The sequence below is a fragment of the Rana temporaria genome, chromosome 6, assembly GCF_905171775.1.
Source record: "Rana temporaria chromosome 6, aRanTem1.1, whole genome shotgun sequence".
Lineage (NCBI taxonomy): Eukaryota > Metazoa > Chordata > Amphibia > Anura > Ranidae > Rana > Rana temporaria.
In genome coordinates, this window is record NC_053494.1 from 172,290,201 (window position 1) to 172,866,916 (window position 576,716).

Sequence of the window (576,716 nt, forward strand, 5' to 3'; positions counted from 1 at the left end):
CCTTAAAGCGGTCCTCCACCCTAAAGTGGAGTCCCGCTGATCGGAACCCTCCCCCCCTCCGGTGTCACATTTGACACCTTTCAGGGGGGAGGGGGGTGCAGACACCTGTCTAAAGACAGGTATTTGCACCCACTTCCGGCCACACGATACGGGCGAAAGACGGGCATTCCGTCACATCCCGTCTGTCGCCCGTTGTGTGCTGGGAACACTCGGCTCCCAGCACACAGCGTGTGAGCCAATCGGCGGGCGCAGCGCGACTCGCGCATGCGCCGTAGGGAACCGGGCAGTGAAGCCGCAGCGCTTCACTTCCTGGTTCCCTGAGCGTGGATGGCGGGGGGAGCAGCAGAGTGACGAGCGATCGCTCGTGCTCTGCTGCGATCGGCGCTGGACTCCAGGACAGGTAAGTGTCCTAATATTAAAAGTCAGCAGCTGCAGTATTTGTAGCTGCTGACTTTTAATATTTTGTTCCCATGGCACATCCGCTTTAACTGGCCATAAACAAGCTCATCCAAGTAGTTCCATGAGCTGTACTGATTGTCATGCTGTTTTTTGATTACTAAATTGACCATTTTAAATAGTAGGACATATAAGCTACATTGTCTGTAGAAAAAAGTATTGATTTGAACTGCTTTAAAGGGACTTTGTCACCCTGCCCTACCTTGGTCACACCCCTTGACCCACTTATACTCACCTTCTATGTCATGGGTGCTCAACCTGTGGCCCTCCAACTGTTGCAGAACTACAAGTCCAATGAGACATTGCAAGTTGCTGACAGTTATAATCATGACTCCCAAAGGCAGAAACATGATGGGACTTGTAGTTCCACAACAGCAGGAAGGCCACAGGTTGAACACCTATGTTCTACGTGGACTCCAGCTTTGATGCTCTGTGGGTGCTCAAGGGTATAAGGGAAGCATGTAACCTCAGCCCAGAATGCGGCCATTTATGTCCAACAAATATCATGTGAGAAAGGAGGATGTCACAAACCCTATATAAGCTCTGAAAATATTCAACAGTATGCTTACACAGGGCTTGACTCCTGGCTGGGTCCAGAATGTAAGCGATTAGGGGGCTTTCAAGGGAAGCTAAATGGGGAAAAGTGACAGAGCCTTTTTAAAGCTGATATCCAGCTTTTAGTGAAGTTTAAATACACTATATTGTAAAAAGTATTGGGACACCTGTCTTTACACGCACCAGAACTTTAATGACAGTCCAGTTTTATACCATAGGGTTCAATATTGAGTTGGCACACCATTTGCAGCTATAACAGCTTCAAGTCTTCTGGGAAGCCTGTCCACAAGGTTTAGGAGTGTTTGACCATTTTTCCATAAACACGTTTGTGAGGTCAGGCACTGATGTTGGTCGAGAAAGCCTGGCTCGTAGTCTGCGCTCTAATTCATCCCAAAGGAGTTCTATCAGGTTGGGGTCAGGACTCTGTGCAGGCCAGTCAAGTTCCTCTACCCCAAACTCGCTCACCCATATCTTTATGGACCTTGCTTTGTGCACTGGTGTTGGTACAGGAAGGGGCCATCCCCAAACTGTTTCCACAAAGTTGGGAGCATGAAATTGTCCAAAATGTCTTTGTATGCTGACACCTTAAGTGTTCCCTTCACTGGAACTAAGGGGCCAAGCTCAACCCCTGAAAAAGAACCCCACACCCTTATCCCCCCTCCACCAAATGATTTGGACCAGTGCACAAAGTAAAGCCCATAAAGACACGGATGAGCGAGTTTGGGATGGAGGAACTTGAGTCCTGACCTCAACCCAATAGAACACCTTTGGGATGAATTAGAACAGAGACTGCTAGCCAGGCCTTCTCTTCCATTTCCAACATCAGTGCCTGACCTCACAAATGCCCTTCTAGAAGAATGGTAAAACATTCCCATAGACACACTCCTAAACCTTGTGGGCAGCCTTCCCAAAAAAGTTGAAGCTGGTAAAGCTGCAAAGGGTGGGCCAACTCAATATTGGAACCCTACAGACTAAGACTGAGATGCCATTAAAGTTCATGTGTGTGTAAAGGCAGGTGTCCCAATACTTTTGACAATATAGTTTAGTTAGTTTGGCCCAAGCTGGTCCAACATAACTATTTAAACTTCACTAAAAGCTGGGGTTTAACTTTAAGGCTCCTTATTGATCTGGCCAGAGATACTCCTGATTGTCTTATCCACAAAAGGGACCTTACTATTCCTCTTTACTGCTTCAATAATTTTCTTTGATTTCTCTGCTCTTATCACTCTACCTTGCCTGTCCATTTTACCACACACTGCCACTTTTTATACATTTGACAGTATTATGGCAGCTCGGCAGTAGGACACCTTGGCAATGATCTGAGCCATCAATGGAACAGCTAGGTGATGTAAAATAGAGGGGAGTCATGACCCCATCAGCCTTTTCCAGGTTGAGGTGTACAGGCTGAGATTTCCCTTCTGTATTAGAACATCAAAGACAAACAACTACACAAAGTTCTGATAGTCAATAGTGTTTTATGGCACCATTCATGAACATAACACCCAGACTGCTCTAGGCTAGTGTGCTATACACAGGTGTGCATTGTGGCTGCTTGGTACAATAAAGCAACATTGAGGATCAGAGCTTAGTTTGTGTTCAAACTTATTTTATATACAAGATGTATTAATAAAAGTGTTGCATATATATGTAAATGTTCCAGGAGCTTTGCTGAAATTAATGAGATTTTGCATGGTTTACTCTTTTTGGTAAACCCATTGCAGGGCGCAGTCAGAGCCTGTACACTGAGAACAAAGGCTTCTTGTATACAAATTGGAGTAGAGGAAAAGTTGGTGGTGTTGCTTAGGCTGCTTTCACATTGGACGGTGGAGCCGCGGTGACGGTATAGCCGCGCTATTTGTAGCGCCGCTATCCTGTCGTATTTACCGCGATATTCGGGCGCTAGCGGTGAGGTTTTAACCCCCGCTAGCGGACGAAAAAGGGTTAATACCGTCCGCATTGCGGGCGGTATTACCGCGGTTTCCCATTGATTTCAATGGGAAGGCGCGGTAAACACACCGCTCCTATAACGCTCCAAAGATGCGGCTAGCAGGACTTTTGGAGCGTTCCTGCTACCGCACCGCTTCAGTGTGAAAGCCTTCGGGCATTCACATTGAAGCCTGTAGGGCATGATTTTTTCATGCGGTATAGCAGCGATATTTTTAGCGCTGTACCGCATGAAAAACGCCTCAATGTGAAAGGGGCCTTATAGCAACTAATCAGATTTCAGGTGTTATTTTCTAATGCAGGGCGATAAGTCAAAGCACATCATGGAAAAGTCACATAGGCACAGAACAAGGGTGGCAGAATTCTGTGGATGGAGGGGACTGCCATCTATAATTTTACCTACTACAGTAAACAAATCTTATTTAAGGCGGTAAACATTAAACAGTAACAGTATACATTATACAGTACATGTTGATTTGCACTGAGATAATTGTTTTATATGAGAGTTATTGAACCTTGGGTGGACCAATGAAAGTTATCCATGGTGGTATATTATGAAATCCAGCTATGAACAACGCTTGCATCATCAGAAGCTATTTAGCAAATAAAAAAAAATCAGAATAATATTTGCCTAGGTAGATGCAGCATTATTACGATGCTGTATCTGTTCCCCACCAGCTCTAAGACCGAGAACTGAGCAATCAAACACTGCTAATCGCTCAGCTCTCAGGGCTCCCTGAGCAGAGAGCTGTTGACTGTCAGTCACCTCTCTCTGCTCTGCCCCCCCCCACACTTACTGGAGCTCTGAGCCATGGAGGGGGTGAGGGCAGCCGTCTCAGGCTCTCAACAACTCACTGAGAGGCTGAGCCTGGTGCCGGTCCAGGCATGTGAGCGAATTCCGACTTCATTGTTTCGATCTTGCCCCAGCCTGGACCAGCTCTGTGACCTCAGCCAACGGTGGGCTTTAGCCCGCTGTCGGCTGAAAACGGGGTACTCCTGTGATCCACAGGAGAAGTACAACCAAACAAGCTTTGGCTCTATTTCTCCTTTAAACATAAATGTGAGTTCTATGCAGGTATTCTCATAAGTAATTCATATTTTTTTTAATATGTGATGTGAATCTTTGTTTTAATGCCAATTTGCGCCTTGGCCGTGCAAGACAAAACAAGCTGCTAGCCCCACCAGTAGCCAATGCCCTGCTTTCCTTTGCTTCCCCCGCTGCTCCATTCAGGGAATAAAGAAAAAAAAATCAAGTACTTACAGGTAAAAAGAAGCATGTGATTCACTCCCATTCCTCTCGTGGGACAGCATCAGAGCTTAGTGACTAGTCATTCAGGCACCTAGCACTGTCACATGTGGATGGGATAGGGAAAGAGTCCATAGCCCTGTGTAAGCTCCAATTTTCTTATGGAAGTATACACATAGCTAGCTCTGCTAAAAGGGGCAGGAGAAGTGCAAATGGATAGAAAAAGCACAGGTACACCTGTGGGCTGGATTATCCATGTAAACTAACCACAAGATGGTAATACATGTAACTCCAGTTGCCTGCACGTGTTTTTCCCCCCAGTGGCTTTAGACCCGCTAAACCCAGGGTGAACGCAACGCAATAGTGAGTTACAACAAGTTGAAGCTTTAAACATTGGTTTGCCTCCTCCCACACTCATTACTTCTCAATTGGCCCATGGCTTACTTAGTAGACAAGTAGAGGAAGTGAACCACAGCAAATTACGCTGGTCACTATTTAATTGGGGGCCCTGTTGCCCTCCTGAAAGAAAAGTATGCAGGCGCTTAGAGACAACTTCAGTATGTATCATCCTGCATCCAGGTCCCATCTTGCTTAAAATGCCCTTCAGTGTGCATTTGTCCACTATGGCAAATTTGACTTTTAATTAATTCAGCTCAATGTGCAGTGATGATGTGTAAAATGTATTGCCTTGTAGCGACCAATCGGATTTGAATTTACTTTGGGCAGGTCAGTTGGGATTTTGGCATGCTTTGGATTACTGAATTTCGGAAATCATAAATTCTATTATACATGAACAAGACTGAATATAATAGTAATTTGATTTCCTAAATAACTGTTAACAAACCTTAAGGCCCATACACACGATCAGATATTCCCACAACAATTGTGTGATGGACGTGTTTTGTCGGACAATCCGACTGTCTGTATAATGCTCCATCGGACAATTGTTGTGGGAATTTCCGACAACAAATGTGTTCCAGCGTATTATCCGATCGCGTGTCCACAAAGTACAAACACGCATTCTCCAAACCAATGCTAACCATCAGACAACATTAGCAGAAGTTGCCTAAAGGGCGGCGCTAAAGAGCTGAAAAACAACGTAGTTTTGTGTATGTTGGCTGTAAAAATTCTGCCATCTGTATGCAGAAGAAGTTCACGGCCAACGCCCTTCGGACAAAATTCCACGGATTTATCCGATGGAAGTCCGATCGTGTGTACGAGTCTTAACAGTCTATTGCTATGCAGATAATTCTAACAAACAGGCCACAGGTATTTGATGCAAAATTACAACTCTGCATGAACATTTTAGGTGGAATGTGATATGGTTCTTTGCCAGATCTTAACCATAGCGTAGAGTCCCTTGGAGACATCTCCCCTGTTATAAAAGAGCCAAGCTCTGATTTTTTTCAACCGAGCTACTCTGGTCCACGGTATTAGGTGAATTTTCCATATATCCTTATGGGGAACCAACTAAAGGGTGCAGCACTTAGAAATAATAATGAAAGACTCAGATAGGAACATACAATGCCCCACTGTACTGAAAACTGCTCTACAGCAAGTCCACTAACCTATAGCAACTGATCAGAACATAAACTTTAAAAATTAAGTTTAAGTTGAAATCTGCTTGGTTGTTAGGGGTAACTGCACACCATTGTTTGGTATTAAAATAGAAGTGATTGCGTGTACTTGTTTGGTTCAGCACTTGTTTTAAAAGCAGTATTCGGTTAAACTTCCTCTCCCCAACAAATGCTTCTGTTTGATGCTGTTAATGATAATTTTAGTGCAAATGCTGCTTGCAAGAGAAATCAAAAATCAGTTCTGTATGTTCCAGTAATTTACACATTGGGTATTCAAAGTGTCTGATGTCATTCATTCTTTCTTATAGCAATAAGATATTGTATTATATTGTACCAATAATGTAAAACTCAGGGGGTGTAATAATGGCATTATCTGCTCAAAGATTCCCCTAAGCAGTATGTATAGGAGTGACTAATAAAAAAAGTGCTCCTGTTTAAGGCTTCTCTGTTGTTCTTTTTATTTCCGTCTATCTAATAACAACCATAGCCGTCTTTACCGCAGGGCAAAAGGGGAAGCTGCCCAGGGCCTTGTCAATCTTTAGGGGCCCAATTTAAGCAGAGCTGCCCCTTAAGCCGCGGTCCACCCGTCGCCTGACTGCACTTTCTGCACACAGAAGCTGGCACCCAGCCGGGCCTGGCATCGGCGCACTGTGCAGTCTCTGCTGCTGAATATTTTCTCTAGCAAGGAGAGAGGAGTGGGCGGGGCCTTGAGCACCACTGACGCTCTGACCCCGCCCCTTGTCGTGAATGGTGTGTGCGCTACACGGCGGGAGGCCTCGGGGAGGTAGGAGTCGGACTGCGCAGTGGAGCCGAAGCAGAGTGCTCCTGTGAGTGAGGCAGCTCAGGCAGCCACTGATCAGAGTGAGCTGAGCTGGCCAGGACCGGACAAGGTAGGTCTTTCTCCTCCCTAGACTCCTGCTCCCCATATAGGTAGTTAATCCAGACAGTTAGTTAGTAAATCCTGACCAGTCCAGGCTGTGGCTGTGTCCAGAAGGATTTATTTGCATTGCCTGGGCCACCACCAGACCAGACACTGCTTGATGGGCCTACTTTAGGGCTGATTCACATGTATGCAGGTTGGGGGCCACATTTTCAAAGGCACAGCATCCTATTCATTTGAATGGGCTGCTATGCCTGCGTTTCCCACAGAAAAAAAGGTGCATGCAGCATTTTAAAATTTCAGTGGCCTTGAAATCCATCCTGCTTTTGCACCATGCGACTTACCTGCCGTTCCTTCACTGGCAAGCTTGCTGCATTTTTAGGTATGTGGGCCATGCATTTAAAAAAAACACAGTGCATTTGCGTTAACTGTGTCATGCAAACGCACTGTGTTTTTAAATGCATGGCCCACATACCTAAAAAGCAGCAAGCTTGCCAGTGCAGGAACTGCAGGTAAGTCGCATGGTGCAAAAGCAGGGTGGACTTCAAGGCCACTGAAATTTGAAAATGCTGCATGCAGTGGCATAGCGTGGGGGGGCAGCCGGTACGGCTTCCCCGGGCGTAATATTCAGGGGGCGCAGTTTTGTCTCTGCAGCCTGTCAACTTCCTTTTTTTTTTGATAATTCTATGTGCGTGTTTGTTTGTTTAGATGTTGGGGTGGAGAGCTAAATTTCATTGGCCGGGGGGGGGGGGGGGGGGGGGGGGGGGGGTTTTCCAAGAAAATGTTTGCCCAGGGTCCAATCCATATTAAAGACGGCCATGATAACAACGCTGACGTTTGCAAAATAATCAAATGGGATTAGGTTTTTGCAGCATTTTCAGTACTTTTTCAGTGAATTTCCAGTTTTAGAATTCTACATTTTTTGTTTTAAATGGACATGGGACAGTAAGTTTCCAACAAAAGTATTACTTTAAAGTTAATACCATGTGACAGCACTCAGACTGTGTAATTGGCCACTTGGGCCCCCAGTGCTGCACTATGGGTAAAAGGGGAGGGTCACATTTCCAAATTATTGGATAATTTACTTTTCTCTGGGGGCTAAACAAAATGATTCAAAGGGTGAAGGGAGGGTGAGCAGAAGCCTTTTTTTAAGAAAAACTAAAATTGCACCTAGTGGACTTTTGTTACAACCTTATTTTATTCAAATGTTTGCATCCAAATTAACAAGTGGGACAGAAAAAAGTGTAGCACTACCCCCGAAGGAGCTGCTGGTTTGTTTTGGGTGGCATGTTACCTTTGCCGTCTAGGGTGCTGGATGAGAGCTGAAACAAAGTCAATGTCCACACGTTGCATTTCTTTTTCTTTGCTTTATTTACCAAACGTGGTAAAAGAACGAACATTAGATTGAAGAGGTGAAATAGGGTATAGGTAGTGGGTTCAGGTGTAGAACTTGATCAGAAGCACTCCTGCTTCCAGGCATAAACTCTCGTCGCCACTCTAGCCAGAGTGGGTAGTGTGCCCCTGGATAGGCCTCTCTCACTAGTCCTAGCAGCCAGGGCGTCACACTGAACTTTGGTACAGTCTTTGCTACTAACCTTCCGAAAGGTGGAGACTCGTTTGGTCCAGAATCCTCTCACTTTAGAATTAAGCACCCAGATCTCTTCTTAAAGTAATTACTTATGAATTCAGGAAATTGACTAGCGACCACTGCTCAGTCTTTCAGTATTAGTGTGTCCTTCAATGAATTTCAGGCCTCTCTGAGTGTACCAGCCTCGTGCTTGGTGCTCTCCAGAACAGGTACTTCATTCGGTGGCTTCCTCCCTCTAGGACGAACAGTGCAGGACCACTTTGTTAATGCAGACCCAGTCTGACTACTGGGCCTACCCGGCAAATCACGACTCCAGACCAACGTGGTCCCGGAGCCAGGAACTCTGAACATGCACGCCCGGCCAGGAGGGCCACACACAGGAGTGGTGGGATGACTGCCCAGGGCAGACGACGACCCAGAACCTGTGACCGTCTGTCCCTTAAATACACTCCCCCAGCATGCACAGCGAGGCGATCAACCCCCACTGATTGGCCGCTGAGAAAGAATACCCAACACACCTTGATCTGACTGCTGCCACCCTCGGCCTGGGGTGGAACCGACACCCCAGACAACAATAGTGGTCACCTGCAGTACAGTCATGGCTGGAACAAAGGCCCAAATTTGAAAACAAATAGGTCAGAGGTAACTAATCCTCTGACTACCTTCTAAATTTAAAGCAGGATCAGCAGAGAAAAACAGCTGCCCGCTACAAAAGTATTACAGAGGGAGCAGGGAACAGTTCTTCCAACAATGTTGAAATGCATACACAAAGGATGTCAAAGATACATAGGTTTACAAGTTAAGAAGACAGAATGTACCAATAGTCAGGCAACACCATCTCGGAGCTTCTAGAGCAGTGGTTCTCAACCCTCCTAGTGCTGTGACCCCTTGATAAAATTTCCCAAGTTGTGGGGACCCCTAACAGTAAAATTATTTTCGTATGGTGGGTTGTCAGCATTCGGGGCAAGACAAGTAATTTGCACCCCTAACCCACAGACATTTAGCTCTCCCTGAGTCCCTTCCACTTGTACAGTATTAAAACCCCTTATGGTACATTTTCGGATGTACTACTCTCTTTGTTCTCCTTTCTTTCCCTTTTATCTCCCTCTATGCAAATTTCTTGTTTTTTCCCCCCATCCCTCTCTCTAGCCGTCTTTCTTGTTCTTTCTCTCCCTTTTTCTTTGTTCCACCCCTCTTTTACTCTCCCATTCATGTATTCTTTATTTTTATTCCTTCTCTTACTCCTTGATGGGATGGTGGGATGAGTGGATTAGGTGCTCTTGAACAAGGTCACCTGCTGATCTGAGAACTGTTATGAGGACTTTTAATGGCAACTATGATCACAGGTGTTACTCACTGTGCCTCCGACTTTGTGGCATCTCGTAGCAGTGGCACCTATGCCGGAATCAGAAGATAGGGTCTCCTCCAGCCCCTCCTACTTCACATTCCTCACCATTCAGCTGACCTCTAGCCTCTTCCCCCCACCCATGCCATGAACTGAATGGGCGGCTGCGAAGAGGCTGAGTGGGAGGCCACAGGCTCCAGGGACAGCCCAGCTTGGCGGCCACCAAAAGGCAGGGAGAGCGGTGCGGGCTTCAAGAACAGCCCAGGATTTGGGGACTCCTGGCAAATCATAATTTCTGTTCTAGAGGATAGCCAAAGAAATTAATAGCCTTATCAGATACATTTGGTGTCGCCCTCCTGTAGAATCAAAGTGTCATTTGCGACCAGTGAGCTGACTGGTTCACTAGTTGGGAAAGGGGTCGTATTTGAATCACTACAGCTGGTATTTCAAGTTGGATAAGAAAACTGCAAGAAGAGTAGCACAGAGAAAGAGTAGGGAAGCAGGGATAGTCCAGACGCTACATCATGGCTCACAAGATGTCGTGGAAACGTCCTCTATAATCCAAGCCTGAAATGCTGCGGAGAACCGAAACGAAGACCACGAGATCCAAGTTTGTTTACACTGTTCCTCCCTATCCATTTCCTGTAATAGCAGACGTTTGAGGTCCCTAATGGAGTGCAGCTCACTAGCCCATTCCACAAGGGGAGGTGTTGTGGTTGTTTTCTAATATGACTGCCTAGCAGACTTTTAAGGTACCAAACAATATGTATTAAAAACATTACATTTTATTGTTGTAAACTTAGTAAAAAAATATAAGTTAAAATTACAGCACATTTATAACCAATATTCAAAATAAATCAAACTTATCTGCAAGGTATGTCACAACCCAGTACATATAACCATAAACAACATGCATATATCCATAAAGATACTTAGTATGTAAATATCAACGTATATATGTTGTATTAAACTGGGGGGTGAGACTTAACGCATTTCTCGTAATCAGTTTTGCCGAGTGAGGTTTAAGATCTAAAGCAAATAAGAGTATGTTACGAAATGCAATATAATAATTGTCATGGACCTTGGAATGCTGAAGGGTATCTCTTTGAAATCTGTTACACAGTGGGGGGTCTTCTGCACTGTCTTAAGGCCAGACGGCTCCATTGTCCTGTGTCTGGCTATTGTGTACATTGATTGCCCCCTGGGGCTTCTGTCTCAATACACAGAACAGTCCCTCCATTCAAGCTATCGGACCAATCCCGGCTGACTCATGTTCAAGCCCTCATTTGCATGGTTATGAGGACCTGAAGGAGAACTCGATGTACCTTACAATTGACTAGAGTTGAGCGGACACCTGGATGTTCGGGTTCGGGTCCGAACCCGAACTTTAAAAAAAAAGGTTCGGGTTCGGGAACCCGAACCCGAACCCGCACTCCGAACCCCATTGTAGTCAATAGGACACGGACTTTTAGAAAAAAAAAATGCGCGGAGGTCCCTGCAAATTCAATAACCAGACCCTTTAGGTCTGGTATGGATTTTAAGGGGAACTCCACCCCAAATTTAAAAAAAAATGGCGTGGAGTTCCCCGTAAAATCCACACCAGACCCGTTATCCGAGCGTATGCGGGCGGGAGGCTTATCAGAATCTGGAAGACCCCTTTAACAAAGGGGACCCCCAGATCCTGACCCCCCCCCCCCTGTGTGAAATGGTAATGGGGTACCCCTACCATTTCACGAAGGAAGTGAAAATAGTAGTTGTCTGAAAAAAAACACACACACCGTTGAACAAAATACTTTATTAATTAAACAAAAATAAAAATCCACCTGTGAAAATAGACGATCCATGCTGCTCCCTGATCCATCGTTGTCTTGTATCCAGCGGCGAGTTAGTTCTCCATCGACGGGTGTACGGGTGTTCTCGCTCACGATTGGTCCAGCGATGAGCAGATCCGTCCATTCAGAGCACAGCTCCGCGAATGACGCTCCGGAGCTTGGCGTTTCTTTTATAGGGGAGGCTGGCCATGCGTCACGTGACCCCGCCCCCCTCAGACGCACACTGTGCTACGTCACTGGGAAAGCCCTATTCCTTACTAAGGATACAACGCAGGAATTTTAAAATTACGCCGGCGTATCAATAGATACGCCGGCGTAATCCTTTTGTGGATCTGCCCCAGAAAGTGTATACAGGCCATAGGCATGCGCACAGGGTGTGCCAGGTGTGCCTGGGCACACCCTAATGATCTTGTAAGCTGAAGATGTCCCCCTGTTTATACCCATGATATTTTACCAAAACACCATAATGGGGCCCCTAAAAAAATTGTAAAAAAATAAATAAATAAATTGTAAATAATAATACATTTTTTTTAAAAAAAAATAATTTGAAAAAATAAAAATTGTAAATAATATAAAAAAAATGTAAAAACAAAATGTAATTGCAAAAAATAATAAAAAATAAAATGGTAAAAATAAAAACTACTGACACTGTCCTCTGCCCCACTGACACCAAACTCTGCCCTGGTAACATCGTCCACTGGTCTACTGACACCGGCAGTATATACTGTGTACACATGCACATGCATATGTGTTTGAGCTTTTGGGTGCACACCCTAATGCAATAGGCTGTGCACACTTATGATACAGGCATACAAGACGCAAGTGGAAATGTCTATCAATGATTGCAGAATCAAAATAAAAGACAGCTTTCCGGGTGAATAGCGTATTTATTGTTGAAAACATTTGAAGGGGTGGAATGTCACCTTAAGATGAGCCATATACTTTATCAGGTAGAAGAGGACTAAAGTCCATCTATGAGTTGGCTCCATTACAGTTAGTTTATAATAAGTTACTCTTTACTTTACAAAGCACACATTACTTATCCCAAAGCCCAGCTGCCTGACAGCGAGTGATAAAGAACACCTATCACATCCCAGTATGGCTGTTGTAAGGCGACTGCTTATTTGCTGAAATATTTTTTATTATACCTCTTTGCTGCAATTATTGAAGTTTCTGTAGCCACGTGACCAATATGTAATACCTCCAAGAAACAACTGCTCCTTCCTGGCCTCTCCCTAGCAGTCTGGCATCATGGATCAGCTAAATCGTTTCAAAGCTAGGGATCCACTTGCAGGATCTGTAGTAAGTAGACAAATGCTTTTTTATTTTATTTTTCCAGTAGGAAAGGCAAAAGGGGCAGAAATGTGTTTACTTTGCTATAACGGCCATGTATTAAATAGTATATTTTCTTTGTTGTGCTGCTCTTGATTAAAATAATCTGTCTTATGCCAATATTCATGTTCATTATCAGTGATTATTGATGATTTTAATTATTAGAGTACTCCACATACTATGCATAATTGAGACCCAGAGATTTACAGAAAATAATTAACTCTTGAAAGTTAATTATGTTGCTCAAATATGTCACAATCCATACATTCAACTCGGGTTTAAATTCATGATTTTCAGCTTCAATTATGTAAAGAGAAGAATTGTAGTTTATATGAAGCATGACAGGTCTGCTTAAATAAGCTTTAATAACATTATCTCAGCTTTGGAATATCTCAAACAGGATGCATTTTTTTTTCACTTCAAAGACGGAGTGCCTTAAAGGGGCGAGCATAGCTCTGCCACACTTATGCCGTGTACACACGACCGTTTTTCATGACGAGAAAAATGCCATTTTGTAAAATTGGTCATTGACTACTTGTCGACCTGCCGATGTCATTCTACGGCGGCAGGTTGGCTCTCCTGCGCGAGAGCCCGTAGCTCTACGTCGGCTCTCTCACAGACAACTAGGGGCACGCGCGATCGCCGCCGGGCACACGCGATCGCTCGTTACAGAGCGGGGACCGGGAGCTGTGTGTGTAAACACACAGCTCCCGGTCCTGTCAGGGGGGGAAAATGCTGATCTTCTGTTCATACAATGTATGAACAGAAGATCAGTGATTTCCCCTAGTGAGGCCACCACCCCCACAGTATGAACACACCCAGGGACATACTTAACCCCTTCCCTGCCCCCTAGTGTCAACCCTTTCACTGCCAGTGGCATTTTTATAGTAATCCAATGCATTTTTATAGCACTGATCGCTATAAAAATGCCAATGGTCCCAAAAATGTGTCAAAAGTATCCGAAGTGTCCGCTATAATGTCGCAGTACCGAAAAAAATCGCTGATCGTCGCCATTACTAGTAAAAAAAAATATTAATAAAAATGCCATAAAAATACCCCCTATTTTGTAAACGCTATAACTTTTGCGCAAACCAATCAATAAACGCTTATTGCGATATTTTTTTACGAAAAATATGTAGAAGAATACGTATCGGCCTAAACTGAGGAAAAAAATAGTTTTTTTATATATTTTTTTGGGATATTTATTACAGCAAAAAGTAAAAAATATTAATTTTTTTTCAAAATTTTCGCTCTATTTTTGTTTATAGCGCAAAAACTAAAAACCACAGAGGTGATCAAATACCACCAAAAGAAAGCTCTATTTGTGGAAAAAAAGGACGCCAATTTTGTTTGGAAACCACGTTGCACGACCGCGCAATTGTCAGTTAAAGCGACGCAGGGCCGAATTGCAAAAAGTACTCTGGTCTTTGACCAGCAATATGGTCCGGGGGTTAAGTGGTTAAAAACGATCATGTGTAGGCTCCAGAGCATTTTTCTCAATGAGAAAAATGGGCATAAAAAATTTAGAACGTGCTCTATTTTTTCTCTACGTTTTTCACGTCAACGTTTTTCTCGTAGTGAAAAATAGTCCTGTGTAGGCTTTAACAACTGGGAAAAAAACACGCATGTGCAGAAGCATGTCATGAGAAGGAAAATTTGCATAATCACCCCAAAGGGTGGCGCCATTCAAAAGGAACTTCCCCTTTATAGTGCCGTCGTACGTGTTGTACGTCACCGCGCTTTGCTCAAGCATTTTTTATCACGATCGTGTGTATGCAAGGCAGGCTTGAGAGGATTCACGTCGAGTCGGGTTAACCTTTACTGACCTCCATTGAAAATGCTAACTGACCTGCTCTGATGCTGACCTACCACTGAAAATACTTTGTGAGTTAGTGACCCAGGAAAAATCCGCAGATCACTCCATCAAAAATTACTACACATTGGGTGGGAAGTAAATAGCATTTGATGAGTGTTAATGAACAATCTGACAATAAAAATTACTGTTATTGCATCTTAGGCCTCGTATACACGACCGAACATGTCCGCTGAAACTGGTCCGGCGGACCAGTTTCCGCGGACATGTTCGGTCGTGTGTAGGGCCGACCGGACAATTTTCCGGCCGACGGCCGAACAGGTTTCCAGCGGACAAATGTTTCTTAGCATGCTAAGAAACATGTCCGCTGGAACCATGTCCGCCGGACATGTCCGATGAGTCATACTGAGGCCCGAGAACTCGCGCATGACGTCAAAGTGATTCGACGCAAGCTAAGGATACACGAGGCCGTCTGTACGAGGCCTTAGAAGTACCCCTAAATAACCTGATCAATCCCCCCCGAGTTGGTCTCTTCAGGGGAGGGATTTGAAACAAAAATTACACTAAACAATATCTGCATTCTCCAAAAATAATCCATCCACATCCACTACTTAAAGTGATTGTAAACCCATATTTAAAAATCATACATGTTATACTTACCTGCTCTGTGCAGTGGTTTTGCACAAAACAGCCCTAATCCTGCTCTTCTCAGGTCCCCTGCCGAGTGCCCATCATAGCAAATTACTTGCTATAGGAGTATATGAGGTATCTCAGCCAATGGGCAGCGGTTTTCTTAAATCCCTTGGTCTGCTGGGAGAACCTATATATTTAGATGGAGTCAGGTGATCAGGGTTCTGTGCCACCTGGACGGCTGTCTGGGTGGACGTGTGCTGTACTGCCCAGGCTGCTAGGCCGGAGTATGGGCCTATTCCGGGCACATCTAGATGCTAGACTGTCTGAGGGTCTATCCAGAAGCAAGAGAGCAGGGTAGGGTTGGGACTGAGGCTTGCAGTCCAACCAGAAGTGACTGTTCTGCCAGCCGGAGAACCTGTCGTGGTCAGAGGTAGAGGGGATGCTGTCACCACTAAGAGACCAACCACCTTTTTACCAGGGACCACAATGAGTATCTGAAGCAAGTACCAGAGCAGTATTCTCACCAACCGAGGACGGTGGAAAATCGGGAAACTTCAGCAGATGTCAAGCCAGGGACCCAGCCAACAGAGGTGATGCTTGCAGAGCAGCCTTGTGTGTCAAGCCAGGGACCGAGCAGGTCAGTGGGGTAAAGCTTGAGAAATATCTGGAGTGCCAAGCTAGGGACCCAGCAGATAAGTGGGGTTGATGCTCCAGGGCTCCAGGAAGTTTCTTAAGTGAAGATTGGAAGAGCTAAAGGGATTCAGTGGCAGTGAATCACCAAGTCTAGTGAGAGAGACTGGAAGCTCAGTGGGTTGAGAACCTACACAACGTGATTTTAGAGAGAGTGAAGGAGTTCATTACAACTTGTGTTTGGAACTGTTCTAAGACTGTTGCCATAGGAGACAGCATTCCTACACATGCAGATGTGGTGTCTTGCTGGATGTCTTTGCCTGCATGGCTGTCTACCTGTAGAAGTGTCGGAGTCTGCCAATTACCATTGCAACTACGAAAGGGTGTCCTGGCCCTAAACCCTCTCTCCCACAGTTCTGTTCAAGAGAAATTAAATCTCTTTGAATTCAAGAAGTGTCTGGCGCCCATGAATCTACCTTACACTACACCCTCTATGCCTTACAACCCACTCTATATGGAAGGATGTCAGCAGCTCTTGGCTCTGGAGATTCTCATTAGACTAAAGGAGGCCTGGGATCTTGCTACACATAGCAAAGCATTTGTTCAGGGTTCTTTCTTGTGGTGTGAGTTATTGCTGTGCTAGGAGTTATTATTGTGCTGCAGGTTGTTATCTTGCTTTTTGTGCTGTATGTAATGGGTTGCTCTGACACATGCTGGGATTTATTGTTGGGGATTATAATTTATGAGCCTGTCACCTGCTGGGTGTTATTGCTGGCCCTGACACCTACTGTAGGTTATTGCTTGACATTAAAATTGCTGGCCCCTTACACTTGCAGAGAGTTATCATTGCTGGCACTGACGCCAATGCTGAGGTTAAATGTTGTTGCCACAATCTCTTCAGTGTGTGCCCAGGCCCTATTTTGTCCAAACCATAGCAATGTTAAGGGGCTCGCTACAAGCCATACACTGTGAAGCTATACTTTAGACCAAGCCCACTTTTTTTGACTACGCCCACAAGCATGTAGCCGGCGTCACGCTACATGCATCGTGCTATGCTCTCCACCTTTATTGTGGGCAGCAGGCAGCCCAGGTAGAGCATGTCTTATTATTTCCTACAGCCCTGTTATTCATGAGATGTTATTTTTTCCCACAGCACATGTGATGTCTGTGCAGTGCGATTTGAGGCATTCATTTTGTATGGCTCAGATCGCATCGGCACCAAAATAGTGCAGGACCCATTTTATTTATTTTTTGCTGCACCTGAATTGCATCGGATGGGTGTTCGCACCCATGTGATTCAATTCTGTCAATCGCACTGCGTTTTGCAAGCTGTTTCGGGGTGTTGTTCATTTAACATTGACACCCGCAGTAGATCACATGGACGCTGTGCGATTTTAATGCGGTGCAGAAAACGCACAGGATTTGCTCTGCTTCATGTACATATGTTTTCTCAGCCTTAGCCATGACACTCAAAATTGGGCTCAGGTTTCTACAACTTGATTGGAGTCCATCTGTGGTAAATTAAGTTGATAGGACATGATTTGGAAAGAAACACACCTGTCTATATAAGGTCCCACAGTTAAAAGTGCATGTCAGAGCACAAACCAAGCTAAAAAGTCAGATGAATTGTCTGTAGACCTCCGAGACAGGATTGGATTGAGGCACAGATCTGGGGAAGGGTACATAAAAATTTCCAAATGAGCACAGTGGCCTCCATCATCCATAAATGGAAGAAGTTTGGAACCACCAGGACTCTCCCTAGAGCGAGCCACCCGGCGAAACTGAGCGATCGGGGGAGAAGGGCCTTAGTTAGGGAGGTGACCAAGAACCCAATGGTCACTCTGACAGAGCTCCAGTGTTTCTCTGTGGAGAGAGGAAAACTTTCCAGAAGACCAATCATCTTCACCAATCAGGCCTGTATGGTAAAGTAGCCAGACGGAAGCCACTCCTTAGTAAAAGGCACATGATAGCTTGCCTGGAGTTTGCCAAAAGGCACCTGAAGGACTCTCAGACCATGAGAAACAAAAGTCTCTGGTCTGATGAAATAAAGATTGAACTATTTGGCCTCAATGGCAAGCATCATGTCTGGAGGAAAGCAGTCACCACTCATCACCTGGCCAATACCGTCCCTACAGTGAAGCATGGTGGTGGCAGCATCATGGTGTGGGGACGTTTTTCAGTGGCAGGAACTGGGAGACTAGTCAGGAGTGAGGAAAAGAAAAATGCAGCAATATACAGAGACCTTCTTGATGAACACTTGCTCCAGAGTGCGACAGGCTAATGACCCTAAGCATACATCCAAGATAACAAAGGAGTGGCTACGGGACAACTCTGTGAATGTCCTTGAGAGGCCCAGCCAGAGCCTAGACTTGAACCCGATTGAACATCTCTGGGGAGATCTGTAAATGGCTGTGGACAGATGCTCCCCATCCAACATGATGGAGCTTGACAGGTCCTGCAAAGAAGAATGGGAGAAACTACCCAAAAATAGGTGTGCCAAGCTTGTAGCATCATACTCAAAAAAACTTGAGGCTGTAATTGGTGCCAAAGGTGCTTCAACAAAGTATTGAGCAAAGGCTGGGGTTACTTTTGTACATGGAATTTTTTTGGTTTTTTATATATAATACATTTGCAACCAAACTTCTTTCACATTGTCATTATGGGGTATTGTTTGTAGAATTTTGAGGAAAATAATGATTTTTTTTGTCTTCTGATTTGCATTCTTTGTCAGTTAAATGGATCCAGCACCCATTGATAAAACATCGTGACTAAGTACTCTGCAATTTCACTGCTGCTGTTCCCAAATTAGATTTTGCTCAAAAGATTTATTTGTCTTTGCCAGTATGAAAAAGTATATCAAGACCTCAAGAACATTTCTAAAAATGGAGAAAACTTTTGCAAGACTCTTATGTCTGTTCTACAACAAAGGTAGGTACACACTTGTTATTCTTTATAATAAGGCTCACAAAAATGAGTTTACTGAAAGTGTATGTAAACTCTAAATCCTGGTACACACGGTCAGAATTTCCACCAGCAAAAGTCCGATGTGAGCTTTTCAGCGTAAATTCTGATCGTGTGTATGCTCCATCAGACTTTTGCTGAAAGCAGGTTCTCTATTTTTCCAACGGAAAAAATTCCGAACGTCTGTGGCAATTCCGACGCATGCTCGGAAACAATTTGACATTGAACTTAATTTTCTCTGCTCGTTGTGGTGTTGTACGTCACTGCGTTCTTGACGGTCGTAAGTTCAGAGTGTGTGACCGGCAAGCCAAGCTTGAGTGGAATTCCGTCGGAAAAACCATACAAGGTTCTTCCGACAGGAAAATCCGATCGTGTGTACGGGGCATAAGAGCGCATTCAAACTACAGTGTTTTGAATCGCGGGCAGATTTGCAGCGGATCTGCTTGCAATTTGACAGCGCCAAGGTGGGAATGACAAGAAGCGGGACTCATATTCGAGATGCCATTAATTTGAATGATACCTCAAATAGCGGTGGGGATCGGCCCCGATTGTCGCACAATAAAACACGCTGCAATCGCAGCAACCCACATCGCGAGACACATGTTGCCCAAAAAAAAGTTCAGGAACTACTTTTGGGCGACATGCGTCCCGCAATGCGGGTTGCCATCATTGCAGCACAATTTATCGCATGACAATTGCGGCAGACACGGGCAGCGTTTTGTCATTCACACCTCAGCGCTAAGGCCCCGTTCACAGCTGGGCAATTCTGTCAGTGGTCCCAAGACGCTCTTCAAAACTGACAAATCGCACCACACTTGTTCTGGTGCCGTTCATTTTCTCGATAAATCGCGACAAACTGCATTGCGCAAAGCTTGTTGCCCAAAAAATGTAAAGTCAGCAACTACAAATATTGTAGCTGCTGACTTTTAATATTAGGATACTTACCTGTCCAGGGATCCTGCGATGTCGGCACCCCAGTCTATTTTTTAATCAGCTCTCAGGTGCTGCCGCCGCCATTCCTTATAAGGGAAACTGGTAGTGAAGCCTTGCGGTTTCACAGCTGGTTCCCTACAGCGCATGTGCGAGGCGCGCTTCACTTTGTGAATGGCCCAGCAGCGGGGGAGGAGGAGGGGGGCCAAACTTATGGGAGACCTCGCTGCTCGATACGCTTTGCTGCGATTGCAGCACAATTTATCGAGTGCCAATCGCGCCAGGATTCCACCTGTGTTTAGGTGCCATTGAAAATGAATGGCACCTAGAGAAGCATGGTGTGATTTGTCAGTTTTGCAGAGCATTTTGGGATCGCTGGGTAGACTCATGGAGGTGTGAGCGGGGCCTAACAGTGATCTTCTTTTATTTCATTCCTTTTTGTCATTTTAACCTGTTGTATGTGTGGTGGTTCTTTCGCCCCCGTGCCACACATATGCGTCACGGGCAGCCGATGTTTCTGCTCTTAAATCGTGCTCGCTGAGCGCTCCTGGCACAGAGATTAAGCTCTCTGTCCCAATAAAGATTAGTAGACTGATAGACTGACTCCTGATTAGTGATGACTGTGACAACCAATCACGGTGGTCACATGATCACCAATCCTTTCTGCTCCCCAAACATTCAGAACCTTTTAAAAGAGATGCCGGGTGGTAAGGGGTAAAGACCTGAGCCGAGTGCATTTTTGGCAAATCAACAGATATTTTCTATATTTTTCTGTATTTGCAGGATCTTGAAAGAGATAAATTGTGGTAATATGTGTGTTTATTGCAGAGATGTATGGCATGTTTTTATTTTTGCTGATATACAATTTAAATATATTACCCTTTAAAAAGCCTCTTACATTTCATTTTACAGAGCTTCCCTGGAGTTAAATTACTCTAAAGGACTTGAAAAGGTTTCCAGCAAACTCACAAAAGCCCTGGATGGTATAAACAAAAAGTAAGTGATTCTGTATAGCACAGGTGTCAAACATAAGGCCCGCGGGCCGAATCCGGCCCTCCAGGCCATTTCATGTGGCCCTCACACCTCTCCTGCAGCTGCAGAAGAGCTCCAGCCTCCTCTGGTCCTCCTCCAGACCCCTACTTTCTGCTTTAAAGCAATGCATCTAGCTTCTTCCCAGCAGCAGCATAAGAAAAGGAGGGTGCACTGTGATGTAAGGGAGAGTGGGGTGCTCAACTTCTGATGGTGGGGTGGCTCTTGACATCTTATGTAAGGTAAGGTGACCAGATTTTTTAAATGAAATCCGGGGACATATTTTTTCTTTACTAGTAATGGCAACAATCAGCGACTCTCTGCCCGTCAACGCCCGCCTCACAGCCTCTCAAGTCTTACTCTTCGGGCCCCGGCTACTACTGGATGGGAAGCGGAGGAAGATCACTCTGCCAGGGAAGGCAAGGAGATAAGCAGGTGGCTGGCCAGGATTTGAGCAAGGCAGAAGAACATGCGAGCGAGGCTGAATGGGCATGCGCCCCAAACTGAAGAAATATTCCCTCCGCTCCGACCAGCACATGATCATCAGAAAGGGGCACAGATAATGGGAAAAATACAACCCCCCTATGATAGTAGGCACGGCGGAGCGCGGGGGGGGGGGGGTGTAATTCAATTTTTTTTATTTTAATTCTGCACTGATTGTCTTTGAAATTGCCTGCCCCCTATTAAATCCAATCTGGGGACAAAACCGGGGACAGACTTGGTACGGGGACAGTGTCCTCAATCCGGGGACTGTCTCCTGAAACTGGGGATGTCTGGTCACCCTAATGTAAGGGGAGGGGATGTGCTGGACATCTAATCTTACAGGTTCAACCAGCCCTTTTGAGAACAATCATAATGCTGATGCAGGCCTAAAATGAAATTGAGTTTGACACCCCTGCTGTATAGGTATCAGTTTGTTTTCACAAATTAAGAGAAGAACACCCGATTTACCCAAAAAAGCCCATATACATGTGTGACCATGCTGTACACGCTACACATGAGTTTCCCTGACAAACCCAACTATCAGGATAATTAGTTGTTGGCATTGCTTCATTGTGTTTTTCTGGGTAGGGAAGGAGCTACCTACACAGGTCCCAGCAGTCCTGCATCTCCAAAATGTGATATTTTCTAGTTCGTGCTGCAGATTGTGGGGCAGATCCACAAAAGAATTACGCGTAATTTTAAAGTTCCCGCGTCGTATCTTTGTTTTGTATCTACATAACAAGATACAACGGCATCTGGGATCGATCCGACAGGCGTACGTCTTAGTACGCCGTCGGATCTTAGGTGCATTTTTTCCGCCGGACGCTAGGTGGCGTTTCCGTCGGATTCCGCGTCGAGTATGCAAATTAGCTAGTTACGCCGACCCACGAACGTACGTCCGGCCGGCGCATTTTTTTACGTCGTTTGCGTTCCTGCTTTCTCCGGCGTATAGTTAAAGCTGCTTTATGGTGGCGTACTCAATGTTAAGTATGGCCGTCGTTCCCGCGTCGAAATTAGATTTTTTTTACGTCGTTTTGCGTAAGTCGTTCGCGAATAGGGATTTGCGTAGAATGACGTCACCGTCGGAAGCATTGGCTTGTTCCGGTTTAATTTCGAGCATGCGCACTGGGATACCCCCACGGACGGCGCATGCGCCGTTAAAAAAAATGTTGTTTACGTCGGGTCATGACGTATTTACATAAAACACGCCCCCATTATATCCATTTGAATTCCGCGCCCTTATGCCGCCAAAGATACACTACGCCGCCGTAACTTACGGCGCAAATTCTTTGAGGATTCGAAAAAAAAAAAGTTACGGCGGAGTAGTGTATCTTCGATACGCTGCGCCTGGCGTAAAGATGCGCGGAGGTACGTGAATCTGCCCCTGTGTATTTACTATATACAGAGCACGATCTAGTGGCTAAATGAGAAATATACATGGCAGGGAAGCAGGGGATGCAGGATTCTTCTATTTTTATATGGCCTATGGTCCTCTCACACTGATCAGCTTTTCCTGCACTTCCTGCACTGCTTAAAAGCACAAAAAAAAATGCAATAAAAATATCTCATTTAAATCCTATGGAAATCTTCACACTGGTGTGCTGAGGGTGCAGTGCGTTTTGACATCAGTGTGAAAGGGCCCTAAGACATGCAAAGGAAGGGGAATCGCACAGAAATGCAGCAGATTATCAATTTCTTGCAGCTCACTGACGGTAAACCCATATGTACCCCCCAAAATAATACATGATTTTACACAGAGATGTTATTGCTTTTCTAAATTATTATTTAATTGATATTAAAGAGAACCAGACACAATTGATCAAATTGGAAAACAGAAAAACCGCGCTGCCACAACAAAAGACTACAGGCAGCAGCTAACGTATGATATACAAAAATTATATACAACATATACAACAATTGATCAAATGCATAAATCTGAATATTTATGCCTAAATTATTATGAATGTGAAGGTGTACCTGAGAAATATTAATATTTTCCCCATTTTTAGCTTTGCTTGGTTTGTATGAGGATGCTAAGAGTTAAGAGCCGGCCATAGACGGTGCAACTTTCTTTCCTTATAATTTGTAGAAGGGTTTCACCGAAAAGGGCCGAATTGTTGCCAACATCCCGATAACAAGATGATTATAAAGAAACAAAGAACCACCCAAAGGGTTGGGACTTTTGAGGCAACTTGATATATGATTTAAAAATTTAAAACTTTAACAAATTTGATTGAATTGTTAATAAAAAGCCAATAAGTGCATACATCCCCATAATTGACTAATGATTAAAATAAGAAACAATACAGTTTCTATGGTATAAAAACGTAGATCTACGTCTTTATATCATTTCAACTGTATTGTTTCTTATTTTAATCATTAGTCAATTACGGTGATGTATGCACTTATTGGCTTTTTAATAACAATTCAATAAAATTTGTTAAAGTTTAACATTTTTTAATCATATATCAAGTTGCCTCAAAAGTCCCAGCCCTTTAGGGGGTACTTTGTTTCTATATAACGGGGATATGCAATTAGCGGACCTCCAGCTGTTGCAGAACTACAAATCCCATGAGGCATAGCAAGGCTCTGACAGGCACGAGCATGACACCCAGAGGCATGATAGGATTTGTAGTTTTGCAACATCAGGAGGTCCGCTAATTGCATATCCCTGCTATATAATCAACTTTCTTTCCTTTGACCATGGGTCAATTCCCCTATCCATGCAGTCAGTGTTGGCGGGGGAATTCCTCCCGCAGAGCCATTGTGTTCTCCCGGCAGTGGGGGCTGTGATTATTTCCAGCTGTTATAGTGGCTGGCAATAATTGCATGAAAAATCTGACAGGCCTGTTGTACCCAAGTTCATCGATCAATCAACTTGGGTACACTCAGCCTGCACATTCTGTACGTGGTTAGAGTCTTGGCCGGTTTCTGCTGAACCGGATGAGATTTGAACCATCTATGCTACTGTCTATGCTATGCTACTACTAGGACCGGTTTGTCTAGTGTCCAGGGCAAGTATGCGGAACTGCACCCCTCCCCCACTGTTAATGCATGCTGTAAAATGGGGTTTTACTGTCCTGTATCCATTCTCTACCCTACTTGCTCTGCTGTGCCCAGGGCACCTGTTCCTCCTGCCCACCCCTTGCCCCAGCCCTGCATCTATGGTTGGCTTTAGTAGGTCTTCTGCGGTCTGACAGTTGCTGCCATGTCAGTTTCCTGAACTCATGTTCATCACACGCCGCCTTGTTATGCGTATTTAGGAGAGCTTTATTAGCATTTTGGTTGCTATGAGCATAAAGACATTTTCTTGCACTCACACTCCATTACTGTTTATATATCTGTTCACAGGCGCTGTCTAGGGTAGCGGTTGTTTAAAATACAAATCATGCTTCTTCATATAGGAGCCAGTAGTATTGTGACTTCGATTCCCAGCATACTTTGACAGCTTGTGTTTTATAGAGGAATTCCAGTTTATATAATCTTGTTCTCAATCCATACCAATGTGTACAATGTGATATATGTCTTGTTAGTTAAACTACGCTATAGCAAAACATATGATTGATGAACTATATACCACAGGAGGACCATTTATAAATGTTAACTAGAACACTAGAACAGCTTGAGTTGCTCAGAAGCTTTAAAAAAGTCACTCCTAGCTAACACATTGATTAATTACTGATTAATCACATTAAAGATTCAGAATTTGTGTTGTGTCCTTGAAAGCTTCTGTAGATACTGGAAGAGATGGAGAAGCAGGGAGTGGCATGTCCATGAACACTGTGGGGTAGATTCATAAAGACTTACAACGGGCGTATCAGTAGATATACGCCGTCGTAAGTCCGAATCCCCGCCGTCGTATATATAAGCGTATTCTCAAACTGAGATACGCTTAAATATTGCTAAGATACGACCGGCGTAAGTCTCCTACGCTGTCGTATCTTAACTGCATATTTACGCTGGCCGCTAGGGGCGTGTACGCTAATTTACGCCTAGAATATGTAAATCAGCTAGATACGCCTATTCACGAACGTACGCCTGGCCGACGCAGTGTGCCATTTAAATTAGTCGCGCTCCCGCGCCGGACCTACCACGCATGCTCCATTTCTGAACTCCCATCGTGCATTGCGCGCCGTGACGTAATTTTTTCAAACGGCGAAGCGCGTAGCGTAATTCCGTATTCCCGGACGGCTTACGCAAACGAAGTTGATTTTTAAATTTCGACGTGGGAGCGACGGCCATACTTTAGACAGCAATACGCTTGCTGACTAAAGTTAGGGCACCTAAAACGACGACTAACTTTGCGACGGGAAACTAGACTAGCGGCGACGTAGCGAACGCGAAAATCCGTCGTGAATCGCCGTAACTCCTAATTTGCATACCCGACGCTGGTTTACGACGCAAACTCCCCCCAGCGGCGGCCGCGGTATTGCATCCTAAGATCCGACAGTGTAAAACAATTACACCTGTTGGATCTTCTGGCTATCTATGCGTAACTGATTCTATGAATCAGTCGCATAGATAGAAACAGAGATACAACGGCGTATCAGCAGATATGCCGTCGTATCTCCACTGTGAATCTGGCCTGTAGTTCTTACATGAACGAGCACCGCAAACCAGGAAGTGAATGAGATAACTGAAACTAGAACACCGGAGGTGATATAGATGAAGGAATTTAATAGGTATTTACTCGTTTTTTAACAGAATCATTACACTATTCTGTCTGTCTACCTTGCAGACATTAATTTTAGGCAAAACATTTTTTTCCTTTACAACTCCTTTAAGGTTTGGACAAACTCACAGATACAGATATAGCCTCTCTAGATGGTCTGAGCGGGCCTGTAATGCTGCACAGTGCTCTGGACGGTGGTATGAGAGGCCTGTAACGCTGCACAGTGCTCTGGACGGTGGTATGAGAGGCCTGTAACGCTGCACAGTGCTCTGGACGGTGGTATGAGAGGCCTGTAACGCTGCACAGTGCTGGATGGTGGTCTGAGGGGAGGCCTGTAATGCAAGTGTTCTGGGATGGTGGTCTGAGGGGCCTGTAATGCTGCAGAGTGCTGGATGGTGGTCTGAGGAGAGGCCTGTAATGCACAGTGCTCTGGATGCCGGTGGTAGGAGGAGGCCTGTTATGCACACAAGTACTCTGGACGGTGGTCTGAGAGAAGGCCTGTAATGTACACACTCACAGTGCTCTGCTCTGGATGGTCATGGATCAGGACTCTCGTCGAGAGGCCTGTAATGCACTGTACTGCTCTGGACGGTTGGAAGGACGCTACAAGCTGGAAATGGATTTGGAGTCTATATGGAGTTGCCATGAGTATCTGGAGCCCCAATTCTGTCTCTCTGTGAGTTTGGAGCAAAAAAATCCTGAAAAAAACAATAAAGTTAATAACGCCCATTAAAGGGTTTGTAAAGGAATTATTTTTTATCTTAATAGCTTCATTTACCTTAATGCAGTGCTGTTTTCATGTCCTCATTGTTCGTTTTTGATCTCAAGTTGCTGTAATTCTTCTCTGATCTCCACACTTCCTGGTTGTCTGTTTCCTGATAACCACAGTACTGGGAGCTTTCTCACTGTGGTCACTAATCAAGGAGGTGTGATTACTGTGTGTCTAAAACCCCACAGCACCAATCCGTTTCGTTTTACAAACCATCACTGCCCTGTATTGGCTCTGTGTCTCTGTACATCACAGAAGCAGGAAACAGCATGCAAAAACGAAACTAAAACTGTAGGTACATTATATGATTGATTTTTATCTATTTTTAATCATTTTTAAAAGGAATCAGTTAACTATTATGTCTCTATACCCTGTAAACAGTAATTTCAGCAACAAAAAAAAAGTTTTCCTTTACAACTCCTTTAAATTGCAGTCCACTAGTCATGGACTCAGGCCTGGGAAAAATGCTAACCCATCCTGCCACTAGAAGTCCCATACATCTGGGGTCTACATCAGTGATGTCAATGTATATACTTTGATAGAAATAACGAGTTCAATTGATGCAGAGCTCAGGCTTTATTCTGATGCACTTAGAGTGTATTTAACTGATTTAAAAAAAAAAGATCAGCTGGGCTTTAAAGTAAACATGTGCTTTGTCTATATGGGGAAAAGCAACAGGTTCGAATTATTTTCAGGTTGTAAAAAAACAAAGTTTTTTTCAACCTGATCATTAAAACGGTCTTGCCTACACACGATCATGAAAAAAAAAAATGCTCTAGCAAAGCGCGGTGACGTACAACACGTACGACGGCACTATAAAGGGGAAGTTCCATGTGGATGACGCCACCCTTTGGGCTGCTTTAGCTAATTTTGTGTTAGTAAAAGACGATTCACGCTTTTCTGTCTGTTACAGCGTAATGAATGTGCTTACTCCATTACGAACGGTAGTTTTACCAGAACGAGCGCTCCCTTCTCATAACTTGCTTCTGAGCATGCGCGTATTTTTCACGTCGTTAAAGCCCACACGCGACCATTTTTTACAACCCGAAAAACGACAACGTTAAAAACGTCGTGAAAAAAAATAAGCATGTTCAAATTATTTTTTGGGCGTTTTTCAGAACCCGAAAAATGCTCTGAAGCCCACACACGATCGTTTTTAATGACATAAAAAAAAAAACATAATTTTTTAGGGTGAATGATAGAAATGCAAACCTGCAAAAACTTGAATCTTTTATTCTTCAAATGTCTGAGGCAGGATTAAATGAGCAAATAAGAAAATCCCTTTAAAAAGTCAAAGGTTAGCTGTGTTTGTTTTCTATCCTGTATGCTTCTATGGGGACAGTCACAGCATGCTGCACTTTGATACCATTACATGGTACGTGGTGGAGCATTATTCAGTTGGTCAGCATTAGTCAGTTGTGATTCAGAGCTGAGGATCCCTATCTTATACCTAGACTTTGATATGTGTGTCTTCAGTGCTGATAGTCTACAAATAGTAACACCACCTACCATTATTATTTGTAACAAAAAAATTGCAGCGCTAAACATAGATATTGAATAAACAAGTGTCCATAAAGTGTGAACAACTGGCGCTGTTCTAACTAGTGCAGATGGATTCCTTGATGAACATCCAGTAACAATGAGTATAATTCATGTGCGTGTTGATCACCCAAATGAACCTCCACCAGTATACAGGATTGGCGTCCATGGTACCTCATGGACATTGACTCCACCCAACGCGTTTCATTAGAATTACCGTCCTCTGGGCTGGGGACGTTAATTCTAACGAAACATGTTGGCTGGAGTCCATGTCCGTGAGGTTCCACGCACACACCAATCCTGTATACTGGTCGGTCGACTTCTAGGATCTCTTGGATCTATTAATGCTTGTTTTCACCGGATTCCTGTGTTTTGCCCTGATTTCTTTTAATATGAATTTGATCTTCTATACCTGCATATCACTGCTGTCTAGACTGTTATAATTTGGTGTCTAGACCTCTGGTAAGGAGGCATTTTATATCAATATCGGTGGAGGTGCACTTGGGTGATCAAAACGCACATCAATTATACTCATTGTAACTGGATGTTCATCAAGGAATTAATTTGCATTATTTAGAACAGCACAAGTTGTTCACACTTTATGGACACATAAAGGACACATTTATGGACATATTGTTTATTCAATATCTATGTTTAGCGCGGCAACATTTTCTATTGTTTCAAGTTTATCACGATTGGTCGTTGTTGCAACTTGCACTTTTATATTTAGTCTGTATACCTGCGCAATCATTTTTTTTGTTTACATTAATATTTATAACGTGACAGACTGTACTTTGATTTTCTAATTTGGTTTACTCTAATGCTATATACTTCCGTATTGTTTAGAGACACATTTTTATAGCTTTGGATTGAGTATGGAAGGTTTAACCACTAAAGACCGGGACCAAAATGCAGCTAAAGGACTAGGCCCCTTTTTGTGATTCGGCACTGCATCGCTTTAACTAACAATTGCGCGGTCGTGCGACGTGGCTCCCAAACAAAATTGGCGTCCTTTTTTTCCCACGAATAGAGCTTTCTTTTGGTGGTATTTGATCACCTCTGCGGTTTTTATTTTTTGCGCTATAAACAAAAATAGAGCAACAATTTTGAAAAAAATGCAACATTTTTTACTTTTTGCTATAATAAATATCCCCCCCCCCAAAAAAAAATATATATATATATATATATATATATATATATATATATATATATATATATATATAAATGTCCTGAGTTTAGGCCGATACGTATTCTTCTACCTATTTTTGGTAAAAAAAAATCGCAATAAGCGTTTATCGGTTGGTTTGCGCAAAATTTATAGCGTTTACAAAATAGGGGATAGTTTTATTGCATTTTTATAAAAAAAAAATTTTTTTACTACTAATGGCTGCGATCAGCGATTTTTTTCGTGACTGCGACATTATGGCGGACACTTCGGCCAATTTTTGGGACCATTGTCATTTTCACAGCAAAAAATACATTTAAAATGCATTGTTTATTGTGAAAATGACAATTGCAGTTTGGGAGTTAACCACAAGGGGGCGCTGATGGGGTTATGTGTGACCTCAAGTGTGTTTACAACTGTAGGGGGGTGTGGCTGTAGGTGTGACGTCATCGATTGTGTCCCCCTATAAAAGAGATGACACGATCGATCCTGCCGCCACAGTGAAGAACGGGGAAGCTGTGTTTACACACAGCTGTCCCCGTTCTTCAGCTCCGGGGACCGATCGCGGAACTCCATCGGCGATCGGGTCCGCGGGTCTCGCGGTCCCGATCACGGAGCGGGTCACGGGAGCACGGCTGGGTGCTAGTACAGGACGTACCTGTACGTACATGTGCCCAGCCGTGCCATTCTGCCAACGTAAATGTGCAGGAAGCGGTCCTAAAGTGGTTAAAGCCCCTATTGGGTTATTTCATGCTGTCTGTGTACTGCTGGGGAGATTTCCCTTCACATACTGTCCTGAAGACCCAACAGGAATTGAAAGGAAATTACCCTTGAGGGTTACTCCACTTTTGTGGGGGGAAATAATAGCAAATAAAAAAATAATAATATAACATATACAATTGTGACACAATTTATATTGTAATTGACTGTTAATTAAAAATTACCTTTCCTTTTCAATCTGCAGTTCTGTAATTTTCACAAGTCAGATTTCAGGCATCCCCTGCAACAACAATTTCATTTTTGGTGAGATACTCTCAATAGGAAATCACATCTAAAGGGATGCAGGCCCTGCAGTTTTCCTCATTAGAGCCCTGCAGGTGCTGTAGCTGATTGATAATTAGGAAACCACTCCTATACAGATTCACTTAACCAATTGAGATCCGCTCTATGGTCGAAAGACGTCCACAGCGCGGCTCTCAAGTGCCGGGTGGACGTCCATAGACGTCCTGCTGTTGTTGTTCCCTGTGCGCGCCGCTGGGGGCGTGCAGCGGGGAAACATCGTGCCCGGCGCATCGCTCGGGAGCCGATACGAGTGCCTGGCGGCCGCGATGTCCGCCAGACACTCGCGATCGTCGGGAACACAGCCGGTAACACAGCAGGACGTGGAGCTCTGTGTGTAAACACAGAGCTCCACGTGCTGTCAGGGAGAGAGGAGACCGATCTGCGTCCCTTTACATAGGGACACAGATCGGTCACCTCCCCCAGTCACCCCCCTCCCCCCACACAGTAAGAACACTATGTAGGGAATACATTTAACCCCTTCCTCACCCCCTAGTGTTAACCCCTTCACTGCCAGTCACATTTATACAGTAATTAGTGCATTTTTATAGCACTGATCGCTGTATAAATGTGAATGGTCCCAAAATTGTGTCAAAAGTGTCCGATACGTCCGTCGCAATATCGCAGCCCTGACAAAAAAAAACGCAAATCGCCGCCATTACTAGTAAAAAAAAAAAAACATAAATCTATCCCCCATTTCGTAGGCACTATAACTTTTGCGCAAACCAGTCGCTTATTGCGATTTTTTTTTTTTTTTTACAAAAATACGTTGAAAAATACGTATCGGCCTTAACTGAGAAAAAAAATAGTTTTTTTTAAAAAAAATTGGGATATTTATTATAGCAACAAGTAAAAAAAATATATATATTTTTTTAAATTGTCGCTCTTTTTTTGTTTATAGCGCAAAAAATAAAAACCGCAGAGGTGATCAAATACCACCAAAATAAAGCTCTATTTGTGGGGAAAAAAGGACGCCAATTTTGTTCGGGAGCCACGTCGCACGACCGCGCAATTGTCAGTTAAAGCGACGCAGTGCCGGAAGCTGAAATTTCGCCTGGGAACGAAGGGGGTTTATGTGCCCAGTAAGCAAGTGGTTAAGAAATAGACACAGACAAACACACAGGGATTTTCTCAGAACAACACAAAGTAGGAATATGCAACAAAGTTTGTTAAAATCCCAGCAATGTACATTGAACACCCAGAGGGGAATGTTTTTTTCCCCAACAATAGTGGAGTTACTCTTTAGGTGAAAAGAATATGAAACTTAGGATTCTTCACATGGTAATAATAGATGGTACCACTGTGTTTTTAGCCCACCAAAGGGCTTACATGGAAGTCAGAGATGATCACAGACATACCATGACTGAAAATCTTTGCCTGGTGTCTGCGCCAATTTTACCTCAGCTTGATAAGTCTGACAGCAGCATGGGTGGTGCTGCCTATCAGACTTAACAAGTTGAGGTAAAACTTTTTTTGTACACACATATATATTCAGTGGAACTTTGGATTACGAGCATAATCGGTTCCAGAAGAGAAGAATGCTTGTAATCCAAAGCTCTCGCATATCAAAGCGAATTTCCCCATTGAAGTCAACGGAAACAAAGATAATTAGTTCCACATTGACTTCTATTGTATGCAGTACCGCATGTGGCCAGAGGTGGGGGGCGCCGGCGAGATTTGGAAATTATTGGAAGACCGATTGGAGCAGCTCGGATGCACTCGAAAAGCCTCGGAGAGTCTTAGAAACACTTAAGTGCATCCGAGGGGCTCCGAACAGCTCCGAACGGCTCCGAGTGTCACCAGTGCCCGCACATCTGGCCAAATGCGGTACTGCACACTGAAGAGGCCTGAATCCTGCTTGTTTTGGGAGACAACACTCACAAACCGAGTCAGGGTTAAAAAAAAAAAAAAAAAATGCTTGTATTGCAAAAAGCTCATTAACCGCATTACTCGCAATCCAAAGTTTTTACTGTAATTCGGGATTTTCCTAGTTATCATGACGGAAAATCTGAGTTATATGATGACAGGAGGCGAGTATCTTGCATTAAACTTTCTTTTTAATGCTCATAGCAGAACCATAAAACACTTATTTCTTTAATACAGAGAAAAAATCTTCATAGGACTACAATACCCAGCAGCCCCTGGGGTCCCTCCCCCCTGACACAGTCTCTATATAAAGGGCTGTCTGGGTCTACTCCTCCTCTTTCTTTATGCGATCCTGGGTAGTCACGGAACATCACGTAAGTCTATCCTTGTGGATCTCGTTCAGTTGGTATCGAGGAAGCTCCATCGACTTTGGAAAACAGGGCCAACCGGGCCGTAGTAGCGAACATCACCTGGGTGATGGATATGCGGTCTGAACTGTGTTCAACTGGAACAAAAAATAGAAAACCGTCATACATGAACTTCGGAGTGTTGTCCTAGCGTCCGCACAGGCGTTGACTCCACCCATCAGTAGCCTGAAAGAGAAAACATATTATGATAGGGTGGGAAGGGTGGGAAGATACTCGCCTCCTGTCATCATATAACTCAGATTTTCCGTCATGATAACTAGGAAAATCCCGAATTATATATCAGACAGGAGGCTTCATATCTTGCATGTTTAAAGCTAATCACCAACATCTAATACATGCAATATAACTAAAGTATTGAGGAAGAGACATGGTTAGAAGGTCTGAAATAATACTGTCTAAACGTCGTTTCTGATGACCAGTCCGCCGCTAGTAGGAGGTCCGAGAGGGAACCCCCCGAAGTGACTACTTTGGTAGCCATGGCACCCCTGGTGGAGTGAGCTCCGAAAAGCGAGGTGTCGATTCCGGCCATATCCATGGCCGATCTCACCCACCTGGCCAGTGAAGCCGGAGAAACTGGGAGATGTGGTTTCACATATGAAACCAGAAGCTGATTCAGGTTTGGTGACCTTAGGTTCGCAGTTCGAGATTCATATTGCTGCAAACACCGAACCACGCAGATGTGTGGGTGATCCGGGAAGAAGGGGTAAAACACTGTATGGATCCCTGTTTTCGTACGGCGAACCACAGAGAACCGTACACCCTCCGGCGAAAATTGACGCCGGGAGATGTCCAATGCCCTAACATCTGAGACCCGTTTTATGGATATAAGGCATAAAAGGGTAGAAAGCTTGATAGAGAGGTTCTTCAATGAGAGGGTATCATTTTCCCCCCAAGATGTGAAGAGCCGCAGCACCTGGGAGACATCCCATGTGGATTGATATCTAGGTCGGGGGGGTCGGTTATATTTTACCCCCCGTAGAAGTCTGCAGATCAGCGGGTGTTTACCCACCGGTGCAGCTTCCACCTGGCAGTGGTAGGCCGAGATGGCAGATCTGTAAACGTTCAGTGAGCTATAAGCCTTGCCCGCTTCATACGCGTCTGCTAAATAATTCACTATATCTGGTACAGGTGCATGAACGGCATCAATTTGCCGTTGATCACACCAACGCACCCACAGGGTCCAGGCCGATCTGTACGCCGACCTAGTCCCTGGGGCCCAGGCCAAGGCGAGGAGGTCTCTAGCTGACTGTGAAAATGTGTTATCAGGGATTCCGAACCTGAGATCAACCACGCTAGAAGGGTAAGGTTGCCGTCTCTCAACAGAGGATGACAGCCTAAGGTTTCGTTCGAAAGGAGATGAGGTGTGAACGGGAGTAATCGGGGAAAGTCGATCGACATCCCTAGAAGGAGGGGAAACCACGGTTGCGTCGGCCACCATGGTGTGATCAGCACAACCGTCGCCACCTGGGTCGCTACCTGAAGAAGCGTTCTGGTGAGCATGTTGAACGGGGGAAACGCATAGTGTGTCCCCCGCGTCCAAAGTTGTCGGAACGCATCGGTTGCCAATGCCTCTGGGTCCGGTCTCCAGCTGTAAAAGCGGGGTAGTTGCCGGTTGAGGCGAGAGGCAAAGAGGTCCGTCTGCAGAGGGCCCCACAGAGACTGCAGTGTCCGGAAAACCGCACGATCCAACGTCCAGTCGCTGGAGTCCGTAAGGTAGCGTGAATTCCAGTCTGCAACGGTGTTGGAGATCCCGGGCAGGTATTCTGCCATAGGGGTGGTATTGATGGAGAGGCAGAACTGCCAAAAGTCGGATGCAATATCCGCCAGGATTTTGGATTTTGTGCCTCCCAAGCGATTGACATATTGCACTGCTGCAATATTGTCCATGCGTAAGAGTACGCATTTGTTGGAAGTATGAGGGAGAAAACTTTTGACCGCGAAGTATGCTGCCAAAAGTTCCAAGGCATTGATGTGGAGTTGTGTTTCCTCCACGGACCATTTCCCTCCGGTGGTGATCTGGCCGCACCGGGCACCCCAGCCCTGGCGACTCGCGTCTGATTCTATGATCACCTCCGGGTAGGAGTTGAAAATAGTCCTGCCGTTCCACTCGATGGCGTGGCGAAGCCACCATTGTAATTCCTCTATGGCATCCGGGCTTAACGGGATTTCGTCCGCGTATCGTAGCCCTTGTTGTAAGTGTAGAGTTTTTAGCCTTTGTAAAGCACGATAGTGTAAAGGTGCCGGGAAAATGGCCTGGATAGAGGCCGATAGGAGGCCTACTATGCGAGCCAGCAAACGAAGGGAGACCCGACCTTTGCGCAACGTGGCCCTGATTTCTTTGCGAATCAGAGCCAGTTTCGCTTTCGGTAACAGGAGAAGGGCTTGTTTGGTGTCCACCAGAAACCCCAGGAATTCCATCTCTTGCGATGGTTCCAGGACTGATTTCTTGAAGTTGATGAGGAAACCGAGTTCCTCCAACAGGGACACCGCCCATTGGCTGTGTAGATAGGCTAGCGTTCTGGATCGAGCCATGATCAACATGTCGTCCAGGTAGATTATTAGGCGCACACCTCTGCTCCTCAGAGCGGCTATTACCGGTTTGAGGAGTTTGGTGAAACACCATGGGGCTGATGACAAGCCGAATGGGAGGCAGGTGAACTGCCACATCCGGTCCCGCCACAGAAATTTTAGGAATGATTGAGATTCGCCGTGCATAGGAACCGTGAGGTACGCGTCTTTCAAATCTATTTTTATCAACCAGTCTCCTGGCCACAGGAGATCGCGTAACAGGTGGATACCCTCCATCTTGAAATGGCGGTATGCCACATGTTGGTTGAGGTCTCTGAGATTTATGACGGGGCGATGGCCGCCGTCTTTCTTCTTCACCAGGAAGATGTTGCTGATGAAACCGGGGGAGAGGGGGTCCACCTCCTGAACCGCCCCCTTGGACAGGAGCTCTCTGATCTCCTCGTCTATCAGTTCTAAGTTTTGGGCCGAAAAATGGATAGGTTGGGGCATTACGTTTAATGTCGGGAGAGATAAAAACTCTATCCGATAACCCGTTACCGTAGAGAGGATCCAAGTATCCGTCGAGATTTTGGACCAGGCGTGGGAAAAATACTTCAGTCTGCCCCCCACCTGTGTGTGTGGAATGAAAGAAGGAATTAAACTCACCGGTCGGTGGCCTAGATCTTGGAAATCCACGTCCTCCGCGTCCCCTCCAGGGGCGTCCCCGTGGGGGGAAAAAGGGTGCGGGTTGAGCCATCGGCAAGGTGTACGGCTGTGGAGCAGGAGTGTACTGCTGATTGGGTGGTCTTGAGTAGGGCCTGTACTGAGCCGTGCGGCCGGTAGATCGCCCTCTGCCTCTACCGGCCTTCCCAAAAACCCGGCCGGGTTGGGATTTTCTCAATGATGATTGTGCCTTGTCCAGGCTTGAAAATAGGCTCACAAATTTGTTTATATTTTTAATGAGGTCATCTCCGAAGAGAAGACCCCCTGCAGAAGGTCCCGGTTCATTTTCTGCCAGGTGGCTGAGTTGTGGGTCCAACTTCATCAGGATGGAACGGCGGCGCTCCACCGAGCAAGTTGTATTAGCGGTGCCCAGCAGGCATATAGCGCGCTGGGCCCAGCCCCTAAGCTGTGTTAAATCTACAGGTTGGGCTGATGAGGCCGCCTGTTCCCCCAAATTTAGAATTTTAGTGAGGGGACCCAGGATATCCAGTATACGGTCCTGGATAATCTTAAAGGACCTCTCAATCCCTTTCTTCGCATATTTTCCGGATCTTGTCAAATATTTGAGCAAGACCGGATCTATCTCGGGGGTGATAGCCACTTTGTTTGCCACATGTGGTCTGGGGCATTCTGACCGCAGTTTATTGCGGTTCACCCTATCCAAGGACCGTCTGGTCCATAATTCCAAATATTGCGCCACATGGGGAAGTGGAGCCCAATCCCCCGAACGCGGGTGAGAAATCTCGTCCGGGTTGAATAATGCCTGCCCTTGAGAGTCTACAATGGCATTTTGTGACATCTCATCATTGGCGTCATGGTGGATCGCCGTAAGCCCCGCATCCTCCTCGTCGTCTATGAGTGAGTCAGAGGAATCGGCTCCGTCAGACACTTCAGACTCGTCATTGGATGTGTCATATGAGTCTGGTTTAATCCGCCTAGCGGATCTATGCCCTTTGCTTATCTCCTTGGGGCCCAAGGGTCGGATGTGGTCTGAATTGTGCGGGGTGTGGCAGGTCGAATTGGATCCTGCTTGGGGCACATTGTAAACTTCCCCTGCCGGGGAGTCGAATTGCACTGACAAGTGCTTGAGCTTTTGGGCCACCTTACCCTTAGTCGGGGGGTACCCCGAAGTGGATGGGACTGAGGTTGATCCATTTGTATTGGCCGACAAAGCAGCTTGAATGGATTTGGCAATGAGCTCCTGAATCAAGTTCGTGGATAATAGATGCGATGCATCCATTTCCACTACCTCATTGCCCAGGGCCGAGCCATTACCCTCTGAAGCCATTATGTATAGAGTATCTGAATTATTCAATGACCTAATAGGAATTATTTGCCAGGGATAAATCACTGACAAAAAACTCTAGTGACAGTTCTGTGTATAGTAAAAGTTAAGGGACTGCAGACTGCAGCAGTAATGTCACTGCAGCAGTAAAGAATGAGAACTGCCCTGTCCGGGTGATAGGATCCCCCAATCTGCCAACCTGCCCTGGTACCTGACCGTGTTAGAGGTCTTGGGTCCGAGATTGCGGCAGCCGAGGGAGAAAAACTTGGGCAGTAGTAGCAGCGCGCTCCTGCTCCTTCCGACCGTTGCTGAGGTGAACGGAGTTGCAGGGAAGCGCGTCTCGTTCCTACGGCCGTAATCTCGCGAGATTACGGCCGTACGTCTGATAGGACGCCTAATGGAGGGAGGCGTGCCGAGGAGCAGCGTCTCTCGGCCGCGCCCCTCCACAAACCAAAGCCCGCGAATTGCGGCGAGAGGGAGAGGGAGAAGAATGGCGCCTGACAGGGAACACCAAAGAACAGAGAGAGAATGTGTGATAAGGGAGCTGGACTAACAGCGCCAGCGCGATAGTCCAGCCAGAAAATTTTCCTAAGACACAATAATAATAATAATAATATAGATAAACATTCAGAAAAATAAAACAACAACGATGTACTTATCTTGCCATGAGCAGAAAGAAAGAGGAGGAGTAGACCCAGACAGCCCTTTATATAGAGACTGTGTCAGGGGGGAGGGACCCCAGGGGCTGCTGGGTATTGTAGTCCTATGAAGATTTTTTCTCTGTATTAAAGAAATAAGTGTTTTATGGTTCTGCTATGAGCATTAAAAAGAAAGTTTAATGCAAGATATGAAGCCTCCTGTCTGATATATAATTACAAATTACTGTATTCATATTATTATTATTTACACAAATGTTTTAATCCATTCCTACTCTAAATCTAAAACCTTTAGAAAAAGTTTTTCTTTATATACACTTTGGATTTTAGTTGCCAAGGGTCCCAAATTTTGCAGGACAGTCCCAGAATTTCAGACAGGGCCCTGTAATGTCTGAATGCCCCAGGTGCCAGAACACTTGACTTTAGGCAGAGAAGCAGCAGGGTGGCAGCAGTTATTACAATTGGGTGCAGTGATCTCCTGCTCTATATTTACAGCATAGTACAGGTCATTGTTTCCAGCTATAGCTGGCGCCACTGATGATTGTTCGGGAAAAACCGGACAGACCTGTTATATAGAAGTTAATTAATAGATCGACTTGTGTACCAGCCAATACATAGATAGAAATTCAGCCAGTCTCTGCATGAGCTGGACACATTTTGTTTCATGTATACCTGGCTTAAAGCGGATGTTCCACCCCAAAAAAATATTAAAAGCCAGCAGCTACAAATACTGCAGCTGCTGACTTTTAATATTAGGACACTTACCTGTCCTGGAGTCCAGCGCCGTCCGCAGCAGAGGACGAGCGATCGCTCGTCACCCTGCTGCTCCCCCCGCCATCCACGCTGAGGGAACCAGGAAGTGAAGCGCTGCGGCTTCACTGCCCAGTTCCCTACGGCGCATGCGCGAGTCGCGCCGCACCCGCCGATTGGCTCCCGCTGTGTGCTAGGAGCCGAGTGTTCCCAGCACACAACGGGGGGGGCGACGGGATGTGACGCAATGCCTGTCTTTTGCCCGAATGCCGGGCCGGAAGTGGGTGCAAATACCTGTCTTTAGACAAATACCTGTCTTTAGACAGGTATCTGCACCCCCCTCCCCCCTGAAAGGTGTCAAATGTGACACCGGAGGGGGGGAGGGTTCCGATCAGCGGGACTTCACTTTAGGGTGGAGAACCGCTTTAAATCCTTGTCACATAATCCTTGATGACTGTTTATTCCTTCGTTAAGCAGGACAAGCATACAGTTATGTAATTGATTAGCCTTTAGATAAGATTAGTGATAAGATTAAAAGGCAGATTCGTCTGAAAAAGACTTTGGCCCAGATTCTCGTAGAATGGCGTAAAACTCGGCGGGTGTAACGTATCTGATTTACGTTGCGCCGCCACAATTCTTTATTTACAAAGAACTTGCCTGTAAAGTTGCGGCGGCGTGGCGTAAATCACCCGGCGCAAGCCCGCCTAATTCAAATTAGCCGGGTAGGGGGCGTGGAGCATTTAAATTAAGCGCGTTCCCGCGCCGAACGTACTGCGCATGCGCCGTCTGGAAAATATCCCAGGGTGCATTGCTCCAAATGACGTCGCAAGGACGTCATTGGTTTCCACATCAACATAAATGGCATCCAGCCCCATTCACGGACGACTTACGCAAACAACGTAAATTTATAAATTTCGACGCGGGAACGACGGCCATACTTAACATTGATTGCGCCTCATATACCCAGGGGCAACTTTACGCCAGGACAAGCCTAACGTAAACGTCGTAACTTTACTGCGCCGCCCGCGCGTACGTTCGGGAATTCGCGTATCTAGCTAATTTGCATACTCGACGGGGAAAACGACAGAGGCGACACCTAACGGCAAAAAAAAAATTGCATTTAAGATCCGACAGCGTAAGAGCCTTACGCCTGTTGGATCTAATGGACATCTATGCGTAACTGATTCTAAGAATCAGTCGCATAGATACGACGGCCCAGATTAGGACTTACGATGGCGTACATGGCGTTGCGCCGTCGTAAGCCCTTTGAGAATCTGGGCCTTTGACTCCTCGGACCTCTATAGGAGTTCAGAATACTGAAGGGGCCCTTCAATTTATGTGCTATATGTGCGTTTAATATACAATTTTCTTTACTCAACAGTGTTGGGGATAGAAATGTAGGACAGTCTTGTGTTCAAAGATCTGTGGTGATCAGAAACCAATGTTTACAAAATGGGATTCAAAAAAGTAATGGAAAGCGGCAATGGCGAAACTAGACATTCTTTCACTCGAGGCAGACACCCCACCTCGGGGAGAAGTTCTCCATCCACACACTCCCAACCCCCTGCCCAGAGAGGGAAATGTAATGTATACATAGATAAGCCATATGACGATAATAATATATATACATTATATTGCCAAAAGTATTGGGACACCTGCCTTTATAGGCACATGAACTTTAATATTTTTACTTTAGTTTTGGGTTTTTCATATGTGTGTTAGACCTCACCACTAATGTGGTCCACCCCTCCAGGTGATCACCATCGATTGTTTTTTACCATCCCACTTACATCATTAGTGATGGTTGGCCACAGGTGAAGGTGGATCACGTGATTGGTTTGGTTTTTAGGTGTGTATATATTTGAGTTGTGTACCATTTTGTTTTAGCTATGACTAAGCGCTGACATTACAGTGCGAAACGCGTCAGTTATATACCCCACTGTCTGCTGTGACTTGTAGTGCTGTCTACATTTTTACCATTAAAGGCAACCTTTTTAAGGATTTTGTGGAAGTGCGGCTGTCCAAATCTTTTCTTCAAGTTTTTGCTCCGTGCATTGCCTGCACCCACGCTTCTGAGAGGACACGGATTGCTTAGTGCACTCACCTGGAGCGGCAGTTATTTTCTCCTCTACATGAACTTTAATGGCATCCCAGTCTTTGTCCGTAGGGTTCAATATTGAGTTGGCCCACCCTTTGGATATGGGTTGTCCCGATAACATTTTTTTAAGACCGAGTACAAGTACCGATACTTTTTTTTCAAGTAGTCGACGATACCGATTACCGATACTTTTTTTAATGTCATGAGACAGTGACGCATTGATGGCTGGCACTGACAAATGGCACTGACAGACATCCTCTTCCATAACTGTAGAATGTGGTTTAAATTACAATAAAGGATAGATAGACAGACAGATAGATGATTTGTTCATCCAACAAATAGCTGGAAAGTAAATGTCATCACTTCTCTGATTGGCCACATTTAGGCTTTTCATGTAAAATCTAAAAAGAATTTCATGAAAAAGAATCTATAGAAAGCACATGACACAACACTCTTCTCCCGTCGGAGGAAGTTTGGATTGGATGGATATTTTTAGCGCTCAGCCCACTAAACTTCTCTCTCATTTTACCTCCAAGAGTCTGACAGGCCAAAGACCGCAATTCCCTTCTCAATGACGCCAATTGTAATGCCTGTGTCCCTGTATAATGCTCTGATGGCAGCCATCCAGTGTACAAAAGCCGCGCCTCCTCCTCGTCCTTGTCTGTGATAGGGGAACTCAGTTTGCCAGCAGTGAGTTAGGCCTCGTACACACGATAGGATAGCCAGAGGACAACGGTCTGAAGGACCGTTGTCCTTGGTTAACCTATGAAGCTGACTGATGGTCCGTCGTGCGTACACACCATCAGTTAAAAAACCGACCAAGTCAGAACACGGTGACATAAAACACAACGACGTGCTGAAAAAAACGAAGTTCAATGCTTCCAAGCATGCGTCGACTTGATTCTGAGCATGCGCGTGTTTTTAACCGATGCTTTTGCATACTAACGATCGGGTTTTGACCTATCGGTTATCAGTCCAGCGGTTAAATTTTAAAGCAAGTTCTCATTTTTTTTAACCTAAGGTTAAATGACCTATGGGGCCCACACACGATCGGTTTGGACTGATGAAAACGGTCCTTCAGACCATTGTCTTCTGGCTGTCCTATCGTGTATACGAGGCCTAAGTGTTCCGCCTATCACAGACATCCTCTCATCCTCGTCCATGGGATGAGGATGAAAGGGTGTCCGTGATAGGCAGAACACTGACTCACTTGCTGGGAGTGTTCCCCTATCACAGACGAGGACGAGGCGCGGCTTTTGTACACTGGATGGCCACCGTCTGAGCATTATACAGGGACACAGGCATTACACGCTGCCTCTCTCTTCCAGGTATCGGATCAGGCATCGGGAGGATTTGCGCGAGTACAAGTACTCACGCAAATGCTCTGTATCGGTCCCGATACCGATACTAGTATCGGTATCGGGACAACCCTACTTTGGAGATCTTTTTTTACTGACTTTCTACAAAAAAAAAAATGAGTTTCCAATAAAATCCAATAAACAACAAACACTTAAGCCCTGTACACACGATCGGATATCTGATGGAATCTAATCCGATCGATTTTTTCATCAGATATCCGATGAAGCTGACTTTCATCAGTATTGCCTACACACCATCGGTTAAAAATACGATTGTGTCCAACGCGGTGACGTAAAACACTACGACGTGCTGAGAAAATTAAGTTCAATGCTTCCGAGCATGCGTCGACTTGATTCTGAGCATGCGTGGATTTTTGACCAATGGACTTCCCCACAGACGATCGTTTTTTTCTATCATTTTTTTAACCATAGGAAAAATTAAAAACAGGTTCTATTTTTTTCACCGATGGGAAAAAAAATTATGGGGCCCACACACGATCGGTTCGTCCGATGAAAACGGTCCATCGGTCCGTTTTCATCAGACAAACCGATCGTGTGTACAGGGCTTCACATGGCAACATTATAAGGAAAAATAAATAAAATCAAAGAATCTGATCAAATCTAAATAAGAATATAGATGTTGCATCATAAGTATTAGTTTCAGAATCCAGTAATGTAAATGCAGACTCTCAAACAGAACCCTAGAGGAATTTACAGCTACAGCAGAAAGGATATTTTTAGGATATTTTTTGAAGCTCAGTCTTGCTACTATTATCACCTGCATAGGTGACAGCAATTATTTGTGGCTGATCACACAAGGCTGCAGTATTTTGTGATTTATTGCTGTTACATGTGACTGTGTAGGCAACACCATAGGGAGCCCGTTGTTTAGTCATTTAACAATCAATCACTGGTCTTCTGTGATTAATAAGAGTAGAGTTTAGTAGTGCGATGATAATACTAAAAATCTTCTGTATGGCTTAATTGTTAACCCCTTCGCGCCTAAGGATAATACAAATTTGAATGCCCAAGCGCAGTTTTGCAACTTTGACAGGTGTTAGTAAAACTGACCATATAATCACAACTACTTTGTGTATCCAGGTGGATTATATATATATCTTGTTGTTTTTTCAGGATGGACAAATTGGCCTTATATTTGGTAGTAAATGGTAATGGGTATCTCCCGATTTATATATACCGTATTTGCCGGCGTATAAGACGGCCCCCTAATTTTCCAGCCAAAATGTTGGTTTTGGGATATACTCGCCGTATAAGACTACCCCCTTCCTACTAGTCATGCCTCGCCTCACGGTGCCATCATTACATGCCAGACTGTGCCACTACATGCCAGACTGTGCCCCATTACATGCCAGACTATGCCCCATTACATGCCAGACTGTGCCCCATTACATGCCAGACTGTGCCCCATTACATGCCAGACTGTGCCCCATTACATGCCAGACTGTGCCCCATTACATCCCAGACTATGCCCCATTACATGCCAGACTGTGCCCCATTACATGCCAGACTGTGCCCCATTACATGCCAGACTGTGCCCTTACCTTATCCCAAGACATGTAGAATCGCGGCCGTACGTTTTTTCAAAAGCCGCGCCTCCTACGTCTTCTGTTCCGTGATAGGCGGAAGCACTCAGCTTCCCAGAAGGCACTGTGTTCAGTGTTCGCCTATCACGGAGGCCCTCTCGTCCGAGGACGAGAATGCCTCCGTGATAGGCGGACACTAAACACAGGACGAGAGGGCCTCCGTGATAGGCGGACACTGAACACAGTGCCTCCTGGGAAGCTGAGTGTTCCGCCTATCACGGAACAGAAGACGTAGGAGGCGCGGCTTTTGAAAAATCGTTCGGTCGTGATTCTGCATGTCTTGGGATAAGGTAAGGATGTTAGGTTACCGGCGTATAAGACGACCCCCGACTTTTAAGAAGATTTTAAGGGGTTAGAAAGTCGTCTTATACGCCGGAAAATACGGTATTTTTTTTATTATTATCAAAGGAAAACTGCCCAAAGTAGTAAAACAAAATATTTTTTTTTCAAATGTAGCTGTGTATTTCTTGTGACTACCATAACCTACCACCAAAGTACAACCCAAAATAAATTCTCCTGCTCCTGACAGTCACATCGATACCACATATGCACATTTGTCATTTCGTTATTTGTTGTTTGTACCAGTAGTAAGGCCCAGTGCGAGTTTTGCATTTTTTGTATCCTACCTAAAACAGACACTGACACTAACTGACACAGATACTAATTTAAAAAAATGCTTTTTTTTTTTAAAACAAATTCCTGCTCAAAAATGTCTTACATGACCTTTGACCCTGACTTATGACCCTGACCTTAACCTTTGGCCCTTACATGATCCAAACACTAACCCTGGCACCAGGGGCGGACTGACAACTCATGGGGCCCCCGGGCAATAGGAGATTATGGGGCCCCTGGGCAATAGGAGATTATGGGGCCCCCGAGCAATAGGAGATTATGGGGTCCCTGGGCAATAGGAGATTATGGGGCCCCCAGGCAATAGGAGATTATGGGGCCCCCGGGCATTAGGAGATTATGGGGCCCCCGGGCAATAGGAAATGATGGGGCCCCCGGGCAATAGGAGATTATGGGGCCCCCGGGCAATAGGAAATTATGGGGCCCCCGGGCAATAGGAGATTATGGGGCCCCCGAGCAATAGGAGATTATGGGGCCCTCAAGCAATAGGAGATTATGTGACAGCAAAAAAGATTTAACATTTTGGGTTTACATCCACTTTAAGTGAACAAACTGATGTTAGATTAGTTACTATGCACAGCTGCACCAGATTCTATGTGCGCCAGTTTGGGTAAATCCCCTCCAATGTACTTCATTTGCAAGAGGATGCTACTTTTGTGCCCATATGATAGGGGGGTCATGTTTTCAGAAATAATTGCAGTCAGTTCTGAGATCAGACGCAGGTTAGTGTTTATTGCACACTAGGGAGGTGTTACCTGAGTCTAATTTATTGATAATAATTTATTGGTGAATGATCTGCAATGTTTTGACAGTTTATCAGTGAGATGGATAGTTCCGTGTGTGATCATGTGTCATCTATGTACATCGGGATACTGAACCATGAACTGTACGCCAGTGACATCTCTGTGCAGTCATTACATATGATAATGTCATCTTAATAATGTGAAAAAATTGGTGCGCTTTTCCTTTAAACCTCAAAAGCAAAACCCTAATCCATAAATAAGTGTAAAGGCAAATTATAAATACACCCACACTGGAGATATGCATATAACAGTGCAAAACCAACATATTCATATCAAAATATGTAACAGCATCTGTGAATAAATTAAAGCATAAGTAACCCATTGATTTAACAGTTTAACCACTTCAGCTCTGGAAGGTTTTACACCCTTCAGGACTAGGTCATTTTTTGTCATATGGCACTGCGTTATTTTAACTGACAATTGCGTGGTCATGTGACGCTGTACCCAAATAAAATTGTTCTTTTTTTTCCACAAATAGAGCTTTCTTTTGGTGGTATTTGATCACCTCTGCGGTTTTATTTTTTGCGCTATAAACAAAATAAGAGTGACAATTTTGAAAAAAAAACTATATTTTTTAGTTTCTGCTTTAACCACTTAAGCCCCCATTTGGCCGGCCAAAGACCAGGCCACTTTTTAGGATTCAGCACTGCGTCGCTTTAACTAACAATTGCGCGGTTGTGCGACGTGGCTCCCAAACAAAATTAACGTCCTTTTTTTCTCACAAATAGAGCTTTCTTTTGGTGGTATTTGATCACCTCTGCGGGTTTTTATTTTTTGCGCTATAAACAAAATAAGAGCTACAATTTTGAAAAAAAAATATATATTTTTTAGTTTCTGCTTTAAAACACATCCAATAAAAAAAATGAAATCAAATTTCATCATCAGTTTAGGCCAATATGTATTCTGCTACATAATGTTTGGTAAAAAAAAAAATACAAATAGGCATATATTGATTGGCTTGCGTAAAAGTTATAGCATCTACAAAATAGGGGATATATTTTTTTATTTTTTTTGTAATGGTAAAGATCAGCGATTTTTAGTGGGACTGTGACATTCCGGACACCGGGGGATAGATCGGACACCTAACTGACATTTCTGAGACTTTTTTATGAACCAGTGACATATTACAGTGATCAGTGCTAAATATATGCACTGACACTGTATAAATGATGCTGGCAGGGAAGGGAATAACATCAGAGGTGATCGAAGGGTTGAGGCTGCATTGAGCATTTTCAGCTCGTATAATGCCAGAAAAAATGCCCGAAAAACGCCCAACAAGCAAAATCCACATTTTATTTCATTGGCACCTGTTCACATCTAAGCATTTTGTCACCTGAAGCAAAACGCATGAAGCTCAAAAAAGTCCATGAGCTTATTTTTAGGCGTTTTTCTGCTTTTTACATTGACCCTTTGACCTGTACAAAATCGCCAAAAAAGCGGCAAAAAACATTTTTGTGCCTGCAGTTCAGTAAACTCCAGGGAGATATAAAAAGAAATGATGCAGTACTGTATTCATTAATCATTGCATATTCCTGTTATGTGGCTGCTGTACTATATACTTGTATGAGGAAGTATCCTGTTCTCTTTGTATTACTTCCTGTGTGTGATATCCCTGATGTTTCTGCCAGTGCCTCTGATTTCCTATTAAAAACTAACCACACTAAGCAGGGGAGCACAGCATGCTCAGTTCTCTAGCTGTGCTGGGAACTCAGCCTGCTCTCCTCCAAGGCTCAGGCCTCGTACACATGACTGAGGAACTCGTCGTAAATGAAACATTGTTTTCCTCTACGAGTTCCTTGTCAGGCTTGTCGAGAATCTTGACAAGCTTTTTTCGCGTACACACTTTCAAGACAAAATCTCGTCGTTCTCAAACACGGTGACGTACAACGGCACTACAAAGGGGAAGTTTGATTCCACTGGTGCCACCTTTGGGGCTGCTTTTGCTAATCTCATGTTACTGCTTGTTAAGTAAAAGTTTGGTGAGAGACGATTGGCGCTTTTCAGTCTGTTACCGCGTGAAAAATGTGCTATCTCCATTAAGAACCCTACTTTTACTGAACGTGCGCTCCTGTCTCATACTTTATTCTGAGCATGTGCGGGTTTCTAAGCATACACACAAACGTGTTTCTCGTCATAAACCCGACGAGAAACACGACGAGGAAATTGAGACTCCCGATGAGGAAAAAGAGAACCTGTTCTCCTTTTTTCTCGTCGAGTTCCACGACAGTTTTCTCAATGAAAAACATACACACGACCGTTTTCCTCGGCAAAAAAGCTCTGCCACCAAGTTTCTTGATGGATTTTGTCGAGGAAAACGGTCGTGTGTACGAGACCTCAGACTTGTCCTGACACTCTTCTCCTGCACAAACTTTTACTGGGAAGTTCAGTATACTGCTGTGTCCCCTCCCCCATCTCTTATACAGCTTAGAACACAGGGAATATAACGGGTATTTATGTTTTTTAAACCTATACACAAATGTTTTTGCCTTTCATTTCTATTTTAAACTGAATGGGTTGTTTTACTTGTTTTACAAGGTGATTGTTTACAAACACTTTAAAGCAAAACTGTACCTAAAAGGGGAAGTTCCGCATTACCCCCCTCCTCCCTCCCACCTCTTTATTATTTGGGATGGGTTTTTTTTGGGGGGAGGGTTAGCTATCCAGCCATAAGCCAGCCAAAAATGGATCGAATTTGGTCCAGTTCAGCGAGGAGATCAGCCAACATTCGATCCATCTATGAGCAGGCTGGTTGTTTCGAAGTCGATATATCAATCAAATTCAGTTCAACTAGCCTGTCTGATTTTTTGTATGCGATTGCTGCCGGTGGCTATAGCTGCTAACAATAATCATTGTGTTCTGCTGACAGGGAGCGCTGTGGGAGGGATTTCCTCATCAACACTGACTTTGATGGGGGAATGGAGCAATAATCACATCATCTATGGCTTGCCTTAGTCTCACGGCCTTTCCAAATGATATCATTGTGTTCCCAGGCCAAATATGTTTGAGGAAGCTGATAAATGAAATGCTGTGTGAAGAACTACAATTAATTATAATTATCTTATTTAGTTGCATTAATAATGCCTGGGCCTGTGCTGCTGAAGAAATGAAGGCAACAGCTGAAGTACACAAGTAAGTACAAATCTTAATGTATTATTACACCGGCTACACAAAACGATCTGTGCAATGATTACAAACAAATCTTGTGTAAGTACCTTAATTTGATTTGTTATCAGTCCCTTGTACAGTGGAGCTTAGTCTGGGAGCAGGAAAAGCAGCACAAAGAGCCATTCAGTTCTGTGACAGTGCAAGGAGCACGCTGGTAGGAAGAGAGAGTCTTTCGCTTTTCAGTTGTTAGCGGGGCACTTTTAACCCCAAAGAAGGGGTTAAAAACTCCCATGTTGCGGCACTTCCGAAGCGCTTTGCAGGCTATTCATTGCAATGGGCAGAGGTGTTGTATACAGTGCTCCCAAACCACCCCAAAGATGCTGCTTGCAGGATTTTCTGAATGTCCTGCAAGTGCACCGCCAGGGTGTGAAAGCACTCATTGTAATGAATGAGAGGCGGTTTTAAGGCACTTTACAGGCAATATTTTTCTAGCGCAAAAACGCTTGAAAACTGCCTTAGTGTGAAAGAGGTCTATATGTATTTTATCTGTTTATTTAGCTGTTTGCCTGGAGTTCATCTTTAACCACCTGGTGATTAAAAATCTGTATTTATTGCAAGAAAATTACTTTGAATATTTATATATTTTTTATTTTTTTAACAGAAGCCCTAGAAAATATGACGGCCATTGCAATTTTTATGTCACACGTTTTTTTCTCAGCGTTTTTTCAATTTTTTTTTTTTTTTTAGAAAAATACACGAAACCACTTCCCGACCGCCGCATGTATATATACGTCCACAGAATGGCACGTACAGGCAAATGGGCGTACATGTACGTCCTTGCCTTTTAGCGGGTGGGGGGTCCGATCGGGACCCCCCCCCCGGTACATGCGGCGGTCGGATTCCCGCGGGGAGCGATCCGGGACGATGGCGCGGCTGAAGAACGGGGAGAGTCGTATGTAAACACGGCTTCCCCGTGCTTCACTGTGGTGGCTGCATCGATCGAGTGATCCCTTTTATAGGGAGACTCGATCGATGACATCAGTCCTACAGCCACACCCCCCTACAGTTGTAAACACACACTAGGTGAACCCTAACTCCTACAGCGCCCCCTGTGGTTAACTCCCAAACTGCAACTGTCATTTTCACAATAAACAATGCAATTTAAATGCATTTTTTGCTGTGAAAATGACAATGGTCCCAAAAATGTGTCAAAATTGTCCGAAGTGTCCGCCATAATGTCGCAGTCACGAAAAAAATCGCTGATCGCCGCCAATAGTAGTAAAAAAAAAAAAATTAATAAAAATGCAATAAAACTATCCCCTATTTTGTAAACGCTATAAATTTTGCGCAAACCAACCGATAAACGCTTATTGCGTTTTTTTTTTTACCAAAAATAGGTAGAAGAATACGTATCGGCCTAAACTGACGAATTTTTTTTTTTTTATATATATATATATATGTTTTGGGGGATATTTATTACAGCAAAAAGTAAAAAAATATAGCATTTTTTTCAAAATTGTCGCTCTATTTTTGTTTATAGCGCAAAAAATAAAAAAAGCAGAGGTGATAAAATACCACCAAAAGAAAGCTCTATTTGTGGGGAAAAAAGGACGCCAATTTTGTTTGGGAGCCACGTCGCACGAGCACGCAATTGTCTGTTAAAGCGACGCAGTGCCGAATTGTAAAAACGCCTTTGGGCATTTAGCAGCATATTGGTCCGGGGCTTAAGTGGTTAATGAATAAAAAAAGACAATATATATCCCAATTTTTATTTTTTTGTAAAATATGAAAGCTGATGATACGCCAAGTAAATAGACACTTAACATGTTATGCTTTAAAATTGTGCGTGCTCGTGGAAGGGCGCGGAACTACGGTACTTAAAAATCTCCGTAGCCAACGCTTTCGAATTTTCCACAGGTTACCAGTTTAGGGGTACAGAGATGATCTCGTGCTAGAATTATTATATAGTTACATAGTTAGTCAGGTTGAAAAAAGACACAATACACAAGGAGATAATGCGCAAAAGCTGAATGCAATGATTCCTTAATATTATAAAATTATGTAATAATGAAAATAATGATAATTATAAATAAATAAATATATATATAAAAATATATATAAAATAATTATAAATAAATAAATAAATAAGTAATAATGTGCACAAGATTTTGTACAATATAAAAGAGTCCAATGCTCAGGGGATGTAGGTTAAGGAGAGAAAGTCCAGGGATGGACGGATAAAAATTTTTTGCGAGGTCACAACTATAACCTCAGGGCTGCCATCATTGAAGAACAGAAACCATGTTCCGAGACTGTAACAAAAAGCAAGGGAAGAGGCACCTCTAAGTGTAGATGTTTTAAGTAATTTAATATAAAAATAAGTACAGGCAACTCACATTGTTGAAGTGCAAAATAGGCATTTGTACATAGATTCTTTAGAAGTGGTCATCAGCTCTGTCACTTGTGGTCCTTCTTCTGCTGGGCGCTGTGCTGTGGGAAGCTGTCCTTCACCGCTGTAAGGTGTTGAGGCGGGCGGTGGTGGGGAAGAGAGCTTGCAAGCCAGGCAGTGGAGGGGAGATGTTTTTGCAGCAGAATGGCGCATGTGACGTCACTGGCGCCATTCTGCTGCAAAAACATCTCCAGTCCACTGCCTGGCTTGCAAGCTCTCTTCCCCACCGCCGCCGGCCTCAACAACTTACAGCGCCCAACAGAAGAAGGACCACAAGTGACAGAGCTGATGACCACTTCTAAAGAATCTATGTACAAATGCCTATTTTGAACTTCAACAATGTGAGTTGCCTGTACTTATTTTTATATTAAATTACTTAAAACATCTACACTTAGAGGTGCCTCTTCCCTTGCTTTTTGAAAAAAGTCACAAGTACATCTAGTTCAACCATGAAAAAATTCATTATTGCCCTCACTCTGCCGTTTTCTGCGATACCTCACATGTGTGGTGCGAACAATGTTTACATATGTGGACACGACCTACGTGTGTTCACCACTGCGCGCGAGCACGCAGCAATGGTGGGCATCTTTAAAAAAAAATAGTTTTTCTTATTTTATTACATTCTTTTAATTTTTACACTGTCCCTTAAAAAAAAAAATGTTGGGTCACTTTTATTGCTATTGCAAGGAATGTAAACATCCCTTGCGATAACAATACAGCATGACACGTCCTCTTTATGGAGAGATGTGGGGTCTAAAAGACCCTCAAAAGTCTTGTTTACATGGAACTGGAAGTGATGTCACAATGTTGCTCAGTCCTCCTCTACGATAGAGATGAGGACGGAGGCCATCTTTCCTTCATTCATCTTTCAGCCCAGCGGCCGCCATCGCTGGATCGGTTCCCGGAGCTACCAATCACCCAGGTAACCCCAGAAACCACCGTAAAGCGGCAGGAGTGGGGTGCCTCTTCTAGAGGTTCTAAGGGTTTTTTCGCCTTTCTCTGGATCAACTGTGGGTATAGAATTGGGTATATGGGATTGTATGATATTATTATTATTTTTTTTATTATGGTTAAACTGGATGGACTTGTGTCTTTTTTCAACCTGACTAATGTAACTATGTAAGATTGATCCAGCGACGAATGCGCAGCTCGGACTATTTTAATAAGAAAGACCGGCACCTGATGGAAATAATGATACTGGGGGTTCTGACATCTAGCTGCAGCCATAACCCGGTATTAAACGTCAAAGACAAAGTAATGAAGTTTTTTCACAGTTAGGCGGTGGACAAGTGGTTAAAAACTTGGCAAGTGTATATTTAGCAGAACTTTTCCTCTGTATTTAGAAAACTTGGCACAGCTATGCAACAAGATGCCATTAAACCAACAAATCAAATCTTAGAAGAACATGACAAGAGAAGGAAAAAGGTAAGCAACTGTGCTACATTTACAGCCTTGAATGGTATAGTTGTTAAGAAATGTTGTGACTAGCGCTAAAGACATCATTTTTCATTGCAGCCTCTCCCCCTTCTTCCCGCACACTGAGATTCATAGTCAGAGCCGTCTCCTGACATTACAACCGTTCACTCCATAGACAACTTCAAACATATTTCTAACTCGCAAATAAACCAACTTCAAAGAGCCCCATCCATCCACGATTTACTATGGCCGCAAAAATATTTTAGTGACTATTCACTATTAATGACTTTGGTTTGCGAATGCTTTAAATTTGGGGTAATAAAACCTTTTCCCTTTTCTATTTTTCTCAGGTTAAAAGATACTTAAAGTGGCGTTCCGCCGCCCCCCTCCAAAAAATTAAAGTCAGCAGCTACACATACTGTAGCTGCTGACTTTTAATATTAGGACACTGTTAGATTTTAAATGTATTAATATTTTTATGCGATAAATGTTTCTGATTTATTGATTAAACATGGTGGTTTGAGGACAAGGTCAGTTACAGGACGAAACTACATCTGTCGTAGACTTCATGAATTTTAGGAGACCTAAGTCAAGACAGTGGGTGGAGATGTTACTTAAAAATACACAAGTGGGTGTTACGTTTATCACCAACCTTCTTTGGAGCTAGTCTAATTATGCTTAGCTTGGCTTTTAAACCTGTATAAGTATCAATGTGGTGTGCGTAGTTAGGTAGGAAGCCTTAGGGTCACGACCCTACAGAAAAGATGGGGGTAGGAAGGCCCAATCTGCTGGAAGGAACCTTTCCCAGCAGAGACAGATCGTACCATCATAACATCTATTTCCTCCTTCTGTAACTTTCTTAATTGCCACCCTGCCATGATGTTTTACCAGCTGTAATATGTAAGCATTGATTGTCTTGCTGTCCTGTCTGTGGAAGAATAAACATTGTATAAAGAAGAAAACCTGAGTCTGTATATTGGGAACCAAATATGCCTGGGATGAAGGAGAGTTTTGACATATCGCATGACACGTGTTAGAAAATGTCCTCTCTCTCTCACCCACATTTAACAGACACTTACCTGTACTGGATTCCAGCGATGTCGGCACTGCAACCGATGCTTCCCTTTGGCGATAAGGGAACCCGACAGTGAAACCTTGCGGCTTAATTTCCAGGTCCCTACTGCACACTCTCTCTGCGCTCTATTACTGGGCCGGCAGCAGGGGGAGTAGGAGAGGGTCGGACTTCTGATGTACCTCACCGCAATGAGGTCCGACGGAAACGGGGACAGGGTACCTGTCAAAACAGGTACCCGCTCCCCCCTCCCGAAAGGTGCCAATTGTGGCACCGGAGGAGGGGGAATCATATAAGCGGAAGTTTCACTTCCCCAAGGGTTGTAGTAATAAAACAATATGCAGAGCTTTTCATCTATATGCATGTACATTTGTTCTCTGTCAATGGGGGCAAAATCAATTGTTATCAGGCTATTTTTTTCTCCAGGTTATATGTTATTCGTTCATACAGAATAGAGTAGATCTAGAAAATACTATTATGGCCACTAGATAGAGCTGATGATCATAAGTAATATATACTTTCATTTATTATATTTATGTTTTTTTAATATATATTTTGATAGTCAGCTCCATCTAGTGGCCATAATGCAGTGTTTTCCTGAACACTCTTTTTTATTGAACCTGGAGAGAAAATACCTTTCATAACGTTTCATTCTGCCACAATTCTCACAGGATGATTAGCTCTATAACTTTTTTTAAAAATACCCCCTCTAGGTCAGGAATCTACAAATGTTTTAGACAAAGGACTGGTTTACAATCCTTCGGACTTTAGGGGGCCAGACTGTGCTCTCCCAGAAGTAGAAAATACCCTAGTGTCAGTGGGAAAAAATGACACAACACCAGTGGTCAGTACGAGGAATAGAGTCCTATTACTGGTGCCAATAAGAGGAATACTGGCCCGTCCATTGGTGTCAGTGGGAGGAAAAGTACCCCATCATTTGTATTTTTTTGAGAAATAGTGCCTCATTGTTGGTGTCAGTGGGAAGAATTATCCCAGTCGGTATCAGTGGGAGGAATTATGCTCAATTGTTAGTGTCAGTGAGAGGATTTATGTCAAATTGGTGTCAGTGGGAGGGATTAGGCCCAATTGTTGGTGTCAGTGGCAGGAATTATGCTCAATCACTGTTGTTAGTGGGAGGAATACTGCCCAATCGTTGGTGTCAGTGGGAGGGATAGTGCCCCATCGTTGGTGTCAGTGGGAGGGATAGTGCCCCATTGTTGGTGTCAGTGGAAGGAATAGTGCGCAATCGTTAGTGTCAGTGGGAGGAATAGTGCGCAATCGTTGGTAACAGTGGGAGGAATAGTGCCCCATCGTTGGTGTAAGTGGGAGGAATAGTGCCCCATCGTTGGTGTCAGTGGGAGGAATCGTGCCCCAAGGGTCAGTTAAAGGCCAGCAAAGTGCTGCATACGGCCTGTAGGCTATGGTTTGGAGACCTCTGACTCGTTATTTCTCTCGTAAAAATTCACATGACTCTATGGGAGAGATTTACTAAAACTGGTGCACACAGAATCTGGTGCAGCGGTACACAGTAACCAGCTTCTAACTCCAGCTTGTTCAGTTAAGCTTTGACAATAAAACCTGGAATCTGATTGGTCACTATGCACAGCTGCACCAGGCAATCTCCCCCTATGCCTTATAAAGTCCTGAGTGTGCTAGCTTCCTCATGAACAACAATACAGAACCCAGCCTTCTTAACCACATGTTTGTCTTTAGGTCCTAAGGACCTGAGGAGACATTGTAAAGGTTTAAAAAAAAAAAAAAGTTTGTACTAATGAATCCATTCTTCTCCCCTCCAAGCTAGATAATGACGTTGACAAGGCGGCAAATGCTGTGCTAAACAACTGGAAACAACAGATCAAGGTATTTCCTGTTTTATTTAATGCTGAGGATGCAGAGTAGGCAGTCATTGCATTGTCAGGTAGAAAGCCTTATTGATTTAAATGTATAAGTAGTAAGTACAATCAATAGGGTGACTGCTATTGCTGACTAGGAAACAATGGAATTATGCTGAAATCAGACTGTCTACTTATTATTATTATTATTAATATTATTATTATAATACAGGATTTATATAGTGCCAACAGTTTGCATGACACTATATAATATAAAGGGGGACAGTACAATTACAATACAGTACATTACAGAAGGAAGAAGAAGGCCCTGCTCGCAGAGCTTAACATTTAAAGGCAGCCTTGAATTGTATAGTTGTATAGTTGTTAAAGAGGTGCTACACAACTATGTTATATTTTAATCTGGATGTATAGTAATCTAATGCAGCCCATAATTAGCAGGGTTCTCACACTGCTTCTTGACAATACTGCTGCCTCTTGTTGAAGTATTCTGCGCCATTCCACATCCCTTATATCTCAGTGACCTGAAACAGGGTAACCAGCAGCACAAGGTAAGTGCTAGATGAGAACTAGAGCTGGTTAGCTCAAAGAGACAAATTCTCCTGGTCCATGCAGGGCAAAGTGACAGTATCTCTGCAAAGGGCCCATCCCTACCCATACTAATCTTACCAGCAATCCAATCCTTGCTACTCAACAGCTGGTGAGCATACACACCCTTTTCAGGGGCATAGAGCAATACGGAGGCACTGGTAAGGTGAGAACGGGGTGTAGGGCCAAGAGGTCCCTTTGCAGGCACACTGACCTTGAGGGTATAATACAGGGTGGGCTATTTATATGGATACACCTTAATAAAATGGGAATGGTTGGTGATATTAACTTCCTGTTTGTGGCACATTAGTATATGTGAGGGGGGAAACTTTTTAAGATGGGTGGTGACCATGGCGGCCATTTTGAAGTCTGCCATTTTGAATCCAACTTTTGTTTTTTCAATATGAAGAGGGTCATGGGACACATCAAACTTATTGGGAATTTCACAAGAAAAACAATGGTGTGCTTGTTTTTAACGTAACTTTATACTTTCATGAGTTATTTACACGTTTCTGACCACTTATAAAATGTGTTCAATGTGCTCTCCAGTGACATGCGGCAAGTGCTACGCTGTGGGCTCTTGCTGAATGAAGCTAGGACAGCCACTGATGTTTCTTCATTAGACCCCTTTCACACTGGATACGCCTACAGTGGAGCGTTAAAATCGCGGTAAAACACTGCTATTTTACCACGATTTTACCGCAATTTTAAGGCTCCGAAATAGGCGGCACATTGAACACATTTTATAAGTGGTCAGAAACTTGTAAATAACTCATGAAAGAATAAAGTTACTATAAAACAAGCACACCATTGTTTTTCTGGTGAAATTCCCAATAAGTTTGATGTGTCACATGACCCTCTTCCTATTGAAATAACAAAAGTTGGATTCAAAATGTCCGACTTCAAAATGGCCGCCATGGTCACCACCCATCTTGAAAAGTTTCCCCCCTCACATATACTAATGTGCCACAAACAGGAAGTTAATATCACCAACCATTCCCATTTTATTAAGGTGTATCCATATAAATGACCCACCCTGTATATTGTCAGATGGGTTATTTTTTCTGCAGCTACGAAGACCTGTAATATCAGTATTGGATAGACTGACTCTTTAATATTCAAAATCAGCTGCAGTGTACCTTTAATTACTTTGTATGTTTTTTAGATTAAAAAGAAGCTTATGGATCATACTAAGAAACACGAAGTTCTTTTTCATCATGTAGAAAATGAAAACACCAAACAGTCCTCATCAGAGAAGGAGAAGCAGAAGGTCAGCCTATGTGGCTACCTATGAAGGGTTCAGTCAAATCTGCTATTTTATTACTTGTTTGGTGAACTGTTGACGTATCTATATATTTTGTAGGCCTGGTTCACACTAGTGCGATGGGATTTTGATGCATTTTTTTAGGTGCAATTATGTAGTGCGAGATTCCTGTAAATTTTTTTGATGCAATTTTATGCCTTGGGTGCATACTATTACTACTACTACTTCTTTTAACCACTTGCCGTCTGCGCTATTGCCGAATCACGGCTACAGCGCGGACCTGAATTTCTTGTAGGCCGTCAATAGACATCCTCCCCTTTGCACGTGCCCCACACGCCCCTTGCAAGGCGCGCGGCGCACTCTGTGATTACCGAGTCACCGAGACTCGGGTGACCACAGATCCGAGTAAGGGGTCGGTCCCGGCCCCTTACCACATGATCAGCTGTCAGCCAATGACAGCTGATCACATGATGTAAACAAAGCTCGGTAATCTTTTTTTTTCACTCTAACAGCATGAGGAGAAAAAAAGCCCATCTTCCCCGAAGAGGAAGGAGGCAAAATCTGCCTCATCTTTGCCCATATTTACCGCCTGCCAGTGCCACCTGCCAGTGCCCACAGTGTCCACCAGTGCCACCTATTAATGCCCACGAGTGCCACCTATCAATGCCTACCAGTGGTAACAATCAGTGCCTCATCAGTGCCACCTAGCAGTGCTGCCTATCAGTGTAACCCACAAGTGCTGATCAGTGCCCATCATTGCCACCCATCAGTTCCCATCACTGCCACCCATCAGTGCCCATCACTGCAACCTATCATTGCCCATCACTGACAGCTATAAGTGCCACCAATTAGTGCCACTTCTCAGTGCCCACCTGTGACGATTTCTCTGGGGTATCCAAACGTAGCAGCGAGATGTAACAGTATGGAAACCGTTGCCTTAGTCGTTGGCTGAGTAACAGGAATGACCTCAGGCCACTTTGAATGGGAGTCCACTATGATCAAGAAGGTGTGTCCTCTGATCGGGCCTGCAAAGTCCAAGTGTAGGCGAAACCAAGGAACCGTGGGCCAAGTCCAGGGCTGGACGCACCCTCGAGGGTCTCGTGCCACCTATCAATGCCCTTCAGTGCCACCTCTGTGTCACCTCTCAGTGCCCACCAGTGCCACCTATCAGTGCCCACCCGTGCCCCCTTATCGATGCCCATCAGTACAGCCCATTGGTGCCCATCAGTGCAGCCTCATCAGCGATGGGTTATATACCAGAAAATGTAAAACTGGGGGAGTGTTTTTTTTTTCTTTTGTGGTTATATTGTTCCAAATTCAATTTACAGCTTCTGAATAAATTAAAAAAATCAACAGAAGTCCTGACCAAAGCAGATGAAGATTATTATCAGGAGAATATCAATGGACAAGCAGTGAGGCTGAAGTGGGAATGTAGTTTGGAGAGTTGTTATCAGGTATGTGTCAATCATACTCTTCAATCATACCAAAACAATTCAATTAATATTATTATTAATACTAATATTAAATCGTTTACATTTCAATTACTGTTATGAAACAATTCAGGCATATTCAGTATAGCAAAGTACCACAGAAATGTGTAAAATACAGATGTTCATAGTAACTTATCAGATGTCATCTCCTAAAAATAAACAACACTGTTCCACTCTTCAGCAAAAAATGTCCATATATTTTTTAATGTTGAAAACAATCTTACATTCACCAATAACATATACGATTATATTAGACAAATAGAAAGACCAGTCTATTTTACTAGTCAACTTGCAAATTGCAGACACAATAAGGTCCATACTATAAAGATCAAAGATCGATCAGATCCACTCCTTTATGAATGATATGTGTCCTGTATATGAGGATTAAACCAATGAATTAGCACTTAATGAAAACAAGTTACAAATACAAAGTTACCTCTATACAACCAGGAAGTATATTTGGCACGGACGAGTGTTGTATAAATAGAGAGTAGTGTGTACAGGCATACCCCGCTTTAAGTACACTCACTTTACATACACTCGCGAGTAAGGACATACCCGTGAGTGTATGTAAAGTGCCTTACATGCACTGTACAGACATTTTGCAGCCGCAGTAGAAGGAGCTGAAGCTCAGAGAGCATAGCCCACCCTGTTCCAGTGTGCCCCTGACAGCCCCACTAAAGCCCCTGAGACCTCAACTACAGCTCCTGACACCCCCACTACACGTTTCACTTTAAGTACATTTTCGTTTTACATACATGCTCTGGTCCCATTGTGTACTTAAAAGTGGGGTATGCCTGTACTTACTGGGGCTAGTATAATGCCATATCGTCAGGGATACAACCATTATGGGAAAAAATATATATATTTACACTATCATATAAAAGTGTTAATACAGAACATAATAAAGTATACTCATAAACTCTATACTAATGTTTATAACAACTGATAAACCTAAGTTTGTGTTAAGAACACTGGGCCAGACCCTCAAAAGGGATACGCAGGCGTATCTGCTGATACGCCGTCGTATCCCTGTTTCTAACTATGCGGCTGATTCAGAGAATCAGTTACGCATAGATATTCCTAAGATCCGGCAGGTGTAATAGTTTTACACTGTCGGATCTTAGGATGCAGTACCGCGGCCGCCGCTGGGGGCATTTCTCGTCTAAATTCCGCTTCGGGTATGCAAATTAGCACTTACGGAGATCCACGAAGCGGTTTCCCTTCGTGAAGTCTCTGTAAGTTGTTAGTTTGCAAATGCAAAGATAGGGCTGCTTTTACAAAGTGTAAAGTTAGTACACCATGTAAAAGTAGACCCTGCTTTCCCGTGACGCTGTCAATTTTTTTTTTTTTTTTTTTTTTTCCTGCCGCATCTCTTTTTTTTCCCGACGCAACTTTTTTTACCCGGCGCGATTCACAAAACTCGGCGCAACGTAACTTCGCGCAAAGCACGTCGGGAAAATCGCGTCGGGAGCATGCGCAGTACGTCCGGCGCGGGAGCGCGCCTAATTTAAATGGGACTCGCCCCATTAGATTGGGCCCGCCTTGCGCCGGACGGATTTAAGTTACACCGCTGAAAATTTCTAGGTAAGTGCTTTGTGGATCGGGCACTTAGGTAGAAATTTTGCGTCGGTGTAACTTAAATCCCAATATTTAAGTTAAGCCCGCTGTACGTGGATCTGGCCCACTGCACTTAACAAAAACGCATTGAAGCTCAAACACAACCATTCCTGAAAAATGGGATCCTTAATGTTAGTAAACCTCAGTCCTTAAATACAACTCAAAAAGAGGGAATATGGCGCTGTTCTATGAAACCAAACTATAATGAAATATTAATGTGGGGGTGAGAAAATAATAATAATAATAATAATAATAATACATAGGAAATCCATAAATCAAATCAGACTCCCAAAAAGTGACTGGTGCAAATTCAAAACATTTGTGACAGTCCATTAAAAATTCCAGTGCCAAAAATATATATGTGACTTTTCTGTGCCCCCCTCTCGTGAATGCACTCACCAGAGCGCCTTATTACTGCAGGGACATACCCCGCTTAGTCCCTCCTGGGATATGTAGTGGAATGTACTCAGGCTACTACTCCTCCACTAGTTGTAATATCCTCCTTAACCTCCCTGGCGGTGTGATTCTTTCAGAAAAAACATGCTGAAAGCGGTACCATTATTTGCAAGGAAATTTGGCGTTTTATATTGTAGGTCTGTAATTTTTAGAAATAACTCACTTAAATCTGACCAAACAAGAGTCTAATAGGCATCCCGGGTATGACATTTTTTTAAAAACAAAATTATAAATTATAATATAATAAATAACTATAAATAATTATAACAAATAATAATATAATTATAATAAAAATATTCAATAATGTAATCAAATCAAAATTACTGAAATTTGCTCAGTTGCAGAATTGTCGCTGTCATAATTTTTTTTTTTTTATGACGAATTTCCCCACAAATCGCTATCGCACAATTCTGCAAGTGATTATAATTTATTATCGCTGTTTTCTAGCTGATCTAAAACCATTTTTGACATAAAGGGACATAAACCTACCTGGGACCCCACTGAGGTCGATGGCCATGGTATAGGTACTTTTTGAATCACCATCTGCCAATATTAGGGTACTCCTCACCATAGGGAATATATATCCTTGACGGCCAGTAACATAGGGAGTTCACTTCATATTTGAACCGACCCTACTATAGGATACCCGACATAGATACATCTGCTTTTGGGATCTCACACTCATCTCACCCTTCCCCCTTACTGTTCAAGAGCAGGTAGTGCCACTTAACCCTTTACATACAGCATACTGGAATGAGTAACCTGGTGATCCTGTGACATTGTGAGTACTGTCCTGAGCTCCTGGTTCTAATGACTGTGTGCTGTAATCCCTGGGTGACAAGCCAGTAGTATTCCTGCCTTGGATAGCTTCTAAGAAGAGGCTCAGTTTCTGCCAACCATATTTGTTTCTGCATAGAGGCTGCTCAGAGAGAGACCTAATGGAGTGAAGTATCCTCATGCCTATATTTGGTGAAGCTGGAGTGTCCCATATCACCCTACATGCCATCTCAAGTTCTTCAGCAATATACATCTTTAAAGACATCCCCATGACTGTTCATTGAGCCAGAATGAGTGAAATGCTACCATGTGCCTGGATTTTTATGCATTAACTCTGGGAAAGAACTAGTTAACTTACGGCAGCTCCTTTAGGGGAAGCGCTACATATGAATAAAACAGAAAATTTGCAGTTCTGGACACCCATAGTGGGAGAGACCATCGGCCAGAGGTACCCATTGAAGTACAAAACACTGACAAAAGTGTATATATGACAACAATACAGGGAGTCCCGTGTCACCAACAGCGGGCACATTCGACAGGACCTTTTCGACGGCGGGCATATTCGACGGAACATCGGAAAACGACATATCTGCCGTTCTGCACATGCACAGCCACTTTTCGACGGCGGGCACATTCAACGGAACATCTGCCGTTCTGCGCATGCGTACAAAAAGAAAAATATCTATGGCATTTATGATTGTATCATGGCAATGTAAACGCCTCTTGACAGTACATGTAACCTGTTTTGATTATTAATAAATGACTCTTCTTTCTGCATTATTGATTTTGTTATTGAGCACATTTTCATAAATTTTTTATTGTTGGATTTCAGAGTATCCAAGATCTTGAAAAAGAAAGAATACAAGTCCTCTCCCATATACTAACATTATATAACCAGCATGTTTCCAGCTATGGACAGACACTCAGTGTGGTAAGTGATTCTGGACTTTTCATGTTATATGTTATATGGTATACTAGAGATGTGTTTTTTTTTTTTTGACTGTTAATTCAGAATTAATACTACATTAAAAAGGAACCACTACCCAACCATGGCAGGGGCGTCCGCTGAAATTTTTTCAGGGGGGGGCGCTTCCGCAGTGGCGATACACAGTCACATTTAACCCTTTCTTCAAATTCTAGCAGGGGTTAAAAGCACCCTGCTAGCGGCCAAATAGCGCAGCTAAAACAATGGTAAAGCGTCGCTTTACCGATAACGCGGCCAGCTGGCAGTGTGAAATTGCTCTTGAGATAATTCAGCTTCACTCCATGCCCATATAAATATAGCCTAGAGAATTTACAGACCCCCCTTTAGCACAGATGGACCACCCTTCAGCACAGACCCCCCCCCCCTTCAGCACAGACCCCCCATTCTGAACAAACCCCTCCCTTCAGCACAGGTTCCCTCCCCCTGTGTACACATAAACACTGGAGGAGGAGGCGGCTTCACTCTGCTCGCTGTGTCTGTGTGACATCCGGCCCGGGACTGCTCAGACAGCCCACAGCCGCGAGACTCTTCAACACCTTCTCGATTTTCCAGGGGGGGTCAATTGCCCCCCTTTGCCCTATGGAGCGGACGCCCATGAACCATGGTACATTGACAGATCGTAGTTGATTTATTAAAACTGGAGAGTGCAAAATCTGGTGCAGCTCTGTAAAGAAACCAATCAGCTTTCAGTTGATTTTTTTCATCAAAGCTTAATTGAACAAGCTGAAGTTAGAAGCTGATTGGCTACAATGCAGAGCTGCACCACATTTTTCACTCTCCAGTTTTATTAAATCAACCCCAAAGTGCTAAGGCAAAGTGCTAAGGGCAATGCCATAATGGGTGTCCAAGAACGTCATACTGACTGCTGGGGTCTGAGAACTGCCGCACTGGGGATTTGTGGTCCTGGGAGATGGCACAATTTTAGCTGAGTCCAAAGGGAGAACAACGACATTTCTAATCCCAAAGCAATAGATAACTAGAGATTGAGCTGAAGGACAACGCACAATGAGCGCAACCTATGGATGCATTCAGCGCATAGCCACAAAACATTCTAATGACTTTTGCCTGGTTTTACAAAGTGATTGTTATTATTATACAGGATTTATTTAGGGGGAACAGTGTGTAAACACAGCTTCCCCGTTCTTCACTGTGGCACTGTCATTGATCGTGTGTTCCCTAAGGCCCCGTACACATGGCCGAGGAACTCGACGTGCCAAACACATCGAGTTCCTCGGCCAGTTCAGCCCTGAAGCCGCCGAGGAGCTCGGCGGGACGAGAGCTCCCATAGAACAACGAGGAAATATTTAAATATCTATTTTATATCTATTTCCTCGCCGAGGTCCTCGTCGGCTTCCTCGGCGAAATTGTACACACGGCCGGGTTTCTCGGCAGAATTCAGCCAGAAACTCGGTCGGAAGCTGAATTCTGCCGAGGAAACTGGTCGTGTGTACGGGGCCTAATATAGGGAAACACGATCAATGATGTCACGCGTCCAGCCCCGCCCCCTACAGTTATAAACACAGATGAGGTCACACTTAACCCCTTTAGCACCCCCTAGTGGTTAACTCCCATACTGCAATTGTCATTTTCACAGTAAACAATGCATTTTTAATGTATTTTTTGCTGTGAAAATGACAATGGTCCCAAAAATGTGTCAAAATTGTCCGAAGTGTCCACCATAATGTCGCAGTCACAAAAAAAATCCCTGATCGCTGTCATTAGTAGTAAAAAAAAAAAAATTAATAAAAATTCAATAAAACTATCCCCTATTTTGTAAACGCTATAAATTTGGCGCAAACCAATCGATAAACGCTTATTGCGATTTTTTTACCAAAAATAGGTAGAAGAATACGTATCGGCCTAAACTGAGGACATTTTTTTTTTATATATATTTTTGGGGGATATTTATTATAGCAAAAAGTTAAAAATATAGCATTTTTTTTCAAAATTGTTGCTCTATTTTTGTTTATAGCGCAAAAAATAAAAACCGCAGAGGTGATCAAATACCACCAAAAGAAAGCTCTATTTGTGGGGAAAAAAAGGGACGCCAATTTTGTTTGGGAGCCACTTCGCACGACCGCGCAATTGTCAGTTAAAGCGACGCAGTGCCGAATCGCAAAAACTGTCCGGGTCCTTTACCTGCCTAAAGGTCCGGGTCTTAAATGGTTAAATATGTGATGAGAAGGTTTTTGGTAATCCTATGTGACACATCCTAAGAAACATTTTGTATCTTATGCTGTATCCTAACTGCAGGCATACAAGTATCATAATATTAGCTTCCTCTAGTCCCCTGTACAGCAACCATTTAGGCCTCTTTCACACGGGCGGATCAGTAACGATCCGCCCCGTGCACCTCTGCTTGCTCAGCAGGGATCGCTCCGTTGATCCCCGCTGAGCCGGCGGATGACAAGGCGGTCCCCGCACACTGTGCAGGGACCGCCCTGTCTTTTCTCCGCTCCCCCCTATGGGGGGATCGGATGAACACGGATCGGAACCACCAGACGGTTGGAAAAGTAGGTTTTTCCTCCGTCACATTTTGGCGGATCGGAGCGGGTCGGATGTCAGCGGGCATGTCACCACTGACACCCGCGGCTCCATAGAGGAGCACGGAGCGCCCGCTCAGGTCTGCCAAAAAAACTGGCAGGCGGACCCGAACGGGCCGCCAGTGTGAAAGAGCCCTAAGGCTGCTTTCACACTGAAATGCCGCTATTTTCAGCAGTACTTTACCATTGTTTTTGCTGCGCTTTTCGGGCCGCTAGCAGGGCGCTTTTAACCCCCGCTAGCTGCCCAAAAAAGGGTTAAAAGCGCAGCCTTGCCGGTGGTTTGGTGGCGCTGCCCATTGATTTCAATGGGCAGGGGTGCTTTAGGAGCAGTGAGTTCACCGCTCCTAAAGCGCTTGCGAAGAAGCTGCCGGCCTGGCAGGACTTTTTCTGACGCCCTGCCAGCGCACCGCTCCAGTGTGAAAGCCCTCGGGCTTTCAAACTGTAGTAAATGGAGCCGCTCTTTCAGGGCGCTTTGCAGGTGTTATTTTTAGCGCTATAGCACCTGCAAAGCACCTTAATGTGAAAGGGGTCTTAGACTCTGAAGCCTCGTACACACGACCGAGGAACTTGGCGGGCGAAACACATCGTTTTCCTCGTCGAGTTCCTTGTTAGGCTGTCGAGGAACTCGACAAGGCAAGTTTCTCCATTCCCGTCGAGGAAATAGAGAACTTGCTCTCTTTTTGGCTCATCGAGTTTCTTGACAGTTTCCTCGATGAAAATGTACACACGACCGGTTTCCTCGGCAAAAAATATCTCCCAGCAAGTTTCTTGCTGGTTTTTGCCGAGAAACACGGTCGTGTGTACGAGGCCTGACAGTTAACTTGTAGAGAAGAGTAGAAAACAGCAGAGTGATATGATCACTTCTCTGCTTTTCTTTTGTTACTCAATCAGCAGGCTGTAGGTGGGTTTTTGACCCAATTTCACTGCTGCAGTGGAGGGCAAGGACCTGCCTGTGGTGTCTGGCAGGGGCGTCAAGAAAAAAAACGGCAAAGGATTACATATTCTCTGACAGATAAAACAGCTTTAATACAGTATTTGTATTTTAACTGTATATTTAGCTGCTTGTTCAGAGTTCAGCTTTAAAGCCCTGATTGTAATCTTTGGTAATTATCTCTGGCTTTATTATTTGTTTAACAAGCTTCCTATGTATATGATATTTACATACACTATATGTTGAATTATTCATTTTCCGTACTGCTGACCTTTTGCCTATTGGTTCATCCTCATGTGATCTAATGCAAACACATTTTTCCCGGTTTCTGAGCTGCAGTACATAAAGTAATACGAATGTTAATAAACTATGTACAGACTTATTTAATAAGGGTGTGGAAAGAATAAGAATAGTAGGTATAATGTAGTTACTGCACTAGTAGGCTGGCTCTTTGTAGCCTTATAGCCAGATTCAGGTACAGTTAAGCTGGCGTATCAGTAGATACACCGTCGTAACTCTGAACCTGCACCGTCGTATATTTAAGTGTATTCTCAAATTGAGATACACTTAAATCTAGCTAAGCTACGACCGCCGGCGCCGTCGTATCTTTGCTGTCTATTTACGTCGGCCGCTAGGGGCAAGTACGCTGATGTACGCCTAGAATGCGTAAATCAGTGAGATACGCCAATTCACGAACGTACGCTTGCTTGTCGCAGCGTTTTCAGGCCTAAAGATATTCCACCAAAAAGATGGCGCAGCCAATGTTAAGTATTGACGTCGGAACCGCGTCAAATTTTTACATTTTTACGTCGTTTGCGTAAGTCGTCCGTGAATGGGGCTGGGCGTAATTTACGTTCACGTCGAAACCAATAGGTCTTTGTGGCGTAATTTGGAGCATGCGCACTGGGATACTTACACGGACGGCGCATGCGCCGTTCGTTCAAAACGCCATTTACGTGGGGTCATGCTTTATTTACATAAAACACACCCACCTCTTCACAATTTAAATTAGACGCGCTTACGCCGGCACATTTACGCTACGCCGCCGTAACTTAGGACGCAAGTGCTTTGTGAATACAGCACTTGCCTCTCTAACTTACGGCGGCGTAGCGTATATGAGATACGCTACGCCTGCCTAACGTTAGGCACTTCTTCCTGAATCCAGCTACAAAAGTATAACTAAAGGCATGGGAGTAACTAGAACTTCAGGGAACCAGTGCAAAAGAACATAATGGGCCCCCTGACCCCCCCTTCCATTAGACCCTGGACTTCTAATTTTGGGAGGGTGTCCATGGATATCCTTCCAGAACTCTGCCTCCTGTATGCCCCTGGGACATGCATTCAGCGAGATCACGGCAGCCGTTTACCATATGATTATCTGATCACATGTAAACAGACTTGCTGGGTATCGGCAGCCCTTTCCTCCCACACTAGGAAAGGAGAGGCTTTAACTGCCAAGAATATCAGCAAAGTGTTTACAACTGTCATGCGTATATATTTATATATATTTGAAATTAAATCTTTATTACTGTTTGGCAATAACATGTTGTGGGAGGATTTCTGCCAGTCACAGGCTGTGTCAAGCCCCTCCAGCCTGTGTCTTAGGATAAGAGGAAGGTGAAGTCTCCATCAATTTACATGTAATATTCTGCCCCCATTGTGTTTAGCAGGTTAGTGGGCATGAAGGAGGAGGGAGGTAGTGGGCTGTCATTTACCACTATGTATACACCCATATGGGTGACTCTATAGGCACATGGGCTGCTCAAATGTGATAGGGAGGAAATGCTCAGGATAGAAACTCACTGAAAACTGAGCATGTGCAGAGCTTCCAACACTGCTCTGCGAAATTTCCAACTGCATTTGGGACATGGACAGGAGGGAGGAACAAAGAACAGCAGGATCAAACAGTTTTTTTTTTTTGCACAATAGAGAAAACAAATTTCATAGTGAGTGAGTATGAAAACATGTAATACACGCTTTATTGAAAGTTTTTTATGATGTGGGTTTAACCACTTAAGGACCACCTAACACCGATTTACGTCGGCAGAATGGCATGGCTGGGCACAATCACATACCTGTGGCCGCCGCTGGAGTCCCGCGATCGGTCCCCGGAGCTGAAGAACGGGGAGAGCTGTGTGTAAACACAGCTTCCCCGTTCTTCACTGTGGCGCCATCATCGATCGTGTGTTCCCTAATATAGGGAATTACAATCAATGATGTCAGACCTACAGCCACACACCCCTACAGTTAGAAACACAGATGAGGTCACACTTAACCCCTTCAGCGATCTGTGCGGCCAATGAGAGATGATCTCATATGTTTACATATGAGATCATTTCTCATTGCCGGCTCTCACAGACAGCGGTGCTGTCAGGGAGAGAGGAGACCGATCTGTGTCTCTTGTACATAGAGACACAGATCGGTCACCTCCCCCAGTCACCCCCCTTCCCCCACAGTTAGAACACTATATAGGGAATACATTTAACCCCTTCCTCACCCCCTAGTGTTAACTCCTTCCCTGCCAGTCACATTTATACAGTAATTAGTGCATATTTATAGCACTGATCGCAGTATAAATGTGAATGGTGCCAAAAATGTGTCAAAAGTGTCCGATGTGTCCGCCATAATGTCGCAGTCGCAATAAAAATCACAGATCGCTGCCATTACTAGTAAAAAAATAAATAATAAAAAATAATAATTCTGTCCCTTATTTTGTAGGCGCTATAACTTTTGCGCAAACCAGTCGCTTATTGCGATTTTTTTTACTAAAAATATGTAAAATACGTATCAGCCTAGACTGAGGATAAAAAAAAAATTAAAAAAAAAATGTAGCTATTTATTATAGCAACAAGTAAAAATTGTATTTATTTTTTTCAAAATTGTCGCTCTATTTTTGTTTATAGCGCAAAAAATAAAAACCGCAGAGGTGATCAAATACCACCAAAATAAATCTCTATTTGTGGGAAAAAAAGGACGTCAATTTTGTTTGGGAGCCACGTCGCACGACCGCGCAATTGTCAGTTAAAGCGACGCAGTGCCGAATCACAAAAAGTCCTCTGGGCAGGAAGGGGGTTTAAGTGCCCAGTAAGGAAGTGGTTAATGAATTTTTTTGCTGTGAAAATGACAATGGTCCTAAAAATGTGTCAAAATTGTTCGATGTGGCCGCCATAATGTCGCAGTCACGAAAAAAAATGCTGATCGCCGCCATTAGTAGCATTAGTAGTAAAAAAAAAAAAAATAATAATAAAAATGCAATAAAACTATCCCCTATTTTGTAAACGCTATAAATTTTGAGCAAACCAATCGATAAATGCTTATTGCGATTTTTTTTTTACCAAAAATAGGTAGAAGAATACGTATCGGCCTAAACTGAGGAATTTTTTTTTTTATATATATTTTTGGGGGATATTTATTATAGCAACAAGTAAAAAATATTGCATTTTTTTCAAAATTGTCGCTCTATTTTTGTTTATAGCGCAAAAAATAAAAACCACAGAGGTGATCAAATACCACCAAAAGAAAGCTCTATTTGTGGGGAAAAAAAGGACACCAAATTTTGTTTGGCAGCCACGTCGCACGACCGCGCAATTGTCAGTTAAAGCGACGCAGTCCCAAATCGCAAAAAGGGGCCTGGTCCTTTACCTGCATTTTGGTCCGGGTCTTAAGTGGTTAATGTCACTTCAAGCTTTAGAACTCTGGCTATGTCTTGTTCAGGAGAGGTCGGATTTTAAATAATGTCTGCGTCCCTATAGAGGAGATTATTCCTGTTCTGTATACCTGTCATCTGCCCAGGATAAAGGGGAAATCTCCCTCAAAAGAGGTTCTAGTTTGTCATAATCCTATTTTTTTTTTATTAATATCTCTGTCCCCTTTGAATGGATGTCCCATTATCTTTTGTCATGTCTAAAGACAAATATTGTATGGGGTTACCCTTTCTGCACATCCGATTTGCATGTAGTCAGATTATGGTTTACTACAGTTTACACATCATTGTTATTCTTTAGGGTTGATTTACTAAAAGCAAATAGACTATTCACTTTTTACGGGAAGTTGCATTTGCATTAGTAAATGCGATGAACCCTTGCTGACTTGCATCACCCAATCATGTGCAAGCAAAAATACAATTTTTCTTTTTTCTCTTTGCACATGATTGGATATTCTTTGCAAAGTAACATTTCACTACATTCACTAAGCTCTGAGGAAAATGCCCTTGCAAAGTGCAATGTTCTTTGCCAAGTGAACTTTGCCTTTAGTAAATCAACCCCTTTGTGTTGCACTATGCATTTCATTAAAAAGGTAATTTTATTTTTAGGTTATTTACTCAGTGCCCATGGTATTTACTTGTTTTAAACTGTTCTCCATGCCATATATCTTACAGTGTCAAAGTCAAATAGACCAGGCTATTAAAAACATTGACGTTGAAAAGGATATTCAAGCCTTTATGGAGGAAACCGCTATTTTTACAGAGGACAATAAATCAGAATTTCTGCTCTTGGATTACTATGTAAGTTGTTATTCAATAAAAAAAAACAAAACAAAGAACTATGGCCCAGATTCACAGAGTGTGGGCGCACATTACGCCGCCGTAGAGTAACCAATGTACGCTACGCCAACGCAGCGTAGAGAGGCAAGCAATGCATTCAGCAAGCCAGTGCTCCCAACGCTGCGCCAGCGTGGCGTGGGATTCAAAGGCGTATGCCGGCGTAGGTGGAAGTGGGCGTGACCCATGCAAATAAGGCGTGCCCCAATGCAAATGATGGGCCGAGCGCCAGACAGATACGTATCACGAACTGCGCATGCGCCGTGACGTGGACGCATCCCCCTGCGCCTGCTCACAACCACGTTGGAACAACTGCCTAAACTACGCCGGATCACTGCGTACGGCGTGAACGTAACCTACGCCCAGCCAGACACACGTGCAACATAAAATACGCCGGCTTGTGTTCCCTGGTGCAGACCTTTGCATGTCTGCTGCTGGGTTGCACCTCCTTTATGGGGAATAACTTTACGCCGGACGTACAACTTACGCACACCTCGCGTAGCCTGCGTCGGGCGCACGCAGTTTCGTGAATCTCCGTATTTCCCTCATTTGCATGTTTGAATGGCTAATCAATGGGAGCGGTACCATGCACCCAGCCTAAATGTGCGCCCACCCTACGCCGGCGTAAGCAAGCTACGTCGGCGGGGTGTAGCCTGTTTTTAGGCGCATATCTGTTTGTGGGTCTGGCGCACAGATACGACGGCGCACATTTGCACTTACGTCGGCGTAACTTGTTATATGTCGGTGTAAGTGCTTTGTGAATCTGGGCCTATGATTTCACAAGCTTTGTGCCAGTGTATTCCCATTTTATTTTTTTGCCACCCTGTTGTGTCATAGGAGGAAGATGGCTCTGCTTCTATGGATCATGAGAGAAGAATCACTTCGATCAATGGGAAACTTGAACGACTTCAGAATGACATTGATAAAGCTGTTAAAGACAAAGAAGGTAAAAAAGAGATTGAGTCCAAATTTTAGTCATGCTTCATTACCACATCTTGTATATACAGTAGTAATTGGCAGGTTTCTGTGATGTGAAAAAAACGAGACAAAGATAATTAATTTCAGAACTGTTTCTACCTTTAATGTGACCTATTAAAGAGGCAGTAAACCCTCTTTTTTTTTCTTAAAAAAAAACAAAAACCCTGCAAGAGAAAGGCATAATGAGCTAGTATGCATAGCATACTAGCTCATTATGAATGAATTACCTGAGATCGAAGTCCCCAAAGCACTTCTCGTTCCCCTCCTCCTCTGCCGCCGCCATGTCCCCTCTGAGAGCCTTCCAGGTATCACCGCTCCGGCGCTGTGACTGGCCGGAGCGGCTATGACGTCACTCCCGTGCGTGCGTGAGTGACCGGCGCGATCGACCAGCACAATCCCATTCATAAAACCGGGACGCTCAGTGCGCTTGCGCCGTTGTCTAATACAATGCAAATATCTCCTTTACCTGGTAGGTTAAGGAGATATTTCTTGCACCTACAGGTAAGCCTTAATCTAGGCTTACCTGTAGGTGAAAGTTGTCAGAGTGGGTTTACAACCACTTTAACTGTACAATTCAATCGCAAGACAAACTGAAATCTTTTAGGTGGAGAGAAGTAAAAATAAAAATAATATGGTTGCATGAGTGTGCACACCCTTAAACTAATACTTTGTTGAAGCACTGATTTTATTACAGCACTCAGTCTTTTTGGGTATGAGTCTATCAGCGTGGCACATCTTGACTTGCCCACTCTTCTTCGAAAAAACACTCCAAATCTTTCAGTTTGCGAGGGCATCTTCAGATCACCCCACAGATTTTCAATGGGATTCAGGGCGGGCTCTGGCTGGGTTATTCCAAAACTTTAATCTTCTTCTGGTGAGGCCATTCCTTTGTTGATTTGGATGTATGCTTTGGGTCGTTTTCATGCTGAAAGATGATGAAGTTCCTCTACATGTTCAGCTTTCTAGCAGAAGCCTAAAGGTTTTGTGCCAATTTTGATTGGTATTTGGAACTGTTCATAATTCCCTCTTCCTTCGTAAGAAATGGCTTCCATCTTGCCACTCTACCCCATAATCCAGACAAATGAAGAACACAGGAGATTGTTGTCACAAGTACCACGCAGCCAATACTTGCCAGATATTCCTGCAGCTGCTGCTGTATGTGTAGGCCACTTGGCAGCCTCCCTGAAGCCTTGTACACACGACCGAGAAACTCGACGGGCAAAACACATCATTTTGCTCGTAGAGTTCCTTGTTAGGCTGTCGAGGGTCTCGGCGAGACAAATTTCCCCATTCCTGTCGAGGAAAAAGAAGACATGCTCTCTTTTTGGCTCGACGAGATCCTCGACAGTTTCCTTGTCGGAAAGTGTACACATGACCGGTTTCCTCTGCAAAAAAAAAAACCCAGCAAGTTTCTTGCTGGTTTTTGCCGAGAAAATCGGTCGTGTGTACGAGGCCTTACCAGTTTTCTTCTAGTCTTTTCATCAATTTTGGAGGAACACCCAGTTCTTGATAATGTCACTGTTGTGCCATATTTTCTCCACTTGATGATGACTGTCTTCACTGTACTCCATGTTTTATCTAATGCCTTGGAAGTTCTTTTGTACCCTTCTCCTGAATGATACATTTTAACAATGAGATCCCTCTGATGCTTTGGAAGCTCTCTGCGGACCATGGCTTTTGCTGTATGATCCGACTAAGAAAATGTTAGGAAAGACCTACTAGAACAGCTCAACTTTATTTGTGGTTAATCAAAAGCACTTTAAATGATGGTAGGTGTGTACTGATTCCTATGTAACATGAATTTTAATGTGATTTCTTAATTCTAAACACAGCTATATCCTCAGCTAGAAGAGGGTGTGCACACTTATGCAACCACATTTTTTTATTTTTACTTCCCCCCTAAAAGATTTCATTTTTTTTCAATTGAGTTGTACAGTTTATAGGTCACATTAAAGGCAGAGAATGTTCTGAAATTATTTATCAATTATTTTTACATCACAGAACCCTCACATTTTACCAGGGGTGTGTAGACTTTTTATATCCACTGTAGCTCATCCTTTCTGAAGTAGGGGTCTGTGGAACTCTAGAGTTCCTGAAGAGGTTGCTAGCGGTTCCTTGAGCAATGAGCAATTTCTGCCACTCAGATAAGTAACCACTGATACCAATATTTTCTTTTTAGCTATCTGTGAGGCCTCGTACACACAACTGTTCTCCTCGGCAGAATCCATCAAGAAACTTGGTGGGAGAGATTTTTTGCCGAGGAAACCGGTCGTGTGTACATTTTTCATCGAGGAAACTGTCGAGGAACTCGACGAGCCAAAAAGAGAGCATGTTCTCTTTTTCCTCGACGGGAATGGAGAAAATTCGCTTGTCGAGTTCCTCGACAAGCCTAACAAGAACTCGACGAGGAAAACGATGTGTTTCGCCCGCCGTGTTCCTCGGTTGTGTGTACGAGGCCTCAGGGGGGATTCTTCCCACTGACTACTTTGAATAGAAACCAATCAGCTTTCAGGTTTTATTGTCAAACTTTAATTGAGCAAATTGAAGTTAGAACTCCATCCTTGCACGCTGGCAGTTCCACTCCCTTTTATTCAAATTGTTATACAACACAGCAGTGTAGACATTAGAATGTATGGTAGAAGACGTTGAATTTTGATTACTTATGTTTATTACTATGCAAAATATAAAAAAGAACCTCAGGCATAGAAATGTATGTTGTTCCAGGGCTGGAGAAAATGATGAGAGCCTATAAAGAAAATCCATCATTTTCTGATATGAAGAATGAAGAAGAAACTGCCATTGTTCTAGAAGAGGTATGTATTATTCAAAATGTATGCACACATATAAAAGGAAATGTTAGTTTGTTTTGCAGAGATTTAAGTCCTATTCTATTGTTATTTTTACACATTTCCCTGCGGTGCTTCTTTGCCAACCTACAAAAATGATATAGCATACATTTTACTGTTACTTCTTGCTGAAATTGTTCTGTATTTTTAAAAATCATCACTTTGCTTTGATTACTTATAGATACGCTAGATACTAAGACATGTATTCTGTTTTACTTTAAAGGTCCCCATACACGTAGGTGTGCATTTTCATGTGCCCATTGACATGCATTGCTCATTCATTTCTAATGAGCTCTCAATATGCATCCACAGGCTAAAAAATCATCTGCCTTATTTTTTCCAGTTGCTACAAGATGATTCTTTATAGCGTGCACTGCAGTGTTTTGAGGGGCAGGTGCATTTTTTAGTCCCTGTATGCATTTTGGAGGACATTAAAAATCAAAATTCAATACATATCACCTTGTGGTACCTAATTTTAAAGCATGTTACCATTTGTGCAATTGTGTAAAGTCTCATACACATGATATGATTGTTGTCTATTGACAGACTGCAGTCCTAAAATACTACCGTTAGTACGCTCCTTTTGACAATTGTTGTCCAACTTTCGGCCAACAAATGTTGGATGACATGTTAGTAAATTTTCGGCGGACAACGGTTTGTCATCAGATTTTCTGATGGTTAGTACACAAATCACACAAAAGTCGAAAGTACAAACATGTATGCTCGGAATCAATGCTCACCAAACACGAAATTAGCAGAAGGTGCCCAAAGGGTGTCTCTCAAGAGCTGACATTCCTCGTAGTACGTCACTACGTTTGTGTTTGTGGCACAACTATTGTGTACCATTAGTATGCAAGACAAGATCCTGGCACACGACCTTTCAACAAAAATCTAATGCTTGGTTGGCCAACAATTGTACTGTGTGTATGAGGCTTAAGTTTAGGCACAGGGTTAAAAAAGCGATAACAAAAAACATAATTGGGAACTAGGAAACATGACAAAAAATGCAATGCAGACAAATTGTTTAAATGTTTGCCAGACACTTCACAAGTCCTGACAATATTACTGTGGTCACAAAATTATATCTTGGTCAAGACATTGGTTGGATAGCGAAGAAACAGCATCTCCCAAAGAGGTCATCTCGCTTCCAATCAGAAAGCTCTAAATAATTGCACAGCACTGTGCAATGCAGTGACACCAGATTGGCTTACAGTGCTGTTCATTTCAGGAACTACCAATTAGAATACATTTAAGTATTTAACCCCCCTGGCGGTATTCCCGAGTCTGACTCGGGGTTACATTTTTGTGCTGCGATCGGTAACCCTGAGTCAGACTCGGGCTCGCCTCGCAGAATCCACAGGCTTTGTTTACTTACCTTGTCCCTGGATCCAGCGATGCCACCGCGCTGTGTGAGGGAGCGGGTCCTCGCTCGATTCACACAGTGCCTCTGTGTGCCGCCGATCTCCGTTCCCTGCGATGTTACGACGCCCGGGAGCGGAGAACGGCGCCAAATTCAAAAAGGTAAACAAACACAATACATACAGTATACTGTAATCTTATAGATTACAGTACTGTATGTAAAAAATACACACCCCCCTTGTCCCTAGTGGTCTGCCCAGTGCCCTACATGTACTTTTATATAATAAAAACTGTTCTTTCTGACTGCAAACTGTAGATTGTCCATAGCAACCAAAAGTGTCCCTTTATGTCAAAAATGGTTTTAGAGCAGCTAGAAAACAGCGATAATAAATTATAATCACTTGCAGAATTGTGCGATAGCGATTTGTGGGGAAATTCGTCATAAAAAAATTAAAGTAATGACAGCGACAATTCTGCAACTGAGCAAATTTCATAGATTTTGAGTTGATTACATTATTGAATAATTTTTATTATAATTATATTATTATTTGTTATAATTATTTATAATTATTTATTATATTATAATTTATAATTTTGATAAAAAAAAAAAAAATCATACCCGGGATGCCTACTAGACTCTTGTTTGGACAGATTTAAGTGAGTTATTCCTAAGAATTACAGGCCTACAGTATAAAACGCCAAATTTCCTTGCAAATAATGGTACCGCTTTCAGCACCTTTTTTCTGAAATAATCATACCGCCAGGGAGGTTAATGGATATATAAATGGATTAAGGGAGCAGGAAAGATTTAACGTCATTGTCAGGTTTTTTTACTTTATGGGGGGAGGGGGGGGGGGGGTTATACTAATTTCCTAAGTGTTAACCAGGTAAAGAAAATATGGAAATTACCACAATGGGGACATAGATGGCACTAATAAAGGTTATAACCATTCCCCACTCTATTCAGTAATAAAAACAATGCTAAACTCTGTCCCAGTCTTGTGTATCAGAGTAATATTTTCGGGGACCCCCAACTATCAGTCTTTCAACCTCCAAAGTGTGTTTCCTTTGGAACAAATATATATTCCAACAATTAAAGGACCCCAAAAAATGTTGAACCAACCCATTTGAGACCTTGCTTCATAGGCTCTAAATCTTCTAGACTGCTGAGTAACGTTCTAAAATGTGCATGTTACATTTCTTATAGACCGGTCTAAAAACAAACCTTCTTGAAGCCAATTACTTCAAACTGTCCTTGGCACTAGCAGAGTTGGAGCAGCAGTCTCTTCCAACACACCCATGTAGTGAACGCATGGTCAAGTGGAGAGAAAAGGTAAATTAAAATTATAACAGAATGCATGTATGAAAATGTGAAGGATCATATGACTGAAAATAACCTGCAAGGTTGGTGGACAGTATTAACCCCTTTTTAAAATACCGGTATTTAAACAAATAAATTCACAGGGACTGACATATTGCCAATGTAGCATGTGCTTTTTCAGGCAAGGTAGCAGATGGTCAGGATAGAATAGCACCATTCCCTTTTACATAAAAGAGAGAGAAAGAATGAGGGTCTAATATAAGTAAAGTGTAATGAGAACAGAACAATGAGACAGAAGTATGCTTGCAGGTACAATATATTATAAGTATCCAAATATATATTTTTTTGGGTGGGTGGCAGTTTGACACAATGAGAAAAGAGAATAAAAGGTGTCAGCATAGGGACAACGAATTCTCTGAAGAGGGCCCTCTACAATCCATGATTGCAAGCACAATTTTGGTAAATCTCTTCTGTGAGATAAGTGGTACCTATGAAATGCTCCTGTTATGAATGCATACATCTTAATGGTGAAAATAAATCCTGCGCTATAGTATTATGTAAAAACTCAAGCAGCTGCCAGCGTCCAGACATGTCACCAAAAATGTTTTTTTTTTTTTTTGTATGACACAATGTATAGGAAAGCAAAATGTGCTACAATTAACCTCCCCTATACTTTAACCACTTAATACCCGGACCAATATGCAGGTTAAGGACCTTTTCCCTTTTTGCGATTTGGCACTGCGTCGCTTTAACTGACAATTGCGCGGTCCTGCGACGTGGCTCCCAAACAAAATTGGCGTCCCTTTTTCCCCACAAATAGAGCTTTCTTTTGGTGGTATTTGATCACCTCAGCGGTTTTTATTTTTTGCGCTAAAAACAAAAATAGAGCGACAATTTTGAAAAAATATCTATATTTTTTACTTTTTGCTATCATAAATATCCCCCAAAAAGATATAAAAAAAACATTTTTTTCCTCGGTTTAGGCCGATACGTATTCTTCTACCTATTTTTGGTAAAAAAAAATCACAATAAGAGATTGGTTTGCGCAAAATTTATAGCGTTTACAAAATAGGGGATCGTTTTATGGCATTTTTATAAATATATTTTTTTACTACTAATGGTGGCGATCAGCGATTTTTTTCGTGATTGCGACCTTAATGGCGGACACATCGGACAATTTTGATACATTCGGGTCCGCAGGTCCCACGGCCACGGTCAAGTAACTCAAAACATGTAACCAGTAAAAAAAAATTGAAGCATTGCCTATAGGGAAAAAAAATACAATATGGTTTCTAACAGTTTGTACGGAAATTATTTGGTTATGCAAACCGATTGTTGCAGCTGCTGTCTAGGTGGAGGGTCTCAGATGATCTTGGAGGTGAAGATGCTGGATGTGGAGGTCCTGGGCTGTTGAGGTTACACGTTGTCTGGGGTTGTGAGGCCAGTTGGATGTACTGCCAAATTCTCTGACACAGCTTTTTGAGGAGGCTTATGGTAGATAAATTAACATTTAATTCAAGGGCAACAGCTCTGGTGGACATTCCTGCAGTCAGCATGCCAATTGCATTCTCCCTCAAAACTTGCAACATCTGTGGCATTGTGCTGCGTGATAAAACTGCGCATTTTAGAGTGTATTTTATTGTTACCAGCCTAAGGCACACCTGTGCAACAATCATGCTGTCTAATCAGTATCTTGATATGCCACACCTGTGAGGTGGATGGATTATCTCGGCAAAGGAGAGGTGCTCACCAACACAGATTTAGACAGATTTGTGAACAATATTTGAGAGAAATAGGCCTTTTGTGTACGTTCCACCCATTTTTTTATGTTTGTCTGTGCTGCATGCCCTAATCTCATAGTGTCCAGAATGGACAATTTTTATTTATTTTGTTGCTTGTAAATACCTTTATATTGTAGTCCTTCATTACTTCCTCCTCCTTATTAGCCTAGGCTATTAAGTCACAAGGCTATTCGCAAGGGTTTCTGGGATAGGCATCATGTATCCCAGTAGTCCTTGCAAATAGCCTATTTGCATAGAGAAGGGGCGGCAACTTCCTCTGACACTCCCGTTGCTATGGAAACCTGACTGAAACCTATTACATCGCTTGTGCAGCACTGAGCATGTGCGAGATCTGCAAGGCTGAAGTCCAGGAAGTCATACAGTCTGGCTTCATGATGCCCACACTTAAGATGGCCACGGTCTATTTCTAGATTATAAACAAACTAAATGCTCTAACAACCTAACAAAACGGACCTTAGTTTACAGACTAACTTTACTAGATTACATTAAGCTTGTGTATTACAGGGGTATTTATATTTAAAAAGTGAAATTGTGGGTGGAACTTCCCTTTAAGTTAAGCTCATAATAAATAGGGGCAAACACAAAAGTGTTGCGTTTATATTTTTGCTCAGTGTATTTTACAGAAATTTCCTCTGTTGTTTATTTCTCACAGGGATGTCAGCTGTGTTCTGTGCAGGTATCCCGATCTATAAATGCCAGCAAGCTAAGGCGTGCTTCCACCAGGAGGATATCGAGTAGGAGTACCGCATACAGTAACTCCTCAACTAATGATTATGTCATAGAACCCGATGAAATGGATTTTCCCAGCAAACCACCAAGAGGCTTAACCAAAAGATCTTCAAAAAATATGCGTGGCTCAATGAGGGAACATGGAGGTGACTGATAAAATGATACATTTATCAAACCTAAAACCAATATAGTATATACTGTTAAATAGATTTTTTTTTCATTTTAGCAAAAGTCGCCCAGGGTTTGTCCCTTTGATCGGTATTTACTACTGTACATATCCCAACAAGAAAATCTCCCCATACTACACACTAGTTTAGCTGCGACAGCAAGGATTCTTTAAGCTGAAGTTTTTGCTTTATTCAGGAGTGCACATACCATATATTCCAATGGAAAATCAGTTAGCCAGCCCCCTTTTTGATCTTACAAGTATATAAGAAGAAAGTACTACAAAGAGAGGGACCAATAGATTCAACTTATGTTCACGGATGAGTAAAGGTGAGATTTTTCAATTGCCTGAAATATCAGTGAAAGTAGGGATATTTTAGTGTAATTTCGCCATTTTGACACTAATTAACATAATTTGCAGTGGAGGAAGGTGGGAGAGAAGGGGATTACAGATAGCAGTAGAGATTCTTCCTCATACTACCCTAAATTTTTACAAACTGTGATGTGTAGAAATTACATGTAGAAATTAAATTTAAATTCTCCTTTGTGATGTGTCAAAAATTCAACTGTTGAATTTTTGATTGGGATGATGAGAAATATATACTGTAAATAGAAGGAGAGAATAAAGTTCTCTCAAGTGAGTATACCAAAACACTATCGATGAATACAAAAGACTTTATTAATTACAAAAATGTATATTACAACAATTAAATTAATCAAAGAGCAGCAAATAGATTGTGCAAAACGAACTGATTTAAAAACGTTGTCATACAATCTAAATATATACTGTACACACAGAAGATATCTCTATTTTTATAACACTCCTGACGTTTTTAAAAGAGTTGTAAAGGCATAAGGTTTTTTTTTATCTTAATGCCTTTTATGCATGAGACATCCTCCCCATGTTGAGGGCATGTGGCCTGGTACGGTTCAGGAGGAGGGGCGCTCTCTTGTCCCCCCCCCTCTTTTCCTGTGGCCTGCCAGGTTGCGTGCTCAGATAAGGGTCTGGTATGGATTTTTAGGGGGAACCCCACACCATTTTTTTTGGGCGCGGAGTTCCCCTTAAAATCGATACCAGACCTGAAGGGTCTGGTATGGATTTTTGGGGGGAACCTCACGCCTTTTTTATTTTTTATTTGATGCAGGGTTCCACTTAATATCCATACCAGACCTGAAGGGCCTGGTAATGGAATCTGGGGGACCCCCACACATTTTTTTTCAAGGACTTTCAATGACTTTTATTTGTATTGCCAGGACCCGACAATTCATTATAGCCACAAGTAGTTTTAAATTACTTTTTACTGTTGCTGTGGGGGCACTTGACAAGAGGAAGGGGCCAGGGGCAGTGGAAGAGGAGGATCCAGGCTGCTCTGTGCAAAACCAACTGCACAGAGGAGGTACGTATAACATGTTTTTTAGTTAAAAAAAAAAGACTTTACAATCACTTTAAATTCTTTGAAAATACATATAGGCAGACGTTAGGTGAGACAATAATTTTGTTTACAAAGTTCTTTACATCAGTGGTTCTCAACCCTGTCCTCAAGTACCCCCAATAGGCCATGTTTTGGGAATTTCTCTTAGGCAAAATACCAAGCCGATTACTCTGATTTAAATCACATGTGCAAGATAAAGGAAAACCTGCAAACATGGCCTGTTTGGGGTACTCGAGGACAGGGTTGAGAACCACTGCTTTACATCAAATTTCACAGATGATTGTAGTTGGGTTTTAAAAGGATCTTTGCTTTTTTATTTAACTATTGTAATGAGGTAGGTAGGAGGAGGTTCAACATAAATGTCCATCCCCTTCTCAGAAGTGCACCTTTTACCTTTGACCACTCAAAGCTGAGTTTACAAAGCCTTCTTTGTGATGTAGAGAGGCAGGCTGTTTCGCTTTATTATCAGATAATGGGTTCCTTGGCAAGCAGCCCAGTCTTTACAAGTGCCATTGCAATGAAATAAATTAAGGTGAGGATTGTTGTCCTGTGGGCTGTGGGAGACCTATTATGTTGAATCTCCTTCTATCTCTTTTCTAGTGTTACATAAAAATTATATATGGAGAAGTTCTTTGAAAACGAGAAATTGAACAATCACTACTATGTGACATTATTACAGTTTACAAACTATCAGTATTTAAATGATGTCTAACCCCCATTAACTCTATTTGCAGACATGGAGACTAGTGGTAATATTTCATGCCGGGTCTTATACCCATATGAACCTCAGAGGAATGATGAACTGGGCTTACAGAAAGGTATGAAACATTCGGATTGTTACGGTTTGTCTTTTGGGATGGGTGCCAAAGTTTAAAGCTGTTGCTATTGGCAACATACATAATCATAAACAAACGGTGGAGTAGCGCTAAAGAGTGAAAAGGCCTTCATATGCCATCTAAATCAATAAGAAGGCTAAATAGGAGTCCAATAAATATCAAAAAATGTGAACAAATTAATAAGTGAAATAAAGAGTTAATAGTCCAACAATGTGTCGAATTTAAGTGTTAGCACACTGCTGCAACCGTGAAGGAAAACTCTGGGTCCAATGATAACTATAGCTTGCTGACCCTTACCAGAATGGAAGATCCTAACGGATCTAGTCAAGCTGAAATCACTGGATCGCATATGTTGGAATGGAGCTTGTCTTTTGAAGCGATCCTCCAAGGGGTCACCGATCCACCAGTAAAGCAACCAGAGAAAATAAACTGATATGGTGTAAATCCGTGCAGTAAATTAATACATAAAGAGCATCCCCCAGTGACTGGCAACAGACAGTGTGAACAAACGGAACCACCACCAGTACACACACTGACCCTTACCAGAACCGGCACTTTCGGGGAATCCACCTAATAAACTCTGCGCTTTCACATAATCAGTAGGGAAACTTGCAGTATGAAAAAGCAGCAACAAATAACAGCCATGTGCAATTCATTATTTATTATTCACTGTAGGCAGCTTTGGCTTACTGCACTTTGTACATCATCATTGCTCTTTGTTCAGCTCTATTCAATAAGCTTCAGTAGCTTGATATATAGATCTCCCTTTCTCTCTCTCTCTCTCTCTCTCTCTCTCTCTCTCTCTCTCTCTCTCTCTCTCTCTCTATATATATACATATATATATATATATATATAATTTATATCACAAAAAAAACAATCCCGGTGGCATTGAGAATCCTGTCATACCCACTGGTATCGGCCACAGCCTCTGCCAAAGGGGCTTGGAGGAGTACAATTCTGGGAGAGCTGGTAATTGTGAGGCTTTGACTAAACAATGATTGTGCACTTACTGGCCCGGATTCAGATAGAATTGTCTATCGGCGGGTGTAACGTATCGCAGATCCGTTACGCCGCCGTAAATTAAGGCGCAAGTTCCGTATTCAGAAAGGACTTGCGCCCTATGTTACGCTGGCGTAACGTATGTGTGTCGGCGTAAGCCCGCCTAATTCAAATGGGGATGATGTGGGCGTGTTTTATTTAAATTAATGGTGACCCCGCGTATCGGACGTATTTTACGAACGCCGCATGCCGTCAAAACTCGACGCGGGAACGACGTCCATACTTAACATTGGCTACGCCTCATATAGCAGGGGTAACTTTACGCCGGAAAAAGCCTAACGTAAACGGCGTAAAAAAATGCGCCGGCCGGACGTACGTTTCTGAATCGGCGTATCTACCTAATTAGCATATTCATTGCGTAACTATACGGAAGCGCCACCTAGCGGCCAGCGTAAATATGCAGCCTAAGATACGACGGTGTAAGACACTTACGCCGGTCGGATCTTAGGGAAATCGATGAATCAGATACGACGCCGCACATTCAGACATATGACGGCGTATCCGGAGATACGCCGTCGTATCTCCTTTCTGAATCTGGCCCACTGTGTTTTACAGAAAATAAGTCCGGGTCTTATATTAATTTTGGTAACAAAAGACACAGTAGGGCTTATTTTCGGGGTAGGTCTTACCATGTAATGTGCTGTCTTCTCTCTCCCTCTCTCTCCCTGCCTGACAGGAATCCCCAGTATGAACTGAGTTAAAATTCTTGTAAAATCCTATAATCTCTATTACAGTAGTATAGAATGTACAATGTTTATGATTCTGTAATGTAATTGTGCCAAATATTTCCGTTATAGCACCGCTCTGCGCTTCTGTGACCTGCCGGAGCTCTCTTCCCCGCAATTATATTACAGAAACACACACATTGTACATTATATACTACTGTAATAGAGTAAATTATAGGATTTTACAAGCATTTTAAACTAGGGCTTATTTTCGGGGTAGGGATTATATTGCAACCCTCCTGGAAAATAACGCTAGGTCTTATTTTCGGGGTAGGTCTTATTTTTGTGGAACCACGGTAGTTGGTGCTCACATGGTCCTAGCATCAGAGGAAACCTAGACCAGCAAGTTGACTTAAACATGGGTATTAGCATTTTACGGTGAATATAGGTGATTTGCTGTATAACTGCTGGACCTGTGTGTAGAGAATCCATGTTGTTCATTCTAACACCAAATAACATTATTATTTTTTTTGTCGACAGGTGACTTGATTATTATTCAAAAGAAGAGCGATGATGGATGGTGGTTTGGAAGCCTCAATGGAAAGAAGGGTTATTTCCCATCTACATACGTTGAAGAAGAACCTAACAATCAGTTTTCAGATGCTTAGTGGAAATTCAGTTTTTATTATTATTATTATTATTTTTCTAAACAGAAATGGCAAAGTATATTCACACTGACTTCATTTAAAACGGGGGTTCACCCCAAAAAATCTTTTAACATGACATTCAGCCGAGTGATTGACATCCTTCCGACCGGCGCATACAGCGCGTCACGAGTTGCTGAAAGAAGCCGGACTGCGAGTCGGCTCTATACGGCGCCTGCGCACCGACGTTCGGCTTCTTTCAGCAACTCGTGACGCGCTGTATGCGCCAGTCGTAAGGATGTCAATCAATTAGGAACGTCCAGTCCCGCACATTACATACCCGGAAGCGGCGGTGAAAATACGGTATGTACTGCACTGGAAAAAAAAAAAAAAACAGCCAATTGTCATTCTGACAACTCGGCTGAATGTCGTAAAAAAAACGTCAATCATGTCGGGTCACCATCCATTTACATAAAACACTCCCCCTTCATCTTCATTTGAATTAGGCACGCTTACGCCGGCCCCATTTACGCTACGCCGCTGTAACTTAGGAGGCAAGTGCTTTGTGAATACAGCACTTGCCTCTCTGACTTACGGTGGCGTAGCGTAAATACGATACGCTATGCCGCCGTAAAAATGCGCGCATCTACCTGTATCCAGCTAATAGTTTTTATATCTTCTCTTTAATGAAGCAAATGTTTAATTTTTTCTATAGTTATTTCTAACCACCACTGAGTGGTTCCCAGAACAGTTTCTATTACAGAAAACTTTTACAGTATTGTGCCTTGATATTTGTACTTGGAGGAAATCCATACAAGCACATGAGTGTTCATGCAAATGTGATACATTTTGATTACAAATGACAGCTTATTTAATGTAATCTTTGAAGTATTAAAACGGAACTTCAGTCATTTTTTCATCTTTCCATCTATTAAATCTTCTGCCTTGTTGTTTTAACTTTGGATAGTATTTTTTTTTCTGCCAGTAAATACTTTATACAGCCCACTTCCTGTTTCTTGTCTGGTCATTAACCTAGGCTTATGACATCATGCACAGCTCTCTCTCTCACTCTCATGGGAGTTTGCCAGGAAGGGAGTGGGGATGAGTCATAAGAGGGCCAATGAAAGCTGCAGAGCTGAAGGTGCGCCTCTGTGTAAACCCAGCAAGTGAACAGGCAGCAGCTTTAGCTGCCCACAGTTAAAATGATTGCAGCCAGACTCAATGGAGGGAGATTTCTGCTGCATATTTGACAAGTACTGAATCACAGTATATATAAAATAATATACAAAGTGGTTGGAGAGAAGCTTCAGAATGGCAAAGATGTTTTTATTACAAATTATGTGAGCAGACTGCAGTTCCTCTTTAAGTATAAATTACATAATGTAAACCAGGATGCTTATACCTAAGCCCTACCTAAAAAAGCAGCGCTCAGCGCTCAGGAAACAGCAATTCACACTTGTGAGCAAAAAAAATAACAAAGTGCAATATAGCTTATAAATATACAGCAGCCGCTTAAAAGCTCAGAATATGAATATAAAACTATATTAAAAACACTCAAAGTTCATAGAGTCCACAGTAATATTGTAGCAGCGCTTCAGTCAAACCACAGTTTGACCAACTTCCGTATAACGTTCATACAGGAAAAAACAGTGATGGAGAGGAGGACTAATGTGATTGGCAATGTGATCGATCTTTAATCAGTGCACCTTCCACCCAAACGTTTTACCACATGGGGGGAGTTCTCCCCTTTTGGGGATGCATTTGCCACCATTCTGGATAAGATGCGCCTTGAATCACCCTGGTCATCCACCGTTTAAACTGCACTTTCCACCAAATTTAATTGCTCATTGCAAGGGACAATTTTCTAGTATCCATGGGCTGATGTTATGTCTCAAGAGGCCCTAAACAGTGGTTGACCAAAGTGATTCAAGGCGCATCTTATCCAGAATTGTGGTGAGCGCATCCCAAAAAGGGAGAACCCCCCCCCCCACGTGGTGAAACGTTTTGGTGGAAGGTGAACTGATTAAAGATCGATCACACTGCCAATCACATTAGTCCTCCTCTAATGGAAGTTGTTCAAACTGTGGTTTGACTGAAGCGCTGCTACAATATTACTGTGGACTCTATGGGCCAGATTCACAGAGGAAATACGCCGGAGTATCTACTGATACTCCGGCGTATTTTCAAATTTGCCGTGTCGTATCTTTATTTGTAATTCACAAAAAAGTTACAACGGTTTTTGGCTAAGATCCGACAGGCGTACGGCTTCGTACGCCTTCGGATGCTAGGTGTAATTTCCCGGCGGCCGCTGGGTGGAGTTTGCGTTGTTTTCTAGCGTCGGGTATGCAAATTAGCTGATTACGGCGATCCACGAAGATACGCGCGTTCGCCGCAATCTCTTACGTCGCCGCTAGTCGGTTTTCCCCGTCGCAAACTTAGGCCTGCTTTTTCATGGCTTACATTTAGAACAGCCATGTTAAAGTATGGCCGTCGTTCCCGTGTCAAATTTCAATTTTTTTTTTTTTGTGTAAGACGTCCGGGAATACGAAACGACGTAACGTACGTCGCTGTTCAAAAAATAAGTCGGGGCGCCGTAATTTCGCGCAAAGCACATCAGGAAATTTTTACACGGAGCATGCGCAGAACGTTCGGCGCGGGAACGCGCCTGATTTAAATGGTACACGCCCCATTTGAATTAGGCGGGCTTGCGCCGGACGGCTTTACGTTACACCGCCGTGAGTTTACACGCAAGTGCTTGGTGAATCAGGCACTTGTGCTGAAAACTTGCGGCGGTGTAACGTAAAGACGATACGTTACGCCGCCGCAGATATATGTGAATCTGGCCCCATTAACTTTGAGTGTTTTGAATCTTGTTTTATATTTTAAAGTGGAATCGAACTTGTACGTCACCGCGTTTTAGAACGAGGAGATTTGGTCTTGACTGTGTGTACGCAAAGAAAGCTTGTCAAGTTTCTCGACAAGCCTAACAAGGAACTCGTCGAGGAAAACGATGTGTCTTTTCCGACGAGTTCCTCGGTCGTGTGTATGAGGCCTGAGACTCACAATTCTTTTCACTGTGCCATTTAATAGTCACCAAGTGCAGAAGTTTACACAATCGACAAAGACAGTGAGGCTCCGGATCGAGCACGCACAAGTGCCCTATAGCAGGCAAGGGGAGGAGCCAGGAGCGCTGACAAGGGGAACCTGAGGAGGATTGGGGCTGCTCTGTGCAAAACCATTACACAGAGCACATAAGTACAACATGCTTATTATTTTAATTACATTTTTTAAAATCTTTACAGTCACTCAAACGCAAATTTTCAGGAAGAAAATACACTTGAATTCATTTTAGGCTGCATTCACACCTGAGCGTCGGTCGTTTTTTCCGGCGTATTCCGGCATATTCATGCTTATTTGCGCGTTTGCATACAGCGTCGTCCGACGTTTTTGTACTTCAACGTTTTTTATTTTAGCCAATAGGAAAAATGATCATCTTTTCATCACTTGTTGCTATGTTGGTAGATTTTTTTAATCTTCTGCCTGGGTGAAATGTTCTATTGATTAAAGTGACAAAACGCCCCTAGCAAACGCTCGTTGTCACGCTAGTTGCTTGAATCGAGCGTTTCCATTACTTTCTATGGGAAATGGAAACGCTCAAAAACTACCAAACCGCCCGATACGCGCAACAAAAAAGGGTCCGGAACTTGTTTGAGCTTCAGTCGTTCAGCGTCAGGCGTATTGGCGTGGAGATGTGAACCATCTCCATAGGGAACAATGTATTTTTTCCCCTCTAGCGTATTTGAGCGTCGCGCTTCAGGCGACAAAACGCTCAGGTGTGAATGCAGCCTTTGCGTGTTTGCATACAGCGTCATCCGACGTTTTTGTACTACGCCGTTTTTTATTTTAGCCAATAGGATAAATTATCATCTTTTCTTCACTTGTTGCTATGTTGGTAGATTTTATTTATCTTCTGCCTGGGTGAAATGTTCTATTGATTAAAGCGACAAAACGCCCATAGCAAACGCTCGTTGTCGCGCTAGTCGCTTGAATCGAGCGTTTCCATTACTTTCTATGGGAAATACAAACGCTCAAAAACACCCAAAACGCCCGATTCGTGCGACAAAAAAGGGTCCGGAACTTGTTTGAGCTTCAGGCGTTAGGCATCAGGCGTTTTGGAGTGGAGATGTGAACCATCTCCATTGAGAATAATGTATTTTCCTGGAATCTGGTGTGCCCTCTTGTTTCAGTAGCTGTGTATGACTATTCCACATACTTCCATTACAGAAACAATTGTGCAAATAGAATTGAAATGGTTTATTTCTACCTGCACATAATTGTAAGATCTGGTGAACCCCAAAGTGTGTGGAGACAATAGGGGAGTAGTACTCACACTGATTTTACCCAGAATTTTCATGTTGGTATGTACCAAATAGGTCAGATGTAAATCTCATGGCTCATGTCAGGGGTGTAACTAGAACCTCCAGGGCCCCGGTGTAAGAAACCATGATAGACCCCGTGACCCCCCCCCCTTCTATCCGACCCCCAGGCTTTTAAATTTTGGGAGGGTGTCCATGTATATTGTCCCAGAACTCTGCCTCTTGTATGCCCCCTGGGACATGCATCAAGGGTAGTCACGGCAGCCCTTTACCATGTGATTAGCTGATCACATGTAAACAGACTTGCTGGGTATCGGCAGCCCTTTCCTCCCATGCTGTGTCTGTGTATGGAAAGGAGAGGCATTAACTGCCAAGAATATCAGCAAATTGTTTACACTGATACTCAGTGCTGCCTACCAGTGCCCCCTATCAGAGCTCATCAATACCACCTATTAGTGTCCATCAATGCTGCCTATCAGTGCCGCCGATCAGTGCTTCATTTCAGTGCAGCCTATCATTGCTCATCAATGTGGCCTATCAGCATCCATCAGTGCTGCTTATCAGTGCTTAATGCCCATCAGTGCCACCTATCAGTGCTCATCAATGCTGCCTATCAGCACCTATCAGTGCCTAATGCCTATCAGTGCCGCCTAGCAATGCCAATAAGGTCCTCCTATCAGTGCTTATTAATGCCACCTATCAGTGACCATCAGCGCAGCCTATGATTGCTGCCTATCAGTGTTCATTAATGCCCACCAATGCCACCTATCAGTGACACTTATCATTGCTTATCAATGCTACCAATCAGTGCCCATCAATGCCCATCAGTGCCGCGCCACCTATCCGTGCCACATACAATTGCTCATCAATGCCAATTTAAAGTTCTGCATATCAGTGCTTCATTTCAGTGCCTCCTATCAGCACTGTCTATCAGTGCCTTCCTCTTAACACAGCTCTGAGCGGAGAGCGGATCTCATACAGCTCACAGCCGACAGTTCCCCCTTGCTCCCCCCTCTGCCCTCCCTCCTTCCTCTCTTGCACGGGTTGACACAGCTGATCTGCTCCTTCTCGCCCCGCCACTCTCCCGTATGTGTATCGTGGCAGGAGTGAGCTTGTTAGCTTCACACTTGACTACCCGCAAAGCACACACAGGAGAGGGGAGGGAGGAGAAGGAGAACATTGTCTGTGTCATCCCATGGGAGAGAGGAGGGAGGGAGGATGGAGGGGGGAGCAGGTAGAACTGTCGGCTCTGAGCTGTATGAGAGAGATGCTCTCCACTCAGAGCCATGTTACTAGCAACCCCGCTGGGGCCCCTGACAATGGCGGAATGCCAGGGCCCGGTTGCAAGTGCGACTGCTGCGACCCTGGTAGTTCTGCCACTGCAGCTGTGCCCCACCAGGCCAGCCCCCCATGGACAATGTGTCTGTCTGCTGAGTTCATCTCCCCATCCCTGCACTCAGTGCACTGATGGGCGCTGACAGGCAGCACTGATGGGCACTGATTGGCACTGATTAGTGTGACACTGTCATCTATTGTAACTGCTTGCTGGGAGAGATAAGAGCTGTCAGAATTCTGCAGTGATGTCGGGGGTGGGTGGGACTGAGCAGCTATCGAACACCAGCTAATTATTGGGCTGTTTAAGAAATGGGGCAGGGCCACATACACGTAGCGGCCCACCCAGACCCCATCCTATTGGCTATTGTTCGATAGCTGCTGAGTCCCGCCCACCCAAGACATCACCGCTGATTTCTGACAGCTCCTCTCTCTCCCTGAAAGCAGTTACAATACACGACAGTGGCACACACTGAGCGGATCTTAAAGCCCCAATATACGCTCAATGTGACATGGGCTACACAAACACTGCATGGGTGATTAGGGTGTGCCCAGGCACACCCGGCACACCCTGTGCGCACGCCTATGACTTTAGACATTATAATGTGTCAGAACGCTGCACTATTTATTTACTTATTTTTTGATTAAGGAACATTTAAAGAACAAATGCTTGTTTGAACTAGTAAACCCCACATGTTCTTTCAGGTACATGAGCAAATACATTTATAAATGAACATACTGGTAATGCCACCAGAGTCTAGATCTACAATATGCTGACTCAGCAATGTAAACCAGCTTTAGTTTGTATTGTATTGCTTAAGCTTTTGTATCTGTGTACCTACTAAGACGGATGGGGGTGGGGTTGAGTTTTTCCAGGTACCAAGTGTGCTTGTCTTTTAAAGGTTAATCCATAAATGAAAGGGTATTGAAAAACTGACAAAGTATTATGAAACTGTGCAGAGAAAAAGTCCTGCAGTATTTTGATAATGGAAGGTTTGGTAAGACATTGCATCACATGATTGTCTTCCTAATGTTCCAGGCAGATGGTCTACACACAGGCCAAGTATATATAATATATACAGTACCTGTATTGGAAACTTCACAGCGTTTAACTTTGCTACATTAGCCCCATAATAAAATGATATATTCAACGTACCACTTTGCCATGGTCATGATCATAAAACCTTTCAAGAAGTTGAACGCTGGTACTCTTGCCACAACTGCTGCTGCCCACAAAGGCCAACGTCTGTCCAGATTTAACTGAAACATTGAGGCCGTTCAGAACTTGGATATCAGGACGGGTGGGATAAGTAAACTTGCAGTCAATGAACTCAATGCCTCCTTTGAAATTGTTCTGGAAATGGTAATAAATATAATTATTATTCAGTTGCCAGGGTTTAGGCGTAACAGAGTTACATTTAGCGCATGGTTCATTAAAGCTGAACTCCATAAAGATATTAAAATGCCCCCAATTAAAACAGACAAGTTGTTTTTAAAAATTTGTAATGACTACAGTGCGTTGAAAAAGTATTCATACCCCTTGACATTTTCCACATTTTGTCATGTGACAACCAAAAATGTAAATGTATCTTCTTGGGTCCCCCACTGACACTCCTGGCTCCTACCCCCACCCATTTCCCCCATGCATCAGCGGGACTCAGGGGCTTTCCGTGGGGGCTCCTAATGGAGGAGGGGAGCCAGAAGCGGTGGCGGGGCACAACAGAAGAGGAGGACCGGGCTGCTTTGTGCAAAACCCTTGCACAGAGTAGGTAAGCATAACATGTTTCTTATTTTTATTTAAAAAAAGCAAACCTTTACAATCACTTTAAGGTAAAACATATTTTACCTTTACAACCACTTTAACTGCTGCAGAGAAACGTGAGGTCACAAACCCAACCCTGCTGTCTGTGAGTGCTGTGTAAACATCAAATGCTTATTGAAGATGAATGCATTCGTCTTTTAGAATATACATAAGTCTAACATAATAATAGATTCCTTAAGGCCAGACTTTTTTGGAGAATCAATAAATTCAAGAATTTTAAGAGCATGTACAGAGTTATGTTAGTTCATGCACACTCGCAGTTTTGGTTGGTAATTTTGAGCCTGGCTATTATGGAAACATTTTTTATATTCCATATATATATACTTAATCGCATACTGCTAAAAACGCATCTCATTCAAAGTCCCAACTCTCCCCCATTTTTTATGCACACTCGCAGATAACCTCCGAAATAAAAACACCTTATCAAGAGCTTCTTGGACAGTAGCTTCACTCTCGTTATCCAGAGCGGATGTGGCCATGTCAAGAAGAAGGATTCTGGGATTTCTGACCAGCGCCCGAGCAATGGCGATTCTCTGCTTCTGTCCTCCACTCATCTGCCCACCTCCTTCTCCAACAAGGGTGTCAAATTGCTGGTAATAAAAAAACAAAAAGTGGTGAAAAGAGAAACCTGTCAATCCTCACTATGACTATGGCATTAAAAATTAATGCATAAACAATCACAATGGCTTTTATCATAAGAAAATATTCTCCTGCTACCATAATTCCGTGCACACGTATCGAAACTGCACATTTGTCTCTATATATTTTTTCCATCTCATCCCATCCCAGACTGTGTCACCATGGTCCAAATAGAGCAGGGGTGCCCAACCTTTTCAAGAGCGGGGGGCACTTATGCGGATTGGTAACCGGTCGTGGGCCTTAATAAGCGTAGCAGGTGGATGGCTGTCCACTCTATAGAGCTCACTAAACAAAAACCAACAAAAAGGTTCAAATACCATACTATCTGCTCCGTGAGTCCCGGGTAGATGCTGCCTCCTGTACAAACGATACGTCGCGTAGCCACGCCTGATGTGTTTCGTGATTGGCTCACATCTTCAGAGGGCGTCCTCTGAAGACGTGAGTCAATCACGAAACGCGCCAGACGTTGCTACGCAACGTATCGTTAGTACAGGAGGCATCATCTACCTGGGACTCACGGAGCAGATAGTTTGATAGTTTGGTATTAAACCTCTTACTGTGTGAGCAGATGCAGACCTCTAAGTGACAATCTTTAATCAATTTTATTTCTGTAAGCATATATGGATTGCGGGGGTATCATTCTTTAAATAAAGGGTTTTTACACTATATGCAGTCTCCTCTGCTTTCTTGCATGTCACGCATATACCCACTGAGTGGAACCACCATACACCTGGGGGAGAGCTGTTGGAGTTGATTATCCTGACAGGACCCTTTCAATTATGTGAATGTCTGCAGTTTGGTGAGTACAATACCATAAGGGGATTGCAGCTGATGGACCCTTCTACTCTCTAGTGGGATAAGAAAGTGTACCTGTAACATCACCAGCGATGTACAACATTTGAACTGTCACCTAAAGGCACACAGAGTTTGATTGATTGATTTTCTGACGGTGTTTTTTTGGGACTGTCACTATCTCATGTGATTACCCCGCAGGGGGCTTCATAGACCACATGTAGTTGGTTTTTGTCTTATTCTGATATCCATCAGCACTTTACATAGCAGATTATGAGCTAATAAGCTCATGAAATTTGAATGGTTTCTCAAGCGCTGTTAGGCCAGGTTCACACTAGTGCGTTGCGTTTTGGAGCTCTGTTGTCTTTGCGAATTTCTCTATAAGGTGTTCTGCAGATCAACTGCATTTTAGTTGCAGATCAGGTGCGAATTTGGAGACCTGGGAGAGGGGAGGGGGAGGGGGGAAGTGTATTGAACTGAATGAGACAAATACTGAAGAGAAATGAACACATCTGCGAATTCAGCTGCGTACCCATAGAAGATAATGGGACTGAATTCGCACCTGAACCGCACCGCAAGACATAAAAACCGCACGCGGTTTGGAGGCAATACGCAGTGCGGATGCATCGCACATATGTGAACCAGCCTCATTGAAAACAATGTATTTTGAAATGTCCTGCGAATTAGATGCGGTTTAAGCCGCACTCAATTCGCATAGGTGTGAACCTGGCCTTAATGTTTTATTACCATTGTTTTAATGAGACATATTTTTTCCTATTTGTTTTTATATAATAGCTGCTTTCACTGCTTTAAAGTGGAAGTAAACCCATCGATGTAATACTTAAAAAAACTGTTAAAATTCCCGGCATGCCGGGAATGCTAACTGCACATTGGTTGTGCTCTCAACCAAACTGTCAAACCATCCAATGGCTGGTGTCATAACTGATCACATGTGCAGCTTCATGGCAGTTGAAGATTGAACAAAGGCCAAGATGGCTGCTTCCTTGGCTGAAAAAGATAGGAGGGTTTACTTCCACTTTAAATTTAGTTTTTTATACCATTGAGCGCTTGGATCAGAGCTATCCTTGGATTTCTTCTGATTTCAACTTTTTAATATCTCTTAATATGCTTTGTATAAATTGGCAAAAGTGCAGCAGATAAAATATGGACCAGTGACTCTGAGCTATTGGTTTTTAGTGGACTGGGCAATATAAATCATGTGAACATAATATTTATTAAATGGCTAATTCTGGGAAAAGAGTTTACATTAAAACAATAAAGTACAAATGTGAGAACTCAATAGAATGATATAAGTAGCCACTGACCTTTACAGAAAGGTGGCACTTCTCTTACCAGTCACTAATAATGGGTTTCTTTCACTTGGGATAATTCATTAATTGCAGGGGCTGGTCCTTGTGTGTGATGCAAGAGAGAATAAAGGTTCCAGCCAGGTATATATAGCAGAGAAAGCAACAGAAGAACATCAGCTGAAGAACAACTCCGTTCTCCTGAGCACGGTATCCACATACACCGAATAGACCTGGGGTCACTGAGAATGAAGCTTCTCATCTTTTCCTTGCTGCTGGTAGCAGTGACAACAAGATCAATCCCCGATGGTAAGTGCATATATCATTGTAATAACGGCAAAACTATTTTCTTGGTTTTGGATATAGTGGAGAGGGATTAGAATACCTGCCAGTTTTGATTGCTGTCTGTGTCCCCATTAAGGAGATTTCGCCCTCTGTAATGGTCCTGTTAACCATTATCAATGGAAGTAAGAGAAATTACCCAAATTTTGGGTTGTCCCCAGAAAAGTAATAAAGGTGAAATCTTCCAATGGGTACACTAGTTGTGGTGACTTGGGGGTCCCCAAGGAAATCCCCTGATTTACAGGTATTTCCTCTCATTTCCTGTTTGGCTATGGGACAGGAAGTGAAGGTAAATCTCTGCAATGGGACACACATCTGACAGGGGTTATAACCCTTCCTTCCAAAATGTAAAAAAAAAAAAAAACATGTTGCCTATAGTTGTACTTTAAATGCCTTCATGCTAAAGAAACTTACAATCTAACATCTCTATCACACACAATTTATTTGAAACTTACCAGCATGCTTTGGATTGACGAAGGAGCCCCAGGAAAACATGGGGAGAACATACTAATTCTCCATGTAGATAGTTTTCCTGGTTGGAAGTGAACACAGGACCCATAATTGCAGGGTAAACATGGAAACAGTTTAGACAACATGCTTATCCTACTGTTATGGACCAGTTAACATAACACTTCTAATTCATTACTCGTAGTTGGTAGCAATGGGAGTAACAGCATTTCCAAAGGCATTCATTTTTTAGGAGTTTCACTAATTTACCTTCTTGGACTTAAGGGCTATTTCTGCAAGGTTTAGTAATGGTGTACAAAGTGCCATAACACATAACTCCAATCAAAAACGCAAACCAGAAGGTTTTTTTTTTTTCCTGCCTTTAAACTCAGAGCTTAAAATATGCCTATAATCGTCCTGGACACATAGGATAACACTGAGGTGCTTCTACAGGCAAAACGCAGCATTCTTTAAGCCAGTGTGCATGAACCCTAAATGAGAACTTTGTCTCTGGCCTTATCTAGGGGTGAGTCTTTCATATGCTTTTTGCTGACAGGTACACAATGAGATTGATTAACTAAAACTGGTGCACACAGAATCTGGTGCAGCTCTGCATGGTAGCCAATCAGCTTCTAACTTTGGCTTGTTCAATTAAGCTTTAACAAAAAATCTTGGTTTCTATGAGGAACTGCACCAGATTTTGCCGTCCCCAGCTTTAGTAAATTAACCCCAATGTAGACAATAATACATAATCTGTCGGACACTTTTTACACTATTTTTAGACCATTTACATTTATACAGCGAACAGTGCTATAAATATGCACTGATTACTGTATAAATGTGACTGCCAGGGAAGTGGTTAACATTAGGGGGTGATCAAGGGGTTAAATTGGGTGTGAATTTTACTGTAGGGGGAGGGGACTGACTGGGGGAGGGGACCGATCGGTGTCCCTATGTACAAGGGACATACCATCTGTCTCCTCTCCCTGACAGGATGTGGATCTCTGTGTTTACACTCACAGATCCACGACACTGGCTCTGTAAATGCCAATCGCGGGTACCCGGTGGACGTCGCGGCCACCAGGCACGTGCATCGCCACCCACGTGACGTGGGGGGCACGGATTTTTCCCCAAAGCATGCCTGCAGCGGCGCACAGGGAACTAGTAAACAGGAGGACGTCCAGGGATTTTCAGATCACAGGATGTCCAGTGGGAGGATTCTGACAGGGCCACACACAGTTTGAATATCAGTGGGTTCATTAGGAACCTGTCAAAAATGTCTTCAATGTAGGCCCAGCTTAAATCAGGATTTCCTGGAGAGATTTCGTTTTACTTTCTGGTAGTGTGATTTTAGTCCACAGAGTGGATTTATATTCATTGTGGATTCATTAATATATACATTTAAAAACATTTTTTTCATCAGGCCACTTTCACACGGGCGGACTGCATTATGATCAGCAGGGAATCTGTCTGCTGATCCCCTGCTGATCAGATGACAGGTCTGAATCGCTCAGTTTATACAGAGTGGACATGGACCAAGCTCGCTTTGCTCTGTGGACTGGTGAGAATAAATGGACTCCACTCTTCATTTACACCCGATTGCCTTCTGATCTGATCTGCCTATATGGAAGGGGATGGATCCCTTTTAATTTATTTTTAGTAGACCAGGCCAGACCAGATTTACACCTGCTGGTCCAATCAGGCCTACCTGAAAAATTGACTGTGGACCTGATTGGACCCTCCATGTGAAAGGGGCTCAAGTATAGCCTGAATAGTATACCTATGTGGTTGTATATACTTTTGAAAATTGTCATCTAAATGCAGTTATATTTGTACTGTTATTTAACCAAGGAATTTTTTGCAGGTAAAAAAAAACAACTAAAATGTCCTGTATTCACCAAAAAAAATTCAACCACTTTACGGCAAGAAAACAAGAGTGTTAGAAACTGTAGCGCCTGCGCACAGCCAGCCTGTACTTCAGACGCCGACTGTCAGGATAACAAAATCTGCTGTGAAATCTGCTGTGGGTTCAGATGTGTTACTGGTATCAGTGGTAAGTATTCCTAAAAATATTGTTATTTATTTACACTAGTTATATTAAACTGAGGTAGAATACATAAATTATATGAATATTAAATGATGTTTATGATCAATCTTTATAAGCAATTCATTATATCAACTCTCAATTTTGTGGAAATTCATGGAATGTATTCATGTTAGAAATTCAATCTGATTTTCAAGGTAAAAACAAGGGGCCATATTCTGAGTAAATCTCCGCTAGCTTCGCTTAGGGCACTTACACTCCGCTGTCCCAACTTACTGGAGCAGGTGTTGTATTCCCCAACCACTTGCTCCATAAGTTGGGACAGCGGAGTGTAAGTGTCCCGGCGTAGCCTGGCGGATCTCCAAGGGGGCGGCTTCTATTCAAATGAAGCGCGCCCCCGATACAAAAGAACTGGGCATGCGCCGGGCTGCAAAAAGCCCAGTGCGCATGCTCCAGTTCTCGGCGGAAAACGTCAATGACGCCGACGTGTGCGTCATTGACGTAAAGTCGTATTCAAGAACGACTTACGTAAACGACGTATCCGACGAAAAAACACGACGGGGACCCGACGCCATCCGTAACATGGCCTACGCGAGACTTGCGGAAACGTACCCCTCATATAGCAGGGGTAAGTTTCCGCTTACGCAAACGACGTTAGCGACGGTTACGCGACGCGAACTCGTTCGTGAATCGGCGTAGAAGGATCATTTGCATATGCAAATGACTCCTTCACTTAAATGCCATCTAGCGGCGGCCGGCGTCATTGCATTTAAGATCCGCCAGTGTAAGTGACTTACAGATGGCGGATCTTAAGTGTATCTATGCAAAACTGATTCTGAGAATCAGGAGCATAGATACACGGGTCAAAAAAGGGAGTTACGATGGAGTATCCTGAGTTACTCCATCGTAACTTTACTCAGAATATGGCCCAAGGAGGAGATTATCACATTAACACTTTAAAAATTATATAAATATTTTACCAAAGCAAGTAATGGACAGCTTTAAAAGCAGCAATCAAACATCACAATGTTTATAGGATGACCAAATGATTTAGTACATTAGTGTAACGCAGACTCAAATGTCAACCACTAAAATATCCATGCTATTCAATTTCCTACAGGGACAAAGTGCTCAAACCAATAGCTATACAATAAATATATAGCTAGATTCAGAGAGAGTTAGGCCGGCATATCAGTAGATACGCCGACCTAACTCAGAATCTACGCCGTCCTAAGTTTAAGTGTATTCTCAAACTGAGATACACTTAAACCTAGCTAAGATACGACAGCCTGCGCCGTCGTATCTTAGGGTGCAATATTTAGGCTGGCCGCTAGGTGGCGCGTGGGTTGAGTTTGGCGTAGAATATGTAAATGACTAGATATGCCAATTCACGAATGTACGTGCGCCCGTCGAAGTAAAGATACGCCGTTTACGTAAGGCATTTCAGGCGTAAAGTTATTCCATCAAATAGCTGGACTAGTCAATGTTAAGTATGGCTGTTGTTCCCGCGTCAAAATGTGAAAATTTTACGTCGTTTGCGTAAGTCGTCCGTGAGGGCTGGACGTAATTTACGTTCACGTCTAAACCAATACGTCCTTGCGGCGTACTTTGGCGCAATGCACACTGGGATATGTACACGGACGGCGCATGCACCTTTCGTAAAAAAACGTCAATCACGTCAGGTCACCCTCCATTAACATAAAACACGCCTCCTCAGCCTAATTTGAATTAGGTGCGCTTACGCCGGCCCCATTTACGCTACGCCGCCGTAAGTTAGGAGGCAAGTACTTTGTGAATACAGTACTTGCCTCTCTGACTTAAGGCGGCGTAGCGTAAATACGATACGCTACGCCGCCTTAAAGTTGCGGCAATCTACCCGAATCCAGCTAATAGTGTGCAAATAAATACACAATCAGTGTACAAAGAGTCAGTGTACAAAACCAATATATGCTAATAAATTAACAAGCATAAAATATAATATATAAGCATGTGTACTATCCATCCAAGAGTCCCTTTTAGGAAACCACTGTGCAAATAAGTTAACAATTGACTATAAAAACAAAAATGTTTTGTCTCTGTAGCACCCGGTGACATTTCTCTCATTATGCTTATTCGCTTATTATGATAGGTAGAGGGGTATGTTGCATTTATATATTTCAATCACATATACAGCCAATCTGTGGTCTATGGGCAACATGCAGACCTTTGACAGTTATGGAATCTTGGAGCCTGTTCTTTAGACTTGGTTATAGTAGTTAAATGGTTTGGTATATTACATTCACATTGTCTTATTTTGTCTGTGTTGACCACCCCTATATTTTTTATATATAGAAAGTTACATATTTTTTTATCTATCTTTTATAAAAGATCTTCCTGAGAGAAATGTCAAATGAGGCACACGTAATATTTAATGGATTTGTAAAGGCAAAAGGTTTTTTCTCTTAATGCAGTCTATGTATTAAGATAAAAAACCTTCTGAGTGTAGCAGCCTCCCCAGCACCCCCTAATTACTTACCTGAGCCCCTTCTCTCTTAAGCAATGTCCACAAGTGTCTAAGACATCCGGGACACTCCTCCTGATTGGTTGAGACACAACAGTCAATCAAAGTCAGTCAGCACATCAGGGGAGAAAGGGGTTGGGGCCAAGTTGGGGCTCTGTGTCTGAATGGATACATGGAGCTCCGACTCAGCTCGGGTGCCCCCATAGAAAGCTGCTGGCTAAGGGGGCACTCAATAGTAGGGAGGGGCCAGGAGCAGAAAAGAGGGACCTGAGAAGAGGAGGAACTGGGCTGTTCTGTGCAAATTCAACTGCATAGAGGAGGTAAGTATAACATGTTTGTTATTTATTCATTTATTTATTTATTAAACAAGACTTTAGTATCAATTTAAGGGGCTACTACAGCAGTTCTTCAATAGTCTGATCTAATGTGACCAACCACAATTTAAAAGTGTTCCCTGATCATGTCCCCAGTCCATAACTATCTCCTGCATCTCTGACAGCTTTCTGTAGCATTGCATTTGCTGAATATTAGTGATCTCAGTGGCTGAACTTAGGGAACCTATTTTACAAGAACTGACCACCACTGCTATACAGTTCTGGCCACCCCTCCATTCTCTACTACTGCACTGTTTACCTGTCAGAGCGCTGATTATGACCCCTGTGAAAGCTCTTTGTTGGTTTGTATCAAAGTCTACATAAACTTGAAGTAAATGTGCAGTTTTGGGTTGTTGTCTGTGGCTGCACTGGGGGATTCACACTTCTTTTGTCTTGGTACCTTTTTTACACCAGATCAGAAGGTAAGGGTGCTGTCACTAGAACAACAATATAGGGAAAATTATCAAATGGGGACATCTGTTCCTGAGACAGTTATGAAAAGTGAGATTTCCCCTTACTAGATGAAAATGTCCTCTTATTTCTGTTATGTCTATAAAATAGAATGTGGGGTGAAATCTCCCCAGTGGGAGAGTTACACTTTAGTGAGCTTCTTCATTCCCCCATGTAACAGAGTTTGTGTCTGGTGATTGACTACTTAGGCCTAAATACTACATCCTAAGAAAAGGGGAGAAGGTCGATACTCCCCAATACTAGGAAGTACTGGAGGCATATTGAACAGTGGGAGGGGACCTGACAAGTTAGTGCATAGGCTTTTGTTACAGCCCTGACAATTGGCAGAAGGAAAGTGCTGCATTGCATTGTGAGATACTGTATATAAGGCCAGAGTACATGTGCTCAGGGGAGTTGAGCCAGGGAACAGAGCCCAGGAGGGAAAGGGCGGCTGCCCTCTCATCCATGGAGGTGGTTGTGTGGCCCTGGGGGCCTAGAGAGAGAGAAGCTGAACCCAGGGGTCCTGCAGAGCTGACTGGAAGGGAGACACTAGGAAGGATCTGATTTTGCCTATTGTGAGTACAGATCTGTGTCTTTGGGGCCTGTCGAGTGAGGGCCGCCACTTCAGCTAGAAGTGTCAGTGGACAGATGTTCGTAAAGGTGATGCTAGAGAGCGTCCTGAAGATAATTTAGTGCATCAAGTCTGCTGCTAGTGAGAGCAAGAAGACTTAATTCTTCCATACATGTGGCTGTGTGGTCAAAAGCAGTGTGTCTGCTTCCACAGATAATCGGGTGAGGTCAAGTTGTCCATTTCGATTGTGTATAGTTCTAGAAGTATCCCATTTATCTCTTATCCCATTCAAGTTCTAAACCAAATACAAAAACCCAAATTCCCTGGACTGGTCTTTGAGTGGTGAGCAAGTGGGAGTAAGGGTGGAACATGTAGGATCTCTTAGCAACCAAGCGGGAATCCTTAGCAACATAGTGGGAAATCCTCAGAAACCAAGCGACAAACCCTCAGTACCTAAGTGGGAACCCTTTGCATCTAAGTGGGAACCATTGGCAACCAGCTGCAGGCAACCAGGGAGAGACTTATGAAGTCAAAACTCAACAAGCCCTATGGGGACAGTGCTACATACAGAACCCTGTTAAAGAATGGCACGGCCGCGTGGAACCCTGTGTGGCCGCGTTGATTTTAAACAGTGACAGTGGGCTCCCGGAGAAGATGCCCGCTTGCTGTCACTGGGAGGGGGGGGGGGTGGAGGAGAGGCTGCAGCTGCTGGAACATGTTACATGTTCCACCCTAAATATGAGTAAAACAAGTAACATGTTCCAAAAGGTGAACTTATCCCTTAACCTACACAACTGAGTCTGTTTGTTTGATTTATTGATTGCATTCAAACAACATGTTTTCTTGATCATTAGCACATATGTCTAAAAATTCCTTAGCTGTGTGCAAGTGTACTTGGGAGAACTGAATGTTTGAAAAGCAGTAAAACCACTTACTTAATATTAGCTATATATTAGGTAATATATTTTCAGGCGTTACTAAAAGATTTGTATTTTATGTTTAGAATCCGCACAAGGACCTAATGATGTAAAGCAGGAAACACATCAAAGGAATGGTGATAACAAATTAAGAAAAACAAGAGATGTCAATAAAGATGGTGAAACAAAAAATAGCAGCCCTGAAGATGGAAAAAGCAGCAAAGAGATGGACAAAGCACAAGGAAAGAGCAGAGAAAATCATGATGAAAAAGGTTATAAGATAGCAGAAGAGAATAAACAGGCTAAACATGGGGAAAAGGGTCATAAAACAGCTATAGAGAAGCAAGAGGAGAAACATGGTAAAGAGGGACTGACCGCAGCAGCAGAGAAGAGTCAGCAAGAGCATGCAGGCAATGTAGTTAGAGAGAGAAGGAATGCCAGATCTGGTAATCATGGGGAAAAGCAAGGCCATAAAGAAGGAGAAAGACTAGGACAGGAACCAGGAGAAAGAGAAGGTCAGAAGAAGGGAGAAAGAAGAGCCTGTTCAAACAATAATAGAAGAGATGGGGTTGCTAACGCTAAGGATGTAAATGAAAATTCCAAAGATGAGGAAAGTAATGAGCAAGGACAACAAAATCATCGTGAAAGAGGTCGCAATATAACAGAGGGAAAGAGAAGTGAAAATCATGATGAAAATGGACATAAGATAGCAGACGAGAACAAACAGGCTAAACATGGGGAAAAGGGTCATAAAACAGAAAAAGAGAAGCAAGAGGAGAAACATGGTGAAGAGGGACTGACCACAGCAGCAGAGAAGAGTCAACAAGAGCATGCAGATAATGTAGTTAGAGAGAAAAGAAATGCCAGATTTAGTAATTACGGGGAAAAACAAGGTCATAAAAAAGGAGAGAGATTAGGACAGGAACCAGGAGAAAGGGTAGGTCAGAAAAACGGAGTAAGAAGAGCCCGTTCAAATAATAATAGAAGAGATGTGGTTGCTAAGGATGTAAGTGAAAATTCCAAAACTGAGGAAAATAATGAGCAAGGACAAGAAAATCATGGCGAAAGAGGTCAAAGAATAGCAGAGGGGAAGAGAAAAGAAAATCATGGTGAAAAGGGTCATAAGATGGAAGAAGAGAAACATGGTGAAGAGGGACAGGACACAGCAGCAGAGAAGAGTCAACAACAGCATGCAGGCAATACAGTTAGAGAGAAAACACATGCTAAATCTGGTAATAACGAGGAAAAGCGAGGCTATAAAGAAAGAGAGAGAGAAGGACAGGAACCAGGAGAAGGTATAGGTCAGAATAAGAGAGAAAGAAGAGCCCGTTCAAATAAGGAAGCTAAGGATGTAAATGAAAATTCCAAATCTGAGGAAAGTAGTGAGCAAGAACAACAAAATCATGGTGAAAGCGGTCCCAACATAGCAGAGGAAAAGATAAAAGAAAATCCCAGTGAAAAGGGTCATAAGATAGCAGAAGAGAAAAGACAGGCTAAACATGAAAAAAAGGGTCATAAAACAGCAAAAGAGAATCAACAGGAGAAACAGGATGACAAGGGACAGGCCACAGCAGCAGAGAAGAGTCAACAAGAGAATGCAGGCAATGCAATTAGAGAGAAAAGACATGCCAGATCTGGTAATCATGGGGAAAAGCTAGGCCATAAAGAAGGAGAGAGAAAAGGACAGGAACCAGGAGAAAGGGTAGGTCAAAATGTGGGTGAGAGAAATAAATCTAATAACCCAAGTTACAATCAAGGAAAAAATGCAGATAATGAAGTTAGAGAAAGTTCCAGCCCAAGTGACAATCAGGGGGAAAATATACACAATGTAGTTAGAGAGAAAAGACATGCCAAATCTCCTAGTCCGAGACAAAAGCTCAACCATAAAGAAGGAGCGACAACAGGACAAGAACCTGGGGAAAGGGAAGGTCAGGTAAAATACAACAAGGGAAGACGCCATGATAATACTACCTGTGAACATAACGGTACCTGTACACATAGGCATAACAGGACCACGGAACACAAGCATGAGAAGAACTGGGAACGCAGGGGAGAATGTAAGCATGGAGAAAACTGTACAAGAACAGAATGTAAATCAAGGAGAATATCAGACAACAAGGAATTGGAAAGAGAAAATACAGAATCAAAAGAAGAAATAGAGAAGAATAAAAAAACGCATACAGCTAGGGTAAAGAGACATGAACATAAATGTACCAAGGGAAGACACCATGATAATACTACCAGTGAACTTAATGGTACCTGTACACATAGGCATAACAGGACCATGGAACACAAGGGAAAAGATAAGCATGGAGGAAACCGTACAAGAGAATTTAAATCAGGGAGGATTTCAGACAAAAAGGAGCTGAAAAGAGAAAACAAAGAATTAAAAGAAGAAATAGAGGAGAATAAAAAAACACATACATCTAGGGTAAATAGACACGAAAAACAGAAAGAAAATAATTCACAAAGGAGACAAAAACATAAATCTGAAGAAGATAAATCCAGTGAGGAAGTTAAAAGTAAAGAAATCAGAAAGAATAAAAAAGGAAACAGAAATGATTCAGGAGGGAGCTCTTCTCATGAAGCAAAATCAAGTGAAGAACAGTCATCAGTTCAGCAGACATCAGTGGAAAGCAATGACACCCCAACGGGCTCTTCAAATAAACAGCTATCAACCCCACCTCAAGTCAACTAATTAAAACATTTAAACAGGCAGTTGAAAACATGGAACAGAAATCAGCTCCAACTTTTCCCCTACATCAAGGAGAAGCACAAAACCAGCAACCTGTTCCAGCAATTGCACAGCACGAGGTGCCACTTCCAAAAAATGAGCAACTATTAACTGTGGACAATTAACAGCCAACATTACTACCAGTTGTCCAGCCACACAACCCACCTGAAGAACAGGCATTGGGTGCATAGACCATGCAACAATCAACTTTAGATAATTAGTAGTCTTCTGTGCTGACATAGTAGAAGTGAATAGTAGTTTGTTTCTGCAAGTAAACAGCACCGACATGTAGTTTATGTTATAATTGGTGTAGTAAATATAGAATATAACAGGGATGCAGAGAAACAAATATTGGATTGCTAGCTTTTGAATTTATACTAAATATCCTTATGTGCTATAATGTTAGGCAACACTAGACCGTCTCGGACTGTTTTTTTCTGGTGTCTTCCTAAGAGTAGTTACCCATTTTGTTCCTGTGCAAAACTTTTATTAAAGAGCTTTCTTCAAAGACAATTTCAGTGTCTTGTTTCCTTTCCTAATGCTGGTCATAGAAAGCTTTAATTTTGTCCAATTCCTGCTGAATCAACCTAAGTTCCAGCCATGGGTGGCCCTACAAGCGCCAACTGTCTACAGAAAAGTAGATTTAAAAATTGATTGAGGATAAAATATTGATTCTGGAAAATTTTGGGCAGTTACTGCATCCTATCAGATGACATCAAGCATTCAATCTTCACCTGAAACAGTGCACAGATATATTCAAAAATGCTGGCGTTCTCCTCCACCAATGTGCTCTAGCCGCTCCACTTACAATTTAACCCCTGTTTAACCAGTGTGTCAAACAGAGCAGGTCCCCCATGAGGGGTAATCAATAGATTGACCCGGCGCGTTGTTAACATGTAATCCCTCCGTTTTGCCCTCTTCCTCCTTACTGGCTTCACCAGTCTCGAGTCTCCCTCAATGTTACCGGGTATGTAATGGTGACAAAACACTGAATCTAGTGCTTTCTGTTGCAAAAAAAAAAAAAAAAAATTCCTCCAATAAAAACAGTTTACAGTACTAATGCTGAAGAAGTCATCCCCATTTTATGTAACCCACGGTCATCTCATTTTTACATGTCTGATTAGCTTGCACTGCTGTCCTTGTGAGTATCCTGTATACTGCTTTTATTGGAGGAATAAGTTATTGCAACAGAGAGCACTAGACCTGTTTTTTTTGTCCCCATTATATACCCAATGTCCTTGAGGAAGACTCGAGACTGGTGAAGCCAGTAAGGAGGAAAAGGGTGATACGGAGGGATTACATGTTTACATCTTGCCGAGTCGATCTACTGATTACCCCTTAAAAGGGATCTGCTGTGTCTGACCCACTGGTAAAAAAGGGGTCAGATTGTAAGGTGAACATCTAGAGCACATTGAATCCTTGATGTCATTGACTTTGCAATCATTTGATATTGGGACTATACACATGGACATTTTCATTGTGTCACAATTTTAATTTACTAAAGCATGAATTTATACTAGTAGCGCAACACTGTGTTGATATTATACCTAGTCTTTTTGACTCTAAAATCTCTTTAAATCTAAAACTGAACTTTGGGCAGATTTAATGCAGCTCTAAATTCATCTCTACATTGTAAAAACATTTTTGTATGATTTCTACAACAGAGCACTGATAAGAGAAGGGAGAAGCAGCACAAACAGCTAATCAATTGTGCTGCAGGGAAAGAAATATCTTGATCAGAAGATAAGGTGACAGAAATTAACTTATCAATGTGGTGCTTCTCCTTTCACTGTCCCGGCGCAAGATGGCCAATGTAAATGAGTTTTCCATGGACAAACAAACAAGGGGTACCTTTCTACTAACCAACAATGTAACTGGGCCCTTCTCCACTGACCAACAATATAAGCTGGGCTTCTCCTCTGACCAACAATATAAGCTGGGCTTCTCCACTGACCTCCAGCATAAGCTGGGCTTCTCCACTGACCACCAGTATAAGCTGGGCTTCTCCACTGACCAACAGTATAAGCTGGGATTCTCCTCTGGCCACCAATATTTGCTGGGCTTCTCTGCTGACCAACAATATAAGCTGGGCTTTTCTACTAACCACCAGTATAAGCTGGGCTTCTCCACTGACCACCAGTATAAGCTAGGCTTCTTCACTGACCACCAATATATACTGGGCTTCTCCATTGACCACCAGTATAAGCTGGGCTTCTCCACTGACCACCAATTTATGCTGGGCTTCTCCACTGACTACCTATATAAGCAGGGTTTCTCCACTGACCACCAATACAAGCTGGGCTTCTCCACTGACCATCAATATAAGCAGGGCTTCTCCAATGACCACCAATATAAACTGGGCTTTTCCACTGACCACTAATATAAGCAGGGCTTCTCCACCTATCTGCTAATGTAAAGGGGTCTTTGTCCACTGATCACCAGAGGCGATTCAGTTCGCATGTGTTGCGCTATATAAGTTTCTCACTCACTCACTCACTCACTCATTCAATCACTCACCAATGTCGGGGGAAAAACTACAGTTTTTTACTGTCTGCTCTCTTTTCTGGTCATCATTATTATTTGTTTAATTTTACTGTCAGTTTGGCTTTAGCCAAATTGGGTATCTTTCCCCTCACTTCTTGTGTACCATGTACAGGAAATAGGGGATGGATGGGGTGTTGCAGTGGCCATCAGAGCAGGAAAGCACTAACAGCAATTAAAAAACATTGGCACAGTTGATTGGACACCGAGACAGGCAGGGAAATTTATAACCTTATGGCAGATAGGATGGCAAAAGCTAGGTCCTGGAGGACACCCATGACCCTCTTCGACTTTTTTTGTTGGCTGTTTACTACTGTTTTAATTGAAGGCTTCCTGAACCTCATTTAAGGAAAAGAGAGCCTTGACTGCTTGAAGCATGGCATCACATGGAGATTAACGGGTCTATGCTAGGTATGGCTACAATGGCACTTGGTGAAGGGGTGGATCCTGAGCTCTAAAAAAATACTATGTTGGGGCGCTGTGGTTAGGGAGATGGGATTGATCTTGTTTTTCACTATGTATTCGGCCTCACCTTTTGTTCTGATTTCAGGTTCTTCCCTAGTGCTAGTTTGGATTATTGGTGACTGCTTCATTTATTGGGCCTTTCCCAATGCTGAAATTCAACATTACAGCAAGACCCTTGGATTCTCATTTGAAGTCACCAGAATTAGTTGGTGTGCTTTTCATGACCTCCGCTGGTCGCAGGTATTACCTGAGCTATTATACCTATTAAAAAATCGGAGTCAGATCCCATCATGCTTATCATTTATGTGGGGGGAAACGATGTGGGGAATTCCCCGCTTGTGTATTTAATCTCCTCCATTAAGCATGATATGGCTCAGTGTTGTGACACTTCTACCAATATAGCTATAGTTTGGCCTTAAATTGTCCCTCCTTTGGTCTGGGTCAATCACATACCTTTTGGAATAAGGCTGCAACATAACAAAATGTGGGAAAAGTGAAGCGCTATGAATACTTTAGTATACCATAATTTGTACAATAATATACATTTATTGGGACTTTTTTTTTATTTTTTATCAAAAACATGTAGCAGAATAAATTTTTACCAAAATTTATGAAGAATTTTTTTTTTTTTTATTGGATATGTTTTATAGCAGAAAGTAAATAATATATACCGGTATATATATTTTTTCAAAATGTATAGTTTTTTTTTCGTTTACATCGCAAAAAAAATGGAAAACCCAGTGGCAAACAAATACCACCAAAAGAAAGCTCTACTTGTGGGAAAAAAAGGACGCACATTTTGTTTGGGAGCCACGTCGCACGGTCGCACAATTGTCATATACGCAGTGCCGAATCGCAAAAAGTGGCCCAGTCATTTGGCAGTCAAAAGGTCCAGGGCTGAAGTAGTTAAGAAGAGGGTACATAGCAGCAGATGGCAAATCAATTTCACATTCAACATTAGTGTCCAGCCTTTTGGAAGCAATTAAATTGCCTCGTTCTATAGCTATCCTCCATTGCAAGGCACATACCACAAACCAAGATGATGTTTTAAAAGGAAATGCCTTAGCTGATAAAGTAGCAATACAAGCAGTAGTAGTACAATACAGATGCCATCACTTTCACCTGAAATGCCCCTGTTAGACCAAACCTTGTCAGATCTTCAGACATATGCCACAGAAACTGATATTGAACAATGGAATATTGCAGGGGTGCAGAAAAGCCCAGATAATGGACTTGTCTGCCAAGAAGGGGGACCATGTATAACTGTAGCTAGTGCACCTTTATTTATTTATCAGTATCATGGGGTAGGGCACAGAGGCTGGCAGGTTACATGTGAATTATTGGAAAATTATTTCTTTATCCCCAGTCTTTTTCTTTGGTCAAATCATATGTTGCCAGATGCATCACATGCATCCGAAACAACTCAAGAAATCTACACAAGACAAAATAATGAATACCTTACATATCCATCCACATCTTTTACATACTTACAAATTGACTTTACCCATGTGCCTAAGCTAGGTAGAAGGCAAGAATATTTACTTGTAATAGTAGACATGTTTTCAAGATGGACATAAGCATTTGTAACTACAAAAGAAAATGCACAAACAGTTGTAAAAATCCTCATGCAGGAAATCATCCCTAGATGGGGATGCCCACTCAAAATAAATTCTGATAATAGTCCTGCCTTTATTTCAGTGTGCCAAGATTTAGTGAAAGCACTTAAAATTGATTGTAAATTTCATATACCTTACCACCCGCAGAGTTCAGGTATTGTTGAAGGAACAGAACCATTAAAGATAACACAAGAAAAGCAACATATAATAAGTGCCAGAATGTCTTACCAGCAGTTTTGGATGACCCCCTCTAAGAAAACCGGATACTCTCCAATTGAGGTCCCTATGGTAGGCCATTTCCCACCCCGTGGGCCAGACAACCACTTATGTTAGAAAGAGGGGACCTAGAAGTAATACAGGGAGAGTATATTATGGAACTCATTGAAACTCTGGACAAAGTTGAAAGAAATGTTGCTCGCACCTCTCTTTTCTTTTCATAGGAACCGATACACCCTTTCCAGGTAGGAGACATAGTGGTGGTCCAAGAGCTGAATCGTACAGAATCATGAGTACCCGTTCGGACCCTGACCACTGTGATCACATTCATAGGTACCGCAATCCTTACCAAGGGACAACAGTCCTGGATTTATGCCAGTCGTGTGAAGAAGGTGAACCAAACCCCTAAGAAGCAAGACAAGGATAAAGGAGGTGAAATAAATCCTCTAAAAGGGAGTGAAGCAGGAGAAAAAGTCTCTGAACAAGATGACCTTGCTTATTGCACCACAGACTTCTGGAAAGGCATTTTGCCTCCTGTTTTTAATCTCTCTGATAGTGTTCCTACCTACATGGATCATAACTGACTGTATTTATCATCATGAGGACTTGGGAGCCCTTAAAGGCATACAGTATGTGGGTAACCCAATAACACCATCGATAATACACATACCAGACACAAGAGAGATACACAATCAGATAATGAAGGAGTTAAAACCGATCGTTTTACAGACAAAATGTTGCTACTGAAATTCAAATATTATTATGCCCAGAAATCGGGGTATGAGAAATGTTGGATAAGTAGTAAACTGCATCCTAGTACAGCCTGTATACCCCTTATGGATGTACCTTTAAATATCACCCTGTTTTTAAATGGAACTCCTCCAGTTGTTTTAACTGTCATATTAAGTTTATATGTAAACAATATCATTACTTTTCCAATAATGGTTAGTCATTATACAGACTGGTGTTTTAATTTAGGGAATGAGACACAGACTAACCCCTCTACATGCAGTAGGTCAATATTTAAAATTTCCACATTTAAACCTAAGGGAAACTCTGCCTGTTCACTGTTCCACATATCTGATCCTGATTTAAATAACAACTTGGAAGCCATTTGCACTAGGACAAAGTGTCTATGTATGTTGTGGGAAGGTATGCTATGCTTGGGTCCCCCTCTATGTCCAGGGATGGTGTTATTTGGTCTCTTTAGTCCCGATTATGGGAGTAATGGGTACCAATAAGGGAGACCACCTACTTGAATCCAGCATGCATCCAAGTTACCCTCTTAAGCATAGAATGGAATGAATTGTTTCTTGAAAAGGACATGGCATGGGCTTGGTTTCACTCATGAACAGGATGGGGGATTGATACGATGACAATACTAGATGAAATACTGGATAACAATTCAGATGATATGACTAAGTTAAATTTGGAAACAAGAGCAATCAGAAAACAACTAGAACTTCACAATATGGCCATAGAAAATATCAGTGTAGCCCTTACAATGTTATGTGAGATGACAGAAGACTATGAATGTTGTGCTTGGATACATAATACCAGTATAGAAATACCTGATTATTATGACAAGTAGATGAATTACAAACAGAAGCACGAGACATAGCAAAGAATTGGGATCCTTTCAAAGGATTAGGCGGATTTCGTTTTGGAGGAATATTTTCATGGCTGAAAGACATTGCTATGACTATTAAATTATTTTTTTTTATATTATTTTATATGCATATTTCAAACTTGTAATGTGTATCATTGCTAGAGCTACCCGACCCCCTGAACCCGCTGCTGCTAATAAAGCCTACCCTAGTATGTACTATGATAAGAAAGCTAATTATGTTACCATGGAGAGAAAGTAAGTAATGTTCATGACTTAAGAGGGGATCGCAAGAGAATGTATAAAACAACTTTTGTATGTATGACGTTTTTCCATAAGCAGCTAACTACAGTTTGCTTAAAACCATATCCTTTTCAGTTATTGTCGTTAGGCCGATTCCTGGAACAGCTTCCTGTTTAATGTGAAGACATAGGCTATTTCTGTTTCTTATTTCAGCAGCCTAACTCGTGATGATAAGGAAGTACTGAGTAAGCTTGTATAACCCTTAAGACATGTATGCCTTATATTCATCCCCTCCTCCCTTCTTTGTTTTACTTGCATATAAGCCATTGTCTTCCTCATTAAAGCCAGACACGCTCAAGCCTGTTTCTCGTGTCTCATTTGGTGTTTCACGGACGCGAGGGTCCCAGTGGTCTGCCTGCTTAACCAGGGTGGTCATTAATGTGCATAATTCCTTTCAATGGTAAAGCAAAAGAATCGTCAAAGGATCTGCAGGAAAGGGTAGTTGAATTGCATAAAACAGGAAAGGAAAATAAGAATGACAATCAGCATCAGTGTTCAAACTCTAATCAAGAAGTGGGGAGGGTTCTGTTGAAACTAAACCACGGTCAGGTAGACCAACTAAAAATTCAGCCAAAACTGCCAGGAAAATTGTTTGGGATGCAAAGAAAAACCCACAAATAACTTCAGATGAAATACAGGACTCTCTGAAAACATGAGACACTTGAAGAAAGATAAGCTGCATGGTTGAGTCGCCAGAAGAAAGCCATTACTACAAACATGTCACAAAGTATCCCACTTACAATACGCCAAACAGCACAGAGACAAGCCTCAAACCTTCTGGCACAAAGTCATTTGGGGTGATGAGACCAAAATTTGGCTTTTTGGCCACAACCATAAACAATACATTTGGGGAGGAGTCAACAAGGCTTATGATGAAAGGTGCACCATTTCTACTGTGAAACACAGAGGTGGATCGCTGATGTTTTGGGGATGTGTGAGCTACAAAGGCACAGGAAATTTGGTCAAAACTGATAACAAGGTGAATGCAGTATGTTATCAAAAAATATTGGAGGAACATTTGCATTCATCAGCCAGGAAGCTGCGCATTGGACGTACTTGGAATTGCAACAAGACAATGATCCAAAACACAAGGTCAAGTCGACCTGTCACAAGCTATAGCCAAATAAAGTGAAGGTTCTGGAGTAGCCATCTCAGTCTCCTGACCTCAATTTCATCGAGCCACTCTGGGGAGATCTCAAACTTGCAGTTCAAGACAGCCCAAGAATTTACAGGAACTGGATGCCTTTTGCCAAGAGGAATGGGCAGCTTTACCATCTGAGAAGATAAAGAGCCAAATCCACAAATACCACAAAAGACTTCAAGCTGTTATTGATGTTAAAAAGTAATATGCACGGTATTAAGAACTGTGGTATGTAAACTTTTGATTAGGGTCATTTGGGTAGTTTCTGTGACTATTATTTAAAAAGAGTACACACTGTTAATTGATAATAGACATGTGCATGAAATCTAAAATTAGTTTAGTTTAGTTTTGATTCGTTAATCTAGTTATTTAGTTTAGTTAAGTTTGGTTAATTCGTTCAATCCATTTTCGTATTTAGGAAGGGGGCAGGGGAACAACTAGTAGAAGGTTTTTTACTTTAATGCAAGTAATGCATTAAGGAAAACAAACTGTTTGGCTTTAGAATCATTTTAAACCTTTGGGCAGTATCTCACCAAAAATCAAACACAGATACAGAAAGCTTCCAGGTTATCATATTGCATTAAACTTTACAGAAAATTACAGCGGCTGCAGATATAAATGAAAAGATCATTTTTACTAACATTAAACAACAATATGTCTTGTATAGCAATTAGGGTTGTCCCGATACCGATACTAGTATCGGTATCGGGACCGATACCGAGTATTTGTGGGAGTACTCGTACTCCCGCAAATACCCCCGATACCGAAATAGAATACTGCCGCCGTTACGTCGCATCCCGCCGCATCCACGCTCCCGCCGACTGTTTAATACGCGCGGGGAACATTACAGCATTCATTTGAATAGCTGTAATGATCGGCACCGCACCGCGTATAGACACTCCCCCTTGCTCGGGTGAACTGTCCAATCCCGAGCAAGGGGGAGTGTCTGTACGCAGCGCGGCACAAATCGTTACAGCTGTAATGTTCCCCGCGCGTAGTAAACAGTCGGCGGCAGCGCGGATGCAGGTAAGGGGGATATGGGGGGAGACAATGGCTGGATATGGGAGACAATGGCTGGATATGGGATGCAATGGCTGGATATGGGAGACAATGGCTGGATATGGGATGCAATGGCTGGATATGGGAGACAATGGCTGGATATGGGAGACAATGGCTGGATATGGGATGCAATGGCTGGATATGGGAGACAATGGCTGGATATGGGAGACAATGGCTGGATATGGGATGCAATGGCTGGATATGGAAGACAATGGCTGGATATGGGATGCAATGGCTGGATATGGGAGACAATGGCTGGATATGGGAGACAATGGCTGGATATGGGATGCAATGGCTGAATATGGGAGACAATGGCTGGATATGGGATGCAATGGCTGGATATGGGAGACCATGGCTGGATATGGGAGACAATGGCTGGATATGGGATGCAATGGCTGGATATGGGATGCAATGGCTGGATATGGGGGGAGACAATGGCTGGATATGGGGGGAGACAATGGCTGGATATGGGGGGAGACAATGGCTGCATATGGGGGGAGACAATGGCTGCATATGGGGGGAGACAATGGCTGCATATGGGGGGGAGACATGGCTGCATCTGTGGGGGGACATGGCTGGATATGGGGACACATTTAAAAAAAGTATCGGTATTCGGTATCGGCGAGTACTTAAAAAAAAGTATCGGTACTTGTACTCAGTCCTAAAAAAGTGGTATCGGGACAACCCTAATAGCGATTGTATATGGTATATTATTATAATGTTTTTGCTTTATTTTCCAACAAAGTTGAGTTACACTTTTAGATTAAAGGTACGTGAACAATAAAAAGCTTAGTGTAGATGAATGCATTTGTCTTTTAGAATATCCATAAGTCTAACATAATAATAGATTCCTAAAGGCCAGACTTTTTTGAAGAATCAATAAATTCAAGAATTTTAAGAGCATGTAGAGAGTTATTTTAGTTCATGCACACTCGCAGTTAACCTCCAAAATAAAAGCACCTTATCAAGAGCTTCTTGGACAGTAGCTTCACTCTCATTATCCAGAGTGGATGTGGCCATGTCAAGAAGGAGGATTCTTGGATTTCTGACCAGTGCCCGAGCAATGGTGATTCTCTGCTTCTGTCCTTCACTCATCTGCCCACCTCCTTCTCCAACAAGGGTGTCAAATTGATGGTAATAAAAAAACAAAAAGTAATGAAAAAAAAACTGTCAATCTTCACTATGACTATGGCATTAAAAATGAATGCATAAACAATCACAATGGCTTTTATCATAAGAAAATATTCAAATAATAATGCACATTTATCTCTCTATATATTTGTTTCCATCTGCTAGAGGCTAGCGATTCTCTACTTCTCTCTGCAGGGTAGAGAAATATGTAGAAATAATACAGGCCGGGGGGGGGGGGGGGGCGTGACCAGGTGAAGGAGTGAGAGGCGGGTGTGTGTGTGTGCGTGTTTCCCCCTCTCTGCGCCATGCTGGATGGCCGTGGAGCGCTCTGAGCTCCTCTGACGAAGAAAGTCAGGTGGCGGTATAGCGGCTTGAGCGTTCCATCCTCGCCGCTAATGTCAGTCCCCCTGGTCCTCTCCTCAGTCCTCCCCGCCCTCCCCACGATCTGTGACCGCTGATTACCCGACCGTGTGTGTACCAAGATCCCAATCAATATATAAATAAAAATCTAATCCCTTTACTGGCCAAATTTAAACAAAAAAATTATATTTGGAAACGGTTTCCTCTGTCAGTTGCGGGTAGATGTAGCTTAATTAAGATGATTTGGCAGCCATAACTGCTGTATATAATGCATAATTCTCCAGTTTAGATCTGTAGAAAATGTTTTAATAAAATTTAAATGCTTTTTAGAGAGTTAATATTGAAAGGGGGGCAAGCCAGGATTCAACTTCATACATTGCAGCTCCCGGTAGTGGAAGGGACCTTGCAGTTATTACTTATCGGCACAACTGCAACACTTAATGGGATGCAATATCCCGGGAGGGAGTACCTCTACTGGGAGAATAATGTTGAATGGAGCTGCACATGATACTATTATTGAAGTGTTAGAGGCAGATTCCTTTAGCTATAGGAACCCAACAATAAAAATGATAACTAAAATATGGAAAACGGTTAAAAAACAGATGGGATATATTGGGTTTACGGAGTTCATCCCTCTGTGGAATAATAACAATCTGCAGGAAATCCTCCAGATAGGAAAGGTTGGGGAATGGAAAATACATGGTATTAAAAGGCTGAGACAACTGTATAAGAGTGACAGTTATAGGAAATTCCTGGATTTGAGAGAGGAATTTAATATACCGCAACACTCATTTTTTACTTATTTACAGATAGGGCATGCCCTTGAAGCCCAATTTAGGGCACAAATCTTAGAGTGGAATAAAATGCCCCTCTTCCAAAATGTACTCAAGGTAGGCCCAACTAAGGGTCTTATATCTGAAGTATATGAACAGATAAGCAAACAGGTCAACACAGGGTCTAACCTCCTTAAAGTAAGAGAGAGGTGGGAAGAAGATATAGGGGAAATAACACAGGAGCAGTGGAGGAGAATCCTAGAGATGGGACCGAAGGTCTCGGTTTCACCTCCGTAGAAAGTCTCACATCTGATGTTGATAAATAGAGCTTATTATACACCCAAGCATCTGTTCAAGTACGGAAGAAGATTAGATGATAAATGTCCTAGATGCCAGGGGCCTGGAGACCTAATACACATGGTGTGGCGTTGTCCAAAGTTGTTTCGGTATTGGGAGGGAGTGCTTAATATCTTGAGTGACACATTTGGAATACCTCTGCAGATGGAGGCCACACTATGTGTGTTGGGGTACAGGAAAGAACTGGAGGAGAAGAAGAGCACTACAGTAGTAATATTGAGATGTCTGTTTCAAGCCAGAAAATTAATAGCCATGAGATGGCAGGCGACAACCCCTCCATCAGTTAGGGAATGGATTAGTGTAATAAACGAGACGATTTGTAAAGAAAGAGCAGTCTATATAAAAAGAGGTAACCTTAAGGACTTTGAGGAGATGTGGAAGCCATGGAAGGAGAAAAAGGGCAGTAAGAATTATAGTAGGGCCGGAGAATAACCAAAATAATACCTGATTGAAAAGGCACATGTGTGATAATTCAGCAGAGGTATGGTTACTGCAGCCTCGAGATCTGGCTGGGGGAGGGGAGACAATTGGGTGAGAGAACTGCTCTATGGAGTCAATGGTAATGAGATTAATGGAGAAGTACTCGATGGGGGGGAATGGAGAGAGGGGAGGAAAGAGAAATAGCACAGTTATAGTATCGAAATTGGGTAAAATAATATATAGACTTCCTGGCCCGGATGCCTCTTCTACTTCAGTAAATCTTATGTCTTTTTTCTTCTCTTCTCTTGTATTTTTTTTTAGTATGCCAAATAAGTTGGTCTCACCTTTTGTATACCTATTAAGATTATGATGTACTTAAGGAATAATTCCTTCCTGTTTTTAATGTATTGTCAATATTTCAATGGGAAAAAAAGAATAAAGAATGAAATAAAAAAAAAAAAGAAATAATACAGGCCAAAGAAGGGAGCACTTTGGCAAACACAAACGACCCATGACTGTGTCTCCATGGTTCAAATAGAGTGTACATTTTGGCCTCCATTCCCAAAAGGTCACAGTCCTCAACACTGCACTGTCTCTCCTTCTGGGTGCAGTGTGGAAGTTTAAGTTTGGCTCACCTGCCAGCTGCCTGTAGCCAGTGAGGGGAAGTGGGGAATGCATAACCCTGCTTCCTTATTACTCACTGCTGTTTAGTGGCAATTCAGTACAGATATAAATGTAATGCTCTGTGATGTCCTTCACGCTGCGCCCCATTACATTACAGATGCAATTAGAAAAGCATACCAGCGTGGCTATAGAGAGCGAGGGAATAAAGTGTATGCCACATGAGGGCAGGGGGTAGCATTGCGGCGGGATGATGATTCAGCAAGATACACCTTCGTCTATGAACTTTTGAAACAAAAAAATAAAATACACCCACACCTGTGTAGACAAAAAACTTGCACCAGACCTGGGCCAGTCCATCCAATACTGATATTTTAGTCTTTTGAAAATGGAAACAGGAGAAACTAGAAAGTGAGTTATAATATCTCCTAGGGACAATCTTGGGCTCTCCATGTATGAGCTTATTGTTTTTTCCACCTGCAATGTCTCTTATAAGGAGGCATATCTCTTAGTTGTGAATTAAGAGCTAAAACCCTATTAAAGATATATCACCACTTGCACCCCCTAAGGCCTAGTACACACGAGAGGATTTATCCGCGGATACGGTCCACCGGACCGTTTCCGCGGATAAATCCTCTCGAGGATTTGCGAGGATTTGGATCCGATGGAGTGTACTCACCATCGGATCGAAATCCGCGCCGAAATCCCCTCGCGATGACGTGTCGCGCCGTCGCCGCGATGATGACGCAGCGACGTGCGCGACGCTGTCATATAAGGAATTCCACGCATGCGTCGAATCATTACGACGCATGCGGGGGATCCATTCGGACGGATTGATCCGGTGAGTCTGTACAGACCAGCGGATCAATCCGTTGGGATGGATTCCAGCGGATAGATTTTAAAGCATGTCTTCAAATTTTTATCCGCTGGAAATCCATCCCAGGGGATAAAAATCCGCGGAAACAGATCCGCTGGATTGTACACACCAGGGGATCTATCCGCTGGAGCCGGTCCGCGGATCAATTCCAGCGGATGGATCCTCTCGTGTGTACGGGGCCTAAGAGGTATAAGAAGCTCAAAGCCTGGTACCCACGTTCGGATTTTCCACGGACAAAGCATAGGACTTTTGTCCAAAGGGCATTGGCCGTGAACTTGTATTGCATACAAACGGCAAAGAATTGTTGGCCAACAAACACACAACTCCATGTTTTTTCAGCTCTTTAGCGCCACCCTTTGGGCAACTTCTGCTAATGTTGTTTTATCGTTAGCATTGCTTCTGAGCATGCGTGTTTGTACTTTGGATACACGATTGGGTAATCCGACAACACACATTTGTTGTCGGAAAATTTTAAAGCATGCTATCCAACATTTGTTGACGGAATTTCCGACAATTGTCCGATGGAGCATACAAACAGTCAGATTTTCCGACAACAGCCTGTCATCACACAATTCCCATCGGAAAATCCGATCGCATGTATGAGGCTTAAGACTTAAGCCATTCCCACCAGCATTGACTCTGAGCTATTGGATTTGAGTGGACTGGGCAATATAAATCATGAGAACATACAGTAATATTTATTTAATGGCTAATTCTGGGAAAAAGAGTTTACATTAAAACAATAAAGTACAAATGTGAGAACTCAATAAGATGACATAAGTAGCCAGTGACCTTTACAGAAAAGTGTCACTTCTCTTACAGTACCAGTCACTAATGATGGGTTTCTTTCACTTGGGATAATTCATAAATTGCAGGGGCTGGTCCTTGTGTGTGTGATGCAAGGGAGAATAAAGGTTCCAGCCAGGTATATATAGCAGAGAAAGCGACAAAAGAACATCAGCTGAAGAACAACTCTGTTCTCCTGAGCACGGTATCCACATACACCGAATAGACCTGGGGTCACTGAGAATGAAGCTTCTCATTTTTTCCTTGCTGCTGGTAGCAGTGACAACAAGATCAATCCCCGATGGTAAGTGCATATCTCATTGTGTGCTGTTATTTTATTTGTTTCAAAAAAGCTGCCATTTTGGAAACTGATGATAACACCTACCTCTTTACTTAAAGTAACTAAAGGCAAAAACTTTTTTTTTATAGTGGAGAGGGATTGGAATACCTGTCAGTTTTTACTGCTGTCTGTGTCCCCATTAAGGAGATTCGCCCTCTGTAATGGTCCTGTTAACCATTATCATTGGAAGTGAAAGTAAGAGAAATTACCCAAATTTTGGGTTGTCCCCAGAAAAGTAATAAAGGTGAAATCTTCCAATGGGTACACTAGTTGTGGTGACTTGGGGGTCCCCAGGGAATTCCCTTGATTTACAGGGATTTCCTCTCACTTCCTGTTTGGCTATGGGACAGGAAGTGAAGGTAAATCTCCGCAATGGGACACAAAATCTGACAGGGGTTATAACACTTCCTTCCAAAATGTAAAAAAAATTTTTTTGCCTATAGTTCTACTTTAAATGCCTTAATGCTAAAGAAACTTACAATCTAACATCTCCAACACACACAATTTGTGTGAAACTTACCAGCATGCTTTGGATTGAAGGAGGAGCCCCAGGAAAACATGGGGAGAACATACTAATTCTCCATGTAGATAGTTTTCCTGGATGGAAGTGAACACAGGACCCATCATTGCAGGGTAAACATGAAAAACGTTTAGACAACATGCTTATCCTACTGTTATGGACCAGTTAACATAACACGTCTAATTCATTCCTTGTAGTTGGTAGCAATGGGAGTAACAGCATTTCCAAAGGCATTAATTCTTTAGGAGTTTCACTAATTTACCTTCTTGGACTTAAGGGCTTTTTCTGCAAGGTGCAGTAATGGTGTACAAATTGCCATAACACATACAAGTCTAGAAGGTTTGCGTTTCATTAGTTAGATCAATTGTAGCTTTCCGGAATTGTTTCTGCCAGAAAGCTCCAATCAAAAGCGGAAACCAGAAGTTTTTTTTTTTTTTCCTGCCTTTAAAGGGGTTGTAAAGGCACCATTTATTTTTCCTAAATAGCTTCCTTTACCTTAGTGCAGTCCTCCTTCACTTACCTCATCCTTACATTTTGCTTTTAAATGTCCTTATTTCTTCTGAGAAATCCTCACTTCATGTTCTTCTGTCTGTAACTCCGCACAGTAATGCAAGGCTTTCTCCCTGGTGTGGAGTGTCGTGCTCGCCCCCTCCCTTGGACTTCAGGATAGTCAGGACACCCACTAACACACAGCTCCTTTCTCTATCTGCAACGTAGAGAGCATCCTGACTCTCCCGTAGTCCAAGGGAGGGGGCGAGCACGACACTCCACACCAGGGAGAAAGCCTTGCATTACTGTGTGGAGTTACAGACAGAAGAACAGAAAGTGAGCATTTCTCAGATCCAATCTGCCTAAATGGAAGGGGATAGATCCCCTTTTATTTCTTTTTAGCAGACCAGACCAGACCAGATTTACACCTGCCGGTCCATAGGGCTAATTGGGGGGTACAATCAGGTCCACCTGAAATTTTTAGGTGGACTTGATTGAACCCTTCATGTGAAAGGGGCTCAAGAATAGCCTGAGTAGACTACCTATGTGGTTGTATATACGTTTGTAAATTGTCATCTAAATGCAGTTATATTTGTACTGTTATTTAACTAAGGAATTGTTTGCAGGTCCAAAGAAACACCTAAAATGTCCTGTATTCACCCAAAAAAATTCAACCGCTTTACGGCAAGAAAATAAGAGTGTTAGAAACTGTAGCGCCTGCGCACAGCCAGCCTGTACTTCAGACGCCGACTGTCAAGATAACAAAATCTGCTGTGAAATCTGCTGCGGGTTCAGATGTGTTACTGGTATCAGTGGTAAGTATTCCTAAAGATATTGTTATTTATATACACTAGTTATATTAAACTGAGGTGGAAGACATAAATTATATAAAAGTTAAATTATGTTTATGATCGATCTTTGTAAGCAATTAAAGGGGTTGTAAGGTTCGTTTTTTTTATTTTCTAAATAGGTTCCTTTAAGCTAGTGCATTGTTGGTTCACTTACCTTTTCCTTTGATTTCCCTTCTAAATGAATTTTTTTCTTTGTTTTCTTTGTCTGAATTTCTCACTTCCTGTTCCTCCTCAGTAAGGTGTTCAATAAGCTGTTCTAAATGACTTTCCACCGCTCGGATGATGGTGGAAAGCTTACTGAGGAGAAACAGGAAGTGAGAAATTCAGACAAAGAAAAAAAACATTTAGAAGCGAAATCAAAGGAAAATGTAAGTGAACCAACAATGCACTAGCTTAAAGGAACCTATTTAGAAAATAAAAAACAAACCTTTACAGCCCCTTTAATTTCAAGTCTCAATTTTGTGGAAATTCATGGAATGTATTCATGTTAGAAATTCAAACTGATCTTCAAGGTAAAAACAAGGAGGAGATTGTCACATTAACACTTTAAAAATGATATAAATATTTTACCAAAGCAAGTAATGGACAGCTTTAAAGGCAGCAATTAAACATCACAATGGTCATAGGATGACCAAATGTTTTAGTACATTAGTGTAACACTGACTCAAATGCCAACCACTAAAATATCCATGCTATTAAATTTCCTACAGGGACAAAGTGCTCAAACCAATAGTTATACAATGAATATAGTGTGAAAATAAATACACAATCAGTGTACAAAGACTCAGTGTACAAAACCAATGTGTGCTAATAAATTAACAAGAGTCAAATATAATCTATAAGCATGTGTGCTGCGCCATCTTTTTGGTGGTTTATCTTTACGCCGGCGTTTGTCTTACGTAAACAGCATCGCTTACTGCGACGGGCGTACAAACGTTCGTGAATCGGCGTATCTTGCTCATTTACATATTCAACGCGTAAATTTACGTACACGCCCCTAGCGGCCAGCGGAAATATGCACATAAGATACGACGGCGTAAGAAACTTACATCGGTCGTATCTTAGCAACAGTGAGGCGTATTTCATTTTAAGAATGCGCGCAAAGATACGATGACGCTCATTCGGACTTACGACGGCGTATCTACTGATACGCCATCGTAAGTCTCTCTGAATCTGGCTAAAAAGTAGTTTGTGTTTGCCTTGCCTAGGGCTTACTCAACCAATAGAGGAAACATGTTTTTTAGACTGGGTTATAGTAGTTAAATGGTTTGGTTTGGTTTATTACATTCACATTGTCTTATTTTGTCTGTGTTGACCACCCCAAAAAAATTTATATATAGAAAGTTACATATTTTTTTATCTATCTTTTATAAAAGATCTTCCTGAGAGAAATGTCAAATGAGGCACACGTAATATTTAAAGGAGTTGTAAAGGCAAAAGTTTTTTTTTATCTCAATGCATTCTATGTAGCAGCCTATCCAGCACCTAATTACTTACCTGAGCCCCTTCTCTCTCCAGCGATATCCACATGTGTCTAAGCCATCCAGGACACGCCTCCTGATTGGTTGAGACACAGCAGCGGCTCTATTGGCTCACACGGCTGTCAATCCAAGTCAGTCAGCCAGTCAGGGGAGAAAGGGGTAGGGGTCAAGTTGGGTTGGATACATGGAGCTCTGACTCGGCTCGGGTGCCCCCATAGAAAGCTGCTGGCTGAAGGGGCACTCAATAGGAGGGAGGGGCCAGGAGCAGAAAAGAGGAACCTGAGAAGAGGAGGATCTGGGCTGCTCTGTGAAAAAACAACTGCATAGAGGAGGTAAGTATAACATGTTTGTTACTTTTTTTTTTTTTTTAACGAGACTTTAATATCAATTTAAGGAGGATGCACTGAGGGGTTTACACTCATCTTTTGTTTTGGTACCTTTTTTCCACCAGATCAGAAGGTAAGGGTGCTATCACCAGAACAACGATATAGGGAAAATTATCAAATGGGGAAATCTGTTCCTGAGACAGTTATGAAAAGTGTGATTTTCCCTTCCTAGAGGAAAATGTCCTCTTATTTCTGTTATGTCTATAAAATAGAATGTGGGGTGAAATCTCCCCAGTGGGAGAGTTACACTTTAATGAACTTTTTCATTCCCCCATGTAACAGTGTTTGTGTCTGGTGATTGACTACTTAGGCCTAAATACTACATCCTAAGAAGAGGGCGGAAGGTCAATACTACCCTTATCTAGGAAATACTGGGTATTTCTGAGGAGAATAAACAAACAAAAGGTGGAAAGGGGGTGCAGAAAAGCTGATGATCAGCAGAATATATTTACTGAAAAAACAAAACAAAAAAAAACCAGCACATTTCAAGGATCTGTGTCCCCTTCAACAAGACTACAATTAACCAACAAAGTAATACAACTTAAATCCAATAAATATGTATTTTTCTCACCCAGTTTCATTTAAAGGATATGTTCAACTCTAAAAAAATAAAAATAAATGCAATTTTTTTTGCAGGTAAAACAATGTGCATTTATTTTATTTTTTTACTTGAAGTCTGTAAAGCATTGCACCCAGATGCTGACTCCTGCAAACTTGCCAGTGTATCTGTTTGCTAGTACCTCATACAGGCAGGAAGACACATACTGCCAGGAACTGGCAACGAACAACCAGAGCCCTCAACAGCGCCCTGGTAGTTCATTGAGAACTACAAGCCAACAGCAATGGCTATCCTTACTTGTAAATACCCATTTACATGTAGCACCCTCCTAGGTAGGTGCTAGAAGAGAGTATAGTTTTTGATCTTTCTGATTACCAGGAAGAGGGTCAGGTAAAACTTAGAGTGCTCTCTGCCTACCAGGGAGCAGGATCTATTGGTTAGGTCTGCTCATTGTACTCAGTTGCAGCTCAGCTTGTTCTGACGGTCCCCTACTGGTCCAATAGGGAGGCATATTAAACAGTGAGAGGGGACCTGACAAGTGAGTGCACAGGCTTTTGTTACAGGCCTGGCAATTGGCAGAAGGAAAGTGCTGCATTGCATTGTGAGATAATGTATATAACGCCAGAGTACATGTGCTCAGGGGGGTTTGGTCGGGGAACAGAGCCCAGGAGGGAGAGGGGTGGCTGCCCTCTCCTCCATGGAGACTATTGTGCAGTCCTGAGTTGTCGACCGAGGGGCCTAGAGAGAGAGAGAATCTGAACCCAGAGGTCCTGCAGAGCTGAATTGAAGGGAGACATCAGGAAGGATCTGTTTCTGCCTATTGTGAGTACAGATCTTTGTCTTTGGGGCCTGGCGAGTGAGGGCCGCCCCTTCACCTAAAAGTGCCAGTGGACAGGTGTCAGTAAGGGTGATGCTAGAGAGCGTCCTGAAGATGATTTAGTGCATCAAGTCTGCTGCTAGTGAGAGCAAGACAACTTAGGCCTAGTACACACGAGAGGATTATCCGCTGGAAACGGTCCTCCGGACCGTTTCCGCGGATAAATCCTCTTGCGGATTTGGATCTGATGGTTGTACTAACCATCAGATCGAAATCCGCGCGGAATACATCCGATGATGACGCGGCGACGTGCGCGACGCTGTAAGATAAAGACCTCCACGCATGCGTCGAATCATTACGACACATGCGAGGGAGGGAATCGGACGGATTGATCCGGTGAGTCTGTACAGACCACCGGATCAATCCGATGGACAGGATTCCAGCGGATGGATTTCTTGGCATGCTAAGAAATTTTTATCCGCTGAAAATCCATCGGCCCGAAAAAAATCTGCGGATAAATATCCGCTGGGCCGTACACACCACAGGATCTATCCGCTGGAACTGATCTGCAGATAAATACCAGCTGATTGATCCTCTCGTGTGTACGGGGCCTTAATTATTCCATACATGTGGCTGTATGGTCAAAAGCAGTGAGGTCAAGTGAGAGTTGTCCTTATCGATGTGAATAGTTCTAGTTGGAGTATCCCAATCATCCATTCTCCCATTCAAGTTCTAAATCAAATACAAAAAAAATATACAAAAACCCAAATACCCTGGACTGGTCTTTGAGTGGTGAGCAGTTGGGAGTAAGGGTGGAACAAGTAGGATCTCTCAGCAACCAATCTCTAGCAACATAGTGGGAAATCCTTAGCAACCAAACGGAAACCCTCAGCACCTAAGTGGGGACCCTTTGTATCTAAGTGGGAACCATTGGCAACCAGCTGCAGGCAACCAGGAAGAGACCTATGAAGTCAACACTCAACAAGCCCTATGGGGACAGTGCTACATACAGAACTCTGTGCGGCCGCGTTATTTTTAAACAGTGACAGTGGGCTCCCAGAGAAGATGCCCGCTCGCTGTCACTGGGAGGGGGGGGAGGAGGAGAGGCTGTAGCTGCTGGAACATGTTACATGTTCCACCCTAAATATGAGTGAAACAAGTAACATGTTCCAAAAGGGGAACTTATCTCTTAACCTACACAACTAAGTCTGGTTGTTTGATTTATTGATTGCATTCAAACAACATGTTTTCTAGATCATTAGCACTTGGATGGTCTAATTATTTATGCACTGGACCATATGTCTACACATTCCTTAGCTATGTGCAAGTGTACTTGGGAGAACTGAATGTTTGAAAACCAGTAAACCACTTACTTAATATTAGCTATATATTAAGTAATATATATTCAGGTGTTACTAAAAGCTTTGTATTTTATGTTTAGAATCTGCACAAGGACCTAATGATGTAAAGCAGGAAACACATCACAGGAATGACAATAACAAATTAAGACACAAAAGAGATGTCAATAAAGATGGTCAAACAAAAAATAGTAGCCCTGAAGATGGACAAAGCAGTGAAGAGGATAAACAGAGCAGTGAAGAAGATGGGGTCAAACGGGGCAAATCAAGAGGAAAGAGAGATGTCAGTGAAAAGGATGAACAGAGAAGGGAAGAAGATGATGGTAAAAGAGGTCGCAAAATAGCAGAGGGAAAGAGAAAAGAAGAATGTGCTGAAAGAGGTCGCAATGTAGTAGAGGAAAAGAGAAGAGAAATTCATCTTAAAAAAGATCGCATTATAGCAGAGGGAAAGAGAGGAGAAAATCATGGTGAAAGAAGTCGCAATATAACAGAGGGAAAGAGAAGAGAAAATCATGAGGAAAGAGTTCGCATTATGGCAGGGGAAAAGAGAAATGAAAATCCTGGTGAAAGAGAAAAGAGAAGAGAAAATGATGAGGAAAGAGGTGGCATTATGGCAGGGGAAAGGAGAAGTGAACTTCATGGTGTAAGAGGTGGCATTATGGCAGGGGAAAAGAGAAGTGAACTTCATGGTGTAAGAGGCATTATGGCAGGGGGGAAGAGAAGAGGTGAAAAGAGTCATAAGATAGCAGAAGAGAATAGACAGGCTAAACATGAAAACAAGGGTAATGAAACAGCAAAGGAAAAACAACAAGAGAAACATGGTGAAGAGGGACAGGCCACAGCAGCAGAGAAGAGTCAACAACAGCATGGAGGCAATGTAGTTAGAGAGAGAAGAAATGCCAGATCTGGAAATCATGGGGAAAATCAAGGCCATAAAGAAGGAGAGAGACTAGGACAGGAACCAGGAGAAAGAGAAAGTCAGAAGAAGGGAGAAAGAAGAGCCCGTTCAAACAATAGTAGAAGAGATGGGGTTGCTAAGGATGTAAATGAAAATTCCAAAGGTAAGGAAAGTAACGAGCAAGGACAACAAAATCATGGTGAAAGAGGTCACAATATAACAGAGGGAAAGAGAAGAGAAAATCATGATGAAAAGGCTCATAAGATAGCAGAAGAGAATAAACAGACTAAACATGGGGGAAAAGGTCATAAAACAGCAAAAGAGAAGCAAGAGGAGAAACATGGTGAAGAGGGACTGACCACAGCAGCAGAGAATAGTCAACAAGAGCATGCAGGCAATGTAGTTAGAGAGAGAAGAAATGTCAGATTTGGTCATCGCTGGGAAAAGCAAGGTCATAAAAAAGGAGAGAGAATAGGACAGGCACCAGGAGAAAGGGTAGGTCAGAAGAACAGAGTAAGAAGAGCCTGTTCAAATAATAATAGAAGAGATGGGGTTGCTAAGGGTGTAAATGAAAATTCCAAAACTGAGGAAAATAATGAGCAAGGACAAGAAAATCTTGGTGAAAGAGGTCAAATAATAGCAGAGGGGAAGAGAAGAGAAAACCATGTTGAAAAGGGTCATAAGATGGCAGAAGAGAAACATGGTGAAGAGAGACAGGACACAGAAGCAGAGAAGAGTCAACAACAGCATGCAGGCAATACAGTTAGAGAGAAAAGACATGCTAAATCTGGTAATAATGAGGAAAAGCGAGGCTATAAAGAAGGAGAGAGAGAAGGACAGGAGCCAGGAGAAGGGATAGGTCAGAATAATGGAGAAAGAAGAGGTCAGAAGAAGGGAGAAAGAAGAGCCCGTTCAAATAAGGAAGCTAGGGATGTAAATGAAAATTCAAAATCTGAGGAAATTAATGAGCAAGAACAACAAAATCATGGTGAAAGCGGTCACAACATAGCAGAGGAAAAGATAAAAGAAACTCACAGTAAAAAGGATCATAAGATAGCAGAAGAGAATAGACAGGCTAAACATGGAAAAAAGGATCATAAAACAATAAAAGAGAATCAACAGGAGAAACAGGATGACAAGGGACAGGCCACAGCAGCAGAGAAGAGTCAACAAGAGAATGCAGGCAATGTAATTAGAGAGAAAAGACATACCGGATCTGGTAATCATGGAGAAAAGCTAGGCCATAAAGAAGGAGAGAGAAAAGGACAGGAACCAGGAGAAAGGGTAGGTCAAAATGTGGGTGAGAGAAATAAATCTAACAACCCAAGTTACAATCAAGGGAAAAATGCAGATAATGAAGTTAGAGAGAAAAGAGAAGCCAGACCTCAAACTGGTAATCACGTCAGCAGACACCCAAGAGATTTACATGGGTATTTAAAAAGAGAAAGTTCCAGCCCAAGTGACAATCAGGGGGAAAATGTACACAATGTAGTTAGAGAGAAAAGACATGCCAAATCTCCAAGTCCGAGACAACAGCTCAACCATAAAGAAGGAGAGACAACAGGACAGGAACCTGGGCAAATGGAAGGTCAGGTAAAACATAACAGGCATCACCTCTGTAATGAAACATGTAAGCATGAAAGTAATGGGACCCAGAGACATGAATGTAAATGGACCAAGGGAAGAAACCATGATAATACTACCTGTGAACATAACCGTACCTGTACACATAACAGGACCATGGAACACAAGCATGAGAAGAATTGGGAACGCAGGGAAAAATGTAAGCATGGAAACAACTGTACAAAAACAGAATGTAAATCAGGGAGAATATCAGACAACAAGGAACTGGAAAGAGAAAACAAAGAATTAAAAGAAGAAATAGAGGAGAATAAAAAAACACATACAGCTAGGGTAAAGAGACACGAAAAACAGAAAGAAAAGGATTCACAAAGGAGACAAAAACATGAATCTGAAGAAGATAAATCCAGTGAGGAAGTTAAAAGTAAAGAAATCAGAAAGAATAAAAAAGGAAACAGAAATGATTCAGGAGGGAGCTCTTCTCATGAATCAGAGTCAAGTGAAGAACAGTAATCAGTTCAGCAGACATCAGTGGAGAGCAATGACACGCCAACAGGCTCTTCAAATAAACAGCTATCAACCCCACCTCAAATGCAACTAATTCAAACATTTGAACAGGCAGTTGAAAACATGGAACAGAAATCAGCTCAATAATTTAACCTACAACAGAGAGAAGCACAAAACCAGCAACCAGTTCCAGCAACTGCATAGCCATCAGCTACAGTTGACGAGGTGCCACCTATTAACAATTAACAGCCAACATTACTACCAGCTGTCCAACCACAAAACTCACCTGAAGAACAGGCATTGGGTGCATAGACCATGCAACAATCAACTTTAGATAATTAGTAGTCTTCTGTGCTGACATAGTAGAAGTGAATAGTAGTTTGTTTCTGCAAGTAAACAGCACCGAAATTTAGTTTATGTTATAATTGGTGTAGTAAATATAGAATATAACAGGGATGCAGGGAAACAAATATTGGGTTGCTAGCTTTTGAATTTATACTAAATATACTTATGTGCTATAATGTTAGGCAACACTAGGCCATCTTGCACTAACATGTTTTTTCTGGTGTCTTCCTAAGAGTAGTTACACTCTTTGTTCCTGTGCAAAACTTTTAATAAAGAGCTTTCTTCAAGAACGATTTCAGTGTCTTGTTTCTTTTCCTAATGCTGGTCATAGAACACTTTAATTGTGTCCAATTCCTGCTGAATCAACCTATGTTCCAGCCATGGGTGGCCCTACAAGCACTAACTGGCTACACAAAAGTAGATTTAAAAATTGATTAAGGATGAAAAATTGATTCTGGAATATTTTGCGCAGTGACTACATCCTATCAGATGACATCAAGCATTCAATCTTCACCCGAAACAGTGCACAAATATTTTCAAAAATGCTGGTGCTCTCCTCCACCAATGTGCTCTAGCCGCTCACCTTCCAATCTGACCCCTGTTTAACCAATGGGTTAGACACATCAGGTCCCCTTTAAGGGGTAAACAATAGACCGATCTGGTGTGTTGTTAACATATAATCCCTCCGTTTTGCCCTCCTTACTGGCTTCACCAGTCTCGAGTCTCCCTCAATGACATGAAAAATCACTGAATCTAGTGCTTTTTGTTGCAAACAATTAAATTCACCCACATTTGATGTAATGTGTATAGGGAGAGGAGTCTCAGTTGGTGACGTCATCAGACGGTCATCTCATTTTTACATGTCTGAATAGCTTGCACTGCTTAAGTGCCATACTTGTGAGTATCCTGTATACTGCTTTTATTGGAGGAATAAGTTATTGAAACAGAGAGCACTAGACCTGGTGTTTTTGTCCCCATTATACACCCGATGTCCTTGAAGGAGACTCGAGACTGGTGAAGCCAGTAAGAAGGAAGAGGGTGATATGGAGGGATTACATGTTAATAGTATGCCGGGTCGATCTATTAATTACCCCTTAAAGAGGACCTGCTGTGTCTGACCCACTGGTGAAAAAGCGTCAAATTGTAAGGTGAACGGCTAGAGCACATTAGTGGAGGCGAGCACCAGCAGTTTTGGATATATCTGTGCACTTTTTTCGGGTGAAGGTTGAATCCTTGATGGCATCTGTTGACTTTGCAATCATTTGATATTGGGACTATACACATGGAAGTTTTCATTGTGTCACACGTTTAATTTACTAAAGCATGAATTTATACTAGTAGCACAGCACTGTGTTGATATTATACTTGGTCTTTATGACTTAAAAATCTCTTTAAACCTAAAACTGAACTTTAGGCAGATTTAAAAGCAGAACTTAATGCAGCTCTATATTCATCTATATATTTATCCATAGGTAAAAAAAAAGCAATCTTGTTTTAAATTTAACCGATGGATACCTAACCGATAGAACAAAACCAAAAATCCAGGCATGCTCAAAATCAAGTTGACGCATGCTTGGAAGCATTGAACTTCGTTTTTTTCAGCACATCGTTGTGTTTTACGTCACCGCATTCTGACACGATCGTTTTTTTAACCGATGGTGTGTAGGCACAACTGACCATCAGTCAGCTTCATCGGTTAACCAATGAAAATGGTCCTTCAGACCGTTCTCATCGGTTTGACCGATCGTGTGTACGCGACATAATGCTGCGTACAGACGATCGGACATTCCGACAACAAAACCGTGGATACCTTTCTGACGGATTTTGACTCAAACTTGTCTTGCATACACACGGTCACACAAATGTTGTCGGAAATTCTGAATGTCAAACGGCACTAGAAAAGGGAAGTTCAATTCCAGTCGTGTTAGTAGAAGTTTGGTGAGAGACGATTCATGATTTTCAGCCTCATGCTTTTCAGTCCATTACAGTGTGACGAATGTGCTATCTCCATTAGGAACGCTAGTTTTACCAGACCGAGCGCTTCCGTCTCGTACTTGATTCAGAGCATGCGTGGAATTTTGTGCGTCGGAAATTGTCCACGCACGATCAAAATTTACGAGAACAAATTTTGTTGTCGGAAAATTTGAGAACCACCTCTCAAATTTTTGTTGTCGGAGATTCCGACAGAAAATGTTCGATGGGGCCTACACACGGTTGGAATTTCCGATCAAAAGCTCCCATCGAACATTTGTTGTCGGAAATTCCAAGCGTGTGTACGCGGCATAATTGTGTGAAATATTTATAAAGATTTTGCTTGACTGCACAATTGCCGGTAATGTAGCACAGTGCTGAATAGCAAAAAATGGCCTGGTCATGAAGGGGGGAAAAATCTTCCAAAGCTGAAGTGGTTAATAAAACATTATATAAGTTGATGTTACTGAAACACAGAAGTACATTTAGGGGCGTGCTTTGTTAACCATGTAAATAGCTTGCTTTGTATTGTGTGCTCGGTCATGGTCGTGAACCTTCTGTTGTTCTGTGGAATGGTAATGCCATTTCTGTTAAAATAAAGAATTTATATAAAAAATAAATAAAACAAAAGTGAATACTGTATATACTGTAAGGCCACAAACAAGCTGTTATTAAAAATGTTTATTTCAGTCATTGATACATACAATTCAATTATAATGATTAGCCATGAGCCATAAAATAATCCCATTTCTAGTTTTTCAAACTCAAGAATGTAGCTAAATTGCACATCTTTACAGAAAAGGTCTTCAATTTTTTAGATACTAATTAGCCTGCAGTGGGCTTTGCTTTTTCAGACTTTTATATCTGTTATGTGTAGTGAATAATTGGGTGTCTAGGTGCCTCTGCTATATTATCTCACTTGAGAGGTGGTGATTTTATCATTTTTTTATATAAATTGTCCATTCAGAGACAGTCACCAGTTTGTGTGTGCACATCTCAGAGAAAAGTAAGGGCCAATTGATGCTAGTGTGCTGAGCGGTGTTTTAAAATTCCAGGCACCGCTAGCACACATTACTTTTTATATATCCTATTCACATTGCAACTCAGCCCAGAGCTGCACTGTAGTGATCTGAGATAAAATACAGACATGCAGCGCAGTGCAGTGCAAGGCAATCCACTGCCTCAAACCATGCAGCGGCCAATTGAACTTATTTAAATAAAAATAAAGAAATAGTGTGATACACTGAAATTGGCGCATTGGCACTGCAGTAATCCCAACGGACTGCACTGCATACAGATTGTTGCGTTGTGACAGTGGCTGGTGTGAATGAACCCTTAAAGCTGAGCTCCAAGCAAATACAACTAAATATACTGCCAAAATTCCTAATAGGAAGTATTTTACCTGTCAATTCATTTGAATTTCTATCTAACCAGTCCTAAAATGGAAACATCTCTGGAAACCTGTTGTCTGGATGTAACATTTATAGGGCTTTTCTCTCACCAAGCCTGTGGCTGTACAGTAAATGAACAAGCAGCAGACTGATGAGCTAAAACTCTGCCATCTGTCATCAGCATGTTCCTTGTTAGTGCAGGAGGACTGCAGCACCTGTGCTTGGCTCCCTCTCCCAGTCTGAACTCTGCGGTAAAGCAGACTACAAACCCATAATACCAATTCAAATTCAGGTGCTTACATTGCTTACATACATTCAAAGATGCATTAATTAATACAGAGCTGCATTATCGTATGCCTTTTTTATAAATGCCTGGAGTTTGGTTTAAAAAATAAAATAAGTATCTTAAATGTCAACTTTAAAGCGGGGGTTCACCCTATATAAAAAAATGTTTTTATTTTTTTTACCTCTAGCATTAAATTCGGCATAGTAGCGCGAGCTACAGTATGCCTGTCTGTATTTTTTTATCCCCGTACTCACTGTGTAATTGTATATTGAAGATTCCGGGGAATGGGCGTTCCTATGGAGAGGGAAGGTGATTGACGGCCGGCCCTGGCACGTCACGCTTCTCCGGAAATAGCCGAAATAGGCTTGGCTCTTCACGGCGCCTGCGCATAGCCTGTGCGCAGGCGCCGTGAAGAGCCGAGACCTACTCCGGCTGTCTTTGGGGAGCGTGACGTGCCAGAGCCGGCCGTCAATCATCCTCCCTCTCCATAGGCACGCCCATTCCCCGCGGGAGTCGGAATCTTCAATATACAATTGCACAGTGAGTACGGGGATAAAAAAATACAGACAGGCATACTGTAGCTCGCGCTACTATGCCAAATTTAATGCTAGACTGTTGTTAAGGAGGGTGAACCACCGCTTTAATGGAAAAAAATTAGCATTCTTGTGTATTTCCTGTGTTGTATTCAGCATCTTCCTGAATTACAATTTTTTTTACAAACCCACCTTTCAATTAAAGTTATAGCCATTGGCTTTTTTTTCTCTTAAAGTGTAATTTTTCAAGGAGAATACATCTAATTTTCTTTACATGGCATTGAAGTATGTTTTTATAATCTCAATTTAGGACATAGCTCTCAACTGTCCCTGATTTCGAGTCACTGTCCCTGATTTTGAAGTCCTTCTGTTCCTCTTTCCGCCTCATGTGTCCTTCATTTTGGTCAGATCTATATAATTGTATTTAAAATGCACTATTTATCTATCAAAAAGTATTTCTCAGTGCTAAACCTTTCAACATTTCTAAAACCACTGCATTTGTAAATTCCAAAAGCCAGTATAAGCACTTCTGGGTTTAACCAATAATTTTTTGTACAATTCTCCTCTAAGGGGGGCATGGTAGGGGGAGTGGCCTATGCCCACATACTTTTGCTAATAGGTGTCCCTTATTACCATCTCAAAATGTTAAAAGGTATGATTTAGGGCCACATTTTAAGATAAAAATACACTGAATCAAAGTGTACATATATTTATAAATATATCAATATATATTAGAAAAATTATTATTTACAAATCTAATTAAAATTTGGTAAAGCCCCAGTGAACCTTGCCAATTACCCAAAGTAACATGCTACTGATATACCTCTAAAAAAATACACATAGTGGACAGAAACCAGCAGCCCTTGTATGTACAGCATGCAAGTTTACATTTGTATATGTGGACAAACATTAACCAGCCTGATGGAACAATATTACGTACCAACACCATTGTCGAGTCTAGAAGTAATCCTAGATGTCCCAGTATATTTAGTGTCTACCAAAGTCGCCATCTTATGAAACCAAGTCTGATGGACACCACAGAAAATTCAACTATTTAAACATAAATTCTGGAATGAATTTTATTAATTAAAATAGTTTAACTTGATTGAAGGCTGTGGTGATACACCACCTTGACACCAAAATGTCATATATGCTTTCAAATTATACTAATATACTAACTAACTTTGACTAAACAAAGCGAACAGCCATGTGCCTAAAGAGTTGGTTCACCTTTACCAAAAAACTAAAATCGAACAATGCCCTTGCTTTCGGTGTAGGTCACTCCTAGGACATTGTCTAGTTATTTCTGCTTACCCACACCATCACAGGAGCACTCAAACACTGAGCCCAGAGCTACTGCATCAGGAAAGAAAAACAGCATGTGAGCGGGTGTGAAGAGCTCAATCCTGTCATGGTGAAGGTGAGCAGAACGAGCTAGGCCTCTCTTGGCAACATACTGGAAGTATTCCAGTCAGGCTTCATGAGGTATGTAAATGACCTACACCTATAGAAAGAGCAATATTCAGCTTTAGTCAGAGCTGCACAGTTTGTTTTTGTCTAGAGCTGCCCCTAACCCATATAGGCAGTTTTTTGGTAAAGGTGACCTAAAAACAAGAATGCTGCCTAACTTTTCAATTTCTATTATTGTGAATGCAATCTGTTTGCTGTTTTTCTTAAAAGTGCTTGATGACTCTTGTATTTTACCAACTGGCTTCTAATTAATTTGAATTTTCTTACCTCTACAATAAATAACTCAAATACACTGACTTTTGAGAATGGCTATTTCATTGCTGTTATATGCGAGTGGCTAAAGTAATTCACAGTCACCATTGCAATAAATTTGTCATTGCTGCAGTAAAGCCAGATTGTAACTGATATCTTCAGTATTTAAGTTGCATACATTCAGCTTTGAATGTCCAAATGTCACAAGCAAGAAAAAAGGTCAGACAATGCTTGCTGTACTACGTCACAGCTCATAGGCATTGTTAACATGATATTTAGATCCCTAGAGTGTCTGTCCTCTCAGTGTATCGATTATTCCTTAGCACTCCTGTATTTGATACAGTCTGTTGTCATTAACTGATAGGTGCTCCAGTTGTGACAAGTTTGTAGTAAGCCCCTTTCTTCTCCATGAGTTCTTCATGTGCGCCCTTCTCAATCACAATGCCCTGAGACATGACAGCAATGATGTCAGAGTTTTGAATGGTAGACAACCGATGAGCGATGACGATGCATGTACGACCTTCTCTTGCTCGGTCCAAGGCAGCTTGTACAGTCTGAAAACCAAAACCACACAATAAATATTGTGTAATGCAAAACTTTTGCTATTGGAAATCTTGTGTGAGATAAGCTAGCAACAAAAGACTTTATTGAGGCACCATCCCGAATATACATTTCAAAAGAGGCTTGACGAGGCTCCATTTATCCCATGGGTAGTAACCAGAGTCAGAGGGAAACCCCTATGCATGGTGGGACTTTCAAATGTACCAACAATGGAATAAACAAACGTACAGCAAAAAATAAAAAACAGACTTTTTTTTATTGGAAAGCACGGTTAAAGCATAGCTCCACCCAAAAGAGGAAGGTTGTTTGCCTCCTCCCAACCCCGCCCCCCTCACTCCCACCCTGGTTACTACCCTATCAAGCTTTTTTTTAAAAACACTTTTGTTAACGTAGATCTAAAGCCTAGCTCTGTAACACTATTTTGGCACCGTGAATCATAAAACAGTTACCAACTTGCCATTGTTTTAATTAAATACCAACCTCATCTTTTTTCATCCTTTTTTGAACCTTAGAGGGGTGGATCTAATTTAGCATCTTTAGCAACTTCCTATTTATATGAACATCATTGATCTCAGCTGGCTAGTAGGTGTAAATGGTGGAACATACCTGAGCAATGTGTTTTTTCATGGCCTCATTAGTCTCCACCAAAGGTGGAACACAGGAGCTGTGTGGATGGCATTTGTTGTGTACATATAGAAAATCTCAGTGGGGAATTATTCTGCGGAATTTATGATTCTCCTAACCTCATACTTCCACTAAATGTCTATTGCTCTACGGAGGAGGAATTTACATCACTTCCACCTCCATAGGATAGGATTAGGTTATGTAGGATGAAAAGGATAGAATTGGCTGTACCTTTCACTTCCTGGTTTGGTTTTACCCCTAATGGCCCGTACACACGATCCGAATTTCGGACGAAAACGTCAATAAATCTATCCCATAGTTTGTAGAAGCTATAACTTTTGCGCAAACCAATCAATATATGATTTTTTACCAAAAATATGTATCAGAATACATATTGGCCTAAACTGTTTATTAGATTTTTTACATTTTTGTTGGATGTGTTTGATATCAGAAAGTAAATGTATTTTTTATTTTTTTCACAATTGTCAGTCTTTTCTTGTTTATAGCGCACAAAATAAAAACCGCAGAGGTGATCAAATACCACCAAAAGAAATCTCTATTTGTAGTAAAAAAAAAACATTTGGTACAGCGTTGCACGACGTGCAATTGTCAGTTAAAGTAACGCAGTGCCATATCGCAAAAAAAATGGGGTAAACCTTCCGGAGCTGAAGTGGTTAAATGATAATTTGACTTTAACCTCTCACCTTTTCACTTTCTGTGTCTAATGCAGATGTTGCTTCATCAAGTAGAAGAATTTTAGGATCTCTGATGATTGCTCGAGCGATTGCAATACGCTGTTTCTGTCCCCGAGACAGCTGAGACCCGTGAGCACCAACATTGGTGTCATATTTCTGTAACAGAAAATCATATAACAATCAATATTGTTATCTAATATCCAATGGCAGCAACATAATTGTAATCAATAAACAATAAATAAAAGGTGAATTCAGCTGTATTTTATTTTTATCAAATAGAGCGCCAAAGTTTTCTACTTCATATTTTATGATTAATTAGCCTTTAAACACTGAAAATGTTATTTAAAAGAGAAGTATCGGATTATAAAAAGAACAAACAATCATACTCACCAAATGGCTGCAGCACCGATCCCAGCTGCACCTGTCCTCCACCTCCTCTAAGACCCAAAACTGAGCAATCAAACAACACTTATTGCTCAGCTCTCAGTCTTGAGCCTGCAGAGAGCCGGGGACAGTCAATCACTGGCTCTCTGCTTTGCCCCTCCATCGCTCACTGGAGTGCTGTACTGTGTAGGGGGTGGGACCAGCTGGCTCAGGCTCTCAGCAGCTCACTGAGAGGCTGAGCCAGCTGCCAGTCCACGCTTCTGGGTGGATTCCGAGTATATGGTTGGGATAGTTTCAGAGCCTTGATTGGGTCTATGACGTCAGCCGACAGCAGGCTTAAACTGAAAATCGGACACAGGAGTGCAGAACTAACCACTCCTGTGATCCATAGGAGAAGTTTAGCCAAAAAACGTATAGGGAATTCCAATAGTGTAAATCCAAAGGTTTCTGTACAGTACTGTACAGTAAAAAAATTCTCAATTTCAGGAGGGAACATCTGAGGGACAGTAAATAGTTTTCCAGGAAATGTTTATTCTTAAAGGGGTTGAAAAGGTAAATATTTTTTTCCCTAAATAGCTTCCTTTACCTTAGTGCAGTCCTCCTTCACTTACCTCATTCCTCGATTTTTCTTTTAAATGTCCTTATTTCTTCTGATAAATCCTCACTTTCTGTTTTTCTGTCTGTAACTAAACACAGTAATGCGACACTTTCTCCCTTGTGTGGAGAAAGCCTCTTGAGGGGGGAGGGGGCGAGCAGAAGGGTCAGGACGCCCACTAACACACAGCTCCTTTCTCTATCTGCAAAGTATATAGTGTCCCGACCCTCCTGCTCACCCCTTCCCCCCTCAAGAGGCTTTCTTCACACTAGGGAGAAAGTGTTGCATTACTGTGTTTAGTTACAGACAGAAGAACAGGAAGTGAGGATTTCTCAGAAGAAATAAGGACATTTAAAGGCAAAATTGAAGGATGAGGTAAGTGAAGGAGGACTGCACTAAGGTAAAGGAAGCTATTTAGGGAAACAATGTTTTACCTTTACAACCCCTTTAAAAGATAGTCTTATAGGTTTTCGCATCAAGAGCAACAATTCTAATCTATTCTTGTCTAGAGCTGAATCCAACCATCCATATAAGGGATGCATCAATAAGCTCAGATCTTTAATGCACACAGCACTGTATGCAATCCAAATAATCAGCAAAAAAAATCAGTAACTAAAGGTAGAGCATCCCCAGGGCAAATCCCATCAAACCCACCAGTTGCTGCATTGCTACAAGAAGTATTTGGTTTCCTTTGTTCCACTGGGGGAATTTCTTCTTGCTTCCTGCCCCAGTACCAGTATAATACATGGACAGGTAGTGAAGTCCCCCCCAGCACAGTAAAAAAAAACCTTTGTAGTAAAGTTTGGAAGGGTTAAAATGTCTATGTCATGAACCGTAATAAAAACTTGATAGAAGTCCTCCCCTCCCCAAATCTTTAAAAAAGTTTTCATTGGCTCTGTGCTTTAAAGCCTAATATCCACCCAATTGTCAACTGGGATTGATTTAGGTGGACAGTTTGTCCATCGCTTAGTCCCAACCTCTCTATTTTTTACAGTGCAGGGGGAAAGCAACACAAAACTAGGCGGAACATACTATGAAGATAGGGAGTCTAGTAATTATTTAACTTAGAGCTGCAGTGCTCTAAGGGTTATACAAGGACTACCACAAATCCACCGAGCACCACGTGCAATTGAACCTCTCCAGCTGTCTACTCACATCTGGAAGCCCCATGACGAAATCGTGAAGCTGAGCCTTTTTTGCTGCTTCGATCACTTGGTCCATGGAGAGCTGTTTGGAATTATCTCCATACCTGATGTTTTCAGAAATACTACAGTCAAACAGCACCGGTTCCTGTGACACTATGCCAATTTTAGAGCGGAGGAATGATACATTGATGTTCTTACTGAGACGGCCATCTATTAGCTGTGCAAACAGAAACAAATTTAACATTCATTAGCAGAATAGTAATATGCTGAGGAACAGACAGAATGTTCAGGGCTCTTCTTTTGAAAACAGCCCTTTAAATATTTTAATATCATCTGAAAACTACAGGCTAGGACCAGATCATGACTTGAAAACCCATATCAACTGATAAGTACTGCACTCCCCCACACCCTTTTCCCTGGTGCATGCTTGGGGTGATTAATGTAACCCATAATGTCCAGGCATAGGTATTGGCAATGATCATCTAATGCAGCCTTTCTCAACCAGGGTTCCCCAAAGAGGTTGCTTAGGGATTTCTTGAACTGCTGCTGGTTGACCTCACTTCTGGGTCCAACAGCACTTGGTGAATCCATCTGCATGGCACCGAAGATAATTTTTAGCTGACTGTAAGGAAAATATTCTGCCCATTGACCACCAGTTTAAGAAACATTCTTCCCACTGTATCCTTGTAAATTAATTTTAGCTGGGGTCTGCTGAGACCTAATGCCGCATACACATGACCGTTTTTCATGACGTGAAAAATTACATTTTTTTTAATGTCATTAAAAACTATCGTGTGTGGGCTCCAGAGCATTTTTCGTGACGTGAAAAATGGGCATTAAAAATTTAGAACATGCTCTAAATTTTCGCGTCGTTTTTCACGTTGTTGTTTTTCACGTTGTCGTTTTTCTCGTCGTGAAAAACGGTCGTGTGTAGGCTTTAACAAAGTGAAAAAAACGTGCATGCTCGGAAGCAAGTTATGAGACGGGAGCGCTCGTTCTGGTAAAACTAGCGTTTGTAATGGAGATAGCACATTTGTCATGCTGTAACAGACTGAAAAGCAGGAAGACTCTCAAACTTTTAATAACACGAAATCAGCAAAAGCAGCCATCCGAATGAACTTCCCCTTTATAGTGTCGTCGTACGTGTTCTACGTCACCGCCCTTTGCTCGCGCATTTTTTTCACGATCGTGTGTAGGCAAGGCAGGCTTAACAAGTAATCTCTTGTGATTAGGAACAGCGGTCTCTCTCCTCCTCCAGTTTCCCCAGGCCCCATACAGTTAGCAACACCTCCTAGGGAACACACTTAACCCTTTGATCCCCCCCCTAGTGTTAATCCCTTCCCTGCCAGTGGCATTTATAGAGTAATTAGGGCCAGGGCTTTTTTTCAGCGGGAACGTGGGCAAACGCAGTTCCGGCACCTCCAGAACTGAATAAATGTAAAGGTAAGGGGTGCTGTGGTGTGATGGAAGGTCTATTAGTGCTGGCTGCTGGGAAATCTGTTGTTGCTGGAGGGGATCTATTTTTGCGAAGAAAGGGAGTCTATTGTTGCTAGGGAGTTCTTTCTTTTGCTTGTGAGGGGTTTATTGTTGCTGGGGCAGGTCTTATGTTGCTGGGAGGTCAGTCATTTCTGGGAGGGATGTACTTTTGAGGGAGGGGTCTTTGTTGCTGGCTGCTGAGGGGTCTATTGATGCTGGCTACTGGGGAACCTATTGATGCTGGGGAGAATCTATTGTTTCGGGTGGGGGATTTATTGTTCTGGAGGTGGGTCTTTTGCTGCAGGTGGGTCAATCATTGCTGGGAGGGATCTACTGTTGAGGGAGGAGTCTAATGTTGCTGGCTGCTGAAGGGTCTATTGATGCTGGCTGTTGGTAGGTCATTATTGCTGGGGTGGATCTATTGTCGCTGGGGTGTCCATCGCTGCTAGATCTATTTTACTGCCTTTCTTGTTATCATTAACGCAATCCATACAAAATAGTTAGCAACACAAAATGATACTTGGCTCTGTTTTCTCTAAAGGGGGGTGGTACCGGGAGGTGGGTAAGGGGTGGAACCAAAGAACGGTGCTCGGAGGTGGGTAGGGGTGGAGTCAGGAAGGGAGGAGTCCCTGCACCTATTCTCTGTGAAAAAAAACCTGATTAGGGCTATATATATATATATATATATATATATATATATATATATATATATATTATAATGTAAATAATGAACCAATACTTTTAAACATTATAATGTGTCAGAACGCTGCACTTATTTACTTATTTTTTTTAAAAAGGATCATTTAAAAGAACACATGCTTTTTGAACTAGTAAACCCCACATGTTCTCTCAGTCACCTGAGCAAATACACTTATAAATGAACGTACTGGTAATGCCACCAAAGCCTAGATCTACAATATGCTGACTCAGCAATATAAACCAGCTTTAGTTTGTATTGCTTAAGCTTTTGTATCTGTGTACCTACTAAGATGGATGGGGGTGGGGTTGAGTTTTGCCAGTTAACAAGTGTGCTTGTCTTTTAAAGGTTAATCCATACATGAAAGGGTATTGAAAAACTGACAAAGTATTATGAAACTGTGAAGAGAAAAAGACCTGCAGTATTTTGATAATGGAAGGTTTGGTAAGACATTACATCACATGATTGTCTTCCTAATTTTCCAGCCAGATGGTCTACACACAGGCCAAGTATATATAATATATACCAGTGTTGGAACCTATCTTCACAGCATCTAACTTTGCTACATTAGCCTCATAATAAAATGATATATTCAACGTACCACTTTGCCATGGTCAGGATCATAAAACCTTTCAAGAAGTTGAACGCTGGTACTCTTGCCACAACCGCTGCTGCCCACAAAGGCCAACGTCTGTCCAGATTTAACTGAAACATTGAGGCCGTTCAGTACTTGGATATCAGGACGGGTGGGATATGTAAACTTGCAGTCAATGAACTCAATGCCTCCTTTGAAATTGTTCTGGAAATGGTAATAAATATAATTATTATTCAGTTGCCAGGGTTTAGGTGCCAGACAGAATTACATATAGCGCATGGTTCATTTAAGCTGAACTCCATAAAGATATTAAAATGCCCCCAATTAAAACAGACAAGTTGTTTTTAAAATTTTTAATAACTACAGTGCCTTGAAAAAGTATTCATACCCCTTGACATTTTCCACATTTTGCCATGTGACAACCAAAAATGTAAATGTATTTTAGTGGGATATTAAGTAATAGACCAACACAATGTGGCACATAATTGTGAAGTGGAAGTTAAATGATAAATGGTTTTCAATATTTTTGACAAATAAATATCTATAAAGTGTGACGTGCATTTATAGCCCCCTTTACTCTGATACCCCTAACTAAAATCAAGTGGAACCAATTGCCTTCAGAAATTGATTAATTTGTAAATAGAGTCAACCTGTGTATAATTTAATCTCAGTATAAAGACAAATGTTCTGTGAAGCCCTCAGAGGTTTCTTAGAGATCCTTAGTGAACAACCAGCATCATGAAGGCCAAGGAACACACCAGACAGGTCAGGGATAAAGTTGTGGAGAAGTTTAAAGCAGTTGTAGGTTATAAAAAAAATCCCAAGCTTCGAAAATCTCACCGAGCTCTGTTCAATCCATCATCCGCAAATGTAAAGAGTATGGCACAACTGCAAGCCTACCAAGACATGGCCATCCAACTAAACTGACAGGCTGGGCAAGGAGAGCAATTTGTCATAGAAGCAGCCAAGAGGCCCATGGTAGCTCTGGAGGAGCTGCAGATATCCACAGCTCAGGTGGGAGCACTCCACAAATCTGGCCTTTATGAAAGCCATTGTTGAAAGAAAGCCATAGGAAGTCCTGTTTGCAGTTTGCAAGAAGCCATGTGGGGGACACAACAAACATGTGGAAGAAGGTGCTCTGGTCAGATGAGACCAAAAAAGCAAACCGCTATGTGTGGCAGAAAACTAACACTGCACATCATCCTAAACACACCATCCCCACCGTGAAACATGATGGTGGCAGCATCATGTTTTGGGGATGCTTTTCTTTAGCAGGGACAGGAAGATGGTCATCTGGTCTGATGAGAAGATGGATGGAGCCAAATACATGTTTGCAAAAGACTTGAGACTGGGGTGGAGGTTCCAAAATTAGTTCCTAAATTAGTCTTGATATTAGCTTCTTGTAATCCCTTTTACAGTATAGTAAAACTTTGAGGCCCCATTCACACCTGGGCATAGCGTTTTCATGCAGAAAGTCGTTCAATATTACAGCGATTTTGCAGCGATTTTTGCAGCGGTTTTTACCACGATTTTGTACAGGTCAAAAGGTCACCAATTTAAAAAGCAGAAAAATGCCCAAATCTGCCTAAAAAATGCCCCAGAACGTGTCTGAGCTTCAGGTGTTTTAGAGCTTCTTGCTTCAGGTGTTTTGGAGTTGAGATGTGAACCATCTCCATAGAGAAACATAGATTTTTTCCCCTCCAGCGTTTTGTAGCTTCAGGCTTCAGGCTTCAAGCTACAAAACGCTCAGGTGTGAATGGGGTCTGAGTTAGTAAGGGACTGCACATGATGTGACAAGGAACATGCTGACAGGAGGAGAGAAGTGAGTAACAACCTCATCAGGGTTCAATGAGAGGCAGGACGAAAGGAGGTAACCGGGCAGTATTACTTAAAGCGGATGTCTGCCGAAAAAAAAATATTAAAAGCCAGCAGCTACAAATACTGCAGCTGCTAACTTTTAATATTAGCTGTCCTGGAGTCCAGCGCTGCCGGCACAGAGGACGAGCGATCGCTCGTCACTCTGCTGCCCCCACCGCCATCCTTAGTGAGGGAACCAGGAAGTGAAGCGCTCCGGCTTCACTGCCCGGTTCCCTATGGCGCATGCTCAAGTCATGTGCGCCGTGCTCACTGGTCCCCACTGTGTTCTGGGAGCTGTGTGTTTCCCAGAACACAACGAGGGGGGGGGGGTCTGACGTCCTGCCCGCAGTCTACCCGCAGACTGCACCCCCCTCCCCCCTGAAAGGTGTCAAATGTGACACCGGAGGGGGGGAGGGTTCCGATGAGCGGAAGTTCCACTTTAGGGTGGAGCTTTAACGTGATTTTAAAGCTTTACATTTTTTTGTCATGAACATAATAATGGATGTGCACAAAGCAGTCCCGATCCTCCTGTTCTTGGGTCCCCTGCTGACACTCCTGGCTCCTACCCCCACCCTTTGCTCAGACATAGCAGTGGGACTCGGGTGCTCCTAATGAAGGGGAGGAGCCAGAAGCGCTTGCGAGGCATCCCAGAAGAGGAGAGTATAACACGTTTCTTATTTTTATTTAAAAAAAAAAGCAAACCTTTACAATCACTTTAAGGTAAAACATATTTTACCTTTACAACCACTTTAACTGCTGCAGAGAAATGTCAGGTCACAAACCCAACCCTGCTGTCCGTGAGTGCTGTGCAAACATCAGGACTGGCCAAAGGTACAAATCCTTTGGCATATAAAACAGCTCCTATATATGTATTTCAACTGGGAATTCAGCTGTTTGCTTAAAGCGGGAGTTCTACCAATTGCTTTTTTTTTTTTTCCCCCTTAGCTTCCTGCTCGTTTGGTCTAGGGGAATTGGCTATTTGTTTTAAAATATGATCCGTACTTACCCGTTTTCGAGATGCATCTTCTTCCGTCGCTTCCGGGTATGGGTCTTCGGGAGCGGGCGTTCCTTCTTGATTGACAGTCTTCCGAGCGGCTTCCGACGGTCGCATCCATCGCGTCACTCGTAGCCGAAAGAAGCCGAACGTCGGTGCGGCTCTATACTGCGCACCGACGTTCGGCTTCTTTCGGAAAATCGTGACGCGATGGATGCGACCGTCGGAAGACTGTCAATCAAGAAGGAATGCCCATTCCCGCAGCCCATACCCGGAAGCGACGGAGAGGATGCATCTCGTAAACGGGTAAGTACTGCTCATATTTTACAACAAATAGCCGATTCCCCTAGACAAAACGAGCAGGAATCTAAGGCTAAAAAGTGCTCTCTAAGGGTGAACCTCCGCTTTAAGAAGGGGTTGTAAAGGTAAATGTTTTTTCACCTTAATGCATCCTATGATTTCTTTTTACTGGTGTTTCAGTCCCAAGTTTGTATCTTCATCATTAAATATGATCTATGTACAGTATATTGCAACGGAAGAAATATGATTGTATGTTTATGGCTACAGCATATTTTTCGTAGCTTTTGATTTTCTGAACACCAAAACATTCTTGAGCTGCCTAGAGTTCTATTATGAACTGGATTATAGGTATTTTTAAATGCTTCTTACCCATTTCTCTCCATCGGTTCTATATACAGAAATCTTTGGAACACGATCCACAAGTTTAAAAAATCGTGCAGCAGATATTTTGGCCTTTGCATAATCTGGAGTATAAGAAGATGCCTTTCCTAAGGCCGTTCCACTGGTTACAACTGCAGATATCACCCTGGAATCAAACATAAAACATTATTTATTTGAATAGGGCAACTTGATGAACTAGCTTTTGCAAGGCAGCCTTACATAACAAGTGTCGCCAAATGATACAATTTTGTCAAATGATTGTTATCATGAGTTTATTAAAATGGGATTTGAGATTGAGATTGTGGATATGAGGTTGAGATTCCGGGTTTGAGATTCACAGTACCAGCAAAGTTTAAAGCAGATTCATCCAGGAGATCTTTTTAAAATTGTAATGCACTTACAGCTATGATCAACAGGCTTAGACAAGTCAATAAGGGGACTTTTGGTTAAAGGGTCACTAAAGGAAAAACATTTTTTTGCTGAAATGACTGTTTACAGGGTATAGAGACATAAAAGTTAACTGATTCCTTTTAAAGTGATTAAAAATAGATTAAATGCTATCATATAATGTGCCTCTAGTTTCACTTTCGGTTTTAAACTGGTTTCATGTTTATGTGAAGTAAAGAGACCCACAGAACAAAAACAAACAAATCCAGGGCAGTGTTTTGTTTTTAAAATGAATCTGATTGGTTCTGAGGAGTTTTAGACACACAGCTTAGACCACAGTGAAAAGCTCCCATGAGTTTTTTCATAAGGAGCCAGACAAGCAGGAAGTGTGGAGATCACAGCAGAATTACAGCAACTTCAAAGCAAAAACGAACAATGAGGACATGAAAACAGTACTGCAGTAAGGTAAAGGAAGCTATTTAGCTAAAAAAAAAAAATTCCTTTAGTGATCCTTTAAGCCATCTCCCTCATTATAAAAGGGGGGTAGAGTCAGTGAATTGGAAGTAATTTTAGGGAAAACATATGGAAAGCTGAAAAACTGTTTAGAAACTGCAAAAGGAGAAATTAGGGTCAGTCTATAGCAATTTATTTTGCTGCAAAAATTCCCTTTATTTAAATGGACTTTAATTTCAGGGGGTTGTATTTTGGGGTAATATTTTTTATTTTATGCTCATAGGGCCTTTAATTTCGATGAAACAGATTTGTCTCTGCAAGGCTTTTGTTTGCCTGTATTTCAGAGGTAGTATTTTGGGGTTTCCATTTATTTTATTGCTTTTCATTCTATGCTCACAGGTCTTTTTCTAGGTCTGAGGTGCTCAAGGCAGGGGCGAATCCAGGGGGGAAATGTGGCAATTGCACCCCCCAAGAAAATATTACTGACTCTGAGCGCTCCTTGGGTAACCATAGCCACGGTCGGGACACCTGGCAGCCATTCTCAGCATGAGAAACTGCACTCTCCACCCCCTGTACCTCCCCCAGCAGTTTTCAGCCTCTCTCCTGCAGGCTGCTGCTTGAGTGGGAGGGGTGGGGATGTGCATTTTCTCCCGAGGTCATGCTCGCCTGGAAAAGGGAGCCGTGTGACCAACTGCAGTGCTAAGTGCTGAGCAGAGGGAGCTGAGTCAAAGTTCCTGGAGGTGAGCTCTGCTCTGTTGCTTGCACTACAGTGTGGATTGTTTAGAGGCACTGAGTCTGCTGAGTTACTGCAGCTTAACATAGAGGTGCTGTTAGCTGACAAATGAGATCTTCCTTCATCTTCTATTCATGTAGATTAGTGAGCAATTTAACTAATTAAAGGATTATGACAATGTAGGCTCTCCTGACCCCCCCATGTAAGCTCTCCTGATCTTCCCCAGTGTATGCTCTCCTGATCCCCCCCCCCCCAGTGTAAGCTCTCCTGACCCCCCCCCCAGTGAAAACTCTCCTGATCCTCCCCCCAGTGTAAGCTCTCCTGATCCCCCCCAGTGTAAGCTCTCCTGACCCCCCCCCCAGTGTATGCTCTCCTGATCACCCTCAGTGTAAGCTCTCCTGACCCCCCCCCGTTTAAGCTCTCCTGATACCCCCCCCAGTGTATGCGCTTTGATCCCCCCCAGTGTATGCTCTCCTGATCCCCCCCCCCAGTGTATGCCCTCCTGGTCCCCCCCCAGCCATTGTGACCCCCCAGTGTGTGCCGTTTTTACCCCCCCGGTGACACATAGTCCTTTGCTCTTCTGATCCCTGTACACTGTTCTTCATTCTAATGACCCCTGTCCTCTGTCCTGCTGTTCCCTGCATACTACCCTACATCCTACTGACCTCTGTACACTGTATTATACATTAAATTCAGTTATTTTCTGGCAGTTCCCCTCCCGAGACTAGTTTCTGGATCCGCCCCTGGCTCAAGGTGCCTCATTTACTTGTTAGTAACCATCTGTTCCTGGGGTTGCATTGTGCTCTGAGCATGCAGCTGCATCACAGAAAGAAAAAAAAAGTAGAAGAATTGTGTGTACTCATAATCACTGCACCCCCATTATCCACATAGATTAAATAAATATTAGGCATTTATCAGTTAGGACTATTAACCATAAATAAAACTGTCCTGCTTCTGGCCAGTTGTACAGTACTGTAGCATTTGCAGTATTTTAGTTCTTGTGGTAAAGCCCCAGCCTGTGCTCTTTATCTCTAGTGAATTTGGACCTAGCCCTGGCCATTAAAATTGTCCTGCTGCTGGCCAGTTTTACACCAATGTATGACCTATAGCCTCTTAATTGCTGTAGTAGAACGCCTGCCTGCACTTTTTTTCTCTAGTACATTTTGGCAAATTCTCCCTCATTACAAGTGTCCAGCTGCTGGTCAATTTTACACTCCTGCATCATCTGTAGTCTCTAAATTATTGATCAGAACTTGATGAAAGTTGCCCATCATCAGGACAGTTGTTTTTTTATCAGTGAGAGAAGGGACAGCCACAGCAAACTATTGGCCAATTTCTTCTTCCATTTAGAGCAGACCTATTACAATTCACAGAATTTACACATTTGTCGTGTTAAAGCTACCTCAAAAATAGCTTTTTTTTTTAAACTGAAAGGAAACAGATTAAGGTGCTACTGCAGTATGTAAGCCAAGCTAATTATAAAAGAAAAAAAAAATCTATTCCACAGGCAAATATGTGCTCCAAGTATACACTGTCACAAAGACTGTCCATAAAAATTGAATTCGCCTCCCATAGACTTCAATAAGATTTGAAACTAAGCCCAGGTTCACACTGGGCTGCGGGAGTGAAGCCGTGCAAGTTCAGCTGAACTCACACGATTTCACTCCCGCTGGCAGTCTCAATTTCCGCCGCGATTTCAGAGACATCTGGGCAGGTTTCTGCACAGATGTCAATGTAAATCGCGGCCCAAAATCGCAAAAAGTAGTACAGGAACTACTTTTTGAAATCGGTGCAGCGCCGCAGATGCGGCGTCGCACCGATTAGGACGGTGACATTGCCGACAATTCCTGGCAAAATGCCGCGGATTTGAGATGCGATTTGACATCTCAAATCGCATCTCAAATCGTACCAGTGTGAACCAGGCCTAAGGTCGGGTTTGCCATTTTAACAAGAATCCCTGCAACCTTAGCGAATTGAACCTGGGCAGATTTATTCATCATTATTTGCGAGAACAACAATTAAAGTATTTATTTTAATTTGTAAAATAACTGTTGTGCATTTGATCTGTCTGCTAGTTATATTGTTTTTAACCGATAGCAAAGGGAACCCACTGGAAAAACTGCAGATAATGGAGCTTGGGTTGCAAGCATGTATGGCCAGTATTACACTACTGCAGCATTTTCACTATCTTAGGGCCAGATTCACGTAGACTAGCGGCGTCGTAACGTATCGTAGATACGTTACACCGCCGCAAGTTTTCATCGCAAGTGCCTGATTCACAAAGCACTTGCAATAAAAAACCTACGCTGGCGGCCTCCGGCGTAAGCCCGCGTAATTTAAAGGGGCATGTGCCATTTAAATTAGGCGCACTCCCGCGCCGGACCTAGTGCGCATGCTCCGTTCTGAAATTCCCGCCGTGCTTTGCGCGAACTGACGTCATTTTTTCGAACGGCGATGTGCGTAGCGTACTTCCGTATTCCCGGACGTCTTACGCAAACGACGTGAATTTTTAAATTTCGACGCGGGAACGACGGCCATACTTTATACAGCACATACGTGTGCTGTCTAAAGTTAGGGCACCCAAAACGACGACTAAATTTGCGACGGGAAACTAGACTAGCAGCGACGTAGCGTATGCGAAAAACCATCGTAGATCGCCGTAACTCCTAATTTGCATACCCGACGCTGGTTTACGACGCAATCTCATGATATATGTAAAAAATTACACGAAAGATAAATAAATGTGAAACATGAATAAACAGTCTGTGCAACCCTTTAGGAAAAGGGTAAAACCAATGAATGGATAATATAATATACTTGATGTGATATCCAGTGAAAACCAAAGTCCAACAAAACTTAGTGTTCAAAATAATTAATATTGTTGAAGTTCATTATCTCCACATTTCATTCAGGTGAGTGAGAAAAAAAATGAAGAAGATGTGTGACTTCTAAAACGATAAAATCCCACCACCGATAAAAGTGCAGGCTTACCAGAACTTATTGACCGCTAGTGGCATATGCCAAGAGAGGTCAATCAAGGCTTATTATGACGGATGTCAGAAAACGATCCTTAGCCGGGAATTGTAGACCCAATTGGATGATGTATCCGTGGATGGAATAGGTCCCCAGAGACAGACGGGAAACTGCACTGGTGTAGGACTCTCAAAACCTGCTCAACGCAGCTCAGGTAACACAGGGGAAATGGAGGCAGCCGTCCATCCAATTGGGGAGGAGAGGAGAGGCTTGTACTTGTAAACCGTTAGAGTGTAAGCTCCGCAGTCCAGTTTCCAGAAGCACCATATACTCCAGCACTCTCCAGAGGATGATCTGCTCTGTCGTGTCTCCCCCTGAGGGGAGACACGACAGAGCAGATCATCCTCTGGAGAGTGCTGGAGTATATGGTGCTTCTGGAAACTGGACTGCGGAGCTTACACTCTAATGGTTTACAAGTACAAGCCTCTCCTCTCCTCCCCAATTGGTTGGACGGCTGCCTCCATTTCCCCTGTGTTACCTGAGCTGCGTTGAGCAGGTTTTGAGAGTCCTACACCAGTGCAGTTTCCCGTCTGTCTCTGGGGACCTATTCCATCCACGGATACATCATCCAATTGGGTCTACAATTCCCGGCTAAGGATCGTTTTCTGACATCCGTCATAATAAGCCTTGATTGACCTCTCTTGGCATATGCCACTAGCGGTCAATAAGTTCTGGTAAGCCTGCACTTTTATCGGTGGTGGGATTTTATCGTTTTAGAAGTCACACATCTTCTTCATTTTTTTTCTCACTCACCTGAATGAAATGTGGAGATAATGAACTTCAACAATATTAATTATTTTGAACACTAAGTTTTGTTGGACTTTGGTTTTCACTGGATATCACATCAAGTATATTATATTATCCATTCATTGGTTTTACCCTTTTCCTAAAGGGTTGCACAGACTGTTTATTCATGTTTCACATTTATTTATCTTTCGTGTAATTTTTTACATATATCATGGTATTTTGATATATAACATATCACTTTAAGCGCTACACTTACATATCCTTTTTGTCACTTTTGCTTTTTTGAATAAGCTGTGTTAGCAGCTACCATTACCGCACTATAGGCAGCGCAGGGTATTCACTTTTCTTACGACGCAATCTCCCCCCAGCGGCGGCCGCGGTACTGCATCCTAAGATCCGACAGTGTAAAACAATTACACCTGTCGGATCTTAGGGCTATCTATGCGTAACTGATTCTATGAATCAGTCGCATAGATACTCTGTGAGATACGACGGAGTATCTGAGATACTCCGTCGTATCTCCTTTGTGAATCTGGCCCTTTGTCCCTAGTGAATTTGGACCTAGCCTGGCCATCAAAATTGTCCTGCTGCTGGCCAGTTTTACAATAATCTATCATCTGAAATCTCCTAATTATTCTAGTAAAACAGCTGCCTTTGACCCTAGTATTATCCATGATTAAAACTGCACTGCTGCTGGCCATTTTTTTATTGCTGCATCACCTGTAGCCTCTTAATTGCAGTAGTAGAACACCTGCCTGCACTTTTTTCTCTCGGAAAATTCTCCCAAATTCTTGGTGAATTGAACCTGGGCAGATATGTTCATCATTATTTGCAAGCACAACAATTCAAATATTTATTTTACGTTATTAAATAACTGTTGTACATCTGTTTACTGATCATAGTGATGTTAACCAACAGCAAGGGGGACCTACTAGAAAAACTGCAGATAATGGAGCTTGGGTTGCAAGCATGTATCTCAGTGCTTTGATGCTCTAGAAAGGCAAAGGTGATCCTGTTTTATCAAGGGGAGTATCTTTTTCCACTGATACACTATATTACCAAAAGTATTGGGACACCTGCCTTTACATGCACATGAACTTTAATGGCATACCAGTGTTCGCCAGTAGAGTTCAATATTAAGTTGGCTCACCCTTTGCAGCTATAACAGCTTCAACTTTTCTGGGAAGGCTGTCCACTCGCTCATCCATGTCTTTATGGACCTTGCTTTATGCATTGGTCCAAATCATTTGGTGGAGGGAGGATTATGGAGTGGGGTTATATTTCAGGGGTTGGGCTTGGCCCCTTAGTTCCAGTGAAGGGAACTCTTAGGCCCTGTACACACGATAGAACATGTCCGATGAAAACGGTCCGCGGACCGTTTTCATCGGACATGTCCGCTGGGAGATTTTGGTCTGATGGCTGTACACACCATCAAACCGAAGTTTCCGCGGACAGACAGCGCGGTGACGTGGCGGTGACGTTGATGCTGCCACGTCACCAAACCAGGAAGTAAAATACTGCCACGCATGCGTCGAATCCATTGCACAAACAAGGTCTATATAGACCGGATGAGTGAGTTTTGGGTGGAGAAACTTGACTGGACTGCACAGAGTCCTAACCTCAACCCAATAGAACACCTTTGGGGTGAATTAGAGCAGAGAGTGCCTGACCTTACAAATGTGCTTCTGGAAGAATAGTCAAACATTCCCATAGACACACTCCTAAACCTTCCCAGAAGAGTTGAAGCTGTTATAGCTGCAAAGGGTAGGCTAACTCATAATTGAACCCTACGAACTAAGACTGGGATGCCATTAAAGTTCATGTGTGTGTAAAGGCAGGTGTCCCAATACTTTTGGTAATATAGTGTAGATCCACCTTATACTGCAATTTTAGTTAATTCTGTGAGATTTCTTCACTTGATTTCCCAGGTCTCCACAGGGGCCACAGCAATACAATGGCCTACTCTCTGTGCAGGGGCACTGTTGCAGCTTTAGGACACTGAGCATGTTCAAATAAATTAAGTACCTGAACACAAAGCTGTAATGGAGATTTTCTGCCTCTACCAGGTATCCTCCATATCGGTAAGACACTGAATTTGCAATAAAAACGATACACTGAGCAAAGCCAAAGCACATTCCATAAACATTGGCTTTTTTGATTGCCGCTCTGTAGGGGGCTTCCAACTGTTCCTCATACATTTCAATAAACAGCTTCTCTTTTGCAATTCCAGCAATAGTTCTGATGTTCCCAAGAGCCTCACTGGAAATCTGAGGAAATAGAATGAAATTGATCATATTAACAATGAGCATTGTTAAATGGTTCTTTAACCTTTTTAAATACCGTATTTATCTGCGTATAAAACGCACAGGCGTATAACACGCACCCTAACTTTAAGAGGGAAGTTTCAGGAAAAAAACTTTCCACAGCCCCCTGCTTATAACATGCAGGCACAGTTTAGTCTCTATTTCCAGGGTAAAAAAGTGAGTGTTATACGCCAATAAATACAGTAGCTAAAATACTACCCAGTGGGTTTTTATGAAACATGCAAAACAGCAACAGTGTGTTACTGCTGACATCACCACACCGTCTCGTTGAGGAGGACAGGAATATGCATTGTAGCCGGCCGGCTTCATAATTTTAATCGTGATATTTTATCTTCAAAAGTGTAAGTGCATTTTTTATACTGTTTAAATAAACCAAGACTTTGACATTATTACGCTATGGTCTATCTCATCCTTTTTTTGGACTGATTGCCTCTTATTACCTACGGAACACATAGAGTCTATGGTTACTCGCCTGGGGGTCTTATCATCATTCACACAGCAGTTGTGTTATCCCTGCAAAGCAAAGGCCTGGGCTGGGTTTAAGCCATTCACACTCTATGGCTTGCTATTTGGTAAGCATGTTATCTGAGAGGTGGCAGTGCACGTGTCTGTGATTCAGTCACTGGGTGTCTCTAATCCATGCAATTTTTGGTGTTAGTGTAACCCCATATACCATAAAACAATAATTAAGTTAGACAATATCACGCTATGGTCCTTCTTTCTTTATTTTTGGGTTGATTGATATACACTACCCACGGAGCCTACAGAGTCCATGAGTTTTGGTCTGTGAGATTTATCATCATCCACACAGAATCTCTGTGGTTACCTGCAAGGATAAAGGCCTGGGCGGGGTTTAAGCCATCTGCTTATTTAGCTTACTATCTGGTAAGCAGGTTCTCTGTAAGGTGGTGGTGCACTTGCTTATGATCTAATCACTGGGTGATTATCGTTAAGTGAAGCATCTGTGCAAATTTGTGCTCAGCAAAATAATTGGACTTTCAATTAGCGCATGTTTTTCTTTTTACTGCTATACAGTACCTTCTAGATTCAACTTTTTTTAGGCTTGGGGCTTGCGTTCCTGGCATCAGTTTAACATTTGAGACTCTTCTGAGATGGTTCAGAATTCATTACTAGGTATATTTGACCTGCATGAAGCTGGTTTTGCATTCTCTTATGAGAATCTACTGAGGAATTTAATGGTTGTATAGACTTCCTCTAGATGCCCCTGTTTTTTTCAATTTAAATGAGCAAGTAACTGTGTAAAGCCCTGTGTTGACGGACAGGTCAAATACATCGGCTAATGAATTCGGAACAATCTCAAAAGCATTCAATACTGATGTCAAACTGAGGCCATTGACACAAGCCCCAAGTCTGTCAACACAGGGCCTGACTCAAATTAGCTCCAGTGTATGTATCTGTATGTATGATTGTGATAGGGACTATCAATTTAAGCTTCTTACTGGATAGGCATTGATGTGAACATAGGGTGTGCACCCCAAAGCAAACACAGATACGTGTGTGTGTGTGTGTGTGTGTGTGTGTGTGTATACACAGGCGCACACACACACTCTTATAAATAAATGTAAACAAGCATTCTAAAATGTGTTAGGTAGGTCAGATGTTGGTGTCAAATGAACAGTGGTTGGTTGGGGTCGGTAGGGCAGAGGTTGGTGTCAGTAGGACAGTGGATGGGGTGTATCAGTAGAGCAGTGGACAGTGTTAGTAGGGCAGTGGGTGGTGCCAGTATTTTTTTTATTATTTTATTTTAGCTATTTTAATTTCAATTTATTTATTTATTTATTTTGTAAAATATTATCATAATTGTTTTATTTTATTTTTTACGGTTCTTTTTTTAGGAGCCCTGTTGGGGTGCTTTGGTAAAATATCAGGGGTATAAATAGACCCTTGATGTCTCATGTTTGAGAAAGAGAAAGAGACTGAGGACAGAGATCCCCAGTCTTTTTCCCTGCAACCTCAGCTGCACAAGACAGTGAATAAATGGAAGGTGCCCTGTTCTAAGCAGCTTCCTGTTCATTCACAAACTGCCCAAGCATGCCTGGCACACCTGGCACACCATGTGCGCATGCCTATGGATGTGAATGTGCTCTGTTCCTATATAAATGTATACAATGTATTGACGTGGAACATCCTTTTGGTGCTTATGTTGGCTTGTTGAAAAGTATTGCAAACATCAGATAGAGAATTCAGGTTCCTTTTGAACTGTAATATCTATTACCATTGCTTGTTACACAGTGAGAAACAAGCAGTGGACTACCATCCACTTCATGCACACAGGGTGGTCAGAGTTGAAGGACTAGGACTTTTTGTTGAAAGATCTATGATTACACTAAAAAAAGGATTACCTTTCCTCTGGCTTTGTTGTTCAAGGGGTGATGTCATCCTCCTGTGGAATGGTGAGCACTCTAAATCTAGCTCGAGCATTTTTTAGTACTCCACATTCCCTAGAATTTGTTGGAAGGAGGATGTAGTCACCCTCAGCTAGACACCACAGCCAGGAAAAGGATAAGTATACGCTATAGGTCTGCATTAAATGTATTTTATGCTGCGTTTCAGCAAAAGTGAGGGGAGCATCAGAAGCCAGGTACACCTTGACCCTTAGTTTAGTTTTAAAATAGAAAAAATAGATTTACCCTGCCTGCTGATTCCATTGCATGCTTGTCCTGGTTGGCAAATCCAGTAAGCATTCTAGCCTGGAAGGCCCCGGATAATGCCAGGAAGGGCAAAAAACAGGTGATGACCAAGCTCAGTTTCCAGCTGAAATAGAAGGCGATGATAATGGCCACTCCGATGTTGGTGAGAGAGTTTACAATCATGCCAATCTGTGATCCGGTAGCCTATAATCCAGGTACATTTATTGTTAGTATTAGTACATATTAAAACACCAACCAACAAATAAATAAATATTCTTGTGTATAGAAATGTATATAGCCTTTCTTTGTAAAAACACAGGCATTACAGACTCACTATCAAGACCTTATGTGTCAGAACCACACAGGGTGGCTTCTTCAAGGTAAGTAATGCCAATGAACCCCTTGTAATAATCAAAGACATTGAGAACTGAGCCCAGGGCTCCAAAATCTCTTCAACAGACTACAACAGAGATATAATAAGGTAAGCCTGTACTAAGATAAATATGGAGGCTACCACTGATAAAATCCAAATTTTTATACTTGTTCCACGTCTGTAACTCAAGCCATTGGAACATAATGACATCAAGGCAACTATCATTTTCAGAACAGGGGGCAGAAACTTTAGTGACCATACTTCGTCAGTACAGGTCTTCTTAAAGCGAACAGTTGACTTCACCTGCTGACTTACAGCCAAATCTGTAATATCTGCTTTGTTTGGACTGTCCTTTGAAGGGTCGTAGTATTGAAATATTTCTATAGCCATTTTTGTTTTGTTTTGTATGAATTGTGACAATGCAGCTGTTTTCAGAGAGTGACATGTTGCTGCTTATGAATGAGCTGCTTTGCTTTCATGAAATAAACTTGTTTTTCCATGGAAGTTGGGTATTAGGTTATTCTTTATGTGAAAGAAAAATGCATAAAGCCAATTATCCTTCCAATGGTCAACATAATTATTTTGTGTAGAGAGAAAAGGGTCACTGGGTCTGTGCAGGTTATCTGGTCTGGGTTTATACCCATATGCACAAATCAGAACCACCTAAACCTATTAAAAAATACAGCTGCCACATGAGGAAAGTGTCAGGTTTTTTCTTGAGGCCGGGTTCACACTGGTACGACACGACAGTCATACCACTTTGGATCTGACTTTGCCCTGCGACTTGAAGTCCGACATGCGTCCTACTTCAATGAACAGGGATCCAAATTTGATCCCCGACAATACCAGGGACTGTGTCTAGTATGAATCTTTAGGGGGAACTCCACGCAAAATGTTTAAAAAAAACAACATGGGTTCCCCCAGGCCCTATGGTCTGGTATAGATTTTAAGGGGAACCCCCACACCGAAAACCTGCATTGGGGACCCCCCAAAATTCATACCAGACTCTTATCCGAGCACGCAGCCCGGGAGGTCAGGAAAGGGGGTAGGGATGAGCGACCGTCCCCTCCCTCCTGAACCGTACCAGGCCGCATGCATTCAACATGGGGGGTGGGTGCTTTGGGGCAGCAGGGCCTCCGCTACCACCCCAAAGCACCTTGTCGCCATGTTGATCATGAGGCCCCACCCCTTATGACGTCACCTCCTGGAAAAGAAGGCGGAAGAGACGCTGGAGCTGCCTTAATAAATTACTATAAATCAACTGCTGCAAAACACTTAAAAAGGTGTAACCATACCTTGTAAGAAATGCTGTGAAATAGTGGTGAGCTGTTAAAATGTGGTATAATGTGCAAAACTCTCCAATAAAGGAAAATGTTCCAAATATTTGGTGCTGATTGCTAAAAAGTATGTAGAAAAAAGCTGAAAATAATCTCTGTGGAAAAAAACCTTACCAGCAAGTGCTGTGGCAAAGGTAAAGTGCAAAATATACACACACAGATCCTAAATTGAATGAGATTGAAAAAAGTGCAAACATGCAAAACATGTGTGATAATCTAAATGGTAACACAGTACAATTAAGAAACTATTAATAACTTATTGCATGATGAACAAAGACATGCATAGAAAATATAAGCATATAAAAGTCCAAGGTGCACAAATAAAGTGTAATGTGCTGGATAAATGCCGATTTCTTATATAGTGTTCACACTCAAGTGCTCTTCTTGTGGTAATAAATAGGTGGCCCCTTACCTCACTGCTGTGAGGTTACATCTGTTTCAAAGCATGGAGGTATGTTGCTTTGTTGCCTGAACAGCTCGCCTATTCGTGGGGTGTCTTCCAAAGGTATGGGGTCTCACAATAGGATAAAGAGGAGTCCCAATATAGTGTAGTATTTTGCATAAACGTTGTATTTATTAAATAAAAGCAGTGGTACTCACAAAATGTAAACAGACATATCAGATACGAGCACCGAGCTCGTCCGCGCCACCTCCGGTGCCTGTAATGTCCATACACGTGGCGTCATCAAACACGTGACTTCATCAGGGGATGCCCTGATATGTCTGTTTACATTTTTTAAATGTGAGTACCACTGCTTTTATTTAATAAATACAAAGTTTATGCAAAATACTACACTATATTGGGACTCCTCTTTATCCTCTCCCCATCATTTTTTTCCGCAGAGATTAATTTTAGTTTTTTCCTCTTTGGATTCAGCACCCAGAATTTTGTTCTACATACCTTTTAGCAATCAGCACCAAATATTTGGAATATTTTCCTTTATTGGAGAGTTTTGCACTTTATACCACATTTTAACAGCTCAGCACTATTTCTATAAACTACTTGTGTAGTGTGTTTTTTTTGGGGGTGAATGGGTAGGGGTACAAGGTACTCATTCACATAGGGTGGGGGACCAGGATCTGGGGGCCCCCTTGTAAAAGGTGGCTTCCAAATTCTGATAAGCCCCCCGCCTGCAGACACCGACAACCAACGGCCAGGGTTGTCGGGAAGAGGTCCTTGTCCTCATCAACATGGGGACAAGGTGCCTTGGGGGGGCGCAGGGCCCCCTTGCCCCAAAGCACCCACCCCCCCATGTTGAGGGCATGTGGCCTGGTACGGTTTAGGAGGGACAGGGCACTCGCTCATCCCCACCCCCTTTCCTGACCTGCCAGGCTGCATGCTCGGATAAGGGTCTGGAATGGATTTTGGGGGGGACCCTAACGCAGTTTTTCAGTGTGGTGGTTCCCCTTAAAATCCATACCAGACCAAAGGGTCGTTTGTTTTTTAAATTTGGTGTGGAGTTCCCCCTAAAGATTCATACCAGACACAGTGCCTGGTATTGTCGGGGATCAAAGTCGGATCCCTGTTCATTAAAGGCGTACACATGTCGGACTTCAAGTCGCAGGGCAAAGTCAAATCCAAAGTGATATGACTGTCATGTTGTACCAGTGTGAACCCAGCCTTATAGTTATTTATTTTTGCTGGTTTCTTCTAAGGCCTCATGCACACTGGGCATTTAAAAAAAGCTTTATTAGGGGTGGGGGTATCATATACATTAAATATCAAGCATATGTGAGGAACAGTGTTTGCGTTATAACACAGTATATCTCACAATACCTAACCATTTAATAAAAAAACGTGCTGCAGCAAATGTAAATTAAAAATGCAGAGCGCTCTGACAGGCTTCAAAAATGAGCAAACTCCATTTGTCCAGAAAAGAGGCACCGCAAAAAACTGGGCATTTAGCCATAAGCCAAGAGACTACGGCGCTTGGGTGCGGATGGAAACTAGAAATGCCCCCCTGTCAGTAGCCTGTAAAGATCTATGAGAAGCTGACAGCTGCTGTGGCTTGATGAGGATGGACGGCACATCAGTGGTACCAATATTTAAGGCAGTATACACCCAGTGATGAATACCCAAAACACAAGCAGTCACACCGGGTACATACTGCCCTAAAGGTTAGTACTGATTGGTGCATCATTCAGCCCTGTCCATCCACAGCAGCTGTTTGCCTCTCATAGGTTTTTACAGACATACAGTAAAACATACTTGAATTCAGCCTGCTGAAAACTAGTGAGCAATGACAAATCCTACATTTCTGTACAGGTTCTAGCAGAGGAAAGGAATATGTAACAGCTGCACAACAATCACCACATAACTTATACTGAGTGTTATAGTGACAAGATGAATGGTGCCATCACACATTCGATAAGAGCTCCACTAGCATGCCTACCATCTAAAAATAGATTTTTGATTATTGAAGATTCACAATCATCACAGTAAGCATAGTCAATGGTTTTGGGTTGTGCAGCATCCTTTATCTGTGACAACTTACTTTGCTTTGATAAAAAGATCATGCCTGTTCCTAAAATTTAGCATTTCAATGTTTTGATGTAAGAGGAAGAAAGGTGTGCAGATGAATATATCAGAAAAGGAAAGGACATAGAATATTAACTTAATTTCTCTTGGAAAGTTCATGTAGCAGTTACGCAGTGCACATCAGTACAATGCCATATACAGCACTGTGCAAAAGTTTTAGGTGTGAAAAAAAGTGTGAAAAATGTAAATTAGGAATTCTCTCAGAAATAGAAGTGTTCATAGTTTATTTTTATCATTTAGCAAAATGGAAAGTAAACAAATAGAAGATAAATCCTTTGCCTTCAAAACAGCATAAATTCTTCTAGGTACACTTGCACACAGTTTTTGAAAGAGCTTGGAAGGTAAGTTTTTCCAAACATCTTGGAGAACTACTCACAGATCTTCTGTGGATGTAGGCTGCCTCAAATCTATATGTCTCTTCATGTAATCAGACTCAATAATGTTCAGATCAGGGCTCCGTGGGGGCCAAACCAACACTTCCAGGACTCCTTGTTCTTCTTTGCATTGAAGATAGTACTTAATGACATTGGCCCAGATCCAGGTAGCCTTGCGTTTTTTTTACGTAGGCGCAGGGCACCGTTTTTGCCCTGCGCCCCTGCAAATTTTCTGCGCTACCCGCGATTCACGGAGCAGTAGCTCCGTAAATTGCTTGGGCGCTCCGGCAAAATGCCCGGCGTAAGCGCGCGCAATTTAAATGATCCCATAGGGGGCGGGAATCATTTAAATTAGGCGCGTTCCCGCGCCGAGCGCAGGGCGCATGCTCCGTCGGGAAACTTTCCCGACGTGCATTGCGGTAAATGACGTCGCAAGGACGTCATTTGCTTCAAAGTGAACGTGAATGGCATCCAGCGCCATTCACGATTCACTTACGCAAACAACGTAAATTTCAAATTTCGCGACGCGGGAACGACGGGTATACTTTAGCATTGGCTGCCCCTGCTATTAGAAGGGGCAGCCTTACGCAAAAACCGACGTACGCAAACAACGTAAACTGCGTACGCAGGGCTCGCGTAGAGTAGTGAATCGGCGTTAGTATGCAATTTGCATACTATACGCTGACCACTACCGGAACGCCACCTAGCGGCCTGCGTAAGAATGCAGCCTAAGATATGAGGGCATAAGAGCCTTATGCCACGCATATCTTAGGCTGCAGTCGGCGTAACGAGCTCTCTGAATCAGGAGAAGTCGTTACGCCTGCGCAAGTAAGCAATTGCGCTGCGTAACTATGGTTACGCAGACGCAATTGCTCTCTGAATCTGGGCCATTGGCTGTATGTTTGGTGTTGTTGTCCTTCTTCAGAATAAATCTGGAGCCAATTACACACCGCCCTGATTGTATGGCATGATATATAAGTATCTGACCTTATTTCTCAACGTTGGGGATACCATTGATCCTGATTCCTGACCAAATCTCCAACTTTATTTGCAGAAATGCAGCCCCAAACTTGCTAGGAACCTCCACCATGCTTTACTATTGCCTGCAGACATTCAATATAGTACTGCAGAGGCATAACTAGAACCTTCAGTGCCCCAGTGCAAGAAACCACAAAGGGCCCCCTGACCCCCAGCTTGGGCCCTCCCTCGGAGCCCGGTGGTGAAACGCTAGGGCTGGTCACAAGTGCGGCCTATGCGACCCTGGTAGTTCAGCCACTGGTCTCAGTAGTTTTTCTATTTTTGTTATTCTATTTCTTGCATTATTTTTTACAGTAGTTTGACTTATTTTTTTGTTTTTGCAATTTTCTTTTTTATTACTTTTTGCTATAACTTTTGCTCAAACAAATCATAATATACATATTGTGATTTTTTACCAAAAATATGTAGAAAAATACATGTTGGCCTAAATTGATTAAGACATACGTTTTGTATTTTTTTTATAGATTTATAGCAGAAAGTAAAAAATATAGTTTTTTTCAAAATTGTCTGCCCTTTTTTGTTTATAGTGCAAAAAATAAAAACGCAAAGGTGATCAAATACCACCAAAAGAAAGCTAAATTTGTGGGAAAAAAGGACACACATTTTATTTGGGTACATCATTGCACGACCGTGCAATTGTCACAGAGCCGTATCACAAAAAATGGCCTGGTCATGAAGGCGGTAAAACTTCCGGAGCTGAAGCAGTTAAGGAACTCCCATACAGGCAGATACTTCATCAAGCCATACCATCAGGGAGGTGTGTGATTGCTTCCAAATTTATTCTGCAGCAGGACAATGACCCCAAACATACAGCCAAAGTCATTAAGAACTATCTTCTGCGTAAAGAAGAACAAGAAGTCCTGGAAGTAATGGTTTGGCCCCCACAGAGCCCTGATCCCAACATCATTGAGTCTGTCTGGGATTACATGAAGAGACAGAAGGATCTGAAGCAATCTACATCCACAAAAGATCTGTGGTTAGTTCTTCAAGATGTTTGGAACAACCTACCTTTAGAGTTACTTCAAAAACTGTACTGTACTGTAAACTGTACCTAGAAGAACTGAAGAATTGATGCTGTTTTGAAGGCAAAGGGCGTTCACACCAAATATTGATTTGATTTGGATTCTCTTCTGTCCATTTACATTCCATTTTGTTAATTGATAAAAATAAACTATTAACAAAAGCATTCTTAACACCTGCCTAAAACTTTTGCACAGTACTGTATGCTAAACCATATCTAAACCAAAAACAAAAGATAAAATTTGCAGTTTGCCAATCTTTAGATGTGGTTGCTGAATTCGTTTTCTGCTTAGTTTTTCCCCCTTATTTTCACCTGGTGAGCCTATCAGCAACACACTTCCTGTCTAAGGTCGTCTCCTCTATCTGTGGAGGAGCAATAGGGTTGCCTTTGTTTCAACCCCGTGACCGCCACTTTTGCTAGACAGCATGGTCTGTTAAAGGAAGTGGAAAAATTGCAGACTTACTGGCTGGATCAACATAATAAAAATTAAAGTATGTGACACTCGCACCTTGGTAGCATGGAATACTAGTTTAGGCTGCTTCTGTAAATACTTTACCCCTTGAGAGGCAACAGAGATGTAATAATAAGAAACTATACAGCACTTGCCTCTCCACACCTAAATGGTCAAAATAGTGGATCTATATGTGATAACTTTATATCTGTGTTAAGATCAGTGACTTTATGTGGACCATTCTGTGCTATTATATTTCATAAATAAATGCATGACTACTAAACCAATATAAAATCCATAAAATTCATAAAAAACAAAAAGTTGATTAAGATTCATTATGATAATACATGAGTGGTGACTAATAAATTAATGATTCATTTGATATATAGTGACTGGTGGTAAATAAATAAATACAATAATAGTGTGACTTGTGATACAGGCTTTCGACAATGTCGCACTCTGATGACGAAACGCGCCAAGCTAGAATCTTGCATACGTCACTTCCGGCACAGACGGTGGAACACTCACTGATCTGGAGACAGCGTTAACCTAGTCAAACTGTCAGCAATATGGGGGACGGTCGGCTGAGTCACTTTATTAAGGATTTTAAAGGAAACATTTATTTGTAAGTAGCCTATGTCGACTAAAACTTTTTAGGATCTTACACCATGAGGAGCTTTTTCTTTGTATATTGTATGATCCAGGAGTGCTGCTATAGAGGCCACAGCGGGAGTATCCAGCGGACACTGAGATGGGATAGGTCCCCCCCAAGAGACCTAAGAGCATAGCTGACTCTCTTTGCCATAAGAGAAATGGAAAAAAGAGGGCGCACAAACCTTGTGCATAATCCTTAGATATATTTTATTAAAATAGTAAATTAAAAACTATTCACAAACATGTGAAAGAAAACCGCAATATAAAATAGCTTTCAGATGATGGCAATCGGGCCGCGACAACAGTCTCTAGATGGTAATAGAGAAGATTTTGAGATCCACTGCCGGGCTGATGTGTTTTGAAGGGATACCTTCTTCCTCAGAGCTCGGCTGGGCTTTGAGCAAGAAGGTATCCCTTCGAAACGCATTGTCGTCAGACCGATTGCCATCATTTGAAGGATATTTTATTTGCGGTTTCTTTCACGTTTTTAATAGTAGTTTTTAATTTACTATTTTAATAAAATATATCTAAGCATAATGCACAAGGTTGGAGCACCATCTTTTTTTCCATTTCTCTTTTGACTGCTAGGATACCCCTATCCTTGAGGGCAACAAGGCCTGAGGCATTGTCCACTACGAACTTTAGTCCACCTGGTTAACACACTTGTGCACAAGAGTATTTGTTTTCTGCTATCTCTTTGCCATAAGGTAGAGGAGTCCATCCCATCTGGTGAGTGCAGAACCATATAGCCTCACTAGAGGAAAATCACCGTTAAAGCACAAGAGCACTTTAATAGATTTTGTCAGCACATGTATTACAATTCACAATATTATTGTAGTTATTTATTTATTAATCACCAGTCACTATATATCAAATGTATTTATTGGTTTATTAGTCACCACCCATTTATTATCCAAATTGATCTTAATCAACTTATTTGTTTTTTTATAAATGTTATATTGGTTTAGTAGTCATACATTTAATTATGGATTATAATAGCTCAGAATAGTCAACATAAAGTCACTGGTTTTAACAAAGATATAACATTATCACATATAGATCCACTATTTTGACCATTAGGTGTAGAGAGGCAAGCGCTGTATAGTTTCTTATTTTAAAAATGAAGTTACAGGAAAAACAAAGGCTGCTGTGTTAAAGTGATTGGACTTCTACCTATAGGTAAGCCTAGAAGGCGCATGCGCGGGGAAGAAATAAAACTCTGTGCTGTTTCTTCTGTAGCCTATGCCATTAATGGCGGCTCCCGTGCGCATGCACGGGAGTGACGTCACGCAGCTCCGGCGAATCACAAAGCCGGAATCCGCGGCCTGGAAGGAAAAGGTGCCAGAAGATGGACACTGTCTACACAGGGGACATCGCTGGATTCTTTTGCAGGTAAGTGTCACATAATGGGCTAGTATGCGATGCATACTAGCCCATTATGCTTTTCATTTGCAGGGAGCAAAATAGGAAGTAAAACCTTAATGCTAGTGACAGACTGCATCGTATATGTAATTTTGATTTTGCCTTTAGTGTCAATTAAAAAAAAATCAAGTTCTGGTTCTTTGACTCCTTTTTACTTATATAATAATATGTAGATATGAAAATAAAATGTCTCTGTTTTGAAACTACACAATTAAACACCCAGGCTCTGTACGATTCTTACCCCTTGTACTTGTGATGCATCTGTTGCAAGCCTTGTTGTAAGAGCTCCTGGACTATTTCGAGGGTCATCAAACCATCCAACTTCTTGGCCCATCATAGCTTTGAATCCAATCTTACGCAACCTTCTGGTGAGCAATTCTCCTGACTTGGCAAATGTGTAGCCCTGGAAAATCACACAGTAACAGGTAATCAGAAGCAATGAAGACATAGGGCCAGATTCACAGAAGAGATACGACGGCGTATCTCCTGATACGCCGTCATATCTCTGAGGCCCCATACACACGAGAGGATTTATCCGCAGATACGGTCCAGCGGACCGTATCCGCGGATAAATCCTCTCAAAGATTTCAGAGGATTTCTATGCGATGGCGTGTACACACCATCGCATTGAAATCCGCGCTGAAATCCTCTGCCGATGACGTGTCGCGCCGTCGCCGCTATTATGACGCGGCGACGGGCGCGACGCTGTCATATAAGGAATTCCACGCATGCGTCAAGTCATTACGACGCGTGCAGGGAATCCCTTTAGACGGATGGATCCGGTAAGTCTGTACAGACGAGCGGATCCATCCGTTGGAATGGATTCCAGCAGATGGATTTGTTGAGCATGTCAGCAAATATCCATCTGCTGGAAATCCATCCCAGGGGAGATTTATCTGCGGATAAATATCCCACGGAGTGTACACACCATAGAATCTATCCGCTGAAACCCGTTTGCACGGATTTATCTGCGGATAGATTCTATGGTGTGTATGGGGCCTGAGAGTATCTATGCGGCTGATTCATAGAATCAGTTACGCATAGATAGCCCTGAGATCCGACAGGTGTAATTGACTTACACCGTCGGATCTTAGGATGCAATTCTAGGCCGGCCGCTAGGTGGCGATTCCATTGCGGTCGGCGTAGAATATGCAAATGACTAGTTACGGCGATCCACGAAGATCCGCGCATTCGTCGCAATCTCGTACGTCGTCGCTAGTCGGTTTTTCCCGTCGCAAAGTTACACCTGCTTTAACATGGCTTATCTTTGGATCAGCCATGTTAAAGTATGGCCGTCGTTCCCGCGTCGAATTTCGATTTTTTTTTTTGCGTAAGACGTCCGGGAATACGAAACGCCGTAACGCACGTCGCCGTTCAAAAAAAACGTCGGGGCTCCGTAATTTCGCGCAAAGCACGTCCTTACATTTTAACACAGAGCATGCGCACAACGTTCGGCGCGGGAACGCGCCTAATTTAAATGGTGCCCGCCCCATTTGAATTAGGCGGGCTTGCGCCGAGCGGATTTACGTTACACCGCCGCAAGTTTACAGGTAAGAGCTTTGTGAATCAGGCACTTACGCTGTAAACCTGCGGCGGTGTAACGTAAATCAGATATGTTACGCCGCGGGGGTGCAACGTAATTGTACCTGAATCTGGCCCATAATCTCCTGTGCTAATTTTAGATTAAAGGTCTGAAAATAATTACCTGTAAAAATTGTGTCAATAGAGATACACAGCCGATAAGAACAAACAGCATACAAATGCCATTAATTTGATTCCTTTGGTCTTCTTCATCGGGTAGGGAAAATGTCTGAAAAATAATAAAATATTAAATATGAATAAAACTTCAGTTTAAAATAAATAAATATAACTCCATTAATAATACTTATCATAATAATAATAATAATAATAATAATAATAATAATAATAATAAATGATAGGTCTGAAACATATAGTTATCCATAAAGGGTAATAAAAAAAATAACAAAGCAATAAAAACAGTGCTTAGTAAATAATTATAAAGAAATCAAATATTCTGCACAGCCTTCAATTGTGTAAGTGACTCAAAATAAACCAACATGTATCTCCGAATAATCAGAACTTGCTGCAAAACAGTACCATGTGTTCCCACAAAAACAATCAATAAATATCTAGAAAAAATGCTGCGCAACATTCATCCAGTAAATTATACCTTAATATTGGGGGTATAATTATACCATAACTCATTTTTTTTTTAAGCAATATGTTGGTTTTCATTTTTGTAACAATAAAGTTTTTATCAATTTATTGTAATTGTTTGCATTTTGTCCGATTGATTTTTGCTGCACAAAAGTCCCTGGGGGAATTTAATTAATTGTTATTTTTAGTGTACATTATCATCCAGTGACAAACAATTGTTAGTCTGTGTTTCTTTTTTTATTATTATGATCCATTTCAATGTTTCTACTGAAAATGTTTTTGTCATAAAAATGAGGGGGTGTTCCGTTATGGATGTTAAATACTCTGGGAACATGATATTCTCTATTATCTCATTTAAAACTTTTTTACCAATTACTCAGCATGCTAATGCAACATGAGCTGTGGGTATAATTATTTTTAGAAGGGTTTCTTTTAGACCTGAAAACTATTTTAATAGTTGCTCTTGGGTAAAAAGTGTTTCTATGTTTATCCCAAAAGCATACTGGTAGATTAATCACATTTTACCCAAATTGTTCGCAGTGTAAGCATGTGCCTGTAGGACTGTAACCAGAGCTGGATTCTTGCATAGTCTGCATAGACTGTGCCCGGAATGTAAAGGGCAGTACATACCCACCCACACATTATGCCAGTAACACATTCTTGTGTATAATAGAAGGTTTCCATTGTCCACTGTGATGGTCAGGGTATAACGTTAAAAACGTTGTAAAAAAATAGAGCATGTTCGAAATTTTTAATGCCCATTTTTTAGATCGTGAAAAATGCTCTTTAGCCCACACATGATCGTTTTTAATGACATAAAAAAAAAACGTAATTTTTTAGAACCCAAAAAACGGTCGTGTGTACGCGGCATTATAGTTTACCCATTCTGGGTCTATACACTGAGCTCCAAACTGCCATCAAGGTAGGATAACAGTTTGTCTTTTTTAGGTAGTTTTTATTTTTTAATATAAAATACGTCAGCACGAAATTACTTATAAAAATAAATACCAACTGGGTGTTTTTTTTGGATAAGCTGTTCAGCAGGATAAGAGTACCTACCCCAAGAATCTGACTGAAAAGAAGAGCATAGAGTGGATTTACAGCGCCATTCACAGCAGCTCCAAAGGAACCCAGTAACATATAGGGCCATTCAGGAGCATTGTACTTCAATATCCTGGCCACTGGAGCTGGCTCTACATTGTCATCTTCCTCAGCAATTACTTCCTGAAACAAAGCAGGATAATCCTTAAATATTTATAATCAATTAGCTCATTAAATGCAGAATAGGTAACATCTAAGTGCAGCCAAAATAGAAAAACACAAATATCAGCAAAAAGGACATAACTTATAGTTAGTAGGATGTGTCCCTCGTGCTGATGTCTTCTGGCATTAAACAGGATCTATGAATGGAGGATAGAGAGGATGATTGATAGGTCCACCCCTCCCATTCATAGATCCTGTTTCATTCATAGAAGCTGTAGTAAGGTTTTTATGAATGGAGCAGCTGGTTGGAAAACTCCAACAGTTTTATTAATCCCCACCGCACCAAAATATTATAGCAGAGGAGGTGGGGGAGCATAGATGGAGGAGGATTTCACCTAACAGAAGAGGCATCAGCACAATGACACATCCTACTGACTGTATCTAACATCCCATGTGCTGATTTTTGTGTTTTTCATTTTGGCTGCACTGAGACATTAAAGATTTGTAGATTACATTTTTTACCAAAAATATCATTATTTTGCCAAAACAATGGGAAAAAAGCCGAATTTTCACAGGCATAGGCAAAGAGATCTCAGGGTTTACAGGTGCTACTAACTAGACTCATAAGAACAGAAGGTTCATGTTCTAAAATCTATTGTCCTACTATCCCTTTCCTAAAGCCCTAAAGCTGTCATATACTAGTAGAATTTTGTTTGAAATGTTTCATTTTCGGGACATTTTGAAGAAGCAGTGTGGAATGAATTTCTAACAATGTGTGTGGCATTTGGGAAATTCTACTTTTTACAAAAATATACTAGTGTATGGCCAACTTTAAAGTGTATTAGTATGACATCATTTAACACCTAATGGATGAGATATATATATATATATATATATATATATATATATATATATATATATATATATATATATATATTTGTTAAGGTTGTTACAAAACCTACTTCTAGGGATACCCCTCTTCTCTTTTGGCATAAACTCACCTTTTTACTTCTGCCCAATTCCTCATACTGTTGAAAAGCTTCGGATGTATCGGCTACTGTCAAAAATGGCGTATCAGGGATAACATTGGATAGCTGAGATCTTGAGCGCTGGCGTATAGATGCACTGGGGAAAGAATAAACAAACACAATATACTACATGATGCTACCAGGGCATGCTAAGACTTTGAAGGATATGTTCTAGGTCTATCTAATATGATCTACTGTGATCCATAAAGAAATACATTGACGCACTACATTCAATTTAGAAACCTTATAGTCAAATTAGAGTTTCACTTGGTTTGCAAAAACCATCTGAATCCAGAATAGGTTAACTTCACCCAAGACTAATCCACTTTAAACATCACATACTAAAATTGGAGCCCAGAAACCGAATAAGTTGCCAGTTACACACTAATCAAATCCATTCCAGGTCTAGGCTCATTTTAATGTGCTTCAAGGCACTGTCCACTTTGTCATTCATGGCTATTTTCTCTTTCCCTGGGGACAATCAGGCAGTTCACTATCCAGTATTTCATGCTAAGGCCACCTACATTATTGGTGCTTCTTGGTTTCTATTTATGTCTAATCACTAAACACTCTAATGCCCCTTTCATACCTGCGGACCGTATGTCCGCTTTTTCATCCATCCGTGTGCGGATGAAAAAGGGACATACATTGGTCCCTATGAGATCGCGGGTGTCAGCGGATGAACATCCGCTGACACCCGATCTCGTCCGCTTCCGCATTCCTCCGATTCTGCAGACGGAGGAAAACGCTATTTTTCCTTCCATCTGCAGATCGGATCGGGTGAACACGGACAGACGGTCCATGTTCATCTGATCCGCCTATAGGGGAGAGCTGAGAAAAGACAGGGCGGTCCCTGCACAGTGTGTGCGGGGACCGCCCTGTCATCTGCCGGCTCAGCGGGGATCAACAGAGCAATCCCGTTGAGCAAGCAGAGGTTCATGGGCGGATTATTACTGATCCGCCCCATGTGAAAGGGCCCTTAAGAGCCGGTTCACAAAGGGGCGACCTGGGATCCGACTTCAGTTCGCCCCATGTCGCCCCTAGTCGCCTCAAGTCGCGTTGAATGAAGAAATTAATGTAAGTGAATGGAGCTGTCTTAATGTACACTACTGCAGTCGCTCCGACTTGAAAAAAGGTTCCTGTACTACTTCAATCTGACTTGTACCCATTGATTTTAATGGACATCGCCTCCAAGTCGGATCCCCGTTCACAGTGAGGCAACTTTACAGGAAGTCGCCCCAGTGTGAGCCTGTTCTAAGGCAAGCCCCTCCCTCCCACAGGGGAACTCCACGCCAAATTTTAAATAAAAAAATGGCATGGGTTCCCCTCCAGGAGCATACCAGGCCCTTAGGTCTGGTATGGATTTCAAGGGAAACCCCTACACCGAAAAAACGGCATGGGGGTCCTCCCCGAATCCATACCAGACCCTTATCCGAGCACGCAGACCGGCCGGTCAGGAAAGGTGGTGGGGACGGGCGAGCGCCCCCACTCCTGAACCGTACCAGGTGGCATTCCCTCAACATGGGCCCCCCACCCCAAAGCACCTTGTCCCCATGTTGATGGGGACATGGGCCTCTTCCCAACAACCCTGGCCGTTGGTTGTCGGGGTCTGCGGGCGGGGGGCTTATCAGAAACTGGGAGCCCCCTTTAATAAGGGGGCCCCCAGATCCCGGCCCCCCACCCTATGTGAATGAGTATGGGATACATCGTACCCCTACCCATTCACCTGGTGGAAGAAAAATGTCAATAAAAAAAACACTACACAGGGTTTTAAAGTAGTTTATTAGGCAGCTCCGGGGGTCTTCTTCCGACTTCGGGGGACTTCCGACTTCTCACTTCTGTCGGGCACCACTCGGGAGCCCGGTCTTCTCCCTTCTTCCGACTTCGGGGGATCTTCCTCCGACTTCGGGGGTATTCCGACTTCTCCGCTCCCTTCTCCCGCTCTCCGGTTCTTTTTCTCTTCTGCCGGGCACCACCGCTGTCTTCTTTTAGCTCTTTCACCAGCAGGGGCCCGGTCTTCTGCGTCGCCTTCTTCTCTTCAATGTTGACTCAGCGCTCCCTCCCGATGTAATGCCGGGTGGGCGGTGCACGGCGATTTATATAGGCCTCTTATGATGTCCCAGCATGCTCCGGGTGGTGACGACATAAGGGGGCGGGGTAATTATGTCAAATGGCTGCGCTGCTATCAATCTATCAAATCAAAGCCAGGACTCCATGGAGAGGACAGCGGGGACAAGCCTGCAGAAATTCAGGGCTCAAGTAAAGGGGGGGGGGGGTGGTACGGACACTGCAAGGTGTTTTTTCACCTTAATGCATTAAGGTAAAAAACATGAAGGTTTACAACCCCTTTAATGCATTAAGGAAAACAAACTTTTGCCTTTAGAACCACTTTAAACCTTTGGGCAGTATCTCACCAGAAATCAAAAAAGCAGGAAATTAAATTTTTAAAGGCATTCTTTACACAAACTGTATACTGAAAGCTTCCAGGTTATCATATTGCATTAAACTTTACAGAAAAATATAGCGGCTGCAGGTATAAATGAAAAGATAATTTTTAATAACATTAAATAACAATGGCCCGGATTCACAAAGCACTTGCGCCGACGTATCTCAAAATACTCTGCGTAAGTGCAAATATGCGCCGTCGTATCTATGCGCCTGACTCAGAAACTAAGATACGCCTGAAAATAGGCTTCATCCGACCAACGTAACTTGCCTACGGCGGCGTAGAGTGGGCGCATATTTATGCTGGACGTATTTGGCGCTCCCATTGATTTTCTATTAACATATGCAAATGAGGGAGATACGCCGATTCACGAACGTCCCTCCGTCCGACGCAGTGCGCGTAAAGTCATACGTCTGGCGTAAAGTTATGCCCCATAAAGGAGGTGTAACTCAGCAGCATCCATGCAAAGGGCTGCACCAGGGAACACAAGCCAATGTATTTTACGTAGGACGTGAATATGACTAGGCGTAGGTTACGTTCACGCCGTAGGCAGTGATCCGACGTATCTTAGGCAGTTGTTTTCCGACGTGATTGTGAGCATGCACACTGAAATGCGCCCACGGGACGGCGCATGCGCAGTTGGCGATACGTATCTGTCTGGCGCTCGGCCCATCATTTGCATGGGGTCACGCCTCATTAGCATGGCTCACGCCCACTTCCACTTGCGCCGACTTACGCCTGAGAAACCCAGCGCAGATTTGGGAGGAAGTGCTTTGTGAATTCAGTGCTTGCCTCTCTGCGCTGCGTCGGCGTAGCGTAAAGGAGATACGCTACGGCGGCATAAATATGCGCCAGTGTCTGTGAATCCGGGCCTATATGTCTTGTGTAGCAATTGTATATGCTATATTATTATTATTTTTGCTTTATTTTCCACCAAAGTTGAGTTACGCTTTTAAATTAAAGGTACATGAAGAATAAGATGCTTATTGTAGATTAATGCATTCGTCTTTTAGAATTTACATAAGTCTAACATAATAATAGATTCTTTAAGGCCAGTCTTCTGACGTCTGTGTACATTTCCTCACGTAAACTATCATAATGTACAATTGTACTTATCCTAAATATGACCTTTTAGTATATACCTTTCTAAAACAACTCTCCCTTTACCTAGATATTATTGTAAGCTATCAGGTATCAGACATTACATTTCATCACTGTCACAAGAGCCTAAGTACTATATATATATAAATAATCAATTTAGAGAGTTTATTCATCAGCAACTCCTAAATATACCAATTATCACAGCTGTGCGCCTAATTAAGATACGTCTCGCCGCTTGCTATTCAAACAGCCTGTGAACTTTACAAAACCCATTTGGTGATAATACCGTAAGCTGGCTTGATAGCTGCCCCTTTTTAAAGGTTGAAGCGTCTCCAGTTTAGGCTCTTCAAATTCTTTGTTCTCCTTTTCTAAAAAAATAACATGCAAAAATTAACAATTATTTAATAGGCAAATCAGGAATTTGAACTGCACATTCAATAAAAAAAAATTGCAGAAAGAAGACAGCAATCACAATATAGCAGTTTTATTAAATCCCCAATAAATCAAAATACTACAAAAATATATATATATTTTTTCTATTTAAGTGGTAGATATGTATGCAAGTTTGCAGGAACAATATTTACAGCCCAACTCTGGGAAACTTTAAGGCCGCGTACACACGGGCGGACAAAACCGATGAGAATGGACCGAGGTTCAGTTTCATCGGTCCAAACCGACCGTGTGTATAGCCCATCGGTCTTTTGTCCTTCGGGCCAAAATTTTAAAACATGCTTTAAAATTGAACCGATGGCCCGCTGCCCGATCGGTCCAAACCAATGGTTAGTACAGAAAGCATCGGTTCAAAACCCGCGCATGCTCAGAATCAAGTCGACGCATGCTTGGAAACATTGAACTTCGTTTTATTCAGCACGTCGTGTGTTTGACGTCACCGCGTTCTGACCCGATCAGTTTTTGGAACGATGGTGTGTACGCACATCAGACCATCAGGCCACTTCAGTGGTGAACCGATGGAAATGGCCCGATGGACCATTCTCATCGGTTTGGAACGACCGTGTGTACGCGGCCTAACATTATTCCTTGATTATTCAGGTCTAGGGGACACAAAAAAATAAGAATTTTGTACCTGATCCTCTGCCATTCCTTTGTACTGCCAGACTGGTCCCTGCAGCATCTTCTCCCCTACACTCCAGCAGTTGTAAGGTCCTGATATCATCAAGACTAATGCAGGATCCATTGCCTTGCACCTGACATGATGACACTGAGTTATAGTCAACTACCGCAGCATGGGGGAGCATGGAGGAGGGACAGTTCTCTGCCAGGGGAGAGGAGGATCAGGTATGTAAAGGTGGATCTCCTCTCCTCTCCCCTAGACAAAACGAGCCATTGCAGTGCGGACATAATCAGACTACAAGGATTAATTTTAACGTTTCCCAGAGTTGGGCTTTAACCTCCTGGGCGGTGTTCCCGAGTCTGACTCGGGGTGAGATTTTTGGGCTAGGATCGGTAACCCCGAGTCAGACTCGGGCTTGCCTCGCTGGATGTTCAGGGAGTTTTACTTACCTTGTCCCTGGATCCAGCGATGCCACCGCGCTGTGTGAGCGAGCGGGACCTCGCTCGATTCACACAGCGTCCTCCTGTGCCGCCGATCTCCGTTCCCTGCGACGTTACGACGCACGGGGACGGAGAACGGCGCCAAATTTAAAAAGGTAAACAAACACATTACATACAGTATACTGTAATCTTATAGATTACAGTACTGTATGTAAAAAAAACACACCCCCCTTGTCCCTAGTGGTCTGCCCAGTGTCCTGCATGTCATTTTATATAATAAAAACCTTTTTTTCTCCCTGCAAACTGTAGATTGTCCATAGCAACCAAAAGTGTCCCTTTATGTCAAAAATAGTTTTAGATCAGCTAGAAAACAGCGATAATAAATTATAATCACTTGCAGAATTGTGCGATAGCGATTTGTGGGGAAATTCGTCATTAAAAAAAAAAAAAATAATGACAACGACAATTCTGCAACTGAGCAAATTTCAGTGATTTTGATTTGATTACATTATTGAATAATTTTTATTATAATTATATTATTATTTGTTATAATTATTTATAGTTATTTATTATATTATAATTTATAATTTTGTTTTTAAAAAAATGTCATACCCGGGATGCCTATTAGAAGCTTGTTTGGTCAGATTTAAGTGAGTTATTCCTAAAAATTACAGGCCTACAATATAAAACGCCAAATTTCCTTGCAAATAATGGTACCGCTTTCAGCATGTTTTTTCTGAAAGAATCATACCGCCAGGGAGGTTAAAGTACAGCTAAAACCAACTTTACTTTTTGTAGTTTTAGATACAGTTGGGAAGGCTTAAAATCACTGTCTGAAGACACAACATTGAATAAGAGGAATAAGAGGAATAAGAGGTTCTCCAAAAGCTCTCAGTTTTCCTCATAAGAAGTGTCCCTATTGGAAGATCTCAGCTTTTTTTTGTTTTGGTGACTCCAAAATGTAACAAAATGGTTGGCTTTGGATATACTATAAAGCTCAACTAAAGTCTCACAGGTATTAACATTTATATAGCCCATTGTATGTCCCAATCTATGACTACTAATGGCCCGTACACACGATCCGAATATCGTACGACGGATCGTACGACTTTTTTCGCTGAATAGTCACAAGTAAAATGAAATAGGTTATTAAAGTCACGAAAATTCTCGTACGACAGAAAAAAATAATCGGAAGTGATGTCATGTGTTGTAATGTATTTGTATTGTATTTTCGGACGACAACTATACTGACTAAACGAAAATAGTACGATCTGACATCGTACGAGGAAATTTTTTGTGCTTGTCCGATCGAATAATATCGGATGAACTGTCGTGATCGGCTCTCGAAAGTAGTGTACACACGATCTGAAAATCGTACGATTCTTCCTCGGACGATCGTTTTCGTCCAATAGTCGGATCGTGTGTACGGGCCATTAGAATGAAACATCCCCAACCCGCCTCTCTGACTTAGAGAAAGCTTCTTATTTATTGATAGAATACAAAGCTGCCTATGAATGACTGAGTGCCACTCAGACTGAAGCTATTTTGTTCTGGGTGTGAGACGGGAAGGTCATCTCAAACCCAGAACACAATGCTGTATACTGTATGTGGCCTCAGCACACCCAGCGGGCACACATGTTAGTGAGGGAAATAGTTTGTGCCAGTTTGGCCTAAACTAACTAGTTGAACTAAAGCTGGAGATTAGCTTGAAAATACCCTTTTCAGTAGAAATGCTGCTTTTTGCCACTATGCTAGCCACCCACTGGTAGATTTTGGAACAAACATTTGTATTAAAAATCTTTGGATATTTGATGACTGGATGAATGTTGTTTGAAAGTACTTGAAAGGCCAGTGTGTACAGCAGCCTGTCCTGCTTCTGTTGAATGGGCATACTGGAAGACCAGCAGCCAATCACCATTCGATCTGTGTACTGGTGGGGACAGTCCCGTTTTCAGAATATAATAGCTAGGTGGGGAGATCACTATACTAACATCACATAGATAGTATAGTGGCTCCTACCAAGTTCCTCAGTTTTTTTCCATTCAGCCCACTGGGTTGAATGAAAAAAAAAAAAACAATGTACCAAGCGTTACACTGAATACTGATTACTAAGGCTGGCCATACAAAATTCAATTTTCTTATTCAATTTTCTTTAGATTTACCTTTAACTTTGTAGTGCAAGTGTCTACCTGATTGAATACACATTTAAAGTGTTTAGGTTGGACCTCATATTATATGGTTTTGGTAAATCTAAAGGAAAATTGAATAAGCAAATTGTATAATGTATGGCCAGCCTTAGTGCACTAGGTCTAGTTCTGGTGCCTATAGGACTGAACTGTCATAGTTACTAACATTGCACAACTACTGTAACAGGAAAGATGAGATATAGCTCTGAAATCGAGATTTTGCATGAAATATGAAAATAGAGCCACATCTATGTGACCCATTGCATATCTATTTTGTAAATACTGTCAGGCTTTAACAGTACTAAAATTAAACACATTATTCCAGGAAATCAAGGTATTAGTTATGCCTTTTAACAGTTTCCCAGCAATATGACAAGCATTCTGAATAAAACTCCCAAATTTAGCCAAACATATGTCATAGAGATGACAGCGGACACTAATTCCTGAAAATGAATGACCCCACTTGTTGCTGTAAGGTTTATGTAAACTCTGGATTTAGGTATGTTTCATATTTCCACAACAAGAGTACAATTTAAAAGGATAGGGATATTATAACAAACATAAACGTTTGTACCCTATAGAGGTATAGCGCACTCCAGAAGGATCTGCAGGTTAATTTTCCCAGGTTCTTTTCTAATCAGTGCAATTCAGCCATGCACACCATTGTCATCCATACATTATTGGCTCAGTAAACAGCCTAAGGGTGTCTTTTTGTTTATTTATTGCTGGTAAACTTGGAGAGGGATAATCACACAGGAAAATGATCCACAGCGCTGTACATGCTCTTAAAGTGGTTGTAAACTCAAAAAAAAAACAGAAAAAAAGTATGAAAGGCATACTAGCTCATTATGTATTACTTACCTCAGATCGAAGCCCCCACATCCATCCATGTCTCCCCCTTCGGCCGCCGACATCTCTCCCGGCGCTTACTTCCTGGTATTGCGGCTCCAGCGCTATGATTGGCCGGAGCCGGTAACGGCACATGGACTGCAGCAACGGCACATAGGTGCCATTGCTTCAGTTTGCCCCAGTGCGCATTTGCCGATGACATCGGTACATGCAGGGGACAGGGGATATCTCCTAAACCGTGCAGGTTTAGGAGATATCCTGGGTAGCTTTAGGTAAGTGTTAAATAAAGTGGTTTTAAAGGGTTTACAACCACTTTAAAATGCTTGAATTTATTGATTCTCCACAAAAGTCATAATATCAGTACAACAGTTGACACGTTTCAGCCTTGCCGGCCTCATTCATTATTAATAAGGCCGACAAGGCTGAAACACATCAACTGCTGTACTGATATTATGATTTTTTTTGAGAATCAATAAATTTAAGAATTTTAAGAGCATGTACGGAGCTACGTACCATTATCCTGTATGATTATGCTCACAGCTGTGCGACAAACCTGTCAGCTCAGAAGGATTGTTATGCATCATTGGGTTTTAGCAACATATCTACTGACATACAAACTTGGAGATGGGTTTTACAGAGGTCACTTTTATATGGTAATTTCCAAGGGAATGATAATAAGCTAGTACAGTCTATATGTTCACAGATGGGAACCATTTACATAAAGCTGTAGCACAAGTCAAGGAGGACTAAAGTAGCCCATGTTTCACAGCCTAAGGCCGAAATAACTCCTGCTCAAAAGAGGAAACTTTACTCATGGAGTCCCAAAGTGTACATAATTCATAAGCACCATGTCAGCGAAAGTCCAGTGTCAAGCCAATGAGTGATCCAGGACGAGCAGCCCCTGGAGCTCACAGATCTATTCCCACACAGGAAAAAAGACCCCCCAATCTGGGCTCTAGCCTATTTACCAGGAAACCATCCACCATCTGGGCACACCACCACAAGGACTGGATAGGCCCTAAAGTATTCAGGACGGGTATTTGAATTCCTCCCTTATAGCCACAAGCTTCTCCCAGAGTCACAGGGAGGTAATTATACTCCCACCTTGTAGAGTCCTGAGCAGACAAAACTAAACAATTCTGGCTCCTGTGGCTACAGCAGAACCCTCATACAAAGTATACCCAACAGCCTATGTATGAGGGCGCTACAGCTGTAACAAGAGAAGTCTGTGGCACTTCTGTTTTTAAAGTCATGTGACCGAAGGCTGCTACAGCTGTACACCTGGGGCACTGATGCCAGATTACTCTTTGATTAAAATAAATTAGGAGATCTACTGATTTATTAAATGTTGGAAGTCATGTCTACTACTACTGGGCTTAGATCACATAACCTGGACATGGTGTACCATGTGGTTACTTTGTTACAGTCAATAGCTTAAATTATTGCGCAATTGCACTCAATACATGAAAGAACTCTTGAGCTACTAATGATATCCAGTAAACACAGAAACTGTGCTAAAATCCAAAAGTGCATTCAGTCTAACCTAATTTAAGTTCTCCTTAATCCCCTGCTGAATAATCACAATAAAGCTCTATACAGGATCATTAAAGTATAACTAAAGTCAAAACTTTTTTTAGTTTTGGATAGCGTGAAGAGGAATATGGATACTTGTCGCTTTGTATTGCTCTCTGTGCCTCTGATAAGGAGAATCATCCTCTACTTATCAGAAACAAATAACATTGAATGTGGAAGAAAAAGAAAATCTTAAATTTGGGTTGTCCCCAGAAGAGTACGGTCGGAATTTCCAACAAGTAAAGTTCGATGTGAGCTTTTGGTTGGAAATTCCGACAGCAAAGATTTGAGAGCTGGTTCTCAATATTTCCGACAAGAAAAAAGTGCAATTCCGACGTACAAAAAAAAACACGCATGCTCAGAATCAATTCTATGCATGCTCGTAATCATTGAACTTCATTTTTCTCGGCTCGATGTAATGTTGCACGTCACCGCATTCTTGACGGTCGGAATTTTGTGTGACCGTGTATATGCAACACAAGTTTGAGCTAACATTCCGTCGGAAAAAAAACACACGGTTTTCTGTTCCGACTTTCCGATCGTGTGTGCGTGGCATAATAGAGTAGATATCTTCCAATAGGACACTAGTTGTGGTGACCTGGGGGTCCCCAAGGAATTCCCTTAATTTGCAGGGGTTTCCACTCGCTTCTTGTTTGGCTATGGGACAGAAAGTTAAGCGAAATCTCCGCAATGGGACACAGATGGTGAAAAAAAATCTGACAGGGGTTATGATCCTCCCTTGCTCTATCCAAAATAAAAAAGGTTTTGACTATAGTTCTACTTTAAGAGGGTAGTAGGTTTACAACTTCTGAAGCCTGTGCAATGCTTTCTGTGTAATGCAGTAAGGAAGGTGTTCCAGCATCACCAGTAGTTGTGTTCCAGGATCACCATAATAAAGGAAATTATAAATTCATGGACAAAAAATATCTACTTAGCAGGTAGTCACTGCAGTCTAGGCATTATGCTGTTTAATTTTCAAATTTGACTTATATGTATTATTAACTACCCTTTCTAATAATTGTCTGTATGGGTGAATATTGTTAAGGCTCTCTGGTATTAGAATGAAACAGGAATGATACATAAATGTGTAGGAAAATCCCTAGGTCCCAGCATATTTATTTGCCTCCTGTCCTACATCACTATGTCCAGGCATGTTGTGTTTGTCCCAAATCCAATCTTTAACCCAAATAACCAAGTGAAGCATTTTTTTATCAAGTAGACGCAGTAGAAATTAATGAGAAAGCATTACATACCCTTTTTCTCCATTTCAGTAAGAGCTTTATCTCCTTGACTTTGTAATGTCACCAAGGTAAAATAAACTCCTTTTCTCTCCAACAGTTCATCATGTGTTCCTCTTTCTACAGCTCTTCCATGTTCAAAGCCAATAATTACATCTGCATTTTTGATGGTGGACAAACGATGAGCAATAGAAATGGTGGTGCGACCAAAACGAACCTGAACATGAAAAGTTTGCATTAAATTCTCAGAAACAGTGTGCCACAGGGTCTCTTTCATACCTAGGATCGATGCTAAAAACTCAAGGATTTGAGGTTGTTCTAGTGTCCTTGAGTCTCTGCCCTAAAAATTGCAAGCTCATCTTACCTTTGACTTGATTGATCTTGCTTTTAATATGCCTGTATCTTTCTCTTTCACACATAAATAGATGTATTATTTTAAAGATATCTGAGGCTAGTTTACTGTGGATACAATCAAATCTCATGATGGAGAAAATACATTTTTAAAGATGATCTCCAGTTTTATGGGAAAGCAGGGGGCTTTTGATAATCTGAAATTCATCCAATCGACACTTTTTTATCTAGTTTTCCAAAAAAATGGTATCATTATGAGTGATGAGCGTTTTTTTTTAGTCCACAGCCCTCTATCTGTTAAAAGCATAGAAAACTCAAACTGTGCCACACATTGTCAATTACATTTTCCAATGCATTAATATGGTGTATTATAGAAGCAGCAGAATATGCAATGAAAGGAAACATTTTTGAAGAAACACAACCTTTATTGTGTGTATGCCCCCTGTGATTCTGCACCCCACAGTAATCAACTAGCTAAACCTAAGTCTTTTTTTTGCTTAAGACAATTATTTGTATTGTTCTTGGAATGTGTTTTATGTTAGTTCATGCAAACTTGTAGTTAACTTTCAAAATAAAAACACCTTATCAAGAGCTTCTTGGACAGTAGCTTCACTCTCGTTATCCAGAGCGGATGTGGCCATGTCAAGAAGAAGGATTCTGGGATTTCTGACCAGTGCCCGAGCAATGGCGATTCTCTGCTTCTGTCCTCCACTCATCTGCCCACCTCCTTCTCCAACAAGGGTATCAAATTGCTGGTAATAAAAAAAAAAAAGTGGTGGTCAATCCTCAGGTGCATAAACAATAACAATGGCTTTTATCATAAGAAAATATTCTCCTGCTATCATAATTTTTTTTTATATTCTGTGCACACGTGTCAAAAATGCACATTTATCTCTCTATATGTTTTTTTCCATCTGCTAGAGCAAGGGTAGGCAACTTCTGCCCTCCAGCTGTTTTGAAACTACAAGTCCCATGAGACATTGCAAGACCCTTACAATCACAGGCATGACTCCTAGAGGCAGAGGCATAATGGGATTTGTAGTTTCACCACAACTGGGTTGCGAGGTTGCCTACCCATGTGCTGAGGCTAGTGATTCTCCACTTCTCTCTGCAGGGTAGAGAAATATGTACAAACAATACAGGCCAAAGAACTGAGCACTTTGACAAGCACAAACAACCCATGACTCCATGATCCAAATAGCACTGAGTGTACATTATGGCCTCCATTCACAAAATGTAATTATGGTTTACCTGCCAAGGTCACAGTAGATAATTAACAGAATTCTAAATTTTGGCATCTGTGGGCAAGAAGCTTAGCATTGGGGTATCAAGAGTATATTAGGTATTATGTTTCACAGTGACATATATTGGATGGTCAGTCCAGGGCTGGCACCAGCATAGGGCTGCTTAGGCAGCTGCCTTAGGGTAACAAAATGGATGGGGAGTGGGGTGGAAAAATTTGAATTCCCTAGCCACTTTCTGGAGATTTGGATTTTTAATATAGATTCCCTTCCCGACACTGCACCGTCTCTCATTTTGGGCGCAGCATGGAAGTTTAAGTTTGGCTCACCTATCAGATGCCTGTAGCCCGTGAAGGGAAGTGGGGAATGCATAACCCCCTAATTACACACTGTTGTTTAGTGGCAGTTCAGCACAGATCAAATTTTCAATGCAGTGTGATGTTCTTCACGCTGCGCCCCATCAAATTACAGATGCAATGTGAAGGGCATACCAGTGTGGCAGTAGAGAGTGAGAGGATGCAGGGAGTGAATAAAGTGTATGCCAAAGGATGGTTCAGCAAGATACACCTTTGCCTATGAATTTTTGCAAGAAAAAAAAATCACACCCTTACCCAGACCTGGGCCAGTCCATCCAATACTGATATTTTAGTCTTTTGAAAATGGAAACAGGTGAAACTAGAAAGTGAGTTATAATATCTCCTAGGGACAATCTTGAGCTCTCCATGTATGAGCTTATTGGTTTTTCCACCTGCAATGTCTATTCTAAGGGAGTATATCTCTTAATATGCTTTGTATAAATTGGCAAAAGTGCAGCAGATAAAATAAGGACCAGTGGCAAAATAAGAGCTGAAAACCCTATTAAAGATATATAATCACTTGCACCCCCTTATAGGAATAAGAAGCTTAAGACTTGCCATTCCCACTAGCATTGACTCTGAGCTATTGGATTTGAGTGGACAGGGCAATATAAATTGTGAGAACATAATATTTATTAATTGGCTAATTCTAGGAATAGAGTTTACATTAAAACAATAAAGTACAAATATGAGAACTCAATAGGATGACTTAAGTAGCCAGTGACCTTTACAGAGAAGTGGCACTTCTCGTACTAGTCACTAATAATGGGTTTCTTTCACCTGGGATAATTCATTAATTGCAGGGGCTGGTCCTTGTGTGTGTGATGCAAGGGAGAATAAAGGTTCCAGCCAGGTATATATAGCAGAGAAAGCAACAGAAGAACATCAGCTGAAGAACAACTCTGTTCTCCTGAGCACGGTATCCACATACACCGAATAGACCCGGGGTCACTGAGAATGAAGCTTCTCATCTTTTCCTTGCTGCTGGTAGCAGTGACAACAAGATCAATCCCCGATGGTAAGTGCATATCTCATTGTGTGCTGTTATTTCATTTGTTTGGATAAAGCTGCCATTTTGGGAACTGATGATAACACCTACCTCTTTACTTAAAGTATAACTAAAGGCAAAAACTTTTTTTTCCGTTTTGGATGTAGTGGAGCGGGAATAGAACACCTGCCATATTTTATTGCTGTCTGTGTCCCCATTAAGGAGATTCGCCCTCTGTAATGGTCCTGTTTACCATTATGATTGGAAGTGAAAGTAAGAGAAATTACCCAAATTTTGGGTTGTCCCCAGAAAAGTAATAAGGGGGAAATCTTCCAATGGGTACACTAGTTCTGGTGACTTGGGGGTCCCCAAGGAATTCCCTTGATTTACAGGGATTTCCTCTCACTTCCTGTTTGTTTATGGGACAGAAAATCTGACAAGGGTTATAACCCTTCCTTGCTCTATCCAAAATGTAAAAAATAAAAAATAAATTTGCCTATAGTTCTACTTTAAATGCCTTCATGCTAAAGAAGCTAAAGAAGCTTACTATCTAACGTCTCTATCACACACACCACGTACCAGCATACTTTGGATTGAAGGAGGAGACCCAGGAAAACATGTGGGGAACATACTAATTCTCCATGTAGATAGTTTTCCTGGATGGAAGTGAACACAGGACCCATCATAGCAGGGTAAACATTGAAAACGTTTAGCCAACATGCTTATCCTACTGTTATGGACCAGTTAACATAACACTTCTAATTCATTCCTTGTAGTTTTGTAGCAATTCTAATTATTTAGGAGTTTCACTATTTTACCTCCTTGGACTTAAGGGCTATGTCTGCAAGGTGCAGTAATGGTGTACAAAGTGCCATCACACTAACAAGTCTAGAAGGTTTATGTTTCATTGGTTAGATCAATTGTAGCTTTCTGGCTCTAAAAGCTAAGCTTAAAATATGTCTCTAATGGTCCTGGACACATAGTATAACACTGAGCTGCTTCTACAGGCAAAATGCAAAACTGTAGAAGCAGCATTATTTAAGCCAGTGTGCATGGACCCTAAATGAGAACTTTGTCTCTGGCCTTATCTAGGGGTGAGTCTTTCACATGCTGTTTGCTGCCAGGTACACAATGGGATTGATTAACTAAAACTGGTGCACACAGAATCTGGTGTAGATGTGCATTGTAGCCAATCAACTTCTAACTTTGGCTTGTTTAATTAAGCTTTAACAAAAAAATCTTGAAGCTGATTGGTTTCTATAAAGAACTGCACCAGATTTTGCACTCCCCAGCTTTATTAATTCAACCCCAATGTAGACAATGATACAGAATCTGCATGGCATGCACAGAAGAGGAACCAGCTATATAGAACCATGGCTTGAGCCCGACTCCAGCCAAACCTGTTTATTTTGTTTTGGATGGAACTGGTAAGGGTAAGTGCCTCTGTCTGTTTTGATTCCCTCTGTGACCCGATTTTTCAGATTTTACCTCTCAGGATTTCTCTCCAACAGGGACCCAATAGGGGCATTTGAACTTCTGACTGTTTTTCTTTTGCTTCTTTGTTCCCCTGTCCCAATGAATGGGGCACCCTAATGTAATGCACAGATATCACCACAATAGGAAGTAGATAAAAAATCTCCTGAATAAGGTCACAGACAGAAATCAAAGCCCAATTGAATCTAACACTTTACTGCTCTATCCAAAACTAAAACAAAACATCTGGGCTGGGTTAAGCTTTAATGCCAGTGGAACTGGGAGGTTCTGGAGTTAGGGTGGTAGAGTACTGTACTCTGAGCTTGGTAGGGACTCTGAAGAAATCAGATGATTGCAGGGCCCATTCACACTATTTGCATCGGGATGCACTGGGTAGTGTTGCCCAGCACAGTCTCAACGCATAGACACGGACATTTGCCTTGCTTCCTATGATGTCAGCTCACAACACTGTGTTATGATGGTGGGCACTAAATAAAAGTATGACATGCAACAGTGTGATACGCCAGGATTAGTGCTTCAGCACTGCACCCTACCAATGCACACAAGCAGGCTGGATGTTATAAATTAGCCCTAATGCCCATCAGAACTCCTACAGGTAGGAGAGTCAGGTTATGTGAAGTGAAAGCATGAGAACACCAATTCTCAGGGAAAGGTTCAGATATAATTTTTTATTTGCCACTTTACATGAATAAAAAAAAATCCTCTTACTTTGACAAATAAAAATATCTGGATTGATCCATATGGCTTTTTTCTCTAATCTGTTTATTTCACATAAAGCAGAGCGCTGCATTAGGTAACATTTGTGCATATTTATAAAGCCGTAAATGTGACTTTCACCAAATATTTACAACACGTGAATTTCCTGGCATTTATTTTAAATTAGAGAAAATCATTAACTAAACTGTGACTACTTGAAGAATACCACATCCATTCCTTTATAAATGTGCCCCTTAATGTTGAGATTTTTTTGGATTTGGGGCTGTGACTTTGACATGTAAGGCAGGACAGTCAACAATGAACAGCATTTATTTTTTAACTCTTCATTGATGTTTGCCATGTTGTCAGTCTAAAAGTGGTCCACCTTTATGTTTAATTGACAATAACATGTCTGAATGTGGTAATCAACAAGCTTACTAAAGGGAAGCAGAATAGAAAAAAAATATATTTCATCCAGGCATGAAAGAGTATTATTGTGCATAGACCTTTACATTATACTTTCATGCTTCATTTACAAGTAAGGATATGTACAAAGGGCATTTAATGCCTCATGAGAAAATTTCACTGATCTAATTTCACTGACCTGCTTTCTGTAATAGAAATCTGTTTGCTGTGAATTATGGTATTTTTAAAATCACCACTACTCTTTACAGGGTAGAACAAGGTTTAGGTGCAGAAAAAAATAATGTATTGCTATATATATGTACAGTGCATATATATATATATATATATATATATATATATATATATATATATATAATGCTCACAAAAAATATATACTGTATATACTCAACTATAAGCCGAGTTTTTCAGCACATTTTTTTTTGTGCTGAAAAAGCCCCCCTCGGCTAATACTCGAGTGAGGGTCCCACTTACTGCTCTCCGGTCTCTTTGGGGCGGCTTTGAGCTGTTGCTGCAACCGCCACTAGAGGACTGGATAACGCTAGAGGTCTAACAGTGGCCTGCAGTGTTTCGGAGTTGCCGCTATTTGGTTGTAGCCGTGGCTCAAACCCGACAGTACAGTGGACAGCGGGAGACCGTAAACAAGGTGAGGCTGCAAATGGGTACATTGAGGCTGCAAATGGGCACAGTGAGGCTGAAGATTGCCACAGTGAGGCTGCAGATGAGCATGGTAAGGCTGCAAATGGGCACAGCGAGGCAGAATATGGGCATTGTTTACCAGTAGCTGCTGCATTTTCCACCCCCCAGGCTTATACTCGAGTCAATACGTTTTCCCATTTTTTTGTGGTAAAATTAGGTGCCCCGACTTATATTGGGGTCGGCTTATACTCGAGTATATACGGGATATATATAAAAGAATATTATGTAGCACAACATTTTTCTGCTTTTTTATGTATGCACATAATGTAATATACATGTTGTACAAAATATATATGTTTTGCTATTCTATAATTTCTGGGTGACATAATATGTAAAGTAGTATGTCTCTGGCCCCTGAGATTTAATATGATTTATGTCCAGGGGTGACTGACAGCAGCTTAAAACTGAGGTTTAGGTTTGGCAATTTTTTCATTGTTACATTGGTTCAGCTTGGACCAAAGTAAGTATGTACCTGGAAATTATTGTACTAGACAAGGCTAATCCAGTCATCTTCACTACCTTCCTGTGCTGAGTGGCTGCACTGCTGCATAGCTGCTGCAACACAGGAGGTTGCTCCCTTGGCAAAACACCATTATTTTTGCAGAAGCAATGCAACTTTTCCATAAAGAGGTTGATGTTAAATCCAGTACGGACAAGAGAAATCACTTGACCCCCCCCCCCCCCCATCAATGCTAAACATCGTGAATGAATCCTTTCTGCTATCTATTCAGACAGCCTGCACCTACAGCTTCACATGGTCAGCAGGAAATGTGTCTGCTGATCAGAGCGGATGACAAGTCCGTATCCGCTCAGTTTATACAGAGTGGACATGGACCAAGCCTGCTTTGCTCTATGGACCGGTGGGAATAAATGGACTCCACTCTCCATTTACACCCGACTGCCTTCTGCTCCCATCTGCCTAGATGGGAGGGGATGAATCCCCTTTAATTTCTTTTTAGCAGAACAGACTAGAGGAAGGCAGGTGTAAACAGTTCATTTACACCTGCCGGTCCATATGGCTGAATGGGGGGGTCCGATCAGGTCCCCCTGAAAAATTAACAGGTAGACCTGATTGGACCCTTCATGTGAAAGGGGCTCAAGTATAGCCTAAATTGACTATGTGGCTGTATATACTTTTGTAAATTGTCATCTAAATGCAGTTATATTTGTACTGTTATTTAACTAAGGAATTGTTTTCAGGTCCGAAGAAACACCTAAAATGTCCTGTATTCACCAAAAAAAATTCAACCGCTGTACGGCAAGAAAACAAGAGTGTTAGAAACTGTAGCGCCTGCGCACAGCCAGCCTGTACTTCAGACGCCGACTGTCAAGATAACAAAATCTGCTGTGAAATCTGCTGCGGGTTCAGATGTGTTACTGGTATCAGTGGTAAGTATTCCTAAAGATATTTTTATTTATATACACTAGTTATATTAAACTGAGGTGGAAGACATAAATGATATAAATATAAAATTATATTTATGATCGATCTTTGTAAGCAATTATTATATCAATTCTCAATTTTGTGGAAATTCATGGAATGGATTCATGTTATAAATTCAAACTGATCTTCAAGGTAAAAACAAGGAGGAGATTATCACATTAACACTTTAAAAATTATATAAATATTTTACCAAAGCAACTAATGGACAGCTTTAAAGGCAGCAACTAAACATCACAATGGTCATAGAATGACCAAATGTTTTAGTACATTAGTGTAACACAGATTCTACAAATGCCAACCACTAAAATATCCATGCTATTCAAATTTCCTACAGGGACAAAGTGCCAAAACCAAATAGCTATACAATGAATTTAGTGTGCAAATAAATAAACAATCAGTGTACAAAGAGTCAGTGTACAAAACCAATATATGCTAATAAATTAACAAGCATCAAATATTATCTATAAGTGCTATCCATCCAAGAGTCCCTTTTAGGAAACTACTGTGCAAATAAGTTTTAACAATTGACTATAAACACAAGAATGTGTAGTCTCTTTAGCACCCAGTGACATTTCTCTTAAATAATAATTTTTATATAACTTAGTTATTTATACCGCACCTTTTTAAAGGCTTATTATGATAGGTAGAGGGGTATGTTGTATTTATATATTTAAAATTGCCTATACAGCCAGTCTGTGGTACTCTGATAGTAGTTTGTTTACCTTGCCTAGGAGCTTACTCAACCAATAGAGGAAGCATGTTCTTTAGTAGTTAAATGGTTTGGTTTATTACAATTGCATTGTCTTATTTTTTCTGTGCTTACCACCCCAATATTTTTTTATACATAAATAGTTAAAAAATGTTTATCTATCTTTTATAAAATATCTTCCTCAGAGAAATTTCAAACGAGGCACACATAATATTTAAGGGGGCTGCTACAGCAGTTCTTTAATAATCTCATCTAATGTGACCAACCTCAATTTAAAACTGTGCCTTGATCATGTCCCCAGTCATCAACAATGCCTATGGCATTTTTTTTTGCAGTCTCTGACTATCTCCTGCATCTCTGACATCTTTCTGTAGCATATACAAGAACAAGTCTCCTGCGCTCTGATATTTCAAAAGGAAATGCTATGCAGTGGTGCAGTTCGATTAAAAGTTATCATCTAGAGTCTTGCAGCCCTCCTCAGAATCGTGGGTATTCATAAAACTATAAAAGAGAAGAAAAAGAGCGGAGGGCGCACCGACCTCGTGTGATACTGATAAAAAAATATTTATTTGAATAATAAAATCAATGGTTATACTCACACATTAGGAGTTAAAAACAGGCTTAAAAAATGAATACAGCAGGTCTCCAGCATCGTCAGTGGAACATGAGTGATCGTTTGGACCAATCAGTGGAAGTAAAAGCTGACGCGTTTCGGGGGCGTACCCCTTTCCTCAGAGCTGACGTGGTCTGCAGTGCTCTTTCTGTAGCATTGCGTTTGCTGTTATGTGCAGCCCTTAGTGATCTCAGTGGCTGAACTTGGGGAACCTATTTTACAAGAAATGACCACCACTGCTGTACAGTTCCAGAGTATTTTAATGAACATGTAGTGTGATCTCTGACAAATAGCTGATGCTAAAACTGCTAAAACCTAATTAAAGTGAGCCTGTCACTTTGTAGACTCCTGGCCAAATAACAGGTTTATGTGATAGGCCACCCCACTATTCTCTACTACTGCACTGTTTACCTGCCAGAGCCCTGATTTTGACCCCTGTGAAAGCTCTTTGTTGGTTTGTATCGAAGTCTACATATACTTAAAGTAAAGATGCAGTTTTGGGTTGTTGTCTGTGATTGCACTGGGGGGGATTCGCACTCATATTTTGTCTTGGTACCCTTTTTCACCAGATCAGAAGGCAAGGGTGTTGTCACCAGAACAGCAATATAGGGAAAATGATCAAATGGGGACATCTGTTCCTGACAGTTATAAAAAGTGGGATTTCCCTTTACTAGAGGAAAATGTCCTCTTATTTCTGTTATGTCTATGAAATAGAATGTGGGGTGAAATCTCCCCAGTGGGAGAGTTACACTTTAATGAGCTTCTCCACTTCCTCATGTAACAGTGTTCGTGTCTGGTGATTGACTACTTGGGCCTAAATACTACATCCTTAGAAGAGGGGAGAAGGTCAATACTTCCCTATACTAGACAAAAAACGAACGAAGGGCAGAAAGGGGGTGCAGCAAAGCTGATCATCAGCAAAAACTATTTACTGAAAAAACAAACAAAAGAAAAGAGCACATTTTGATGATCTGTGTCCCCTTCATCAAGACTACAATTAACAACCAACAAAGTAATAAAACTTAAATCAAATAAATATGTATTTTTCTCACCCAGTTTCATTTAAAGTATATGATCAACTTAAAAAAAAAAGTATGATAAAAAATAATAATTGCACATTTAAAACAATAATAAATGCACATTTGCAGTTAAAAAATATTGCATTTATTTTGCATTTATTTTTTACTTGGAGTCTGTAAAACATTGCACCCATGATCAGCAGATCAGCAGATGTTGACTCCTGCAGACTTGCCAGTGTATCTGTTTTCTAGTACCTCATACAGGCAGGAAGATACACACTGACAGAAAGAGACAAGTGAGGTCAAGTGAGAGTTGTTCTTATCGATTGTAAATAGTTCTAGTTGGAGTATCCCACTCATCTCTTTTCTTATCCAAGTTCTACATAAAATACAAAAACCCAAATACCCTGGACTGGTTTTTGAGTGGTGAGCAAGAGGGAGTAAGGGTGGAACAGGGAGAGTACTATGAAGTCAACACTCAACAAGCCCTATGGGGACAGTGCTACATACAGAACCCTGTGCAGCCGTGTTATTTAACTTATCACTTAACCTACACAACTGAGTCTGGTTGTTTGATTTATTGATTACATTCACACGACATGTTTTCTTGATCATTGGCACTTGGATGGTCTAATTATTTATGCACTGGACCATATGTCTACACATTCCTTAGCTATGTGCAAGTGTAGTTGGGAGAACTGAATGTTTAAAAACCAGTAAAACCATGTACTTAATATTAGCTATATATCAGGTAATATGTTTTCAGGTGTTACTAAAAGCTTTGTGTTTTATGTTTAGAATCTGCACAAGGACCTAATGATGTAAAGCAGGAAACACATCACAGGAATGGCGATAACAAATTAAGACACAAAAGAGATGTCAAAGATGGTGAAACAAAAAATAGTAGCCCTGAAGATGGACAAAGCAGCGAAGAAGATAAACAGAGCAGTGAAGAAGATGGGGTCAAACAGGGCAAATCAAGAGGAAAGAGAGATGTCAATGAAAAGGATGAACAGAGAAGTGGAGATGATGGTGAAAGAGGTCACAAAATAGCAGAGGGACAGAGAAGAGAAAATCGTGGGGAAAGAGGTCGCAATATAACGGAGGAAAAGAGAAGAGAAATTCATAATGAAAAAGATCGCATTATAGCAGAGGGGAAGAGAAGAGGAAATAATGGTGAAAGAGGTCGCAATATAACGGAGGAAAAGAAAAAAGAAAATCATGGTGAAAGAAGTGGCATTACAGCAGAGGGGAAGAGAAGAGGTGAAAAGGATCATAAGATAGCAGAAGAGAATAGACAGGCTGAACATGAAAAAAAGGGTCACCAAACAGCAAAAGATAAGCAACAAGAGAAACAGGATGACAAGGGACTGGCCACAGCAGCAGAGAAGAGTCAACAAGAGCATGCAGGCAATGTAATTAGAGAGAAAAGACATGCCAGATCTGGTAATCATGGGGAAAAGCTAGGCCATAAAGAAGGAGAGAGAAAAGGACAGAGCAGTGAAGAAGATGGGGTCAAACAGGGCAAATCAAGAGAAAAGAGAGATGTCAATGAAAAGGATGAACAGAAAAGTGAAGATGATGGTGAAAGAGGTCACAAAATAGCAGAGGGAAAGAGAAGAGAAAATCGTGGGGAAAGAGGTCGCAATATAACGGAGGAAAAGAGAAGAGAAATTCATAATGAAAAATATCGCATTATAGCAGAGGGGAAGAGAAGAGGAAATAATGGTGAAAGAGGTCGCAATATAACGGAGGGAAAGACAAAAGAAAATCATGGTGAAAGAAGTGGCATTACAGCAGAGGGGAAGAGAAGAGGTGAAAAGGATCATAAGATAGCAGAAGAGAATAGACAGGCTGAACATGAAAAAAAGGGTCACCAAACAGCAAAAGAAAACCAACAGGAGAAACAGGATGACAATGGACTGGCCACAGCAGCAGAGAAGAGTCAACAAGAGAATGTAGGCAATGTAGTTAGAGAGAAAAGACATACCGGATCTGGTAATCATGAAGAAAAGCAAGGCCATAAAGAAGGAGAGAGAAAAGGACAGGAACCAGGAGAAAGGGTAGGTCAAAATGTGGGTGAGAGAAATAAATCTAACAACCCAAGTTACAATCAAGGGAAAAATGCAGATAATGAAGTTAGAGAGAAAAGAGAAGTCAGACCTCAAACTGGTAATCACGTCAGCAGACACCCAAGAGATTTACTTGGCTATATAAAAAGAGAAAATTCCAGCCCAAGTGACAATCAGGGGGAAAATGTACACAATGTAGTTAGTGAGAAAAGCCATGCTAAATCTCCTAGTCCGAGACAAAAGCTTAACCATAAAGTAAGAGAGTCAACAGGACAGGAACCTGGGGAAAGGAAAAGTCAGCTAAAACATAACAGGCATCACCTCTGTAATGAAACATGTAAGCATGGAAGTAATGGGACCCAGAGACATGAACGTAAATGGACCAAGGGAAGACGCCATGATAATACTACCTGTGAACATAACGGTACCTGTACACATAACAGGACCATGGAACACAAGCATGAGAAGAATTGGGAACGCAGGGGAGAATGTAAGCATGGAGAAAACTGTACAAGAACAGAATGTAAATCAGGGAGAATATCAGACAACAAGGAATTTAAAAGAGAAAATACAGAATCAAAAGAAGAAATAGAGAAGAATAAAAAAACACATACAGCTAGGATAAAGAGACACGAACATAATTGTACCAAGGGAAGACACCATGATAATACTACCGGTGAACATAATGGTACCAGTACACATAGGCATAACAGGACCATGGAACACAAGGAAAAAGGTAAGCATGGAGGAAACCGTACAAGAGAATTTAAATCAGGGAGAATATCAGACAACAAGGAACTGGAAATAGAAAACAAACAATTAAAAGAAGAAATAGAGGAGAATAAAAAAACACATACAGCTAGGATAAAGAGACACGAACATAATTGTACCAGGGGAAGACACCATGATAATACTACCGGTGAACATAATGGTACCAGTACACATAGGCATAACAGGACCATGGAACACAAGGGAAAAGGTAAGCATGGAGGAAACCGTACAAGAGAATTTAAATCAGGGAGAATTTCAGACAACAAGGAACTGGAAAGAGAAAACAAAGCATTAAAAGAAGAAATAGAGGAGAATAAAAAAACACATACAGCTAGGGTAAAGAGACATGATAAACAGAAAAAAAAGAATTCACAAAGGAGACAAAAACACGAATCCGAAGAAGATAAATCCAGTGAGGAAGTTAAAAGTAAAGAAATCAGAAATAATAAAAAAGGAAACAGAAATGATTCAGGAGGGAGCTCTTCTCATGAATCAGAGTCAAGTGAAGAACAGTCATCAGTTCAGCAGACATCAGTGGAGAGCAATGACACCCCAACAGGCTCTTCAAATAAACAGCTATCAACCCCACCTCAAGTGCAACAAATTCAAACATCTGAACAGGCAGTTGAAAACAGTGAACAGAAATCAGCTCAAACATTTAACCTACAACGGGGAGAAGCACAAGACCAGCAACCAGTTCCAGCAATTGCACAGCCATCAGCTACAGTGCCACTTCCAAAAAATGAGCAACTATTAACTGTGGACAATTAACAGCCAACATTACTACCAGCTGTCCAACCACAAAACCCACCTGAAGAACAGGGATTGGGTGCATAGACCATGCAACAATCAACTTTAGATAATTAGTAGTCTTCTGTGCTGACATAGTAGAAGTGAATAGTAGTTTGTTTCTGCAAGTAAACAGCACCGAAATTTAGTTTATGTTATAATTGGTGTAGTAAATATAGAATATAACAGGGATGCAGGGAAACAAATATTGGACTGCTAGCTTTTGAATTTATACTAAATATCCTTATGTGTTATAATGTTAGGCCGTCTTGGACATGTTTTTTTTTTCTAAAGTCTTCCTAAGAGTAGTTACCCACTTTGTTCTTGTGCAAAACTTTTATTAAAGAGCTTTCTTCAAAGACAATTTCAGTGTGTTGTTTCCTTTCCTAATACTGGTCATAGAAAGCTTTAATTTTGTCCAATTCCTACTGAATCAACCTATGTTACAGCCATGGGTGGCCCTGCAAGAACCAACTGGCTACACAAAAGTAGATTTAAAAATGTATTTAGGGTAAAAAATGTATTCTGGAAAACTTTGGGCAGTGATGCCATCCTATCAGATGCCGTCAATGCTCATCACTGCCCTTGTATTCAGGCAGTGGGAGATTCCTACATCCATTCTGTTTAGCAATGCCTTTCTCTGGTTCAAGCTGGATAAACTAAAGAGAATATAAACTAAAGAGAATATAACTGTGAATGGCTAGCGTAACCAAAATTCAAATAGTGAAAGGTTTCTGCAAGATATGCAGAAAGCAGAACTCCAGGTAAATGTTATATCCTCTGTGTTGAGAGGGACACAAGACTCTGGTCTGGTACAATGGATGTTTATTCAGTACATGCTGTACCCTAGAACATGCATCTCAGGACATTACAGGTTATCTCTGCTTTCTACATGTGGTCTCTCTAAGATGGCTACTATGCCCCTTGACCCTTGTCATCACTGCTGGGTGGAGCCAGCCTTAAAGTGCCAGTACATGTGAAACCCTTCAGGTATAACACCTTCCATCCATCCCTAAAAAAAACAAAAACAAAAAAAAAACAAAAACACAACAAAACAATAACAGGCACAAAACATTAACTGATAGCTGTCCAATAACAGTCCTCCAAACACAGGAGAATTACGGGACTTCAAGCTTCCAGGAACCGTTGCGGGGTTAATATGTCATCGGATCACTTCCGCCGGACCCGTCGAAAGTCTCGTAACTGAAACCGGTCAGGAGGGCGACAGTATCGTTGAGGCCGGGCATCCAGCGATTCGGGACCGGAGGATACTGGGCTGGCCGGAATGGGTACCGGCGGGGCCAAGAAGGGATCCCCCAGCTCAGAGGGTAAACAGACCTCCGGACCAGAGCTGGAGGGCTCTGTTGGAGCAGAGTTCAAAAGTTCAGAGTCCCCCCAATCATCAGTCTCTGTGCATCCTGATTCGCTGGGAGCAGATCCTTGAGATACTGATGGTTCAGCCGGCATCAGGGATTCGGGCAGTTGAGAACGAGGACGCAGTTGGTCCGCATGACGTCTGCAAATGGAACCATCTTCCAGGCGGACCTTGTACATCTTGGGTCCCAAAGTCTCTGCAATGACAGCAGGAAGCCAACGGGTGTTGGAAGCCCCATAAGATCGGGCCCATACCTTTTGTTGGGCTGTGAATCGGGGGAGCTCGTTGTGTTTGACCATTTTGTCTTGGGACTGTAGTACATGTTCCTGGACTGTTTGAGGGCGGAGCATATCCAAAACAGTCCATGGCTGCCGCCCCAGAAGGAGTTCTGCTGGAGTTTTCCCAGTGGTTGCATGTGGTGTGTTTCTGTAAGCAGAAAGGAAGGAGTCCAGCTGCTGGGGTGACAGGGACTGTTGTTTACTTGCAGCCACTGTAGCTTTGAAGTAGCGTTTAAAAGTCTGCACAAACCGCTCTGCTTGACCATTTGTAGCCGGGTGGTAAGGTGCGGTCAACTTGTGCTTGATGTTGTGGGCAGTCAGGAAATGCTGAAACTCCTGACTGGTGAATTGTGCACCGTTGTCTGTGACGATTTCTCTGGGGTATCCAAACGTAGCAGCGAGATGTAACAGTATGGAAACCGTTGCCTTAGTCGTTGGCTGAGTAACAGGAATGACCTCAGGCCACTTTAAATGGGCGTCCACTATGATCAAGAAGGTGTGTCCTCTGATCGGGCCAGCAAAGTCCAAGTGTAGGCGAAACCAAGGAACCGCGGGCCAAGTCCAGGGCTGGACGCACCCTCGAGGAGGGTCTCTTGCCGTTTGTGCACATCCAGCACAAGCATTCACATATGTTGTGATATCTGAGTCTAGGTTTGGCCACCACACATAGCCTCTGGCCTTTTGTTTCATACGTGTGCTCCCGGGATGACCAGTATGTAGCAAGTCCAGAATGTGTCTCCGGAGGGTCTGTGGAATGATCACTCGGTCTCCCCATAAAACACAGTTGCCAGCCACAGTTAATTCCATACGCCTACGGAAATAAGGTTCATACTCCTGTGTGACAGTTGCAGGCCAACCGGAACGTACCCAGGAGAGTATGGTTTTCAGAAAGGTATCCTTGGTTGTATGGGCTGCTATCTCCCCAGAAGACAAGAAGGACAGGCTGGTGTAACGACAACTCTTGACCGGTGGAGAAGAGTCCATGGACCTCCCTGTCAGTCGGGACATAGCGTCCGCATTAGCATTGGCATCATGACCACGATACTGAATTTTGTAGCTGTATGCCCCCAAGAATAGGGCATAGCGTTGGAGGCGGGCCGCAGTAGTCTGGGAGATGCCTTTGTCAGGGCTAAAGATCTGAAGGAGTGGTTTATGGTCCGTCAGTATGGTGAATTCCCTACCATACAGGTAAAGATGAAACTTCTTAATTGCCCATATCAGCGCAAGAGCCTCTTTGTCAATGTGTGAGTAATTGCTTTCTGCTTTTGTCAAAGACCTGGAGGCAAATGCCACTGGTTTTTCTGACCCATCTGGTAAGATGTGAGATAGTACCGCCCCCAGACCATAGGGTGAGGCATCACAAGCCAAGGTGAGAGGCTTCTGGAGGTCATAGTGCACAAGCATGCGTGACGCCAACAGCTTCCGCTTAGAAACTTCAAAAGCACGTTGGCATGCAGCCGACCAGTCCCATCTGGAGTGTTTCTCCAAAAGCTTGTTCAACGGAAACAAGGTGTGTGCCAGATCTGGCAGGAATTTGTGGTAATAGTTCAGCAAGCCAAGGTATGATCGCAGCTGCTGGACGTTGGTTGGGGCTGGAGCTTTGACTAAAGCATCAACCTTGGCTTCCGTGGTGTGTATACCTTCTGCATCCACAAGGTGGCCACAAAACTCCAATTTAGGCACCATGAATTGGCATTTTGCTAAGTTCACTTTCAGACCCTGTTCTTGGAGTCTCGCCAACACAAGCTCCACATTCTGCTTGTGTTCCTGGTCGGTCCGACCTGTAATGAGCATGTCATCTAGCAGGCACTGAGTGAAAGGAATGTCCGCCAAAATCTCGTCCATTTTTCGTTGCCAAATGGCTGGGGCAGAGGCTACCCCAAACACCATCCGATTATATTGATACAGTCCCTTGTGGGTGTTGATGGTCAGAAACTTGCGGGAAGAAGGATGGACCTCAAACTGTAAATATGCTTGTTTGAGATCAAGCTTGGTGAACTTTTGACCTCCTGCAAGAGAGGCAAAAATGTCATCTACTCTGGGTAGGGGATACTGGTCTATTTCCAGTTGAGAGTTCAGTGCCATGCGGAAATCGCCACAAATGCGCAAGTCCCCATTCGATTTCTTTACCGGTACAACTGGTGATGCCCACTCGCTGTGCTCTACCTTTGAGATGACACCTTGTTCCTCCAGCCGACTTAGTTCTGCTTCCACACCTGCTCGGAGTGCAAAAGGTACTGTCCGAGCTTTGAAGAACTTAGGCTGAGCGTTGGGTTTCAGCTTGAGTCTCACACAGTCATGCTTTATTTTTCCCAACTGGTCATCAAAAATCTTTGGGAACCGCTGCTTCAGGGACACCACCCATCCCTCATTATCTCCTAATGGAATGGTAACGGTGTTACAGGGACTTATGGCGATGTCTGGCATACCAAAGTGAGCAATCCAGTCTCTCCCGAATAGAGGGGGTCCCCCATTTTCTAGGATATATAATGGCAGTCTCTTTGTCTGACCCTTGTACAATACTTTTACTTTTGCGTAACCCAGTGGGTGGAGTATCTGCTTTGAGTATGTCTGCAGTTTGATTGGTGTTGGGCGGACAGTTTTTCGGGTCTGAAGTTGTCTCCATTGTTTCTGGGTGATAACTGAAACTGCTGCTCCTGTGTCTACATCCATCCTGAGATTCTTTCCCTCAACGGTTACATCTATAGTCATTGCGGAGGGTGCTGAATGCATATGATGTATGTCTAACCTGTGGAGCACAGCCTCATCCTCGGACTCAGATGATGATGTATATCTTCCCACCATATATGTCTTAGTCTTGGGGTTCAGAGGTTGTTTATCTCGCACCTTCTTGCTACGGCAAACTCGTTTCAGATGGCCGGTCCTACCGCAATTATGACAGGTCTGATCCTTAAACCGGCAGACTTTGTAATCATGGTCTGTATTCCCACAACGGTGGCAAGCTGACTCCCGGCTTGGTGGGGGTCTGTATTTCCAGTTTGCAGCAGTTGGCTTGACTGCTGTTCTGAAAACTTCCTGCTTCACCTCTTCCCTTCTGCTCTGGGGGTTTAATTCCTCTGTATCTTTCACAGCCATTTCCATCACTGAAGCTATCTCAATTGCCTTTGTAAGGGTAAGGTCTTTCTCTGTTAACAGTCTCTTTTGTGTTGACTCACAATTCAGTCCCATGACAAACTTATCTCTCAGTGCAGTAGGTAGGTAGTCCCCAAAAGAACAGGTCGAGGCTAGTCTGCGAAGGGCGAGCACATAAACTTTAATCTCTTCACCTGTCTGTTGCTGCCTCTGATAGAAGCGAAATCTTTCTGCAATTTCTAATGGTTTAGGCTGGAAGTGATCCTCTAGCAGTGTCAGCAGCTCTGCCAATGTCTTAGCTGCTGGTTTTACAGGGGAAAGCAAATCTCTCAGAGTGTCATATGTCTTGGCCCCAACCACTGTCAGGAACACTGCTACTTGCCTGTTGTCTGGGATGGCATTTGCACTGAAATACTGTTCCAGCCTCTCAACCCAGGAACTCCAGGATGTCTGTTCTCCATCAAACTCACTTAATGTCCCGATTAATGACATTTTCCTGCTGGGATCTGTGATTGCTTTTATCCAGGTGACAATCCACAATGTCTTTGTCTCTCTCTCAGACTGATAGACACTTTGTAAGAAATCTAAGAATTTTCATTAGTATTTTGCACCATTAGTGGGCTGAAGCAACAGCCAATTTTCGTGCGGCCATTGAATTTGAGTAATCGGACATGTTGGAATTTTTTTGTAATTTTTTGAAAAACTAACAATTTTCTAATCAATGATGGGAGAATCGTGTGAAAGATGTAATCGAAAAAGAAATGAGCATGTGCAAGAAAAGAAAATTCCCGGAAAGAAAAGAAGATTCCCAGCCAACGAAATTATTTTCTGTAGCATCATGAGGTGAAATTGAAGGCTTGGTTGGTCGAATTTCGAAATCAATGGTGGCACCATCGGATCACAAAACGCACAAATTTTCATATTTTCAACAGAATATTTTTTTTTTAAATTCAACCATGTATGGTGTTTAGTTGGTGCCTTTTTAAAGAAAAACTGGCATACCTATCTATTTCACTGCTACTTGGTCCACTCTTGATGAAGTAGTGCTAGCAAAAATAAAAAAAGCCCTGTGTGGACAGTTACAGTGGTGTTTCAATGCACCACTCAGAGGGTCTCACTAGTGCCAATTTGCAATACTATTTCATAAACCTAAATATATTTTAGACTGGCGTTAAAAGCAAAAATACCTGAGGTAGATCCATGATGAAGTTGTAGGCATTTGCTTCCTTGGCTGCTTCGATGATTTCTTCCCTGGTTGCACTGTCTTTGCCATAGCGGATGTTTTCCGCAATAGTTGTTGCAAATAAAACAGGTTCTTGCTCTACAATACCAATCAGAGAGCGCAGCCACTGGATATTCAGAGTGCGTACATCGTGCCCATCCAGAGTGACCTAGAAGTTTAAAAGTAGCAACAAAATGATGAGGGTGAGGCAACCTAACCTGAATTTTAGAACCTAGTTTTGTTTTCTGTCTTTCGCTCAGATTGGGGGAATTATATGGTGGGAATTATATAGTGGTCACTAGGATGGGAAGTCATAGACAGCAGAAAAAATATTTTCAACCTTCTCCTACTCTACTCAAAATGGCTTTTTTTCTTCTGTGTCTCCATAGGCGGGATTTTCTATAATTTAAATTTCCTCTTCTGACAGGTGGGGAGGAACCAAAGCAAGCTTTAATATCTAACATGGTCCCTAATCCTTTCTCTGAAATCGGGAGTTAAATTGCAAATGTGACCTGGAAAGTGTGTCGGTCAACTCAATGGATGGGGGATGTGCATCTGTGGCTGCTCCTAGAGTGCTGCCAGGGGATGGAGCACGTCCTGTTTCCTGTAACAGCTTAAGGAAAGAAGGATGACCCCAGGAAGCCGCACATCTAAGGTGTCCTACTGAATTGAATGGAGTGGAGTGGCAACCTCAGCCTAGACTCCGACCCGACCACGCTTCACAACGCATTTCGCTCCGCCCCCCCAGGCTGATGACATTTAAATATTTACCCTTTGTTAACAAACATTAAAAAGGCTTAAAACCAAGCTTTCGCTGACCTCTGAAGGTGCAGAAACTGTGGGGTAATCCATCCTCAACCTGTACAGTAGGAGCACTTTTTCCAGCCCTGTTTATCATGTTTCCCCCTCCCAGCAGTGACTTTATAGCCTTCTAGCCTTCTAACTTGTAAACACAGAGAAGGTACTTGAGACGGAGGAACTAAGTGCAGAAACCATGCTGCATTGACTTCAGCACTTCTCTTGTGAATTTTGAGGATTAATAATGAACTAATGAATTTACTGAACATCGTTGCCCAAATCTGCATTTAAATATCCAGGCAAATAGAAAAAAGTCCAAGACACTGAAAAATATATCTAGTCTACTCACCATGCCTTGATCAGGGTCATAGAAGCGTTGAATAAGTTGAATTGTTGTACTTTTTCCAGCTCCACTAGGACCTACAAAGGCTGTTGTTTCACCGGATTTAATAATCATGTTTAATTTGTTTAAAATCTGAAGAAAAAGAAATGTAAATCACTTGTCAATCACCTTAAAGAGGAACTGCAGTCTGCTCACAAAATTTGTAATAAAAACATCTTTGCCATTCTGAAGCATCCCTCCAACCACTTTGCATATTATTTTATTTATACTGTGATTCTGTACTTGCCAAATATTTTGCAAAAATCTCCATTCACTGAGTCTGGCTGCATCTATTTTAATTGTGGGCAGCTAAAGCTGCTGCCTGTTCACTTCCTGGATTTGCACAGACACACAGAGCTACACCTCCAGCTCTGCAGCCCTAAAGCTCTCATTGGCCCTCATATGACTCATCTCCCCTCCCTTCTTGGCAAACTATCACAAGAGAGAGAAAGAGAGAGAGAGAGAGCTGTGCATTATGTCATAAGCCTAGGCTAATGACCAGACAAGAAGGTATTATTAGAAGGTATTATTACTGGCAGAAAAAAATGTTTTACTATCCAAAGTTAAAACAACAAGGGCAGAAGATTTAATAGATGGAAACATGAAAAAAATACTGAAGGTCCACTTTAAGAAAAGCATTATTTAGGGTTAGTACAATAATTTGCAGCTACCATATTTTCCGGCGTATAGGATGGCTGGGCATAAAAGACGACCCCCTAATTGTAAATTTTAAATGTTGGTTTTGTGGTATACTCACTGTATAAGATGACCCCCATAAGACAACCCCCTTCCGACCAGTCTGTCAGCCTGCTAGATGTGTCTTACAGTATGCATACAGTATACCGCACTGAGCCAATCACGGCGAGTGATGCATTCTATTAATGAATACAAAGCCTGCTCAGATTGGCAGAGGCTGTGACATCATCAGTCTATCTCTATCTCTGACTCTCAAAGTCTATCGGATTGGCAGAAGTTGTTCCGCCAATCCGAGCAGGCTCTGTATTCATTAATAGAATACATTGCTCGCTGGGATTGGTTTAGAAGTGGATACTGTGGGCCAGACTCACAAAAGAGATACGATGGCGTATCTCCTGATACGCCGTCGTATCTCTGTGTTACGGCCGTCCTAACTATGCGACTGATTCATAGAATCAGTTACGCATAGCTAGCCCTAAGATCCGACAGGTGTAATTGAATTACACTGTCGGATTCTAGGCCGGCCGCTAGGTGGCGAGGCCATTGCGGTCGGCGTAGAATATGCAAATGACTAGTTACGGCGATTCCCGAAAGTCCGCGCTGCCCGTCGTTCTAACTTTACGTCGTTTCCGTCGAGTTACGCCGCGTAAAATTAGGGCTGAGCCCTAGTTGTTCTAAGCCATGTTAAGTATGGCTGTCGTTCCCGCGTCGAAATTTAAAAAACAACGTTGTTTGCGTAAGTCGTCCGTGAATGGCGCTGGACGCCATTTACGTTAACGTCTAAACAAATGACGTCCGTGCGACGTCATTTAGCGCAATGCACGTCGGGTAATTTACCCGACGGAGCATGCGCAGTACGTTCGGCGCAGGAACGCGCCTAATTTAAATGGTGCCCGCCCCATTTGAATTGGGCGGGCTTGCGCCGAGCGCATTTACGTTACACCACCGCAAGTTTACAGGTAAGAGTTTTGAGAATCAGGCACTTACGCTGTAAACCTGCGGCGGTGTAACGTAAATCAGATACGTTACGCTGCCGTGGAGCAACGTAATTGTATCTGAATCTGGCCCTGTATGTATGCAGTATTACCGCACATTCACATTGCATCTGGAGGGCTGACATCCAGCACCTGGTGTATAAGACGACCCCCGCTTTTTGGAAGTTTTTTTTGTGTAAAAGGTCATCTTTTATGCTGGAAAATACGATAATACAGTTCAGAAGAGCACTAAAGTCATCTCATGTGTTGCTTAAAGTGGATGTAAACCCTCACATATGCCCAGTGAAGTGAACAAGCTCAGATTATACACATACAGTAGATGAAACAGATCCTCTTATATGGGTTTTACTTGTTTATCTACAGTCTTCTGTCCCCTATGCCCCTTCAAAGGGGCAGATCTTGCTAAAAATCTTTCTTCGTCTGTCAGGAGCACAGAGGAGGGGGTGGGGAGCCTGCAGTTACAATGTGTGAGAGCTGATTGGAGGAAAGGAACACCCCCCCTCCACACAGCAGAAGAACTGTGTTCTGAATAGACAAGCTCGGTTCTGAGCTCTCACCCCCCCTCCCCCTCCTGACACAAATTTATCTCATGTGTCAGAAAAACTTCTCAGAAGTGACACATGCTGATAACAGAGTTACACAGCACCAGAGAGACACAACAATAAGAGCGTTAGAGAGAGATAAGTAAACACTACAGATATATGTGCTATGTTCAGATTCCATGACTGAGCTTTACAACCACTTTAATATTGTCAAAACCAGAGAAAATTAAAACCCAGATGCTCAGACTAAATGTAGCAGCTTTGGGATGCATTGGTTAACTTTAAAATAACTTTATGACTATTTTAAAGTTACCTTACACTTAGCAGTTGCTAATCAAGTGTTTTCAGCTTGTTATTTACAACAACAACTGCAGCCGGTAGGTGTGTAAACAAACTCCATTTCATCACTCCGATTGGCTGTTATAGTGATCAAATGATTAGAAACCATGATCGTTGGTTCCTGATCACTAGTTTGAGGCAGTTGTTTTCTTCTATTACCTAATAATTTCATATATTTACCTTTCTGTATGTCATAGGCAGTAACCTGCATTGGGTATTTTTGGAAATATTTTTCCTGCTTTAGAAAAGAAACCAGATCACCAAATTTCTCACAAACAGTTTGACTGATGAAATACAGCTTGCAAAAAAAAATGAAACCCTGGGTATCTAAGCAGTGTTCTCTGTGTGCTTTTTCAGGATTAACCCAGATGTGCAGTGGAGCTATGGACATTCAAGTTTTAACTAAACTTTAAAACAAGCCCGCGCTGACCTTTGTAGCTGCAGGCACTATGGAGCAGTTCATCTTTAAACGTACAGTGGATATACTCCGCTCATGCAATGCATGCTGTGGGTCCAGCATATGCTCATTATACAGACCAAAGCCATTGCTGAGTCTTGCATCTTACCTTGACCTCTGGTCTGGACGGGTAGTGGAAGGAAATATTGTGAAATTCAATTTCTCCCTTGACTTTATCCAATTTAAAGCCTTCTTCAGACATGCAGTCAATTTTTGGCTCCTGCAACAAAGCAGACATTTTGCATGATGAGATTTTGTGACTTCATGGTACCAATGTGCCAATTTCGGTGTATCAAACTGTTTTTTTTTTTAACAGAACTTTATTGAAATGTCACCAAAGACATTTTATAAACAGCTCTATTCACCGCAGTGGCATTGCAATATAGTGAAATGCAATGTCTAGACAATGCTAGTGCTTGCTTTTATGTGCATAAGGTTATCTAAAATGTAACACCATAGGTTAACACAACTACCAACAAGTAAACTAATTGTAATATAAATATTAAGAATACAAAATAAAATATAAAATGAAATATATTAAAGACCATAAAGTGAACAAGTGTAATAGTCTTTATAAATGTGAAATTCGACTCCAAGGACACCCTATTTAGTGAATGTTCCACCTTGTGCTTAGTAACACACACACCACACTCACCAGATGTCAATGACTTACTGTACAGAAAGAGAAGCCACTATCGATTTTGGGTCACTAGGGGTAGGGGACTTGTCCTGGTCTTCCTGGTGCCTCCTGACACGAATCCTTTCTCCTCCTCAACATGATACAAGTGTTTCTCCAGTAAATTTAGAAGGCAACCATCAACGTTTTCAGAAGCAGCAGAAGATTTGTATGATGTTTGCTGGCTTTTGTAGTGCTTTTTAACATTGTTTTATAAAAACAAAAGGTTTTATACTATGAGAGGCTTCCTCTCCATTTTTATTTTTACTATACTCCTTGCCTACTGAATTTACTGGAGAAACACTGGGATCATGTTGAGGAGGAGAATGGATCCATGTCAGGAGCCACCAGGAAGATCAGAACATGTCCCCTAGTGTCCCCAAAGTGATGATGACGTCTCTTGCTGTACAGTAAGGAGCTGATTGACATCCGGTGAGTATGGTGTGTGTTACTAAGCACGAGATGGAACATTCACTAGGGTGTCCTGGGAGTCTTTGTTCATGCGCTCAACATTTCACATTTATAAAGACTATTGCACTTGTTCAATTTATGGACTTTTTTTATTTTTCATTTTATATATTTTTTTGCATTTCTAATATTTATATCACAATTAGTTTGCTTGCTGGTAGTTGTAATAACCTATGGTGGTACATTTTAGATAAGCTTATGCACGTCAAAGCAAGCACTAGGCATGGCATTTCATTGTTCAGGTTTCCTGTTTGAGATTATAGACCGCAGCTGCATTCATCATTATTATTGTTTACAGAGGCACATGTTTTTGTTAATATAATTGCAATATGGTGGTTTGCACTGTATGCAATACTTTTATCAGCGCACACCACAACAACAATAAGTGAACTAACACCACCCTGCATGCATGCAGATAGGAGGTGGCTGCAGCAAATCAGCTTCACTAAAGCCCCGTAAACACGATCAGAATATCGTACAAAATATACCGCTTTTGAAGCGATCGTACGATAATCTGATCGTTAGTACACAGCTGCCGTCTGAAATTTTTTGAAGAGACAAACATGAAAATGTTTCTTGTACAATACAAGATCATATAATTTTTCATTTAATCAGTACAGTTTTCATCCTGAAATACAATACAAATACATTACAACACATTACATCACTTCCGAATTTTTATTCTGTCGTACGAGAATTGTCATACTTTAGTAACCTATTCGTTTTCGATATTAGCATCCAAAAAAAATCCTATAATCTCATCATGTGTACTAGGCTTAACAGGTTAAATAATATTCAATAGCAATTACCGGTATTCAAAACACAGAGGGCCAGATTCACAGAAGAAGTACGCCTGAGTATCTGCTGATACTCCGGCGTACTTTCAAATTTGCCGCGTCGTATCTTTAGTTTGAATCCTCAAACCAAGATACGACGGCTTCTGGCATCGATCCGACAGGCGTACGGCTTTGTACGCCTTCGGATCGTAGGTGTAATACTTCGGCGCCCGCTGGGTGGAGTTTGCGTCGTTTTCTGCGTCGGGTATGCTAATTAGCTGTTTACGGCGATCCACGAAGGTACGCGCGGTCGTCGCATTCTCTTACGTCGTCGCTAGTCGGCTTTTCCCGGCGTATAGTTAAGGCTGCTATTTCTTGGCTTATATTTAGACTTGCCATGTTAAAGTATGGCCGTCGTTCCCGCGTCGAATTGAAATATTTTTTTTTTTGCGTAAGTCGTCCGTGAATAGGAAAGGACGTTACTCATGTCGACGTTCAAAAAATTACGCCGGTGCAACGTCATTTCGCGCAAAGCGCGGCGGGAAATTTAAAAATGGAGCATGCGCAGTACGCTCGGCGCGGGATCGCGCCTAATTTAAATGATACATGCCCCAATTGAATTAGGCGGGCTTGCGCCGGATGGATTTACGCTACGCCGCCGCAAGTTTACAGGCAAGTGCTTTGTAAATCAAGCACTTGCCTGTAAAACTTGCGGCGGTGTAACGTAAATGCAATACGTTACGCCGCCAGAATTCTACCTGAATCTGGCCCAGAGTGCTGTGGAAAACATAATGTAATTCAGTTGTGTTTTTTTACGTAAATATATGTCTATTTTAAAAGCGCAATAGGCTTTAATGGCTCCTGAGGGTTAATGAAGGCGCTTACAACTATCTTGCATCAGTTCATCAAAAATGCCTGTGATTAGTCCTATTATTTTTTTTTTTTTGATTCAGTACTTTTTTTTATTCTTTTCATGACAATACAAGTTATACATTTATACATACATTGTATCCAGATACATAATCTTACTTCTAACGTTCACCCACCCAAAGAATTTTTTTTTTTACTTGTCCTCCCCCTACTGTACCTCCCCCCCTCAACCCCAATAACACCCCCCCCCCATCCTCCCATCCTCTCCCAATATTAACCCTCTCCCATATTGGTTCATCTTAGATTTTCATGGTGCCAAGCCTCTGCCCAACCTTTCCAGATAGCATCACGTTTATCTCGGCTCCCTCTATGTGTTTAGATAAATTCCTTTTTTATTATGGTTTCTTTTATTTGTGTTCTCCATTCTTCAACCACCGGGAGGTATATAGATATCCATTTCTGGGCTAATAGTTTTCGTGCCTGAAACAGGCCTCTCGTCATGGCGATATGGGTATTTTTTGAAGTATTTAGTTCCTCCACTATATTTAATAAGCATAGTTTCTGATCTAAGGGCATTTCTATATCTAGAGTGCTATTTATGTTTTTAATTATATCCTGCAAATATTGATGGAGTTTGGGGCATTTCCACAGCATGTCTATTAGATTACCCGGTGCACCACTACACCGGGGACATAAAGAGGATTCCCTGAGTTTCCACTTAAACAGTTTTTTCTGGGGTGTAGTATGAGCTATGTGTAATAAGAAGTTGTGTTCATTTTTGAGTGGCTGACAGTGATACCTTTGGGATCTTATGTTTTTTTTTTTTATATAGAAATTATAAAAAATATATATATTGTACATTTTGTGCTGAAATAAATTTTGATGAAATGATTCCACTCTTCCCTAGTGCTCTGTGAATCCTGTGTACACACATATATTATTATTATACAGGATTTATATAGCGCCAATAGTTTGCGCATCGCTTTACAACATCGGGGAAGACAGTACAATTACAATACAATACAGGAGGAATCAGAGGGCCCTGCTTGTTAGAGCTTACAATCTAGACGAATATTAACGCTGCACCCTGTATTAAAAGTTTTTTTTATAAAACAAAGGATTTATATGACTAAAAATGAACAAAAATACCAGTTTAACATTGTATAATAGACATGTGCATTCGTTTTCGTCCGAATGCATTTTCGTCTGAATTTCAGGTATTTTCGTTATCGTTTTAACAAACGATAATGAAAGCACAGAAAACAAAAAAACAAAAGATCCGACATAAACAAATGCTTTATTCTCGTTTTTGTTGCGGTCGAATGTGCCTAACCTTAACTCTATTAGTCCAATATTATTCTACATAAAGAGAAAAGATTCGACATAGAGAGAAAAGATTCGACAATTTTTTTTTTGTTTTTATCTTAGAACATTCGACAGACACCATAAGCCTTCAATGACAGATTCGACATAGAGAGACATGAAGATTCGACATAGAGAGACATGAAGATTCGACATAGAGAGACATGAAGAGTCAATTTTTATTTTATTTTTTAAAGATTCTGTCGAATCTTCTTTTTTTTTTCTTAGAACATTCGACAGACACCATAAGCCCTCAATGACAGATTCGACCCTAATTTGGATTTTCGAACGAATGCATTTTTTTTAACGAAAAACAAAATAAATAAAAACGAATTTCGGGAGTAACTAAATAAATGTATTTTTCGGCCGAAAACGAAATTACGAAATGAAAAAAACAAATAAACGTAAAAAAACGTAAAAAATAAATAAATGTGCCCACCTTTCTAGTTTTACTTTAAGGGGGCTGCATGAACATTTGAAGAAAATTGGAAGTCACTACATGCACTGTATCAAATGTAGTTTAGAAAATGCTACAATGTGTAAAATTGGCCATACATCTTTGGGCGAAATAGAAGTGCACTTACGAAAATGATCCTATTAGGTTCACCTGGCCTTTTGCTGTATTTCAGCAAAAAATGGATTGTATTCTGGAAATCACAACTGTAAATCTTGTGTTTTATGTTGAGTGAGAAAAAGAGCTTTCTAACAAGCGAAATAACCACCAGTCTAAAACTCTAAAGCTGAGCGGCAGTAAAAAAAAGTAAAACTCATGACACATACCAGTCTCACATGTAGTTGCAAGACTTAAAGTGGAACAAAAACTAAAAAGAAAGAAACTGCAAACAGGCAGGCTCTTTATTGCAGAAGAGACGTGTAATGTCTCTTCTGCAATAAAACTTGCGTATCTGCCTGTTCACAATCCCCTCTTGCACATGCAAAGAAGTCAAAGCGAATTGCCCATGGGACATTTTTGGAGGTCACAAGACACCAATTTTTTTTTTTTAAATAAAATAACATTAACTTTATTAGAGCATAAATAATACAATAGATTACAAATAGAGAATGTGCTTTACAGTTGTAATCTATTTTATTCTCATATGCGCTAATAAAGTTGATGTTATTTCTATTTCATATTTTAGTGTTTTATGACCTCCAAAAAAGACCCATGGGTAATATTTTTTTACCTCTTTGTAAGTATTTGGGATGGAGGTATTTATGCTTCTGTACTTGACCTAACAATTTTCTAGTGAGCTGCACATGCACTCCTGCACATGAGCTGAAGTGATGGTAGTCCCACACTGGCCAATCAAAACAGCTAAAGATTGGCACCTGAAAGAAGCTATGGAGAGGATGATGACACAGGCTAGGGGCCTCCTGGGTGTTGGGCTGTTGGAACTAAGGTAATTATTTTTGACTTTAGCTCCATGTTAAAATGAAACTGTCACATATATAAACATCCAAATTAAGTTGATACTAGTAGTTAAATTGAATCAAGGGATGTTGGCCTTTCAACAGCAGATATAACCCACCTTCAATTTTTGTTTATATTATGCTAGTAGACAAGGAAGTAATAATGTAACTTTCCTGCTATCCTGGTTTATATTATAAAAATCGCTAAGTAAAGTCTGTGCAGAATCCAGCACCTCTGGGATCATCAATCTCCTTTGTAGTGCTTCATGGTTCCCTTACTCCAGTGTTTCTCAATTCCAGTCCTCAGGCCCCCCCAACAGGTCAGGTTTTCAGGATTTCCATTATTTTGCACAGGTGATTTGATCAGTTTCACTGCCTTAGTAATCACCACAGACCTGTTGGGGGGGCCTGAGGACTGGAATTGAGAAACACTGCCTTACTCCAATGTAATGATAATGGTGGGTGTTCAGTGTTTGGTTGCCTTTGCTCTTTAGCTCTGAGGTGTACACCTACTCCCTTATCAGTGGCCAATTTAATACCCCCTACTCCCTAATGGAGTAATATGACTGAAGGACATGTGCAATATTGTCATGACTGATTGTATTGTTACTTGATTTTAGATATGTACATAGGCGTGCACACAGGGTGTGACAGGAGTGCTTGGGTACACTCTAATCACCCTGTGTGGTGGAGATTCCCCCTGCTTCCTGCCCTCCCCCACCCTGTAACGATCACTAACTGTGTTCATTCATAACTGAAGCATAGTAAACTTGGTTTACTATGCTCCAATTTATGAATGAACAGAAAGCCACTCAGCACGGAGTACTTCCTATTCATTCACTGAGGCTGCAAAGAAAGAAACTGGGGAATCTCTGTCCTCCATGTCCTCCAAATTATAAAAAATAATATAGCAAAAGAAAAAAAAAATTGTAAAAATAAAATATATAATAATAATAAATATATAAAACTACTGACACTGTCCACTGCCCTACTGACACCGTGCATTGTGCCACTGATAGCATCCACTGCTCTACTGACTGACTCCCACCACTGTCCTATTGACACCAACATCTTCCCTAATGAGTTACCTAATGTATTTTAGAATGTTTGTTCACATTTATTTATAACAGTGTGTGTGCCTGTGCGTATATATAGGCTGCCCACACCTATGGATATGTATATACTGTCTTAAAAAGCGGACCATATCTGTGAAATGCGTAACCATCTCACAATCAAAACAATGCAATCAGCAAGATATTGAGTCCGTTCAGTTTCAAGCTATTAACACTTTTGTCAAAACTCCCTGAGTTATATGGTAAATGTATTTGAACACCATATTTTGTATACAGCTGTGGTGCCAGTAGCATAAACAATAATATGTTTCATTTATATTTATATTAATTTTTGTATAATTCTATAATATTATATGTAAATAAAAATCACGCTTTAACAAAATCATTTTTATGGATGATGGCATGACATCTATAAAGTCCTGATCAGTAAAATATGAGCCATATTCTTTTCTACTAAGATGCAGTGTTAAACAAAACAAGCAAAATTTACTGAAGCTATTAAAAGCAACATTTGGATTCATTGCTATGGATTACTGCATATGTCAGTTTGATCTTTGCCTTACTTAATATACTTAACAGTTATCTAATGCCAGGGTAGCTTACATTGTCAATGGTCTCATAAATGTTTGTTGCAGCTCCACGTCCTGAGGCGAAGGCTTGTAAGCAGGGAGATGCTTGTCCAAGGTTCAAAGCACCCACCAGGACACCAAAAAATACCTAGAATAAATAAAGTCCATACTTAAAATGTAACTAATTATTACTTTCGAAAAAATGAAAAACACACCATGGTCTTTACGAATAAGCGCAACTGGGTGAAACCCATAGAGTGACAACAAAACTCGGAAAAGAAAATATGGAAAATATCCCACTGCTTGCTGTGTTTTGTGATGCTTTTCCTTTTTTTACTATTAAAGACTACCTTTCAAAGGTTTTTTGGTGTGCGGCCGTCTATATTTTATTTTCCGAGTTTTGCTTAATGCATTGCTGGCACCCACGGTCTCTAAAAGGACATCAATTGCTTAGTGCACTCACCTGGAGCGGCAGTTTTTCCTTTCTTATAGAGTGACATTGTCTAGGGTGGAAAAAGGGGGGAAGAAGGCATGACCTACGGCGGAGGGGGACCAGAGGAACATACTTGAGAAATGCAGTGCAGTTCTATCTTTTGGAGTTCTATATTTGTTTACACAGTGATTATCAGTATAGTTAAAGCGGAGCTCCACCAAAAGGGGAAGTTCCGCTTTAAGCTGTGACAGCCGGGTGCCCATAGTAAAGATGCCGGAGCTACCGAGGGAGGGCACAGGGCGAAAACAACTGGGGTGAGTGCACCGCTGCATTATCGGACAGGTGAGTGACTGTTTATTAAAAGTCAGCAGCTACACTTTTGGTAGCTGCTGACTTTTAATAAAAACACAAATAACTGGAACTTTAACAAGTGTGAAAGTAAATCTTCAGTCAGGATAAAAGTTAGTAAACGAATATTTATCAATTTGTGTAAATCTGATTGTGAGCTGCAGCAATAAGGACAAGTGTAAACTAGACCTGTCAGTGAAATGCACATGTAGGGACCCTTCCCTAAACTGGAGTATCCATAATAAAATTTAGTGTGTTTTGCAGCTAGGCTTTAATCGGTCTGAGCATTTTTTTACTTTTTCTGAACCTTGCTGGTTTCTTCTAAGCTCAGTATTTTGATTGCTTCTGCCTGTTACGGTTGAGGAGGTTCCAGTAATAAGCAAAGTTGCATAAGCCGATGCTTCCTGTAAGGCGCTGGCTCCTGTCACAGTCAGAGTGATACCAAATATGGGCATATTTGTTCTGCAACAATTACTGGGCTGCTTTCAAACTGATCTGCAGGTGCACCACCTACCTGCATGGGATTGGATTGGAGTGAAGGGCCCATAGAGTAGAGTGGGCTGTGTCCATGTCCGCTTTCCATATGCAGAGTGGACACAGACCTGTCATACGCCTGTCCCACATATCGTGGTCCACAATCGGTTATCAAGTCACTTAAATGGCTCTTGCTCTTCAAAAGATTGGACATCCCTGGTTTAAGGGGCTGATAAATAGATCATTTGGATGGACCTTTCCAGAGTGTTGAACTTCTATGCTGTGTGCTAGAAGGGTTTTAATCCAGACTTTGCCTCAGCCTGGGGCATGTGCTGGAGGCCCAGAACATTAGCTGCCAAACTGGAGTCTGTATTTCCATAGGAAGCTGGTTTAAAAGATGTTTGCTTGGAAAGAGCATCTGTAAAGAATTTCCTAGCTGAAGAGTGTTGCAGAGGAGCAGGGTAGAATCTACTGCTGGGTATTTTAAGAAATGCTAATTGCCCACAGATTATGGTATCTTTGGCTGCTATTAGAGGGTCAATAAACACATTGGGATTTATTTACTAAAGGCAAATCCACTTTGCACTTCTCTTCTAGAATTAAATTCATTAGTAAAAGGTAACAAATGACTGCCGCCCCATTTTATTTTTAATTTCACTATACACCTAGAACCAGACAGTAAGACTGAAAAGGTAGCCAAACACACTACTTAGGGGGTCATTTAACAACACTCTAAGAAGAAGAGTTATACACACTTCCCATAAATCAATAAAATACATGTCAAGAGAACCAAATCACATCAGTTTGAGTAAAAAGGTACTTTATTCTAAATGTAATGCCGCGTACACACTATCATTTTTCGGCATGAAAAAAAAACGACGTTTTTCGGCATGTAGAAAAAAACAAAGTTTTTCCAACTTCATCATTAAAACGACATTGCCCACACACCATCGTTTTAAAAAAATGCTCTAGCAAAGCGAGGTGACGTACAACACATACGACGGCACTATAAAGGGGAAGTTCCATGCGGATGACGCCACCCTTTGGGCTGCTTTAGCTGATTCTGTGTTAGTAAAAGACGATTTGCGCTTTTTTGTCTGTTACAGCGTGATGAATGTGCTTACTCCATTATGAACGGTAGTTTTACCAGAACGAGCGCTCCCGTCTCATAACTTGCTTCTGTGCATGTGCGGGTTTTTAACGTTGTTTTAGCCCACACACGATCATTTTTTACAACTCGAAAAACTACATTGTTTAAAAAGTCGTTAAAAAATGCAGCATGTTCGGAAAAAAAAATTGTCGTTTTTCAGAACCCGAAAAATGATGTGAAGCCCACACAAGATCATTTTAAATTACATTTTTTTTAAATGGACGTTTTTTTCATGCCGAAAAATGATCGTGTGTACGCAGCATAAGAGTAAAAATGTGCTTCTCCATAGCTCCCTTGTATGGTTCAAATCCTAGACAAGGATCACATGGTTTATAGCCACCAGGTGTGGTAGTTCCACAATGCTTTGTGGAACTACCACACCACTGAAGACTGCAAAGTCCACTGAAATCAGAAAGACCCTGCCCTGTATTAGTAAGATAACGTTTAGGGAACCACAACCAGGTAGCAGAGTATAGAGTATGCAAAACATGTCCATTTGCATATATATTTACAGACTGAACATAGAAACAAGATTTTTTTTTAATATTGTTCATAAGAATATTTGCATTGAGCTGATTGCTTTTACATGTTTATTCAAAACACATGACACAGTATTATTCCACTTTAAAATGTAATATTAACTTATCTGAATGACTGGATCCCTACCTGAAGAACACATTTCATTTATTCTCTGTAGCTGCTAAAACCAATTTCAGAGTGAATAAATCAATCTTTCATGGGTTGCAGTGCCTACAGTCATGCCTTTGTGTGTGCAATATTAATTACCATCGACTTAAGATGCGACCTTGAGCAAGGATTTTCCATTTCCATTTCCAGAACTTCTGCACAAAGCTTGACTGGCCCGTCTAATTAGGCAACACCATTAAATATGTGGAAATGAGTAGAACATCAATATATATTTAAAAGTTTAGCTAAAATTAGATGACAGTGGAGTTATTTAAAATAGGTGGGACAATAAAAGTTATATTTTCAAAGTAGGAAAAAAAATATACGGAGAAAGAACCTCTACAAGTATTCCTGTGGGAAAAGGTCTACTTAACATTTGTAGTAAGTGCTGCGGCATGTGCATTCTTATCAGCGTTTTACTAGGAGATAAGTATAGAGCAGCTTCAGGCATTAAGAAAACTCAAGAAGTAATTCTAATGCTATCTAGGAAACATTAACTCTTTGCTAATGTTATGAATTTACCCTTAAAGGACAACGTACCATAATGCAGTTGTCTTTTAATTAATTCTCCCACCACCCTAAATGCAGCCTGTCTGGTAAAAATACTTAGCTTCCTTCCAATATTCACTGTGAAGCCCTGCCCCATGTTACACAGACTTTGCAATGTAAACAACCTCCCCTCAGAAAGCCCTTTCTATTGAACATGTGTACCCCGGCTTATTAATTTATTTGTATGAACCATACTCATGGATTCTTTGGATATGTTCATTGCAAAGACTGTGGGCATGATGCAGGCCACATAGTAAATATTGCCAGAATGGGGAGGAAGGTATATATTTTACCAGGTAGGCTGCATTTAGGGGGGATGGGGAGTTTATTTAAGGAATAATTGTACTAAAGGTACAGCTGTTCTTTAAATCTGAAACTAAGACATATGTGATGTCCTTTAAAGCTAAAACCAAGTCTCCCTAATGCTACCCCTGCTTTCTCACTAACCAGTGGGGCTCTGTACCATCTTACTCCCAAACTGCAGGTACATTGAATGACATAGAAATTCTTATTTACATAATTCTGTGTCAAGATGGCTGCCCAAATCTCACAGGGTTTCAGTATCTAATATAATAGGTCGTCCTTCCCAAGATGACTGCTTGGAGCCCATAGCAGGGGACGATTAGTCCTTAATGGGCTCCCCTCAACCTGAAGAAACAGCACAATGCCATCTTCAGGTTGGAGGATATACTGTAGCCTCCACCATGTGAAGGAAAAGTCCATATATAAAGGTGAAGACGAGAAATCCAATCGATTTTCTATCATGAAGTGCAGGTGAATGTGGGTGACCAAAGCAATATCCTCCACCATGCAAAAGATGGCCTCTCACCTTAAATATTCAACCTTAAAAGGTCACTGGGCATATCAATAACAACCACGGAATCCTAGTGAGACGTTCATAGGGGGGAGGAGCCACACAGGATGTCACCTATGATCGCCGCTGCTTGCTTTTCTTTGCATTGCTCTGCACGCTCAATTAGCTGACACTCGGCTATTGGTGTGTCATTACATGTGAGTTTTTTTTTTAAGTATGTTATTTCATTAAACGTTTGTTTGCACTAGATCTCCTCTCTTTTGTCTTTTATGGTTGAGTATGCTGCTGGATTAGAGTTGTTTGCAATATTGAGTTGCCTATCATCCTATGGACATCTCACTAGGATTCCGTGGTTGTTATTGATATGCCCAGTGACCTTTTAAGGTCGAATATTTAAGGTGAGAGGCCATCTTTTGCACGGTGGAGGATATTGCTTTGGTCACCAACATTCACCCGCACTTCATGATAGAAAATCGATTGGATTTCTCATCTTCACCTTTATATATGGACTTTTCCTTCACATGGATTCTCTTTGTCTATGAACTTTATATATATATATTTTTCTAATTTAGTATTGTTTATGTTTTTTCCTCTGTTTGCACTGCACTGTTTTTACTTTATATCTACTTTGGAAATGTTTATGAATTTATCCATAGTGCTGGCCTGTATATATTTTTTATTTATTAATTTTTAATTCTATTTCCAGCGCTGAATACCTCTTACTATTGTAGCCTCCACCAGCCAGAAGAAGGAGGCTGTATGAGGGAATTTGTAGTCCTGAAATGTAAGTGTAACAAATACAGGTTGATTATCACTGCTTTTGATAAGGTGAAGATGTGCTCACTTTAATCATCAAATCATGTTCAAGCAATCCTGTATTTTCCCTTGCATGTATGTGTATGGAAACGGAACATAGCTTAATAATATTCACATTGCTAAGTGAGTATTTTCTACTTCTAAAAGAAGTAAAACAAACTTAATGTCAAGGAGAAAGAGACAACAATTTAGAATATTATACCAAAAGTCAAGGAGAAGAGACATAGGGCCTACAGGTTAAAACTGGGGTTGGCGTATAAAAGTTTTAAGTTACAATAAAACATGGAGTCAGAATATAACTGGTGTCAGGAAAATGTACCACCCGTCCCACCACTATTTACGATTTTATTATGGTTATTGTCATTCTGCTGTGGACTGTTAGGCCCCGTACACACGGTCGGACAAAACCGATGAGAATGGTCCGACGGACCGTTTTCATCGGTTCACCGCTGAAGTGGCCTGATGGTCTGATGTGTGTACACACCATCAGTTCAAAATCCGATCAGGTCAGAACGCGGTGACGTAAAACACACAACGTGCTGAAAAAACCGTTCAATGCTTCCAAGCATGCGTCGACTTGATTCTGAGCATGCGCGGGTTTTGAACCGATGCTTTTCTGTACTAACCATCGGTTTGGTCCGATCGGGCAGCGGTCCATCGGTTCGGTTTTGAAGCATGTTTTAACATTTTGGACCAAAGGAAAACAGACCGATGGCCTATACACACGGTCGGTTTGGTTCGATGAAACTGAACTTCGGTTCATTCTCATCGGTTCGGTCCGACCGTGTGTACGGGGCCTCACAGGTTTGCTTTGGATAGCTATAGCAGCTGGTAGGGTACAAGATCCTTGAAAGTGGTCATTATGATCAAATGTAAATTGATAAGACCCCATTATAGGACCCTTATTTTGTATGGTTCATTGACAATGAATTGGAGGTCATTCATTGTATCTGCTGCTTTTGGTGTAATAATCTCCAAGTCAGAATTGTTCAGCTAGAGGCCTACCTTACAGGTTTACAGCAATATTCTTTTAAGCAGAAATGGCTACAAGGACGTTTGAGCACCATTCCTATTTTTATTGCATTGAGTGTTATTCTATTATTATTTATACAATTTGTTAATAAAAAGCTGTGATGGTCATTAACCTCCATTTGGTGTCTTGTGTGGGTTTCTTAGGTACTGCATTAAAGAGTAGTGGAGTGGTGGTCAGGCAGTATGGTTTTATCTAGACTATGTAGACTTCCACTGAGGATACTTCCTTACCTGTAACAGGTTTCCAGGTGAATACTCTTCCTCATCAAGGACCAGTTGGGATCCATACCAAAATGCCAAAGCATAACAGAGGAAAATGATAAACCACATGTATCCAGTGAAGAATCCCATAATAATACCTTTCCTTATTCCCCAGCGCTGAGCATAAACAAGGTTCTTGTCATACCTGTGTGAAAAGAAACAAAATGCAAACTTAAAACACAACACACATACAACATAACCACATAGACTCACTACTCATCGATCTACCACCAGTTTCTCTTTTGAGCTGGATGTTGTCAAGCACTATTTATGTAACTTCTTGTTAGTGCAGGGCATCAAGGATCCACCCCCCGGGGGTGCGTTGCCACATCACCCTGCACTCGTAATTGAAGTATGCAGGGCCTAATGTTGACATTATCATGCTAGCAACAATCTGTTTCATTAAGGACCATCCAGAGCTGGACAAAGAGTCAAAGAGCACAACATTTGTCACTTTACTGGTCAGAAGGCATTTATAAAAAATGAATAAGTAAAAAAAAAATGCAGGTTGTGGCGACTGGAATAGCATTGATTGAAGATATGGTTAAATAATAAATAACAAACCTCTCAACTTCTTTTAACTCGCCACCAAAAGCTGCAACAGTTCTAATACCAGACAGAACTTCATCAGCAACTGCCCCGGCCTTAGCATATGCCTGCAGTTCTCTTCCTGTCAATTTTGCAACAGCCTTAAAAAGACAGACAAATTCAGAATGTGCATAAATATAATTGAGGACAATGAAGACTTCATGATTACTATCTGTATGCGCTGTTGATTGAATCAAAAGCCCCACAAGAATGGCCTTTGTACAGGCATGGGAAAGAAACCTGGGGGTTACATTTTCTGAGATACAGAGAAACAAGATCTTCAAGTTTACACATAAGGCGTCAATGGCAACTAGATACCAAGAAGGGGGTATAAAATCTTAAGTAGGTGGTATAGAACCCCAGCAATGTTGAATCGGATATTTCCACAGGTGTCAAATCTTTGTTGGCAATGCCAAGGCTCGGTGGGCACCCTTGCTACACATATACTGGGAATATTCTGGGAATGTCCGGGATTAAAATAATTTTGGAAAATGATATCTGAAACAGTCAAAGAAATTACTGATGTGTCTCTTGGAGAGAGTTTGGCTGCTTTTTTATTGTTTGATATCACCCTATTGACTGAAAAATATAAAAATTCATTGATGAGGCATCTAATTATGACAGCGAAAGCATGTATTCCAACCTTATGGAAAAGCACTGCCTCTCCAAATAGATTACAATGGTTTGCTAAAATAACAGAAATCCAACAAATGGAAAATCTTACTATGATGTTAAAGGGGTTGTAAAGGAAATTTTTTTTTTTTCATAATAAGCATCCTTTACCTGCAGACATTCCTCTTTTCACTTTCTCATTGTTCGTTTTTGCTCAGAAGTTGCTCTATTTCTTCTCTGTTCTGTTCACTTCCTGCTTGTCTGATTGTTACTCACCACCGTGAAGGGAGGCTTTACTGCGGTGGTCAGTGATGTGCTCATCCCCTCCTGGGAACTACATTTGTGCGGCAGGACACTCTCTACGTGTTAGAGACTTCAAGGAGGTGTGAATTACTGGGCGTGCCGCAATTTATACTGGGAAATGTAGTTCTTACATGAACGAGCGCCGCAAACCAGGAAGTGAATGGGAGAACAGAAACTAGAACGCCGGAGGTGATATAGATGAAGGACTACCTTGCAGACATTAATTTTAGGCAAAAACAATATTTCCTTTACAACTCCTTTAAGGGAACAGGAGGACAAATACTGGAAAATCTGGACTCCCTATATTAGATATAGGAAACAATTTCTTTAAGGAATAAACAACGACTAGAGGTGTGACGGAGGAGGAGTTGATGGTGGGGAGGTGTATGTTTTTTTTTCTTTCTTTCTCCCTGTTCTTTTTCTGTTTCTCTTTCTGTTCTTTGCTTGAATTTTTGTTTTGATTCTTTCTCTTGCAAGGGGGATAACCAGGGCGGGGGCCAGGGTAATGAAAATATAACAAAGATAGAGGGGATACGAAATTGCAGTAGGTCAATATGAAAATGTGTGTAAAATGGTGAGACAGTTAAACGAAAATTTAACTTTTCGATTTTTTTGTGAAATAGTAATTGATGTCAATGTAAAGAAAGAAGTTACTATGCGTAAAATAGCAAAGCTATTGTATAGACGTATTCTATGTAATGCTGTATTACTATCTTTGTGAAAAAATAAAGAATTTATAAAAACAAAATCACGACTTCTTACCAATGCCATAAGAGCAGCTCCTAGTCCAATCAGTGGGCTTACAGCAATGATAATCAAGGTCAATTTCCAGCCATTGACAAATCCTAACAAGAAGCCGGCAAGAAATGTGGTAAATCTCTGGACAAATATCCCAACTTGGTCAGCAATGGCATCATTAATTTTGTTTATATCACTGAAAAAACACAGAAAGAAATCACATGTTGGATTAATTAAAAATTGAAAAATAATGAAGAAATGAATTTTGTTACATAAGTACGCATTTTGATTTATTAATGTCGAGGTGACATTGCCACCTAGATAAGACAGCGTTCTTTGTCTATTGATGACATAATGATGTTCCAGTGCTTGTGTATTCATATGCATGATTTCTGCTGTATAGCTTATTGTGAATGATGTGTCAACCAATAAGAAAATAATGTTTCCAGCACAAGGCATTAGGTTAAATGTAAAAATAGGAATTGGATTGTGTTGATTGTAGAATAAGACATCTGAATTGTGAAAAAATATTTAAATAAACTGGAAAATCTGAATACAACCAATAGCTGATCATTCCCTTTTCAGTAAATAAAAGGGCTTGAAGCTTTTACTCTGCATTAGGGATGAGCCGAACACCCCCCCCATTCGGTTCGCACCAGAACCTTTGAACGGACCAAACGTTTGTGCGAACATTTAGAACCCCATTGACGTCAATGGGACTCGAACGTTCGAATTCAAAAGTGCTCATTTTAAAGCCTAATATGCAAGTTATTGTCGGAAAACAGGTTTGAGAACCCGGGTCTTGCCCCAGGGAACATTTATCAAAGGAAAAAAAAGTTTTAAAAATGGTTGTTTTTTCTGGAGCAGTGATTTTAATGATGCTTAACCACTTAAGGACCGCCTCCTGCACATATACGTCGGCAGAATGGCACGGCTGGGCACAAGCAGGTACGTCCTCTTTAAGTGCCCAGCCGTGGGTCAGGGGCGCGCGCCTGCGGCACGCACACGTGACCCGGTCCGAAGCTCCGTGACCGCGGGACCCGCGGACCTGATCGCCGCTGGAGTCCAGCGATCGGTCCCCGGATCTGAAGAACGGGGAGAGCTGTGTGTAAACACAGCTTCCCCGTTCTTAACTGTGGCGCCGTCATCGATCGTGTGTTCCCTTATATAGGGAACCACAATCAATGATGTCACATCTACAGCCACACCCCCTACAGTTAGAAACACAGATGAGGTCATACATAACCCCTTCAGCGCCCCCTTGTGGTTAACTCCCAAACTGCAATTGTCATTTTTACAGTAAACAATGCATTTTAAATGCATTTTTTACTGTGAAAATGACAATGGTCCCAAAAATGTGTCAAAATTGTCCGAAGTGTCCGCCATAATGTCGCAGTCATGGAAAAAATCGCTGATCGCCACCATTAGTAGTAAACATTTTTTTTATAAAAATGCAATAAAACTATCCCCTATTTTGTGAACGCTATAAATTTTGTGCAAACCAACCGATAAACGGTTATTGCGATTTTTTTTGTACCAAAAATAGGCAGAAGAATACGTATCGGCCTAAACTGAGGAAAACATTTTTTTTTATATATATTTTTGGGGAATATTTATTATAGCAAAAAGTAAAAAATATTGAATTGTTTTCAAAATTGTTGCTCTATTTTTGTTCATAGCACAAAAAATAAAAAAAGCAGAGGTGATCAAATACCACCAAAAGAAAGCTCTATTTGTGGGAAAAAAAGGATGCCAATTTTGTTTGGGAGCCACTTCGCACAACCGCGCAATTGTCAGTTAAAGCGACGCAGTGTCGAATAGCAAAAACTGGCCGGGTCCTTTAGCTGCCTAAAGGTCCGGGTCTTAAGTGGTTAAAGTGAAAAAAAAATGAAAAATTCCTTTAAATATCGTACCTGCTGGGTGTCTATAGTATGCATGTGAGGTGGCACGTGTTTAGAACTGTCCCTGCACAAAATTAGATTACTATAAGAAAAAAGTAATTTAAAACTGCTTGCGGCTTTAATGTAATGTCTGGTCCCTGCAATATGGATGAAAATCATTGAGAAAAATAGCATGGGTTTCCCCCCACTCCCCCCAGGTCATTACAAGCCCCTTTGGCCCTATATACTTTGAACAGCATTATACAGGGGCTGCAAACAAGACAGGCACTGTGGGTTTGTTGTTAAGTAGAATCTGTTTGTAATTTTGAACTGGTACTTTTTTAAAGTGTAGCTCCAGACATAAAATCTATTTTTAAGCTTTTCTGAAAACATGGAGAAGGGTTATCACCCCTGTAAACATTTGTTTTGCTGTCTGTGTGCATCTGTTCAGAAGATTAAAATTCACTTTCTTTCCCAATGACAAATGATGTTTTGAAAATGTGGCTTTTTTAGTGAAACAAGGATTGGTGATAAAGCATCAGTGAACAGACAACTCTTACAGAAGAGAATTTCCCTTCCTAGGGGTAGATTTCCTCTCACTTCCTGTTGTCTCCTTCCGTTTGCAAGTAGGAGTCGTTTGTAAGTTGGATGTTTGAAAGTAGGGGCCTGCCATATATACTCTACAGAAATTTGGGCCCTAGGTGTTGGTGTTGTCACAACACTGTAAGCCCTCACAGTTAGTCTTGGTGGGCGCTGGAACGCCCTGCTGTGTGAACTAATATATCAAGAATTGTAATTACATGCCATTGTTGAACAGTGGTAGAACAATTGGGCCTTTGGTGCTGGCGCTGGTGCCACAACTCTGTAAGCCCTCACAGTTACTCTTGGTGGGCACAGAAATGGACCCTACTGTGAAATATTAGATCAAGAATTGTAATTACATGCCCCTGTTGAACAGGGGCTGAAAAATTGGGCCTTTGTTGGTGGTGGTGGTGGTGCTGGTGCCACAACACTGCAACCCCTCACAGATACTCTAGTTGGAGCGCAGGAATGAGCCCGCTGCAAAGTATTGCATCAAAAATTGTAATTACACACCCCTGTTAAACAGGGGCAGAAAAATTGGGCCTTAGGCACTGGTGCTGGTGCCACAACACTGCAACCCCTCTCAGATACTCTAGTTGGAGCGCAGGAATGAGCCCGCTGCAAAGTATTGCATCAGAAATTGTAATTACATGCCCCTGTTAAACAGGGGCAGAAAAATTGGGCCTTAGCCACTGGTGGCGGTGCCCAGAACCAAAAATGTTCTTACAAGCTATCAGCATGATCATTGAGGAGGAAAAGGATAGTCACTCAGCATAACAGTATAGTCACTCAGCATCAGCATAGGCAGTCTTAAAGGGATCTGACATTAAAAAAAAAATATTCAGTTACATCAGCATCAGGTGCTTGGTAGCTGATGGTGATCCAAGCCTGATTCATTTTTATGAAGGTCAGTCGATCGACCGAGTCGGTGGAGAGGCGCACCCTGTGATCGGTTACAAAGCCTCCAGCAGCACTGAATGTGCGTTCTGAAAGAACGCTGGATGCAGGACAAGCCAGTAGCTCAATTGCGTACTGTGCAAGCTCTGGCCAGTGATCCATCATCAAGACCCAGTAAGCCAGAGGATTTTCGGTGGGAAAGGTGTCCAAGTCTGATCTTGCCCCTAGGTATTCCCGCGCCATGTAAAACAAACGCTGGCGATGGTTGCTGGAACCGGTCATACCTTGGGGCTGCGGACTAAAAAATTGTCTGAACGCATCGGTCAGACGGCCACCTTCTCCACCGCTCCTTCTGTGACTGACCGAAGCCTCAGCAACACGTTGTCCAGGACCAGGATTTTGTAACCCCCCCAGCCAGTAATGATCCCTCTCCTTGATAGCACGAATACGAGGATCCTTACGCAAGGTTTGCAGGATCAGGGAGGCCATACAACGTAGGTTTGCTGAGGCATTCGGTGCAGAGTCCTCTGGGTCACTAAGGACGACATGATCCGAAGCCACCTCATCCCAGCCACGTACAAATTCATGGGTTCCTTGGGACTGTAATTGATCCCTTGAAGACTGCTGCTGATGCTGAGTGCTAGGCTCCACCTCCATGCTGACACAATCCTCCTCCTCCTCGTCCTCTTCCTGTGTGATAGGCGGGCAAGCAGGATAAAGGGGGCCTTGAGAGGTAAGGAAGTCCTCCTCCTCCTCCCTCTGTTCTGCCTCAAGGGCCCTGTCCATTATTCCACACAACGTGTGCTCCAACATGTGAATAAGAGGGACAGTCTCACTGATGCATGCACTGTCACTGCTCACCATCCTCGTGGCCTCCTCAAATGGTGACAGGACAGTGTATGCATCCCTGATCATGGCCCACTGGCGTGAGGAAAAAAAAAAAAAAGTTCCCCTGACCCAGTTCTGCTGCCATATTGGCACAGATACTGATTGATGGCCCTCTGCTGCGTGTGCAGCCGCTGCAGCATGGCCAACGTAAAGTTCCACCTGGTGGGCATGTCACAGATTAGGCGGTTCTTGGGCAGGTTGTATTCCCATTGGAGGTCTGCCACCCGAGCACTGGCATTGTATGACCATCGGAAATGCACACAGACTTTCGTGGCCTGCTTCAGGACATCCTGTAAGCCCGGGTACCTGCCCAAGAACGGATACACCACCAAATTAATGACATGAGCAAAACAGGGCACATCGGTCAGTTGTCCCTGTTGCAGGGCGGAGAGGAGGTTGGTGCCATTGTCGCAAACCACTATTCCTGGCTTAAGCTGGTGTGGCATCAACCACCTCTGAGCCTGCCCCTGCAGAGCTGACAGAACCTCTGGCCCAGTGTGGCTCCTGTCCCCCAAGCACACCAGCTCAATCACCGCATGGCATCTCTTTGCCTGCGTACCTGTGTAGCCCCTTGAACGCCGATGGAGCACAGCTGGTTCCGAGGACACATCAGCACAGGAAGAGGCCACAGAGGAAGAAGAGGAGGGGGTGGAGGAGAGAGGTGTGTCACAACCAGTAGTAGCATTTTGGAGGTGTGGTGGCAGAACAACCTCCAACACTACTGTACCTTGTCAGGCATCCTTCCCAGCTGCCAGCAGTGTCACCCAATGTGCCGTGAAAGAGAGGTAACGTCCCTGTCCATGCCTGCTGGACCATGAGTCAGCAGTAATATACACCTTACCACTGACCGCCCTGTCCAGCGAGGCATGGACATTGCCTTCCACATGGCGGTAGAGAACCGGAATCGCCTTCCGTGAGAAAAAGTGGCGTTTTGGAACTTGCCACTGAGGTAGCGCACATTCCACAAACTCACGGAAGGGGGCAGAATCTACCAACTGAAAAGGCAGCAGTTAAAGTGCTAGCAATTTAGTTAAGCTAGCATTCAACCGCTGGGCATGTGGATGGCTGGGAGAGAACTTATTTCTGTGCTGCAGCAGCTGGGGCAGGGAAATTTGCCTGGTACAATCTGCCATCGGACTACCATTAGTAGATTGCCCACATGTACTAGTCTGTAACACACATAATTCTACACCTTCAGTCCTATCAGTGCAGGCTTCAGACAGGACTGAGTGTATAGTGGGGTTGGAGATCCCAGCTGATGAGGGGCAAGGGGAGGTCCGCTTTGTTCTTTGGTGTGGGTCTTTGAGGTACGCTTGCCAACAAACTGCATAACAGCTCGATATATGTCTGGTCAAGCATGTGGTACCCAAGCGGGTGATGTTTGGGCCACGCAAGATATGCTTAAGACATATGTTGCAAATAGCAGTGGTGCGTTCTGATGCACTCGTCTCAAAAAAGGCCCACACCAAAGAACTTTTGGAATAACACTGAGACACAGCAGCGCCCTGCACATGCGTAGCTCTGAGTTGTGATGCAGTCGGTGTGCTTCCCTTAAGCTGGCCCCTGGAGGGCATCCTGCCTCGTTGGAGATGTGCCTGTGCCTCCTCCTCCTCCTCCTCATCCTCCTCTCTCCTATCAGGCACCCACGTAGAGTCAGTGACCTCATAATCCCCTCCCTCCTCATCACTGTAGAAAACCTGGCAGTATGCTGCAGCTGGGGGAACGTGACTGCCAGATTGCTGTCCTTCTTGGGCACCCCCTCTCTCTGGGCTCATGTTACTGCCTTCCTCTATCTGTATACCATCATCTGAGCCTTCAAAATGCTGCACATTCTCATGCAGCATGTACCCAACACTGTGGTCAAACAGTTCGGGGGACTCCTCAGGAGGACATGGTGGGGCTAGGGAAGGAGTGACTGATGCCATTGAGCAGTGAGAAGAGGACGGCTTGGCAGCTGCTTTGCCAGACAAAGTACCCTGAGCAAATTGCAGAGGACAAAGGCAGTACACACTACGTAGCTTTAGGTTTAATCTGCAGAGGACACGGGCAGTACACACCAAGTAGCTTTAGGTTCAAACTGCAGAGGACAAAGGCAGTACACACTACGTAGCTTTAGGTGCAAACTGCAGAGGACACAGGCAGTACACAACAAGTAGCTTTAGGTGCAAACTGCAGAGGACATGGGCAGTACACACCAAGTAGCTTTAGGTGCAAACTGCAGAGGACAAAGGCAGTACACACTACGTAGCTTTAGGTGCAATCTGCAGAGGACACGGGCAGTACACACCAAGTAGCTTTAGGTGCAAACTGCAGAGGACAAAGGCAGTACACAATACGTAGCTTTAGGTGCAAACTGCAGAGGACACGGGCAGTACACACCACGTAACTTTAGGTTCAAACTGCAGAGGACACGGGCAGTACACACCACGTAGCTTTGGGTGCAAACTGCAGAGGACACAGGCAGTACACACTAAGTAGCTTTAGGTGCAAACTACAGAGGACAAAGGCAGTACACACACCACGTAGCTTTATGGTGCACACTGCATAGGACACAGGCAATACACCACGTGAGAATACTGACGCTAGCACAATCACCTGCCTGCCAGTAAATTAGGAAGAGCTGATCTAGCTAAACTATACAGTGTGTAAATATATGTACAACACCTGGGATGCATATATATCCTCTACACACTGTAACTTTAACTGACTAGCCTGCCTGCTCTATCTACCTAGAAAAAATGACACTCTCTCTCTCTCTGTCTCTAACCACCGCCGCAACACACTACACAAGGCCGATTTGCAGGCGGCCTTTTATAGTGTGGGGCATGTACTAAACCCCCTGAGCCATAATTGGTCAAAGCCACCCTGGCTTTGGCCAATTATGGCTCTCAGTTTTTTGCGCACTGTGATTGGCCAAGCATGCGGGTCATAGTGCATGCTTGGCCAATCATCAGCCAGCAATGCACTGCGATGCCGCAGTGAATTATGGGCCGTGCCGCGCCACTTGAATTTGGCGCGAACGACCCGTAACGTTGGGTTAGACTTGAACACGAAGCTCATCCCTACTCTGCATGTACTTGTAGGCAGGTGCAGTCTATTTTCTGCATTGTAAATAGTGCTTGACCGCAGTCGCATTGCAGTTGGACATTTTAAATGTGGGTAGTGTAGGGTCAGGTCACCTATCGGACAGTGATTAGCGGTATTGAGAGGTCCCAGATAGGAAAAGGATAGGAACATGCCATCCTTCCTGGAGAGCTCCCCATTTGGGTACAGATTGGCCAGGCCACTTTTTACCCCTCAAGAAAGATGGTGTCAGCACATCTGAGACTTGCTCTGCTACACATCGCTGTTGTATTCTGTGAGTGTTCCCAGTTAGGCACCTTCCCGCCGGGCTTGTTGTAAATTGGTGAACCCAACCGTAATACAAGTTCTGTTCTCTGCAACTGGACTCTGAGCCCTGGTTCACACCAATGCAATTTGTCATGCGATTTCACAGTCCAAAATGGTATAACAAATTGCACCCCATTGCCAGAAATTAAAACATTCAAATCGCTGTGACTCAAGTCACAGCGACTTTGAAAAAGGTTTCTGCACTACTTTTTTGTGATTTCATTGCTACTTGCATTGACTTTTGTTAAATGAAGTTGCAAGCCGCAATTAAATGGCATCTCAAAATCACACTGATCGGCGAGTGCGAACCAGGGCTGAGTGTTTACTGCTGCCGCAGCACGCTGCACCTCCTCACTTACTACTAACATCCTTACCATTCTGGACCAAGATAGGAAAACGGATCCCAGTGGAACATAGCTTGAATGAGGATGGAAAGATGTCCTGTCTGTCATTGTCAGTGAGTCACCTGATCACCTTAATCTCACACCTATGAGAGTTACATCAAGCAAAATGGCTTACTCGGACATTCTGGTGTTCAGCTCTCCAACGGATGTGCAGTCAAACCAACCAATCTCCATCCTCATCACTTTGCGGAAGTAGAGCTTCCTTATTCTCTGGATCTGCCTGGCTGCAGAAGTGACCCAGCAGCTAATCTGTGGGAGAGAGATGGTGAGAATACATGCTATTGAAGGAAATTATACAGTAAATACAACACTACCTAGTCTTTATATCCAGTAAAATCTATCAGCACAATCCACTAGTGTATACTGTGAAATTATGTGTATAAACAATATGTTATGAGAAACTGCTAGTAATCATAATTACATACAGTGATGTGCGAAAAAACAAATATATATCAAGTGCAATATAAATAAAACTATTCCACCTAGTTGCTGCTCTCAGTATAAATTCATGCTTCAGTAAATTTAAATTGTAACACAATGAAAATGTCCATGTGTATAGTCCCAATATCAAATGATTGCAAAGTCAACAGATGACATCAAGGATTTAATCTTCACCAAAACAGTGCACAAATATATCCAAAAACGCTGGTGCTCTCCTCCACCAATGTGCTCTAGCCGCTCACCTTACAATCTGACCCCTGTTTCACCAGTGGGTCAGACACAGCAGGTCGCCTTTAAAGGGTTAACCAATAGAATAGATCAACCCCACGTGCTGTTAACATGTAATCCTTCAATTTTTCCCTCTTCCTTCTTACTGGCTTTACCAGTCTCCAGTCTCCCTCAACGGGCAGATTGTAAGATGAACGGCTAGAGCACATTGGTGGAGGCGAGCACCAGAATTTTTGGATATATTTGTGCACTGTTTCGGGTGAAGATTGAATCGTTGATGTCATCTGTTGACTTTGCAATCATTTGATATTGGGACTATACACATGGGCGTTTTCATTGTGTCACAATTTTAATTTACTGAAGCATGAATTTATACTAGTAGCACAGCACTGTGTTGATATTATACTTCGTCTTTATGACTTAAAAATCTCTTTAAACCTAAAACTGAACTTTAGGCAGATATAAAAGCAGAACTTAATGCAGCTTTAAATTCATCTATGCATCATAAAAACATTTGTTTTTTGTAAACGCAAGCACCATTTCAGCAACTACCTGATTTTGACTTTGTATTAGCCTTTTGCATTCACTCTGTATGGTTTCTACAGCAGAGCACTGATAAGGGAAGGGAGAAGCAGCACAAACAGCTAACCAGGTTTGCTGCAGGGCAAGGAATATCTTGATCAGAGGTTAGGGTGACAGAGAAATTAACTTATCAATGTGGTGCTTCTCATTTCACTGTCCAGGCACAAGATGGTCAATGTAAAGGAGTTCTCAATGGACAAACAATGTAAGGGGTACTTTTCTACTAACCAACAATGTAACTGGGCCCTTCTCCACTGGCAACCAATATACTGTAAGCTGGGCTTCTCCACTGACCACCCGTATAAGCTGGGCTTCTCCACTGGCCACCAGTATAAGCTGGGCTTCTCCACTGACCACCAGTATAAACTGGGCTTCTCCACTGACCACCAGTATAAACTGGGCTTATCCACTGACCACCAATATATGCTGGGCTTCTCCACTGACCGCCTATATAAGTAGGGCTTCTCCACTGACCGCCTATATAAGTAGGGTTTCTCCACTGACCACCAATAAAAGATGGGCTTCTACACTGTCTACCAATATAAGCTGGGCTTCTCCAATGACCACCAATATAAGCTGGGCTTCTCCACTGACCAACAATACAATCTGGGCTTCTCCACTGATCACCAGTATAAACTGGGTTTCTTCGCTGACCAACAATATAAGCTGGGCTTCTCCACTGACCACCAATATAAGCAGGTCTTCTCCACCTATCTGTAAAAGGGTCTTTGTCCACTGATTACCAATGTCTGGAGAATACTAGAGTTTTTCACTGTCTGCTCTCTTTTCTGGTCATCATTATTATTTGTTTTATTGTATTGTTTTTTTAGCCAACTTTAGCTAATATTTTTAATTGTGTTATGTAAATTGGAGGGAAGAGTGCAATTTTTGTCAGATTTCTATTTCTGTCTGTGACCTCATTGGATAGATTCCCCCTCACTTCTTGTGAACCGTGGAGGACCCCCACGATCCTATTCGACTTGGTGAAAAACAAGTTGTCATGGATCATGGTAAATGAGCACTTCTCTGCAATCTTATTAGACACATGAACAATGTTTGATAAAGTCTCGGAACCCTGGATCAAATACTCGTTTGACCCCTCGTGAATTGTCAGGGATCAGACAGGTATTTATTATGGAGTACACTTCCTTTTTTTCCCTATAATCATTCCTTTTCTTCTTTCCGCTCTCTTCCCTTTCTTTGGGTTTAACCCCCCCCCCTTTGTTCTCCCTGCAGTACCAGGGAGATAGACAATATAAGATCTATAGTAATGAGTGGGGCGTTGAAGGGGAGGTTATAGCACTCCATATAGGGGCCTAATTTATGGTCCCTGGGGTCTATGATCCCATTGGAACGATCTTCCATCACTTCCTGTACTGCCAGGAACTGAGGGGAAAATCTCTCCAACAGAAACACAAATAGCAATAAAATCCTGACCCAGATTTTCTCTAATTAAGCTCAAATACAAATTTTGGTCTAGAGTAGGGCTTTCTATAGGCCAGTGTAGTATACAGGGACCCCTTTGGAAAAGTTTGCCATTTCTTTAGTACATTTTGATATGTGTATACTTATTATCAGTCTCGCCATATGAGCACTATGGTTCTGAATTATTCCCTATCCCTTTCCAACTTGTTTGGGCAAATTGACATACGCTGACAAGCATTTTTACATGGGTTGCAAAGTGCTTTGCAAAATGCATTAGGGCACACTTTGATGCTGTCTTTCATAGATTTAAATTAAATTTTTATGAAGAAATGCATGTCTAAAAATTGAAATGAAGGACCCTTGACCCACCCTGTCCTAAGGAAAGGGAGCCTTGACTGCTGGATGCTTGACAACTAAGTGGGGCATCAACCCAATCAGGAAGTCTTAGTGGTGACTGAAGAAAATTTTGGGAGAAAATGGACAGCCGCACTCCAGATAAACTTCGGAAAGTTGTCTTTATTCGGTAAAAGTAAGCATACACAGCAAGAAACAGCCACAGAAAGGGACAGCCGACATGTTTCGCACTGCGTTAGTGCTTAGTCATAGCTTCTTAGTGGTGACTGGGTGGAGCCAGAACTCTAGAAAAGGCTACGCTGAGGCATGCCCCACTTCTTTCAAGATAAGCTGACGTCACAAGAGTTGCGTATCTCCCCCCCCCCCCCCGTTGTGAGTTTCGACAGCTTTGTTGGCGGTTTTACCTTGCCAGCAATTGGTATTACTTTATGGGTCATGACCTTGATATTTTGAATGTTGTTATGCTTGACATGTTCAATAAAGCTGTGACCTTGCCCTACTTTCAACTTACAGTAGTGTCTGTGTCTTTTTAAGAGGCAAGGTTGGTTGTGGTTTAAATAAGTGGAATTTATAGATAAGCCTAAGCTTCTCAGCAGTCAAGTGTTAATGTAGTCTTCAACTGCTTGCCTGGAGTTAGGCTCTAACTTCATCTGCCACCCAAATTGTAGTTTTTGTTAAGGTCACCCAGGGCCGATCCGCCCTATAGGTTCACTATGCAAGCTTCTTAGGGCCCAGCAAAGCTGCAGAGGGCCCCCCAAATTACTAGAGGCCCCGTCTGGTGAGAAGTAATTTTTGGCCCCTCACCCCGCTTCTCAATTCGCTGGCTGCATGGGAGAAGAGGTAAGAAGTCAGCACCCGCTGCGCCTCACTTTAATGTAAGATGTAATTTCCGACAGCAGAACACCCCCTCCCCCCACTTCTCAACTTTAATCTTTAATGTGACATGTCACTGTCGGAAGAGCCCCCCCTCCCCCCCGATTCTCAGCTATAATGTGACATGTCATTTTCGGCAGCCCCCCGCTTCTCAACTTTAGTGTGACATGTCATTTTGCTTAGGGCCCCAGGGAGGTCAGGATCGGCACTGGGTCACCATGCAGTAAGCAATAGGCTGATATCATAACTCCCAACTGTCCCTGATTTCGAGGGACTGTACCTGATTTGGAGCAATGTCCCTCTGTCCCTCATTCCTCCTCATTTTTCCCTCATTTTGGTCTGATTTATAATGATGTATATAAAATGCACTATCATTTATCTATCAAAAAGGGTTTTCCAGCACTAAACCATTCACCAAAATTCACTTGTGGGTTTAACCAATCTTGTTTTTTTTGTACATCTCTCCTTTAAAGGGGTGTGGCAAGGGGTGTGTCCTAGGCCTGCATACTTTTGCTGATAGGTGTCCCTCATTCCCATCTCAAAAAATTGGGAGGTATGTGATATTAATATCTGAACTTACTTGTATGTATCCTAAAAATAGGACAGAACATCCAATCCCTGCATAGTAGCTTGCAAATCTCGTCATTTCCAATTCAATATCCAGCAAGCTGCCAGGAAACACAGTGAGGTGATTTAGCGTCACTTATAATATTGTAAAAATATGTTACATTTTTAGCAGGAGCTTATTAAAACAATTTATAATTCTAATGATTTCTTACCCGCAGCTTAGTGTCTCATTTTCAGCTTCATAAATAGATCCATCAATCCAAGTGATAGTATTGTTTATACAAGTCTTGTTTGGGTTTTGCATTTCTTGCAACTCAATATCGTACAAAATAAATGTGTCGATCATCACACCGAAGACCAGTAACATGCACGGCTGAGCTGCACCATGGATTATCGCAGCGATGCTGCCACATATCATCATGCCGGTCTCAGAGCAAGAGGAGAACCTGAACTGTAGACATAGTACATGTATAACGGGACACTGAGATGTCTAAGCAACAATATCTGCACTCTCATAATAACAATAAATCGGACTGACATTTTTTTGCTCCTACCATTTCATTGTCCAAAATAAAACAATTAAAAATGTATTGCAGGTATGAATATTTACACATAGTTAAATTGGTCCAACATGCAGTAATGTAATTATTGATATATTATATTCATTTCTAATCTGCATGTTGCTCTCACCAGGATTGTGACATTGAAATTATTGGACAGGCATTAAAGTGCTACGTAGTAAAGTCACTATATTAATTTGTAGACATGTGCAATTCGTTTAGTTCCGAATTAGTTTTTTAACACATTTTGACAAATTCGTTAATTTCCGAAATTTCCGGATTTCTGAATTCTTCAATTTCCGAATTTTCAGATTTTCGAAGTTTCAAATTTATGCATTTTCTAATTTTCTAAAATTCTGAATTTCGGAAATTCGGAAATTCAGAAATGTGAAAATACGAAATTCGAAATTTCGACATATCGGAAATTGGAATTTCAGAATATTGAATATTGAAATTTTTGGATTTCCAGAATTCCGAAATCCGAATTTTCGGATTTCCCAAATTCCGAATTTTCGAAATTCTGAATTCTGAATTTTTGAAATCTGAATTTACAGAATTTCCTAATTTCAGAATATACAAAATTTCAGAAACATGTAAAGAAACAAATGTAATGAAAATAACATATTTTTCGGCAGTGCACATGTTAATTTGTACCTACTGGTACGCTTAAGATCAAGCTTACCTGCAGTTACAATGAATGTCTCCTAATGGTTCACTGTTTAGGAGATATTTACATTGGTAATAGCCTGTGATTTCACTTGTGCATTTGCAGTGACGCTCTGCATTCAGGGCACACAGTATTCCATTGAATGCAGAGTGCCGTGTTGGGGCCAGGGCTCCTGAGCACATGTGCCATTCAAAGAGCTGAAGCCTGTGACCCCTGAAGGAAGATCAGGTGAAGATGGGAGCAACAGGGGAGCCATGACAGTGCTGTGCTGAAGGACTGTGCACGTAAGTGCATCATAATTATGGGATAAACCAGCGGGGGGGGGGGGGCTGTTTACTACTGCTTTAATTGAAGGCTTTCTGAACCCTGATTAAGGAAAAGAAAGCCTTGACTGATAGAAGCATGGCATCACATGGAGATTTACTGGTCTATGCTAGGAATGGCTACAATGGCACTTGGTGAAGGGGTGGATCCTGAGTTTTAAAACAAGGCTATGTTGGGGCACTGTGGTTTGGTAGATGGGTTTGATCTTGTTTTTCACTATATGTTCGGCCTCGTCTTTTGTTCTGATTTCAGGTTCTTCCCCAGTGCTAGTTTGGATTATTGGTGACTGCTTCATTTATTGGGCCTTTCCCAATGCTGAAATTCGACATTACATTAAGAAGTCACCAGAATTAATTGGTGTGCATTTCATGGTCTCTGCTGGTCGCAGGTATTACTTGAGCTATTATACCTCTTAAAAAATCATAGTCAGATCCCATCATGCTTATCATTTATGTGGGGAAACAATGGTCAGGGCCCATCATATAGTTGGTGTTTGGAGAGGTTTTGACCCAAGATGAATGTCCAGGATTGAGAATTTGTCTGCATGATTGGTGGCATTGTTGTCCTCCACTAGGACCTTGAGGGCAATAACTGAATTGTTTTGGTTATTTGGTACATTTGGAAAGTCCAAATAAGCTATGGCCTTGCCCTATTTACAACTTAATCAGCCTATGTGTTGTTTAGGGGGTTGTGGGTGGGGGTTTGGGTTTGGCAAGGTATTGGTTTATTAATGGGTCATAAATGAGCATATGCCTATCAGCAGTCATGTTTGCATAAGTGTGCATCAGCAATGGCAGCCATAATATTCATCTTAATACAGGTTAAAACTTTCTCGCATAACAGAAATAGCTAATGTATACTTTATTTATCTATCTATCTATCTATCTATCTATCTATCTATCTATCTATCTATCTATCTATCTATCTATCTATCTATCTATCTATCTATCTATCTATTTATCTATCTATCTACTATATTACCAAATGTTTCAGGACACCTGCCTTTACACGTACATGAACTTTAATGGCATTGCAGTCTTAGGGCCAGATTCACGTAGGTGAGCGGCGGCGTAACGTATCGTAGATACGTTACACCGCCGCAAGTTTTCATCGCAAGTGCCTGATTCACAAAGCACTTGCGATGAAAACTACGCTGGCAGCCTCCGGCGCAAGGCGGGCCAATTCAAATGGGCGTGTGCCATTTAAATTAGGCGCGCTCCCACGCCGGACCTACTGCGCATGCTCAGTTTCGCAATTCCCGTCGTGCTTTGCGCGCCGTGACGTCATTTTTTCGAACGGCGACGCGCGTAGCGTACTTCCGTATTCCCGGACGAGTTACGCAAACGATGTTCATTTTTAAATTTCGACGCGGGAACGACGGCCATACTTTAGACAGCAATACGTTTGCTGACTAAAGTTAGGGCACCCAAAACGATGACTAACTTTGCGACGGGAAACTAGACTAGCGGCGACGTAGCAAACGCGAAAATCCATGTGGAACGCCGTAACTCCTAATTTGCGTACCCGACGCTGGTTTACGACGCAAACTCCCCCCAGCGGCGGCCGCGGTACTGCATCTTAAGATCAGACAGTGTAAAACAATTACACCTGTCTTATGGATATCTATGCGTAACTGATTCTATGAATCAGTCGCATAGATAGAAACAGAGATACGACGGCGTATCAAGAGATACGCCGTCGTATCCCTTTTGTGAATCTGGCCCTTAGTCTGTAGAGTTCAATATTGAGTTGTCCCACTCATTGCAGATCTAACAGCTTCAACTCTTCTGGGTTGTTTTTCAGCGGTTTGGCTTGGCCCCTTAGTTCCAGTGAAGGGAACTCTTAAGGTGTCAGCATACACAGAGTCCTGACATCAACCCGACAGAACACCTTTGCGAGCCAGGCCTTCTCGTCCACATCAGTGCCTGACCTCACAAATGCACTTCTGGAAGAATGGTCAAATATTCCCATAGACACTCTCCTAAACCTTGTGGACAGCCTTTCTAGAAGAGTTGATGCTTTTATAGCTGTAAATTATGGGCCAATACAAGAGTAAACCCTACGAACTAAGATTGGGATGCCATTAAAGTTCATGTGCGTGTAAAGGCAGGTGTCCCAATACTTTTGGTAATATAGTATATATATATATATATATATATATATATATATATATATATATATATATATATATATATATATATATATATATATATATATATATAATATTATCAATAATATTGTGTATGATGTACTATACATATACAGTATAATAGTACACAACTAACATACATATTGAACTTACCAGCTGAAAGAAGCCAACACGTATGCTGTCAGCAGCTGCATGTTTGTTAGGCCTAAGAGAAGATATTATGTGTTCAAGAATGGTTATAACATGGAGGTAACGAGGCCGATCTACTAAAGGACTCACAAATATTCACAAAATAAATTATGTGAAAAATCTATTTAATTATTAAGTCTTGTTCAGGTGAAATCAGTAAACAGGGATATCTTTCACATGATTGGATACTTGAAGCAAATCTTCACATTTTGTTGACTGAACAGTCATAAATGCTTTAGTAAATAAGCCTCATAATGTATAAATATGGATTAAAGAGCCAAATCACAATTCACATTAAGGTAGTTGCAATGTAGGAGTAGTGCTGCCTCCAACCCAAAAGGCGTTGATATTATTAAGGGCAAATAGACTACACTTTGCAAAGTGCAGTTGCAGTCTGCAAGTGTAGTTGCTCCAGAGCTTAGTAAATGAGGTAAAGCTTCACTTTGCAAAGAGTACCCAATCACCTGTTATGCCTCGTACACACGGCCGGACTTTCCGAGAAAAAAAGTCAGACAGACTTTTTTTCTATGAAAGTCCGGCCGCATGTAGCCTCCATCTGACTTTTTTTTGTTGGAAGTCCAACGGACCTTAGATAGAGAACCGGTCCTCTATCTTTCTGTCGGACTTCTGACGGACTCACGGCAAACTTTTGCATGGTCAAAAGTCCGACCGTGTGTACAAGGCATGAGGAAAATTTAAAAAAATGCCTTTTTGCTTACACATGATTGGATGATGGAAGTCAACATATCTTCTGTTCATTTACTATGCTATGGAGCAACTGCTCTTGCGAAGTGCACAGTGCACAGTCTATTTGCCTTTAGTCCATCTAAAAGCACAGGTGTCAAACACAAGGCCCGCAGGCCGAATCTGGCCCTCCAGGCCATTTCATGTGGCCCTCACACCTCTCCTGAAGCTGCAGGAAAGCTCCAGCCCTCCTCTGGTCCTCCTCCAGACCCTTACTTTCTGCTTTCAAGCAATGCATCCAGCTTCTTCCCAGCAGCGACATAAGGAAAGGGGGGTCACTGTGATGTAAGGGAGAGTGGGGGACTCAACTTCTGATGGTGGGGTGGCTCTTGACATCTAATGTAAAGGAAGGATGCGCTGGACATCTAATCTAATCTTACAGATACAACTGGCCCTTTTGAGAACAATCACAATGTTAATGCGGGCCACGATAAAATTGAGTTTGACACCCCTGATCTAAAAGTGTCAGTTTAAAGCGGGATTCCACCCGTGATTTAAAAAAAATAAAAAAGTCAGCAGCTACAAACACTGTAGCTGCTGACTTTTATCAAGGACACTTACCTGTCCTAGGCGCCCGTGATGATGCTCCCCCCCGATGCCGATGCGGATCATTGCAAGTCCCGCGCCGCCATCCTCACTAAGGGAAACAGGCAGTGAAACTTGCAGCTTCACTGCCCGTTTCCTACTGCGCATTCGCAAAGGCTCGCACCGCTTTGTGAATGGGCGGCTGCTCTCTGGGATACACACAGTTCCCAGAAGGCAGCGCGCCCCATTCACAAGAAGGAGGATGCGGAAGAAGACCCACCGCGGATAAGGAAGAGGCAGATTAGGAACATCCTCATAGCAATAGGCATTTTCCTGCAATACATTTTTTAAGCAGATGTGGGAGAGTGACACCACTTGACAGAGGGGTTGATTTACTAAAGGCAAATAGACTGTGCACTCTGCAAGTGCAGTTGCTCCAGAACTCAGTAAATGAGCAGAAGCTCTGCTGACTTCCATCATCCAATCATGTGCAAACAAAAATGCAGTTTTTTTTATTTTCCTGGCATATGGGTATTCTTTGCAAAGTGAAGTTTTACCTCATGTACTAAATTCTGGAGCAGGTGCACTTGCAGAGTGCAATTGCACTTTGTAACGTGCACAGTCTATTTGGCTGTAAATCAACCCCATAGTCTTATATCTTTAATGCCGCGTACACCCGATCGGTCAAACCGATGAGAACGATCTGATGGATCGTTTTCATCGGACCAAACCGGTCGTGTGTGGGCCCCATCGGTTAATTATCCATAGGTTAAAAAAAAGCAATCTTGTTTTAAATTTAACCAATGGATACCTAACCGATAGAAAAAAAAATGATTGTTTGTAGGCACGTCCATCGGTTAAAAATCCACGCATGCTCAGAATCAAGTCAATGCATGCTTGGAAGCATTGAACTTCATTTTTTTCAGCACATCGTTGTGTTTTACGTCACCGCGTTCTGACACAATGTTTTTTTTTAACCGATGGTGTGTAGGCATGACGGACCAACAGTCAGCTTCATCGGTTAACCGATGAAAACGGTCTATCAGACCGTTCTCATCTGATGGACCGATTGTGTGTACAGGGCTTTAAGAGGACATCAAGGGGGTTTATTTATTAAAAAAAAATCTGTGTTGCGCATATGTCTCAAGCATTCACAAAGCTGTCCTGAATAATCCGGGTAATTTGCTTAACCTGGTATTTTCCTGATTGAGATATTTCTAAAAAATACCAAATTTTGGCCTCATGATAGAGATAATGATCATAGAAAATACACCAATTAGGCAAATAAAGGCGATTATTTTTAACAGTAGGATGAATGCTTGAGACACTCACACAGCAATTTGTTTAATCCCCCCCCCCTTCCCCCCTGTAGAAACTGAAATCTGTCTTGTTTACATAGGCAGATCTCAGTTCTGTGTGTATTACTGACAATTGGCGGGTGACGGAGGATATTGAGTGCCCGGCACCCGAATATCGGCTTCTGCTGTGAACAAAGTGTAGCAGTAAAACTGCTATGTGGCGGACAGCAAGTGGTTAAAATACAAAGACTCACTGGGAGTGTTGGTGGAGAGGAGATACGACGGCGTATCTGCAGATACGCTGTCGTATCTCTGGGTCCGGCCGGTCGTATCTATGCGCCTGATTCATAGAATCAGTTACGCATAGATTTCTATTAGATCCGACCAGCGTAAGTCTCTTACGCCGTCGGATCTTAACTGCATATTTACGCTGGCCCCTAGGGGTGTGTACGCTGATTTACGCCTAGAATATGTAAATCAGCTAGATACACGAATTCACGAATGTACGCCCGGCCGACGCAGTACATTTGCGCCGTTTACGTTAGGCTTTTCCCGGCGTAAAGTTACCCCTGCTATATGAGGCGTATATGAGGCATACCAATGTTAAGTATGGCCGTCGTTCCCGCGTCGAAATTTGAAAAAGTTACGTCATTTGCGTAAGTTGTCCGTGAATGGGGCTGGACGTCATTTACGCTCATGTCGAAACCAATGACGTCCTTGCGGCATACTTTGGAGCAATGCACACTGGGAAATTCCACGGACGGCGCATGCGCCGTTCGGGAAAAACGTCAATCACGTCGGGTCAGGGTTGATTTACATAACACACGCCCACCTCTTCGAAATTTAAATTAGGCGGGCTTACGCCAGCCTATTTACGCTACGCTGCCGCAACTTTCTTTTAAGAATACGGCACTTGCCTGTAAAAGTTGTGGAGGCGTAACGTAAATAGGATATGTTACGCCCGCACAAAAAACGCTGATCTACGTGAATCTACCCCATAGGATTTGGGACAAAAAATGGCAAGTTCCCTGCACATAGGCTGCTGCCACACACAACACACATTTCCAGGTATGTCGAGGATTGTCAAACAAAGCTGTAAGGTTTTTGTTGTACCCTCAGTTCAACTTTAAATATTTTCCATCACTTCTATGCACAGGGTATTGTAGCACTTCAAATATTTCATTTTGAATTTGATCAACCAAACCTAGAACAAAGTAAAATAGAAACCGCTACTCTTTATTGACTGTGATTGCCATTGGCAGCAGTTTTCTTTGCTCCATTTTTTATAAATAATTAACTTTTTCAAAAGAGCATAGAAAAATAATTCTACCTGACCAGAAAACATGATTAGATGAAGAGTACATTCTATTTCGTCAGCATGGCATTTTCTAAGCATTGCAAAAACTTACTTTTTCTTCTTTGCTGTACCATTGTCATGTTTGTCTCTGTTAAATTGAAAAGGAAATACAAATACAGTTTTGTTTTAGAGAGACCAGCCCAGCCTGCACTGAAAACAAAGAACAAGCAAATCTAAATTGATATAAAAGGCTACCTTTTTCGTCTTATGTCGTATTAATAGATGTTATATTTACCTGTTTTGTGCTGCTCTGTGTTATATTTACCTGTCCGCTCCTCTCTTCTTCTTCCTCTGGGTACCCCCTTAGCAAACATGGTGCCTAGGGGGGCTCTCATGCGCACACGCTCCTGAGCCAGGCTAAGTGCATCCATAGACACAAAAAGCGCAGCTCAGCCATGTTCCCAGCTCCCTCCTCACAGAATTGGAATGACAGCAGCTGGAGTCTATGGCTTCCACTGCTCTCAGTGTATCCTGTAAAACCTGGAAGTGGGAGCAGCACTGTTGCAGACGGGATCAGCTCGAGGAAAGAGACAGGTAAGTTTTTATGTAATGGGGGGAGGGGGGGGGGGGTGGGCGACAAAATAAAGTAGTGAAACATTGTTTACCTTAATGTAGGGAATGCATTAAGGTAAATAACATTTTGGGGTATATGGGTCCTTGGAAATTAGTCCAGCATGTAAGCAGGTGCAGTTATCTGTTCTGCCACTAGATGGCTCTGTTCCAGACTAGTGTCTGGCTACAGAGAATAGTGTCATCAGGTGCTAGGTCCCTTTTATCTAGAACCCTCCTGTAGTTATGTATTGGGTGAGTCAGTGCCATACCTCTCAACATTTTGAGATGGGAATGAGGGACACCTGCAAGCAAACATATGTAGGTATAGGATGGCGCCCCTTTGACTTCGATTTTGTCCTGTTGCATATCTGCAGTTTCTGACAGCTTTCTGTTATTACTTTAAATCATTAGAATATGTGGCCCTTTAGTGATATCAGGGACTGCACTTGAGCCCCCTATATCCAGAAAGTTGGCCACCACTGCTCTAAACCAGCATGCTAAAGGGCAATAATATTTAGTGACCCCTGGTGCCATGCTTGTGAATGCACATGGTTTACACAGTCTACTAGATCAGTGGTTCTCAACTCGGTCCTCAAGTACCCTTCAAGAGGCCATGTTTTGAGGATTTCTCTTAGATAAAACAGTTGTCCAAAATACCAAGCCATTGACTCTGATTTAAAGCACCCGTGCAAGATAAAGGAAAACCAACAAACAAAGCCCGCTGGGGGTACTTGAGAACCACTGTACTAGATGACACTTTACATTCTGTAGACACCTTAAAGTGGACCCGTGGCAATGATATGGACATTCAAATATTTATATATGCTTAATAAGCAAGAAATTACCTTTAAAAAAACGTCACCTACCATTGTAGCACAGGACACTATAGAACAAATCAGTTCTCCAATTTCAGAAACACTGAAGTTGTACATGTCAGCTCTTTCAGCAGCTCAGCTCCCCCTGCTCCAGCTTCCAGAGCTGCTAGAGATTAAAAGGTTGGAAGGCTGCTGAGTCACTGCTGAAAGGGGGAGCAGGGTGGGCTTAGCTACTGACAGGGCTGAGTTTGAGGACTTCAGTGCTTCTGTTATGCATTTAGAGGATGAATTCCTTTACAGTGCCTGTAGCTACAAGGACCAGGGAAAGCTTGTTTTAAAGCATATACTTTATATGCATAACTTAGCCAAACATTCTCATTGAGAATATTACTGTAATATCTCCTGCTCCTGTATACAACATGGAAAGGGACTTATTGTCACATAGCCACAATAGCCTGGACCTGGGATGACAGTACTCCCACAGGTGGCACACAGCCCTCCACACATTACACCTTGGTCATGGCAATACATACTAGGGCCCAGATTCACGTAGACTTACGACGGCGTATCAGTAGATATGCCGCCGTAAGTCCGAATGCGCGCCGTCGTATATTTAAGCGTATTCTGGAAACCATATGCGCTTAAATTTGGTCACGATACGACCAACGTAAGTCTCCTACGCCGTCGTATCTTATGTGCATATTTACGCTGGCCGCTAGGGGCGTGTACGTGGATTTACGCGTCGAATATGTAAATGAGCAAGATACGCCGATTCACGAACGTATGTACGTACGTACGCCCATCGCAGTAAAATACGCCGTTTACGTAAGACATACACCGGCGTAAAGATAAACAACCAAAAAGATGGCGCAGCCCATGCAAGGTATGGACGACGGAACAGCCGTCGTATTTTACATTGTTTGCGTAAGTGTACGTGAATGGGGCTGGGCGTAGGTTATGTTCACGTCGAAAGCATTGAGCCGACGTCGTTACGTAGGGAGTATTTGCGACGTGATTGTGAGCATGCGCGCGCATGCGCTGTACAAACGGCCCTCATTTACATGGGGTCACGGTTAATTTAAATGTAGCCCGCCCACTACATGCCTACTTTGAATTAGGTGGGGTTACGCCGGCCCATTTGCGCTACGCCGACGTAACTTACGGAGCAAGTGCTTTGTGAATACTGTACTTGCCTCTCTATGTTACGTCGGTGTAGCGCATATGAGATGCGCTACGCCGGCTTACGCCACTCTACTTGAATCCGGCTATAGGTATATAAACAGAACAGCAAATCAACATAAGATTAAATATCTAAAAATACATGAAGATGAGAGTACAAAAGGCAATGCCTATGCACACAGGTTAACTTGGAAATACAGTAAATAATAGCAAACTTTCTTGAGAAAGCCAAAGGCTCCAGTGATGCAAATCTGACCCTGGATACCAATGAAATTTTGCAAATACAATTGACTTTAGTGGAAGGTAAATGTGAATACTTACTCTTTATACTTTAGATTATCTGTGAAGAAGCAATAAAAAAAAAACTATTTATAATTCAGGACACAGTTTAAAGTTATTTTACATTCTGGCACATACCTAATTTTATTGCATAGTTCATCTTGGACCAATGTAAGTATTTATACATTTATACTGTATGCCATACTTGTGAAACTGCTGTGGATGGAAGTAGTTGCTGCTACTACAGTAATCCTTGCTGTTTTCAAGGTCCTGTGCGGAGGGGCTGTCCTGCATGGTAACCACAGGGGAGTTCCTCTTTCGGCACTGGTACAAATCACAGAATGTCCTGCATTCTTCTCAATGAATGCTAAGAATTCTCTGATTGGACAAGGTGAAGTGGTGGGGTGGTGACTTCCAGAATGCCACCTCATCCAATCACAAAAAGCATTTAATGAATTGAGAATAATGCAAGGCATTCTTTTTTCTTATGAATATACAAGTAGGAGGAGAGGCTGTGTCCTAGTCAAAAAACCTGACACCATCCCAATGAAACTGTTATGAGCAAAAAGTGGAGAAGAAAACCCCAAATATCCAAAGGAGGAGCTTGTAGTGGGGGAGTGTCACACAATACACAAAAATAAAATGATATTTAAAAATAAATAGTACATCTGTATTAATATTTAAAGCAAGATTATTATTGTTAAAGAAATATCCATATTTGCATGATATGAGTGTATAAGGTACAAAATATTGAGCCTATTGGACCAACGCATTTCGCATAGATCCAGTGCTTCTTCAGGAATCACAAGCCCTATATATCAAGATATTGGTACAATGTTGAAAAACACCAATCTATGTCAACTAGCCAGTCTATCTAGGATTATCCAAGCTGTATATCAATGAAATGTAGATGTCTCAGTATTAGACTAGAAAAGGGACCCAAGTTTCTAAATGATGTGTTGTAAAATGCTCCCATAAAGTCAGGGTTAAACACAAATGTCCACAAATTACATCATTCCATCAAATATGAAGGGACCCGTCAACACTCAGTTTGGTAAGTTAAATGCCAGAGTGTAATGTTCCACTCCTCCATAAGATGGTAAATGTCATACACTGGCCATTGACCACACCAAGAATGTCAGATCCAACGTTTTACTACACATTGTTTTACAACACATCATATGGAAACTTGGGTCCCTTTATGGTCCAAATACTGGGACATCTACATTTCATTGATATACAACTTGTATAATCCTAGATACACTGGCTGGTTGACATATATTGTTTTGTTTTTTTAAATATTGTATTCATATCTAGATATATAGAGCTTGTGAATCCTGAAGAAGCACTGGATCTATAAGAAATGCATGGGTCCACTAGACTCAATATTTTGTATTTGTTTTCCAGGGTGTGTGTGTGAACAGCAGAAACTGTCAGATTTCTACTCTCTATAAATCAATGGCCAGCACTGCTGCTGTTCGCATGTAACATTCATCTGAGCTGCTACATGTGAATAGAACCTCTGACCAACCCTGGAAGCAGTCAATGTGCATCCAGAGACTGCATTTCTGCAGAGTTACTGGCAGGGCTGGACTGGGACAAAAATTTGGCCCTGGACTTCATCCAGACTGGTCCACTTTGACAGGTCTCTCCCATGGCAGCCGGACAACTCCTGCACCCCCCGCCACCCAAGCCCCCTCTCCCCCTTCACTAGCCACTAGCCATTCTACTTTGTTAGAGTAGAACAGCTGGTACTGGAACTCTTATAGGCAGTACCAGTGGGGAAGCTAGACATTATTTCACCCGGGGGAAAGAATCAGTTCAGTGTCCCCCCTTATGGGACAAGATTAGGCAGAAGTGAGAAACTCCCAGGCCATAGCTGTTGAGTCAGCTGTCTGTCCCCACCCCCATGCTCCTCTATTGTCTCCCCTGCTTCTCTGGTCCTCCCCTTGCTTCTCTGTTCCCTCCAGGTGAGCGCTGCGGGAAGAGCGAGGAGGTGAGCGCTGCGGGAAGGGAGAGACAGAGGAGCGGAGGGGGGAGGTGGTCCGCTGTCACTGAAGCCGGCCCACTGAGCAATCGGCCCACCGGGAAACTCCCTGTAGTCCCAATGGCCAGTCCATCCCTGGTTCCTGGCCACACACAAACTTGCTGCAGCCAACCAGCCACTTTGGATGCGACCATAGCACAGAGTGCAGCTTCGACCAAGGGGCAACCGCCTCTGAACACAGCAAACTATCTGCGCCCCATCTTTCGTGTAAATGCGGCCTATAAGTTCATGTAAATAAGGAAAGGGTGTTTTAGTTCCATTTCAAACTTCATCTAACAATTGAAGCTGGTGATGCATGCTACAATCTGAATTCTGTACATTTATCTGACACCATCACATGTGTACTTTCTGAATAAATTAGGGCTCATTTACACTTGCTTCGACTTCAACACACATTAAGGCGCCTTCTGCTTTAACGTGCTTTTTTGTTGTGTTTTTGATGCTTCTGCAATGCTTCGGTGGTGCTTTAATGATGCTTTGGTGGGGCTTTTTATAAAGCTGGACAGATGCCCTGTGTGTGTTTATATCTCATACATGCGATACCTCCAAAAAAAGGCAAAGCTAAAGCTGAATTAAAGCCTCTCAAAAGCTTTAGGTGTTTCAAGTGAGCTTTGTTATAGACTTCTATGGAGGCTTTAAAGACGCTTTGAAGCACCACTAAAGTAACATGGAGTATCATTTCTGAAGCAAAGCCGAAGCAAAGCAAAAGCAAAGTGCAAACAGTACTGTAAGCTACCATTTTATTTAGTGACATGAGCTTTGGCTGGCACCCAGAGAGCTTTAAAAAAAAACTGTCCAAAGCCTTGTTTTGAAGCAAGTGTAAACAAGCCCTTTACATTGTTGGCAGGAAATTATGCAAGCACTCTCTAATGTCCACATTTAGACTGAATTTTTGATTAATCTTGAAAACATCTGGTGTACTCTGTCCATTGCTTGTCTTTTGCATGTTTGATGGCATACATTAGGAGACTATATTGTACCTGATTCATCTGATTCAAACGAGCTATTTTCCGTCCCAAGTTTTTTAATGCTCTTCAGGGTGACTGACATGATGTTCTCCTTCCTAGTCAGACCCTATGAGGGAAGCAAGCAATTAACTAAATGCATATGAATATACAATAAATGAAAACAATTACTTCCCCTGATTTCATTATTCATTTATTACAAGTCTTTATATAGTGCCAACAATTTATGCAGTGCCTTGCATTCTGCACATTCACATCAGTCTCTGCCCTCAATGAGTTAACAATTTCAGGTCCCTCTCTTACTTGCATACATACTTGTACAAACGTACTTGGTCCAATTTAGACTGAAGCCAATTATCCTACTTTCATGTCTTTTGAGTGTGGAAAGAAACCTGGGAACTGGAGAAAAACCCATGCAAGCATTGGGAAAATGTGCAAATTCCATCCAGAGCCCTGACTGGGATTCAAACCAAGGTTCCCAGTATTGCATGCAGAGCTGCTGTTAGAAATCATGGAGCCCCAAATAGCCTACCTGACAGGGCCCCTACCTCCCACTAGGCACACAGGGGGAACACAGCAGGGGGATCGGTGTGGCAGGGGGAGGGAGAGGGGAGAATCTGGCTTTTAGCTACCGCAAAGAGAGACACACAGGGCATCGTTCCAGTAATTACCCATGCAGGCGCACATTCCCCTCCCTGTCCTGCCCACATCTGATGCCCCCTGCTCTCCGGATCCCCCCTGTGTGCCTGGACTCCCTACAAGAGGACCGGTGGTACCCACTGGTTGCATGGCATTAAAGATGTAAATATAAGTAAGGCATGTCTATGGTCAAAATTTAAAAACATAAATCCTTCTATACATTGTATTATTTCCAGCCTACTCACATTGATCCGATTGGTCTTTAAAGGAGTTGTAAAGGAAAAAATGTTTTCACCTTAATACAATCTATGCTTTAAGGTGAAAAAACATCTGATGATGCCGGGGTCCCCCCCCCGAGCCCCTGTTTTACTTACCTGACCCGTCAAAAGTCCCGCGCTCGGTCCTGAGATCCTCTTCGCCGCTCAGCCTGGCAGCTGATTGGCTAGAGCGGATGGATTGAGAGTAGCGCAGCCATTGGCTGGCGCTGCTGTTAATTACATCCAGTGACGCGGCGTGCGGAGGGGTGGGGCCGAGTGATACAGTGAGCGGCTATGGCCACGGGAGCGCGCCCGCAAGGACTTATCACCATGCGAGCTCTCTCGCATGAATGTGGTGAGTTCTTGTGGGGAGGACCAGAGACAGCCGCCGGGGGACCCCAGAAGAAGTGTATCAGGGCCACTCTGTGCAAAACGAACTGCACAGTGGAGGTAAGTATAACATGTTTGTTATTTTAAAGACAATTTTTTTTTCCTTTAGTAACCCTTTAAGTTTCCAAACTTACTTTGTGAAACTCCCTACAACTCCTTGAATTCTGTGACACATATTCATTATGCCCTGTGGGTGGGCACTGCTGTGTCACACATTTCACAGAGCAAGCCATCTGAACTACAGAGGTGATGAGATGAGGAATTTCAGGAGGCGGAGTCAGTACAAGAATCACTGCTTGCAGGCAGCAAAGTACCGTGGGATATACTGTATAGTCCTTAGATTTGAGTAAACAGCAGAGGAGAAGCTACAAAAGCATGCAGGGAATTCAGGAAGGTGTGGAGAGAGATGGGTAGCAGACAAGCAGAACTCACAATATGAATGGAGATTTTTCAAGTAAGCGTAGATTGGATTTTCAAAATAACTATTGTTTTTACTGTTATTACAATGCTGATGTTAATAAAAAAAAAATATTATAAAATATATAAGAAAGTCTATGCTGCTACCATGTATTTCCTAAAAATTAAAGTGGTTGTAAACTCTTACATATACCCAGGCCTCAGGTAATACACAGTGAAGAAACAAATTCTCCTAAAATAGTTGTATCTGTTTATTTGTAACCCTCTCTCCTGTACAGATGTTCAAAGTACATAGATCAAAGGCTATTTTCTCAGCTCCAGAAGGCTGGGGGGTGGAAACCTGATATCAGACGCTGCACAGCATAGATCAAGGGGCTGAGGGTAATTTGAGACCTGATTGGAGGGAGAAGATACACCCCCACTCTACATAGTCTCATAGGGAAGCATACACTGCTGAGGCTGTCAATCATCTGCTATGTTCTGGAGGGGGGCAGAGCCATCTCACGCGATTTTCTGGCATTGGCATAGACTGTCAGAAGTGACTCAAAAAGATAGCAGAGGAATGACAGACTACACAATATATAAGGATATGTTTTGTTCTTTTGTAATTTCAGAACTTTATAACAACTTTAAGCCACTCTTCACTGACAATCCTATACCTCCCAACTTTTTGAGATGGGAACGGAGGGCACCTATTAGCAAACGTATGTTGGCATAGGACATATCCCCTGCCACACCCCTAACACAGAATTACACAGAACTTACACAAAAAAAAAAAAGTTAAACCCCCTTTTTTTACCATTACTAATATTTTATGCTGGCTTTTAAAATATACAAATGCAGCCAATTGGATGATACATAATGCATTTTATGTGCAACTATATATATCAGCCCAAAATGAGGGACAAATGAGGAGGAAACAGTGAGAGTGCAATCCCACTTCATGAAAGTGATAAATTACACAATTAGTCATTAACTGCTGCTCCATGGTAGTCAGTCACATGTCCAGTGCCTAGGCATTTAGTTGTATGAGATGTCTACCGAGAAGGAGAATCAACATTTAAATTGGCTAATCAAACCCTTAATCAGGGAGCTTACAACCAGATACCTAGGCATTTGGTCATGTGATGAGAAGCATTGTCCTGGTCATGGTCCTAAAGCAGCAATGGAAGGGGTTTGAAAACTATAGCTAACTTAAAGTGGATGTAAACCTACTCTCATCCTTTCTAAACTACTGCCATAGTGCTGATCTACAAGGATTTAGATGCCACCTGCATGTATCCTTACCTGTCAAATGTCTCCCCTCTGTCTGTTAAAAGAACTGAAAAACTGCAGATTCTGTGGGTGGATCTGTTGTCTGGAGCTCTGTGGGTGGAGTCGTGAGTCAGTAGACTCCCCACCCACCTCTACACTCCCCTAAGGCCTTGTACACATGATAGGATAGCCAGAGGACAACGGTCTGAAGGACCGTTGTCTTAGGTTAACCTATGAGGCTGACTGATGGTCCGTCGTGCGTACACACCATCAGTTAAAAAAACGATTGTGTCAGAACGCAGTGATGTAAAACACAACAACGTGCTGAAAAAAACGAAGTTCAATGCTTCCAAGCATGCGTCGACTTAATTCTGAGCATGCGTGGGTTTTTAACCAATGCTTTTGCATACTAACGATCGGTTTTGACCTATCAGTTACCAGTCCATAGGTTAAATTTTAAAGCAAGTTCTCAATTTTTTAACCGAAGGTTAAATAACCTATGGGGCCTACACACGATCGGTTTGGACTGATGAAAACGGTCCTTCAGACCGTTGTCCTCTGGCTCTCCTATCGTGTATACGAGGCCTTACACTAAATTCTGCTATGATCACTAACATCCAGTCAAAATCCAGAAAAGTAACCACATGACTTCAGAAAAGGAGTGGGGGTGGCAATTAAAACATAATGCCTGTCTGAAGCTAGTGCATGAGATATGTAAATAACCTGTCACTCACAGCAAGGGTGCGGAACGGACTAAGGTTTTTCTCTGTAAGTCTGTTTTATTTCACTGAACAATAAAAGAGGATTGCTCAAAGTTTGATTAACTCTGTGTGGCAAGACTGGGCACAGATGATAGGAAATCTTATACTGTACATTGTGACAGCAAAGAATTTTTTTTTTCGGGTTTACATCCACTTTAATAATGTAACCTGATTTAGGAACAGGTTTAAAATCGATCTAGAGCAAATTTCAAACAGAAAGCCTCACTGGTTGCTATTTGCAGTATCTCCATTTTATCCAATATTCTTTTTTTTAAGTCTTGGTAGTCATCTTTTGTCCTCCCTCCACTACTTCTAATATGCTTGTTCCATATCATTGCTGTACAACAAGTCTATGGATTGCATCCCTTGAACATGTACTTTCAAAAACAAGTCATCAATGACAGCTCTCAATTTCCTGCTGTGACAAAATCTCTTAAAGCTGAACTTCACACTAAACGGTAAGTTCTGCAATTAAGAATCCTCCCCCCTCCTCTAACAATATTGGAGGTTATTTTTTTTTGTGGGCAGGTACCCACTCCCACTTCTTCTGGAATTGTTAAGGTGATTCCACTGGGAGTTGTCCCCTTCCCTTCACTGCCCGCAACCTCTTGGGACATGCCACAGGTCCCAAGAGGCTGCAGGACCATGCACAAAGAGCAGCGCTACCTGCACATGCGCAGTGGGAAGCTGACTGTGAATCAGTAAGGAGTCACAGCCAGCTTCCCACACAAGACATGCCGGCAGTCAGGACTCAGAGGACTGGATCGGTTAAGGATAGTGCGGATCCTTGGATAGGCAAGTGTCCTTATAATAGAAGTCAGCAGCTACAGTATTTGTAGCTGCTGACTTAAATGTTTTTTCTACAGACTGAAGAACCCCTTTAAAGTGGTTATAAAGCCTAAACATTTTTTACCTTAATGTATTTCTTGCATATCCCCCCTCACCCCCCCCCCCTTTTACTTACTTAAGCCCCATTCAATCCAGTGCTGTACCTGTCTGAAGCTCTTTAATCCCTTTGCTTCCTAGTCTCACTGGCTTTGCCGAGGCAGCAGGACCCATTGGCTCCCGCTGCTGTTAATCAAAGACAGTGATGAGGGAGTGGTGGCAGGTCCATGTTCCACTGTCTGTATCAATAGACGCAGACAGCAAAGCTCACAAATGAACACACATGAGTGTCTCCATAGAAAATAGTTTCCATGGGGGCACTAAGTGGAGGGGAGGAGCCAGAGTTGCCGGGGGCAGTCTACAGAAGGCAAGATCGCGGCTGCTTTGTGCAATTTCATTGCACAGAGTATGTAAGTATAAACCTGTTTGTTATTATTTTTTTAGAAACTGAACCTACAATCAGTCTATTTAATACAAAGCATTAACCAAAGTAGATGACTTTGAGTTACAAGCACCCAAGAAGATTATAAAAAAAAAAAAAAAAACACAAAGTTAGTATCGGTAAATACTATTATTTTTATTTACAAATAAGATATGTTCACTTATAACTGTCTCTTTTTTTGACTACAGAACATTTCTTGATCATATGCTGCTGTTTTTGGTAATGCATGTTCTTTTGTATTTTACAGTGTTTTTATGTGCAGCTCATTATAATCTAATTGGTATTTGCAAGCAAATGTTCTACAGAGAGTATCTGAAGCGATGCTAATTTAAGGAAACTGCTGAGTGATACATTGTCATTAACATCTGCAATCAAATTCTGACACACAGAGCTTATCATAGCAACCCGATCAGAGCTATAATAATAAATTAACCATGTAAGATTTCAGTCTCCTTATCCAAATGCATACCAAACAGCTACAAAAAAGCTTCTAACAACTTTGAAAATCTGCTGAAAATGTAAGGTTGGAATGCATTTTATTTGAGAAACAGTTGGAGATTTGTATCTGTTTTAAAGGGAATTGACAAATATATGTTGCGTCAGTAAAACAATATAAAGCTGAAATATGTCTGCCTGAGAACCATGTGATCAACAATGAGCCAGATTGAGTCTACACAGTGCTCTGTCATCAGTGAAATGCTGACTTAGGGCCATATTCTGAGTAAGGATACGATGGAGTATCTCAGGATACTCCATCGTATCTCTCTTTTTTGGCCTGTGTATCTATGCGACTGATTCTTAGAATCATTTTCGCATAGATACACTTAAGATCCGCCATGTGTAAGTCACTTACACTGTCGGATCTTAAATGTAATTACTCCGCCCGCCGCTAGATGGCGTTTACGTTCAGGTCTCATTTGTTTATGCAAATGAGCCTGATACGCCGATTCCCGAACGAATCCGCGTTGCGTAACCATCGCTAACATCGTTTGCGTAAGCGTAAACTTACCCCTGCTATATGAGGGGTAAGTTTACGCAAGTCCCACGTAGGCCATGTTAAGTATGGCGTCGGGTCCGCGTCGTGTTTTTCCGTCGGCTACGTCGTTTCCCTAAGTCGTTCTTCAATACGACTTTACGTCAATGACGCACACGTCAGCGTCATTGACGTTTTACGCCGAGAACTGGAGCATGCGCACTGGGCTATTTTAAGCCCGGCGCATGTGCAGTTCGTTAGAATCGGGGGCGCGCTTAATTTAAATAGAATACGCGTGGCTACGCCGGGCCATTTACACTCCGCCGCCCCAAACTACGGAGCAAGTGTTTGGGGAATACAGCACTTGCTCCTGTAGGTTGGGGCAGCGGAGTGTAAATGGCTTACGCGCCGCCCGCGGGAAATCTAGGAGAATATGGCCCTTATTGATCAAACTTAGGGCATATTTACACCAATGCATTGTGGTAAGGTGTGCGTTACTTTTGAATATTACCCAAACACAGTAGCATGGTGTAAGGCATGACAACCTATGACAATGCACCATACTCTGCTGCATTACACATTTTGTTTCCCATCTGAGTTTTGGTGCACGTTGGTGCAATGGCAGCCCATTATCTTCCATAGGCTGACTTTGAATATCACGTTAATGCACAATATAATTGGGGATATTTACTAAAACTGGAACACACTGAATCTGTTGCAGCCAAACATAGCAACCAATCAGCTACTAACTGCAGCTTGTTCAACTAGGCTTTGACAATAAGCCCTGGCTCACACTGCCCGCAACTTCTGCGTGACTTTGAAGTCGGACCCCAGTGTGACTTCGGCATGACTTGCATGCAACGTCTTTAACAAAAGTCAATGCAAGTCGTACCAAAAACGGTCCAAAAGTAGTGCAGGAACCTTTTTATGAAGCCTCGTACACACGAAACTTGCTGGGAGATATTTTTTTGCCGAGGAAACCGGTCGTGTGTACATTTTCGTCGAGGAAACTGTCAAGAAACTTGACGAGCCAAAAAGAAAGCATGTTCTCTATTTCCTTGACGGGAATGGAGAAAATTGGCTTGTCGAGTTTCTCGACGGCTTCACAAGGAACTCGACGAGCAAAACGATGTGTTTTCGCCCGTCGAGTTCCTCGGTCGTGTGTACGAGGCCTGAATCGGTGTGACTCAAGTCGCACCAATTACAATGGTTCCATTACACAGAATGGAGTTTGACTGGGGTCCGACGTCTGATGTGACAAGTGCTCCAAAGTCGGAGAAATTGCCGCATCAGTGTGAACCGGTCCTAAAACCTAGAAGCCAACTGGTTACTCACAGATTCTCTGTGCACCAGTTTTAGCAAATCGCCGAGTGTGTATTAATGGACATGCATTAACACCCCACACCGCACAAACGTAAATGGACTTTTAATATTCATCTAGCCTTGTGTTCTCCAAAAAGTACTTCATATTAATTATGCCTATAAACTGGTCCATACGGTTGAACATATTATTAATTATGTGTTTTCATAAAGGAAGCCTTTTGAAATTCTTGTTTTACCTCTACAAGCAAAAATAATAATAATAATAAAAAAAATAATAATAATAATAATAAAAAAATACTACTACTAACACTACTCCTACTACTACTACTACTACTACTACTACTACTACTACTACTACTACTACTAATAATAATAATAATAATAATAATAATATAATGTTGTATGGTAGTTTGAATTGTTTAAGTAAAAATTAATACTAACTCATTTTTAGTTAGTATTCATTTTTGATAATGAAAATTGTATGTAATATAAAATAATGACAACTTGCATCATATTCATATATGACAAAAATAGTAAAAAATGCTTTTACCCGAGTTGTAACAGATGCTTGTTCTCACTAAAAGAATTCTAGCTGAGCTTTGTCACAGAGAGGTGTGTATGTCCATATCGAGTGTCCAGGTGGAGAATGACAGCCCAGTAATATGAAGTGAAGTTTTAAAGCGTGTATTGGAGGTTTTCAGAAAGGTTAATGGCCGGACGAACGCCTCTCTGACAGTTCAATGACTCTGGTTGCACGAGTGGTGAAAATCTTTGTATGGTCACTGAGATTTGGTTATAGATTTCCAGCAGGTCTCCTCCATTCATTGGAGTAAAAGGGCCAAGTTCAGTATAGAGGCAAAACATTCCTCATTCCTTAACTGGTTAATTCTGTAGTGGACAGAAAACTTGGCAGTGACCTCGGTTACAATACCCCAGCTGCACAAAAAAAATTGTTTAACAAAGTTCTCATACTGGATAAACTCAGACTGTTAAAGGTATATTTAAGGGATTTATTTTATGGTGCTGACTCTAGCAACTGGATCAATTCCATCCCATAAATTATTTATAATGTGTGAAAAGGATTTATAACTCTGCCTGTAAAGTTCAAAGCAGTGGATATGCTATGCCTCCATTTTCAATACCATAATTTTTAGTAAAAGGTTTTCAAATTTTCCCTTACTGTAAAAAAAACGGTATATTTTACCTTTAGGTGGTTATAAAACTCCTTTGTGATCCCTGAAAATACTGTATAGTCAGTGGCGGCCCGCCCATAGGGGGCGCCCGGGCGCCGCCCCCCCTCCCCCAGTCAGTAAAAAAAAAAATCTAAAAAAAAAAAAAAAAAAAAAAATTTTTATTTAAACATGTCCCTTTAAGGAAAAAAAATTCCAAAAAAGGTTCTTATGTGCACTGAGTCCGGGCGTCAGGCGCCGGGAAAAGCGCGGTATGGGTAGCGCCACGTCTGTGCAATCACGGGATTGCAGACGTGGCGCTACATTGGCAGCCCAAAAATGCCTTTGTGGCGCGGTCCATCGCGCCACTTGCTTCCGGCGCGATGGACTGCATTGTTATGGCTGGGCGGGTGCATCCACTATTTGTGCTCGTTCCGTCCTGACGTCCCTGGAAGAACAGGAAGTGACGTCGGGACTCGGGGCGCTCAGTGCGAGTACAGGTAAGCTGAGCTATGCCGCCTGCCTCTGCCCCTCTGTAATGGACTGTTTTCTCTGCAAAGTTCGGCGGCAGCAGCTGCAGCTGTCCACCCCCCTTCTGCAAAGATTACCTGTGTTCCAATTTTTTTTTAGTGAATATTCGGCCGAAATCGCGGCACCCCCCTCCCCCCCGGGGGGGGGGATGGGGGTGCCGCGATTTCGGCCGAATATTCACTATAAAAATTTTTTTGGAACATTTGGAATTTTTTTTTTTAGTGGACATTTGGCCGAAATCGCGGCACCCCCATCCCCCCTCAGGGGGGGGGGGGATGGGGGTGCCGCGATTTCGGCCGAATGTTCACTAGACATGATGAGCAATTAACCCAGTGCAGATGTAGGCTCATTGCAAGGGTGGATTTTTTTTTAACATTTTCATGGAGTTGGGCATAATAAATGATTTTTAATGTTCAATGCAATGCATAATCTGGGTGAAATGCCAGCCGTCAGCAGCCTGAGCCCCAGTAGAAGATGGGGAGCTACAAGTCCCAGCAGGTTATAATATAAGGCTCCTAGGTGGATGGGAGTCTTATATTATAAACCTGCTGGGACTTGTAGTTCCCCATCTTCTCCTGGGGCTCAGGTGCATGCAATCCACCATCTATGGGACTACAAGTCCCAGCAGTGAGAAAAACTGGACAAAGATGGTGGATTGCATGCACCTGAGCCCCAGGAGACGATGGAGAACTACAAGTCCCAGCAGGTTATAATATAAAGCTCCGAGGTGGATGTATGACTGGACAGTGACACAGTGGGGACAATTGGCACAGTGGCTGTGTTTGATGGCATGGTACAGTGGCTGCATTTGATGGCATGGCACAGTGGTGACAATTGATGGCACAGTGACCACAATTGATGGCATGGCACAGTGGCTGCATTTGATGGCATGGTACAGTGGCTGCATTTGATGGCATGGTACAGTGGCTGCATTTGATGGCATGGCACAGTGGCTGCATTTGATGGCATGGCACAGTGGCTGCATTTGATGGCATGGCACAGTGGCTGCATTTGATGGCATGGCACAGTGGTGACAATTGATGGCACAGTGACCACAATTGATGGCATGGTACAGTGGCTGCATTTGATGGCATGGTACAGTGGCTGCATTTGATGGCATGGTACAGTGGCTGCATTTGATGGCATGGCACAGTGGTGACAATTGATGGCACAGTGACCACAATTGATGGCATGGTACAGTGGCTGCATTTGATGGCATGGTACAGTGGCTGCATTTGATGGCATGGTACAGTGGCTGCATTTGATGGCATGGTACAGTGGCTGCATTTGATGGCATGGCACAGTGGTGACAATTGATGGCACAGTGACCACAATTGATGGCATGGCACAGTGGCTGCATTTGATGGCATGGCACAGTGGCTGCATTTGATGGCATGGTACAGTGGCTGCATTTGATGGCATTGCACAGTGGCTGCATTTGATGGCATGGCACAGTGGCTGCATTTGATGGCATGGCACAGTGGCTGCATTTGATGGCATGGCACAGTGGTGACAATTGATGGCACAGTGACCACAATTGATGGCATGGTACAGTGGCTGCATTTGATGGCATGGTACAGTGGCTGCATTTGATGGCATGGTACAGTGGCTGCATTTGATGGCATGGCACAGTGGTGACAATTGATGGCACAGTGACCAGAATTGATGGCATGGTACAGTGGCTGCATTTGATGGCATGGTACAGTGGCTGCATTTGATGGCATGGTACAGTGGCTGCATTTGATGGCATGGTACAGTGGCTGCATTTGATGGCATGGTACAGTGGCTGTGTTTGATGGCATGGTACAGTGGCTGTGTTTGATGGCATGGTACAGTGGTGACAATTGATGGCATGGTACAGTGGTGACAATTGATGGCACAGTGACTGTGTTTGATGGCATGGCACAGTGGCTACGTTTGATGGCATGACACAGTGGCTGCGTTTGATGGCATGGCACAGTGGTGCGAATTGATGGAACAGTGGCTGCATTTGATGGGCACAGTGAGGCTTATATTTTTTTTTCTTCTTCGTTTGCGCCCCCCCAAAAATTTTGAGCACCAGCCGCCACTGTGTATAGTGTTTGTTCTACTGCTTAAATAGGACCTGAAAGAGGCAAGTAAAGAACAAGGAAGTAGTCACCAGTATTGCCTGTGGTCTCCCTGCTCCTGATCTTTCATTGTTACTGGCTATAATGCATTATTCTGCACTGTAGAAATACAGAAAGGAGTAACAGACTAAGGCCACGTACACACGATAGGATCGCCAGAGGAGAACGGTCTGAAGGACCGTTTACATCAGTCCAAACCGATCGTGTGTAGGCCCCATAGGTTATTTAACCTTCGGTCAAAAAAATGAGAACTTGCTTTAACATTGAACCGATGGACGCCTAACCGATAGCTCAAAACCGATCAATAGTATGCAAAAGCATCGGTTAAAAACCCACGCATGCTCAGAATCAAGTCGACGCATGCTTGGAAGCATTGAACTTCGTTTTTTTCAGCACGTCGTTGTGTTTTACGTCACCGCGTTCTGACACGATCGGTTTTTGAACTGATGGTGTGTACGCACGACGGACCATCAGTCAGCTTCATCGGTTAACTTAAGACAACTGTCCTTCAGACCGTTTATCGGATGGACTGATCGTGTGTAAGAGGCTTCAAGCCTTCAAAAAGAGTTGAAGATAATTTTATTGTCAGTTAAAAAAAAGTCATACAAAACCCTCCAACTTGTTTTGGGGTAACACAACTCCTCCTTCATCAGGGTTCAGCACAGGATAAAACCTGGATGGACTCAGAGAAAAAAGTGACTTCACAGATCTATATTATAACTAGTATTGAACTTTCCTAATATGGGAACAAATTGACAGCAGTTGCTTTTTTACCAACAATTACAATTATTTTGGACTATTATATCAGGTTTTATCTGGCACTCCTTTTTGTATTTCTACGGCTTTGAGGAAAGCCTTGCTTTGAGGGAACCACTTCCCTAGAGCTATTGAGCCTGTTTGAAGTTTTCCTTACGCTGAGTCCACATGCAAATCTAAAGATTTCAGTGCCTTTTTGAGCATGTTGTTCTGCGCTGTGTCTATGTGTGGAGGCAGTGAACTTGGAAGAGGAAGAAGCTGGGATCTGATGAGTGGTGAATTTATAGTTAATAGGGTAATACTCAAGAAGTAGTAGGGGAGGTGGAAGAGGCATAGATTTGCAGAATGAATGATGAAAATCCAAGAAGATCCTAACACTGTGTGTTCTCAGGTTCAGCTTCCTCTCCAGCAAGAAGAACCGTGAGCAGCATAGTAGTGACATTGCCAAATCTCTTGACACTAACAGTCAGCAGTGCCTTAGGCCGGCCATACACAATTCAAATCTCTCCTGCTGAACCGGCCGAGATTCAAAACTTTTAAAGGCAGGCTGAATGTACCAAGTTGATTGATCAATCAGCTTCGGTACTGTAGAACCAACCTCTCTTGGAATTATCACTGTGTCCTACCGAGGGGGATGGCTTCCCCCACCGGGAGAAGACAATGGCCCGGCAGGAGGGATTTCCGCATCAACACTGTCTGTCTTGATTGGGGAATAAAATGAATTTTCTTCATGTATGGCCAGCCTTAGATGATCTCACAATGCAGATAAATATCTAAGAGGCTCAAAAGCACAGGAAGCGCACTACAATTTTTAGGCAAAATTCAAGGAAAATAGTAGTACTGCTTTGGCACAATTAATGCTGTACTCTACGAATTATCTTTTTTTACAAATTGCATTGGTCCAGCTTAATTACATCTAATTCTTCATATCTCACTAAGTGTTTCCTGATTGGCCTAGGTGGAAAGGAGGGGTGAATAGCATTACAGTCTCCAACTAAATGAGAAAAAGCCTTATAATATCCGAGAAAAGACAAGATGTTCTCTGAATATTTGAGGTGCAAAGCAAGCAACCCCAGTTGAATTATGCTTGCATAATCTTATATCACTTTTATTCTCTGCCATGTCTTAATACACACACACACATTCATGTACATTGTTGTGTGCTACTATTCACAATGGGCTAAGAAAATGTTCATTAGTATATAGCATAGGATATTATTTTAGGCATTCACTAGTAGTATTTTAAAGATATATATATATATATATATATATATATATATATATATATATATATATATACACCACAATATAAGTTCTGCAGACAGTAATATGATTCGCTATTTCTTCTGTTTCTTCTGCTGCCAGCTCACTGGGGTCCAACTATTCTGGTGGTGTGTTCAAGGCAGTGTCTGGTGCAAGCACTGCCACTGTATTTCTTACAGACAATTGTGTCCCTCTTTTATCAAGGTGTAGTACAGGGTTGGCCAGTGGCCACTCACTAGTCTGTGTCAACAGGGAATATTTTTCTGTTCCCTGAAAAAGTTTACCCTGGTCAGTGTCTTCAGTAACCAGCTCCTCAGATAGGCAGCAGGCTCAACCAGCATCCAGGGTGTTGGTGTTCAAGAATGGCCACCACTGTTTTACTCTTTCATTCAGATGCAGTGGACCTCTTGCAGCTTCAGTTTCTCTGCAAGTCCTTCGAGCTGAAGTATTTCCCTCTTAGAATCTAAGGCCAGTCCAGTCTGTAGAAACTATACCCCACACAATCCTCAACACTTCTCTCTCGAGAGAGTCTCTAGCAGTCCACATCTTTAGTTCCCAGCCTAAGTAGACCCCCACAACCCCAACACTTCTCTCTCGAGTCTCTAGCAGTCCACATCCTTAGTTCACCGCCCAAGTAGATGGAGGGTGGCTTAACACTGGCTACCTTTGTTCTGTGACAGCAGTCTCTGGCAGCCTTGCCTGTAGACTGTCTCAATTACTGAGCAGACACAAAAACCCTCTCCTTATATGTGGGCAAGAGCACTTGCAGTCAGGTCCATGATGTTACTCCTCCCATGCCGGGTCTGCAGATCCGGTTACATATAGGCAAATCTGCAGTCCCAACTTCAGCCTGGCTGTACTTCTTTCATAATTGTTATGGGTCAAAAAGTACTGAAACCATGGGTACACCAATTTTGAACTTGGCTTTGCTAATCAGTAACCTAGAAGAAGTATATGCAGGACTGGAGTTCAGGTGTTTTAGACTTTATAGACTTTATTCTCATTGCCAAGCTAATTTCTTACGAAATAGTGTAGCTAGGGTCAGGATCAAAGATAAGGGAGCAATCAAAGACCCATTCCATCTTGTTTTCACTTATAACATAAGATATAATGTATATATATATATATATATATATATGTATATATATATATATATATATATATATATATATATATATATATATATTAGTGCTGTCAGTTAAACGCGTTATTAACGGCGTTAACACAAACCCATTTTAACGCTGTCAATTTTTTTATCGCGCGATTAACGAGGTTCACCCTTTAAAACATTTCTTTTTTGTCAGCACGTACCTCTTAACCCTTTCACGCCGACGGGACGCATATATGCGTCCTCGGCGTTCGGGGGTTATACCGGGATTATGCCTGCAGCCGGTACCGTTGTTTAGAGCGGGCGATCGGCTATCCAAACATAACAACCGATGCGGCTAAAAGCCGATCAGTTGTTATGCCGGAGGAGCGGGAGGGGACTTCCCCCCCTCCCGCCGCCTTTCGCCGCTCTGACCGGGCCTCCCGTCCCACCGGGAGACCCGATCCTCCATCCGCCGCATTCTGTGTTCAGGCGCAGACTGACACTAAGCCGTAAACGGCTTGGATTCAGTCTCCGCATTGAAACCACGGAAGCGGCGTCATGACGTCACTTCCGGGTTTCTCGGCTGCCAATGGCGCCGGATTTAAAAAAGTACACAGTATTCAGAATCGCTGTTTTCGGCGATCTGAATACTTTGAAGTGCAAAGGAGGGCTCGGAGGTCTTTTACGATCAAGTATTTTATTGGGTTTTGTGTTTTGAAATACATTTAGCTTACATGCAGAAGCTTGACTGATGTTCCAACTGGAGTATAGTAACAGTTAACAAGGAAGACAACTTTTAACAATGGAAAAATAGGCAAAGTCAACATCAAGACATATAGGTGTGTCTTCTTGAAGGTAGTAATGAAGAGATTCACTCCAGGGAGGGGGGGAGATGGGAACAGAGGGAGGTACCAGCAATAAATCAGGAGAGTACATTTCAACAGTTAACTTAGGTCATTAAACTTGTACAGTACAATTGGGGTGGGACAGCCAAGTGGACCATATGTAAAGGAATTTGTCCATGACTAGGTTTTTCTTGGCTACTATTTTTTCCATTTCACATTGGTAGTTAAGATCAACTAGTGTCGACTTTAGAGTGGGGGGTTCGGTAGATTTCCATTTTCTAGTGATGTTCACTTTTGCCGCCAGTAAGAGATGTATGATTACAGGCCCGGACTGGGACAAAAAATAGGCCCGGGCATTTTAGACTGAGCAGCCCGGGGGGGGGGGGACACGCGGCGGGGGTTAATGATGGAATGCCCGCACAGAGAGAGAGAGACTGCTCCACATTTGTGGCACAGAGAGAGAAATCACTCCACATTGCTGGAACAGAGAGAAATCGTTGGACATTTCCCGTTGTTGTACTGAAGTCAGTTGATAGATCGGAGTCTGTATAACCAGTCTGCACATTGATAGATTGAAATTTCTGCTGAACTGGCAGATTTTCAATCTATTTATGACGGCCTAAGTCCACCAGTCTCTGAGTTTAATAATATCCTCAAATCTTCTGAAAGGGGTTCTCAACTTAGGTTTAGAAATTCACTTTGAACTCCACCTTATTCCCAGAACTCTCATTATGTATTAGATGTGCAAAGAATAAGGTGAGAGAACATCTAATACCTATAAAGAGTAATGAAAATAAGGTGGAGTACAAAGTGAAATATCTGGAGGGACTGGCTGAGGTTAAAACAGGCAGGGAGGAAATTAGGCATCACCTCTTTACTGTCTGTCAAATGCCTCTGAAAAGTGACATGAGAATTGATAACTTTTCAGTGGAGTATCTTTGAGTGCAAGCCTTTTGGCTCACACTGGTGCTCAACATTTTTTTGGGGGGAAGCAATCAAACTGAACAAAAACATCAAATGCAGCCACTGTGCCCCATTATATGCAGCCACTGTTCCCCATCAAATGCAGCCACTGTGCCCCATCAAATGCAGCCACTGTGCCCCATTATATGCAGCCACTGTGCCCCATTATATGCAGCCACTGTGCCCCATCAAATGCAGCCACTGTGCCCCATCAAATGCAGCCACTGTGCCCCATCAAATGCAGCCACTGTGCCCCATCAAATGCAGCCACTGTGCCCCATTATATGCAGCCACTGTGCCCCATTAAATGCAGCCACTGTGCCCATCAAATGCAGCCACTTTGTCCCATCAAATGCAGCTGTTGTGCCCCATCAAATGCAGCCACTGTGCCCCATCAAATGCAGCCACTGTGCCACATCAAATGCAGCCACTGTGCCCCATCAAATGCAGCCACTGTGTCCCATCAAATGCAGCCACTGTGCCCCATCAAATGCAGCCACTGTGCCCCATTATATGCAGCCACTGTGCCCCATTAAATGCAGCCACTGTGCCCATCAAATGCAGCCACTTTGTCCCATCAAATGCAGCTGTTGTGCCCCATCAAATGCAGCCACTGTGCCCCATCAAATGCAGCCACTGTGCTACATCAAATGCAGCCACTGTGCCCCATCAAATGCAGCCACTGTGTCCCATCAAATGCAGCCACTGTGCCCCATCAAATGCAGCCACTTTGTCCCATCAAATGCAGCCACTGTGCCCCATCAAATGCAGCCACTTTGTCCCATCAAATGCAGTCACTTTGTCCCATCAAATGCAGCCACTGTGACACACCCTCCACCCACTCGCTGTCTGACCGACACTTACCCCATCTTAGTGGCCGGTCAGGCATGAATCTATCCATTTTACATATGGGGGTGGCATAATGGAGGGGGCAGTGCCTGTGTGCCCTTAATGGACAGGCCGCCACTGTGGCGGTTTTCCATAGCCCCAGTCCCTCAGACTTCTAATTAGAAATTGTGCGTTTTTGCTGCATTTTTTGGAATTGCACCACAGATGCGGCATGCAGGACTTTTTGTGCACTTTCAGGACATGCAGCAAAAATGTACAACCTAATAGAAGTCTATGGGACTGGAGGGTAACATGCCAGAACTGCAGCTAAACTGCAGCTTGCCAGTGTGAACCCACATCATAACATCTAGGAGGGCAAGAAACTGTCACAGGCTGCTGTAATATAACACTTAATATGCAGAGAGGGGGACGTGGCCAGTGGACAATCCACCACTTGTGGCAGGTGACGTGGCCAGGTGATTTGGCAAGTGGATAATCCACTTGTGGCAGGTGACGTGACAAGTGGACAATCCACAACTTGTGGCAGGTGACATGGCCAGTTGACGTGGCAGATGACGTGGCAAGTGGACAATACACAACTTGAGGCAGGTGACGTGGCAAGTGGACAATCCACAACTTGTGGCAGGTGACGTGGCCAGTTGACGTGGCAGGTGACGTGGCAAGTGGAAAATCCACAACTTGTGGTAGGTGACGTGGCCAGGTGATGTGGCAGGTGACGTGGCCAGGTCACGTGGCCAGTGGACAATCCACAACTTGTGGCAATTGACGTGGCCAGTTGACGTGGCAGGTGACGTGGCCAGTGGACAATCCACAACTTGTGGCAGGTGACGTGGCAGGTGATGTGGCCAGGTGACGTGGCCAGGTGACATGGCAAGTGGACAATCCACAACTTGTGGCAGGTAACGTGGCCAGGTGACATGGCAGGTGACGTGGCCAGGTGACGTGGCCAGTGGACAATCCACAACTTGTGGCAGGTGACGTGGCCAGGTGATGTGGCAGGTGACGTGGCCAGGTGACGTGGCAGGTGACGTGGCCAGGTGACATGGCAAGTGGACAATCCACAACTTGTGGCAGGTGACGTGGCCAGGTGACGTGGCCAGTGGACAATCCACAACTTGTGGCAGGTGGCGTGGTCAGGTGACATGGCAGATGACGTGGCAAGTGGACAATACACAACTTGAGGCAGGTGACGTTTCAAGTGGACAATCCACAACTTGTGGCAGGTGACGTGGCCAGTTGACGTGGCAGGTGACGTGGCCAGTGGACATTCCACAACTTGTGGCAGGTGACGTGGCCAGGTGATGTGGCAGGTGACGTGGCCAGGTGACGTGGCAGGTGACGTGGCCAGGTGACATGGCAAGTGGACAATCCACAACTTGTGGCAGGTGACGTGGCCAGGTGACGTGGCCAGTGGACAACCCACAACTTGTGGCAGGTGGCGTGGCCAGGTGACATGGCAGATGACAAGGCAAGTGGACAATACACAACTTGAAGCAGGTGACGTGGCAAGTGGAAAATCCACAACTTGTGGTAGGTGACGTGGCCAGGTGATGTGGCAGGTGACGTGGCCAGGTCACGTGGCCAGTGGACAATCCACAACTTGTGGCAATTGACGTGGCCAGTTGACGTGGCAGGTGACGTGGCCAGTGGACAATCCACAACTTGTGGCAGGTGACGTGGCCAGGTGATGTGGCAGGTGATGTGGCCAGGTGACGTGGCAGGTGAGGTGGCCAGGTGACATGGCAAGTGGACAATCCACAACTTGTGGCAGGTAACGTGGCCAGGTGACATGGCAGGTGACGTGGCCAGGTGACGTGGCCAGTGGACAATCCACAATTTGTGGCAGGTGACGTGGCCAGGTGATTTGGCAAGTGCATAATCCACTTGTGGCAGGTGACGTGGCAAGTGGACAATCCACAACTTGTGGCAGGTGTCGTGGTCAGGTGACGTGGCAAGTGGACAATCCACAACTTGTGGCAGGTGACGTGGCCAGTTGACGTGGCAGGTGACGTGGCAAGTGGACAATCCACAACTTGTGGCAGGTGATGTGGCCAGGTGACGTGGCAGGTGATGTGGCCAGGTGACGTGGCCAGGTGACATGGCAAGTGGACAATCCACAACTTGTGGCAGGTGACGTGGCCAGGTGACATGGCAGGTGACGTGGCCAGTGGACAATCCACAACTTGTAGCAGGTGGCGCACTCGGCCAGCTCAGTGGCCTTTTTGCAGGACATTAGAGCAGCCCAGGGGGCAAATGCATTCTTGCAACCCAGCCCAGTCCGGCCCAAGGCCCTTGGTACACCTCTGGGTAGAAGTGACATGCGGGCCGCCGAGGGCCGTTCGCGGGCCGCTATCGGCCCGCGGGCCGCCAAGGGCCACTCGCGGGCCGCTGCCGGCCCGCGGGCCACCGCGGCCCACCGGGCATATGCCCGGTATGCCCTATGGCCAGTCCGGGCCTGTATGATTATGTCTCGGAATTTAGGGGGGAATTTGTCTATGCCCAAATGGAGTAAAGCTAGTGAAGGGGAGGGTTGAACAGGGCTGTGCGTTATGGAGGCGATTAGTGAGAAGATTTGTCTCCAATAGGAGCTAAGGGATCTGCAAAACCAGAGGAGGTGCGCAATTGTGCCCATACTGCCACAGTTCCTCCAACACGCAGGAGGCAAATTGGCGTATATTTTGGACAGTCTATAGGGTGTTAGATACCATCTATGTAGGGTTTTTTGATAGGCTTCCCAATGGTTGGAGCAGTGAGATGCCGCGTAGGTGTATTTGAAGGCTTTCTGCCACATGGGTGGAGCTACAGTGAGGTTAAGTTCTGTTTTCCATTTTGACAGGGTGTTGATTTGGGTGAAGGGACGTTGGTCCACTAGGACTGAGTATAAAGTGGATATGCCATGTTTGGGGTACATGGGTTGAGAGTAAAATCTATGAAGTGTTTCAGGTATGGAGACAGACGGCGAGAGTTTCGCAGTTTTGAGGAAATGGCTGATTCGTACATAAGTGTACGCTTCAGCGTCTGGGAGATGGAAGTCTTTTTGGAGATCCCTGAATGGTTTCAGCGACGTTTGGGATGTGAGGTCTAGTAGAGAATTGATTCCATAGGTATGCCAGTGCTGGATTCTGAGATCCGGGATTTGGCCCATAAGTGCTCTAAGAGGGACAGGAGAGGAATGTGTGGGTTGATTGGGGGGAGTGTCGTATGTGACTTTCTTCCAGGCCAGAAGTGATGCTTTCACTGGTAGAGAGGAAGAAGATGTAGGTATTGGGGAGCCCGCAGTAATGAGAAGAAGGATGTCTGATGGGGTGTGAGTTGAGTGGTTCGGGGATTCTATCCCCGACCAAAGTTTGTTGGTAGAGGGGTGCCACCAGTAGTATAGTTGGTCCAGGATAGAGGCGTAGTAATAGGTTTGGATGTGAGGAAGCCCCACTCCGCCCTGGTTACGGTGTCTTGTTAAGATATGGTTAGCACACCTAGGAGGTTTCCCGTTCCATATAAACTTTGTGAGTTGCCCTTGTACAGAGGTGAAGAAAGACTGAGGTACAGGTAATACTACTGTGCGGAATAGATATATGAGTTTGGGCAGGATCATCATTTTGAAGGCAGCTATTCTTGCCAATGTAGAGAGGCCAGAAGCTCTCATTTGGTTGAGCAGTTGGGGAAGTTGTTTTTGGAGCGCTCTATAGTTTAGGTCATAAAGTTGGTGTGGGTGTGGAGATAGGTTAGTTCCTAAGTAAGGAATAGCCTGAGTCGCCCAGGTGTAGGGAAGCTTCTGTTTTAGGGATGATTCCTCTTGTTTAGAGAGGTTCAATGGAAGAATTAGGGATTTGTTGGCGTTGAGTTTGTAAAAAGACACCGAGCTGAACTGGTGGAGAATTTCTTGGATCGCCTGCAATGATTGGTTCGGGTTGGAGACTATAAGGACGATATCGTCTGCGAACAAACTGATTTTGTGATCTGTACCATTGGAGAAAATACCCGAAATTCGTTGGTCAGATCTAATTTTGAATGCTAGGGGCTCCATTAGGAGAGCAAATATAATTGGGGAGAGGGGACAGCCTTGTCGTGTGCCATTGGAGATCCCAAAGGGTTTAGATAGCATACCTTCAGTTAGGACTCTGGCTGATGGGTTGGAGTATAGAGAGAGTATCGCCGCCTGAAACCAGCCTATGATACCAAATTTTGAGAGCACTGCTTTCAGGAATCCCCAGTGCACTCTGTCAAATGCCTTCTCTGCATCCAGGGAAAGGAGCAGAGAAGGCACGGTTGTCTGGGAGGCCCGGTGGATTAAGTCAATAACTTTTCTCGTCGCATCTGGAGCTTGTCTATCAGGTACAAAACCAGCTTGATCTGGGTGGATCAGGGCTGTCAAGTAGGGGATTAGCCTGGATGCTATAACTTTAGCTAGTAGTTTGATGTCAGTGTTAAGAAGAGATATAGGCCTATAGTTGGTCGTGGAGGTGGGGTCTTTATCTGGTTTAGGTATGGTAGTAATCGTAGAGCGCAGCATGTCCAGTGGCAAGGAGCCAGAGGAAGCAGCAGAATTGAAGAGATTGGTAAGATGGGGAGAGAGAATGTCAGCAAATTGTTTGTAATACTCATTGACGAATCCATCTTCGCCTGGAGATTTGTTGCATGGAAGTGATCTGATTGCATCGAGAGTTTCATCTTCCGTAAAGGGTCGTGACAGCTGCTGCAGCTGATCTGAGGTAACAGTTGGGAGGTTAACCGACGACAGGAAGTCTTGGATGAGGAGGTCTGTGGGCTGAGGGGTAGAGGGGTCTGTGGCTAGATTGTAGAGGGAGGAGTAATAATCCCCAAAGGCGTTGGCAATATCCTGGGGGTTAGTCAGTACATTTTTTGTGGTAGGATGGAGTAAGGTTTCTATTTTGCTTTTAGTTCTTTGGGTTTTGACTTGTCGGGCAAGTAAAGCATTGGCTTTATTCCCTAGTGCATAAAAATTTGCTTTGCTAATTTTGAGGTTGGCTTCAAATTTGTAAAGCAGTATGGAGCGAAGTTTTGATCTGTAGGTGAGAATTTTATCGGTATTAGCATGGGACGGATTTTGTTTGTTGTGCTTTTCTAGTTGGTCAATTTGGGATATTATCTCTCCAATTTGCTGCGTCCTCTGTCTTTTAATTTTACTATACAATTTAATAAGAACGCCCCGCATGTACACTTTGTATGTAGACCAAAGAACAGCACGGTCAATATCTGGTTGATCATTGAGTTCAAAAAATGAACGTTGTTCATCAGCAATTTTTTGGACAGTACTCTGGTCCGCGAGGAGAGAGGTGTTGAGCCTCCAGATGCGAGAAGGGCCTGTTATCCGCTCTCCCACCGTAACGGTGATCGGCGCGTGGTCTGACCACGCAATTGTTCCAATTGTTGAATCTGTAATCTCTTGAAGTGTCAGTTTATCAGTCAGAAAAAAATCAATGCGGGAGTATGACAATTGAGAAGGTGAGAAGTAGGAAAAGTCTCGTTCTGAGCCGTGGTGGCATCTCCAGATGTCGTAAAGGCCATTTGCTCGAAGAAATGGGTTCAGCGTAGGTCGTCGGTATCGAGAAGATGATTTAGTGTCCATGTCCAAATCTCCAATTATATTGAAGTCGCCTCCTATTAGAACTTTGCCCCTTTTGATACCCGATACTTTTCTGTATAAACGTTTGCAGAAGCGAGTTTGGTGAGTATTCGGTCCATAGATGTTGACTAAAGTGTATGTAATACGGTTGATGTCACATATCAGTATCAAGTAGCGACCTTGCGGGTCCGCAAGGGTTTGGTGTAGTTTGAAGTGTAGGGAGTCACGGATGGCAGTCATGACCCCATTTCTTTTCTTTGGGCTTGAGGCGAGAAATATCTGACTAAAGTTCTTGAGTTTGAACTGGGGGGTTTTGTTAATGGCGAAGTGCGTTTCCTGCACTAAGACAATATCTGCATTTTGCGTCTTGGCTTCTCTGAGAAGTGCAGACCGCTTTTGGGGGGTATTCAGGCCCCTTGCATTTATGGAGCAAATTTTGAAGGCCATATTGAGGCAGCTAGCACCGAGCACAAGTGTCTACTGATGCGGGTGGATTGGTAGGAAATCTAAATCCTCTGTGAAGCTGGTACTAGGGTGGGTCTGGGGGTGAGTAAAAAGGAAGAGCACCTAAGGAGGGAACTTAGGAACTCAATGGGCAGTATCTACTGCTGAGAGTGTATTTGCACGAGGGCAGGCAGACTACCACGATTCGGGTGAGTCTACAACGAATAGTCCAGGCAAGCGGTAACAAATGAGCGGTACTGCAGGTACCCAGCATTGCGTAGCTTATGAGAAACAGGGTTTTGGGGATACGTTCAGATTTGTTGGTAGGTTCCTCCTGTATCCATTTGGGATGTGGCGCGGACATTGGGGTCTGGGGTGTCCCCTGGTATAATGTGCCAATCTTTCAGGAGTTGGAGGCCTGAAGAGAGGGTCCTCACGGCATAGGTCTTGCTTTGGTGAGTGATGAGTAGTTTGGTGGGAAATCCCCATTTGTAGGGGATTTTGTGATTCTGGAGGGCTTTAGTGATGGTTGCGAGCTGCCTGCGATTTTCCATAGTCGCTTTGGAGAGATCGGCATAGAGATTTATAGAGGAGAAGGGTTCGGGGAGCCTAGCCATGCGTTTTGCAGCATACATAATGCGGTCCTTGACCGTGAAAAAATGGATGCGGGCTAGAACATCTCTAGGTGCAGATGGTGGCAGATGGGGGGGTTTAGGGAGACGGTGTGCTCTGTCAATCTCCAGATCGCGATCAGTCAGCTCAGGAATTATTGTGCGCATGAAGGATTGCAAGAACTTTGTCAAATCAGGTGGTTGGACCGATTCCGGTATATTGCGGAATTTTATATTGTTTCGGCGAGCGCGGTCCTCGAGGTCTGCTAACTTGAGGCGGATTATTTGGAGCTCGTCCTCATGGTCAGTGACTGCATCCACCATTTCATTGTGAGCTGTGTACAGCTCATCCACTCTGGTATCCAAAGTGTTAATACTCTGGTCATGCTGTTGCACAGAGACAGACAGTGAGGATACAGCTGTAGATAGATCAGTGTACAGAGTCTGCCTCAGAGACAACAGCATATTCTTCATTGTCTGTTCTGACAGTGGCTGGTCTGAAGCAGGGAATGAGTCCAGCGTGGATGGTTGCTGAGGGAGAGAGAAGAGACAGGAGGCTGTGCTGCCCTGACCGTGCTCTGGTCCTTCCGTTCTCAGCCTTGATTTGGCAGGGCTGGCTGTGGAGGGTGAGTTAGGGGGAGAGGACTCACCGTTATTGCCTGTGGGGGAGATCGTCCCTGAGAGCAGCTGGTACGGCTGGTCAGGCTGGAGGAGGGAGAGCCGCGCTCTGTCATCCTGGGTCCCGCCCGCGCCATCTTGTCTGCTGTGGAGGCTGGAGGGGGGATAATACTCCGTGAGTTTCCGAGGAAGTTTAAACTCCTTCCTCCGCTTGGACATCGCTGTCAAGATCCCCGTGTGTTGCGGGAGTGAGGAGGAACACTTGCGACCCTGTTTGGGGTGGTTATATAGCCGCTGTAGCTGGGTTTTCTGCGGAGCTGCGGGATCAAGCAGCCATTCACTCGCGCCGCTAAGCCACGCCCCCCCTCGGAGGTCTTTTAGACCCCGATCCCTCCATAAAGAGTACCTGTCACCACCTATTGCTGTCACAAGGGATGTTTACATTCCTTGTGACAGCAATAAAAGTGATCAAAATGTAAAAAAATAAAAAAACACAATTTAATATTATAAAAAAAATAAAAATAAATAAGAAAACACAAAAAAAAATTTTTAAAGGGTGAACCTCCTTAATCGCGCGATTAATCGTGAGTTAACTATGACATTAATGCGATTAATCGCGATTAGAAATTTGAATCGCTTGACAGCACTAATATATATATATATAATTTGCAGTTCCTTGAAAAAGTATTTATACCCCTTTACAATTTCCAAATTTTGTCATGTTACAACTAAAAACGTAAATGTATTTTATTGAGATTTTATGTGATAGACCACCACAAAGTTGCACATAATTGTGAAGTGGAAGGAAAATTCCTACTGCCACGGTCTCCATTATTTATTTACATGCTATGCCACAAATCTTCTCTCTCCATGCTAGTGCCAGTGTTCTATGGTGCTTGTCTATCTTTGTGTTCTGGCCAGTTCATTTCCAGGCAGGTTTATAAATTTTCAAACTTCTTTTTCACTTTCAGTAATTATTGAGTCTGGTGAGGAGCAGCTGTGGGGTCACCAATGTTGGGTTGTGCTTAGGTCACCAGTTGCCTTTAATCTGGCCCTAGTCTATGGTTGACGGTATAATATGGCCACAGTCAGCTGGAATACTCAGCTGTTGTGCTGATTGATAAAACATTTTACTCCGCTGGGCTCAGCAGAGTTTTGTCTGCTACATACGAACGAGCTAGTAGACTTTGCATACCATATGTCAGCACTGATACACACACCAGAACTGTCTTTTTACAATGAGCAAACTGTTATGAAGAAAACCCAACAGAAGGATAAGCCATGTACGTCAGACAAGGGCAGAAGAAACCTTTTTTTTGTGGTGGAATAAATATATTCTGAAAATTGTGTGACTGTGCAAAAGGTGAGTGCACTCAATGGCCTATGTGTGAACCTGTCTTCTTTGTGTCACTGGCCCTTGGGGTTAACTTTGTGTTCAGTGTGCTCTCAAAATGAAAAAGTTACAGTGCTAACATATATTATAAGTAAAAGTAAGACTGCTGATAGTAATTTTGAGATAGATTTTTTTATCATGTATATATTATGTATTAAACTAAAGAGATAAAATGTAATTTGACCAAACTGCAGAGAAAATGTCCTACTCTGTTTATTCTGGTGACTAGAGATGAGCTCAAATATATTCAGACTTGGATCCAAACCCACGCTTGTGAGCCCACAAGAAAGCTTTGACCTGTATGGGCTAATCATGAGCAGCTAAAGTATTCTCCACCCCATAGCTGCACATATACAATGATATTATAATTATATTATTATTTGTTATAATTATTTATAATTATTTATTATATTATAATTTATAATTTTGTTTTTTAAAAAAATGTCATATCCGGGATGCCTACTAGACTCTTGTTTGGTCAGATTTAAGTGAGTTATTCCTAAGAATTACAGGCCTACAGTATAAAATGCCAAATTTCCTTGCAAATAATGGTACCGCTTTCAGCACCTTTTTTCTGAAATAATCATACCGCCAGGGAGGTTAAAGGCACCCAAATTGATTACTACTGGTGACTAATGTAACTAGCCCGAAATTAATTTTAAAATATACTTAAAGGCAAGCCTTTTTTTTGTTTGTTTTTGTTTTGGATAGTGCCAGATTTTGCCAGATTTTTATGTCTCCATTGGGGAGATTCACACTTTCAATATTTTTTGGTGACCATTTTCACAGGAATAGAAAGCAAGGAGAAATAAACATTTTACAGTTGTCACCAGAACAAGAGGTGGGAGTACTGTACATTTTCCAGCGACAACTTTTAAGCAAGGAATTTGCCTCTCCTTTGGGGTGAATTTTGTCTTATTGCCTGTTGTGTCTCTGGGGCAAGATTAGAAGGGAAATACCCCCAATGGCAAACACACAGTTTTTATCAATTGCCTACTATATCTATTTACATAAAAGTTGATAAAAACGAATCTAATCCACCTTCCCTAGCCCTAGAATCTACATAAATCCCCCACCCCAGATTGTTACTTACCTCTCCAGTAGTAGCCTGCTGCAGCACCTAAAACCTCTCCAGCTGAAACTCACATAACACTGCCTGCTCCTGTATAGTTTTCCCCACCAACCCATAGATGTGTATGGGGTTATACTCCAAGACGTGCATTGGTTCAAGAATCCAAGCTCACCTCTTGTACATAAGGGCCAGGGCCACACAGGCTCATCCTCCTGGTTCAAGCCTCTATTAAACCCTTAGCAACTGCACCACTGTTTATAGAACTTTAGGGGTTATTTCCGAAAGGCAAATCCACTTTGCACTACAAGTGCAAACTAAAACTGAAAGTGCACTTGGAAGTGCAGTCGCTGTAGATCCGAGGGAGACCTGCAAGAAAAAGAAAAAACAAACTTTAAGCTTGCGCATGATTGGATAATAAAATGAGTAGAGCTTCCCCTCCAATTTACAGCGATTGCACTTTCAGTGCAATTTCAATTGCACTTTGCACTTGTAGTTTGCACTTGTACTGCAAAGTGGATTTGCCTTTCGTAAATAACCCTCTTTGTCTTACTCAGTGTCCACGTTAGAACTCCCAAAGTCAAACCAAACACCCAGGATCTATGTTACATGGGAGCTTGAATCACCTGAGGAGGTCTTCTCCCACCATCAGGCTCTTCCAACTATCAACCTCTCTATGGTCAACCAGGTTTGCACAGTAGGTTCTTCTTTACACACTGGAGAATAGTTTATTCAAAACTTCTCAACTACTTCTCCCTAGCTAAGACATTAAAGAGGCAAAGGGTTTCTTTTGCTTGAAACTTTACTCCAAAACAAACAAAAATACAACAGTTCACAATGCTGGTATTTCTTTGGTACATTTAGGGCACATTTACATCAGTCCAGTATAGTAGCATTAAAGTGGACGTTCAGTCAAACAATATCTGTATTAAATCTACTCCTACCCTCATGCTAAGCTTATTCTATATACCCTGTAAAGGAAAGATCTGTACACTTATGTACGCTGAAGACGCTCTGGTCTTGTCACATGACTGGGTCCCAGCGCCAGCTCCAGTGCAGAGGAGAGACAACAGATGCTCCATATTAAGCCTATGGGTAATGCCATCACCCAGGCTCTGCCGCCATTGTTGGTGATCTCTGTTCTGCTTCGTAGGTTACAATGAGGATATGAAAATTACCCTGTCTTGACTGAGACCAATGAGTGGCTTGGATGCATGGCACTATACCACAGCGCTTTGCCAGTCAAATTGTGAGAGAAGGAGGTCTCTTTATAGATAGTGACTATCTATCTGATACCCCTATATTATAGGAACTGGCTAAAAAAGATTAGCAGATTGGTACTATTGGCACAGCTTTCTACCTTCTGCTCTTCTACAGAATTGATAATCTTTCTATCTTTTAAGTAAACATGTATTTGCTTTTTCTTTTATAAGCAGTTTTCTGTGTAGCTCAGAGAGCTCTTTTCACCTGAGACCAATGAGTGGCATGGATGCTAGACACCATCCCATGGTAAATGGGTGCTAAAATTGTTGCAGATAGTGGCCATCTATCTGATACTCCTATATTCATAGGGACATGCTAAAAAAGATTAGCAGATTTGCACTACTTGCGTATCTTTCTACCTTCTGGGTTTTTTAACCGATGGTCGTGCCTACTAACGATCGGTTTTGACCTATCATTAGCAATATCATTAGCAATCCATCGGTTGCATTTTAAAGCAAGTTCCCATTTTTTTAACCCTAAACAAGTAAAAAAGGCGCAAAGCACAGGTACCTCAAGTAGTGGTACCCAATAGTCCAAGGGCAAAGGTAAGAAGGTGTGTATATACACATATATATGCACACATAGAACTATATGGCAGGGTATCAGTCAGGGCAGCCACCAAGAAAACCAAAAGCCGGTTCCGGTATACTAGGGGAAAAAAACAAGAAGAGGGGCGCCTCTGAGTATGTATCATAAGAATAATTTAATAAACAACAACATCCACTCACATGGAGAACAGGTAAGTTGCATTCAAATCCGGTTGCTGGGCTGAAGAGATGAAAGTGGGACTGCAAGTCACAGCAAGTCCTGTAAAGCTGGCACCACATCAGATCCGTGCAGGATGGAGTGGGATGGCTGAGCACAGCGTGGTTTTCTTCAGTGATCCAGGTAGACTAAGATATGCCCAAACATGGATCACTGAAGAAAACCACGCTGTGCTTAGCCATCCCACTCCATCCTGCACGGATCTGATGTGGTGCCAGCTTTACAGGACTTGCTGTGACTTGCAGTCCTACTTTCATCTCTAATTGTTTATTAAATTATTCCTATGATACATACTCAGAGGCGCCCCTCTTCTTGTTTTTTTTCCTATTTTTTTAACCGAAGGTTAAATAACCTATGGGGCCCACACACGATCGGTTTTGACCGATGAAAACGGTCCCTCAGACCATTGTCTTCTGGCTATCCTATCGTGTGTACGAGGCCTGACAGATCAACAGATACTGATATGCAAGTGAGACAAATCGGTCAGTTTGCTAAAACATGCTTTATTTAATTAACTTGTATTATTAGCTACTTATTTTTAATCACAAACAATCCTTTCAATTAATTAAAGCTGCAATCGTGTAGATTAGTTGAGTTTACAACATGCACATTATCCACTTAAGGACCGCCTCCTGCACAAATACGTCGGCAGAATGGCACGGCTGGGCACATCAGCGTATATATACGTCCTGTACTTGTACCCAGCCGTAGGTCTGAAGCTCCGGGACCGGGACCGCGGGTCCCGTGGACCCGATCACCGCTCGAGTGCGGCGATCGGTCCCCGGAGCTGAAGAACGGGGAGAGCCGTGTGTAAACACGGCTTCCCCGTGCTTCACTGTGGCGGCGTATCGATCGTGTCATCCCTTTTATAGGGGAGACACGATCGATGACGTCACACCTACAGCCACACCCCCCTACAGTAGTAAACACACACAAAGTGAACCCTAACTCCTACAGCGCCCCATGTGGTTAACTCCCAAACTGCAACTGTCATTTTCACAATAAAGAATGCATTTTAAATGCATTTTTTGCTGTGAAAATGACAATGGTCCCAAAAATGTGTCAAAATTGTCCGAAGTGTCCGCCATAATGTCGCAGTCACGAAAAAAATCGCTGATCGCCGCCATTAGTAGTAAAAAAAAAAAAAAAAAATGCAATAAAACTATCCCCTATTTTGTAAACGCTATAAATTTTGCGCAAACCAACCGATAAACGATTATTGCAAATAGAGAAACGAAAACTGGATAGCCGCACTCCAAAATAACTTAAAAAAGTTGTCTTTATTTTTCAACTGTACAAACACAGTCACTGCAACCAACAGAAAACAGGATGGCCGACGCGTTTCGCACCTACAGTTAGTGCTTAGTCATGGCTAAAGAAAGGTTCATGCTCACGGGGCTCACCTGGAGCGGTGAGAAATTTGTCCGATAAACGATTATTGCGATTTTTTTTTACCAAAAATAGGTAGAAGAATATGTATCGGCCTAAACTGAGGAAAAAAAAATTATATATGTTTTTGGGGGATATTTATTATAGCAAAAAGTAAAAAATATTGCATTTTTTTCAAAATTGTCGCTCTATTTTTGTTTATAGCGCAAAAACTAAAAACCGCAGATGTGATCAAATACCACCAAAAGAAAGCTCTTGTGGGGAAAAAAGGACACCAATTTTATTTGGGAGCCATGTCGCACGACCGCGCAATTGTCTGTTAAAGCGACGCAGTCCCGAACTGTAAAAACACCTTGGGTCTTTAGGCAGTATATTGGTCCGGGGCTTAAGTGGTTATAATGTCAAAAACTGCACCAATTGGCATTTAAAAGTCAGATCACAGCGATTGCTAAATTGTGAGATTCTATAAAGTGTCTGCTATGGAAGGAAGAAAACCGAGCCTTTCCAAGGGGAGAGAAAACGAGGAATAATACCTTTTAATAGTTGAATACCTAGTAGTATATCTATGAATAGCATGAATAAAAGCAATTCACATCTATATGACAGATAGATGGATTATTAGATAGAGAAAAACAGATGGATATAAAGATACTTACAGTACACTACAGTTAGTTAATATTAGAGGTTTTGTCTACCAGCACATGGACATGTTAAGGTAAAAATATTGATTTTACTAAGGGCAATGATCGCTGGGTTACTGTCCGCATGTTCTCTTCAAAGAACTTACTCTTGGAATAGAAAGTACAAAACAAGAGAAGGGCATTGGTGTAGACTTTGTAAGAACAAGTGGACAGTACTGGCTTGCTGCTGTGTTCTAACGGAATTAAACATATTTATTCATAGAAAATGGTAGAAAAGATGTGCAGCAAATTGGAAAGTGCATTAAAACATTAATGAGTTTTAAGGAATGATTTGATAAATCTCAATTTTCAATGTGTAACAATTCAAACATTTTGTTTCATACAATTAAACTTTGAAATAGATACATATTGTAGCATTACCTCCTTAACCACTTACTCACTGGAAGATTTTCCTGCTTAAGAACCAGGCCATTTTTCTGCGATACGACACTGCATCGCTTTAACGGACAATGTCGTGCGACGCTGTACCTAGACAAAATTGATGTCCTTTCTTTCTCACAAATAGAGCTTCATTGGTAATATTTGATCACCTCTGCGGTTTTTATTTTTTGCACTATAAACAAAAAAAAAGAGCGAAAATTTTGAAAAAATATATATATTTTTTACTTTTTGCTATAATAAATATCACTAAAAGTGTTTTTAAAAAAACAAATTTCTTCATCAGTTTAGGCCAATTTATTATTCTTCATATTTTTGGTAAAAAAAAAATCGCAATAAGTGCATATTGATTGGTTTTTCACAAACGTTATTTGTCCTCTGCACCAGTTGTGCTTCGTAAGCATTCAAGGGGCTATGCAAGCAGTTGGTCTGTCTAGGGGACATGAGCCACACTGGGGCAGGGATTCTGTCAGCTCTGCAGGGGCAGGCTCAGAGGTGGTTGATACCATGCCAGCTTCAGCCAGGAATGGTTGTATGCGACAATGGCACCAATTAATTTACACTGGCACCGTCAAACCTGCATTTACAGTATATGGGTTAAAAGTAAATTTTTAAAATGATGTTTGTGCTTCTATTCACACAATGGGCCGGATTCAGAAAAGAGATACGCCGGCGCGGTGAGAATTCTGTCTGCGTATCTCCTGATACGCCGTTGTATCTCTGAGTCCGGCTATGCGCCTGATTCATAGAATCAGGTTACGCATAGATATGCCTAAGATCCGACAGGTGTAAGTGTCTTACACCGTCGGATCTTAGGCTGCAATTTCACGCTGGCCGCTAGGTGGCGCTTCCGTTTGTTTACGCGAGGAATATGCAAATTAGTATTTACGTAGATTCAGAAACGAACAACCGCCCGGCCCTTTTTTATTACGTCGTTTGCGTTCTGCTTTTTCCGGCGTATAGTTATCTCTGCTATATGAGGGGTATGTGCGGCGTATCCTATGTTAAGTATGGCCGTTGTTCCCACGCCGAGTTTTGAAATTTTTACGTCGTTTGCGTAAGTCGCGAATTACGGCTGGACGTAATTTACGTTCACGTCGAAAGCATGACGAGTTGCCGACGTCATTTGGAGCATGCGCACTGGGATTCAGTCGTGGCCGGCGCATGCGCAGTTCGTTCGGTGCGGGGACGCGCATCATTTAAATGATACACGCACCCTACCCGCCGAATTTGAATTCCGCCGGGTAAGTTACACTACGCCGCCGCAACTTTACAGGCAAGTGCTTTGTGAATACAGCACTTGCCTGAAAAACTTGCGGCGGCGTAACGTAAATGAGTTACGTTACGCCAGCAGAAAGATTCGCTGATCTTTCTGAATCTGGCCCAATGTATTTAACTGTGTGTAACTGTTTAGAGAAAATACAATTCTGTGCATCCAGGATCTGATAAGAAACCCAAATGTGGCTAAACTGTGGGTCTGGACCCAGCTGAGTTACAGATGTGTTTATGGTGGGTTACCACTTGACTGTGTAACCTAGTTTGTTCTAGTGCACAATCAGTAGATCAGTGGTAATAATTATTTTCCTTAGTCCCAGTAAGGTAATAATTTTTCTATTTGGGTCCTCTGATTAAACCAATCAAAAACAACTGATGGAGAGAATAATCTGGTTTTATTTATTTGGAATGATAAAGCTCCAAGCACCACTAGGGGGCATTGTGGTGCTGACGTTGCCCCTTGACAAAGCTGTGCACTTCAATTTCCTGGACACACAGGATGACATATTAATAATTTTAATACAGCCCAGCTGGATTTTCATATGTATATCAAACAGTAGATGGCAAATCTCTTTCAGACATTAATTTATGTCAAAATGATGCAGTACTGTACAGCTGATATGAAATTTCACTGACTGAAAAAGCTGGCAAGGACATTTTTTTCTGAGAAGTATGAAAAACTGTCTCAATTTTAGAAGTAAAAGGACATTTCACAGAGGTTATAGGGATATAGTATGTGGAACTTATTAGATGCTAAAGCAGTAGAAACATTTTCATGGCGTGGTAAGCCACAGGCAGGCATACGAGTACTGTACTTTGATTAAATGCCAATGTTCTTCTTTATGAAATAAATGGCTATAAATAAGCAACATTTCCAGAAAACTGATGAAAAATGTGGTATTCATTTATTATAATGATCACATGAATTACTATGTTGACTACACAGATTCATCTAGTGAGGCTGATTTTACAAGCCAAATAAAAATGATGTAAAAGTATCATAATGGGGTGGTAGGCCTTTCATAGATGGTGCAATTTTATTTTCCTGTAACCAAAATTACATTATCAACGCAGTAAGTTTTGATGGGGGAATCACTCCCCCTGAGCCATTGTGTTCTCCTAGCAGGGTGGGGGTCCCTCCTGATTTGAATCTCAGCAGGTCCCTGCTGAAATGGCCTCATTCTTAGGCCCCGTACACACGACCGAACATGTCTGCTGAAACTGGTCCGCAGACCACTTTCAGCGTACATGTTCGGTCGTCTGTACGTCCGACCGGACAATTTTTCGGCGGATAGGACAGGTTTCCAGCGGTCAATGGTTTCTTAGCATGCTAAGAAACATGTCCGCTGGAGGCCTGTTCGTCGGACATGTTCGGTCGTCTGTACAGACTCACCGGACACGTCCGCTCGGCCGAAAGCCCTCGCATGCGTCGAAGTGATTCGACGCATGCATGGAAGCATTGAACTTCCAGAGCCGCGCACGCGGCCACATCACCGCGTATCGTGTCTGCGCGGATTTCTGTTTGATGGTGTGTATAACCACCAGACAGAAATCTCCGAGCGGACATGTCAGATGAAAACGGTCCTTGTGTACGAGGCCTTAAAGGCATACCCAGATGATGCCTTTATAGGAGAAACGCGTCAGTAAGGACCCTGCAGATGCCACTGCGTTATTTTGATCATATTTGCTTTTACTTGTCTTCTCAAATGTGAGTGAGCATTTTATATATTTTTTAATAAATGACCACTTTTAAAACGGAATTATACTATGTGGCCCAATTTCTCCCCTTAACATATGTTACACTGGGAGGATTTGTGTGTGAAGTAACATTGCTTAAACCTATGGTGGATACCCATTGATGTCAATATAGTGGAATATCGTCACCTGGTCTCACTGCCTGGCCCCATTCGAAGCTGTGCTTGCTGTACCTCTCCCTGGGTGTGTTACACCAACAAGCTCATTCGATCCTTCAGGCATATGCCCTGCTGGGTCATTCTTGTCTGGTAAGCCTTTGATCTTCATGGTGGTGGATTGCCTACAGACAACTATATACAGAGTCACTTTTATCACAGTGGATCAATTTTGGACTTTATATTTCATTTGTTCACTATCACTTATTTGGTTTATTTCCATCTTTGCTGCTTCACTTTGTATTTATTATATTTATTTATATGATATTGGTTATGTATTCACTATATTCATTTGGTGCATTTTCAACCCACACATATTATTTTGGATTATGTCCAAATTTTGAATAACACAATTTTGTTCAGTCTATAATTGCGTTATAATATCACTTTGATGAATCATTTGAATAGTTTTCATATTATGTGTGCAATTTAATTAATTTTTTAAGTATTTATGGAGGTTATATGTACACTTATATATTTTGAGCATACAGAGAGTAATATTTTGAGCGCCGCACTTTCTCTTTTCCACTTGCTTTACATACCCAGGGCCTGGACAAGAGGTGGGCAGGAGGGACAGCTGCCCTGGGCACTGTAGTATCATGAGAGGTTCAGAGGGGAAAGGGAGATTGGGGGGAGGGGACTTGTGTTGGGATGAGGAATTTGGGGGGAGCGTTAGGAGGTAGGAATTGTTCCAGGAGGGGAAATTTGCGGAGTTGTGCTAGGAGTGGGGATTTGGGGGGATTTGTGTTGTGAGGGGAGATAGGGGAAGAGGATTTGTGCTAGGATGGGGGAGTTGGGGAGTTTGTTCTAGAAAAAGCAATATGGTGGGGGAAGGAGATTTGTGCTAGGAGGACATTTTTTTGGGGGGAGGGGGATTTTTGCTAGAAAGGGGGTATTGGGGAGGGTAATTTGTGCTGAGGGGGAGGGATTTGGATTGGGGGGAATTTGTTCCTTGAGGAGAAATTTTAGTGGTAGAGGATTTATGCAATTTTTTTTTTTTCGGGGGTTGTGCTGGGAGAATATATAAAATAAGATTTGAGCTAAGCATGCAGAATAGAGCAAAAAATAATTGTAGGAGAGGGTATTTTTTCTGACACATAATGCTCATACATCTTAGGGGGAGTGCAATTTTGCATGTTTGCCCTGGGCTTTTGATGACCTTGTCCCGACACTGGGCATACCCATCTGTTCACCTATGCGGCGAAGGGCTGTCTTCAATTGTACAGTTAAATTGAATGACGAGCGGCTAGCTGCACCCGACATTGGGGATGAGCCCTGACATTGGGGTTGATTTACTAAAGGCAAATGGACTATGCACTTTGCAAGTGTAGTGGCTCCAGAGCTTAGTAAATGAAAGAAAGCTCTGTTGACTTCTTTCATCCACCAAAATTATGTTTTTTTTTTAAACATTTCTCTGCATGTGATTGGTTATTCTTTAGTATCATCTTAATTACTAAACTCTGAAGCACTTCTTGAACAGTGCACTTGCAAAGTGCACAGTTTTTTTTCCTGTAGTAAATCAACCCCTGTATATCTATGCGGTTCTGATGCACAGATTGGAATGCAGTCCGTCTACATTTTGATCCATGCATCGGACAGACCTACACGGATGTACACTTCGGCATGTGCTTGGAGATCCGTGTAGGTCTGTGCAGCCAGCTGTTCCTCATTGATTTCAACAGGCTGCCTGTGCATGGGTGGAGACAGCCCTCTGCATGGGTGTACAGATTGGTACACCATGTAAATGAGGCCTTAGTCCTATTTCAAAGGCCCTGTAGACCCCTGGTATCCAATGTTAGGGCTGCATGTGGGTCTTGGACATTCACTTTGTGGCCCTTGGTTCCCAGTAACCAGTAGTACTAGTTTTCACTACCTATAGCATAACTATAGACATAGCCAGCTAAGTGATATCTATGGGACCATGAGTGGTTTGGTTACACAGTGACTCATGCAGGTGCCAATTAGCAATGAGATTTGACAAATAAATTTGGATTATTTATAGTAGATCTAGTTCAGGATCCTGTACATTGTTGTTAAAAAGCAACTAGCATTAAAAAGAATTCCAGATAAACATGAATAGCCCATTAAAAGATAAAAAAAAAACAGTGTTTGCTGCAATATATACCTTCAATCCAGAGATCTCCCCCACTTATTTTCCTGCCGGGAGATGTCCTCAGTCTGATGGCATCGTCATGCAATTTTTGAGCCCAGGTCATCCAGGACCCTCCTTAACCTGTGACTGGACAGTAAAAAGAGAAGCAGCACAATAATGAGCTCATTTATGCTTGCTTCTCCTATCAGCATATCAATATATGGACTGATTGGCTCATTGTGAGGTTGCTGCCAGGTCAAATTCAGGTACTTATCCTGCTTGAATATAAAAAAATATATACAATGCTGTGAAAAAAGTATTTGCCCCCGTCCTGATTTAATTTTTTTTTTTGCATATTTCTCACACTTAAATGATTCAGATCATCAAACACATTTTAATATTACACAAAGATAACCCGAGTAAATCCAAGATGCAGTTTTTAAATGATTATTTCATTTATTAAGGAAAAAAGGCAATTCGAACCTGCCTGGTCCTATGTGAAAAAGTAAAAGCCCCCTCCCATGCTGAATCATAAATGAACTGTGATTAACCACAATTTTCTGGACAGCTGAGTTAAATTTCACTTGCCACACTTATCACCTGATTACTGCCAGACCTTGAATCAAAGAAATCACATAAATAGCAGCTGTCTGACAAAGTGAAGCACACTATCAGATCACAAAAAGTCACACAAACTAACAAAGTAATTTACATGTATCGGTCTAGGAAGGGTTTCAAAGCCATGTCTGAGGTCTCGTACACACTCGTCGTAAATGAAACATCGTTTTCCTCTACGAGTTCCTTGTCAGGCTTGTGGAGAAACGTGACAAGCTTTCTTTGCGTACACACTGTCAAGACCAAATCTCCTCGTTCTCAAACGCGGTGACGTACAACACATACAACGGCAGGGGAAGCTCGATTCCACTGGCACAACCCTTGGGGCTGCTTTTGCTAATCTCATGTTACTGCGTGTTAAGTAAAAGTTTGGTAAGAGACGATTTGCACTTTTCAGACTGTTACAGCGTGACAAATGTGCTATCTCCATTACAAACGCTACTTTTACCGAAGGTGCGCTCCTGTCTCATACTTTATTCTGAGCATGCGCGGGTTTCTTAGCATACACACGAACGTGTTTCTTGTCAAAAAAACAGCCCGACGAGGAACACGACAAGGAAATTGAGACTCCCGTCGAAGAAAAAGAGAACTTGTTCTCTTTTTTTCTCGTCGAGTTCCTCAACAGTTTTCTCGATGAAAAACATACACACAACCGGTTTCCTCGGCAAAAAAGCTCTGCCACCAAGTTTCTTGATGAATTCTGTCGAGGAAACCGGTTGTGTGTATGAGGCCTAAGGCTTTGGAACTCCAGTAAATCATGGGGAGAGACATTATCCACAAATGGAGATAACTTGGAACAGTGGTGAACCTTCCCAGGAGTGGCCATCCTACAAAGATTACTCCAATAGCATGACGACGACTCATCCAGAGGTCATAAATAAACACAGAACAACATCTAAAGAACTGCAGGCCTCACTTGCTTCAGGTAAGATCAGTGTTCATGATTCAACAGCAAAAATGGCCCCCATGGGAGAGTTCCAAGGCCAAAGCCACAGCTGACCAAAAAGAACACAAAGGCTCACCTCACATTTACCAAAAAACATCTTGATTATCCCCAAGGCTTTTAGGCAAATATTCTGTGAACTGATGAGACAAAAATAAACTTTTTGGAAGGTGTGTGTCCCGTTACATCTGGCATAAAACGAATACAGCATTTTATAACAAGAACATCATACCAACAGTCAGACATGGTGGTGGTAGCGTAATGGTCTGGGGCTGCTTTGCAGCTTCAGGACCTGGACAACTTCCCATAATTGATGGAACCATGAATTCTGAGCTCTACCAAAAAATCCTAAAGGAGATCAAGCTCAAGTGCACTTGGGTTATGCAGCAGGACAATGATATAAAACACAACAGCAAGTTCACCTACAAATGGTTCAAACAAAGCAAAATTTAGGTTTTGGAGTGGCCTAGTCAAAGCCTGGACTTAAAGTGGAGGTTCACCCGAAAAGTAAATTTTTAACCTTAGATTGATACTCATTTTGTCAAGGGGAATCGGGTAGTTTTTTTTTTAAAATCGAAGCCGTACTTACCGTTTTAGAGATGCATCTTCTCTGCCGCTTCTGGGTATGGGCTGCGGGACTGGGCTTTCCTACTTGATTGACAGGCTTCTGACAGGCTTCCGACGGTCGCATCTATCGCGTCACGATTTTCCGAAAGTAGCCGAACGTTGGTGCGCAGGCGCCGTATAGAGCCACACCGACGTTCGGCTTCTTTCGGCTACTCGTGACGTGATGTATGCGACCGTCGGAAGCCTGTCAATCAAATAGGAACGCCCAGTCCCGAAGACCATACCCGGAAGCGGCGGAGAAGATGCATCTCTAAAACGGTAAGTACAGCTTCGATTTTAAAAAAAATACCCAATTCCCCTTGACAAAATGAGCATCAATCTAAGGTTAAAAAAATTTTTTTGGGTGAACTCCCGCTTTAAATCCAATTGAGATGCTGTATCATGAACTTACGCAGGCCGTTCATGCTGAAAAACCCTCCAATATGGCTGAATTAAAACAATTCTAAAAACAAGAGTGGGCCAAAATTGCTCCACAGCAATTTGAAAGACTCATTGCCAGTTATCGCAAACTCTTGATTGCCGTTATTGCCGCCAAGGGTGGCACAACCAGTTATTAGGTTTACGGGGCAATTACTTTTTCACATAAAGCCAGGCAGGTTTGGAAAGCTTTTTTGCCTTAGTAAATAAAATCATAATTTAAAAACTGTATTTTGTATTTACTCTGGTTATCATTGTGTAATAATAACATTTGTTGGACGATCTGAATCATTTAAGTGTGAGAAATATGCATAAAAAAAAAATCAGAAAGGAGGCAAATACTTTTTCCCAGCACTGTATATGTTATCAATGTGTAAATGATTGCAGAGCTTCATTTGTGACTGTTATATATATATGCATAGAGTTCACTAAATGAATTGTCTGAAATGGAGATTAGAGAAAGATAGGGGTCCCCTTCAGGGTTTTGCTATGGGACCCCATTAAACATAGTTATGGACCTGTTCCTTATCAAGGTGTTTACTCAGAGCTGATTGGCATGTAACTTGGCATAATATGCAGAGAAGTGTTCTTGGACTCCCCCTGTGACATAGTGAATGCTGGAGAATACCTTCTCTCAGGCCTCGTACACACGGCCGAGGAACTCGACGTGCCAAACAACATCGAGTTCCTCGGCCAGTTCAGCCCTGAAGCCGCCGAGGAGCTCGGCGGGACGAGAGCTCCCATAGAACAACGAGGAAATAGAGAACATGTTCTCTATTTCCTCGTCGAGCTCCTCGTCGGCTTCCTCGGCCGAAAGTGTACACACGACCAGTTTCCTCGGCAGAATTCAGCCAGAAACTCGGTCGGAAGGATTCTGCCGAGGAAACTGGTCGTGTGTACGGGGCCTTACTCTTTGTGCATTCTGCTCTAATGAAGAGGTCAGAGAGGCTGCTGTGTATTGCACTAACTCAGTGTTTCTCAATTCCAGTCCTCAGGCCCCCCCAACAGGTCAGGTTTTCAGGATTTCCATTATTTTGCACAGGTGATTTGATCAGTTTCACTGCCTTAGTAATCACCACAGCCTTTTCATCTGAGGGAAATCCTGAAAACCTGACCTGTTGGGGGGGCCTAACTGAACTGTGTTATGATACTACAGTAGCTGTAGTGCCAAAACATGATTCTGCACCATACCACACTAATTGAAATGCCCGAACCATAACTCATGTTTGAGTCGAACGTGAGTTTGACTCGAATACGAAGCTCATCCCTACTAAATATGCTCCATATATATGTGTGTATATATATATATATATATATATATATATATATATATATATATATATATATATATATATATATATATATATGTGTGTGTGTGTGTGTGTATGTAGCGATTGATTGCTACGTGTTACAACATCCACACATTTCACCCTGTTCCCAGACATTAGACACACTTCTTAGTCAGTAAACTTCATAGACTTTTACCTCAGAACATTTCTTCTTCCAGCACACTCCTTGATAGGCTTTTTCCTCAGAACACTATATCCTCCAGCACACTCCTTGACAGACTTTTTCCTCAGAACACTTCTTCCTCCAGCACACTACTTTACTGTCCAAGTCTAGTAATCCTGTCACACCAACAGAACATGACTAGGCTTCACTCTGAATAAGTCCCAGTGAATTTACTTGATGATCCTTTGTAGGCCGGGGCCTGCAGTACCCTTTTATAGCAGCAACCCTTTACTTGAGAAGAATAAATGGTGACGGACTACTGATCCCAGCAAGTCCGACTTGCAAATCCTGCCCACCTTCATGGCTGCATTGAATCAACACATACTCCACAGTCTCTCCCTCTGGCTCTACATTCAGCTCCTCTGGCATGTCTCTTCAGATCTCTCCACTGTGCTTTCCACTCACCGACATCTGCCCTCGATCCTTCCTGAATTACTTACTCCGGACATGCGGACCAACTGCCTCCTCCTGCTCCCTTTCCAGGACAGCACTCCATGACCGTGTAAGGAGAGGCTCCCTCCCAGCTCCCGAGCGCCTGAGGTACACCCCCCCCCCCCCCTAGATGGAGGTTCCCTCAGGCATGACAGTCTAACACTCCATCCTTCAGTTCACCCAGGCGATAACTCCCCCCTCAAGCAGGCTGACCCTGGGTATATGTAGGAGGCCTGCGCCCTGCTAATCCTGGTTGGGGATTGGTTAGAGCTCCTCACATGCACCCCATGCCACTCCAGCTCTCAGCCCTGCCCCTTTTCCAAAACATTCTCCCTGGAAACAGAGGAGGCACCATAGAGTTGAAGAACATGTCAGTCACCTACTGCTACACTAAACTACGCCCCTGCCCCCAGATCAAAACAAACAGGCCTAGTTTACGGCATAGGCCTGCTTAAATTTACCTGCGCTGGCAGCATACACAAAAACCCTTACACTTAGCACCTACCTAAGGTAGAGGGTGCTACATATTATATATATATATATATGTGTTAAAGCACAGGCAGTTTTGTTTACCTGCCACCACCTTGCTTCAGCTAGCTCTGGGCAAAGCTTTGGCACCATCACATATACAAGTACATTAACCCTGTACTGTACACTGAGAAGACAGGAGAAAGGCTGTTTGAAAAAAATTTTGTCGTTTTTCAGAAGCCGAAAAATTATGTGAAGCCCACACACGATCATTTTAAATGACATTTTTTTTAAACGTTTTTTTCATGCCGAAAAATGATCGTGTGTACGCGGCATTACACTTTCTTATGGCCCGTATGTCCGCAACAAGTTTAAAGTGTTACCAAACCCAGGACCCTGTATTCACTATATCTGGTCTCCGACAGTAGACAGAACATTGAAATGCAATAGTTTTAGTAAATATAAACTGCTAAATACCTTTTCTCATCAACAGTTTATAGCAGTCGTGTGACTTCTATCAGTGTCTGGTTAAAGCTTGTAGGAGGCGTTTTCATTTTCCTCTGACTGTCCTATGAGGCTGCAGGAACCCCGACCTTCTGCCTGGACAGTGCTGGTTGGTCCTGTGCTGATCACAAGCAATCTACCAAGAAAAAAGAACCTCTCTAGCAATACACATCAAACTGAGCATGTGCAGCTTGCCCCCAAGGCTCTGTTCTATCAGGTTAGGAGACAGTGGAAGAAGGGGAGGAACAGAGAAGACAGGATCAAACTACCTTTTTATACCATGCAGATGATTAACCCATTAGTTTACACAGTGAGTATAACAAGCAGGCTTTACTGCATATACAGACTGATTTTACTGTTGTGGGTTTAGTAACACTTTAATGTATAGGTACGGAAGGCAATAAACTTTCACCTTGTCAAGGAGAAATGTTAAACTGTCTTTACTGAACTAATAGCAGAAGCTGAAAATGAATTATGCTTAATCTTCATATGTGTACTGCTAGGTGGTAGCTCTTTTATGCCTCGTACACATGGTCATTCTTGACCGATGGATTGTGGCCTGGCCGGTCTGTGGCCAAATAGGGAGGCTTCCAGGAAGGTTAACATGTCCTGTTCTTTCCCTACTCGTCTGGAACTTCTCCCTATCACCAATACTGTCCCCTACAGACAGATGACCTGTCCATACACTACCAACACACAAAATGTGCTCCAAGCCATGGAACCAGGGTCTCAAATATAATCTGCCTAGCCCAAGATGGCCACCAGAGTCACATGGGGTGGCAGCATCCAAGTGGATAGCTCCACTAGTTACCCAGGAAACGATAGAGGAACCATGTTCCCTTTTCTGCAAATCAAAGCTAGACTGCACCTGCCTACACTAAATTTTTAGATCACTTGAAAAACATTTATAGTCATTGGCCCGGATTCAGAAAGACTTACGCCGACGTATCTTCTGATACGCCGCGTAAGTCCGCGGATGCGCCGTCGTATCTATGCACCTTATTCGGCAAACAAGATACACCTGAATTTTGGCTAGATGCGACCGACGTAAGTCTCCTACTCCTCGTATCTTGGGCGCATATTTACGCTGGTCGCAAGGGGCGCTTCCATTGATTTACGCGTCAAATATGTACATGAGCAAGATACGCCGATTCACGAACGTACTTAAGCCCGTCGCAGTAATCTACGCCGTTTACGTAAGGCGTACGTCCGGCGTAAGTTTACCCCTCATAAAGCAGGGGTAAGTCATGTTAAGGTATGGACCTCGGAAACGTTGGAACAGCCTTCGTATTTTACGTTGTTTACGTAAGTCGTACGCAGGGGCGGACTGACAACTCATGGGGCCCCCGGGCAATAGAAGATTATGGGGCCCCTCTGGCTTACAGATGGCCACCATGCCAGGAGGCAGTGCAGAGGCAGGGCAGCTAAAATCTTGGGATATTCACATTAAAAGCATGTCAGTTTCGGACATATCAGGGACAGATCTAAAAAAAACACAGATTTTGACATACTGTCCCTGGTTTTACTGAGCCTGGCAACCCTGATGGGGCCCCCTAGTGGCAAGGGGCCCTCGGGCAGTGCCCGAGTGACTCAATGGTCAGTCCGCCCCTGGTCGTACGTGAATAGGGCTGGGCGTACGTTCACGTCGTAGGCATTGAGCCATCGTATCTTAGGGCATAAATTCAACGTGATTCTGAGCATGCGCGCGCATGCGCCGTTCGTACGCCCATTCATTTACATGGGGTCACGATTCATTATAATACAACATGCCCACTACCTGCCTACTTTGAATTAGGCTGGCTTACGCCGGCCTATTTACGTTAGGCCGGCGTAAATATGGGAGCGAGTGCTTTGTGAATACTCAGCTTGCCTCTCAATGTTACGTCGGCGTAGCGCATATGAGATGCGCTACGCCGGTACAAAGATGCGCCGATGTACCTGAATCCCACCCATTGATGATAATTATCAAAGGGAGTTTCCCCTAGAAGTCAATGGAAACAAAGATAATTTGTTACACATTGACTTCTATGGCATGCAATACTGCATGTGGCCAGAGGTCGGGGGCATCGGAGAGCCTTGGAAATACTCAGGGACAGCTCGGCTGATCTTGGAAACCCTCGGAAAGGCTCTGAAACACCCGGGAACTGAGTATTTCTGAGTGTTTCCAAGTGATTCTGAGTATTTCCGAAGGGCTCCGAACTGTTCCGAGTGTCACCGTCACCCCCGCACTTCTGCCCAAATGCGGTACTGCACACCCCATTATCTTGAATTCTGCTCTATTAGCGAGACAACACTCGCAAACCGAGTCAGGATTTAAAAAAAAAAGTTGGTCGTCTTTCAAAGCGCTCGTTACTCGTAAACCAAGGTTCCACTGTATCTATGGTGCTTTTGCTGGCTACTTCCACGTGTTGACAGTTCCTTAGCTGTTAATTGGACTCCGTTTAACCCTTCCCCACTCTGCTGAAAATGTGTTTTTATTTTCATGCGTTCCCATTGTTGAGATTTTCTATCATGTCCTGTCCTGGCCGGAAGTAAGGGGACCTTTCCCCAACTGGAAGATAGACATTAATAAAACCTGAAAGACTTCCTCAGCCATCTCTGCTCTATACGAAAGAAATAAATATGTTGTAGCTGGAGGTGGACTTTAACCACTTGAGAGCCGCGCTATAGACGAAAGACGTCCTCAGCGCGGCTCTCAAGTGCCGGCGGGTGGAAGTCCTTGGACGTCTTTTTATGTGCATTACCCGCGCGCGCCGCTGGGGGCACGCAGCGGGAAAACACTGTGCCCCGGCGCATCGCTGAGAAGCCGTTGCGTGTGCCTGGCGGCCGCGATGTCCGTCAGGTACCCGCGATCGGCGGTGACAGCAGGGACATGGAGCTCTGTGTGTAAGGGAGAGAGGAGACCGTTCTGTGTCCCTTGTACATAGGGGCACAGCATCGGTCACCTCCCCCAGTCAGTCCCCTCCCCCCACACAGTTAGAACACACCCAGGGAATACATTTAACCCCTTCCTCACCCCCTAGTGTTAACCCATTCACTGCCAGTCATATTTATACAGTAATTAGTGCATTTTTATAGCACTGATCGCTGTATAAATGTGAATGGTCCCAAAATTGTGTCAAAAGTGTCCGATATGTCCATCGCAATATCGCAGGCCTGACAAAAAAAAACGCAGATCGCCGCCATTACTAGTAAAAAATAAAAAATAAATCATAAATCTATCCCCTATTTTGTAGGCGCTATAACTTTTGCGCAAACCAATCAATATACGCTTATTGTGATTTTTTTAAACAACATTTTTTTTAAACAAAGAATACGTATCGGCCTAAACCGAGGAAAAAAATATTTAAAAAAAAAAATAAAAATTGTGATATTATTATAACAAAAAGTAAAAAATATTGTGTTTTTTTTTTTTTTTCTGTCTTTTTTTTGTTTATAGCGCAAAAAATAAAAATCGCAGAGATTATCAAATACCACCAAAAGAAAGCTCTATATGTGGGAAAAAAATTATAAAAAAACTATTTGGGTACAGTGTTGTGTGATCGCGCAATTGTCATTCAAAATGCGTCAGCACTGAAAGCTGAACATTGGTCTGGGCACGTTTAAGTGCCCAGTAATGAAGTGGTTAATTAAAATTGTAAACGTTTGGTATTTGCCTTTGTGTGATGTCATTGTATATTCTGTGTGATGTCATTTTATATTCATCCTCCATGATGTAATGTGGGAACTGCTGAGTAAGTACCAGTTTCTAAATATGATACCAATCTAAAAGCTACTCAGTGAACTCTAGCTGCATTAAATAGTTGGTATTTCCGTGAGTCATGGGCGATTGGCATGCAAATACTGTTGCCAATACTATTATAGTGCAATGTGATTAGATTTTCTGGGTGTGTCCGGGGAGCACGAAACCTGTCTTGGCCTTGTAAATGATTAAACTTGTTTTGTTAGAGCAAACAGCGCATTAGTATTACTTGTGTGTATAATTATCTCATACGTCAGAGAAAGTATTACTGTAAGTAAAACAAGATTTCAGATACTGTTGACATCAATGGAGTTCTCCAAACTCTTTAATCACTTGGGCACTACTGGGCACTTTTACCCCCTTCCTGCTCAGGCCATTTTTCAGCTATCACGTGGTCATGCAACACTGCACCCGAATGACATTTTTATAATTTGTTTGAGACAGATAGAGCATTCTTTTGGTGGTATTTAACCGCTTCAGCCCCGGACTATTTTGGTGGTCAAAGACCAGGCCACTTTTTGCGATTCGGCATTGCGCCGCTTTAACTGACAATTGCGCGGTCGTGCGACACGGCTCCCAAACAAGATTGACGTCCTTTTTTCCCCCACAAATATAGCTTTCTTTTGGTGGTATTTGATCACCTCTGCGATTTTTTTTTTTTTGCGCAATTTGAAAAAAAATCTAAATTATTTACTTTTTGCTAAAATAAATATCCCACAAAAATATATAAAACATTTTTTTTCCACAGTTTAGGTCGATACGTATTCTTCTACATATTTTTGGTAAAAGAAAATCGCAATAAGCGTTTATTGATTGGTTTGCGCAAAAGTTATAGCGTCTACAAATCAGGGGACTGTTTTATGGCATTTTTATTAATATTTTCTTTTCACTAGTTATGGCGGCGATCAGTGATTTTTATCAGGACTGCGACATTATGGGACCATTGTCATTTTTACAGCACCAGTGCTATAAACATGCACTGATTACTGTAAAAATGGCACTGGCAGTGAAAGGGTTAACCACTAGGTGGCGCTGCAGGTGTTCCCTAGGAAGTGATTCTTACTGTTAGGGGGCGTGACTACACGTGACACATCGCTGATGACCGTTCCCAATCACAGTTGGTTCACATCTCCACTCCAAAACGCCTGAAGCTCAAACACGTTCTGGACCCTTTTTTGTTGCGTGAATCGGGCTGATTTGGGCGTTTTTGAACGTTTGTATTCCCATAGAAACTAATCGATTCAAGCGTCTAGCGCGACAACGAGCGTTTCTACGGGAGTTTTGTTGCTTTAATCTGTTCTGTGGAATAGAACATTCACCCAGAAATCTTGAGGAGACGCTGTGTCCCTCCATGTTGTATTCACTGCAAGATTTTGACAGCTTAAATGTAAGTGCAACATTTTAGCAGCATTAAACTATTTTAAACGGTATTACGCTATGGGACCTCTTTTTGTTTTTTACCCTATGAAACATTGAGTTACCACCCTGTGCCTATCGACCATCTGGATTGAGTCTTTTGGGAGACTTTAAACCCCTGTGCTCAGAGAGTCCGCTGTAATAACGGTCATCTACCTTTGGTAAGGAGACTACATTACCACTATTTTGGGTGTTTCACTGGTGGAAGAAGACTCCTCTTTTCACACATTTAATTTATGTGCACCGATGTGAATCATAGCATATGGATTTTTTTTTTCCTCTTCTGCTTTTCATTTCCTACTCACAAATTTGGAACTTTTTTCATTATTTTTATTTTCTTTGATATATTAACTTTTTTGGATTACCGTATTTATCGGGGTATTGCGCGCTCCGGCATATAGCGCGCACCTCTAAAGTGGACCCGCATTCCTGTGGAAAAAATATTTTTGTACTTACAGTTTTGGTGTCTTGCGCGGCGTCCATCGGCGGCCTCGTCGGGTCCGGCGTTCGTCTGCAGCTTCGGGTGTCCTCTTCGTCGGGTCCGGCGTCCTTCTGCGGCGTCCTCCCCGCTCGTTTCCCGCTTTCCCGCGCCGAGTTTGAATATTGCGCCGGCATATACCGAGCGCAGTACACTCGTGTATAGTCGGGCAGGCTCGGCTATTCTCGCGCTCACGTCCTGTACGTCCAGGACGTGAGCGCGAGAGGAGCCGAGACTGCCTGACTATACACGAGTGTACTGCGCTCGGTATATGCCGGCGCAGTATTCAAACTCGGCGCGGGAAAGCGGGTTTCGGCGTATATCGCGCACCCACGATTTTGCCCTGGGCAAAAAAGTGTGCGGTATACGCCGATAAATACGGTAATTTTGTAATATTGATTCAACTTTATCACGTTTTTTTTTTCACCTAGCGCTGTACCTTGCTATACGATTTGTTTTAAAATTTGGTATCTAAATTTTTCTGGTACTGGCAGCTTCCTATCCCATTATCATCGTGGGAAAAAAAAATTCACATCTATATATTTACTTTTTAGCGCAGTGTTTTTTTTCTGTTTGGAATTTTTTTTCTATTAATACAACAAATCGTTAGTGAAGTGTTTTTGCATAGACTATAGGAGGGGTTATAACTTTGAAATGCATAGCAGGACGTGTCCTCATGATAATAATAGCAGCTATTTGCAGTAATCACACTTTCGTTAGGCAATACATATGACTGGTGTCATAATCCGTCACATTGTCATACTATAAAGCAGGTTAGCAACTTCCTCAAATAGTAACAGACGGAAGCTGTCAAAGCAACAAGCTTGTGTTTTGAGTTCAACGCTGCAAGAGGTCACATCATGTAAGTACTGCGAGTCGGAATATATATCATTGTGTACATAGGTCAGAGATTTTACAATGATTTATTTTTTATACCCAGATATTCCACCATCCAGGGCTGATTATAGGTGTGAATAATATACAGAAACTTGTTTTATTTGTTTGTGGTCGGTTACTGATAAAAAGTATATTTGTCCACCTTTTTAATATCCCATGTACCTGCATGTACAGCATTGTGGTTGATTTACTAAAATAATAGAGAATGTTTATTTAGTAAGTTTATATTCTCCATGAAAACTTATTTTTCACTAAGTTTATTCAATAAGGTGGGGACATAATCATCCAATCATGTGCAAACAAAAATTCTTTTTCATTTCTCTTGCTCATTGATTTAGCGGGGAATTTAAATTTAACATCCTCTCTGCACCTTATTTAATTGAACCTTTTTTTTCCTAAGTGAGCATTTCCTTCTCCATTAATAAATTAACATCATTGTAAAAAAAGTAAAGTTTATAAAAAAAAAAACGTATTTCATATATGTTTAAAATCTTGTAAAAAAAAAATACAAATTCTTGTGTATATGGTTGTATTAAGTTTTAGGGCAATAATAAATAGGCCCAGGTAGTTTTATTCCAGATGAATATATTAATTATGCTTTTTATGCTTCCTGCAAATTTGTACATGTATGTTACATTCATTGATATTGTAGCAGAAGCAGTGAAACTCATTGGAAGATTTTTAGTAGAGCCATTAAAGTTGAGCTCCGGGGAAAACTAGTTTTGTTTGCTGCGGTTAAAGCGTTTGTTACCCCAATGATTCATATTCCTGATATGTGCCTGCTGTACCATGTACTTGTATGAGAAAGTATTCTGTTCTCTTTGTATTGCTTCCTTTATGTGAAATCCCTGGTGTTCATGCCACCCCTTTGCATTGCTTTCCTATTAAAACTGACCACACAAAGCAGGAGAACACAGCATGGTCAGTTCTCTAGTTATGCTGGGAACTCAGTGTACTCTCCTCCAATGATCAGACTTGTCCTGATATGCCTCCGCTGCACAGCCTTTCACAGGGAAGCTCAGTGTGCTGTTGCTTATCCTACCCCCAGCTCTTATCTATACAAAAATGTTTTTGCCTTTCATTCAGGGGTGGCCCGTGAATTGTGGGCGCACAGGCGCTGCCCCCCCAACACCTCCCTTACCCTCCTTTTCCATGTGCCCGTCCAGAGGCTCTAATAGGCTTCAAAAGAGGGTGGGCTCAGAATGCAGAGCATTGTGTCCGGAGTCCATCCAGGTGTGTTGCAACAGCAAATGAATTTTCACTGTTACAACACTGTTCATCCTCCCAGCCAATCGGGAAGCGGGTCTGATACCCGTCACTCGATTGGCTGATAGGACATGCGATTCTATTGGACACCTATAGGAGGAGGGGAGGAGATGCACGGCGGAAGAGAAGAGAAAGCCGCAGCCTGATCATGATATGCCCGCTGATCCCCCGTCAACATGTGCCTGCTGATTCTTGCCTGATGTGCCCTGCCAATCCCTGGCTGATGTGCCCGCTGATCCATGCCTGATGTGCCCGCCAATCCACCCGCTGATCCCCACCTGACGTGCCCCGCCGCCGATGGGGTAAGTACAGATGTCAGTACCAGTCTGATCATTGGAGGAGAGCAGACTGAGTTGTCAGCACAGCTAGAGAACTGACCACGCTGTGTGCTCATGCCTAGTGTAGTCAGTTTTTAATAGGAAAGCAGGGGGACTGGCAGGAACACTGGGGATTTCACATAATGGAAGCAATACAAAGAGAACAGGAGACTTTTTCATACAAGTACGTGGTACAGCATACACATATAAATGTTGATATAACATATTCTTTAATTTGTGTTATATCCAGGGCTTTTTTTTAGATCTTCTACCCTGAATGAGCTTATAGTTTGTCCCCACCACACTCACATGCCAATCTGTATTTGGATTGTGTTAAGTAGCACATACATTACCACGCAGGTCACTGAAATGCATGGCAAAGCACGATAAGTTCATTATGAATATTACCCCAAAACACCTTCTGATTGACCAGCTTTGTAGTGCAGTGCAGCACATGGCAGCACACCAACATTGCAATGTGGTGCACTGCCTAAAAGAATGCATGCAGTCTATGTAAAACTCTATTTAAATAGTGATGCTCTCTCAACCTTGGGTCCCCCAAGGTTCTGTCCTTGGACCTCTACTATTCTCGATCTACATGGCTTCTGCTACCATTTATATGCCAATGACACTCAACTCTTTCTCTCTACCCCTCAGCACACCTCATCAGTCTTGAGTCCTCACACATCACTGATTTACTAATGCCCCGTACACACGACCGAGTTTTCCGACAAGAAAACTGTAAGGAGAGCTTTTGGTCAGGAATCCCGGCCGTGTGTATGCTCCCTCGCTGTTTTTTCTATGGGAAAACTGCCAAAAAAAGAGAACCAGCTCTCTTTTTTCCCATCGGGATCCCCGACTGACTTTTTCCCGTCAGAAATCCTGAGCGTGTGTACGAGGCATTACAGTCTTATGAGCCTGGATGTCACACCACTTCCTCAAACTGAATTTATCTAAAACCAAGCTCATAGGTAAAAAGCCGTGGGAATCAGTCTCCCCAGTCTTGAGGTCCCTCCACTGGCTGTGACAGGGTGACATTCAAGATGCTCTGCCTCACCCAGAAATGTATACAGGGGAAGGCTCCCCAATACTTAAGCGAGAAAATAAAACCCTACGTCACCAAGCGCGTGCTCCGGTCAACCAACCAAAACCTTCTCCAAATTCCTAAATCCCGCTACAAATCGAAGGGAGAACGTAGATTTTCGGTCCAAGGACCACGGCTCTGGAATGCTCTACCCACCACCATATGCTTAGAGGAAAACCATCGGGCATTTAGGAAAAAACTAAAGACCCACCTCTTCTGAAAGACCGGTACAACGCTGGATTCCAAGCGCCTTGAGGCGATTAAGTTCGCATTTGCTGCGCTATACAAGTTACTCACTCACTCATAATATTTCCTCCCCCATGCGCCCCTTCCCCTGACTTCTCTGTCAAGATCAATGGCACAACTGACAGTCTTTCCCCACATGTCAGGGTGCTAGAGGTAACCCTAGAATCTGAACTGTCCTTTCAGGCCGACATCCAATCCCTGTCCAAATCATGCCACCTTAGCCTCCGCAACATCTCTAGAATACGGCCCTTTTTAACTAATGACACCACCAAGCTTCTAATTCATTCCCTGGTTATCTATCGCCTCGACTACTGCAACTCACTTCTCATTGGATTACTTTTACATACACCATTCCCCCTTCAGTCCATAAGGAATGCTGCTGCAAGATTCATCCAGCTTACCAACCCACCTCTCTCTGCCAATCCCTGTACTGGCTTCCACTCACCCAACGAATAAAGTTTAAAGTACTAACCATAATTTACAAAGCCATCCACAACTCTGCCCCCAGCTACATCACTAACCTAGTCTCAAAATACCAGCCAAGCCTCTCTCTTCAGGCCTCCCAAGACCTCCTGCTCTCTAGCTCCCTTGTCACCTCCTCCCATGCTCGCCTCCAGGATTTCTCCAGAGCTTCTCCCGTCCTTTGGAACTCCCTACCCCAATCTGTCTCCTAATCTATTCATGTTTAGACAATCCCTGAAAACCCTTCTCTTTAAAGTAGGGCTGCGGAAATTAATGATTAATTCCTTGATTAATCGTTAATTTTTTTGATTGATAAAAATTCTTTTGATCGGTACTCATCTCTCCACCGGCTTCCGGGTCTTCAGGGAGTTACGTCGGAGATCCGGTGACGTCAAGGACACCGGCGGGGCCTGCCGTGTCCATCTGGAGGGCTCCTTCGCTGTGCCTTCATTTCTGCATGCTGGCGGGACCTTACTATCTGCCACACACAAGTGCTGTTACACTTCTTACACCTCGGATTCCACAGCCATCCACTTGGAGTTGTGATAGTTCCCTTCACGGGACATCTACATGCCGATGGACTGATGTTAAACCCTCCTCATCTGGATTCAGCAGTGGTATCGTTGTACACATTTTTATACCAGTATCATACTTAGCTACATGTTTTTATGACTGCTTTTGCTACCGTTTGGTATTACTCGCACCATTTTTACAGTTTATGTAGCTACATCGATTTTATCTCCAGTGCAATGTTTATTTTTTTACCTACTTGAAGACTATAAAAGTTTTAATGCTATTCCCATCGAGCGCTGCCTTTGTGTGTTTTTTGTATCCTGCTATCCATTTTTCCAGTGATTGGTAGCTGCACTGGGAATCAGCCTGCAAGGAGATCAGCTAAAAGTAGTTGGATCTGTATGTGCGTTATAATTAATCAAAATTAGTTGATTAATCGATTATAAAAATCGATTAATCGAACACGAAAATCTTAATCAGTAACAGCACTACTTTAAAGAAACGTATCCTGCTTCTAACTAATACAATGTTTTACTTTCTCCATCAGCTCATCCCACATAGCTATTACCTTTTGCACCAAATTGTAATGTAACTGTAATGTCTGCCTTCATTTTGTTAAAGCGGAGTACCAGGCTTTTTATGTTTATTAAAAGTCAGCCGCTACAAAAAGACACTTATTAAACAGACACTTACCTGTTTCATGGTCCAGGTATGCGGTCACTCCGGGGCGTCGCTCATCTCCCCCTCCTCTCTGCTGGCACCTCCATTGACACTCTGGGCACCCGGCTGTGACAGCTTTCGGCTTCACGGCCGGGCGCACAATGCACATGCGCGAGTTGCGCTGCGCTCTCGGAGTGGACATGCAATCTTCTGGGACGTGTGCCAGAAGATCGCATAGAGGGAGGGGCCGCCTAGGTGGAGAGGAGGAGGAAGGAGGAAGTGGGAGAGGAAGTCCCACTCTAAACGAAGCCCCCAATCCCCCCAAAAAAATGACATGCCAAATGTGGCATGTAAGGGGGCAAGGAGTGTTTAAAGCAGATGTTCCACTTTTGGGTGGAACTCCGCTTTAAGCGTTGCGAAAACCGTTGGCACTATATAAATCCTGTATAATTATAATAATAATAATGGTGGAATTTGAACTCAAGTCCCACAATCATGCACTGTGCACTTGAATCTGCTGTTTTTCTTTGTGAGTGCAATTTTTTATAATAATTATGGATGTGTGAATTATTGGAAACATTGACAAGAACCAGAAAAAAATTATTATATCCCATGTGCTGAAAAAACTGACCTTCCTATAAACTAAATGCAAAAATATAGGTAGAGTAGCTTCCAGCATTCCATGGTGTATCTTCTGAAATGAAATACGTGTATTACTGGTACCACGCATGCTAACCAATCTGCTCTTTTACTGATAATGCTGCTAATTGTAACATTAATCATTTTTTAAATTGTATAACACTGTTGAGGCGTTTTACATTCATTTGACTTTCAACTTTTTTTTTTTTCTAGGAAGTGCTAATCAAGAAAATTGTGAAAATGTTTGTATACGTGTTAATTTGTGCAGCTGTTCTCTATATCTGGTGGTGGATAAGAGATGGCTCAAGAATTTCTACAGTTACAGACAAATATGTTCTAATTACTGGATGTGACACTGGGTTTGGAAATTACGCTGCACGTACTTTTGATAAACAAGGATTCCGAGTTCTAGCAACCTGTTTGACGGAAAGTGGAGCTCGAGATCTAAAGCAGGAGACATCAGAGCGACTTAAAACAGTGTTACTGGACGTAACTGATGCTGAGAATGTTCAGAGAGTTGGTGAATGGGTGAAAGAGGAAGTTGGGAGTCAAGGTGAGTTACCTAAAGAAAAATGTTGGCTCAAAAATATTTTTTTTCTCTGTGGGCATCACCTATATATCCTATATTTAGGACTTCTGTTCCATTGCTTCCATTCCCTGGAAGGTCTTTTTTATAACATCAAACCCTAAAGTTGGAGATTAAAAACATTAACCCTTGCAATGGACCCCCCCCTCTCCATTGCAAGGGTTAACTTCTTGTTTTGCCCAGGGGGTGATGAACATAGTGAATTACTTGGTGCTAAGGATGAGCCGAACACCCCCCAGTTCGGTTTGCACCAGAACTTACGAACAGGCAACAAATTTGTTCGAACAAGTGAACACCGTTAAAGTCTATGGGACACGAACATGAAAAAACAAAAGTGCTAATTTTAAAGGCTAATATGCATGGTATCGTCATAAAAAGTGTTTGGGGACCTGGGTCCTGCCCCAGGGGACATGTATCAATGCAAAACAAAGTTTTAAAAACGGACGATTTTTAGGGAGCAGTGATTTTAACCTCCCTGGCGGTATGATGCAGGGAGAAAGAAACGTTTTTATTATATAAAATGACATGCATGACACAGGACAGACCACTAGGGACAGGGGGGGTGTGTTTTTTTTACATACAGTACTGTAATCTATAAGATTACAGTATACTGTATGTAAGGTGTTTGTTTACGTTTTTGAATTTGGCGCCGTTCTCCGTCCCCGTGCGTCGTAACGTCGCAGGGAACGGAGATCGGCGTCACACGGAGGCACTATGTGAATCGAGCGAGGTCCCGCTCGCTCACACAGCGCGATGGCATCGCTGGATCCAGGGACAAGGTAAGTAAAAAGTGCCTGTGGATCTAGCGAGGCAAGCCCGAGACTGACTCGGGGTTTCCGATCGTAGCAGGAAAATCTAACCCCGAGTCAGTCTCGGGAAGACCGCCAGGCAGGTTAATAATGCTTTAAGTGAAACAATAAACGTGAAATATATTTATTTAAATTTCAAAACTGGGGGGTGTCTATATTATGCCTGTAAAGTGGTGCATTTTTCCTGTGTTTAGAACAGTCCCACAGAAAAATTACATTTCTAAATTACTTTTTTTCCTTTAGAAATTAAATTTTGCTGCGGGACTGTTCTAAACACGGGAACATGTGCCACTTTACAGGCATACTATAGGCACCCCCCAGGTACGAAATTTAAAGGAATATTTCACGTTTATTGTTTCACTTTAAGCATTATTAAAATCACTGCTCCCGAAAAAACTTTAGTTTTTAAAACTTTTTTTGCATTGATACATGTCCCCTGGTGCAGGACCCAGGTCTCCAAACACTTTTTATGACAATACCATGCATATTAGCCTTTGAAATGAGAACATTTGATTTTTCATGTTAATCTCCCATAGACTTTTAAACGGTGTTCTGCGGCTTTTGAATTTGCTGCAAACACCACAAATTGTTTGCTATTCGGGGAACAGGCAAACACGCGATGTTCGAGTCGAACTTACATGCAACTCGAACATCCGCCTCACCCCTCCTTGGTGCTCATGCAGGTTTTCTTCTTTTCGGATGACCGGTTCTCTGAAGCCTCTTCCCCACATTACTCCTCATCTCTCTGCCCTCATCTCCAACAATGCAGTGCTAGTGGTTTTGCATTGCATGGAATAACGCTAAGGGCCCATCAACATTCTGGAGCATCAAACAGCGAAGTAGAGCAACAACTGCCAGGAAAATTAAGAATAAGGTAAGTATATCACCTTATTCATCATCCCCTAGGCAAAATTCACAGTAACCTTTGCAGTAGAGAGTGGGACCCGATGCAAGGGTAAATGTTTTTCGCCCTTGGAAGTCAGCTTTAAAGGAACACTAAAGTAAAATAAAAAAATAACAAACATATTCCCACCTCCACTGTATCGCTCAGCCCCGCCCCCAGCGCGCCACGACATTGGATGTGATTGACAGCAGCGCCAGCCAAGCTAGTGTAGCCAATCAACGACCAGGCTGAGAACCGAGGAGGATGGCGGGGACAAGCGCGGGACTTTCGAGGGGTCAGATAAGTAAAATGGGGGTTCAGGGGGGCCGGTAATGTCGGATATTTTTTCACCTTAATGCATAGGATGCATTAGGGTGAAAAAAGATTTACCTTTACAACCCCTTTAAGCAACCCAAGAATTATTTAAATTGTATGTAAACCCTTAAAATGCCAATTATTGTTTTGAGGCCAATGCACCCTTTCTCTTCGGTGGACAAGTTACAATTTAAGCGACTGTCTATGTAATCCAGCTTTGCGGTTTTTATATCTTGTTCCAAGGTGACAATATGGACATATGGATAGGTGAGCACACCTACTGCCTTACAATGCAGCAGTGGCATAGAACACCTCCGTGCCTGCTAGTATCCCTGTTTGCAGGCTATGGGGTTGATTTACTAAAACTGGAAAGTGCTAAATCAGGTGCAGCTGTGCATGGAAGCCAATCAGCTTCTAACTTTGGCTAGTTCAATTAAGCTTTGACAAAAAAAAAAAAAAGCTGATTGGTTTTTATGCAGGCTGCATCAGATTTTGAAGTCTCCAGTTTTAGTAAATCAACCCAATTGTCCTACTGCTCAGGACATATATCCACCTGCCACAGAGGAAAACAGTATTTGGGAGTTGAAGTCCAGTCCAAGGTAATGAAATCAAAGCAAGGGAGTAGGGACATATGGCTGTGAGTTCTCACCACCCACTGCACTGGCCTAGGAGAAATTATTATTTGTCCGACATTTTCGGATTCTGGCAGTAATATTAAGTCTTTTTTTTTTTACTGTATATGTATTATTTTTCTCTTGTTCTTCTTTTAGGTCTTTGGGGTTTAGTGAACAATGCCGGAATTATGGGTACTCTGGCTCCCATGGACTGGCTCTCTCTTGATGACATTCGACAACCTATTGAAGTTAATTTAATTGGTTTAATCCACGTCACCTTGGTCATGCTTCCCATGCTTAAGAAAGCAAAGGGTCGGATTGTGAACATATCCAGTGTTGGCGGCAGAGTGGCTGCTAGTGGCGGTGGATATTTTACCTCTAAATATGGAGTTGAAGGATTTAATGACAGTTTACGGTAAGTTGTCCTTTTAGCTTAAAGTGTATGAAAACCCTGTCAGTGAACTCGTTTGTTCCCATTTGTTAAAGTGATTGTAAAACTACATTTTTTTTTCAATAAAATAATAAACATGTCATACTTACCTGCTCTGTTTTACACTGACCAGCCCTGATCCTCCTTTTCTGGGGTCCCCCGCTCATGCTCCTGGCTCCTCTACCCCCAATGAGTCCTCCAATAGGAAGCTGCTCAGAATTTTTTTTACCTTAACGCAGAGAATGCAGCCTTTAAAACCACTTTAAGCTGAACTTCTCCATTCATCATATATGAACAATAATGTTACCCCCAACCAGAGCCACTTAAGCAGTTTCCATTTCCTTGCTGAAAGTTATTTGGATAAGCAGAAATAAAGGTGCTGTTTGCAATCTAATATTTTTTTTTTACTTTTGATAAAAAGAGATAAAAGAGCCATTCTTTCTCTGTCCCATGTCCTCATTGAGAATTATTGTATATGGATATGGTGGCTTCATAAGTTTGAAGGGTTTCATTAATATTCATCTGGTGATCCTGCCAGTAACACACCTTGTCCCATAGGGTGACAATGCTCACTTATTATACTATATTTATGGAGAAGAAGTGTAGTCACCCTATGACAGTGTCTTAAGTCCACAGAACACCTCCCTTTTTTTCTCATCTCCATAAGAAGGAAATGTTCTGTAGTTCACAGTGGTAACCTGGGCTGAGCAGTCTGATTAGACTGCTGGAGAAAAGACTACAGCATACAGGACAGTACTGGATTTCTGGCAGGATCAACTGGTATTTTTTTGCACTTTTTCAAACAGATAGAACACAATGCTTTCAATGGCATATTTACCAGACCAAAAGCAAAGAATTTAGGGTTTAGGGCTTCAATACACTTTAAAGGGGTTATAAAGCTTTTCGTTTTTTCACCTTAATGCATTCTATGCATTAAGGTAAAAAAACACCTTGCACTCTCCGGCCCCCCCGAGCCCCGGTTTTACTTACCTGAGCTCTGAATGTCTGTGGGCGCAATCCCACAATGCTTTCCCCCAGCTCTTGTGTGCTCTTCATTGGATGATTGATAGCAGTGCAGACATTGGTTCCCGCTGCTGTCAATGATGTGGCACGACGGGGGGTGGGGCCCAGTGATACAGTTGGCTGCTATGGCCGCCAACTGTATCACACGGGAGCGTGCCCGCAAACTAAACCCCTTGGGAGAGCGCTTCCCAGAGGGGGGATAGCTTTTGTGGGGAGGAGCTGAGACAGCTGCCGAGGGACCCCAGAAGACGAGGATTGGGGCCACTCTGTCCAAAACGTACTGCACAGTGGAGGTAAGTATGGTATGTTTGTTATTTTAAAAAATAAAATAAACCTTTACAACCCCTTTAACAATGAAAAATAAAATAAAACATTCTGACTGCACAAAGTATGCAACAATTACATCAAAAATCTACAGTTGCCACGTGTCCTGTGTAGACATGGGCATACTGAAATATTTTGTTTCCAAATTTCGGTTTCGTCCGAACAATACATTTATTTAGTTACTCCCGAAATTTGTTTTTATTTATTTTGTATAGTTAAAAAAGTCATTCATACGAAAATGCTAATTAATTAAGGTCGAATTTGTCAACTGAAGGTTGAATGCTCCACCCACAAGCTATAGTAGAATTCTAATGTTGTTTGACTAATAATTATAATTATTAATTATTATTACTAGTCAAACAACATTAGAATTCTTCTAAAGTTTATGGGCGGAGCATTTGATGCTGGCGGTGATTGTATGTTTTTAGTTGCTTTGTCGAATCTTCATGTCTCTATAACGTCAAATCTTTTTTCTCTATGTAGAATAATCTTGGACTAATAGAGTTGAGGTTAGCATTCAACAGCAGGTTCGATAGACACAGATCACTATTGTCACCTTTATGTCAAATCTTTTAGCTATCTATATCGAACTGTTGCCGCAACGATACAAAAATATAATGAATATGAAAATAAAGCATTTTTTTATTTCGAAACTTTCGGATTTCGGATTCTGAGTGTTCGTTATCATTTTGTTAAAACAACATGAACATCACAGAAATTCGGACGAAAATTTATGCACATGTCTAGTCCTGTGCACAACTCCTCAAGGAGTCTACTCAGCCCACTTAGGGCCAGATTCACAGAAAAAGTACGCCGGAGTATCTGCTGATACTCCGGCGTACTTTCAAATTTGCCGCGTCGTATCTTTATTTGTAATTCACAAACAAAGATACAACGGCATTTGGCTAAGACCCGACAGGCGTACGGCTTCATATGCCTTCTGATCTTAGGATGCAATACTTCGGTGGCCGCTGGGTGGAGAACGCATTGTTTTCCGCGTCTGGTATGCTAATTAGCTGTTTACGGCGATCCACGAAGGTACGCGCGTTCTACGCATTCTCATACATCGTCGCTAGTCGGCTTTTCGCATGGCAAAGTTATGGCTGCTATTTAGGTGGTGTAACAATAGACAGCCCAGGTTAAAGTACGGCCGTCGTTCCCGCGTCAAAATTTATTTATTTTTTTTTGCGTGGAAAACGAAAGTACGTTACGCACATCGCCGTTCAAAACATTACGTCGGGGCAACGTCATTTCGCGCAAAGTACGACGGGAAATTTCAAAACGGAGCATGCGCAGTACATCTGGCGCAGGAATGCGCCTAATTTAAATGGTCCCCGCCCCATTTGAATTAGGCGGGCTTGCGCCGGACGGCATTACGCTACGCCGCCACAAGTTTACACGCAAGTGCTTTGTGAATCAAGCACTTACGATGAAAACTTGCGGCGGAGTAACGTAAAGGGCATACGTTACGCCGCCGTAATTTTTCGTGAATCTGCCCCTTAGTTCCTATTTTGGGACTACAGAATAATTACAGCTTTATTTTTTAAAGATTTGCTGTGTGAATGTCTCAGAGTTTGCACTGCCGTCACATTTCCTTTGATAAACAGCTCCACCTAGTGGCCAAAATTGCAAATCTTGTGCAAAATTTTCCCAAAATACCTCAGTCTGGAAAATAATGCATTATGGCCACTAGACGATCCAACAAAATAAACATGTTAAATACATTATGGACATTATTCGCAACGGCTGTGCGTATGCTGTGGCATTCGCACAACAAATCTTTTTGTGGCGATGAGAGATTGAAGATTGAGTGGTTTAGTAAGAGACTGTGCAGAACTGACACCACTCAGTCCATATTACTTGTGGATCAACAGATATTTTACTGCACTTACATTTAAAATAATAAAATATGGGGATATATACAGTATGCATGTGTTGTTTTTTTTTATATTGACCTGACGTACATTTTAAAGGTTTGTATATTCAGACATTGATTATTGGTTAGTTGCTTCCCTTAACCTGGTTTATAATTATAAAAAATACTAATTAACATTTCAACTATAAGAAAAAAAGGAAAAATCCATAGGGTATTTAATTATTATTATTTTTTTTATCTCTGTAAAGGCGAGACATGAAGACATTTGGAGTAAACGTCTGCTGCATTGAACCTGGTCTATTTAGAACACCTTTGTCTGATCCGAACACAGTTTTACAACAACGTACACGTATCTGGGAGAAACTTAATGCCAGTATTAAGGAAGAATATGGAGAAAATTATTTACCAATAGGTATTTTTTTTTTTGCATGAATTGGTATGTGTGTGTGTGTTTGTGTTTCTTATTAGGACTTGTTCACACTAAACTACCATAAGAAAATGCAGATTTCTGCTGATCTTCTTAAAAAAAAAATCTACCTGATTGGCTTTTATGCTGACTCTATGGGGGGGACTCTATGGGGGTCCAAGATCAAGTACACATATCAGGAGTTCTAACTTCCGTCTGCCATTCCGTGTTCTTACTGAGTAATTTACAGCGTAATTACACTAGAGAAGTGCAGACAATTTGCAATTTCAGAAGGAAATCAGCCACGGCAGCCTAATATATCTCTCATGACAGGTTTCCTTTGCGTTCGTATTATAAAATACTAATCTTCTGGTGATTTTCACATCAAATGTGCTATACTTCTATCCATTGGTGTGCGCAACCTATTGCATTAGGGTGTGCACCCCAAAGCTCAAACACATGTGTGTGTATAAATATACAGTATAGGGAAATAGACAGCGTCGGTAGAGCAGTGGACAATAGGGCAGAGGTTGATGTCAGTAGTTTATTTTCTTAGATATTTTTATTATTACATTTTTACAATTGCATTATTTTTTATAATATGTTGATACAATTTTTTTTATTATTGTTTTTTACAATTTCCTTTAGGTGCCCGATTGGGGGCTTTGGTGAAAATACCAGGGGTCTAAACAGGCCCCTGATGTCTCACTTTTGAGACAAAGAAAGGGCCTGGGGACCAAGGGAATCTGCCCAGCACAGGGTGATTAGAGTGTGCCCAGGCACACCTGGCACACACCGTGTGCACACCTATGCTTCTATCCATTACAAAAAGGAGTGCCTGTTGTAATTTTTGGTCTAACAATTGTAGCTCTCTTTTGGGGGTTATAAGAAATGGCCCTCTTCAAACAGGATATTGCACTAAACCTGTAGGTAAATAAGGGAACCGGAACCTTCGATAAGTGGAAGAGTGGGGTTGATAATTTGGCAGTATCTTTCACCCAGGGACAGATTCCTTTCCTGGGAAATTAACCAGTGTAGCACCACACCCATAGGAGCTGCTAGAAAGATGCCCAGGGTATCTTTTCCTAACAGTTGCCCCGCAGCAAGGCACACAGACACAGTCACTCTTTGGCTCAATGAACAGCCTAGGGGGTTTCTTTTCGGTGTCTCTATTTTTGGGTAACTTGGATAGGGTTAGGGCATTGAGGGGGAAACTCCAAAAACTATGTAAAAAATGGAGAACACGTATCTTCTGTAGAATTATGAGCCTCTAAAAACCTATGGCTTTGTGTTACAAAAAAGCAGGTTTGATCAACCCACTGGCTTGTAAAAATTTTGTTATACCAGGCACTTACGCACCTTCCTGCCCAAGCCAATTTTCAGCTTTCAGCACTGTTGCAATTTTCAATTTCGGCACTGATGGCACTCAGAGGCGGCACTGATGGGCACTCATAGGCGGCACTGGGCACTATTTGGCGACACTGATGGGCACGCATGGGCGCCACTTATGGGTGGCACAGATGGGCACTGATAGGTGGGCACTGGGCATAGATGGGCATTGAGGTGGCACTGATGGACACTGAGGAGTGGACACTGATAAACAACCCCCTGTCAGGAGAGCCACCGATCAGCTCTCCTCTACTCGCGTCTGTTAGACGCGAGTGAGGAAGAGCCGATCAACGGCTCTTCCTGTTTACATTGTGATCAGCCGTGATTGAACACGGCTGATCACGTGGTACAGAGCCTTCCCCTGGAGGCTCTTTACCGAGATCGGAGATGCAGGGTGTCAGCCTGACACCGCGCATCACCGATCGACCAATCTTTATGGACTAGAGACAGAGAAGCATCAGACAAATTAATCAGAATGATCTCTTATAGTTGAGTAATTTTTCTCATTTGAAGTCATTATCCAATATTATTTAGGAGGTACAGCATCCCCCTTTTTCAGGGCTTTTAAATACATACGTGTTGCTTTGTACTGTTGTTATAGTGGATACTTTGTAGCTACTGTCAGATTTGGACATTGAAGAATCACCAAAGTGTGGGTTAAATTTACACAAATCAAGCCAGATGGGTGACACACATAGTTCCTTAAGCAACTTGTCGTTGTGGTCCAGCACAGGGGCGTATCTAGGGCATTTGGTACCCGGGGCAGATCCTATATCCGGTACCCCCCCCCCCCCAGGGGGGCAGGCAGTGCGCAACACATCAATGTCAAGTGATGTTAGGGTAATGTACTTGCAGGTTAGGGGATATAGCTCCAGGTTAGGGTGGTATATAGTGCAAGGTTAGAGTGGTATATAGTGTCAGGTTAGGGTGGTATATAGTGCTAGGTCAGAGTGGTATATAGTGCCAGATCAGGGTGGAATATAGTGTCAGGTCAGGATGGTATATAGAGACAGGTTATGGTGATATATAGAGCCAGGTCAGGGTGGTATATAGAGACAGGTTAGGGTGGTATATAGTGGTTAGGGTGGTATATAGTGCTAGGTCAGAGTGATATATAGTGCCAGGTCAGCAGGGGCGTCCCTAGGGGGGGCCAGAGGGGGCCCTGACCCCCCCAACATCATGCTGTGCCCCACCATGTGCCCCCCCAAAAAAAAAAAATATATATTTTTTTTTATTTTTTTTTTGCAATTTTTGTATTTTGCTCCCCGAGAGGGAGAGCGTCCCTAGTCAGCTCTGCGGGGGATTCCTCCCCCTCCCTCTGCTCGCCATCACTGCATAATGTGAGCGCTCACACAACCAGATATTCTAGCCTGGACCGTGTTTAAGTGCGTGCACTGCAGACTGCAGTACACTGTAATCACTGAACTACATTATCTCCATCCCTTCTCTCTCCCCCCCCCATCAGTCTCCCTCCCCCTCTCCTGTTCTTTCAAAACATTCACAATTTACTTTCACTTTCAGTTAGGCAGATAATATACGGTGCAAATTTCGTTCCTGCATCCACAGATTGCAGGAAAGAAACTTGCATGATTCCCCCATCAACAGACAGTGGTGACAGGGGAATGTCCCTCCTGCCCAGCAATTGTATTCTCCCGACAAACAGTGATTATCACCAGTGGCTATACAGCAACCACTAGTGATAATTTTAAGAGAATCTGCTCATTAATGGTTCAAATCTCAGCCAGTTTCTGCTGAACCAGCTGAGATTTAAACTGTCTATGGCTGGTCTTAGCTCTTAGGCAGCCCATACATTGATTAGCATTGTGGAGTGTCGGCTTCCTGGCGTGATCGGGCATGTGGGATTTCAAACACACCCGAGCCCATCTCTATTGGTTGTAGACAGTTGAGCTCCCTGCAGGTTGCTTAGCAGCAGTGGACCCTTCTCTGACATGCTGATCGGGATGCAATCCAGGTGATGCTCTTAGTCAAATCTTAGTCATAAATATCAGAGATTTTATTGATCAAAGCCCACACTTTACAGGCATAGAGCCCACATGGCTGCTGATCATACGGTTGATTATATTTATGTGGTTGTACTCTCGACGCTAATAAATACTGTGTTTATTAGATCTGACTGGGAGCATCACCTGGATCACATCCCGATCAGCATGTCAACAGAGAAGGTTATACAGCATTACTGCTGCTAGGTGACCAGCTGGGGGCTCAGCTCTCTATAACCAATAGTGCCAGCCTTCCCCTGCATGTCACCAGCACTAGGTCCTAATAGACTGCCGCCGCTGCCAAGGAGACAGATGCCAGACCAGCGCTGTAAATAGCAGGGACAGGACAGCTGGGGATCCCCACTGTGGCAAAACACCAGGGCCCGGTGGCATGACAACCTTTGCAACAATGATAGTTCTCCCACTGCTTTGGACCCTTATATTTTCTTGGTGTGCTGGTGACATATATCTCTTGTTTTCTGCCACCCTGGGGGGCCCCAGTATAGTAGGAAGGGAGCTCACTGCAGAACATATGAAAGGGCCCATAGTGGGATCGTAGTAAAGGGCCCCAGGATATATATATATATATATATAATTGCATTTTATAGTTGGCCCCCCTACTTTTGTCCCTGTCCCCCCATGTGCCCCCCCTAAATATGAAAGCTGGAGACGCCACTGCAGGTCAGGGTAGTATATAGTGTCAGGTCAGGGTGTTATACAGACACAGGCCAGGGTGGTATATATAGACAGGTTAGGGTGATATATAGAGCCAGGTCAGAGTGGTATATAGAGACAGGTTAGGGTGGTATATAGAAACAGGTTAGGGTGCTATATAGAGCCAGGTCAGGGTGGTATCTAGTGCAAGGTTAGGATGGTATATAGTGCCAGGTCAGGGTGATATATTGTGCCAGGTCAGGGTTGTATATAGTGCCAGGTCAGGGTGGTATATAGTGCCAGGTCAGGGTGATATATTGTGCCAGGTCAGGGTGTTATATACTGCCAGGTCAGGGTGGTGTATAGTGCCAGGTCAGGGTGATATATAGTGCCAGTTTAGGGTGATATATAGTTAGGGTGGTTTTTACAAAGCAGTGCTTGACACCCCCCCAATGTTTGTCATTCCGGGGCGGTCCAAACCCCCCCCCCCCCCCCCACCGGTACGCCACTGGTTCAGCAGTTCTTTTTCTGTCACTTCTCTTCCTCCAGCCTTCTTACTAAATTAGCATCACCACCTCTTTCCAATGCATAGGGAACTGACCCAAAAAGCAATACAGATGACCCAGGAAACAATAAAATAAATCAAAAGTGTAGTAGAGTGATTGTCCTGACTATCAGCTTTGTGTATCACAAGAATGACTGGCCAAGAGAGAAGGCTAAATGACCCCCCAAGTCTCTTGCTCTTCCCCATTGAGGCCCCCTCAATTATGTTAGGCTGTCGTGTGACACCACAGGGTTCTCTTCTTCCTTGTCTCTTTTATAAGTTACGTGATTCACAATGATGCAGATCTGCACCATTATACAGTGAATGATGTGCACTGAGTTGATGACTCCTCTTGGGGCAGGCCCATGATGCCCAACAAGCTTGTGATTCCACCAGTGTTCTGGATTGAGTAATGCTAGCTGGGCATCATTCATCCTTTAGGGCTACAAAAATATTATGGCAAAGAAGAGGTGCTATGGGAGACAGCTTTGGAATGAAGGTGAGCTTTACAGCCGGCGCTGTTTTTTTTTATTTTTAAGCAGCTTGACTGGAATCGGGAGCAATCTTTATAATTAACCTTCGGGGTTTCCTCCAATTTTATCAGTCCAGTCAGTGCATGCTTTGTTTAACATTATTAAACCCTGATGAAAGGGAACCCTTTTGCATCAATTTATAAGATATAGGAGTCTTAATAAAATTCAGTCTGAACTTTAAACATTTTGCCCTTTCCTCCTTGTACATCCACCCCATGTATGGTTAGAGACCTATTGTTTTTGTTATTGCATTTGATATTTTAGTATTATTTATAATCTGTTACATTCACATTGGTGTCTTTGTTTTGTTTATGAAACTGCTATAAAAACCTTTATATACTGCATTGGATTTTCACAATTTGGACTTAAATCATAATTTTTCCTGTGCAGATGCAGCAAAGAAAAAAAAATTAAACCTTATCCGGAGTAGTGACCTGTCCATTGTCGTATGGTGCATGGAACATGCTCTGACCAGCCAACATCCCAGAACTCGTTACAGTGTTGGAACAGATGCCAACTATTTCTGGGTGCCATTGTCTTACATGCCAACATTTGTTCAGGACTATATCATACTGAAAAACAAAGTGAAGATCCCTACTACCAGTGCAATATAAACATTCTGTAGCACAATATTATTCGTTATGCCAAAATTAAAGTATGAACAGATTTGTATTGCTGTTGGTGCCCCCACTCGGGAGATTTACCCTCTCCATGTGTCTATTGGGCCATTTGCACCAGGACACATGTAATGACTACTGTATAAGAGGGGAATGCTCTTGCTTTGGAGAGATATCTTCTCAATTTTGTCTCTGGGACAGGAAGTGAAGGGAAATTTCCCCAATGGGATAAAGACAGCAAAACAATGTGTGGTCTTACCTGTAAATAATATCACCCGGTTAATGTGAATATAATTACTTGCATATAATGTTTAAAATACATTGTTACAATATGCACTTTTAAACTACCTATGTACATGGGACTGTGTTATCTGCAAATGCTGTGTGAATGCTTTGCTACCTTCACAATGATCAATGACTCCTTCTACCTCAGTGCATGAATGTGTATAGCTCAGTCTTGTAGTGATTCTTTAAACTAAGGAAGGGACTAAACAAGGGTGATGCAAGCACCATGCTTGTATCACTCTGCTAAATATAGAAATGGAGCAGAGGCAGCTCCTAAGTAACAAAAGGGGTGCAAGCTCTTTAATTAAAAGGTTCTTTGTTCTGTTGTGTCTGACAGACAGTACAGAGAACAGAGAGCTGGAGCTGCATGATTCAATCTCCCTGCTGTCCTCAGCCCTCTGCTCTGCTCAGAGCAGGAGGAGAGGAAGGTTGTTAACCAAGCGGGCTCTGCTCTTGTAGTGTAATCACTGCACAAGCAGAGAGACGGATGTGATCAATCTACTACCAGATCCCATCTCATAGGACAGGTTCCACCTAGCAGGAATCATGGGAATAATTTTTTTATGGAAAACTGTCACATTCCCCTTGTTAATTAGGAACAGACATGGGCTAGTTTATTTTTCACTCTAAAATAGAAACTGGCACAGGTGGCACAGATAGATCAGGAAACAGATCTGTCTGCTTAGTTAATGTGGTGCACGCAAATTCTGACAGTTTCCTGTACCATTATAATGTTGCAGGAAGTTTAGTTCATTCCCCTGTAAGAGTGTCAATGTGTAAAATTTCAAGCCAAGACATGTTTACTGGGGGAAATACATGGGCTGTCAATGCTGATCCCTCCTACTTAAAGTGCTAGTTATCTGGCTGCAATACAGAGGTATGCAGATCAGATAGATCATTAGCAGAATGAGATATGAATATAGGCATAATTGCATTTCTCCCATATCTTACTATATATGGGTTATCTAGTCAGTATTTATCTGTATTTAATCAGCTGTAAAATGTGTAAGTTTTATATATTTATCTAAAGGAACATTAAAGTTTTGTACAAAATTGCAGAAACAGACCTAACCTGCCATGTCAATAACTAACTGGAACCCCTAAGCCCATCATCCAAGCTTCTCCTGCAAAACGCTCAACTTGTGCAGGCCAGTGGTAGCATTTAAGTAGCTTCAACTCTGTAACATCCAGTAGGGGCAGACACAGTGAATGGGGAAGTGGAATAAGAGGACTTTGCCAGAAAGTAATGGCTATACCACCATAGACACCCCTTCCTCATCATCAGTGCTGGGACAAGGTATTCTAGAGCCCAGGGCGAACATGCCAAACTGTGCCCCCCCCCCCCCATATGTATGAGCATTATGTGTAAGCAACCCCCCCCCCCCCCAAGAATATCTGCATGCTTATCCTCTAAGCCAGGGGTGGGGAACCTTTTTTCTGCCAAGGGCCATTTGGATTTTTGTAACATCATTCGGGGGCCGTACAAAATGATCAACTTAAAAATTAGCCCGTTATAGCGGGGATTATACGTGTCCCCCCCCTGCATCACTGGACCCCTTTACATTACACAGCACCCTGCATCACTGGACCCCTTTACATTACACAGCACCCTGCATCACTGGACCCCTTTACATTACACAGCACCCTGCACCTCTGGACCCCTTTACATTACACAGCACCCTGCATCACTGGACCCCTTTACATTACACAGCACCCTGCATCACTGGACCCCTTTACATTACACAGCACCTTGCATCTCTGGACCCCTTTACATTACACAGCACCCTGCATCACTGGACCCTTTACATTACACAGCACCCTGCATCACTGGACCCCTTTACATTACACAGCACCCTGCATCACTGGACCCCTTTATATTACACAGCACCCTGCATCACTGGACCCCTTTACATTACACAGCACCCTGTACCTCTGGACCCTTTACATTACACAGCACCCTGCATCACTGGACCCTTTACATTACACAGCACCCTGCATCACTGGACCATTTACATTACACAGCACCCTGCATCACTGGACCCTTTACACTACACAGCACCCTGCATCACTGACCCCTTTACATTACACAGCACCCTGCATCACTGGACCCCTTTACATTACACAGCACCCTGCATTACTGGCCCCCTTTACATTACACAGCACCCTGCACTGTGCAGGACATTAATACATGAGTTACCATGACCATTGACCAGTGCAGGACATTTACCTAGGATTGCCACCTGTACGGGATTGACCCGGACAGTACGGGGTTTGAATCATGTGTCCGGGTCTCCTTCCGCCTTCTACCCGGACACATGATTCAAACTGTACTGTGGCTGGTGGAGGAACACTAGTAGTTAAAGTTGGTAGATGAAAGTTCTTATACTTATACAGCAGTTTGGACAATTTAATCTGAGCCCCAATGTCCTCTTCTATACAGATACACTGAGTAATGTAATTGCCGGGATCAGCAGCACAAGGATTACTCTGCAGGGACTATTTGATGGTTTTCGGGCTCAGGCGGAGTAATCCTTGTGCAGAGGTTTTCGGCAATTACATTACTCAGCCAGGGTATCTGTATAGAAGAGGACGTTGTCGGGACTCAGAACTGCTGAATAAAGATAAGAACTTTCCCCTAATGACATTGTGATTTTTTTTTTTAATATGCAGTATGGGGGGAGGGGGTAAATGTCCTGCACTGGTCATGGTAACTCACAGTGCAGGACATTAATACATGAGTTACTATGACCTGTGTAGGTAGGACATTTACCCCCCTCCCCCCGCCGCTATGCTGAATATTAAAAAAAATCACAGACCGTCATCACAGTTAATAATCTTCAGACTGCATACAGAATGATGCAGTCTGAAGATTAACTTTGATGACTGTCTGTGATTTTTTTAATATGCAGCATAGCGGCGGGGGGAGGGGGGTAAATGTCCTGCACAGTGCCCAGGACATTAATACATAAGTTACCATGACCAGTGAAGGACATTTACCACCCCCCCCCCCCACATGCTGCATATTATAAAGATCATATTCATCATATTTACATTTAATAATTTTCAAATTGAATCATTGATGCAATTTGAAAATTATTAAATGTAAATATGATGAATATGATCTTTTTAATATGCAGCATGAGGGGGGGGGGGGGGGTAAATGTCCTGCACTGGTCATGGTAACTTATGTATTAATGTCCTGTGCACTGTGCAGGACATTAACCCCCCTCCCCCCGCCGCTATGCTGCATATTAAAAAAATACGCCGTATTTCATGATGCTGTCAGCATAATATTCATGGCTGCCTTACTTGCTGCTGGAAATGGTTCCTCGTTGATGGCGCTGGCTAGTGCCATCCCAGTCAGCCATGAATGGTAATCCCCCCCGCCGTGAGTGACGTCACGCCGCCGCCGCCGCCGGGCGGGGCTGTAAGCCTAGGGGAGCAGCTCATCAGCTGCAGTGCAATGGCTGGAGGCTGGCGCCGGCTAACAGGGGCGGGCCGCAGGAGCAGAGTAAATGCTATTGGCTGGAGGCTGGCGCCGGCTAACAGGGGCGGGCCACAGGAGCGGAGTAAATGTATTGCTAAACACACGGACAATGAATGAATGATCGCCATGATCATTCATTCATTGTCAGTGTGTTTAGCAATACATTTACTCCGCTCCATAGTGACAATCGGCGGCGCTTTTTTTCTGATCGCATGGGGGGCCGCATGGAATGATTTTGCGGGCCGCAGGTTCCCCACCCCTGCTCTAAGCATATAGTCTGCTCCCACAAAATCCACAACTTCTATCACAAATCTTCAACAGTTCAATAGGCATGTGCAAAAGGGAAAAATTTGTTTTGTTTCGTTTCGTTTTAATTTGTTATTTAATTAATTTTGTTAAGTTAGATTCGTTACATGTGTTAAATTAGTTTTTGGAATTCGTTCGTTTTCGACCGAATTTCGAAAACTCCGGTCTAATTCGAAAATATTTCGACCGTTTTCGGAATTCGTTCGTTTTCGACCGAATTTCGAAAAATCCGGTCGAATTCGAAAATATTTCGACCGGATTCGAAAACAAATAGTCTCTTTTCGAATAGAATTTGTTTTCGAATTCGATTCGAAAATATATATATATATTTTTTTTCGAATTCCGATCTAATTTCGTCCGCGGGTTTTCGATTCGGAATCGAAAACGTTCGTTCGGATTCGGTAAATTCATTAATATTGCAATTCGGGAATTCGTATGCATCCGAATGTCCGAATAATGAAAAATTCGTCCGAATTTCGATTTGGAACGAAACGAAATGCACATGCCTACAGTTCAAATCCCTCAAATTTCCTCTCCGACTCCGAGTACACATCTTACTCCCCTCCACCCCACTTCAAATACCCTTCTAGCTCAAATCCCCCCCCCCCCCCCAAAAAAAAAGAATTTCCCTCCTAGCAACAATTCCCTTATTCATCCCTACTAGTGCAAATCCCCCCACCCCCAAATAATGTCTGCTCCTAGCACCATTCCCTTTGCCCCCCTCTACCATATCACCTCTTCTAGTAACACCCCCCAATCTCCCCTCCTTGCACACATCCTTTTCCCCCAACCCCCTCTCAACAAAAATGCTCCTAAATCACCACTCCTAGCACCCCCCCCCCCCCAAACTTCTCCTCCTAGAACAATTCCTACCCCCTGCTTCCCCCCAAATTTCCCCTCCCAACACATATTACTTCATCTCCAATCTCCTTGTAGTGCCCCCCACCTAACATGATACCACAGTGCCCAGGGCAGCCGTCTCTCCTGCCCATCCCTTGTCCCAGCCCTACTCATCATCACCACAATAGAGTTGCCTGTCCATCCTAGATGTTAGAGTGCCAGAGCTCCTGTTAATGCTGTATCGACTCTATAAAGCCAGGTGTGGAAGAAAACTGAAGAGAGCAAAGGGGTTCAATTCAGTAAAGGGTATTGGGGAGTTCTTATTTTGTATAAAATGGCACTTATCCTTAGCTATGGGAAGTGCTGAGATGGCAGGCCAGCATGTTATTTTTTTTATGTAAATCACTAACACATGCTGCATTGTTAATGTACATGGATTGGGAGAGGCTAAAAACATGCACTAACAAAAAATTCCAGAATTTGTCCCCACCATGGGAGCTGCAGGTGTCTAAAGAAGTGAATGACTGTATACATTTATACTGAGATTTATGGCAATGGTGGGAATTCTGTATCTGAAGAATATGTCATATGTGCATGGCAATGTAAGAAATCATTGGCGTTTACCCAAGAACTAGCCACCTGCAGCTCCCCAGACACAGAAAATTGCTGGGATATTTATGCTATTTGTACCCTAATCATCCATTTGCATGAGACCTAAAAATGCATAGGTTTAAACTGCCATAAGCCAACCAATTAAAATCCAGTTTACTAAGGTAGACATTCTGATGTTTTTCAGGGTTTACTGCACTTTGTCTTACAAAATTAGCTTAAAATTAGCATTTACCAAAATTACATACCACTTGTCTTTGTTAGAAAGTAAAGCTTTCTTTTCTAAACATTTTGTGAGGTAATATAGTTAGTTTATTGATTTCAAATACACGAACCTAAAAGGAACATGCCACACCGGAAATACCTAGGCAGCCATTATCATCTCCGTGGCCCAGATTCACGTAGGAGATACGACGGCGTATCTCCAGATACGTCGTCGTATCTCTGAGTCTGAGGCGTCGTATCTTGGCGCCTGATTCAAAGAATCAGATACGCCAGAATTTGTATAAGATACAACCAGCGTAAGTCTCCTACGCCGTCGTATCTTAATTGCATATTTACGCTGGCCGCTAGGGGCGTGTACGCTGATTTACGCCTAGAAATATGTAAATCAGCTAGATACGCCAATTCACGAACGTACGCCCGGCCGTCGCATTACAGATACGCCGTTTACGTTAGTCTTTTTCCGGCGTAAAGTTACTCCGGCTATATGAGGCGTAGATGAGGCGTACCAATGTTAAGTATGGACATCGGGCCAGCGTCGAATTTTCCGTCGATTACGTTGTTTGCATAAGTCGTTCGCGAATAGGGCTGTGCGTAATTTACGTTCATGTCGAAAGCATTGGCTTTTTGCGGGTTAATTTGGAGCATGCGCACTGGGATACTTTCACGGATGGCGCATGCGCCGTTCAGAGAAAGCGTCATTTACGTGGGGTCACAATACATTTACATAATACACGCGCACATCTTCCACATTTGAATTAGGCGGGTTTACACTGGCCTGTTTACGCTACGCCGCCGCAACTTTGCTTTGAGAATAATGCACTTGCCTGTCAAAGTTGCGGAGGCCTAATGTAAATAGGATACGTTACGCCCGCACAAAGATGCGCTCTCCTACGTGAATTTCGGGGCCCATGATTGTCTGATTATTGTGCTGATTGGTCTACCTACTAAATATCCTTTTTTTCAATGAAAGCGAAGTTACCCTTTAAAGTCAGACCTCTTAAAGTCTACATTTGTTTCAGCAGATGGGTTTGAATGACAACCAGAGAACTAGCATTATCAGATGGGGTTTGGCAAGACAACTTAGGCCCCGTACACACGGCCGAGGAACTCGACGTGCCAAACACATCGAGTTCCTCGGCGTGTTCAGTCCTGGAGCCGCCGAGGAGCTCGGCGGGCCGAGTTCTCCCATAGAACAACGAGGAAATAGAGAACATCTCTATTTCCTCGCCGAGGTCCTCGTCGGCTTCCTCGGCCGAAAGTGTACACACGGCCGGGTTTCTCGGCAGAATTCAGCTCTGAACCGAGTTTCTGGCTGAATTCTGCCGAGAAACTCGGTCGTGTGTACGGGGCCTAAGGTGTTGAAATTCTGTTTCCTTTCATGTTTTTCAAGAGATGATTTGCAGTTTATTACAAATGCTTTCCGTAAATAACATGTATTTATTATAACGACAATACTTTGAGTTGTTCTATTTTTAAACTTTCAATCTACAGCTGTTTTATTCATAAAAAAATAATTAAATGTAAAAACTACTGTTTTATGAATGACAATCTCCGAACAAGCCACTTTTCATCCTTCCATTGAGTAAATCCATTATTTAGTATATTGTACCTACAAATTATAATATACTGTTAGGGTTTATTATAAAATGTTAATTTGAAGAGCAAACACCATACACACTAGCTTAAAAAAGCTTTTTTTTCTACTTCTAGAACCAAATAGTGTTATCATATGTGTCCATGTACACTATTTTAGTCTAGAAGCGTTTTTGAAGCTTCAGCTTCTAGAAACAGAAAAAAAAAAAAAAATCTTTTTTTTTTTTTTGCATTTTGCATTTTTGGGAGCAATTTTCCAGCATAAAAAAAGCTGAAAGCTCCCAACTGCTGCTAAAAGCTGGCACAAAAATGCTATTATGAGTGTTTTTCTGCCATTTTTTAGCTTATAGTGTTCATAAAGTAAAGAAAAGCTGCACTGAAGGGTATATGTTAACCTTATTAGATGATAATGATACGCCCTGTACACACGATCGGAATTTCCGGTGGGATAAAATCTGATGAAATTTTCCTTCTGAATTCCGTTCAAGCTGTCTTGCATACACACTGTCAGACCAAATTCCGACCGTCCAAAATGCGGTGATGTAAAACACTACGATGAGCCGAAAAAAATGAAGTACAATGCTTCCGAGCATGCGTCGAATTGATTCTGACCATGCGTCTTTTTTTCTCTGTCGGAGTTCCACACAGACGATTGGAATTTCCATCGGAAAAAAAATAAAACATATTCTATTTCTAAACTCTGGCGGAAAAAAGTCTGATGGGGCTCACACACGTTCGGAATATCCGATGAAAAAATTCCGTCTGACTTTTTTCATCAGAAATTCCGATCGTGTGTACAAGGAATAAGAACCTTCTGAGTCACTGAAATGAAGCAAACTTGCAGCCAGACTGCATTTAGAATCATAATCTCAATGCTTACTCTGAGTTATGCCTAGTACATACCCCTAGTTTTTTTTTCGTTCAACCCACCTGGGGAAAAAAACAAGCCGATGTACTAACAATCCAATGTTAGTACAGCAATCTCCCTTGCTGTGCTATTGTGTTCTGACAGGGGGATGCCCCCCCCCCCCCCCCCCGCCAGAACTTTCCGGCCAGTGCTCTCAGCCATTGGCCAGCCAGCAGACTATTTTCGGTCATAAGCCTACAACATAAGGCAGTCATATACACAGGCCAAATGAGGGCTGGTTTCTAATAAACCGGCTTATGCTGGCTGGCATTCGGCCCGTGTGTAATAGGCTTTATTGTGCCTGGAGCCATGTTCTAGGTATGACAGTGTGGGAACTAGCATTTCCATCAGGAGAGCCCACAGATGACAACCCACATGTACATCACAGTACATTGTTTCTTAAAAGTACAACTAAAATTATACTGGCTATACACGACTCAAATAGAAACATCATGGCAGAAAAAGACAGAGAAGTCCATCCATTCTGCCCATTTTTTTTATTTTTTTCGTTAACTTTATTGTCTGACTATAGATTTATGTTTGTCCCAAGCATGTTTAAAGCCATTTACTATTGACTGTCTAACTAACTCTGCTGGAATTTTTTTTTTGCGTTTTAAAGAGCTGAAAGGTAGAAATTGTACATAACTGGTACAACAATAAACAGGTAGAGCTAAAGTACATAATATAAAGAATATTACATCTCAAAGCTCTAACGTAATATTACAGAGAAAGAAAATAACATACTAGTATAGAAACCTATCTCTTGTTTGAATTGTGTATAGAACATTAACCTATTCATAACATTATAGAAATACAGTCTAAGGGCCAGATTCAGGTAGGGAGCGTGTATTTGTGTGAGGGCGTAGAGTATCCTATTTACGCTACGCCTCCACAACTTTGACAGGCAAGTGCTGTATTCACAAAGCACTTGCTCCGTAAGTTGCGGCGGCGTATTGTAAATAGGCCGGCGTAAACACGCCTAATTCAAATGTGGAAGATGTGGGCGTGTTTTATGTAAATTTATTGTGACCCCACGTAAATGACGCTTTTTTCGAACGGCGCATGTGCCGTCCATGAACGTATCCCAGTGCGCATGCTCCAAATGACGCCGCAAGGACTCATTGGTTTCGACGGTAACTTACGCCCAGCCCCATTCACGGACGACTTACGCAAACAACGTAAAACGTGAAAAATTTTACGCGGTCCCGATGTCCATACTTAACATTGGCTGCGCCTCCTATAGCAGGGGTAACTATATGTTGGAAAAAGCCTAACGTAAACGACGTAAAAAAAAAATGCACCGGGCAAACGTACGCTTCTGAATCGGCGTATTTACCTAATTTGCATATTCAACACGTAAATATACGGAAGCGCCACCTAGTGGCCAGCGTAAAATTGCAACTTAGGCCCCCGTACACACGTCCGAGAAACTCGACGGGCAAAACACATCGTTTTGCTCGTCGAGTTCCTTGTGAAGCCGCCGAGGATCTCGGCGAGCCAAGTTTCCCTGTTGACTAACGAGGAAATAGAGAACATGTTCTCTATTTGGCCCAACGAGATCCTCGTCGGTTTCCTCGGCCGAAAGTGTACACATGGCCGGGTTTCTCGGCAGAATACAGCCCTGATCGAGTTTCTGGCTGAATTCTGCCGAGAAACTCGGTCATGTGTACGGGGCCTAAGATACGATGGCGTAAGAGACTTACGCCGGTCGGATCTTAGTCAAATCTATGCGTAACTGATTCTAAGAATCAGGCGCATAGATACGACGCCACACACTCAGAGATACGACGGCGTATCTGGAGATACGCCGTCGTATCTGGAGATACGCCGTCGTATCTGGAGATACGCCGTCGTATCTGGAGATACGCCGTCGTATCTCCTACCTGAATCTGGCCCCAAGAATGCAAGGGTACTTCAGTTTGGTAGCTTGTATAACAGTATGGTAACTCATAGGGATGGCCTCAGCCTAATTGTCCCTACGCAGGCTTTCTGATCAAGATCGGTCAGCCTGCTGTGTGGGGGACGGTCTCTTCCCATGCAGTTGCGGCCAACGGTTCCCTAGCAACTAGAATGGTAGGTGGGTTTTGGGGGGATTTGGTGCATTGGCTGACTGGAAAATGTAGTGTGATAGTGAAAAATAATAAAACCATGAACAGAACTCTGCTGGAAGTTTATTCCAAGTATCAACTAATACTTTCTAAGATTCGTTTTGAACTTTCCTTGAGTTAGTTTGAGGTCATGTCACTGTGTTCTTATTTTATTTTCATATTGAAAAAACTGCCCTTCGGGAACCTTATTCACTCCCTTGATGTATTTAACCACTTCATTACAGGGCACTTACACCCCCTTGCTGCTCAGGCCAATTTTCAGCTTTTAGTGATGTCACACTTTGAATGACAATTGCGCGGTCATGCTACACTGTACCCAATTTTTTTTTATCATTTTGTTCCCACAAATAGAGCTTTCGTTTGGTGGTATTTGATCGCTGCTGGGGTTTTTATTTTTTGCTCAACAAATAAAAAAAAAGAACCTAAAATGTTGTTTCTGTTATATTGTTTCTATTTTCTAAGAGAGTTCACATATTACTATCTCATATAGTCTGCTGATAAACCTTTACTCTGTTCACTCTCCATATAACTTTTTCTTTCACTTGCAAGATGTGTAGGTTGCATGTTGTAAGCTGTCCACAATTTGGTAACGGCTTTAAAAAGCCAATCGTTATTGTGCCATAGACAGTATTGCTGTTTTCCGAGACAAAGTGTTGAGTAACATAACTAGAAATTGTTTCCTCCAAACTCAGTAGGTATGTGTTGCTCCATTAAACAGCTGTTCCGCTGAAGTGAATTCTGTACATTAGTCGCCACAAAAATGGCAATAAATTACATTTTTTTTTTTAAAGAAAAAACACTTTATTGTGTAGAATACATTACATTTTCAGTGCTGGTAAAAAATATCTAAATGAAAAACATAAACTGCTCCTACTGTTAAGAATTCATGAAGCTGAACCCCATGCATTAAAAAGTGTATTTATAAAAAAAAAAATCTAAGATCTATTCATCTCGTGACACTACGTGTACATTTGTTCTGTTATTGGGCTATTTTCCCTCCAAGTCGAGTGTTCTTTATTCCTATAGAATACTGTGAATTGGGAAAATAGTGCATTATGGTCATTAGGTGAAGACAATGATTACAGGAAATAAATAGTTATTTGCTATGATCGTTAGTTCTTTTCACCACAATGACGTATTTTCCTAAACCAATACATTTTTTTAATGAATCAATATTTTGACCTGGAAAGAAAAAAGCCTACCAACATTTGATTTTGCCCCCATTTGCACAGAACCATTGAACATGCAATTTCATAGGACAAATAGCTCCGGGAATTTTTCCATAAATATACCCTAAAATGTCTTTCAAAAATAATGAGTATACATGTATGGACAAGACTCAAGTTTAGTCTCTTGTAATTCCCAATCAACCAATCAGGTTTCCTGCATTTACATGTGACGTCAAGGAACATGCTGATTGGAGAAAAGAGCCGTGGGATAACCTTGTCACTCTATTGCTGCTCCTTCGCTGTCCAATCCCATGCTGATGGTGAGTTGGTGATCAGGTGGAGATGTTTAATTTCAGTAGAGAAAAAATCCGGTCACCTAACTGGATGGACATATTTACAAAATGCTTTGGCAGGTAAGCCAGTTCCAATATGTATAGTTACGCTGTGTAGTTAGATGTTTGTCTGGAGTTTAGCCTGTCATAGTTCAGTTTTTCACCCAGTGCCGGAAACTGGCAGTGCCTAAAGTGGGAGTTCACCCAAAAATCAACTTTCTGCAGTTAGATCCAGCATACTGCTGACATCTGCAGTATGCTGGTCTTTTTTATTTTTATTTTGGTACTTATCGTTATAGCTGTATTTCTTCTATGGCTCAGAGCGGGGATTACTTCCTGGTATAGGCGTTCCCGAAGACAAGCAAGTTGATTGACAGCCTTCGATAGCGCGTCGCGGCTTCCGAAAATCCACACGAGTGACACTCGGCAATTTACGGCGCCTGCGCAGTCAGCTCTACTTGGCCGGCGCCCATCAAGAGCCAAGTGTCACCTCGGCTGTTTTCGGAAGCCGTGAAGCGCTATCGAAGGCCGTCAATCAACTTGCTTGCCTTCGGGAACGCCCATTCCCCGCAGGATTCCCCGCTCGGAGCCATAGAAGAAATACTGCTATAACAATAAGTACCAAAATAAAATAAAAAAGACCAGCATACTGCAGATGTCAGCAGTATGCTGGATCTAACTGCAGAAAGTTTATTTTTGGGTGAACTCCCGCTTAACTTCTGGAATTTCCAAACTGTGTAGATGGGCTTAAATTACATTTGCAATCGAAACACAGTAACCTTTCTCGACATTTTTCATGTATTTTTTAAGTTATGTCTCCTAAATTAGCATTGACTTTTCATGTCTGTCATTCAGTGCACCCATTGCAGGTTTAGGTGTCTCTGTCTACAATGTTATACAGTAGCAGGAGGTCAGACAAAGAGGGGGGGGGGGTAATAAATAAGTAGTAGAGCCTATTAGTGATAGGGAGACAGAAGCCAATCAATAGGATAAAAAGATATTATAAGAAAACATAGGTGGGGGGGGGGGGTTATTTACGAAAGGCAAATCCACGTTGCACTACAAGTGCAAACTAAGTGCAAAGTGCTCTTGAAATTGCACTGAAATTGCACTTGAAAGTGCAGTCGCTGTAAATCTGAGGGGTAAATCTGAAATGAGGGGAGGATCTGCTGATTTTGTTATTCAATCATGTGCAAGCTAAAATTCTGTGTTTTATTTTCCTTGCATGTCCCCCTCGGATCTACAGCGACTGCACTTTCAGTGCAATTTCAAGTGCACTTTGCACTTGTAGTTTGCACTTGTAGTGCAACGTGGATTTGCCTTTAGTAAATAACCCCCCCCCCCCCCATGGTGTTCTAAAATATTATAAAATACATTTAAAAAACATAAAAAAATAAAGCATATTAATATAAATTAGTTTTAAATTAACTAAATATACACATGTACAATAATATGTACTGTAGCCACTTCATGTCCAATAGCTAAACTCCTCTTAATGTCCAGAGCTTTTTATAGATTTTGAAAATAAGTCAGGCGACTGCTGTTGTGTCTTGGGATGGATGTATCTTTCTTTGGATTTTCCACATGTTAAAACTAGAGATCAGAAGTTTAGTATAACTAAAGGCAAAACTTTTTTTTTAGTTTTGGATAGAGTGAAGAGGTATTAGAACACCTGTCAGTTTTTATTGCTGTCTCTGTCCCAATAGTGTGTACGGGCCATTAAAGAGATTCACCATCTTTATTTGTCTTGTTTACCATTATCATTGATGCAGATATCCTTAAAGCGGAGGTTCACCCTAAAACATCTATATACCATCCCATCCAGCATACCTGCGTCAGCTACAGTATGCGTTTTTTTTTCTCTGGCTGTACTTACCGTTTAATCGTTCATTTTCTTTTCATCCTCCCGCGGGAGGATAGGCATTCCTATGAAGAGGCGTAGATGATTGACGTGCGGCTAAGGCACGTCACACGTTCCGAAAATACCCGAACTAGGGCTCAGCTATATACGGGGCCTGCACAGTCAGCTCCTAGTCTGTGCGCAGGCGCCGTATAGCGCCGTGAAGAGCCAAGTCCTAATCCGGCTATTTTCAGAACGCGTGACGTGCCTTAGCCGCACGTCGATCATCTACGCCTCTTCATAGGAACGCCTATTCCCTGTGGGAGGATGAAAAGAAAATGAACGATTAAACGGTATGTACAGCGAGAAAAAAAAAAAACAGCAGACTGTAGCTGACGCAAGTATGCTGGATGGGATGGTACATAGATGTTTTTTAGGGTGAACCTCCGCTTTAAAGTGATATTAAAGTCTTGTTTTTATTTTGTTTAAAATAACTCCGTGTAATGGCCCAGATCCTCCTTTTCTATGGTTCCTTTGCCTGCGCTTCTGGCCCCTCCCTCCTACCGAGTGCCCCCAGAGCAAGAAGCTTACTATGGGGCAATGGCGCCCACTGCTGTGTCAGCCAATGAGGAGGGACAGTCCTGTACAGCCAAGGCTCTTGTGCAATATAGTTGGATAAAAATGGGGCTCAGGTAAGTATTTGGGGGCTGAGGGGTGCTCCTGTACAAAGAGGGATTTTTATCTTAATGCATAGAATACATTAAGATTAAAAACCTCATACCTTTAGAACAACTTTAAAGTGGTTGTTATCTTCTATGCATCAGTCCTCAAATGCATGCACCATTGTATAGATAGTTCTGTAAAAATCCAAAGCGCTGTATCTTTTACCTCTGCATTTTCATCCCTAAGCCTGTCACAGCTTTTTCTGGTCCATGGGCATGTCAATGGACCAGAGCTTGGGGGGGTGGGACGGAGTCATGGCATCACTGGCCCCACCTATCAGATGAACACTCACACATTAGTGTCAGGTAAGTAGCACACACGGTGCTGGAAAGGTGAGCGCACGTCACTCCCTGCTGGAAGGTGGGGTGTAAAGCGGGGAGGTGGGGCCATTGATGTCACAGCTCCACCGCCCACAGACCAGAGATTTTCAGAGAGGTAAAAATACAACGCTTTAGATTCTTACAGAACAAACTAAAATGGTGCATGTCTTTAGGATGCATATGAGGTTTACAAGTTACTCAGGCTGGAACATGAGTCTCATCTGCATGTCTGTCAATCAAAGGAGAGGGGGCATGGCGACACATTTTTTTCTTTTGCATGTGTCAGATTTTTTCGGTAGCAAAGCAGGGAGGATTACAGGTGACAGGCTGCTTGTATCCCTGCCAGACTGTGTGCAAATGAGTTGTGCTGCTTTGCTGAGTTAGCTAAAATGTTCAGTTTACTTTTGGTTATCTGGGTTTACAACCACTTTAAATGCAAAGAGACCCGAGAAGTGTGTTTTAACCAAAAAGTTAAAATGGTATATATTACTGCTACCAGTCCTTAAATTTGGTGACTGTATTGTTTTTCTATTTTAGGCTTTTCCCATTTATTATCACCTGGTGATCCTGCCGGTAAGTCTATTATTTTACAGCTATTTTAAGCTGTCCAGAAAAAGTCCCTCCTCCCATCCACTACAATCATTGACAATGCTCGGGTCTGGGAACTGGGCACATTGAATTGTGGGTCATGGATGGATGGGTGAAGTGGTCTCCATACCTATTAAGTACTAGGTTCCTCACTGAGGCAAAATAAGCAAAATCTAGCAGCTGGTGAGTCTTGGCAGAATAAAAGCAGCCACTCATATTATGCCTCGTACACATGACCAGTTTTCCCCGTCGTGAAAACTGCCATGACAGCTTTTGACTGGGAAAACTGGCCACGTGTATGCTCCTTGGCAGTTTTCCCAACAGGAAAACCCGCCGAGAATCGCGGCAGGAAAAATTAGAACATGTTTTTCCTGCCGCGATTCCCGGCGGTCTTTTTCCCGGCAGTTTCCCTATGGGAAACACTGCGGTGGAGCATACACATCGGTGGATTCCCGGCCAAATCTCTCACCGCAGTTTTCCAGATGGGAAAACCTCTGGTGTGTACACGGGGAAAGTGACCAAGCAGGTTCTCGGTTTTCCCCCCGGGATTCCCAGCAGACTTTTTATCGCCGGGAATCCCGATCGTGTGTACGGGGCATTAGGGTGGGTGTTGTTCAGACTAAGCCAAATCTTCTTGGCTATGTAGACTTTAGCATATCATCTGGTGATTTACTATTTTAATGTATTTTTGCTAGTGTTCACTATAGTGACTGTTAAGATGAATACATGATCAGGAAGCGTATTAACAAATCTGGTAATGAAGAGCTGTGGAAGGAGATACACCAAAGGAGATACACAATACAGGTGTTTATGTGTTCCCGGGCACATGGTTTTAAGAATCGCACAAACATACAATCGGTGGACATAAATCTGATAAAACACAAAGGGTTTGCACATAAACAAGCCTCTGTCTAACTTAAAGGTGCTCCAGTAGTTACTAATTTATAATAGGCACCTCTCCGAGACATCAGCTCTTCATGATTCCCCTTTTCTATAATGACGCCTTGGGACATTACCGCTATGATGTCACTGTTTTGAATAGTGGTCAAGCGGTGTGCAATAGCAATGCAGGTCCGGCCTTGCCTAGCTTCATCAAGCGCTTCCTGAACAGTCTAAAGAAAAAAAAAAAACATGTTATAAAATCAATTAATGGCAAACATATAAAAATAAATTTCTACTTAGAAATAACATTCACTGGCTTGCAAAGCCATTTTTTTAAAGATATAATCTAAACATATTTTCTGGATACTTTTTTTCACAAAATACTTTTTATCTGATGAGAAAAGTAAAATTTGATCATGGTAAACTAAAGGTTTGGGAAAAGTAATCACAATTCCAAAAACACACACTTTTCTTGTGGCTTATTAACCACCACTATTCTACTGAGAAATAAAAAAAAAGGCATAATGCATGTTTTGCAGGAGAATTCTACAGCATATACACTATAGTGTCTAAAGGTCAAAAGTATTGGGACACCTGCCTTTACATGAACTTTAAAGGGGTTGTAAACCGTTGTGTTTTTTCACCTTAATGCATAGGATGCATTAAGGTGAAAAAAGACCTTGCAGTGTCCACCCCCACCCCTGGGCCATTCCTTCAAAGTTCAAAGTAGATTTGTCTTAGATCCGACCGGCGTAAGTCTCTTACGCCGTCGTATCTAAGTTGCATATTTACGCTGGCCTCTAGGTGGCGCTTCCGTAGATTTACGCGGCGAATATGGTAATGAGCTAGATACGCCGATTCTCAAACGTACGTGTGCCTAGCGCATTTTTTTACGTCGTTTACGTAAGGCTTTTTTGGGCGTAAAGTTACCCCTGCTCTATGAGGCAAAGATGAGGCATACCAATGTTAGGTATGGACGTCGGAACAGCGTCAAATTTTTAACGTTTTACGTTGTTTGCGTAAGTCGTCCGTGAATGGGGCTGGACGTAAGTTACGTTCACGTCAACTAGGCATTGAACGGGCGCAATTTCATTTGAAAATTTGACGTGATACTGAGCATGTGTGCACATGCGCCGTTCGATAAAAGCGTCATTTACGTGGGGTCACATAACATTTACATACAACACGCCCCCTACCAGCCTAGTTTAAATTAGGCGGGCTTACGCCGTATCAGATACACTACGCCGCCGTAACTTAGAGCGGAAGATGTTTCTGAATACGGGACCTGCCGCGTAGTGTATCTGAGATACGCTACGCCCGCCTAAAGAAAGGCGTTTTTTAGAGAATCTGGGCCATTGTGTCTATAAGTGACAGTTTGTGTCTATAGGTATGCTTAACCATACTCCCAGAAGCGCATTGGGTTGAAGTCAGGACTTTGTGGGGGCCAGTCAAGTTCCTCCTCCCCAAACTCGCTCATCCATGTCTTTATAGACCTTGCTTTGTGCACTGGTTAAAATCATTTGGTGGAGGGGGATTATACCATTAAAGTTTGTGTGTATGTAAAGGCAGGTGTCTCAATACTTTTGACAATGTAGTGTATGTCCTTATACTTATGCTGAAATTAAAGATTTGACAGTAATATCACTTCTCTGTACAGCTGGAATTATAGTTTTGCCTTCTATTCTAATATTTTACTGAAACTTCTATATAACTAATTCATGAATTTTATTAAAACCCTTTTTACATAATCCAGTCAATAAAAAAATAGAACAATTATGGATACAGTGGACCTTTAAAGTTAAACTTTAGGCAGACATAAACACCCCCCCCCCCCCCCAATGCTATCTAGATACTGTATGTATTCCAAAAAAAAAATAGCTTTCAATGCATGTAATAAACATCTATTATGTGTATCTAAATGTATATTATCTCCTTGTAGTACCCTATTAAAGCGAGAGTTCACCCGAAAAACAATTTTTAACATTAGATTGAGGTTCATTTTGTGAAGGGGAATCGGGTGTTTTTTTTTAAATCGAAGCAGTACTTACCGTTTTAGAGAGCGATCTTCTCCGCCGCTTCCGGGTATGGTCTTCGGGACTGGGCGTTCTTATTTGATTGACAGGCTTCCGACAGTCGCATACATCGCGTCACGAGTAGCCGAAAGAAGCCGAACGTCGGTGTGGAACTTTCGGAAAATCGTGACGCGCTGTATGCGACCGTCGGAAGCCTGTCAATCAAATAGGAACGCCCAGTCTCGCAGCCCATACCCGGAAGCGGCAGAGAAGATCGCTCTCTAAAACGGTAAGTACTGCTTCGATTTAAAAAAAAACACCCGATTCCCCTTCACAAAACGAGCCTCAATCTAATGTTAAAAATTTAGTTTTTGGGTGAACCTCCACTTTAAGTAAGATATGAACAGGGATGTACAGCCCAGCTGTCATTCTACTACTGGGCGCATCCTGACTGGAAAACGGAGTGAGCAGAAGGATGGCCTGAAAAGGTTTATAAATGTACTAATACTCTTTCCTTGTCCATTTAGCAAGCTGGGGGAGACAGGTCAGTGGAGAGATGTATTATATACGGTAGGGACTGGCAAAACAGAATTAAAGTAGCACAATAAAACACTGTGTATGTTTGTTTTTTTAGACACATCATTTTAAGTGTGATGTACATTAAACAATGAATGAAAGAAACACAAAACATATTAAACATTATTAAACATTAAACATATATAAAGTCTACCACATTTATACTTAAAGGGGTTGTAAAGGTACAATTTTTTCCCCTAAATAGCTTCCTTTACCTTAGTGCAGTCCTCCTTCACTTACCTCATCCTTCGACTTCTGAGAAATCCTCACTTCCTGTTCTTCCGTCTGTAACTCCACACAGTAATGCAAGGCTTTCTCCCTGGTGTGGAGTGTCGTGCTCGCCCCCTCCCTTGGACTACAGGAGAGTCAGGACGCTCTCTACGTTGCACATAGAGAAAGGAGCTGTGTGTTAGTGGGCGTCCTGACTCTCCTGTAGTCCAAGGGAGGGGTCGAGAACGACACTCCACACCAGGGAGAAAGCCTTGCATTACTGTGTGGAGATACAGACAGAAGAACAGGAAGTGAGGATTTCTCAGAAGAAATAAGGACATTTAAAAGCAAAATGGAAGGATGAGGTAAGTGAAGGATGACTGCACTAAGGTAAAGGAAGCTATTTAGGAAAAAAATGGTACCTTTACAACCCCTTTAAAATTCTCTGTAATTTCTTTTTACTACATTTTATGCTACAAACCTTTTCACTTTCTGTGTCTAAGGCTGATGTAGCTTCATCCAGTAGTAAGATTTTAGGATCCCTGACTATTGCCCTGGCTATTGCAATCCGCTGTTTCTGCCCACGGGAGAGCTGGGATCCCTGGATTCCCACATTAGTTTCATATTTCTAAGATAAAAAGACAAAAGTAAGTCAAGTAAAAATCTTGTAGAAGAACTTGTTTCATCTGTGTGTATCACTTCATTGGTTTTCAACCACTTTAAAGTAGAACTTAGGGTCCCTGACCAGGTCCCCTTCCCTTGTATAATACCTACCTCATACAATGTCTAAAAGGTACCTGTGAAGAAATAGTTTGTATCCATTCCCCACGGCATCTAGGCACGGCTGATTTTACACTGCTTCCTGCGGAATAAGGACACTATTGCAATGGAGTGTCTTCTCATGAGATTTAGGGTACACAGTGTTCCCCAATAATATTCTTAGAAGGATGGTGACCTAATGCCCAGCAATGAAGAAGAGTAAGGTAAGTATAAATCAATTCAATACATTTTTACAGGTACCTTATAGACATAGTATAAGCTAGTAATTTTTACAGAGGTAGGTGGTCCAGAAATGATAAGCGGACCTCGCACTGCAGCACAAGGTCCACTGTGAGGAGAAATGTTTGTATTTGAAGGTTAAAGTGGTTCTAAGGGCAGAAGGTTTTTTAGCCTGATGCATTCTATGCATTAAGCTAAAAAACCTTCAGTGTGCAGCAGCCCCCCTAATACTTACCTGAGCCCCATCTTAATCCAGCGCTGTGCATAAGAGCCTCGGCTGTCTGGGATTCTCCCTCCTGACTGACTGAGACTGAGACACATTGGTACCATTGGCTCCCGCTGCTGTCAATTAAAGTCAGTTGGCCAATGAGGAGAGAGAAGGGGTGGGGCCGAACCACAGCTCCGTGTCTGAATAGACACACAGAGCTGTGGCTCGGCTCGGGTGTTCCCATAGCTAGCTGCTTGCTGTGTGGGCACTTGACGGGAGGGAGGGGCCAGGAGGGCCTGTGAGGTACCCGTGAAGAGGAGGATCGTGGCTTCTCTCTGCAAAACCACTACAACAGAGCAGGTAAGTATAATGTGTTTGATATTTTTAAAGAAAAAAAACCCAGAGACTTTAGTATCGCTTTAAGAAAACCCAAGAGTGATATTTTCTGGAGTGTAAAGTATTTATTCAGTCCATGCTTCATTTGCTGGCACAGTGGCATATGTTTTATACCCGATGATGTAGGTGGTTTTGGCACAACCTTCTAGGGCAGTGGTTCTCAACCTGGGGTCGGGAACCCCTGGGGGGTCGAATAATGATTTGACAGGGGTCACCGAATCCTGGGCTGTTCCTCAGTGCCCACACCACTCTCCCAGCCGCCACCCAGCAGGGCTATCCTACGAGACACCACAAAGTCAGAGACACAGTGAAGCCGGAGACACAGTGAGTAACACTACCTGTGATTATAGTTGCCAATAAAAAGGACTCAGGTAGTGCTAAATGTCTGTGGGTAAGGGGTGCAAATTACTTGTCTTGCCTTGGGTGCTAACAAATCCACGCTACAAAAATTATTTTACCGTTAGTGGTCTCCACAACTTGAGAAATGTTATCAAGGGGTCACAGCACTAGAAGGTTGAGAACCACTGTTCTAGGGCATGCCAAGTATAAAATAACAGAGTGATCTGTAACAATGTGATCAGTGTTTGGCCATCAGTGGTTGGATTGTGCCGGGTTCAATCTACCATCCCCTAAAATCTATAAATCATTTTAGAAAGCTATTGAGTTTATACACCCCCTTTAAGGCTTGTGATATTCATTTGATTTATATTAGGCACACTTACATCTGGCAGTGACAGGACAAAGTCATGTAATTGGGCCTTCTTGGCAGCTGCAATCACCTCCTCCATTGAGATCTCTCGAGAGTTGTCGCCGTACTTGATGTTGTCGGCAATGCTGCCTTCAAACAGCACTGGCTCCTGGGACACAATGCCAATTTTGCTTCTTAAAAATGACATGTTTACTTTTAAAGTATCATGGCCATCCACAAGCTGAAAATATCAATAAATAGATCAATACAAAGACATTGTGAACTCATCACACTTATATAGTATATCTGCTTCTTGATCAGACCTTCAATCTTCCAGTATACACTTCATTACAAGCTCTGAGATATGTCATTGAATTAAGAGATGTGCAAAGGAAGTCATAGATAGAAGAATGAAAAACAGTTTATTGTTTAGTCAGAAAATTAAGTTCTGCTAGATCTCCTCAGTCTGGCCCTTTTTGCAGGTAAGTGCCTATATACTGTTCACCCTGCTCTGCACATGCTCAGTTGCTCTCCATTTTAGGCAAGGTTAGGCACTGCTGAGTTTGTAAAGGCTGATCTGCTGACAGCCTAAAAGCGAAAGTAAACCTATTGATTTAACAGTTTAAAAAAAAAAAAACATTACATTTCCGGCACGTGCCATGAATGTAAATGTCACAATTGGCTTTGCTCTCAACCAAACTGTCAAACCATTCAATGGCTGGTCTCATAACTGATCACATGTGCAGCATCATGGCAGCTGAAGATCAAACAGAGGCCAAGATGGTGGTTTCCTTGGCTGAAAACTATAGGAAGATTTACTTCCACTTTAAAGTGGAAGTAAACCCTCCTATCCTTTACAGCAAAGGAAGCTGCTTCTGTTTGATCTGCAACTGCCAAGGTGCTGCACATGTGATCAGTTATGACACCAGCCATTGGATGGTTTGACAGTTTGGTTGAAGACAAAAGCAAATGTGAGGCCCCGTACACACGACTGAGTTTCTCGGCAGAATTCAGCCAGAAACTCGATCAGAGCTGGATTCTGCCGAGAAACTCGGTCGTGTGTACACTTTTCAGCGAGGAAGCCGACGAGGAACTCGTCGGGCCGAAAAGAGAACATGTTCTCTATTTCCTCGTTGTTCAATTAGGAAAGTCGGCCCGCCGAGATCCTCGGCGGCTTCCACACTGAACTCGACGAGGAACTCGATGTGTTTGGCACGTCGAGTTCCTCGGACGTGTGTACGGGGCCTTACAGTTAGCATATCTCTCTCTATTCTCTCCTCTGGTCATCTTTTTTGCGTTGCTGACAAGGTCCTCTTCCCTCCGATTTCTTCACCTCCCCATCTCCCCTTGATCTTTCTTCTTATATTTTCTTGTATTTCCTTTATATCAAAAATAAAAAAATTGCGGCGTCTGTTCATTCATGCTTTGTTCATATTTTTACAGCCATATTTGAACCTATATGTAGGTTGCTTTGCATGTAAATTTGTCTTTTATGTTGAAGTTCTCTTAATAAAATATTATACAAAAAAAAAAAAACGTTAAATCAATAGGTTTATTTCTGCTTTATGATTTACTGCTGTTGTTCTGGGTAAAGTTCTGGGTACAGTTCTGTTTTAAAATAAAGCTACGGTAAATAATAACGATTGTTTTAGAAGGTGAAGAATTCTATTAGTAATTTAAGATCACATCAAATTACATCAGTTTAAATCCATATATTTTTCATGCGCAAAAGTGTCCTTACTTGTTTACAATGAATTGCTTACAATCACTATTTTTTTTTTTTTACAGTATATATATATATATATATATATATATATATATATATATATATACAACGTCATATTCAAAAGTTTGCATACCCTGGCAGATATTGTGAAATGTCGGTATTAATATGAAAAATATGACTGATCATGCCAAAAAACTGTCTTTTATTTAAGGATAGCAACCACATGAAGCCATTTATTATTACCGTATATACTCGAGTATAAGCCGAGTTTTTTAGCACATTTTTTGGTACTGAAAATGCCCCCCTCGGCTTATACTCGAGTCACCTTTTTGCGCCTGATCTCCCGGACTTTGGGGATCCGAACTCTAATTGTGCTTTAAAAAGCCACAAATGTGGGGAATTAAACTGTAATTGCCATTTAACCTGTGTGTGCCACCTTCTGTGTCTGTACCAAGGCCAAACATTTCAGGGTATGTAAACTTTGTATCAGGGCCATTTGGGTGATTTCTGTTATCATTATATAAAAAGGAACCAAACACTATGTCATAATAATTGGCTTCATGTAATTGCTATCCTTAAAGACAGTTTTTTGGGCATGATCAGTCATATTTTGAATATTAATGCCAACATTTTACAATTTCAGCCAGGGTATGCAAACTTTTGTACAGTGCCTTGAAAAAGTATATATATACCCCTTGAAATTTTCCACATTTTGTCACGTTACAACCAAAAACGTAAATGTATTTTATTGGGATTTTATTTAATAGATCAACACAAAGTGGCACATAATTGTAAAGTGGAAGGAAAATGATAAATGGTTTTAATTTTTTTTTTACAAATATTTATGTGGAATGTGTGGCATGGATTTGTATGTAGCCCCCCCTGAGTCAATACTTTGTAGAACCCCCTTTCACTGCAATTACAGCTGCAAGTGTTTTTTGCGGGTGTTTTTTTTCTACCCGCTTTGCACATGTAGAGAGTGGTATTTTTGCCCATTCCAAAATAGCTCAAGCTCCGTCAGATTGGATGGAGAGTGTCTGTGAAGTGTGAACAGCAATTTTCAAGTATAAAATTGAAAATTTTAGTATTTCACTGAACCTTAAAAGAGGAGCTAAAATCCACATAGTTGTAACCCCCTAACCAGTAGCTGTATCAGTCACAGATGTTACTATTGATAAGTGTTGCAGAAGGTATCACAAAATTCCAGCTGAATTTGGCAAGACCTTGTAATGATTATCACGCCCATGGACCGCAGTGTACCACCATGGCCCTCTTGACTAACAGCCTGTTCCTGGGGAAGCTAGCAAAGAGTCATGTTAAAAACCTTTTGCCGACTGTTGCTTTTCCTGGTCACCTGAGGGTGTCTTCCTGATTATTCCTGTCTATCATTCAAACTGACCTAAAGCAAAATTCCCCTTTGACCAATTAAAGACCATTTGCACAGATAAATAGCTGAATCTCACTTGGCTCAGACAAAAGCCTCTAACATACACATTAAAGCGGAACTTCAGTAATTTTTTCATCTTTCTATCTATTAAGTCTTCTGCCCTTGTTGTTTTAACTTTGGATAGTAAAACATTTATTTTCTGCCAGTAAATACCTTATACAGCCCACTTCCTGTTTATTGTCTGGTCATTAGCCTAGGCTTATGACATCATGAACAGCTCTCTCTCTCACTCTCGAGAGAGTTTGCCAGGGAGGGAGGGGTGATGAGTCATAAAAGGGCCAATAAGAGCTGCAGAGTTGGAGGTGCACCTCTGTGTGTCTGTGTAAATGCAGGAAGTGAACAGGCAGCAGCTTCAGCTGCCCACAGTTAAAATGGTTGCAGCCAGACTCAGTGAAGGGAGATTTCTGCAGCATATTTGGCAAGTACAAAATCACACTGGCCCAGATTCAGTAAGAATTGCGCATAAATTACGGAGGCACAGGGCAACGATTTTGCCCTGCGCCCCCGCAAATTTGCGCCGCTGCCCTCGATTCACGGAGCAGTAGCTCCGTAAATTGCGAGGGTGCGCCGGCAAAATTGCCCGGCGTAAGTGCGCGCAATTTAAATGATCCCGCAGGGGGCGGGAATCATTTAAATTAGGCGCGTTCCCGCGCCGATCGTAAAGCGCATGTGCCGTTGGGAAACTTTCCCGACGTGCATTGCGGCAAATGACGTCGCAAGGACGTCATTTGCTTCAAAGTGAACGTGAATGGCGTCCAGCGCCATTCACGAATCACTTACGCAAACGACGTGAAATTCAAATTTCACGACGCGGGAATGGCGGGTATATTTTAGCATTGGCTGCCCCTACTATTAGAAGGGGCAGCCTTACGCTAAAGACGCCGTACGGAAACTCCGTAACTTGCGTACGCAGGGCTCGCGCAACATTGTGAATCGGTGTTAGTATGCAATTTGCATACTATACACTGAGCACAATGGGAGCGCCCCCTAGCGGTTATCGCAAGAATGCAGCCTAAAATCTGCATGGCATAAGAGCCTTATGCCACGCAGATTTTAGGCTGCAGTAGGCGTTACGATGTTCCTGAATCAGGAGCATTCGTAACGCCGGCGCAAGCAAGCAATTGCGCTGTGTAACTATGGTTACGCAGGCGCAATTGCTCTCTGAATCCGGGCCACTATATATAAAATAGTATGCAAAGTGGTTGGAGGGAAGCCTCAGAATGGCAAAGATGCTTTTTTTTTACAGATTATGTAAGCAGACTGCAGTGCTTCTTTAACCATCCCCTCTTGTTCAACACTTATTATGTTAGACATAATTAGCTCAAGAAAGGGGCAGTCTTTTATGCTGTTGTTATTGTTATTATACAGGATTTATATTGTGTGAACAGTTTGTGCTGTGCTTTACAAAATAGTTATAAAACATTTTACTCTTGATGCATATTTTTTATATTCTTTGTATATGCCAACGTAAAAAGTATTCTTAAAATATACTTTAATACTCCAAGTTATAGTATATAATTCATTACAATAAATAGTGTTAGGCAACCTATAGAATGTAAAGGATGTCCAGTATACCTACCACCTTCCCTTCATCTGGATCATAGAATCTCTCCAGTAACTGAACACTTGTACTTTTTCCACATCCACTGCTCCCTACAAATGCAAGAGTCTGTCCAGACTTTACTCCAACTGAAAGACCCCTCAGGACCATACTGACCGGACGACTGGGGTATGTGAATTTACAGCCTACAAACTCAATGTCTCCTCGGAAATTGTCCTGTGTGGTGTTGAATAAAATTTTGGTAAATTTTATAATATTCATAGAAAATAGTTGTCATGATTACTTGCAGCATAATATTTCTTTGGAGATAGTACTATGAGTTGAGGCACTATGGATACAACATGAATTTAAAGGATGGCTCACCATTTGACTGTCATGCATAGAGATAGTGATTTTTTTATACCCCTGGAACTGTGCATGCATTGATGCCTAATATACAAAGCATCATACAATTCATGAATCACGTTTGCTTGGTTTCCTAAATTATGTAATTCTCTGCAAATCCACATTTAGGAGATATTCAGGAAAATTTACAGTAAGTATATCTAAAACCAAAACTTTTCTCAAACATCATACATAATTTTAAATGTACATTGTAACGGATCCCCGTTGCACTCCACCTGAGTCCTTTCGTCAGTATACTGCTTCCTCCAATCTAGACCTTCAGATATCAGATTTTACAGCCAAATTTTGTAACCAAGAACCAGATGAGACTAGCTTAGTTACACAGCTTGAGCATGAAATCATTTATTGGACAAACTTGCACAAATACAGTATATACAGAGGGAGGACATCCCCTCCCCCCTTCTGATCATATTACCCTAGCAAACTGTAACCAGAAACAGAATTAACATACAGTAGCTAATTAACTAATCATTTAAACATCCTAGGTGACTCAGAGGTATGACCTTTGAGGGCAGACTTGCCGTCTTTTAGCTCAGAAGACACAACACATTATCATAAACGTAAATACAGGACACCTTCAAATAATAGCAGGAGGCCCTAGTCGCAGACAGATAGTCTCCTACATTGTAAAGAAGCCAATGTGATCAGCTCTTTCAAATAACATGTATAGTTCAGAAATTAACAAACCAGGAATATTATATTTCCTGGGAGATATTGTGGATAAATATTACTGTTCCATTTTAAGTAATCCAAGCCACATTCCTAATGTTCATTATTTTCTTGGTCACCCTGTGCCCTTAATAGACACAGGGTAGCTTAGACATAGGAGATGCATGGGGAGCTGAAGCAAGGGTTTCTCAACCTCTCCAAGGGATTCTGGGTTCCACCAGCCCCCGCCCCAAGTGACTCCCGTCACATAAATATAGGGCTGCAGGGTAAGTAGAGCCACCCAAAATCTGTCTTTTACTTTTTTTTTTGTCAATTTGCTGTTCGTTGTTTGGCATTTGGCATGAGTGGGTAAACTAAGTTGCAGAAAACAGGGAACTGACTGCACAGTCTAGTTTAAGCTGGCAAATTTTTGTAAATAAAACGAAATTCCTGAAAAAAATAATAAATTCAAAACATAATGTATTCTTAAGTACAGCTAGACGGGGTAACCAAAATGGTCTTAACATCTGTCTTCTGTATTCACATTGCAGCATTCAGACTGGGAGATGGAGCAGTAACCTGCTGCAATGCACATATACTTACAGTAAACATGTTAACAGGAGGAAAAATCTGAATAAGTAGAGTGATGACTCCTGCTCCATTACCCTAGGTTCACATCCATACGGTTGCGGTTTTCAGACAAGTTTTGCGTTTTCCATGCATTTTGCTTTTTTATTTTTTGCTTTACCAAACTGTGTATAGCTGGTTGTTAAGAAGTGGGCCAGGAAGCCAGCCGCCATGTCCTTAACAACAGATGAGTCGCCAGCTGTCAGTGGGCTTCCCCACTAACAGCGGAATGTAAAAACAAGAATTGACAGCATTAAAAAAACTGGCCAAAAAAAAAATGGCGTGGGACCCTCCCCCAGTCCATACTAGGCCCTTTGGGTCTGGTATGGGTTTTGAGGAGAACCCCATGCCATTTTTTTTTACCAGACAAGCAAGCGTCACTCTGCCCTCCCAAAGCACTGTGTTCCTATGTTGATGGGGACAAGGGCCTCTTGCCCACAACTCTGGCCCATGTTGAGGGCATGTGGCCAGGTATGGTTCAGAAGGATGTGGGGCACTCGCTGGTTCCCTCCCTTTCCTGACCAAACGGTCTGGTATGGTTGGGGGGACCCATGGCATTTTTTTGCCGATTTTTTTTATTGCCGGCAAATCTTGTTCCTACATTCAGCTGGCAGCGGGGAAGCCCGCTGACAGCTAATGACTCATCAGTAGTTAAGGATGTGGCGGTTGGCTTCCCGGCCCACTCCTTAATAACCAGCTATACACAGTTTGCTATGGAGAGAAAAAGCAAAATGCATGCAAAACACATCAAAAATGCAACACCTGTGTTTTTGGTGCAGATCCATTGAAGTCTATTACACACAAAGCACAATCTTCTGCAGGAAGAAAAGTCCCTGACCCTTTCCAAAAATGCACCAGCTTAAAAACGCATAGATGTGAACGTGTACCATGGGAAACCATGTTAAATGGACTGTAGTGAGTTTCTGAAAACTAAAAAAACACATGGGTGTGAACCTAAGGTTACTGTCCATTCAGCAGGCTGTATAAGTCAAAGATCTGGTTGTGTCACAAAACTAAATTACTGTATAAACTCTTTTGCAGGTTAAACAAAAACAGTGTGCAAGCATAGTTAGATTTCCATCATTGGAGACTGTAGGCACAAAACTTTTGGTGGTCCAAAGCAGCAACTTTCTGCTAAGAACACCTATTTATTACAGAACTTTTCTGTTTTAATTCGTGTTTTAATTGGTCCTTAAGCTATGGTGGCATGTGATAATGTAATAAATAAGCTTATATTAAATGACCCTATTTCTCTTGATAATGGGAACCAGTTGTGTGGCCAATGCCTACAAAGGAAAAATTGCCTAAGTAGGCTTATGGTAAATAATACCCTAATGGAAGTGGAATGTAGGCATCTTGTTACCATGTAATGCCGCGTACACATGATCGGAATTTACGATAATAAAAGTCCGATGGAATTTTCTGTCGGAATTCCGATGAAGCTGACTTCCTTCAGTCTTGCATACACACTGTCAGACTAAATTCCGACCGTCCAAAACGCAGAGACGTAAAACAGTACGTCGAACCGAGAAAAATACATTTCAATCCTTCCGAGCATGCGTCGACTTGCGTGGGGTTTTTCTCCGTCGGAGTTGCACACAGACGATAGGAATTTCCTATCGTTTTTTTTTTTTCCATCGTAAAAAAATAAAGCATGTTCTATTTCTAAACACCAATGGAAAAAAGTCCGATGGTGCCCACACACGATCGTGTGTACGCGGCATTAGTGTCTCTAAGAGCTGCAGGAAAGCTGCATCCAGAAGAATGTGAGAGTGTACAGAAAGACCAAACAACATATAGGTCACATGTTGTTGGGTGTCCTTTACCAGGAAAATTGTTTTTTTTTTGGTACCAAGTGACTAGTTGGAAACCAATAAATATGTGCAGTATTTATGCTGAGCTTGCTTAGTACTGGGACAAAATGTTCTTTTACTTCTCCTTCACTGAATGACAAAACTGAACACAGTAATTGTTAGCTTCAGTAGAATTTCCCCTTCCCTGTGGGCTTTCCAAATTGGAAACAACCTAATGGTAGAGACTAAAAGCAGAAACAAGAAAAATTCTTCCTTTACTAATAAACAAACAATAATCTGCATTCACAAATCTGGTTCCTGTATATTGCTGTTCTGCAATTTCTCCTTTTCTGTGAGGCTGTAAACAGGGTAAGGTCTTCAGGTTGAGGTATTTTCCTGCACAAGTTGCTGCCGGATAGCATAGCCCTGACCACACTTTCTGCCATTCCAATTAAAGCGGATGTAAACCCATTGATTTAAAAGTAAAAAAACTGTTACATTCCCAGCTTGCCAAAGATGCTAACTATCACGTTGACTATGCTCTCAACCAAACTGTCAAACCATCCAATGACTGGTGACATAACTGATCACATGTTCAGGACCATGGCAGTTGAAGATTAAGCAGAGGCCAAGATGTCAGCTCCCCTGGCTGAAAACGATAGGCGGGTTTACTTCCACTTTACCTACTTGCCTACCGTCGTATTGTGAAATGACGGCGGCAGGAACCCTCCCTCTGGGCGGACGTCATATGACCGGCATTGTGGCGCGTGTGTGCCGTCGCGTCACTGTGGTCCCGACATGTTTCGTTCCATTGAACTTCAACTGGGGTGTTGAAGTTCAACACCCCAGTGCACACCTCAGTTGAAGTTCAATGGAACGAAACATGACAGATTTCTCTGCTTACCATTGCGCTTAATCTTATTTTTACTTTGTGATCACTTTTTATCTTTTGTACACCGGAGGGTGTTTTTTGCTGTACAACTTTTTATATTAAATCATTTTTGATCTATGCCATGAGGAGGCTCTCACTCTCTTTTTTCTTTTGATCCATGCTCCAACATCTTTGTCGCTACGAATGTGTGGAGCCATCAAATCTATTCCTTCACTTTGTCGATCACGGAACTAACTGTGCTATTAAGTACCAGCTGGACTACCACCTGGAGTTACTTCTCAGCTGTCCTTTGGAAGGATCGTCCGAAGAAACAGGCATTACTATCAAGCTGTTTAGACTCACCACTGTTGTGGGGGAGTCCACACCTCATGGTAAGAGTACCCATCTTCTTCTTTCTGGTGGTGGCTTCATAAGCGTACAGTGGTGACAGTATCTGCATGATGTCAGGATCAATACCAACTATAGACTCTAGTGGATTAATGACTGAGAGGCAGATCCACATACATCTGCGCCGGGCGCAGCGTATCTAAGATATGCTACGGCGCCGTAACTTATCTTTTTTAATTTGAATCCGCGCCATAAGTTACAGCAGTGTAGTGTATCTCTCGCGGCGTAAGGGAGCGGAATTCAAATGGATCTAATGGGGGCGTGTTTTATGTCAATACGTCATGACCCGACGTAAACAACGTTTTTTTGGAACTGCGTATGCGCCGTCCCTGGGGGTATCCCAGTACGCGTGCTCGAAATGAAACCGGAACCCGCCAATGCTTACGACGGTGACGTCATTCTACGCAAATTCCTATTCGCGAACGACTTACGCAAACGACGTAAAAAAATTCAAAATTGTACGCGGCCATACTTAACATTAAGTACGCCTCAGTAGCAGCTTTAACTATACGCCGGAAAAAGCCAAACGCAAACAACGGAAAACAAAGTGCCGGGCCGACGTACGTTCGTGGATCGCCGTAAATAGCTAATTTGCATACTCAACGCTGATTTCGACGGAAACGCCACCTAGCGGCCGCCGAAAAGTTGCATCTAAGATCGAACGGTGTACGAAGACGTACGCCTGTCGGATCTAGCCGAGATGCCGTCGTATCTTGTTTTGAGGATTCAAAACAAAGATACGATGCGGGAATTTTGAAATTACGCCGGCGTATCAATAGATACGCCAGCGTAATTTCTTTGTGGATCTACCCCTGACTGTCTACTTTATATTGCACATGGGATCTGAATTTTTTATGCTTATATGTATATATTTTGCAATTTTTTTTGTGTGAGTGGAGATTAAGTTCTCATCTCTCCCACATAATTTTTGTCACAGACACCCTATATATATATCTTTTCACTTGTTTTGCATCACGACACTTGTCAGTGTCATTAACCATACGCTTTATTGCAACAGGTTTGTGTATGAATTTTTGTTTATACACTGTTTATATTTTGTAATTTTGTGACATCTTATACTAATAGCGCCGCACTTGTCTTTCTTTTCGCATTCTGTCACAAATGTATCTATTTGTTGGTGCAGGCAGCTTTTTTTCATCACATGTTTATGGGCAGCGCAGTATTATACCTTTTCCACCATTTCTTTAAAGCCTACCTTCATTTTATTTTAAACAGCACAAGGGACGATACTTACATCCAATGAGAAGTGTCCCTTGTGCTTGTGGCTACTGTTTTAGTTGAAATCTTTGTCCTCTGCCCCTTCCCATACAAAAGGTGTATGAAACTCCACGTACCTCTCTAACACAAGACAAAATCAAGACAAAAAGGCTGGAAACTGAATTACCCATAATTCTAAATTATAACACCCAACACAAGCAACTTGAAGCTATTATAAAGAAACACTGGCCAATTTTGAAAGCAGACAGACAGCTACAGGGAATTTTACCGAGTTACCCACGGGTGGTGTACAGAAGAGCACCAACTTTAAGGGATTTGGTGGCAAAAAATATTCCTGACCCACCAGTGAGAAACAATTTACTCACTTTTTACCAAGGAAAAGGTTTTTTTCCATGTAAACGATGTTTTGCGTGTAGGCAAACCAATTTCAATGGACAAAAATGTTCTAAATTCAAATCTACAGTGACTCAGAAGGAATACAACATAAAGGATCTGATCACGTGTAGGACTGAAGGGGTAGTATATGTATTGGAGTGCTCTTGCTCACTCCAATATGTTGGACGCACGAAGCGCCCAATGTGGAAGCGCATCAGAGAACATGTCCAAAATATCCAAAAAGCCTTCCCCAAACACAATGTGTCTCGGCACTTTGATCTATGCCACCACAACAATCCCAAGGAAATGAAATTTTGGGCCATTGCCAAATACACTCCACACTGGAGGGGCAGTCATAAAGTAAGGGAATTAAGTAAAACTGAGTCTCGCTGGATACATGAGATGCAGACTCTATCTCCCAATGGCCTTAATATCGAATTTGATTTAAATTGCTTCATTTCCAATTCGTAAACATACTCTTGGTTTTGTATTAATAATTAATTTTATTAATATATATTGATTTTTATTCATTATGATGGTTTTTATTACTGTTATTATAGTAATAATCTTTTAACTCTTTAGTACAATTTTTATTACATATTTTTGATGGTTTTATATGTTTTATTGATAATATTGAATAGTGTTGATGCATCTATTTAATTGTATTTTTAAATGTTCATCTACTTATTCTATGCTTGTTGTATATCTGGCCACAAGAGGGCAGTAGATTGCATATGCAAATGCAAATGCAAATGCACCATTCACATAGCAAACTACATAGAATGTTTTTAAAGTTTTATATCAATTACATTTTTTTAAATTTGTTTATTAAAATTATGTGTGTCTATGCATCGACATTTGATCTCACTAGAATTCAGCTATGTGAGTAAAGTTTTGCCGCAATGATGTTTGTCTTTCCCTTTGGTTGCTCACACTAATGTAAACGCTGTCAATGAGAAGGCTATCTAAACCCCAAGCCATTCTCATAACGTATGAACCCATGAGTAAGTCGCGTGCCTGTGACGTAACGCGTAGGGAGGAGCCTGCGATCGAATCCGAGTGCATCGGATCGAGCTGAGGAAACAACATACTGAGTGGCGTTTTCATGCTTTACTGAAAGCCGGGATTCGTGAGTGCATATGTCAATGCTCTGATTACATTTTTTGATCTGTCATCGAATATTGCGCAATGAGATTTTTTCTCTTTTCTTTCATGCAATCCCTGTCTGTGAGTGCCTGTATCATCTGATCACAGCGGTGGAGGGCTGGATTAGCATTCAGATTGAAGAGAGTGATTTTTTCCCTGCATGGAATCCTGCTAATCACTGTGCACTAATTAAGGACATATTAGTAATTCACAGTTTATGGAGTATTCTCCCTGATTAGTTTTTCTTTGTACGTTTTATCACCTTTTAAGTTAATATTAGCGCATCTATATTTTATATGTTTCACTGTTTGGATTTGGTATCACTCAAGATAGCAGCTATATTATTTGTTTTTTTATTTAGGTGCACGTGGAATTGATTATTTAATTAGCGCTGTAGTATATTTTTCACATTACTTGTTTATTTCACCTACAATCACTATTAGCAGCAATTATGGATATTTTTAATTTCATGGAAAATCGTACTATTGATCTGAAAGAAGTTTTTACCACCAAAACTATCTCTCAAACGGGTGACCTGGATACTAATTTTAGGAAATTCGGGCACCTGATGGAGAAGAAAGTTAGTGCTTGGTGGGATCTCACAACACATGAGCAATATATTAAAGAAGGAATAGTCCCAAGAAGACTGAGATGGGATATTCCTATTAATGATGGGTTAATGGATAATGATTCCATTGAGGAATGGTATAAATTCTTCAATGAAAAAGGGCTGGAAGCTTTGCAATTCCTCATTAAAAGGAAACAACGGAAAATTGCTAATATGAACAAATTAATAGCAGAGTGCAAAACTTCTTTGGAGAGTCATAAAGACACTCCATCCTTTGCAACACTTACGAGCCAACTTAATAAGGTCTTGGAACAAAAAGACCTTGAAATAAAGCAACGAAAAAGGAGGAAATACCTTAGAGATACTAATGACTATCGTCTACATCAAACATTTAAATGGCAATTTAATTTAAAACAAGGTGGGGATGGTTCAGTATCCTCTTCACCTGATAGGGAAGTACGGATTATCTCACCTGAGAGGGATTTGAGATATAGAACACCTGAACCTGGGAGATCGTATGAGGATGACCATAGTAGACATCCAAGGGATCACCACATTAACCCACCAAGACCACCAAGAGATGAACATAATGAACCAAGAACACCAAAACAATGGTGGAAAAATAAAAACAATGGTAAACCCCGATCAAAATCTCCAAGAAAGCCTAATTGGAAGAATAAGGGGAACCAAAAACCATCTAACCCCCCTAAAAATCAACAGGAATCTCAGGGTGGGAACACACAAGGATACCACCATGATCCTTACTATCACAATCAGGATAGAAGAGATCCAAGAGATTATCATGCACCCCCACAATACCATCATACAGGGGGACAGCCGCATGCCTACTATCAAAGGGGACCACCAAATTATGAACATCACCAATATGATGTGAGAAGAAGTCCAGTACCGACTCACAACCAATATGAGCCTCTATCTAGTTATAGAGAGGATGTGGATCCTCGTTCCTCATCTTTTTTAGAGTATCGCCGGGAGGAGAGGTCCTCACCCACGCGTCAAAGGGAGTGCCGAAGCCCAAATCGAAGAGGGGATGCAGAGGGGGACACAAAAAGAAGAAAACTAGAATAGGAGAAGGCATTATCAATCTAAGTGGGATAGACCTAAGCCCAACAGAATTGATAACACTTGATAAGGGTCTCAAGTTTGCCCCTAAGCGGAATTTGAGCAAATTTGATACTTATGTAGACATCAAAAAGTTTACACGCAAACTAAACATCAAGAAATACATGCTAACACAGCCAATAACGTATCAGGCTGTACCTAATATGCCAGGAAGGGTTGAACATAGTCAGTTGAGAAACAAATCACTGTTCAACCCGCAAGTTGTAAATAATCAACATATTGAGGTCTTTTCAAAGATGGTACTGAAAGATTTGGACCAACTTAAAGTGAAGAAGTTACCGAACCCCATGGCCATACATAAGGGTATTAAGATGTTGGAAGAAAACAAAGAGGTTATAATAAGACCAGCCGATAAGGGTGGAGCCATTGTGGTCCTCGCCAAAGACTATTACTATGAAGAATTGGCCAAGCAACTCGAGGACACCAATACCTATATCAAATTACGCTCCAATCCGACAGGAGAATACAAGGAGGAGCTAGTTGACTTGATCTATAGAGGAAAAGAAAAAGGAGTGCTGAACAAAAGAGAAGCTAAATACCTAATACCTGAGGTGTGCCGAGTACCCATTATATATACTGTTCCCAAAGTCCACAAGGATCCTGAGAAACCCCCTGGACGTCCCATTATCAATGGGATTCAATCCATCAACTCACGCCTAGGGGAGTATGTGGATAGATTTATTCAGCCGTTAGTGCCCCAAACTAGGGCTTACCTCAGGGACACAAAGCATTTAATACAGATCCTTGAGAGCACAGTACTGGAACCTAATTGTGGTTACTTGTTGGCCACAGCTGATGTGGCCTCATTGTATACTGTGATAAACCATGAAGAAGCCATTGGGGCCACAAAATGGGCATTGAACAGTTTTGGTCATCTCATATCGAAACAAAAAAGGTTTATTTTGAGATGTCTTGCATATGGGCTACAGCACAACTACTTCTGGCATAAATCAGAGTATTACCGGCAACTGAATGGTATAGGAATGGGTGCTAAATATGCACCGAGTGTAGCCAACGTGTACATGTCTGAGTGGGAGGAGTCGTCCATATATGAAGGTATGCCGGAGCAGCTCATACTCTACAGAAGATTTATAGACGACTGTATCATCATTTGGAAGGGGGATGAGAATACCCTAACTCAGTTTTTTGAGAAATTAAATGATAACCAGAAGAACATAAAACTCACCTACACTTTGAGCAACACTACTATTCAGTTCCTTGATTTAGAGATTACTATAGACAATCAACAACTAAAAACTAGAACACACTTTAAGCCGGTCCAGAGGAACAGCTATATCCCTGTGGATAGCTGCCACCATGACCCGTGGCTAATCAATATACCAAAGGGTCAAATGCTAAGGATTCGCAGGAATTGCTCAGACCCTGAGGTATTTTTGGATCAAGCTAAAACGATCGGGAAAAAATTTATTGATAAAGGGTATAACAAGGACTTTATAATGGAACAAATACAAAAGGTGTATGAAACTCCACGTACCTCTCTAACACAAGACAAAATCAAGACAAAAAGGCTGGAAACTGAATTACCCATAATTCTAAATTATAACACCCAACACAAGCAACTTGAAGCTATTATAAAGAAACACTGGCCAATTTTGAAAGCAGACAGACAGCTACAGGGAATTTTACCGAGTTACCCACGGGTGGTGTACAGAAGAGCACCAACTTTAAGGGATTTGGTGGCAAAAAATATTCCTGACCCACCAGTGAGAAACAATTTACTCACTTTTTACCAAGGAAAAGGTTTTTTTTCCATGTAAACGATGTTTTGCGTGTAGGCAAACCAATTTCAATGGACAAAAATGTTCTAAATTCAAATCTACAGTGACTCAGAAGGAATACAACATAAAGGATCTGATCACGTGTAGGACTGAAGGGGTAGTATATGTATTGGAGTGCTCTTGCTCACTCCAATATGTTGGACGCACGAAGCGCCCAATGTGGAAGCGCATCAGAGAACATGTCCAAAATATCCAAAAAGCCTTCCCCAAACACAATGTGTCTCGGCACTTTGATCTATGCCACCACAACAATCCCAAGGAAATGAAATTTTGGGCCATTGCCAAATACACTCCACACTGGAGGGGCAGTCATAAAGTAAGGGAATTAAGTAAAACTGAGTCTCGCTGGATACATGAGATGCAGACTCTATCTCCCAATGGCCTTAATATCGAATTTGATTTAAATTGCTTCATTTCCAATTCGTAAACATACTCTTGGTTTTGTATTAATAATTAATTTTATTAATATATATTGATTTTTATTCATTATGATGGTTTTTATTACTGTTATTATAGTAATAATCTTTTAACTCTTTAGTACAATTTTTATTACATATTTTTGATGGTTTTATATGTTTTATTGATAATATTGAATAGTGTTGATGCATCTATTTAATTGTATTTTTAAATGTTCATCTACTTATTCTATGCTTGTTGTATATCTGGCCACAAGAGGGCAGTAGATTGCATATGCAAATGCAAATGCAAATGCACCATTCACATAGCAAACTACATAGAATGTTTTTAAAGTTTTATATCAATTACATTTTTTTAAATTTGTTTATTAAAATTATGTGTGTCTATGCATCGACATTTGATCTCACTAGAATTCAGCTATGTGAGTAAAGTTTTGCCGCAATGATGTTTGTCTTTCCCTTTGGTTGCTCACACTAATGTAAACGCTGTCAATGAGAAGGCTATCTAAACCCCAAGCCATTCTCATAACGTATGAACCCATGAGTAAGTCGCGTGCCTGTGACGTAACGCGTAGGGAGGAGCCTGCGATCGAATCCGAGTGCATCGGATCGAGCTGAGGAAACAACATACTGAGTGGCGTTTTCATGCTTTACTGAAAGCCGGGATTCGTGAGTGCATATGTCAATGCTCTGATTACATTTTTTGATCTGTCATCGAATATTGCGCAATGAGATTTTTTCTCTTTTCTTTCATGCAATCCCTGTCTGTGAGTGCCTGTATCATCTGATCACAGCGGTGGAGGGCTGGATTAGCATTCAGATTGAAGAGAGTGATTTTTTCCCTGCATGGAATCCTGCTAATCACTGTGCACTAATTAAGGACATATTAGTAATTCACAGTTTATGGAGTATTCTCCCTGATTAGTTTTTCTTTGTACGTTTTATCACCTTTTAAGTTAATATTAGCGCATCTATATTTTATATGTTTCCCATACCCCGCAGCCGTAATATTCCAGTGATAACAACAGACACTAGACCTGTTATACTCCTCTGGAGTGCCGACTCAGAATGCCTTTTTACTCCCCTCCTACCATCAAAAAAGCTGTACTATAGCATCCATCAATAAAATTCTATAAAAGGAGGATGGGTGGATGAATGAAAGGTCCGTCGCCTCCATTCATAGATTGATTTTCATTGATGAAATCTATAGTACAGATTTTATGGATGTAGGAGAGGGGCACAAAAGACAAGTGACTATGACAGGTCTAAGGCCTCGTACACACGATAGGTTAAACAGAGGACAACGGTCTGATGGACCGTTTTCATCGGTCAAAAACGATCGTGTGTGGGCCCCATAGGTTATTTAACCATCGGTTAAAAAAAGCCAACTTGTTTTAAATTTAACCGATGGATTGCTAACCGATAGGACAAAACCGATCGTTAGTAGGCATGACCATCGGTTAAAAATCCACACATGCTCAGAATCAAGTCGACACATGCTTGGAAGCATTGAACTTCTTTTTTCAGCACGTCGTTGTGTTTTACGTCAACGCGTTCTGACACGATCGGTTATTTAACCGATGGTGTGTGGGCGCGACGGACCATCAGTCAGCTTCATCGGTAAACCGATGACAACGGTCCATCAGACCGTACTCATCGGATGGACTGATCGTATGTACGAGGCTTAACAGCAGTATTAACCCCCAAAGCACGGGAAGATTACCCTTGCAACGGTATGGGGGGGGGGGGCAGGGCGATGCAGAGGACTGAAGGCTTAGCAGCCAACAGCACAAGGGACATTTCCCATTAATTGCAAGTACTGTATTGTCCGCTGTGCAGAGTTTTTTTTAATTAACTAGAATTAGGTTTGACATTTTTTCTTGTACTGTACATTGTTGTACTAATAACTGAAAAAGTCTGCCTGCCTACACCTTCGTTTGAGGTTTTGTTTTTCACTGCAGAAATACAATGTATGTTGTCAGATGTTGTGCAATAATTAAATGACAGAGCAATTAGAATTTCTTCATAACAACATGTTTTATCTCTTCCAGGTGGAGTCACTTGAGGTTTATAGAAATAGCGCGTTCTATAAGTGGCATTGTATAGTCAGTCCTTCTATACCACTGCGAGCAATTACATTTCCTATCTATGAGTCAGTGGAGAATTCAGAGTCTAAACGTGCATTTTTATGGGCCATAATAGTCCGTCTTTTTATAGCTTGTTCAAGACATTACAGTGTAGAAGCTCTTTGGTGACATCTGTGCGTACAATGATGATCTGAGCTAAGAAGATCAATTTGACAGGAGAATATATATTTTCAACAGAACCGATCGCTGCAGAGATTTACTCTGTATTTGGTTTACGTTATGATATAAAACGTCACTGAATTACCATTAAATGGCACTTATTCCCTAAAATGCTTAGTACTAGGTGGAAGCTGTTTGAAGCATCCATTGATTGCCTCCATCTTTCCAGGAATCCAGACATCAGTCTTTTAGAGGTCACAGCACAACACCCCATTTTGTTGTTACTATTTTGAGTTGTACTCTGCCAACACACTTTGCAATCTGATTGCTTCATTTTCTTTACCAATAGCTTGGTTATAATAAATTCAATATAAATTGAATGTTTGTGTAGGGCAGGGATCAAGTCCTGGGGAAAAAAAGTGTGGTAACTCCAATCCATGATCCACTCCCCCACCAAAAAAAAATAAAAAATTATACGCTCATATGCATAAACCGCATGTTTTTTTTTCCGATCCACTGTACCTTAGTAATCCTTTATGTTACTGGCCGCTTCCTGTATAAGTATTCATCGGGTAGTGTGCGGGTATTCCGTCACTTCCTCGATGCCGCAATGTCTCCTGGGAGCTTTTGTCATTGTTCCCAGGAGACATTGCGGAGGTCTGCCGCGAGTTATCGCGGGATTTAGAAAGAACTTTAAGCAAGACCTCCGCAATGTCTCCTGGGAACAACGACAAAAGCTCCCAGGAGACATTGCGGCATCGAGGAAGTGACGGAATACCTGCACACTACCTGATGAATCCATATACAGGAGGCGGCCAGTAACATAAAGGATTACTAAGGTTCGCCTGCCCCTGACAGTGACTCGAGCTGGGCATCGCCGCTTAGTGAAGGATTGGCTCGGGCGGCTCAGCTGCTCTCGGCTGCTCTAGTCCTGCAAAGGGAACTGAGTTCCTGCTGTGAAAAAAGTGCAGGAACTCCGTTCCCACACGTTCCCGCAGGACTTGAGCCCTGGTGTAGGGAGACATTTGAACTATTCATTTGTTGGTAAATCTTAAGAAGATTGTGCATAGTTTATAAAATCAGATTGCAACATATGTGGTCAGTTTTAGGCTGTACGAGGTAGATGAAATGCCCTGTAACACCTAAAAAAATCCTGGGCAAAGCTTGAAATTTTGGTTTTGATAATAATTAAAGTGGATTTTAAAGTGATTCTAAAGGCAGAATTTTTTTTTTAATCTTAATGCATTCTATGCATTAAGATAAAAAAAACCTTCTTTGTGCAGCAGTCCCCCTAATACTTACACAAGCCCCATCTCGATCCATTGAAGTGCACAAGTGCCTCGGCTGTCTGAGACTCTCCCTCCTGATTGGCTATAGACACAGCACTGCCACCATTGGCTCCCGCTGCTGTCAATTAAAGTCAGTTAGCAAATTATGAGAGAGGCGGCGGGGCCGAACCATGGCTCAGTGTCTGAATGGACACACAAAGCTGTGGCTCTGTTCGGTTGCCCACCAAATAAAGCTGCTTGCTGTGGTATCACTCGACAGGAGGGAGGGGTAAGGAGTGCCGGTAAGGGACCAGAGAAGAGGAGGATCTGGGTGGCTCTGTGCAAAACCACTGCACAGGGCAGGTAAGTATGACATGTTTGTTATTTTTAAAGAAAAAAATAATTAAAATAATATCACGTTAAGAAAAACTTACTGCACCAGTCTTCTTTTCCACCTTTCCAGCTGCAATTAAAAATTTGCATTCAAACCCCCAAGTACTTACCTGTCTTAGAATAGAATTTCAGGTTTCGTGAAGAATCCCAGATTTCCTATGAGCCTAGGTTTACTCCATTAACAGAAGCTGTACTATAATGTCTATGAATGAAAGGTGATCTATAAATGGAGGACAGGCAGATGATGATGATGATGAAAGGTCTGCCCTGTCCTTTCATAGATTGTTTTTCATTCATAAAAGCTATAATACTGCTTTAACGAATGGAGAAGCTGGGCAGAAAACATGGGCATAGCTGGGCTCTCTTGATAAGTGTCTGTCACAGCCCCCTTAGTTCTATTCACCCTCACTGCACTGCGAGACTACAGTGGTGGGATAAAGTTTAATGGAGGAGGATTTCAGCTAGGAGACAGCAGTACAAGGGACACAATACTGCGGATTGTAAGAAATGTCCCTTATGCTAATTCTTATTTGGAGCACACAAGAGGTGGAAATAATTAAATTTATTTCATATCAGCCTTTTGCAATTCACCATGAAAAAGTGTTTAAACTGGGAGGAGGAGTTCAATAAATCAGTTGTGTTGCGGTGCTCATGTGCTTACAACTAACTGCTGATAGGACGAGAGAACCATGACAAAAGATGAGTTCATTAGTCTCCTGGTACACACTATAGTTTTTTTTTTCATGCAACCCCACGGGTTGCATGGAAAAAACTGGCAGCTCCAGTCGGGAGCCGCTGTACTAAGCATGCAACGGAGTTGGTCGGGTGACCGGGTTTTTAGATTTAGCTGTCTGCCTAGAGTTCAGCTTTGTTTTTTTTTTGTATAGGTGGGTCCACTTTAAAAACACATTGGCCCGGATTCAGAAACAGTTTACGTCGGCGTATCTCCAGATACGCCGCCGTAATTTAAAAACTGCGCCGTCTTATCCTTACGCCAATTCTCAAAGGCAGATACGCTTAAAAAATAGGCTTCCTCCGCCGACGTAACTTGCATACGCCGGCGTATAATTGTGTGCTATTTTACGCTGGCCGCTAGGGGCGCTTCCGTAGATTTATACGTAGAATATGCAAATGACCTAGATACGCCGATTCAGAAACGTACGTGCGCCCGGCGCATTATTTTACGTTTTTTACGTAAGCCTTTTTCCGGTGTAAAGTTACCCCTGCTATATGAGGCGTACGCAATGTTAAGTATGGACGTCGGGCCAGCGTCGAATAGGGCTGTGCGTAATTTACGTTCACGTCGAAAGCATTGACTATTGCGGCGTAATTTGGAGCATGCGCACTGCGATACGTTCACGGACGGCGCATGCGCCGTTTGTTAGAAACGTCAATTACGTGGGGTCACACATAATTTCAATAAAACACGCCCACATTTTCAACATTTGAATTAGGCGGGCTTACGCCGGCCCTTATACGCTACGCCGCCGTAACTTTGGGCGCAGAATCTTTCTGAATACCATACACAGCTCACAAAGTTACGGCGGCGACGCGTATAGGAGATATGCTACGCCCGCATAAAGATACACATTTGTATCTGAATCTGGGCCAATATTGATAAAGTTAGATTCTTCAGGAGCAACCAAAACCCAACAGGTGCTGATAGCCCAAAAGAAGACTAATCACATATCCCTCCTTATTTACAGATCCAAATGTATTCTGCAATTGAGCAGTGCTTTGAAATAGAATAGGCTTTTTATCAGCTGTCTCACCCATTTATCCCCATCTGTGCTGTAAACGCTGGTCTTGGGAATGCGATCCAATAACTTGAAGAATTGAGTGGCAGCAGTTTTTGCTTTGGCATAATCTGGAGTGAAGGAGGAAGCTCTGCCCAGTGCAGTGCCACTTGTTACTATAGCTGCAATTACTCTGAAGGAGAAACAGGGAATTCTCAGTGTATGTTTGTGGCGTATTATGGTTAAAATCATCAAATATAACATTTTAAAAATTGATTTATAATTATTAAAAAATAATGTATTTAGTGAAGGCAGACAACTAAATATTTGCTAATATCTGTAAAAAAAAAAATGTGTTCATTATTTTAAAGCCCAACTCCGGGTAAGTAAAAAAAAATACTCCTTGCAATGGGATTTTGCAAGAGTTAACTGCTCATTTATAGCTAGGGTAACAATAAAAGAAAATATACTTACCCAATCCTTTGCTCCTTCCTGCATTCAGACTCCCCCCCCCCGCTTCTGCACCCCCACAATCTAGTGGTCTAGGGTCTTGACATCATCAAGACTCTATAGCCCTGCTCTGGACATAAGGACATTGGGGAACAGTCTACCGCAGGATCAGGGGGGGCGTCATCTTCTGGAGGAGCGGAGGATCAGTTAAGTAAAACTATTTCTTTTAACTATAAAATTAAACAATAAAATTAACAATTAACCCTTGCAGTGCGGTCACAGCCCAACTGAAAGGGATCATTTTTTTCTGCCCTGAGTTGAGTTTTTGGGAGCTTCAAACTCCATCGCAGCCTGACAAATAAAAGGTAAATTAAATGCAAGTCCATTGGTTTATCCCCTCGTTTGATTGGTCCTCAAAACAAAATACTATTCTTCCTTTTCTGCTGATTATATCCTGTGATGAAGAAGAGGTTCTGCAAGGAGACAGTTCCAGATTACATGTGAGTATCACAGCTAGATCTTTTTAAAGAAGGAAAAATCAATCTTATGGTAGGCTTTAACCCCTTCTCTACCGAGTCATTGTAAAATGATGTTGGCAGGAACCCTCTCTCTGGGTGGATGTCATATGATGTCCTGGGCTTCCCGGGACGATAGGGACTCGGGACCCGGTGCGCGTGCCCGGCGGCCGCGATGTCCGCCGGGCACCCGTGATTGCCCGCAATCACGGCAGGACCATGGATCTGTGTGTGTAAACACACAGATCCATGTCCTGTCAGAGGAGAGGAGACCGATGGTGTGTTCCCAGCACAGAGGAACACACATTGGTCTACTCCCCTTGTGAGTCCCCTCCCCCTACAGTTAGAATCACTCACTAGGGAACATATTAACCCCTTGATTGCCCCCTATTGTTAACCCCTTCCCTGCCAGTCACATTTACACAGTAATCAGTGCAGTTTGATAGCACTAATTGCTGTATAAATGTGAATGGTCCCAAGAACGTGTCAAAAGTGTCTGATGTGTCCGTCGCAATCGCAATGTCACGGTTACAATAAAAATCACAGATCGCCGCCATTACTAGTAAAAAAAATTAAATAAATAAAAATGCCATAAATCTATCCCTTATTTTGTAGATGCTATAACTTTTGCGCAAACCAATCAATAAACGCTTATTGTGATTTTTCTTTACCAAAAATATGTAGAACAATACATATTGGTCTAAACTGAGGAAAAAATCTTCTGATCTGCGTACGTCTCCCAGGTTAAAGATTAATGGCCTATTGAAGCAAGGTCATCAACATAAAAAGTCTGAAAAAGTCAGCGTGGTTCCTTTAAAAGAAACATATTAACCCTTTGCATTCCGTGGTCCTTCTATTTCTAAATTAATTAATAAGTCTACTTTCTTCTCAACAAAAGAAGGCCAGATAGGTTTAAGTTGGCCTTATGTTCTCAGCAGCATAGCTAAAATATGTCAATAAGACAGTAAATGCTGTCAGATTTCACTCCCCTGAAAAGGTTTCATTTTTTTGCTTTAATTAAAGCTTGAAATATCAATAAAATGAGACGCATGCTTCCTGAATTATCAGAATCAATATGTTGTACCTGAACACCAGAGAATAGTGTAAACCTTCTGTATTGACTAAATATCCTCCAAATCTGAAAGATGCAGCATAAGCCATAAAGATGACACACTGGGCAAATCCAAAGCATGCTCCATATACGTGAGATTTTTTTACTGCTGCCTTGTATGGCATTACCAGCAGCTCCTCATACATATCCACAAACATCCTCTCCTTTCCGAGTCCAGCAACTGTTCGAATATTACCTATTGCTTCACTGGAGACCTGAGGAGTAGCAGATTCAAAATAAATTCATTTCATAATTATTTTGTGAGTAGTGTTGTAAACCAAAATGGGAAATGTGTTAATAATGGAATGACTTTTGACCTCTAGAATATCCTTTGATAAGCTTTTCTTGCAAACAGCTTACATCACTTTGCTTAAGAGCTTGGTGAAATGGATAATGTAAATTGGATTTCTGTTTAATTGGTTTAAACAGTTTATTGCCTGTAAATTCTGCACAAAACAGCTCCTTCCATATTTGACATCTCGGTTTTGCACAGTCATTGGAAAGTGCAATCATTTGTTTACCATACTGTATCTTGCAATGTCTTCAATGTCAAGATATGTCCACCAAATGTTTAAAAAGAAACAGCTAGGTCTAATACAGAGGCTAAAATACCTCTGTCCCAAATACTTGTAAAGAAGTTAAATACGGTTACGGCCAGTCCCATTCACGGACGACTTACGCAAACGACGTAAACATTTCAAAATTCAACGCGGTTCCGACGTCCATACTTAACATTGGCTGCGCCATCCTTTTGGTGGTTTATTTTACACCTGAAAATGCCTTATGTAAACGGCATATCTTTACTGCGACGGGCAAGCGTATGTTCGTGAATAGGCGTATCTCGCTGATTTACGCATTCTAGGCTTAAATCAGCATACACGCCCCTAGCGGCCAGCGTAAACAGACAGCTAAGATACGACGGCGCCGGCGGTCGTATTTTAGCTACATTTAAGCGTATCTCAATTTGAGAATACGCTTAAATTTACGACGGCGCAGATTCGGAGTTACGACGGCGTATCTCTCCCTGAATCTGGCTAATTGTATAAAAATAAAGTCATATTTACTACATAATACAAAATACAATGTATGAAACATCTTATATCTCAATGTGTTTCGTGAAACAATGTTACCTTCATCAGGAATTTAATTTTACTAACAAGATGAATATGAATAATAATAGACAAAAATTGCCCTACAGGATGGTTTACATTACTCAGCATTTGGTCACCATGGATTTCTGAGGTAGGTTCTATTTGGTGCATGAGCCACGCTTGCACATTGACCCTCACCCTCCAGGCATCCTTGTCAGGTCACCTGTGGCCAGGTGACAAGTGCACCCCGTTGGGGTCAGTGATGCACCACAGGGTAGTGAACCCTATGGCTGACTGCTGCGATTACAGAGGAAGCGTGAACCCAAGATCGCCCAGGGCTCGGAATCTAAGACTCAGCTTTGTGTTCACCAGAGCCTCTAGTGATGAGGATGGCCTTCACCGCAGCTGAATCCAGGTCGCGACCCCTGGGATCCCCTAGGTCACGCTCCGCATGGAGAGAGGGGAAGCAGCAAGCAGGACAAGCGGTAGTGATGGGTAAGCCGAGGTCAGGGCAACAGGCAGACAAGGGTAACCGAGGGACAGGCAAAAGGTCAGGATCACAGGCAAACATGAGAAGTCAAAAACGGTACACAGGAAGATAATCGTAGCACACTGCAGACAGGAACTAAAGCTAACAACACGGTTGAACAGCAAAGCAGACTAGCAGTGCAGTGGTTAATATAGGCTTCCTGGGATGGCCTAGGGTGGAGCAATACAGGGAGGAAGGTGATAAAAGACAGTCAGAAGGAGGGTCAGGCCTCTAATGAACACATGGAGATCAGGTAACCTCCCAGACTTTATTGCATATCCATGACAATCCTCCAGCCCACCCCTTGCCTCCTAAGCCCCCTGGACAGACTCTCCATTTGGTGGCTGATCTTTTTTTTTGCTTCAAATATTTTATTGATTTTACATATTTTACATATAGTATGCAATGTACAATTAAGCATTGTACATCGTGCAGCGACGTTGTTGAGTATATCAAAACAGATAGAATTGTGTCCACTAACATAATGCAACTAAGTCAAACAGAAGGTGGGTTGGTGTCTGGTCTTTTGATCATGTGGAATATTGATTGGGCAATTTGTGGCTATTATTATTCATATGCTTTGGTCTTGTAGTTGAATGAAGACTACCTTCAATGATCCCAATTGTGTTACCTTGCCAGCCTCTTCCAATGCTTCTTTGTCCTGATTGGCAAATCCTGTAAGCATTTTAGCTTGAAACACTCCAGACAATCCAATCAGGGGGAGGAAACAGAGAACAACCAGACTGAGCTTCCAGCTAAAGAAGAATGCAATGATGAGCGATGCTACAATATTTGTCATGGAAGTAACAATCATTCCAATCTGGGAACCTGTAGCCTGGAGAAAATGGTTTTAAGTAAAAAGTATATTAAAAAAGTGCTGAAATTATCCTAAAGGAGTATATAAACATTAAATGACACGTGCCCTTAATGGATTTGGCCAATGTAATTCCTAAGCCTTTTAAGGCATGATTAAATGGTCTTATTCCACATTTTCCCTAAAACGATCCTGTAACTCTCAATTCCCTATATTGTTATTGTCACTGATCCAGCATGCCCCAGTTTATTTAGCGGTGGGAGGTGGTGTAGCTGTCACTCGGTGGGAGCCTTTGTCGGGAGTCGGGAGCTGTTCTTTTTTTTGGGGGGGGGGGGGTCCGCGGTGGTGTTGGACGTTGGATCTACACTGGAGGACAATGTTTAAAAATGTTGTTGTTTTTAATAAAAGACTTGTCAAAAACTGCCTGTGTTTATTTACACTCCTTGTTTTTTTGGTGAATGAGTAGGGATACGATGTACCTCTACTCATTCACATGGGGGGCAGGATCTGTGGGCCCCCTTCTTAAATGGGGCTTCCAGATTCTGATAAGCCCCCCACCCACAGAGCCCCCCTGCCCAAAGACACTCCTCCCCACCCATGATAAGAGCATGTGGCCTGGTATGGTTTAGAAGGGGGGCGTATGCTCTCCCCCTCCTTTCATGACCTGCCGGGCTGCATGCTCATATAAGGGCCTGGTATGGATTGGGGGGGCCCATAGCATTTTTTCACTGAACCCGTTACAACCACTTTTACCTACAGGTAAGCCAAGATTAAGGCTTACCTGTACGTGCTTGAAATATCTCCTAAACCTCCACAGTTTAGGAGATATTTACAAAAATCATGGGTGCCCATATCTACGGCGCATTGCACCATAGACAACGGCTCAGGCGCACTTAAGCACCGGCGAGCATATTTCAGCACTTCTGAATCGCTTTTTAGGTGCATTGGAAGCGCTGCCTATTCATTTCAATGGGCAGAGCGTTTTGGGAGCGCTGTATACAGCATTTCGAAACCGTGCCAAAGATGCTGCTTGCAGGACTTTTCCTTAAATTTTCCACAAGGCACAGCCCCAGTGTGAAAAGACCCACTAAAATGAATAGGAGGCGGTTTTCTGGTGCTATTTAGAGGCTATTTCTAGCGCTAAAATGCCTGAAAACCATTTCAGTGTTAATAGGGTCTAAGGCCAAATCTGACAAGTTTTACCTTTAAAAAAATATATATATTTTACAAAAAAAAAATTCTCTACTATAGTGCAAATTTGGAGTATAGTATATGCTCCTTGTAAATGGTCCAGGGTGATTTCTTTGTGGCAACAGTATTACAGGCATTGTGCTATAATACAAATCATAGCATATTTTGTCATGTTTTACCATGTGAAACATGAACAAAAGATGTAAAATCAGTTAAAAGAAAAAAAAAACTTTAGATGCAATGTTCACCCATCAGAGGAAAAATAGAAAGAAAAAAAAAAGTTTACCAGACTTGGAGTTTTATTGTACCAGCTCTTCAGACTACAACCTATTAACAAATGTTCCCCAGTTTTTGAAATTGCTAATATGCAGATTTGCTGATTTCCTAAACTAGACAGATAAAGTAATTTGCTAACTCTGTTGTTAAATGATTTGGAGTGACATACTGTATCTTCACCCTTAGATCCCAACCTTAGATCACCTTAGATCCCAAAGTTTTAAATTCTTCCATTTGTGTTAGATGGCATTGGGATCTTTTGAGCAGTAATTGTTTTTGTTTTTTCCCCCCCAAAAAAATCTGAAATTACTTGCTATTATATTAGACTATATTGCTATATATAGTTTAGCAGAGGTTACTCTTGGGCGCGAAAAGATACCACCCCCCCACTAGCAAATGTGTTTTTGTATCATATTCATATATTTACATTCACCTTATCAGCAAGAATTTTTAGTGGCTAACAATAATTTATCATTTATTTTACCAATATTTCTATGACGTGCTAAAGGTTTGTCATACCCCCTGAACTTGAGATGCATCTGTGGCCAGTCTGGTGGTCAAAGCCCCGGGGCTATTATTTGGATCATCAAACCATCCAATTTCTTGACCAAGCATTGACTGGAAACCAACTCTTCTCAACCTCCGAGTCAGGAGCTCTCCAGATTTAGCAAAGGCATAACCCTGAAAAAAAAAACATGTCATTGTCTTTTTCTTTCATACGACTCTCATGTTACTGCATCCAAGCAAGGTTAAAAAGGCCAATTCAACTAAACAAGAAAGGGACATCTAGATCAGTGTTTCTCAACCTTTTTCCAGTTGGGGCGCCCTTAAAAGGTATTTTCAGTTTTGAGACACCCCTGTCCAAGGCTTAGTTCACGTTACTGTGTATTGCAGAACACATGCAAAATCTTTGGGTCCTTGGGACTGACATGTTAACTGTGGACAGCCAGCTGTGACTCCTTCACAGCCGGCTTCCCACTGTGCATGCACAAGCCACAATGCACCCTCTGAATGACCCCACAGCCTCCTGGTACCTGTGACGTGTTCCAAATAGTTGTGGACGGGGTGTGAACTTCCGCTCAGGTTGTCTAAGGGGGGGGGGGGGGAGCGGAACTTTCCCTTCTGGGTGAAGTTCTGCTATAACTTCCTGCAGCAACACAGCACAGGGCCTCTGCTGCACTGAAATCCCAAGCAGAGTTCTCAGCCTTGAAGTAGACTACAGAACACCTCCCCTTCTTTTCTGTAGTCAAGGAAAGGTGAACTGGGCAGGGCTGATAACATTCTAAGATAAGCTCAGTGAATATTCCATAGTTCTTTAGTAAATCAAAGGAAAAGTACAGGGTGTTGGAAGCAGAACTGTGAGGTCTGTGACCTAATAAATGACATGCCCGTGGGTGATTTATCTCCCAGAAACCACCAATATCAGAAATCTACTTCTAAAATTACAAAGGTAAAAGGTTTTTTTTTTTTTTTTTTAAATGGCATGAAGTATTTATTTCATGTAGTCATGTAGAATGCTTTCCTAAAGTCCCCATCTGACCTTTTTTAGTGTGTTTACTGAATCTCACCAGAAGTAACAACCTCTGTGGGACACCTCAGTTTAAGACTACTGTGACAGCACAGGATGATGTGCCAATGAAATAGAAATATAGAGAAAAGCAATCAATGTTTCAAAAGCAGGGCCATCTTTTCCATTGGGCACGCTGGGCAGTTGCCCGGGGCCCTGCTTTCCTGGGGGGCCCCACCGGCTGCCCAGCAACTCCAGTAAAAAATTGTGGAGAGTGACGGGTTAGAACTGCTAATGCCCAGTTTGCGGAAATCACAGAGAAGATCCGATCCTCCATGAGTGCGGGGGGTTGCTGATGTAAGGGGGGAGTGGATGCAAAAATGTAAGGGGGCACTGATATAAAGGTTCCCCCTCCTATATTAGTGACCCCCCTTACCTTAGTGTATTTACTCTACAGAAGGTGGTCTCTGGTCACCAGAGTGCCCCCCACATCAGAGTTGCCCTTTACATCAGAGTCTGCAGGATTCCCCCTTACAATGCAAGGGGGAACTCAGTCTGCGGACCCTGATGTAAGTGGGAAAAAGAAAGCAGTGGACTCTGATATAAGGTGGTCTCTGGTCACCAGAGCCCCCCTCCACATCAGAGTTCCCTCCTTAGATCATGATCTGCAGCGTTCCCCTTTACATAAGAGTTCCCTTTCACTGTAAGGGGGATCCCTGAAGACTCTGATGTAAGAGGAAACTCTGTGCTGGCTGGGTTAGAGTAACCTGACCTCCATGTCTATGAAGACATTTTATAGTTTAAATACTGACATTTGCATTGTTCGGCACTGAAAACTGTAATTTTAGGTACTTTTTTTTGCACTGGCAGTAAAAGATGTGGTTCTGCCAGTAAATTTTATGATTTTTGTCAGTAAATTCTCGTGCGTGATTGTGTAGACAGTGCCCCAGTGCACTGTATTGCCCGGGGGCCTATATTGCTCTTAAGATGACACTGTTCAAAAGCCAAACCATTTTGTCAGGTTGAAAATTTCCCTTGTATTATTTTACTGCTATTTTCTGTGTTTTCAAACTAGAAAGACTTCAATAGAATGTGGTTCCTTTTATGTGTGTCGGAAAAACTCAGCACAGGTTGTAGTGATAATGTTATTGCTGCTCTGCCAATTTTTACCATTAGCCCAACAAATTACAGCAATATTGATTATTGGACTTTTTAAAAAAAAATTGCCAGCCATTACCTTGGTCACAAAATGATAGATATCATTGATCCTGACAAAATCTCAAACTCCATTTGCAAACATGCAGCCAGATTTGTGTAGCGCCTGTGTACTTTATGGTACCGGTGCTAGTTAAATTTAAGGGATGATCAGAGTGTAGTTAAACTCTGATCCAGATTGTTAGGTGCAAAACATGGTCTCTGTCTCAGCTTGGCTGGGCTGTGGGCTTATTCTGTTGTACTGGGGTGTTCTTCCAGCCCAGGTGCTACAGGTGGCAGCAGTGGAGTCAAGGTTTGGGTGTTCTTTCCCAGCAGCCAATGAGGGGGGTTATGTTCTTGCTGTGCATGCTGGGGAGGGGTATTTATGAGGCAGACGCCATTGGTTATGGGTCTTCTTTGTCCAGTGTGGCACCCACCTTTAGGGTGACCACATCACGGTGCCCCCGGCGTTATGGCCTACCTGGCCGGGGCGTGCGTGCCACGCGGTGTTACTGGTTCCGGGACCATGCTGGCCCGGAGCATCTGAACAGCAACGGGGACCCAGTGAGTGACTGGGTACCCACCTTTGAGGATCCCAAGCTGTACTGCTGTTCGGTGGCGAGTCAGTCTGAGGAGCGCCATTGAGAGGCTGGCGGTCCAAAAGGGCCTGGACAAACCACCAGGGATCGAGGTAGCCAGACACTGAGGGATTGATCACCTATCAGTCGGTACCTGGGCGACAAGTTGAAGGAGATCCAGGCTTAACTTATTCAAGAAGGGATATCTACAAGAATTCAATCCAGAGAGGGCCTGTGGCAGAGGTGTCTTTCTGAGGCTCGCTGGGGAGGGTCTGTGGCAGAGACTTTTCCTCAAGTTCAAGTTCACCAAGGAGGGTCTGTGGCAGAGACTTTATCCTACAATTGTCCGAATGATACTCCGGCTGCCAGGTCAGTGAGAGAGACCTGTCCGGGTACACTAAACCCACTCTGGCTGGAGTGGCGCAGAGAAGTGTTACGCTTGGGAGCAGGACTGTTTCACTATCATCACGCCTGAATCTGCTATTCTCTCTTCTCCTTCAACTTTACTTTCCTCACCACAAGTTTACTGTGTTTACCCGGCTGGGTAATAAAGAGCACAGCAAAGAGCACCTGTCGTGGACATTCCTTTACTTCTACTATATGCAATACGCATCATTCACCCCTAGGAATTTGGAGGAGCCATGAGGTAACATGCCACCCAAAAATCCAGCAGCTCCACTGGGGTTAATACTACATTTGCAAGGAACCTCCACCATGCTTCACTGTTGCCTGCAGACACTCATTATTGTACTGCTCTCCAGCCCTTGGGTGAGCAAACTGCCTCCTGCTACAGCCAAAGATTTAACATTTTGACTCATCAGTCCAGAGCACCTGCTGCCATTTTACTGTAGCCCAATTCCTATGTTTTCATGCATAGTTGAGTCGCTTAGCTTTGTTTCCACATTGGATGTATGGCTTTTTGGCACCAATTCTTCCATGAAGACCACTTCTGGCCAGTCTTTCTCTTTTGGAAGTGCTTTCATTAGCCTTTCATTGGGGCATATCCTGTTTCCGGTGCGCTCACTTGTAATTAATGATTGTATGTTTCAGAGCAGGCATAGGCACTCTATATATTGGTCAATGCGTGATGTTCATCACTTGGCCTATCCTCCGAAGAGGTCTTGTTAATGACGAAATGCATCTGGGAATGGCCTACCAGTGACGACATAATGCACGCCCGATCGCTTACCAGCGGTAGTGTTTGAAGCCGCCAGCCTGCTGCTCTTCTGTTATACAAAACAAATGCCTTTTATGTTTTGTATGAAGGTAATTGTAGCCATCTTTTAAAATAAATAGTTTTTATATCATGATGGGCTTTGCTATGGGAGTTTTCCTTTTTTATCATTGTCTCCATTGTGTCTCCCTTATACGATCTGTGATCCATATGATGGTTACCCTCCTGGATAAACTTGCCGCTGCCTGTTTGACCATTATAATGTATGGTCCTGGACATCTGGTAAGAAGCTTGAAGCCCTGTGCACATGGACAAGAATCTCATCAGTAAAAAAATGTTGTTTTTCCCGACAAGATTCTTGGCAAGAATCTCTTGCCGCCCGAGTGTACAGACTCTCCTTTCAAAAGAACCGCGGTTCTCTTGAAAGGCAAGAACACGGTGACATCATCGCGTACGCTCGTCACATTCGTTGCCGTCGCTACCATCTTGCTGCATCCAACCTATGCCTAGGAAGCTACCGCGCATGCATAATTTTGAGCATGTACGGATTTCCACGGCGACCAGGTAAGTATACACACTCTCGGGTTTCTCGGCAGGAAAACTGCAGAGAATCTCACAACGAGAAAATAGAGAACATGTTCTCTATTTTTCTCGTCTAGATTCTGGGCAGTTTTCTTGTCGAGAAACCTGAAAGCCTCATACACACGCTCGGTATACTAGGCAAGATAGCTCTGCCAGCAGCTTTCTTGCTGGTTCTTGCCGAGTAAACCGAGCGTTTGTACGAGGCTTGAGTGTGAGGGCGCAGCTGGTGATGGATGCCTTTACTTTCACTCTGCACAGATCATTCCTTCATTGGATTTTTTTGTACTTATGGACTGGTTTTTGAATTTTTGTGTTGCATTATTAACATTGAGTTCTAATTTGTACATGTTTTTATGTACAACTGAATGTTACATATTGTTGCATATATATTTTTTTCCTTTATAGTAGATGTATATACCAGGGTCCCACTGGTTTACATTAGTTCTGTGTAGGTGGCACTGCCAGGCATTTTCCGATGTCAAAAGGACGTAAGCATGATGTGTTTTTCATCTGCTGCAATACATTTCCTTGGCCAACCACTGTGTCTATGGTCCCTAACATTGCCTGTTTCTTTGTGTTTCTTCAAAGGAGCTTGAAAAGCACATCTTGAAACTGTAGTTTGCTTTGAACTCTTTACCTGGGAGAGACCTTGCAGATGGAATATATCTATGTTGTGTCTCATTGCTGTGCTTAATCTTGCCATGTTGTATTGCCTGTGACATGAAATTGTCTTCCAAAATCTCACCTTAGTAGCAAAGTTTGGCTGTTCCTCTCCCAATTGTAAGCTTCTTAAGCCTTGTACACACGGTCTGATTGTTGGACGACTGAGCGTCTGATTTTTGTCAAAAGGGCATGTGCAGGATTTTGTCTAGCATACTAACGATACACAAATTGTCATTTGAAAAACACAAACGTAGTGACGTACTATGAGTGTATAAAAAGGAAGGACATTTCTCAAGCGCCACATTTTAGGTCCATTCTGCTAATTTCATGTTAGTAGAAGTTTGGTGAGCGTTGATTTGCAATTTTCAGATCGTACAAATCAAATGCCTTTTAAAATACGCTTGGCATAACTACATCAGTATCACCAGCAAAGCAGCTTCATTATTATCCCATTAAAGAAGATGATAATTTTGACATTTCATCAATTAACGCATCACAAATGTTAATTCTAGATTACGAACAATAGTTGACCCAACTCTTCCCAGTTGTTCCTTGATTCCGAGCATGCGTGTTTGTACTTTTGACTTTTGTGTGACGATGTTCTGTACTGACCATCCAAAAATCAGATGTTGAGTTCACATCAGATAAAAAATGTTATAGCCTGCACATACAGCTTTTGTCTGATGTAAAAGTGAAATCGTCTGTCGAATGCACCGTACTAACGATCCAAAAATCTACAACTCGTCTTCAGACTTTTCCCTTCTGATTTTGGTACCCTGTGTACGAGGCCTTACACAGCTGTTTCTGTATCAGTTAATGACTGTGCTTAACTGTGTTGATGGGGGAATCAAGCAATTTCTTCCTTTAAACCAGGGGTTGAAGGAAAGAAAATTGCATAATGTATGGACAGCCTAAGTGGGCTTCTTGGCAAAACCATTATGGGACCCTTTCTAAATCTCAATTGACATAATCCAGACAGCTCTTGGCACCCTGTGCCGCTGGGCCCCATAGCCATTGCAAGGTCTGTTATGACTATAGTCACACCCTGCAGCCTGGCTGTTTTGTCTGACAGGTTTGTGTGAATCACAAGACTTCACAGAATAACAAATATTTTAACTGGTAAAAGACTTTTCATATATTTAGCTGCTTGCTTAGAATTCAGCTTTAACATTAAACAACATTTCATAGATGCACTGAGCATTAAAGAATCACATTACAGACTTACCTGTAAGAACTGGGTAACAAGCGACACTGCTGCAATTATCACAAATAACAGGCACATCCCATTTATCTGTCGTGTCTGTTCAGCTTCATCTGGCAATGAAAAGGTCTAAAATGGAAGGGAAAAGCAGAAACCTCAGAAAGTACATCTATAGAGAATAAATTGGTCATATATGAAGAACATTTTTTATTTTATAAGCAACTAACAAGATGGTCCCAGAAAGCAAACACATCAATTCCAAGACAGTGATCACTCACAGTTGATGCACTGGCGAGATTGTGAAAAGGTTTAAAGAAGACATGGAGACGATGAAGTGAAAATTACAAAAACATTTTTTTATCAGACCCATTAATTAATGAATGGGTTGGAAAATCTGGTGAGATCTTTGAGATTGAACCTACTGGCTATATTTGAAAAGAGACTAATGGGGACAAGGGGAGAAAGTGGGACTTTAAATGAAACAAAACACTCAGGCCTCGTACACACGACCGAGTTTCTCGGCAAAAACCAGCAAGAAACTTGCTGGGATTTTTTTTTTTTGACGAGGAAACCGGTCGTGTGTACATTTCCGTCGAGAAACTCGAAACTCGAAAAGAGAGCAAGTTCTCTATTTCCTCGACGGGAATGGAGAAACTTGCCTTGTCGAGTTCCTCGACAGTCTAACAAGGAACTCGACGAGGAAAACGATGTGTTTCGCCCGTCGAGTTCCTCGGTCGTGTGTACGAGGCTTAAGGGCAGAATGAATCAATCAATATAATAAAATATGATATTTATTCATAACACATTTGGGTATAGTGCATTATAGGTAAACATAGTAGATCAATGAATGTATGATATAAACATGATTGGTAAATCATATGATATTCTAATAGTAGCATAATAGACAATGTAACACATGATAAACGATGGAACCAGAAGTATATCCAAAATCGTATAAAAACATAGTATATAATAAGTTGCAATTCATGATTCGAACAACATCAAGCCCATCAAGCCTAATTTAAAGTCCCACCAACTAAAAATATTTTAAATTTAGAAATTACAATTTCTACTGACTATACTTACCTGTTGATGGATTGAAGAAACAGCTGCATATATTTAAGCACTGAACTTTTTGAATTTATATATAGAAAGACAAAATGCATGAGGCACCAAAAGAAATTACTTGGAACACTGAAAACATTGTTGCTGGGGCCCCCCAGGCATGGAGGCGCCTATGCAATAATTTCATTTGAAATTGGCACCAACGCATCGCAAGAGCTACACTGCCAGGTTCCTGGGGGCGCCTGTTTTCCAAGGACAGACCCCTCACAATAGGGACTATCCCCTGGAAATGGGTCTAATGGTAATCCTATATTAAACCATCTAACAAAGTCATATATTCGTTGGGGGTCTATTGGTGAGGGCACACCTCCCATGGCCATTTTGAATTCCCACTTTCATTGTTAGATTCTTTTAAATATTTTATATAAAAGGAGAAAAATAGGAGGACCTGGAGCAAATAAAGATTGAGAAGAACACTGAACAAAGATGGACAAGAACAGAACTGGCCAGGAAGAAATTCAGTAATGATGATAAGGAGATATAACTGTTGGAGTATCTAAAACCAGTTTCTAAAGCCAGTGGTTGCTTTAGCCCATAACCCTTCACTTACAACTAAAATATCAGTTTTTAGTGACCTGATCTGGGAATTATCCCCAGACCCATTGGGGGTGATTTATTACAATTGGTACACACAAAACTGGTTCAGCTGTGCATAGTAACCAATCAGCTTCTAGGGTTTATTGTCAACGCTTGAACAAGCTGAAGTTAGAAGCTTCTTAGCAGGGCCGTTTGAAGGAATTTGGGGGCCCCAAGCAAAATGGACATGGAGGCCCCAGCACGCACGCAAAGCCTACTCCCTCCCCCATATTCTTTTAACCCCCCCCCCTCCCTACCGTACTGCGCGGCAGGAGATTCAGTTTCCTGTTCCCGGCTGGACTGAAAGGAAGTAAGCACTCAGTGTGCACTTCCTGTCAGTCCGGCCCAGAACAGGAAACTGAATCTCCTGTACCGCGTGGTACCCCGCCGGACTGACAGGACAGGAGGAAGGAAGAGGAGCTCAGCCATGCTGCAGGGAAGGGGAAGAAGTGACGAGAGAGACAGCAGTGCTGCAGCCACCTGAGGCTCTCTATAGAGTGCTCAGGCGGCTGCAGCATTTATAGGAAGCGCGGCGAGGGCCCTGCTTGGGGCCCCATTCCGGCTCGGGCCCCCAAGCAATTGCTTGGTTTGCTTGCCTTGTTGCGACGGGCCTGCTTCTTGGTTACTATGCACAGCTGCACCAGATTCTATGTGCACCAGTTTTAGTAGATCCTCCCATTACGTTAATTTGGATTCAGATAGAAGACAAAACTGTATATGTGATTTACCTTCTGACTTCAATTCACTACAGCGGCTTACTGCTATATGTAGACACATTTAGTAATTTGCAGCTTCTAGGAAATGTTTTTATGTTCCTTTAGGAAAAATGTTGTTTACAGGAAAGTTTTGTGAAAGTAGATGTTGCATCAAAGTCCAAAAAATGAAATAATGAAATAAATGAAATAATCTGTATGTGATCAGTGGATTGATTCTGGTCAGTGCCACTGCTGCCCTCTAGTGTTCTTTATTTTGATAAATTCATTCATACATACAGTTGTTATGTGTTTTTTATTTTTGTTTTGCTTTTTTTTTAAAGTTATACCATAGAAATTGAATTTTACATTTTATTTTAATATTATTAGAACTGAACTTGTTATTTCAAGCTGTAGCAGCTTGTATTTGATAAAACTGCTAAAATAATTAAAGTGCTACAACGTGGCAGCTGGAAATGTTCTCTGCACCATTTACTAGTGACTTGCAAAGGCTGCAATCATGTTTTTAATATAACAGTGGGGTTGATTTTCTAAAGGTAAATGGACTGTTCACTTCGCAAAGTGCAGTTGCCCCAGAGTTTGGTAAATGACGTAAAGCTTCACTTTACAAAGAATACCCAATCAGGTGTAAAGAAATAAAAAAAAAAACAGCATTTTTTCATACACATGATTGGATGATGGAAGTCAGCAGAGCTTCTACTCATTTACTAAGCTCTGGAGCAATTGCTCTAGTAGTCTAGTGCAACTGCACTTTGAAAAGTCTATTTGCCTTTAGTAAATCAACCCCACCAAGACTGGTTGGGTGGTGGCAATGAGTGTAGATCTTCCAAATGAAGCCCCATACACAGGGGCCAAATATCGGGCAAAATCAGCCATTACAGTACAAACCGGCTGGCTTTGGGCTCATGTGTACAGCTTCTTGCCCAACAGAAGCCGATCTGAGGACCGGCTTCTTTCAAACAAGCATGCTGGAAAACCAGAAGCTGATCGTAATCCGATTAACACTTGGAGCCAATGGCTGCAAGCACTGACCAGTGTGTTCTGAGGGGGGGGGGGTCCCCCCATCAGAGCACAATAGCACATTGGGGAGTTTGCTGTACTAACATTGCTGGGTTGAATAAAATAAATACTTCAGTTTAGTTAAAAGTGCTAGCAAGGCATCAGTGTCAGACAAGAAGCATGTTTGCTAAAACGCTTGCACTGTTTAGACTCGGAGAGGGTTTTTGGCTTCTTAACAAAAATGGAGCTTGACATTAAGAAAGCCATCATTGAAATAAGTATGTAAGTTGTCACTGATGTATTCTCATTTTAAAAATATTGGCTGTCATAATGATCTAATGGCTTCCACACTGTCACAATTACCGGGAGTGAGTATGCAGTTTCAGGCCCCGTACACACGACCAGTTTCCTCGGCAGAATTCAGCTTCCGACCGAGTTTCTGGCTGAATTCTGCCGAGAAACCCGGCCGTGTGTACAATTTCGCCGAGGAAGCCGACGAGGAGCTTGACGAGGAAATAGAGAACATGTTCTCTATTTCCTCGTTGTTCTATGGGAGCTCTCGGCCCGCCGAGCTCCTCGGCGGCTTCAGGGCTGAACTGGCCGAGGAACTCGATGTGTTTGGCACGTCGAGTTCCTCGGCCGTGTGTACGGGGCCTCAGAGTTCTGAGAAGGTTAGTTACTCATAAATCAATGAAGTCAAAAGGATCAGCATGACAACCGAGCAACTAAAAAATGTCATACCTCCAGTCCCAGCCCCTCAGGACAGGTGTCCCCTTAAAGCAAAGCTAGAAAATGGCAAGATAGTTTGTTGGAATTATATGACAATTCCAAATTCCTTCTTATGCCTAGTACACACGATCGGGTTTCCCGGCTGACTTTTTACCGCCGGGAAACCCAAGAGGAAAGCCGAGAACTGGCTCGGCAGCTTTTTCCCCCTACACACAGCCGGTTTTCCTGGCAGGAAACCTGCCATGAGAGCTTTGGCCGTGAAAATCCCAGCCGTGTGTATGCTCCCCTGCCGGCTTTCCCTATAGGAAAACTGCCGGGTTAAAAACCGCCAGGAATACCGGCAGGAAAAAAGAGAGCTGGTTCTCATTTTTCCTGCCAGGATTCCCGGTGGTTTTCCTGTTGGGACAACTGCCATGGAGCATACACACGGACAGTTTTCCCGGCCAAAAGCTGGCATGGCAGTTTTCTCGACAGGAAAACTGGTCGTGTGTACGAGGCTTTAGGACTTTTGTAAAGGCAGACTGCAGCTGCCTTTACTCCCTCAGTGCAGTTCAGGCTTTACATTTTGCTAAGCCCTAGGATGTCATAACCAAGATGGACTGAACCAGGACACAAAGTTCAGCTACTATTATGTAACAAAAGATTTCCATAAGATGCTCTGTTTAAATGTTGCTTTCAGTACGAGGCAGGGGAGAAGATGAGCAGAAAATAATCTATTAAAGTGGGAGTAAACTCCCATCTCTGACTTTTACCTATAGGTAAGCCTATAATGAGGCTTACCTATAGATAGTGTAAATATCTCCTAAACATGTACCACTTAGGAGATATTTACTGTACATGCAGCCTCCTCTCAAAAGCCACGGGTGCTGGCAATGCGTATAGCAAAAATGAAGAAATATTTTTGGACAGCCGCACTCCAAAAAAAATCTTTGTTGCCTTTATTGGTAAAACAGGATAAAAAACTACAAGCCACAGCAGAACTAAAACACCCATCTGACGCGTTTCAAACTAATACTTAGTGCTTAATCATGACAGAAGAAAGACCTGGTGAAGAGGGGAGTGGTAGTTTGGTCCTGGAAGGCTTTGTTTTCAGGTAAAACACCCAGCACTACCACTTAAAGGTTTTATCTCCTTAGTTAATTTTGTTAAAGTTAAATGTTAACCGTTTTTAAGCTAATGACCCTCTTTTCATTCTGCTAAAAAAAATTAAACTACGGTAGCAGCACACTAGTTTGTACAGTGTATAAAAGCTTTTGTTCTGTAACATAAGCCAACGCGTTTCAGGGACTTAACCTCCCCCCCTCCTTTTTCATCAAGGCTCTTTTCCTTCTGAGAAAAGTTTTTCCTTAACAAGTCTCAATATACACTAAAGAGTGTCATTGGATGACATTAGAACACAATGAGATTGATTTGCTAAAATCGGGTGCAGCTCTGAATAGAAACCAGTCAGCTTCCAGGTTTTTTTTTTCAAAGCTTCATTGAACAAGCTAAAGTTAGAAGCTGATTGGCTACCCTGCACCGCTGCACCGAATTTTGCAATCTACAGTTTTAGTAACTCAACCCTAATGCTTTCCCAGACTGGTACGAGTGCCTTGTAGGGTGACTCATGTTCTTCTACTAGTAGAGAAGAATGGTATTGGTTCAAGGAACCTGTACCAGAACAGCTTGGGTACGTGTATACAAAATGCATACATTCATCAATGAACATTACTTACCCCAAGTATCTGACTGAAGAGAAGAGCATACAAGGGAGTAAGTGTGCCATTAATGGCAGCACCTACAGAGCCCAACACAAGGTAGGGCCATTCCGGGGCATTGTACTTCAATATCCTCAAAACAGATTTATTTTCTTTCTTGTTCTTATGTTTACCCTGGTGAAAAACAAGTTTAGAAATGATCAATAAACTCTGCCTTTGTGACTATGCTAGAACATTAAAGCCCAAAAATAAAAGTGTAATTTATTGCAACTTACCAATTATTATTTTTTTGTTTTTTTTCCATTATTTTACCTGGCGATCCAGCCAATAAAATGTAGGGGACGTGAATTGTATGACAAATAGTGCCATGCTGCCCCCAGGTCTCACCTTCTTTTTCTTGGATAGAGGCCTAAGGCCTCGTACACACGATCGAGGATCTCGATGGGAGAAACACATCGTTTTGCTCGTTTAGTCCCTTGTTAGGCTGTCGAGGAACTCGACTTGCCAATTTTCTCCATTCCCGTAGAGGAAAAAGAGAACATGCTCTCTTTTTGGCTCGTCGAGTTCCTCGACAGTTTCCTCGTCGAAAAATTTACACACGACCGGTTTCCTCGGCAAAAAAAAAAAAACAGCAAGTTTCTTGCTGGTTTTTGCCGAGAAACTCGGTCGTGTGTACGAGGCCTAACATACCTATCTTTGGATCCACCACTTTGGATAAGTTTCTCCTGGCCATAGGCCCATTATTAAAACAAAAGAATGTTCACTCTTAGATGTTTCAACACTTCACTGCAACTCTTCTCACATATGTATCTCCAACACAGCATCACATATTCACAGAATGAGTGTCTTTAGCACAGAACATATCACATCACATTCACATCATTGCAGAACACTATTCATCGGGTTAGCCATCTTCCCAAGTTTCTTTAATGAGCCCCTCACTGAACCCCCAATAAGCTGAACTACAGCTAACATTTTATAAGCAGTTACAGCAACCGTTTCCTTTTTGGGATAAAGGTTTTACATAAATGAATAAAGTCTGACTATAGTACACACCCATGTTAGTGCTAAATGGTTTGTCTCAACCCTATAACTGCTACTTTGTGTTGACAGCATGGTCTGTTAAAGTCTGCAAAAAAAATAAAAAATGCAGCCAGCACATCTAAGAATTGGTGAGATGCAATTTAATACATTTTTTGGGGGGGATTTAATATCGCTTTAAAGACCATCTCCAAGCAACCAATGAAACAATGATATCAAAATTAAACATTATCCAGCAAATATTGCGAAATGTCAATGTGACTCCATTCCTTTATTGGTGTTGGGAGTCAAAATCTGTATCAGCTTTGGATCATTCAGTCTTTTTTAAAACAGTCAATCCAAATGACCTCTAATCTATTTAAACCTAGCACAAATTTTCCATATAGTGGAGTTGGTCTAACAGAAGGCGGCCGTCAAAGGGGTATGACTGAAAAAGATCTGCTGATCGGCTCCCAGTCAGTGCTCTCAGCACTGTTGTCTCAGCACTGACACTGTTGTTAAGTGCACCAGCACACTTTACGGGCCTCAACAATAGCCAGCAGAAGAACATCTCAAAGGACTGTCCCTCTTGTATTAATTACTCTGCAAGTCCCCTTTGTTCTCCATCCTCCTTTTCCTGTGGACAGCTGGTCTAGCGCTATAATTACCACCATAAATGCTCTTTTGGTGGCCTTGCCACTGTTTATATTGATCTGGATGAAAAATGTCATCGTATGCCTAGTCCCTATGGTTAATTACTTTATATGATAAATTGTGTTATTACCATTGTTCATTTATTTTATACTTGCCTATTTACCAAACATATTGGGTGACAACATATTAAGTTTGTCTTTACTACCTGGTTTGGTGCCTGCGTTCTTTGATATGGTGCCACTACTTGGTACTAAGTATTACCTTCATTAATTTCCTTTAATATTGCATGTCGGTACATTAAACCTGGTGTGTTAAAGGGGATGAGTTTTTTTGGGAAAGGTTGAGGCAAAGAACATAGAACCTATCCTAATCAGTGGCTTCTATGGGGGTAACACTACAGACCTTTGTTTAGTGATGACAGCTGAGATTGCCTAAAAGGAGATCTATTGTATACTCTGGAAGGTGTAAGTCAGGGGTGTCCAAACTTTTTTCAAAGAGGGCCAGATTTGATTTAGTGAACATGCGTGAGGGCCGACTATTTTGCCTGACATTCTTTGAACCATTGAAATTTGGTCTAAGTGTGTTCGTCTGAGCACTAATACACCGCACAACAAGAATTATCTAGCCTTGCTGGCTGTGTGTGGTGAAGAGATGAGCTTGGGCGTGTTATTTGGATATACTATATATAATTCTTTTGTGGCCCCAACGAATCCCAGAGCGCTGCTTAGGACTAAGGATGAGCTTGGGCGTGTTATTTGGATATACCGTATTTATCGGCGTATAACACGCACGGGCTTACCATTGCCATGAATGCAGCCTCACCATTGCCATAAATGCAGCCTTACCTTAATGTGCCGACAGATTACAAACAGGAGAATCTCTTGTTTACCCTGTGGCCTCTTTAATACAAAGTCCCGCCTCCTATGATAGACAGAACAGTCGTCAAATGGTATCCCAGGAGACGAGACTTCCAATAGAGACGCTGCTGAGTAAACAGGGGATTCTCTTTATGTAATCCGATGGCACTCGTCCTGCCCACTCCCTGTCCCCTCCAAGGCAGCGCCAATAAATACAGTATATATCTTTTGTGGCCCTGGGGGCCACAAACAATATATATATCAAAATCCCCAGGGGGGGCCATATTAAATCAACAGGGGGGTCGCATTTGGCCCCGGGCCGGACTTTGGACATGCCTGGTGTAAGTGAACTGCTCAGGGTCCCAAAGAACTTATCAGTTCAACTAGCGATCATTTGATCACATCAGGGACAAGAAAAAAAAATACCGCAGTACTATTAGGAATGACTCATACTATGTACATACCTTTTTCTGAATTTTTTTATTGTCTTGTAGCTCCATCTCCTCAATTTCATTGGACAGTAAACTAGAAGGTCCGCTCACAGTACCAGACAATGAATCAGGAAACAGATTGGAAAGCTGTGATTTCGTACGAAGTCGTAGGGTGTTCCTATAGAATAATTTAATATTGTTGGGATAAGTGAAATTTTTGACAATACTTGTTGCAAATATTATTTTCATTAAATCACATGGTCAGATATCTAGTCATACAGCTTTATTCATGGATGTTTGGAGAGTTGTAGATAATGATACTGGCTACAACCGATTCTAAAGTTCCAGTATGAGAAATATCTACCAACTTTCTAAATTTGACTGCTCCGCTACAGCAGCACAATTACACAACAGACTACAAGCTGAGAATATAAGAAGAATACAGTACATTCAATATTAAAGGCGCTGACACCAATGTTTATGCAGTTCTTTGGGAACTCCTGAAAATTTAAATGTACTTCAATCTATGGCTTACATATGAATATAGATTCTATATCATGAGCTACAGGACATTATAAATCATGATGGTCATTTGGGGAAATACGTTTTGATTAACTTCTTCAAAGATGTCAGATCCTGTAACTTGGCCCTCTGTACCGCTGATGTGGTGTCCAGGGACATGTTCTGGGATCACAGCATTGGCCTTATTGTACTTACTTCACATGCACATTTAAGCCTAGTACACACGGGTTGAATGTCGGACGGCTTGTGACCTAAAAAGAGCCTCCAACCAGCTCACATTCAGCGCTCTTAGCCAATGGCTGAGAGCAATGCCTGGAGTGTTCTGGTGGGGGAGCAGTCCCCCTGTTTGAACAAAATAGCGCAACAGGAGATATGGATGTACTAACATTGAATTGTTAGTACACAAGCTGTCAGTTTTTTTCGTTCAGCCTGCTGGGTTGAATGCAAACAAAATTGTGGTGTATACTAGGCTTAACTCAAAAAGGCATTGACTGCAGGGATCAGGGCTGCAAGTGGGTGGGCCCCACACAGGGCCGATCCGCCCTAAAGGGCTCACTATGCAAGCCGCTTAGGGCCCCGCAAAGCTGCGGAGGGCCCTCAAAATTACTAGAGGCCCCTGCCTGGTGAGAAGTCATTTTCGGCCCCTCATCCCGCTTTTTGACTCGCTGGCCGCATGGGAGAAGAGGTAAGAAAAAGTCAGCACCCCCGCTTCTCACTTTAATGTAAGATGTAATTTCCGACAGCAGAATAACCCCCCCCCCCCCCGCTTCTCAACTCTAATGTGACATGTCATTCTGCTCAGGGCCCCAGGGAGGTCAGGATCGGCACTGGCCCCATATATTTAAAGGGGGGGTTTGGTTGAAAAACAAAAAAAAAGTAGGCATAATGGGCAGTACTTGCATATTTAGAGGCATGGTCTGGATCGGACCAGCCCATATAGTGGTTGCAATTTGGGCGCTACCACCAGGAAGGAGTGCAAGTGAAGTTCAGATCGTGGGCTGGGTTAGAAGCAGTGGCGGCTGCTCCATTGGGGCGCAGGGGTGCCTCCCCCCTAATCCATGTGCCTGCCCCCAATCTACATGCAGGGCGCTGGATACATGCATTTAAATGTTTTTTTTTTCTTGAAGCACATGAATTAAAAATCGCTTTTGTCTTTCACGGACAATCAGAAAACCGGTCCTGAGACCTGATTGGTCGAGAGGAGAAGCGACCATATTGGCCACCAAGGAGGAGACACAGGGGGAAGCCGCAGAGCAGGAGACGCTGAGGAGGAGAAGCCGAAGAGGAGATGCTGAGCAGGCGATACCGAGGAGGAGATGCAGAGAAGTAGACAACGAAGAGGAGACGCAGAAAAGGAGACACCGAAGAGGAGACACTGAGCAGGTTACATAGAGGAGGAGATGTAGAGAAGGAGACACCAATGAGGAGATGCAGAGAAGGAGACACCGAAGAGAAGACGCAGAGAAGGAGACACCAAGGAGGAGACGCAGAGAAGGAGACACCGAAGAGAAGACGCAGAGAAGGAGACACCGAGGAGGAGAAGCAGAGAAGGAGACACCGAGGAGGAGACGAAGAGAAGGAGACACCAAGGAGGAGACGCAGAGAAGGAGACACCGAGGAGGAGACACAGAGAAGGAGACACCGAGGAGGAGATGCAGAGACAGCTAAGAGAAGACGCAGAGAAGGAGACACCAAGGAGGAGATTCAGAGTAGGAGATGCAGAGAAGGAGACGCAGAGAAGGAGACACCGAGGAGGAGATGCAGAGAAGGAGACACCGAGGAGGAGACGTAGAGTAGGAGACACCGAGGAGGAGATGCAGAGAAGGAGACACCGAGGAGGAGATGCAGAGAAGGAGACACCGAGGAGGAGATGCAGAGAAGGTGACACCGAGGAGGAGACGCCAAGAAGGAGACACAGAGGAGGAGATGCAGAGAAGGAGACACCTAAGAGAAGACGCAGAGAAGGAGACACCGAGGAGGAGACGCAGAGAAGGAGACACCGAGGAGGAGATGCAGAGAAGGAGACACAGAGGAGGAGACGCAGAGAAGGAGACACCAAAGAGGAGAAGACAGAGAAGGAGACACCGAGGAGGAGATGCAGATGAGATGCAGAGAAGGAGACACAGAGGAGGAGATGCAGAGAAGGAGACACCGAGGAGGAGATGCAGAGAAGGAGACACCGAGGAGGAGACGCAGAGAAAGAGACACCGAGGAGATGCAGAGAAGGAGACACAAGGAGGAGAAGCAGAGAAGGAGACAGAAGGACGAGTCACAGAGATGGAGACACTGAGGAGAAGACACAGAGAAGGAGACACCGAGGACAAGACGCAGAGAAGGAGACACAGATGAGGAGATGCAGAGAAGGAGACACCGAGGAGGTGACACAGGCCCGCGACCTAGATGGGGTTTGCAGATCAACCGATCGATATGGGGGGTTTTAACAGACGGATGGATGGATCGAATGAGGTTGGGGTGGGGGGACTGATTGACAGACCAACCGACCGACTTGGGGGGGGGGGTTGGCTTGTGTTTTTTTGCCCCCCCAAAAAAATGGAGCACCATCCGCCACTGGTTAACAGTGTCCTGGGACCTATAAGGCCGGGTACTCACGACCAAACATGTATGGTGAAAGCGGTCCGTCGGACCGTTTTCACCATACATGTCTGCCAGAGGGCTTCTGTACGATGGTTGTACACACCATCGTACAGAAGTCCGCGCGTAAACAATACGCGGGGCGTGTCCGCGGTGTCGCCGCGTCGATGACGCGGTGTCGCCGCGACAATGACGCGGCGACGTGGGCGGCCCGCCTTTAAAATGCTTCCACGCATGCGTCGAAGTCATTCGACGCATGCGAGGGACGGCGGGCGCCTGGACATGTACGGTAGGTCTGTACTGACGACCGTACATGTCCGAGCGGGCAGGATTCCAGCGGACTGTTTTAAAACAAGTCCAGGAATATTTGTCCGCTGGGAAAAGGCCCGGCGGGCAAATGTTTGCTGGAATTCGGCCCGCTCGCGCCCACACACGACCAAACATGTCTGCTGAAACTGGCCTGCGGACCAGTTTCAGCAGACATGTTTGCTCGTGAGTATGGGGCCTAACATTTACTTATTGGTTAGTATGCCTTTGCACGCATATACATTCATCTAAAAGGGGATCCATGCTATTAAAAAAAATTTAATCTCAAAAATCTGTAGTAATTAGACTGGATTGGAGTAATTTAAAGTTTAGAAATTCTTTTTTTTTTTTTTACTTTTTTTTCTAATACTGCATATTGTACCACCAAAGAATATATTTTGATAACTGATTTATTCAAAGTCAATATAAGAAATAATACTAATAAGGTAATCAAAGAATGTAAGATCCTTTGACCACCCTTTGATTCATGTGAGCTCTCAGGGGTAATAGTAATTGTGCAGGTTAGAGAACCTGCCTTAAAAGCTTTTTTAAAATAGGGTGCCAACAGATACAGTGTATTTTATCTGGATTCCTATTCTTATTAATAAAACCCGCCTCTAATCCTAAATATAATCATTTAAAAAGTGTATTTTCACTGCAGCTGTTTCCATGAGTAGCTTCTCATGCCGCGTACAGACGGTCGTTTTATGCGATGTAAAAAAACGACGTTTTCTGTGAAGTAAAAAACGACGTTTTTGAAACTTCAATTTTCAAAAACGACGTTGCCTACACACCATCGTTTTTTCACAATGCTCTAGCAAAGCGAGGTTACGTTCACCACATTTTTTCCATTGAAGCTCGCTTCATAACTAGCTTCTGGGCATGCGCGGGTTCAAAAACGTCGTTTTAAACGTCGTTTTTTGCTACACACGGTCAATTTCTGTGACACAAAAACGAAGTTTTGAAAAACGACACATAAAATTGAAGCATGCTTCAATTTTTTTTGGTCGTTTTTTATAAGACATAAAACGACGTTTTCCCCCACACACTGTCAATGAAATTGACGTTTTTAAAAACGTCGTTTTTTTACATCGCATAAAACGACCGTCTGTACGCGGCTTCAGACAGGCATTTTGTTCCATCAGGACCATTTTCTAATAGAGTGGTAATGTCTGAGAGATCCAGAAGACAGATGCCTGAGCTGATTTCCCATATTATACAGGAGGTAATAGAGTGTTTTATGGCTGCTAACAGATGCAGCTTTCAGAATTTATGTCCTCACTGTTCATTATCTGAACAAATATCATTCGGCTGCTGTAGTGATTACACTCCTTAATTGTTGAAGTTATTAGCAGATGATTTATTTGTTTCCTTATTCTATTCTGTTGTATAAAGTGGACATTTTCCATAAAACTTGAGGCTAGTTTCGCACTGTTGCAATGAACCAAGCATTTCATCATATAGTGTGTGCTTGCCTCCATCCAATGCACATAGTGGGATTTCTGTCTCCTTTTATTTGTCTGCTTGAGTCATTTCTGAAAGTCTCCACAGACACCAGATAATTCAAGGAGACACCCCCCCCCCTTCAGCACACAGCAGGTGACTGACAGCCTCAACTGTGCATGTTTCCATGTGACACTGTCTAAGGGTGGTGCACCTTCCCTCCACTTAGATCTCAGATTACACTCAGCTAGCTGCTCTATGAGCCCCAGCCTGCTGGAGCAGAGAAACATCATTTAATCTGTGTATTTTTAACCACTGTAGAGAGGAGAAGGCTGCAGATAAAGTTACAACCCATGTAGGAGGATTTGTTTCACCTTTATGTATTACCAGATGCTGGTCAGTGGTCACTTCACTGGGTATATGTAAGGGTTTACAACCACTTTAACCTCCCCGGCGGTATGATTCTTTCAGAAAAAAGATGCTGAAAGCGGTACCATTTTTTGCAAGGAAATTTGGCGTTTTATACTGTAGGCCTATAATTCTTAGGAATAACTCACTTAAATCTGACCAAACCAGAGTCTAATAGGCATCCCGGGTATGACATTTTTTTAAAAACAAAATTATAAATTATAACATAATAAATTATTATAAATAATTATAACAAATAATAAAATAATTCTAATAAAAATTATTCAATAATGTAATCAACTCAAAATCATTGAAATTTGCTCAGTTGCAGAATTGTTGCTGTCATTATTTATTTATTTTTTATGACGAATTTCCCCACAAATCGCTATCGCACAATTCTGCAAGTGATTATAATTTATTATCGCTGTTTTCTAGCTGATCTAAAACCATTTTTGACATAAAGGGACACTTTTGGTTGCTATGGACAATCTACAGTTTGCAGGGAGAAAGAAAGGTTTTTATTATATAAAAGAACATGCATGACACTGGGCAGACTACTAGGGACAAGGGGGGTGTGTTTTTTTTTACATACAGTACTGTAATCTATAAGATTACAGTATACTGTATGTATAGTGTTTGTTTACCTTTTTGAATTTTGCGCCGTTCTCCACCCCCGTGCGTCGTAACGTCGCAGGGAACGGAGATCGGCGGCACAGGAGGACACTGTGTGAATCGAGCGAGGTCCCGCTCGCTCACACAGCGTGGTGGCATCGCTGGATCCAGGAACAAGGTAAGCCAGCGCGCGCTGCAGGCTCTGCATACAGTAGCTACCCCGAGCGTGACTCGGGGTTACCGATTTCAGCCTAAAAAATCCACCCCGAGTCACGCTCGGGGATACCGCCAGGAGGGTTAAGATCGGAGTTCACATCTATGCAATTTCATTGTATTTACCTTTAAAGTGATTGCAAACCTCAGACGTGAAATATGAACAGAGCTGTTCATGATGTTATAAGCCTAGGCTAATGACAAGAAATAAGAAGTGGGCTGTATAAGGTATTTACTGGCAGAAAAAAAATGTTTTACTATCCAAAGTTAAAACAATGAGGGCAGAAGATTTAATAGATGGAAAGTAAAAAAAAATGACTGAAAGTCCACTTTAAGATCTGCTTCATGCTGGCCAGGAACCAGTAAAGTTTATTTAGTCGCAGTCTGATGTTCTTAACTGGCAGAGGTGTTTGTATCACAGGAAGAGCTGGCCAAAAGTACAAATGCTTTGCTTTGGCAGATAAAGCATTAAACAATTAGGTCCTCTCCCACAGTAGACTGAGCCGTGCTGTGTGCCAGGGCTGTGTAAATCTCAGAAACGAATGGACAGAAATAGAAATCCTTGGCTGGCAAAGCAGCTCCAATATATGTATTTAATCTTTGTTATGTTTTCCCGGAGCTCCACTTTAATAAGAATACAAGTGGCAAGTGCATGTCTAGGCCAAGCTTGTTTCCAGTGTTTGACAAGCAATGTTTATGGTATTCATGATCAGTCGTGATTTTATTCTAATTTACAAGTATAGCTAAGTAATTTATTAGGATCAATGACATTGACTGATGTTAATTGATTTAAAGAACAATGAAAATGTAATTTCCAGCATTAAACTCCTTGCTTTATACAGAATGTTTCCAGCATATAACAAGAACAGATGTTTAGCATTACAGGAATGTATTTGATTTGCAGCAATTTAACATAATCTGAAAAGGACACATCAATAGAGGATCCATCAGATGTGTAGGTCAGCTGCGTTCCGGGCTCACTATTGTATTAAATTAACATTGAACAATGCCTTTGGAATATTTGTATGTCATGATATTGCACTAAACTGTCCTTGTACAGCAAGAGAATTATTGTTAGGAAATATTGCAGTGTGTTGTGTTTTTGTATTCATTTTCTCCTCAATTATGTTTATAGCGCAATATAATTAAAAATGTGGTTTTATTCCATAGTCAAGTACCTATGAAATGTTGAATGAAAAGTTTTTATATTTATTGTTAGCCAGAAGATGGAGCTATAACTGAGTCAGAAGCCCCACAAGAACTAGCCTTCTTACAAGCGTGGGAAAGGAATCTGGGGATCACATTCTCTGAAGCACAGACAACTTAGGCCGTGTACACACGGTAGGTCCAAACTGATAAAAACGGACTGAAGGACCTTTTCATCAGTCCAAACCGATCGTGTGTGGGCCCCATTGGTCAGTTATCCTTCGGTTAAACATTTTAGAACTTGCTTTAAAATTGAACCGATGGATGCCTAATCGATAGGTCAAAACCGATGGTTAGTATGCAAAAGCATCGGTTAAAAACCTGCGCATGCTCAGAATCAAGTCGACGCATGCTTGGAAGCATTGAACTTAGTTTTTCTCTGTCGTTGTGTTTTACGTCACCGCGTTGAACTCGATCGGTTTTTTAACTGATGGTGTGTAGGCACATCAGACCATCAGTCAACTTCATCGGTTAACCGATGACAAAGGTCCTTTGAACCGTTCTCATCGGATGGACTGATCATGTGTACGCGGCCTAAGATCTTCATGTTTACACATAAGGCGTCTTTGGCCACCAGATATCAGGAAGGGGGATACAAAATTTTGACTAGGTGGTACAGAACTCCAGTATTATTAAAGCAGGTATTCCCACAAGTGTCAAATCTTTGCTGGCACCATGATACACATATTGTGGGGATGTCCAAAATTGAAAGAATTTTGGAAGATGGTATCTGAAATAGTCAAAGAAATTACCGCAGTGACTCTTGGAGAAAACCCAGCAGCATTCTTGCTGCATGACATTCCACTATCTACTGAAAAATACAAAAACTCCCTGTTAAGGCATTTACTTACGGCAGCAAAGGCCTGTATCCCAGTCCTTTGGAAGAGCACGGCATCTCCAACAAGACTACAATGGTTAGGTAGAATAACAGGGATTCAGCAGATGGCAAATCTTAATATGGGGCTGAGGGAACAGGAAGAGAAATACCGGAGGGTGTGGACTCCATATATCAGGTACAGGGAACAAAATCCCTAGTAAGTAATGTAGCGGCCCTTTACTTTCAGAAAGGACGCTATGTTAAATTTAGTGGGGAATGAGAGAGTTATGTTGCTCTCATTCTTGATTTTGTCAAATTTGGCTGTCGCCAAATCTGGATTGTTCTGTGGGTCAGTCTGTGTTCCAGGGATGCAGTTCCATCTCTGGGCGGCAGGTGGCGCCAGAGGGGTCCAGGCGGAGCCGCTTCTTCCCAGCAGCCAAATGGAGGAGTTTTCCCTCGCAGGGGATGCTGGGGAGGGAGATTTCTGTGGCAGAGGCCGTTGTTCTGGATTCTTCGCGGGTTCCAGGATGCGGCACCCACTTTTAGGGTGTGCGCACATCACGGGCCCCACCACTATGGCCCTCCTGGCCTGGGGTCGCGTGCTACGCGGAGTTCCTGACTCTGGGCCCTTCACAGCAGGTGAACGGGCTCAGGTAAGTAAAACGGGGGGGGGGGGCGTCATTGACAGGTGTTTTTTCACCTTAATGCATAGGATGCACGAACCTTTACAACCCCTTCATCACAGAGGACAAGGGGGGAACTGTTTGTCTAGAATGTCTAGAGGAAAAATGATTTAATCTCCAAATAAGGAAAGGTTTCTTCACAGTAAGAGCTGGTTCTGGCAAGCTCAGTAGATTGCTTTAAAAAAAGCCTGGATACTTTCCTAAATGTACATTATATAATTGGATACTGACATTTATAGGTAAAGTTTATCCAGGGAAAATCCGATTGCCTCTCGGGGGATCAGGAAAGAATTTTTTACCCTGCTATAGCAAATCGGATCATGCTTTGCTGGGGTTTTTCGCCTTCCTTTGGATCAACTGTGAAGGATTGTGTATATGGGATTGTATTATTTTTTTTTATTGGTTGAACTAGATGGACTTGTGTCTTTTTTTCAACCTGCCTAACTATGTAACTACTGTATTTAACCCAGTGGATCTTTTTCTAATTATAAAGCACATTAACCATCGAGATTTGCCGGTATGTCTGCTGGATCATATCACGTTTACCACCATTCATGGCACATAAATGGAAAATTCAGCTTTTAGTAACATAAGGTTGAATACTGAATCATATGGACCCACCACACTCACCTCTGCTCACATATTGAAGCACACATGATTTACTAGCCCACAAATGAGAATTTGCCTAATATTTTGATTCGCATTCACCCTCTGCTTGTGCTGTTCCTACATGTTATAGCCAATGTTTATCTGCAATGCAAATACCAGCAAATTTAGGCAGGTGGAAATTCTTAGATTAGCCTGCCTCTTCAAAATATACGGTACCTCCAGGGCTCTGCCTGCGGAATCACAGGATTCAGAAGCATTAAAAAGCACAATTTATTTGTACAAACCTGAAACTAGATTGGTAGCTTCTTCTACTGAATGTCCTGTTTTTTTCAATATCAGGATTTTCATCTGTAACTTTTTCTGAAAATGAAAATAGGAATTGTACAGTATTCTAAATTGAAATAAGTAAACTGCATATGTAAGTTAATACTTAACCACTAGGGGGCAGCCAAGTGACAAGACATGTTCCCCATTCTTCCTAAAACATGCAATATATACCGTAATACAAAATGTTATAGAAAATATTACCCTAAAGTGACTGCAAACGATCACCTTGTAAAACAACCCATTATGTTTAAAATAGAAGTAAAAGGAAAAACATTTCTTTATAGATATTAAAAAAAAAAACACATTATAAGTAACTTTTTTTCCCTAGTTTTTAAGTGATCACATTCCCTCTTTTCTCAGCTGCATACGAGCTGGGGGGAGGGGAAGCACACTGAGCTTCCCAGTGGCTGTGCTGGGGCAGGGCATGTCAGGACATATCTGATCATTGGAGGAGAGCACACTGAGATTCCAACATAGCTAGAGAACTGACCATGGCTTGTTCTCGTGACTAGTGTGGTCAATTATTATAAGAAAGCAGAGGGACTGGTTGGAATACAGGTGATTTCACACAAAGGAAGCAATACAAAGAGAACAGGAGTTTCATGCAAGTAGATGGCACAGCAGGCACATATCAGGAATATAAAAGGTTAAGTTTACATATTCTTTAAAGCAGATCTGCATGAAAATAACCGGTCCTCTCTATTGAAAGTACCCCAAAGTCAAATCACCTGCAAAAGACAATTAAAGAATAAAGCTTACCTTGGCCTGGGTTCCATTGCTCCTGGGGGACATCACTGCAATAGGCCAGAGTACATTATTGGAGGATTCCAAGCACCCAGCTATCCTAGAAGGCAGCAGTGAAGCATAGTGATGTCATCTGCACCTTGGCAAAATGTCAGAAGCAAGCGCTGGAGTAAGTATTTTTTATGTATTTATTTATTACATAACAACTTTATTTTTAAGTTGCCTTTACAGGTGATTTGACTTTGAGGGGTGGGGGGCTTTTTAGTAAACCTTTTTATAATTCATTTAAACAAATACTCAAAAAAGACGATTACATGAAAGCAAAAAAATAAAATTTTATATTATAGAATTTAAAATATTTGCACAAAGTGCATCAATGTCAGGGCTGGGCGCTGCCCTTCCTTCTCTGAGCTGGCCGCTCAGCTATAGGTTTATTTCCAGCTCCTATCTCTCCACAGTGACTCACCTGTTGATGATTTCCTGCTCGTCAGTCCTACCTACCTAAGCCATCTAGTCCACATGATCTCTGCCTTCACCTTGGTCAACATCCTGCGTTCCTGTTAAAGACTGGCTTACGTTCCTTCTGGCTCCAGATCCTGCTTGCTGTTCCACTATGCTGATCCCTGGCTTCCTGACTTTCTAGCTTGTCTGACTATCCATTCAGGTTACCGAATATTAACTATGTTTTGACTATGTTTGTTCTATTTACTTTTATTATTAAACAAGTGTGATTTAACTGTACTTTTGTCCCAGTCTGATTCATTGTTTCTGACGATCAAAATATGATTAGTTGAACTGTGGTTCAAAGTAAATACCTGGAAACTCTGACATTTAAAAACAATTTTTTTCTTTAATAGAAGAATTTGCTGTTGGATTTCTGGGGGCTGCTGAACCACTTTGACCCTAAGTACTGAATCAGGAGCGTCAATAAGTAGCTTTGCTCCAGGAAGAATGACACAGTTTAGGCATATATATCAAAATGGACTATTTGGCAGCTATGATTTACAAAGCAGGACTGATTAGTCTGTTCTTTGGTTTGCAGTCTGTAATCTTCTCAAATTTATATCTATAGGGAATATAACACATTACCTGGAGTGGTATTTTGGCTCTGCATTGTGACAAGAGTAAAGTAAACTCCCTTCTTTTTCAATAGGTCATCATGGGTTCCCATCTCTACTGCTCTGCCACCATCAAATCCCACAATTATATCAGCAGTCCGAACTGTGGACAGGCGATGAGCAATAGAAATTGTAGTTCTTCCACTGCGTACCTATAGCAGAAAACAAACTATATTACTCTGACAGTGGAGTTATTTCTAAAAACTTTAGACCAGGTACTAAAGTATTCCTTAAAGTAGATGTAAAGTTAAAACTTTTTTTTTAGTTTAGGATAAAGTAGGGAGGCTTGGACCTTGAATAAAAAATGTTGCCGCGCTAAGCAATCAAAATGATAAAAAAAAAGTGTCCATAGAGTAAAACAGTTCATTTTGTTCTCCAAAGGAAAAAAAAACAGAGATTGCAAGCCAGGTCTCCCGATGAGTGTCCAATTTAAGTGAACAGGTAATTTGTGAGAGTCGATCACCCAGGTGCACCTCCACCATAAATCACATAAAAATATGCCTCCTTACCAGAAGTCTAGACTCCAAATTTTAAGAGTCTAGACAAACGTATGTTATATGCACAGAAGATCTGATCAACTTCCTCTGGTTAAGTTGAAGGGGATAGTATCATGGCTGATGGTAAGGATTGCTTCATATCAAAGCCCATAGGAAAGAAGGGAATTGACCAAATAGTGTAAAATGTATAACAATTTATTGAAGAAAAATTATGCTAAAAACTCATAGAAATTCTGATAAAATCCAGCATGTACTGATTCCTGGAAAGTGGCCAACATGTAAACATATTTGGCGTGTGTGGCAACATCATAGACATGGACGTCTTTCTACGCGTTTCGTCAGGGTTGACATCATTGGGGGCATGGAGTCCATGTCTGTCACTACGCAAATATGTACTGTTCAGAGCAGAAAGGATACAGCCATCTCCACTAATCAAACCTCCCACAAGTTTGGCAACCTTTATGTATTGGGACGGATTGCCAAGCCTCGGTTTGGCCTCATTTTAGTTCAAAATACCAAGCCTTGTTCTGGGATCAAAATGTCCCTCCGTGAATACTTGAGCTTTGTATTGAAAGAGGACTCGGTTTACATGAAAAAAAGCTGTATGATCAAATATCGATTTTGAACTCAGAACGGTAAACTAGTCATGGTTTTAAAAAAATATAGCTTGTGTTCGATTTAAAGCAACACTTTATACTGTAACACGTTATTAGTAGTGTCATCACTGGACTACAAAATTAGAGAATATAGGCATCCTGTAATCTACCGAGAATTAAAAATATATATATATATATACCTGTATGGTAAAAAAATATATAAAAAATATAGATAAAAAAAAAATATTGTACTGTATACTTAGACCTTCTATCAAGTACCAGGAGCTTTTCTCTGAGCCCTTTAAACATCTTAATGGGTTATATAGCCCCAATGAAATGGAATTGTCTGGCCCCAAAAACACGTTGGCTGATTTTTTTTTTCCTGTTGTCACTTACATGTTTAATAAAATACCTTGGGAAACACTGCGGTGGAGCATACACACGGCTGTTAAAGTGGTTGTAAACCCACCTTTTTCACTTTTGCCTACAGGTAAGCCTATAATAAGGCTTACCTGTAGGTATAAAGAATATCTCCTAAACCTGTATGGTTTAGGAGATATTCCCCTCGCAATGCGCTGCTGATTGCAGCGGCGCATTCGCAGGGGGGATCCTCGGCTGAATGGCCGGCCCCGCCAACCCATGCCGGAAAGGAAATCTCCTGCACGCATGCGCGGGAGTGACGTCATCGCCGCTCTAGCCAATCACAGTGCTGGAGCGGCGATACCCGGAATACACGCTCGGCTCGGCGTTGACCAGGTAAGTTCCCTACCTCGTTCCGAGGTAAGTATTTCATAATGAGCTAATATGCGGTGCATACTAGCTCATTATGGCTTTTGCCTTGCAGGTGCAAGAAAAAAAAAAGTATATGCGGGTTTACAACCGCTTTAAGAGCCAAAGGTCTAACCGCAGTTTTCCAGATGGGAAAACCTCTGGTGTGTACACAGGGAAAGTGACCAAGCAGGTTCTTGTCGTCCCCCCCCCCCCAGGATTCCCGGCAGACTTTTTACCGCCGGGAATCTCGATTGTGTGTGTACGGGGCATTAGAAATGTGCTTAATCTAGAAGAAATGTCCTTGAATTTTTCAGGTCACTGCAGTCAAAAACAAACTTTGATCGGACCCCACTAATAATTAGAAAATATAATGAATGTTCTTAAATGAAAAATGTCAAATGAAAATCTGCTAGGGCATACCCAGCTTAAGATAGGAATTCCCCTCACATTAGGGAGATTTCCTCACATGTTGCATTTCCGAGACAAAATGTAAAGGGAAACCACCCCAACAGGACACAGACAGAAATTGCTTATTTTTTTCCACCCGCCTTTCGTTTTTGTACCATTCTTTATATATGGCGTTCTTAGGCAAACTTGTAAATGAGCCCACTCCCTTGGCTGAGAAGCAACCCCACACATGAATGGTCTCAGGAAGCTTTACTGTTGGCATGACACAGAACTGATGGTAGCGCTCACCTTTTCTTCTCCGGACAATTTTTTTTCCGGATGCCCCAAACAATCGGAAAGGGGATTCATAAGAGGAAATCACTTTACCACAGTCCTCAGCAGTCCAATCTCTGTACCTTTTGCAGAATATCAGTCTGTCTCTGATGTTCTTCCTGGAGAGAAGTCACTGCCCTTTTTGACACCAGGCCATTCTCCAAAATTCTTCGCCTCCCTGTGTGTGTAGACGCACTCACACCTGCCTGCTGCAATCCATGCACAAGCTCTGCACTGTTGATGTCCCGATCCTGCAGTAGAATCAACTGTAGGAGACGGTCCTGGCACTTGTTGGACATTCTTTAGGGCGCCTTGAAGCCTTTTTCGCAAATGCAGTGGAAATGTTTTTTTTATGGGATTAAGTACATTTTCATGGCAAAGAGGGGCTTTCCAATTATTTGCAATTAATCTGATTACTCTTCATAACCTTCTGGAGTACAGTATATGCAAATTGCCATCATAAAAACATAGGCAGCAGACTTTGTGAAAATTATTATTTGTGTCATTCTCAAAACTTTTGGCCATGGCTGTACTCGGTGATCCTGTCAGCCCCCTTGCATTCCTATCTCAAATTGACCATGTTGGGCACAGTAGCACATCCATCCTTGCATCGTCAGTTATTTGGACGTGCTGGGAGCACAGCCTGGCTGTCCTCCAATGGCCAAGACTTGTGCTGATGCACTGATGGGTTGCCTCTGGGTACTCTGGTTTCCTCCTACACTTCCAAGACATTCTGGCAGGTTTATTGGATCCTGACTAAGTTGGCTTTAGCATGCGTATTTATGAATGTGTGTTAGGGACCTTAGATTGTAAGTTCCTTGAGGACTGGGACTGACGTGAATGTATAATATATATGTAAAGTGCTGTGTAAATTGGCAGCTCTATAAAAATAAAATAAATCAGTGTGCTGCTGTTTCTCTGCCTCCTCCTGACACGCCCCCTGGCAGTCTCCACCCCTAACTCTCCAAGCCCCTTATACAAAAATGTACATAACATTTTCGCCTTGCATTTCTTATTTAAACTAAATTAGTTATTTTACATGGTAAGGGTTCACATTTTCACAATCCTACTCTATGCAAAACTAAAGAAATGTTTTGTTAATGCACTACATATATTTTAAACAAAGATTCTGGCATTGTTGAAAAGCCATACTGTATAATCTTTTAAAATAAAGATCTGATGAAAAACTTCAGTTACATGCAGTCAGTTTATACTTTCATGTATTCTTATTGATACGGTAGATCACCTAAAATGACCTCCTGTAAATGATCTCATGCGATCAACGAGAACTTGTGTCAAAAGACCATACAATTAGTATTGGTGCTGTGACATAATACAGACATTGCAAAAATAGTCCTGCTCTGAGTTGTGATAAAGGTGGCCCACGGCTTACAACTTCCTCTTGCTATCAATGTGAACATCCAACTGAATACAACAAAACCTGTTCAATGTGTGAAGTTCTTTTCCCTTTGGAATATTTTTTTTTTTTATCCCCTGAATAGCAAAAAAAAAAAGTGATTGGACAGTAATTATTGATCTTTTTTCGGCAGTATTTAAAGGGAAACACCAGCTATGGAGTAAAAGTGTAAATCCTGGGCATTTTTTTTTATACACAAGAGGGATGGAGGACCCAAAAATTAAGAGCAAAATTAAACTTGGAACTTAAAATATATGGCAAGCATTTTTTTATCCGATCTTTTAATACTTTTTTCTAATGGAATCTCCTTCAATAGGTAATGAATCATTCAGTGCAACCTTCTATATTTGTTTTTCAATATCATAGTATGACTTACTGCGGAGGTCCACGCAATTTTTTTTTTTTTTTTAAGCTAGTAGCTACAAACACTGCAGCTGCTGACTTTTAAAAAATGCACACTTACCTGTCCAGCGCGCCTGCGATGTTGGCAGCCGAGGCCGAGCAATCGCTCGTCTCTCGAGTGCCCCTGCTGCTATCTTCTGTGAGGGAATCAGGAAGTGAAGCCTTGCGGCCCGTCCCCACTGGTCCCCGCTGTCTCCTGGGACCAGTGTGTTTCCCAGAAGACAGCGGGGGAGGGGGCGGGAGTCTATTCCAGGAAGTGGGTGCAAATATCTGTATTATACAAGTATCTGCACCCCCCTGAAAGGTGCCAAATGTGACACCGGAGGGGGGGTAGGGGTTCCGAAAAGCGGAGGTTCACTTTTTGTGTGGACCTCCTCTTTAAGGCAAAACTTTATATATATATATATATATATATATATATATATATATATATATATATATACAGTGGGGATCGAAAGTTTGGGCACCCCAGGTAAAAATTTGTATTAATGTGCATAACGAAGCCAAGGAAAGATGGAAAAATCTCCAAAAGGCATGAAATTACAGATTAGACATTCTTATAATATGTCAAAAAAAGTTAGATTTTATTTCCATCATGTACATTTTCAAAATGACAGAAACCAAAAAAATGGCGTCTGTAAAAGTTTGGGCACCCTGCAGAATTTATAGCATGCACTGCCCCCTTTGCAAAGCTGAGACCTGCCAGTGTCATGGATTGTTCTCAATCATCGTCTGGGAAGACCAGGTGATGTCAATCTCAAAGGTTTTAAATGCCCAGACTCATCTGACCTTGCCCCAACAATCAGCACCATGGGTTCTTCTAAGCAGTTGTCTAGAAAACTGAAACTGAAAATAGTTGACGCTCACAAAGCTGGAGAAGGCTATAAGAAGATAGCAAAGCGTTTTCAGATGTCAATATCCTCTGTTCGGAATGTAATTAAGAAATGGCAGTCATCAGGAATAGTGGAAGTTAAAGCAAGATCTGGAAGACCAAGAGAAATATCAGACAGAATGCTTACAGGATTGTGAGAAAAGCAATTCAAAACCCATGTTTGACTGCACGATCCCTCCAGAAAGATCTGGCAGACACTGGAGTTGTGGTACACTATTCCACTATAAAGAGATACTTGTACAAATATGGTCTCCATGGAAGAGTCATCAGAAGAAAACCTCTTCTACGTCTTCACCACAAAAATCAGCGTTTGAACTTTGCAAATGAACATATAGACAAGCCTGATGCATTTTGGAAACAAGTTCTGTGGACCGACGAGGTTAAAATAGAACTTTTTGGCGCCGGAATAAGCAAAGGTATGTTTAGAGAAGAAAGGGCACAGAATTTAATGAAAAGAACCTCTGTCCAACTGTTAAGCATGGGGGTGGATCAATCATGCTTTGGGGTTGTATTGCAGGCAGTGGCACAGGGAACATTTCACGAGTAGAAGGAAAAATGGATTCAATAAAATTTCAGCAAATTTGGATGGTAACTTGATGCCATCTGTGAAAAAGCTGAAGTTAAAGAGAGGATGGCTTCTACAAATGGATAATGATCCTAAACACACCTCAAAATCCAATCTCCTGACCTCAACATAATTGAAAATCTATGGATAGACCTTAAAAGAGCAGTGCGTGACAGACAGCCCAGATTTCTCAAAGAACTGTAAGGCCCCGTACACACCATAGAATCTATCCGCAGATAAATCCCATCGAATGGGTTTCAGCGGATAGATTCTATGGTGTGTACACTCCGGCGGATATTTATCCACGGATATTTCCGAATTCCAGCAGATAAATATTTGTCGACATGCACAGAATATCTATCCGCTGGAATCGGAACCCACGGATGGATCCGCTGGTCTGTACAGACTCACCGAATCCATCCGTCCGAAGGGATCCCCCGCATGCGTCGCAATGATTCAACGCATGCGTGGAATTCCTTATATGACAGCGTCGCGCACATCGCCGCGTCATAATCGCGGCGACGGCGCGACACGTTATCGCCAGAGGATTTCGGCGTGGATTTCAATGCGATGGTGTGTACACACCATCGCATGAAAATCCGCCGAAATCCACGAGAGGATTTATCCGCGGAAACGGTCCGCTGGACCGTATTCGCGGATAAATTCTATCGTGTGTATGGGGCCTAAGACTTTTGTAAGGAAGAATGGGCAAAGATACCTCAAACAAGAATTGAAAGACTCTTGGCTGGCTACAAAAAGCGTTTACAAGCTGTGATACTTGCCAAAGGGGGCAGTACAAGATATAAATTCTGCAGGGTGCGCAAACTTTTGCAGATGTCATTTTTTTGTTTTCTGTAATTTTGAAAGTGTAAATGATGGGAATAAAATCTAACTTTTTTTGACATATTATAAGAATGTCTAATCTGTAATTTGATGCCTTTTGGAGATTTTTCCATCTTTCCTTGGCTTCGTTATGCACATTAATAAAATTTTTTACCTGGGGTGCCCAAACTTTCGATCCCCACTGTATATATATGCAGGGGAGAGGGATTGGAACATCTAAAGCCGCGTACACACGATTGGAATTTCCGATGAAATTTTCCGTCGGAATTTCCGATGAAATTTTCCATCGGAATTCCAATGAAGCTGACTTCCATCAGTCTTGCATACACACTGTCAGACTAAATTCCGACCCTCCAAAACACGGTGACGTAAAACACTATGACAAATAGTGAAAAATTCATTTCAATGCTTTCGAGCATGCGTTGACTTGATTCTGAGCATGCGTGAGTTTTTTCTCCGTCGGAGTTGCACACAGACCATAGGAATTTCCTATCAATTTTTTTCCATCGGAAAAAAATAAAACATGTTCTATTTCTAAAAAACAACGGGAAAAAAGTCAGTTGGGGCCCACACACGACCGGAATTTGCGATAAAAAAAGTCAATCAGACTTTTTTCATCGGAAATTTCGATCGTGTGTAAGCGGCATAAAAGTTTTTTTTTTTATTGTTGTCTGTCTTGTTAGGGAGAGTCATCCTCTCTATCGTTCCTGTGACTGTTATCACCAAAGTGAAAGTGAAAGAAAATACTAAATTTTCAAGAGGAATAGCAGGGAAAACCTCCACTGGGGACAATCCTGGTGAATACCAGGGATTTTCACGTTCTTTATGCCTCTGGGCCAACTGTACATCCACAACCCCTAGTTTACAGCAGTAGCGTCTGGTGCTCAATTTTTTTGGGGGGGGGCTGGGGGCACAAAACAAACCCCCCGCTAGGTCCGCACTTACCTAATCCAGGTCACAGGAGGCTTCAGCAGCTTCCCCAGCTTCAACGGCTTCCCCGGCTTCTCTTCCCGGCCAATACGGTCTTAAGACACGCTTCCTGTCCTGATTGGCCAGGAGGAGAAGCAGGAAGACAATAGCCAATGTTGATTCGCTAATGTTACAAGTGGATTGGCTCAACCTTTTTGAAGCCAATTAGAGCATCAGGCTCTAATCATGCGCTTCAAAAATGAAAAAAGCTTGTAGAAATCTATGCGTCTGGTGCCCCGCATGGAGATTAGTGATTGGCGCATGGAGATTAAGGGGTGTCGCCCCTCATGGACCGGCCACCGATGGTTTACAGCACAGTCTAAGGTACATAAATTGCCATATATTATATACCACTGATCATTTAAATTATTTTAATTGAATAGAAAAAAAAAATACAGAAATGTTTGTGACCAATGGAAATAATGAATGTCAAATAAGATAAACATTTAGTTCAGATAAAAAGGATGAAAATATGATTAGCTGTGTAGAGTTTACAGATTACACGTGGTAATTTACTGTGCTATCTAGTGATTGCAGTCATAATAATCAAGATAAGATAAATGTTTGCTACTTATGCTTCTAGTTCTATGTCTAGTAGACAAGATAATAACATTGTTTCTATTCTGTGCTGCAAAGGAAGGAATTCAGCTTTGTCATTCCAAGTGGTTTAACATTTTTCTGTTTCTGCAAAGAAATGTACGTATATTGAATGAATACAAAGTGAAAAGAAATGTGTCCTTGAGTCTGTAAAGTGCATTGACTTTTGCAGCTAGTGCATGAAAACTATCGTAAAGGTGAATGGGGGTCATTCTGCAGATCAGACATCTGTTCCAATGGTGTGAATGTTGGAGAGCATTTAAGGGCTGCTGTGACAGTGTTCTTTAATCTTCTTTTGAACGTTGGCATTTTTAAGCACTAAAGATACATTTTTGGCAAACAGACTTTTACTATTTGTGTTATTTTGGCACATAATTACACTATATTACCAATATTTGGACGCCTGCCTTTACACACACACCCACACACACTCAAGCTTTAATGGCATCCCAGTCTTAGTCCGTAGGGTTCAATATTGAGTTGGCCCACCCTTTGCAGCTATAACAGCTTCAACTCTTCTGGGAAGGCTGTCCACAAGGTTTAGGAGTGTGTCTATGGGAATGTTTAACAATTCTTTCAGAAGTACATTTGTGAGGTCAGGCACTGATGTTGGAACAGAAGACTTGGCTCGCAGTCTCTGCTCTAATTTATCCCAAAGGTGTTCTATCGGTGGTTGAGGTCAAGACTCTGTGCAGGCCAGTCAAGTTCCTTGCTCATCCATGTCTTTATGGACCTTGTTTGTGCATTGGTGTGCAGACATGTTGGAGCAGGAAGGGGCCATCCCAAAACTGTTCCCACAAAGTTGGGAGCATGAAATTGTCCAAAATGTTTTGGTTTGCTGATGCCTAAAGAGTTTGTTTTACTGGAACTAAGGGGCCAAGCCCAACACCTAAAAAAAAAAGCTCAACCTTAAATTTGGGATTTTCACTTTCAATGATAAAAGTAAACAGGACAAATAGAAAGTCCCTAAGGCCCCTTTCACACTGGGGTGAGAGGTGCGGTAGCGGTAAAGCGCCGCTATTATTAACAGAGCTTTACCGTCGGAATTGCAGAGGTATTCACTCGCTAGCGGTGCAGTCCCCCCCCCCCCCGCTAGCGGCCGCAAAAGGTTTAATACTGCCCGCAATGCGTATCTGCAGAGGCGGCGGTATAGCCGCGGTTTCCTATTGCTTTCAATGGGAAGAAGCGGTGGAGGAGTGGTAAACACACCGCTCCTAAGATGCGGCTAGCAGGACTTTTGGAGCGGTCCTGCTAGCTCACCGTTTCAGTGTGAAAACTCTCGGGCTTTCACACTGGAGAAACAGCAGCCGCTGTTTCAGGTCGGTTTGCAGGTGCTATTTTTAGCGCAATAGCAAACCGCCCCAGTGTGAAAGGGGCCTAACAGGTGCACAGACAGCGATAAAAAGACAAGTGTTCTAATCCATCTCCACTCTATCCAAAACTGAAGGAAATGTTTTTTGCCTTTAGTTATACTGTAATCTTGCACTAAGCACATTTGCTCTTGTAAACAAATGAAAGATGGTGTCATTCTGCTTCATAGGACCTGTACAGCAATGTATGTAGAGGATGTAAAAGGGTGTCATTTCAGATATACAGTACGGTATATGCTCACCAATTTGTATGTGCCTAGAACAAGTAAATATAGTGTGCCTAGCATGTAATGATCTGAATACTATGACTGACCTGGACTTCATGGTAGGCAGGCCAACATGGTTATGCTCGGGGCAGAAAATAGTTAATCATCCCTTAAAATCTCCCTCCGCCACACACACTTTCCAAACCCCATCAAATAGTGGGAGAGATCAAATTTCACTAACAGTATGAGGGTATTAAATACCCTCCTTAAGAACTTTAGTATCTCCCCGCACACTGTAGGTGGCTCCTTCTCTCTAACTTGCAGGGAGATCATCCAGTGGGGGTGTCCGCATACGCAATGCACCGCGGCACCTGCATCTTCTTTGTCCCCATCCTGTACTCAGTGGGAGCCGCTCAGGAGATCAAATCTGTCTGAGCTGCTGGGAGACAAGCTTTCACTGGTAAACATAGAAGCCGGACTTCTGTGTTTACCAGTGATAGTGCTGAGTAGGGAGCAAAGGGCCTGATTCAGAGGTGGTGGAACTGAGTTCCACCAAGTTCCAGCCGAAAAAAAGCCCTGGTTATGCACAAGGTTGGGCAAGTCTGATTTTTCTAGTGACAGTGGAGTCAGTTGTAGGATGACCATGTGTCTACCCAAATGTGGTCATTATAAAATCACATCAGCCATTCTGAAGAAACCATATCTGGAAGGATACATTTTGCCCGATAAAAGCCACCAGAATTCTTTCTAAAGCTCAAACACTCTCAGCTAACATGATCGGCCCCTACACTTTCAGATTGGGCAAAAGGAGACCTTTAATTTTGAAAGACTGAAGGCCAATACTGACAGGAAAGAATGGTTCAAGCTCAGGCAACTAGCCTCATAATGTAAAGCACAAGTGAAACAATAATGTAAACATTGCATATACATGCCAACATAGCCTTCAAATAGCCTTGTATACCAGATGTTTCCTATCTGAGGGATATGTGTGGCTTGAAACATCAAAAAAGTTCTTTATTTTTAATAAAAATAAGGGGAAAATCGTTGGTGCGCGATATACGCCGATACCCGCTTCCCGCGCTCAGTTGGAATGCCTGCGCCGACATATACCGAGTGCAGTACACTCGGCTACATTCGGCCAGGCTCGGCTTCGCTTATGCTCACGCATAAACGTCACAGAGGGTGAGCACCAGCGAAGCCGAGCCTGGCCGAATGTAGCCGAGTGTACTGCACTCGGTATATGTAGGCGCAGGCATTTAAACTGAGCGCGGGAAGGGGCGATTCGATGGGGAGACAGCGCGGGTGGAAGCCGGGAGGACACCATCGAAGCCGCAGATGGACGCTGGACCAGACGAGGCCGCCGATGGACGCCGAGCATGACACCAAAACTGTAAGTACTAAAATGTTTTTTTTACCGGAATTACAGGTCCACTTTAGGGGTGCGCGCTACACGCCGGAGCGCAATACCCCAATAATTACGGTAATATAAATGTCTTTGGCCCATTGAGAACCATAATGCCTCGTACACAAGACCATTTTTCTTGGCAGGAAAAAAAAAACAAAGTTTTTCCCGACGTGATTCCTCTCCAGCCTAACTTGCATACACACGTTCATGCAAAAAAAGCCAGACCAAAGCGCGGTGATGTACAACACGTACGACGGGACTATAAAGGGGAAGTTCCTTTCAAATGGCACCACCCTTTGGGCTGCATACTTGATTCTGATAATGTGCGTTTTTTTCCCCGCGGAAAAGCATACACACGACCGTTTTTCGTGACGAGAAAAAGACTGACAGGAAACACGACGAGAAAAAAAAAAAGCTGGTTCCAATTTTTTTGCGGGCAGTTTTTTCGTCGAGAAACCTGCTAGGGAGAATACACATGACTGGTTTTCACAAGCAATATAAAAAAAATTCAATTTTCACGTCGTGAAAACCGGTGGTGTGTACAAGGCATAACTGATAAAAATTGTCACAATTTTAAAAACTGACCTTATCAAGAGCTTCTTGGACAGTAGCCTCACTCTCGTTATCCAGAGCGGATGTGGCCATGTCAAGAAGAAGGATTCTGGGATTTCTAACTAGAGCTCGAGCAATGGCGATTCTCTGCTTCTGTCCTCCACTCATCTGCCCACCTCCTTCTCCAACAAGGGTGTCAAATTTCTAAAATAAAAGAAAAAAAAAACTTTATTCAAAATGATAACTTGTAATTCTATAACCTACACTAAAACCATGTATGTGATTCATGAATTTATTTTTACATTTCATGGCTGGACGCTGTTTTGTAATGTACGCCTTGCACATGTATCAGCTGGAACTTGCAAAGTGTACATTTGATCATTTGATTGTCTTCTTAAAATAGCCAACAGACATTATCCTCTTTTGGAATCAGATTAGAGTGCTTAATTCATTTGTAATCTAAAACATTACTCTGGCATTTGGATTAAAGCTTCTTTGCCTCATTTTACCTGTGGTAAATCCATGATGAAGTTGTATGCATTTGCTTCTTTTGCCGCTTTTATAATGTCATCCATAGTGACCCCTTCTTGTCCGTATTTAATGTTTTCAGCTATTGTGGTGGCAAACAAAACTGGTTCCTGCTCAACAATTCCAATTAAAGCGCGCAACCACTGAATGTTAAGTGTACGAATATCATGGCCATCTAATGTCACCTGGATGGTTGTAAAAGCAAGAAAAACTTCAATTATTCATGTATGAGCCATTTAATAATGTGTTTTTTTATTTATTTTTTGATAATTATTTTTTTGTTGTTATAATTACATTTATAGTATAAAAAGGTTCAAAAAAACTTAGGAACAGAAAAATAATAACAACATACATATTTTATAAGTAAACGAAAAAAATGTAACTATATATACATACTGTATAAGATGAAAAGATTACTTAAAGCGTAGTTCCTACTAAATAAAAATATTAAAAGTCAGCAGCTACAAATACTGCAGCTGCTGACTTTTAAAGCGGGGGTTCGGCGGGATATCGTTTTTTTTTGTGCGGTAATCCTCAGGGCTTACCTGTACTCCCGCACTACCAGGGTGTCCCACTTCTAGAGCCGGCGTAAGCACTGTAATTCTAAAAAGAAGATTTTATATTCTCAGGCGATGGACGTTTCCATCTTACCTGTGGGCACTTTGAAGCTGACAGGGTCTTCTTCCGGGATACGGTGAATGCTGGCCTCCCAGCATTCACCGCTCTATCCCGCGCATGTGCAGTGTTGACGGCGAGCGTCGCCGTCAACACTACACTGATGCCATAACAACGGCTGGCGTCACAAGCTCACGCCCCGTTGTCCAGCGCGTCTCCGGAGGAGTGTAAGAAATTGATTGACAGGACGGGGAGAATGGACTTACACGCCCATTCCCCGCGGGGGATTTTGAGTGACAGGACACAGACGGCTGCTGAAAAGAGGTAAGGAGGACTTTAAAAAAAAATGGTGTGGTTACTGTCAGTGCCTACTAATTGCATAGACCTAATGTGTAAAATCAGGGTGAACCACCGCTTTAATATTCGGACACTCATCTGTCCCTGGGTCCAGCGATGCGGGGGAACGAAGACCCGCTCATCTCCCCCTCCTCTCTGCAGTGCCGGCATCACTACTGTGGGCTCCCGGCTGTGGCTTCACAGCTGGGCACACACTGTGCATGTGTGAGCCGTGCTGCGCGCCGTGCTTGGCCGTGCAATCATCTGGGACCTGTGACGTGTCCCAGATGATTGCCGAGAGGGAGGGTGAAGAGGTGACCTTTTTTACGGCGCCTTGGTGCCCAGGGAGGAAGTGGGAGTGCAAACCCTCTAAAAAAAGGGTTTCCGCTCCCCTCCCCCCAAAAAATGACATGCCAAATGTGGCATGTCAGGGGGTCACCTTCCCTTAAAGAGGAAGTTCCATTTTTGGGTCGAACTCCACTTTAAACAACCATGAAAAGAAAAACACAATTTAGGGTCAGTTCACACTGGTGCGATGCGGGAAACCCTGCAAATACGGTACAGATTTCCCACATCGCACCTGTATTGCCGGCGCTTCACACTGCCCTCTGCCAACCACTGCGGGTGTCAATTCAAAGTTAATGACACCTCCAGATCAGATCGCAGTGTGAACTGTAAATTCGGAAAGGAATTGGATCGCATGGATGTTAACAACAATGTGATCCGATTCTGGTGAAGACAAAAAAAGGGTCCTGCACGAGTTTGGTCCTCCTTATCAACTGATGATAATATTGGACGTTAGGGTGCCAGAGGTTAGGAGGTTTTAATGGTGTACAATTAAAACCTGTGACTTTGTGTAACTAAAAGTTAAGCCCTGTACAAACGGCCCAGAATCTCGTCAGGAAAAAAACGTTGATGAGATTCTTGGCAAGAATCTCTTGCCGGCCGAGTGTACAGAAACTCCATTCAAAAGAACCGTCGTTCTTTTGAATGACACGAACACGGTGATGTCATCGACTACGATGAGCATGCGCTCATCACATTCGATGCCGTGGCCGCCATCTTGCTACACCCTACCTATGCCTAGGAAGCTACCGCACATGCGTCAAAGTCATTTCGAGCATGCTCCGGTTTCCACAGCGACAGGTAAGTATACAGACCCTCGGGTTTCTCAGCAGGAAAACACCGCAGAGAATCACAACGAGAAAATAGAGAGCAGGTTCTCTATTTTTCTCGTCGAGATTCCAGGCAGTTTTCTTGACGAGAAACCTCAAAGCCTCGTACACACGCTCAGTATACTCGACAAGAAAGCCCTGCCAGCAGCTTTCTTGCTGAGAAAACCGTGCATGTGTACGAGGCTTAAGGCTTGATGCTGGCTAAAATGTTTTGGGCAATTTTTTGGACATTTTGCCAAGGCACCCCTAAAAAAAAAACCTGAAGCCACCCCAGGGTGTAACTTACCCTTCAGAATATGAATGTTATTTGTGCCATGTGTGCAAAGAATGCATTTAATGCTCCTTTTAGTACTAGTAGCTAGAACTGAGCACTTTGGAACATTTGCCATTCAAACGGCACATCATTTTAACTGGTTAAGGACCAGCCGCCACAGTTATACTGCGGCAGATTGGCTCCCCTGAGCAAATCGCCGTAGCTGTATGTCTGCCACTTTAAGAGCACTAGGTGATCAAATACTACCAAAAGAAAGCTCTTTTTGTGGGAAAAAAAGGACATCAATTTTGCTTGGGTACAGCGCTGCATGACCCCACAATTGTCAGTTAAAGCGACGCAGTGCCGAATTGAAAAAAATGGCCTGGTCATTAAGGGGATAAATCCTCCCAGTCTTTAAGTGGTTAAAGATATATACGTCAATAGATATTGTAGATAGATAGATAGATAGATAGATAGATAGATAGATAGATAGATAGATAGATAGATAGATAGATAGATACTAGATACAAATCTCAAATCAATATGTTTACCTTCCCATCCGTAGGGTCATAAAATCTTTGTATAAGCTGCACTGCAGAACTTTTCCCAGACCCACTCGGCCCAACAAAAGCGGTTGTTTCTCCGGGCTGAATGCAAATATTCAATTGGCTCAATATCTGTGGATTTAGGGAAAGATACATTATTTCTTGCACCACTTCTGTTATAGTCTGATTTATCTTCATACTTTTTTGATGGGATCAGCACTATTTGATTTCTGTCACTGTGTCCATGGAAATAACATATACCAATTATCCACTCTTGGATAGCTGTCTCTTTGAATTATTCTATGTATGGATCTCAAACAGGGTTAACTAGGAAGGGCCACTTTAAGTAATTACTAAATCAATCTGAACGGGTTCTCTTACTTCTGTGTGCCCTTTTAAGTCTTCTATAAATATCATTATTTATTGTTTTATTATTTTCCTCCATTTAAGGTCATTGATTAGGTATGACAGATACATTCAGTAACAGAAATTTGGATTGGACATGTTGGTATATGAATGCTCTTTCTGATAATTTTAAATCAATATATATCAGCTTACATTTTTACAAGAAATTGATCTCTGAAAATGATGTTTAATTCATATTTTTTTTTTGGTATAGTAAAATATTGTATACGTAGGGGCCTGCCTGTTTAAACAATATGAATCTATACAGTATCTCCAAAAAGTAAGTACACCCCTCACATTTTTGTTAATATTTTATTATATCTTTTCATGTGACAACGCTGAAGAAATTACACTTTGCTACAATGTAAAGTACTGCATGTACAGCTTGTATAACAGTGTACATTTGCTGTCCCCTCAAAATAACTCAACACACATTCATTAATGTCTAAACCGCTGGCAACAAAAGTGAGTACTGCCAGCATTGTGAAATACTGTATATGTCAAAATGAGTTGGTGAACTACAAAATTTGTACAATCCCTTTAAAGATCGGTGTTGAGCCAAGCTGGCCTTGGGCCTATATGCAAATGCAGCTTGCTTTTCATTTTGAGATGCCTTGAGATCGTTCAAAATTAAGTGAGAGGTGCATTTTGCCTGCAGCTGACTTTCCTCTGACCTGCATTTAACCTGCTAAGCCTGCTTTTTTATTCCTATAGACTTGCATAGGAAGAGAATTAGCTCTGATGCAAAAACAGCCCACCTCACAGTTTTTTTGGTCATCACATCACATCACATGTCGAGACATACCTCTCCTCAACACCCCCTCCCCCCATATGAAAATATTCTGTTGTATAACTCCTTTCTTTAGTACTTGTGATATTCAAAATTTGGACAGAAATTGATCTATACAGCAAAATATCTCTTGGGACTTCAGGTTAACAGTTTGAATGGACAGTTTCAGACTACAAAGTACAAACACAAGGTTAATGGAACTTTCAGCAAGATATGGGCATGCATAACTTCACCTTCACAACAGGAAGTTAGAATAAATTGCCTCATTGCCAATTGAACCGTTTATGGGTCCATAGACTACAGTGTCAATCACGTTCCTGACCAAACAAGTTGCCACGTCTCAGGACCAGACTGGGCATCTGCAACCCTTGGAGGAAAAGGCCCTGGCTGGGTATTAGCCACAAGTTTTCACAACTTGTGCAGCTGGTAAGCGTGCGCTTTATATGGTGGTGGATTCACTGTGTGTATAACAAGTCACAAGATTGTTATGGAAACCTTGGCTATAGGTTCGTTCTCCATTGAAGAAACCACAAAGCAATTTGCAACTGTCATTGGAGGACTTCATATAAGTCATATGTATCACAGTCTGGGACTTTCTTCACTTTATATTTTTTTCAATATATTTTTTTTCAATCATTTTCAATCATTCCTTTTTCATTGTATTTGTTCACATTTATTTGGTTTACGTGTCAATCTAGTAGCGCAGCTTACTTTTTACTTAGTGTTTTAAATTCATCCTACTCCCCCAGAACTAACACAAAATGTTTGGCTTTACATTCATCTTTAATTACCAGATGTACAACTATCATATGATCAAGTTACCCTTTTTATCCTTCTAAACTGCTCTCCTCCAAACTGAATAGCATTTAATTTAATTACCAAAAATATCATAACAGATGCTCTAGAACTTCTAAACACATAGGGGTTGATTTACTAAAACTGGAGAGCGCAAAATCTGGTGCAGCTCTGCAAAGAAACCAGTCAGCTTCCAGGATATTTGTCAAAGCTTAATTGAACAAGCTGAAGTTATAAGCTGATTGTCTACCATGCACAGCTGCACCAGATTTTGCACTCTCCATGTTTAGTAAATCAATCCCTTAGGATTTGATTTACTAAAGGAAAGCAGGCTGTTCAAAAAGTTTTGAATGTGTATCACTTATGCCCCATACACACGATCAGAATTTTCCGAGCGTGTGTAGCTCCATCTGAGTTTTTTCATCGAAAATTCCGATGAATTCCATCGGAGTTTAGATATCGAACATGTTCTATTCTTTTCCGATGGAATTCCGTCAGAATTCGGATGTGATTTTGCCGGGCAAAAGCTTGATCGTGTGTATGCAGCATCACAGGTATTACTCACTGCACATCATGGAATTGATTCACTAAAGGCAAATAGGATACTCACATTTTTAAGGGGGTATTTACTTTGCAAGGGAAGTTTTCCTTAGGTTAGTGAATGTGATGAAAATTGTACTGAAAACAATACCCAATCACATGCAAGGAAAATAAACAAAAACATTTTTTTTTTCTTGCACATGATAGGATGATAAATGTCAACAGAGCTTCACCTCATTTACTTAAATAAGGGACAATTCCCTTGCAAAGTAAATACTCCCTTGAAATGTGAATAGCCTATTTGCCTTTGGTAAAATCAACCCCATAATGTACAGTGAGTAATACATTGATAGTGATACATATTTAAAACTTTTTAAAACATCAACCCATGTTTTACATAAATCATGATCCCTAATGAAAATTCAAAGTCTGTCACTTTGATTTATATTTGATACTGTGTTATGGTTCAAAGGATAGATTTTTAGATATCACCACCCAAGGCTCTCCATATTCATCTGTCATACAGTACCTTTACTTCTGGCCTTGATGGATAATGGAAGTTCACATTATGGAACTCAATAACTCCCTTAACTTGGTCTAGCTTGTGACCTTCATCAGACATGCAGTCAATGTCTGGTTTCTTCAAGAGAACAAAAAAAAGAAAAAAAGTTAATTCCACTGACTTGGTGGCATTTAGATTATACAGATATACAACTAAGTGTACAAAAATATATTTACCAAGAATATGCTGTATTACAGTATAGAAATAAAATATAGCAAAATGTATGTAAGTAGGGCTGTGGACACACTTTAAAATAACTGTGTTGGCAAGGAAGAGCAGAATGTAAAAGTAATGTAGGTTGTTTTAAATGGCCAATCAACCAATTAACATTTCAGTAATGAGTAGACTCTAGTGTACTGAATCACCTCCTGGCTTTTTAAGTCTAGTTTGTTGTTGTGCTCCCACCTACCATGGAATCCTAACCTTATTCTTGTTGTTTGTTTGTCATAAAAAAATAAATTAATTATATATCAAAGTTTGACTGTAATGGATTAAGTGCCTTTGTCAATGGGTGTTTGGCTTGTTGATGACATCAGATTGACATTTTCATTTGAGACACTTCTGAGATCAATCAAACTCATTGACAAGTGCATTTGAACTGCAGTAGACCTTATTTTGGCCTAATTGTACCTACTTCAAGTGAGTTTTGCATATTCCTATAGACTTGTATGAGTATGCAATCCCTCTTGAAGTAAGCAAATGCCCATCAAAACAGTATTGCAAAAGTGCAGAGGTGGATATGGTGCTGTAGCCTTTAAAAACAAGGGAGCGGGTCCAGATTTAAATTACCTGCCCTCTTAGGCCAACTGTCTGCCCTCCTTCCCTTGTCTTACTAGATCTAATACCATGGCTGCACAAGGTATGATGAGGCTGCATGCAGTGGAGCTGAAATAGACAGTTTCCTAAATATGTCAGTGCTTATGACTAGAAAAAGAGGTAAACCATTGCCCTATTATGTTTTATAATATTTTTGTTTTATTACACATAGAAATGTGTTGCTGACAGCCAAGGCCTTGCAGAAAACTGGCCTTGCAAGGGAGTTCATGTTCTTTGGATACAGTAAAGGATAAAATTCAGTAATTACAGAGTCTTTAACCCCTCTGCGGAGGGACCAGACCTATATTGGGTTGTTTACATTTTTAAAGACTGCGACATATAACTGGGTCTATGCTGGTGATGTCCTTAAAAGTAAAGCCACTGAGTCCATAGATGGACCACAGAGATCAATAAATAGTAAGGCTTAAGAGGATCTAGCAAGATTCAACTGAGAAAAGCTAGATCCCAATGAAAACACATTCTGACTAGGTGACATCATAGCAGGAGATCCTTCACAAATGTGATATAACCATGATATGTATTGTGGCAAATGTGTTCTTTTCATAGAGATTATAGAGTGTGACTTAAGGCCCGTACACATGCTTTGATTTTTAGACATCAATTGTGTTACAACGACCGATCGTCTGGAAATATTATCGTTAGTACGGTGCTTTCGACAGCTGATTTCACTTTTTCGTCAGACAAAAGCTAGATGCGCAGACCATAACATTTTTGTCAGATGTGAACTCAAAGTCTGATTTTTGTTTCATCAGTATGGTTTTCGTACGAAAAAAATCGGAAGAGCAAGACTACTCATGCTCAGAAACAAAAGAATGCATACAAAACTATTCAACACGTTACGTCACTTCTGACGTTGTATTCTGTCAAATGAAAATTCCTGTATTGTTGGTAACCTCTTCACTTTCAACATGAGACTAGCATGCCACAAAAATCTGTTGTTCTGTCATCTGTAAATCAAAGCGTATGAACAAGGCTTAAGTCTGCTTAGATTAGAATATCCATTTTGGATTGGCTCTTTAATAACTTTATCAAAATAAGTAGAAAAAGTACAAACTATTTTAATAAAAGTTAAGAATGGGATTTGAGATGTGATCTGAATACTCACTTTTTCTATTGTTTCATATATAATAGTAGCAGCAGCTCTGCCAGAAGCAAATGCTTCCAAACATGGTGAGGCCTGACCCAGATTCATAGCAGCAACTAAAATGCCAAAGAATACCTAAAATGTAAGAAAAAAAAATGTATCAACGTTTAAAAAGTATAGAACAATTGCTTTTAATTCTTATTTCCTTCAGAGCTGGATGCATTGTTCGTTTGTTATCTCTGTTTGTCAACACTGTGGTCAGATTATGTTGCCAATTTAATGAATTTAATGAATTATGTATGGATATGATAATAGAATTACATTATTATCACAGCCTTTGGTCAGACCATGATAGGAGAAGTATTGTTGTAGATATGCTTAACATGTAAGAAAATATAATTTTATGGGTATGTAGTTGGGGTGCAGAGGCAATAGTTCACTAGTTTGGTGCAATACATAACTTGTATTGAAGAAATGCAGCAACAGTTCACAATAGACCAGATGGGATAGATACCTAGCCGGGCACACTCACAATTTCAAATGACGGGAACAATCAGATTCCAGCAGAACCGACAGCGTCTGTCGAAAGAGGACAGAATTGAGCCTTGCTGTCTTGTGCCCAAAAAGGAAGGTATCCAGAGAGTAGTGATCCTACGCTTTATTTCCTCATCAGGAACCTTTCCCTAATACTAGTACTGTCTCTAACAGATGGGGTACCTTTCCCTACACTGTCCATTCGCATAAAGCGTGCCAAACCCAGGGTCTTAAATAGTCTCTGCCACATCTAAGATGGCTACCAGTGTCACATGGGCAGGCCGCATGCAATTGGCCAGTGACTCAGGAAACCATAAAGGAACCCTGTACTTTCTCTTCCTCTGCATTGCCGATGCAGTTGAGCACCATCTGCAGTGGAGACAGCAGACTGCACCTAATGTATACAAAAAGTGTAGCGCTGGAAAGAAAATTATATGCAGCCATATAATCAAAAATTAAAAATGATAGTGAAAAAAGTATAAAAACAATGAAAAACACCAAAGAAGATTGAAAGTCAATCAATCAAACATGATAAATAAATCTGTGAGTAAATGTTCCAAAAGAAGAGAACTTCAAATAGTTCAAATATGTCCAGTGAAGGAAACAACTTGTGTAGACTCCAAAAAGTGAGGACACCCGCCACCAAACAGTAGATTCAAGGCTTACCAGATACCTCTTCTCTGTATTTACATCAATGGTGGTTGTATTTGCAGGAAAAGAGCAGCGCCATTTAAAGATCCTGATGGTAACCTAGCACCTGTGGATTACATTCCTTCCTGGATTGGAAAGTGTTGGTTTGAGTCCCTGGATTAACCACTTGTGGGAGGATTCCACAACATTTCTGCGAGGATCTGTATTCTACTAAGCCTGTTTGACCCCCCTGTGAAGGGTGGTCACTAGCTATCTGGTAAGCCTTGAATCTACTGTTTAGTGGCGGGTGTCCTCACTTTTTGGAGTATACACAAGTTTCCTTCACTGGACGTATTTAAACTATTTGAAGTTCTCCATTTTTGGAACATTCACTCACGGAATTATTTATCATGTTTGATTGATTGACTTTCAATCTTCTTTGGTGTTTTTCAATGTTTTTATACTTTTTTTCACTACCATTTTTTATTTTAGATTATATGGCTGCATATAATTTTCTTTCCAGCGCTGTGGTGTTTAGCAGCAGGACATTCGTAAAGGATTATTTATTCATATTTATTCACATATTTAGCCCCTAGCGCAAATTATCCATTTCCCCCTTCCCTTTTCACTAGCAGACTGTACCTGCCTACAGTTATAATGTGTGTTTTTACAGACTGTTAAAGAATAGTGTTATGATCAGATTCAATAATTTGTTTATGTTGGTGGAGTAATATAGTTTATGTTTGTAAAAAGGTAATTACTGGTCTTATTGTGATCATTTCATATTAGGCATGCAATATTCTGCATGGAGTGTATAAAATGTATAAACTTGGTTAGTTGTGTTATAATATAGTATGAAATAGGAAGCAGGAGAAAGAAAAATAAGCGCTAGGGCAGTACTAATGCAGCATTGAATTATTTTGTTAAAAAGCAAAGTTTGTAACAAAGTGTTATGCACGCAAATAGTATTCAGGAGGTTGGGGGCTTTCCACGTTTAGGATGGGAACAGAACCTCTGCTGTATCCTTTGGCTGTTATGCCACGAGCGCCTTGTGTCAGCGGGGAGCTAAAGCCTCAAGGGACCTCTGGAGGACCTCTCACCTATTCCTAAATGTGAACTTGACCGTATTACTTAAAGCCTCTCCCTACTTTTACCCAACCCTTTACATTAACCCCCAACTACAGTTTACATGAACCTTAACACTTAACTCTTAAAATTGACCCTCTAAATACCACTCTAACAGTTAAATTATCACTTAAACTCATAACCCTAAGCATTACCATATGTCTTAATTTTGTCCCTAACCAGTAACCCTAATATAATCTACTTCTTATATAATGGCTAACACTAATACTAAAATAATTTCCTAAAATAATATGCGTATCATAAAAGGGTAAGTATGCTGATGTCAATTTAGGGCTAGTGAATATCTTAATGCTGTAAATTTAAAATTGTTAGTAATTTCTCAGGCTGTGATGTATTAGGAAAAAAAGTTTTGTGCACTTGCCCAAAGAAAGTAACAAATACTTTGTGGAAACTGAAAGTGTTATATGCCCAGAATTCTAGTAAAATAAAATCAATATCTTTTCTTATGAATCAAGTTACCTGCAGAAGACTTCCGGGTGTCAGTTCCTTTGTGACAATGACAAGCTTAGATCCATACCAAAATGCTAGAGAGTAGCAGAGGAATATAATGCACCACATGTACCCCTGAAAAAATCCAATGATTGTACCTTTCCTAATACCCCAAGCCTGCGCAGCCACCAAGTTTTTATCATACCTGTCAAAGATATAAACATTGACATTTAAAGTTATTCACATCTAGTCATTGTTTTTTTTAACTAACCATGAATGCAATCAATATTCATTCCAACAAACCTTCTAAGGCCGGCCATAGACGGTTCAAAATCAGCAGGAACCGGCTGAGATTCGAACCATTTATGGGCAGGCTGAATGTACCAAGTTGATTGATTTTGATCTTCAGTATGAATACAGACCGTAAAAGAGGGGCCTCACGATCCTTCTGACTTTTTGGGTTTTAAGCAGGAGGTGACAGAAAAGTTACCACATTAATAACTGGCTTGTGGCGGCCAAGCGTTCATAGCGATGTCGCTTTTTGATCCTTCAATGCCTGCTCTTCCTATCATTGTGAAGCAGAATTCACCAAGCGTTGGATTGTTCACCCACTAATTGGGAACGTTAGCTGGGTTTAGACCTTCGTAAAACAGGTTAGATGAACTTGAGTACAACGAGCCTGCAGGATCCTCTTGCGATTATCTCTAGCAGCAGCTATATCCGCTAGGGATAATCACTGTCTTCTCCCGGTGAGGATGGGTTCCCCCCTCCCCTCCTCCTGGGAGAAGACAATGACCCGGCAGGAGAGATTCACAAATCAATACTGTCTGTGTTGATGGGGGAATTGAGCAAGTGCTTGGCTGGCCTAAGAATGGAAAGAGGAACACTTTGTTGAGGTCAAATTGTTAGGCAAAAAAAACCCTACAACACTCACACTAATGCCTTAAGGAAACATAAACTGAGAAAATAGGTGTGCTAGTTTTTTGGTTGTCAAACTTGAAGGCAGGGCCTCAAAGAAAGTGCCAGCTTGGGAAGGACCACACACAAACACATATACCAACACAGAGTCTTGGAACTATATTAGTTTATAGTAATGGTTCAGAGTTGTAGTAATCACAGTAGACAAAAGTTATGACATAGCATACTAGTGTACAACACTGTATCAACACAGCCCACTATAGTATGGTTTGAATTAGAAAGAGGATCCTCAAAAAACTCTTCAGCCTCAGACAGTGTCACTTACTTTGTCCCTACTAACAAGGAACTCCCCCTTTCCCTCCCCACAGCAGAGACCCTTCAGCAGAGACTGACTTTCCCAGCAGAGACAGACCCTCCCAGCACAGACTGACCACCCCCAGGACAAACTGACTGCCCCCAACACAGACCGACTCCCCAGCACAGACCAACACCCCAGAATAGATTGATCCCCGGCACAGACCAACCCCCCAGAATAGACTGATCTCCCAGCATAGACCCCCTCAGCACAAACTAACTACCCCAGTACAGCTGGACACCTCCAGTACAGTTCCCTCAACTCCATAGTATAGATGCCTCAGTTACAAAAAAAACTCACCTACCTAGTACAATCACCCCTCATCCCCAGCCCCCCAGTGCACAGAACTGTAGGCACAGACAACATTCCCACTCTCCCACCACACTCACACTCACCCGAAAACATAAAGCGGAAGAGCTTAGAGTGAGACGTCCAGAGAAGAGAAGGTTAGAGCTGAGCAGAGCATGCAAGGAGACTTCCTCTAAGTGAGCTTGGGCCCTCATTGAAGCAGCAGGGGCAGGCTCACTGTCAGTGGAAGCCCTAGCAAGCTCACACCCCATGCAGACCACACCTCCATTAGTATGCCACTGTGAGCAGCACACAGGATAACGTGTAGTGAGGACAGAACATATACAGAAAAGTTGAGACTAATATAATGGTAGAATAAAGAGGGAGAGAGGGATTTCTATTCAAAGAGAGACAGATTGTATTTATGAACTCAACCATGTTGTGGGCTTGAACAATGAAAAATATTTTAGTATTGGTATCCTTGTAGTCACCATAATTACCTTTCAGTCTCAATTTTCTCTCCACCAAAAGCTGCTACAGTCCGAATAGAAGAAAGAACCTCATCTGCCACAGAACCGGCTTCTGCATAGGCATTTAGCTCTCTGCCTGTCAGTCGAGCAACAGCCTATAAATAAAGGAAAAATGGGCATATGGATGAGTATATCTGTAATCTGTTTATCTATATTGGTCTCAAACTATTAACTAGCATCACACAGGCACATTTGTGGCATTTTTTATAGTCCTTTATCATAAATCTATAACTATAAATCTATGGTTTCATGGCTATGGCTTTTATGATGTACCTGCCAACATGTTATGCATGTTGAAGCTCAACCCCAGCACATTTGTTTTAGTTCTGAGTAGATCAGGGAATGGTTTGAATCTCTGTTAGGTTTTTATTGCTAGTCAGTGTGGGTGACCATGCCAATTCATTCATTCATAGCAGTAGCTATATACGATATGTCTTGACGGATGTCTTAGAAGGATATGAATGTTAAAATCAAGTCATCATGATAAGGGTGGAAGACTTACGTGTGACAGATTTAGGTTTATATGTGGAGTGGCAAAAAAAAGAGATGTGTCAAGTATAAAAGTCCACTTTATTGTATGTACAACACACTTCAGTGGTTTTAACACACTGAAACATGTTAGCTTCTTGCATAAAATAAAGTGGGCTTTAAGAAATGTTGTTGCTTCAATAAAACCAGGTTTGTATTGCTGTCTATGTCCCCAGAGGGACGATTTCCTCTCACTTCTTCTCTCGGTAAAGGGTTATAGAGTTATGAGAACTCTTTCTGCCAAAGGCAAAGAAAAAAAGAAAACAACACTTGAACTCGGGAAGCTGTACCCATAAAAAAGGCAGGTAGAAGGCAAAAGAGTAGTGGCCACTTGTCTGTGTAAAATAAAAATAAAAAGATGGGAATGGTGCGCTTATTCAATAATGTGCCATAAAGTAATATACTCAAGGGGCCAGATTCAGATAGGAGATACGACGGCATATCTACGCTTCCGTGTCTTTTACACGTTGAATATGCTAATGAGCATTTACGCCGATTCAGAAACTAACGACTGCCCGGTGCTTTTATTTTACGTTGTTTGCATTCGGCTTTTTCCAGCGGAAAGTTACCCCTGCTATAGCAGAGGTAAGTGCGGCGTATCCTATGTTAAGTATAGCCGTCGTTCCCGCTCCGAGTTTTGAATTTTTTACGTTGTTTGCGTAAGTCGTTCGCGAATACGGCCGGACGTAATTTACGTAAACGTTGAAACCAATGACGTCCTTGCGACGTCATTTGGAGCAATGCACGCTGGGAAAATTTCCGGACGGCGCATGCGCTGTTCGATCAGCGCGGGGACACGCCTGATTTGAATAGTACACTCCCCCCAAGCCGTGGAATTTGAATTCCGCCGGGGGATTTACGATACGCCGCCGCAAGTTTTGAGGTAAGTGCTTTCTGAATTAAGCACTCGCCTCAAAAACTTGTGGCGGCAGATCGTAAATCTTAAGATCTGCTAACCTATCTGAATCCGGCCCAAGGTGACTACTCAAAGTGACTTGGCTCCTATCTATGAGGAAGTCACGTGACCAGTGACGCAACACATCGGATGGAGCCTTGTGACGTCAGTTCTGGTGTTTTTTTAACAGACGTACGGTGTGGAGGCCTGTGTGTCACTAACCCCATTGCTTTTTACTGCGGTTTTTATCCCTACTTGATGTAAGCAGTTTTTTTACTAAATACATTTACTTTTCATTTGGCAATATTGCACTATGGCTGTTCTTTGTTTCCTTTGAGCGCCATTTATACAAGAAGTGCCCTTCCTTGGAGCGAGCTGTTTCCTCTATATGTGGAATTACCCAAGATGTTTTGATGCCAAGTTTTGGACGTAGTTCTTCGTCTTCGCCTGGAACCTGGATGCCTTTACAGATCCATCAGCAGGATTCCTTATCTGACTATCTGATGAGCCTTGTTTGACCCTTGGGTCATTGCTGGAGGTGAGCGGCCAATTCATAAATTTAACAGTTGATGCTTGGATAGATGTTTTATCTGTTTTTTCTTCTATCAAGTTATCTCTATGAGATTTTTGCCTTTATATGAACCAAGTCCTGCCATTGGGCTTTAGTTGTACTTTATTCACAATTATTTATTTATTTATATGTTTGGAGACTCATCATATTTTTTCTTTGAGTATACTACTTTATGGCACATTATTGAATAAGCGCAACATTCCCATCTTTTTCTTTTACATTTATTACGCAGTGTCTTTTGAGTACACTACTAAGTGGTTGCAGCTAATTCACTGTCACTATACATGTACTATACTGCAGTGGTCATCAACCCTGCCCTACAGGGCCCACCAACAGGCCAGGTTTTATGTATTACCTTGGAGAGATGCAGTCTAGAATACTGCAATCACTGAGCAGTAAATGATATCACCTGTGATGTATTTCAGTTATCTTGCAAACCTGGCCTGTTAGTGGGCCCTGTAGGGCAGGGTTGATGACCACTGCTTTACTGTATATATATATTTTTTTCTGAGTTTATTTTCACTATATTCACTGGAGGTTGATGGTTTATATTTACTTAAAAATTAAAAACATAGTAGTGTGCAAGTTTTTCCCTTATAACATTATTTTCTGTGGTCTTCCCTCATTACTCACTTTCCATGTCTTATTGTGTCTCTGTGAGAAGGTGATCATCTTGGCAAGAATAACAATGAACACCGCAAAAGTGTCATCATAAAATATCATGTTAAGTCTTCTGAGACTAGCAGTCAGAGGCTTACTAAACCCAGGACCCTGCATTCACTATATCTGGTCTCCCACAGTACACAGTATCTAATTAAAGCTTTTAGAAGGAGTTTTCATTCTCCTCTGACTGTCCTATGAGGCTGCAGGACCCCTGACCCTCTGCTTGGACAGTGCTGATTGACTCTGTGCTGATTACATGCACTCTCCAAAAGAAAAAAGAAAAACTCTCTAGCAATACACACCAAACTGAGCGTGTGCAGCTTTTACTATAGCCTCTGTTTTATAAGGAGATGGTTTGGGGTCTGTGGAAGAAGGGGAGGAACAGAGACAGGATCAAACAGCCTTTTTAAACTATGCATAGGATTAACCCCATAGGTTCCACAGTGAGCATACCAAGCATGTTTTACTGCATATACAGACTGATTATACTATGGTGGGTTTAGTAACACTTTAAGTTCCTTAAATCTTACACTGCAGATATACAGTCATGAGACTGTAGACATTGGAGTGCCTATGCACACTCATCTACCAGGAAAGCACTGTTATTTTTCAAAAGCAATTCAAGACAAAAGGTACATTTTTCAGGGTACTGCTTAATCACAATTAACATTTTTAAATGTTCCCTATACCGTAGCAAATATTCACTTATTGAGTTCAGTTTAACGTTAACAAGTAAAGAGGGGAAAGTTTGGACCCTCTGGGGGAGATCTACTAAAACTGGTGCAGCTGTGCATAGTAACCAATCAGCTTCTATGTTTTAGTGCCGGTTCACACAGGTGCAAACTGTCAAGTGACTTAGCTGCCTAACAAGTCACTTCTATTAAAATGGTTTCATTGCAATGCATGGAGTATGCATTGCAATGAAACCATTTTAATAGAAGTGACTCAAGTCACTAGGACTTAGAAAAAGGTTCCTGTACTACTTTGGGGCGACTTTGTGGCAGCTTGCATTGCATTGAAGTAGTTTTGGTTAATTAAGTTAATGAATTAGGCTGGGTTCACACTACTACACTACTTTCATCCTACTTTGCTCTGTGTTCAATGTTTCCCTATGAGAGCGTCTTGTAGCGTCCTACACAAGTCGGTCCGACTTTGAAAATGCTCCCTGTACTACTTTTGGTCCTACATTGATCCTACTTCAGGCCCATTGAATATCATTGAAGTCGGACCAAAGTAGTATCCTGTTCATGAAAGTAGGATGGATGTAGGACCAATGTAGGATAAATGTAGGACCAATGTAGCAGAGCAAAGTAGGATGAAAGTAGTGTAGTAGTGTGAACCCAGCCTAAATAAAGTTTTAAGGTTAATTGAACAAGCTAAAGTTAGAAGCTGATTGGTTACTATGCACAGCTGCACCAGATTATATGTGCACCAGTTTTAGAAAATCCCCCTGTGTTCTTATTTCTGTCTGTGTTTTCATGTCCCAGTGAACCTTATTTTTCTTGTCTTGGTGTGATAGAGAAAAAGACTGAATAAGTTCCCCGAAAAGAACCAGCAATAAATTGAAATTCCAACTCTTTTCTTTCTTCTTTCTAAGCTAAAAGACAAGGATTGCTTAGAGTGGGGCTTAGAGCATCTGAGCTAAATTAACTAGGTGAACTTTTGGAATTTTTGTAAACGTGATTCACATTTCTTTTGTAACTCACATATTTTCAATTTGCTTGAATATGCCCATGTCAGTTTGTGGAAAGTCACGCATTTCATCCTGACAACCTGTGCTAACAAGTTGCTTAATTACGCACAGACTGGATAAATGTTCAGACACATCAAGATGAAACTTGCCTAGCAAAGTAAATTGGCCTTTTTCACAAATTGAATCACTCATCTCTAAGGCTACTTTCACACTGGGGCTTTGTCGGCGATAAAGCGCCTCTATTTTTAGCATCGCTTTACCGTCGTTTTTGCGGCGCTTTTTGGCAGCTAGCTGGGTGCTTTTACCCTAACCTAGCGGGCGGAAAAAGTGTTAAAACCGCCCACAAAGCGCCACTGCGGCGCTTTGCCAGTGGTTTGACAGCGCTGGCCATTGATTTCAATGACATGCCCAGCTAAAGACATTTACAACTATTTGCACTCCCACCAGTGGTGGCTGGTGGTCAACATTTTTGGTGAGGCACAAACAAACTGAAAAATACTTAAAAAAAACATCAATTGCAGCCACTGTGCCATAAAACGCAGCCACTGTGCCATACAACGCAGCCACTGTGCCCATCAAATGCAGCCACTGTACCCATGAAATGCCACCACTGTGCCCATCAATTGCAGCCACTGTGCCCATCAAACACAGCCCCTGTGCCCATCAAACACAGCCACTGTGCCATCAAATGCTGCCACTGTGCCCATCAAATGCTACCACTGTGCCCATCAAATGCTGCCACTGTGCCAGCAAACGCTGCCACTGTGCCATCAAACGCAGCCACTGTGCCCATCAAATGCTGCCACTGTGCCAACAAATGCTGCCACTGTGCCCATCAAATGCTGGCACTGTGCCATCAAATGCAGCCACTGTGCCCATCAAATGCTGCCACAGTGCTTATCAAATGCTGCCACTCTGCCCATCAAATGCTGCCACTGTGCCATCAAATGCTGCCACTGACCCCCGCCCATCCACTGTCTCATCTGCCCGGAACTTACCCTGTCTTAGTGGGGCAGTGGGTAACGGCAAGCGGTCTCCTCCATGCGTCTCCTTCTGTCGTCTCCTCCCATCAAGCGTCCAATCACAGCGCAATCAAATGACGGATAACAGACCCGAGCACCTGATTGGCAGTGTTAGGAAAGCAAATATTAATTTGCTGTTCTAACACACCTGGGTGAACTATGAGCGCCAAGCACCTTTTTTGACAACTATTAGAGCCTAAGGTATGCATGAATCTATCCATTGGTCATAGAGGGGGTGGCTGGAGAGAGAGAGGCCCATGTGCTCTTATGGAGGCACCGCCACTGACTCCCACTGTTATGGAATTACAAGTCTGGCTGGCAGTCTGGACAGTTTGTTTCACAACTGGCAAGTTATCTCCAGGATGACCTAAATAGAGTTCTGCACGTAGCAATAAGTAGTGACAGTTTCCTGTGTTAGACAATTAGATGAACTGTAATAAGTTACATAACCAGATAAGATAAAGTACAAACCGTACTCACTAACATACGGAAGACACAAATAGCTGGCCACTTTCTTAGAAGAAAAACAATCAACAGATATATACTTTTGTTCTTAAAATATCTGGGAAAGAATCAGTTAAAGGAGTAAGCTAATATTCTTTATCTATCTACCAATATTCCTTTTTATCCCAAAGAAACCCTTGTAGTAATCTCAAATTCAGATCTCAAAGAACCCCTGATAAATCAAATTCATCAAGGGCCAGTGAAGAGAAAAACGCTCATACAGTGATGATCAGAATGCCCCCTTTAGACCCCTTTCACACTGAGGCAGTTTTCAGGTATTTTAGCGCTAGAAATAGCACCTGTAAAGCACCTGAAAACCGCCTCCCAAGCCTGAGTGCTTTCACACTGGTGCTACAGGGCTGCGTGTTTCTATTGATGAACACGGTGTAGAGAGATACAACTCTAGTCTCTGCATGCAGAGATAGTTCCATAGGATGCTACAAGACTAAGGAGCCACCCTGAAACAGGAAACTTGAAGTAGCAGTCATGGAATAAGATTAAGCTAGAACATAGGGAAGGATTAAAACCAGTGGCCGCCCATCCATTAGGGGCGCAGGGGCGTCACCCTCCTATCCATGCATAAGGCCTCCTAATCTATATGCAGGGTGTCAGACGCATGGATTCCAATGTTTTGATTTTTTTGAAGCATGTGATTAGAGCCAGAGGCTCTTATAGGCTTCAAAAAAGGGTGAGGCGCAGTGCACCCCACGGGTGTGTAGTCTGTGGTCAGGTTCGTCTGCCGCCCCCAATCGATGAAGCACCAGCCAACACTGTACTGTACATATATTATAAAAATTGTATTTCCAGGCATGGAGGCACATGTAACAATATTAAACAAAACTACCTGTGCTCTTAAAGTGGAGGTTCACCCGGAAATGTTAATTTTTAACCTTAGATTGATGCTCATTTTGTCTAGGGGAATCGGCTAGTTTTTTTTAAAATCGAAGCAGTACTTACCGTTTTAGAGAGCGATCTTCTCCGCCGCTTCCGGGTATGGGCTGCGGGACTGGGCGTTCCTATTTTGATTGACAGTCTTCCGACGGTCGCATACATCGCGTCACGATTTTCCAAAAGTAGCCGAACGTCGGTGCGCAGGCGCCATATAGAGCTGCACCGACATTCGGCTTCTTTCGGCTACTTGTGACGCGATGGATGCGACCGTCGGAAGCCTGTCTGAAGACTGTCAATCAAAATAGGAACGCCCAGTCCCGAAGACCATACCCGGAAGCGGCGGAGAAGATCGCTCTCTAAAACGGTAAGTACAGCTTCGATTTTAAAAAAAACTAGCCGATTCCCCTAGACAAAATGAGCATCAATCTAAGGTTAAATTTTTTTTTAGGGTGAACTCCCGCTTTAATGCCTCGTACACACGGACAGACTTTCTGAGAAAAAATGTCCAACTGGCTTTTTTTCTCGGAAAGTCCGACCGTGAGTAGCCTTCATCTGACTTTTTTTCCTCGGAAGTACGACGGACCTTAGATAGAGAACCTGTTCTCTATCTTTTCGTCGGACTTCCGACGGACTCGTGGCAGATTTTTGCATGGTCAAAAGTCCGACTGTGTGTACAAGGCATAAAAGTAAAAATAATCTCTTAAAGGTTAGAGTCCAAATTCCCTCAAGCACATGCATAGGACAAGCTAGAAAACAAACACAATCATGCTATTTGGCAGCAAGAAACACTGGAGTACCCCAATGAAATTTAAAAGTCAGGATATCAGAACAGTAGCAATAGTCAGTTTTAGAAAAATAGAATACAATAAATGTATACATACCAGGGCCATTAATCCTGCTCCTAAACCAATAAGGGGACTCACTGCTACTATTATTAAAGTGAGCTTCCAGTTTCCAAGAAAACCAATAAGGAATCCAAAGACAAATGTAGATATCCTTTCGACAAACATTGCGACCTGATCGGCAATGGCATTGTTTATTTTGTTAATATCACTGTTTGATGAAAAGTAAAGTTTAGTGAGTACATTTTTATGTTCAGAGAAAAGTTTTCTACTTGCCATCATCTCTCCCACATGTAAAGTTGAATTACTCCTACTTCTTCCTATCCCACTATTTCATGGAATTTTTACAGTTAAAGTAGGTGCAAGGTGGTGGCTAGAGCTACTTGCTATACGTTTAGTAGCAAGACCATTATTTGATCTGGGTGTCCTTGTGCTGGCAGTATGCTATCTCACTCAAATTGTACCTTCCAGCTCAGACATTATAGAGTTTTACAAAGATTTAAGCCCCGGTTCATACTGCTGCAATTTCTTCATGTGACAAAGTTGTATGACAAATCGTGTCCTATTATTGGCAATGGAACTGTTCTAATCGGTGCGACTCAAGTCGCTCCGACTTAGAAAAAAGGTTCCTGCACTATTTCGGGGGCGACGTCATCACGAATTGCATTGACTTCTGTTAAATAAGTTGTATGCTAGCCACGATGAAGTCATACAGGGCTGTCTGGTCGCGGCCCGGACTTTGAATTCGCACTGATGTCAACCGGTACTTAAGGCAACATGGTTTTTCTCTTACTGTCCATTGATGGTTACCACTAGGCAACAGTAAGGCCTCGTACACACGACCGAGTTTCTCGGCAAAAAAACAGCAAGAAACTGTTTTGTTTTTTTTTGCCGAGGAAACCGGTCGTGTGTACACTTTTCGACGAGAAAACTGTTGAGGATCTCGTCGAGCCAAAAAGAGAGCATGTCTTCTTTTTCCTTGATGGGAATGGAGAAATTTGCCTCTCTGAGATCCTCGACAGCCTAACACGGAACTCGACGAGCAAAACGATGTGTTTCGTCCGTCGAGTTTCTTGGTCGTGTGTACGAGGCTTAAGGTAAGATTTACAGGAATGCTGTCCACTGAGGTGTGTTAAACACATGCATGTTGATGGGCACTGTGCTATGTGTTACCATGCATTGTGTGAGGGCAGCTTATTCACTTAAATAGGCTGCCTAATGCACCACAATCATCCCCCTAGATCAGCTACATTGGGCATTTTTTCTTCTGCGTGATCACAAATCTGGGCATTTTTTAATTCCCCTTGACCACAAATCTTCTGATCTCATACAGCCACAATCACTCAATTCCAACTTCCTAGTTGTGACAACCTTGGATCATAGGTATGAAAATGGTGTTGATTTACTGATGGCAAATAGGCTGGTTACTTTGCAAGGGAAGTTGCATTTTGCAAGATAATTTTTCCCAGGGCTTAAAGTGATTGTAAGGATAATTTTTATATATTTTTTAAATAACAAACATATCATACTTACCTCCACTGTGCAGTTTGTTTTGCAACGAGTGGCCCTGATCCTCGACTTCTGGGGTCCCCGACGGTGCTGGTAGCTCCTTCCTCATCGTATAACCCCCTAGGAGAAGAGCTCTCCCAGGGGGTTACCTTGCAGGCACGCTCCGGCGTCCATAGACGCTGAATGTAGGACTCGGCCCCTCACCCCGACACCCGCTTCATTGGACTTGATTGACAGCATCAGTAGCCGACAACAAGCAGAGGGGAAGAGCATGTCTCCGGAAGGGGAATAGGTGAGTTTCAGGTGAGCAAAATAGGGGGGCTACAGGGCCGGTCAGTGACAGAAGTTTTTTCACCTTAATGCATAGGATGCATTAAGGTGAAAAAACATGAGGGTTAACAACCCCTTTAAAGAATGTGACAACATTTCACTTTGCAAAGAACACCTAATCATACAAGAATTAACCAATGCAAGAGATATAAAAAAAATGCATTTTGCTTGCTCATGATTGGCTGATGAGAATCAGCAGTGCTTCACTTCATTTACTAAGCTCTGGGAAAACTTCCCTTCAAATTGCAACCTCCCTTGCAAAGTGAACAACCTATTTCCCTTTAGTAAATCAACCCCTGTATCAGCATAGACACTTATAGGAGTTGATGTACTATAGGCAAATAGGCTGTTCATTTTGCAAGGGAATTTTCCCAAAAGCTTAGTGAATGAGGTGAAACTATGCTGAGGTCCATTATCCAATCATGTGCAAGAAAAAATTGTGTTGCTTGCACATGATTGGGTATCCTTAGCAGAGGGAAATTTCACCACATTTACTACTTTCTGGGAGAAATTCCCTTGCAAAGTGTAACTTCTCTTATAAAGTGAATAGCCTATTTGCCTTCAATAAATGAACCCTATCATTTTCATCATCAGTGCATGTGACAGGGTGACGTCACAAGAAGTGCGATAACAGGAAGTATCTAAACAAGGACTATATTAATGCATTTTTACAGTTTTTTTTTTAATTCTTTATTTTATTTTATCAAAATAAATACAGGTTACTGCATTCCACAAAAAATCATAATAATTATACAATATATTAACCTGATTATCTCCCATCCCCCCCTCGCTAACCCACCCTATCCTGCCCCCCTCTACCTCCTCGCTTAAACACCTAGGGGCAGATCCACAAAGATCTGCCCCGGCGCAGCGTATCTAAGATACGCTACGCCACCGTAACTTACTTTTTTTGGTTTAAATCCTGAAAGAATTTGCGCCGTAAGTTACGGCAGCGTAGTGTATCTCTCGCGGCGTAACGGCGCCTAATTCAAATTGGCGAGTAGGGGGGGCGTGTTTCATTTAAATGAAGTGCGTCCCCGAGCCGAACGAACTGTGCATGCGCCGTCCCTAAATTTCCCACCGTGCATTGCGCTAAATGACGTCGCAAGGACGTCATTGTTTTGACGTGGACGTAAATTACGTCCAGCCCGATTCCCGGACGACTTACGCAAACAAATTTTTTTTTTTTTAATTTGAAGGCGGGAACGACGGCCATACTTAACATTGAGTACGCCACGAAACAGCAGCTTTAACTATACGCCGGAAAAAGCCGACTAGAGACGACGTAAAAGAATGTGACGGCTGCTCGTACGTACGTGGATCGTCGGAAATAGCTAATTTGCATACTCTACGCGGATTATGACGGGAACGCCACCCAGAGGACGCCGAAGAATTGCATCTTAGATCCGAAGGCGTACGAAGACGTACGCCTGTCGGATCTAACCCAAATGCCGTCGTATCTTGTTTTAAGGATTCAAAACAAAGATACGACGCGGGAAATTTAAAAAGTACGCCGGCGTATCAGTAGATACGCCGGCGTACTCGCTTTGTGGATCTGCCCCCTTTTCTTTAGTTGATTTAAAATCGTATTTTTATTCTATCCCCGTTGCAGATCTAAGCTCTTAGTTCCTCCACATAGCTCCATGTTTTTTTTATCTCTTTCCAGCACTCCTATCTTTCTTTTAACCCTGCTCTTTTTTCCTCCGTACTGTACCCCAAACATTCCATGTTGTACGTTTCTTCTACCGAATCGATCCATTCACAAATTTATTGACTTTCTATCTCTTGAAATTTTTTGGGGATAAGTCTTTTTTTCAGCATTTAAAAGGTGTGGTATCACTGATTCTTTATATTGTTTTACCGCTCCCTCCCCTTCGTGCAACAGAACTGTCCACGGGTCTACTTTTTTACAGTTTAAGAAAGTATTCTTCTTCAGAAAGTTACACTTCAGTTTACCAAAATCAAATAAAATGTACACTTACAGTACCATAACTAGATACATATTTCCTGAATTGCATCCTTGGTAAATGCAGTAAACAAATATTTAATTCAATGCATCGTTATACTCACTCTGAAATTCTCGTGTTAAGTTCTCCAACAGAATTGCAGTCAAACCAGCCAATATCAAGCCTCATTATTTTCCTAAAATATTCCTTCCGAATAATTTGAATTTGATGAGCTGCGGCCACAACCCATAATGAAATCTATTATGAAAGGAAATACAATTGGAAGCGGCGTGATGATCTATATTGTCACCGAGGAGAATCGTAATGACATTATAATGCAATGTGCTAAGCACTAGATATGCCATGCCAATGTCAGATATCTGAATGAAAAGGATTTTTTTCAATACATTAAATTTATACGTTTTGAAACGACACATTTTATAAAAAAAATAAAGGTAGCTGAAGAAAGCATACTGTAAAAACAGGCATTGCTACCTACTTAGAGGAGGGAGGAGGCAAGGAAGAAATCTTGTGCGCTGTGGGAGATTGAGGTTAGGACAAAGAAAAAACATTATGTAAGGGGTTAGCTCGGTAGCGGGGGTGTGTGACCCCCTGGATGGGTTCACTACACACTGAACGATACAGAGAAACAGCCAAAGACGGTTGAAAACAAAGAATTTGGTTTATTCTTCCATCTTGCTGGAAACAATTGCAAGCATCCAAACAGCATAAACAAAATCAAACATAAAATAAACCCTGGCCACTTGGGGCGTCTACCTTCACCACACAAGAACCTATCTATGGAGTCTGGCACAGCCTAGTGCTGGGCAGACACTGCTGGTCATACAGCAGAAAAACAAATAGTCTTTTTGATTTTCATCACACAGAAAAATCAACAGCACCTCACCTCTTCAGAAGTATTTCTGTTCACTGCTCTCCTTCACTCAAAAAGCCCCAGGATGCAGCAATCAGTAGTAATCCTCTGGATTACTTATAGAGGCCTTAATTGCCTCATTCTGAACAGCTGAAGTTTTTAAACGCCCTTAAACCTTCCTGGCTATTTCTGCAGCCGACTCCTGATAATAATTGGTGTATTGTCTAAACAAGGCAGAAGTGTATCTCCCGTCTGTGACAACACCCACAGATTTACCTGAATTCCTGTCACAATTATTTTACACTGAGTAAATGATTAATCATACCATGACCCATGTTATAATGCATGGTATCACCACTCACAGCAGCACACTGTAGATATGCTTTACAGTGAGTTGTAATGCAAAGTTAATTGTATGCCAGTCTATATCTATAGTGCATTGCTATGATAGGGGCATTTGATTGTGCTTTGCCCAACAAAATAATGCAAGACCCTTATTTTTTTTATTTTTGTTTAACATAATGAATTGCGTCATGGTGTGGATGAGTCCTAAGAAGCGGCCATAAATATATTTTAATGGAACACAACACTACGCATTCATGATATGATGCAAACATTGTATTATTCAGCCACTCTTGTCATTTATCTACTGCTGTCATAGTGCATGGCCACAAGGCTGACTCCTCCATTTAATTCTGCGGTTTTGAATATTTTTAGACCAAATGCCAGGCAATTGGACTGTGAAAGACTATGACATTGCCCTTTACACCTCTGTAAGCTGCCCAAACACCTTCCCCTTTAGGCCGGCCTCACACGGAGCAAACTAGAAATTGACTCACTTCCCTCATCAACACAGAGTGTCGATGCGGTAATCCCTCTTGCCGGGCCATTGTCTTCTCCCAGCAGGGATATCGGGGGAAGCCGCCCACGCCAAGAGAAGCTAGTGATTATTGCTATGGTTATATAAGCTGCTAGTGATAATTTGCAGGTAAAATCCAGCATGCAAGTTTTACACAAATTGATCGATCAATCAACTTGGTACATTCAGCCTGCCCATATATGGTTTGAATTTCTGGTTCCTGCCGATATTCGAACCATGTATGGCCTGCCTTAAGCCTCGTACCAACAACAATTATTGCGCCATATACTACATTACTACTGCATACTCCAGTCTGTAGGGGCTAGTTAGTTTAGTCCTTTAGACAGACCTCTCCCTTCTTCTCCATGTTCCCTCAGCGAGCTGCTAGTCTTCATAACAGGCAAAAGGTTGAGAAGATCATTGTCTTTTTACACCTTGGATAATCAGTAAACATTCCATGTACTGCATTTTAAGAATTAAAACTATTTGGATCATCTTATTGAAGAGTTGAGCTGTCTATGGAGTTGGAGTATGCTTATTCAGCAAGTAACCATACTGGCAAGACAGACCAGGGTATAGGGGAGGTATATCAAGGCATAAAGCAACACCTAAAACAGGTATTAGAAAAGAAAGTATAGTTTGTACCTGGAAGTAGCTGATCACAAGCACTACCGCTCCAATGGCGATATAGTAGTAGGCAAACTGTGTCATTTCTGCTTCAATGTTTATCCTGTGATAAAAGTTTACAAGAGTCAGTAGAGTAGAAGCACTTCTCAAAATGGTCATATCAAACAACAATAATATGTACAGAAAACATAACGCAACAGTTTGCCATTTTTGTGATATGCATTGGAGTCAATGAGGAAGGTGAAATTAAGCTGTTCTTTAGGGGAGCAATGTATCCCCCAGGAAAACACCTTCAAATAAAGAAAAAAAGCCTGAAATATATTTTTCCCCAATCAAATTCCACCTAAGCAGCTGACAACTGTCCCTTCATCAAAATTATGACAAAAATAGGTTACACCAAAATCACTCCATACATTCTTATTTCCTAATTCAGATCTTACAATTGCAACACAAACTACTATAGCCCCTTCTCGCGTTTGATGTTTTTTGGGACCATCACCTTTAAATGTTCCTTCCAAAATTACAAGCTGGTCCCGAAGAAGGACCCTATTGTTACCCACCAATAAATTATAGCATCGTTATAAGGTAAAGATCACATTAGTATATTATAATTATTATATTATTATTACTATACAGGATTTATATAGTGCCAACCGTTTGCTCAACCGTTCTGCAGGAACCTTACAATGTTAGGACATACAGTACAATTTCAATACAATTCAATACAGGAGAAATCAGAGTGCCCCGCTTGTTAGAGGTTACAATCTAAGAGGAAGGTTCAAGTGATACAAATGGGTAAAAAAAACTGTGGGGGATGATCTAATGAAGAAAATGAAAGTACAGTTGTTACGTGGAGGTAGAATAGGCTTCTCTGAAGAGAAGTGTTTACAGGGATTGTCTAAAAGTGAATAGATTTGGAGATAGTTTGACAGATTGGGGTAGGGAATTCTAGAGGATGAGAGAAGATCAGTAGAAGTCCTGGAGGCGAGTATGGGAGGAGGTGATGAGGGAGCTAGAGAGGTCTTGGTAGGAATGAAGAGGAAGCTTAGGTTGGTATTTTGAGACTAGCTTAGTGATGTAGCTGGGGGGCTTTGTAAGTTTTTGTTAGTATTTTGAATTTAATTAGTTGGGTGAGTGGCAGCCAATGGAGGGATTGGTAGAGAGGGGTAGCAGACACTAATGCTGCGCACACACGATCGAAAATTCCAACAAGAAAACCGTGGTTTTTTTTCCGACTGAATTTTGGCTCAAACTTTTGCCGTCAAACGGTCACACAAATGTTGTCTGAAATTCCGACCGCTAAGAACGCTGTGACGTACAACACTACAACGAGCCGAGAAAAATTAAGTTAAATGATTCCAAGCATGCGTTGAATTGATTCAGAGCATGCATGTTTTTTTGTGCGTCGGAATTGCATACAGACGATCAGAAAAAGTCAGATGGAGCATACATACAGTCGGAATATCCGACCAAAAGCTCACATAGAATTTTTCTTGTCGGAATTTCCAATTGTGTGTACGCTGCATTAGCGGTTAGTAAGGTGGATGAGCCTGGCATCAGCATTCATGATGGACTGAAGAGGGGATAGTCTATTTAAAGGTAAGCCAATGAGGAGGGAGTTGCAGTAGTCCAGACAAGAGATAACCAGGGAGTGAATAAGGAGCTTTGTATTTCATTGGTTAGGAAGGGACGTCGTTTGGAGATGTTGCAGAGGTTGAGGCGGCATGCTTTGGAAAGGGATTGGATGTGGGGCCAAAGAGTTCAGAATCCAGGATAACACCTAATACCCTGGCATGTGGAGTGGGTGAATGGTTGTGCAATTGCTTTTGACAGAGAAGTCAGGGGAAAAGGAACATTGGGTAGGAAATATTATGAGCTCAGTTTTGGACAAGTTGAGTTTGAGGAAGTGGTGTGACATCCATACTGATATGTCTACAGATACAGATATATAATAGTAGGGTAAAGAACAAAGCATAAACAATGTTATGGGACGTAATGAACTATAGTAATCTTAAGAACAATTTTGGGGGTATAAATCATTTGCATGCATTTACTGTAACCAGATTGTATGTATCTCTTACCCACACTCCACTGTAGTGTTGTCCATTTCAAATTGTGAGCCATTGATCCAGATGATGGTGTCATTAATACATGTTGTATTCTTATCTTGGAGTATCTGGCTTTCTTTCTCAAATGCAATAAAAATGTCTGTCATCATGCCATAGACAAAGAGCATGAGTGGTTGAGCGGCCCCATGTACTAAGGCACACACTGAGCCCACCACCATCATGGTGATGTCAGTGCTGGTAGCATAACGGAACTGAAAGAAGACAATGATGATAATAAATAACTGAGCAAGAAGCAAAAAGACTCTTTGACATGCAGAAGGAACCATGATAAGAACCAGCCATTTTACTATTTCTAGTACCCTTTTCTAACAGGGTCGCTTGGCAGACTTTGGGCTAGGTAGGCCATAAAAACATTGTTTTACACCCATACCAACCAAACAAAAAAATGTCTTTCAGGACAGTACTAGTAAAGAGTGCTGGGGGATTATATAATTAGTTATCTTGATACTCTTGTTACACACTTATGCCGCGTACACAGGAACAGGCTCTTTCCCGGCCAAATCACATCGGAATTCCGTCAGAATTCCATCAGAAAAATATAGAACATGTTCTATATCTAAAGTCTGATGGAATTCACTCCTGATGGAGTTACACACGATCGGAAAATCCGATGGAAAAAATTCTGATCGTGTGTATGGGGCATTAGACCTTGTTCACACTGCCGTAGCTTCAAAATCGCACAACTTTGAATTCAACATCCCCCCGCGACTTCATCACGGCTTGCATAGGACTTCTTTAACAGAAGTCAACGCAAGTCATGTTGAAGTGTTGTAGTGCAGGAACCTTTTTCTAAGTCAGAGCAACTTGAGTCGCACTGATTACAATGATTCTATTGGAGTTAATGGGGTGTGACGTGTCATGTGACTTTGAACTCTCAGGTCGCATGACAGGTTGCGGTAGTGTGAACCGGGGCTTCAGCACAATTATACCAGAATGTAATACACTTACAAGTCCTTTTTTTCATTTATTATCACCTAGTGATCCTGCAAATAACATACTTCCTGTCCTAGGCTGGCTACACTCACTCACTGTCCTGTATCTATGGAGGGAGCCATGGTTTCAGGCTCCACACCTGATTTGAACTATATGCATGTCTTCCTCTTTTTCATCTCTATTACATATGAATGTGTGGTTAGGGGTGAATTAGTAGTTTACAGATGACAGCCTGAAAGAAAAATAGCATTGTTTGATAAATCATTTCAAATCACAGGAAGTTACAAGGGGGCTGCATTTCTAGCAAGATAAGCATTTTCTGTACACCACATCTACGAACTAGTAAGTTGCCATAAATGACATTTTTGTTCTTGGCTTTTATATTTTCTTTGAGATTTAATTTATAATAATAAACCCATTGCCACTTTCAGGTCAATTATAACCCCAATTATAAAATTACCATTGCTTGTATGGCTTATATTATTTCAAGCAGGTATGTCCTTTGAATGAATGAATGAATGAATGACTTGTATAGCGCTGCACATGCGAACTGAATCGCCTCTGGGCGCTTTTCCAGCCAGTGTCTTCTTGGCTGGTGCGGTCATTTTACCCCGTAGGATCTCGACACGCTGGGGACACACAGTCATACACATATATACTGGGCCAATTTTGGACAAGATCCAATTTACCTACCAGCATGTCTTTGGAGTGTGGGAGGAAACCGGAGTGCCCGGAGGAAACCCACGCAGACACAGGGAGAACATGCAAACTCCAGGCAGATGGTGTCGTGGTCGGGATTCGAACCAGCGACCCTTTTGCTGCTAGGCGAAAGTGCTACTCACTGCACCACTGTCAGTTTAAAAATAGAAATGAAAGGCAAAACATTTGTGTATACATCTAAAAAAATATTATAAATACTTTTTTTAAGGTGAGTACATTCCCTCTGCTCTCAGCTACGGTACATATGAGCTGGGGGAGAAGAAAAAACAGCACACTGCTCTTCTCGGCAAATGGCTGTGTGGGGGTGGGGGTGAGGGTGAGGGGCGGGGCTAAGTGTGTCAGGACAAGTATGATCATTGGAGAACAGGCTGAGTTACTAGCATAGCTAGAGATCTGACCATGCTGTGCTCTCCTACCTAGTGTGGTGAATTTTTAATAGGAAAGCAGAGGGACTGGCAGAAACACCAGGGCTTTCACACAAAGGAAGCAATACAAAGAGAACAGGATATTTTTAACAAAAGTACATGGTGCAATAAACACATGTGAGGAATATGAAACATTGGAGTAACATTTTTTTTTTAAGCTGAATATTCCTAGTAGCCGGAAACAATTTTTTGCAAAAAGTATTTTGTACGTTTAACCACTTGAGATCCGCGCTATAGACAAAAGACGTTCACAGCGCGGCTCTCAAGTGCCGAGTGGACGTCTTTAGACGTCCTTTTATGTGCATTACCCGCGCGCGCCACTGGGGGGCGCGCAGTGGGTAAGCACTGTCCCGGCGCATTGCCGAAGAGCCGATGCGTGTACCTGGCGAGCCGCTATGTACACGCAATCGTCGGTAACACAGCAGGGACGTGGAGCTCTGTGTGTAAACACAGAGCTCCACGTGCTGTCAGAGAAGAAGAGACCGATCTGTGTCCCTTGTACATAGGGACACAGCATCGGTCACCTCCCCCAGTCACCCGTCTCCCCCCACACAGTTAGAACACACCCAGGATACACATTTAACCCCTTCCTCACCCCCTAGTGTTAACCCCTTCCCTGCCAGTCACATTTATACAGTAATTAGTGCATTTTTATAGCACTGATCGCTGTAAAAAAGTGAATGGTCCCAAATTTGTGTCAAAAGTGTCCGATACGTCCGCCGCAATATCGCAGTCTCAATAAAAATCGCAGATCGCCGCCATTACTAGTAAAAAAAAAATCATAAAAAAAAAATCATAATTCTGTTCCCCATTTTGTAGGCGCTATAACTTTTGCGCAAACCAGTCGCTTATTGCGATTTTTTTTTTTTTTTACAAAAATACGTCGAAAAATACGTATCGGCCTTAACTGAGAAAAAAAATAGTTTTTTTTAAAAAAAAAATGGGATATTTATTATAGCAACAAGTAAAAAATATATATATTTTTTTAAATTGTCGCACTTTTTTTGTTTATAGCGCAAAAAATAAAAACCGCAGAGGTGATCAAATACCACCAAAATAAAGCTCTATTTGTGGGGGAAAAAGGACGTCAATTTTGTTTGGGAGCCATGTCGCACGACCGCGCAAATGTCAGTCAAAGCGACGCAGTGCCGGAAGCTGAAATTTCGCCTGGGCACGAAGGGGGTTTATGTGCCCAGTAAGCAAGTGGTTAAATGTTACACACAGTATATGGTGTATTTATGTCTCTTCACAGCTGAGCAAACATAACAGTCTTAAAAAGAACATATAGTCATTATAGTATCTATTTTGATACTTTATTTATTATGGCCAGAACTAAAAAATAAAAATGTCATTTTTTTCAGGTAAAGCAATGAAATATTGCATAGAATTATAATGGTCAATAGCTCAAGCTGAAGTTTGTTGACCTGTTGTTAGTTGATTGAATGACTCGCTGCATTTACTCCTCAGCTTGGTTTCGGTCAGACAAACCGTACTTCCAAGCATGTAGTCTCTGCTTTGCAGTCTCTTCACTAACCTATTGTGTACTGGGAAATCTTTGTATTGTAATAAATGTATATTTGTAAAACACAGATTGTGTACATATAGCGAAAAAGATATAAAACAGTTTACAAACATATGACATTTTTTTAATTTGCTCAAAACCATTAGGCCGTGTACACACGGTCGGTCAAAACCGATGGAAACGGACTGAAGGTCCGTTTCAGCGGTCCAAACCGATGGTGTGTGGGCCCCATCGGTCAGTTATCCTTCGGTCAAAAATTTTAGAACTTGCTTTAAAATTGAACCGATGAATGCCTAACCGATAGGTCAAAACTGACGGTTAGTATGCAAAAGCATCGGTTAAAAGCCAGCGCATGCTCAGAATCAAGTCGACGCATGCTTGGAAGCATTGAACTTAATTTTTCTCAGCATGTCGTTATGTTTTACGTCACCGCGTTGGACTCGATCGGTTTTTTAACTGATGGTGTGTGTAGGCACATCAGATCATCAGTCAGCTTCATCGGTTAACCGATGAGAACGCTCCTTCGGACCGTTCTCATCGGATGGACTGATCGTGTGTACAGGGCTTTAAAGTCTCTATATCTGTCTTATCAAGGTTTATTATCATTCTTTTGCTCTCTTTCATTGAAAATATGTTGCCTATATAAAGTGTTCCTAAACCCACAACAGTAAAATCAGTCTGTATATGCAGTAAAGCATGCTTGTTATATTCACTGTGAAACCTAAGGGGTTAATCATCTGCATTGTGTAAAAAGGCTGAATAATCCTGTCTTCTCTGTTCCTCCCCTTCTTCCACTGTCCCCAATGTATCTCCTAATAAGACAGAATCTAGAGGACAAGCTGCACATGCTCAGTTTGGTGTGTATTGCTAGAGAGTGTTTTTTTTTTGGAGGGGGTGGTGCATGTGATCAGCACAGGGCCAATCAGCACTATCCAGACAGAGGCTGCAGCCTTATGGGACAGTCAGAGCAGAATTAAAACACCTCCTACAAGCTTTAACCTGACAGTTATAGAAGTCACAAGACTGCTCTTACTGCTGATGAGAAAAGGTATTTAGCAGTTTATATTCACTAAAACAATGGCATTTCCATGTTCTGTGTATTGTAGGAGACCTGATATAGTGAATGCAGGGTCCTGGGTTTAGTAACACTTTAATGAAGATCAGAAGCTATTGAGTACTGTCAGTGATACTTTTTTTTATTTTCACGAACATACAATTTTTCAGGACAAGCTTTCAGGGTATGTCCCCTTCTTCAAGGTCCAAGCAGTACTAATGAATATAACAAATCATATAGTTACCAACTGAAAGAATCCAACTCGAATTTCTTTTTCTTTCTTTTTCTTGGGTTTCTTTTCAAAGCTAAGCAAATAAAGGCAATCAACAAAATATTATTTTTTTATGTAATTTTACAATTTAAAGGGTAGTAAAGAAAATAAAGACCCACAGTGCTTTGGTAGAATTAACTTCTGACTTAAAGCGGAGGTTCACCCAAAAACACAACTTTGGACCATCCAAACTAGCATACTAGCATCAGCTAAAGTATGCCTTTTTTTTTTTTTATGCGCTGTACTTACGGTTTAATCCGTAAGTTTCGTTTCAGACACCCGCGGGGAATGGGCGTTCCTATGAAGAGTGGAACATGATTGACGGCCGGCTATGGCGCGTCCCACGTTCCGAAAATAGCCGGAGTAGGACTCAGCTCTTCACGGCGCTATATGGCGCCTGCGCATCAGACTAGAAGCTGACTGCGCAGGCGCTGTATATGTCGGCGTCCTATTTCGGCTTTTTTCGGAAGGCATGACACGCCATAGCTGGACGTCAATCAAGTACCCCTCTTCATAGGAACGCCCATTTCCCGGCCAGACTCTGAAACGAAAGTTACGGATTAAACCGTAAGTACAGCTTAAAAAAAAAAAAGGCATACTGTAGCTGCCGCTAGTATGCTCATTTGTATGGTAGATCAAGAAAAAAAAATTTCAGGGTGAACCCCGCTTTAAGTTCAAGAATAATTGTATCTTTCTCCTTCACTTCACAGATAAAAGGATCATTATGGCGTGTTATTATAAAAAATAAGTTTTCACGTTCAAGCTGGGGGTTGATTTACTAAAGGCAAAAAAACTGTGCACTTTGCAAGTTGCTCCATAGCTTAGTAAATGAGGTAAAGCTTCACTACAAAGAGTACCCAATTATTTGCAAGGAAAATAAAAACAGCATTTTTGTTTGGATGATATTGGATGATGGAAGTCAGCAATGCTTCCTCTGGTACTAAGCTCTGGAGTAAGTGTCCTTGCAGATTGCAACTGCACTTGCAACATGCATAGTCTATTTGCTTTTAAAGTCTCAGTAGATATAAGTTAAGGATGTACTTAGGCCAAAAAGTCAATAGTTACCAAGGAGTCATCATAACGAAATAACATTTTACAAGCAAAAATAGCAAATTATGGGAAATTTTCAATAACCACCTGGCATACATACACAAGATATAAATTCTCTAAAAAGGTATGCTTCATCCACAAAATGACATTAAAAACAACACCAAAAGCCTGTAATAACACTATTTACATCCTGTTATTAAAAAAAATACACTTTTTAAGTCCTAAAAAGACAACGCCTTTGGTGGACGTTCGGCTTCTTCAGGACTGTCTTTTAGGACAAACATTAGATAGAAGAATCCATTATTCCAAGCAGGGCAGGGCAGACCGACTAAGTCATCTTAGGCTGAGGGGAGTCTAGGGAGACCCAACAGGGGATAGAAGGAGGGCTACAAAAAAACCCCAATGGCCCAAAAATTCCAAGAATGGCGCACCAAGGTCTGGGAAGCTCCACAGACTTTCTACTTCACATACAACAGTATTTGGTAAAAGTCGCCATTAGGGTATAGAAGGGCGTGTGAGGCCTCGTACACACAACCGTTTTCTTCGGCAAAATCCACCAAGAAAAATGCTGGCAGAGCATTTTTGACGAGAAAAAGCGCTGTGTGTATGTTTTTCGTCGAGAAAACTGTCATGGATCTCAACGAGAAAAAAAAAAAAAAACCTGCTCTCTTTTTTCTCGTCGGGAGTCTCAATTTCCTCGTCGTGTTTCTTGTCGGGCTGGTTTACGGCGGGAAACACGTTCGTGTGTATGCTTAGAAACCCGCGAATGCTCAGAATAAAGTATGAGCCGGGAGCACACCTTTGGTAAAAGTAGCATTCGTAATGGAGATAGCACATTGGTCATGCTGTAACAGACTGAAAAGCGTGAATCGTCTCTCACCAAACTTTTACTAACACGTGGTAACACAAGATTCGAAAAAGCAGCCCCAAGAGTGGCGCCAGTGGAATCAAACTTCCCCTTTATAGTGCCGTCGTATGTGTTGTAAGTCACCACGTTTGAGAACGACAAGATTTTGTCTTGAGAGTGTGTTTGCAAAGAAAGCTTGACAAGATTCTCGTCAATCCTGACAAGAACCTCGTCGAGGAAGACAACGTTTCTTTTACGAAGAGATTCTCGGTCGTGTGTATGAGGTCTCAAAGTATAATGGGGGTGTTAAGTCGAGGTTGGTAATATCTCGAGTACACTGGTCATGCTACAACATCATCAGCATTTCAGAGCAGTCAGATGAAGGTATGCCTTATGTTTGCCTTGTGGTTGTGAAATTTAAAAGGGGACACACTTATTCTCATATGGGAAGAGACAAACTCTAAAAACGAAATGCCTTAAGCCCTGTACACACGCTCTGTAATCCCGGCAGTAAAAAGTCTACCGGGAAAACCGAGGGGAAAGCCGAGAACCCGGCAGGAAAACTGCCAAGAGAGCTTTGGCCGGGAATCCCGGCCGTGTGTATGCTCCATCAGCACCGCCTCAGAGTTTTTCCCATAGGAAAGTATTAGTAAATCTGGTGGAAAAAAAATGCCGGGAATCCTGACGGGAAAATAGAGAGCAGGTTCTCTATTTTCCATCCTGGATTCCCGGCTGTTTTCCTGTTGGGAAAACTGCGAGGAAGCATACACACGTCTGGTTTTCCCAGCCAGGAGCTCTCTTGGCAGTTTTCCTGACAGGAAAACCGGTCGTGTGTACGGGGCTTAAAGCGGAGGTTCACCCAAAAATCCACTTTTTGACATTAGCTGTAGCATACTGCTAACATCTGCAGTATGTTGTTTTTTTTTTTTTTTTTTACTTGTACTTATCGTTATATGAGCCCTTGTTTTCCGGCTCCGAGCGGGGAATCCTGCGGGGAATGGGCGTTTCTAAGCGAAGAGGAGTTGATTGACGGCTGTTAAGCGCGTCTTGGCGTTTGTTTAATCTTCAACTGCCATGATGCTGCACATGTGATCAGTTATGACACCAGCCATTGGATGGTTTGACAGTTTGGTTGAGAGCACAACCAATGAGACAGTTAGCATTCCCGGCATGCCAGGAATGTAACTGCTTTTTCAAACTGTTAAATTGATGGGTTTACTTCTGCTTTAAGGATGCTGGAAAGTTCATTTTGAGGGTGAACCTCCGCTTTAAGTCTGGCTTAAAGGGGTTGTAAAGCCTCATGTTTTTTCACCTTAATGCATCCTATGTGACGATCGGGACCACTCTGTGCAAAACGAACTGCACAGTGGAGGTAAGTATGACATGTTTGTTATTATTTTTTTAAATGTGAACCTATAATATCACTTTAATTTAGTTAATGGGGTTATAACTGCTTAACAGGCAAAATAGTCAATACAACAATGTATTGGGAAATATGCCTGTCATCCCTCATGTATTGTGATACAATAAAAATCACTGATGTATGAAATGTTCACATGCCAGCAACTCTAAAAAAGATCAAATAAATATTTCAACACATTATCTGAAAATGCTTACCCATCTGCCAGATACTGAAGTTCTCCTTCTGGAAAAACAAGACAAGTAGGTAAGGTATAATGAACAATGATAAATGCAATGTGGATATTTATATGATGAAGATTTACTTTCTAGATGTATACTTACAGACTTATTCAGTATACAACGTGTGCACAATTATTAGGCAAGTGAGTATTTTGACCAAACCATCATTTTAATGCATATTGTCGAACTCCAAGCTGTATAAACTTGAATGCTTATTGGATTTAAGCATATTAGGTGATGTGTACTTGTGTAATGAGGGAGGGTGTGACCTAAGGAAAACAACACCCTTTATTAAGGTTTGCATAATTATTAGGCATCTTCACCTTCAGATTTACCTGACTCTGAAAAGTCACAAATTGTAAAAAGTATTTTAGAGGGATGAAGCACTCTTAAAATTGCTTAGATATTTGGACGTGATCTCAGAACCATCAAACATTTTGTTGCAAAAAGTCAACAGGGTTGCCAGAAACGTGTTGAAAAAAAAGACGCAAATTAACTGCCAAAGATTTGAGAAGATTTAAACGTGAAACTGCCAGGAACCCATTATCCTGCAGTGCTGTCATATTAAAGAACTGCAACCTACCTGGAGTACCCAGAAGTACAAGGTGTTCAGTGCACAGAGACAGGACCATGGTAAGGAAGACTGAAACCCGACCACTACTGAACAAGACACATAAGTGGAAATGTGAAGACAGATTTTTCGTGGGTACTAGACATGTGCATTCGTTTTCGTTGAAATGCATTTCCGTCCGAATTTCGGGTATTTTCGTTATTGTGCAGAATCCGAAATCCGAAAGATCCGACATAAAAAAATGCTTTGTTTTCGTTTTTTGTTGCTACAACAGTTTGATATAGATAGGAGATTCGACATGACGCTGACAATAGCAATCTGTATCTATCGAACCTGTGGTCGAATGTGCCTAACCTTAACTCTATTAGTCCAAGATTATTCTACATAGTGAAAAAAGATTTGACATTATAGAGACAGTGTTGGGGTAGACCATTCGACATGAACGACGAAGATTTAACGAAGGAGCGAAAAACATGCAAACGCCGAATCTGTCATTGAAGGCTTATGGTGTCTGTCAAAAGTTCTAAGAAGATTTGACAAGCAGCTAAACTGTACGACGGCGCAATAGTACATTTCCGGTCAAATGCTCGGCCCATAGGCTATAGAAGAATTTGAATGTTGGTTGACTAGAAATAATAATTTATAAATATAATTATTGCTAGTTTAATACAACATTAGAATTCTACTATAGCTTGTAGGCAGAACATTCGACCGGAAATGTACGATTGTGGCGTCGTACAGTTTAGCTGCTCTGTCGTATCTTCTTAGAACATTCGACAGACACCATAAGCCTTCAATGACAGATTCAAACTTAATTAATTCGTATTTTCAGACACATGCATTTTTTAACGAAACAAAATAAATAAAAAAAAAATTCGGGAGTAACTAAGTACATTTATTTTACGGGCGAAAACGAAATTCAAAAAACAAAATATTTCAGTGTGCACATGTCTAGTGGCTACCCAGTAAGTAAACATGAAAGAATAATTACATGGCCCCCTTCCTCACCTGAACCAAAATCCTATTGAGAACTTGTGGGCCCTTCAAACTTACGATGAGAGAAAACAGTACACCTCTCTGAACAGTGTCTGGGAGGCTGTGGTTGCTGCTGCACAAAAAGTTGATCGTCAACAAATCAAGAAACTGACAGACTCCATGAATGGAAGTCTTATGACTGTTATTGAAAAGAAGGGTGGCTACATTGGTCACCAATTTATTTTTTATTTTTCAAATGTCATAAATGTTTTTTTGTAAATTTTGAGTAGTTTGTATATTATTCTCACTTTAAAGTGGAGGTTCACCCAAAGAATACATTTTTAACATTACATTCAGCCAAGTTGTCCTAATGACAATCGGCTGTTTTTTTGTTCTTTTTTTCCCGTACATACCGACTTTCACCGCCGCTTCCGTGTATGTCTTGTGCGGGACTGGGCGTTCCTATCTGATTGACATGCTTCCGACCGTTGCATACTGCGCGTCACAAGTAGCCGAAAGAAGCCGAACGTCGGTGCGCAGGCGCCGTATAGAGCCGCACCGACGTTCGGCTTCTTTCGGCAACCCGTGACGCGCTGTATGCGACGGTCGGAAGCCTGTCAATTAGATAGGAATGCCCAGTCCCGACGACGACATACCCGGAAGCGTCGGTGAAAGTCGGTATGTACAAAAAAAAAAAAAAAGCCGATTGTCATTAGGACAATTCGGCTGAATGTAATGTTAACAATTTATTTTTGGGTGAACTCCCGCTTTAACAGATGAAAATAAACAAGTGAAATTTTGAAACATTTTCTTTTTTCATGTAGTTGCATAATAATTCTGCACACTAATAGTTGCCCAATAATTGTGCACACACATATATTCTCCTAAGAATGCCAAAACCTCAGTTTTACTTTCTTAAATATTCAGCTTTGAGGTTTATTAACATTTCGGATTGACCGATAGGACTGTAGTTCAATAATAAAAATAATCCTCAAAAATACAACTAACAATTGTGTGCACAGTGTAGTTCAAAGAGCCTATGGTCTCTGCTTCTGATCTAAAGAGGTACTACTCTGATAGTGACCCTGATGTAAGGGGGCCCTGATAAAATGGGGACCTTGATACAAGGGGGACTCTATTATAAAGGGGATTTATATTTTCACCTCACAAATATTTGTAAAATATACAATGTGTCCCATGTACTGATAGTTTGGAGACCCCCCCGCTCTACATGTTATACCATAGTAAGTCAGGGCTAAGTACCTTTTACCTTACATACATTAGATACTTAGGCCCTTAAAGTGTACATAACAGGGGTGTAACTGGGAATGTTGTATTCTACAGTAAAAATAAATAAAGGCAAATTATATTATACTTGTGAGAATCATATTCATTTGTCTGTGTCATGCATGATTCTCAAAGGCATTTTCAAATATTTTTCTTACTAATATGTACTGGGCTGCTGCAACTGCTACTCTCTCCTAGTTACACCCTGGTACTTGAAATTGGATGTAAACCCTAAGGCCCATTTCACACGGGGCGGATCCGCTCAGTGGAGTCCACCAGCTCAGCGGGCGATAGTTCCCTTGATCTCCGCTGAGCCGGTGGATGACAGGTCTGTCTCTGCTCACTGAGCAGGGATGGACCTGTCAGAGCCCTGCTGATTCCTATGAGGAGGTCGGACAAAAATGCACAGCATGTTTGTTTTCATCAGATCTCATCCAATCCGTCAGACGGATGGCTAAACATATCACCATACGTCTGTCTTGAGTGGATCGGATGGCAGGTGGGTGTCAGTGGACACATCTCTGCTGACACCTCGCTGCCCATAGGAGTCAATGGGTGGACCTCTCGGATCTGCCTGAAAAACAGACAGTGGACTTATCGTGTGAAAGGGGCCTAACAATGAACTTCTCTTATAGCTCCATTTTGGTCTGATAGTTATTCCATTGTAAGCATTGTGTTACATCTGTTCAATAAAGCAGGGTATACACGTATAGTTTTGTTTTTGTTGTTCAACTATTGGGTTGAACCCGAAAAAAACTCGCAGACCACCAAAATCCAGTTGGTCCCTGCTGAACATTATACAACTTTACCGTTGTTCATGTCAGAAGTTCTGAGGTGTGTCCAGCACTCCCTTCTTTTGTTGTCTCAAGAAAAGTAGTTGACCCTCCCATCCTTATATTGGGACTACAGAATGATTAGCCTTTATGCTGGGTAGATGGGAAAGTAGGGGGGTCTGAATAGTTTGGCAAGAGAAAACTGAGTAGGGCCAAAAATTCAGTCCACAAAATTGCTGTGTTTTGGTCAACCCACAACATGACTTTGGAGCTAGGTGCATTTCTAATAGGGTCCTTAAAATGAATGTAAAGACCCAAGGCTTTTCTCCTTAATGCATTCTATGCATTAGGGTGAAAAACCTTCTGTGCTGCAGCTCCCCCCAGACCCCCCCTTTTGTACTTACCTGAGCCCGATTTGGTCCAGTGATGTGCACAAACACAGCAGCTCCAGCCACTGTCTCTCTCCTCATCGGACAGATTGATAGCAGCAGGAGCCATTGGCTCCTGCTTCTGCCAATCAAATCCAGTGACACGGACGCAGCAGAGGGACTTGGGAGCAAGCTCACATGGGTGCCCTTAGGGAAAGCGGCTTTCTGTAGGGGCACCTGATGAAAAGGAGGGGCCTGGAGCACAGGCAAGGGACCCAAGAAGACGAGGCTGCTCTGTGCAAAATGATTGCACAGAATTGGTACGTATAGCAATGTTTGTTATTTTTATAAAAAATAAATAAAAAAAAAAGGATTTACAACCCCTTTAACACATGAGAGGATGTGTTGCAGATATTTGTTTTATACACTTTAATATAACTTAAATTCTCAGTGTTTACCTGTGGTAGAAGCCTTTCCCTTGTCCATAGTTAATGCTGTAAGAAATGAAAATGCATTATTTATAGTACTGTTAAAATCAGAGTTTGACAAGCCCAGACACAATCGTTGGCTCTGGAATACGTATTTTTTTTTTCAGTCCTTTTGGCATACTGTTAATAGGTTACAGTGCCAGCAGCCACTTGGTTTTCATGCACAAACTTTGTAAGTAAAGCCATTAAAGTTATAATTGGAAGAGATTAAAGGAATCAAGAAGCCTTCAAACCAAATCAAGTACAGTGATGTTTTTTGGAACAGAAGGTATTTGCATGTCTCATTCCATCTATTATCCCCAAAATAAGAAGAATGGGCCAGATTCACGTAGAATCGCGGCGGCGTAACGTATCGTATATACGTTACACCGCCGCAAGTTTTCATCACAAGTGCCTGATTCACCAAGCACTTGGCTTGTGCCATTTAAATTAGGCGCGCTCCCGCGCCGGACCTACTGCGCATGCTCCGTTTTGAAATTCCCGCCGTGCTTTGCGCGAAGTGACGTCATTTTTTCGAATGGCGACGTGCGTAGCGTACTTTCGTATTCCCGGACGTCTTACGCAAGAATTATTTTTTTTTAATTCGACGCGGGAACGACGGCCATACTTTAACATGGGCTGTGTAAAGTTAGGGCAGGTAAAATGACGACTAACTTTGCGACGGGAAACTAGACTAGCAACGACGTAACGAACGTGAAAAACCGTCATGGAATACGACGCAAACTCCACCCAGCGGCGGCCGAGGTACTGCATCCTAAGATCAGACGGTGTAAGACAATTACACCTGTCGGATCTAAGGCCTATCTATGCGTAACTGATTCTATGAATCAGTCGCATAGATACTCTGAGAGATACGACGGCGTTTCAGAGAAACGCCGTCGTATCTCTTCTGTGAATCTGGCCCAATATTTCTTATTTTAGGAGAGTTAGTGGAACCATACAAATTATCCCTTTAGGCCCCAAGGGAATGAGAGTACCTTCTGTACTCTATTGTGCTATTCGCTGATTTGGTTGGAGGGCTTCTTGATTCTTTTAGCCTAGGTTCACACTGCCGCAATGTGCGGTACGATTTGAGTCATTCATTTTGTATAGCTCAATTTGCACCGCAAAATTCTGCTACATATTTTTGTTAAAAAATTGCAATAAGCATATATTGATTGGTTTGTGCAAAAGTTATAGCGTCTACAATATAGGTGAAATATTTAGGGACTTTTTATATTTTTTATTGTTTTCACTAGTAATGGTGGGGATCAGCGATTTTTAGCGGGACTGTGACAAATGCGGTGAACAAATCTGACCCTAAGTGACACTTTTTAGTGACCAGTGACACCAATACAGTGTACTGTATAAATGACACTGGCAGGGAAGGGGTTAACACTAGGGGGCGATCAAAGGGTTAAGTCTCCCCTAGGGAGGGGTTTCTTACTGTCAGGGGGACAGACTGACTGGAAGTAGAGAGAGATCACTGTTCCTGATCACTAGGAACAGCTGATCTCTCTCTTGTTTACATAGGCAGATCCCCATTCTGCCTCTCTTAAATGTGATCGTGGGTGGCCGGCAGACGTGATCCGCATGGCCACAGTACCACATGCACAGACCGATGTACAGGTATATCGGTTTGCGCAGCCGAGCCGCCTTGCCGCAGTATATATTGCCACCATTTTATTGTTCAGGGTCTCTGCTCTCAGAAAATATATAATGTTTTGGGATATTCTTATTCTCCCAAAAAATCTATACACCTCCACTACTGTCGCTGTAATCTATGTTTTCATGAAATTGTTTCTTGCTGTGTTTTTCTGCCTTCTCGTAATATTTTCCTTGAGCTCCTAAACCTCTACTTTTCATGCACACTTTCATTTGTTTGGAACATGCAATGAGGATGGTTAGGTTCCTACATACTGTACAATGGGACCATGAAGAATGGATGTGGCCATTCTCTAACAGGAAATCGAAACACAGGAGCAAAAGAAAAGAAGGAATTTGGAGAAGGCTGAGAACAATTATGCCTCATGCATACAGGACGTCTTTGCAGCTGCTTCTAAGTGCGTTTGGCGTTTTTGTTTTACTGTCTCTAAACTCACCTGCATGTTAGCATTTTTAGCAGAATTTAATGGTCGGGCAGGAAAAAAAAACACAGTCTGTGAGTCCAGGAGCAGCTGCATTTTGGCAGAAAAAAATATTGATACTTAACACGTGTTAATGCTAGGTGCGTTTAGCGCTTGAGCGTTAATTAATTTTAATGTCCGGAAAACATTTTTATGCTGTCCAATGAAATGATTTACCTCCCAGGAGCTTGACACCCAAACTCGTTATACACTTTTACAAGCGTCAGGCGTTTTTTTTTGACAAAACGCTGCTGCCCGGGGAAAAGGGCTTGTAGGAGAGTTTGCAAAACGTCCTGTGTGCATGAGGCCTTAAAGTGGTTGTAGGGACAAGTTACACTTACAGGTAAGCCTAAATTAAGGCTTACTTAAAGGTGCTTGCAATATCTCCGAGACCTACAGGTCTCTGAGACATTTGCAATTTCCCCAAGCGACGACTTTAACGGCGTATATGCCGTCTTAAAGGGCACGCTGTGCCGTTTCAAGCCGGGGTCATGCTGTGAAAAGCAGCTCCTGCGCGACTCCAGCCAGTCAGAGAGCTGGAGTTTGCGGCCCCCGGAAGATGAGGGGTGAAGGTGGATGCTCGCTGCCACTGTGGAAGACGGTGACATTGCGGGCTTCTACCACTGTCACCTAATAGGCTACTATGTGAGGCATAGTAGCCCATTATGCTTTACCTTTGCAGGGAAAGATAGAGAAAGTAAACCCCATCAGGGTTTACTTCCTCTTCAAAGGGTTAAGACCCGGACCAATATGCAGGTTAGGGACCTGGCCCCTTTTTGCGATTCGGCACTGCGTCGCTTTAACTGACAATTGTGCAGTCGTGCAACGTGGCTCCCAAACAATATTGGCGTCCTTTTTTCCCCACAAATAGAGCTTTCTTTTGGTGGTATTTGATCACCTCTGCGGTTTTAATTTTTTGCGCTATAAACAAAAATAGACCGACAATTCTGAAAAAAATTCTATATTTTTTACTTTTTGCTATAATAAATATCCCCAAAAAAATATATAAAAAAACTTTTTTTTCCCTCAGTTTAGGCCGATATATTCTTCTACGTTTATCGATTGGTTTGCACAGAATTTATAGCGTTTACAAAATAGGGGATAGTTTTATGGCATTTTTATTAAAAAAAATTTACTACTAATGGCGGTCGATTTTTTTCATGACTGCGACATTATGGCGGACACATCGGACACTTTTGACACATTTTTGGGACCATTGTCATTTTCACAGTGAAAAGTGCTATAAAAATGCACTGATAACTGTGAAAATGACAATTGCAGTGAAGGGGTTAACCACTAGGTGGCGCTGTAGGGGTTAAGTGTGACCTCATGTGTGTGTCTAACTGCAGGGGGGAGGGGCTGAAAGTGTGACATCAGTGATCGTCATTCCCTATATCAGGGCACAGACGATCACTGACATTGCCACAGAGAAGAACGGGGAAGGTTTGTTTACACTCACCTCTCCCCGTTCTTCAGCTCCTGTGACACGATCGCAGGACACCCGCGGCGATCAGGGCCGCGGGTCCCAAGGACGCGGTCAGGTCGCGACACATGGCTGGGCTCTTAAAGGGGGCGTATATATATGTCCATGTGCCCAGCCGTGACATTCTGCCAACGTATATCGTTGTGCGGCAGTCCTTAAGTGTTTAAAGGTACCTTTTTGAGTGACAATGCATAGCTCTCTGAATGCCAGTCAAAGCCCCTGTCACTAAATAAAATGGTTATGCCTCAATTGTGGGGACACTCATTGTTTAGTGTTAGGACCACAGATTACAGGGTGCCTTGGCGCGGCTCTGTGGCTCACACATGCATTTGCAAATGCGTGCGGACAAAACCCCTGTTTTTAATGCATACTGTTAGACACTCAGGTTAATTGGCTGTTCTGCGAGCTGGTTGGTAAGTAGGCTTGGTTTTTCCCTGGGCATTCCCCAGGTTTTGTTGTTAAATAAAATGGGTAGCTTACAGTCCTGTTTACACCTTGCTTTTGCTTGGTGCTTTAAAGAGGCATTGATTGGGGCTTTTATGAGGCTTTGGTGGAGATTCGATGGAGCTTCGATGACCCTTTGGTGAGGCTTCGTGGGGCTTCAGGGGGCATCAATGAGGCTTTGGTCTGGCTTCAGTGGAGCTTCAAGCGAGCTTTGCCATAGACTTCTATGGAGGCTTTGAAAACGATTTGAAGCACCACTAAAGCAACATAGGGTAGAATTTCTAAAGCAGAGCCAAAACAAAGCAAAAGCAAGGTGTAAACTGGACTGTAAGCTAACCTTTTTATTTAGTAACAGGGGCTTTGACTAGCGTTCAGAGAGCTTTAAAAAAGTGTGTCCAAAGCCTTGTTTTGAAGCAAGTACAGTATGAACTGCAAATATCTCCTTAATTATTATTGTTTTTAACACAGAATTTAGTGTCACTTTAAAGTGGAGTTCCACCCATAAATATAACATTACATCAGTAGTTTTAAAAAAATGTCATTAGTCCTTTACGATTTTTTTTTTTTTTTTTAGATGCCTTCAAAGTGTTGTTGCTAGGCAGAATAGTTAATCTTCCCACTTCCTGCACCTAGGTGCTTAAGCTTCCTAACCTACACCGCACAGACTCCTGGGAATGTAGTGGGTGTAACTTTCCAGGAGTCTGTGCACTCCCCAGTCTCAAAGAATCATGTGACTTGGACAGCACAGGTGCTGAAACCCGATCTGACACTGCTTGTGCAGCACTGAGCATGTGCAAGATTTGCAAGGCTGAAATCCAGGAAGTCATACAGTCTGGCTTCATGATGCCCACACTTAAGATGGCCCCAGTAAATTTCTATTTTATAAAGTGTCTAAATGCTGTAACAACCTAACAAAACGGACCTTAGTTTACAGACTAACTTTACTAGAATACATTAAGCTTGTGTATTACAGGGGTATTTATATTTAAAAAGTGAAATTGTGGCCGGAACTCGCTTTAAGTGTAAGAAAGTCAGGAGATGCTGGTTGCAGTACATACTGAACGTCTCATAACTTGTGCTCCCCAGAAGACATTGGCTTGCTCCTTTCCCACACAGCAGACTTTGGTTATAGCAATAACAGAACCGTACAAAAATAGTTACAGCATTTTTAATAAACCTGCTACACAGTATGAAGCAATATAATATACTGTAAATCATTACAAGTTCACAAAAGGTAAATGCAGTGCTTGTCACAATTTACTTCAACGCACTCATATTGTATTGACCTAATATGTCAAGACTTCAAATCGCAGTTCAAAGATCCCAACTGCTCTTATCTAATTTTAACAAAACAGCAGACCGCTACAAGAGTTGAAAGATCAAAATGCAGTAGCTGACACAGGAAAAAAAGGGCCATAGTAAAGCTGTATATGTTGACAAAAAGTAATGGAAAAACAGAGGGCCAGATTCAGATAGGTCAGCGGATCTTTAGATCCGCGTAACCTATCTGATTTACGTTACGCCGCCGCAAGTTTTTGAGGCAAGCGCTTTATTCAGAAAGCACTTGCCTCTAAAGTTGCGGCGGCGTATCGTAAATCCCCCGGCGGAATTCAAATTCCGCGGCTAGGGGGCGTCTAAAATTTAAATCAGGCGCGTCCCAGCGCCGATCGAACAGCGCATGCGCCGTCCGCAAATTTTCGCAAGGACGTCATTGGTTTCGACGTTAACGTAAATTACGTCCGGCCGTATTCGCGAACGACTTACGCAAACAACGTAAAAAATTCAAAACTCGGCGCGGGAACAACGACCATACTTAACATAGGATACGCTGCACTTACCCCTCCTATAGCAGGGGTAACTTTCCGCCGGAAAAAGCCGAACGCAAACGACGTAAAAAAAAAAGCCGGGCGGTCGTTCGTTTCTGAATCGGCGTAAATGCTCATTTGCATATTCAACGCGTAAAAGATACGGAAGCGCCACCTAGCGGCCGGCCTGGAATTGCAGCCTGAGATCCGACGGTGTAAGTCACTTACACCTGTCGGATCTTAGGCATATCTATGCGTAACTGATTCTATGAATCAGGCGCATAGATACGACGGCCTGACTCAGAGATACGACGGCGTAGGACGTTGCGTAGGATTCCAGCATGCAGGTCGTACATACATTTTTACCCAGGACTGCTGTTAGAAATCACGGGGGGCCCCATACAGTCTACCTTAAAGGGCCCCCTTCCCTCTTAAAATACCCAATGATATTTTCCTTGAAATGCAACAGATGCCATGCTTCGCAGCCATGGCAGAAAAACAAGGCATTTCCCTGTTCTGCCTAGTGACAGGACAGTCATCTACTGCTTCCTGTCATCGGGACCAGTGATCACTGTCATGTCACTTGTAGCTCAGCCCCCACACAGTTATAATCACTTCCTAGGACACACTAAACCCCTTTCCTCGCCCCCTAGTGGTTAACCCCTTCCCTGCCAGTGTCATTTACACAGTAATCAGTGCATTTTTATAGCACTGATCGCTGTATAAATAACAATGGTCCCAAAATAGCATTAAAAGTGTCTGATGTGTCCGCCATAATGTCGCAGTCATGATAAAAATCGCAGATCTCCGCCATTACTATTAAAACATTTATATATATTAATAAAAATGCCATAAATCTATCCCCTATTTTGTAGACGCTATAACTTTTGCGCAAACCAATTAATATACGCTTATTGCGTTTTTTTGCCAAAAATATTTAGAAGAATACATATCGGCCTAAACTGAGAAAGACATTCGTTTTTTGTTTTTTTTCATATATTTTTTGCGGATATTTATTATGGCAAAAAGTAAAAAATATAGGGCCAGATTCACAGAGATCCGTGGCGCGTAACGTATCGTCTTTACGTTACACCGTCGCAAGTTTTCAGCGCAAGTGCCTGATTCACTAAGCACTTGCGTGTAAACTTACGGCGGTGTAACGTAAAGCCGTCCGGCGCAAGCCCGCCTAATTCAAATGGGGCGTGTACCATTTAAATTAGGAGCGTTCCCGCGCCGAACGTTCTACGCAAGCTCCGTTAGGAAATTTCCCGCCGTGCTTTGCGCAAAATTACGGTGCCCCAACGTGTTTTTTGAACGGCAACGTGCGTAACGTACTTTCGTATTCCCGGACGTCTTACGCAAAAAAAAATTGAAATTCGACGCGGGAACGACGGCCATACTTTAACATGGCTGGTCTAAATGTAAGCCATTAAAAAGCAGGCTTATGTTTGCGACTGGAAAAACCGACTAGCGACGACGTAACGAACGTGCGTACCTTCGTGGATCGCCATAAAAGCTAATTTGCATACCCGACGCTGGAAAACGACGCAAACTCCACCCAGCGGCGGCCGAAGTATTGCATCCTAAGATCCGAAGGCGTACGAAGGCGTACGCCTGTCGGATCTAAGCCAAATGCCGTCGGATCTTGTTTGTGAATTACAAATTAAGATACGACGCGGCAAATTTGAAAGTACGCCGGAGTATCAGCAGATACTCCGGCGTACTTAGTCTGTGAATCTGGTCCTCAGCCTTTTTTTCAAAATTGTCGCTCTTTTTTTGTTTATAGTGCAAAAATTATAAAATGCAGAGGTGATCAAATACCACCAAAAGAAACCTCTAATTGTGGGGTAAAAAAGCATGTACATTTTGTTTGGGAGCCACGTCGCATGACCGCGCAATTGTCAGTTAAAGCGACGCAGTGCTGAATCGCAAAAAAGTGGCCCAGTCATTTGGCAGCCAAATAGTCCGGGGCTGAAGTGGTTAAAGTATGTCTTAGGTACCCAGATAGGAGCCTGACATTTTGATAAGGTTAATCTTACCAATAAGGGACAACAGAATATATTTGTGACAGCAGTGGGGTTAGGTACTGGTAAACGTTTAACCACAAAAAGTAGAAAACATGCAATGTTTTGTGTCAATATGCACCCATATTGACACTCAACATCTGGAAACAGACTGCACGTGTGATCATAATTATCCCCCCATTATACTTACGGTTTATGGAGCTGGAAATAATCCGGTGACTGCTGGAAATGTTTGCTCAGGTAAAGTCCCGCTTGTGCCCTGGTATTCGTGCCACCAAAATAAACGATATAAGCAGTAGACAGTAGACAGTGCTCAGGGGGGGGTCCTCTACAAGTGATGTCTTTTAGAGAATCTTCACCATTCATTCCATGTAGACTATTGATCAACCTTCTTCCTGCACCCTTCTAATTTATATCAATCAGTGTAGTTAATCATTAAGTTAATTATCATTCTCTGATAGACAAAGCACCTTTGTCATAATTTTCTGTGTTTCTCACACATCCCAATTAATTTTATATCTGAGGACTCAATGTCCCTCTTGTCAAAAACAGTTCCCAGAGTTTTCCCTAATAGGTTGCTTATATAAGCCAAATATCATAGCAGATAAGGAAGGTAAAGTGGTTGTAAACCCTTTTTTTTGGACTTCTACCTATAGTTAAGCCTAAAATAAGGCTTACCTATAGATAGTGGAAATATCTCCTAAACGCGTGCCGTTTAGGAGAGATTTCACTTGTAGTCCGCCGAAAATGTTAACAGCACTTGCGGCTTCAGCACATCTTTGCCATGTTTTGTGCGGACCATGGCAGTAGAGGTCCTTCTTGTCTCGCCATTGCATTGCCATACCTTTTACCCGTTTGAAAGGCAACCATCTCTCCAGTTTTTATTTTTTTCTTGCCAAACATTGATGGCATGTCACGTCGGTTTGGCCTCACGGTACCATACCCATCAGTTTTGTTTAGGAGCAAAAGCTCATATAGTCCTGGAGATGTGTAAAAATTGTCCATTGTCACACAATATCCCTGGTTCAGCAATGGGTCCAGCAGTGTAAGGACAGATGATGTGGCCATCCCATAGCAGCTGTACCTGGGGTTGAACTTGGTACCTTTACCGGTGTAAATGACCGCATTCCAGATATATCCGGTGGATGATTCGCAGAGCATGTAAAATTTGATGCCAAACCGCGCACTTTTGGATGCAATAAACTGTATCCAGCTCAGGCGTCCCTTGTAGGCCATCAGATTTTCGTCCACACTGACGTCCCTTTCTGGCACGTAGGACCGCTGGAAGTTGGTGACAATCATTTGGCACACCTCCCAGATTTTTTTTAGTTTGGGCGCAGGATGCGTGGCCTCATCAAACTCTTCGTTGTTGGTGAAGTGTAAATTCTTCATGATGAGCGAAAAGCGGTATTCGGACATCACGGTGCCAAAAAATGGAGTGGCCAGTAACTTATTGGTGGTCCAATACCATTTCTGGAGCGGTTTCCCCACCACCCCCTGAAGGATGATGATTATGGATTATGGGCACAAATGACAACGGCAAGGGGCACTGAAAGGGCACTGTGTCAGATTCCAAGGTGATACAGGGTAATCCTCTCAGATTACATTGTATCACCTCCTTTTATGTGTTTGTGTTCACGTTTGAATTTCCCTCCCAGTTCCGCTCCCATGCACCATTGCTGCTGCAGGGAACGGAACCAGGAAGTCAGATGCCGACGGACGGAGCGGGGGGGGGGGGGGTCTCGCCCTCGATCACAGCAATGAGAGATCATCGCTGGATCGCCAGGAGAAGGTAAGGAACCCCGCTGCAGGCTCTGCACAGCTACCCCGAGCGTGACTCTGGGATACCGATCCTAGCATAAAAAAAATACCCTGAGTCACGCTCGGGAACACTGCTAAGGGGGTTAATAGTGCAAAATAGTGATCAAATACTACCAAAAGAAAGCTCTATTAGTGGGAAAAAAAGACGTCAATTTTGTCGCATGACCGCGAAATTGTCAGTTAAAAGTGACGCAGTGCGATATTGCAAAAAATGGCCTGGTCATTAGGGGCCAAATCCTTCCGAGGCTGAAGTGGTTAAAATACCTTCTTCTCTTAGTGAAAATGCTGTCCTCCTACACCAGTGCTTTATGCTGGCAGAGCTGAGTAAAGCCCGCCATAGATGGTTTGTATATTGGCCGGTTCAGCAGGGACCAGGCGAGATTCAAACTGTCTATAGTCAGGCTGAATGTACCCATTTATTGACATGGGTACAACCAGCATGTTGGATTTTCGTCATTCAATTATTACCAGCGGCTATAGCCGCTAGCAATAATCACTGTGTTCTCCCTGCGCCCCCACACCTACTGTGTTGATGGGGGAATCAAGCAATTTTCTTTCCTGCAACCTGTGGCTGCACCATCTATGGCCTGCCACACCTCTCAGCACAAGTGGCCTCACCCAGACTTGCATCGCAGATGAAGAGAGGAGGTCTGGCAGACCATCTCTATTACTGAGTACTGAATGCTGAATGCACTAGTTCTAAACATGGTGCATATTGGGCTACCCAGTCATATTTAGACACCCTGTACAACAACAGCTATAATAGGAAAGTGGAGGTTGTAAATACAGGGCCCGATTCACAGAAGAGATACGATGGCGTATCTCCTGAAACGCCGTCGTATCTCTGAGTGTATCTATGCGACTGATTCATAGAATCAGTAACGCATAGATAGCCCTAAGATCCGACAGGTGTAATTGACTTACACCGTCGGATCTTAGGATGCAATACTTCGGCCGCCGCTGGGTGGAGTTCGCGTCGTTTCCAGCGTCGGGTATGCAAATGAGCTTTTACGGCGATCCACGAAGGTTTTTGCGTTTGTTACGTTGTCGCTAGTAATTTTTTCCTGTCGCAAAGTTACGGCTGCTTTAACATGGCTTAACTTTAGATGAGCCATGTTAAAGTATGGCCGTCGTTCCCGGGTCGAATTTCAATTTTTTTTTTTATTTGCGTAAGACGTCCGGGAATACGAAAGTACGTTACGCACGTCGCCGTTCAAAAAAACGACGTCACTTCGCGCAAAGCACGGCGGGAATTTCAAAATGGAGCATGTGCAGTACGTCCGGCGCGGGAGCGCGCCTAATTTAAATGGTACACGCCCCATTTGAATTGGGCGGGCTTGCGCCGGACGCCTTTACGTTACACCGCCGTAAGTTTACACGCAAGTGCTTGGTGAATCAGGCACTTGCACTGAAAACTTGCGGCGGTGTAACGTATAGACGAAACGTTACGCCGCTGCAAGTATATGTGAATCTGGCCCACAAAGTCTATCTGACTGTCTAACTTTCACTTGGTTGTATTTATCAGAAAAAAGAATAAAAGTCACCCAGTAATCCCAATGGCATCTCCAGAGACTGTTGAACTTTTTTTCAATTAAATTGTTTGGAATGCACAAAAAAATTGTGTCTGATGAGTTCAAATTTTAATCTTTTTTTAAAACCCACAACAGTAAAATCAGTCTGTTTATGCAGTAAAGCATGGTTGTTATACTCACTGTGGAACCTAAGGGGTTAATCCCTGTGTAAAAAGGCTGTTTGATCCTGTCTTCTTTGATCCTCCCCTTCTTCCACACTCCCCAATCCATTTCCTGATAGAACAGAGCATTGGGGGCACTTGGACATGCTCAGTTTGGTGTTTATCGCTAGAGAGGGTTTTTTTTTGTTTTCTTGGGAGGATGCATGTGATCGGCAAAGGGCCAATCAGCACTGTCCAGACAGAGGGTCAGGGGTCCTGCAGCCTCATAGGACAGTTAAAAGCTTTCACCAGTGTTCAGCCAGACAGTGATAGAAGTCACAAGACTGCTATATACAGTACTGCTGATGAGGAAAGATATTTAGCAGTTTATATTTACTAAACTGATTGCATTTCCACTTTCTGTGCACTGTGGGAGACCAGATATAGAGAATGCATGGTCCTAGGTTTAGTAACACTTTAAACAGAAACATTCCATAATGTTTACATAAGATTATGCCACCTTGACAAAGGTCTAAGGAAACGCCCAAATATTGATTATCTTTGTTCTGCTCTCATTGAACCTGAGCTGCCAGTTACGAAAAACACACAGCTGGGAATGTATTTCAGTATTGTATGTAAAACATCCCATTTTTCATTTGCCTATATACCTAATAAAATGCATATGTTTGGATCCATTAGATCATGGGTCTTCAAACTACGGCCCTCCAGTTGTTCAGGAACTACAATTCCCATCATGCCTAGTCATGTCTGTGAATGTCAGTGTGTTACAATGCCTCATGGGATGTGTAGTTCTACAACAGCTGGACGGCCGTAGTTTGAGGATCCCTGCATTAGATAGTGTAACGGGAGGGCCCATGGAATCCAGAAGCGCTTAGAAAGTATGAGATACTCTTCTTTCTGCTTCACCGATGCCTCTTATGTGTAGATCACCCTGTGTCTCTAATAGGGGCACAGGGTGAATAAGAACCCCACTATGGTCTATGCTAGTCACATTTAATGCGGTATAGATATTGTATATATTGTATATATATTGTGTGTTGGCTGATGTGTACTATAAAAGCTTGCTGTGGTAATGTCAACTGCTACTGTGATGTAAATGAACCTTAGTATGGCTCCTATGAACCTTTCATTGTGGTATGCTAATTGACACTGTATTGTGTGAAAGTTCTATTGATGATAGATGTGTGTTGTGAGTTAGCACAGTCTAAAGGTCAGATGTCTGACTTGTCAGCTGTAGTTAATTAGCTCATGTAGATTATGTCAGAGATGGTGTCAGAATGTCTGACTAAAAGATGTGTATTGAGGGGGGCTCGTTAGGATCCATTGTATGATGTTGTGGGTGGAGTGTCATTGTCCATTTGATTACTGCAGTATTCTTTTTGGTGTATATAAGAGCCTGCCTTCTCAATAAAGATTTTCTATTTGTTTGAACCAGAGAACAGAGCTGTGTGTATCATTTCTGGGGGAAATCCGTATGGGTCGTGGTCGCCGGATTGTGGAGTGTCGATAAGCTGTCTTGGGTTTGGAATGGAACATCTTAAATGGCGTTAACCCCTGTCCCATTTGGGGTTCCGTTACAGATAGTTTTGGTGTCACAGTGGGCCCAGGTTCACACTGGGCTGCGGGAGTGAAGCAGTGCGAGTTCAGCTGAACTCGAACGATTTCACTCCCGCTGGCAGTCCGCCATTTCAGAGACATATGTGCTTCTGCACAGATGTCAATGTAAATCGCGGGCCGAAATCGCAAAAAGTAGTACAGGAACTACTTTTTGAAATCGGTGCAGCGCCGCAAGTGCGGCGTCGCACCGATTAGGACGGTTTCATTGCCGACAATTGCCAGCAAATGCCGCCGATTCAAATCATACCAGTGTGAACCAGGCCTCCAAGTCATATTAAACCCTCAGTTTTTAAAGACATTCAATTTAAAGGGGCTGTAAAGGTTCATGTTTTTTCACCTTAATGCATCCTATGCATTAAGTGAAAAAACATCTTACGGCCCCCCCGTTTTACTTAACTGAGCCCTGGAAAGTCCTGCGTCGCAAACGCGCTCTTCCTTTGCTCGGTCTTCTTGGCTCTTCATTGGATAGATAGATAGCAGCGCAGCCATTGGCTCACTCTGCTGTCAATCAACTCTAATGACGCGAGGGCCGGGCCGAGTCCTCTAGTCGTCGGCTATGGACGCTGAATACAGGACTCAGGAGCGCTTGTTAAGTTAACCCCCTTGGGAGAGCGCTTGCCAGAGGGGGTTATCAGAAGGGGGTTATCAGAGGGGGTTGACATCACCAGTACCCTCAACCCCTTTATTGGGGGATACTGGTGATAGATGGGGTCGATGATAGAGCACTGTGAGTGAGTGAATGAAAAACTTATATAGCGTTACACATGCGAACTGAATCGCCTCTGGGCGCTTGTTTGACCACTTCTCCCTTGAACTCAGAAGAGGTGGGTTCTTTCTAAATCCCGCGATAACTCGCGGCAGACCTCTGCAATGTCTCCTGGGAACAATGACAAAAGCTCCCAGGAGACATTGCGGCACCGAGGAAGTGACAGAATACCCGCACACTACCTGATGAATCCATATACAGGAAGCTGCCAGTAACATAAAGGATTACTAAGGTTCGCCTGCCCCTGACAGTGACTCGAGCTGGGCATCGCCGCTTAGTGAAGGATTGGCTCGGGCGGCTCTGCTGCTTTCGGCTGCTCTAGTCCTGCAAAGGGAACTGAGTTCCTGCTGTGAAAAAAGTGCAGGAACTCCGTTCCCACGCGTTCCCGCAGGACTTGAGCCCTGGCCAGAACCATCTCTTAAGCCCCATACACACTATCAGTTTTCCTGCAGGTTTTTCTCTTCAGGTTTACCAAAACCATCTAATATGAGGTCAAACCTTAAGGCCTCGTACACACGACCGAGAATCTCGTCGTAAAAGAAACTTTGTTTTCCTCGACGAGGTTCTTGTCAAGCTTTCCTTGCATACACACTGTCGAGACAAAATCTCGTTGTTTTCAAACGCGGTGACGTACAACACGTACGACAGCACTATTAAGGGGAAGTTCCATTCCACTGGCGCCACCCTTGGGGCTGCTTTTGCTAATCTCATGTTACCGCGTGTTAAGTAAAAGTTTGGTGAGAGAAGATTTGTGCTTTTCAGTCTGTTACAGCGTGAAGAATGTGCTATCTCCATTACGAACATTACTTTTACCGAAGGTTCGCTCCCATCTCATACTTTATTCTGAGCATGGTCGGGTTTCTAAGCATACACACAAACTTGTTTCTCGTCGTAAACCAGCCCGACGAGAACCAAAACCAGAAAATTGAGACTCCCGACGAGAAAAAAGAGAGCATGTTCCACAACACTTTTCTCCACGAAAAACATACACCCGACCGTTTTTCTCGGCATAAAAAGCTATGCCAGCAGGTTTCTTGATGGTCATGTGTACGAGGCATAAGAGTTTCAATTTGTATGCAATCAGGCAGGCCCTTGCACTACATGGTTTTGGTAAACCTGAAGAGAAAAACCTGCAGGAAAACAGATAGTGTGTATGGGGCTTAACAGTTGATTCAGCTGCGAGATCGGGGCACAACCAGTGCAGAGCTTGCGCAGGAATGGCAGCAGGCAGGTGTGAGTACATCTGCCCATACAGTGAGGCAAATACTTTTAGATGATGGCCTGGTGTCAAGAAGGGCAGCAAATAAACCACTTCTCTCTAGGAAAGGTACAGAGATTGGATTGCTGAGGACTGGAGTAAAGTAATTTTCTCTGTTGAATTCCCTTTACGATTGTTTAGGGCATCCAGAAAAAACCTTGTCCGGGGAAGAAAAGGTGAGCGCTACCATCAGTCCTGTGTCATACCAACAGTAAATCATCCTGAGACCAATCATGTGTGGGGTTGCTTCTAAGCCAAGGGAGTGGGCTCACTCACAAATTTGCCATGAATAAAGAATGATACAAAAACATCCTCCAAGAGCAACTGTTCCCAACAATCCAAGAACAGTTTGGTGACGAGCAATGCTTTTTACAGCATGGAGCACCTTACCATAAGGCAAAAGTGATAACTAAGTGGCTTGGGGAACAAAACATCGACATTTGGATCCATGGCCAGGAAACTCCTCAGACCTTAATCCTATTGAGAACTTGTGGTCAATCCTTGAGAGGCAGGTAAACAAAAAAATACCCACAAATTCTGACAAACTCTAATAATTGATTATACAAGAATGGGCTGCCATCATTCACGATGTGGCTCGGAAGTTGATTGACAGCATGCCAGGGCGAATTGCTGAGGTCCTTAAGAAGAAGGGGCAACTTTGCAAATTTCGACTATTTGCATGAACTTAATGTAATTGTCAATAAAAGCCTTTGACACATGAAATGCTTGTAATTATAATTCAGTATACCATAGTGATAAAAAGACATAAAAACACTGAAGCAGCAGACTTGTGAAAATGTATATTTTTGTCATTCTCAAAACTTTTGACCAGGGCTGTTTTTATCAAAGCCAACAAATTATTATTTTTATACAGGATTCATATAGCACCAACAGTGTGTGCAGCATAACTAAAAAAAAAATTATAATAAAAATGGCATAAAATGACCTCCTAGTTTGTAGACCCTATAACTTTTGTGCAAACCAATCAATATACACTTATTTTACCAAAAATATGTAGAAGAATACGTAAACCAAGGAAAAAATGTGTTCTTTTATATATTTTTGGGGATATTTATTAAAGCAAAAAGTAAAAAATATTGCTTTTTTTTTTCAAAATGTATGCTCTTTTTTGTTTATAGCGCAAAAAATAAAAACCGCAGAGGTGATCAAATACCACCAAAAGAAAGCTCTATTTGTGGGGAAAAAAGCACATCAATTTTGTTTGGGTGAAATGTCGCACGATCACGCAATTGTCAGTTAATATGACACAAAAAATGGCCTGGTCATTGGGCAGCCAAATCCTCCAGGGCTGAAGTGGTTAAACCACCTGAGCAAAATATAGAACAGGCTACATAGTAGCTACAAAACACACAGCTTCTGCTTTCCACCAAGAGAAGTCATACCTGTACACCAGTTCAATGACCGCTGTGTTACTGAACTTATTTTAACTTGCTTTAACAAATACTGTCATAAATTATTAAAACAATAATGATCTACAACCTGCTTTTCACATCACTTTCAATTAATCATTAGTATACTAGTCACAGTAATGAGCTTTGTCAGCCTGAGATAAAATGAGTCAGTTTAGTACGTTCAATATTACTGCGTGTTAAGAATATCCATGTATTCGTCTTCTGTCTTCTGCCGATCCTGCTAGTTTAACCACTTGTCTACCAGGCCAATTCTGACATTTCCCTCCTACATGTAAATATCATAATTTTTTTGCTAGAAAATACATAGAACCCCCCAAATTTTTCAAATGCGTTTTTTGGGGGGTTTCATGCTTTAAAAGAAAAAAAAAACAGTAAAGTTAGCCCAATTTTTTTGCATAATGTGAAAGATGAAATTACGCCAAGTAAATAGATATCTAACATGTCACACTTCAAAATTGCACACACTCATGGAATGGTGCCAAACTTCAGTACTTAAAAATCCACACAGGCGACGCTTTATTGTATTGTATTGTTAAAAAAATGTATGGTTTTTATCCCTATTACAAGGAATATAAACATCCCTTGTAATAGGAATATGACATGACAGTTCCTCTTTACAGTGAGATGTGGGGTCAATAAGACCCCACATCTCACCTCTAGGCTGGGAAGCCTGAAATAAAAAAATAAAAAACGATCTTAGCTTTCCAGCCGAGGCGGCACCATTTTTTGAATGCAGAGTTTGGGCGTGACATCATAACATTGCGCCCGGCCTCAGACGATCATAGAGAATCTCTATGGTAAACATCTGGGGGGGGCGATGGATCTGTTCTCCGACTCACTGATCGCAGAGGTGAGTTGGTAGAAGCATTGGAGGGCGGTGGGAGGGGGGACGTCCACTCTCGCCACCCGTAGAACAATCAAGCGGCTGACCAGCCGCTGTGATCATTCTTATGGTGTAGGGAATCGCCGGCTGAAAAAGCCGATATCTGAATAATGCTTGTAGCTGCAGGCATCATTCAGATATAGCCCCACAAACCCATATGACGACCAGCCGTCGGCAAGTGGTTAAATCTTTAATGGGGCTTCCGAAAAAAAGGACAAATGGACAAACACCATATTTGTGTGTGTGTGGGGGTGGGGTAGGGCTTTTTATACTTTAATAAAGGGATCTCTTCTCTCAAAGCCCCCTAATCCCCCCAATGTATCTATTAAATATTAATTACGGAAAACAATACAAAAAAAATATACACTCAATCGTTTCAATAGAAAAAAGTAACGAAACAACATTAAGCCTCACCAATGGCCTTGCAGGTCTGTTGCTCAAAGTGTAGGACCATTATGTGTTACTACAACTTTTAGAGGAGTTACAAACAGTGGGATTTTCTAATGTTATCAAAAATGTCCTTTTAAGCCTTGTACACACGGCCAGGAATCCCTACTGTTTGAAAACCGTCAGTTTTCCCGACAGGATTCCTGCCAATCTTGCCTTGAAAAGCCATGTATACACGTGGCCACACAAAAGACCCACCGTTCTTTTGAATGGCAGGAACGCTGTGACGTCAAAGACTACGACGACCCCGATAAATTACTTTCTTTGCTACCGCGCATGCGCCAAATTGTTATCGTGCATGCACTGTTTATTTCCCCTTGGGGTAAGCATACAGATGACCGGTTTTCTCGGCAGGAAACACTCTGCCGGGAATCCCGACGGGAAAATAGAGAGCAGGTTCTCTTTTTTCTGTCGGGAAAACTGCTAGGGAGCATACACATGGCCGGGATTCCCGGCCAAAAGCTCTCCTGGCAGTTTTCCTGCCTGGAAAACCAGTCGTGTGTACGAGGCTTAACAGTAAAATCTGTCGTACTGTGAATGACTGCTGTAAAAGAGAACATTGTCAACAAATAAAGTATGATGACCCTGGCATTGGACCACTTTGGAAGGAGTGTGGTGTTCAACCAGAGGGTCATCATGTAAAGAATATCCTACCTTCTCCAGGCTTAGATGTCCGAATTCCTTTATCACTGCCCTTTTACTCAAAGCTCACCAGAGGTTGCGACAAACCCATAATTACACCCTTAGGCCCCATACACACGAGAGGATTTATCCGCAGATACGGTCCAGCGGACCGTATCCGCGGATAAATCCTCTCTAGGATTTCAGAGGATTTCTATGCGATGGCGTGTACACACCATCGCATTGAAATCCGCGCTGAAATCCTCTGCCGATGACGTGTCGCGCCGTCGCCGCTATTATGACGCGGCGACGGGCGCGACGCTGTCATATAAGGAATTCCACGCATGCGTCAAATCATTACGACGCATGCGGGGAATCCCTTTAGACGGATGGATCCGGTAAGTCTGTACCGACGAGCGGATCCATCCGTTGGAATGGATTCCAGCAGATGGATTTGTTGTGCATGTCAGCAAATATCCATCTGCTGGAATCCATCCCAGGGGAGATTTCTCTGCGGATAAATATCCGTTGGCGTGTACACACCATAGGATCTATCCGCAGAAATCCATTTGATGGGATTTATCTGCGGATAGATTCTATGGTGTGTATGGGGCCTTACTGGAATATCCATAAAATAGATCATGGATTGACATGTTTTTAAAAACAAAATGGCGACTTTTCCTAAGTGATATAGAGATACAAGTAAAATGTTAAAAAAGTAATCAAAGATAGAAGGCAATTAAGTAAATGTGAAATACCCCCCCCCCCCCCCAAACACCCTAAAACACACATCTGAACTTTAAGATGCACAATCTTAAGATCTCTACTGCTTGACACATATTAAAGGCTTTGTATCTCTCAGAGTATCTATGCGACTGATTCATAGAATCAGTTACGCATAGATATCCCTAAGATCCGACAGGTGTAATTGTTTTACACTGTCGGATCTTAGGATGCAGTACCGCGGCCGCCGCTGGGGGGAGTTTGCGTCGTAAACCAGCGTCGGGTATGCAAATTAGGAGTTACGGCGATCCACGACGGATTTTCGCGTTCGCTACGTCGCCGCTAGTCTAGTTTCCCGTCGCAAAGTTAGTCGTCGTTTATGGTGCCTTAACTTTACACAGCAAACGTATTGCTGTAAAAAGTATGGCCGTCGTTCCCGCGTCGAAATGTAAAAATTAACGTCGTTTGCGTAATTTTACGGAATTACGCTACGCGCGTCGCCGTTCGAAAAAATTACATCACTGTGCGCAAAGCACGGAGGTAATTTCGAAACGGAGCATGCGCAGTAGGTCCGGTGCGGGAGCGCGCCTAATTTAAATGGCACACGCCCATTTAAATTACGCGGGCTTACGCTGGAGGCCGCCGGCGTAGGTTTTCATTGCAAGTGCTCTGTGAATCAGGCACTTGCGATGAAAACTTGCGGCGGTGTAACATATCTACAATACTTTACGCCACCGCAATTCTACCTGAATCTGGCCCACAATTCTTGTGCTTTCGGAGCATGTATGACGAGAGGTAGTTGTTTGCAATTAAGGCTATAATGACCACATGAATAATTGCAACATTTGTCTGGCTATCAAAAAGGGAGTTATAATGACTTTTAAATTGGTAATTAAGAAGCACCGGATACTATATATAAAAAAAGAGTGTTTCTAATGTATTACTATTGTTTGTAATTGTATACAATGTGAAGGACAGGATATACTGTTCGAAGTGCACTGTGTAACAGTTAAAGTAGCAAAGGTCTGTTACATACTCTATAAAACAGACAAAACTGCATCACACTTTCATAAGTAGTGTGTAAAAGGTGAAGAGAAAGATGAGTTCATTTTTTTACAGGAAGCTTTTAGTATATTTCCAATAACAATAAATGCTCTGTTCCTGCTGCTGTTATCAGGGAGTGTTACTCTAAAACATATTCACAGTTTTTATTATCATGGCTTTTTTTGTCTGTGGGTTGATTTATGAAAACTAGAACAAAAAGATGCCACTACAAAAAAATGAATTTAAAACTGAAATGCTTAAAGTGTTTTTCAATACTAAAACTTTTTGCTTGTTTTTTTAGTGGTAAGGGAGTAGAATCCCTGGCTGGTTTTGATGGTTTAATCAAATCGTATTGCACTGACATAAGCAGTCTTCCTAAAAGCATATGACAAACAAACTCCATCTGGCAATTGTGTAGAGAGGACTGGATTAGCATTTTCAAGTAAGTGGTGTAGGCTGCATCCCTACATGTTTCGTCACAAAATGACGTTTTCGGGGGAACGAAGCTGGTCGAGCTTCTGACGCTGTCTACTAATCACTGATACTGCTGTTTGAGGCATTCTTATTTATCTTATGTACATTTTGACCATTTATAATTTTATAAATGGTGGAATAACCCAATTTGAGACGCATGTTTTTTTCTCTTACTTATTTTGACAATTATCACTTTTGCACAGTTTTTAATGTACATATATGAAATATTATCACCCATGTAACTTAATTTTTAATTTATAATTATTTGCATATTTAGACATAGTGCTGTCCATGCCCACTACCGTATATACTCGAGTATAAGCCAAGTTTTTCAGCCCTTTTTTTAGGGCTGAAAAAAGCCCCCTCTGGTTATACTTGAGTCAGTGTACCTGTTGGGTCGCGGGCGTCCATTTTTCAAAAGTCGCGGCTTCCTCCTGGTCCGTGATAGGCGTTTGTGTTCCGCTACCGCCAATAACGGAGGTCCTCTCATTCTCAGACTTTCCCAGCAGACACAGTGTTCAGTGTTCCGCCTATCATGGATGTCCTCTTGTCCGAGGATGAAAAAAGGTCTGAACACAGTGTCTGCTGGGAAACTGAGTCCGAGGATGAGAGGACCTTCGTGATATGCGGTAGCGGAACACAGTGTCAAACGCCTATCATGGACCAGGAGGAAGCTGCGACTTTTAAAAAATGGACACCCGCGACCCGACAGGTACACTGACTATCACGGAACAGAACCAGGAGGAAGCCGCGACTTTTGAAAAATGGATGCCTGCAGCCTGTCAAGAATACAGGTACAATGAGGCTACAATGGGCACAGTCAGAATGGGCACAGTAAGGCTGCAATGGGCACAATGAGAATGGGCACAGTAAGGCTACAATGGGCACAGTGAGAATAGGCACAGTAAGGCTGCATAGGGCACAGTAAGGCTGCAATGGGCACAGTGAGAATGGGCACAATAAGGCTACAATGGGCACCGTGAGAATGGGCACAGTAAGGCTGCAATGGGCACAGTAAGGCTGCAATGGGCACAGTGATGTTGCAAATGGGCATAGTGAGGCATGCAAATGGGCACAGTGAAGCTGCAAATGGGCATTGTGGACCCTCTTTTCCGCTTACAGTAGCTACTGCATTCTCACCCTAGGCTTTTACTTGAGTCAATACGTTTTCTTCGTTTTTTGTGGCAAAATTAGGGCCTCGTCTTATACTCGGGTCGGCTTATACTTGAGTATATACGGTAAGTTTAATGTATTATATTTATTATTTGATGTTGGCTTTTATTCACATGAATTTTTTCACAGGATTCTACTAATTTGTCATAACGCTGTCTATGTCCATCTAGCATATATGTTGCACATTTTGCATTTATATATTCTCATTTATTTATTTTTTTCACATGTAATTCACACTTGTTGGACTGTAATGTTCTCATATGTTGGACTCTGCACTACCTACGACTTTCTAACCTAGCCCTAACCCTTAATCCCACCCTATATATCCTAACCTGCATTTTTTCAGCCTTTTTACCTTTATATTTAACTTGTAATCCTGACAGTGATGCACGGTCTTGGGGTGACAACCCATACTCATTGTACTGTATATATGGAGGAGGAGCATTGTCAACCTAGGATGCTCTTCTGATCCTCATCTCCATAACATGGGTGGAGGGGGACGTTGTTGCAATTCACAGACAAAAGCTAGGAAAGCTAACATTGAGATTTCAGTTCAGTGCACAGAAAGTTACAAGGACATTGGCTTTTTGGCAGGATCAGCATTTATGTTCTATACTAACTGTAAATGCACTTAGCCTGATTAATAAAACAAAACCAAACAAAAAATGTACTTATGCAATCACCACATTTAAGGACTGCTAAATTGCAATATATTACAATTTTTTTTTTAAGCTTTAGCTACAGATTAGTCCAACTCTTAAGCCTCGTACACACTCTTGGTTTACTCGGCAATAACCAGCAAGAAAACTGCTGGCAGAGCTTTCTTGCCGAGTATACCGAGCGTGTGTATGAAGCCTCGTACACCCGACCGAGGAACTCGACGGGCGAAACACATCGTTTTCCTCGTCAAGTTCCTTGTTAGGCTGTCGAGGAACTCGACAAGGCAAGTTTCTCCATTCCCGTCGAGGAAAAAGAAGACATGTTCTCTTTTTGGCTCGACGGGATCCTCAACAGTTTCCTCGTCGAAAAATGTACACACGACCGGTTTCCTCTGCAAAAAAAAATTTCAGCAAGTTTCTTGCTGGTTTTTGCCAAGAAACTCGGTCGTGTGTACGAGTCCCATAGCCTCATACACACAACCGAGAAACTCGACGGGTGAAACACATCGTTTTGCTCGTCGAGTTCCTTGTTAGGCTGTCGAGGATCTCGGCGAGTCAAATTTCCCCATTCCCGTCGAGGAAAAAGAAGACATGCTCTCTTTTTGGCTTGACAAGATCCTCGACAGTTTCCTCGTTGAAAAGTGTACACACGGCCGTTTTCCTCGGCAAAAAAAAAATACCAGCAAGTTTCTTGCTGGTTTTTGCCGAGAAACTCGGTCGTGTGTACGAGGCCTGAGGCTTTAAGGTTTCTCATCAAGAAAACTGCCTAAAATCTCGACGAGAAAAATAGAGAACCTGCTCTCTATTTTCTCGTTGTGATTCTCGGCCTAACAAGGAACTCTTGGTTCGTACACACTCTTGGTTTACTCGGCAATAACCAGCAAGAAAACTGCTGGCAGAGCTTTCTTGCCGAGTATACCGAGCGTGTGTATGAAGCCTCGTACACCCGACCGAGGAACTCGACGGGCGAAACACATCGTTTTCCTCGTCGAGTTCCTTGTTAGGCTGTCGAGGAACTCGACAAAGCAAGTTTCTCCATTCCCGTCTAGGAAAAAGAAGACATGCTCTCTTTTTGGCTCGACGGGATCCTCAACAGTTTCCTCGTCGAAAAATGTACACACGACCGGTTTCCTTGGCAAAAAAAAAAAATTCCAGCAAGTTTCTTGCTGGTTTTTGCCGAGAAACTCGGTCGTGTGTACGAGGCCTATAGCCTCATACACACAACCGAGAAACTCGACGGGTGAAACACATCGTTTTGCTCGTCGAGTTCCTTGTTAGGCTGTCGAGGATCTCGGCGAGCCAAATTTCCCCATTCCCGTCGAGGAAAAAGAAGACATGCTCTCTTTTTGGCTTGACGAGATCCTCGACAGTTTCCTCGTCGAAAAGTGTACACACGACCGTTTTCCTCTGCAAAAAAAAATACCAGCAAGTTTCTTGCTGGTTTTTGACGAGAAACTCGGTCGTGTGTACGAGGCCTGAGGCTTTAAGGTTTCTCATCAAGAAAACTGCCTAAAATCTCGACGAGAAAAATAGAGAACCTGCTCTCTATTTTCTCATTGTGATTCTCGGCAGTGTTTTCCTGCCGAGAAACCCGAGAGTGTGTATACTTACCTGTCGCCGTGGAAACCTGCGCATGCTCAAAATGACTTTGACGCATGTGCGGTAGCTTCCTAGGCATAGGTAGGGTGCAGCAAGACGGCATCGAATGTGACGAGCGTATGCTCGTCGTACGCGATGGTGTCACCGTGTTTTTGCCATTCAAAAGAACCGCGGTTCTTTTGAATGGATTGTCTGTACACTCGGGCGGCAAGAGATTCTTGCCAAGAATCTAATTTTTCCTGACGAGATTCTGTCCCGTCAATCTAACCCTTATAACAGGGGTGTCAAACTCAATTTCATTGTGGGCCTCATCAGCATTATGATTGCCCTGTAAGATTAGATGTCCAGCGCATCCCCTCCCCTTACATTAGATATCAAGGGCCACCCCACCATCAGAAGTTGTGTCCCCCACTCTCCCTTACATCACAGTGCACCCCCCTTTCCTTATGCCGCTGCTAGGAAGAAGCTGGATGCATTGTTTGAAAGCAGATAGTAAGGGTCTGAAGGAGGAACAGAAGAGGGCTGGAACCCTTCTGCAGCTGCACGAGAAGTGCCAGGGCCACATGAAGTGGCCTTAAGGGCCGGATTCGGCCCGCGGGCCTTGTGTTTGACACATGTGCCTGATAATCTCAGTGTCTCTGAAAGGTAGGTTTTCTGAAACAAATTTGATTTTCTTGCAATAGAATACAATTTATTAGGATATGGTAAAATATAAAATATGTTTGCCAAGGTGCAATGTTGTCATATAATAAACACCTTCTTAGCGCAACATGGCATAAGGTTAAAAAGACAGTAATCTTTCAGGAACACAAAACCCACATAAAATCGATGAAAGACGTTTTTAGATTATAGAAAGGGTTTAAGAAAAATCAGGTAGTTGGTTTGGAAAGACGAGACTCTGGGTAATTACTGAAATTAATACCCTGAATAGCTTTGCATAACAATATTTATAATTAACCCTCGGCCCCTCCATCCCTGAGAGAGTTGAGATGCCCGTGATTTAGCCTTTACTAATAAGGATTAAGTGGCTACAGTCCAAAAATAATCTGGACAAGGATATATGTCGTACCAAGGCAGACATTGAATCGTCACAACATGCATGGGAATTGCATAAGGCCCACTGAAAAGTGCATTAAAGCCGAGGGAAGGGGGACGTTTTCTTTTTATACTTTAGAAGTGATGCCTTGGAAAATAGAATCTACACCTACATCAGTGCTGAAGACTTTGCCAAAGTCCACAAAGAACTGAAAAAATATGTTGTTTATCTGACCTATTTCTAGTGCTCCAAAATTTTCAGGATTTTACAATGTGGCTGAACAATGTAAGTACATAACCAAATGATCCTTTTTTATGCTTTTGATTACACAGAATGATAGCACATATAGACTAAGTAGTCTGCCCATTTTCCCTCTTAATGCTTTTTCCATGATTATTATCCATCATTTTCTTTTTTTTTCTACTATACCTGCTGCTGGTTGATTACATATACCTGTTACTTTACCAGTAAAACAATATTATATAACCTAAATCTCCAGAAATGAATGAATAAATATTAGCATATTAGGTATTTACAAGAAGTAGTAGTTGTAGTACAAATAATATTAGTTTTTGTCGAGGTTAAAGTAGTGACAGATGTGTTAGCATCAGTACTATTATTATTATTATTATTATTATTATTATTATTATTATAATACAGGGTTTATCTAGTGGCAACATTTTGTGCATTGCTTTATAAAATGTAACTATTAATAACAGTTATATTTGTATAGAACTACTTGTAGTAATTGTACATATTAAAGCAAAAATATTAGCAGTAGTAACACTGGGCCAGATTCACAAAAGAGATACGATTGTCGTATCTATGCGCCTGATTCATAGAATCAGTTACGCATAGATAGCCCTAAGATCCGACAGGTGTAAGTAACTTACACCGTCGGATCTTAGGCTGCAATTCTAGGCCGGCCGATAGGTGGCGATTCCATTGCGGTCGGCGTAGAATATGCAAATGACTAGTTACGCCGATTCACGAACATACGCTTTGTCCGTCGCTGTAAATTTACGTAGTTTCCGTAGAGATACGCGGCATAAAACTAAACCTGCCCTCTAGGTGGTCTAGCCAATGTTAAGTATGGTCGTCGTTCCCACGTCAAATTTTCAAATTTTACTTAGTTTGCGTAAGTCGTTTACGTTAATGTCGAAACCAATGACGTCATTGCGACATCATTTAGCGCAATGCATGTCGGGAAATTTTAGGGACGGAGCATGCGCAGTACGTTCGGCGCGGGAACGCACCTAATTTAAATGGTCCCCGCCCCATTTGAATTAGGCGGGCTTGCGTCGGGCGGATTTACGCTACGCCGCCGCAAGTTTACAGGCAAGTGCTTTGTGAATCAAGCACTTACGCTGAAAACTTGCGGCGGTGTAACGTAAATGTAATACGTTACGCCGCCGCAGCGTAGGGCGATTCTACGTGAATCTGGCCCAGTATTAATAGTAAATAAGTAGTAATTTCTGCCGTATAAGTAATAGAGAAAAGTAGCTATTAACAAACGTAGTTGTACTGACAGTAGTAGAAGGTTTATAACATATAACATAGTGATTTTAGGAGTAAAACATTTTTGTAGCAATTGTGGTTGTAACAGTTGTAGTAAAAGTACCAATACTATTCAAAGTACCAATAATACTTGTAGTAGCGAAAATCACAGTAGTTATTGCAGAAATAATAGTAGAGTGTAGTGAGTGACAACTAATGCCGCATACACTCGGTCGGAATTTCCGATGGAAAAAGTCAGCCAGAATTTTTTCATTGGATGTTCTGACCGTGTGTATGCCCCATCGGACTTTTTCCGTCGGAAATTACAACAGACTTAGTTAGAAAGAGAACATAGAAAATTTCTATCGGAAATTCTGTTCGTCTGTATGGAATACCGACGGAGAAAAAAACATGTATGCTCGGAAACAATTTTATGCATGCTCGGAAGCATTGAACTTAATTTTTCTAGGCTCGTCGTAGTGTTGTACGTCACCGCGTTTTTGATGGTTGGAATTTGGTGTGTCCATGTGTATGCAAGACAGCTTGAGCGTAATTCCGTCGGAAAAACCCATCTGTGTTTATACCGACGGAAAAAAAACTGTTGTGTGTACACGGCATAAGTGATAAGGCTTTCTCCCTGGTGTAAGTGTTGTGCTCGCTCCCTCCCTTGGACTACAGGAGAGTCAGGACGCTCTCTACGTTGCAGATAGAGAAAGGAGCTGTGTATTAGTGGGCGTCCTGACTCTCCTGTGGTCCAAGGGAGGGGGCGAGCACGACACTCCACACCAGGGAGAAAGCCTTGCATTACCATGTGGAGTTACAGACAGAAGAACAGGAAGTGAGGATTTCTCAGAAGAAATAAGGACATTTAAAAGCAAAATGGAAGGATGAGGTAAGTGAAGGAGGACTGCACTAGGGTTAAGGAAGCTATTTAGGGGGAAAAAAATGGTACCTTTACAACTCCTTTAAAGGAGCACCATCGGTAACTCTACTGCTGGGCTATCATGTTGTCATAATTTCTACAAGCACATGGATATTAATTACTGATATCTCAAGGTGTTTGTCTGGAGATCTTAGGCCCCGTACACACGTCCGAGGAACTCGACGTGCCAAACACATCGAGTTCCTCATAGAGTTCAGTGTTGAAGCCGCCGAGGATCTCGGCGGGCCGACTTTCCTCATTGAACAACGAGGAAATAGAGAACATGTTCTCTATTTGACCCGACGAGTTCCTCATCGGCTTCCTCGCTGAAAAGTGTACACACGACCGAGTTTCTCGGCAGAATCCAGCTCCGATCGAGTTTCTGGCTGAATTCTGCTGAGAAACTCGGTCGTGTGTACGGGGCCTAAGTTGCTCTTTAATACACTCTATACATTCACGCTATCTAAGTACCCATACTCATTCAAATTATTTGCAGACGCAAGGTTCTATAGGGACTTGCACCGACTTTCCTAACCAATTTGAGATTATGTATGTGCCTCTCAAACTTTCTTTTCTGTTATCCCCACACAGTACTGGTGTCCAGCCATATCATGTAAGTCTTTTATATTTGGCACATTTGGCTACCACTGTGAATGACCCTAATGTTGCAGATCAAGTATGCTAAAAATGCATGTGTATGGTGCTGTGCAGGCTAGATGCATTAGGGTGCCATTAAAATGAATGGTGCCGCCAGGCATCGTACTGAGCTTTGTGTTTGACCATCTGATGCATTAATACTGGAAAATTGTTCTTAGCACATAAGGTGAAGCTCATCTTTTTTTTTTATCTTAATTTTTCTTTATTGTTTTCCAAAAAATTAGGCATATCTACAGATTTATATGTTTACATAGCTATAGTTTACATTGTCTGGTACAGTTACATTGTATTTCTGCATATAGCCAAGCATATTTCATTTAAATTCCTTAATTTACCCCATCCCCTCCCTCTCTTCTCCCCCCTCCCCCCCTCCCTATTAATATTATAAATTTATTTATAAAAAAGTAGAGGTAGATATCTTGGTCTAAATTGTCTTTTGTTTGGTTGACAGAAAAAAAAAAAAAAAAAAAGAGGAAGAGAAAAAAAAAAAAAAAAAAAAAAAAGAGGGGTAAATTGAGAAAGAGCGCAAAAAGAGAGATAAAAAACACAAAAAGGGAGAAGGGGTCCAATCTCAAAGACCTGAAAAGGGAATCCAGCATATCCAACGCTGGAGATAGCGCTATTAGATTAACTTATCCTTGTCATTCGGCTTTATCATCCACTGGGATAAGAGGGGGTTTATGATCCCCCTATAGAGACTATCTCTCTACAGATATTCCCATTTCTGTCAGCCAAGGCTCCCACACTCTTCTAAACCTGTTGTAATTTCCTTGCTTAATAAAGGCCACCCTCTCGCACCAAATCAGAGCATTGATGTTTTCAACCCAGTTCTCGACTGTTGGAGGAGCATGCGCTTGCCATCTCTGTGCTATTAGCTTCCGAGCTTGGAAGAGGCACCTAAGCACGCTTTCCAATGCTCCTGCAGGGATTCTATGTTCTTCCGTGTCCCCTAGTAGGCAAGTTCTGGCCTCCGGCTCTAAAGAGGTCTTAAAGATTTTATTAATCCCATTTATCACTTCTATCCAATATCTAAAAAGCTTGGGGCATCTCCAGAACATGTGGATAAAATCTCCAGTTGCTTTGCATCTGGGGCATTCATCATTTGCATTCCAGCCTAATACAAACATTTTTTTAGGGGTGTAATAGACCCTGTGCAGTAGATATAGATGGGACAATCTCTGCGCAGGGGCAACTGACACCAATGTTCCTCTCTGTAAGATTTGGTTCCACTGCTCAGAGGTTAGCAATCCAATGTCTCTTTCCCATCTTTCTCGGCTTTTAGAGACCCCGGTTTGACTTATGGCATTAGCCCCCAATTTCCCGTACAGTGCAGAAATTTGACCTTTTGTGATATTAGTCTGAATCATTTTAAGGAGCTCAGGGGTATGGGTCCTAACCATCGGATGGATCTTAAATTGGGTTTGGAGGGCGTGCCTGACTTGTAGATAATTAAAGAATGTTTTATTTGGTATGTTAAATTCGCTCCTCAGTTTCGAAAACGTTTTAATTAAGTCTCCCTCATACATGTGTAATACCCGTGTTATCCCCTGATTCTCCCAGATCTTAGGGATTTCAATATCTTTAAGTTCTGTCAAGTTTTCATTGTGCCCAAGGGGGGCATACTCAGTTACACCAGTATATCCCAGTAAGGCTTTAGCAGTTTGCCACACCTTATTGATTAGCTTTACAGTTGGGCACTGATGGTGAAGTGAGTCTGCCTCCAGGGCTTCTATTAGGATTTTATGTGGGGACCTTAATAGGATTAATCTAAAGTCTTTATTACCCGAATTTTGAATACCACAACCCACCATGTGTTGCAACTGAGATGCCAAAAAATATGTTCTAGGGTGTGGGACCGCCATCCCCCCCTCCTTCACCGGGAGCTGCATAGTCTGCAATCTAATTCTGGCCTGGCCTCCCTTCCACATTAACTCCCTGAATAATGTTTCCATTCGTTTGAACCATATTTGGTTCACCCAAATTGGAGAGTTGTGGAGAACATACAGTATCTGGGGTAGCCAGATCATTTTTATCAGGTTGCATCTCCCAGCTACAGAGAGGGGGAGGCGGCCCCAAGCATCCTTCTTTAATCTCAGTCTCAACAATAGTGGAGCTATATTATTGGTGGTGTACTCCTTAACTTCACTAGTGATCCAAACCCCCAAATATTTCAATTTTGTTGATATTTTCAACTGGGGCATTTCGGCGATTGTCTGGACCCCCAGCGGATCTAATGGGAGTAGGGCCGACTTATCCCAATTCACGCTTAGCCCCGAGAATCTTCCAAACTCCTTAATCATTTGGACCACTGTAATCAACGAGCTATCCACATTTCCTATAAAAAACAGGACATCGTCCGCAAAAAGCGATATCTTGTCCTCCTCTGTACCCCTTCTAAATCCTTGTATGTCTTTATTTAATCTGGTTTTGATAGCAAGAGGTTCCATAGCAAGTGCGAACAGAAGCGGTGAAAGGGGACAACCCTGTCTCGTCCCTCTCTCAAGCTCAAATATATCTGAGACTTCACCGTTAGTTTTAATTTTTGCTCGTGGTTCGCTGTATAGGAGTTTGACCCACTTAATAAATATTGGGCCAAATCCAAAGCTTTCTAATACCTTCCATAGGTATGGCCACTCAATACTATCAAAAGCTTTAGCGGCGTCTAAAGCCAACAGAGCTCTAGGGCCCTCATTATCAATGGGAATCTGTAGATTTAAGAAGGCTCTTCTGATGTTTTTGCTAGTTGACCTGTTTGGAATGAATCCTGATTGATCAGAATGGATAAGGCTCTCAATACTCCCTTTTAAGCGATCTGCCAGTACTTTGGCAAGAATTTTTGCATCTGTACAGAGCAATGATATTGGGCGGTAGGAAGTCGGGTCTAGTTTATCCTTTCCCTCTTTATGGATTACAACAATCGTTGCCTCCATCATGGAGGAGGGAAGCTGTCCTTCCAGAAAAGCACTTTTCAATGTCTGAAGCAATTCTGGTAGCAAAACTCCACCAAATCGCCTGTAGATCTCTATTGGGAGCCCGTCCGGGCCGGGTGCTTTGTGGCTGGACATCCCCGCTACTGCCCTCTGTAATTCTTCCAGTGTAACTGGAGAGTCCAACTTTTCCCTATCTTTATCTGATAGTATTGGAATTGGGATTCCCTGGAAGAAGATTTCCATTCCTTCGTTTCCTCCCCTTGATTTGTAGAGAGATCTATAAAAGCCGTGGAATATTTGTCTTATCTCACTACCGTCCGTAGAGATATCACCTGTTAAGGACCTAATTGCCAAAATATTTGAAGAGGGGGAGTTGGCCCGAGTCAGCAAGGACAAGACTCGCCCCACTTTCTCCCCCTCCCCAAATTGGGTTTGTCTTTGAAATATTCGATGGTTCTCTGCCTTTCTCATAGTAGCCATTTTATAGACCTTCTGTTTGTCAAGCCACTCTCTTTGCCTGCTTGGGGACGGGGTCTCAATGTATCTTTGTTCGGCTACCATCACTTCCCTTCTAAGGTCCTCCTCCCATATCCTAGACTCTCTCTTTACCCTCGCCACTCTCTGGATTAGCAAACCCCTCAGAAAAGCCTTCAGCGAATCCCAGACCACTCCGGGCCTTGCCGAGCCTGTGTTTATTTCGACATATTCTTTCAGGCTATTTAACAGCTCCTGTGAGTCTCCCAACAGCTCAAGCCAGTATGGACTAATTTTCCACTCTCTTTGAGAGGTGTTCTTACTCCTCCTAATCACTAAGTCCAATGGTGAGTGGTCCGAGATTCCCCTTGGCCCATATTCTATCTTCTCAACCATGCCCAGAGCCAGCTCGTTTCCCAAGGCCATGTCGATTCTGGACAAAGTAGCATGGGAGCTAGATAGACAAGAATACTGTCGGATGCAAGGATGTCGGGTACGCCAAATGTCCTTTAATCCTATCTCATCCAGGAATTGGGCCAGTCGACTCCCTTGTTCCGTATTTGAATCGTATGTCGAGGGGAATCTGTCATAGGCTCTGTCTAGCACTTCATTATAGTCTCCCACTGCTATTAAGGGTATGTCGGTTTTGTCCAACATAAATTCCACTAGTTTCTGTAAGACATCAAACTTAAATGGGGGGGGGATATAAATATTGGCGATAATATACTGCTTATTTTCAATAGAGCAGGCCAGGAACACATACCGCCCCTGCTCGTCTATCAAACTTCTCTCACATGTAAATGGCACACCTTTCCCCACCATTATGCTCACTCCTCTCGAATATGAGGAGTGTACAGAATGGTAGCGAAACGGGAATTTTCGTAGACCCAGTTGGGTCATCGTGTCCTTGGTCAGGTGTGTCTCCTGTAAGCAGAGTATCCCTGGCCCCCTTCCCTCCATTGAAGCCAGCACCAGTGCTTTCTTAGTGGGGTCCCCTAGCCCTCGTACGTTCCATGATTTAATCCTCAAAGCCATGGACTAAATAAAGTAGTAATGACATAAAATAAACATAGTATAGAGCGACCAATTTTTTCTCATCCCCTTCTCTCTCCTCTTCCCCCTCTCTCTGCCACTTATCAAAACCAAGACCTCTCCTCTCCTCTATAATGACCGAGATACCTCTTTCCCCCAAAATTCCCTCCCACTTTTCCCCTCCCCCCTCCCATCCTCCCCCCCCCCCCGATCTCCCCTCCCCCCTGCCCACCTGGGCTTCCCCATAGGGCTTCACCTGTGACCTCACCGCCCTCACCTAACCACAACCATCCTCCCATTCTCGCACTTATTCACCTCTCTCCCTCAGCAGAGGAGCGAGAGCCTCTCATCTCCCCCCATCCCTCTAATCAAATTCAAGTTCCGAGCCTCTATCTCTCAGGGCCGAGAAAGAGAATATCTGCCTTCCCCCCCCCCCCTCCCAAGGAGAAAAAAAAAAAAAAAAAAAAAAAAAAAGGGGAAAGAAAAAGAAAAAAAGGGGGGGGGGGATAAAGAGAGGAGGAGGGAGAGGAAGGACTCCACGGTTGATCAAGTTAGTCCAATTATCGATCAACTTACCCAACCTACATGGTTGGAGTCATTAGCGTAGTAAGAGTGAGCATAGTACCCCCCCACCCCCGAGTTAGTTGGGTAAACCATTTATCCGTGTGTGTGGTAACTCAGGCAGACTAGAACCTCTATTAATGTATAAATAAGCATAATAAAAAAAGTGTCAATACAGTGTCAATCAATTCAAAGCAACACCCTCTATACCCCAAATGCCCCCCTTCCCCTTACAGAAAAAGACGGGTCCCCCTCCCTCACCCTCCCCCACCCCCTACCCCCTCTCCCTGAAACAAGAAGAGAAAGCCTCAAAGTAGTGGAATATTTAGTGCCATTAATCTTATAGTGCAAGTTTCCTTGTATACCCAATCAAACTATATATATATATATATAAAAAAAAAAAAGAAGAAAAAAAAAAAAAAATTCTTTTCCTTCCCTTTTTCCCTTCAGCTAATTTTCTGTACACATGCAGACTTAAAGACTTAAACAGATTAAGATCATTAGTAACTTGCTATATGAACATTGTGTGGCTATATAAATAACAGTAAGTGACAGTAAATACGTATCACGCCCTCCCAAACAAACAAACAACCAAAAAAAAAAAAAAAAAAAAAAAAAAAATTACAAAAAAAAGGGGGGGGGGGGGGGACCTCCCCCTCTCCCTAAAAAAAAAAAAAAAAAAAAACCCACAGAACAGGCAAGAAACAAACAAACCTCCCCCCTCCATATAATCAAATAGTGAGTCATTATAGTGTTATTGTTCTACAGTGTTATTCCCCTTGTGTAATCAATCAAAATTGTGAAACCCCCCCCCCCACAAAACAGTGGGACTTTATAGTGTTATTCATCTTATAGTGTTTTTCTTTCTTTTTCCCTTCCCTCCTTGTGTAAGCAATCAGATTGTGAGAGAAAGGGGAAAGAAAAAAAAAAAAAAAGGGGAAAAAAGGAATGCCCCTCCAAAAAGAGAAAGGGGGGAGGCATATAGTTATGTTGTATTGATGTCTAGAGATCCTTGCTGTTTGTCTCCAGCCATTGTGCCACCTCTGCCGGTGAGTTGAAAAAAAAAGTTCGGCCTAAGGCTGTAACCCGTAAACGGGCCGGGTACTGTAAGGCGTAGACCACCTTATGTTGCTGTAGGGTGCGCTTTATTTGCGTAAATTCCGCTCTGCGTTTTTGTAGGTCTGGAGAGAAGTCGGGGTAAAATTAAATTCTTGCTCCGTTGTACGTAATAACTCCTCTTTCCCTGGCTTTTTGTAGAAGAGTGACTTTATCGCCATAGTAGAAGAGCTTAAAAAGTAGTGATCTAGGACGCCCTCCTTCCTGCGGGGGTTTGAAAGGAACTCGATGGGCCCTCTCAATGGAGAAAGAGGGTGAGAAAATGTCAGGGCCAAAGATTTCCTTGAGCCAGCCCTCAATGAAGGATATAGTGTTGGGCCCCTCACTTCGTTCCGGAAGACCAATCACTCGAACGTTATTTCTTCGAAGTCTGTTCTCGATTTCATCTAGTTTGGCTGCTTGTTGGTTCGTTTTCTCCTGTAGTTCCCCGAGTTCCTTCTCAAATGGATATAGGGTGTCCTCTACCGTACTAACTCGTTCCTCCAGGGTAGTAACTCGTTCGACAGTATTGCGCATGTCTTGATGAATTGAAGCAAGTTCATCCCTCAGACTCTTTAGCTGGTTGTCGAAGCCTACCATGAATTCCTTACAATCATTGACAGCCCGCAGAACATCCTTCAATGTGGGCTCATCTACTGGTTCAGGACTGGGTAGGGTGGTGAGATCTGGTATCGCAGGCGCAGCCAATGCAGATGCATTTCCGTGTGCCTCCCCCCCCGGTCCCTTGGCGGTCTGGGCCTTAGTCGCGGTTGAGTTCGTGGGGTTAGTTGATTTAAAGACCCCCGACCCCTGACTTTTCCTAGCAGTCGATGCTCCTACAGGGCCCTTAATATGTGTAGCTGATGGCGATAGGCCTCCTTTTATAGGGGATTGCGATTGTGCTTGTGGTGCAGGCTGAGAGGGGTGAAAAAAGCGCTCCAGCTTAGCCGCCGCAGCCTGACTACCCTTCTCTTTCCCCTTAGTGGATCGTGTGTTAGGGGCCCCCTCTAAGTGTTGCTGGTCCTCAGACCCGCGTTTATTGGTCATGGTGAACATGGGGGTAGGAGGAAAAAAAAGGAAGCCACAAAGAGAGATGGCTCACCAGTGGTAGGACAAAACAGAAAAGGAAAAAAAAAAAAAAAAAAAAAGGGGGGGGGGTGAATCTACTAGCAACGCCTCAATACTATCGGTACTGTCAAGGACCCCCTATCCTAGCAGTTTATGATAGTCCATATAGTCCATATAGGAGCACAATCTCCTTTTGGGGTTTAAGCAGATTATATGGTTCTTGTGTTATAGCATATGTCTCATATATGTTGACCATCACTTTGCAAGTAAGGAAAGCAGTCAATATTTGTAGGTTTTTAAATCCACTCCTCCCTTTTCTCTCCCCCTTTCTATGAATCACAGTCTATTAAGAGTAGAGGTAGCACAGATAACACTGGGATTCAGCAAAGTCTCAGATGCCAGAGAGACAAAAGCAGATCTCGAAGGTCTTTTTAGGGTGGCAAGCTTAATCACTTACTTGTATCAGGCTCTCCTCTCATTCTGTCCTCTCATTCTGCAGATTGTACTGTACAGTTATGGAGACTGTCCTTCGTGTGCTGTGCCGCCCTTGGGCACTAATTGTCGCCCTTGTCCACGTCCTCCTCCTATGCCAAGACGAGGGATGCAGTGTGGGATCTATGTGGGACGAGCCGAGAGACCCCCGGTCTCCGAGCCTGTGTCAGCTCTTGGACGCACAAGCACACACACAGGAAGAGGCACTCAGGCAGTATAGGATGGGATTCGTTGGGGAAGTCACGTGGTCCCGATCAGCTGATCACCGGCTCCCAATCACAATGCGACCCGAGCACGGTCCCCGAGTCCTCGCAACCTCCTGGCAGCCACACGAAGGGACAAGGACATCCGTCACGCTCTCCGCAGCAGCCAACAGCAAGCCCAGCAGGTACGGCCGACCTTCACACTGCTAGCTTCAATAGTGAAGAAGTTTGCGAGGAACGAGGCAAAGAGCAGCAGCAGGCAGGGGGGGAGGTTAGAGCGGAGCTTGTAACCCGCTTGACTTTAGCATCTCCGGAGTGGGTAGGGAGGGGGAGATCTCTCACATCTCGCTAGCTCTCACATGTCCACCTCTCTCCACGCACACCTCGCTCCACCGAAGCTCATCTTTGAATACCCAGTCATGTGCAGGGACTATTGAAAAACAGGAGTTTTGTTTGATGTGATTGTATGAATGAAGTGAACACAGACTTCTTTAAAGTGTTACTAAACCCAGGACCCTGCATTCACTGTATCTGGTCTCCCACAGTACACAGAACATGGAAATGCAATTATTTTAGTAAATACGCACTCCTGAATACTTTTTCTCATCAGCAGTATATAGCAGTCTGGTGACTTCTATCAGTGCCTGGTCGAGCACTGGTTAAAGCTTGTAGGAGGAGTTTTCATTCTGCTCTGACTGTCCTCTGAGGCTGCATGACCCCTGTCCCTCTGTCTGGACAGTGCTGATTGGCCCTGTGCTGATCACATGCCCTTTCTCAAGGAAAAAAAAACTCTAGCAATACACACTAAACTGAGCATGTGCAGCTTGCCCCCAAAACTCTGTTCTATCTCTGTTCTATTACCAGATAGATTGGGGACAGTGGAGACTTATACACTTATATGAATTCATTGTTGACCCTCTTTGGTAAGAAAACATGTAATTATATTAACAGTAGTACCATCATCCTGAAAAGTATTGAAAAGAAATGGGACTTAAGGGACCCCAAAACCCAAAAGACCAAAACAGAGAGAACCCTTTTTCGTGACCCCTACTTCCACTGTGATCTTCCCCAAGGGGACTATCACTTTCGGTTAAACGCATGGTCTGCCACAATGTCTGTATTGTATTTTAATGTTTATGTTGTCTTTTATTTTTTGATACCATGTCAATAAATGTATACATTTTTATTATACCTACTCCTTGTGAGTTTACCTACTTAACTTTGTACCGTAATAGTCCTATTGCCCTTATACACTTATATGGTTAACAGCTCTACTTTTGCTGAAACTCTCAGTCAATCCTCTAATGCACGGGTCTTCAAACTACGGCCCTCCAGTTGTTCAGGAACTACAATTCCCATCATGCCTAGTCATGTCTTTGAATGTCAGTGTGTTACAATGCCTCATGGGATGTGTAGTTCTACAACAGCTAGAGGGCCGTAGTTTGAGGATCCCTGCTCTAATGTATCTGTCCTGTACATTTTATCTGGTCATGTTTTTTATTGTGTTACTTCTTTCAAATGTGTAATGTGTGAATAAGGTTCTGCAGCCTGATATTTTTCACCTGTCCAACAGATCCCTAGAATTTTTGGCACTGTTCAATGAACAGAGAACAAAGACGAAATCAATTTTATGTTAATATTTTATGAGCGATTTCTTGTCCCTTTGTAACAGAAAGTATTTCTTCAAATCAAATAGGGTCCAGGCACAGCCAAGATTTATTTTGATAAATCATAGAAACTTTCTCTTAATGAACCCTATTTGCCTGTTTCTGGTTGCAAAGTCTTTCAGAGACAATTTTAAGATATGTGACCAGTTTCTGTGTGTCCTCTAATTCTATTTCTTGTGCATCCAGAATATCCTCAGAATTTAGGTGGCCTAGAGTACAGCTTATGGTAGCCTATGCAGTCTGAATTCTTAGCCATGTTGTCACTCAACCTGATTGACTCCTCCTCTTTATTGTTTCTATCAAGTGCATTGCAATCAGGGCTTAAGTCCTGCGGGAACGCATGGGAACGGAGTTCCTGCACTTTTTTCACAGCAGGAACTCAGTTCCCTTTGCAGGACTAGAGCAGCCGAGCCATCCGAGCCAATCCTTCACTAAGAGGCGATGCCCAGCCCGAGTCACTGTCAGGGGCAGGCGAACTTGCTTCTTTCTAAATCCCGCGATAACTCGTGGCAGACCTCCGCAATGTCTCCTGGGAACAATGACAAAAGACATTGCGAGTTCGAGGAAGTGACGGAATACCCGCACACTACCCGATAAATCCATATACAGGAAGCGGCCAGTAACATAAAGGATTACTAAGGTACAGTGGATGGAAAAAAACAAAAAAACATGCAGTTTAGTAATTATGCATATGAGCGTATCATTTATTTATTTTTGGTAGGGGAGTGGATCTTGGGTGGGAGTTCCCACACTTTTTTCCCCAGGACTTGACCCCTGGTTGCAATGGTTGATCGTGACATCCCATGACTATTCAGAAACCTATCTCCTCCTACTTTTAGAGCTTAGATGATTGGTAACTAGTGGAATTATTAAAGTGTAATTTCTACAGAGCAAAGAAATAGGCATGTTTTAAAATTGTGTAGTGTGTGTTACCGGCGCAAAACAAACCATGTAAATAATAAAGGAAATATAAATCCCTTATGTATGGTTTGCTGCAGCTAAAGTGACTTTCTCTTAAAGTGGATCTAAACCCAATGTCACAATGTCACAATGTACAGTATAAGATTTTCTATAACCTGTGCCCGGTCTCGCCACATAGAGTTAATCCAGCTCTGAGCAATCCTCTTTTATTGTTCAGTGAAATAAAACGGACTTACAGAGAAAAACCTTAGTCCGTTCCGCCCCCTTGCTGTGAGTGACAGGTTATTTACATATCTCATGCACTAGCCTGGAGACAGGCATTATTTTTTAATTCCCACCCCCACTCCTTTTCTGAAGTCATGTGGTTACTTTTCTGGATTTTGACTAGATGTTAGTGATCATAGTAGAATTTAGTGTAAGGAATACACAGGAAAAAATGCATGTTGACAAGGGGAGTGTAAAGGTGGGCGGGGAGTCTACTGACATCACGACTCCACCCACAGAGCTCCAGACAACAGATCCACCCCCAGAATCTGCAGATTTTCAGTTCTTATAACACACAGAGGGGAGATATTTGACAGGTAAGGATACATGCAGGAGGCATGTATATCCTTATAGATCAGCACTATAGCAGTATTTTAGAAAGGATGAGAGTGGGTTTACATCCACTTTAAATAAAATGAAAGTGTAAATCAAAATATATGTATGTATATATATATATATATATATATATATATATATATATATATATATAGCTGTCACGAGAGTCACAGAGTTTCCGAAAGTAGCTGAACTGAAAATCAGCTCTATACGGCGCCTGCGCAGTCAGCTCTACACGGCTCCTAGTCAGTGCGCAGGCGCCGTGTAGAGCTGACTCGCAGTACGGCTACTTTCGGAAACTCCGTGACTCTCGTGACGCGCCTACGCAATAGGGGGCGTGGGGAGGAACTTTTTCTCAAGGACGTCAATCATCTGGGCGAAGTCCCAGGTGACATTGCACCTTCCCGCAGGAGTGAGTACCCAGAAGCCGGGTGGAAAATAGCCATAATAAGGTATGTAGAGCCAAAAAAAAAAAAAAAAGGGCATACTGTACATGTTGGAAGTATAAAGAATATGATCTTATATACATGTTGGAAGTATAAAGAATATGATCTTATATACATGTTATTTGGGCGAACCTCCGCTTTAAATGCTAATATTAAGCTTTTTATGGAAGAAGCAACTTTGTAAATGCATCTTTCTTACCTGTTAGCATTTGTTATAATTGTACACTGAGTCACACATGTGCAGATCAATGTATAATCTTGATATGCCATTAGTTCTTGATCAAAGTAACTTTCGTACGCTTGCTGAGAGTTCCATCAACCTTGGCTGACCAATCAAGATGGCCAAGGACTCCAAACCTGAAATGAGACTGGGGAAAAATGAAAGTGGTGATGATGAAACGATGATACCGCATTACTGGAGGAGGGCACTATATGAGGTCAGTCTGCCTTAGTGCCGGTTCACACAGGGGCAACACGACTTCCAGCGCGACTTTGCGAGACGACTTCAGCGCGACTCCAGCACGAGTTGGAGCGACTTACAAGTTTCCTCCAGGACAGGCGACTTTGCCAGTGGCCAATCACAGAATAATCAGCTCTGTTGGAGGGAGGGGTTTGCCTAAGAAAACTATTTTCTCTTCCTGTAAAGTTGCTTCAGTTAAGATGGAGATCCGACTTTGGAGGCAACTTCCATTGAAATCAATGGGTACAAGTTGCCTACGGCCCCGTACACACGACCAGTTTCCTCGGCAGAATTCAGCTTCCGACCGAGTTTCTGGCTGAATTCTGCCGAGAAACCCGGCCGTGTGTACAATTTCGCCGAGGAAGCCGACGAGGAGCTCGACGAGGAAATAGAGAACATGTTCTCTATTTCCTCGTTGTTCTATGGGAGCTCTCGGCCCGCCGAGCTCCTCGGCGGCTTCAGGGCTGAACTGGCCGAGGAACTCGATGTGTTTGGCACGTCGAGTTCCTCGGCCGTGTGTGTACGGGGCCTGAAAGTTGCCTTGAAGTAGTACAGGAACCTTTTCTGAAGTCGGAGCGACTTCAGTAGTGTACATTAAGATGGCTTTCATTCACTTCAATGGAATTTCTCATGTCGCACAACTTGGGGCGACACAAATGTGCAAATGTGTTTTCCATACTTGCACATTATGGCAAAAACTTTGGAGAACCCTCTTGATTTAGTTTCACTTTATTGTTGTGTATTGTTTTTGAATGGAATGGGAAAGTCTGATACCCCCAGTTTGAATAAAATAACCTTTTTACTTTATGACTATGTAGATAATTATCGTTTTCTGTCATTTCAGCAGGGAGAAGAAGAAGATTTGCTTGAAAGATTTAAAGAGGTAACTATAGCAAATAAAGCCTATTCAACAAAACATTTAACAGCTTTAATGACACAAATTAGCCATTAGAATTTTAAACATTAGTCTTTTCTGCATGGATAAAGTAGCTGACTTTCACACTTTTCTGTTGTAGCTATGGATTGTTCACCCAGCATTGATGGGCACCATGACCTCCATCATAGTGTTATTTCTTTGCTGGACCATTAGAGACAGTGTAAAAATGAAAGGTTTTCCTGAAAAACACGTCTTTGTCACCGGCTGTGACTCTGGCTTTGGAAATTTACTGGCTCAGAGACTTCATAGAAAAGGATTTATCGTCATTGCTGCCTGTCTGACAGAAAAAGGAAGCCAGGACCTAAAAACGTGCACGTCTCCGACACTGAAAACAGTCATATTGAATCTAACCAATCCCAAAAGCATCGACAGTGCCGTGGAATATGTCACTGCAGAGACTGGCAATAAAGGTACTATATATATTCTCTAACTGGCAAAAAAGCCAGTTCAAAACACATTTGTCTATTGTAGCATTGTTATTTAGCTGTCTGTCATATGGTGACCCTTCTTCTGACCGACGAGTTCATATTTTCAGCCAAGCTTCAGTGTTTATTTATTTATTTATTTATTTATTTTCCTCTTCCTTTTATTTCAATCTAATATATAAACAGAGCTTAAAGGGGTGTTCCAGTCATTTTTAATGTTTATTAAAAGTCAGCAGCTACAAAAAGTGTAGCTGCTGGCTTTTAATAAACATACACTTACCTGCTCCCCATTCCAGCGACGCGTCGGCCGGGGCTCCGCTCCTCTCCCCCCCCTCTCCGGCCGGCGTCTTCATTCTAAGTGTGGGCACCCAGGCCGTGAACATCTTTCGGCTTCACGGCCGGGCACCCACTGCGCATGCGCGAGCAGCGCTGCACCATCCGATTGGACAAGCGATCGCCTGGGACCTGTCACGTGTCCCAGGCGATCACCTACAGGGAGGGGCTGCCAAAAGGCGATATGACTATTCACCTTAGCAACCCCTCGGCGGAAGGAGGAAGTGGGACAGGAAGTCCCACTCCCCTGAAGCCCCCCCCCCCCCCAAATGTGGCATGTAAGGGGGCGAGGAGTGGATTAAGCAGAATCTCCACTTTTGGGTGGAACTCCGCTTTAAATTTACAATAGACAAAGAAGTTCCATTATCTATATATATATATATAAATATATATATATATATATATATATATATATATATATATATATATATATATATATACATATATAGTTGCATACATTTAACCACTTAAGCCCCGGACCATTATGCAGCTAAAGAACCTGGCCCCTTTTTGCGATTTGGCACTGCGTCGCTTTAACTGACAATTGCGTGGTCGTGCGCCGTGGCTCCCAAATAAAATTGGTTTTCTTTTTTTCCCACAAATAGAGCTTTTTTTTGGTGATATTTGATCACCTCTGTGTTTTTTATTTTTTGCACTATAAACAAAAATAGAACGACAATTATGAAATAAATGCAATATTTTTTACTTTTTGCTATAATAAATATCCCCAAAAAAGATATAATTTTTTTTCCCCTCAGTTTAGGCCGATACGTATTCTTCTACATATTTTTGGTAAAAAAAATTGCAATAAGAGTTCATTGATTGGTTTGCGCAAAATTTATAGCGTCTACCAAATAGGGGATAGTTTTATTGCATTTTTATTAATAATTATTTTTTTCTAGTAATGGTGGCGATCAGCGAATTTTATCGTGACTGCGACTTTATGGCGGACACTTAGGACACTTTTGACACTATTTTGGGACCATTGTCAATTTCACAGCGAACAGTGCTATAAAAATTCTCTTGTTACTGTAAAAATTACACTGGCAGTGAAGTGGTTAACCAGGAGGGGGCGCCGTAGGGGTTAAGTGTGCCCTAAGGGAGTGTTCTTACTGTGGGGGGGCGTCGCTGTAAACCAGGAGGGGGCGCCGTAGGGGTTAAGTGTGCCCTAAGGGAGTGTTCTTACTGTGGGGGGGCGTCGCTGTGCGTGTGATGTCACTGATCGTCGCTCCCTATGACAGGGAACAGACGATCAGTGACAGCCACACTAGGAAGCACAAGGAGAGGTTTGTTTACACTTACCTCTACCCGTTCTTCCTCTCTGTGACCCGATCGCGGGATACCGGCTGTGATCGGGTCCACTGTTCTCGCGGGGACAGTCACGGAGAAGAGGACCGGGTCGTGACCCGCAGCTGAGATCTTAAAGGGGATGTACATGTACGCCCTTGTACCCAGCCGTGCCATTTTGTCGACGTATATCGTCGTGTGGCGGTCCTCAAACGGGTAAGATGTAATGGGGGGATTTACTAAAACTGGAAAACTCTGAATCAGATGCAGCTGTGCATGGTAGCCAATCAGCTTCTAACTTTGACTTGTTCAATTAGGATTTGACATATAAACCTGGAAGCTGATAGGTTTATGTAGAGCTACATTAGATTTTGCACTCTCCAGTTTTAGTAAATCCCTCACAATGTCTACTTAGTGATTACTAAGGGTATTTTCAACATTTATAGGTAGATTCAGGTAGATAGGACTAAAGTTACGGCGGCGTAGCTTAGCGTGTTTAGGCTACGCCGCCGTAAGTTAGCTAGGCAAGTACATGATTCTCAATGTACTTGCCTGCTAATATACGGCGGCGTAGCCTAAAGCGAGCGGAGTGTAAGGGCGCCGAATTCAAATGTGTTGGAGGGGGGCGTGTTTAATGGTAATGACGCTTGACCTCACGTTTTTTACGTTTTTTTTTAACTGCCAGTCTCTATTTCCTCGACGGGAATGGAGAAACTTGCCTTGTCGAGTTCCTCGACAGCCTAACAAGGAACTCGACGAGGAAAACGATGTGTTTCGCCCGACGCTGTATCCAAACAAAATTTGCGTCTTTTGAAAAATTTCTTTCTGCTATAAAATGTATCGAATAAAAAATGTAAAAAATAAAATTTCTTTATCAGTTTAGGCCAATATGTGCTACATGTTTTTGGTAAAATAAATCCCAATAAGCATATATTGATTGGTTTTTCGCAAAAGTTATCGCGTCTACAGACTATGGGATATTTTATAGCATTTTTATTTTTACTAGTAATGGCAGTTACCTAGGATAGTGTGGCTGTACATGGGTAATGTCTGTTATTGACCCATGGCTGTTACTTCGTTACAAGTTTGTGCCTGCCTAATTATACACACAGTACCATCCCGGTATTGACCCATGGGATGTATATGATTGATTCTCTCAGCTGCTGAATTCTAGATGCTGTATGCCCTTGTTATTGACCCATGCAGGGTATCTTGTTTGTATCTTCTAAATTGCACACTTTGTCTATTGCATTGTTATTGACTCATGTCTAGAATTTGTTTTACATCTCCAGTCTTCAGAACTGTGCGCTTTTTATGCTTGTCATTGACTGACATACATTTTACATCTACTGCATGCTGCATTGATCGCACATTCTTTCTGTATCTGGTTTACATGTCTTGCCTGCGTAATGATACTCTTAGGTACAAGGGCAGATCCACAGTCTAGTCACGGGAGGGGCACTGCCAGAAAATATTTTTTTTTGCAGGCAATTTATCAGGGAAATGGCTGGTGTTGGCGCTTTAATCATGCTGGAACCGTGGTTGTTATGGTGTCAGGATGATTGAAGCGCAATATTTCTATTATAACATTGTAATATAAAATGCAGAATCAGTGGGAGCCCCGAGTGTGTCACTTGCCACCGTCGCCTGCCACCGGATTCGGATTGTCACTTGTCACACGTTGCGGATTGTCACTTGCCTGATACCAGATGCAGATTGTCACTTACCACATCACCTGCCACAAGTTGCGTATTGTCACTTGCCACGTCATCTGCCACAAGTTGCGGATTGTCATTTGCCACGTCACCTGCCACAAGTTGTGGATTGTCACTTGCCACGTCACCTGCCACACGTTGCAGATTGTCAACTTGCCACGTCGCTGCCACACCTTGAGGATTGTCACTTGCTACATCACCTGCCACACCTTGCGGTTTGTCACTTGCCTGCTAAGGTGGTGTTTTTCTTGTCTCCTGCTGTGTTCCAGAGTTAGGCAGCAGAGAGATGATGTAATCTCTCTGCTGCCTGCACAGTGAGGACAGGAGTTACTGCAGGGATGCAGGGCGGGCGCAGGGCTGTGAGAGATGATGTCGTCTCTCTGCTCCCCACCCACAGACTCGCTGATTGGCCAGCCGCCCGTTCACACACCGAGCCGCCCAGCTGCATGCCCGCTCTCTCACCCACCCATTGAGCCGCCCGCCCGCTCACACACTGAGCCACCCGGTGGCCTGACCGCCCCCTTACACCGGCCCAGCTTGCGGAGCCACTTGTTCTCTCACCCGCCCAGCCGTCAGCCTGCAACTAATTTCTCGGCGGGGGGGGGCAATTTCCCCATTGCCCCCCTGGATCCGCCCCTGCTTAGGTGCAAGAGAATGGACATATCTTCTCACTGTGGGGTTGATTTACTAAAGGCAAATAGACTGTGCACTTTGCAAGTACAGTTGCTCCAGAGCTTAGTGTAACGGTCAGGGGTGCCCATGCATTAAGACAGCTCTGCTCTCAATATGTGATATAATAGCTCAACATGTGCCCAAATAAAAATCCTCTATGACCCACTAGGTCATAACACTGCCCATCTCTCTTCAAGTCCTGCTACACCAGGGATTACATAAAGGCAATATGCAGACACAATTAGGCACTAATACTAATGATATTTCAAGACTGTTTCCAAGTTCAGTAGTTGAATTTTGTGACCTGGGACAGGAAGCTAGATACATTAAAACCATGCTTAAAGCGCAATGAAATGCTGCAACCTTTTTTTTATGGGCCCTAAGGAAGTTTATGTCATAATGTACTAGTATGGATCGCATATAAGCACATTATGGCTGACTTGCAGTAAAATGAAGCCCTCCAGCATTGTGATGTCAGGGTTCCAGCTGGTTCCAGCTGCTTCCATCTCAGTTCAGTCTTCTTTTCGGGTTCAATCTATTCAGCCCCTCAAATGGTCGGGTCACAATTACTTCATCATGGCACAGAGCAGCTGTGTAAATTTACTCTTAGCTGCACAAGCATGACCCAGTGTACATTACTGCCGAAGGGCAGGAAGAAGCATTTATGACAGAAGAGACCACCAGTTTGGCCACATCCACCATTTTAGCGTGGTGTGTGCTTTACTGTTCTAAGGCCCAAGTGGGAATGGGGTGGGTGACCAGCGTCTATTCTCTCCTACAAGTAAAAGCTTTGATAAAAAAGCCCTGTGTGTTCCACATAATAATAACATCAAATTAAGAGTGAAAAGGAGCTCTATAATGAATTAAAATCGTAGACTAGGCAATTATGTGTTTTAATATATTATAAACTTAGATTTTTACTTAGATTTTTATTAATTTTCAGATAAAATCCTAATACAGGTATACTTTATACATTTTTATAACGATACAGGCATGCCCCGCTTTAAGTACACTCACTTTACATACACTCGCGAGTAAGGACATACCTGCGAGTGTATGTAAAGTGCCTTACAAGTACTGTACAGACATTTTGCAGCCGCAGTAGAAGGAGCTGAAGCTCCGAGAGCATACCCCACCCTGTTCCAGTGTGCCCCTGATACCCCCACTACAGCCCCTGAGACCTCAACTACAGCTCCTGACACCCCCACTACATACCGTCCCTGACCCCCCACTTCACCCTAGAAGTGAATAGGGGTATTGTTTCACTTTAAGTACATTTTCGTTTTACCTACATGCTCTGGTCCCATTGTGTACTTAAAAGTGGGGTATGCTTGTTAATGAATATTTCTATGGTGCTCAGTAGAATACATTGTATCATACTAGGACTAATTAATCTACCAGAGCGTCTTTTGAATGTGGGAAGTAGTCTACACAAGCACAGGGAGAGCATGCAAACTCCATGTAAATAGTGTCCTGACCAGGACTCAAATCAAGGATCCGACCCTGCAAGGCAGAAGTGCTAACCGCTATGTCACTGTGCTGCCCATTTCATATATTACTGCAGTCCATATGTTACATTTTTTCCATTGATCACCACCCTAACACATGCCTGTTAACTGGTTATTACAATATTATTTGACTCCATATATTAATAAACATTGTTACATGATTTGACATTTGACATTGACATTGTTACACAATTTGATATCGTTACATGATTTTATTTAATTTATGTTATGAATCTATATAATCAGTTTTTATAAATGTATAAGATGTAATCAATTCTGAAAGGTACACTTTTACCTCTTTTTATGCCCTTCATGATAAAGCTTCTTATCATTCTTAATTTGAGATTATTATTTAGAACACTTTTTTGGTGTTTTATTATAATATTATCTAGTGCTTCAATATTTTTCTATGTTACTTCATTTTACAGTTGAGAATCTTATTCCAAATTGAATTACAGGTTATATTTATGAATATATTTTATGTCAGATAAAGTTTTTTTCAATTAAGAAAAGAGAGGGGATAGTTTGCGGTGCGTTTTAGTTGCAAAATGATAGTGATGAGAAAGCACAATTTCTTTGTTTACAAAATTTACAAAATGTTATGAATAAAGTATTTTTGTACATTTTGTAGACAAAGAAATTGTGCTTTCTCATCACTATCATTTTGCAACTAAAACGCACCGCAAACTATACCCTCTCTTTTCTTAATTGAAAAAAACTTTATCTACCTATTTGGGATTAGGTGCCTTTTTCTTGGGTGAATCTATCCATTCATAATCGAGTAAGCACATTCATTGCGCTGTAACAGACAAAGAAACGCGAATCGTCTTTTACTAACAAGGAATCAGCTAAAGCAGCCCAAAGGCGAATAGAACTTCCCTTTTAGAGTGCCGTTGTACTTGTTGTACGTCACCGCGCTTTGTTCATCATTTTTGAAAAACTATGGTGTGTGGGCAACGTCGTTTTTAATGATGACGTTGGAAAAACTTCGTTTTTTGGACATGCTGAAAAACAACGTTTTCTTTAATGCCGAAAAATGATTGTGTGTACGCGGCATTAGTCCATGAAATGTGTTGGTTTTGAGTACAGATTTTCTCTAATTTACATTGGAATAAACTGGTATCTGGACTAAAATGTCATGATGTGGCACTTCAATTCTAGATTCACTTATCAATGAAAAGATGGCAGAGGTTGTAAACCTTTTCTACGCTATCCAAAACTATAAACAGAAAGAAAAGTCATGGCCATGCAATATAAAACACATGTTTACCTTCGACTTTTGCCCTCACTTCCTCTTCCACTGACAACAGTTTTACCAGACAGGAAGTGAGAGAAAATCTGCAACAAGGACACCAACAGTATAGTATATAAGCAATAAGTAGCAGGAATTATAACCATCCCCTACTTTACTAAAAAAAAAAAAAAAAAAAAAACATTTTATTCCTGCCTGTGTTGACAATAGAGAGATATGCCGTGTACATGACGATGTATCCGACAACAAAACCGTGGATACATTTCCGACAGATGTTGGCTCAAAATTGTCTTGCATACACACGGTCACACAATTGTTGTTGGAAATTCCGAATGTCAAGAACGCAGTGACGTACAACACTACGACGAGCCGAGAAAAATTAAGTTCAATGATTCCGAGCATGCGTAGAATTTTTGTGCGTTGAATTGTGTACACATGGTCGGGATTTCCGACAACAACTTTTGTTGTCGGAAATTCCAACAGCAGATGTCTGATGGAGCCTACACACGGTCAGATTTTCTGACAACAAGCTCACATCGAACATTTGTTGTGTCGTGTACGCGGCATTACCTTCACTTCCTTTCTGGTAAAGTGTTGTCAGCACAACAGAAAATGAGGGGGAATCTCTAAAACAAAGCCTCAAATAGTGGTAAGATGTGACAAGGGTTCCAACCCTTCCCACTCCATTCAAAATTCAAAAATTAAAGTTTTGGCTGGACGGACACTTTAATGGTTTATAATAGATTACACAATTAGATTAAACGGCACAATAATATCATGCTTAGTATAACTGTGTAATTATTTTCTCACTTAGGTTTGTATGGTTTGGTTAACAATGCTGGTAGAGCCACTCCAATTGGACCCACAGACTGGCTGGATATTGAAGACTTTCACAGAGTTCTCGACGTAAACCTCATTGGACTCATTGAAGTCACTTTGAAGTTTCTACCTCTTTTAAAAAAGTCCAGAGGAAGAATTATCAATGTTGCTAGTGTTATGGGAAGACTGGCCTTTGGAGGAGGTGGCTACTCTCTGTCAAAGTGCGGTGTTGAGTCATTCTCAGACAGTTTGAGGTAAGTCATGACATGAACTCATCTGCTCCTCGAATCTTGTAATCATTTTGTCACTGTGCAACACTATTATCAGGAGTCAGCTATTTATAGCCAATCAATGCCTAGCAATACTGGAGATAGATATAGGTTAAACAGACCTAAGGAACTGCTGTCAGCTAATTTGGCCGGTTAAACCAAGAATAAGAACAACTGCATGTCAATAATGTCAGGTCTCTGTAGACATCCTTAGGCTGTTTGACAGATTTGGTTGGATTTTGCCAGCTAATTACTGGTGATGTTCTCATGTTGCTCTCATAAAATACAGATATTGTTTTGAGGAGTCTGCTCATCCAATACCAGTGCCCTAATTCCTATAATTGGGAAGACGACTACAAACTCAATTGTCCATCCGCGCCTTTATTATGTGGGTTGGATTGGCTCAGCACCAAACTAAAAGATACTCAACTAGCTCTGAATAAAAGATTGTTATGAAGTACCCTAAATCAGGGGTCTCAAACTGGCGGCCCTCCAGATGTTGCGAAACTACAAGTCCCATGAGGCATTGCAAAGCTGACAAGTTACAAGCATGACTCCCACAGGCAGAGGCATGATGGGACTTGTAGTTTCGCAACAGCTGGAGGGCCGCCAGTTTGAGACCCCTGCCCTAAATAATTCTGTGTTCTGTACTACAGCTGTCAAAGCATAGGAAGAATAGGTGATCTATAGGATTCAGTACATTGGGGGTTATTTACGTGCACTTGGAAGTGTAGTCGCTATAAATCTGAGGGGTAGATCTTAAATGAGGGGAAGCTCTGCTGATGTTATCATCCAATCATGTGCAAGCTAAAATGCTGTTTTTTATTTTCCTTGCATGTCCCCCTCAGATCTACAGTGACTGCACTTCCAAGTGTAGTGCAAAGTGGATTTGCCTTTCGGAAATAACCCCCATTATCTGCAGATGAAGTACAAATTTCAATATACCCTATGGGCTATGGGCAGAGAAAGATTAAGGCACAATGGATTCCTAGGCAAGGCGGCAGCTTTGACCCTTTCCTCCCTTTAATTAACATTAATATTAGGAATTGCAACATGCACAGAGAAGTCATGCCATCTGCATGGCCTGTACCGATGTGGCACCATCAGACATTAATTGCCTAAAATACATCTGCCCTTGTAATGTAACCGGCAGGTTCACAGCGTTGATCAGTTGAGCTAACTCTCCTGATTTACTGCAGGAGCACCAAAGTTGTAACTTGTGCCCCTGGACATCTACTAGGCCACTGCAAATGTACTATATAGTGTTGCAAGCACAGTTGCAGACTACCCTTATTTAGTTTAACAACTTCACCCCCGGAAGAATTTATCCCCATTCTGACCAGAGCACTTTTTGCGATACGGCACTGCGTTGCTTTAACTGATAATTGCGCGGTCATGTGTCGTTGCACCCCAACAAAATGTACGTCCTTTTTTCCCCACAAATAGAGCTTTCTTTTGTTGGTATTTGATCACCTCTGCGGTTTTTATTTTTTGGACTATAAACAAAAAAAATGTGTAAATTAAAAAAAAAAATGTTTTACTTTTTGCTATAATAAATATCCCCAAAAAATATATAAAAAAAAATGTTTTCCTCAGTTTAGGCCGATATGTATTCTTCTACATATTTTTGGTAAAACAAATCTCAATAAGCGTATATTGATTGGTTTGCACAAAAGTTATAGTGTCTACAAAATAGGGGTTAGTTTTATAGCATTTTTTTAAATTAATTTTATTTTATTAGTAATGGCGGAGATCTGCAATTCTTATTGTTACTGCGATATTATGGCGGACACATTGGACACTTTTGACACTATTTTGGGACCATTGTCATTTATACAGCGATCAGTGCTATAAAAATGCACTGATTACTGTGTAAATGACACTGGCAGGGAAGGGGGCGATAAGTGTGTCCTAGAGAGTGATTCTAACTGGGGGGAGGGGCTGCCTGGGGACAACACACAGATCTGTCTTCCTGCAGCAAGACAAGATCCTGTGCCATCCCCTGTCAGAATGGAGATCTGCTAAACCAATCTAGATGATACAAAAGCACAGAATAATTCTGGTAGAGTGGGAGTTTAGAGCACAATTGTAGCATTGGCAAATCTGTAGACATTGAGAGATGCAATTATGTCAGCATAGATCCTATTCCTAGGAATATTTGTGGAATTAATGCCATGAAGAATATGTGATGTTCTGAAGGCAAAGGGAGGCAATACCCATTATTAGTATAGTGTTCCCAATAAAATTTGGTAAGTGTATCTCAGCCTGTCAATTAAAGTCTGACATTCACAAACTATAATATAAGCAGGTGCTTAATAAGATACTGATGTTGCCTGTGTTAATTATCTTTCTGGGTTAAATGTATTTTCTGCTGTGTGAGATGCACTTCTTCGTTAATGTTGCCCAGCAGAAGTGGTGCCGTCTGAGAGGTAAGGGTTAACATTGCTGGCCAGGTTTTCCCTGGCTTTTTTGAGGAGTGCTGCCCTCTGCTGGACAAAACTTAAAAAAAAGGAAAACAGTATGTAGGTAAAAGGTATTTTCATTGCTCTCTGCATAGGAAGAGAAGGAGAGTGTTGCTGAGAATGTAGTTACCACTTTACAACCCCTTGCAGGAGGCCAGTAGGGGGGTTCTAAGGGATATGGACTTATGCTGCTGAATGGACTAATGGCCTAAAATACTTTTACACCTATTCTAAGGTATGCCTACCTCATGGGGCAAAAGGGAACACCAGGGACACACTAAAAGGGCACTTACAGGACTTGGTACAGAAATGTGTATGGAGGATGTCTCTGAGAACTGTTCATCTGTTATGTTTAATTACTTCAGTAAAATAACTTTGCTATTACTTAAATTGCCTGGTCTGAACTCACTAAAGAGGTGCATACATGGCATGTTCCAAAAAAACAGGGCTTAGCAGGGTAGCCGAGATGAGTTAGTAAAGATGCTGTGCCAATGTCTAATGAGCAGAGAAGCTATCCAGAGAAGGCTATAGTGCCATTGCTAATGACTTCCGTACTAGGGTCCTGTGCATAAGCAACCAGCCAGTCAGGAATCCAGTGACATGGCAGTGGTGAAGGGAGCCCTGGTAGTGGAGCAGCTTGATGCGAAGGCTCCTTCCCCTAGTGACCGCATCCCTACATACTGGGACCAACCTCGTGACATGGGCACCTAGGGACCTAGCCTTGGAGTCATGGAGAAAGATGTAGTGAGGCCTTGGGAGGAGAATAAGCACAGGAAATCTACAAGTGAGCTTCCAGATATCTAAGTGTAACAAAGGGATCAATGTCACTGGGAGTAAGGTGACAGGCTACTGTTTTTTGTTTTACATTTATTTCAGGTTCTTACATTATATATCAATGTCAATTTACGCAGCGCTTTACATATACAATGTACATTCACATCAGCCCCTGCCCTTAAGGAACTTACAATCTAAGGTCCTGAACTCACATTCATACATTCACATGTAATGACTAAGCGCTAACATTTGCGCAAACTACGTCTACCTATTTGTCCCCTGCTCCATCTGTCAACCACTTGTCATATGACGCTTCAATAAAAGGATTTTTGGAAGTGCAGCCACACGGAATTATTTCTTCATTATACATTTACATACTAGGGCCAATTTAGACAGGAGCTAATTAACCTACAGCAGCCCTCAAAATTTGTACTAGCCTGCTCGCATTTGGCGAGTACATATTAACTGGTTGCGAGTAGCAGAAAAGGTGCCCAATCAAATGGACCTACTGGCTTTCTCCTGTTGTCTCCCAAGTCCCGCCTGTTAAAATGATTGGTTGCTAGCATCCTAACAACCAATCAGGTGCTTGGAGGACCGGCATTCAGAGGAGGAAGATGTAACTTCCTCCTTCCCGACTTGCTGACAATGGAAGGAAACAGGAGAGTACTTGCTGTCTGCTATGGGACACTTCTGAGATGACTGGCTGTGTGAGTAAGAGGGGACCTGTGTGCTTTCTGTATCTGGACACTGCTGACGATTTGAGTGAGGAGAAAGTGAGCAGAGGAGTCCGAAACTCAGAGCAGGAGGAGGGATCAGGGATCACACTGAACAAGGAGTACATGCTCTCCCAGGTCCTAGAGCTGTGTACACTGAGCTGCAACAAGAAATGTGGAGGAAGGGGGGAACCATTCATCACCACACCATCCACAGTACCTGTACCATGTCTGCAGTCTCTCTGACCCTCTCCCTGTCATGTCTGCAATCTCTCTGACCCTCTCCCTGTCATGCCTGCAGTCTCTCTGACCCTCTCCCTGTCATGTCTGCAATCTCTTTGACCCTCTCCCTGTCATGCCTGCAGTCTCTCTGACCCTCTCCCTGTCATGTCTGCAATCTCTTTGACCCTCTCCCTGTCATGCCTGCAGTCTCTCTGACCCTCTCCCTGTCATGTCTGCAGTGTCTCTGACCCTCTCACTGTCATGTCTGCAGTCTCTCTGACCCTCTCCTTGTCATGTCTGTAGTCTCTATGACCTTCTCCTTGCCATGTCTGCAGTCTCTTTGGTCCTCTACTGTAGTATGTCTGCAGTTTTTCTGACCCTCTCCTGTAGTGTTTCTACAGTGGGCACGGAAATGTTTGCCCAGGGTTCAATTAACATTATACGACCCTGCATACCATGTATGATCTGAATAAAATATGATCATTTACAAGGGGCAGGTTGGGTGGGGCAACTGGCGGCGAGTAACTCTTAAGGCCTGGCTAGTAGCTCAGGACTTGAAATTTTGAGCCCTGACCTACAGCATGTATTTGAAGTGTGGGAGGAAACCAGAGTACCTGGAAGAAGCCCCGACAGGCACAGCGAGAACATGCAAACTCCATGCAGGTAGTGCTGTGGTTAGGGTTCAAACGAAGGACACTAGTGCTGCTAAGTGGAAGTGCTAACCACTTAGCCACTGATCTTAGTTGGTGGAGACCAATATAGGCTCAGCAGTACCGGCTCAGAAATGCTGCACAACTTAAGTGAGAGAAGTGTTCTAAAGTGTATTGAGGAACTGTGTCTGTAGCAATAATGTGAAGTATTACGGAAGTTGGCCAGGGATTACAAAGAGTTAACAGTGTTCTACAGGAGGAACCTCACTATTATGTTGGAGTTCTCCCAATGAGTTCATGTGACATCAGCCTAAGCCCACCATTGGGGCACTAATGAGAGCTCTCTATGGGTCCCCACGACTTGGGTGCAGTAAAACCCGCCCACAACATGGCCATTTAATACCTTTTCCTAATTATAGGACACGTATGCATATTTCTATATAGGTAAGAAACTCATCTGTGTACAACCATACACCTGAAACATGCATATAACTCAATTATCAACTCTTTCCTTTTTTCTTTATTTTAGGAGGGACATGCAGCACTTTGGAGTGAAAGTCAGTATTATTGAACCTGGCTTCTTTAAGACTGGAGTAACCAGCCTTGAAATCATAGAAAAGGATCTGAACAGATTATGGGATAGGCTTGCACCAGACGTCAAATGTGCATATGGAGATAAATACTTTCAAAATTGTAAGTAAATATTTTGTACTGGATTACCAGTAGAAAAACTCAGCCTCTGTAATAATTGTGTATTGGAAGCAGAACTCTAAGCAAATAGCTAAACAGGGATTTAAAATATGTACAGGTGAACTGTCATTCTTGGCAAGAGAATTGTAATTCCGGACAGGAAACCACAAATATGAAATAAGAAATATTCAAGTCACCTGCCTAACTATAGAGCCGTCCAAAAAAAATAACAAAATCTTTAACAGATAAAAGATTTCACATGAATTCAAATCTTAATCTATGTGGCACACATTGGGGCAATCTCTCAGCAAAATAGATAACTAAGTATAAAGCCTCATGCCCACGGATGTTTTAAAAAAACAGGCTGTAAAGCTAGTACAGACGCTAGTACAGACGCCATTGAATTCAATGTACGTTTCACCGCGCTAGCTTTCAGCTGCGTTTTTCTTTCTCTATTGCAAATTAATGGTTCCCTATGGGAGCCCATTGATTTGAATAGAGGTCGCACCAGAAGTCATATCAAGATGATCCGACTTCAAGATGATCCGACTTGCGGGGCGACTCATGTGCTGAGAATCTTGAAGCTGAACCCCGGGAAATTTTAAAAGTCTTTAAGTGGAACCCCCCACACCAAAAAAGGGATCCATACCAGACCATTATCCGAGCACGCAGCCCAGCATACCGGGAAAGGGGGTCAAGTGAGTGCCCCCCCCTCCTACACCGTACCAAGCCACATGCCCTCAACATGGGGGGTGGGTGCTTTGGAGCAGGGGGGGCACTGCGCCCCCCACCCAAAAGCACCTTGTCCCCATGTTGATGAGGACAAGGGCCTCTTCCTGACAACCCTGGCCATGGTTGTCGGGGTCTGCGGGCGGGGAGCTTATCGGAATCTGGAAGCCCCCTTTAATAAAGGGGCCCCCAGATCCCTGCCCCCACCCTATGTGAATGAGTAGGGGGTACATCGTACCCCTACCCATTCACCTGGGGGAAAAAATGTCAATAAAAAAAAATTATTAGGCAGCTCCAGGGGTCTTTTTCTGACTTTGGGATCTCTTCCGACTTCTCCGCTCTCTCTGGCTTCTTCTCCTGCTTTCCGGTGCTGTCTCCGTGCTCTCTGGTGTTGTCACTGTGCTCTCCAGTTCTTCTCCCGCTCTCAGGTGCCTTCTGCTGGGCTCCTCCGCCATTTTCTGCCAGCTCTTTTACTAGTGGTGGCCTGGTCTTCTCCATCATCTTCTTCCCTCTTCTTTTCTTCCGATGTTGACTCGACTCTCTCTCCCGCTGTAATGCTGTGTGCGCGGTGCGCAACGACTTATATAGGCATGAGGCGTGGTCACCGAGTGATGTCATCTGGTGACCCCGCCCCGTATGACGTCACATTCCCATCATGCCCCTGGGCTGTGACGTCAGTTTCCTGTGAGTGTCAGTTACAGTGTCAGTGTCCTGTTAGTGTCAGTTTCCTACCAGTATTGATTTTACATGCTCATTCTGGACATAAACAGTAAAGCATGGAGGATGTTCACTGATGGGTCACAAGTCACATTAATGGTATGGTTATTTTATTATACTGTATATTAAAGTGTTACTAAACCCACAACAGTAAAATCAGTCTGTATATGTAATAAAGCATACTTGTTATGCTCACCGTGGAACCTAAGGGGTTAATCCTCTGCAATGTGTAAACTGGCTGTTTGATCCTGTCTTCTCTGTTCCTCTTCTTCTTCCACTGTCCCCAATGTATCTTCTGATAAGACTGAGGCTAGGGGACAAGCTGCACATGTTCAGTTTGGTGTGTATTGCTAGAGTTTTTTTTTTCTTGGGCGGGTGCATGTGATCAGCACAGGGCCAATCAGCACTGTCCAGACAGAGGGTCAGGGGTCCTGCATTCTCATAGAACAATCAGGGGAGAATGAAGACACCTCCTACAAGCTTTAACCAGACACTGATAGAAGTCACAAGACTGCTATATACTGCTGATGAGAAAAGGTATTTAGCAGTTTATATTTACTAAAATAATGGGAGACCAGATATAGTGAATGCAGGGTCCTGGGTTTAGTAACACTTTAAGTCAGTATAATTGATGTCAGTTATATAATGATACATATTCCGTGAGTAAAGATGCTCATTTCTGACCAGGAGTATTAGCTCTTTTTAATTTACACCACATCATTATACAGCCAGATTCCTTAGTGGATGCCCTTCTGAGTGACAAAATGCGCAGGGAGGAGGAGAAAGCGACAAAGTATGTTTATGAGAAGCAACCCAGAGGTGAGGCTGTTAAGCAGTCTGTGCATTGTATATGGGTGTGGTGTGCCAAAGAAGCCAGCTGGTGGGCAAAAGAAGTCTCATCAAGACTCTTTATACAACAAATCCAATCATCTAATCATCTACGTCCATCTCTCAGCAAGATTACTAACAGCTTTTAGTCTATTTCAACACTAAAACCATAATTTTCTCTTTGTCTTAGATTTGAAAGTGCAGAGATTATCTATGAAGACGCTCTGCAGTGCTGATATCTCCAAAGTCACAAACTGCATGGAACATGCTCTGATAGCCAGGTACCCACGGACGCGGTATGGCGCTGGGTGGGATGCCAAATTCTTCTGGCTTCCTTTGTCTTATGCTCCTGCCTTTATTGCTGATATCATGTTACAACTCTTATTACCGAGACCAGTTGGCAGCAAAAGATCACTAGCTAAAAATCAGATTGATGTATAGACGAATACAGTGTCTCTTTATAATTTACATATCATTTTTTATTTGGAAATAAATGTCATATCTTTGTGATGTTTTACTGCTTTGTGGAGTCTTCTTTTTTCATGGGGCAAACTAATGAAGGAAAGAAATGTAAAATGTTAGAAGGTGGCAACATTTTGGCAAATGTTTGAATTGTTTCAGTCATTTCTAAGCCTGCATCCTTTTAGGCCTCGTACACACGATAGGTTAACCAGAGGACAACGGTCTGATGGACCGTTTTCATCGGTCAGAACCGATCGTGTGGGGCCCCATAGGTTATTTAACCATAGGTTAAAAAAAGCCAACTTGTTTTAAAATTAACCGATGGAAAAAACATGAAATACCCCCTCAAGGGTGGGACTTTATAAGTGACACAAACACGTGAATGAGTAGAAAAATATATAGCAAATTTATTTAAACAATTCAAGTCAGGACATCATATAGTGTCCTAGCAAGGATAAAAGACCACATGCAAGTGGTATACAGATCCTATATGGGGATCTGTATACCACTTGCATGTGGTCTTTTATCCTTGCTAGGACACTATATGATGTCCTGACTTTAATTGTTTAAATAAATTTGCTATATATTTTTCTAATCATTCACGTGTTTGTGTCACTTATAAAGTCCCACCCTTGAGGGGGTATTTCATGTTTTTTCCATAACTCTAGGGATGTGGTGACTTACAAACACTGACATTCTCCTGATTGTGGGGTCCCTCTTTTTCATAAAATTAACCGATGGATTCCTAACCGATAGGTCAAAACCGATCGTTAGTAGGCACGACCTTTGTTTAAAAATCCACGCATGCTCAGATTCAAGTCGACATATGCTCGGAAGCATTGAACTTCGTTTTTTTCAGCACGTCGTTGTGTTTTACGTCACCGCGTTCTGACACGATCGGTTATTTAACCTATGGTATGTAGGCGTGACGGACCATCAGTCAGCTTCATCAGTTAACCTATGACAACGGTCCTTCAGACCGTTGTCCTCTGGTTAACCTATCGTGTGTACAAGGCTTTACACCCTTACATAAACCCAGTAAAGTGACTAGCCTCAAGTGATATAGATATTAAACCAATCCTCTTACATAGGTTGTATCAGCTTCCACCACCCAATGTTATGGAGCCGAGTGGGGGCCATCATTCCCTCACTGGGCTCTAGGCCTGTCAGGGGAGAGGACGGAATCATCACCGCTGCTGCCGACGGCTTCAATAAACAGCGGAGACGACCGGGGAACGGCAGGGGCACTCTCCTACCTCCGGCAAAAGTGATCTTGTAGCGAATCCGCCACAGAGACCACTTTTATCTGAAATAAACCATAACCATGGTATTCCACTTCAAACAGCTGACGTACAACGATGGCGGGCGGTCCGAAAGTAGTTAAAGCTTGTTTGAGAGTTCAGAAAAAAGGGGGCGGAGAGCTGAAGTTACACTCTGCAGAGCTCAGTGAGGAGAGCTCTGAGAGCTGATTGGGAAGGAAAGGTACACACACCCCTTTCCACAGCACACAGGAACATAGCTAAGGCTGTCAATCAGCTGGAGGTCCCTTCCCCTGTTACCTTTTTTGTGATGGTGTCAGGAAAACTTGTCATAAGTGATTCATGCTGATAGATCGAAGAATTGCAGGTATGGATAATTTTATAGCTCTGACCAATGTATGTCTGCCTATACCATACCTGTGGGATTCCCGTGGATGCTGAAAATCACTGTATTAGGCTTCACTACAGATCTCCACTAACTCCTCAATGGGGTGCACCATACAGAGGTTAACAGTGCGAAACGTGTAGGCTGTTTATCCCCATTTCTGCTGTGATTTGTGGTGCTTTTTTATCCTTTTTACAATAAAGACAACCGTCAAGGTTTTTTTTGAGTGTGGCTGTCCATATATCTCTTCTATGATTTGCCTCATGCATTGTCAGCACACTTGATTTCCTGAGAAAACATTGATTGCATGAACATTCCCACCTAGAGCGGTAACTCCCTTTCCCCATAAGCCTTGTTATAGGCTTAGCTATAGGTAAAATTCATGCATGGAAGTTTACTCCCACTTTAAGCAATGATATTTATTTTGTGTATCAAGGTGCCATTATATTGATTTAAAAACAAAAACAAAAAAACAGCCAAAACTTAAAGTCGTACTAAGGCCGGGTTTACACTGGTGTGACATACACTCCGACTTTAGGAGCACATGTCGCATGACGTGTACAAATCAATGATTCCCTATGAGAGCCGTCTTAACTGGTCCGACTTTAGAAAATGTTCCTGCACTACTTTGGTCTTTTAAGCCCATTCAATATCATTGAAGTCGATTCAAAGTCGGATCCTCGTCCTAACCATCCGACATGTGACATCTGACATGGTGATTACAGCAGCAGGAAAGGGAATTTATGTCACACTGGGATTGGTTTGATTGGTCAAAGGACATGTCATATTTTCTCCAAAATCGTATCCCGTTCATTCAAGTCGAATGGAAGTAGGACCGAATGGAAATATCCCATTTATTAAAACCAAAGAAGATAAAAAACTCCACCTCTCAAAAGAAATAGCACAAGAATTTAGGAAATACTACGCCGCGTTATATAACCTTCAAGGGAAGGAGAACCCCTCTGGGGCTGTGGAGAAATATATATCCTCAGCAGGCTTGACTAGATTAACATCTCCAGAGCGAAGGGATTTGGGAAAACCAATTACTCTGGAGGAAGTGCAATCAATAATGAAAACAATAAAACAGGGTAAAGCCCCAGGCCCAGATGGGTTCACCATACAATATTATAAAAGCTTTAGTACACTATTAGGGACCTATATGACTAAATTGTTTAATACAGTAGGACAAATAAGAATGTTACCCCCGGAGACGTTACTAGCACATATTACGATCATCCCAAAAGAAGGGAAGGATCCAGGGGCATGCACTAGTTATAGACCAATATCATTAATAAATGTAGACATTAAAATTTTGACAAAGATTTTGGCATCACGTATACAGCCCTATCTATCTAAACTGGTACATTTGGATCAGGTTGGGTTCATACCAAATAGAGAAGCAAGGGATAGTACTATTAAAGTGTTAAACTTAATAAACCTAGTAAAAGAAAAGAAGATATCGAGTGTTTTCTTGAACTCAGATGCAGAGAAGGCATTCGATCGAGTGAATTGGGAGTTTATGTTGGGAACAGTAAAACAAATGGGATTAGGAGAGCGGATGGCTCAGTGGATAGCGGGGGTGTATGCGGGACCCAGAGCTTTGGTAAAAGTGAATGGGGTGTACTCTGAGCCTTTAGCAATTACAAATGGTACTAGGCAGGGCTGCCCCCTGTCGCCTTTATTATTTGCATTGACATTAGAACCATTATTAAACAAGATTCGACAGAACAGAGATATAGTGGGTATTCAATTGGGAGGAGGGGAATATAAAGTATCGGCTTACGCAGATGATATGCTCTTCTCCCTAACAAAACCACAGATATCCCTTCCAAATTTAATGAAAGAAGTAGAACTCTACGGGAGGATGTCAAACTTTAAAATAAATTATAATAAATCTGAAGCAATGGGGGTCGCTCTGCCAGGGTCGATTAAGAATGGTTTGGAATTTAGTTTTAAGTTTAAGTGGACGACGAGGGCATTGAATTATTTGGGCACTCAAATGCCACCAGATTTAAAGGATACTTTTGAACTAAATTTTAAACCATTATTGGGTACAATCAGAACAATGTTAGATGGATGGAGTAGAGGGATGCACTCTTGGTTTGGGAGATCTAATATTTTGAAAATGAGTGTAGTGCCAAAGTTTCTATATCTTTTTCAAGCGCTACCAATTCAGATCCCCATGTCGTACTTCAATCAAATTCGGGCCTTATTTACAAAATTTATATGGGGGAGTAAAAGGCCCAGGATCGGTAGGAAATTATTGATTCTACCCAAGAAGGTGGGAGGGATATCAGCACCGGATATGTTAAAGTACTATCACGCAGTCCAGTTGGGAAGGATAGCAGATTGGAGTAGACATGGGGATTATAAATTGTGGATCACTATAGAGCAACAAATGTGCCCTGTACCGTTAGATAGGGCAATATGGTGCTATTCTGCGTTACCCCGTACAGTTAAAACTCACCCAACGATAGGAACAACTCTATGGACTGGAAATAAAATATGTCATAATCCGAATTTCTCAACTAATAATTCCCCCCTCTACCCAATAATAGGAAATCCAGAATTCCAGCCTGGTATGGAATCCCATATACTCAAGAAATTAAAAGAAAAGGGTAGATTTCAAGCCTCCCACTTTCTGGGTGAAAGGGGGTGGATGACAATAGGAGAAATAGCACAAAGGGGAGGGAGCGGCGAGATACCGATATGGCAAGCGCGACAGGTACGACATTTTCTGGAGACTCTGGATGGTGCGGAAAAGTATAAACGGGCACTCACAAAGTTTGAGGAGTACTGTGGAGGAAAGGAACCACTAGCCCATATGGTCTCTAAAATGTATATATTATTGACTGCACCACCAGAAGACTTTAGAATGTCGAGCCTAGTAAAATGGGAGAGAGATTTAGGCCAAGTTTTTTCCCCAATACAAAGCCAAAATATTATAAATTTAGCATTAAACTCTTCAAGATGCACGAAAATACAAGAATTAAATTATAAAATATTAACAAGATGGTACTATACGCCAGCGCGTTTAAACACATTTTTTCCTGAAATGTCAGATAGATGTTGGAGAGGCTGTGGGGAGAAAGGGACAATGCTACATACATTTTGGGGATGTCCAATAATACAACAATTCTGGGAAACAGTACAGAGAATTACACAAGTATTTACGGAATATCATATTCCAGTTGACCCATCGTTTTTTCTACTACATCATGCTGAAATATATCCGGTGAGATATAAGGGATCAATGATGTGTCATTTGATAAATGCGGCGAAAAGTTGCATTGCAACAAAATGGAAAGACCCCGAGGCACCTCCAATATCTATGTGGCTGAAAAAAGTAAGGAAAATAGGGATAATGGAGAAACTCCTCCCAAAAACAATAGATAAGAAAGAGCAAATTAAAATGATATGGGCACCTTGGGAATTATTTTTACAGTCGGAGGAAGGTAAAAAGCTAATAGGAGAATAAGATAAAGGGTAGTAGATGGAAGAAAGAAGGAAAATAGGAGAGAGAACATTTTGCGCACGGATGGAGGACAGCGGAGGAGGGGAGGGGTGTATTGTATTGTCTTATTAAGAAATCTTTTTTTTTTTTTTTTTTTTTTTTCCTCTTCTCCTAATTCTTCTCTCCGGCCTGAGGATGGACGGCTGGAGGAGGGGAATGGGGGAAGAAGGGGGTCTAGAGGTAGGGATAAGGGGGAGGGAAAGGGGGGATAAAATGAGGAAGGAAGTGCTGCGGGAATAAGGAGGGAATTAGTACTTTAGATAAAGAATAAATGGATATTTAGTGGGAGATGGAATACTCGGGTAGTCTGAAAATTAGTTTAGAAGTAGAAAGTATTTGGTCTATCATAGAGGAATGGATTGAAACTAATAGTGATACAGATATTATGAATAGTAAATAGAGTTGAAGAGAGAGAATAAATATAATTTCCATATATATGTTGAGGTACAGGACTATGCTTAGTCCTCTTCTTATGTTTCCTGTATCACTTTCTTGCTTTTTGTTTTCTTGGAAAAGAAACTAAATAAAAAGGAAAATTTGAAAAAAAAAAAAAGGAAGTAGGACCGAAGTAGGGCCGATGTCGCAGGGCAAAGAAGGATGACAGTCATACAACAGTCGTGTCGTACCAGTGTGAACCCGACCTAAATAAAAATTGGTAACCACGGAAACCATTGCTATTGTGTTGTCACAGCTGAAACCCCATGTAAATTACCCTTCCTTATGGGTCGAATTCCAAACAAATTTTCATTTGAAAATCTGAATTTTTGTGCATTTTGTGATCCAATGGTGCCATTGATTTTGAAATTAGACCAACCAAGCCTTCAATTTCACCTCAAGCTTCTACAGAAAATAATTCATGTGGCTGGGGATCTTATTTTCTTTCCATGTTACAGCTCATGCGCATTTCTTTTTCGATTATATTTCTCACACGATTCTCCAATCATCAATTAGAAATTTGTTTGCTTTTCTAAAAATTTCCAACATGCCCGATCACTCAAATTTGATGGCCACACTTAAATTGGTCGTTGCTGCAGCCCACTAATGGTGCGAAATTCAAATGAAAATTCTTAGATATGATTTTCGAAAGAAAATGTGTTCAGAATTCGGCCCATGTATGGCTTTAAGTTACTAAGGAAATCCCAATGTTTTGAGTTCAAAAAACGTTGAGGAGGAAAAACGTATTCATGAAACTTCTATTATCATTCTATTGTTTTCTGAAATTAGGTTTATTTCATGTGTGAAATTGCTAAAAAAACTAAACAAAATGAAGATGTTATAAAAAAGTGACCAGTGCTGTCTTATGAGAAGAAGGCAAACTAGAATGGAACTGGACTACCCAGGATGAGAAATTAGAAAGTCCACCACTTCTTTCTTGTTTGTTGTCAGCTTCTGCACCTTCATAACCCGAATAACCGATTCAAAGACCTCTTTAGAAAATGGTGATAAAGATCAGACATGTTTCAAAGGACAAGCCCTCTTTCTCAGAGCTCTAGTGTGCGAGTTACTGCACGAAGCAGGTTCGCCTTCTCCTTTTTTTCCATTATTATAGAATTGAAAATTTCCCCAATCTGATGAGAGTTGCAAATCTGTGAATAAAGCCTCGTACACACGCATGGTTTTCTCCGAGCGTGTGTACAAGGTTTTCAGGTTTCTCGTCTGGAAATCTGGCCAGAATCTCGACGAGAAAAATAGAGATCCTGCTCTCTATTTTCTCGTTGAGATTCTTTTCGGCCTGTTTCCCGACGAGAAACCCAAGATTGTGTATACTTACCTGTCGCTGTGGAAACCCGCGCATGCTTGAAATGACTTCAACACATGCGCGGTAGCTTACACGGCATAGGTAGAGTGAAGCAAGATGGAGGCGACGGCATCGAATGTGACGAGCGCATGCTCGTTGTACACGATGACCTCACAGCGTTCTTGTCTTTCTTGCGGTTCTTTTGAAATTTCTGTGTGTACACTCGGGCGGCAAGAGATTCTTGCCAAGAATCTCGTCAGGAAAAACAACGTTTTTTTCCTGACGAGATTCTTGCCCGTGTGTACGAGGCCTGAGACCTCAGCATCATAGGAATTGGATTAGTGAACAAATGGAGTTCTCCAATCAAAAATCTTTTCTATATCCTCAAGCACTTTAGGACTGACAGAGTGTTTGATTTACATTGGTGCTTTTTGGGTGTTTAGCAGAAACTTTTTAACAGAGAATTGCAAAGACAACCTGCTGATGTCCTTGTTATCTGTCTTGCTATCATGCTAATCCAAAGTCTCCAAAATCTTCTGGGTTACTAACTTCAACCAAGCTTGGAGATCAAGAATTCCCACTTACTGCATGATTCTGCTGGGCATTCGTTTAGAAAGTATTGAAGCTAAAGGCAGACAAGGAAATAGCATTTTTAAAATATCAACTGCAGTGGCAGCCTATATTTTTCTATTGTGATGAATGATCACTCTCACTCTTAAGCCTTTAAATGAGTATGAAAAAGACAATAAAAGCCAATGTCTGCATGTGAACTCGCACCAGTTAGCAAGGATGGTGAACTAACGCCCTAAGCAGAATTCAAGAATACAGAACCATAAACTAGAGAAATATTAGTTCATAGGGATATCCACAATAATTATTTAAAGAGGAGTTCCACCCTCAAAATTGACCTCCGCTTAACCCACTCCTCGCCCCCTTACATGCTACATTTGGCATGTAATTTTTTTTGGGGGGGAGTGGGGGCTTCAGGAGAAGGGGACTTCCTGTCCCACTTCCTCCTTCCGCCGAGGGGCTGCAAAGGCGATACGTCATATCGCCTTTTGGCAGCCCCTCCCTGTAGGCGATCGCCTAGGACACATGACAGGTCCTAGGCGATCGCCTGTCCAATCAAACAGCGCAGCGCCGGGCCGCGCCGCTCGCGCATGCGCAGTGGGTGCCCGGCCGTGAAGCCGAAAGCTGTCACGGCCGGGTGCCCACAGTGACAATGAAGACGCCGGCCGGGGAGGGGGGGTGAGGATCGGAGCCCCGGCCGGCGCGTCGCTGGAACGTGGAGCAGGTAAGTGTCAGTTTATTAAAAGCCAGCAGCTACACTTTTTGTAGCTGCTGACTTTTAATAAACTTAAAAAATGGGTGGAAAACCCCTTTAATTTATAAATATTTTATATTTCTATTTAACAGGAGGAGAAAAAAATATGGCAGTCAAAAACCATGTCCCAGCCACCATTCCATTATACTATCCACCCAGCCTGCAGTATATTAATATACGTATACCACCCAGAGTCATAATAAATCCCACCACCACCCAATGTATTATGATATCCTTGAGCCAGCAGTATATATTATGATATCATCCTAAAACAGCAGCGCATTAAGATGTCCCCTAAGCCAGCAGTATATTACATATGCCTGGTTAGAAGTATATCATGGTAATAGTTCAGCAATGCATTAATAAATTAGGCCAGCCATCAGTGTAGTTCAATACCAGACCAAACATGAGTTGTGATATCCTTCTCCAGCCAGCACTATTTTAGGATACCATCCTGGCCAATAATGTATTTTACCATCACCCCACTCAACAATGTATTATCATATCAAGGATTCGGAGCAATATAATATATGCTATTACTCCGTCCTTGACAGACATAAATTATTATATTACCCAAGTGAGCAATATCAAATGATTTCAACCCATCAAGTAATGTATTATTCTTCCCAGGCAGAAATATATTATCATATTCCTCTGGTGAGTAATATATTATGATTTCATGGGCCCCCAATGTGTTATATATACTCTATATATAGCCATCAGCCATTACTGAGTCTAAACATCAACCTGAATCAACAATACATTTTACTATCCTTCCAACCACCTATATATTTTGAAATCAAGTCTATCTAGTAATGTTACGATATTTCCAATCAGGAAATTATGCAATCAGTAAGCCAGCCACATAATACTCCCAGACAGAAATACTATAAATGAAGATATTCCTATCAGACAGCAATTTAGTTCCCCACAAATGTCCCCAGCCAGCTAAGTATTATGATATCCATCCACCTTGCAACATATTATTATTATATCACCAGGCCAACACTGGGTTATATCATCCTAGCCAATCATATATTATTTATATTATGTATATTATGATAACCCCAAGTCACTGATATGTCAACGCAGCCAATAATATGTTTTAATATCCATCCAACCTGCAATATATAATAATATCCCCAGCCAGCATTATATTGTAATATCATCACAATCAGCAATGTTTCACAATATCTCCCCAGCCAACAATATTATGATATATATTTATCGACGTATAACACGCACAGGCGTATAACACGCACCCTAACTTTAAGAGGGAAGATTCAGGAAAAAAACTTTCCACAGCCCCCTGCGTATAACACGCAGGCACAGTTTACCCTCTATTTTCAAGGTAAAAAAGTGAGTGTTATACGCCAATAAATACAGTACTTATGGTCAATGATACATTATGATAGTCCCCCAGCCAGAGACTTGTATAGGAATAGAGAACCTCAAGTATTAGCGATAGGAAAAATAAAAATAGAGCTCGTAAGCAATGAGAGAGTGATCTGCTAGCACATGATTGGATGATAAAAATCAGCAGAGCGTTCCCTCATTTCAGAGCTTCCCCTCAGATCTAGAGTAATGGCACTTGCAGTACACTAAAGCCCTGTATACACGATCGGATATCTGATGGAATCTAATCCGATGGTTTTTTTCGTCGGACATCCGACGAAGCTGACTTTCATCAGTCTTGCCTACACACCATCAGTCAAAAATCCGATCGTGCCAAAATGTGGTGACGTATAACACTACGATGAGCCGAAAAAAATGAAGTTCAATGCTTCCAAGCATGCGTCGACTTGATTCTGAGCATGTGTGGATTTTTGACCGATGGCGTTCCATACATCCGCTGACACCCGCGATCTCATAGGGACCAATGTATGTCCCTTTTTCATCCGCACACGGATGGATGAAAAAGCGGACATACGGTCCGCAGGTGTGAAAGGGGCTTAACTTTAAGGATGAATAAAACAGCCACCTTAAAACAAAACAATGAAAAGAACTTCCAATTAATTAATAGTGGTTTAATTATAGATTTCATTGCCAACTGATTGTTCCAAGGTTTGCATAGTCAGTAGTCTAAAACACTTTCTAAAAACCGGTGTCAGAAAATATATGCAATTGAACAAATACACAAATATAAATTTCAGCAGCTACATAAAGGTAATCTTCTGAACAGTAGTCTGTATAAACATCTGTACAATTACAAAAACGATGATGTTAAAGCAGGTCCCTGTACATATTAGTTTTTCCTTTTCTGAGCTCTATTAAAATTTCCTAACATGAATTTAATTGCTACCCCCCAAAAGTTTTCACATATCATTAACATCAATAATCTTTCTTTTGACAATTTACAAATATACACAATATTTATAATATTATTTTCAGACAAGTTCAGTGCAAAGATATACATATAGTACATTGTGATAATTGTACATAAAAATAAGAATTGGCATATCTCAAAAAAAAGGCAAAACATCACCTATCAGCTAAAAACAAAATACTCTGTAACGAGATGAACGTTCTTGACCAATATAAAAACATGTGCAAGAAAAGTGACATTGAAGAACTAGAATGAGTTATACATCTGAGTCTTCCTTGACGAGGTTGGCAGTGTCTATAAAAGTGTCCTCTGTTGGAGAGAAGGCCATTTGATGTGGTTCCTTTTTATGTGATGGTTTGGTGGGTGGCGGAGGCGTGAACGGAGATGGGTCTTCCTCGGCCTCCTGTTGTTGCTCTTTTTCCATCTAAAAGCATTGAAAAAGACATATTAACCTCTTGACCACTGGGCACTTAAACCCCCTTCCTAACCAGATCAATTTTCAGGTTTCGGTGCTCTCACAATTTGAATGACAATTACTCAGTCATACAACATTGTGCCCATCTGAAATTTTTGTCCTTTTTTCCCCACAAATAGAGCTTTCTTTTGGTGGTATTTGATCACCTCTGTGTTTTTTATTTTTTGCGCTATAAAAGAAAAAACACTGAAAATTCTGTAAAAAAAAATAAAAATATCTCATCTCTGTCATATTAGCAGGTATTGCGGAGTATTGGGGGTATTGCAGAGTATTGGGGGGTTATTGCAGAGTATTGGGGGGTTATTGCAGAGTATAGGGGGGTTATTGCAGAGTATGGGGGGGTTATTGCAGAGTAAGGGGGGGTTATTGCAGAGTAAGAGGGGGTTATTGCAGAGTATGGGGAGTTATTGCAGAATAAGGGGGGGTTATTGCAGAGTATGGGGGGTTATTGCAGAGTATGGGGGAGTTATTGCAGAGTATGGGGGGGTTGTTGCAGAGTATTGGTGTTATTGCAGAGTATTGCACAGGGAGGGATGGATTTGTCACAGATCCAGCCACAGCAGCTGCTGCTGCTTCCGTTCTCCCCCCTCTCCTCTCACACTGTACCGATCGGTACAGAGAGGAGAGGGAGGAACCGGCGTCATCACATGACGCCGGTTTGTTTACAAGTGATCGCTCCGTCATTTGACAGAGCGATCACGTGGTAGACGGCCGCTATCAGCGGCAATTTACCGCGATCTGTGATGCGCCAGGTCTTCTAGACCCGGCGCTCACAGATGATTCTGGGAGCGCGCCCCAGGGGGAGCGCGAGAGGAGGATTCTGGGAGGACGTCCTCCCAGAATAACTCCACCGCGCTGTAGACGTCTTTTGTCTATAGCGCGGTGGGAAAGAGGTTAAAGAGACCTTGCTGTCTAAAGAAACTTTTTTTTGTAGCTCTAAGGCTTCATTCACATGGCCATAACATTTTTACTGATGTTATTAAACACGTGATTTCTAGGAGAAAAGTTCCTGCATAATGATCTGTGAAATACAGATGCATTTAAATGCATAAAGATGCGTACAAAATGTGTTTTTATGGTCATTTATTTTACAATTTGTTTAGACGTTTATACGTGTAAGCACAGAAAAAGCATGTTCTTTGATGCAGATTTTTGGATTCTGTGTTATGGATCTGAAAGCAGCTCATGCTTACACAGCTGTTTGAATGACTTACACTGTTTCCCCGAAAATAAGACAGTGTCTTATATACATTTTTGCTCCCAAAGATGCGCTAGGTCTTATTTTCAGGGGATGTCTTATTTTTCCATGAAGAAGAATATGGTACACATTTATTGTTGAACAAATGTCATTTTAAGTGATCCCCCCACCCCTGTGCCAGTGGACACCTTCACCACACAACCCCCCCCCCCCCCCTTTATAAGACATTTCCCCCCTACCTCATTCACCCCTGTGTATCCACACAATGTGCCTGACTCCTGCTCTGTGCAACTCACTGTCTAATTGTGAGTCAGCCAGACTCCATCAGGGCAGAGCGAGCAGCAGGCGGCAGCTTGTCCTGGCAGCAGGGCGGGTTCTCTGATAAAAAGAAACCACGCACTTCCTGCTCCGCCTGCGCTGCGCCCAATAGTGAGCTGTGCGGCGGCGCCCGTCGCTGCGGTCCAGGGTACAGAGTTACGGTAGCTTCGGGGGGCCTTATTATCGGGATTCCTTATGTTCCGGGGAGGCCCTATTATCGGAGAGGTCTTATTTTTGGGGGGTTGCCTTATATTTCAGCGAGAGACAAAACTAAGTAAGTAGGTCTTATTTTCAGGGGATGTCTTACTTTCGGGGAAACACAGTAGTTGAAAACAATACAGCTGCATATACTGTATATGTGTATTTTTACGGTCATGTTAATGAAGCCCAATAGGCATTGCTGTTCAGCTTTCTAAATAAAATTTTGTGGGGTTGATTTACTAAGGACATATAGGTTGCTTGCTTTGCACGGGAAGTTGCACTTTCAAGGGAATTTAATCACAAGAGTACCCCTTATATTGGAATCCACAGAGTTTCCATTTACATCTGAACATGCAGAGTTCCTCTTTACATCTGAACTCGTAGACTCTAAAGACTCTACAGACACTACAGACACTACAGACTCTGATGTAAGGGAGAACTCTTGGGACTCTAATTTAAGGGGAACACTGGGAACTCTGATGTACAGAGGGAACTCTGATGTAATGGAAAACGCTGAGGCCTCTGTTTACTAGAGCCCCCACTCTCATCAAAGTTCTCAGCATTCCTTTAATCAGGGTTCCCAAAGTTCCTCTTATACCAGAGTCTGCAGGGTTCTCCCTTACATCAGAGTTCGCATAGCCCCCTTACAGAGCTCTCCCTTAAATGAAAGTCTGCAGCATTCTCCTTTACATCAGAGTCCACAGAGTCTTTCATACACTGCAGCCCTTTCCTCCCAAACTGTGTGGAGCAAAGGAGAACCATTAACTAGTAAGGCTGTCAGTTTACACTGGTAATCAGTGCTTTGATTACCAGTGCAGCCCTATCAGTGGCCTCATTATCAGTGCCCATCAGTGCAGCCTTGTTAGTGCACATCAGTGAAGAATAAATATAACTTATTTGCTAAATTTTAAAACAGAAACCAAAAAAAAACTTTTATTTTGTTACTTTTTGATTTTTTTTTTGATTGTTTAGCAAAAAAGAAAAAAATATTATTAAATATCACCATAAGAAAGCCCTATTTGTGTAAAAAAAAAATGATACAAATGTAATTTGAGTACAGTGTTACATGACCACGCAATTGTCAAAGTGTGACAGCGCTGGGCAGGAAGGGGGTGAATGTTCCCAGTACTGAAGTAGTTAAGGGGGGAATCTGAAGTAAGGGGGAATGTGATGCACACTCTCTCTCTCTCTCTATCTCTCCTCTCTCGTCCATGCAAGGGAGGGGGGAACAGTTAGTGCAGGCTCTGGGCTGTATGAAATAGACACTTTCAGCTCAGAGCCCTGCAGCCAGCAACCCTCCAGGGCGAAACGCCAGGGCCCATTTGCAAGTGCAATCTGGTAGTTTCACCACTGCCCCCACCACCTTCAATATCTAATTTAACACCCCTTGTGTCCAATCGAGACCAGACACCGTGCATGTGGCACACTAGTAAGTACAGTAATTCAAACAAAAATGAAAGAACACTGTACCTGCACTCAAAGAGGCAATTTTAGAAAAAGTTGCCACACTCAATAACTAAGTAATTACCAGAAGCACCCATTATGCAACCCTCTCCCACTCCATCCCAACTTCACAAATATTAGTGGGTAATTAAACCAAAGAACAAATAGAAATTAAGAGATAAGGACATGTTTGTAGTCCATATCAGCAAAGCCGCCTAAAGTGACAACCATGGCTCCCTCCATAGACACAGTGGAAGAGTTACACATAGTTATATACAGTATTAGGTGCTTCTGATAATTATTATGTGTGAACACATTTTCTCTAAATACAATTACATATGTGAGTGTAGGCACATTGGGTTCTCTTTTCATTCTTGTTTCGATAACTGATTACTGTTCTCCTTGCTGGAGAAAAATCTGTATTCAAGGACCTGTGGTGCAAAATATCCCTGCTTCTGCCTTTTTCACTCTGTGGATCTGTGCTTTGTGTACCTCTCCTGCTGCTGTTTCATTATTCCTCCATCAATCATCAGACCATCAGTCATCAAAGAGTAGACCTGACATGAACCAAGATGGCCATCGTCAAATCGAGTCACAGTGTGGAAGTACGGTAGGTCAATAATTCCTAAGACTCAAACATACCGCCTCCTGCTGCCTTTTACTCTCTGACTAGATGGAATAAAATCACTCCCAAACAGCCCCTCCATTGCCTCTCAACCTGTGACCAATCAGAGTAAATTACATGGAGCTCACAATGCAAAGTGTACAAATCAATTAAAATGTACCTAGCTCAGCTTTCATGCTGCTTTACAACCTGTAATCTGCTAGGAAACTGTATAGAACAATTGCTGAGACTGAACGTTTTTACAGATGCTGTATACTGTAAGATGGCCAGATTCTATTAATGCAGGTACAGTATATAAGGTTTTTGATTGTTTCACTGTAAGGAAATTTTGCAGTTTTCTGTGTCTGTGTTTGCATGCGTGTTTTCTAAACTTTAAAAGCTAACCCCTTTTCGCCCACCCTGTTATCTCTTTAAAATGTTTTGAATGCTCGGCAAGAGAAAACCGTGCGTGTGTACGAGGCTTTGAGGATTCTCGTCAAGAAAACTGCCCAGAATCTTGACGAGAAAAATAGAGAACCTGCTCTCTATTTTCTCATCGTGATTCTTGGCAGTGTTTTCCTGCCGAGAAACCCGAGTGTCTGTATACTTACCTGTCGCAGTGGAAACCAACGCATGCTCGAAATGCCTTTGACTCATGCCCGGCAGCTTCCAAGGCATAGGTAGGATGTAGCAAGATGGCGGCGACAGCATCAAATGTGACGAGCGCATGCTCGTCATAGTCGATGACATCACCACGTTCGTGCCATTCAAAAGAACGGCGGTTCTTTTAAATGGAGTGTCTATACACTCGGTTGGCAAGAAAAACAACGCTTTTTTCCTAACGAGATTCTGGGCCGTGTGTACAGGGCTTAGCTTTCAGAGGCAATTTGTTTCAAATTACCAAAGAAAAGAAAAGTGCTAGCACTGCATAACAACATTTCTGAAAACTTTCCAACAGAACATTTCTGTTTCTAAAGCTACATTCTATTCTTCCAATGTAGTTGTACATGTAGACACCTTTAAACAAGGAGTTTGCCTTTCTGTTATACATTTACTAGCTTATCTCGGAATTGTTGGTGCATACGTTTTTTAACTCAAAGAGACTCGGTCATTTTCTCCACTATGATAGAACCCAGGAGATTAACATCATTACATTTTAATCTTAAAGTCCAGCTCCAGCCAAAGCATTTTTTTTACATATTAGAGATTTTTTTACTTCCAGCTTATTTATGTGTTTCAGGTCTCGTACACACGACCGAGGATCTCGACGGGCGAAACACATCGTTTTGCTCATCGAGTTCCTTGTTAGGCTGTCGAGGAACTCGACAAACCAATTTTCTCCATTCCCGTTGAGGAAAAATAGAACATGCTCTCTTTTTGGCTCGTCGAGTTCCTCGACAGTTTCCTCATCGAAAAATGTACACACGGACGGTTTCCTCGGCAAAAAAAAAAAAACCAGCAAGTTTCTTGCTGGTTTTTGCCGAGAAACTCGGTCGTGTGTACGAGGCCTCAGGCATCAAAAGGGAATCTCTCTAAAGGGCACTTATGCCACGTACAAACGATCAGGCTTTTGCCCGGCCAAATTACATCCAAATTCTGACAGAATATCTAACCTCCAAAGGAATTCATCGGTATTTATGATGAAAAAACTCCGATGGGGCTCCACACACGATCAAAATATCTGATGGAAAAAGTCCATCTGACTTTTTCCATCGGAAATTCCGATCGTGTGTAAGCGGCATTAGACAGCAATACCAACATTTTTTCTAGTAAAAGGAAAGGGCAAAAATGTATATTATTTATATTGCTATCTGTTCCCCTTTTGGAGAAATTTCCCCTCACTTTTTGTCCAGGTAATAGGTGTCAAACAAGAACAGGAAGTGAGAAAAAAACAACATTAAAGCGGTTGTAAACCGCATAAACTTTTTTTTTTTTTCCCAAACCTGCAATGCAAAAGGCATAATAGGCTAGTATGCACCGCATACTAGCCTATTATGAAATACTTACCTCGGAACGAGGTGTGTACCACTTACCTGGTCCACGCCGAGCAGGATGTCATCTTGCTCCGGCGTGTCTTCCGGGTATCGCCGCTCCAGCGCTGTGATTGGCTGGAGCGGCGATGACGTCACTCCCGCGCATTGCGGGGGGAATATCTCCTAAACCGTGCAGGTTTAGGAGATATTCTCCTTACCTACAGGTAAGCCTTATTATAGGCTTACCTGTAGGTAAAAGTCCAAATAGTGGGTTTAAAACCACTTTAACAAGACTTAAAAAAAATTAAGTTGGCCTCCCCAGCACAAAGCCCTGTGTTATCCTTAATAAACTTCCTCTGAGAGTCATCAATAACTAGTGGTTCTAAATCCCAGCTTTCACTGACAACTCTGATTCTCATTTAAGCCAAAAGTATTTATCTGTTTAATACTGTAATTGTTAGGCACAATTACAATACTAAAAAGCAGAAAAGTTTATTCAATTTTTTTTACATGTTTGCACATTTGTCATTCTAAAAAAAAGGGCAGGGTTTTTGTTTAAATAATGATATTAAATTAAAGCCTTAAGAATTGGTTTAGGTATGCAAATTAGTTTTTATCAACTGATGTATGCTGATGCTGCTTAATGGGGCTTAGATATCTAGACAATGACGGTTGATTATGAATTGGTTAACAAGCTTATGCTTAAGAAAGGACACCAAAGGAAAAAACATATTAGTATCCAAGCAAAGCTTCCCATACATTATACAATTTTCCTATTCAATTTTCTTTAGATTTATCTTCAGTTATATAGTGCAAAGGGCCTGACTGACTGCATACGAATTGAAAGTGTTTGGGTTTGACCTCATAGTATATGGTTTTGGTAAATCTAAAGGAAAATTGTACAAGAACATTGGATAATGTATGGCCAGCCTAAGTTATCACACACTCTCCTTTATATCTAATAAACCTTGTAAAAAAACTCACCTCTGAGTAAATTGGATTTTCAAAATTTGTGCTTTGTTTAACTTTCCGCTTAAAGAAATTCCACTTTGACTCCGGCTGTAAAATATTGAGAAGTATAAAATTTGGTTTTAGGTAAAGTAATTCTAACAGGCATATATATATATATATACTATGTTTAATAATCTTAAGCTATTGTAATATCAGAAACATTGACAACATTGGTGCTTTAAGGACATTGGGGGGAATTACCAAAACTTTCTAAGCCATTATATTGGCACAGGAAACTGGAGTAAGCGGCATGCACCATAGGTCCCTCTGCAACTATCGTGTCAGTGTCTATTGGAAAGTGAAACGGCCACAGGTTCTGTGCATAATTAACAAAATTCTGATTGGTCCGGATATACAGGAGGTGACCTGTCGTCTGATAATTTGCCAGACAGCTCACATGTCTCTCTCTCTCTGCATGAACATACTACAAGCCTAGAATCTGGATATAGGTAGAGAAATTTCCTTTCACTACCTATATGTCAAACTATCAACTCTGACAAATGAAGGGTTAATGTCCTTCATTCTCCCTCTTGTCATCAGCTTAGCTGGGGGAAGGGCCAGCAGAGAGAGCTCCCCTGACCTTATTACTATATGTTTAATATGTCTCTTCAGCAATAAAAATGTTGCCTGTTTAAAAAACTGTAATTATTATGTAAAGTTCCACTTTAGGTTTGTAAGTTTTTCAGCTGATGATTAATAGTTGCATCTTACATAGAAGCATGACAGTAGAAAAAGACCAAGTGGTCCGTCAAACCTGCCCCCTTTTTCTTTCAGACGAATTCTTATTTTGCAATCACCTAAAATAAGTACCCCCAAATCGTTTTCCTCTATATTTCTTTCAAGCACTGTACCCCCAATACTGTATTCTTTCAATTTATTTTTATATATTTTTTACTGTATTTACTATATGTATACAATTCTTTGTTTTATAAATAAACATTTTATACAGAGCATACAATTGACAAAGGAATCCTAGAGCACTATGGGTTTTCTTTAGTGAGAATCATATCAAAAAGGCTGAAACGAGACCTGATCATTTTACTCATGTTAACCTTTGAGGCAATAAGTACATTTTATTCAAATTAATTTCCAAATTCCTGCTGGCAGGAAACAAGACCCAGAAGTCTGCTGTGGCACCAGTATGCAACAAGAACTATCAGAGGCTGACTGGTTGTTCCAGGAAACACAGATATTTCAAACACTGCTCTATATAAGCGTGTTAGTTACATCATAAAAAGAGGCTGTGTGCAGTGGGAAATTTTAATAAAATAGAATAAGTTTTGTGCAGCGTAATAACCTGGGTTGCCTCTGCACTTGCTGATGTCTGAGGCGTGTCAGCTGCATATAACGGGTTTTCGAAATTATCAGACTTTTGCACAGTGGTGGTTTCAGTCACCTAAAAAAAGAGAAGCAATTAATAAAGTGATAGAGCTTTCTAAGCCATGTCCTTCAATTCATCTAGTTTTCAAAGTCAAAACAAAATTCTGAAACTTTAAAAGAACAATGCTGCATAGAAAATGCTCAGGAATGGCATAACATTTAATTTATTTAATGAGATTACATTGTTCCCTGTAATTTATAAGATTTACAAAGAGAGCTGACTTTTTTTTCCTTTTCAGTTTTTTAGTTTAAGTTTTTATTATTTAACTTGTATAAAACTCCTTTAAAGAGTATATATATTTTCCAGCCAAATTGGAATAAAACTTTACATTTGGTATGTGTTTTCACTCCCATAGCATAAATAATAATAATAAAAAAAAAGAAATGCTTCTTATCTTTTACTTTTCTGAAAACTCTGAGGCCGCGTACACACGACCGAACATGTCCGCTGAAACTGGTCCGTCGGACCAGTTTCCGCGGACATGTTCGGTCGTGTATAGGGACGACCGGACAATTTTCCGGCCTAGCGGACAGGTTTCCAGTGGACAAAAGTTTCTTAGCATGCCAAGAAACTTGTCCGCTGGAAGCCTGTCTGTGGGACAATTCGATTGTCAGTACGACTCATCAGACATGTCCGCTGGCCCGAAATCCCACGCATGCGTCAAAGTGATTCGACGCATGCGTGGAAGCATTGAACTTCCTGGTGCGCGCACGTTGCGGCGTCATCGTCGCTGCCACGTCACCGCGTATTCTGTCCGCGGGGAATTTGGTCTGATGGTGTGTACACACATCAGACCAAACGATCCCAGCGGACATTTCCGATGAAAACGGTCCGCGGACCGTTTTCATCGAACATGTTGGGTGGTGTGTACGAGGTCTAAGGCTCTGTACACACGATCAGTCCAAACTGATGAAAACGGACTGAAGTTCCGTTTCATCGGTTCACCGATGAAGCTGACTGATGGTGTGATGTGCCTAAACACCATCAGTTCAAAAACCGATTGAGCCCAATGCGGTGACGTAAAACACAACGACGTTCTGAGAAAAATTAAGTTCAATGCTTCCAAGAATGCGTCGACTTGATTCTGAGCATGACTGGGTTTGGAACCGATGCTTTTGCGTACTAACCATTGGTTTTGACCGATCGGTTACCAGTCCATCAGTTCAATTTTAAAGCAAGTTCTAAATTTCTGGACCGAACGATAACAGACTGATGGGGCCCACACACGGTCGGTTTGGACCGTTGAAACTGAACTTCAGTCCGTTTTCATCAGTTTGGACTGATCGGGCCTAAAACTGAAGCTTTTCTCTACTATGCAGAGGAGGCTGGGGAGTTAAAGTGGAACAAAACTCTCTCAATCGACATTTAACTATTTGTAATCCTTATCTTGTTAGCATTCGTAAATAAATAGGGAGGTATATTATAATTCATTGTTTTAAACAATTTTTTTTTTTACATTTCTTCAGTTGCTTCCCAGCTTTTGGCCTAGGCCAAAATAATGTCACATATCCCAGGGGTCTTCATAGGCATATTTTTCTTCCATCTGGAGGTGGAGCTTTCTTAGCTAGGCACACTCGCCTGCTTGCATGTCTGAGCTAAGGGCAGATGTATTCTTCTTCCCTTACTTAAAGGAGTTGTAAAGGAAAAAAATTGTTTTGCTGAAATGACTGTTTACAGGGTATAGAGACAATGGGCCTGATTCCCAAAAGAGATACGCAGGCGGAACTGCTGTTCAGTCTGTGCCTAACTTTGGAAACGATCCTCAAAAGGCTTTTTCCAAAGTTAGGCAGAAAATCTGACATGTGTAAGACACTTACACGGTCAGATCTTAGGATGCAGTACCGCATCCGCCGCTGGGGGCATTTCTCATTGAAATGCCGCTTTGAGTATGCAAATGAGGACTTAAGCAGATCCACAACGCTTTTCAGCATTGTGATTTCTGCGTAAGTTCCGATTTGCTTGCGCAAAACTAGGGCTGGTTTTACAATGTGGAAAGTTAGTAACACCATGTAAAAGCCCATTCAAGCGACGGCATTTGGTATGCATTCCCGAGGGAGAACTCCACGGCAATTTGTAAAATCAAAACCGGCATGGGTTCCCCCCCGGGAGCATACCAGGCCCTTAGGTCTGGTATGGGTTGTAAGGAGACCCCCCCTACGCCGAAAAATCGACGTAGGGGGTCCCCCTACAATCCATACCAGACCCGTATCCAAAGCACGCTACCCGGCCGGCCAGGAAAGGGAGTGGGGACGAGCGAGTGCCCCCCCCCTCCTGAGCCGTGCCAGGCCGCATGCCCTCAACATGGGGGGGTTGGGTGCTCTGGGGCAGGGGGGCGCACTGCGGGCCCCCCCACCCCAGAGCACCCTGTCCCCATGTTGATGAGGACAGGACCTCTTCCCGACAACCCTTGCCGTTGGTTGTCGGGGTCTGCGGGCGGGGGCTTATCGGAATCTGGGAGTCCCCTCAAATAAGGGGGCCCCCAGATACCGGCCCCCCACCCTAAGTGAATGGATATGGGGTACATCGTACCCCTACCCATTCACCTGGAGGCAAAAAGTAAAAGTTATTAAACACACAACACAAGGGTTTTTAAAATAATTTATTAGTCTTCTCCGGAGGCCCCCCCTGTCTTCTTTATTAGCTCTAATACCAGGGGGGGCTTCTTCTTCCACTCTCCGGGGGTCTTCTCCGCTCTCCGGGGGGGGTTTCTTCTTCCGCTCTCCGGGGGGGTCTTCTCCGCTCTCCGGGGGTCTTCTCCGCTCTCCGGGGGTCTTCTTCTATCTTCGCCGCTCTCCGCTGTTGACTCGGCGCACCCCGGTTCTTCTGCAGCTGTCCGGTGCCTTCTTCTTTAGCGCTGGCTGCCTGCTATCTTCGTGTGTTAGCTCAATTACTAGCAGGCAGCCATCGCGGTCTTCTGTGACGTCATGTTCTTCTTCTCCCTTCTTCCGATGTTGACACGTCGCCTCTTCTCACTGCAATGATGGAAGCGCGCCTTGCATCCCATTTATATAGGCATCACCGTCCCATCATGCTCCGGTAGGTACCCACCCTACCTACCGGAGCATGATGGGACGGTGATGCCTATATAAATGGGATGCAAGGCGCGCTTCCATCATTGCAGTGAGAAGAGGCGACGTGTCAACATCGGAAGAAGGGAGAAGAAGAACATGACGTCACAGAAGACCGCGATGGCTGCCTGCTAGTAATTGAGCTAACACACGAAGATAGCAGGCAGCCAGCGCTGAAGAAGAAGGCACCGGACAGCTGCAGAAGAACCGGGGTGCGCCGAGTCAACAGCGGAGAGCGGCGAAGATAGAAGAAGACCCCCGGAGAGCCGCGAAGACCCCCGGAGAGCGGAGAAGACCCCCCCGGAGAGCGGAAGAAGAAACCCCCCCGGAGAGCGAAGAAGACCCCCGGAGAGTGGAAGAAGAAGCCCCCCCTGGTATTAGAGCTAATAAAGAAGACAGGGGGGGCCTCCGGAGCAGACTAATAAATTATTTTAAAAACCCTTGTGTTGTGTGTTTAATAACTTTTACTTTTTGCCTCCAGGTGAATGGGTAGGGGTACGATGTACCCCATATCCATTCACTTAGGGTGGGGGGCCGGTATCTGGGGGCCCCCTTATTTGAGGGGACTCCCAGATTCCGATAAGCCCCCGCCCGCAGACCCCGACAACCAACGGCAAGGGTTGTCGGGAAGAGGTCCTGTCCTCATCAACATGGGGACAGGGTGCTCTGGGGTGGGGGGGCCCGCAGTGCGCCCCCCTGCCCCAGAGCACCCAACCCCCCCATGTTGAGGGCATGCGGCCTGGCACGGCTCAGGAGGGGGGGGGGGGGGCGCTCGCTCGTCCCCACTCCCTTTCCTGACCGGCCGGGTAGCGTGCTTTGGATACGGGTCTGGTATGGATTGTAGGGGGACCCCCTACGTCGAATTTTCGGCATAGGGGGGTCTCCTTACAACCCATACCAGACCTAAGGGCCTGGTATGCTCCTGGGGGGGGAACCCATGCCGTTTTTTTCTTTGAAAATTGGCATGGAGTTCTCCCTCTCAGGAATGCATGCCGAGCGACGCTGACAATTTTTCTTTTTTGTTTTTGTTTTCCCGGCGCTTTTTTTTTTCACCCGTCGCAACTTTAGTGTCCCGTCGCAATCCACAAAGCCCGGCGTAAATTACGTTCGCGCGATGCACGTCGGGAAAATTACGTCACACGCATGCGCAGTACGGCCGGCGCGGGAGCGCGCCTCATTTAAATTTTAAACGCCCCCCGGAGAGGAGGACCGCCTTGCGACGGAGGCACTTAAGTTACACGGCGTGTAATTTCTAGGTAAGTGCTTTGTGGATCAGGCACTTAGGTAGAAATTTTAAGTCAGTGTAACTTAACTGCTGAAAGTTAAGTTAGGCAGCTTTTTTGGGAATTTGGCCCATAATAGTTAACTGATTCATTTTAAAATTTATTAAAAATAGATAAAAAATCAATCATATAATGTACCTCTAGTTGCGTTTTTGCATCTTGTTTAGTTTTTGCATGTTATCCTGCCTCTGTGCATGTACAGAGCCATAGAGCAGTGATGGTTTGGAAAATGAAACAAGAATCTCCCAGTACTGTGGTCCTCAGGAAACAGACAACCAGGAAGTGTCCAGAACAGAGCAGAATTACAGCAACATCAGAGCAAAAACGAACAATGAGGACATGAAACCAGCACTGCAGTAAGGTAAAGGAAGCTATTTAGCTAAAAAAAAAAATATTTTAATGACCCTTTAACATGGCCATGGCTAGAAATGCTAGAGGGATTTTTCAAAGTGAATTCTTAACAAAGCATTAAAACCTGGATAGATGGGCGAGTTTGCTTTGACTATTAAAACTAACTAAATTATGTTTTCAGTTTGTGGTGCTCAGATACAGTTTATCTCCACTTTAATTTTTACCCTAACCCTGTCTGTATTGTGCTGGCACATTTTATTATCAGTTGCAAACTAGATTTGAACACTGTCTGTCTTAACAAAGGGTTACAGATCTAAAGTAGGTTTCTGCATTATATGTTAATAAAGTAAATCTCAGGGTGTCCCCATATATCAGTGAGGACAGATTGAGCTTCCTCTTATTTCAAAACTGTTCAGAGTAGACTGCAGTCTGCCCAAGGCCTGCTCCAAATAAACACCTATAAAGAAGTGGAGATACAATCTAAACCCTTCTTCTAGCCCTAATGAAAAACCTAAGCTAACACCCCCACCCAGATTCTCACCCGTGTAGAAGAACCAGATTATGATGAGCTATTTATGCCAGCTCTGGCAGAAATCCCTTTTGGCTACACCCAACCACCGAGCCTTCAAACACTTGTATGGGTCTGCAGCAAGAGTGGCATCAATACCAGTGTAACCCTGCTGCCAGTAGTACGTAACAAGCTGTGTTTGGAATATTAGTGTATATTTATGCAAAAGGGGGGCTTTCAGGTAGAGACACCAGAGCTTTACTATCTGTAGATTTGGACAGAGTGCACAACATTAACAGATCAATATGAAATCTCATGGGTGAGGTCAAGATTGACTTTGTTATTAAATACAGGTAGCTAAGAGCTTACATCTGGTGGCTGTGTGATGGTCACAACGCTGACACCTCCTTCCCTGTTATCAGAATACATTGGATTCTCATATGTAACTGGTTCCTTCCCAGCATCCAGTGTGAAGGTTGGACTCTAAAAAAAGAAACACCATGAACAGAAATTTAGTAAATTTGAAAGCAATTTGGCTTTTGTTGCTTGGGAATTTTAAAGGGGTAGTCATAAAACTGATATTGTATTTTTTAATGGTTGCTGGACAGTTAAAATACCCTTTAGTTTCTTATATGTCTTATGCTGCGTACACACGACCGTTATTCAAGTCATTGAAAAAAACTAAGTTTTTCTCTACGTGATTCCTCTCAAGCCTGCCTTGCATACACACGTTCGGGAGAAAAAAATGCTTGAGCAAAGCGCGGTGACGTACAACACGTACAACGCCACTATAAAGGGGAAGTTCCATTCGAATGGCGCCAACCCTTTGGGCTGCTTATGCTAATTTCCCCGTCTCATAACTTGCTTCTTAGCATGTGCGGTTTTTCCCCCTCGTTAAAGCGTACACACAACCGTTTTTCACGACGTGAAAAACAACGAGAAAAAAGAGTTTCCAAATTTCTAATGCCCATTTTTCTTGTCGAGAAAAATGCTCTGGAGCCTACACACAACCGTTTTTCAAGACCAATTAAAAAATTTGCATTTTTCTCGTCATGAAAAACGGTCGTGTGTACGCGGCATAAGACATTCTATTGGTGAGACACCTGTGTTTGAGCTTCTGGGTCTGCCCATCTACTGTAACCATTATAACAGGTTCCTGTTCTCCCTGTTGGATTATTTATTTTTCTATAGAAAAGGTGAATGTGATGCGAGATCCTGCAACTTGCAGTGTGATAAAAGTGAAAAGATTTGGAAATTATGGCAAGAAGATCTCACTCTTGGAGTATCCAAGACATATAGAAAGCTTTGGATCGCTTGGCTGCAACTATAACAAAAATAACACTGTCGGGTATACTGACCCTTAAGGTTAGGCGACTGTAATAACTTATTTTAGCTAGATAAGTTGACTTCTCATATCATAGATAATAAGGTCTAGACACATCTAGTTATAATTGTTTTAAGCACCTTGTTATATTATTTTCCATAATAGACAACATAATATAATGAATAAAAATGTACCATTTGCATTGCTCTATCTATGGAAGACTCTGCGCCAAATCCAGACACTCCAATGTCCATAGTGACATCAGCTCCAGATCTGAACGTCACACCATTGCCGTTTTCTGTAGATTTCACCAATGCACTAAGACTGCAATAATAAAGATATGATTATTAACCTCCCTGGCGGTATGATTCTTTCAGAAAAAACATGCTGAAAGCGGTACCATTATTTGCAAGGAAATTTGGCGTTTTATATTGTAGGTCTGTCATTTTTAGAAATAACTCACTTAAATCTGACCAAACAAGCTTCTAATAGGCATCCCGGGTATGACATTTTTTTAAAAACAAAATTATAAATTATAATATAATAAATAATTATAAATAATTATAACAAATAATAATATAATTATAATAAAAATTATTCAATAATGTAATCAAATCAAAATCACTGAAATTTGCTCAGTTGCAGAATTGTTGCTGTCATTATTTTTTTTTTTTTATGACGAATTTCCCCACAAATCGCTATCGCACAATTCTGCAAGTGATTATAATTTATTATCGCTGTTTTTTAGCTGATCTAAAACTATTTTTGACATAAAGGGACACTTTTGGTTGCTATGGACAATCTACAGTTTGCAGGGAGAAAGAAACGTTTTTATTATATAAAATGACATGCATGACACAGGACAGACCACTAGGGACAGGGGGGGTGTGTTTTTTTTACATACAGTACTGTAATCTATAAGATTACAGTATACTGTATGTATAGTGTTTGTTTACTTTTTTGAATTTGGCGCCGTTCTCCGTCCCCGTGCGTCATAACGTCGCAGGGAACGGAGATCGGCGTCACACGGAGGCACTGTGTGAATCGAGCGAGGTCCTGCTCGCTCACACAGCGCGGTGGCATCGCTGGATCCAGGGACAAGGTAAGTAAAACTCCCTGTACATCCAGCGAGGCGAGCCCGAGTCTGACTCGGGGTTACCGATCCTAGCCCAAAAATCTCACCCCGAGTCAGACTCGGGAACACCGACCAGGAGGTTAAAGTACTTGGTGATGATAATGACAAATCATTGGAGCTTAAAGACACCCTGACACCACATCCTAGACTCACAATAAAATATAGACTGGTAATCTGTATGAGTTGTACTGGTTACTACAGCAGTTTAAGACTTTTAAACAGAGGATATCAGCCCACTATTTTGCAAGAACCTTTTTTTCAATCAGGTTTCGGATGCTGCCACTACCATCCTCACCAAGGGGAACCGGCAGTCAAGCCTTGTGAATTCAAAGCCGGTTCCCTACTGCATGAAGCATTCGCTCTGTGAATGGGCCGGCTGCATGGGAAGGAGGATGGGAGCCGATCCTCCGTCAGAGTTCGCCGGGAAATGGGAGCGTGTACCTGTCAAATCCAGGTACCCCCCCAATGATGCCAAATGTGGCAGCAGAGGAGGGGGAGAAGGCAGGTTTATTTATCACAGAGCTCTCTCAAAAAAAAATTGAGAATAAGACCACATTGATATTTGCATAATGTAAAGCTGTAGTAAGGTTAGAGCATTTATCCGGTTTGGAGTTGTTCCTTTAGGGGAGTTCTTCCTTTCCTTTGGAGCGATTTTGCTTCCTGGTAGAACTGAATTGATGGGAAATCTCTTTAAATGGTTACAAATAAAGTTAGCAACAAAAACATATTCTTAGTAGAGTAGGGAAGGTTCAGAGGTGCCCTACCCCCCTATTTTTTTTTTTTAACTGACTAGAACTGGACTTCTGGGCTTCTGCTGTGATTATTTGCTACTAAATGTGTGTGGCTACAGAGATGAGTAAGGCTGAAATCACATCTCATGTTTTGAATTTCGGGCAGAATTTGCTGCAATTCTGCCCGCAATTTCAATTCGCTGACGTGTGAATGACAAATTGCAGAAAACTTATTTGAGATCTACACTTAAAATCGTGTGAAGCTTGTCACCCCAAAAAAGTTCAGGAGCTACTTTTGAGTGACATGCTTCAAGTGATGTGGGTTGCAGTGGTTTATTGCACAACAATCATAGCAGAACCGCCCACGATTTAAAACGCTGTGATTTGAAAGCAGCCTTAGGGCTTCTTTCTAATAATTTTTTACTGCTTGCTAAGAATATGTAAATACTTGGGGGTAGATTCACAACGGAGATACGATGGCGTATCTCCAGATACCAAAAATTGGGAGAGAAAAAAAGAATTGGTCAAAAAGGAATACGGATAAATATGACTGCAATTTATTAATTATCCACATAAAAACACATTAATAACACAAAAAGTGCCAGTATCTCCACAGCACTAGTAAAAAATTAGACGTTAGTCTAAACAAGGACAAGTGGCCACCACAACCATACACACAGCTTACATACACCTGCAGGAATCAAAGAACTGGGGCATGATAAAGAATATATAAATCACAGGGCTAGATTGAGGATAGTATAGCCGCAAAAAAAAAAAAAAATCTGTGAAGCTGGATACAGTTCCAATCAATTCTATCACCAGTTCATAGGGGACAAATTCCACATGGAGATGAAGTAGATAAAACTACAATTCAATGGTAGACAGCAGCAAGTAAGTCATTGGAAACACTGCTAGTTTGGCAGTGATAGGTGTGATTACCATATAATGGGATCTGTTTGAACCAAGCAAGGATTGCTGTAGAGGCTGCAATCAGCAAGATGTACCATACTTCGGTACAGCTGAGAAACAAGATCACAATATCAAAGACTGCTTATTGCTTAGATCTTACCACCCTTGGAAAGTAGTCAGTATCTGTAGATTTCAGAGATTCCTCTGGTTACAGAGGCCGGCATTTTTTTGCAGATTCCTCCAGTATTAGGGTAGGAAGTGCGCCCTCAATTCAGGTCCTCTGCATACCAAGACCAGACCATTCAGTTCCAGGGTGAATAGATGCCTTTGTAATGTCTTTGAATGCCAGTAGATGGCAGTGTAGATAGGCAGTAAGAAGTCAGCATGCAGTTTTAAATACTTGCTGTATGTCTCAAAGTGATGTCCATGCAGTGATGTATGCTGCAGTAAAAATAGATTCTCAAGTGTGATGCTTCATCGGAGCATGCTCCGATGAAGATCTGTTAGGATCGAAACATGTAAGCATCACGCTTATCAGCGATGAAGCAGGACTGACCACCACTACAGCCACCTGATTATATCTTTACTGGGGGCCTTTTCTCCCAACTTGAGAATCTATTTTTTTTTATGTAAATCAGCTAGATACGCAAATTCACGAACGTACGCCCGGCCGACGCAGTACAGTTACGCCGTTTACGTTAGGCTTTTCCCGGCGTAAAGTTACCCCTGCTATATGAGGCGTATATGCGGCGCACCAATGTTAAGTATGGCCGTCGTTCCCGCGACGAAATTTGAAAAATGTACGTAATTTGCGTAAGTCGTCCGTGAATGGGGCTGGACGTCATTTACGTTCACGTCGAAACCAATGGCGTCCTTGCAGCGTACTTTGGAGCAATGCACACTGGGAAATTCCACGGACGGCGCATGCGCCGTTCGTGAAAAACGTCAATCACGTTGGGTCAGGGTTGATTTGCATAACACACGCCCACCTCTTCACAATTTGAATTAGGCGGGCTTACGCCGGCCTATTTACGCTACGCCGCCGCAACTTTTTTTAAGAATACGACACTTGCCTGTAAAAGTTGCGGAGGCGTAACGTAAATAGGATACGTTACGCCCGCACAAAGAAATGCCATTCTACGTGAATCTACCCCTTGGTTTTTAACCTGGCCACGTGTTCACTTAAAGGTGAAAGTAAAACTCTACAATACCACCATAACATTATATTGGAGGAGGGACATTACATTTGCTCTTCCTTTAGAATATTTCCCACGTTTCAACCCAAGTGTCAAATGTCACAATACATCTTGAACAAAGAACACCAAATACAGACAGACATACAGTATATGTCTCTTCTTTAAAGTCGACCTTCAGTAATGTTTTCAAATTTGTTTACTATCAATTGTCTGCCCCTCCTTTACTATCTTTGTAGAAAAAAAATACAATTTGGTGCAAGTAAATACTTTATTCATGCACTTCTTTCTATTTAGATCATACACCTAGGCGAATGGCATAGGCAGATGCAGTCTCGATGACTCCCGGGATAGAATCGTCAGTAATCCCAAGAGTCATCAGGTTTTCCTTTCTTTTCACTGCCTTCACTGTGGACGTGCACCTGTACTCCGCATATGCAAGTGCCCGGCCACACCGACCATCCACTTCTCCATCCTCTATAATGGCAATGTTCACGCTTGTGCCAGCGGGCGCACTGAGTGTGCACAGGATTTGCAATTATAGAGGGTGGAGATTCAGAAAAATTACCAGGAAGTCAAAGAGCACTGGCTTCACTTGCCCACCTGGTGGTACAACAGGAAGAGTGGCCTTTCATCCTACTTTTTGAATATGAAAGAGGCAGATTTTGCTGTGGTAAATGGATAAATACTATAACTGACATATTTTCCACGCTAATAGCATTTTTTTTGCTAAATTCATCAAGTTTAACTGAAGTTCCTTTAATTACCAGAGCTGCCGCCCTGCCATGATGCTCTTACCTGGGGAATTTAGGAAGTGCTGGTAACAGCTTTCCTGTTCGTCTGTAATTGAACATGCCGCCAATCACCAATGCACAAATGATAATTATCAAAACCACAGTAAGAAGCACAGCAACAGCAGCTAAAAAAAAGTAACAAAAATATAGTTATTTACAGCAGCAAGCTGTACATGAAATACAAGAAGAATGCAATACTATTAACATCACATAAAGCTCTTGGAAATATAACTATAATTTACTATCCATTATGGGAAAGTACCAATTTAAAGTGGATGTAAACTGTAACTGAAATGACAGTTAAGGGTTGATTTATGAAAGACAAATAGGCTGTTTTTACTTTGCAGGGGAATTTTCCTTTAGCTTAGCGATTTTGGTGAAAAATTACTTTGCAAATAATACCCAGGCACATGCAATGAAAAATATTTTTTTTGCTTGCACATAACTGAAGGGTGAAATTCAGCAGAGCTTCATTAAATTCAGCTAAAGGTGAAATTGCCTTAAAGTGAACTGCCTATTTGCCTTTCGTAAACTAACCCTAAATTTTCTAAAGCACTGCGTAGCAAACAATTGTCATTTTGTTTCTTTTAGTAAATACAGTTTACTACTCACTCCAGTAGTGGATACATGTCATTGCTTAGGGCGTGCTTCCTAGTGTTGACAATCGTGGAATATGCCTGTTTAAAAAGCATCTGCATAGCTGCTTATAGTCTCTATCTGAAGCTCATCTAACAAGGTGACAATGTAGCAAAACATTTGGGAGAAAGGAGCACTGCGTCATCACCCTATAACACAAAGGGGGTGATTTACTAAAACTAGTGCATACAGAATCTTGTGCGGCTGTGTAACCAATCATCTTCTAGATATTGTCAACACATAAGAGCTCTTTCACACAGGTGGACTATGCCAGTGGATCCACCTGCTCAGTTGGAGATCTGTCTGCTTATTCCCACTGAGCAGGTGGATGACAAGTCCATGTCCGCTCCACTTATGCAGAATGAACATGGACACAGTCCGATTTCCTCTTTGGATGGTCAGATGTAAACGGACCCCCAGTCTTATTAAAATCAACTGTCACCTGATCCGCCAGACAGATTCCCCATACGTCTGTTTTGGTGGATAGGATCAGATCAGATGTCGGGAATAGATGGTCCAGTCAGGTCTTCCTGTTAGTTATTTAGGCGGAGCGAGCGGACCATCCATCGCCGACATCCGATCTGATCCTATCCACCAAAACAGATGGATAGGGGATCCTTTCCCCATCTGTCTGGTGGATCAGAGGACAGTGAAATGTAAACAGACAAGCAGTCCGTTTACATTTGACTGCTCATAGAGGAAAGTGGGCTGTGTCCATGTCCATTCTGCATAAGTGGAGCGGACACGGACCTGTCATCTGCCTGCTCAGCGGGAATCAGCGGACGGATCCCCCGCTGAGCAGGCGGATCCGCTGGCGTAGTCTGCCTGTGTGAAAGAGCCCTTATACGTTCGCAGTAAAATCTAGAATACACAGCCCGCTTTTCTCTATGGGCGGTTAAATGTAAATAGACTGCCCGTCTACATTCGACTGTCATTCGATCTGCCAGACAGATGGGGAACAGATCCCCATCCGTCTGTTTAGGTGGATAGGATCAGATCAAATGTCAGCAATAGATGGTCTGATCGGATCTTAATGGCAGGATCACCAAGTAATAATATAATGAAAGCTGTAGATTTACAAAAAAAGACTGAAAATTCCTTTCAGTGATTGAGTTTTCATATATTTAATCTTCCTCACCAATAGGGAAAGCAACAGGTTTTACCACTACATCCCTTGCAAAGAGGATGGTGAAGAAGCAGCCCCTTTCATTACAAAAACTTCTGATTATAGTACTTGAGAATTTTGGTAAAATAAAAATAAAATGAATCACTCTATTCCAACACGTCTCGCCACCAGAGTGCCTTTGTCAGGGTAATCCAGGGTGCCAAAACAATGCGAAAAATGTGTATTCTCTTTTCAAGGGGCAGTGGAACAATCCATATAAGTTTAGGTACCTGATTAGTACTTTTCAGAAATGACTAACACAGGTTTTGTAAAATTATTTCATTATTTGAATAAAGGATGAGTTGTAATCTAGTAGTAGTGGGCTACTACAATAGTGACAGAGTATAAATATAATGAGATAAAACTTACCTGTTCCTGGAGGTAAACCAGCCCTATAAGATATATTGCAATAGCTTCCTGTGAAACCTGATGTACACCTGCAAATCAAAAACAATACATGAAAAACTGAATCTCATATTTACAATATTCAGTGAAAAAAAATATTTTTGTTAATTTTTAGACAAAAAAGATGCCATATATGCAAGCGATACACACCCGGCCCTGAGATACGCTTGACGGTGCATCTACCACAAGTGGTCTATACTTAAGTTACCCCCATTGCTGGTAACCTTCAACTGGTTCCCACCAGCATTGTATTTGGTGTTTCCCTTACGATCTCCGCCTATTACCAGACAGGTCTCAGGGCCCTAAAATTTGAATATTTTACACAGTTGTCACAGATCCTCACTTTGCTGGGATTCCCCCACCATCTCATACCCCGTGTGAGTTAATTTTCTCCACGTTGGGCTCAGACTCCCCCAACGAGTGGATTCTTGTGCACAGACCAATATCTCCTGACGAAGCTACCACAAGTAGCGAAACTAGTAGAGATCCTGATCTATACGACCCCCTCCGCCTCATAGCCGCCCTTAGATTAGGGCTTCATACCATCTCTATGATGTGTTGGCTGGTCGTATAATCTATCTGTTTTTAAATCAATACTGTTGTAATTTTAAAAAATTGTGTACTTCCTATCTTCTTTATGTTACTTTTAATAAATTTTTATTTACTATATTTCTCTGCTTAACTGATTTACCTAGTACCGATATAGTCCACCTGCCCCCATCTACCCCTCTGGCTTCCTTGGGCCTCTCTATTCCAAATTACGTTAGGATGATGGTACTTTAAGCTTATGTTATTTTTTTCTACTGAGAGGTCTCCTTATAAATCAAGTGTGCAGAGCTGTTGTATAGTCCTATGTACAGTGCAAGGCCATCTTTATTAGAAAGTACTGAACGGTCAGAGCCAGGGGTTGTAAACTAGTGTCTGCTCTTTATGGCACCATGTTTGAACATGAATGGACAGTAGACGTCATAGGACGACGAAGCAGGTTCTTCAGTTGTTACAAAATGTTCTACAGTTCATTGTCAATCATTTATACAGATTCATCATTAAACTGGAGAGCTTAAGAGGAGCTCTGCATTATACAGAAAGCAGATAGCACCCTGTTTCCAAATTGTCATGCCACTCTGCTAATAGTTTAGTTCTAGATGTCAGGACTTGAGAGTGAGTGAACTGAGAGTAGACAGCTCACTATTTCACCAACAAAAAAAACACACTATGATTTGTGCATAGCTGTGTGTTGCTCTTAACAGTCCTACAATCCTAGAACACGGCATATGTTGGGTATGCAGAAATTTGGGCCTAATGTGACAAGCAGCAAGTGCACACTACCAGCCTAATGTTGCATTAACCCAGTTTCATACAAGCACTGAGGAAGACCAGACCATCTGGCAAGTTTCTGCCTAGTTGTGAGTCAGGATCTGACTTAACAACAGAATTAGCCACCAGGGGTATATTTTCAATATTGGATACTATAAGCACACAAGTTTTGAAGCCCTAAGCAACTCTTCCCTAGTAGGGTCACCTATACACTGGCCATTGCAGAGGTGAAACTAAAGCCTTCAAGACTCCGATGCAAGAAACCATTATGGGCCTCCCTAACCCCTGGACGGGGCCTGTGGAAGGGCCTTTTCACATGTTCTGCAGTGGGCCCCCTTCCTTGTATCTTGGGGCCCCCCCACAGTGGTGGAAAGTCAGGGCCAGGTCGCAAGTGTGACCCTTGCGACCCTGGAATTTTCACCACTGGTGCCAGTAGTTTTTTTAATGTTTTTACCATGTTATTTAATTTTTTATTTGTCTATCTAAAGAGGCCCCACCGAAACTCACCTTGCCAGTACTTGCTCACCCTTGCTTCCTTTTCTGCAGTCCACTCTAAAATCCCCAGTGTTGGCTGATGTCAGACACTATGGGGACACTATGGGGAGGGGGTGACCTCCTCAGTGTTCTGATGGTACTCAGGCCTAGCATTGCCTGCTAGGCCTGAGTACTGCCACATGGGCAGAGGTTACATACTCTTCAATTTTACAGGCTGGGGCAGCAGTTGGAGCTGTAGGAGACCACCTATCACTTGGCCCTGAATGAGGATAATGAGTCTCTTCAAGATAAGGTATTCGCTGTACAATGAGTGCGTGGTAATGAGTCAGCTGACTCAGACATTCATTGTGAGAAGGAACAGTAATGTATATAATGAGCGAACATGCCTTCCCACATATATATATACACACACAAACGATTACATGCTATACATAAAACAAACGTGCTTTAGACCACAAAGACATAATAATCAGACTATATATCAAGATGATCTTGTTTACATGTACATGAAAATCATTAAAAAGAATATAAATTCCCTTAAACACTAAATGGCTACCACTAAGAGCCATCAGGCCAAACTTACTTGCATTTTGGAAGGCTCATCTCATCAAAATAGCATGTTCCTCCATGCATACATCTGCATGCTGGTGGCATGGTTGGGGGAGACTCAATAGCTAAGAAAATGGAAAGCCATGCATGTTAGTGAGCAGTACATGCAACAGTTATGTGCCATACGCAGGGAGAAAAGCCACTGTGTGCTTAAAGAGAATCTATCATAAATAAAAGAGCACTTCACGTGTAGCAGGTCACTAGTTAGATATAACAACATGTCATGTACAGTATATCAAATAACTATTTGCAGTGTTCAGGGTCACAACATGGTCAGCAGCTCCTGGCGCAATACAGCTTTCCGCCCTGGTTCACACTGGGCTGCGGGAGTGAAGCCGTGCGAGTTCAGCTGAACTCGCACGATTTCACTCCCGCCGGCAGTCCCGATTTCGGCCGCGATTTAAGAGACATCTGTGCAGGTTTCTGCACAGATGTCTATGTAAATCGCGGCCCGAAATCGCAAAAAGTAGTACAAGAACTACTTTTTGAAATCGGTGCAGCGCCGCAAATGCGGCGTCGCACCGATTAGGACGGCGCCATTGCCGACAATTGGAGGCATTTGAGATGCGATTTCACATGTGAAATCGCATCTCAAATCGAATGAAATCGCACCCAGTGTGAACCTGGGCTTAATGATAAAGCCAGATTTAAGAAATTGCTCCCTATGATATTTATTTGGCAATAAGGTTATTTATTAAAAATGTACAAGTGACTTTCCCATTGTTTCATTGTATTCTACAACACTGTGAAAATGTCTGAAATGTGATAGATTCACTTTGATACAACTTCTTTTAGCAATATTCACAGCTACATTGTGAAAAGAACTGTCATATTTTAAACTAGAATGACACCTAGGGGTGTAGTTATAAAAGATTCACATAGCAATTTGCCCAGTGAAAGTGCATACACAATTTTTCTGGGGGTAGGTATGGGTCATTATGGAGCATAAATAAATATTATTAGGCTTTTTCTGGTGCTGGTTGAATGTTTTTCATTGATTTAAAACAGAAAAGATTAGTGATTGGCCACTACATGATACTGAGGCCCCTTTCACACTGGGGCGGCGCTATTTTTAGCGGCACTTTACCGTCAATTTCGCCGGTTCTATTGGGCCTGTTAGCAGGGCAGTTTTACCCCTGTTAGCGGCCGAGAAAGGGTTAAAAACCACCGCAAAGCGCTTCTGCAGAGGCACTTTGCCGGCAGTATAGTCGCGGTGCCCCATTGATTTCAATGGGCAGGAGCGGTGGAAGAGCGGTATACACACCCTTTCTTCACTGCTCTAAAGAGGTTTGTTTTAACGTCCTGCTAGCGCACCGCTCCAGTGTGAAAGCCCTCGGGGCTTTCACACTGGAGAGACAGCAGCGGCTGTTTCAGGTAGTTTTACAGGCGCTATTTTTAGCGTTATAGCGCCTGCAAAGCGACCCAGTGTGAAAGGGGTCTAAGTATTATTGGAAATTCCTATTGTGGTATTTCAGTTTCCAAATGCAGTATTTTTAATTTGATCATTCGACCAGCCTACTCTTCTTTTTAGTCCACTTACACAGAATGAATGTACATGCACTTTCACTGGGCGAATTGCAATGCAAATATTTTTTTAGAAATGCACTTCTTAGGATTTTAGGCAAACAAAAAAACCTGTTTTAGAAAAAATAAAAATAAAATCTGGGATGCTTATTGTTAAAAACCCCAAATTATTATTGCTGTTTCAGGTAGGAGGTAATTGTGGCAACTTTTGCAATGTATTTGTTTGTCATTGCAGTACTGACAAGAAGTTCCTTTGGTGACCATCTTCTCTTAGTACAGAAACTGCTATTGCCTGTAATGGTTCCAGCAATTGCCTATCATTAGTCATCGTGGCCAAATGTCGTAAGGCAGCAGTACCAGATTCTTCAAGTGAAGTAGATCACCAGAGGATATTTGTGGAGCTGGATCCTTAAAAAAGGTACCCATTTAATACACAAGCTACTCCCATGGCACTGCGTTACAGTTTTTAGTGGTGGTCTTTTTTGAATATGTATACTTTAAGATGCATTACATATTTTTTTAGGTTTGACTGCTAACTCTACACACAAGGAACATGAAAAAGTGGAAATGTGGGTGGGGCTTGTCTCTATTGGAAATGTAGGTGGGGCCTGTCACTATTGGAAAAGTGGGTGGTGTCTGTCTCATTATTGGAAATGTGGGTGAGGCTGGACACTATTGAAAATGGAATGGACAGTGGAAATGTGGGTGAGGCTGAACACTATTCAAAATGTGGGTGAGGCCAAACATGTCACAGTGGAAATGTGGGTGGGGTCAAGCCTGCCACTATGAAAATTATGAAACAGAGAAGTTTGGATTGAAAGCACTCCCTCACAAATTGAAAATGGATTCCTTTATTATAAAATCATAAAAGCAATTGATGGTTACAGGCAGGTAGGTTGACGCGTTTCACACTATAAAAGTGCTTTGAAAGCACCTTTATAGCGTGAAACGTGGTAAACTACCTGCTTTTCCCCTGTCTGTACCCATCCGCTGTTTTTATGATTTTTCAATAAAGGAATACATTTACAATCTGCGTGGGTGTGCTGCCGATCCAAACTTCTGTTCCATGTTTACTGCTACAGTGTCAGGACGTGCACCCCGCCCCATGGGATTATTCTTGGATTAGTAACCAATGGTAATCCCCTGTGAGCAGCATTTCTCTTTCCACTGGGGAAATGATATTCATTTGTGTATAGTGTTGCATGACCAAACAATTGCCAGTTAAATTAGCGCAGGGCTGAGTAGAAAAAAATGCCCTGGCCATGAAGGGGGTAAAACCTTTCCAAAAGGTCAAATGGTTAATGTCACTGTCCTGACTATTAAGGGAGTGGGACTAGTGAGAAAATGCTAGAACCAGTGTCAAATTCTTATTCTCTTTGGGCCAGATTCAGAAAGTATTACGTTGCGCAGCGGTGGCGTAACGTATCCCATTTACGTTACACCGCCGCAGGTTTACAGCGTAAGTGCCTGATTCACAAAGCACTTACCTGTAAACTTGCGGCGGTGTAACGTAAATCCGCTCGGCGCAAGCCCGCCTAATTCAAATGGGGCGGGCACCATTTAAATTAGGCACGTTCCCGCGCCGAGCGTACTGCGCATGCTCCGTCCGTCAAATTACCCGACGTGCATTGCGCTAAATGACGTCGCAAGGACGTCATTGGTTTGACGTTAACGTAAATGGCGTCCAGCGCCATTCACGGACGACTTACGCAAACGACGTGAAATTTAAAATTTTGACGCGGGAACGACGGCCATACTTAACATTGCTTAGACCACCTAGGAGGCAGCCTTAACTTTACGATGCGTATCGCTATGGAAACAACGTACATTTAGATCGACGGCATCGCGGACGTTCGTGAATCGCCGTAACTAGTCATTTGCATATTCTACGCCGACCACAATGGCCTCGCCACCTAGCGGCCGGCCTAGAATTGCAGCCTAAGATCCGACGGTGTAACACAAGTTACACCTGTCGGATCTTAGGGCTATCTATGCGTAACTGATTTTATGAATCAGTCGCATAGATATGACAATCGTATCTCAGAGATACGACGGCGTATCAGGAGATACGCCGTCGCATCTCTTCTCTGAATCTGGCCCTTTGTTCCCAGTGGAGAGATTCTCCACCATTTAGTGTCTGAGGGACACATCAGGAAATGAGTGGAAATCTAAAAAATACAGGGCCAAATCCACAAAGAAATTGCGGATCTTAGTTTTAGGCAGAAAAGTTACTCTGGCGCAATTTTAGTATTTTAGGTAGCGATCCACAGAGCACTTACCTCTAAAATTGCGCCAGTGTAGCTGATCTCCTTGCATCTTAAGCGATCCCTAATTAAAATGGGCGATTCCCATTTAAATTAGGGCGCGCTCCCGCGCCGGACGGACTGCGCATGCGTGTGACGTCATTTTTCCCGACGTGCATCGCGCATACGTAGTTTACGTCGTGCTTTGTGGATAGCGACGGGTTCGTAAAGTTGCGACGGGAAAAAAAAAAGTTACGCGACGGGAAAAAAAAATCAAATTTAAAAAAAAAAACGCGGCGATCGAAAAAAAGGTATGGTTTTGCATGGTCTACTAAAGTTAGTCCATATAAAACCAACCTTAGTTTTGCGCAAGCAAATTCGTAACTTATGCAAATCACACAATGCCTAAAGCTTTGTGGATCTCCGTAACTACTAATTTGCATACGCAAGGAGGGATTTCGACTCGAAATGCCCCCAGCGGCGGATGTGGTACTGCATCCGAAGATTCAACAGCGTAACTAAATTACGGATGTCGGATCTTCTGCCTAACTTGGGAAAAATCCTTTTAAGGATCGCTCCCAAAGTTAGGCACAGACATACGCAGGCGGAACAGCATTTCCGCCTGCGTATCTCTTTTGTGGATTTGGCCCAAAGAACTTGTTGTTACTAGAACAGGTATCCCTGTAGTAAGATATCCCCAGTGGCAACTGTTAAATGTGAGAGGATTAGTCCCCCTAAAGGGGACACAGACAGCAGTAGAAACCTGTTTCTTCTCCATTTATTCAAGCTTAGAAAAAACATTTTGTGTGGAGTCTTATTTTAAAGAAAGGGCTGTACTGATGTCATTTGGCAGATTATCTCCCAGCCCTGATCTAGTCCATTACCCAGCAGAAAATGCAATCTTTAGTTGTATTGTGCATGTTGTAAGATACCTGCATCACACTCTGTGGTGCTGCCCTCCATGAAGCGAGCCCCTTGCGGACAGGAACACGTGTACCCTCCTGGCCTCAGCAAGCATAGGTGGGAACAAATATCTTTACAGCGATTGGAAACTGAAAAATAAAAAGAATATACAACAACATGAACCTGATGAGGGCAGTATTTTTAATTTGGAGCTAAGATCAAGAACATGAGGATATGACCTCCAACTAGCAGGAGGAAAGTTCAAAAATAATCTTAGAAAGTATTATATATAGACAGTCTATATATACACAGGTGCACCAATTTTTTTTTGAATATCATCAAACAGTTAATTTATTTCAGTAATTCAATTCAAAAAGTGAAACTCGTATAGCTGGACCAATGTAACTATGTACAAAATCCATTCCTGAAATTCTTTAAAAAGTTCAGCTTTTTTTTTTCTAAATCATACTTACCATGGTGAGTGCAGCATTGGTTCAGTGGTGCATCTGTCCCCTACCAGCTCTAAGGCCCCTTTCCACACGTGCGGACAGTATGTCCGTATTTCATCCATCTGTTTTCAGATTAAATACGGACATACATGTATCCCTATGGGATAGCCGGTGTCAGCGGATGAACAACTGCTGACACCCGATCTCATCGGTTCCCGCTATGCTCCGATTCTGCAAACAGAGGAAAATCCTATTTTTACATCTGTCTGCGGATCAAATCGGGTGAACACGGACAGACGGTCCGTGTTCATCCGATCCCCCATAGAGGAGAGCAGAGATCTGACAGGGCGGTCCCTGCACAGTGTGCAGCGACCGCCCTGTCATCTGCCGGCTCAGCGGGGATGAACAGAGCGATCCCCGCTAAGCAAGTGAAAGGTACAGAGATCCTCATGGGATCCGTACGTGTGAAAGGGGCCTAAGACTAAGAACTGAGGGATCAAAGACTGACGATTGCTCGGTTCTCAGAGCTCCCTGAGCAGAGAGCTGGTGACTGTCAGTCACCGGCTCTCAGTTCTGTCCCCCTCCCCCTTGCTCACTGGAGCTCTGGGCTGTGGAGAGGGCGGGAGCGGCTGGCCCGGGTTCTCAGCAGCTCACTGAGAGACTGAACCAGGTTCCAGTCCAGGGTTGTGGGCAGATCCCGACTTTAGTGTCACAATCTTGCCAGAGCCTGGACCGCCTCTGTGACATCAGCCGACAGCTGTCTGCTGAAAACGGGTCATAGGAGTACAGAACGAACTGCACCCCTGTGATCCACAGGAGAAGTACAGCCAAATAAGCTTTGGTTGTGCTTCTCCTTTAACTATAAAATAAATAGGCCTACTGAGTATATTTGTCACCCTGTGTAGATTTTACACCCTCTGTACAACAACATTTTTAGTAATAATTATGAAATTAAGACAGTAAAGTGCCCCCTTGCATTGGTGGTCAGTGAAGGTATGAGGTCAATTAAACATTGCTCACTGTTCAGGGAAGGCCTAGAACTCTCAGGAAGAAATTTGGTTGAGAAAATCTGCACTAGGACAGTGTAGTTAGCCTAAAACAGGTCATGGCAACAGAAGCTTTAACTGGTAGTTAACTGGAAGTTTAAAGGAGAACTAAGAAGAGAACTTAATGAATGAGATTGTTAACACAAGCAGGGTGTCACTCCAATGCTGTTCCCTAGCTAGCAATCAAGAGTCTATGATGGATTGACATCGCTTACTGAAGGTAGCAGTTGCATTTTGGTGATCTGCCATTGATAAAGTGTTAACAGGGACAGAGAGGGCAGTGTAATGTGGCCCTACGCCTGTATACAATACGGAATAAGGATGAGCTCCAGTGTGTTCGCATGGTACACGTGCAGACCCACCAGGAAGTCTGCACGGCGCTGCGCTAATCACAACCAGGGAGACATTGTCCCGATGCTCGGCTGCAGAGATCGGGAAATGTCTCCCTGGCTGTGATTAGCGCAGCGCCGTGCAGACTTCCTGGCGGGCTCTGCACGTGCACCATGCGAACACGCTGGAGCTCGTCCTAAATATGGAACTAGAGGTCAAGATAGAACATCAATATCAAATGGTTTACATGGTAACTCAAAGGATTAACCTTTACCTGTATGGTTGTAACGATGAGCATGGTATATCCGCACTTGAGTGAGCCAGGGGTTTATGGTTAACACCTTCACTTTAGAACCTGTGCCAAATTTATCTTTTTTCCACACCTCTCCTTTTTCCTTAGTGGTCCAGTACAAGTGGCCCTCAAACACGTCCAGGCTAAAAGGATTGCCCAGATCTGTATAATAGGATAGGCAATGAAATTTAGTAAACACTCAAAAACAGTCAATTTAGCAAGCTCAGACCTGATGTCTACAACACTAACAGAAGCTGCAAGCTTTGAAAGAATTTATAATCACATGTATGCTTTTTTAAACACAATAATGTTTGAGAAAGAAGACTGTGGGGTAGATTCAGAGAGAATTTACGCCGGCGTATCTATAGATACGCCGCGTAAATTCAAATCTGCGCCGGCGTATCTTATTTCTGTATTCAGAAAGCAAGATACGCCGACATTAGCCTAAGAGACGACTGGCATAAGTCTCTTACACCGTCGTAACTTAGGGTGCATTCTCACGCTGGCCGCTAGGTGGCGCTCCCGTCGTTTTCGGTGTAGATTATGCAAATTACCTAGTTACGCCGATTCACAAACGTACGTGCGTCCAACGGTAGTTTTTTGCGTCGTTTGCGTAAGTCATTTTCAGCGTAACGTTGCTCCTGCTATTAGGTGGCGCAGCCAATGTTAAGTATGGACGTCGTTCCCGCTTCGAAATTTGAATTTTTTACGTTGTTTGCGAAAGTCGTTCGCGAATAGGGCTGGATGTAATTTACGTTCACGTCGAAACCAATACGTCGTTGCGGCGTACTTGAGAGCAATGCACACTGGAATATGTACACGGACGGCGCATGCGCCGTTCGTAAAACACGTCAATCACGTCAGGTCATCACACATTAGCATAAAACACGCCCCCCCTTCCACATTTGAATTACGCGGGCTTACGCCGGCCCCATTTACGCTACGCTGCCGCAACTTGCGGAGCAAGTGCTTTGTGAATACTGCAATTGCTCCTGTAAGTTGCGTCGGCGTAGCGTAAATACAATACGCTGCGCCGCCGTAACTAGGCGCGCAGGTACCTGAATCTGCCCCTGTGTCTCTGATATGGGTCACATGACCAGGCAATTCACACATTCCTTGGCTTTTCTGTTATATAATCATGTGAGTGCATTTTATGATGTGTGGTTAAGTCAGACAAATAAAAGGTTTTGTTGCAGAAAGTTGTTCTTCCCTTCCCTCAGCTTTTCGGATACCTTGATTTGCTTTGCTATAAACGTACTAGCTATTCCCCTAGAATTAAACAAATAACCAAAACGATTAATAATGCTGAGCCAATTAAGTTACGTTAGGCTGACATTTAGCCTACAACAATAGAAGTAGACAAGGTCCAACAATATAGATCAAAAAAGTCCTATTGTGCTCCTGGTGTTTTCCTATAACATAAAATAAATGTAAAATCCTCTTTAAAGACCAAATCCTTCTAAGGCTGGGTACAGACGAGCAAACATGTACGATGAAACCGGTCCGTCGGACCGTTTTCACCGTACATGTCTGCCTGGGGATTTCTGTATGGTGGCTGTACTCACCATCATACAGAAATCCGCGCGTAAACAATACGCGGGGCGTGTCCACGCCGTCACGGCGACGATGACGCTGCAACGTGGGCGGCCCTGCCAGTTCAATGCTTCCACGCATGCGTCAAAGTCATTCGACGCATGCGAGGGATGGCGGGCGCTCGGACATGTACGGTAGGTCTGTACAGACGACCGAACATGTCCGAGCGGGCAGGATTTCAGCGGGCTGTTTTAAAACAAGTCCAGAAATATTTGCCCGCTGGAAAAAGGCCCGTGGGCAAATGTTTGCTGGAATCCTGCCCGCTCGGGCCTACACACGACCGAACATGTCTGCTGAAACTGGTCCGCGGACCAGTTTCAGCAGACATGTTCGGTCGTGGGTAAGGCCCATTAATTGTTTTTTTGACCCAAGGTTATGGAAGCCTACATGCCCAGACTAAATTTAGTAGTATGTTGGGTAATTTGATAATTGTATGACTAATTAGCCTACTTAAATGATTTTCACATTGTCAAATATCAGGATATTAATCACTTAAAACTTTAAAAGAGGAGGTCCACATTTACTTATCATATTAAAGGATAAGTTCACATTTGGGAACATGTTACATGTTCCACCCATTTTTAGGGATGAACACCTAACATTTTCCCACTTCTGCAGAATCTCGCCAATCTGCTGCATCTAAGGCAGTGGTTCTCAACCTGGGGGTCGGGACCCCCTCGGGGGTCAAATGACGATTTGCCAGGGGTCACAGAATCCTGGGCTGTTCCTGAAGCCCGCGCTGCTCTCCCAGCCTTTTCACGGCCACCCAGCAGGGCTGTTCCTGGAGCCCACATTCGCCCACTCAGTTTCTTCGGAGCCGCCCATTCTGTTCACAGCATGGTTGGGGGGCAGAGACTAGAGGTCAGCTGACTGGTGAGGAATGTGAAGTGGAAGGGGCTGGAGGAGACCCTATCTCCTGATTTCAGCATAGGTGTCACTGCTACGAGACACTTGAACCTGAAGACACATTGAGTAACCATTAAAAGTCCCTATGACAGTTCTCAGATCAGCAGATGACCTTGATCAAGAGCACCTAAGTTGGCTGATCAGAACTCTCCCCAGCACTACCACTCATCCCAACTCCCCACCAAGGAGTAAGAGAAGGAGTAAAAATAGAGAATACATGGAAGGAAAAGGAAAAGAGGGGGAGGAACAAAGAAAAGGGGGAAAGAAAGAATAAGAGAAAGAACAAGAAAGATGGAAAAAAAAAAGAAATCAGGATAGAGAGAGATAAAAAAAGAACAAAGAGAAAGAGTGGTACATCCTAAAATGTACCATAAGGGGATTTAATACTGTACGAGTGGAAGGGAGCGCTAAATGTCTGTGGGTTAGGGGTGAAAATTACTCGTCTTGCCTTGGGTGCTGACAACCCACGCTACAATTTTTTTTACTGTTGGGGGTCCCCACAGCTTGGGAAATGTTATCAAGGGGTCACGGCACTAGAAGGTTGAGAACCACTGATCTAAGGACACTATTTAAAACAAATGCGGCTGTGGGGGGAGTTCTGTGAATGGGAAACTACAAGTACTGATGGCCTTACAGTACTAAGCAGAGACACCGCTACCTTTAGAAAGGTGGAACAGCACAACCAGGTTCATTCACTAAAACACCGCTCAGTGCAGCAAAGCATAGTAACCAATCTGAATTTATTTTTCTGTAGCCACAAGGGTCAAGTGATATTTCCTGGCTGACTGCTATGGGATGGTATACTAGACATACAACAACTCTTCGTGTCACCCTACTGAATAAGCATGCTAATTATTTTCTCACCTCCAGATAAAACTGTCCGTCTGTCTGTTCCGTCAGGTTTGATGGATTCAATGACATTTTCCTTGGAGTCACACCAATAAACACGATTGCTATTGATATAATCGATGGTGAGGCCAGTGGGCCAACCAAGGTCCTCTGAAACGAGTACCTGTCTCTGCTGTCCATCCATCCAAGCATGTTCAATCTTAGGCTGTCTTCCCCAGTCTGTCCAATACATAATTCTGCATTGGAAAAACAAAAAATACAGCATTATTCCAATGTACAGTCCTACATTTGCCATTGAAAACTTATATTTGAAATAAAAATACCTAATATCAAACACAGTATACTATATAGCATATACATCTATTTTGTTCATCTACTAAACACATAAAAAATATTTATGAGAAGCATGTGACTTCAGTCTATCATTAGAAATGCTTTTTCCTGGGGCCACTTTGAACTCCTTGTATATTCCTACGGAGATGGTGAGTAAGGCAACAGGGAGATGGATGGTCATACTTAGGGGAAATTACCCTTTAACTTAGAGACTCATACAATCAATAAACTGAACAAATGTCAAAGCTTGGCAGCCTATTTGTGGTGGAAAACTATTCTACCAGACGAAATAGAGTCATTGTGCAGCTGCCCTTTCCACAGGTTTAAAGAAAGGTGACACTTACCCGATCTCTGGATTGAGTGCAATGGCTGCTGGTTGATCAATCTGCGTGTATATAAGCCACTTCCTGTATCGTCCATCTAGTTTTGCTACTTCTATACGATTTGTACCTGCGTCGGTCCAATAAATGTGCCTTATTTTTTATAACAAGAGAATATAGAAATAATCTGTTAGTTTAGGAAACATAATTGATATATTTTACACTGTACAGTATGTACCAGAGGGAAGACGATGTTGTATCTCCATAAAAGCAGCTGATGTGATCTTAAAGCAGAATTCCAGGAGCCTAACTACTTTTTAAAAACTGGATGTATACCATGAGTTAAAGTGGAGTTCCGCCAAATTATTATTATTTTTTAAAGACAGCAGCTACAAATACAGCATCTTCCTATTTTTAAAACAAGGATATTTACCTGTCTAGGGCGCCCACGATGTCGGCACCCAAAGCCGATCAATCCCTGCCGCCACCATCATCAGTAAGGGAATCAGGAAGTGAAGCCTTGCCACTTCACTTCCTGGTTTCCTACTGCGCATGCGCGGCTAGCGATGCGCAATCCCACTGGTCCCTGCTGTCTTCTGGGACATGTGTGTCTCCCAGAAGACAGAAGGGGGTGGGACGGTGAAGGCGCTGGAAGTGGCGTAGAAACCCGTGGTTGGCTCAGGTATCTATGCCTGGAAGTGGGAGCAAAATACCTGTATTACACAGGTATCTGCTCCCCCCTGAAAGGTGCCAAATGTTACATTGAAGGGGGGGAGGAATCCGAAAAGCGTAAGTTCCATTTTTGGGTGGAACTCCACTTTAAGTCTTATGAGATGCCTGTCATCTGTAGACATCTCTATTATTCACATTATGCTCCAGTTAGATTACTTCCAACCCCCGGGGCTGCTCACTGTGGTCTCAGATCCTTCAAGAGCAAAATCACTGGAACTGCTATGCCCACCCCTCCCCGCCGTCTGCCTATTCACATAAGCCTTTGTATTATGTGAACTCATTCACAAAATACAAAGAATGTGAATGGGCAGTAGAGAGGAGGGGTGGGCATAGCTGTTGTGTGTGCTTCCCTCCTCTCACAGTCATCCTCCAGGAGTGCAATAAACCTGTCACATATAATTAATAGAGATAAGTCCTGGAGGTGACATGCAACTAACTAACATTACCTCATAGTATGCCTGCACTTTTAGCAAAGTTGCTGAATTTCTGGAATTCAGCTTTAAAGAGTTGGGTTATGAGACTTCGTAAGGCAAGAATAGTTGAGAATGATCAGTACTAATATGAGAAGCTCCTTTAATATATATATAAAAAAAAAACAATTAAGCACGTTTACAAAACAAAGCTTATCACCCATTCCCTTGCTGTATTTTCAGAGCTGTGTTAAGCTGTGTTAAGATTATTAGGGAGCTACCATTTAAAATGTGAAACCCCTGGTATGAAAGCAATGGGCAACAAGTATGTATACCAAAAGGGAAAGTGAAGGTGTCTTTTTCCAGCATGTCCAATGTCTGACTACCTTCAGAATATCTCCTTTTGCACTTGTTTTCAGACACATCTTTAAAGGTATGTGCTGTTCCCATAGACCCTTTTATACATTTAAATATTTACAGTATAATACAGTACAGGTTCTGTTATTGAAGTGACCTTCAAGTTACTGTGAAACTTTAGCTCCCAGAATTCCCTGGCAAGCTTTGGTTAGGGAGATGCTGGATCTGGTATTTCCTTAGAAAATAAAGTGCCCTAAATTGTCCACATTTTGTATAAATGGAATTTAAGACTTTAAAACTATATTTATTTACTACAGTAAAACCTTGGTTTGAGAGTAACTTGGTTTGAGAGCTTTTTGCAAGACAAGCAACATGTTTTTTAAATACATGTTGACCTGATATACAAGCGATGTCTTGATATAAGAGTAGTGTCATGTCACAACTGATTATAAAAGAGAAGAGAGGTGCCTCTAAGGCCGCGTACACATGATCAGTCAAAACCGTTGAAAACGGACCGAAGGACCATTTCATCGGTCCAAACCAATCGTGTGTGGGCCCCATCGGTCAGTTATCCTTCGGTCAAAAAAAAGAGAACTTGTTTTAAAATTTGACCGATGGATACCTAACCGATGGGTCAAAACCGTTCGTTAGTATGCAAAAGCATCGGTCAAAAGGCCGCGCATGTGGAGCTGCGGTGGCTCAACGCGATTGGCACTGCGCTGACAAGCCATTCACCTCTGCAGCTAGGGGTTCGGATCCCGGTCTCGGCTACATGTGAATTGAGTTTGGTGGTCTCAGCCCGGCTCCCGGTGGGTGTGCTATGCGAGGTAAGCCTGCGCTTAGTACACCCACCCCCCTCCCACAAAAACCACCACACTTACACGCACTCGAAATTGGGTTAACATCACGCACTTTGACCACGCGGTCTCTAAAAAGAGAGGCAAAGGACTAACGGGGCTGGTTGAGCGGGCTAATCCTCTCACTCCCTTATAGGGAGTCCCTCTGCCCCGTTGGGCTTCAAAGCGGAGCAGGTAGGGCGGGCTGTGTGGGAGGACCCCCTCACACACCTGCCATTGCCACCCGGGGCATGGAGAAAGGTGGCAGATTGCCTCTGGGGGAGGCCTGCCTACTCCCAACTCCTGCAGTCCGGCTCCTCTCTCGAGTACACGCACAAAATACACTTTAAAAAAAAAAAAAAAAAAAAAGGCCGCGCATGCTCAGAATCAAGTCGACGCATGCTTGGAAGCACTGAACTTCGTTTTTTTAGCACGTTGTGTGTTTTACGTCACCGCGTTCTGACATGATCGTTTTTTTAACCGATGGTGAGTAGGCACATCAGACCATCAGTCAGCTTCATCGGTTAACCGATGAAACAGTCCTTCAGTCCATTTTCATTGGTTTTGACTGATCGTGTGTACGCGGCCTTAGTGTAGCAATATGGTTACATTTAATAAAAGTACAACATTTAGCAACTCACATGGTTGATGATCAAAAGGGGCACATCTAAGTATGCAGGCATCTGGGGTAAAGATGTCCACATAGACAGACCTCCTCACTGCCATCGACGTCATCGCTTTACTGCAGGGTAGTCTTCCCAGTCACAAATGCAGACTGACAGCGGTGAGAGCCGGGGGTAAGGAAGACGGTCTATGTGGATGGCTTTACCCCGGTTGCCTGAATAGTTAGATGTGCCTCTTTTATTCATCAACCATGTGAGTTGTTAAATGTTGTACCTTCATTAAATGTAAGAATATTGCTACACTTAGAGGCGCCTCTCTTCTCTTTTATACTCTGTAGCTCCTGCTGGATTGTGCTTCTAATCCCCTTGTGGAGGCTTCCATTTGTGGATGGACATTTATGGTTACACAACCTTTTCACATTGCTATAATCTTTGTATATGGGCTATAAACTAAAGGACTTATGAATAAATGGTTGTGGTACGAATCATCTGAGTTTCCATTATTTCTTATGGAAAACATTGCTTTGATATAAGAGTGCTTTGGATTACAAGCATCTTTCTGGAACGAATTATGCTTGCAATCCAAGGTTTTACTGCATATGGTTACTAATTAAACACTATTTTCTGTTACATCGAACATTTATTGCTTTATTCTCAAAGGGTTAGAACAGGGGTCGCCAAACTGTCTAAACAAAGGGCCAGTTTACTGTCTTTCAGACTTTAGGAGGGCCGGACTGTGGCCAGCAGGAATATAAAAAAAATTCTGGCATCAGTGGGAGTAAACCCTGCCCCATCTTTGGTAATAGGGGGAGGAATAGTGTCACATTGGTGATGTCACTGGCAGGAATTATGCTCCATTTCTGGAGTCAGAGGGCAAAATAGAGTCTCATATCAGTGGGATGAATAGTGCCCCAAAGGGCCGGATTAATGCAAGCAAAGGGCCACATCTGGCCCCCCGGGCCGCAGTTTGGAGACCCCTGGGTTAGAAGATGACAAAGACAAATAGTAGGGTTAATTTCAGCGATAAGAAATATAACATTAATGACTAAGGCCATGTATGGCTGAAATGCGTCAACCAGCTTTTTAATCTTTTGCACTGTATGCTCCTTTAGATTTATTAAAGGCAATTTTGTATTTTGGACAACATTCATAAGTGCTGGCTTCAGGCTATAAAATGTAAGATCAAATTTCCATACCTTCCAACCCAGTCCACAGCTAATCCATCTGGATTCACAATATAACGTAGGTTCAGATCAACATCTTTCACCATATTATTGCCATAGTCTTCAAATGTTGGTATATAGGCACGTCTGATGGACCCAAACACTGAGCCCTGTCCTCGAACACTGTAGTAGACAACACCTATGAAAGGAGAATACATAAGAGGTACCCTTTCAGTAGGAACTCTTCTCCTCACTGATTTCATATTTTTTAAAAGCATTAACACAAGCAACGGTTGCATTATTATGGGTATGATTTAATTAAAAGGTTCTTTATTATTAATAATAAAAACAAACTGCTAAGTTATTTCTTATGATTGTTGCTGCTATTCACACCTCTGCAAACTGTTAAAAATGAGAACATGTATGTTAAAATATAAATTGTGTGAATCCTGGAAAATCTCATTTGTAATTGTGCGTCTCAAGGCCAAATGCTTAGCTTGGAAGCCTGCTGCACTCTAGTGGTAGAATTATGTTCTTACAACTGCTCTTGCTTTAGCTATGCTACAGAAGTTAAATATATTGATGTCCTCACAAATTCCCAGGGACTGCATTCAGCTATAATTCTATTAGCTGCTTGCAGCAAAAGCTGTAAACTTGATTACTGACTGTCGTGAAACGGCTATAGAAAGATGTTTAGATATTTTAGATATTATCTCTTCTATTGACTGGTGGTTCAATATGCTTAGTTTGTCTCATTGGCACAATGTAATGATCTGCATTTATTCCATTTATTATCACAGGAGGGTCAGTTTAACCAATACTAACGTTTGTAGATGCTGATTGGTAAAAAAGTATATGTATAGCCAAAACATTTCTTTCTGGTTTGGTTAAAGAAGGGGAGGGTTAGAACCAGGGCCGGATTCCTGACAAGGCCACTGAGGCCAGGCCTCGGGGCGACAGTGGGTGCAGGGGCGGCGCCAGTTGTAACACACAGCGGGAGACTGCTATGTCAGGGAGCTCACTGTGAAAAGTTTGGGCAAGCTGTGATAAAAGCCCTGACCTTCTCCTAGACCAGCTCATGTGACAGAGGCAGTGTTCTGTCTATCACACAAGCTGGCCTAGGAGGAGGGCGGGACTTTTATCACAGTACGCTCCAACTTTTCACAGTGAGCTCCGTGACACAGCAGGAGCAGGAGATGCCCGATGTGCGTAATGCACACACTGACTGGTGAGGCTACATGGTTTGGCACAGTAAGGCTGCAATGATAGTGAGGGGGCTGTAATAATGGTGAGGGGGGCTGTAATGATGGTGAGGGGGGCTGCAATGAGGGCACAGTAAGGCAGCAATGATGGTGAGGTAGGCTGCAATGAGGGCACAGTAAGGCGGCAGTGATGGTGAGGCTGCAATGACGGCACAGTAAGGCTGCAATGATGGTGAGGTGGCAATGATGGGCACAGGTTGGGGGACTTTCATTTTTTTTGGGGGGCGGCATTGAAGGACCTGGCCTTGGGGCGCCAAAGGGAGTAAATTCGGGCCTGGTTAGAACTCATGTAAGGTCATTTTTGTGTCTGTGTACCGTTGGGGAGATTTTCATTCGCTTCCTGTATCGGAGACACAACAGGAAAAATAAGGGGAAATCTATTCCTAGGCAGTTTGCCTTTTGAAACATTTGTCCGTACCTCTGGTTCCCCATGATTTTGGAGTTCTCGTTGATTTCTGCCTCAGTGACAATGGTAACCAGTATAAACAGAGAAGGAGAATCTCCCCAACAGGGACATAAGCAACAATACAGCCCTGACAGGGGGCTAACCCTAATCCACTTCATTCAAACCTAAAGAAATATTTTGCCTTTATGTACTCTTTCAATTATCCACTGGCATTGTGTTTCAATGGCACAGGAAGCATGATCTTTGCTGCTGAGTTACCCGCTCAGCCTGGCTCCAGTAGCACTTCACAGGGGCTGTCAATCCTGTTGGATATGTTATATATTTTATATTACAGTCAGGGACATCTCAACACTGTAATCTCCAAAAGAAGGAGGATGATATAGCACACCAGTATTTACTAGAGATCGACCGATATTGTTTTTTCGGTGCCGATGCAATATTTCAGCCACCTCTCAGGCCGATAGCTGAAAATTGTCTGCCGATATGCTGTACATTTAAAAGAAATGTGTTACCCTCTTTTTTTTAAATGTATTACTGTTATTGCTGTCACAAGGAATGTAAACATCCATTGTGACAGTAATAAGCAGAGACAGGTACTCTTTATGGAGGAATTAGGGGGTCTTTAAGACCCCAAACCCCTCCTCTGCACTTAAAAGTATTCAAAACTTCAAGATCTGCGTTTTTACATACTTTATATTTTTTAAAACTGGCGCCTTTAAGATGCCAGTAACCTGGGAAGTGATGTCATGACATCGCTTCCGGGTTACTAAATCCGAGACCCGAACGAAGAATTTGGGTCTTCGGCCAGCCAGCGGATGTGCACGGGCCTCCCGGGGGGGGGGGGGCGGGTGTACGTAGCTGCATGCATCACCCCGGTAAAACCCCTTGAAGCAATTTTGGTTATATCGGGTACGTTAGTGCCCAATACGATACTTCAAAAAAAACTATATTGGCCGCCGATGATCGGCCCCACCGATAATCGGACGATCCCTAATATTTACCCATAAAATATAACCTTATGGTGGGCTGACATGTCAGACAAGGAGTACAGTCCTTGTCGTTTGGAATAGTAACACAATGACATACTTCTGTTTTAATAATTATTTATTTAGCGCCAACGGTTTACGCAGTGCTGTACAATGTAAAGTGACATTTATACAGTAATCAGTTCATCACTGTATAAATTACACTGCTCCCAAAAAAAGTGTCAAATGTGTCTGATCTGTCCACTGCAATGTCGCGGTGCCGCTAAAAATCGTTGATCACCGCAATTACTAGTAAAAAAAAATCATAATAAAAATGCCATAAATCTATCCCTTATTTTGTAGACGCGCTAACTTTTGCGCAAACCTTTAAATATACGCTAATTGCGATATTTTTATAAAAAAATATGTAGAAGAATACATATTGCCCTAAACTGATGAAGAAATGTGTTTTTTTTTAGGGGGTATTTATTCTAGCAACATTTTTTTTTTTATAGCACAGAAAATAAAAACTTCAGAGGTGATCAAATACCACCAAAAGAAAGCTCTATTTGTGGGAATAAAAGGACATCAATTTTGTTTGTGTACAGCGTCGCGCGACCGCACAATTGTCAGTTAAAGCGTCGTAGTGCCGTATTGCAAAAAATGGCCTGGTTATTAAGGGGGTAAATCCTTTTGGGGCTGAAGTGGTTAAAGTGAAAGTAAACCCATCGATTTCAAATTTCAAAAAACAGTTAACATTCCCAGCATGCCGGAATTGCTAGCTGTCACATTGGTTGTGCTCTCAACCAAATTGTCAAACCATCCAATGGCTGGTGTCCTAATGGATCACATGTGCAGCAACATGGTAGTTGCAGATTAAAAGATAGGATGGTATACTCCCACTTTAATGTTAAAAAGAGTTAAACCCAGTAATACTTACTAAGATCGATTCCCTCAGGATCCCAGTCATAGTCCAGGGCCTGGATGTGCTGCTGCTCATCAATATAATCTGAATATTGTTCAGAAGTAAGGTTATATCTTCTTATTCGCACATTGTCTGGCAACAGTAGTAATGGAGGATTACCTGAAATATTGCAGAATTCCAGTAAAAATACATGCATGCCATGTGTCTATCGCAGCTAAAAAATACATGGAGAGCAGGATGCAGAATAATAAGCCTTTTAATAACTAAGAGGCCATGTAAAATATATAGTAACTCAGAGTAACCAATAAGAAGTTATTGATTTGATTACAATTACAATACATATGCAGGCTGATTGTTGTTACTTCAATTTGTATTTTTTGGGACCGTTTGCCTTAAATATTCAGAAACAAACAACATTTCTGGGTCTATATATATATACTGTACTATACTATACTTTAAAATAGAATGTTTTTTATTTTAGTTAGGTTTACATGAAATACTGCAAAAATAGTAATTATTTACCAATCAATACCAGTGGGTGGTGCAATCTAGCAAACAGTGCCACAATTTTATTAGACTTATATACTACTAATTTGTGAATAGCTTGGCAAACCTACAGTGGATATAAAAAGTCTACACACCCCTGTTAAAATGTCAGGTTTCTGTGATGTATAGGTCCTTTATTGTGACCTATAAACTGTACAACTCAGTTGAAAAACAAACTGAAATCTTTTAGGGGAGGGAAAGTAAAAATAAAAGATGAAAATAATGTGGTTGCATAAGTGTGCACACCTTCTGGAGATGTAGCTGTGTTCAGAATTAAGCAATCACATTCAAACTCATGTTTAATAGGAGTCAGTACACACCAGTGTTGCCAACCTACCAGATTACTGGCACGACACCCGAAATTGACTGGCGCAGCCACATTTTTACTGGCATTTCACAAAAGTTACGAAATCAAATTTGTAGGTGCAAATTTCAGTATTTAGGTTACAAACAAGTACGCTAGGCAAATAACAATGTGATTTAAGGCAGATATTAAAGGAGTTCTCTGACCTAAAACTTTTAACCCCCGCTGTGCCCGGGCTGTAAAACTATACAAAATAAACTTTCACTTACCTGCCTACGATCCCCCGTTGTTCCGATATCGCCGTCCCGTTCTCCGGTCCCGGTCTCTTCCGCTTCCTGTGTGTCGGTGACTCATAGTGCGCTCAGCCTATCAGCGGCCGCGACGGGACATTGCTGCGGCCGCTGATAGGCTGAGCGCACTATGAGTCACCGACACACAGGAAGCGGAAGAGACCGGGACCGGAGAACGGGACGGCGATATCGGAACAACGGGGGATCGTAGGCAGGTAAGTGAAAGTTTATTTTGTATAGTTTTACAGCCCGGGCACAGCGGGGGTTAAAAGTTTTAGGTCAGAGAACTCCTTTAAGGTAAAAAAATTTTTTTTGTTATTTTCGATATAATAAGGGCAAATTATTTAGTCACATCACCCCCTGGCTCCATCCCCCTCTGCCACCAACACCCCCTGCCTTCACCCCCCTCTGCAGTGCCACAATCTCCCCCAGCCTCCAATCACCCCCAGGCCCCCTGTCTCCAATCACCTCCTGCCTCCATCGTGCCCTGCCTCCATCCCCCTCTGCGGTGCCACCAACAACCCCTGTCTCCATCCCCACCCTCTGCGATGCCACCATCCCCTTCTGCGGTGCCACCAACACCCCCTGCCTCCAATCACCCCCTGCCACTAACACCCCCTGCCTCCAATCTCCCCCAGGCCCCCTGCCTCTAATCACCCCCTGCCTCCATCGTCCCCTGCCTCCATCCCCCTCTGCGGTGCCACCAACAACCCCTGTCTCCATCCCCCACCCTCTGCAGTGCCACCACCCCCCTCTGCGGTGTCACCAACACCCACTGCCTCCAATCACCCCCTGCCTCCAATCACCCCCTGCCACTAACACCCCCTGCCTCCAATCTCCCCCTTCCTCCAATCTCCCTCTGCGGTGCCACCCCAGCCACCATCAACCCCTGCCTCCAATCTCCATGCGCAATTCCAAGCCAAACCGATCTCGGCTATTTCTACTGGCACATTCCCATAACGACGGACATTTACGAACGGGAGAAAAAAGTGCCCGTTTTTACGAACTGTCTGTAAAAATACGGACAGTTGGCAACACTGGTACACACCTGCCATCATTTAAAGTGTCGCTGATTAACCCCAAATAAAGTTCAGCTGTTCTAGTAGGTCTTTCCTGTCATTTTCTTAGTCGCATCCTACACCTTATGACTTTCTCCTCTTTTTATTGTTGTAGTGCAGCTAAATTTTTAACTACAACATAATAGTGTTTTTATGTATCAATATATGTATTGATTTACCTTACCATACACAAAATATGCATTTTCCTTACCATCAGCTGCACATTGCTTTCCTTGCTGATCTCCAACTGATCGGTAACCTTCTGCACAGAAGCACTCATAACTTCCCTTTGAATTCTTGCAGTCTTGTGGACACATGCCATATAGTTCACACTCATTAATATCTAAACAAAAAGATTTCTTTATTGTTAGTGTGTCAAACATGTCTGTAAGACTATGGGTTCTCAGCAGGGCCGGACTTACCATTGGCCTTGACTGGGCTCAAGCCCAGGGGCCCCACCCAATAGGGGGCCCCTTTTAAAAAAAAAAAAAAAAAAAAAATTTTTTTTTTTTTTTTTTTTTTTAGGGGTCCGGAGGTCCCCAGGGGCCCGGAGGCCCCCAGGGCCCCGGACGGCAACCCCCCTTTTTTTTATTTTTTTTTTGTAAAAAAATGTTTTTTTTATATATTTTTTATTTTTATATATATATAATATAATATATATATATATATATTTATTATTATTAAAGGGCCCAGGGGTCTCCAGGGCCCCGGACGGCAACCCCCTTTTTTTTATTTATTTTTTGTAAAAAAAAAAAAAATTTATATATTTATTTTTATATATATTATATATATATATATATATATATATATATATATATATATATATATATATATATATATATATATATATATATATATATATATTTTTTTTTTTTATTATTATTATTATTAAAGGGCCCAGGGGTCTCCAGGGCCCCCGGATGGCAACCCACCTTTTTTATAAAAAAAATTACATTTTTTTTTATATATATATATATATATATATATTTTTTTTTTTTTTTTTTTTTATTAAAGGGCTCAGAGGTCCCCAGGGCCCCATGTGGCAACCCCCCCTTTTTTTATTTTATTTTTTTATTTTTGTTTATTTTTTATTAAAAGGCCCAGAGGTTCCCAGGGGCCCAGAGGTCCCCAGGGCCCCCGGGTTTGGCAACCTCCCTTTTTTTATGTATTTTTTATAAATGTTTTTTTTTTTTATTATTAAAGGGCCCAGAGGTTTATTTTTTCTTTTATTAAAAGGCCCAGAGGTCCCCAGGGCCCCGGATGGCTACATATATTTATATATATTTGTTTTCTTCTTTATTTCTTCTTTTTTTTGTAAAGGCCCCCCCCGCTTCTCAATTTGCGGCAGCCCCCACGCTTCTCAATTTCAGGCGGCAGCACCCCCACCCCCCCTAGGTTCTCTGCTTCAGGGGGCCCATGCCTTAAGCTGTGCAAGGGGCCCCAAAATTCCTGATGGCGGCCCTGCGCATACCTCCCAACACGCACGGATTCTGCAGGACTTTCCCGCACAGACAGCTTCTTCCCGCAGTCCCGCAAAAGGGTTAATTTTCCCGCACTGCAAGAGGAGGCAGCACGGAAGCAGGAGGAACCGGAGTGGTGTGTGGAGGACTGTGGCTGCTGAAGGGAAGAAAGCCGACAGCCGGGCTAATGACAGTCTGTGGCCCCGGCTGTTGGCACAGGTGAGAGGCACTCCCCCCCTCAACAACTGCAAAATCCCCCCCCGCTCAACAACTTTAATGCGCTCCCCCCCGCTCAACAACTTCGATCCCCCCCAATTCTCGGCTCCAGGGGGCCCCTTCAACACTCAAGCCCAGGGGCCCCCACCACCCTAAGTCCTGCCCTGGTTCTCAGATCCTCTGTCTAATCAATAGTATAAAAATACTGCCTTCTGTCTCACCTTCGCAGGAATTCCGGTCGCTTTCAGTGGCTTTATATCCAGGACGGCATGAACAGATAAATCCACCTGCAGCTAGGTTAGTGCAGTTGTGTTCACAGATATTTTCTCCGCAGTGACGTCCGGTCCCTTTGTCTAAGTACCATAAAAGAGTAATTCAAAGAGAATACTATATATACAGTATATATACATTTCATAAAACAGTAACAGCTATATAATTCACCTTTAAATACATATTTAAATTATTACTGAAACATTTAACATCAGTTATTTTTTAATGGTATTTAAATATTTACATGCTTGCTATTCAATATTTTTTTTTTTTTATATTTCATTTGTGCATTTGTATATTCTTTTGGGTAGAGCTATATGTGCTGACGTCACACCGGCGTTTCCACTTTCGAGATCGTCAGTCAGCTTAGTGACTGCTGCTTCCTGGTTAAAATGTTTCTCCATATGAATGAGATGTCTTGTTAATTCTAATCCAATTTTTTGATTTTAATTTGGATGGCTGTCTATTTTAAATTATAATAAAATACTACATTATATACAGCTTTCTGTGGCTCCATGTGGCTAGCGTTCCTCCTAGACATCATTAAAGAGGTGGAAGTTTGCCCCCTGGTGGTGAGCTCCATGACGGAGATTCATTACTTGTGCAGTGGAGTTTGCCATTTTTTATTCAATGTTCTTTCTTGTGCAGCTTAAGAGCTAGTGAGTGTGTAGTGGCTTTATAGGTGATTTTGACTGTACATACTTTTTTTTGGAAGATTGAGGGACTTGTACTTATTTTTTGGGCCATTAAGAAATGTCTAGTTATTTTTTATTACTGTAGGTCATGGAGAATGCAGCACCAGGGAAATAATTGATAGCATAACACCTGAGGTCAAAGAGGATAAAAAAATCTTCTGCAGGAAGACTTATCGTTAAATCTCCTTATGTCAATCACATGTTTTGTAATGTACACGGGATAATGGTCTAGGAGAAAACAACCAGAAAAATATGGGTCATTCATGTATAAAAATCAGAGGACACATTCTTACATTCTTAACCGGCAGTGGAAGAAAACTGCTGCTAAAGCCGAGTACAACAGCCAGCCAGGTTTCATTTTTAAAATGCAGCAATGAATGTGGTGTATTTCCTGGCTAGCAGGGATAGCACTCATTAATTCTGTGCTATATAGTGCCTATGAAGAGTATAGAAACCCAAAATCTATTTCTCGGTATGTTTAGCATCATCCCTCTCTGTTTGCAGTTTTTTAAGAATCTTTTTTTTTTTTATCTGCCATAAACTTCCTGCAAATACAAGCACCTCCTGACAACTCTAATCCACTTATAAGTATGGGCAGTTTCAGCCTGTCTTGTTAGCACCTTCATTTGGCCAATGCATATATACCAACACTCCACAATTTGTTCTGGGGGGGGGGGGGGTATCATCAGTGTAGAAGGGTCACAGTACTAGAGGTATCTGAGAAGACGATTTGTAGTGTTGAGGGTATCTGAGGTATAGAGGGATCACCGTACTGGGGATATAGGGGGCCATGATGCTGGGGGTATCAGGAGTGTAGCAGGGACACAGTGCTGGAGGTATCTACAGTGCATAGGGTAACAGAGCTGGGGGTATCTGGGATATAGGGGGGTCACAATGCTGGGGGCATCTAGAATGCATAGGGTAACAGTGCTGGCAGTAGCTGGGATATAGGGAGGTCACATTGCTAGGGGTATCTAGTGTGTAGAGGGTTTACAGTGCTCGAGAGGCATCTATGGTTTTGAAGGGATAATAATTATTGGAGTGTATATTGGGTGTAGAGGTAGTAACAGTGCTGGGGGAAGTCTGGGCTGTAGAGGATGTAGAGGGTTTAAAGTGTTGGGGGTATCTGGGGTGTATAGGGGGTTATAGTGCTAGAGCTATAAAGGGTGTAGAGGGGTCACAGTGCTAGGTGTATCTAGAGGGCACAGAGTAACCGTGCTGGGAATCAAAATGCTAGGTGTATCTAGAGTGCATAGGGTGACAGTGGTGGGAATATGTGGGATTTAGGGAGGTCACAGTGCTGGGGTTATCTAGAGTGTATAGGGTAACAATGCTGGTGGTACTGGAAATATAGGGAGGTCACAGTGCTAGGGGTATCTGGTGTAGAGGGTTCACAGTGATGGAGGGGTATCTACTAGGGTTTTGAAGGGATAATAGTGCTGGGAATGTCTCTCGGGTGTAGAGGAGGTAACAATGCTGGAGGGAAATCTGGACTGTAGGGGATTAGGGGATGCAGAAGGCTCATAATGTTTGGGCTACTGGGGTGCATAGGGGGTAACAGTACTGGAGGTATAAAGGGTGTAGGTGGGTCACAGTGCATAGGATAACAGTGCTGGTGGTACCGGGGATATAGGAAGGTCAAAGTGCTGGGGGTACCTGGTGTGGAGGGTTCACAGTGCTGGAGGGGTATCTACTAGGGTTTAAAGGTGTAATAAAAGTGCTAGGGTTGTTTCCGGAGTGAAGAGGAGGTAACAGTGCTGGAGGGAAATCTGGCCAGGAGGGGATTAGAGGGTGCAGAATGCTCATAATGTGGGGTGTACTGGGGTGTATAGGGTGTCACAGTGCTTGAGGTATAAAGGGTGTAGAGGAGCCACAGTGTTGAGGGGGTATCTAGGGTCTAGAAGAGGTAATAGTGCTGATGGTACTTTAGGGGAGAGGTATTAGTGCTGTGGGAATCTGGAATGTAGAATTCTTACAATGCCACTGGGCTGCCTATCTGATGGACCTGATAGGCTACCCAAAAATCTATTGAAGCAATGCGTATGACAGGCTGACACCTCTGCCACATATTTTAAAAATACTTTCTAAAAATTGAAATCTCACAGGCCTTGTGACTGGTTGCTTTGTTTTCTGTGCTTCCCCAAGCCTAGAAGTATTGGGTATTCCATGTATGACTGTAGCAGCAGATTGGCACTGAGTGCAGACAATGTATAAGTAGATACCTTCAGATGCCTGGTATCAACCTATAGTGTTCATTTGTTTTTAATATACTGTTGAAACAGATGTAAGCCAGGGAAAAAAAGTGGCTAATAACATACAGATATCTCAAATGATCATCTAAATTTTAATAAATAAATAATGACTAATCAATAGTAAATAATCAGCAACAATGATTCATCATAAATGGTGAGAAAATATAAAGTGAATAATATTATTGATAATAAGACTGTAAAACAATAATGTCCATCATAATACAGACTCCCTATTAGGGAGATATCTTTAACCAATATTGTGCAGAAGAAAAAGTCCAAACAGTGATTAATAAACAAATGCTTGAAGGATGATTCCACTTAATCAGTACAGGTTTCCACCTCCACCATAAGAAGAGAAAAATGTAATCACCACAAAAAAGTGCTCATGGATGGCACCTTACCACAAGATGTTGACCCCTTTAGTTAAAAAGAGGTCAAATAGGCATGGGTTATAACCATAGATTCCAGACGTAGCTCTTGATGTCTCGATATCGTCATACTCAACACCACATGAAGTAAATCAAAAAGAGAAATCGCCATAGAATGATAACGTTTATTTAAAAATTATATATAAAACAGACAACGCCAAATGGCCCCTTACTTGAAAAGTGCCTTAACCCGGCACTGAGGCTGGTCGGCGTTGGATGGCGTATGGAGAGACGGTCCCGCGCTTCAGGAAGCCTGCAGCCAGCGTGCGTTCCACCTCTCAGGAAGAGAGGACCAGCGTGACCGGAAGTACGTAGATTGTGCGTGACCAGTGCGCCTCGACGCCGACCAGCCTCAGTGCCGGGTTAAGGCACTTTTCAAGTAAGGGGCCATTTGGCGTTGTCTGTTTTATATATCATTTTTAAATAAACGTTATCATTATATGGCGATTTCTCTTTTTGATTTACTTCATGTGGTGTTGAGTATGACGATATCGAGACATCAAGAGCTACGTCTGGAATCTATGGTTATAACCCATGCCTATTTGACCTCTTTTTAACTAAAGATATCTCCCTAATAGGGAGTCTGTATTATGATGGACATTATTGTTTTGCAGTCTTATTATTAATAATATTATTCACTTTATATTTTCTCACCATTTATGATGAATCATTGTTGCTGATTATTTACTATTGATTAGTCATTATTTATTTATTTAAATTTAGATGATCAATATCCCTAGCGCCCTCGTTTTCTTCACTCATTCACATTGTTACATTTCACTGTAATTTTGGGGTAGCAGCTCAGGTTATTTATTATATATATTTTTTTTTTCCTTATATTTTGGCGCGAGATTCTACCTCCCAGATATCTCAAATGAATTTAAAAAAATCTGTAGACGATTACGGAAATGTATGGGACCTGCAGTGGTTATAAAGGGCATTAGCAAGCAGTGACAGGAACTCATGTACTTACTGCAGCCAATTTCATCAGAGCTGTCTCCGCAGTCATCGTAGTTGTCACAGGCATAGTGATGAGGAATGCAGTGGGAGTTGCCACATTTGTATTCGTCCTCTGTACATGGTCTGGGAGTGGGTGGTCTACCTGGAGACACAATCAGAATGTATTATATCCCTTCATGTATTTACTGCTTATCCATAGAAGTTTCTTCAATATAAAACTGTAGCACATAACATTAAATCACTAAAATAAATGCAAAAAAGGCAGTAAACACTTAACCTCATTTATTAGTGTATGAATAATAAATGACTGTCTACGTTTGCTCTATCTACCAACAGGATATAGATTCCAGCTGTCAGAAGATGAATGGTAATGGACAGCATGTTAAAAGAGAAGGCCCTCTGCCTGATGTTTATTCCTTTCCACCGTTTTCTAATGTGTCTCTTATAATGCCATTGGAAATCTACACAGACACCAGCTTGTAGATACAGTAATTATCAGACAGTTTTAGAACCAATATAATAGTAATTGGGTATGTACAGCGTGCATACAAATTTCATGCCCATGTATAGATTATGCAGCCAGTATACCAGTATTCATTGTTTTTTGTAGAATGTGAAGGTTTTACATATTATGGCACTGGTGGATTGAACAACATTTGCATCAGTCAGGATCTGACTGCATTGCATAGAAAAGAGTGAAAAAGTTTTATTTAAAAAGTCTACTGAACATTTGGGAGGAGAAAATAGAAGCAAATTAAACTTCAGCTTTAAATGGACTGTTCATTCTGCAAGGGAAGTTGCACATCCCAGAAATAAATGGAGAAGTTCAGCCTTGTAATCTGTCACTTTGAAGCAGAGCTCCACCCAAAAGGCCTCCTCCTCCCCCTCCGCTGCCACATTAGGCACCTTTTGGGGAGGAGTGGGTACCTGGTTTTGACCGCATCCGCAAAGTGAGCCGGAAGTTTGTTCCTCCTCTTACCCCCCCCCCCCCCCGCAGCCAGCCCATTCACAGAGGGCGTCCCGATTCGCGAATGCGCAGTATGGAACCAGCTGTGAAGTCGCAAAGCTTCACTGTCAGTTTCCCTTAGCCGTGATGGCGGTGCCAGAACTCGAGAGCCAATTCAAGAATCGGCTTGGTTGAGGACACTGCTGGATGCCTGAACAGGTAAGTAAAAGTCAACAGCTACGGTATTTTTGGAGAATTGGGGGGGGGGGGGGACGACGACGACGACGACTCCTCTTTAACCACTTCCATACAGGGCATTTTTCCCTCTTCCTGCCCAGACCAATTTTTAGTTTTCGGCGCTGTCGCACTTTGAATGACAATTGCGCGTTTGTGCGACGTGGCTCCCAAACAAAATTGACGCCCTTTTTTTCCCACAAAAAGAGCTTTGTTTTGGTGGTATTTGATCACCTCAGTTTAGACCGATACGTATTCTTCTACATATTTATGGTAAAAAAAAAAAAAATAAGCGTATCAGTTTGCGCAAACGTTCTAACATCTACAAAATAGGTAATAGAATTATGGATTTTTTTTTTTTTTTTTTTTTTTTTACTAGTAATGGCTGTGATCTGCGATTTTTATTGTGACCGTGACATTGCGGCGGACATATCGGCCCCTTTTGGGACCATTCACATTTACACAGCGATTAGTGCTATAAAACTGCACAGATTACTGTGTAAATGTGACTGGCAGGGAAGGGGTTAACACTAGGGGGCGCTGAAGGGGTTAAATATGTTCCCTAAAGTGTGTTCTAACTGTAGGGGGAGGGGGACTCACAAGGGGAGGAGATCGATGTGTGTTCCTCTGTACTGGGAACACACATCTGTATCCTGATCGCTGACAGGACATGGATCTGAGTGTTTACACACACAGATCCATGTTCCTGCCGTGATTGCGGGCAATCGCGGGTGCCTGGCAGACATCGCGGCCGCCGGGCACACGCACTGGTTCCCGAGTAATGCGACGGCGCGCGCGCCGCCTAGCGGCCGAGAATACAAGGACGTCATATGACGTCCACTCTGAAAGACGAAAGGTTCCCGCCAACGTCATTTTACTATGACTCGGTAGGGAAGTGGTTAAATCATGTGACCAGCATCTCCTCCAATCACAGAATTCTCATTGTTGTGTTACGTAGTGAGACCTCCATGACATACTGCAGGCTCCAAACCATAGCCTGCATTTTATGAATGGAGTAACACTGCTGAGAGCTGAAATCAAACCCAGAATCAGTTGTTTGTGTTTTTTTGTTTTTTTGCTGTGTCCCATTAGTAAGATTTTCCTTCACTTCCTGTCTTGTCTTGGAGATACAACATGAAGTGAGAAAATCTCTCCTAAGTGAGCAGAATTTTTTTCTTAGACAATTGTCACCAGAAGGTGTCTCAACTAGAAGCTTTCCCTATACTTCAATACTTCTAAATGCCTGGAGGTGGAGGCAGGCATTTGGGTCATGTGATCGCTGTGATTGGCTGTTACAATGGTCAAAGGTGTCACATGATCGGAAAGCTCCCAGTTGCAAATATGCATTGGGAGCTTTACGGTCCCGACTGGTCACCGTGCTGGGAGTGCACAGGGTGTGCGCTCTCTGCACAAAAAACAGTTTACATAAGGCCACATATATGCAGCTTCTCTGCGTTACAGCCCACCTGCCGAGAGGCCGCATATATGCATCACCTCGGCAGTAAGTAGTTAAATACCATTACCAAACATGCCACACTTACATTGTTCTTCTGCTTCATCACTTCCATCCCCGCAATCATCCACGCTGTTGCAGATCTCATGTCTATAGATGCAGCGGTTGTTGTGGCACCGGAATCTGAATGGAGGATCACAAGGGATGTCCACTATGTGGTATAAACAGCAAATTAGAATACAAATTGTTATGGAATCTGTTCAACAAGAACACAATCTCTAGAGTCTCTACTTACAGCAAAGGTTGAGCTCTTCATCTGAGTTATCTCCACAGTCATTGTCACCGTCACACTTCCAGTATGGTAGGATGCAGATATGATTGTCACACTCGAACATGGAGGGTGGACAGTATGTCCCATTGGGATAGCGTGTGGCTACAGAAGAAAGAGTTTATAGAAGTGAGCATCCTGTACAAGCATAATCATGTATAAATACACAAATTATATACTACTGGACTTCCCAGTGCCCCTGTGTTTGAAAAAATTTGATTTTTGTACTCATTGTAAAATCCTTTTCTCTGAGTGCATTGAAGGATACAACTTTTCTTCATGCTGGATGGGTTGGATGTTGCAGCCTTCAGAAGCAAGATGCTAGGTGCAACTAAATTAAAACTACATCTAAGGGATGGCCTTCTGGTGGTGGCCAAACCCCCCATCTGTGACAAAGAGTTCAGTTAGGAGCCAGCAGTACTACCAGATAATAACAGAAGGACAGCCAAAAAAAACGGAGTGGGCGCTATGTTCTTCAATGTACTCAGAGAAAAGGATAGCAAGTACAAAAATCCAATTTTCTCTTCCGTCGATTGAAGGACACATCTTTTTTTCATGACAGATAGGACTTCCAGAGCAGTGCAAGAAAGAAGAATGGTGGACCCAAAAATAGAAATAACAAAAGAGCTGGGAACCATACTGCCAGAGCAAAACTCAAACTACCACCTTCAAAAACCTTCGGACAAAAGTTGGCACCGGCCCAATAATTTTTGCAACTTGCGAGAGAGAGAGATGGGGTTAGAGAGTAAGGGGGGAGAGAGAAAGGGCAGAAAGAGAGAAGTGGGCAGAGAGTGATGGGGGAGAGGCGACAGGGAGAGAGAGAGGGGGCATGGATAGAGAGAGGGGGGAAGAGAGAGAGAAAGGGGGTCAGGGAGAGAGAGAAGGGGCAGGGAGAGAGAGAAGGGGCAGGAAGAGAGGGGGACAGGGAGCGAGAGGGAGGGGGAAGGGAAAGAGAGAGGGGGCAGGGTCTGGTCAGTGCTTACTAACTTGGAGGGTCCTGGGGGCTCACTGGCTCTCTTTCAATGTGTCAGCTTCACAGACAGAGCATACAGCCAGGGAGAGAGGGGCGGGAGAAGGGATGTGCCATGCTCAGGCATGCTGTAGTTGGACAGAGCAGAGTGGGGATTCCACCGTGAACAAGTCCCTGTTGTGACGAAACGTCGGGAGGCGGCGCTCTGACGTCACCGCGTTGTACGTGTGAGGACCCGGAAGACTCGGGCACACGCTCCAAACAGACCGGCCGGCTGTTATTCCATGCTGTTACATTTTATGATTGCTGTAAGTGCACAATCTACTTCTTTATCTATTAAACCCTAAACGTTTTTACGTATCTGGTGAATATTTGGGGGATTGACTCAGTGTTTCCTAATTGCAACTGGATTGACGATTGATCACGTTCCTGCTGTGGCTATTGGATGTCTGCAGACTTATGCTGTTTCTGATCTCATAGAGATCTTAGACTCTGGTAAGGGTCTGTGTTTCTTGTTGGTGGAGGTCTCCTGTTCGTCAATCACAACTTATGTGGATTTGTGGATTTGCTTTACACCTGGGACTCACTTCTTTTTATTGTGCTTTAAATGGATCAGTGCCGGCCCAAGACATTGTGCTGCCTGGGACCAAGAATGAAATGCTGCCCCCCCCCAGAAAAAAATCACGCCAACCAAAAGGCCCCCACATTCATTATTTTATATCATGATAACTAAAGGGGACCCATCATGGCTCTATACATGTATAAAGGAGTATAAAGAGGACCTGTCATTGCTCTATACATGTATAGGAGTATAAAGAGGACCTGTCAAAGAGGACCTGTCATGGCTCTATACATGTATATAGAGGACCTGTCATTACTCTATAAATGTATATAAGACTCCTGAAGGAGCATAGTGGAGGCTGTGCATGGTGAATGGTGGACATGGAAAAGCTGTGAAAAGCTGTAAAAGCACTTGGCAGTGTCCTGCCTGAAAGCCTGCTACTGGGAAACTTACCTGCAAGCACTGTTTAACTGTGATAGCAGTTCTGAGCTGTACAAGTCGGACCAGTTTGAAGCGCATCTCTGCTGACAGCTGTAACACACTACCATGCATTATTGATCCCTTGAGGGTCGCTAAGTTCCGGTAAGGGTCAGTGTGTCTCTATGGTGGTGGTGCTTCAGCTTTACTTCACAGTGTCTGTCATTATTAGTCACCGGGAGATAGCCAGAGTGTTTGTTTGCCATACGAGTTTGCACTATTGTTTTTTTTTTTTTCCTTTTCTACTGGGCTGAGTCCATTGATGTGGGAGCTTCTCAACCGTCCTATGTTGGATCTTCAATTGGTTACATCACGGATTGCTCATTTTGATCCATAGGGATCTATTCTTCCGGTAAGGGTCAGCTTGAATGTGTTTACCCTGATATTGATCCAGCGTTAGCTACGGAATTGGATTCGTTTCCTATTGTTTGGACAATTGCACATTTCCTCACCAATTTTGTATGTGTATATTTATTGGGACTATCTACACATTTGACCTTTTGGTCATCATTACGAGGTGTTTCTAGCACAACTCCTTTTTTATTTTTTATTTTATATGGTCACTTATATATAAGGTTTTTTAGCGCAACTCCTATTTTTTATTATAAAGAGTACTTGACATGGCTCTATACATGTACAAAGGAGTATAACGAGTGCCTGTCATGGCTCTATAGATGTATAAAGAGAACCTGTCATGGCTCTATACATGTATAAAGAAGTATAAAGAGGACCTGTCATGGCTCTATACATGTACTGTATATAGAGGACCTGCCGAGACTCTTTACATGTAAAGGAATATAAAGAGGACCTGCCATGGCTCTATACATGTATATAGGAGTATAAAGAGGACCTTTCATGGCTCTATACATGTATAAAGGAGTATAACGAGGGCCTGTCATGGCTCTATAGATGTATAAAGAGGGCCTGTTATGGCTCTATACATGCATATAGGCGTATAAAAGGACCTGCCATGGCTCTATACATGTATCCAGGAGTATAAAGGGACCTGTGAATTGCCGGCGGCCACAATGTCTTTTGCGCAAACTAATCAATGTACGCTAATTGTGTTTTTTTTTTGGTACCAAAAATATGTAGAAGAAAACATATTGGCCTAAACTGAAGAAAATTGTTTCTTTTTCTAAATTTTGGGGATATTTATTATAGCAAAAAGTTAAAAAATATATATATTTATAGCACAAAAAATAAAAACCGCAGAGGTGATCAAATATCACCAAAAGAAAGCTCTATTTATGGGAAAAAAAGGACATAAATTTTATTTGGGTAGCAGAGCTGGCGGAACGGGCTGGCGGGCATCAGTATGCTGCCCCCCTAAAAGTGCTGCCTGGTACCCATGGTACCACCCGGTCCCATCATAGGGCCGGCCCTGAAATGGACTGTTGATTCATATATACACTCTTTTTTCTATTTTTCATTTTTTTTGGCAATATTTTTATGTTTTGAACTGTTTTGATGCACTTAACATAGATATTTATTGGTATTGAGCTCACTTAAATTAGTAGCCAACTATTCACTGTGTATTATCTAGCGCGACTCCTTTTCTTTTTACTTGCTTGTTTTATGTTGTATAACATTTTTGAGACGCAGCTGTTCTTCTAATATTTTTTCACATAGGGTATGCGCAATATTTCTTTTTGTCATTCTTGAAAATGGCACTTTTGCGGGAATATGTACATCTGCAGGTCTAAAGAGATATTACAGGCTCTTTTTTCCCTCAAATAAAAAAGATGTTATAATTACCTGCTTTGTGCAAGGATATTTCCTCCTCTTCTGGGGTCCCCTGCCAGCAGTGCAACTGCACTTCATTCTTGCGCAGGAAACATTCAGGATTGGCATGCGCCACATTAACTAAGCAGACAACCCTCTTTTAGGTCTATCTGTGCTACCCTTGTCAGTATCTATTTTAGAGTAAAATAAAAATTAACGCTGGTCTGCCCCTAATTAACAGAAGGTGTGACCTGTTATACAGGATATGAGCTGTCAGCAGAGAGACTGGAGCATGCAGCTCCTGCTCTCATGTTCTCTGTGCTGCCTGTCATAGACACAGCAGAGCAGAGAACTGATTGTTTCTCATAACCAAAGAGGCTTGCACCCCTTTTGTTAAATAGAAGCTTCATTTTTAATGTTGAGAAGAGTGATGCAAGCTTGCGCTTGTACAACTCTTTGTTAATTTCTCCCCAACATGTCTTAAATGCTGATGCACATAAACAAACAAGTGTGAATGCATTTGTTCCTTCAATGAATAAAGCCCTGTAAAGGCAATTAATTACAAAAAGCATTCGCAAATTTTGACACTCACGGCAAGCGTCTTCATCTGAAATATCCAGACAGTCTGCAGTTCCATCACACCGGAAGCGCTGAGCAACACAGTGTCCACTTCTGCACTGGAAATATCCAGGATGGCAGGTCCTCATCTCTAAACACAAAGAACAGAGAGATTAATTGTTATTTTAATGAACAGCGACCAAAAAGCCTAACTGAACTTTTAGTTTAAATCAACTAAATAAAATCCACATGCATGAAAATGAAAGGCATTCATACTCTTACATTATTTTTATTTAGAAAGCAGCCACAGTCTGTCTAGAAAATCCTGTCCCCTGCCAGCATGCTGCAGAGTTGGACCATTGTTATCTGTGTAGAATCAGAGGTCTCTCTGCAGAGGTTTGACTTCCCCCCTGACAGTTAGAGCTCTCCAATCAGCAGGGAGCATGCAGGACCTTTGCAAAAAAACAACATAGAACGTAAAAGTCCTTCTTTCCAGGATGATGGCAGGGAGCAGGTTTTCTTAATCTTAGGCTGTGGCTGCTTTAAAGAAAATACACAGTGCGACTTTTAATTACATTTTTATTTTCACGTGCTTATAATATTTTTAGCCAATTTAAACTACATGTTCACTTGAGCTTTAGGTGTTGATAAAATGTTGGCGATATGCTCATAGCTTGATTTTTGTCACATATGTAAACCAGATTTTTAGTGAAAAATCTTCTCTAATCTCTTCCCAGTCAGATAGTTTTCCAAAATTATTAGGATTATACATACAGTCAGGGCCGCCATCAGGGGGTACCACCCATACTTCTGTAGGGGGCCCGGACACACAAGGGCCCCGGACAGCAGGTGGGGCGGGGAGGAGAAAATGCAGAATGATGCCCTTAGCTGGTCTCTTCAGCAGCTAAAAGACAGTTTCTCCTTCCCTCCCTCCCTCTGAGGCCTCGTACAGATGAGAGGATATCCGCTGGAAACGGTCCGCCGGACCGTTTCCAGCGGATAAATCCTCTGGCAGATTTGGATCTGATGGCTGTACACACCATCAGATCGAAATCCCAGCGGAATACATCCGCGGTGACGTGGCCGCGCCGTCGCCGCGACGATGACGCGGCGACGATGACGCGGCGACGTGCGCGACCCTGGAAGGTAAATACTTCCACGCATGCGTCGAATCATTACGACGCATGCGAGGGATGGGAGCGGACAGACTGATCCGGTGAGTCTGTACAGACGACCGGATCAGTCCGCTGGACTGGATTCCAGCGGATAGATTTCTTAGCATGCTAAGAAATTTTTATCCGCTGGGAATCCGTCGGCTGGATTTTTATCCGCCTGAAAATGTCTGCTCGGACGTACACACGATGGGATCTATCTGCTGGAACTGATCCGCGGATCAATCCCAGCGGATAGATCCGGTCGTGTGTACGGGGCCTGACTTTCAGCTGCTGGTGGGAGATACACTGACATGGCCGGATCTGGCCCCCCTCCAGTCCAGCCCTCCCTTGGATGCTATGCCTAGTGGCCACTAATTTCTCCCCGGGAGCGGCATCCCGGGGCCGTGAGAAGAGAAGTGGCGGAGTTGAGAGCTGGGTGGAGGTTCCCTGTGTTGTGCTCTCCAGGCTAACACATGAATATGCTTTGATCTAAACCATTCCATTGTAGCTCTGGCTGTATGTTTACGGTCATTGTCCTGCTGGAAGGTGAACCTCCGCTCCAGTCTCAGTCTTTTGCTGACTCTAACAGGATTAATTCTATTATTGCCCTGTATTTCGCTCCATCCGCCTTCCCATCAACTCTGACCAGCTTCCCTGTCGCTGCTGAAGAAAAGCATCCCCCACAACATGATGCTGCCACCACTATGTTTCACAGTGGGGATGGTGTGTTCAGGGTGATGTGCAGTGTTGGTTTTCTGCCACACATAGGCCTGGATTCACAAAGCACTTGCGCCTACGTATCTCGAGATATGCCGCGTAAGTGCTAATGTGCGCTGTCGTATCTGTGCGCCGTGCCCACAAAACCAAGATACGCCTGAAAATAGGCTTCATCCGACGTAACTTGCTTACGCCGGCATAGAGTGGGCGCATGTTTACGCTGGACGTATTTGGCGCTCCCATTGATTTTCTATTCACATATGCAAATGAGGGAGATACGCCGATTCACGAATGTACATCCGTCTGACGCAGTGCGTGTAAAGTCATACGTCCGGCGTAAAGTTATGCCCCATAAAGGAGGTGTAACTCAGCAGCATCCATGCAAAGGGCTGCACCAGGGAACACAAGCCGTCGTATTTTACGTTGTTTACGTTGGACGTGAATATGGCTGGGCGTAGGTTATGTTCACTCCGTAGGCAGTGATCCGTCGTATCTTAGGGAGTAGATCCGACGTGATTCTGAGCATGCACACTGGGATGCGTCCACGGGACGGAGCATGCGCCGTTCATTATACGTAAATATGCGCCGCTGTTTGTGAATCCGGGCCATAGTGTTTTGCTTTTAGGCCAAAAAGTTACTTTGGGTCTCATCTGATCAGAGCACCTTCTTCCACATGTTTTCTGTGTCCCCCACATGGCTTCTTGCAAACTGCAAAAGGGACTTCTTATGGCCCTTCTTCAACAATGGCTTTCTTTTTGCCACTCTTCCATAAAGGCCAGATTTGTGTACTGTACGAGTAATAGTTAGCCTGTGGACAGATTCTCCCACCTGAGCTGTGGATCCCTTCAGCTCCTCCAGAGTTACCATGGGCCTCTTAGCTGCTTCTCTGATAATTGCTCTCCTTGCCTGTCAGTTTAGGTAGATGGCCATGTCTTGGTAGGTTTGCAGTTGTGCCATACTCTTTCCATTTTCGGACGATTGATTGAACAATGCTCCGTGAGATGTTCAAAGCCTGGGATATTTTTTTATAACCTAACCCTGCTTTGAACTTCTCCACAACTTTATCCCTGACCTGTCTGGTGTGTTCCTTGGCCTTCATGATGCTGTTTGTTCACTACGGTTTTCTAACAAACCTCAGAGGGTTTCACATAACAGCTGTAATTATACTGAGATTAAATGACACACAGGTGGACTCTATTTACTAATCTAGGAGACTTCTGAAGGCAATTGGTTCCATTCGATTTTAGTTAAAGGTATCAGAGTAAAGGCGGCTGAATACAAATGCACCCCACGATTTTTCAGGTATTTGTAAAAAAAAAATGAAAACCATTTATCATTTTCCTTCTACTTCACAATTATGTGACATTTGTGTTGGTCTATCACATAAAATGCCAATAAAATACATTTACGTTTTTGGGTGTGACATGACAAAATGTAGAAAATTTCAAGAGGTATGAGTACCTTTTCAAGGCACTGAATATACTGGATGGTCTTTATTCAACTTTACCAACTATGAAACTATATGATGGAATTTACTTTGCATCCCCATGAATCACATGTTATGTACATACCACAGTCTCTTTCATCTGAGTTATCTTCGCAGTCATTATCGTGGTCACAGAGCCAGCGGCTGGGAATGCAGTGCAGATTATCACATTTGAATTCACTTTCTGAGCATTCCCGAGGACCTACAAGGAATTTTTGAAATAGAAAACATGAATACATGCACTGAAACATGCACTGCATCGCCCTTATGCACTACAGGAAAGGCTGTAGGCTAGAAACTAAGAAGATGTTTTATATATATGGGGCCAGATCCACGAAGCAGTTGCGCTAGTGTATGTATTGATACGCCACGTAACTGCTAGGTTGCTCCTGCGTATCTTTGTTTTTTATCCACAAAACAAGATACTCCTGAAGCTGGGCTAGATCCAACTGGCGTACGTCTTAGTACGCCATCGGATCTAAGATGCATATTTACACTGGCCGCTAGGTGGCGCTTCCGTTGATTTCCGCGTTGAGCATGCAAATTAGCTAGATACGCGAATCCACAAACGTACGTCCGGAGTTTCCGTAAGGCTTTTTCCGGCATAAAGTTACCCCTGCTATATAAGGCGTACTCAATGTTAAGTATGGACGTCGTTCCCGCGTCGAATTTTTTAAATTTTACATCGTTTGCGTAAGTCGTTCGCGAATAGGGCTTTGCGTAGAATTACGTCCACGTCGAAACCTTTGGCTTGTTGTGGGTTAATTTGGAGCATGCGCACTGGGATACCCCCACGGACGGCGCATGCGATGTTAAAAAAAAACTTCATTTACGTTGGGTCAAGACGTATTAACATAAAACACGCCCCCATCTCATCCATTTGAATTGCGCGCCCTTACGCCGACACAGATACACTACGCCGCCGTAACTTACGGCGCAAATTCTTTGTGGATACGGGAAATACACTGTAAGTTACGGCGGCGTAGTGTATCTGAGATACACTATGCCAGACGTAAAGAAGCGCCGCGCTACATGGATCTGGCCCATAGTGTTTCGTAATCAATTTGAAAATCAGTCTCTTCCCTTCCACTTTCCACTACACACGTCAGCTGGAGTTTGCCACATGTTTATCACTTAACACGTGTAAACAGTTTTTCAATCAGGAATCCAGTTCTAAGGAACATTTGTGTTTTTTGTATTTAGGACAAAGGTACATTTGCAATCCCTGTGATTCTGCAGGTATTTATCACATTCAATTTAAAGTGAAACTGGTGTCCTATATTAATACTAGTTTCACTAGCGTTAAAAATAAACCTACCCGCTCACAGAAAAAAAACATGAAAATAAATCTACCTGCCTGCAAGAAAAGAAATTCTACCTGCCTGCTCACAGTCTTCAGTAGAATGTACACTGAGCTGCACATGAGCATGTGATAAGCCTTCTACCTACTGGTGGCGGTTTTCTTCACTTCACTGTGTTTTCACCTATATTACTTTTATGTTTGAAACCATCACTAAGTTTTGAACTTTCACTCATTCCAATATAGACATTCAGTTATCTATTGGTGCATTATCTTCTGATTTATTCACAGACAGTTATTTGTTTTGTTTTTCCTTATTAGTGCACCATCATATAATTTACTGTTTCTATTATAATTTTAAGCACTATGTTCATTCATGATTATGTGCACCAGATCATTTGATTAGCGCTACACTTTTTTAGTTCCACTTGTTTACTATTTGTCTATTTGTTGTGTTAGCTGCTTACCTGTGGGGCAGAACAGAATTATTCCCTATACCACAATTGCTCCTAAAAAAAGTGGTGGCCCGTCCATTAGGAGCACCCTGGCGCCGCCCCCTCTATCCATGGCCGCCACATTTTACTTAATGCTCTATGATCCACGGTCGTTACTCCCTATTCATGTGTCTGGCTCCTTTCAGGCTGCCGGGCGCATGAATTACAGTGGCGGGGGTGTTTTTTTTAGAGCCAGTGACTCCTTATTAGAGACTTATAGGCTTCAAAATAGGGTGGGCTTGTGGCACAGAGCATGAATATTCACTATTGAAACACTGATCCTCAATCCGGCCAATCAGAAGTGGGTATGAGACCCTTTTTCTAATTCGCCGAAATGAGAAGAGTGTTCGATAGAACACCAGCATGGATCTTATCTCAAATAGCAGCCTCTAGTGGAGATATGGATGACTGCCAATTGTTCCTTTATTGCGTGCCTGTAATGCAAGTTGGAACGCAATTGCTTCCTTGGTAGTGAGACATGGAGCGCAGATGACGTGTCACGTACCACGCCACGTGTCGCGTCATGCTCATGAGCGAGGTCTCACACCATTGCACTTGTTCATATAGAGGCATGGAACGCAAGCGGCTCTGCTCTATCTAGGTCCATAACGAGGCTCAGCACTAACATACATATCCAGGTAGAGGCGTGGAACGCACGCCGGGCCGCCATCTTTGCTTCACAGGAAATTTTATTTTTTACAATGCTGACATGATGGGGGCTGGTCTCTTATTATTGGTGTCATATTGTTTATGTATTTCTGGAGGGACACCCCAGACGATATCCTATGCTTAGAAACGCGTCGGGAGGACTCCACTGTTGCCACAAGTACTTTGAAAAGCGCTATTTGTCTTCTATAATGTAAGTGTTCCTACTACATTAAAATTCCACTTTTATACAGTATTACGCTATGTGCCCTTCTTTTCCTCCCATTTCTTGATCCTCATTCCTTCACATCACCTTGGGTCTATCTAGACCACCGCTCTTTATGAGAATAACTTGCAAGGATAGCCTCCCCTCAGTGGTTGTATTTAACCTGCTAACGCTTGGAGCGTAACTGATGATCTAGTTCCCAGTGGTCATTCCACACAAAGCTCGTTTGAACCACTGAACGTACGTTCTTTCGGGTTCAAACATTGTAGTAAGCCTTCTACCTACTGGTGGCGGTTTTCTTCACTTCACTGTGTTTTCACCTATATTACTTTTATGTTTGAAACCATCACTAAGTTTTGAACTTTCACTCATTCCAATATAGACATTCAGTTGTCTATTGGTGCATAATCTTCTGATTTATTCACAGACAGTTATTTGTTTTTCCTTATTAGTGCACCATTATATAATTTACTGTTTCTATTATTATTTTAAGCACTATGTTCATTCATGATTATGTGCACCAGATCATTTGATTAGCGCTACACTTTTTTTAGTTCCACTTGTTTACTATTTGTCTATTTGTTGTGTTAGCTGCTTATGTGTGGGGCAGTGCGGACTTATTCCCTATACCACAATTGCTCCTATAGACAGTGGTGGCCTGTCCATTAGGAGCACCCTGGCGCCGC

The 576,716-nt window shown here is 42.5% G+C and overlaps 8 protein-coding genes and 1 long non-coding RNA gene across 13 annotated transcripts in view; 6 read left to right on the top strand and 3 right to left on the bottom strand.

Moving 5' to 3' along the window:
* Positions 1–12,474: 12,474 nt before the first annotated feature.
* NOSTRIN (nitric oxide synthase trafficking) lies at positions 12,475–84,240 on the top strand. The gene is made up of 16 exons (XM_040357814.1): positions 12,475–12,725; positions 18,674–18,759; positions 20,635–20,718; positions 48,214–48,276; positions 52,045–52,126; positions 54,987–55,049; positions 56,793–56,897; positions 58,220–58,345; positions 62,067–62,165; positions 70,072–70,197; positions 71,071–71,179; positions 73,936–74,024; positions 76,624–76,749; positions 79,192–79,414; positions 81,601–81,684; positions 83,968–84,240. Exons 1-16 carry the CDS (start codon positions 12,675–12,677, stop codon positions 84,093–84,095), a joined length of 1,644 nt encoding a protein of 547 aa, XP_040213748.1. The 5' UTR covers positions 12,475–12,674; the 3' UTR covers positions 84,096–84,240.
* An 8,538-nt stretch (positions 84,241–92,778) lies between these two features.
* LOC120942690 lies at positions 92,779–94,650 on the top strand. Its single transcript, XR_005750245.1, has 2 exons — positions 92,779–93,039; positions 94,436–94,650. It is a non-coding gene; the product is annotated as an uncharacterized LOC120942690 (long non-coding RNA).
* Positions 94,651–97,001: 2,351 nt separating this feature from the next.
* On the top strand, positions 97,002–129,409 carry LOC120944050 (trichohyalin-like). Its single transcript, XM_040357816.1, has 3 exons — positions 97,002–97,181; positions 102,071–103,671; positions 126,024–129,409. Exons 2-3 carry the CDS (start codon positions 102,211–102,213, stop codon positions 128,781–128,783), a joined length of 4,221 nt encoding a protein of 1,406 aa, XP_040213750.1. The 5' UTR covers positions 97,002–97,181; positions 102,071–102,210; the 3' UTR covers positions 128,784–129,409.
* Positions 129,410–135,070: 5,661 nt separating this feature from the next.
* Positions 135,071–254,265, bottom strand: LOC120944051 (bile salt export pump-like). Its single transcript, XM_040357817.1, has 29 exons — positions 254,083–254,265; positions 246,207–246,289; positions 243,222–243,240; positions 240,407–240,442; positions 236,395–236,446; positions 232,754–232,992; positions 232,555–232,642; positions 228,187–228,320; positions 220,055–220,226; positions 218,354–218,478; positions 217,760–217,934; positions 211,260–211,373; positions 204,131–204,241; positions 200,960–201,085; positions 199,778–199,981; positions 181,112–181,282; positions 180,195–180,396; positions 173,109–173,190; positions 169,249–169,372; positions 168,104–168,268; positions 166,572–166,676; positions 165,108–165,269; positions 155,658–155,861; positions 152,708–152,949; positions 145,318–145,474; positions 141,804–142,001; positions 139,040–139,246; positions 136,915–137,061; positions 135,071–135,579 (listed from the first exon to the last, which is right to left on the bottom strand). Exons 2-29 carry the CDS (start codon positions 246,274–246,276, stop codon positions 135,379–135,381), a joined length of 4,032 nt encoding a protein of 1,343 aa, XP_040213751.1. The 5' UTR covers positions 246,277–246,289; positions 254,083–254,265; the 3' UTR covers positions 135,071–135,378.
* On the top strand, positions 183,003–194,208 carry LOC120944052 (sarcoplasmic reticulum histidine-rich calcium-binding protein-like). Of its 3 annotated transcripts, none has more exons than XM_040357820.1 (4): positions 183,003–183,145; positions 187,628–187,816; positions 191,011–191,679; positions 192,232–194,208. In XM_040357820.1, exons 1-4 carry the CDS (start codon positions 183,085–183,087, stop codon positions 193,824–193,826), a joined length of 2,514 nt encoding a protein of 837 aa, XP_040213754.1. In that variant the 5' UTR covers positions 183,003–183,084; the 3' UTR covers positions 193,827–194,208. The 3 variants fall into 3 exon arrangements, with proteins under 3 accessions (XP_040213754.1, XP_040213753.1, XP_040213752.1); XM_040357819.1 differs by having other exon boundaries at positions 191,011–191,205; positions 191,758–194,208; XM_040357818.1 differs by having other exon boundaries at positions 191,011–194,208.
* Positions 254,266–294,543: 40,278 nt separating the features above from the next.
* Positions 294,544–314,190, top strand: DHRS9 (dehydrogenase/reductase 9). Of its 2 annotated transcripts, none has more exons than XM_040357821.1 (5): positions 294,544–294,614; positions 300,050–300,389; positions 303,200–303,458; positions 306,945–307,108; positions 312,613–314,190. In XM_040357821.1, exons 2-5 carry the CDS (start codon positions 300,077–300,079, stop codon positions 312,834–312,836), a joined length of 960 nt encoding a protein of 319 aa, XP_040213755.1. In that variant the 5' UTR covers positions 294,544–294,614; positions 300,050–300,076; the 3' UTR covers positions 312,837–314,190. The 2 variants fall into 2 exon arrangements, with proteins under 2 accessions (XP_040213755.1, XP_040213756.1); XM_040357822.1 differs by having other exon boundaries at positions 300,054–300,389.
* Positions 314,191–328,958: 14,768 nt separating this feature from the next.
* On the bottom strand, positions 328,959–451,306 carry LOC120944054 (bile salt export pump-like). The gene is made up of 28 exons (XM_040357823.1): positions 451,191–451,306; positions 443,110–443,145; positions 438,654–438,681; positions 435,113–435,173; positions 430,167–430,405; positions 428,104–428,188; positions 425,850–425,983; positions 421,980–422,151; positions 414,302–414,426; positions 412,271–412,445; positions 409,523–409,636; positions 407,548–407,658; positions 404,495–404,620; positions 401,546–401,749; positions 401,070–401,240; positions 389,206–389,386; positions 387,330–387,405; positions 377,668–377,812; positions 374,691–374,846; positions 368,858–368,962; positions 362,454–362,615; positions 360,285–360,488; positions 358,007–358,248; positions 355,994–356,150; positions 338,895–339,092; positions 334,177–334,383; positions 332,333–332,479; positions 328,959–329,283 (listed from the first exon to the last, which is right to left on the bottom strand). The coding sequence occupies exons 2-28, from the start codon at positions 443,135–443,137 to the stop codon at positions 329,083–329,085; spliced, it is 3,954 nt and encodes a 1,317-aa protein (XP_040213757.1). The 5' UTR covers positions 443,138–443,145; positions 451,191–451,306; the 3' UTR covers positions 328,959–329,082.
* A 32,708-nt stretch (positions 451,307–484,014) lies between these two features.
* LOC120944055 (retinol dehydrogenase 7-like) lies at positions 484,015–500,791 on the top strand. Its single transcript, XM_040357825.1, has 5 exons — positions 484,015–484,155; positions 484,289–484,619; positions 492,216–492,474; positions 497,840–498,003; positions 500,465–500,791. Exons 1-5 carry the CDS (start codon positions 484,030–484,032, stop codon positions 500,713–500,715), a joined length of 1,131 nt encoding a protein of 376 aa, XP_040213759.1. The 5' UTR covers positions 484,015–484,029; the 3' UTR covers positions 500,716–500,791.
* Positions 500,792–510,962: 10,171 nt separating this feature from the next.
* LRP2 (LDL receptor related protein 2) overlaps positions 510,963–576,716 on the bottom strand; it is a 327,257-nt gene continuing 261,503 nt past the window's right edge. For both annotated transcript variants that reach the window (XM_040357827.1, XM_040357826.1), the window contains 21 exons: positions 573,451–573,567; positions 570,043–570,159; positions 565,684–565,821; positions 565,477–565,599; positions 562,769–562,897; positions 558,372–558,503; positions 556,686–556,817; positions 554,292–554,435; positions 550,752–550,917; positions 546,622–546,750; positions 545,960–546,180; positions 542,579–542,758; positions 540,509–540,628; positions 535,784–535,874; positions 533,353–533,420; positions 531,187–531,307; positions 526,615–526,744; positions 525,466–525,579; positions 519,803–519,901; positions 518,479–518,553; positions 510,963–511,706 (listed from right to left, as the gene is read on the bottom strand). In XM_040357827.1, coding sequence (XP_040213761.1) covers positions 511,539–511,706; positions 518,479–518,553; positions 519,803–519,901; positions 525,466–525,579; positions 526,615–526,744; positions 531,187–531,307; positions 533,353–533,420; positions 535,784–535,874; positions 540,509–540,628; positions 542,579–542,758; positions 545,960–546,180; positions 546,622–546,750; positions 550,752–550,917; positions 554,292–554,435; positions 556,686–556,817; positions 558,372–558,503; positions 562,769–562,897; positions 565,477–565,599; positions 565,684–565,821; positions 570,043–570,159; positions 573,451–573,567 — 2,714 coding nt within the window. In that variant the 3' untranslated portion in view covers positions 510,963–511,538. The remainder of the gene's footprint in view (positions 511,707–518,478; positions 518,554–519,802; positions 519,902–525,465; positions 525,580–526,614; positions 526,745–531,186; positions 531,308–533,352; positions 533,421–535,783; positions 535,875–540,508; positions 540,629–542,578; positions 542,759–545,959; positions 546,181–546,621; positions 546,751–550,751; positions 550,918–554,291; positions 554,436–556,685; positions 556,818–558,371; positions 558,504–562,768; positions 562,898–565,476; positions 565,600–565,683; positions 565,822–570,042; positions 570,160–573,450; positions 573,568–576,716) is intronic.

Coding starts and splice junctions, on each gene's coding strand:
- NOSTRIN (XM_040357814.1), top strand. CDS start 12,675: ATGGATCAGCTAAATCGTTTCAAAGCTAGGGATCCACTTGCAGGATCT. Junction 52,127..54,986: donor ATGACAAGAGAAGGAAAAAG/GTAAGCAACTGT, acceptor CTCCCCTCCAAG/CTAGATAATGACGTTGACAA. Junction 55,050..56,792: donor ACTGGAAACAACAGATCAAG/GTATTTCCTGTT, acceptor TATGTTTTTTAG/ATTAAAAAGAAGCTTATGGA.
- LOC120944050 (XM_040357816.1), top strand. CDS start 102,211: ATGGACAAAGCACAAGGAAAGAGCAGAGAAAATCATGATGAAAAAGGT. Junction 103,672..126,023: donor AAGGAGAGAGAAAAGGACAG/GAACCAGGAGAA, acceptor GAGGATAAACAG/AGCAGTGAAGAAGATGGGGT.
- LOC120944052 (XM_040357818.1), top strand. CDS start 183,085: ATGAAGCTTCTCATCTTTTCCTTGCTGCTGGTAGCAGTGACAACAAGA. Junction 183,146..187,627: donor AACAAGATCAATCCCCGATG/GTAAGTGCATAT, acceptor AATTGTTTTCAG/GTCCGAAGAAACACCTAAAA. Junction 187,817..191,010: donor ATGTGTTACTGGTATCAGTG/GTAAGTATTCCT, acceptor TTTTATGTTTAG/AATCTGCACAAGGACCTAAT.
- LOC120944051 (XM_040357817.1), bottom strand. CDS start 246,276: ATGTCAGTCACCCTGAAGAGCATTAAAAAACTTGGGACGGAAAATAGC. Junction 232,993..236,394: donor GTGTTGGCTTCTTTCAGCTG/GTAAGTTCAATA, acceptor CTATGTCTACAG/TTCAGGTTCTCCTCTTGCTC. Junction 169,373..173,108: donor AGCTATCAAGCCAGCTTACG/GTATTATCACCA, acceptor TTCTTTCCCCAG/TGCATCTATACGCCAGCGCT.
- DHRS9 (XM_040357821.1), top strand. CDS start 300,077: ATGTTTGTATACGTGTTAATTTGTGCAGCTGTTCTCTATATCTGGTGG. Junction 300,390..303,199: donor AGAGGAAGTTGGGAGTCAAG/GTGAGTTACCTA, acceptor TTCTTCTTTTAG/GTCTTTGGGGTTTAGTGAAC. Junction 303,459..306,944: donor GGATTTAATGACAGTTTACG/GTAAGTTGTCCT, acceptor ATCTCTGTAAAG/GCGAGACATGAAGACATTTG.
- LOC120944054 (XM_040357823.1), bottom strand. CDS start 443,137: ATGGACAAGGGAAAGGCTTCTACCACAG. Junction 428,189..430,166: donor AACACTACAGTGGAGTGTGG/GTAAGAGATACA, acceptor CTTTTATCACAG/GATAAACATTGAAGCAGAAA. Junction 377,813..387,329: donor AGCTACCAATCTAGTTTCAG/GTTTGTACAAAT, acceptor ATTATTCTATAG/GAACACCCTACGACTTCGTA.
- LOC120944055 (XM_040357825.1), top strand. CDS start 484,030: ATGGGAAAGTCTGATACCCCCAGTTTGAATAAAATAACCTTTTTACTT. Junction 484,156..484,288: donor TGCTTGAAAGATTTAAAGAG/GTAACTATAGCA, acceptor TTTCTGTTGTAG/CTATGGATTGTTCACCCAGC. Junction 492,475..497,839: donor TCATTCTCAGACAGTTTGAG/GTAAGTCATGAC, acceptor TCTTTATTTTAG/GAGGGACATGCAGCACTTTG.